The sequence below is a fragment of the Schistocerca piceifrons genome, chromosome 5 (genome assembly GCF_021461385.2).
Source record: "Schistocerca piceifrons isolate TAMUIC-IGC-003096 chromosome 5, iqSchPice1.1, whole genome shotgun sequence".
NCBI lineage: Eukaryota > Metazoa > Arthropoda > Insecta > Orthoptera > Acrididae > Schistocerca > Schistocerca piceifrons.
Genome location: NC_060142.1, coordinates 78,260,618 through 78,738,615, shown reverse-complemented (window position 1 = coordinate 78,738,615; position 477,998 = coordinate 78,260,618). Strand labels below are relative to the sequence as shown.

Here is a 477,998-nt window from a genome sequence, read left to right as displayed (position 1 = left end):
ACCCAATCTGTTACCCCCGGGAAACCATCCTTGTAACCATTGATGCACTTCCTTATACACAAATATTCCGCACGGTCCAGGGCCTCGCTGCGATGGAGCATTTCCTTTCACGTCGATCACCTGCCACCCTACCTAAAACCCTCTTTCATCACCACCTTAGCCAGCATCATCCTGACCCACAACTTCTTCACTTTTGAAGGCCAGACATACCAACAACTAAAGGGGACAGCCATTGGGTACCAGGATGGCCCCCACGTACGCCAACCTATTTATGGGTCACTTAGAGGAAGCCTTCTTGGTTACCCAGGCTGCCAACCCAAAGTTTGGTACAGATTTATTGATGACATCTTCATGATCTGGACTCACAGTGAAGAAGAACTCCAGAATTTCCTCTCCAACCTCAACTCCTTTGGTTCCATCAGATTTCACCTGGTCCTACTCTCCAAATCCCACGCCACTTTCCTTGACGTTGACCTCCATCTGTCCATTGGCCAGCTTCACACATCTGTCCACATCAAACCCACCAAACAAGCAACAGTACCTCCATTATGACAAGCTGCCACCCATTCCACATCAAACAGTCCCTTCCCTACAGCCTAGGTCTTCGTGGGCAAACGAATCTGCTCCAGTCCGGATCCCTGAACCATTACACCAACAACCTGAAAACAGCTTTCGCATCCTGCAACTACCCTCCTGATCTGGTTCAGAAGCAAATTACCAGAGCCACTTCCTCATCCCCTCAAACCCAGAACCTCCCACAGAAGAACCCCAAAAGTGCCCCACTTGTGACAGGATACTTTCCGGGACTGGATCAGACTCTGAATGTGGCTCTCCAGCAGGGATACGACTTCCTCAAATCCTGCCCTGAAATGAGATCCATTCTTCATGAAATCCTCCCCACTCCACCACGAGTGTCTTCCGCCATCCACCTAGTCTTCCGTAACCTCTTGGTTCATCCCTATGAAATCCTCAAACCACCTTCTCTACCCTCTGGCTCCTACCCTTGTAACCGCCCCCGGTGTAAAACCTGTCCCATGCACCCTCCCACCACCACCACCTACTCCAGTCCTGTAACCCGGAAGGTGTACACGATCAAAGGCAGAGTCACGTGTGAAAGCACCCACGTGATTTACCAACTGATCTGCCTACACTGTGAAGCTTTCTATGTGGGAATGACCAGCAACACAAACTGTCCATTCCCATGAATGGACACAGGCAGACAGTGTTTGTTGGTAATGAGGATCACCCTGTGGCTAAACATGCCTTGGTGCACAACCAGCACATCTTGGCACAGTGTTACACTGTCCGGGTTATCTGGATACTTCCCACTAACAGCAACTTGTCAGAACTCTGGGAGATGGGAACTTGCCCTTCAGTATATCCTCTCTTCCCGTTACCCACCAGGCCTCAACCTCCGCTAATTTCAAGTTGCCGCCGCTCATACTCACCTGTCATTCCACAACATCTTTGCCTCTGTACTTCACCCCGACTGATATCTCTGCCCAAACTCTTTGCCTTTACAAATGTCCTGCTTGTGTCTATATATGTGCAGAATGGATATGTGTGTGTGGGCGAGTGTATACTTGTCCTTCCCCCCCCCCCCCCCCCCCCCCCTCCCCCAAGGTAAGTCACTCCGCTCCCAGGATTGGAATGCCTCCTTACCTCTCCTTAAAACCCACATCCTTTCGTTTTTCCCTCTCCTTCCCTCTTTCCTGATGAAGCAAACCGTTGGTTGCGAAAGCTTGAATTTTGTGTGAGTGTGTTTGTGTCTATCAACATGCCAATGCTTTTGTTTGGTAAAAGCTTTCACGGGGTAATGACACAGTTATCAATTTGAATCTATGTTACAAATATAACTCACTTTTGCTGAGGGACACAAATTACACTAGCTACTGAACACATGAACAAATATTCCAGTTGGATTAAAATTTAATATGAAGTTACTAATATTATCAGAGACTACATGTAAACAGTAAAGCAATTGTCTGTATACACTTTTGGAAACTGACCTCACAATCAAGTAATGTTTTCCTGTTCCACATAAGAACATCCAGCACAAAATATTTACGTTGCTCCCTGCACCACACACAGTCCAACATTGTGCCTGCTGGTAACACAGATTGGAACGATGCAGTCGGTAAGCCCCTCTTGTCATAGGCTCTTGTCCCTCGCTAATAAAAACAATGAGAACAGACACTAGTGAAAAAAAATTAGTCTAATAACATTACCATGCCCACAATTCTTCACAGTACTTGGAATGTTTGATATGAAACAGCTAATAGTCATGCCCATAATAAATGAGAACTGTTCACAATCATTTGTAACAGGCAATTATCAGTGCTGACATTTTCAACTGGAAAATAAATTCAATTAAAATTCATATCTGTGGGTTGTACATGAGTTTTTGATGACATTTAATGTTAATGTCATGCCCCTATGAAGGATATCATATAACTTGCTCCAAAGTCGTATGAACTATACTGGAATGTAAAATTTACTTTTAATGTCAACAACATAATAGAATCACTTTCCTTGACCTGCACATCGCATATATTAATAAGAAACATACTCTGTATTCATTGTAAATCTATGGCCATTATCCTCATTACAAGTAAAAATTTGTATCGCCTCCTTTCAGGGTTTTCTGAGTATAATTGTTAACCTATTTCTAGACATGGATGGATGCTATGGTGAACAGAATACTTACATTGCTTAGGAACATTAATTAAATATGCAGAGAAATGTTACATTATGGACAGTAGCCTTTAATAAAATTTTTAACTATTTGAAAATTGAAGAAATACTTACACAAAACCTGAATCCATAAACTGTAACTCATCAAGACAATATACATGCACTTGAAGGCAGAGTTGTCCTCAACCTGAACATCAAAGTGGTTTACTAAGCACAATCTTATACTAGAAGTTATGCCCTTACCTTTCTCCAAACTTAGAACTGACTTACCCACAGTGCTGAGCCGTTGTACAAGAATGCCAAAGGATGCAAATAAACAAGTTCTTTTTATGATAGAGAATCTTACAAACTCAGATAGGAAGACACATAAACGAACAGACCAATGGATAGGTAGATAGACAGATGGACGCACAGACATATTATGAAAAGGATAGATTGCTACTTACTTTAAAGATGACATACGGAGCTGCAGATAAGCACAACGAAAACACTGTCACGCATTGAGCTTTCAGCCAAATCTCTCTTCAGAAATGGAAACACACACACACACACACACACACACACACACACACACACACACACACACAAAGCACAGCTCATACATGATCACTATCTTCGGCAGCTCAGGCTGTAATGTAACTGTGTCATGTTGAATGGGAACAGCAGTCCATGGCAAGAAAGCAGAAGGGAGGGATAGCAATAGCAGGGTAAGGGAGGTGGGTGGGGGGGGGGGGGGGAGGGGGGTCATGGAAGAGAGAGAACTCAATACTGCCTGGCAGGAAGTTCAGGGACTGGATGGTGGCAGGGGTAGGAGGCTGTGGAGGACAGAGAGAGGGCTAAGAGTGAGGAAACTTGGCAGATAAATCCGCCTTTCAAGCACATTTAATTCAAGAAAGAGAAAAAAATTGATGGAGGAGGAGGAGGAGGAGGAGGAGGGGGGGGGGGACGGACGGACATGAATGAGTGCATTCCCCACACATGAATGTGTTAATGATTAGTTTATGTATTCTTACCATTTAATTGTATTCCCATCAGTTCACCAACATATCTCTGTCTCATACACACATGAACTCCAAGAGCCATGATGTATAGTGGCATACAGGATATATGATTTCTTCCTTTTCCTATTCCTCAAATGGGAAATGCTCAGTTAAGAATGATTGGTTGAACATCAATCATATCCAAATTTCTAAGTTTGCCACAGACTATGACTCTCTGAAAACCAACAAGGCACACTGATACTTTATTATCCTTATTTACGAAGGCTGATAACAATTTTCTATCCTGCTGTGCTGCAAAACGTGACTCCTGAAGTATCTACAAAGATATTTATTGATAAATACAGCAGCATAGTGCAGCCTGAGTGCACCCATTGAGAGTTACATAATTCTGACTTATCCCCTTAGCCAGGCCCTTGCTAAATGAATTCAAGGCAGGGGAACCAGACACAGAATAGGTTGCATAGAAGTTCTATAACCAACTTCCACCACTGCTACTATTATAACAATGAGCTGCAACTATTTACTTCGCAGCAACAAATCAACAAGAATTACACAGAATGTAAAATAAATCAGTGAGTCAGAAACCAACACATGCACTGTTATTTAGAAATGAAACATTCCACACAGAGGTGTATAAACAGAGAGTGGAGGCGGAGATGGGAGAGTGGAGGCGGAGATGGGAGAGTGGAGGCGGAGATGGGAGAGTGGAGGCGGAGATGGGAGAGTGGAGGCGGAGATGGGAGAGTGGAGGCGGAGATGGGAGAGTGGAGGCGGAGATGGGAGAGTGGAGGCGGAGATGGGAGAGTGGAGGCGGAGATGGGAGAGTGGAGGCGGAGATGGGAGAGTGGAGGCGGAGATGGGAGAGTGGAGGCGGAGATGGGAGAGTGGAGGCGGAGATGGGAGAGTGGAGGCGGAGATGGGAGAGTGGAGGCGGAGATGGGAGAGTGGAGGCGGAGATGGGAGAGTGGAGGCGGAGATGGGAGAGTGGAGGCGGAGATGGGAGAGTGGAGGCGGAGATGGGAGAGTGGAGGCGGAGATGGGAGAGTGGAGGCGGAGATGGGAGAGTGGAGGCGGAGATGGGAGAGTGGAGGCGGAGATGGGAGAGTGGAGGCGGAGATGGGAGAGTGGAGGCGGAGATGGGAGAGTGGAGGCGGAGATGGGAGAGTGGAGGCGGAGATGGGAGAGTGGAGGCGGAGATGGGAGAGTGGAGGCGGAGATGGGAGAGTGGAGGCGGAGATGGGAGAGTGGAGGCGGAGATGGGAGAGTGGAGGCGGAGATGGGAGAGTGGAGGCGGAGATGGGAGAGTGGAGGCGGAGATGGGAGAGTGGAGGCGGAGATGGGAGAGTGGAGGCGGAGATGGGAGAGTGGAGGCGGAGATGGGAGAGTGGAGGCGGAGATGGGAGAGTGGAGGCGGAGATGGGAGAGTGGAGGCGGAGATGGGAGAGTGGAGGCGGAGATGGGAGAGTGGAGGCGGAGATGGGAGAGTGGAGGTGGAGATGGGAGAGTGGAGGTGGAGATGGGACAGTGGCGGCTATCGCCCCCTCCACTTCGAAGTGTGAGGGGGCAGCATATTGTTTCTGCTGCCATAAGTTCACTTAAGATATGTACATATTCTAAATGCAGAGCCAGCGATAAAAATTATGCTGTTCACTAGTAAATATGCAATCATTATTTTAATGGCTACATAGCAAAAAAAGGAATGGTAATGTTCTCTGCTATGACTGCATTAGGTATAGCCAATGTGTGAGCACAAAATGAAATAGGTTCTTTTTAAGGTGGTCTCACAGTCATTCAGCAGCATACCTGCAGTCTGTGACATTGGTTGGCCAATATGAGAAAGCCAGAACTGCATTACAATTCATTAGATAGAGTTGGGGGGTGGGGGCAGATAGAGTTGGGGGGTGGGGGCAGATAGAGTGGGGGGCAGATAGAGGGAGGACACAGAGGGACAAAGGACATGCGCTATAACGTAGATCAAATGATAAAACCCACCCTCTCAAATAAAACTTAAAACTAAATCGGCCAATAAGGCGTTGTCAGATAAATTAGTGGCAACGACTCCAAAAACCCAAGATTTCGTCGCTGGGCAGTCAAAATGGGACAGTGCACCAGAAAATGGGCCACTGTCAACCAGGCGCCGCACCAACACTTAGGCTGGATTTCATGGCACAGGAGGTAACTGTGGGTTGCCAAGTGCGGCCGATGCGGGGCCGGAAGAGGACAACTGATTCCCTGCGAGAGGCCCGCATGGAAGTCTCCCACACATACGTAGTCTCCTTAATGACACACAGTTTGTTGTGTGTACTGTTATGCCATTCCATCTACCAAAGCCGATAAACCCTACGGTGTTAAGTCAGAACACAGGCCAGATTCAGAGATGCCCATCTCCAGACGCGGTTTCCGCAGAGCCTGTTTGGCCAGCCTGTTGGCAAATTCGTTGCCTGGGATCCACACAAACACCACTGAATGATAGGACCAGTTCAGGGCATAGATGGAATCCTGGATGAACACTACCGAAGGATGGTGAGGGTAGCACTGGTCGATAGTTTATAGGCTGCTCAAGGAGTCAGTACACAGAATAAACGATTCCCCAGTGCATGAACAGATATACTGAAGTGCACAAGAGATGGCCACCAGCTCTGCAGTGACTACACTGCAGCCATCGGGCAAGGAATGCTGACCAAAATGCCCTCTGTGGACGTAGGCGAAGCCAACATGACCATCAGTCATTGAACAGTTGGTGTAAAGCACTTCAGAGACCCGGAACATGTCAAGAATGGAGAGGAAGTGACAGTGACAGGAGTAACTGAGTCCTCAGGGTCATGCAAAAGGTCCAGACGAATCTGTGGCCTAGGTGTAAACCATGGAGGTGTATGCAGACGGGCCTGGATGGGAGGTGATAAAGGGAAGGATTCCAGTTCAGACAGAAGGGATTGCACACAAACTGCAGTCATTAGCCCTGACCTGCACCATCGACGCGGGAGATGGACTGCCACAGGTAGAAAAAGAAGATGGTAATTCGGATGCTCAGGAGAATTATGAATGTGTGCAACGTAACTGCTGAACAGCTGTGCACATCGTATCTGCAATGGAAGGAATCCAACCTCCACCAGGACACTGGTCACCAGACTCGTTCTAAAAGCTCCCAACGCTAGGCAAACACCACAGCGGTGCACTGGGACAAGTACATGCAACACAGAGGGTGCTGCCGAACCATAAACCAGACTTCCATAGTCAAGACGGGATTGAACAAGGGCTTTGTAGAGCTGCAGTAGAGTAGAGCAATCTGCACCACAGTTAGTGTAGCTCAGGCAGCAGAGGGCATTGAGGTGCTGCCAGCACTTCCGATTAAGCTGACAAAGGTGAGGTACCCACAATAATCGGGCGTCTAAAACCAGTCCTAGGAATTGATATGTCTCCAGTACAGTGAGTGGATCATCATTAAGATAAAGTTCTGGTTCTGGATGAATGGTACGATACCGACAGAAGTGCATGACACACGACTTAGTGGCCGAAAACTGGAAGCCATGGGCGAGAGCCCATGACTGCGCCTTGTGGATGGCTCCCTGTAGGCACCACTCAGCAACACCAGCACTGGTAGAGCAATACGAAATGCAGAGGTCGTCTGCATACAGAGAGGGCGAGACGGATGACGGACAGCTGCTGCTAAAACGTTAATGGCCACCAAAAATAGTGAGACACTCAATACAGAGCCCTGCGGGACCCTATTCTCCTGGATATGGAAGGGGGCGGGGGTCTATGGGAGGCACCAACTTGGACACGGAAAATATGGAGCAACAGGAAATTCTAGATAAAAATTGGGAACGGGTCTCTGAGACCCCACTCACATAATGTGGCAAGGATATGATGTCGCCAGATGGTGTAATACACTTTGCATGTGATCAAAATAGACTGCAACAAGGGTTTGGCGTCTGGAAAAGGCTGTTCGGATGGCAGACTTGAGGGACACAAGATTATCAGTGGTAGAGTGCGTCTGGTGGAAGCCGCCCTAACATGGAGCCAGTAGGCCATGTGACTCCAGGACCCAACCCAACCGCCGACACACCATACACTCCAGCAGCTTACAAACAATGTTGGTGAGGCTGATGGGCCACATCAAGGGGATTTTTACCGGGTTTGAGCACCGGAATGATGTTGCTCAGGCTAAAAACATAGTGCCCAATCTGAAGTCTAGTTAAAACTATCTTCTCCCAATGACGAGGCCGGGAAGATGTCCAAGCACAGGGAAGAGGTTTCATGTGCCGTTATTTATTATCGGGAAGTGCAGACCAATGTGTGTGCCATAAAAGAGCAACACGATGACATAAAATGTCTCTGTAGATCGGCAAAGGGAACCATGCAAAGAGCAGGCCGAGGAAGAGAGACTGCAGCCTTTGCCGCTGTATCGGCTGCCTCGTTTCTGCGGGTACCAACATGCCGTGGGATATACAGGAATGCCACAGAGATGGCCCCCAAGTGGAGCATGTGGAGGCAATACTGAATCCGGTGGACCAGAGGGTGGACAGGATAAAGAGCTTGAAGGTTGAGAAGAGAGCTGAACGAATTGGAGCATATAATATACTGTATCCGCTTATAGTGACAGATGTATTGGACAGCCCAGAGAACAGCTTCAAGCTCCGCAGTAAAACCCGAACACTGGTTGGGAAGCCAAAATCTAATACGGGTGTTGCCAACAATATAGGCACTCCCAATACCAAAGGTGGTCTTTCAGCCATCACTGTAAATAAATGTAGCACCCTCCATTTGTGCGCTTAGAGCAGAAAATGCCCCATGACAAAGTGTGGGAAGGGTACTATCCTCAGGAAGCTGGGAAGGTCATGGTGAAGGCAGGTCTGGGGGCAAAGACAAGGTGGCGTCGTACACCCAATTGTCAAGAAAGTTTTAGGAAATTTGAAGGAAAGGGAATGTAGCAGTTGAGAAGAGGAAGACTCCCAGTGGTAGTAGTGAGGAAGAGCGGCCTGCTTACCCTAAATCCAAGGAGGTGTCGAAAGAAAGGGCATGAGTTTAATGAGAAGGCATGGAGGACATAACTAGCATAAGGACTCAGAAGGACAGCTCACCGATTGGACAGTGGAGGTTCAGCAGTCCCAGTGTAAAGGCTCTCCATGGGGTTGGTGTAAAGAGCTCCAGAGGCGTGTTGACCCAATGAGTTAGAAATTGCGACTGGGTCCACTAAGGTATCTTGCGCAACAAGATACAAGGGAGAAACTAGACATGCTGGATAGCTGTCGAATTCAACTCCAAACTACAGATGATGGAATGAAAGTGTTAAAGGAGCTGGTAAAGAAGGCACAGCTGCCTTTTGCTATCGCGGATGATGTGACGGGATCGGGTACATAACATTTATAGCGGATACAGTTGGCCAACATAAAAATGTGCAGAGCATGTATCCACACTCATACTGTGTCATGGCACACCTCGTTCCACCAAGGAACTGAGGGGAGGGTGGGGGGACATCAGGGCGTCTGGTGGAAGCCGCCCTAACATGGAGCCAGTAGGCCATGTGACTCCAGGACCCAACCCAACCGCCGACACACCATACACTCCAGCAAGAGGAAACCAGTAAAAGCACTGAGCTAGCTGACCAGTACCAACCGAAAGGTCCAAATGAAAGTAGGTTGATGTGGAGGCAGACAAAAAAAGTAGGCTCCCTAGTTTTGAGGCAAACCAGATCTGCTTGGTGGAAGACATTAATTAATAGGGAGCCTGCCTGACAAGGACGCAGAGATCCCCAAAGTGGACAGTGGGTGTTGAAATCCCCAACCAACAAATAGGGGGTGGGTGGGTGGGGGGGGGGGGGGGGGTGGAAGCTGATCAAGGAGATGAAGGAGATCGGCTCTTGCCACTGGTGTGGATAATGAAAAGTGTATGGTACAAAGAGAAAAGGTGTGTCCAGAAAGGAAAAGACGTACAGTGACAGCTTGGAAGGAACTGTTTAAGGGGATTGGATGATAATGGATAGTATCATTGAGAAGAATTGTAAGACCCTCGTGTGCTGGAGTTCCATCAACACAGGGGAGATCAAACCAGGAAATGAGGGAACACAAAGCGATCATGGGGACATAGCTTTGTTTACCGAAGACAGAAGACGACCGGGATATATGATATTAGGAGGATTGACAATTCATACAGATTAGAGTGAATGCCATGGATATTCCAATGGATATTGACACAGGGTGGACAGAAAACGGAAAAATCTCACCACAGTTGCCGTCAACTCAATAACCGCTGAGAGCCGGTGGCTGATGGCATGGAACGGCATTCAGCCAAAGGCAGAAGATCCTAATCCCAAATTGTTCGTGGGGCAGCTCCTGCCACCAGTGACTGGCTGGTTGGTCAGCCACCAGTGGTGTGTCTCAGCAACATGGAAGACGGCTAAGGGCAATTACTGCTGGGTGGTGCTGTACAAGGGAGATGCCATGGCGGAGAATGATAGGCACTATAGTTCTTATGAGCCTTCTTGAAAGCAGGACGTTGAGATGAGGGAGGATTTGATGATTGTGAGGTCTGTGTATGTAAAAAAAATCTTCATAAGTAGGCTCTTTTTGGAAGTCCGGGTGTCCGATTTTGGGGCCCTTGATATAGTAGGAGCCGATGAAGGTTGAGTCTTAGAGGGAGTAGGTGATAGTGTGGAGATTGAACGGGTGATCTTTGGGCAGGCCGATTTGACAACTGTGGTGCTAAAGGTGAGATCGCAAGTCCGCGTGGCTACCTCCTTAGTAGGTCAAGGAGAGGCGAAGACAGTGCTATACTTACCAACTGGGAACACAGTGGTCTTTCTACTGGTGAATAACTTACGAGCAGCAAAGGTAGACACCTTTTCCTTCGCTTGGATTTCCTGAATAATTCATTCATCTCTAAAAATGGGACAATCTCTAGAGGAAGCAGTGTGGTCGCCCATACAATTGATGCAATGAGGGGATGGAGGTGGACAATGACTATCATGGGCATTCCTGCCACAGGTAACACATTTGGCCATATTGGAACATAACTGGCTGGTATGATTAAACCGCTGACACCGATAGCAATGCGTAGGGATGGGTATGTAAGGGCAAACTGAAATCATCTCATATCCTGCTTTAATGTTCGATGGAAGTTGAACTCCATCAAATGCCAAGAAGAGAGTGCAGGTCAGTACCAATTCCTTTTCAACCCTTTTCATGACTCAATGTATGGTCGTTACACCCTGATCAGACAGGTAATTTTGACTGTCCTCATTGGATAATCTGTCGAGTGATCTAGTATAAACCACCCCGCGTGATGAATTTAAAGTATGTTGCACTTCCACCCGGACAGGGAAGGTGTGTATCAGTGTAGTTCAAAGAAATGTATGTGCCTGGAGGGCACTGTCTGTCTCTAACAACAAGGTGCCTTTTCATAACTCAGAACAAGACTTTACAGGACCTGCAATTGCATAGACACCTCTCTGAATAATGAAAGGGTTGATTGTGGAGAAGTCTTGACTTTCGTCAGACCAAGAAACAACTACGAACTTTGGCACTGACAGAAGAAAAGAGACTCATCTAGCTTTCTCTTGTGGGCAGAAGTTGTAGAAGTACAAGAAACCATTGTGAAAGCCAGACACCCCTCCCTCCTTCCCCCCCCCCCCCCCTTCGTCGAAAAGGCTCTCATACCAGTTGCCATCCCAATGTCATCATTTGATGCAACTATGTGGATAAGTTGACAATACAACAATTTGTGCTTGGATCATCATGAAAGAGTTAATCGATAAAATGATGGATGTTGTCAATGTACTTGATGTGTATTTCTCTGTGATGTTTTGGACATAACACATATACAAGTGGCACAATATGTCAGTGAGCACCAGAGTGTACTAGTCTGGAATTGCTACTGGTGGCTAAGAAAAACAGCATTAACCTGAACACACATGAACAGGGTTTGCACACAAAGTAAGTTCCAGAATACTACAAGAAACTAATGCTGGAGTGATTGAACAGTCCACAGGTGCACTGCCAGTTCACCGTGTCCAATGGACACAATATTTTGGCAATGAGACACGTCGCCATCGTCAGTGCGCTGCTCGTAATTGCTAAGCAAAACGGTATTAACTTGAACACACATTAATAGTTTGAGCACAAATTAAGTTCCACAATACTGCAACAAACCGATGTTAGCATGCTCACAGCATTTCGCATTCAACTGTTGAGACAGTTTCTGTGTGTTATCTTTATAGGCTAATGGTGACAGATAATAAAAATGTTTGATATATTGAAAAGCTGGTTTAGTAAATACTAGAAAACTCACCCTAGATGAAACTACCAAAGTTCGCTTGCCCACAGGACAAGGTACAACAAACCACTTGCTATCCAAATCTGCAGGGACTTGCAGCAACCATTCAGACATCATTAGAACACCATAGTATGGCCACTTTCTTGCAACCTGTGGCAAGATGAAGGGGCATGAAAGAATTCAGTCAGTAAGGTTTTGTATCTTCATAGTTTCATTAAATTAATTAAAAGTGAATGCAGACAGATAAAGGAACTAATCAAAGAAAAAACAAACCACTGAATTTTCTGCACTATTTACTTATTTATTTATGCCAAGACCAACTTAAGAAGCTATCATCGCAGCTCAGAAAGCTCACAGATAACCTACAAATGAATAAATGTGGTAAGAGACTCAAGAGAATTTTTTAAAATCATAATTTGGATTACAAACCACTCATGTAAAATACACTAATAATGTCAAAATTTACAGAAAATTTAACAGATAATCAGAACTGATGTTAACAAACACCATCTAAAGTCATTTATGCCATATTAAAATTCTACAGACCATGACAACTAGACAATTAAGAGTGAATTACATGTACCCTAAGATATAATGAAAACTAGTTAACTGTAAAACAAGAGCTTACTAGACATTAGATACTTCTTTAGCAGTTAATGTCAAACTTCATAATGAAGTCTGCAATGACAGTTTGGTTAGCAAATCTAAGGAAACTTTGTTTTATTTATTACATTTAATTACATAATTGCTCACCAATAAACAGTTATTTTAAAGAGAGAGGGCAACTACTGGAGATAGGGAGAGGTGGTAAGGGGCATAGAGACAAGGGAAAGGCAGGCAGGCAGGTACAGGAGGGAGTCATAATGAGTAGATAGAGGTGAAGGATGTGCAAGAGGAAGATGTGAGGTAGCAGGAGGAAGTGTGACATCAAGGAGTGTGGGAAGCAAGAAGAAGAAGAAGAAGAAGAAGAAGAAGAAGAAGAAGAAGAAGAAGAAGGGGAGGAGAAAGAGGAGGAGGAGGAGGAGGATGAGAAGGTTGAGGAACAAATAGAGAGACAGTCGAGGCATGCAGCCACAGCCAACAGGGGTGGGTGGGGGTGGGGATGGAGGAGGTGATAGAGGGCAATGATAGATGGGAGAAGAGAGTTTTAGGGGGAAGAGGAGTGGGAGACAGCAGAAAGTGAGGAGATGATGAGACAAAGGAAGACGGGAAGGAGTCGGAAGAGTGTGGGAAAAGTGGGGATGGGAGAGAAGGTCGACTGCAGTTGGGAGGAAAACAAGTGCAGGTGGGGAGGCGATATGGGCAGGAAGGAGATAGCAACAGGGGAGAAGGCAGGACAGGGTTGGCTGATGGGAGAATGGGAGGAAATAACGGATGAGTGGTGAAGGGGTCCAGCATGGGGTAGAGTCCAGATCGGGGAACATTTATGAAGGTGGGATGGGGTGGAGGGGGGGGAAGGGATGAGTGGTGAAAGGTTTAGAAAATGGGCCATGAGAGGTAGGGGGCAGTGCTTGAGGGGAGGGGTGGGACTGTGTAAGATGGAGGGGGGTGTGAGCATGGAAAGGGGCAACTGAAGGGGGAAGAGAAGAGGGTTTGAAGCGATGAAGGGTTGGCCTTGCCACTGACGGTAAACATCTTTGTGTGTGTGTGTGTGTGTGTGTGTGTGTGTGTGTGTGTGTGTGTGTGTGTGTATATATATGTCAATAATATTAGAAACTGTGTGTGACATAGGATTGAACTGGATAATATAATTCTTTCTAGTGTTGTTTCTGAGAGAAATTAAAAGTGCCCAAATAGGCTACAATGGCTAGTGAATCATAAGATTTCTGAACACGATGAGATGAAGAACACACACAATGAAGAAATAAATTATGGAAGAATTCTCATCCTAAATTATGTGGAAGGTGGTTGCTGGATGTTGGCAATGTAGGTGGCACATTGTGTTAACTATTATAAATACAATGGTAATTTTAATTCCATTTCTGTGTGTTTCAGAAAGTAATTAAAACTGGAATGTTTTGCTACTACTTGTGATCCAGTAACTAAAACTACTAGGTTATTATTTGTAAGTGATGTGCCAATAATGGATGTAAACATTCTGAAGGACTGACAAAGTTATAGAGTAGAAGTCTCATTCTTACTCTAAGTGTGTAAAGCTTACTCTGGGAGTAGTGCAGTCCATTGACTCATCTTCAAGATCTTCTTCCAGGACAAGCAAGCCACGTGTTTTGTTGAAGGATTCATCCCTACTCCTATATAAGAAATAGATAAATACAGCAGAATGCAAAAACAGTTTTCAAGATACACATATAGTTACTGTAAAAGAAGGCATTAATGGATTGGAAACTCCTCACTTCCTAGTTTAGTAACTGACAGATGAAGTCTGTGTATTTTTACCTAGTAGCAAAATGGTTAGCTGGATGGTGGGAGGCTCTTTATTTTAAATGTGTATAACCAAACAAGGGTAAACTTGTTCATAGTGGTTTTGGGGATTCTGCAAGTTCCAGTTATCATATGCAGGATACCTCACTGTGATGGGGAACCAGTTAATTCATTCACGAAAACTTATCACTTCCCACTCAGAAAACTTGCTGTAATATTACATTTAATAATAGTTTTGAAACTATTAGCTACCTACCATATAAGTTGTAAACAGCAGGGGCCATTTCAGTTCCCACTGGTAAACAAGAGTAAGTCAAATGAAGAACATAAATATGGAATCGCAAAAGCAAACAATTACCGCCCAATCTCTCTTCTGACAGCTCTAACAAAAATTTTTGAGAGAGTAATGTATTCAAGAGTAGCCTCCCATATTTGTAAAAATAAAGTACTAACAAAATGTCAGTTTGGTTTTCAGATAAGCTTTTCAACAGAAAATGCTATATACGCTTTCACTGATCAAATATTAAATGCTCTGAATAACCGGACATCACCCATTGGTATTTTTTGTGATCTCTCAAAGGCCTTTGATTGTGTAAATCATGGAATTCTTTTAGATAAGCTAAATTATTATGGTTTGAGTGGAGCAGTGCACAAATGGTTTAATTCATACTTAACTGGAAGAATGCAGAAAGTTGAAATAAGTGGTTCATGTAATGTTAAAACAGCTGATTCCTCAAACTGGGGGGCTATCAAGAACGGGGTCCCACAGGGTTCGGTCTTAGGTCCTTTACTGTTCTTGATATACATTAATGACTTACCATTCCACATTGATGAAGATGCAAAGTTAGTTCTTTTTGCTGATGATACAAGTATAGTAATAACATCCAGAAACCAAGAACTACGTGATGTAATTGTAAATGATGTTTTTCACAAAATTATTAAGTGGGTCTCAGCAAACGGACTCTTTAAATTTTGATAAAACACAGTATATACAGTTCCGTACAGTAAATGGCACAACTCCAGTAATAAATATAGACTTTGAACAGAAGTCTGTAGCTAAGGTAGAATTTTCAAAATTTTTAGGTGTGTCCACTGATGAGAGGTTAAACTGGAAGCAACACACTGATGGCCTGCTGAAACGTCTGAGTTCAGCTATGTATGCTATTAGGGTTATTGCAAATTTTGGTGGTAAGAATCTCAGTAAATTAGCTTACTATGCCTACTTTCATTCACTCTTTCGTATGGCATCATATTTTGGGGTAATTCATCGTTGAGTAGAAAAGTATTCATTGTTCAAAAACGTGTAATCAGAATAATTGCTGGAGCCCACCCACAGTCATCCTGCAGACATCTATTTAAGGATCTAGGGATCCTCACAGTATATATATTCAATTATGAAATTTGTTGTTAATAATCCAACCCAGTTCAAAAGTAATAGCAGTGTGCATAGCTACAACACCAGGAGAAAAGATGAGCTTCACTATGCCGGGTTAAATCTGACTTTGGCACAGAAAGGGGTAAATTATGCTGCCACAAAAGTTTTTGGTCACCTACCAAACAGCATCAAAAGCCTGGCAGATAGCCAACTAACATTTAAAAATAAATTAAAAGAATTTCTAGATGACAACTCCTACTCATTGGCTGAATTTTTAGATATAAATTACGGGGGAATAAATAAAAAGAAAAAAAAAACTTAAACATTAGTGTCATGCAATATTTTGTGTAATGTAATATCTTGTACAGACATCTTTTATTAACCTGACATTTTCCACATCATTATGAAGTGTCGTATTCATGATCTATGGAACAAGTATTAATCTAATCTAAACAGCCATGACACCATTAGTCTATAAATTAGTCAGCATTTTTATAAAAGTGGAAGCATTGTGGAGATGCCTATAAAGCAATACAGAAGTAGCAAAGAGATTGTGTTATTCAGCTTCTGAAAAAGTAGGGTGTGAAACCTATTTAAAGTAAATACATAATGAAGGTCTAGTATGGGGATGCAAGCTTGTCACAGCAACAAATAATCGTAAGGAGTCGCAAGTTTGCAAGTGGTGTGCCGTGAAGCCAATGGTCTTCATCTAGATCAGGCACATTTAGTTTCGACTTCCGAAAACAGCACAGCCACTGAAGACTTTGTAATGTAAAACCTCTGAGTGACAGCAGATCATAAAGCAGCAACTGTAAATCATTGCCATTTTGCAACACATCAGGTTGGACATGATGTGCTCAATTTGTAGGATGTGTCTGTAACACAGGTTCCACAGCAGCTTACACCTGGATTAAGAAAAAGGCAAGTCTATGCCTCTTAAACAAGATGGTGATGTCTCACTTGCAAGATCTGCCACAAGAAATGATACCTGGGTTCAGTACCACCAACCAGAAATAGAGTGTCCAGGTAAGGAATGTCAAAATTCCTAAAAACCCAAATCAAATACATTCTTAATGCAACATCATTAGGGAAGTTATGTTGGTACTTTGCAACCAAAAAAGGCATAATCATGAAGCACCACACATTGTGAAAATCCAGTATCACTGGTGCATCACACTCAGATCTCCTAAAAATCATTTACAGGCTGCTATTAAATTAAAATAATGTGGACTGATAAACGCAGGAGTCGTGTTTTAGTACGAGAATGTGTGACCCATATGGCCCATGCAACAGTTGATAAATTTTACACCAAAAATGCAGTGTGTTCAGAATTCTCTCTACTCACTAAACCTTCTTTAGAGCTATTTCCAGATACTTTGAACACTCAAAGAAGGTTTGGGTGCCAAGAAGACTTATTTCTGGTGGACAGGTATGCTACACCATGGAAAAATGTTTGTGTTGACGCCTATATTAATTATTTTCTTTGGGAATTCAGGCACTTCAGAAGCTCCAGCAAATTGCATTAAGTATGATGGGGAGATGAAACTTTTTGCAGATTTGAGCTGTGTGTGCACACAGATATTTGACATTCTCATTTGTCTCACTCTCATATTTATGAATTCTGCTATTTTCAAATTGTGACATATTATTTTAGCATTTTTAAAATTTTAGATTTTATAAAACCAGAATTTCACCACTAAAATTATCAGAAGAACAATGAGAATTTAAAACTTCTGAACACAGGAAGCACAGTAAATAACTACCGAAATAACTAGACATAAAAAAGATAAACTTGAAATATGTAATTGATCACAATTAGGAGTTGACGAAAGTAACACTGTTGTTCAAAAAATTTAGGAGCTAAGATGAAAATTCAAACTGGAATATTTAACGCTTTAGACACATATTCTGTTGATCCCCAAAATAGACGGCAAGTGCCCATCCAAACAAACTACCTTCTGATTAGCAAACACCTGCCTTCACCATACATATGCTCTGTGCCCTCTATTATCAGGTCGCCTACTGAAATCTATACACTACCAGACACGTGCTCAGTCAGGTCTCCCCCAAGGAGAACGACTCCATGCTTCCAATTTTGTTGTGTGCTGGGAGTATTTTGTCTCACCTTGGTGGGTGGAATGCACTTAATGGCCAAATCATCAGCTTCACTGCCTGCAACTTCTTATCCTTTGCTTCACATCACAGTTCCTCCCCCTGCCCTGTGTCACAACAGTGAGGTGGTGGTGTTCAGAGGAGCCACACTCCTCCATAACCACTGCACTCATCATAGTCATTTTGAAAGAATCTTTATTGTTGAAACACTTCCCATACAGACAAATATTGTGATTTAACAAAATAGACATTGAAACTTGACATTTAGGACCATTAATTAGTACAAGATTAGCTTGTGCCTAAACGGTTCGATTACTCATTGATCAAGGCGCCAAGGCAGTTACAAGAGCCAATTAAAAATGGTGCAAGGTGCACAAAATACTGGAAAGAGATGACAAGACTATAACGGAAATGTGTAATGTCAAGCAATGGAACTTTAAGGTTGGCATGTACATCTAATAAACCACAGGAAGGAGCATAAGAAAGTGACAATCTTTACGACTTAATGACTACCTGAGGAAACAAATACTGGTCAGCTGTTCTCAAAGAGTACGATTCATCCAGAGTGTTCTCCTTGGGTACCACTAGACACACATATTGTATTGGTTTACTTGTCTACAGCAGGATGAGGATTAATGAAAAAAACAAGATGACAGAATGCCGAGCAGAGCCAGCAGTGACTAGATCTTATATGGTCAACTTAGCTGCAGCCAGCAGGACAATAACGTCCTTGGCTACTTGTGAATCTGACCATAGTGATGGCCCACAGGGCAGTTGGCAGCAGTGTGTCGAGGAGGAGGCACTGGTCGACATTGGCAAAGCTACTACCATAAAGCAGAATCAGCTAAAAAGGTATCTTGACTCCTCCCAGACTCTAGCACAACAGTCCTGTTTCCACAATATTGTTCTCCACAGCTACAACCAAACAGCATTGTATTGCCAAATCTTTTCCTGCTCTTGTTTTCCTTTCCTGTAACTTACTCTTATTGGCCCATGCACTGTTCATTCTCCAACCAATGAGATGCAGCATTACAAACTCTTAGCATGCAATAGATTTTTTTTTCCATCCTCCAGTAAGTGCCCAATTTCTTAAAGAATCAAACTCCCATATATAAAACATCTTCAAATATGTAATTACTTTACAAATAAATTTCTGTCTTAAATATTTGGATTTAAACAGGCAAGTGATAAAAAAATTAAGAAAGGTGTGAAATTATGTTTAAAGTTTGCCGGAACTCGCTAAGTGGTCTCATGAAACACTAGATCAATACAAACTGGGTAATTCATGTTCCATATTAAGAGAAAAGCTAATTTTTCCATGCATCTCAATATTTATAACGCAATATCTCCTGAACTATGTATGGTAAAATTATATAATTTTATAGGTACATTCACTGATGTATATATAGATACTACCTGCAAAGTGTGTTGCGAATAGAGTTGGCTGTAAAGAGGTGATAAATTAAACCACCATGTCTGATGCTGAAGTTTGACTGCTTTAGAGTGAAAATGCAGCAAGCAATAAACTATTTTTTTTGTTCCTTGTGGTATGGTGTGCGTGGTGGTGTGGTGTGTGGTGGGCTGGGGTGCAGCGAGAAAAAGTTTTGTATAGGTCTGAAATTATGTGTAAACTTTGTCTGTAGTTGCTAAGTGGTCACATTCTCAAACTTGATGAATGAACCCCATGTATTAGTGCGCTGTCAATTATACTGCAGTAAGACAAACACACAGTTTCTGACTGTAATACTTGTCTTGTTGTGTTAAACTTATATTATCTTTTAATGAGTAGATTATAACAGCATTTAAAATTATCAAATATGGTTGATAATTATGTGAAATACTGAAATCAAATTTCTACTGCTGCTACACTGCAGTTGGCACTGAGTTCCAGGATAATATTTTAGTAATATAGATGCCATGCCATCTGTTGACAAACAGTTAATGGGAAGTTCCGAAATACCTACACCAGTTTATGGATTGAAAACAAACACAAATAGAGTTACTTGCATATTAAATTACTTCACTCCTAAGTTTATCACTACATACACACATTTCTGTCGTGGGAGTACAGAACTGCAATATTATTTATCACATACATTATGGGAAGTATATACAGGGTGAGTCTAACTATTGCCACCTAGAATAACTTCTGAAGTATGATAGTAGCTGAAAAGTTTGTGGGACAAATGCTGCATGGGACAACAGGGGCCACAATATGACGTATTGGTTTTTTGTTGCTAGGTGGGGTCTTGTCACAGATATGTTGGTCAACAAGGTTTTTTGAAATGGGACGCTACAGTTTGGTACTTATTTTCTGATAGTGGCTATCGAGATGAATCCAATGTTGTGTAACAAACAGTAAGGTCTTTGAAAGTCAACGAAGGTCAAAAAGGTGACACGAACGTCCATTTACAGAAGGTGTTTGAAGTGATGACCATTGGTATCAATGCAGTGCTGCAATCTTCTTATCATGGATTGAGTGGTATTCCTCATTACTTCAGCAGTTATCGAAGCACATGCTCTGACAATTCTCTCTCGTGTATCGTGAAAATAGTAAATATTCACTGAATACGGCGTATCCATCTAACGTGACAATGACGTGTAAACACCATTCGACGGTTTAGCAATACAACACTAATAGGAACGGCAAGACTAGTATCGTCAAATCAAGCGAATGTGAATGCTGTATTCCTTTGAAGAACAAGTCGATATGCTTCTCATTTACGAGAATGCCGAGGTAATTCAGAGAGAGCTACAGACTTGTATGCTGAGAGATATCCTCAACGTACTCACCCTACATGTGGTACATTTAAATGTGTGTACGATACACTGAGAACAACTGAATCTTTAACGCATCGGAAAAGTATCAGGCAAAGGTAAGTTACTAACGAGAAAATAGAAAATGGTACTCTTGCCACTGTGGTTCGAGATTCTCTTGTTGGTTCATGTTAAATCACAAGGGAATAGGGCTTGGGCCAGAGTAGTAGTGTTCATGTTCTGCATCACCATAAATTTCACCCTTACCATATCAGTCTCCACCAAGAATTAACTGGTACAGATTGTATGCGTCACACTGAATTCTACCGATGGGCTCAACTTCAGATTCAGAGGGATGACACATTTATGAATCTGATTTTATTTACTGATGAGACTACACTCCCAAACCATGGAAACATTACTTTGCATAACATGCATTACTGGGCAACTGAAAATCCATGTTGGCTGCAGCAAGTTGCACACCAAAAACCATGGATGGTTAATGTATGGCGTGGGATTCTGGGTGACAGAATTATAGGCTCCTATTTTATCGAAGGAAATCTTAATGGTAGGAAGTACACAACATTCCTGCAAGAAACATTAGATCTGTTATTGGAAGAAGTCTTCATCGTCATGTCCTCCTCGCCATGTCCAGTGACAGCGACTCCATCAGTCGTTTAGTCCGTATTGTGGTGGGCTCAGATGTAGATTGCAAAACTGAGCTTTGCTTTGAAGATCTGGTCACACAAAGTGCAATACAGTTTCCCAGTGGAACTATACTTATAGATGTAATTAGGCTTGGGCTTAGATTTGCGGAGTTTTCGTTTATCGTTCGGGTTCTTTAGGCGGATATGCTCGAATTGTTCCACACTCTTGTGTACAGTTAGACACTCTGATTGGTGCAATGCAAGCTCCTCCCAACGTTTGCTCGGAATGCCACAGGCTGTGAGGTGGCATTTGAAGGTGTCTTTATATCACAGGTGTTGGCCACCTTGCTGCCGCTTTCCACACAAGAGCTCTGAGTAAAACACCGCTTTGGGAAGGCTACTGTCGTCCATGCATATGATATGGCCACTCTATCTCAGTTGGCGTTTCATTACGAGAGCTTCAATGCCAGGCAATTTCACGCGACGCAAAATCTCCATGTTGGGAACATGATCTTCCTATTTCATGCAGAGAATTGATCTCAGACAGCAAAGATGAAAGGTGTCTAGCCTCCTAATGTCAGCTTTATAACAGCACCAGGTTTCTGAGGCATAGAGTAAAGCTGGTAATATTATTGCTTTGTAGACCGCAATTCTAGTTTGTAGTCTGAGATAGTGATTTCCATACTCGGCGAGGTCAGTTTGCCAAAAACTGAGGCTGCATTGGCTATATGAGCTGCAATTTCTGTTGTCAGTTCTAATTTGGCTACCTAGATATTTAAACTGCGACAAGTTTTCCAAATGTTTGTTGTCCAACTTAATACTGCAGCTGTCTGCATTGGAACCCTTAAGTGGTTGTTGAAGGACTTGCATATTGGTGATGCTTATGACTAAACCAAATCTTCTGCATGAGTCATTTAGCAGGATCATGTATGTTTGGAGAGATTCAGGAGAATTAGCCGTCATGCATACGTCGTCTGCATAAAGAATTTCTAAGATAGATATTTTATTTACGCAACTTTTTTTCTGAGGCAAGAGATATTGAATACACTTCTGTCTGTTCTCGAGTCAAGACCCATTTGACCACTGCAGGCTTTGGTCGCGTCTCTCACAACAGCTGCGAAATAAAGCGAGAAGAGTGTGGGAGCCAGTACACAGCCTTGTTTTACAGTGCATGTCACAGGAAACTGGTCTGAAAGCTCATTTTCATGGTAGATTTTTGCCATCATGTTGTCATGAAACTGTCCTTTCAAGTTAATAATTTTGTCAAGGCAGCTGGTTTTCTTTAGTATAATCCAGATAGCTTCCTCTGAGACTCGGTCAAATGCTTTTTCCAGGTCTACAAAGCAAATGAACAGAAGCTGATGTTGCTCTAAGCTTTTCTCTTGCATCTGTTTGACAACAAATATGGCATCCACTGCACCTCTGTTTGGGCAAAAGCCACACTAGGTCTCTGGTAGCACTTTCTGCAAGGTGCGTTAGCCAGTTGTTGAGTATGTGAGCCAGGACGTTCCCTGCTGCTAAGAGAAGAGAGATTCTACTGTGAGAACTGCAGTCAGAAATGTCACCTTTACCTTTGTAAATCTTGCAAATGCAGGCATCTTTCCAATCTTGTGGAATTATTTCGCACTCCTAAATCTTTGAAATTAGAGCAAACAGTGGGTTCGTAATGTTTGGTCCACCATATTTATAAAGTTCTGATGGTAAGTTGTCTAATCCTGCTGATTTGTTATTTTTCAGCTTAGCCAATGCTGAAATGAATTCACTGAACGAAGGGGCATCAGCAAATTGTTCATCAACTGGCAGGCCTTCAGCTGATTCTATGTATGGAATATCAGTCGTTTGATGGTTGGGATTAAGATTGTCATCAAAATGTTCTGCCCACCGAGCAAGGATATCATTCTGTTGTGTCAACCGACAGGTTTTATCTTTGTCATAAACAGGTGCTATCTTCCCTGATTTTGGACCAAAGATAGTTTTCAGGCACTCAAAAGAATCTGCCTGTTTGGTTTGTGTCAGCATATGATTGCATTTCATTGGCTTTATTCAGCCACCATTTGTCTTTCAGTGTGCGCACCTTCACTTTCAGGTTGTAGTGTGCTACTTTATGTTTGCCAAGATCAAGACTGCGAAGAGATGCTCTGAAATCATTAACAAGTTTTTTGATCTCTGAATCTGAATTGTCAAACCAATCTTGGTTCTTCTTCTGAGGTTTTCCCAAGACTTCTGTGGCACATCTGCGCAGTTTTGTAGCACATACATTCCAGTGCTCATCTACAGAGGCAGACTCGTATATAAAAAGCCCATCAGAACCGAATGCATCATCCAGTTTTGTTCTCATACTCTGATCATGGACCAAGATTTTGCAGGATAATTTAATGATATTTTGTGTGAGGCTTGGCGTGGTGCTTTCAAAGTTATGTTTAATTTGGACCTCACAAGTTGATGGTCTGTCAAACCCTGAGCACCTCTCATAGCACGTGTGATCAGTACTTCACCAAGATCTTTTTTCTGTACGATGACATAATCTAGAAGATGCCAGTGCTTAGACCTTGGGTGCATCCACGTCGTTTTATATGTACCGGGCATCCGAAAATATGTATTTGTCAAACAGAGTTAAAATTCAGCACGAAGTTAAAAAATCAAGACCATTTGAGTTGCATTTTCCATTTCCATGGAGACCAATTACTCCATTCCAGGCACTGAAATCACTGCCAACCCGAGCATTGAAATCTCCAAGCAACAGGACTTTATCCGCAGAAGGAATGCCCTTAAGTACGTATTGGAGATCTTGGTAGAACTTTTACTTCTCTTCATCGGGAGATGGCAGTGTAGGTGCATAGACACTGATCAGTTGAAAGTATTTCTTAGATGTTAGTTGACGTCTGAGCATTATGATTCTGTCGCTGATGCCTTTTGGAAGTTCCATCAATGAACACGCCAGTTTATTGCTTATGGCAAAGCCTACACCACTTCCCGCCCTTTCAGTAGATGGTTTCCCACTCCAGTAGTAGTGGGTGTAACCTCCGAGCTGTTCACACAGCTCTCCGGAGTGACTAAGATGTGTTTTACTTAGGGTGGAGATGTCCATGTTATATCTAGCCAACACTCTAGCAATAAGTGCTGTCTTTCTCTCTGGACATTGATTATGGTCATTATCCAGTAACGTACGTTCCAAGTACCAGTCATAAGGTGTTTAATGCAAGTATTTTCTTTACTAGTTTTTCGACCAAAGATTTTGGTGAACAAGTGACTGCGGTTTGCCACTTGCACTGAGCTGAGACAGGCTATGTTTAGGCTACCTTTTCTAGGCTCTCCCCGGATTAGGGAAGCAGAGCAATCCTAAATAGGGCTGTTTTGTTGTCTGACGAGCTGCTGAACTAGTCCTCCCATCCCTGTCAAGTTCCAGAACAACCATCACCGTCTGACTGCCTAATGTGCAGAGCATCAACTAAAGTTCAGGCACACCAAACTGTTGCCTCACCACCAGTGCTCCATCACCACAGGACTTTTTTAAAAAGACTCGTAGCCCATGAAATTTTGCCGGAGTCATCTGTGCGTGAATAGATTTAAGTGGACAAGCAGTTGCGCAGGTGCAGTACCTTTAGTAACAAGGAACAGAATGTGGTATCAACACGGTGGGAGTCCAGCACATTTTTCGCTGATGGCTAGAAATTAGTTGCAGAGACAATTCTCAAATTGTTGGATTGGACCCAGAGGAGACGTGTTGTGGCCGGTTCGTTTGCCAGACTTGACGCCTCTGGTTTTTTTTCTTGTGAGGATTCATAAAAGATATTGTTTTTAAAGACATACCAACTACACCTTAAGATATGCGAGAGAGAATAGTCAGAGCATGTGCTTTGATAAGTACCAATGTGATAAGGAATACCACAAGATTGCAGCACTAAATAGACACGAATGGTCATCACTTCGAACACCTTCTGTAAATGGATGTTTGCGTCACCTTTGTGACCTTTGTTGACCTTACTCTTACACATCACTGGATTCATCTCAAAAGCCGGGGGGAGGGGGGGGGGGGGCACTTCAAAGAAACCAACGTCATATTCCTACATGATTTAATCATGATCTACATCAAGTTTACTAAGCAACATCACAGATTGTTATGTTGTTTCCAGTGCTAGAAATCCATACCTGAGAGGAAAAAAGGCATATCTCCAATCATCAAAATTTCGATTTACAACTGTAAACTAACACTGCTTCATTTTTAGAAGAATGATACCTATTGTGCTCAAGACCAAGGTCGATTTAGGTAGAGTTAAATGGACAAGTACCCTTTTAACACTACGGAAATCATGAGCTGGAGTAGGGCTTCCTCCCTTCTTGCACAAATGAAGCAGTGTTAAATATTACAAATATGGTCCAAATTTGAAATTGCAGATACTGGACTTACACCATATTATCTTTCCAGTACAGAAATACTGCTTGTAAATGTGTGAATTTTCCCCAGAATATGATACCAAATGCCATAGGTCCAACAGAGCACTAATACACAAATAAAATAAATTTTGACAGCAGAGATTATTCTGGTGGTAAACAACAGTATTCTGCATCAATTACACTTGACAGTGGAATATGTCCTTTTTATATAACAAAGATGCTGTAACTTACCAAACGAGAAAGTGCTGGTATGTTGATAGACACAATAAAACACACACACACACACACACACACACACACACACACACACACACACACACACACACACACAAATATTCAAGCTTTCGCAACCCAAGGTTGCTTCATCAGGAAAGAGGGAAGGAAAGGGAAAGACGAAAAGGATGTGGGTTTTAAGGTAGAGGGTAAGGAGTCATTCCAATCCCGGGAGCGCAAAGACTTACCTTAGGGGGAAAAAAGGTAAGTCTTTCCGCATGCAAACACACAAATATTCAATCTTTGGCAACCCAAAGTTGCTTCATCAGGAAAGAGGGAAGGAGAGGGAAAGACGAAAAGGATGTGGGTTTTAAGGTAGAGGGTAAGGAGTCATTCCAATCTCGGGAGCGCAAAGACTTACCTTAGGGGGAAAAAAGGTAAGTCTTTCCGCATGCAAACACACAAATATTCAATCTTTGGCAACCCAAAGTTGCTTCATCAGGAAAGAGGGAAGGAGAGGGAAAGACGAAAAGGATGTGGGTTTTAAGGTAGAGGGTAAGGAGTCATTCCAATCTCGGGAGCGCAAAGACTTACCTTAGGGGGAAAAAAGGTAAGTCTTTCCGCTCCCGGGATTTGAATGACTCCTCACCCTCTCCCTTAAAACCCACATCCTTTCGTCTTTCCCTTTCCTTCCCTCTTTCCTGATGAAGCAACTTTGGGTTGCCAAAGATTGAATATTTGTGTGTTTGCATGCGTTTTTATTGTGTCTATCAACATACCAGCACTTTTTCGTTTGGTGATGTTTTGACCCCTCTGCTGGGATCTTCTTCAGGATCTTGTGGTGTCCACTGTAGATTGGGCAATCAATATACAGTGAACCCCACAAGATACTGAAGAAGATCCCATCAGAGGTGACAAAACATCAATTGGGGGGAAGAAATACGATGCAGCCCAATTTTAACTTCACTTAAAACAGCCAAAAAGCCTGTAGAGCTACATCTAATGCTGCTGTTAAATCCAATGACACTTACTGTGCCCAATTTCTCATTTAGTTCTGCAAGTGTCTCACACACCATTTGATATATTTTTTCAGATACTATAGCTGTCAGTAGTAGTGACACAATGACTGCGAGGGGGGGCTTTGCCAGCTTTCACTATAAGTAGGGCACCAAGCAGAGGCACAGCAATCAACACATGAACCACTGGCCGCTACGTCACATGTTGTGTCCGGATCTGTACAAAAGAATGGAGCAGGACTACAACTGAACGATTCAATTGCTTTCTGTGTTAATGATCTTTTCATCTCTGTTTATCTATTTTATGACTTTCTTTGCTTAGGGATTTGGTCATACATGGATTACTCTTTTTGTTGGTTTTACTGGCACACCTTGCACTTCGTTTGATCTGTACACATCTACAAATACGTCACCAGTGTATATAGCATACATGTCTCTTTTATTAAACAAAGAGTGTATGACAACAGTAGGTGTGGGGACAGATCATACACATTTGTCAATGATAGCTGTCACTGAAAACTATGAGATGTAATGTAAATGATTTAGTAAATAAAACTCTCATATAAGTGACGTCATATTAGCACAACGTGGTTATGTAGTTGACATTTATTCTCCGTTTCCAGTGCACGGGGACAGAAAAAAAAATTACTTTGGTTCCCTATTATTTCTTGAGATTATTAATTTTTTTTTTTGCTATAATATCGTAATTTCTGTGATTCTTTCAATACACTTGTGAGTGCACACATGCATGCACGCATACCCATGCACACAAAACAGAATTTAAGAAAGGGTGAGGAAAACATGAATAATCTCATTCTGCAAGTAGCATATCATCATCTTAGCAGACAATTGGGCATGGATGGCTATTGCTTCTAGAGTGGGCTTAACTTGCACTCTAGAGCTCGATCACTGAAAGTGTTTCATTGTACCAGTGTGCAAACTCCTCCATATGGCCTCTCAGTATTTACTCAGCTTTTGCAAAAGACAGGTAATTTCTGACATTACGAAGACAATGTCCTTCATATATCAACTCCTTTATAGCAACACATAATGGATAAATGGTCATAAGATGAAATCGCTCTGCTAGGTGGTGGTGATAATTTTTTGCTGTTCCACTGAACTAATGTGAAGGCAGCAATGATTGATGTTATTTTGCTGGTTGTTTCTGCACCTCCTGCAAGAATACTGTAATTACATGGGTTCCTCAACATTTAGAGTGGCAGAATGATCAGTTACAACAAATAGTCCCAATTTTGGTTTGAATTTTTCTCCTTTTTCTTTTTGTATGTGTGAGGTTTCAGTTCTTACTGGAATTGAGCAGTTTTAAATTCTGGATATGATGATGATTGGGCTGTCCTACAAATTTACACCTTTGGTTCTTTCAACTCCTAGCTAGTGTCAGGCCACAGATCTACTTTGCTCTGGGTGAGCTCCTTGGGTAGTGTCCCCCGACCTGGCAACTATGGACAAATTCTCTCCTAGTGCAGCTCCCTGCTGGTGCCATAGGGCTGGAGGCGAAGTGTGGTTTATTCTATGGCTATGGCCAATATAACAGGATATAGGACATCTGAGTTTCAAATAGTATTAGATGGAGATTAGGCACAATGGTTGCAAAATTTGTTGTTAGGATGGAACTGTTCATACTTCATTCTGGCATCAAAGCACAAAAGGCTATCAAATGTTTCATGTTACTGCATTTTTATTTCTTTCTTGGGTACAGGACTGACTGAACTTTCATCGTGCTGCCCTGGATAATTAACATAACATTTTAAGGTGTAGCAGAGGGTGAGCAAAGGCTGTTCACAGGAGCTATCTTTATGTGGTGCTCTTCCACAATTTAAACAAATAGATTCATTCATACAGTGACAGAACATATATCCAAAATGCAAGTGCTGGAAACAACTCATCACTGGAGGAAGATGAGGTTCGACATACCATCTGTACATCATAACTAACATTTTCAGGAGAATCCTCTCTTTAAAAGGAAGTATAAATGCACCCACATCTATCTGGTGACTGCCCTTTGGACCACTCTGTGTGACATGCCAAATGGACTTGTCACCATAGGTTGGCATGCAATTCACCATCAGGCTGAAGTGTAAAATTTCCATGGAATATAATACCTTGATTCATATTCAGCTTTTTATACAGGGTGTTTCTGACTGGTATGTCTTACAGTGTATTGCTACTTCGAAATGCATACAACTGTGTAGTCTTTATCCTTTTGGTCAAGAGATCCATTTCTCGTCTCTTCTAATGCAGCTACTTCTTCAAACTTGTCCTCAATATGTTTTGCAAAGAATAGCGATTTTGTTGTTGTAAAAGTATTTCCACTGGTTCTAGAGCAGACCAGTACTATATGAACTGTTTAGTTCTATTTCCACCACTGTTACTCTTATTTGGTATGGGTGTCTCTCACTTGAGTGGTATTCTAGTACGGGTTGATGAGAGTTGGCATCCTGATCTGAGCTGCTGGAGTTTACTATCATGTGTGTGTGAGGTGTGCTTGCTTATGTGAATGAATGGTGTGTGTGTGTCTTTCTTTTCCTGACAAAGGCTGTGGCCAAAAGCTTATGTGTAAGTGTCTTAATTGTGCCTGTCCATAACTTTGTGTGTCATCTTTATGATAGCAATCTATCTTTTTCTATGTTGTTAAGAAACTGTGCAGATCTATTGCATTTTCCCAGCATCCTATCAATGAACTCAAGTCTGTCACATAGTTTACTTATGAGAGACTGAGTGATCATTTCATATGCCCACCAATTGTTACACTCAAGTATTCCTACGAGTTGACTGGTCCAAACTGTGACTCACTGATGTAGCTGTCCATTTAGTGAAGCAGGGCAATTCCACAGTTACGGTTGTTACATGTACACACCTTAAAATCAGGCAAAATAATTTAAGGAAAAATATTTATTGAATTTAATATTGAAAACTTTTAAGGCTTACATTATATTTCATCTTAGAAATGTTGATACTGGAATTGTTTTATTGTTCTCCTGGCTATTAATCAAAAAATTAGTGTTACGGGTGTTACCAAAAGTAGACCTGGCCCCTGTTATGAGTTGGGGAATTCTCTAATTTCTGCAAACTTGATGAAGCTTTTATTCTTGTAAAACACCTGTTAAGAGGTATTGCCCCAAATTTTATTTTGAAATATAAATTTTTATTTTTTTGGACATCATAACTTAGTATATATATATTTTTTTTGCTGTTACGGGTGTTACATTAAATGTTACGGGTGTTACATAGATGCATCAGATTTGATTCTTGGAGGAATAAATTTACCTCTTACAATTGCAGAAGTATTGTAGTTTATTTGGAATAAAAGTATGTGCTTAAGGAAACATATTTGAAAGATAAAGCTATTTATTACACAAAAAAATTTGTTACAATTTTATAGTACAACTAGGCCAAGATATTGTTACTTACTTAACATTTACCTCATCTTGTAGGCCTAATAAATTTATGACAAAAATGTTTTCTTATTATTGATTGATTTAAAAACTTCATTTAATAATCTTTTTCCGCAACATCCAACTCAAAATTGAACTCTTAGTACAAACGGTTACCTTGTTGTTTGATTTCTGGTGTTGATACCTTAATAGTACTTGACTGAATTTCAGAAAACAAACATCAGTTTCATCTAGTTTAAAAAGTGTTTTACCTTTTCCTACTGACTTCAGAAACATTATTTTCACATCCTCTTCTTCATCAACCTCACTCTGGCAGATTCCCAAGTAACAGTATTGAGTTTTGGATAGGGTTGGCTTCTTTTTGTCACTCGGAATGTCAACCAAGACAAATAACCCGAATTTTAAATCAGACTTTTCAATTTTATTAGTTAGGTTTAACTCACAAGCATTTCCAATATTGTCTTGTGATTCAGATAGTGAAACAGTCTCCTGATCAGAATCATCAGAACTGCACGCTTCATAGAAGTTTATGCATCTTTTGCATGTAATGTTTTAACTTTGGCCTCCTCAGTGCTAAATACTGACACCCTTGTCATTAATGACTCTGCTGTTTTTGAAACCAGCAAATCAGTTGTGTTACAAGGCCGAAAGTGATGGCAACCCTGGATTTGAGGAATTGCTTGTAAATTTTTCCACCTTTCATCCAAAATAGGAACGTTTGGAGGGCAGCGTGGAGGGTAAAAATCATAGAGGGAGACCAAGAGATGAATACACTAAGCAGATTCAGAAGGATGTGGGTTGCAGTAAGTACTGGGAGATGAAGAAGCTTGCACAGGATAGAGTAGCATGGAGAGCTGCATCAAACCAGTCTCAGGACTGAAGACCACAACAACAACAGGAATGTTATGCTCCACTGTTATCTTATCAACCCATAGTACCTTAATTTTAGAATAGCTCAGAGTGTAGTCATAAAAGTCAATTGCGTTGTTAATAATAACTTTCCTAGATCTAACAGCTGTCCACACACTCCTCTTCAGTGCACCTCCAATGCCATCCATGGCTCCTTTACCATGTGAACTGGCAACAAAATTCCACCCAACGGTCAATCCGAAGTCTCTCTCAAAATAACATAGATTGGACAAAGTATATTTATTTTTGAACTGCCCAGCACAGTTGTTAGAAAATATAAAAACTCAACTTTAGGAAACGCTTTTTTAATGTCCGTTATAACAGTTTTAAGAGAATTCCACACAAAATATTGTGTGTGTGAAAGGTCATTACTGATGACTACATAGGACCCGACTTCACGGTTTGCAAACTAAATGCAGAAAGTGCACTCTGTACCTCATATTGTGAAATTAGAGCATAATTCTCTGCAAAGTCCATTTGAAGAACACATTCTTCAGTGTCAAGGCTGTTTTTTCTTTCCTTTGATGAAATCACTCTGCTTTATCTTCACGTAGCAATGTTTTTCAAACTGCAGCAATTTGTCAACCAGGCATCATCACAGCTCCCTGAATGTTCACTAAGACAAGGACGATGTTTCGCATCATTTTCCCATTGCTGCCAGACAATCTTTTTAGTTACGTCAAAGCCTTCTGGGATAAATTTGCTCAATTTGATTTGACATTCCTGGCATGACCCAAAAACAGTCTTCGTTCTGTGAATTACAACTTAATTCGTTCAATAATTCCTTGTGATTGCTTGGAACAGCTTTGCTCAAAGACTCAAGTATGCTTATGAAATTGTAGGCTCTTATGAATGACTAGAATTTGCCTCAATAAGCAGTTTACTGGGCCTATATAAAATTTAAAATTGAGGTTAGCAATATTGTTGACCTTGGGAAAGTTAGAATGGAAAACAAACTATATGTAATCTAAAGAATTTTGGGCTTAATTAACTTTTTAGGAGAACATCAGTTGATTCTGGTTAATGCCCCAATTAACTTTTATAATGTAGGTGCAGTGCTTAAACAAGTGTGTGCAGAGGAATAAAAATTTTTGTTTTCAAGCTTAAAACTGTTTTCATATGTAATAAACATAGTTAAAAAACTTTTTCCATTCATAATAATACCCTTTGGTTATAATTTAAATGTAGGGCCTAGGCCTACTAAAGATGAAGGTGGCATTAAACCTTCCAATTCAAGTTACAGGTGTTACGCATGTGTTAAGTAACACCCGAAACAATGATTAGTAACACCCGTAACAGCTCTAAGAGTGTTAAATAAGACTTCAAAATGCCATGTAATGGTATATATTGTGAAACATGTGCATAACCTCACTTTTACAGAAAGGTATTGTACAGAACAAATTAAACTTTTGTATCTTTTTTGTTACGGGTGTTACAAGCTGCACATATATTATAAAACTAACAAAATAAAGAAATGCAATTAGCTTAGCTCAACAAAACGAATTATTGTGAGCTATAACAATGTTGACTTCAATATTCTTTGCAACAATAGAACAATCAGTCACAGATAACAACTAATGCTCATCTGGAAATAGCATAAAACATACCTCTCTGTGGTGCCATAGAGTAGTGCACTTTAAACACTTAGTGAAGGTAGAAATTTAATTTTTTCATAGTCATGATTATTTTGCAATGAACAAATGTACTTTTCACTTGGCATTTTTAAGATTATATTTGAAATATTGTCATTTTAATTGTTTTGTCACAAAGTCTCTTTAACATGGAACGACCCAGCACACAATTACACATTGCCAGTCTTTGACCACTTTGAAATCTTATAAATTTCTGACTGAACATTTTTCAGATAGTGCTTCATAAAAGATGATTCACATGTGGAAGGAAAGGTCTGAGGTTGCTATTAATGTACAACTTGAGCAGCAAAGGACAAGACTGCTCCCTGTAGCAACTTCTACATCAATCAATGGTTTTCTATTCACAATAACATGCTGCAGCTTTCCTGTCTAAGAAACGTCAGCACAGTCAAATTTCATCTGATGCCTCACATGATAGTAGTTTTGATAGTAAATGTTGCTGTGGTTGGGCAAGTCAAATGCTTTTCGGAAGTCAAGAAATGCTGCATCTACCCGATTGCCTTGATCCATGGTTTTAAGGATGTTATGAGAGAAAAATTTGAGTTGGGTTTCCCATAAATGATTTTTCATAGTTGCAGAACTAATCAAGGTGTACACTAATAAAAAAAATAAAAATAACAAGAAAATCTTGGAAACTTAACCTAAACGTGTATTCACAATAATCTATTACTATATTGCTTAACAGTACTTGGGGTTACACCATCTAAATTTAGTCTAGTAAATGAGAAGGAAAGCTACTGCTTTGAAAAAATGTAGTATGCTTCCTTCACCATATTAAGTAGCTGCTGTTCATATCTTATTGGTAGGTAAATAGTTACTTGGATGATATTGGTATTTTTCAATAATACTTTACCTTCACCAGTAAAAACTGAGTTCTGTTTACAGAACATTCCTTGTACGCTGCTAACAGAATATTTAAATCCCTGAAACTACGTAGTTAATCTGTTAAAAAAGTGGCTTATTCGTAAGTTTCTAATTTTCCACTGAACTTATTGCGATTCTCAATTTCTTTCTTTATATTAGATGGCAGCCTTTGGAATACCTTAGCACCAGAATACGTTACTCCACTCTGAACCCTAAACAAGAATGCAAAGTGTAGGCCTGTAAATTATTTTCGTTTCTTGTACGGTATTGTGAGTGTGCAGTTCACAGTCTTACTGAAAGAAGTCTACGCACCCCCACTGGATTCACTAGACTAAGCTCTAATACTATACTAGTCATTGCACGTAAACAGTTGATGTAAACTGGCTGTGTTGGAACCACTTCTTCACGTCCAGACAAGTAATGTTTTGTGGTTAAAGAAACCATGAAAGTACCTTTTCTGTTCATGTAATAACAGCTGTCGTCTTTCTTCTTGATCTTTAACTTTTGAGCGAGCCTTATAATAATCTGCGAATTCTGACGCGACTTTGGGTGATTGCGACACCTTGTTCATACTGACCGCTTTCTCCCATACCAACAAAGACAAACACTGAAAACTGAACACAGAATCTCCAGCAGCCGAACTCACTTGGCGATAGCGTTTTATTTTTTCCATGATGACAATTTTGCAGCTATATGGAAAACTTTATTTTGTTTATTTTCACGTCCTTTCTCACGTAAATAATGCTTGTTTGGTACTTTTGCCTTTTATTTGCGAAATAACATGTAACAAGTTCAGAGACTGTTGTGTAAAACCTAATAATATTTTCGATCCTTACTTCGGTAACTGTTGGCTACACTGTAAAACGGCCATCAAGTTTTCGTGGATTGCCGCCGATTGCGAGTAGAGAGTAGAATATAGTTTCAACTTTCAAGTGAGAGTGAGTTGATATTGATGTAAGTAGGATTGTCAGAGGTGAATTGTACAGCCATTAAAACCACGTTTCAGATTTTTAACATATTTTATGCTATGCTATGTTATATGTATGTATAATTTTGTCATTAATGTCATATTAACCTCCAGCTAAAGCAAACATGCCCAAGAAGACGAAGGATGAAGATTCATCATCGTCAGATTCTGGCCCAGACGATGTGAGTAAAATTTTATGATCTATTGGGAGAAAGATAATGATTTAGAATTCATAAATGTTTTAGCCTAGACCTTTTTTTTGCCTACAATTCTCTGTGCACCATTCCTTGAACTAGATGTAGTACATCAGACCGTTGAGATCTGGGGAGGTGAGTTAAATAAAGAGCGTAAGACCGACACTGTTGTGCCGATATTGATTACATTAAAGATTTTAATAAATTTCGTTAAATGATAAAGTAATGTGATATAAAATACGAGGTAAATAACAGATTTTTGTCCCACATGACGCTGTTTCTATATGATAACGTTCAGTGTAGCTCTGTGTCGAGCAAGGTTTACTATTTTCGTCATAGTGAGCATTCAAATAAAGAAAGCGAAGTCATGTCGTCACCACTCTGTATTACCACACGGCACTCACGTTTTCGTTACTCTGTAATTTGTTGCTTTAAGTTTATTCCCCACTTATATCTTGCTAGTAGTGTACTGTAGTAATATGCTTAAAGAATTAGGATTGCAACATGTTTTTTATCTTTTATTTATTTGAATTACTTTTAGTAGGAAGAGTATAAATTTCCTGTATCCACAGGAAAAAATATTAATCTGGAACCTTAAGAAATTTTTGTGTGTGTGGGGCAGGGTAGAGAGCCATTGCAGGCTACTTGAGGCAGCAATGATTAAATGGTACAAAAGGGTGGAGGAGATTTACATATCTTAACTTTAGCAACAGCTAAAGTACCAAACAGCTGTGTTGCTTTACTATGCATTTATCATATTGCACACATGTAACATTTTTTTCATTGTTTTTAGGTGAATCCACCACCATCTAAAAAGAGTAAGGGTGCCAGTTCAGCACCAAAAGGGAAAAGTGGTGGGGGAGGTGGTGGGGGCAGTGGTGATGATGAGCACAAGTGGCTGTTGGAAAAGAAGAGGTTTGTCACTGTGCGTGAATTTAGGGGCCAAGTTTATGTGGATATCAGAGAGTACTATGAAAATGATGGTGAACTAAAACCAGGAAAGAAAGGTTAGTCATGGAAACCTATTTATCTTAGTTTCTGTCGCTATATGTTCTTAAAGCATTAGGACACTCACAGGTCCTGTTTGTGCTTAGTGGAATTTGGGTAAAATGCAACACGTCTTTAAGATCATTACATTTAAAATATTTACTCAATGATAGGGTGTGAATAAAAAATCTAGTTAGCCTTACTCTGTCAATACTTACAATAATTCATACAGTTGTATGGGGCTGCAGGACTGGGTCGACAGAAGCATCCGATCCCACGCGTTGGCTTTGACCCGTGACGTAAGGGTGTTGTCGTGTGTGACGTCATGATGGCGCGGAGTTTGGTTTGAGTGTGGCTGTCTCCAGTTCTGTTTTATCTTATTTTATTTACTTTTCTGATCTGTTCGTTCTATCTTGTGAGATTTTTAAAATTTAATAACACTTATTACTTATTTTAATTATGTTTCCTCCAATTTCTGTTTTAGTTTATTATATTTATCTTTCTGATTTGTTCGTTCTATCCCGTGAGATCTTTTTTTTAAAAAAGACAAAAACACTAATCAGCTACTGAAGCATCTTTATCTTCTATGGGTTGCAGGGGTTACGACCCCTGGGGAGGTGGGTGGGTATTCATGCATGGCTGTCTTCACTTACACGTTGTAGCTACGCAAGGCGTCTAAATTTGTTTATATTTAGTTTGCCCCCCACCCAAAACACCCCATTTCCTGCACTTGTCCCATTAGTGTCATTAGGCTTCTTGTGGAAAGTGTGTGTGTTTGTTTTTGTTTCCGCCATATTTGTGACGTCATGGGTAAAAGCAGACGGGCGGGATCGGACGCTTCCGTAGTCCTACAGGACTTTGTTCAAAAACACCATAGATGAGAAAGTTTAGTATGTTTTCTGCAGTCAGTGTTGGTATTGATTGCATTAGAACTTGAAATTGTCAGAATCGCCATTAGATTTTATGGGGTACTGTAGTATCCTCTAACTTTGTTTTCTGGTTATTTTATCAGTGTTGAGTCATATGTTTGTTGGCTACATCCTTTGCAGCTTGTAACCATATCGGGTATTTAATGAAGTCTAAGATGTTAGCCTCGTAGCACTTTCCATGCTAATTCATCTCAAATATAATCATGTAATATAGGTAGTTGATAACAGTAAGTTTAAATTTAGCTTGTAGTAGGCAGTTTGCACTGTGTGTACTTTATAAGCCTAGGTGAAAAATATAACTTTTTGTTGGTCACCTAGTATCATTTCTTCACACTGCTCAATGATTTAAAAGCCTTGTTGAAGTATGTACCAATGAAGAGCAGTAAATTTTTTTACAGGAATCCAGTGAAGAGCAGTGTTTCACAGGAATTCGTTGTACAGCATGCATGTACTTCTGTGTGCCATTACCTAATGAACTTTGTAGCTTCCATTATCTAAAATACCATCACAATAACAAAACTTGTCATAAAAACCTTTAACCACAGTGCTGCGAATGTGTTTAAGTATGGTACCTGGGTTTTCCTGAACTGCTGTTGACGTGTTTACATGTGCTGTTTCACTGACCTCTCACTGTCGAGAATAAGTGCAGTGTAATTGGAAAGACTCAAGGGAGATTTGAAAACCTGAGAGCTTAAGTGTAGAAGGTAGTGCAAAATGCAAAATAGTGATTACTGGCAAAATGTTGCTCTAGAGTTAATAAGTGTGGAAAGCTAAATGCACTGTATGTGGTAAAGGTAAGAGGAAAAGGGACTGAACATAATTAAGGCCAGACGGGTGACGAGAACAAAGACATGTTGTAATGAGTTACCACTTCTGGAGTTCTGAGAAACTGGTATCTGGGGGAAGAATCCACATTGCACTTTCGTTAAAACAGGCACTGAGGCCACGACTGTTGTGTTGCAGAGCATTATCTGTAACAGGATATTGGGTGCTGCCAGTATACCATATGCCCTCTGCTTATGCCCATTCATTATAACTAATAACTGGGTGGAAATGGGCAGTGTGTGGATACTGGTAACACAGTATCTTGTTGCAGAGCTTGCTCTACATAAGTCAATCTGTCGTGCCCACTTTACCACATGTGCCACCTGGAATTTTCTTCCATATGTGTGTGTTCTCCTACTGCCACTTGGTTTTTCTCCAACCAGTCAAATTGTCTTAAAAATTTAGTATTTTTATTGGAAGAATTTGTATGCCTTTTGATTTGTGGAAAAAAAAACATTCAAAGCAGTCATGCAGAGTAATTTCATATTGCCAAAATTATTATTTTCGGTTCTAGCAGACAATTTAGATTTCATCAGTGAGAATGAAGGTATAGTGTAGTCCACGCAGAATAAGGTGGCTGGTAGATGTGCAATGGGCAAGACACATATGGGGAGAGAAGTAGTGGTGGGGGTTATGGGCTGGTGCTGTAGGGGAAATGGAGAGTGCCAGAGGAGAAGTGCCGTTCTAAACTGAAGTCTGCGCTAAAGTTTTTTTGTAAATATTAAGTAGAAAACCTTCATGCTCACACTTGCATGGTGATCAGAGAGATCTATTACTTCTGCTTTGGGTAGTATCTAAAAAGAATTCTGGTGAAAGTGCAACAAAACCAATGACTAACTTTAGTGTGGCTTGTTATCTTGTAACTTTTAGAAAAGCTACATGAGTGACAAATTCATTTATCTTGTTGCCCTTTTTTAAAACGCACAGCAAAGTTTACACAGTGTCACCTCACTAAAGTATTCTGCAGATGCAATGGTGAGAGTATTCTGAAACACTGGTTTATTAAGTAAGAAACTGAGGAAAAGGAAGGTCAGTAGCTTATGAAAAAGCATATCCTCAGAATAAAATGTACAGTGGGAGTTTCCCTTGTCAAACATAAACGGAAGAAAATGTGGCATCAATATTTGGTCATATCAGCTCACCTCCTCCTTTTAATGGTTCTTATCTTACTTCCAAAACCGAATTTCTGATGAGCGCATGTTTTTGAAAATCAAGCTGCGCACATATAAAACCAATTGATAACCATTAAAAGGACCGCAACTAATGTGAAATAATGGGTGTGTTGCAAGTTGTGGAGATTGTATCTGTACAGTATGTAATACCAATTTGACTGATGGCCATAAGCTAGCCTTCTAATGTGGAAACTTTGATATGGGAAATAGAGATCAACAGTGAAAAACTGCAGGTTTGTAGAGTTTTACTTGGCAGTGTACCCTTTCAGTCTAAAAAGCTTAAAGACTGGATTAAGAAAACAGAATTTATGATGTTGGTTTTAATGCTTCAGGTATTCAACAATCTCCCCCACTTGAATACCATACACAGAATGTTCATACAATTGTGTGAAAATTTCAGAAAAATCCTTCTTTGTGACATTCAACTTGTACATCATGTTTGCATTTTGTATGGCCTTGGGGAACCATCACAGCCCTATTTTGCACTTCGTGTTATGTTCATATTGATAGGTCTTGTTACCTGTGATTATTATTTTTGATTGTCTGCATTTTGCATTTCAGTGGTCATGGCAGGTGTTGAGGTGCCATTGTATTTGTTCAGGTTTTAAGATATGTGGAAAAACTTTCACCCACTTTTCTCTTCAAAACATTTTGGAGATTTTGTGAAGCATTTATTAACAAATCTGACAGTAAGAGCTGAAGTCTCCCCCACAAGGAACATGAGGGAAGACCCAGGCAGCTGTCCACATACAGCAGGCTGTATGTGTGTTGTAGGGTTTATCCTAATTTCTACTCTTTAACTATTCCAACCAAGATTCATTCAAGGCCCCAAATAACAGAAGTAACGAGTGTCTGGAAACAATAGTAAGTGTTTAACCTTGTAATTAGGTGAGGTTTTCCATAAAAATTTGCATGTAATTATTTTGGCACACATGACAGTTGTGAGGGTGAAATTACATAACTTTAACTAATGGATGCTCAGACAGTGATTCTGTGACTTTTCACAACTTATACTGACGCAAGGCCATGCTGACATGGGAAACCTTGTACCTTCAATCATTTCAAGGATGATAATGGCCTGCAGGCTGAGGTTAACATACTGTCTGTTTCTCATCATCTTTCACAATATTTTTTTTCTTGTACCCAACCTATAGAGCAATTACATTGATGGGGTTAGAGGCATGGTAGTGACAGTGGATGTGACTCAGTGGGTATTGTATTGTGATAATGCCAGTTGGTAGCATGTGCTACAGTGTGTTTGCTCACAAGTGATACAATTTACAAAAGGCATCAAATTGGTGATTAAAGTGAAATGTGAGCGAACTGACAGGTTAGTGTCCGTGGTGGTAAATCCACAACATTAACTGGTGAAGATTATTTCTTTGCTCGTTAGAGTGACTAGGTATGTTTGGGACACAAGATTCCAGTCTGAACAAATGAAGGTGCAAACTGTGACTGGGATACTGTTTAAATAATGCCGTTACTATGTGGCTTAAACTACTGGTTCCTATATCTTGATTATTACACACGGGCAAGGTGGCATAGTAACTTCCATTGAAATGACGGCAAGCAATTGATTAGATACGTGGGTGCAAAAATTACATCAGTGCACAAGTGCTGCTTAGTGCATACAATGCTAGAGATGAATAAAGGTCTATCTTTACTGATAATTAAATCATGAGCTTGCTGAAGAATGTCAGTGTGAATCCCAAATGCATTGTATCTAACTACTGAAGGTGGCAGAGTGCACATAGTGATTGGGTGGAGAGAATTAGAAATCAAATTGTGCTCACTACAAGAACTGTCAAGTTTCTGCATAACTTGTGATTAGGACTGGAGTTATGGTGTTCACTGCAGTTGAAATTGCAATTACTGGTCTGAAACTTAGAGTTTAATGCAGCAAAATGTTTTGTTGAAAGGCAAGATGTGTGTATGGATGTGGTATCTAGAAAAATTTCGTACGCAATATGAAAAAGGTATAGCAGGTGCAGGACGGGCATAAAAGTTATCAGTTCAAGGGCTGTGAACATTAGCCCAACCCACAAGGTAATCCAGCACATTGGCCATTTATCCAGAGGTTCGCGCGAAAGGTTGTGGTAAAATATACTGTGGAGGTATGTGCAAGTTGTGTGTGAGTTAGCTATTGAAATTGAAGCTTGCAGTAGCATGCCCAAAATATTAAAGATGACAGCAATTGTTTCGTAATTAGTAGTGTTGGTGTTAGATAATCATGGAGGTTTCTAAGGAAGTGGAATTGGGACAATTTGTAGGGCATAGTGTCAGAATCAGTCATGCATACATACCAGAAAAAGGTGATACAGTAACTTCCAAATGTAGCAGAGATTTCACTCACAACAAGGGAATGGATGTAGATTGTTCCTTGCAAAGGGGAAAGGGATATGACAGTATGTGCAGGAGTATTACCAATACAAAATCAAAATACATCAAAAACAAAGAAATTAAAGTGCCAATTCCAAAGTACAAAGTCCTCATAGTAAGTCACTTAATAAAAGTAACAAAAGGGCAACACACCTAACAAAGTTGCCAGCAGATATGAAGGTGACAAGCCCTTAATTTCAGTAGTATCTATAAAAGATTACCCTAGACAAAAAAAATCAAGCTAAAAGCCAGGGAGGTATTTTGGTATTCAACGTCAGTAGCAAAATTTCGTAAACATGCCCTGTAAGGCCAAACATACAATAAATGAAAAGTGCCAATTTGCTTTTGTTCTACAATATATTGTAGAACAATAGCAAACTGGTGCCTTTCATTTATTATGATGATGTTCTACCAAGAACTGACGGAAGATTCTGTTAACCAAACATACACTGTAGGACATGAATGTTTAGTAATCAGGGAGAGAATAACTTATAACTAAGTAGTGCAAAGTGTAGTCGTATTGTACACAACATACGTAATAATCTACGTGGCAGTGGCATATCAGGATCTCACTGGCTCTGGTAACCTAGGGAGGCAGGAACCGTTCTCGTAGATGTAATATTTGTAAATTAAACACTGTCTTTTCATAACGTATAAAAAGGCAGTAAAATATTTTTCACTTCTGTATTCTCAGATCCTTCCATGTTGTAGCTAGTTGCTGCAGCATTTGTCAGTGTAAATTAAATAAATATTGATATAACATTTAATGTCTTGAATGGTAAAAGAATTGAAAACTCTCAAAGATCATGAAGTGTGAATGTCAAAGCAGTAAATCGTATCTAGTGGTTTGTTCTTGAAGTATTAGAAGTAATAACTTGTAGCAATGTAAGGTAACAGCAATTTTTGGATAAGTGGCAGATAAGGTAAAATTGTTGTAGAAGAGTAATATTAAGGATTTTCAGTGTAATGTGTGAATGTGACAGCTCTAGAGTTAAGATTTTAATCAGTGTAGACATGATTGGGATGTTTGTGGATGTTGAGAAAGATTGTTATAGCAGTAATGCAGCTGTGGCCAGACTTGCAAACAGTGTTCAGTGATCCAGTACAAGCAGTTGGCAGGGTTCACACAGTGTTACCACTCGGGTTCCACTGCAGCTGTATGCTTTAAACTGTGTGGTGAGGTGACATCGTACGTGTGGACATGTGTAATGGCTGTTGTACCAGTAGGCAAGTGATATTTAGGAACTTCACTCGATGTTAAATATACTCTAACATGTTTCTCCATTAAGGACTTCCTGATAAAAAAAAAACACTACCCAATGTGACTAAATGAACTTGATATCAAGACTATTACTAAAATGTGGCTAAATTTGGTTCAAAGTATGTATTCGTAATTTAATGCATATTTCCTCCTTCACATGCTGGCGGTACATAAATAAACACGTCTCTGACAGCATGTGTCGCCAAATACATGCCTTATGTCAGAGTAAAGCTGGGTTACTCATGTGATGGACTTCCAATATTCCATTAAAGTGCAAGGTACGTGAATAACTAAGGAAGTGTGCAGCAAAATTGGCCAAGTGACCCTATAGGTACACTTGCACTCAACAGGCTCATTTAATAAATGGAATCTGAAATTCCTTGTACAACATACAGTTCAGTGATCAGCAGATCTCTTGCGCAAGTCTTAGCACATGGCTAAGTTTAAAGTCAAAGAAGTAAAAGGTTACTCTGCAAAGCCAAAAAAGGTGTGAAAATATAAAATGAAAATATTATTGTAGAAAATACAATAACAAAGGATGAAGTTAGAATACTCATATGCCTGGTCTACTTAACATACAAAAAAATATGATGGCAGATACAGGGTGAATTAATGCGAAAATATTAATGCAACAGGCATAGTGGTTACTGGAAATACTGTGAATGAACTACGGGCTCCAGCTGTCATGAAGTCAGCTGGGCTGTTAAGGTTGCGTAAGTAAGCTGCGTGTGTGTGTCTCTCGGTGGTGTGATGTTTCCTTGCATGTTTCGTGCTGCGATTCAAAAACTCCCTATTTGCACTGTAACCAGCTGGTTTTTCTTGATAGACCAGTGGACCATAATTGCCACAGTGCTTAGACTGGTGACCAGCAGGAAGGTAGACAGTGTTTCGTAACAGCTGTGTTCATATGACATCTAGCACAACTCAGATTTCCTCATAAATTTTGTGGCAACGTTACTGTTTTGTGTGGTGACAACATTATAACAACACTTTTCAGTGAATTCTCCCTCTTCATTTTTATGAAACATAATGCATTGATACTGCTGAAAAATATATTGCTCTCATAATCCTTCACAATTAAAGTGTAATAAATTTCCTATAATTATCATTTTATATGACCTCAGTAAACATATTAAAACACCTTTAGTACTTACCACATACTAAACTTATAATTAAGACAATGGATTTCATTACAGGTTTAAATTCACTTAAATGATAGTGTATATTGAAATACCAGTGTGTTTGTGATGTCAGCAAAACATTCAACATGGTTTTAAACTTAAGGGACTGGAAAGGCAAGATCTTGAGAAATGGTTCTTAACCTTGTCAAAGAGAGGGACCATTGGCAGCTAAGTACAGGCAGTTTAATAACAGATAATGCAACTTTGTATCAAATGTATATCCAATGCTTTTGCATGGGAAATACAGATTAACTGTCAAGAAACCCATTGAAGGAATTGCCCATAATGGGACTGACCATGAAAATTAAGTTGCTAATTCATTCGATGAATTTCAGGACACAGAATAAAATGACACATACTGTACGTGAATATCAATAAAACATGATACATAGTTTTGGCTACCTGGAATTCTGATGCGGGCTTAAGAACATTACTACCCTATGTTGTTTTTTAGGAGTGTTGGTATAACACCAGGATATGCGGTTTCGGGAAACACAAATTACAGGCCTGTCTTTCTGTTTTTCATGCCAGTTTAGGTACAGGGATTGGTGTCCGCAGCGTCCAAGACTGTATTGCATTGAAGGTGAAAGGGATGGCAGCTATATATGGTGATGTGGCATTGTGGCCGGTGTTGTGGAAGATTGTCACGGTGGCAGCACCACAACATCGGCATGTGAAACCTCAACTAGTATGTGGTAACAGTGGTACAGATGAGAGGTCGCTAATGGCAACTGTGGAATCTGTACAGAGGAAATGTACTACAGAGACTGCATGGAGTCTGACCGCACCTGCTATGGATGCTTGGGGTGCCGAAATCAAGAACATGCAACTCGCATGCTAAAATAACGCCCCACGGGCAGTAAAGTTAAACTGCTACTGCTCCATCCAAGTTTGGTGTTGACCTGTAACTAAAGAGTGCAACTCATGATTGACGTCACTTGTCCATGGCTGGTCGAGCAGTCTTCTTTATGGAGGAAGGGCAAGAGGTAGAATGACATAGAACTCTATTTGTTACCATGGCTCAAGATTTATTGTATTTTTATCAAAGTATAGACATAGAGATCAGAGTAGTAGTGGAAGGCGTGCTGTGAGCCAATAAAGGTGAACGGATAAGTGGAGGAACCTTGTCTTACCAGATGTTGAGACGAAGTTGCCCCACACGGCCTATCTGGTGCTCATGATTGTTTGGCATACCTACTGTGGTGGTTTGAACTGATCAGAACTAGTGGTTTTCGCAACAGGTGTCTTGCTTGTGAACTGCTGACAGAAAGCAATGCAGCTAGGCAGCTAACAAACTCAGTGGCTAGCTGCAGTTGAGAATGAAATAAGACTTAGAATAAAATTCAACAAGAATTGTTTCCTATTAAACCCAGTGCTGCACACTAATATTTTTTAATTTTCTTGTACGGAAGTTGTACACTTTAAGAATTTTTCTCTCTGTAATCTTTCTTTGTGCAAAAATATACCTAGCTTTTAATTCAAACAATGGAAACTCCAGGTAGGAATATCAGCAATGTAGGAAAACACAGATTGCTACTTATTGTAGGGAAGACGTGGTAAGTTGCAGATAGGCACAATTAACACTTACATAAAGCTTTTGGGCACAGCCTTCGTGTCTCTCTCACTCTCACTCTCACTCTCACTCTCTCTCTCACTCTCACTCTCACTCTCACTCTCTCTCTCACTCTCACTCTCTCTCTCACTCTCACTCTCTCTCTCACTCTCTCACTCTCTCACTCTCTCACTCTCTCACTCTCTCTCTCTCTCTCTCTCTCACTCTCACACACACACACACACACACACACACACACACACACACACACACACACACACACACACAGAGAGAGAGAGAGAGAGAGAGAGAGAGAGAGAGAGAGAGAGAGAGAGAGAATGCCAACTCCAGCATCTCGGGCTGGAATGCAGGTATCGTGGGGGGTGCAAGCAACAGTTGGAAGAGGATGGGGAAGGGAGAGGGATGGTAGTATACAGATGAGGAGAGATGAACACTGTCTGGTTGAGTGTGCAGGTGGAGTGTCAGGAGTTGTGGGGCAGAGGTGGAGAAAAAAAGGAGTGGGGGGAAGAGAGAAGATGGGTGGATATGCTGGCAGAGGACTGCAAATAAAGTATGGGAGATGAGAATGGGCATTCAGGCAGGCACTGTATCACGGATCTAGTTCGTAAACCGATCTAACGTGCCATTTCCTCCTCACACCCCCAATCATCACACCACCCCCCCAAGAACCATCCACAGAGGAGTGTCCCCTTCATCACCCAGTACCACTCCAGCCTGGAACAACTGAAACCCATCCTTCATGAGTTCTTTGATTACCTATCATCATGCCCCTGAAATGAGGGACATGCTAGCCGATATACTTCCCACCCCTCCTAAAGTTGTTCTGTTGCCAGCCCAACCTCATAATCATCTTAGCCTAGTCCATCCCTGTGCCTCTACCAATCCCAACCCCTTGCCACAAGGATCATATCCCTGGGGAAGACCCAGGTGGAAAACATTCCCAATCCACCTTCCCAGCACTTCTATTCCAGTCCTGTTACAGGTTTATCCTACTCAATCAGGGGCCAGACTGTCTGAGAGAGCACCCATATCATTTACTAGCTCTGCTGCAATTGTTGCACAGCTTTTTACATTGCTGACTACCGGCCAGCTGTCCACCAGGAAGAATGGCCACTGCCAAGCTGTGGCCAAGAGGAAAGTAGACCACCCTGTGGCACAACATGCAGCCGAACATAACACACTTAATTTCAGTTGCTGCTTTACTACCTGAGCCATCTGGATCGTCCCCTCCACCACCAGCTTTTCAAAAATGCACAGATGGGAGTTATCCTTTGAGTACATTCTCTACTCCCATGATTACTCTGGCCTCAACCTAAGGTAACATACTGTCCCCACACCCTTCACTCAACAGTTTCTGTTCCCTCTGATTTAGCATTTCCTAGCCATTCTAATCTCTCGCCCTGTTCATTTGCAGCCCTGTGCCAATGCATCCACCTGTCTTTTCGTCTTTCCCCACTCCTTTCCTTTTTTTCCCTCCGCCCTGCCCCACAACCTACTGATGCTGCGCCTGTTGGTAAACTAGTCCGTGCACACGCTACCAGACTGTTCATCCCTCTCCCCACTTGTACACTATCACTTCCCCTTCCCCACCCCCTCCTGATCGCATGTGATAGTTGCATTCTGGCCCGAGATGCTGGAGTTGGCAGTCGTGTGTGTGAGGTGTGCTTGCTTGTGTGTGAGAATGGTGTCTTTCTTTACTGATGGAGGCTGTGGCTGAAAGATTTACGTGTCTTTTAATTGTGCCTGTCTGCAACATGACTTGTGTAGCTTATAATTCTTTTTCTTCTTTAATGCACTTGTCATGATACTCATGTAGGACGTCGTTTAACTTCCCTTCCAACGTATTTTCACATCTGAAGTTGTATGTAATTGATATTGAAAATTGAATGTGGGTAAAGGTAATATTATTACTACCCATTTTATGAGACCGTTGGCAAACACTCCAAAGAGAGTAAACTTCCACTTTTTGTTCTTGACTGTATTCGCTAATAGAAGGCTGAATGTTTATAAGAAGAAATCTAGTGTTGCATTGAGATATTTGTATTGTTATCAAATTCTGTAATTGCTTTGAGCTTTCCTCCTCCTGAGAATTGTTTAAGTGTTCTTATGTTTTTGCTATAGGGTTTCATGTACTTTTGAATAGGTAAGAATGGTTATACTTCATAAAGGCTGAATTTGTGTTTCATTAGTGGCTGTTTCTTGTGATTAATTTACAGATCTAAGTTCTTCCAAACGTAAATTAGAACTGTGATCATCATTTTTTTTACTTGCTACTGTTAGTTTTTTATACTGTATTGAAATGGGCTGTTTTTTTTGTTGAGATGGACAATAGTATCCAGCATACTTTTTGAGAAGCAGTTATGGTTTGAGTCCATTTGTGAGCAAGCATGTGATGTGCGTTAGGAAATGTTAATTTTGTTTACTGTAATGGGGCACCTATCACTTAATTATTCAGGAATGAAGTTGTCAGTATGGATTTAGTTTTCTTAATAAACTTTTAGTGTTATGCTTTAATGAAAATGATCACTCTTCTCTCTCCTTCCTGTTAATTGTTAATTTGTTGACTATTAAATACAAAATTACCAAAGTGTTGCTTTTCTCTACAGGAATTAGCCTGACAGCAAGTGCTTGGCGGAAATTGCTGTCCTTATCCGATGACATAGATGAAGCCCTGAAGCAGATGTGCTAGTTCTTGCCACTGCACACAATGATTTTGCTATGATACATCTATTAATTGTTGACCATTGTGATTGATGTGTGGTCTGGATAATAATGTAATCTTTTTTAAAAAAACAGTTTGTTATATAATGTGTGTGGGCTGTATTGAACTTGTGTGTTTCTCTTTTAATGTGAACGGATTTATGTGAAATAAATGTAAGTACCTTAACAGCTGTTTGTAATGTGTCATCACTCCTATACCTAATATGCCAGGATGTAAGAATGCAGTTCAGCAACTGTTGACTCTGGAGCAGCAGGTGCACTCGTTAAGAAACTGTTGAATTTGTATCTTGAAATTTTCTTTGAATTCCTTCTTCAAAAGTCTTGTGGAAAACGGAGGAAAGGTTTAATGCAAAGATGGAAAAGAAACTGAGGTAACAAGAGGCTGATACAAGCAGGAACACAGGATTACAAAGCAACAGTTGACTCTGCCATTTCAAAGAGGGCTACTTTGAACTGTTTTTGACTCTCAGGTAAACCATTGTTCATGGAAGGCTGCTTTATGATTACTACAATGCAGGAAATCTAAGAAAGTATATGTGACATTTAATATTTTTTCATCTTACAGTATTCCATTGTTTCATAATACAATACAATACAATGCAATGCACAGTGCGACAGTATGGATTGTAGACAAAGGTCTATTCTTTAATTAGTATTGTCGCATAGAAGTAATCATGATTTTTGTCAATGTTTGGCTATCTTGCTTCCCTCGTGTTAGCCTTACCCTCTAGATAAACACTGGCCCACGAACTATCTACATCTACATTTATACTCCACAAGCCACCCAACGGTGTGTGGCGGAGGGCACTTTACGTGCCACTGTCATTACCTCCCTTTTCTGTTCCAGTCGCGTATGGTTCGCGGGAAGGATGACTGTCTGAAAGCCTCTGTGCGCGCTTGAATCTCTAATTTTACATTCGTGATCTCCTCGGGAGGTATAAGTAGGGGGAAGCAATATATTCGATACCTCATCCAGAAACGCACCCTCTCGAAACCTGGCGAGCAAGCTACACCGCGATGCAGAGTGCCTCTCTTGCAGAGTCTGCCACTTGAGTTTATTAAACATCTCCGTAACGCTATCACGGTTACCAAATAACCCTGTGACGAAACTTGCCGCTCTTCTTTGGATCTTCTCTATCTTCTCTATCTGCTCTGTGAACCTGATCTGGTATGGATCCCACACTGATGAGCAATACTCAAGTTTAGGTTGAACGAGTGTTTTGTAAGCCACCTCCTCTTTTGATGGACTACATTTTCTAAGGACTCCCCTGCCCCAATGAATCTCAACCTGGTACCCGCCTTACCAACAATTTTATATGATCATTCCACTTCAAATCATTTCGCACTCACTCCCAGATATTTTACAGAAGTAACTGCTACCAGTGTTTTTTCCGCTATCATATAATCGTACGATAAAGGATCCTTCTTTCTATGTTCTTGCAATACATTACATTTGTCTATGTTAAGGGTCGGTTGCCACTCCCTGCACAAAGTGCCTGTCTGCTGCAGATCTTCCTGCATTTCGCTACATTTTTCTAATGCTGCAACTTCTCTGTATACTACAGCATCATCTGCGAAAAGCCGCATGGAACTGCCGACACTATCTGCTAGTTCATTTATATATATTGTGAAAAGCAATGGTCCCATAACACTCCCCTGTGGCACGCCAGAGGTTACTTTGTCTGTAGGCGTCTCTCCATTGATAACAACACGCTGTGTTCTGTTTGCAAATAATTCTTCAATCCAGCCACACAGCTGGTCTGATATTCCGTAGGCTCTTACTTTATCAGGCGACAGTGCGGAACTGTATCGAACGCCTTCCGGAAGTCAAGGAAAATAGCATCTACCTGGGACTCTGTATCTAATATTTTCTGGATCTCATGAACAAATAAAGCGAACGGGGTCTCACACGATCGCTGTTTCCGGAATCCATGTTGATTCCTACATAGTAGATTCTGGATTTCCAAAAATGACCTGATACTCGAGCAAAAAACGTGTTCTAAAATTCTACAACAGATCGACGTCAGAGATATAGGTCTATAGTTTTGCGCATCTGCTCGACGACCCTTCTTGAAGACTGGGACTACCTGTGCTCTTTTCCAATCATTTGGAACCCTCCGTTCCTCTAGAGACTTGCGGTACACGGCTGTTAGAAGGGGGGCAAGTTCTTTCGCGTACTCTGTGTAGAATCGAATTGGTATCCCGTCAGGTCCAGTGGACTTTCCTCTGAGTGATTCCAGTTGCTTTTCTATTCCTTGGACACTTATTTCGATGTCAGCTATTTTTTTGTTTGTGCGAGGATTTAGAGAAGGAACTGCAGTGCGGTCTTCCTCTGTGAAACAGCTTTGGAAAAAGGTGTTTAGTATTTCAGCTTTACGTGTGTCGTCGTCTGTTTAAATGCCATCATCCCGGAGTGTCTGGATATGCTGTTTTGAGCCGCTTACTGATTTAATGTAAGACCAGAACTTCCTAGGATTTTCTGTCAAGTCAGTACATAGAATTTTACTTTCGAATTCACTGAACGCTTCACGCATAGCCCTCCTTATGCTAACTTTGACATTGTTTAGCTTCTGTTTGGCTGTGTTTAAACTTGGAGTGAAGCTCTCTTTGCTTTCGCAGTAGTTTCCTAACTTTGTTGTTGAACCACGGTGGGTTTTTCCCGTCCCTCAGTTTTACTTTCGATGTTCTTACTCCAGACACCTTAAAATGCATTACTTTATGCACATGAACCACAAATTTAAATGTTAAAAAATTGACATATGCTGAAGGAATTGACACTATCTCCAAATACGATGGACTAGACCAACTAGTTACCCATAAATTGTCACAGCTTTTCCTTGGATTTGCTGTGATAGTTTGATATACAGAGCAAACAAATACCAGTTCATATTCTGTTGTTTCATCATGCTTATAAACTGTCACTTTGTCTTCAATTTTAACATACTGTAGAACCCTCTACCATTACTTGTTTGTGGTGTCCCCCCCCCCAAAATCTCTCTCTCACACACACACGCGCCATTTACTTCTTCTAAATTTTTCAGTAGTATCTTCCTGTACAGTTTGGAATTAGTTTGCAAGCTCGTGTCTAAGATGGTTGTCATCATTTACACAGGATTTTACATAAATCACACCATGACTGGGATGCTTCATCTACATTTACATACATATTCTGCAAGCCACTGTGCATGGTGCCTGGTGAAGGGTACCTTGCACCACTACGGGTCATTTCCTTTCCTGTTCCATTTGCAAATAGTGTGGGGGAAGAAACACTATGCACCTTGGTCGAGCCCCAATTTGGCTTACTCAAGGTCCGTACACAAAATGTACATTGGTCGCAGTAGAATTGTTCTGCACTCAGCTTCTAATTCCAGTTCTCTAAATTTTCTTACTAGTGTTTCACAAAAGGAATGTCATCTTCCCTCTAGTGATTCCCATTTGAGTGTATGAAACATCTCCACAGTAGTTGCATAGTGACTGAACCTTCTGTAACCAATCTAGCAGCGTGCCTCAGAGTTGGTTCAATGTCTTCCTTTAATCTGACCTGGTGGGAATTCCAAACACTGAAGTAGTACTCAAGAATAGGTTGCACTAGTGTGTTTTTTGTTGTCTCCTTTACAGCTGAACCACTCTCTCCTGAAATTTTCACAATAAATCAGTGTTTCCCATTAGCTTTTCCCACTACCGTCTAAAACATTCTATGGGTTGTTTTTACTCATTGTAGCTGGCAATCTGTCGCAGCAGAAGTCCTAGATTTCAACTACTGAAGAAAAAAGTAGTTGTCTTTAAATAATTAATCCTGTATATTGTTTCCACTGAACATTTATTATAATCTCAGACTAATTAAAAGCATCTTGACAAATCTGAAATACTTTTTAACATACCTACAATAATGAAATAAATCATGATCAACAAGCTAGCTTTCTATCCAAATACAAAGTACTGACTTACATTGCCAACAGGGCTGTAACTATTTATATTTTCTTAACAAACCTAGGCATTGTTTAGAAACATTTCTTGAGTAATTAACAATTAAAACTCTCATCCTAAAACAAGTGACACATTTGTCATTACCTTGACACTCATATATTAAACATGTGAATGAATTCTAGTGTGTCTATTAATAGATGCATGTATAAATGCTTAGGTATCAAATGTTAACAATACACTTGTTATATATACTAATTACAGAAGATTCATATCATATAAAATGTTCCTACCAATTAACGGACTTCTACACATTAGTGTAATTATGATTCCGTAATTATTTTCTTCATAACTTTTCACGAGTACATATTTCCCTACACCTCTGTCAGAAATTACTGTTTATGGTTAAAATTTAAGTGTTTATATAGGTTTCAATTAGACTGCTAAGTTTCAACAACCCCAAAAGGATTTGTGAAACTGAAAGTTGAACAAAACCTTTTCTGACAGATCTATGTGACAGTACACATTTTGCATTAAATTGAAGGGACAAGCATTTTATTTATGGTACGAGATAATCCTATGTTTGATTAAAAATGTAAATTAATTATGAAGCATTATGTAAAAATTAATACTCAGTAGTACAAGGAAAGAACAAGTCATTTCTTAACTGCTTGAGCTAACATGTAACTTAGTTTCAAACTACTACAAAATTCCTAAGTGTAAATGCACTAATCTCTGTACTTTACATAAATGTAAATAGTCTTGATGTTTGCAGTACACAGACTGCTTTATGGATAATCTAGAAGCGTGCAGTACGCAGACCGCTCTATAGGATGAAGTGTATGACCAATCTTACTATTTTTCATTTGTCAAGACACTTCTGATGCTTCACTCCCGTTCTTTACAATCATTCACACATTAACACTTTTGCTGTGGCTGACGGTAATAAGCGTCAAAACAAGCCACGCGCCAGTGCAGCTGACCCTTATTATCGTCCGTGGTCACTGTCGGATTACTCAATCTAGTTGCAGCGTCTAAGCTAGCATCAAAACGTGTAAACTTTTGTTTCGTGTAGTCAGTTATCGAACCTATATTGTTCGTAATGGTGGCTAATGATCAGACACCTGGACCTTCCAATGTGAAGAGGAGCAGAAAAAGTATTAAATTGTCAGAGGAACAGTTACTTAGTGTACTAGACAATAGTAATTTTCTGTGTGGTGAGGATGAGGCATATCACAGAGATTGTCATTTAGAGACTGCAGAAGAATTGCAGAGTGATGATGATAGCGTGGAAGCACAGCTTTTGAATCTGTTTCGTGACAGTTCCGAATCTGACAGTATGGATCATAACTATTTTGTGGAAATAGACGACGAAATAGAGCCAGACCTGTCGCACGGAGATAATCCTGGTGAGTCGTGGCATAAAGAACCACATAATATACAGTATCACCCATTTACAGAGGAAGAAGTTTCGCAAATTCATCCTGCTGGCAGTTCTCCTATGGATTTCTTCAGATTACTGGCAACAGATGAATTGCTGCAGCTTGTAGTTGAGGAAACGAACGATAACGCAGTCAACATTGCTGAGCGAAAATAAGAAAGAGGGACTAGGATCTGTAAATGGAAACCTCTAAGTATAGGCGAATTACTAGTTTTCCTGGGTGTTTTGTTACATATAGGTAACATTAAATATCAGCGATTACAAGACTACTGGAAGAAAGAACTGCTGTTTTAAAACAGAGGAATAGCGATGAGTATAAGCAGAGACTGGTATTTGATCATATTACACACTCTGCATTTTGCAAAAAATCCAATTTCAGAAAACCTGAAACCAGACAATCGTTTATATAAGATACAACCCATATTTGATTATTTTAACATGAGTGTCTCAAGTGTATTATCTGAGAAGAGATTTATCAATAGATGAATCAATGATTCTTTGGAGGGGAAGGATTGTCATTTAGACAATACATAAAAAACAAACGTAATAAATATGGCACTAAGATGTACATGCTCAACAATCCAAACGGTTTCATAAATAAGTTCGCTGTGTACACGGGAAGTAGTGGAGATATGGTGGGAAAAGATCATTTTGCATTTTATGGCAGAAAAGCTGCATGTTGGTCATCACATTTACTTGTCCAATTATTATAACAGTTTTCATTTAGCTACAACTCTGTTGAACCTAAAAACACTTTCCACCGGCCCTCTGAAATTAAATAGGAAATACACCCCCAAAGATGATGTATCGGCAAAGCTAGGGAGAGGAGAGAGAGTTGCGCAGTATTCTAATGGGGTTATGATTGGAAAATGGAAGGATTGATGAGAAGTTTTGTACATTTCCACAGAACATATAAATGTTATGGAGCAAGTGATGAATGCATGCCACAAATAGTCATGAAACCTTTGCCTATTATTAGATCCAATGCGTGTGTGCCTGGGACTGATAAACAAGATCAGATGTTATTGTATTATTTATGCGAACGAAAGACTATCCGCTGGCCGGAAAAAACTATTCTTTCATGTCGGTGACATGCTAGTTTTCAATTCTCTATCTCTGTACAACAAATACTCAGAAAATAAAATGATCATGTATGATTACAGAATGAACATTATAAAGGGTTTCCTTTCACCAATGATCGTTCCACGAAATGTGAGCAAGAAGCATCTCTCTCTCTCTCTCTCTCTCTCTCTCTCTCTCTCTCTCTCACACACACACACACACACACACACACACACACATTGTGCAAGAGCGGGAAGCTACTGTAAGGAAGAAGCAAGTTATGAGGAAGCGGTGCAAGAAGTGCGTGGAACAAGGCAAGCGTACTGATACACCATACGAGTGTACAACCTGCCCAGACAAACCTGGATACTGCTTGAACTGCTGCATCATTTACCATAAGTAGCAAAAACGCGATAATATCGGGGAAATTCTGATTATCAAAGACAACCTCTTTTATTTCTTTTGACAATGCATGGTTTCTTTTTATGACGTGAAAAGTTAGTACTTTTTTTCGCGAATACTCATAAAATGAGGTTTTCTGTTGTGTTAAGTCGACTTATTTCTTATTGCGTTGTAAAGTGTTCACTTCAGTTTTTTGCGAAAGAATTTGTTGTGCTAAATTTGTTTTAATAGCACCACAGTTGAAGTGATGGGGGACACGAGAGAAGCCTCCACATAGGGTGTGTTTCGCTTACAAAATTCTACACATCCGGGCGTCCCCTGGGTGTCTATGATAAATGTAGAAGGCTAATTCTCTCATACCAGGAGCAAACATGCTACTAAATTGACGACCTCTATCAGAGACAATCTTAAAAATGCGCGTTTGAAGTAAATATAATTTCACATGATTCCAGTTTCCTTTTTCCTCTTTTTCCTTCTTAAGAATTTGCGTTTTGGAATCCAAATTTTACCTGAATGCAGTGGGTTTGTTGCTTGTTTGAATTGTATTTTTTGTTACATTATCAACAAATCATGAACATTTGAATGACGCCTGTGACCCCTATAGGTGTCAGACAGCAAACAGACTTTGAAACATGACCACAATACAGTCGAAGCTTATTTGAAGTAATGCATCTAAGGTGTCATCATTAAGTCAGTACTGAAAATGATCCTACAGATCTTACAAGGTCTTGATGTCAGCATGTAGCTCAGGTGTGCTTAGGAGCGTCGGGTCCGAGCGGTACCTGCTGTTTCAGAGTGTTACCGGCCCGCACACGAGCGTTACTGGCCCGCACTCACACGTTGCCAGGCCACACTGGATAGTTGCGCACCTGCACTGATGCTGCAGCGAAAGTGTTAACTGAATAATACGTGACAATATAAGTGTCTAATACATCATATTGGTTGTGTTTTATAAGTAATTGAAACAGCACTAACAACTATGTGGTTGGGCCTTATGTACAGGTACATGTTCACCACTTGGGTGTGAATACACAATAAATGAATCATAAATGATTGATACATCATGACAAAACATGGTTAGGCATTGTACATTGGTAAGTGTTCACCACTTAGGTGTGAATACACAATAAATGGATCGTAAATGACTGGTACATCACGACAAAATATGAATATAGTTTATACATTGGTAAGTTGTTTTGAGCATTATATATTGGTAAATTGGTACATAAGCGACAGATACGTCATGACAATTATATGGTCGAACATTATACATTGGTAACTGGTTCGTAAGTGATAGATACGTCATGACAATAATATCAATAGGTTTTATACATTGGTAAGCTGGTTTGAGCTAAACATTCCACATGGGAAAAATATATCTAAAAACAAAGATGATGTAACTTACCAAACGAAAGCGCTGGCATGTCGATAGACACACAAACAAACACAAACATACACACAAAATTCAAGCTTTCGCAACCAACGGTTGCTTCATCAGGAAAGATGGAAGAAGAGGGAAAGACGAAAGGATGTGGGTTGTAAGGGAGAGGGTAAGGAGTCATTCTAATCCCGGGAGCGGAAAGACTTACCTTAGGGGAAAAAAAGGACAGGCATACACTCGCACACACACACACACACACATATATCCATCTGCACATACACAGACACAAGCAGACATTTGTAAAGGGCAAAGATCTCTACCCAAACTCAGCTCCCTGCCGCCGTTGGATAAGCAGCTGCAGCAGCAAGTCGTATACTCCTAGCTCACTCATTTGTTACATAGTTTAATTCTTAATTTCTTTGCGTGTTTTTGGTACTTGCATTGTTTAATTCATAAATTTCGGGCGTATTATAGTATTTGAGAGTGTAGCATCGCGTTTTAGTACCTGAATAGTGTAAATTCGCGTAGTCTCCTTCCGCCGCCGAGCAGTGTCAGCAGTGCGCAAGTAGCAGCATTACTGCATTTACTAGGCAATCTTGTATTTTAATAACCGTTTAAATTTTGTCGATTTGTTTGCGCTCACTGTAGATTAGTTCAGACGTTCTTTGCAAAAGAGTTTTTAGTATGGATAGGGACTGCAACTGCTGTGTTCGGATGCAGGCTGAGTTGGCATCCCTTCGCTCCCAGCTTCAGGCAGTGTTGGCTTCGGTCACACAGCTTGAGGCTGTTGCCAATGGGCATCACTGTGGGGGTCCGGATGGGGGTTTGTCGGGGACGGCCAGCTCGTCCCACGCATCCCCTGATCGGACTACGACTGTGGTTGCCCGGGATACTGCCCGCATTGAGGCTGATCCCTCACCTGTGGTAGAGTGGGAGGTCGTCTCAAGGTGTGGCAGGGGGCGAAAGACATTCCGGAGGGCTGAACGGAAAGCTTCTCCAGTTTGTCTGACGAACCGGTTTCAGGCTCTGTCTCAGGCTGATACTGATCTTCGCCCTGACATGGCTGCTTGTCCTGTTCCAGAGGTTGCCCCTCAGTCTGCAAGATCCGGGCAGTCACAGAGGGTGGGCTTACTGGTAGTTGGGAGCTCCAACGTCTGGCGCGTAATGGGGCCCCTTAGGGAAATGGCAGCAAGAGAGGGGAAGAAAACCAATGTGCACTCCGTGTGCATACCGGGGGGAGTCATTCCAGATGTGGAAAGGGTCCTTCCGGATGCCATGAAGGGTACAGGGTGCACCCATCTGCAGGTGGTCGCTCATGTCGGCACCAATGATGTGTGTTGCTATGGATCGGAGGAAATCCTCTCTGGCTTCCGGCGGCTATCTGATTTGGTGAAACTGCCAGTCTCGCTAGCGGGATGAAAGCAGAGCTCACCATCTGCAGCATCGTCGACAGGACTGACTGTGGACCTTTAGTACAGAGCCGAGTGGAGGGTCTGAATCAGAGGCTGAGACGGTTCTGCGACCGTGTGGGCTGCAGATCCCTCGACTTGCGCCATAGGGTGGTGGGGTTTCGGGTTCCGCTGGATAGGTCAGGAGTCCACTACACGCAACAAGCGGCTACACGGGTAGCAGGGGTTGTGTGGCGTGGGCTGGGCGGTTTTTTAGGTTAGATGGCCTTGGGCAAGTACAGAAAGGGCAACAGCCTCAACGGGTGCGGGACAAAGTCAGGACATGCGGGGACCAAGCAGCAATCGGTATTGTAATTGTCAACTATCGAAGCTGCGTTGGTAAAGTACCAGAACTTCAAGCGCTGATAGAAAGCACCGAAGCTGAAATCGTTATAGGTACAGAAAGCTGGCTTAAGCCAGAGATAAATTCTGCCGAAATTTTTACAAAGGTACAGACGGTGTTTAGAAAGGATAAATTGCATGCAACCGGTGGTGGAGAGTTCGTCGCTGTTAGTAGTAGTTTATCCTGTAGTGAAGTAGAAGTGGATAGTTCCTGTGAATTATTATGGGTGGAGGTTACACTCAACAACCGAACTAGGTTAATAATTGGCTCCTTTTACCGACCTCCCGACTTAGCAGCATTAGTGGCAGAACAACTGAGAGAAAATTTGGAATACATTTCACATAAATTTTCTCAGCATGTTATAGTCTTAGGTGGAGATTTCAATTTATCAGATATAGACTGGGACACTCAGTTGTTTAGGACGGGTGGTAGGGACAGAGCATCGAGTGACATTATACTGAGTGCACTATCCGAAAATTACCTCGAGCAATTAAACAGAGAACCGACTCGTGGAGATAACATCTTGGACCTACTGATAACAAACAGACCCGAACTTTTCGACTATGTATGTACAGAACAAGGAATCAGTGATCATAAGGCCGTTGCAGCATCCCTGAATATGGAAGTTAATAGAAATATAAAAAAAGGGAGGAAGGTTTATCTGTTTAGAAAGAGTAATAGAAGGCAGATTTCAGACCACCTAACAGATCAAAACGAAAATTTCTGTTCTGACACTGACAATGTTGAGTGTTTATGGAAAAAGTTCAAGGCAATCGTAAAATGCGTTTTAGACTGGTACGTGCCGAGTAAAACTGTGAGGGACGGGAAAAACCCACCGTGGTACAACAACAAAGTTAGGAAACTACTGCGAAAGCAAAGAGAGCTCCACTCCAAGTTTAAACGCAGCCAAAACCTCTCAGACAAACAGAAGCTAAACGATGTCAAAGTTAGCGTAAGGAGGGCTATGCGTGAAGCGTTCACTGAATTCGAAAGTAAAATTCTATGTACCGACTTGACAGAAAATCCTAGGAAGTTCTGGTCTTACGTTAAATCAGTAAGTGGCTCGAAACAGCATATCCAGACACTACGGGATGATGATGGCATTGAAACAGAGGATGACACGCGTAAAGCTGAAATACTAAACACCTTTTGTTGTAACCGCAGGAACAAGCCAAGTCAAATTGCAGTACCTTAAGAATAGTACGTAGGACGAAGTTAAAACTGTAGTGCTGGACGCCAGGCGTGGCAGAAGGGTCAGCCGAGGCGGCACTCGAGCTGCAGGGCAGCTGGGTGTTTTGATAAGAAAGTAAACAGCCGGTAGATACAAACGAAGGTCTGTGCAGGGACTCATGATAAGCATTCAATTAAGAATATCAACAGAAAGCATTCCTGGCTAGAGAGAGAGGTCTGGGAGTGGAGAGAGAAAGAAAGAGGGCCCTTGGTGGGGACCGCACTATGTCATGAGGAGCCAATGAAGGGCTCAGGACGCAGTGCGTGACCATATAGGGAGAGGCGCCTCTGCCCCTCCACTCAGCCTCTGAAGAACAATAGCAACAACAATGTTTTAACGATACCAAATAAGGGCACGTTGCCTTCGACGCTACGTCAGGTCAAGCGCTGGCGGGGTCGAAGGGGAAACGCTAACAAAACCCGAGAGCACGCCGCTCTGGGGGCTGGTCTTGTCGTGTCGGTTCTTGTCTGGTGAGGGCGAAGAGTTAGATAGCAGCAGCCGACTTGGGCTGGGGAACGGGCTGTAGGCAGGCAGCCGGAGATAGTCGCTGGAGAGCGTCAGGGCGTAGCCGCGGGACTCTAACGTAGGGTGTTAAGAAACATTGCAGACCTTCTAGTAGGCAGTCGGAACGGTGGAGTCAGTCACCGTCTCTGTATTAGACTTGGCCTTCCTGTGAGTGCAACCACCGTCAGATAGGGCGATTTGTATTCACTTAGAATAAACTGCAATTTGTTAAAGTTATCAAGACTTTAATTTCTACCACCTTCCTAGCCTTGTGAAAACCAGGGATTTATACATCTTAGCCAGATCAAAAGTCTCCCTCTCATTACGGTCAACCGGCTAAAATCCCATCCACGAACCGTGTCGCTCAATCCCTCGCAATACCCACGCTTGGGACGCGACATAAATAAAAACTTTTTGGTGCCAGGTGTGGGGTTATCACAAAGGCGCATAGGCAAATAGGAGGCAGAGACATTAGATTTTGCTACAGCGACTGTGGCAATTGGCAGGAAGTTGTGGCGACTCGCAACTTTCAGCATTAGTAGCACCAGTACGTCAGAGTCCAGAAAGGTAGTCCTCGCGGGTGCAGGGCAAAGCAGGACAGCGGCAGCGCGACGCAGAGCGACGAGGCACAGAGGTGCCTAAGCAGCCAGCGTTCGAATCGGGGGGTCCGGGCCGAGCAGCAGCAGAAGCGGCAGCAGCCGTAGCAGCGGCAACCGAGGAGAGCGACGGGGTCGGCACAGCCCAGCAGAGCGGCGGCCGGCGCATCGCAGCAGCGCGGGACAGCGCGGGGGCAGAGACAGCGCGGAGCAGCGCGGGCACAAAGAGAGCGCGGGACAGCGCGGGCACAAGGAGAGCGCGAAGCAGCGCAGGACGACGAGGATCAACAGAGCAGACGGCGCACCACACGAGAAGCGGTAATTGTAAAACTGTATTAAGAATATTGTATTTTGTTGTGTAAAGTGTTAACTTAGTTAAGATGCCCCTAAATAATGAAGTTGCGTCATCCTCCACTAGTGGTAAGATGTCAGTGAAAGAGGCCCTATGTATTGTGTCGAAAGTTTTCGAAGGGAACAAGAAGGATTTAAGAGAATTTATCGAAAATGTAGATGCAGCTTTTGATTTAGTAAAGCCTGAGGAACACGAAACATTATTGAAGTTCGTTAAAGCGAAGATAACTGGTGAGGCCAGGTCGAGATTGCAGGTGCGTGAACGCACAGGTACGTGGCAAGAGGTGAAACACGTTTTAGAGGAAAATTATGCCAGTAAGCGTACTATAGACTACTACGCATGTAAAATTTTCCAAGCCAGACAGGGACAAGGGGAACCGATAGCAATGTGGGCAAGCAGAATTGATGAAATGCAGAGAGACTTCCGCGAAGCGGTAAACAGAGTTACGGCCAGAGAAAACTTGAAAGGTGCAATAGAACTAGTTGACTCCTTAGGAAGAGCGTGTTTTATACAGGGTTTAAGTAATAACAGAATACAAACAATAGTGAGAAGTAGAGGCGATGAAATCACGTTGGCAGCAGCAGTGGAGTTGGCACTGCAGGGGGAGAGTGCGATATTGTCCATGAGAGAGCGGGGACTAGCCCCGAGGGTAACGTACACTCGAAATAAGGAAGCTGTAAAAAACGTGAGAGAAAGTAAAGAGTTGAAATGTTTCAATTGTGGGCTGAGAGGTCACATAGCGAGCAAGTGTAGGAAAAGCAGGCCAGAGCATAGAGTACGAGCCATGACAGGTAAAGAATATACAAACTTTTGCTATGGGTGTGACAAGCCGGGACACACAGACATGGAATGCAGGGTGCGGTTAAGGAAAGTTCACCCGATAGATGTAAGGGAATTCAGAGGGAATCATAGAGAAACCGATGGAGGGTTACGAGAGTGGAGATGTCCACAGTGTAATTTACCAGGGAACTGCGGAGTTCCGTGCACAAGAGTAAAAGATGTCGCGTGCTTTAAGTGTAAGCGGCAGGGCCACTACGCGAAAGACAGCCACGAAGGGCCCTGGCACGCCTGGAGAAAAGGCAGGGTGCCAGTATCGAGCAAAACAGGAAAGGTAGTACAGGGAAACTAAGAGGCGGCAAGGCCGCGCAGTCGGGCCTTGTTGCAATAGGTAAACCCACAGTGAGGGTAATCGACTGTGCAACAGAAAACGACGTGGTAATGTTGTACTGCGTAGAACTAAAGAAGTACTTAAAGTTGCTAATAGACACAGGAGCACAATTGTGTTTGCTAAAGAGGACGAGCATTCCGGTAAAGAGTAGGCTGGGAATAAATGAAACAGAAAAGCTTCGGTTAAAAGGTGTAACGAGTGAAGCCGTTAGCACAATAGGCACGGTACAAATAAACTTAAGTATAGACGGATCTGAAAAGGTGAGACAGAAATTTCACGTGTACGGTAGAGGTTTAGACATTCCGTACGACGGATTGATAGGGAGAAATTTCTTAACACAGCATAGAGCTAAACTGGACTATGCGGGTAAAGTAATAAGACTAAAAGGGCGAGATATACCCTTAGTAGTAGAGGAAGAACCAAAGGGACAAGAGACAGAAGCAGATTCAGAAATAGGTGGGGAGATAGGGCCCCGGGAAGAAAGAATAATGTTGTTGAAAGTGGACGAAAAGGTACCACGGGGAATCGAAAGAGAAATGGTCATACCGAGGCAGGAGATTGCACGAGGGGTACATGTACCAGAGTCCTTAGTAAAAGTGCGAAATGGGAAATGCATAGTAAGTGCATTAAACGTGTCAGAGGACAGAGTTCGACTAGGAAATGTCAGATTAATAACGGAAGAGTTAGAAAGAATAGCGAAAGTACGCGAAGTAAAATGTAGCACTGAAGCAGTAGGTAAGACGGAAAGTCGTGCTAGTGTGTTGCGAAGGCAACTCAGAATGGATCATTTGAATGTCGAAGAAAAGAGCGCTCTAGCAGAGGTCTGCATGGAGTACGGAGATGTATTTCATCTACCAGGGGACAAACTGTCCTATACTTCTGCAGTGAAACATAGAATACCGATTGCGCCGGAACACGCGGGGAAGGTAGTGAACGCTAGACCGTACAGGATCCCTGAAGCGCAAAAGGAAGTGCTGAGAGAGCAGATAGAACAAATGCTGAAGGATGACATAATTGTCGAAAGCAAGAGCGCATGGAACGCACCGTTACTGTTAGTTCCAAAGAAGTTGGATGCAAGTGGCAAGCAGAAATGGAGAATAGTAGTGGACTACCGACAATTAAATGACATCACAGTAGGCGATGCATTTCCACTGCCGAATATCTCCGATATCCTGGATCAATTAGGGCAAGCCAAGTACTTCTTGACGCTTGACCTCGCAAGCGGGTACCATCAAATATTGACGGACGAGAAGGACAGAGAGAAAACGGCATTCAGCTCAAACTATCAGCATTACGAATACAAAAGAATGCCGATGGGACTGAAAGGAGCCCCAGGATGTTTCCAGAGACTAATGAACACAGTATTGGCAGGTTTACAAGGTGTTAAATGTTTTGTCTATTTGGACGACATAGTATGTTATGGGAAAAACCTGCAGGAGCATAACGAAAAACTCCGGGAAATATTTGACAGGTTGCGAGAGCACAATTTGAAGTTGCAACTGGACAAGTGTGAATTTCTGAGGAAGGAGGTAATCTTCCTAGGTCATTGTATCACGGACAAGGGAATATCACCGGATGTGGCAAAGGTGGAGAAGGTGAAGTTCTTCCCACAGCCGAGAACAACAAAAGAACTAAAAGGGTTTCTAGGATTGATAGGGTACTATCGACGTTTCATTGCAAATTTCAGCAAAATTGCGAAACCTCTCCATGAGCTCTTAAAGAAAGGAGTAGAATACCAATGGGGAGAACGACAGAAGAATGCGTTCGAGGAACTGAAAGAGAAATTAGTGAATCCTCCGTTACTTCAGTATCCCGACTTTACGAAACCGTTTATAATCACAACGGATGCGAGTAACGCAGCGTTGGGAGCCGTGTTATCGCAAGGGAAAAAGATTGGCGAAGACTTGCCGATTGCATATGCATCCAGAGCACTGAACAAAGCCGAACTGAACTATAGTACAACGGAAAAAGAGTTGTTGGCTATAGTGTACGCGGTAAAACAGTTTAGACCATACGTGTATGGGCGAAAATTCACAGTGGTGACAGACCATAAGCCACTAACATGGATATTTAGTGTGAAGGATCCGAGTTCGAGGCTCCTAAAGTGGAGACTGAAGCTCGAAGAGTACGACTACGAGGTAGTATATAAGCCAGGAAGGCTAAACAGTAATGCAGACGCGTTAAGCCGGATAAGGCATGAAGGAAAGGAAGAGATAAGTTCAAAGCGAAATGTGGAGGCAGAAAGAACCTCCGTAGCACAAGCTGAGGCGGAACAGAGTTCCGTAAACGTGCGGCAAGCGCAAGTTTCAGGTGAGATAGACCAGGAAACAAATAGTAATGAGGAAATTAGCCCCGAAGAAAAGGAAAGTATATTAAAGGAGATGCACGATAATCCCTTGGGAGGGCACCAGGGAATGCATAGGACACTCGAGAGGATAAAAGCGTACAAGCAGTGGCGCGGAATGAAGCGGGACATTGAAGATTATATTAGGAAGTGTCCATCATGTCAAAAGAACAAAAACACACAAATGAAAACAAGGATGCCTTTAGAAATTACAGACACAGCTGAAACAGTATTTGAAAAATGTGCAATGGATATAGTGGGTCCACTAGATGTATCTAGTACAGGAAAAAAGTACATGCTAACATTCCAAGACGATCTGAGTAAATTCACAGTAGCAGTCCCTATTGACAAGCAAGACGCTGAAACTGTAGCAGAAGCATTTGTAGAAAATATAGTATTAAGGTATGGGATTCCATCAGTTTTGTTAACAGATCAAGGATCAAATTTTCTGAGTGATGTGTTTAAAAGTGTATGTAAATTGTTGAAGGTAAAACATATAAATACTACAGCGTACCACCCTGAGTCAAATGGTGCTCTAGAAAGGAGCCACAGAACAATTGTAGAATATCTCAGACACTTTGTAACAGGAGATCAAAGTTCATGGGACAAATGGGTGCCGTATGCAATTTTTGTGTTCAACACTACACCACACAGTAGCACAGGTTATACACCATTCGAGTTAATGTACGGAAGAAAGGTTAACATACCAGGAGTACTGCAGCAAGAAACACCGCAGGTAAGTTACGATTATGATTCGTATGTAAATAAGTTAAGAGCAAGAATGCAGGAAGCCCATAGAGTGGCTAGGGATTCTATTATAAGGAGTAAGGTAATCAGTAAAGGACAGTATGATCTGAAGCAGAATCCAAAAGAATTCAGTGTAGGGCACAAGGTGTTATTACACGACGAATCAGTGAGACGTGGTAGATCTCGGAAACTAGATTCGCAATGGAGAGGTCCATTTGAAGTGTTAAAAGTGGAAGGTCCTAACGTAGTCATAAGAGTTAAGAGAAATAAGGAAACAAAAGTACATGCCAACAGGCTGAAACAGTTCTTTTAAAATTTCAGGTATGGCACTCAAGTGGCAAGTGGTGCAACTCATCGTAGTGGTAGCAACATACAGCTTCGTTGCATCAGGATACGAAACGAATGAATTCAAAGTAACCTCAATACAAAGTTCATCAGGACTGTATTACGATCACGTAGGACAAATAGAGATATACAGTACCACATGGAGAATAGTCACATATGTTAACTTAGATGTAATAACAGAAAGATTTCAAAAAGCAGAGAGGTACGGTAAGGCAGCGGTACAGAGGTGCCGTGACACATTGAAACAACTAAACGTTGGATTAATAGAATGTAGAGTATTAGATCAGCAAGTTACACATCACGTAGAAAAGATTACAGGGTTACAGCAACTCGTACAGCAACTCACAAAGCACGAAACCAGAAGAAAGAGAGGAGTATTCAACTTCGTCGGACAGGTAAGTAAGATACTGTTCGGGACATTGGACGAAGCAGACGCAGCATACTATAAGGAAAGAATAGATGCTATGGAAAAGAACTCTGAAGGGTTGCTGAGGTTAACTAAGGAACAAGTGGCAGTGGTAAGGGCCACATTAGCAGGAGTAAACAGAACAGTATATACACTAGAATCAAACGAACACATTCTAAGAACAGGCATGCAGAGACTAGAAAGGTTCATGAAGGAATACGTAAAGGAGACAGATATAGGTTTCAAACGAGTAGCAACTTTTGCCACTGTAACGGAACAAGTATTGCAATTAGCGGCAGTGTTTGGCCAAATCGAAGAAGAGTACGAGCAAATGATAAACGCCATTGTAAATGCTCAAAAAGGAATACTTCAGCCTCACATCATTAATCCAGTACAAATTGTGAAGTATCTAAGTTTAATCCGAGACGAATTAAAGGACGTGAAGTTTCCTGTTCCTCTCGCGGAGTCATCAGGCTACCTCTTGTTAAGAACAATCGATCTAGATGTTTTTATTTCCGGTAGCATACTAGGGTATGTAATTAATATCCCCTTAATAGACAATAATAATTTCAATTTGTACAGAGTTCTTCCATTACCAAAGGAGATCCCAAATATGAAAGGGAGGTACATATACATACAGCCAGAGAAAGAATTTCTACTGATAGATGAATCCAAAAGGCAGTACGCGAAACTTTCTGCGGATGATTTAAAATGTAAAGAATTGAGTAAGAACAAAAGACTGTGCAGACAGTCATTCGCGTTGCTATCGACATTTGACCATGAGGAATGCGAAGCCAAGTTATTACAACCGGTAAGAGAAATTCCGGAAGATTATGTGCGAAAAATAGTCGCACTGAATCAGAGCCTTTGGACCCATCTAAACAGTAACGAATGGCTATATGTAGCTCCTAAGGAAGAAGGACTGACAGTATTATGTGGAAAAGAACACCCGAAGGATTTATTAATGAAAGGGGTAGGAAAGATAAGTTTTTATAGCAAATGTAAAGGGTATGGAACGAGAGTGTTCATACAAACAGACAGAGTAATTCACAGTAATGTAACAAAGAAGGGTATAATACCTCAAATTAATTTAGAATTTGACTGTTGTGTAGTAAACGAAGAAAAGAAGAATGTCTCAATGTTAACGCTAGATTTACCACTAGAGCAGGTAGTAACACAATTAGACGACTTGAAAGTCGCTGGGAAAAGGTTGGACGATGTCCAGCGGATGGCCGAAAGGCAGGAGGAGGAACTAAAATACTCCAGATACTTTACCCATTACTCAGTAACTACATACATAGCTATAGCAATAGTCATTGTTGTTGTAATAACATGTTGTTGTAAAAATTGTAAATGCTGTAAGGAATGCTTCAAAAGCTTATGGAAGTACTTTGACGATAGTAACTGTTGTGGAAAAGTATGTATAAGAAACACTATAGTAAATCAATATCCAGAGACTAGCTTAAGCAGAAGGCAAGCTAATAAAGACACTAAAGAGGTAGTAATATACAAAAGATGTGGGAAAAACCACGAAGATTCAGTTCTGTTCAGAAACAGGCGTTAAGTCAAATCAAAAGGTAAAATATATTAGAGGTGTCTTATGAAAAGGTGTAATCAATTTTAGTGTTTTGTCCATTTTTGGAAACTGTATGTATTTGTTGAATGAAAATGGTATTTTGTATCAATGTTTAAAAATGTACCTTGATTGTAATTGTATCAATGACTTGGAAAAAAAAAATGTGTACTTTGATAAATGTATGTTTGAAAAATAATTGTTGTAGCAATGAATTGAAAAAAAAAAGAGAGAAGAAAAGTGTATCTTGATAAATGTATGTATAAAATGATTGTGTCTCACAAAGAACTTAATGGTATTAGGTGTATATGAAAGAAAAAGAAACATATGAAGTGTTGATGTAACAAAGAAAATGTAATCAAATAAAATGAGAGAATCACAATTGACGGTACTCTGAGGAGTAACGCCAATTTCCCTGGCGGGGGAGGTGTTGTAACCGCAGGAACAAGCCAAGTCAAATTGCAGTACCTTAAGAATAGTACGTAGGACGAAGTTAAAACTGTAGTGCTGGACGCCAGGCGTGGCAGAAGGGTCAGCCGAGGCGGCACTCGAGCTGCAGGGCAGCTGGGTGTTTTGATAAGAAAGTAAACAGCCGGTAGATACAAACGAAGGTCTGTGCAGGGACTCATGATAAGCATTCAATTAAGAATATCAACAGAAAGCATTCCTGGCTAGAGAGAGAGGTCTGGAAGTGGAGAGAGAAAGAAAGAGGGCCCTTGGTGGGGACCGCACTACGTCATGAGGAGCCAATGAAGGGCTCAGGACGCAGTGCGTGACCATATAGGGAGAGGCACCTCTGCCCCTCCACTCAGCCTCTGAAGAACAATAGCAACAACAATGTTTTAACGATACCAAATAAGGGCACGTTGCCTTCGACGCTACGTCAGGTCAAGCGCTGGCGGGGCCGGAGGGGAAACGCTAACAAAACCCAAGAGCACGCCGCTCTGGGGGCTGGTCTTGTCGTGTCGGTTCTTGTCTGGTGAGGGCGAAGAGTTAGATAGCAGCAGCCGACTTGGGCTGGGGAACGGGCTGTAGGCAGGCAGCCGGAGATAGTCGCTGGAGAGCGTCAGGGCGTAGCCGCGGGACTCTAACGTAGGGTGTTAAGAAACATTGCAGACCTTCTAGTAGGCAGTCGGAACGGTGGAGTCAGTCACCGTCTCTGTATTAGACTTGGCCTTCCTGTGAGTGCAACCACCGTCAGATAGGGCGATTTGTATTCACTTAGAATAAACTGCAATTTGTTAAAGTTATCAAGACTTTAATTTCTACCACCTTCCTAGCCTTGTGAAAACCAGGGATTTATACATCTTAGCCAGATCAAAAGTCTCCCTCTCATTACGGTCAACCGGCTAAAATCCCATCCACGAACCGTGTCGCTCAATCCCTCGCAATACCCACGCTTGGGACGCGACACTTTTTCCAAAGCTGTTTCACAGAGGAAGACCGCACTGCAGTTCCTTCTCTAAATCCTCGCACAAACGAAAAAATAGCTGACATCGAAATAAGTGTCCAAGGAATAGAAAAGCAACTGGAATCACTCAGAGGAAAGTCCACTGGACCTGACGGGATACCAATTCGATTCTACACAGAGTACGCGAGAGAACTTGCCCCCCTTCTAACAGCCGTGTACCGTAAGTCTCTAGAGGAACGGAGGGTTCCAAATGATTGGAAAAGAGCACAGATAGTCCCAGTCTTCAAGAAGGGTCGTCGAGCAGATGCGCAAAACTATAGACCTATATCTCTGACGTCGATCTGTTGTAGAATTTTAGAACATGTTTTTTGCTCGAGTATCATGTCGTTTTTGGAAACCCAGAATCTACTGTGTAGGAATCAACATGGATTCCGGAAACAGCGATCGTGTGAGACCCAACTCGCTTTATTTGTTCATGAGACCCAGAAAATATTAGATACAGGCTCCCAGGTAGATGCTATTTTTCTTGACTTCCGGAAGGCGTTCGATACAGTTCCGCACTGTCGCCTGATAAACAAAGTAAGAGCCTACGGAATATCAGACCAGCTGTGTGGCTGGATTGAAGAGTTTTTAGCAAACAGAACACAGCATGTTGTTATCAATGGAGACGTTAAAGTAACCTCTGGTGTGCCACAGGGGAGTGTTATGGGACCATTGCTTTTCATAATACATATAAATGACCTGGTAGATAGTGTCGGAAGTTCCATGCGGCTTTTCGCGGATGATGCTGTAGTATACAGAGAAGTTGCAGCATTAGAAAATTGTAGCGAAATGCAGGAAGATCTGCAGCGGATAGGCACTTGGTGCAGGGAGTGGCAACTGACCCTTAACATAGACAAATGTAATGTATTGCGAATACATAGAAAGAAGGATCCTTTATTGTATGATTATATGATAGCGGAACAAACACTGGTAGCAGTTACTTCTGTAAAATATCTGGGAGTATGCGTGCAGAACGATTTGAAGTGGAATGATCATATAAAATTAATTGTTGGTAAGGCGGGTACCAGGTTGAGATTCATTGGGAGAGTGCTTAGAAAATGTAGTCCATCAACAAAGGAGGTGGCTTACAAAACACTCGTTCGACCTATACTTGAGTATTGCTCATCAGTGTGGGATCCATACCAGATCGGTTTGACGGAGGAGATAGAGAAGATCCAAAGAAGAGCGGCGCATTTCGTCACAGGGTTATTTGGTAACCGTGGTAGCGTTATGGAGATGTTTAATAAACTCAAGTGGCAGACTCTGCAAGAGAGGCGCTCTGCATCGCGGTGTAGCTTGCTCGCCAGGTTTCGAGAGGGTGCGTTTCTGGATGAGGTATCGAATATATTGCTTCCCCCTACTTATACCTCCCGAGGAGATCACGAATGTAAAATTAGAGAGATTAGAGCGCGCACGGAGGCTTTCAGACAGTCGTTCTTCCCGCGAACCATACGCGACTGGAACAGGAAAGGGATGTAATGACAGTGGCACGTAAAGTGCCCTCCGCCACACACCGTTGGGTGGCTTGCGGAGTATAAATGTAGATGTAGATGTAGAAAGGTATGATAAATATATATTTCCTCATCAGTTACATATTAATGAGTCAACTAGACTTCAATTGAAAGTAGATGTGTGCAAGAACCACAACTATACCACGAATACAAATCCTCAATCTTCAGTTTTTCCTTTGTTACTCATTACACATGAATCATTAGTGGTCGTCAGTGTATTTTCAATGAGATATTGGAGAAATTGAACCAGTTTTCATTAAGAATCAGATTGTAAGGTAACATTTGTATATATTGAAATGTGTTGACTTTCTGTAACATACAGTAGTATTGAACCTTACCTAACTCAAACATTTTGTGTCACATGAGGTTGATAGCTGAGCTGTTGTTTCAGATTTGTGTTGACATTGTGACAAAGAACACCTTGTATCTATACTAAGGAGATAGCATGACATATACAGATATCAGACATGTCCCAAACATCATCCCTATCTTATAGTATTAAGATGGCAAAAGAATAATTAAATAAGACTATTAATGGTCTAGTCATTGAAGCGGCAGAAATTACATGAAAATAAAACTGCGTGAATCTTAAATCCTGGGAATCAGAACACTTCTGTCCCAATAACTATCTCCAACATAAAATTCCATTTTCTTCATGCTTCACCTATGGATTACAGAAGTAATATAAACATAATAAATTTCTTTCTGATAAATGTTCCTTTGCCAATTACACAGTAGATTTAATACATGTTAAGGACAAGATTGTGACATAGAGTATTTTCATACTTGATGGTAAATCAACATCTATCCAGTGACTTTCACATAATAGGTATAGTAACAGGTCAAACCAAATGAGAACACATATATAAGGCTACAAACAGTCTAATCTAATTGTAATCACATCTCAGTTGTAAAGTGATAGAATGTCGCTATAACAGCACAGATATCTTAAGTAAACTTCACACCAACTCTAAACATTTTCTCAACTTTTCACTAAATCATCAGCACAATGAGATTATAACTTTATCAGCATAGTGAGAGTAACTGCACAGACATCATAAGTAAATATTACACCAACTCTCCTCAAAATCCATACTCTTGGTTGTATTATTAAACCATACATTATTAAACCCGCCCAAAGTTTTTACTCATATCCAGGTAACCAGAAAAAGGCAGCTTGCTTAGTATAAAATACATGCACCAGTTCCTTTTGGCATCCAGCCTCTAACTATTTGTCCAAATCAGAAAGTGGGAGAGGGTGCGTTTGTACAGAAAAGTAAGAGAGGATGTGACTTAAAAAGGAAAGAGTCACACCAGCTCAGAACCTTGGGTTTGCCACTCCCAAATTGCAAAAAGAGCTTGCAACCTCCTGAGGAAAGACAATTCTGTGATGTTATATGAATGATGAAGGCTGTTTGTATACTTTCAGCTGCATAACATTCCTGAGTCCAAATAATCTTTTGGACTTAGGATATACAAGTCTATAAGCATTTGAGTGTGGGTTTTCAATAATTTCTAATGGTGCTATATAAACATCAAAAAATCTCTTTATTTCTCTATTTAGTGCTTTAGATTTGGTGTAACTTTTTGTCAAAACTAGATTCCCAACTTTTAATTCGGTGTTTTTTATCTGTTTGTCATTCCATTTCTTTCTTTTTTCATAATAATCTTTCATAGTTCATCTAACTATCTCCTCTCTTTCAGCTGCTGTTATACTTTTACAAGCTGGAAACTCTATAAGTTCTTTGATTAAGTAAGGTGGTTTTTGGTCAAACACGATCTCATAAGGAGAGTATCCTGTGGTAGTATGTTGTAGGCTATTCATAATGTCTTCAAATTCATTAAACATAACATAACCAATTTGTGTGATCTTTCTGACAGTATCTTCTACACACTCTACCAATTTCCCTCATGTGCCATTCAGTTGGATTCCATTCAGATGAATAGGACGATATTAAGATATGTCTGATGTTATGTTGTTCTACAAATTCCTTCCAAAATTTTGAAGTAAATTGGCTCCCATTGTCAGATAAAATGGTCTTAGGTGGACCCACTTTAATGAAGTAGTCCTTTACAAATGCAGAAGCTATCTTCTTACTAGTTGCTTTCTTCAAAGGATAAAATTTCACGTATTTAGAAAAGAAATCTACAATGACGAAAATATACTGAAATTCCCCATTAGCTCTTGGAAGTTGACCATACAAATCTACCCCTACCAAATCCAACTGTTTATGTGGTACCACGTTTTGTAAAAGTCCCTTGTTGGCTTTGTTACTAACTTTTGTTCTTTGACATCTGTCACAGCAGGCGAGTGAAGTCCTAACTCTCCTAGACATATTATGAAAATATATACACTCTTGTATCTTTTGAATAAATTTCAATGTGCCACAGTGTCTGAAGTTCTCATGTGTGTACTTCATCAAAGTATTTATGTGAGAATCTGGCCAGCAAACTTTCCAAGCATCACTATTTGTGCCGTGTCTATAAAATAGAATACCTTTGAAGACCTGATAATACATTTGTACTTTCTCATGACCTTTCTTCCCTAAATAACATTTAACAAGCTTCCAATGATCATCACCATTTTGATGTCTTCTCAATCGATTACAGATTTTTCTAATTTCACTTTCCTCTTTGACATCTTTAAAAATACATTACTTTAAACTTTCCCTCCTGACTATTGTTTCCATTATCAGTTCCATTCCCCACTGGCATTTTTGACAGGGCATTAGCAATGACGTTTTCCTTATCCTTTATAAAATGAACTGTGTATTTAAACTGCTGTAAGAACATTGACCTCCTGGTAATTCTCCCATGATACAATTCACACTCTTGTAAGTAAGTTAATGCTTTATGATCTGCATAGACTTTGACTTCACACCCAAACAAATAATTTTTAAATTTTTTGAATCCCCATACAACTGCCAAAAGATCCTTTTCAGTTATCGTGTAATTTCTCTCATGTTTCTGTAAGGTTCTGCTTGCAAATGCTATAGAATGACATTCAATTTTCCCGTTAATTTCTTTCTCTTGGAATAAATGTACCTCCAGTCCATAATCACAACTGTCTGTCATCAAACAAAATAGTAAAGATAAATCAGGTATTTTGGAGGATTTCACTTTCTACCAATGCTTTCTTAATTCTGTCAAAAGCTATCTGGCATTCATCAGACCAATCCCACAATGTTTCTTAACAGGTTGTTCAAACATGGTGCATTAAGTGCCTGTGTTTTCCCATATTTTCGATAGAAGTTTACTAATCCAAAATAAGACTTTAAATCTTTTTTATTTCTAGGTTTTGGGAATTTTTCGATTTCCTCAGTCTTTTCTCCATCAGGCAAAATCCCTTTCTCATTTGTGCAGTGGCCAAGAAATTTGAATTCTTTCATTGCAAATGATCCCACACTGTTTCTTAACAGGTTGTTCAAACATGGTGCATTAAGTGCCTGTGTTTTCCCATATTTTCGATAGAAGTTTACTAATCCAAAATAAGACTTTAAATCTTTTTTTATTTCTAGGTTTTGGGGATTTTGCGATGGCCTCAGTCTTTTCTCCATCAGGCAAAATCCCTTTTTCATTTATGCAGTGGTCAAGAAATTTTAATTCTTTCATTGCAAACTTACATTTTTCTAATTTCAAAGTCATACCCCACTGTCTCATTTTTTCTCCAATTTCCTTTAAAATTTGAATATGTTCCTCCCGGGTCTTACTTGATACCAAACTATCATCCACATAAGTAATTAACTTTTCTAAGAGTTCTTTTCCCAAAACAAAGTCCAATCCCCTCATAAATTCTGCCACAGATACATTTAAACCGAATGGAACAACACAATATTAAAAACATTTCCCATTTTAAAAAAATGCAGTGTATTTTCTGGAATCTCTTTCTAATTCAATCTGATGAAATCCAGAAGTCAAGTCTAGGCTAGTCATAATATTTTACATTTTCAAACTTATTTAGTCGTTCATCTATACTTTCAGGGTGGTCAGTTTCTCTCTCTAAATATTTATTCAGGTGTCTAGAGTCAAGCCCTAAATGAATACCCCCATCTCGTTTCGAAACTACCACTAATGAGTTATTTTAAGAACTACAACTTCTTTCTATTATTTTGCACCTTTCCATTTTCCGAAGTTCTCTTTCTACCTCCTTTCTCTTACAGACAAGGATAGCATACAGTTTTATGAAAAATGGGTCTTGAGCTTTCAGTTTTAGACTACATTGATACCCTTTTACTCTCCCTGGTTTTATATCAAATATGTCATTATAATCTCACAAAAAATTTTGAAGCTCTCTCCTGTTCTCTGCATTAAGGCTTGCAGTTTCAGATACCTTGGCTACTAGTTTACTGTAATAATTAACACTACCTTCATCAATACCAAATTTTTCCCCTTCCTCTCAATAACCATCACTGTTAATCTCTTGCATCCCTCTAATCGGACTGCTTAGACCATGATCTTCCATTACAATACTCATTTCCCCATGAGCTCCACTTTTTGGTTCAACAAATGTTATTTTCATGTCATCCCAGATAAAATTTACTTTAGGCTTAACAATCCAGTTCATACCTAGTATCAAGTTTTCATTCAAATTATCAATTACTAAGCATCCTTGTATAAATTGTACATCATTAATCTTAAATTCAAGTAAGACTTGTCTGGTAATCAACTTACTGCTTTTTCCTGTTGCCCCTTTTATCCCTGCCCCTGTTACTGGAAATTCTGTGAACTTTTTATTATTTTTGATCTTGTCTCTTAGCTTTCTTGATATTCCTGTAATTGGGCTGCCTGTATCCAGAAGACAGTTTCCCATCCAATCATTAATCTATACTACAATATATGGACTTCCAAATTCTTTACCCGTTTCATTGACCTCATTTTCAAATAACAAATCCCCTTCTATGTCCCTAAAATTGATCCCTTTATCACAATCACTACCTTTTACTACAGATTCTACACATTTACTAATCCTATTACCACCAGGCGACTGTTTCATATTTTTCATGGCAATTTCACTTAAGACCTTACACTTTTGACCACCATACTGACATTTGCTACTATAGTCATTGACTACACTTAGTACTCTATCACTAATTAGAGCTTTTTTTCCATTTTCACAAACACATTCAGACACAACATCACTAACATCAACTGGTAACATTAATCTACCAGGCACTGCTCTACCAGTTTCTAACTCCTTACTCGAACACACACCTGAATTTCCAGAATCATTCAGCATCAAATCATCAACTTTAACTTCTACATATACCATCCCATCTAATTCTGTAAGTAACATATCATCATCAACATCATTGTCATCATCATCTGAAACATTCTCATTAGAAACATCACCATCACACTTAATATTATTTTCAACACCAAACTTCACACACTTCTTCAACAACCTCAACACTGTGACTGCTCTGTTCTACCACATCCTCATTTTCCTGTCTATTATCTACTGCAATTTCATCTGGAATTACCATACTCATCAGATCTGTTCTTATCACTATTAACAACTACTACTGCATTACTACTGTTAAAGAAATTTGTCAAAGTGTTTTCTTCTAACTCAAATTCAGATTTTCTACTTTTTTGTTCATCTTTGTTTTCAGATAAAAATTTTTCCCAAAATTCACTATCAAACTTCATTCTACTCACTTCAGGTTGTGTTTTGGGTACAAAATTTTGGTACGTTCTATTTGTTCTGCCCCTTCCCCCTCTGAAATTACTACAATATGCCTGATTGTAATTCCCATGTCTATTTGCCTCATTTCGCCACGCTCCGAAAGAGGCAGGTCTTAGTTTACTGGACCATTTCTTCCATTTTCAAAATTGTTACTATTGTTTCCCTGATTTTGCCCCCACTGCCGTTTTCTCGGTTAGAAATTCCTGTTCTCTGGTCCCTGCCTATCATTCCTCTCCCCATTTCTTCTGTCATCATTTCTGAATCTGCTATTGAAATGATCATTGAAAGCTCTGTTATTGTTATTCCTGCTATCATCATGTCTATCATTACATCTGTCATTTCTGTCCCATGCTAAATCCAATTTATCTATATATCTGAGAAATCGTTCAGTTGTATCATCAGGTCTGTAGACAAGACTCCACACACTCTGTTTGGCAATCTATGTTTTAATGCATCTATTTGGATCATTTCATCAAGTAGTTTATCAAGACATACTAAAGTTCTTAACTGTTGTTCACAAAAGGTTTTCATGCATCCACTACTTGGTTTGAAATTTGTCCCATTCAAAAATTCTGACTTAATTCTCGCTTCTTTAGTTTCTGACCAGAATTTGTTCATGAAAGCTTGTTCTACCTCATTAAACAACATTTCAGGTTTGATTGATTGGTTCACCCATGACAAAGCGTCCCCATCTAAAAACTTTTTTAAAAATTAAATTTTCAAACTATCACTCATTTTATCAGTGAAGGTATCTTTTATTTGGAACATGAAATCAACTGGATGCATATTGCCCTCCCCTGAAAATGTTTTTATGTTAACATTGTTCCACAATGGACTGTAAAGACAGAAAGATTTCACAGCAACAGAATCTTCAATTTCTTGAAATTTAGATTTGAAGTTTGAAATTTCGCCTAAACAAGTCCCTACATCTTTTAATTCTGTGAAATCCTCATTTGAGATTTTAGTGAAGTTTTGTATATTTTGGTCTGTATCTGTGAATTTCTTTATGAAATCTTTGCTGAGCTTTTTCAATTGTAACACTTCTACAGTAGCTACTTTTTTGAAATTTTCCACGGAATCTAGTCTCTCTTCGAATTTTTGGTATTCCTGTTTCAAGGTTACAATTTACCCTTCTATATTTGGCACATTTTTGGTATTCTCATCTACTTTTTCCCAGCATTTATCTAAAATCTCCTTTGTCTCGCCAATTTTGGTTCCAAAGTTGTCTAATTTTTTACCGATAGAATCAAGCTTTTGATCAAAAAAGGTTTTATGTTCATCAAACGATTTTTGCAATTGTCTTTTTTTTGTTCTTCCATTAATTGAAATAATCTATTCAAGGCTAATACATTACATTGAAATCCACGAAAGGGTGAACATACCCTACTGTGATCACTATCATCTCCCATGGTATCTATTTCCAGGTTCGTTGCATTAATACATGTTTTGTTATCAGTAACATCTACGCTATTTTCCATGTTTCCATTAACCTCCTCATTATTGTCAACTTCCCTATTGGTGTTAACCTCCATATTATCCTCCATAATGACAATGCAGACAAAAAACTATTTCCGAAAGTAAAAATTCAAATAATTTTTTGTACTTACAGTTGGTTCTCCAAGTTGTGCTTTGACATAATTCCTTTATAGTGTTACTCACTTTCTTTGTTGTTCTGGTCTCGAAAAAATGGAATATTATTTCAACAAGCGGGTGAACCCCGAAACAAAATACAAGATTAGTTTACAGAATTACACTACATCCCAGCTCCTCCACCAATTACAACGTTCTATGGGTTACTTTTACTCATCGTAGCTGGCAATCTGTTGCAGCAGAAGTCATGGATATCAGCTACTGTAAAAAAATAAATAAAATAAAATAAACACTATAAAGTTATTTTTAAATAATTAATCCTGTATATTGTTTCCACTGAACATTTATTATAATGTCAAACTAATTAAAAGCGTCTTGACAAATCTGAAATATGTTGTAACATACTTACAACAATGAAATAAATCATGGTGAACAAGCTACATGCTTTCTATCCAAATACACTCAAAGTACTAGCTTACATTGCCAATATGGCTGTAACTATTTATATTTTCTTAACAATCCTCAGCATTGTTTAGAAACATTTCTTGATTAATTAACAATTAAAACTCTCATCCTAAAACAAATGACACATTTCAGTCATTACCTTGACTCTTATATATTAAACTCGTGAGTGAATTCGAGTGTCTATATTAATTGATGCGAGTATAAATGCTTAGGTGTCAAATGTTAACAATATACTTGTTATATATACTAATTACAGAAGATTCGTATCATATAAAACGTTCCTACCAATTAACAGACTTCTACACGTTAGTGTAGTTAAGATTCCATAATTATTTTCTTCATGACTTTTTCACAAGTACATATTTCCATACACCTCTATGTCAGAATATACTGTTTATGGTTAAAATGTATGTATGTAAATAGGTTTCAATTAGACTGTTACATTTCATGTCCCTATGTGTTCCTTCCATTTTACATTGCTTTGCAACATTACACCTAGGTATCTAATCAAAGTGACTGTGTCAAGCAGCACACCACTAATGCCCTATGTGCACATTATGGGACCATTTTTCCCATTCATTTGTGTTTGCTTACATTCTTCTATTTTCAGAGCAAGCTGCCATTCATCACACCAACTAGAAAATTGGTCTTTCATCCTGTTTTCTCCTAATGACTTACCTTGCTGTACACCAGCGTTGGCAGCAAACAGCTGCAGAATGCTGCTCACACTGTCCATGACATCATTTATGTATTTAGAGTGTAAAAAAGCCCTGTCACACTTACATGGAGCTTGTGACAATACCCTTGTCTGTAATGAGCATTTGCTGTTGAAAGCACCTTATTGGGTTCTATCACTTAAGAAGTCTCCAAGCCACTCATATCTGGGAATCTATTCTGTATGCTCAGACATTTAACAGTCTACAGTGGTGCATTGTGTCAACTGCTTTCTGGAAAACATGGAATATGGAAGTTGCTTGTTGTCCTTCATCCACAATTCACAAGACATAGTTAGGAATAGTTAGGAAAGGGTAAGCTGAGTTTCACATGAAGAATAGTTTGGAGAACTGTTCTTATTTGTGGACAGAAGCTTCCCCGTCTCTAGGCAATTTATTGTATTTGGTCCGCGAATATGTGCAGTAATTCTGCAGTAACCGATGTTAAGGATATTGGTCTGCAATTTTTTGGATCTGTTTTTTTTACCCTTCATCTATACTGGGATCACATGTGGTGTTCTTCCAGTTGTTTGAGACCCTTCATCTATACTGGGATCACATGTGGTGTTCTTCCAGTTGTTTGAGACCCTTCACTGGGCAAGAGATTTGCAATAAATCCAGGTTAGTAAGTGTACAGTGCCATAAACTACTCTGTAAAACTTTGTTGAGATTCTCGTGCCTTGCTTTGTTGCTTCTCTGTGTCAGGGATACGTATTATTGTGTCCTCCATATGAGAGTGTGTACAAAGATGAAACAAGGGTATTTTGTTTCACCCTTGGTATGAATGGTTTCTTCTGCCACATGAGATTGATAGTGAGTGTATAGAAGCCTTTGACCCACTTAGCAATTTTGTGTAGGATCAGTATTTTCTCAGGTTCTTGGCAAGATCTTGTCCTAAGACACGGTGGTGTAAGTTGGCGTATGCTTTGCACATAAAACTTCTTACAAGTACACAAATTTCTAAATAACTATGGTCTGTCATCATTTTTGTGATTTGTTGTAAACAGTGTGCAACAGTCATTGCTTTCTCATTGCTTAAATTTTATTATTTAACCACGGTGGGTCTTTTCCCTCTGTAAACCACATACTTGCCACATATCAGAACTAAATGTCAATTCATTGTCTAAGAGGGATGCTAACAACTGCTTATCTGCTCTTTGTAGCATAAATTCTCTCATAGCCCACTTGATGGATTTATTAACTTCAGTAATCATCACTGCAATAACATAATCACTAATCCCTATCTCTAATGACACCATTAACAAGGTCCAGCCTGTATGTAGCTACAAGGTCTAAAATATTTCTATTGCATGTAGGCTGTTAAACTAGCTACTCAAGACACATTTTCTGAAAATGTATCTAAAATAACTCCACGAGACTGTGTCTGTACCACCTGCAATGAATCCAGACACTCCAACCTACACTGAGGTGAGAAAAGTTATGGGATGTCTCCTAATGTCTTGTTGAACTTCCTTTTGCCTGGTGTAGTGCAGCAGCTCCACATAGCATGTGGAAGTTCTTTGCAGAAATACTGAGCTATGCTGCCTCTTCAGCCATTGATAATTGATAAAGTGTTGTCAGTGAAGGATTTTGTTCACAAACTGACCTCTAGATTATGTCCCATAAATGTTCGATGGGACTCGTGTCGATTGATCTGTGCGGCCAAAACATTTGCTCGAATTATCCAAAATGTTCTTCAAACCAGTCTCGAACAATTGTGGTCTAGTGACACATAATCATTGTTTGGGAACATAAAGTCAATGAACGACTGTAGAGGATCTCAAAGTAGTCTAACATAACAATTTCCAATCAATGACGAGTTCAATTGGATCAAAGAACCCAGTCCAGTCCATTCCATGTAAGCACAGCCCACACCATTATGGAGCCACCACCAGCTTAGCAATGCCTTGTTAACAACTTGGGCTCATGGCTTCATGGGTTCTGTGCCACTCTTGAACCCTACAATCAGCTTTTGAGTCCAACTGATATGGACATGACCCCAGGAGTGGCACTGCAGGTGATGTGCTGTAAGCAAAGGTACTCGAGTTGGTGTACTGCCATAGCCAATTAATGCCATATTTCGCCACACTGTCTTAATGGATATTTCCCACATTGATTTCTGTGGTTATTTCATCCAGTGTTGCTTGTCTGATAGCACTGACAACTTGGTCATTAAGTGAAGGCTCTCGGCCACTGTGTTGTTTGAGGTGAGAGGTAAGGTCTGGAATTTTGCTATTGTTGGCGCACCATGCTGTGGGTCTTGGAATATTGAATTCGTTAACAGTTTCCGAAATGGAATGTCCCATGCGTCTATCTTCAACTACTATTCTGCATTCAAAGTCTGTTAATTCCCATTGTGCAGCCATAATCACATTGGAAACCTTTTCACATTAATCACTTGAGCACAAATTACAGCTCCACCAATGCATTGTGCTTTTAAACCTTGTGTACACGGTGCTACCACCATCCACAATCTCTGTAGGTGCATATTGCTATGCCATGGGTCTCATCTCAGTATATTCTCAGTAGGTTAGTCGCCTCCAAATAATACTACATAATTTGGCTACTTTTGTGCTACTGAGTCTAGATTTCTGTGAATTATTCTACAACTGTAATTGTGGAATTGGGCAACAAGTAAAAACATTTGATAATTTACTTGAGTTCATCTAGACCTATTAAACATTCAGATAACTTTAGTTGGACTAAATTTCTACCTCAAGAGTTTTGTTGGCTGCACTCCCTATGCAGTGCAATCTGTCTTTTTGATACATGTTCCATGTCTTACTAAATATTGCAGTGTTGTCTACTTCAGTCCTGTATACTAAAAACAAATTTACTAATGCTAATCCAGTGGTTCTGATAATTATGGGTATTACTTCTAAATTGATTTTTGTATGTATTTACATTTGGGGAAATTGGCTACTTTGGAAATAAATCTACTGCTTCCTTTCTTAGCCGTTTGATTGCCACACACCTAGTGATTGGTGTTCCAGTACCAGTCCATGACATAGTGTCTGGCATGTGGCTGTCATAAAGTACCTGCACAGTGGTAGGCCCCTGACCATGTATGGCTTTTGCTGTTGGTGCCTGAGCTGTACACACGCCACACAAGGCTGGGAGTATGTACCAGTCGTGGCTGGGGAACAGACTCTGGGAAATAGTTTGCTGCCCAGTTAAGCATGGTACCATATCAAAAGACTCACAGATGAACCAGATTAAACTTCCTTTTGCTGGTGGCTGCAAGGCCCTAGCAGTTTCTTAGGGTAGGAATGATTATAATAGTGTACATAGATTTAACACCATGATATTTCCTTCTTGGCTATGGTGTGGCAAAAGGGAAAAGCCAGACATGTGGATATGAAACACTTAACCCAATACTTAATATATACTTGGGCTGATGGGAATAGTTTCACTGCAACAAAACCATTTTTTTCTTCAAAAATGTTGATGACAAATTTGGGGAAGTTGAGTCTCTGGAAAAAACATGAAATAGTTTGTTATTGATTAAAATTTCCTCATCTGCACAATCTACAGCTCTTCAGGCATGTGATTGTCTAGGTGTCATACCTGTGACCATTACCCACATAAAAATTTGAACATGGTCCAAGGAATCATCTTACACTCCAAACAGATCAGAAGCTCCAGACTAATCTCCAGTGGCAAAGTGTATATTTTATCAGACATGTACCAAAAGGGGTGAAGGATAACCTTACAGATACATGCACCTTTATCTTAGCCTTTGAAGGGAATGTCCTCCCAGAGAAAGTTAAGTTCATGGTGTACAGGTGCAATATGAAATTGTTCACCCCACTGCCTATGAGGTGCTTCAGATGTTTATGCTTAGGGGAAATATCATCCTGCTGCACAGTAGATCCAAAATGTGGCAACTGTGCAAAATCACTGTATATAGATAGTCCTTGTGAACATCCACCCTTGTCTGTCAGCTGTTCAGATCACCCCCCTTTAAGTTCGCTAGTTTTCCAAGTTGTCAAGAAAGAACAAAAGATACGGGAATACAAATCTACTGACCATCTCTTATACAATGAGGCACGAGAGAAATACGAATGCCTACACCCTGTGGATATGACAATAAACTATGCTAACATCACAATCATTGTCCCCCCCCTCCCCCTCCTCTCCACACACCTACCTTTACCTTTGGCAAACCAAATCTCCCACCACCATCCTCTCTTGTGGTACTTAGTTGAGGATTTAAACACACCACTTCATGTGGGTTGTGCACTATGTCTGCTGGTAGGGGTCTTCTAATTGGCCACCATGTTACAATGATCTATGTTGCCTCAGTGATGGTTCTCCTCAGTACCACCTGTGACACTTTTTAAGCTATCAACCTAACAATCACTTCCCCTAATCTTGTGGCTTCACTACTTTGGTCACTACACAGTGACCTTGTGACAGTGACCATTTTCTGTCAAACATATTTTATCACTGCCAGACTGACCTACCGACTGCCAAACTGTGCACTTAACAGAGCCATCTGACATTTGTATCTGATGCAGACATCCATACCGCTGGAACTGCTATTGCCTTTTCTGCATGTGCATGCTGCCCCCACCCCTCAACACCACCACCAGCACCAGCACCACCACCACCACTACCACTGTCGGCCAGAGCCATGGTGGACCCAAAACCAAAGATATTGCAAGAGTTATTTAGGATACCAACTTTATCACTTTTAATTGGCTTATTACTGAGGCTCGTTGTCTAGTCACAGTAAGAAGGAATGCTGAAAGTGCTATGCCTCCTCTGTGAGGATTTATGCCTCTTCATCTTGGATGTCTGGCAAGGTCCGTGGTATTATAGGTCACCAACAAGATCATCTGTTCCGTGTCTTGTCCTACTGTGTGTGTTTTGTATAGATTCATCAGTTCTTGCAGAACACTTTGTGACCCACTTTGTGACAGCACTGGCATCCTCTTCTGATCCAGCTATATTTTTACTGTAGAAATGACATGCTGAAACATCTCCTTAAGTTTCACTGCCCACCAAGCTGAATTTTATAACGACTCTGTCACTGACTGTGAACTATATCAGACTCTTGCCTCAACCAACAACAAGGCCTTAGGCCCTGATTCAATTCAAGCAGATAATCAAACACCTGATGTTCCCCAAAGGCAGCATTTCCTGAGGGTCTTCAACCATACTTAGCTCCAAGGTGCCTTAGCCTCACAATCATGAGATCCAGCATAGTCTGTAAGCTGCTGGAAGGGATAGTTGCGTGCAGATGATGCTGGGTTCTCAAATCTTATGCCCTTTTGTCTCCCTGTGTGGTTTCTGAGAGGAACAATCCACAAATGACCATCTGTTTAGATTGGAAACTGCAATCTGACAGGCTTTTCCTAACCACCAATACCTTGTCGCAGTCTTTTTCCAATAATGTGTAAGACACCGCTTGGCATTGTCACATTTTATTCACACACAGGCTGTGATTCATTTACTTTACAACAATTCCTTGTCCTAAGAACCAACGGCATTGTAGACATATAGTAAGCTTTCAAGATCCCTGTTGTTGTTGTTGTTGTGGTCTTCAGTCCTGAGACTGGTTTGATGCAGCTCTCCATGCTACTCTATCCTGTGCAAGCTTTTTCATCTCCCAGTACCTACTGCAAACTACATCCTTCTGAATCCGATCCGTAGGACGCCAGTTTTCTTTCTCCTGATAACGACATCCTCTTGAGTAGTCCCCACCCGGAGATCCGAATGGGGGACTATTTTACCTCCGGAATATTTTACCCAAGAGGACGCCATCATCATTTAATCATACAGTAAAGCTGCATGCCCTCGGGAAAAATTATGGCTGTAGTTTCCCCTTGCTTTCAGCCGTTCGCAGTACCAGCACAGCAAGGTCGTTTTGGTTATTGTTACAAGGCCAGATCAGTCAATCATCCAGACTGTTGCCCTTGCAACTACTGAAAAGGCTGCTGACCCTCTTCAGGAACCACACGTTTGTCTGGCCTCTCAACAGATACCCCTCCATTGTGGTTGCACCTATGGTACGGCTATCTGTATCGCTGAGGCACGCAAGCCTCCCCACCAACAGCAAGGTCCATGGTTCATGGGGGGAGGTCAAGATCCCTACCAATTTTTATTCTTCAGTTTTTATCACGCTGGTTGTTCCAGGTTAGTCAGCACTTCAGTTGGCTTTTCATGGGTTCAAGAGAATGGTGTACCACAGGTCTCTGTGTTGAGTGTCACTCTTTTCCTCATCACCATCAATGAGCTAGTGATCTATGTTGTGATGCTGGTCACCCCTGCATTGTATGTCGACAAATTTGCATTTGCTACCGTTCTCAGTCATTATCCTCTGCTGAGTGTTACCATGCATTGGGCCTCTGCATGGGCTCTTTTCCATGGTTTCCAATTTCCTTGTATAAAAATGCATGACATGCATTTCTGCTTGATCCAAAGCTCTTAGATAATCAACACCCAGACATTATAGCACAGTCCCATTTCTTGGGCTTCCTTTTTGATAAAAAGCTGTCTTGGCTGTCACATAGTTACCACCTGAAGACTAGCTGCATGTGGAAGTGTAATGCTCTTTGCTTCCTTATCTACTTATCTTGGTGTGTGGATTGTGCTACTCTTATTTGTATCTACCTGCTCCTGGTTTCATCCCTACTGGACTGTGGTTGCCAGCCTTATGGCTCAGTGATGTGTTCAGCTTCAAAACTGTTAGACCCAGTCCACCATCAGGGCATGTGTCTGGTTACTGGTACCTTTTGGACTAGTCCTACAGATGGTCTCCTTGCTGAAGCAGGGATCTTCCCTCTTTAGATTTGACAGCAGCAGCTCTTGGTCTCCTATGCAGTCACCATTCAACAATTCTCTAATCATGCCATTCTCTCTACATACAAAGGGCTTCAACCTGATTCCCACCCTTGGGTAGGAATACCTGTTGGAATGTGCCTCGCTTCCCTCTACCAAGGTCTCCATCTCCCCTCCATGGACTGAGCTCCCCATGTTTTCTTGTGCACTCCTCCTTGGTTGGTGCCCAGGCCACGGATTAGGAGCAATGTCTTCCAAAGTCCAAAATCCTCAGTGGCTTCCATGATCTTCTGTATCTATTAAATCTAATTCTTTGAGTTCCACTGTGCCACCATCCTTTACAATGGCAGCTCTAAAACTGTGGATCAGGCAGGATATGCTTTTACATCTCCTGCCGATGTGGAATACCGTAAGCTGCTGGGAGCAGGTAATATTTTTACAACAGAGCTGATGGCCATTAGCAGACCACTCCATTTTATGAAACAGGCCTCACTTGTTCTAGTTTTAATATGTACAGACTCAGTGAGCAGTCTCGAGGCTATTGACCACATGCTACTCTTGCCACCTGTTGGTTTCCACTATTCATGATCTTCTCACTGACCGGCCTGCTGCCTGTGCAGTTGTCTCTCTCTGGTTGTCAAGGGAGGTATTCTGGGGAATGAACTGGTAGACTTTGGCTAAACGAACACTTGTTCATTCCCTGTTCACTTTCCCGACCCCAGGTGCAGATTTACATGCTGCTCCAATCAAAATACTCTGCACAATCAAGGAGACTACTGCAGCATGGTGCTCTTCCTTTGCTTCTCCTGAAAGAAATTCACAGTGCTATGCCGTCTTCATATCAGTCATACCAGGTTAACCCACAGTTTTCTTTTGTGTGACAACCTGGCCCCACATTGTGATTGTGAAGCCCAAGACAGTAGCTCGCATCAGGGCAGTATTGCCCCTCCCTTTGGTCCTCCATGTTAAGTATGGACTTCTGAACACACTGCATCTAATACTGGGGACAATTCATGGATGGTTGAGCTGGTTATCAGTGGTTTTTATTCTCAGTTATAAAGTTTTATGTACCTCAAGAGTAGGAGCTTGGAAGTGGGCCTCTCTCACCTTATGCTAGGTTCAGGGGATCCCCAACCCTACCTCCTTGACCAGTCTACTCTTTCACCTCTCTTTTATTCTGTTTTAATTGCTTTTAGAATCTGCTTGCCTCCTTTCTGCCACACTCAGTTCTCTATTCTGGGTGTTGCAGTGTGTTCAATAGTGGGCACTCTTGACTCTGATGCTCAGGGATAGGACATTTCTTGTCACATGCAGAGTACCGGGACGCCCACTTCAGACTTTCCAGTTTCCTTCATCTTCCTTTTATTGTTGACAGCACAAAAGATGCCCATTATGTTTTAACCTTCTTGCTTTTATTGTTATGAATCTCTTGATTAGATTTGAAAATATTGGTGGTGGATGCTTCTACTTCTGGATGCACCACTTTTGGAATGAGGGGCTGATGACCTCATTTTGTCCCTTACACCCCAATCAACCAACCATCATCTGCTGTATCATTACAGTCCTGCAAATAACTTTAGTTCACGACAGTCACTATCTGTCAGCACTTCACAAATTACAGTACACCCTCATGAACACACTAACTTCTGAAATCAGATGCAGTAACACTTTGGTGTACTCACTGTTTTTCCTCTTGCATGCACCGGTCATATCCCAACAACTTGCCAGGTTTTCACCACTCATTGTCATATCATTCACAGCTGGTATTGAGGTCCTGTTGGCAGTAGTGAAGTATGTGAACCCATGTAGCTTGGGAATAGCTGACATTCTCATTCTCTCTCTCTCTCTCTCTCTCTCTCTCTCTCGCTCTCTCTCTGCCATTGACTTTTATATATTGAACATTTCCTAAGGAACCATTTGGAGCAGGCTAAAGCTTCTATTTCATGTGTCATACCCCTTTAAACAGTGTTTTGTAAATATTGTGCACTCCCTTCTGCAGAAAAACATGGGGAATATAAAATTTACGTTCATCATAACCCTAAAAAGGAAATACTCTTGTCGCCTCACACTTGGAAAAGGAATATAGTCAACGCTCAGTATAACATTATAAGTTTAATGTTTTATGTGCATTTGTGACAGTGTTATTGATTTAAGAATGTTCACAGTAGTGTAATGGGGTAATTAACAACCGCTTCCTTTCAGGTCGCAAAAACATTGAGATATGTCTTACCTAATTCTTGAGTTATACACTCCTGGAAATTGAAATAAGAACACCGTGAATTCATTGTCCCAGGAAGGGGAAACTTTATTGACACATTCCTGGGGTCAGATACATCACATGATCACACTGACAGAACCACAGGCACATAGACACAGGCAACAGAGCGTGCACAATGTCGGCACTAGTACAGTGTATATCCACGTTTCGCAGCAATGCAGGCTGCTATTCTCCCATGGAGACGATCGTAGAGATGCTGGATGTAACCCTGTGGAATGGCTTGCCATGCCATTTCCACCTGGCGCCTCAGTTGGACCAGCGTTTGTGCTGGACGTGCAGACCGCGTGAGACGACGCTTCATCCAGTCCCAAACATGCTCAATGGGGGACAGATCCGGAGATCTTGCTGGCCAGGGTAGTTGACTTACACCTTCTAGAGCACATTGGGTGGCACGGGATACATGCGGACGTGCATTGTCCTGTTGGAACAGCAAGTTCCCTTGCCGGTCTAGGAATGGTAGAACGATGGGTTCGATGACGGTTTGGATGTACCGTGCACTATTCAGTGTCCCCTCGACGATCACCAGTGGTGTACGGCCAGTGTAGGAGATCGCTCCCCACACCATGATGCCGGGTGTTGGCCCTGTGTGCCTCGGTTGTATGCAGTCCTGATTGTGGCGCTCACCTGCACGGCGCCAAACACGCATATGACCATCATTGGCACCAAGGCAGAAGCGACTCTCATCGCTGAAGACGACACGTCTCCATTCGTCCCTCCATTCACGCCTGTTGCGACACCACTGGAGGCGGGCTGCACGATGTTGGGGCGTGAGCGGAAGACGGCCTAACGGTGTGCGGGACCGTAGCCCAGCTTCATGGAGACGGTTGCGAATGGTCCTCGCCGATACCCCAGGAGCAACAGTGTCCCTAATTTGCTGGGAAGTGGCGGTGCGGTCCCCTACAGCACTGCGTAGGATCCTACGGTCTTGGCGTGCATCCGTGCATCGCTGCGGTCCGGTCCCAGGTCGACGGGCACGTGCACCTTCCGCCGACCACTGGCGACAACATCGATGTACTGTGGAGACCTCACGCCCCACGTGTTGAGCAATTCGGCGGTACGTCCACCCGGCCTCCCGCATGCCCACTATACGCCCTCGCCCAAAGTCCGTCAACTGCACATACGGTTCACGTCCACGCTGTCGCGGCATGCTACCAGTGTTAAAGACTGCGATGGAGCTCTGTATGCCACGGCAAACTGGCTGACACTGACGGCGGCGGTGCACAAATGCTGCGCAGCTAGCGCCATTCGACGGCCAACACCACGGTTCCTGGTGTGTCCGCTGTGCCGTGCGTGTGATCATTGCTTGTACAGCCCTCTTGCAGTGTCCGGAGCAAGTATGGTGGGTCTGACACACCAGTGTCAATGTGTTCTTTTTTCCATTTCCAGGAGTGTACATACTGTTATATATCAGTACTATGCATGTATCCATATAGTACAGAGGCAGTTGCAAATAGTATGCGGAACAGTACGTATTTACAGTGTGAAATGACAGAATAGCTGTATGTGCCATCCTTATTTATCCATGATTATTAATTACAATAATTGACACTTGTTCAGTTGACAGGACTAGTAGTAAACAGTCCCACTGGAACTAAGCAATCTACCAGTTTCAAAATTCCAGTGTTTTTGCTAACATGTTAACTGCCATGAGTCATCAGTTGTGGCCTCATGGCAGCCAACATATTAATTAAGACTGATAAGGTCAAGTACTAAGTGATAAAAGATTGCTTTGATTGATGAGATGGAGGATGTAGTTCTGCAATGATTAACAGAGCAAACTAAAAAAAAGGTCTGTTTCAAAAGTAACAATTTGTGCACTGGCAAGACATTGTTGTAGAGCTAGAGTGGTAGTTACTGAACTTCAGAAGCTTCAGAACAGATTTCCACAGAATGGGAAACGCAAACGCATGCAATCACTTTTTATCAAAACTCCAATATTTTGAAGTGATCAAACACGAGCAGGCAATTTATGCATTGTATGCCATAAATTCCAAAGCAGAACCTTCAAGGATGTGAAATGAGAAGTTTTGGCAGAAACAACTACTGTGGACTATTTCTGTGAAATAAACCACCACTGCACACCACACATATACAGAGTAGGATTTTTTTAAATGTCTTTTTATAAAAGAATGTGAGCTATTGTCAGACCACCAGTGTGAATTAAGACTGTTGCTGTTGTTATCTTGAGAGACAATGACCTCGCCAGTAAACAGTATTAATGGGATTATTTGCTGATTTGCAATTAGGCTACAACAAAATTCTAATCATGTACCTTCATGTCCTTGAAGATGTTGGCCTGCTGTAAATGAAAGAGAGAAGCTCTGCACACTGTACATACCAGCAATATTCTTCCCTGTGGAACACTGATTAGTGTAGAAATTCTGCGTGCACTTGTTGGACTATGTTATACTTCATCTGCACACTGTCAATTTGCATGTTCTAAGGAAATTGAGTGCCAGTCATTGCACCAGTTTAGTGTAGTTTAGTGAAAACAGGAGTAAGCTGTCTTGTATCTGGTACTCTGTGTTTAGTTAGTGGTAGTGTGTTTGTTGCTCTTAGAAGTACTTTATCTTGTCATGAAATTGAAGTGGAAAGTTGTTGTGAGTTACTATTGATTGAGGCTATACTTGACCCCCCCCCCCCCCCCCCCATCTCCCCGACTCACGATTGTTGTTCAGGAGTTAAATGAAAATTTAAGTCACGTTTTGAATAGGTACCTTAATTGTTCAGTTGTAGTTGGTGCTGACTTAAATTTACCCTTGATACATTGATGAAAATACATTGGTGATAGGCACAAAACATTGTCCAAAATTATACTAAATGTTTTCTTTGAACATTATTTGGTGCAACTAGTTAAAGAGCCCACATGATGTGTAAATGGTTGCAACAGCATATTACATTAGACTTCTTAGTGACAAACAATCCAGAACAAATAGTGTCATGACTGATAAAGGAATTAGTGACCACAACGTTGTAGTGAGACATGATATTACAATATCCAAATTCACAAAAAATAAACGCAGAGTATATCTGTTTGGAAAAGCAAGTATACATTTGTTTGATGCCTTCACAAGTGTGTGTCAAACAAATGTAGCTTAAATTCAAAGAAAAGTGCTGATGGCAATTTAGAGCTATATACACTATGTGATCAAAAGCATCCGGATACCTGGCTGAAAATGACTTTAAAAGTTCATGACACCCTACATCAGTAATGCTGGAAATCAGTATGGTGTTGGCCCACCCTTAGCCTTGATGACAGCTTCCACTCTCGCTCGCATACGTTCAATCAAGTGCTCTAAGGTTTCTTGGGGAATGGCAGACCAGTCTTCATGGGGTGCTGCACTGAGGAGAGGTATCGATGTCAGTCGGTGAAGCCTGGCAGGAAGTTGGCATTCCAAAACATCCCAGAGGTGTTCCATTGGATTCAGGTTAGGACTCTGTGCTGGCCAGTCCATTACAGGGATGTTACTGTCATGTAACTACTCCACTACAGGCTGTGCACTATGAACAGGTGTTCGACTGTGGTGAAAGATGCAACCACCATCCTCAAATTGCTCTTCAACAGTGGGAAGCAAGAAGGTGCTTAAAACATCAGTGTAGGCCTGTGCTGTGATAGTTCCATGCAAAACAACAAGATGTGCAAGCCCCCTCCATGAAAAACACGACCACACCATAACACCACCGCGTCCAAAGTTTACTGTTGGCACTACATACGCTGGCAGATGACATTCACTGGGCATTCACCATACCCACCCCCTGCCATCGGATGTCCACATCATATACTGTGATTCGTCACTCCACACAATGTTTTTCCACTGTTCAATCGTCCAATATTTACGCTTCTTGCGCCAAGCAAGGCACTGTTTGGTCTTTACCGGCGTGTTGTGTGGCTTATGAGCAGCCGCTTGACCATGAAATCCAAGTTTTCTCACCTCCCGCCTAACTGTCATGGTACTTGTAGTGGATCCTGATGGAGTATGGAATTCCTGTGTGATGGTCTGGATAAATGTCTGCCTATTACACATTACGACCCTCTTCAACTATCGGTGGTCTCTGTCAGTCAACATACAAGGTCGGCCTGTACACTTCTGTGCTGTACATGTCCCTTCACGTTTCCACTTCACTATCATATTGGAAACAGTGGACCTAGGGATGTTTAGGAGTGTGGAAATCTCGTGTACAGACATATGACATAAGTGACATCCAATCACCTGACACGTTCGAAGTCCTTGAGTTCCGCGGAGTGCCCCATTCTTCTCTCTCATGATGTCTAATGTTACTGAAGTTGCTGATATGGAGTACCTGGCAGTAGGTGGCAGCACAATGCACCCATTATGAAAAATGTATGTTTTTTGGGGATGTCTGTATTGTATTGTATTGTATGTTAACCAGGAGCCTAGAAATGACAGAGAGGCTCCATCCCCGCTGCAGCCGCAGTGGTCCACAACCCCATGACAACTACCGTAGTCCACTTCACCCCTCCACCGCCCCACACCAAACCACTCTTTCAGGATTATTGTCTGGTTTGGCCCCCGGTGGACTCCCCCAGGGAACGTTTCACTTCAGATGAATGTAACCCCTATGTTTAGTGGTAGAATAATGGTGGTGTACCCATACGTGGAGAACTTGTTTGCGCAGCAATTGCCGACACAGTGTAGCTGAGGTGGAATAAGGGGAACCAGCCCTCATTCGCCGAGGCAGATGGAAAACTGCCTAAAAACCATCGACAGACTGGCCTGCTCACTGGACCTCGACAGAAGTTCGCTGGGTGGATTCGTGCCAGGGACCAGGGGCTCCTTCACAATCCGGAAAGCCATGCGTTAGACTGCACAGCTAACCAGGCAGATACTTTTGATCACATAGTGTACTTGTATGTTCCTGGCTGCAAAATTAATTAGTCTGAGAGAGAGATGAACTACTTACATTATTACATCTCAAGACTGCACAAGGCTCTCTGTTCCCTACACTATGCTGTGGTAGTGGTTGGGAAGGGGTGCCATGTTTGCTGCTTGCAGGCCTGAGCTCACCTGCTACTAGTGCATCATGTTGACTTTGAAGCATTGATATAGGAGAGGAGATTTATTCCCAAAAAATGGAAGAAAGTGTTATGAATTGCAGATTAAATCTGAAGAAATTGTGGAAGGGTTGGACTTGAAGGACATGGTGTGACAGAGCAAGCTGGAATCTTTTTACTTCCTCTCGTTTTGCCATCTTACATTCTTTTTTTTTTTTTTTTTTTTTTTTTTTTTCCCCAACAATTTACTTTTAACATACATGAGTAAAATCGGCATTTTCATAAAAGAGAAAGGTTGGCCCTCAGTTTTAAAGAATATAGCACCAGATCTAATTTTGTTCTTAGTTTTGTGTATGTCATCAATTTCCTAATTTATTTTGACTAGAAATTGTTTCATGACTTAGATTTTATTGTTGATTTATAATCAAATATGAATCCTGTAATAATTATAAACATTTGGAAGAAGGATCACTAGCATTCTTTAAGTATTTATTAGACCCTATTTGAAAACATGTTAGCAAAGCCAGGTCTTAATTAATTCCAAGATAATTACCAGGTTTGTCAAAAGCATTGTTTGCATAACTATATCTGTTAATTTCATTATTTAAACAAATAATTCAGCATAACCTTGGTGGTAGAAGAAATTGTTAAAAAGAACAAATTTTTCAATGTATTCAGTTAATAGAATGAGTTATGTTTTAATTGTAATTTCTGTTACTTAAACATCGAACAATGTATAGTTGCAGTACCTGTTACAGTGAGGATAAATAAAGGCCCAGTTTTTGGTTCCGGGGCAGTCAGTCCACGGCTGATTTTCAGACAAGAAACCTGTGTTGGCTAGGTTAACAACAATGCATCAACTTAGCTGTGAAATAAGCGTTACACAAATAGGCTGTGTGTTAAAATAGTGACAGTGTCTGTTCAATAGTGCCACATGTACCATATTATTCTGCAAAAATTGTGGGGTTAGGTTTTTACTGCTTATAGACATTCAGTGGTAAACTATTGTAGCAGTATGCTGAAGTTTGCCTGCTAACTATTAATGAGGCTTATTGAAAGTTAACCAATAGTGAACTGGCGATATTAACCATGTAATATTGGGGGGTTGTGAACTGTGAAAGTAAGGAACTATGAAACACGACTGTGCAACTATCGGCTACATCATTTACAGTAGTCATTGTTGTACTTCCACCCCCCGTTTTTCAGCCAGTATAACAACACAGTACATCGACAATGAGGACCATCAATGAAGAAATAAAGTAGGTGCAAGTCACAATGGAATCTGGATGACTTAGAAAGAACTAGAAGTTGTTGAGAGTTTCAAAAGGAACATTAGGGACAGTTCACTGAAATAGGAGCAAGTAACACAACAAAAATGAGTTTGACAGGGAGTGTAAAATGGCAAACCAGGATTGGTTAGATGACATATGCAAGGTCATAGAAGCCTGCATGACTAGGTGAAAGATAGATGTTGCCTATTTAAAAATTTGGGGGACCTTTGGAGAAAAGGGAAGCAGCTGTATGAATGTTTAAAACTCAGAAGCATGCAAGTCTGAGCAAAGAAGGGAAAGCTGAAAGGTGCAAAGAATATGTAGAGGGACTGTAAAAAGAAAGGACCTTGAAGATACTTTTACAAGAAGACAAGTAGTAGTAAATGAAGGTGAGATGAGAGATATAACACTGTAAGATGAATTAGCCCACAGATCTTAAACTGAAACAAGTCCTCTTGAGTAGATGATATTCTCTCAGGATTTTTGAGATTCTTGGGAGAACCGAACATGACACAATTATTCCACCTTGTATGCAAGAAACATGAAGCAAATGAAATAGCCTAAAAAAGAATGTAATCATTCCTGTTCCAGAGAGAGCAGGTGTGAATACCAAACCATCAATTGAGTCTATCATAGCTCCAATACTGACACGAATTTTTTAACTAAGAAAGGAAAAATTGGACGATCAGTTTTGGATTTTGGAGAAATGTAGGAACATATGAGGCTCTAATGACCCTATGAATTAATTTAGAATTTAGACTGAAGAAAGCAAATCTACTTTTACAGCATTCGTAGACAGTGTTCACAGTTCACAGTGTGAATTGAAATACACTCTTTGAGAGCGGGGTGGCGCAGTGGTTAGACACTGGACTCGCATTCGGGAGGACGACGGTTCAATCCTGCGTCCGGCCATCCTGATTTAGGTTTTCCGTGGTTTCCCTAAATCACTCCAGGCAAATGCCGGGATGGTTCCTCTGAAAGGGCACGGCCGACTTCCTTCCCTAATCCGATAAGACCGATGACCACGCTGTCTGGTCTCCTTCCCCAAACCAACCAACCAACCAACCTACACTCTTTGAAATTCTGGAGGTAACAAGGATAGACTGCAGGGGACAGAAAGTTACCTATAATTTGTACAGAAACCAGACTGCATTTGTAAGAGTCAAGGGGCATGAAAAGGAAACTGTAGTTGAGAAAAGTGGGGAAAGAGTTACTAGCTGCTCCAGGATCTTATTCAATCTGTACGTTAAGCAAGCAGTACAGGGACCTAAGAGACATTTAGAAAGGAAATTACACCTCATGGATAAGAATTAAAAAATTTGTGGTTTTCTGATGATATTGTAAATCTGTCAGAGATGACAAAGGACTTAGAAAATCATTTGTAAGGAATGGATAGAACCATTAAAAGAGTTTATACATTGTACATCAACGAAAGTAAAACAAGGGTAATACAATATAGTTGAATTAAAATGAGTGGATACCGTGGGAATTAGCTTAGGAAATAAGACACAAAAAGTAGCAAGTGAGTTGTGCTATTTGAGTAGCAAAATAACTGATAATAGCCACAGTAGAGAGGATGTAAAGTGACCATCATCAAAAGCAAGAAAATGTTCTCTCTCTCTCTCTCTCTCTCTGGGATGAGTTATGTGAGGACACAATTGCATCTGATGGGAAAGGCAATCTGATGGTGATGGGAGTAAGGAGGAGGCTGGGACATGGAGGGGGGGGGGGGGAGGGATAGCAGGTTAAGGGTGGGGAAGGGTACTGTTGCTTGGTGGAAGCATTGGAAGCATGAGGTGCAGTCAGGAGGTTTGAAGGAGGGAGGGGGGGGGGGGGGGAGCAGAGAGAAGTAAAGCAGAGGGGAAAGACAAATGGATGCATTGGTGGAATAGAAGGCTGTGTAGTGCTTGCTGGAGAGAGAGCAGAGAAAGTGATAGGTGGGTCAAGGACAGGGGCTAGCAAAGGTTGAGAACAGAGGCGTTACATGAATGTAGGATATATTGCAGGGAGAGTTCCCATCTGTGCAATTCAGAGAAGCTCTTGCTGGTAGGAATCATCCAGATGGTGCAGGCTGTGAAGCAGTAACTGAAGCAAAGCACATTGTGTTGGGTAGCATGTTTAGTCACTGTCCAGCTGTTTCTTGGCCACAGTTTATCAGAGGCATTTCAAGCAGACAGACAACAGAACAATGGTTGCAGCTTAGTTTGTAGATCACATGACTGCTATCACAGGTAGCACTGCTTTTGGTGTGACGGGTGACACCTGTGACCAGACTGCAGTAGGTGGTGGTGGGAGGATGTATGGGACAGGTCTTGCATGTAGATGTATTGCAGGGGTATGACCCATGAGGCAAGGGGTTGGAAGCAGTGGCGGAGCAGATATGGACAAGGATATTGCGTAGGTTTGTTGGGTAGCTGAATACCACTGTGGGAGAGATGGAATGGATAGTGTGGTAGGTTATTCCTTATTTTAGGTCATGATGAGAGGAGGGCATTGCCCTGGCAGAGAATGTGACTCAGTTGCTCCAGTCCTGAATGGTATTGAGTCACAAGAGGAGTGCTCCTTTGTGGCCAGACAGTGGAAATGTAAGAGGTGGTAGGGGAGTGGAGAGAGAATGCATGGGAAACCTACAGTATTTCTGTACAGGACTGGGAGGGTAATTTCGATCTGTGAAGGCCTCATGACACCTGTGGCATATTTTGAGAGGGACTGCTTTTCACTAAAGATGCAACTGCCACGAGTGGGTAGGCTGTATGGAATAGTTGGCAGCTGTCAGAGTGGAGGTACTGTTGGTGATTGTCAGGTCTCATATGGTCAAAGGTACTGATATAGCCTTCTTTGAAGTGGAGGTCATTGTTTAGGAAGGTGGTTTTTTGAGTTGAGGAGGACGAGGTGAAGTGAATGGCAGAGAAGGTGTTGAAGTTATGGAGGAATTTGGGTAGGGTATCCTCATCCTCAGTCCAGATCAAGATGATGTCATCAATGCATCTGAAACAGGTGAGGGGGTTTGGGATGCTGGGTTGTTAGGAGTGATTCCTCTAGATGGCTCATAAATAATAGTTGGCATAAGATGATATGATGCTAGTGCCCAATGATGTACCACTGATTTGTTTGTAGATGTTGCCTTGCGCCTACTTGAATGTGTGTGTTTTGAAAGTGAGATCAATAGGTCTGATAACTAATGAGGAGATACTGAACTGAACTGTACTGGAGAAGCAACTAATTTGTGGTGCAACTTGACCAAAATAAGGAATCAGTTGTAATTGGGGCAGAGGGGGGGGGGGGGGGGGGGGGGGGAGGACCAGGGCTTGAATGCAGCATTCATTTATTCATTCATTCATACATCATGTTATGTGACTCCTAATATGATGGAAAAGCTTTAAGGATGTGGAATGAGTCATGTTATACATTAAGACAAAGAAGCAACTGCGGCTGATTACCTCTGTAAAATATACTAACAGTAAATTATGCCTAACACTAATTTACTCAATCTGATACATGTGGTTAATTGTTTCTAGATTACTTTAAGCATGTATGTTAGGAGAAAAACTGCTACTTTGAAAAAAAGACCCAAATTATCAAATTCTTGTAATCCTGCTGGATGTATCAATGGATCAATCAATGTAATTACAATTACACTTACACTTACTCTCGGTGACATCAAAAGACATGGTGTGGAGTAATACATCTGCTGGCACTTGGTCATGTGGGTAAACAGCAGTAGGTGTATGGCCTGCTTTGGACCATCTCGCCTTCATTTGTCTCAGGTTACTGATGTGTACTACTTGCTCTCTACTGGACTTATTTATGATGATCTTGTGATCGGTGGCTATTTTATATGCACTGATTTCGATTTTGTTATTACTTGCTGTCAACTTTTGTGTGTGTTTTTTGTATGCAAGTGAATCCCAGTCAGATAAACTTACACTGTTCCACAGCACTAATATTTGAGCTATTTAATAAATCTACAGTGTGCTTTAATAGCCAAGAGGTATCCACCTCCGGAAATTGTTTTTTCTGTTTAGTTAAGAAGAGTCAGGATGTATTAAATTCTGTGATTTATTTGTATGATTTATTTGTACTTATTTTTTGTTCAATGAAACCTGTGTTGTTGTTGAAGCAGGCTTAAAATAGTGGTGACAAATGTTGTTTGTAACTATAACATACCTTGCGCTGAAATATGGCATATTGGCCACTTTACAGAATGTTACAACCTAGAAGTTTTTTGAGCTCGGGAAGTGACAGCTCAGCCAGCATAGTGAACTCATTTAGTAGCTGACAGACCCAGCCCAACTACAACTGCTTCAGGCAGTTCTGGCTTTCCAACCATTTAATGAGCTCAAGAGGATTGGGAAGGATACCAGAAGCATTTATTTCCAGGCAAATGATATTAAGTGCCCTGAGAGACAACAATCTCTTTTATTATCTACTAATCCAAAGCTCTGTTACCTTGTGCAAAAATTGACCCCTTTCTCCGAACCATTAATGCTGTCTCTAACCACAACTCACTCACATTTGAGTGAATATGTTGCGGCAGAAATGCATGTGGCAGGCACTCATTTAGAATTCTTCCAGGATTATAAGGCAACATCAGACAGTTACCTGTGTGGACTGTAGACCTACAGGATCTGAGATGAAAATGCAAGTTTACATGTCCTTGTGGGAAACCCTATACAAAATCATTAATACATAATGTGATTATCAGATTAGTACCAGACAGTGAAGTGCTTGCTCAAGCATTAACACAGTGAGAGCCTTCTTTATCTGAATGTTGTGTTGTAAGGGATTTGGAGATTTCACAAGCAGCTCAGGTTACCTTTCCATAGAATATGATATATCAGAACTGTCATCTCAAATTGGCACTTGCAGTATGACCTAGACAGTTGGATGGACAAATTGCAAAAATTTCACACTTTTCAGGTGGAAGTGAAATGGCTGCCCTGTGATTGGCCAAACATCAAACCCTGCATCATTTCCATTTTTTTAACTCAGTCTAATCAAAATTTTTGTGAACTACCCAGTTGTTACGATTGTTTTTCCTTACACGCTATGAGTAGTTGCCCACATTATAATGAAGTCTGTCAACATTGCTTTTGCCAGGGTCGTGTAGCAGATGTTTGTCAGAGATGATTGAGTAGCCAGCAGTCGAGTGCTCCAAAGAAAATAAATGACATCACAGATTTGAAGGTTGAACCCCACACCTCATGCTGCAAGCAGTGGTTTGTGATTCCCATTTTGATACAGGGGCTTCAATTTTGATTATTAGTTAGGCTGCGTATATCTGACTGGGGTCTCTGCTCTTCAAATCAGTAGCTGCTAAACTGTGGACTTACACTCATCATGAAATTCTGATACTATACCAGGTATTTCTGGAATTAACGTAAACACAAGTAACCAGGACCCTTTCTTTCTTGTCTGTAATGAATGTGCTGTTCCTTCCCTTTTTTGGAGCAGTAGAAACCTAAGTGGAAAATTTCTTTGCCTCAGTGCACATAAGCCATTGTTTTTTCTGCTCAACACTTAGTCCAAGCAATTGATAATACTGTCACATGTGCAGAAGTGGATTCTTTGTGTTTCCAATATGCTCACTGATTTTCTTTAGGTCTGGGAAATTCTTCTAATATTTTTGCCCACATTGCATTGAGAGAGTAGGCAGTAATGAAATTTTCCAAGGAATGCCAGATTCCTTTAGCCTTGCAAGATGAAGTTAAAGAAGAACTGGTTTGCTTAGGGTAGTACAGTGCTGTTCCAGATTCCTTAAAACAGATGTGTATAAGCTTTAGCCATTGTTTGGAAGCCAGGTAGTGTGTTACACTTTTGTGAGGACTTGAGAGATACAGTAAATGCCCATTTCAATATGATAAGCAGACAAAGTTGCAAAATAGCTCTTTTTATTACTTGATGATGACTAGTTTCAAGTTTTTATTCGTAATCCATTCTAAAATCATCCATCCAATCAGCATAAATATTAACCCACATAGCAAAAAATCATGACAGTCATTATCCAAAGGAGCACAAATGCAGTTAATCATGAAACTGGACAGATACAAACAGAGTTTAAAGGGAGACATTGAAGTAAATCAAATGAGGACTGCTACAATTTAGAGAACTGACATTTCAAACTGACTAAAAAATGATTATACTGTTGCCAACATATATTTCACATAAGGACCACACTGATAAGATACAAGAAATTAGGACTCATAAGGAGGCATATAGACAGTCGTTTTTCCCTCACTCTATTTGAGAGTGGAACAGGATAGGAAATGATTAGTAGTGGTATAGGGTACCCTCTGCCACAAACCATATGGTGGCTTGATGTAGATACAAGGAAAAGGGGATCTTGTAATCCCACCAGACATATTGATGGGTTATCAACATGATTAACATATTTCCATTGAAGTCATAAGGTGCATTGTGGAGTGATACATCTGCTGTTGCCAGGTCACATGGGTAAACAACAGCTGCAGATTTAAAGAGTGCTACAGACTGTCTCGGCTGTACATGTATCAGCTCACTGACATGCTGTATGCCTTCCAGTGGATGTATTTATGATGACCTTGCAATATGTGGGTATTTTCTGGACATTGATTTGGACTTTGTTATTAGTTGTCATTGACATTTGGCTTGTGTGTGGATTTGTCTATTTCCCAGATGCAGTTCTGGCTGTCTCCATTCTCTGTTTTTGCATGTCATACCTTCCACATGCGCATGTGTGCTCCAAGATAGTGCTTCATATTTGAGTACTTCCCAGTTGGATAGAGGTACAGTGTTCTCCAGCACTAATGTTTGAGTTACTCAGTAAATCTCTAGAGCACTATAATGGACAAAAGTTATCCACCTCCAGAAGTTGTTGTTTCCGTTTAATTCAAGAAGAGTCAGGATCTATTATATTCTGTGATTAATTTGTGCTTGACTAGTGTTCAATAAAATCTGTATTGCTTAAGAAGCATACTTATGGCACCAATACTTCAAACAAAGTATTTTAACTTTACACACATGGCAAATAGCTTTCTTTATACTGACAAAATCAGGATCTGTCTGATATAAATATTTCATTTGAGCAGAATATACATTTCTGAGCCCAAGTTTTGTGATGTATTATAGGAGGGGTGCCTAATGAGGTATCAAGACACACCAATGTTGAATTTGTATCTGTCCTGAGACGCCATGACCGGCCTCATTTGAACTCTTCTGTTGGGAGAGTTAATTTGGAGTTGGAACGGCTGCTTGGGTCGGGTGCGGGGGCTCATATTGGTGTGGTTCCTGTTGATTATCTCAGTAGGTGGGACTATACCAGGCACGGCCTACATCTCAACAGGAAAGGGAAGGGGAAACTGGCTGGGGTAATAGCAGGAAATTTAAGGGGGGGAGGCACTGCCATGAATGGTAAAATACAAGTGGTTACAGGTGTTGGAGCAGCACCTTTTTTAGGATAGGTAAGACAGAAAGATGTCAAGTTCTACGAGAGGTCAGGATTGAAACAAATCTTCAGTTTAGGAAAGAAATTAAACAGCACAATTCTAGCACATTGGGTCACCAATCACAGCTATCAATTATAAATTTTCACCAATCACCAGAAATTTTATCTCCACCAAGTTGTATCTCAGTCCTAGGTAATTGCATTGATGAATTAAAGTCACCCAACCCAATTGACATAATCTGCCTCTCTGAACACCATGTGACCACTGGTATAGGAACTAGGCCTAAGCACAATGAGAAACTCAGACAGGAGAGTACTGCAAATGTTAGAATAAGGAAAGGTTGTCATAAAAGTATAATTAAAAATAATGTAAGTATATTTCATCAAAATATTGGGAGTTTAAAGAATAAAGTAGATGAGCTTCTGGTTTGTTTAGAAGATTTAGAAGCTGAGAATGAAATAGATATACTATGCCTGTCTGAGCATCACATTGTTACTGATATGGATAAGGTAAATGTAAGTGGTTATAAGCTCTCTGCACATGTAATGAGAGAAAATATGGAGAAAGGAGGAGTTGCCATATATGTCAAAAGTTATCATTGTGCAAAAAGTATAGAAACAAAAAAGTTTTGTGTAGAGAAACATATAGAAGCATGTGCCTGTGAGCTTAAATTAAATAAAGGCACATTTATAATTGTAACTGTATATAGGTCCCCATCAGGAAATTTTCATCTATTTCTGAAAAATTTGGACTCCTTGTTGTGCCATCTGTCAGACAGGGGGAAGCAAATTATTATTTGTGGGGACTTCAATGTAGATTCTCTGAAAGAGGGTAATAGGAAAAATGACATTGAAGTATTACTCGGTTCTTTCAATTTGACACCCGTTATTGATTTTCCTACTCGGGTGGTAAAGGATAGCAGCTCACTGATAGATAACTTCTTTATAGACCAAGATAAGTTTAACCAGATAAATGCTCAGCCTGTTGAGAATGGTCTTTCTGATCATGGTGCACAGCTAGTCACAATATATGACATAGCTCCATTCAGCAATACTAAACAGTCCTCCAAAGTAGTACGTTCAGTCAACGATTTAACAATTGCAAATTTCAGGGAAAGCCTACAGCAGTTAGACTGGGATGAGGTGTACCGTGAACCTGATGCCAATTTAAAATATAATTTATTTCATGACATTTTTGTAAATGCATTTGAAAACTGCTTCCCCAAGAAAATAGTTAAATATACTCGTAAGAAACCTTGTAACAAACCATGGCTTACTAAGGGTATAAAAATATCTTGTAACCGGAAAAGGGAAATGTATCTGACAGCAAGAAAGAGTAGTGACCCAGAAACTATCAAAAATTATAAAAACTACTGTGTTATATTAAGAAAAGTTATTAAAAAATCCAGGAGTATGTGTATCATGTCTGAAATCAGCAACTCTGATAATAAAATTAAAACAATTTGGAGTATTATTAAAAGAGAAACAGGTCAACCAAGAGCAGAGGAAGACAGTATTACCATCAAATTGAACGAAAACTTTACGAACAAAAAGTCAGAAGTTGAAAATATTTTTAATAATCATTTTCTAAATGTTGTGGATATAGTAGGATCCAGGTGTTCATTAGAAGATGCTAGGCTGTTAATGGAAGAGGCCATACCTATGCAATTTGATACAATTGAAATCTCACCCACTTCTCCCTCTGAAATTAGGAAAATAATAAACTTGCTTAAAAGCAAAAACTCACATGGAATTGATGGCATTTCCAGCAAAATACTAAAAGCTTTTTCTCAACAGATAAGTAAGATTCTCAGCCACCTGTGTAATAGCTCTCTGGAACAGGGCATTTCCCCTGATAGACTGAAATATGCTATTGTTATACCTTTGCATAAAAAGGGGGATAGATCTGATGTCAACAATTACCGTCCAATCTCCCTTCTAACAGCTTTATCCAAAATTTTTGAGAAAGTAATGTATTCAAGAGTAGCTTCACGTATCTGTAAAAATGAAGTACTAACAAAATGTCAGTTTGGTTTCCAGAAAGGTTTTTCAACAGAAAATGCCATATATGCTTTCACCAGTCAAATTTTGAATGATCTGAATAACCGAACACCACCCATTGGGATTTTTTGTGATCTGTCAAAGGCTTTTGATTGTGTAAATCATGAAATTCTGCTAGACAAGCTCAAGTATTGTGGCATGAGTGGGACAGTGCACAAATGGTTTAATTCGTACCTAACTGGAAGAGTGCAGAAAGTTGAAATAAGTAGTTCTCGTAACATGCAAAGATCAGCACATTCCTCAAACTGGGGAACTATCAAGAATGGGGTTCCACAAGGGTCAGTTTTGGGTCCTTTGTTGTTCTTATTATATATTAATGACTTGCCATTCTATATTCATGAAGAGGCAAAGTTAGTTCTCTTTGCTGATGATACAAGTATAGTAATCACACCTGAGAAACAAGAATTAACTGATGAAATTGTCAATACTGTCTTTCAGAAAATTACTAAGTGGTTCCTTGTAAACGGACTCTCACTGAATTTTGATAAGATACAGTACATACAGTTCCATACAGTGAATGGCATAACGCCATTAATAAATATAGACCTTAATCAGAAGCATATAGCTAAGGTAGAATATTCAAAATTTTTAGGTATGTCCACTGATGAGAGATTAAATTGGAAGAAACACATTGATGATCTGCTGAAACGTTTGAGTTCAGCTACTTATGCAATAAGGGTCATTGCAAATTTTGGTGATAGACATCTTAGTAAATTAGCTTACTATGCCTATTTTCACTCATTGCTTTCATATGGCATCATATTTTGGGGTAATTCATCACTGAGGAATAAAGTATTTATTGCACAAAAGCGTGTAATCAGAATAGTAGCTGGAGTCCACCCAAGATCATCCTGCAGACATTTATTTAAGGATCTAGGGATATTCACAGTAGCTTCTCAGTATATATACTCTCTTATGAAATTTGTTATTAACAAGCAAACCCAATTCAAAAGTAATAGCAGTGTGCATAACTACAATACTAGGAGAAAGGACGATCTTCACTATTCAAGATTAAATCTAACTTTGGCACAGAAAGGGGTGAATTATACTGGCACTAAAGTCTTTGGTCACTTACCAAATAGTATCAAAAGTCTGACAGATAACCAACAAGTATTTAAGAAGAAATTAAAAGAATTTCTGAATGACAACTCCTTCTACTCCATAGAGGAATTTTTAGATATAAATTAAGAAAAAAAAGAAAAAAAAAGAAAAATATTAAAAAAAACACAAAAAAATAAAGTTGTTATATTAACTTAAGTATGTTGTTAAATTAACCTAATTATGTCGTGTATTGGAAAATTCGACTCGTTCCACATCATTACGAAATATCGTATTCATGATCCATGGAACTAGTATTAATCTAATCTAATCTAATCTAATCTAATCTTTGTGTTTGACTATGGGGGGATTTTCAGTTTCCAGTGTGATATCTATAGGCCATCTTTTGGAGACCTTTGCACCAGAATATAAAACTCCATACTGAACTGAAGAGATGGATGCATAATTCATATGGAAAGTATTTATACTTCCAGTACTGCAGTTGTTAAATTCTAATTATAGGTATTGGCACGCAAATGTAAGATTGCCTAGGTCTCTGGATGTGTTAGGTTATGAATTTTACACATTATTCTTACTGAACACTTCTGTAAGTCTTCTACAAGTCAACACAGCGGGCCAGACATCCATGTTCACAGCAGGCAGAACTGAGCTTTCTGGCTTACTTATCTACTTGCTGGTGCCACCACAGTTTATCATCAATCTGGATACCAAGGAACTTCATATACAGAACCTCTTCCGGTGTGTGCCCATTGGTATCTACTGCTGGTACCTATATGTCAGTTTTATATGTTTGGAATTGTTTTATGTGCAGTAGTGGCCGATTATCATGTGCTAATGTTCAAATGCCTACTGGTATGCGAATAGAATAGATGAAAACATGTTTTGTTGTACTCTCTCTGCAACAACTAGAAACCATTATCGAGAGCTGAAAAGACAGTCTGCCATACTATGATCAACTCAAAGAAGCAACACAGCTGTTTTGTGATGTGTGTGATCTGTTGAGATTTCATCCCTTCCAGTACCATGAATGCTAAGTTGCTCACAGCACCAGGTTAGTTTTTTTTAATTGCTTGTAGTGTATAGTGTAGGCATAGAGTATGACCACTTTTTAACAAACCATTGTCGCAACTGCACTGTAGGTGAATGGGTGGTAAAGCACAGTTGGTAATTTGATAATAGAGGTTCGATTCCTGCTAGTACTAACTTTTTATTTTATTTCTTGCAATTTTAAATGATTAATTATAAAATTTAAAAATAACTGTTCAGTTTATGTATGTGAAACTATATTCAGTTTCGTTGTGATTACTAACCGTGTAAGTCAAAATGCTATGGGCTAGATTGTGGTAAAACAACTGAGTGTACAAGGAAATTTAGTATGAAAGTGTTTTCTGTGGATGATCTGTTAAAGAGGCCCTTTTCCAGTAGACCTCTGAAGGAGAAAGTGAGGTTTAAAGTGTTAGGTAGATGGACTTCAAATGTAAATCTAATAACAGAGGCGTGTGGAATGAGCCTCTCCAATTTGGCTTACGTAATGCTTGAAATTTCAAAATGGTGCAAATATTTTGATCAGCTTCTTAACTGTCCAGTACAAATCCATAAGCTCAAATACTCAAACATTCATGAAAATCCAGATGAAGATTTACCCCCAGATATCAAAGAAATCGAATTTTTGAGAAAATTCACTACAGAGCGGTATGAATATACCAGTAATATAGTGGGAACAACAATGTAGAAACACAATTTATGGCAAGCACAATACAAGAAGCACATCCATTCCCTGACACAGCTCGGAACACACTGCATTCTTTGGTCAAGTTACAGATATTGCCATCCTCAAATGCTATAGTCCGATCCGTGAAAGACAGTGGTTCACACATGTTGCATTACTGCTGGTTCCAAGGGAGAATTGTGTATGTGCCCCCACATGCTTTGTGCTTAATGAGAGCAGGTGTCCTGAAAATTCTCTCTCACTTGCTTTGCAGAATTTGTCACTTACCATCATCATTAGCTATGACAACTCCCAACAAATTGAATAAAAAGTCACTGAATAACTTGGTATGATCACATATAATGTTTTCATTGGCTACAATATTCATAGCAGAGCACTCAGAACATTGGTGAGAGCTCACTGGCTGTCAGGGAATGCATGAGGTAGGTGTGCGGAACAAGCTTAAACTCGACCACCATTGTTTGTGACCACAACTATAGTGGTGGTTGTAGGTATTGATAAACCCAGAAAGTTATTAAAATCTTATAAAGCTAGTGGAGAAGACAATCACAATCTAACATAAGAGTCAAGACACTCCATCTTGTTTTTGTTACCCACAATGATAGCAGCGTCCCAAGCAGCCAGCACATGACACTTCTGAATACGATATCCAATGAATGTGAATACTGATGTTTATACTGATTTGTGACATAGCTTTTACAGTAGGTAATGTATGAAGTGCCATAAAAATTGACAATAACTATAAAATGACACCATATTTGCCATCATTTAGTTTCCTAAGGACTGTTTATTTACGATTATCTTGTAACATACAGACCATTACCAAAGAATGTTGTTTTCCTTTGGATATGAAGTCCCATGCTTCTTCACAGAGGATAGGGGAATGAAGTGGGAGACCTACACCGGCATACTAAGCAAGGTCCTAATGGAGATTGTTTGCTGTTGCCTTCCTCCGACCATAATGGGGATGAATGATGATGATAAAGATGACACAACAACACCGTCATCTCAGGGAATGTGAAAATCCTTGACCCCGCTGGGAATCGAACCTGGGCCCCCGTGCTCGGGAAGCAAGAATGCTATTGCAAGGCCATGAGCTGTGGACTGTTTTCCTTTAATAACAAAAAATTACTAGTAAACACCAGAAGACCTGAGATTTTTCAGAAAGATATTGTATATCTAGCCAGCACAATGAAGTTTTGTTCACTATACTTTCAATCAAATCAGTGAATGTGAAGCTTAGGAGACCTATGTGGAATGCAATTCCTACATTATTTAATGTACCAAATAAGCAAGGGGAAATAACACATAAATCACCAAAAGCAACAAAACCAAGATGGAACCAATTTCCTAATTGTTGCTATATCTGAGCCATAAACTGCAAGAATCTACAACACCCTTGCTTTTGAAGCAAAAGTAAGTACATTCACAAAAATATTCATGTGGAGTGAAGTGTTAGACTGGAGGAATCATTTGACTCCATACAAAGCTTTTATGTGTCAAAGAAAGTGCCTATGATAAAAACAATAGACAATAACAGAAATATATTCTTCTCGTGCATGAAATACATGTTTACATTCTCTGGTTTTCAGCAGAATAAGCTGCAAATATACATGTATTTCAAAGTATTTCTGTGCATGTAAGTTGTAGCTTATGTCATGGAATTAGTGTGATTTGGCTGTATTTTGCAATAATTCTTATCTCTTGGTAATTTACTAACCCATAGAATTCAAAAACATAACAAATATTTCATTATTTGAGTAGAAAATAATTAAAAACAGACATTATCCTTATGATACATGTGACAGTTTGCTTTTCACCACTTGGAGTGCTAGTGTCACACCAGGTAACAACTTTTGCACCAGTGTGTGTCATGATTGTATGTATGAGGCTGTGACTCTATTACAGCAGAACTACTATCAAAAATAAAAACAAAATTAACTAAAATTAATATTTCTGAAAACTTGGAAAACAGAAACTCCCAGGAGAGGGATCAGTGGGCTTGATATGTCCACTACATAAGAAAGGCAATAATCAAGATGTTAATAACAAGAGGAATTTCTTTGCAACCAGTTGCATGTAACATGTTTTCCAGGATTATACTACAGTGGAAACAACATTGGAGATTAGTTTAGGTGAATATTAATGTGGTTTTAGGAACAGCAGATAATCTTCTGAACAAATATTTAGTTTGAAGTCAATCACTTGCCGCAAATTACTGGTTTCAAGAGGTCAGTATTTATCTATGAAATTGCATGTAGCATATTGTGCAAACTTAAGCGTATGAGGGATTTTTAAAGCACAATTGTGACTCTACAATGGATTAGTGGTCCAATGCATTGATTGGTAAGCTGTGGACCTTGGTTCAACTTCCACAGATACCATTTTCTTTCTTTTTTTTCATTTTACTTTATTCCTCACAATGTTAAACTATTAAATATAAAATTATATCTAAAAACAAAGATGATGTGACTTACCAAATGAAAGTGCTGGCAGGTCGATAGACACACAAACAAACACAAACATACACACAAAATTCAAGCTTTTGCAACAAACGGTTGCTTCATCAGGAAAGAGAGAAGGAGAGAGAAAGACGAATGGATGTGGGTTTTAAGGGAGAGGGTAAGGAGTCATTCCAATCCCGGGAGCAGAAAGACTTACCTTATGGGGAAAAAAGGACAGGTATACACTCGCACACACACACACATATCCATCCGCATGTCTGTGTATGTGCGGATGGATATGTGTGTGTGTGTGTGTGCGAGTGTATACCTGTCCTTTTTTCCCCCTAAGGTAATTCTTTCCGCTCCCAGGATTGGAATGACTCCTTACCCTCTCCCTTAATACCCACATCCTTTCGTGTTTCCCTCTTCTTCCCTCTTTCCTGATGAAGCAACTGTTTGTTGCAAAATCTTGAATTTTGTGTGTATGTTTGTGTTTGTTTGTGTGTCTATTGACCTGCCAGCACTTTCGTTTGGTAAGTCACATCATCTTTGTTTTTAGATATATTTTTCCCATGTGGAATGTTTCCCTCTATTATATAAATATAAAATTAAATATATTTAAACATAAAATTAATGTATTTGTAGTTATTATTAGTACCATTATAAGTCAAAAGGCTGTAGGCAACCACATTGTAGCACACTAGTATAATTTTATGTGAGCTACCACTGTTTATATATTTTCCAAGATTAAGAGTTAAAGTGTTGGCTGAGAACCAGTTGTAAATCCATTCGATTATTCTCCTGGGTGTCTATGTTATGGATGTGTTTGGACTTTTCATCAATACACTTGTCATCAGCACACATTACAGGTTTTAAAAATTTCTCTAATGTGCCAAGTAAACCACCATATTTAATGTTTCTCCCTCTGAATTTAATCTTATTCTTGATGTATCATTTGCTAGTGTAAACGTCTGTTTTCTTTTGTTAAGATATGACTTCATTCATACTAGGGGAAGACTTTTAAAGCCAATCATTTTAGTTTCCTTGGCAGAATTTTATAATCTGCAGTTCTGCATCATGAAAGGCCTTGCCAAGACACCAGGAAATGTCAACAGTATGATTTTTTTTAGTTATACTAAAACTGAGTTTGTGGGAGGAGGAGGAGGAGGAGGAGGTCATGGAAAGGGTGGGTAAGGAATATCCGAAAGGTCATGAAGAGAAGACGAAGACTACTGAGATCAAGGCATGTGGTGACAGAGATGTGGGGTGCAGAGACAGATGTAGAACTCCTGCATTCTCATTAGAGAAGCCTTTATGGAACTGAAACTGGGCTGTTGTTAAATTTTTTTCTTAGAATGGTGATTCAGTATTTTGTTATAAGCAACTTTCTCAAAAACTTTTGCACATGAGCAGCAAAATTGATTTCTGGTGGTAGAGTATTCATACCTGTCTATGTAAGTTTACTATATGTAACTTTATTTAGATTCACTTCCAATGGACAATTTTTTTGTCTCCTTGTTTTTAGCTACTGTTAGGGAGAATTCATTGTATCTATTAGCCAATCATTTTAATTTTGTATCTTCTGTCACACTGCTACTATCATCTGTGAGTTCAAAATCATTTTCTTTGCCAAGTTTGTTAATTTTGTGAATTTTTGAATATTTCATCCATAAAGGATGGCATTATAAGGGCTGCAATTGTTGGTAAATACAAATTATACAGTTTTCCACATCAGTCACTTATTTATTTTCCCACTGCGCATTTTGATGGTTCACACCCACATCTTCAGGTGGAGAACCTTTTGGTTCCATAGTTGATGTGAGTGAAGAGCACAGGTGCCTTTTCACAGAAGCAGACCAAGGGCATCTATTATCCATTTCATAATGATTAACTCCGGACTCTGAGCTCGTATTTTTGTTACATTGCATGACAAACATAGGTGTGTTGCACCTTTCTGGAATTGTGGAAACATTTACTTCTATTTAGTGTATGAATATAATAGTTTGGCTGAAAAGGGGCTGACATACACAATAATATTTAAGAAAAAGCATGCTTTTTTGAGCTTTTTTCAATGAATGTCAACTTTAAGGAGCCATATAAACCAGTCAATAATTAGGAGAAATTTTCCTCTGCACAGTTTAAAAATACAGCCATTTTCTACTTACAGGCAGATTGGATTTTCATTGAAAGTGTTAATGCTAGCTTTGCTGTTGCCTTTCACTGCTGTTATGTTTTTATGCATGTAACTGTACATAAAGTGCTCATTTCATATCTCTAATTTACTTGCTTTTGTGTCCTTATACCCTGCATGCCAGTGTATGCTATGTTGCTGGAGCTCTGAACAGTTATTTCCATTTTAGTATTCATGGATGCAGAGTTTAAATTAGGGCTTCCCAACAGGTACGAAAAATCATGCTGTCATTTGCTGTTTTGTGCTCATGTGAGACAGTCTTCATGATATAATTAGTTACCTTGTACTTGTGTGAAACAATGCATCATTTATAGTGTGGAAAGTCCCTAGTGGTCAGTGCACATGCTTTCTTTGAGGCCAAAAGAACAGGGTGCAAGCACTGTGAAGGACCTTGTGATGCGACATAGTCGTGTGACACAGTGTTATCAAAACCTGGCAGAGTTTGAAACGGCTTATTGTGGGTCTCTTTGTGCAATGTCCAGATTCAAGGGTCATTCATGTGTGACGATGACTCTGTGTTGGACTGCATGGGAATTTGAGGGCTGGTATACTTGTCCTCAAGATTCTGGTCAACCACACCTGGCCACCTCATGGGAGGATTGCCACACTGTGCTCCAACCAAATCGTATCTCATTTGCATCTGTACCTACCATCTGAAAACAAATAATGGTCTCCCTGCAACATTCTGTGTCATCCCACACCATTAATCAGACACTAGTGACCATCAGAGTAGGGAATTACCATCCTGTGTGTAGGCTGTTGCTAACATTGCAACACACATGGCTATTTGGAGTGGTGCCATGACTGGGAAGCATGGTCTGCCAATCGCTGGCACTGCATTGTGTTCAGTTATGAATCGCTATTCTCGACTACCCTGAAAAATTATGTTAGCAACCTGGGGCGAGATCCCATTCTTCCAGTGTTTTGGAGATGCATAGTGGTGTTACTCCTGGCACCACATTGTAGGGAGCCACTGGGTGTGACTACCGGTCATGGCTGGTAGTGATTGAGAGAACTCTGATGGCACAATTGTATGTTACAGACATCCTGCATCCTCAGGTGTTACCTCTCAAGCAACAGTAATGTGGTGCCATTTTTCAGAAGTTCAATGCTCATCCATACATAGCACATGTCCTTATGAACCGTTGTCTGTGTTAAAGTATTCCTGTAGCTGGTAAGATCCCCACACATGTCTCCAGCAATACATGTGTTGGACCATCTCAGATGTCAATTTTGTACCAGTGGCATCAGGGACTAATTGCAACAGTTGTGGGACAGCTTGCCTCAGGAGTGGATGCAACAGTTTTATGAGACCTTCCCCAACTAAATCAGTGGATGTATCCAGGCTAGAGGGGGTGCAAAATCATACTGATTAGTGGGCCGTACTGCAAAGTTCCTTGTGAATTTTACTCAATTTGTCATCAGTTAAATAACATCACATACCCTCTCAACCCATGAAGTTTCATCTCGTTTCCTTGTCTCCTTCTATGTGCTCCACTCTTTTTGTCAGGCAGTGTATGTTTGGAAAGTATTTAATTGCTTATCTACTGTGTGTCCTTCCTGAGCTTCTTCCTGTTTGTCATATTCTAAATTCTCTCTGAATGTAACTTAGTCACCATTTAAAGTTCTATGAAATTTACCTTTTTCCTTTCTAAGCTAAAAGTGATTGATGATGAAGCATTATTGCTGCCATTTGACCATCATCATCCAATAAACTATTCATTATGGGGCTCATATGTACTTAATTAAAGACTGATGGGTTTAGAAATAACTTATCTATTGTTGTTGTGCTACATTCTTCTGTTCTTGTTAGGGCTGTTTGGGGGCCAAACCAAACTGAACTTCATTAATTCTAGGTACTCTCAATCAGAGCTACCTGTGATGAAATCTAAATTGAAATCTCCACATACAGTTACTTCTTACATATTTCTATTATGTCTTATGAGTACCCTATCTAACTGTGTATTGAAGTTTAAAAAATTTCCTGACAAAGGCCTCTAGAATGTCAAAACTGCTGTGGAATATATTTCCAAGTCTATTACTTAAGGGGGGATGTAATGGAAAATGTAAACATTTATTTAAAAAATCATTACAGCCATATTTATTAATGTAAAAATCCAAAATATTGCATGTGTATAGCAAAAGAGCTTTGTTTACCGGAAAAAATATAATAAAATATGCAGAATTAATATTTTGCCACAAATTTGAATTTTTGATTTTTTTATTGTCTTTTTTTTATAAAAAGCCATAACTCAAATTCTAATCATGCAATTGGTCCAAAAATTTTATTGTAGTGTCCTGAGAAGGTTATAAGAACACTGAACTACAGTTATGAATTTGTGGTACAAATGATATCATTAACAGAGTTGTTAATTTTGCACATCCAAAATTAACTATCAGAATGTAATTACAGGATCTCGTATTTTTTAGTTACAGGAAGACAGCAACATGTTGCAAACAGTTCCTGAAAATTTCATAGAATTAGTGCATATACTTTTTGAAAAAAGGCTCTGAATAAAGTAAAAAATGTAAAACAGAGAAAATGAAGTTCGAAGATTTTCTTCTCATACTTTTACATGTATTAAGCTTACCTCAGTTTTAAAATCCTCCATGCTGATGCTCCTCATCCTCCAGATTTCTCTTCTGTCCTCTTCAAATCTGTCTGGCATGTATTTTCAGGTAAGACACTGACCTGTTAGCTTTCTTGACACTTCTCTCGATGATGGTGTAAAATGCTTTTGTTGTAAACACACCATAATGTATACCAGCTCTCTTCAGCACTTCAATTCTGCCATTATTTCCGTTATTGTAACATAAAACTGTATCACAGATACCAATTTTGAGTACTTAAAGTCCACAGAATGCCATTTTTGAGCGTCTAATCCAAATTAAATTACTGAAGATTTCATTTGAATTTTGTGTCTTTCCGTGAAGACACTTCCTCAATAAATCAGGGTTTGCAAGAAACTGAATGTGGGCTTAATTGCATACATAACAGGTTCTGGTAATGAGTGTTTATGTGAATACATCTCATTTCTGTTGTTGAACTTACACCAATCCTCTTTTGGACACAGATTGTGTGTTGGAGTTTGGTCAGTGGATAGTTTGTGGAAAAAAATTGCCCACACAACACACCTCATTGCCTCTAAATTGTGTGTGTTTTTCCTGACAGCTCTCCCATAAAATAACTGGAGAGAATCAATTTCTTTCAGATCAAGCCTGCCTTTTTCCGCCTAGTGGTTTTCCGTCCTCAAGTACTTCACCTTTCCTCTATTTCAGCAAGCAATGAAGCCTACCACCAAGCCTCTTTTGGATGTGGCCAACACATTCCAACTATTCTATTGTTGTATTGTACAGATTTTTATCTATTACAGCTTTGAACAAAGAGAAGTCCCCATCACCAAGGTGTTTAGTATATCTAACACCGTATTGGTCCTCAGATCTGGAGAACATCCTCACAACCGCAGCAGCCTCCGAGCCCCCACTTGAGCCACTATAATTTTTAGAGCATGCCACAGTTTCTCACTGTCTTCATTGTTGGACATTTTCCTTGTTGCACACTGGTGGCAGTATTTAGACATAATTTCTACATCCAAAACTTTACCTGAGTCAATACCAATAACGGATGCAACTCCATACAGAGGAGTGTGACCCCTTTTCATCCAGGTCCCATCTACAGACACACACAGGTTAGTAACATTTGTAGGAGATTCACTGTCATGAACATCTACCCCAGAATAAATTTCTTTTTGGTTTATTTCCACCAATTCCTCCACTGCTTTCTTCATAAAAACTTTGGCAGTATCCCATATAGCATCAGACATTTCTTTATTTATTTTTTCAAACCTTGCACAAGGTGGAGGCATGTTCAGAAAACCACAAAATAAATTGCCTCCTTCCCTGCCCTGTCCAAGGGATCTCAGAGCATATGCTAACCTAAAATTACTTTCATAGGTACCAGTGTCAGTTTTTTTGGAGGAGGAAAATGAAAATACATAGCCACATGAATTACAAATTAATTTAAAATCCAAAGCTATTCCCACTCTTCTTTCTTCAACAACAATCATGCATTCTGTATTTTTACAACTAACACATGAACATGAAAACTTTATATCCTGGCAGAGAAGATCTAAACCAATAAGTCTGAATCCAGTGGAATCCATATCAATATCATTCACACACCTGCAAAATTCTCCTGTCCCAAGTTTTGATGCTGAAGCTGAGAGCTTATGTTCTTCATTTCGAGCTGCTTCCTCTTTTTTGTTGGTAAACCAATTTCTATGAAACCTCTGTTTCTTAAACACAGTTTTTCCACCACCCATTATCCATAAATCTTGACTTCCACGTAAAGGTTTGCGAATTCAACCTTCCACATACTAATATGTGTTAGTATTGTCAAACCATAAATAAACCACATGCAATAAAGTTTTCAGGCAAAGATATAGATTCAGGAAAACAGCCTTCACACTGACAAAAATTCCACTGAAGCAAGCAGTTTCCCAAATGTCAGAAAAGGTGGGAGTGGCCACTGTGCAGAGTTAATCAGTTTAACAATTTAAAGACATTTCTAAAGCTGCTATCATGATAAAACTCACATATAACTTGGATTAAACTGTGTAGATCAAAATCGAATAGATGTTCATTGCAGTATTTACCAAAGTGTATGGTCTGGGGCTTCATTCCACTTTTTGTGTATATAGCTGCTTCCTTCACATTATGTCCATAGTAATGTGATACTAACTTGCATCCACCTAGGTGCATCTGCTCAATCTTTGTGGCTCCCAGATGATGTTCTGCTGTACATAGCACATCTACAGAAATACTTCAAGATTTTTTTAATGCCTTGTATTGACATGAGGAGCTCATTTTTCTTATTGAAAAAGCATCTTATGTGTTGATGGGAAAGTTCAGATGTATTATGACTGTTAACCTTCATGCTACCCAAGAGACCTTTTTTTACTTCTGTCTTTCTTATTGCAATTTTGTCGATACTTGTCCGGTAGTTCTGTCTTTCTGAAACACTTAACTTAGAAAAGGCATAGTGAAAACATAGGAAATCACAGGGATTGAACGCATACTATTGCAGTATAGTGCATGCTTCTGGAAATTAGGCATATAAGTAACCACTTTCTGAAAACGTTGAGATGTAGACCATGGTATGTAAGGTGCAGCAGTGTAAGGCAAAGGTGTTCATGTGTGGGGGCAAGGGGGTCCACCACCTCCCCTCCCCCCAGCTCTCAGGAAAAGGAAAAAAATATAGCGTAGTCAGACACTTTTATTTCAAGAAAATGATTTAAAAATCAGTATTATGGATGTTTGTAACAAAATTGAAATTGGAACTTTCTTATGGCTGCTTAGAAATTGCCATATGTCTTCCAAAGTATTAAAAATACACCACACTCCAAGGTCTAGCTCCCCTCCTCCCCCCCCCCCCCCCCCTCCCTCCCTGCTAAGCGTTTGACAAGAATGCTGGGTATAGCTGATGATAGCTAAATACCTTGCAGAAACCTCTTCAAGGACCTAGAAAATCTTAGAGTTATGTGCAATACATATACCACCTAAAGGTATTTAATAACGATAATGAATAATACGAGAAATGAAAACAATTTCCCTGCAGATGATGCATCCCTTCCTAGGATTCACTGTAGTACAACAGCCACTGCTTCTAATTTTACAGGATATCTGGATTCAGGGATGTAAATCTAATGTTTGTATTTAACAAACCTTGACTGACAGCTAATAGTAATGTGTATTAAGTTATATGAAGGCTTTGTTTGAAGTGTTAGATAAATAGCAGCTGAGTAGTTTAAGAAGGGGAGCACTGACTGTTTTGAAAAACTGATTTTTTTCTTCTAATATACATTTACATACATGTTGTTTCATAATGAACAGTGAAAATTGGCAAGGGTGAAATTACATGATAATAGAAGCAAAATGTTCCAGTAGACATGGGTCTGCAAATGAGCCATTATTGAGATAACTGTAAATTTATGGTTATGAATCACTGTAGATAGTTAACATTTTCATTTGCTAATTACAAAATTTTCCTTTATTTCACAACTAGAATATGTAATTTAAAAAATTAATAACATCTAATAAAAATACGCTAGTGTGGGGAACTTCATACTTACGTAATGTAATTACTAAAATTTTAAATAAACTGTGATTTTGCGAAACAAGTACAAAGATTAGTCATCTAACATCATATTAAATCACTGTATTCACGTCAGTGAGTGTTGAAATCCATATTAGCAGACTAATTTATCATATTCCAGAAAATAAAAAACAATGTACTTAATTTGAATTTTAAGCTGTATTACTGAAGAAGGTGACAAACAATTTTAATTTTTAATTTTTAAGTGACAAAAAATTTTAATTTTAATTTTAAATCAGGAATATACAAAGTAAAAAAAAAAAAAAAAAAAAAAAAAAAAAAAAAGTAAAATTACTGAAATAACAAATAATTAACTGTAAATGAACTAAACAAAAATGTCATGTTTCAAGCTGACTATCATATTTTTGTTCCTACGTAAGTGGCAGAAGCCATGAGGTCTTGTCTTTGGTGTTTTTGTGACTTAGGACAGAAATGGTGAAGGCTAATTGTCAACTGGCACAATGAACAGAAAATGAAAACATTTAGTGTCATTTTATTTTACAGAGGATTCAGCACAATCACATATTGTTACCAAAGCTAAGTATTTCAGTTTTCTCTCAAGAATTTCTATCTCCATCACTGGCATGTGGTGATGATGTATAGCTTTTGTGCTCCAGAAATTACCTTGCTGAGTTAATTATTTATAAAATTATTAATTTTTAATATGCATTGATGAGGCTACAATGTTGGAGGTGTCATCTATCAGTATTGCAGGCCTAGATTTCTACTGAACATAACTTGTGTAACAAACTGGAGGATAACACAAAGTAAGTGCAATTGTTATCAATCTGTGTGGCTGAGCATCACACTGAGAGCTCTTATCTTCCTGGTAATGCAGATGATGTATGCTGATGAGAGCATAATTTTTATGTTAATATCCAACATGAACGATCTACATGCCAGAAGATGGAGATACTATGTACTCATGTCATTATCAGTTTGTAGTCAACAAAGAAGACAGTTATGTTCTAAATTCTATGGCTAAATTTTATGTACAGTATTACAGTATTTACAAGAAGCAATAAAAAATCTGATTTCATATAAGCATAACATGAAAAGAGGAACACTCGTTATCTACTGAAGCAAATATGTATCACTTCTGATCTCTATTTCCGTTAAAATGAGTTAATAAATGAGTATAAAATGCATCTATGTTACATCTTGAGATGAAAAATTTTAAAAACTTCAAAATGATGTACATTTTATTTAAATCTGCCATCTACAGTTTGACAACCTCAAACATATTTCATACATTTTTGTGATGATCTTCATTCTACTTTCACACAAGGATGTATTAACCATACACAAGATCAGTATTTTGGAATTGTAACTGCAAGTAGGATTATGTAAGTAAGAGTCATTATGTAAACACCAGTACGGTCTAATATAACAGCTGCAAGTTTCCATTCACTTGGAACTGGTGTCTTTAGACTATTGGTCTTATCTTCATTGTCATCTTTCTCTGTGCTCTGGAATGAGAACGAAAACAAATAAATAAAATATTTTCCATAACAAAGCTCCTAAATAATTATTGCATCAAAGTCTCTTTAACCTATAGCTTCACTTATCTTTAACAGATGAAACAAATTGAGTAGAACAAGGTAGTAAGGAGAATGAGAAGATAAACCAAGTAGAGCTTTATTTGAGTTGTACATAACTTGCCATAGCCTTTGCCTCTTTTTTTGACCTCTTCACACCACCTGAATCCTTTTTCTTTTTTCCATAAGAAGGAATCTCTTCTTCATTTTTGTCTCCTACCCTTGCTTCTTTTTTCTCTCTCTACAAATTACACTCGGAAGCCTGTTACAATGTTTACAACTTAATCACATTGTTAGCCTTTCAGTCTTCTCCTGGGTCATTCTAACGGTCTTTGTTCATTCTACATGAGTGACTTCATCATTATCTTATTATACTGATGTCTTTTTCTTAGGTCTTCAGATCTGCAAATATATTCCTTTTTATCTGTGTACCCCATCCATTCTTACCAAAAGCTCATTTTTTATGATTGCAGTTTTATGTCTTTATTGTCTTTTAGAATATTTGTTTAATTTCAAAACAGCAAAGAAATAATAGTCATGGCTATTAAAATTCCATCTTAGGCTCTCTTCTTACATTTTCCCCTAACATTTTAAACATTGTGCCTCAGTGTAACTCAATCTTTTTTATTTTATTTCAAATGTTGAGTTCTTCATATACTTGCCTGAATATCTGCATGTGTTAGCACAACATTTCTGGGATTTGGGGAGTCATTTTGGACCCAGATTGAATCAGTCCCATGGATTAACAGCAAGGGCCAGTATGTTGGCCAGCTTGTATGTGGTTTTTAGGCAGTTTACCACATCCATCTAGGTGAATACTGGACTGGTGCCCACATCCCACCTCAGTTACATAATTCACAAACATTTCAAAAACTTTCACACACTTTCACATGGGTTAACACTAGACATAGACAGATGGGGTAGACAAATTTCATCACAGGAAGGGTATCGAGCCATCCTATACTACCAACACTGCCGAATACAGATTAACATGCTGACCCTGTGAAAACATGGGATAATGCCAGGGAGAAAGAAGTTCACCTCTACAGATGTATTATGAAGATCAATGACTTCTCACTACCTGTCCATTTATATTCAGTTACTATTTTACATCTAATAGGTTCATTCATTTAAACACCAAGGATTTAGCATTGTTGACTATAACACTGCAGTTGTGCTATGTGTGCCTCTCTGTATGTGCACTTCATTATCAACAACTATAACCTTATCATCAGCAATTAAAATAATCATTGCAAATCTGCTATTATTCAAATTCTGTACATAGTTCATACTTTTTTTCCTTCAGATGGTGCTACTAAGTTCTTATGTTCTGTCTCCATTTGTCTTCCAAAATATTAAAAATACCTTATACCACCAGATCTTCCCCACCCCTGTGCCACTACAAACTATCATATGGGTGCCCTTGTTTCTACACCAATACACTACCGACCTACTCTGCCTTCCACACCTCAAAAATACACTTCACATACGGAAGAATACACCACTTCCAAATAAACTCTCTCCAGACTCACAAGTCAGTTGTCAAATTAACCCCTGAAAACCTAAAACCATCAGAAAGACTCGCATTCAACCCCGCAACCCTGATCAAGTTTGCTGGATTTGTCAAGGATCTCCTTTCCCTGGCTCTCTCTCTTCACAATTACATTCTCTGTCCTCATTTGCTTGGTACGCAGACTAGCCTACTGACCAGTTCAAGATCAGCACCTATAAGCTCCAAGCACATACATGACTTTCTCAAACTATGTCTTAGCCGTTTCCAGCTTCTCTCTAACTGTTACCCTCCTCCCTTTCCACTTGGCTGCTTCAAAGTACTTTTGCAAGAGAGATGTCTCTACCTCAACTTTTCGTCCTTCATTATAGCCCTTCCTATTGACACCAACTTCATAGTTTGGAACATACAGCTATTGATGCTGAGAAACCCATCCTGACCTTACTATTTGTTATGCTGAGAAGGACTCAACACTATTTACCATTATGATTTACAATTCTATTCCAGAAGTCCAGCATTAGCTCCACCAACTCCTCAAAACATTGGGCTTATCCTAAACCTGTGATGTGAAACCATCTTCTTACTTACAACTGCTTGCTCCCAAAGATTCACACCTGCAACTTTCATCAGTTTGACTCAGAGGAGAGGACGAAATACCGTTGCCCAGTTAACAACAACAAGAAGCCAGCTTCCCCTTCTACACCACCAACAGTTCAATGAATGTCAACTGTGAAAGGGTATAGTGTGATTGGCTTTCCTCCATATCACACTCGTTTCAATCTTATTATATGTATATCAGCACAGGTAAAAAGTTACATGGCAAGAAATAATAAAAAATTATTATCAGTGAGACAGAAATGCTACAAAAGAATTTATTGCAAGTGTTACGCAACAGCACTGGTCTCGAGTTGTGAGCCATATCAATAATGTAGCCACGAGATGGTGGATCTCTGGAGGGCTACTGGAGGAACAAATTGTAGAGAGAGTCATTTCTATCAGCTGCAGCACTGATTCTGGATCCAATGAAGAGGACAGCAATGATACTGTTTACTGTAGTTGTGCCACTTACATCACAATTGCGAACATTTATAAAATATTCATATATGTAAATGCCCTGTTCAATTTGTTTATTGCTTACCAGTGCTTCACTGATGGCCACTTAGTGAGCACACAATGAAAGTAAGTGTTATGTGCTCATCTTGTGCTGGCCAATAACACTCCTTTCCATTCATTCCATGCAAAACCATCAAAAGCCACAAGTTATTTTAATTGTGCTACAGCCTCTTTACGGGTCTCTCTATTATGCTTCAAAGTTCCCACAGAAAGATTCTTTACCTTAGTTGATCAACATCTGTAACAGCTGTCTACTGTATGCCTTCCTACACCCAACATAAAATCAGTTCTTCCATTGCCTTCCGTAGTTCCAGAATCATTACTGCCAAATGGTTTTTTTTATTTATTTTTTATTTTTTAAATTATTGTTATTATGGACTGCTACAGCATTGTATATGAACATTCCCTATGCCCGTAGCCTTGGTGTCATGGAACAATCCAATCCCAGTGTCATACTGCCATCCAGCCCACCACTTCCTTTTTAATCTTTGTTGTCAGTGACATTTTGACAAAAATTATTTCTCAGTTGACATAAGCATTTGCAAGCAACTGGTTACAATGGATAAGGGTATACATATTATCTTTCTGTGCTAAATTGTTTATAGGTAGTGCTCTCAAAACACATTAGGTGAAATCTCAACATTTTGAGAAAAAAAGACATGGTTGAATTTTCGGTCCTTCAGTCATACAATAAAGTTATTCCCTGTACTCATGGTGGTGGTTTGTGTGCCTCAGTGGTGCTGACATCTGAACAATAGTGCATCTGAAGCAAGGGGAAGCTACAGTAAATATATTTCACAGGGAAATGCAGCTCCACTGTAATGTTTAATGATGGGCAAAACATTGTGGAGATAAAATAGACTTCCTTACAGATTTCTGGGTGGGGTACTGCTGAGGAGGTGGCAGTCATCAGAAGAAAAGAAAGCTGGTCTTCTGCAGGTTGGAGAGTGGGCTGATGGACTGTTAGATCCCTTAATCATGTATGTATGTTACAGAGCTTGAAAAGAGAAATTGATGGCTGTAAGTTAGATACAGTGAGAATTACATTGCTGTGGTGGGAACAATATAATTACTGATCAGATGCTCGGTTACTGGTATCAACACAAAACATAATAGGGTAATGTAGGAATAGGTCTAATAATTATTAAGAAAATAGAAATGGGCTGAATTACTATAAACAGCAGTGCAAACAAATTATCACAGCCAAGATTTATATACACAGTGTCATGATCCATGTAAAGTTCTTAGGGGCACGGGATTTCATTCTGTTGGGTATAAGTCTCTTCAACTGGATAAGTTGAAACAATAAGAGATTGTTGAGAATTTGAATGAGAACATTGCACAATGACTGACTGAAAGAAGATGATTAATGCAATAAAAGACAAATGTGAAGTTTTTTAAGAGATGAAATAGTGAAGGCAGAAAAGAAAAATCCAGGAAAAATTGCAAATCCCTGCAGAAATACTTGGATAACACAGGATATATGTTAAATTTGATTGATGAAAGAAGAAAATATAAAAATGCAGTGCATGAAATGGAATGTATGAGACTGACAGTAGTGAAAAGTGCAAAGCAGGAATGGCTAAAGGAGAAATGCAAAAGCTGTAGAAGTATGCATGACTATAATACAGAAGAAACAGAAAATGAAAGAAAGCTTTGGAGGAAAGGGAAGTATCTGTATGAAGATCATGAGCTGAGGGTCTACCTGGTACCAAATAGAGAAGAGAAGGCTAATAGTTGATAGAAATAAATAGAAGTGCTACATCAACAAAAGAAGCTTGGTGACAATATTATGAAAAATGGAAAGGAGATGGGTAAGTGGATATTCTGAGAAGAATTTGACAAATCACTGAAAGATATAAGGTACCTGAGGTAGATGGCGTTCCTTCAAAATTATTAAGATCTTCAATAGATCTGGTATATAATACTACAGAAGGTAGGTGCTGTCGGATGTATTACCAATCCACTAATAGAAGAAGTTATTGAAATAAATGGTTGTAGCTCTGTCATAAGTTGCATTGAAAAGTATCTTTTTTTATTTCTTGATGATGACTAGTTTTGGACACTTATATCCATTTTCAAATCATCACTATTGTGTGACAAATACAAGTGATAGCCTATGTACAAAAACGGCCCCTGCAATGATGATCAAAGTGGCAATATGGCTGACCTAACAACAGTAAATAGAGCACATAGGACGAACATTACAAATACAGGCAATAGCCTATGTACAATACTGTCCCTGCAGTGATGATCAATGTGGCTCTATGGGCAACTCAACAACCATAAATAGAACACTAAAAAATGTCAATCCTGTGTATTCTGTTTACAGTTTTTGAGTCAGCCATAGTGCTGCTTCAGTCATCACTGTAGGGGCAGTGTGATACAGATGGTTTGAAAGTGGACACAGATGACTGAAACTAGTTGCCATCAAGAAATAAAATAAGATACTTCTCAGTGCAACTTATGATGGAGCTACAACCATTTTTTCAATTACAAAACAAGTTGCGGATCTATTTTTCACCTGCAGCAAGCTGCAAGTTCATAGAATAAGTTATGGTTTTAAAGTACAGGCAGGGATTATTTACAAAAGGATGGATGACTGGTAGAAGCCAACCTAGGGGTTCCACAGAAATGTAGAACTTGCGAAATAATAATGATGCTATGAACTGCCTTAGAAGACAGGTGAAGAAATGCAAGTTCACATTTATAGCTTTTATACCAATGACACTGTTATTGCATCAAAGGAAAATTTGCTCAAGAAAACTAATAAATTATGAAATGTGGAGCACAGCTGATAGACACATATAAAAGAAAAAGATGTACAGTTTCTAGCTTTTGGAATTAATAGTTTTTGAGATATATGTGTGCCTCAGGTGTCCCAGTTTTGACTAAGTTTAGTAAATGATGAACCTGTGGTGTGGTTTTTTGAAAGTATTGTTGATTTATATAATGTTTTGTGAATTTGAGAGTGCATTGTGCATTGCTCTTTGTTTCTGGGCCTGTTTCAGCACATTCCAGTGTACGGCAAGTGTTGTGTTGCAGCATGCTTGAGAATGAGACTGAAACTTCTGATTTGGTCTGACAGCAGAATCAAGAAATTGCTACTGTAAAGCAAAAGTGACTGGCAATGTGAATGCTGCAACAAAAATTCTGTGTGGTGTACGAGCTTACTGTACAGAACTTGAAAAAAATGTAAAGACATTAGCAAAGTGGTATCCAATTGTATTGTATTGTATTTTTATTGATCCAGGCAATCATAGTATTGTACAGCTGTACATATGATATTGGACAGGTCAAGAGAGCTATTTAGAAGTAATTTTTACAAATTGATTTTTACATTATTTTGTAGCAAGGAAATTATCTATCTTAAACAAAACAGTTAATACAAATCATAGAATTGTAAGGTTGTACATATGGTATTGGACAGGTCAAGAGAACATATTTGCAAGTAATTTTTAATAAACTGATTTTACATTATTTTGCAATGAGGAAGTTAGCTATCTTTAACAAAACAGTAAATACAAATGTTGTATGGTAAAATATAAACAGCCAATACAAATTTAATAGTAAAGTAGTCCAGTGTATTTCATAGACATGCACAGTATATAATAATCCAGTTTATTTCATAGACATGCACAGTATATAATTTTCAGACCTAACTGAAAATTTATCATATTGTTTACATTTTTAACCTCTTTCAAAAAAATGATCAACTGCATAAAAGCAATGGTCCAAGAGATATTTTTTTAACTTATGTGTGAAGGCTCTTGGGTTCTTTGTTGCTTTGATTTCATTGGGTAAATTGTTGTACATTTGTATCCTAACATTTAAAACACTTTTTTGGTAGCAGGTAGTTCTGGACTGAATCATATGTAGGTCAGATTGCTGCCTTGTTGCATAGTTATGAATATCTCCATTGAATTTTAGTGTGCAGTCATTGTTTAACAGGTATGACTTGACAAATAAGACGATATTATAAATGTAAGCAGAGGGCAGTGTCATAATGCCATTTGTTTTGAAATGTTGTCTGCATGATTCATTATGTCTTAGATAACATATTATGCGTATTGACTTTTTTTGCATTTTGAAAATATATCTACCTACAGGTGAGTTCCCCCAAAATATGATTCCATACTGTAATGTAGAATGGAAGTAAGCATAATATACACTCCTGGAAATTGAAATAAGAACACCGTGAATTCATTGTCCCAGGAAGGGGAAACTTTATTGACACATTCCTGGGGTCAGATACATCACATGATCACACTGACAGAACCACAGGCACATAGACACAGGCAACAGAGCATGCACAATGTCGGCACTAGTACAGTGTATATCCACCTTTCGCAGCAATGCAGGCTGCTATTCTCCCATGGAGACGATCGTAGAGATGCTGGATGTAGTCCTGTGGAACGGCTTGCCATGCCATTTCCACCTGGCGCCTCAGTTGGACCAGCGTTCGTGCTGGACGTGCAGACCGCGTGAGACGACGCTTCATCCAGTCCAAAACATGCTCAATGGGGGACAGATCCGGAGATCTTGCTGGCCAGGGTAGTTGACTTACACCTTCTAGAGCACGTTGGGTGGCACGGGATACATGCGGACGTGCATTGTCCTATTGGAACAGCAAGTTCCCTTGCCGGTCTAGGAATGGTAGAACGATGGGTTCGATGACGGTTTGGATGTGCCGTGCACTATTCAGTGCCCCCTTGACGATCACCAGTGGTGTACGGCCAGTGTAGGAGATCGCTCCCCACACCATGATGCCGGGTGTTGGCCCTGTGTGCCTCGGTCTTATGCAGTCCTGATTGTGGCGCTCACCTGCACGGCGCCAAACACGCATACGACCATCATTGGCACCAAGGCAGAAGCGACTCTCATCGCTGAAGACGACACGTCTCCATTCGTCCCTCCATTCACGCCTGTCGCGACACCACTGGAGGCGGGCTGCACGATGTTGGGGCGTGAGCGGAAGACGGCCTAACGGTGTGCGGGAGCGTAGCCCAGCTTCATGGAGACGGTTGCGTATGGTCCTCGCCGATACCCCAGGAGCAACAGTGTCCCTAATTTGCTGGGAAGTGGCGGTGCGGTCCCCTACGGCACTGCGTAGGATCCTACGGTCTTGGCGTGCATCCGTGCGTCGCTGCGGTCTGGTCCCAGGTCGATGGGCACGTGCACCTTCCGCCGACCACTGGCGACAACATCGATGTACTGTGGAGACCTCACGCCCCACGTGTTGAGCAATTCGGCGGTACGTCCACCCGGCCTCCCGCATGCCCACTATACGCCCTCGCTCAAAGTCCGTCAACTGCACATACGGTTCAAGTCCACGCTGTCGCGGTATGCTACCAGTGTTAAAGACTGCGATGGAGCTCCGTATGCCACGGCAAACTGGCTGACACTGACGGCGGCGGTGCACAAATGCTGCGCAGCTAGCGCCATTCGACGGCCAACACCGCGGTTCCTGGTGTGTCCGCTGTGCCGTGCGTGTGATCATTGCTTGTACAGCCCTCTCGCAGTGTCTGGAGCAAGTATGGTGGGTCTGACACACCGGTGTCAATGTGTTCTTTTTTCCATTTCCAGGAGTGTACATATATGAGAACAGATTTTGTGACTGATTTTTTGAGTATCCTTAAAATGTAACACACAGTTGAGAGCTTTTTTGAGATATAATTTGTGTGAGTCTCCCACTTAAGATTTTCTTCAAGCCACATGCCAAGAAACTTGACAGAGTCCACAAACATAAGCTCTTGGTTATTTAGAATCACATCAGGCATTTCTTGTTTTTGGGATGAGAGTCTGAAGTTGGTGTACGTTGTTTTCTGTATGTTTATAATCAGTTTGTTCTCGTTGAACCATTTGCTGAGTGACAACATAAGCGGTTTAATTTTTTGGTTGTGGTCCTCTGTATCAGTACCTGTTATTAGTATACTCATGTCATCAGCAAATAGTGTGGTATGTCCTGTAGCAAGCTTCGTGCTTATATCATCAATGTATAGCAGAAACAGTATGGGTCCCAGGATTGAGCCTTGTGGCATACCATATCTAATAGGCATTGTGTCAGAGGAATGGACAGTAGATTGATGGGTGGTTGTATTCTTTTTTTCAACATTAATTTCAACTTTTTGAAATCTGTTTGACAGGTAAGATTCTAACCATTTGTTTGCAATTCCTCTTATACCTTTATTTGCTAACTTCTTAAGGAGTATGGTATGGTCAATTACGTCAAAGGCTTTGGATAAATCTAAAAAGATACCAGCAATTGTGTCAATAGTACAGTGAAATTTGATCACAACGTTTTGAAGAATGAAACTAATATTGTATTTAATGAATGGAGTATTGACTTCATTGTTGCCACACTTGGAATTGTTATGGATCACAATTTAAAAATGAAAACATTTCAGGAATTCAAATCAGTTTGTGGCGTACATCCAGTGATTCTCATCAAACAATTTCAGAGTGCTTTCCCTATAATCTGCCCAAAAATACAGAAAGTTAACACAGTTGTAAGCTATTTAAAAGATGGAGCTCATGCATGTGGCAGCAAAGCATAAGAAAAATGTGAAACTTTTTAAAAAATTGAAACTTTTTTTTTAAAAAGAAGTGATACTGGTCACAGAACATCAATCAACTAACACAGCATTGTCATCATCATCACCACCAAATTACACACAGACGTAGGTAACCATTTGAGAATATTTAGGAAAACAATAGCATGAAAACAAATATTTAGGTAATCCAGTAAGTTGGCTTTGTCTTTGCACTATGAAGTTAATTATTGACCATCAAAACACTTTGGTAGAAGGGAAGATGGACAACACTTAAACATAGTAGACAATATAATGAGTGTAATCATTATAAAGAGGATAACCAGCTGAACAATGATAGACAAACTCAAGACAGACTGCTAGAAGAGGAGGGAATGAAAAATGTATGCCCGCCCACTGTCACAGTTAAACTAAATGAAATTTCAGTAAAGACTTGGTCTGTAGTTAATGAGTCAGCACTTAAATAAATAATATTCTGTCTGATACAGATTGTGATGTAAGAGGTAACTTGATGTGAGAGACAATGTAATTACTGAAGATATGTGATGCCCATCATTGACATCAATGTTTCCAGTATTGATGTTGAGGGGCTTCTGGAAAGAGAGAGTCAGGTCTGCACACTATTAAATAAATTGTATCTACAGCTAAACAAGATGGCACACTTCCCATCTTTTCCTGTGAGTGGCATATTCATTGTCAGTGCTGAGGGGGGAGGGGGGGGGGGAGGGTTGGGGGGAAATTAAAAATCACGTACTACTGAAGTTCAACTTTAGTGGAAAAGAATACGAGATAATTTTCCTGGTTGTTCAAACATTATCTGTTGGATGTATTTTCAGGATGGATGGCATGTCAGTGAATAAGTGTAAAGTGGATTTTGCTGCAAGCAATCCATTAATTAAGAAGGGTTATGATAAAGGAAAATTTCATTTAGAGGGTCATCAACAAGGAAGAAATGAGTTCTGTGCATATGCATTTAAGATGTACTAATATGGATGAGGAGGACTTTGAAACTCAGATAAACATTACTATGTTAGAGAAGAAAAATGCACCTAGAAGAGAGAAAAAGCAAAAGTTGTTCTTTGTCAAATTTGTAAGAAGATTCAAGAGATGTCTGATTTGTTGGGAAAGTACTTGATCATTACCCTACAGTATTTTCTATGGCACCAGGATTAATTAAAAGTTTTAAATGTAAACTGAAAGGAAAAGAACATGACGAGGCAGTCCACAGCAAAAGTTATCCTTTATCATCTGCAAAACATGAAGCTGTATATCTTGAAACTAAATTAATATTGTGACAGAATATTACTGAAAGGTAGTTACAACTGTAACACAATACATGTGGATAAAAAGTACGGATCTGTGAGATTTGTGTTAGACAAGAGATCAGTCAAAAGAACTGTTTTATCACAAAGAGACTAAGCAAAACATTTAGAGGAGTTATTGCAATGTCTTAAAGGTGTCAAATATTTTACCAGCTTTGTTCTCATAAGCAGTTATTGGCAAGCGAAGTTAGATAAGGAAAGCAGGAAATGCACTACTTTTTGTATAAAAGAGGAAGTTATCAGCTTAATGTTATATGTACTAAATGTGTCTACAGCTGCTTTCATGCATGCTCTGGATAAAGTTTTAAGGGAAAAATTATTAAAGAAGTTTGTCATCTGTGTCAATGATATATAATAATAAGTTGTGAGTAATGTGAAGAATAATTGGAGACTGCTAATGAACTTTTGCAAGCTTTCAGAAAATTGGGAGTAACATTTAATTTGGAGAGGAAGAAAATTTGCAAAAAATTAGATCAAGTTTTTTATGTCACACCATATTGCCACAAGGTATCAAAACTGATTTAGGTAAAACAGATGTTGTCAGAAAATTTTCTGCATCAGAATGTTCCAAATAGTAAAACATCACGTTTTTGAGTCTCAAATTTATACAGAAAATTCACCGATAAATATTACTTATCTACACTAACACCTCTGAAACTGTAAAAAATGGGTACATTGTGGACGAGGGGACAAGAACAGCAAAAAGCTTTCAATTGCACAAAATCTAAATTGCATGAAGCAAAATTATTACATCGGCCAGATTTGTCACTTGATTTTTATTTTGGACCAGGCTCCAGGAATTATGCAATAAATGTGGAATTGTATCAGATGTGTGATTTTAACGGAAGTATGGAACACAGAATAACAGCACCTGAGACTCGATCACTGAGGTTAGGGAAGGAAAAGCATACAGTAACAGAAAGAGAATCATTAACTATCACTTGGGGATTTTATACATTCCAGTTGTATCTCTTGGGAATCATACAGTTATAATGACTGACCATAAAGCATTATCTTTTCTAATAGCTGTTGTCATGTGCACAAGCATCTTATGCACTGTGCACCAACAATACAAATATTGGATTTCAAATAAGATATATGCCTGGAAAGATTAACACTCTATTGACAGTGTTGTACCTATCTCAAAATGTGGCATTCTTTAACACAGAAAGATATACAGATTTTATAAAAGCTGTTGAAGGAGAAAAGTTCATCCAGAAATTATTACAAACTATCAAATCCTTCTAAGATGTAGAGAACTACTTAAAAATGGTGAAGTATAAATATAATGGTCTGAATGAGACAAAATTTATAAGCTATTATTTGAAAGAAGAGGGAATTTTGTTTCGAAGATACAATATTAATTCTGATCAATGGAGAGTCTGAATTCATGACATGCTACTGAAGATCTTGTGTAAGTTACGTTCACACATATAGGACTAAGCAAATGTATGCTAAAATTACAGAAGTATAGTATACTAAACAACATGGTGAAGAAAGTCTGCACAATTTTGAAGATATGCAATGTATGCCAGATACCTAAAGTGTGACCTGAGCAGCACCAAGGACTAATGCACAGTACAACCCCACGTAAACCAGGTGGCACTATTTCAACTGACTTGCATTGACTGCTACCATGTTTCAGAGGAAATTTTATGGCAGATAATGGTTATTTTGGAATTGTTCTCAAAATATTTAAAGTTTTATCCATTATGCAAAGCCACCAGCAAAAATTTGCTCAAGAAATTAGAAGATGACTATTTTGTTATTTTGTCAATCCTTTCTTAGTGGTCATGGCCCACAATTTAGAGAAGCAATGTGGAAAGAGTAATGTTAAACATATCCTTAATTCTCACTATACACTAGCTTCCAATCCAATGGAGTGTGTACAGAGTAAACTCGAATGTTTATTTTGTGCATATGGTGGAAACAATTTAAAGAGTGATACAAAAAGTTATTGGACTTTGAGACTATTATAAGTAGCCTGTGCCATGATGGTACAGGTTAGTCACTTTGCACTGTTTTATTTGATAAAATACTGCCTAGTATTTTTAAGCAATTTATAAATTTTCCATCAAGAGACAATATTTCAACTGAAGAACTGCATTATGAGGGCCTACAACACATGAACAAGAAAGATTATGGAAGAAAGAAGATGCTTGATGAAATAGTGAAACCTGTTGTTTATAAAGTTGATGACTGAGTTCTCATGAGCACACATATGAAGACTTCTGAGATAACCAATGAAATTCAGAAGTTCCATCATTATTGTACTGGATCATTTCATGTAAATAAAATTGAGCATCCAAACTATTTACCTTTAGAATACATTAACTCTGGGAAATGATATTGAAAATGTAAAGCTATATCATAGAAGTGAATGACTTTGCTCTGTCAGTGTTATGTTTAAATTCCCTGTGTTATAAAAAGTCAACAGAACTGTGAGTCATAGTGTTAAGAATTGTATGTTACCTAGACTGTCCTTAAAAATGGCTACATGATTGTTGCATGTGTTATAGCTCTGTGTGGAGATAAGTTGAAGTTCATGTGCAACTTTAAATTGACAGTATGAAAATGCAGTGGACAAGACAACAGGAAGAACTTTTTATGTATATCTATGTGATTTTACAGTGCAGAGACTGTATACATTTTTCTGCTGTGATGCTTCTGTACTCACTGTGCTGCATAATGATCAGATAATATGTTGTTGTTATATGCTATAAGGGTCATGTTTGATATTTTTTATTGTTTTTACTCACATACTTTGATGCACTTTTCACTTAAATTAATAATTTTTTTAATTGTTCTGGGAGGAATGGTTGTATTAAGCCCTTATTTTATTAAATGGTTACAAATACACATGAAAATTGCAACACAGTTTTGCTAACGGTTTATTAATTATAACTATTGTTTTTCTGTGCTTTTTTTATTGTGTGGCATACACTGAGAGTTTTTGAATCGCAATTGATGTTATGTTTTGTACAGATTTACTAAAGTTTTTGAGAAATCACTATCAACATTTTGACATTTTTTTTTACCATTTTCAGACTGTAACTGGATTTATTTGGTAAGTGTATTTGTTTAATTTTTTTGCATCCTTGAGGGATATTTGTGAATGTTTTGTTTGACTGTGTGAGCTCATTTTTTTGTTTTCTTTTTTACATTAATAATCTCATTTTCATTAAACTACATACAAAAAGAAATTGTTTCCATTTCTTGGGATGTGTGAGATGTATGTGTATCTAAGGTTTCTGCATTTTTTATGTGAATTTATTGAATGATGTATCTTAGTGTGTGGGTCCTACCAGTAAACTTTGTGAGCTTGCTGCCTATGCAACCCACACATTTGGACAAGGACAAAAGATAACACCCAGTGACAGTATAGTAGGGGAGGAGCTTACAAGTTCCTTAGTTGAGGAAGAGGGAGGCTTAGTTTGAGAAAGGTTAAAAAGGAAGAGTCCATCTCATCCTGGGGTCAGAAATGACATTGTAATTATATAAAATACAAATTTAAGTGTAGGAAGTCTTGCAACTGCAGAATACTGAAAACTAGATGGGCAGATTGAGTAACTAATGAAGAAGTATTGAAACAGACTAAACTGAGAAGAGCTTTATGGCACAAGTCCCTTCCCTACAGCCTAGGTCTTCGTGGCAAACGAATCTGCTCCAGTCCGGAATCCCTGAACCATTACACCAACAACCTGACAACAGCTTTCGCATCCCGCAACTACCCTCCCGACCTGGTGCAGAAGCAAATAACCAGAGCCACTTCCTCATCCCCTCAAACCCAGAATCCCCCACAGAAGAACCACAAAAGTGCCTCACTTGTGACAGGATACTTTCCGGGACTGGACCAGACTCTGAATGTGGCTCTCCAGCAAGGATACAACTTCCTCAAATCCTGCCCTGAAATGAGATCCATCCCTCATGATATCCTCCCCACTCCACCAAGAGTGTCTTTCCGACGTCCACCTAACCTTCGTAACCTGTTAGTTCATCCCTATGAAATCCCCAAACCACCTTCCCTACCCTCTGGCTCCTATCCTTGTAACTGCCCCTGGTGTAAAACCTGTCCCATGCACCCTCCCACCACCACCTACTCCAGTCCTGTAACCCGGAAGGTGTACACGATCAAAGGCAGAGCCACATGTAAAAGCACCCACGTGATTTACCAACTGACCTGCCTACACTGTGATGCATTCTATGTGGGAATGACCAGCAGCAAACTGTCCATTCACATAAATGGACACAGGCAGACAGTGTTTGTTGGTAATGAGGATCACCCTGTGGCTAAACATGCCTTGGTGCACGGCCAGCACATTTTGGCACAGTGTTACACCGTCCGGGTTATCTGGATAATTCCCACCAACACCAACCTATCCGAACTCCAGAGATGGGAACTTGCTCTTCAATATATCCTCTCTTCCCGTTACCCACCTGGCCTCAATCTCCGCTAATTTCAAGTTGCCGCCACTCATACCTCACGTGTCATTCAACATTATCTTTGCCTCTGCACTTCTGCCTCGACTGACATCTCTGCCCAAACTCTTTGTCTTTAAATATGTCTGCTTGTGTCTGTATATGTGTGGATGGATATGTGTGTGTGTGCGAGTGTATACCCATCCTTTTTTCCCCCTAAGGTAAGTCTTTCCACTCCCGGGATTGGAATGACTCCTTACCCTCTCCCTTAAAACCCACTTCCTTTCGTCTTTCCCTCTCCTTCCCTCTTTCCTGATGAAGCAACCGTTTGTTGCGAAACCGTTTGTTGCGAAAGCTAGAATTTTGTGTGTATGTTTGTGTTTGTTTGTGTGTCTATCGACCTGCCAGCGATTATATAAAGTATATTAGACCAAATGTAAATACTCACAGAGAATATTGCTTGTAAGTCAGGATACAAAGAAGCAGTAATAATAATGATAGAACTCAATGTAAAGACACTGAAATCATGTTAGTATCAAAATTCATGTTGTAATTACAGAGTAATTAAAGAATGTAGTCAATCAATTGTAGCAGTGAATATTTCACAAAATTTCAATATGAAAACCAATTTATTTCAATATACTAATTATATCAAACTTTTTGCCACTATTTTTCAAACTAGGTTCTGTAATGAGTCTTGTGAAAGCACATGGCTTTCAACTGTAAGTTTAATTAAGTACAATTCAAATCATATATGAAAACTTTAGTAATTGTTACATGTTATAGAAGCACCAATGGTGATAGACACAAGAGATCAGTCAGTATTGTGCCAGACCTGGATGAGATCTTGTGACAATAAATCTGTGTATGTCTTTATAGAAATAAATAAGTGAAAGATAAAATCCAACAAATTGGCTATTTCATTTATTATTTACTGTACCACAAAAACTTTGTTGATGGATACAAGGCATATTTCAAAAAGGAAAGTTGTGTATTTTTAGTTTTTATTTATTTATTTTTTTTTTAAAAGGACTGTCGATTTGATGAAAAGTAAATATGAAAGTTAAGTGTTCAAGACTATTCCCAGAAGCATCACAACATTATAAGGTGTTAACTGAAAATACTGACAACCTTGCCAGAGTCTCCATTCATGGACAACATTCTATCCAGTCGACTCATAAACAGATTGCATTCATTATTTGTTCCAATTACATCAACAAACCCACTGCAACTATGAATTGACCACTAGCCAGTACTTCCCCTATCATGAGGTATCATCAGAACATGTAAAACTGAACATCATATTTTGCCAGGACTTTGTCTACTTTTTGTTATGCCCCAAGACTAAGGGAAGTGGTGTACTATCATCCACTTGACCTACAAAACATCCTAGTCCATAATTAAGACACTTCTGCACTCAAACTTATACTGCATAGGTCATTCCCTTGTGGATGATCCAGTTGCTTGATCTGTCCCAATACAGTCTCCCACCACTTTGCATTGCAGTTATGTCACAGATTTTTCCTGTCATATCTTGAACAGGATCATTTCTGAACTCACTGTAACAGATGTGCAACACCCTGTGTGAGCTGATGACTAAAATGGCTGCCTGTCCCTATTAAGCTCTGAGAGGTGTACTAATTTTGACTTTGCCATACTCGATTCCTTTTTGTACGAATGACAATTTTTAAAATTCATTGTCAGTGTCATTCTTACGTGTGATGCCATGCATGTGGTCTTCTGTGTTACTTTCTATTGAAGTCCTTAGCACTGTGACATAACCATAATCAACAAACATGTAGGCAAGCTATGTGTTAGTCACAGCTAGTTGGCTGTCATTATAAAATTTCATTTAGTGTAATATTTTGATGTAATTCTGTATGTAATATAATTAGGGTATCATTCCCTTATAGCATTTAAGATTCACAAATTTATTTTTATTTGTCATTATTTCTATACTGTTTTGTAGATTGTGTAATCTTTTGGAATGTGACATGTTGCATATTTTTGTAGGAAATTATCACAAACATAAATAAATAAACTTGTGACCAGAAATTACATCTGAAACATGCACTGAGCCTTAAAATGAATGTGTAATCAAACAAATATACTTACTGAAGGAAACAATATGACTGCCGAAGAAAACAAAGTGTGGTAGAGGAGACATAAACTTATTATATATGAATTGCATCTCCTTTGAAGTCATCACTAAAACAGATCTGTGGTACAGCAATGGGCAGCCACAAGGCACCACCATATACCAACCTTTCCATGGACCATCTAGAGGAACCCTTCCTAATGACTCAGAATCCCAAACGGCTCACCTGTTTCAGATTCGTTGCTGAAATCTTCATGATATGGACTAAGTGTGTGATACACTTAATCCACATGCCCCCAGAACCTCAACACCTCCTCCCCCATCTGCTTAACTTGGCCCTCCTCAGTCCAAGAAATTGCCTTCCTCACTGTCGAGATCCACCCCAAAGGTGGCTACACTAGTACTTCCACCCACCTCACCCCTACCAACCACAAGCAGTACCATTAATGTGACAGCTTCAACCAATTCCATACCAAAAATACCTTCCACACAGCCTATCCACCCTTGGCCACCATATCTGTACTGACAAGAAGTCCCACCCCTAATATGCCACAGTTCTCACTGAGATCTTTACAGACTGAAATTACCCTCCCAGCCTTGTCCAGAGACAGATCTAACATGTCTTGTCCTCCCATTCATCTACCATTGCCCACATATCCACTGTCTGGCCACAGTGGCACATACTGCTTGTGACTCAGTGCCATCCAGGATTGGAGCAACTGAATCACGTTCTTCACCAGGGTTTCGACTACCAGTTGTTGTGTTCTGAAATGTGAAATACCCTCCCCACCTCTGCCACAGTGGTATGCCACCACAACCTGTGCAATATCCTTGTCTGATCATAATTCACACCTGCTCCCAACCACTGGCCCTACAAGTCATATCCCTGCAATAGAAAATCCAGGATGGGATGTAATAATATTGTGAGATGGAAAGTTGCTACTCACCATACAGTGGAGATGCTGAGTCGCAGATAGGCACAAAAAAAAAAAAAAAAAAAAGATTTTCACACTTAAATCTTTCAGCCAATGGCCTTTGTCAACAATAGAAACACATATGTACACACACATTCATGCAAACACAGCTCACACACACAACTGCAGTCTCAGGTGTGGTTTCAGTTGCCTGAGATTGCAGTTGTGTGTGAGAGTTGCGTTTGCGTGAGTTTGTGTGTGCATATGTGTGTATATTATTGACAAAGGCCAATGGCCGAAAGCTTTAAGTGTGAAAATCTTTTTGTTGTGCCTGTCTGCGACTCAGTATCTCCACTACATGGTGAGTAGCAACTTTCCTTCTTATAATTGTTATAACTTCAAGTTGAACAAATATATTTCAAGGACGACACAATACATGAAAGTCACAGATCGAGTAAACAAAGTAAGACGTGTGTACACTTTAACAGTCAAATCATAAATGAGTCTGAGTCTAGCGGCCGCTGGCTGGCTGGCCGCTTAGTTGGCGCTGCTGCTGCATGGCTGGCAGACAGCACCACATGTAGAGGACGCGCGTAAATGTGTGATGGTACTTTGAAAGATTGGCGAGTCACACCAATAATATTGTTACATCCCTGCAATAGAGTTAGATGCATGACTTGTCCAATAAATCCTCCCACTACCACCAACTACAGTCCTGTCACAGGCATCTTCTATCCTATCAAAGGCAGGGACACCTGTGAAAGTAGCCATGTGATCTATGAACATATCTGCAATCACCGTGATGGATTCTATGTGGGCATTGCCACCAACAAGCTCTATATCTGCATGAATGGCCACTGCCAAACTTTGGCCAAGAAACAGCTGGACCACACAGTTGCTGAGCATGTCACCCAACACAATATGCTCAACTACAAAGACTGCTTCATAGCCTGTGCCATATGGCTTCTCTCGAATAACACCAGGTTTTCCGAACTGTGCAGGTGGCAACTCTCACTGTAACACATCGTTTGTCTGAATAATCTTCACTAGCACCTGTCCTCCATCCACCTATCCTCTTCCCTGCTCCCACCCTACACACATCTTCTATCCCACCAGCCCACCTGTATAATATTTTTTCCATTTCTACTTCTCTTCTCAACCCTTTACCCCCCCCCCCCCCCGCCCCTCTCCCCTCCTCAAGCACAGCCTCCTGATGCTGCACCTCTAGCAGCCCACTACTATGTCCCTGCACACTCCTGCAGGCATTGTTAACATCTTTCCCCACTCCTTCCCTGCTATCTCTCCCACTCTCCACTCCACACCTCTTCTCTACGCAAATACTCACCCCAACAAAGACCATTGCTTATCTCAGACACCTCCTTATGCTTCACCTAGTAGCCCACTATCCTGTCCCCATCACATTCCTGCACACTCCCATAAGCAGTGCTGGCATCTTCCCCCACCCTTACACTGCTACCCATTCCCTTCCCTAGTACATGACTCATTTTACCTCCACTACCCATTCCAGCGAAGATCATTGCTGACCTCGGATGCAGTCACAGCAGGCTGTTACCACATGGAGATAAAAGTGTCCATTTGTGTGTGTGTGTGTGTGTGTGTGTGTGTGTGTTTTGTCTACCTCTGATTGAAGGACTTAGCCGGTGGCAGTTAAACAACATCCAGCAGTCTTTTTTAAAGAAGTGTTGGGTAACATGGGATAGGAAAAAATGGTTTGAATCATACCTAAAAAACAGAACACAGGTTGTAGGACTGACATCAACAAATAAATTCAGTATCAGAGGCAAAAAATGTAGAAATAGGAGTACCACAAGTAGTACCCTAGGGGCCAGATTGTTTCTTGTCTATATAAATGATTTTCACACCTCAGATGATGCAGCCAAAGCAATAATATTTGCAGATGATACTAGTGTGATAATAAGGGCACCAAAGCAATTGCTATCAACAACTGCTGATTAAGTACTAAATTACATCCACTCTTGGTTCAATACAAACAGGTTGACATTGAATGTAAATAAAACAAATTATATGCAGTTTGGGAAAAGATGTCAAAATGTAAATCTTGATCTGGTGTGGGGTGACAAAGCCTTAGACAGAGTGACATCCACAAAATTGCTGGGGATTCATGTGGATGAAAACTTAAATTTTAATGACCATGTAATAAAACTTGCACAGAAACTTAATTCAGCCTGTTTTGCCCTCAGAATTATTGCAAATGGTTGTACCTCAGAGGGTGCCAGAATGGCATTTTTTGGCTATTTTCAATCTCTTGCCACATACGGAATAATATTTTGGGGTTCCACAACGGGGCGCCTAAAACAAATTTTTTTGTTGTAGAAGAGGGCCATCCGAATAATAACTCACAGTCATCCACAGACACACTGCAAACTCATATTCAAAAAGCTTAGAATACTCGCTATACCATCATTATACATATACAAATGTGTATTGTATGTCAGGACCCACATTGCAGATTTTCAGACAAATGCCGACTTTCATAACTACAATACCTGTAATAGAGCAGCACTCCATACTCAGCATACAAAAAGAATGAATACACAAAGGCATGTGAGCCATATCGGTGCAAAACTGTACAATGCACTGCCAGTCAACATCAGGCAGTTAGAAGATGATTACAAATTTAAAACAGAATTTAAAAAATTTCTAGTAGAACAATGTTTTTATTCTGTAAATGACTATGTAGGTCAATAAATTTTTTCTGATGATATTTATAAAGGCAAATGGAAAATACTCTATCTGTACCTAATCATTCATTACATTTACATACTTACAGGACAGCTGTTGTGTGATGTAAATATATACTTCAGCAGTGTTGTGTATATAAGGACTTGCCATTTAGGGAGGACAAAACTAAAGCCTTATGAAAAACAGACTATGCATTTAAAATAACAAGCAGGGATGTATATAGGCTATATTAATTTCTTTGTATTGTTATTAACTTCATTGTATTATTTTGTTTTGTACTTTTTTACGTATATATTGTTTGTGTCCCATTTCTTTGAAATGCCTTACATGTACCCTTGACAACATCCATACAATATTTATTGTCAACGGATGGATAAATAAAATAAAAAAATAAATAAATAAAACAACAAGCCTGTTTCCCACTTGGTGCCTCCTCTATGTTGTGAGCAGCAATATATCCTATTGTATTGTTATTATATATAAAATATACACAATAAGATCATGAAAGGCACAAATTGATGCAAGTGACATAAAAAAGATCAATTTTAATGGTGAATGAACAGTATCAGGTTTTCAGTTTAAGTGGAAGGAAAGGAAATGACACAGGTTTTAAAAGTATGGAAATTCAGTTGGTGCAACAGACTGGGTAAAACAAACAACAGAAAAGATCCATATAAGCTTGTTGTGACTATTTGCAAATACTAAATTTAATAAATAAAAACCACAGCATTATTGACAGTAATAGTAAATATAATAATAATAATAATAATACATGATCACAATGCCACAAATATAGAATACATCACATACATTCAGTAACAGAAAGATTCACATTAAGCAGAAAGGAAGGAGGAAGGGGATTTATCGACATAAAAAACCTACATTACGGACAGGTAGACAATTTAAGAAAATTCTTTCTAGAACGAGCAGAAACTAGCAAAATACACAAAGCAATCACTCATATAAATACATTGGCTACACCATTGCAATTTCATAACCACTTCTACAACTCTTTAGATCACATAACATCAACAGATACGAAGAAAGTAAATTGGAAAAAGAAAACACTACATGGTAAGCACCCGTATCATCTAACACAGCCACACATTGATCAGGACGCATCCAACACATGGCTAAGAAAAGGCAATATATACAGTGAGATGGAAGGATTCATGATTGAACTACAGGATCAAACAATAAACACCAGATATTACAGCAAGCATATTATTAAAGATCCCAATACCACAACAGATAAATGCAGACTTTGCAAACAACAAATAGAAACAGTAGATCACATAACAAGCGGGATGTAAAATACTAGCAAATACAGAATACCCCAGAAGACATGACAATGTAGCAAAAATAATACATCAACAACTTGCCATACAACATAAACTAATAAAACAACACATTCCCACATACAAGTATGCACCACAAAATGTACTGGAGAATGATGAATACAAATTATACTGGAACAGAACCATTATAACAGATAAAACAACATCACATAACAAACCTGACATCATACTCACCAATAAAAAGAAGAAATCAACACAACTAATCAAAATATCCATACCCAATACGACAAATATAAAGAAGAAAACAGGAGAAAAAATTGAAAAATACATCCAACTGGCTGAGGAAGTCAAGGATTGGTTGGTTGGTTTGGGGAAGGAGACCAGACAGCGTGGTCATCGGTCTCATCGGATTAGGGAAGGATTGGGAAGGAAGTCGGCCGTGCCCTTTCAGAGGAACCATCCCGGCATTTGCCTGGAGTGATTTAGGGAAATCACGGAAAACCTAAATCAGGATGGCCGGACGCGGGATTGAACCGTCGTCCTCCCGAATGCGAGTCCAGTGTCTAACCACTGCGCCACCCCGCTCGGTAGGAAGTCAAGGACATGTGGCATCAGGATAAAATTGACATTATACCAATTATACTGTCAACTACAGGGGTCATACCACACAATATCCACCAGTACATCAACGCAATACAGCTACATCCAAACTTATATATACAACTACAGAAATCTGTAAGTATTGATACATGTTCAATTACCCTAAAGTTCCTAAATGCAACGTAACATATACCGTACTGTTAAAAGGAAGTCACGCTTGATCGAGGTATACATCACTTTCCAATTTTAACCAGACATAAGGTCTGAGAAAGGAAAGAATAATAATAATGATATAAATACCTGTTGTGTGGGTAAACTGGTTGGATACATTAATAAACGGCTTGCTGGTGATGTTATCAGCTCATTAAGCCATTTTGGCACAGGTCTTGATGCATAGAACAAACCTTGTGACAGCACTGCTCCCACCAGTGATATGCATGTTATTATAAGGGAGTCACGCAGAAGGAGCACTGAAATAAGGCAGTATGTGTCTGGGCAAGGGTATTTGAATAATCATATTATTTTGCAATATTATTTTGAGGGTTTAAGACATCTTTCAATAGACAAACACAATAATTTAGCTCAGTGTATAGTGATGATTTTTATTATCAGTTAGCCATTGGACACTTACAAACTACCAGACACATATCATAATATGATTAATTTTCATGTTACTCATTATTTTGCTAGCACAGAATTGTATATTTCTTCAGCCTACACTTTTCTTTCTTCTGTGCATCTGATTATTTTGGACAGTAATATTCAATAACGTAAACTGAAATTATAATGATGTCTGCTGAAGTGATATCATCAAATCACAAGACTGCATAGAATTTACAACACATACTGTGTTACATTTATATTGTTACTGAATCAGATTTTCCTATTGCTTTATTTTTATAATAAGTAAAGTATCATAGCACACATTGAATTCCAGTCCAATAAATATGGAAATGTCACATGTATTAGTAAAATCAGAAATCTAGAAAATAAAAACAAATAAGTGGAAATAATAAATTTAACTGATTTTTGAGAGGGTAGCACATTTACCATAGTCAACTAGTGAAAGGCAATCTTAAAGAGAGTTATTACTCTATAGATGTTAAAATGTACATTGAATAAACTGTAAATAAAGAATAATTACTAAGGTATGAAAGATAAACAACCAACAGGTGGATATAGATTTAATCATATGATCAGTTTAAGTGTTTTAAGCTGATTAATTTCAGTAATAAATGACACACGTGTTTCATATATGACAATCTATGTGGGAATCTAGTAAACACAATATGTAAACATAAGGAAATAAATATTGGGCTTATGTGCCTCTTTATCACAATATTTGCGTGCATGACCATATTGCCATCAACAGGCACATTGATTAACTGACTGTTAAGAGACAACCACAGGGCTTATATCTGAATGCAACTCCCTCCCTCCTCCTCCTCCACCACTTCACCCTCCCGTCTTCATCCAGTGGTCTGCTCTTGTCGCTGTCGCATGTGAAGTTGGACCCGGGGTGTGGCTAATGCACAACATACCTGTTGATATGCTGCTTCTATCAGATGTCAGTTTACTGCTGTTGCAGAGAAACTCTATGTCATTTTTAATTAACCCAACTGCTGGCCCCCAATCTTGTTAAGGCTGTAATCCATGTTGCTATTGATTAAAGTGCCTCTTACTGATATAATCAATTGTTTTATGACTTTCATGATAGACCTGTAAATGCCACTAAACTAGTCCAAGTGTAATTTCGGAAATTTTCTTTTAAAGTTTTTCAAAAATTGTGGACTACATGCTGGGCTAACAGCATCATCTCATATGAGCCTATTTGCTCCCTAACATTACTAACAAATAATCTCTTCCTTAGACACTTGGTGTGTAGAGCAAACAGTAAACTTGGGATAAAAATAACATTCTGGCCACTGACAGCTGCTGAATACTATCTGGTGTACATGTGGCAAAGTTCAGCACCTCATAAGGCTTGGAAGAAAACTCAGCAAATAACTTTTACGGTGATGCAGTTTGTCAGGCTTCTTCATGCTGTGATACATCTATTTTCAGTACATGTGTCTGGTTTGGTATCCTTTCCAGACAGTGATATGTATTTTCACAACTACTCATACTCCAATGAGGACACTAATTGTGTGACTCTCCAGCCACAATCACACTTGCCACTCTCATCACATCTCATGGAGGTCTGTGTGCAAAGTGGTTGGCACTGCAGCATACAGTCAGTGAGTGCTGTGTTTACCACGAATGATGACTGTTCCTTCATGTAATATTGGTTACTGGTTACTTGTGATGAATTTCTTTTCTCTTGGACTGTCCTTTGGTACTTTCCTGTAAATCTGGAATTGGAACTTCAAATTTTTGAGAAATATATCTGTAAGTTACAGAGGAAAGCATTTGACAGACTGTTACAAAGATCCGAACATATGGAAAAAGTTCCCAGATATGGCTCAAAAACATTGTAAGTATTGGAATGCAGTATGTTGTCCTTGACAGCAAGTGTTCATCAGAGCCTAGGGCATTGCCAGGAGTTCTTTAGGAAAGTGGGATAGGACAGTTCTCATTCTCTACATACATAAATGATCTGATGGATGGGGTGATCATGAATCTGCAACTATCTACTGATGACACTGTAGTACATGGCAAAGTATCATCACTGAGTGAATGTAGAAGATGAAGGATGACTCAGACAGAATTTCTAGTTGGTGTGACGAATGGTAGCTTGCTCAAAATGTAAGTAAATGCAGATGAGTAGGAAAACAGCTTGTTAATGTTGGAACACAATATCAGTAGTGTACTGCTTGGCACAGATAGGGTTTAGTTTTTTTTTATTACAGAGGGCGAGCAGTAATATCTGGGCTTAATGTTGCAAAGCAATGTGAAATCGAATGAGCATAAAAGGGTGGTAGTGGGGAAGGCAAATGGTTGACCTTGATTTTTTTAGCTCATCTACTAAAGAGACAGCATATAGAACACTTCTTTAACCCATCCTTGAGTACTGCTTGAGTGTTTTGGATCCCCAGCAGGTCAGATTAAAGAAAGAAATTGAAGCAATTGATGGCGTGTTGCTAGATTTGTTATCAGTAGGTATGATCAAGAAGCAAATGTTAGGAAGATGCTTCATGAACCCCAATGGAAGTCCATGGAAGGAAGATAATTTTCTTTTTGTGAAACACTACTGAGAGAACAGTCATTTGCAGCTGACTGCAGAATGATTCTACTATTGCCAAAATACATTTTGCATAAGGTCTTCAAAACAAGATAAGAGATATTAGGGCCAATACTGTGGCATACAGATGGTCATTTTTCCCCTATTCCATCTGCAAGTGGACTAAGAAAGGACATGACTGATAGTGGCACATGATACCTCGACTGCACACCCTACAGTGACTTGTGGATTCTGTATGTAGATGAACAAACATACTCAATGAATTTCAGCAAAAAGAATAAAATGGACCAGAAGAATGTATAGGCATATGGCAATAGTAGTTCAATGATGAATGGAAAAATCATGGATAAGCCTTACAATAATTGTGGTGAAGTGGCAGCATGAATGTAGTAATATCTACTTGAAGATGTTTAATATCAGTCATATAATGACTGAGAACACAAGGAATACCTTACACAAGGGTATGTAAACTGTTATTCTTGCTAAGTTCCATTTATGACTATAGCTGTAACTAGTAAATGTTGCTCATACAATCTGTGTATTATTTAATTTCTCATTATGAACAGTATGGCAATGCACAAAATTCCTCATGTGTTAAGTGCAAAGGAAGTACATTCTGGAAGGAAGTACATTGTTTTATAAACTTGATACTGTTACTCACCCAAATGAGGAACGGATTTTCCATAGAAGTATATTTCAAAAGCCACATGTAACAGGCAGAACATGTGCAAAAACAATGACACCACACAGACTGTAAGTCGCTGACCACAATCAGAAGGCAGGAACCAAGAGAATAATGTTATCAGACATAACACTGAAAAAAAAATCAGCAGTGTGTGAAGATATTACAATTGGAATGCAGTTACTGAGACATAGCATTTCATTAAACTGAAACTGCATAAGTTCTACTCAAAATGAATTAAAACAGTGACATTGGTTTAAAATCCAGTATATAATTACTTTATGTTAACTATCCAAAATATGACAAACTTCAACTTTTTTTAATCAAAAAATCATAGATATTTACCAATAGAGAAAACATGAAACTTTAATCATGTACTCATATAAAATATTCTGTTTGCCTAATGACAGCATACACAAGTACACATTTATCACAAAAGACAAGTACTTTAAGAAACAGATAGAATATGGTTTATTTGCATGCTAATGTAATTTACAAATCAGTTAAGCAGGGCACAGGGACACCTAAAATGTGTAATACAGCTGTTAATCTCATGGGCTCTTGTAATGGAGCTGCAAATGTAAAGTAGTATTGTAATACTGTTTCACCACAAAAAACATCAATTGTAAAGAAAAGACAAGTATCATGTCCTGCAATATATGAATAATAAATAATGTAAAATTGCTGTAAAACAGCAAAGGAATTTATTTAATCTAAATGACTATACAATATATCAACAAAAATAATCAGTGTTTGAAGATATAATTTGATGGATAAAAAATTTACTTACCAAGTGGTGGTGGTGGTGGGGGTGGGGGGGAACACATACAAAAGATATGGAAATGCAAAAGCTTTTGGAGCCAATGGCTCTTTCTTCTGACAGAAGCACCGAAGGGAAGGAAGAAAGATGAAGGAAAAGCACTTGCTAGGTTTACAAAATAGGAAGAGTTATGGAATAGTACTGCTGTAGGGTAGTTGTTGTCATTGTCACTAACTGAGGGAGTCTATTTACTACTTGGTACTGTAACTATGTCTGTGACGAAGCCTGTAATTTTGTCTTGAAGAAAATAAAATAGAAGTTGAAAGCAAAGGGTGTTGAGTTGTCATGAAATAAGGACCTGGGTCCTGTTAATACTACACCAAAGGCAAATATAAATTGTGAATGTAAAAGTTTTTATCATTTATGTGGTAATAACCAATTCATCACAGGCAGGTGATAATGTGTCTTGGTTATTTACCCATGTAAATCACCACATCCAGTTATTTTCATAAAAATATCAAAATTTTGTAATGTTTTGACAAAGTGGATAGCACTTATAATAAATATTCATTCTGGATTAAAATTTATGAACTCTCCCATTCATATTGTCAGCTACATTTATTTACACAATCAATATAAGCCAACACACACTAATGCACGATAGGTGTAAAATGAAGCATATGACTGTAGATCCAGAGTTCCTAAATGAAAATTGTATGGCTGTCAAGAGGGCAATGCATGAATCCTTCAACAACTAACACAGTAGTGTATTATTGGAAGATCTCTCACAAAACTCAAAGAAATTCTTGTCGTATGTGAAGGCTATTAGAGGCAGCAAAAGTTGAAACTGAGCATAAAAAAGTAAAAGCAGAAGTGATGAAATCCATTTTAAAATATTTCTTTACACGAAAAACCATGGAGTATTGTCACAATTAATTTTCACACCATTACAAAGATGGAGTGATGTAAATATTAGTGTTCTTGGCATTGACAAAAAGGTGAAATAGCTAAAATTGAACAAAGGTCTAGTGCCCAATGGAGTCCATACCAGATTCCATACAGAGTTTGCAGCTGAGTTAGCCCCTCTGCATGTCTTAAAGAACAGATACTGTTGATGATCCAGAGAGTCTGTTCTATCAGACAAGCATGTAAGCATTACAAGCCTAGGCAGGCACATGATGAGAACAGCATTTGTTTCAGTTCCTTATTGTCTCACTCTCTCTGCTGCATAAATCCAAGTAGTGTTGTGAGCATTAGGTGATGAATTTAGAGGCTGATTATACGAGGATGTAGATGAAGTTTGGGTCAGTTCGGGGAGTGTGCATGGATAGCTGAAGTGCTTAAGGCAACCGTTTGCGATAATTGGGAAATCCAGGTTGAAGTTCCAGTCTGGCACAAATTTTCATTTGTCACTATTGGGTTGTAGATGGTTCACATGGCTCTGAGCACTATGGGACTTAACATCTGTGGTCATCAGTCCCCTAGAACTTAGAACTACTTAAACCTAACTAACCTAAGGACATCACTCACATCCATGCCCGAGGCAGGATTCGAACCTGCAACCGTAGCAGTTGCGCGGTTCCGGACTGAGCGCCTAGAGCCGCTAGACCACTGCGGCCGGCTGGGTTGTAGATCTAAGACAGCTGATGTCAAGAAATTTGCAGTCAGCAAATAAATTTTGAAGAACCAGAAATCCTTCTAACAAAAAATGGTGTCCAGTAGTGAGAAGAAAGCACATGTCACACCTGTCTACAACAAGAGTGGCAGAAATGATTCACAAAACTACCATCCACTATCCTTGACATCCATGGGTGAGCTCAAACATACTGAGATATCTCAAACAGAATGACACCCTCAATGCCAAACAGCATGGATTCCAAAAACATTGCTCATGCAGATCCCAACTTTTGCTTTTCTCTCTTGACATTCTGAAAGCCATGGATCAAGGCAATCAGTTATATCTAGTATTTCTTGATCTCCAGAAGGATTTACTCAATACTATATCTATGCTTATTAACAAATGTGTGATCATACAGGATATCAAGTGAAATATGTGTATGGTTCGATTTCTAGTTAGGGAGGACAAAACATGTTACCTTGTACAGAGATCATTGACAGATGTAGAAGTAAATTTAAGTGTGCCCCAGGGAAGCATGATGGGGCCATTGGTTGTTCATGTATCTATGTGTAAACGGCACTGCAGACAATATTAATAGTAACCTCCGACATTTTGCATATGATGCGGTTATCTATAATGAAGTATCATCTGAAAAACATTTCAAGATTTCAAAGTGGTATAAACATTGGCAATTAGCATACAGCCAGAGAACCATCTGTTCAATTCCAGGATTTTCCATTCTGTTGATTAGCCTTTTTTCAGGATAAGAGCTTCTGAAAAATGAAGGTGATGGCAAATTACAAACACAAGTAAGATACACAGAATGCAGGTTTGACAGGATAAGTATTATAAATAGATATTATTTTAGTATGCAGATAATGTCAGAATTAAAGATAACCACCCACCATATAGTTCAGGTGCTACATGGCTGACAGCCACATAAATGAAATTGAAAATATATCTGAAATTTTGCACAATGTCCTTCCCTGAAGATAATTAATACACAAATGGCTATATTTTCCTTGCTAACTAAACTGTCTTAGAGCTGCAGCTTGACAATGGTAAGGGGCTGTGTCAGGTGGGATGGGTAAGAGAAGAAAGGAAGCAGAAAAGGGAAGGGGCCAGTGATGGAGAAAGGTGGCTTACTGAAGAAAGGCAACAGGGCAGATAGATGTTACTGAGATGGAAGTCTGGATTGAGAGGAGAGATAAAAGAAAGTCACACCAAGACTGTGAAAAGGCTAGTGTGTGTCTAGATTAATAGGGTGAAGTGGGAGACAATGTGGCATGGTGGTGAAGGGTGTGGAACAGGGGCTTGCAGAAATTGAGGCCAGGAGGACTGTGGAACTGTGAATTCCAAACGTTACATTTAAATACATTGTAGTGACAATCACATATTCAGTCCTGCTTGACTTACAAGAAAATTTAATATAGTTACCTAACATACAATAAACATTCATTTTCCATAGTGTAACTTGATAACTACGACACATTTTTGCCTTCCTGCAGGATTCTCTACAGGGAAACCCATTTATGATCTCATAACTGTTGCCTGCTTAGCTAAACAATAAAAATTTTTCTTTTGGGACATTCTATGACCTTCTGTGGACCATTAAACTGTGATTATGAAACTACATTGCTTTGCTATTAATGGCAAGCCTATTTATTGAATAGATAGAGTTACATCTTCGTAACAGAGGGCAGAGAGTCACACTGACAAATTGTACTACGAGAATGAAACTCAAAATGGGGGAACATAAATACATATAATTACAAACGATGTAGAAAAGCTAATCCAATGGCAATAGAGAGTTTTTTAAACCTTGTTAATGAACAAGTGTGGCACAATGTTTATAGTGTCGATAATGTAGATGACAAATATAATGCTTTCATTAACACATTTCTCACAATCTTTGAGAATTGCTTTCCACTAGAACGTTCTAAGTGGGGTACTAGCAGTAAAAGGCAGCCTGGATGGCTGACTAGTGGGATAAGGATATCATGAAGAAAAAAGCAGGAATGATACAAAAATGTTGGAAGTAGTCACAATCAAGCTACAGTAACCCATTACAAACAGTATTGGAGGTGCTTAAAAATGTTATTAGGATGGCAAAGAGTTTGTGGTATGCACATAGAATAGCTAATTCACAGAATAAAATTAAAACCATATGGTCAGTTGTAAAGGATATGTCTGGTCAGCAGCACAATAATGACGAAATAAAGTCAGTTCATAGTGAAAATATTTCTGTTACTCATAAGTCAGATATATGTACATATTTAACAATCATTAAATGATAAATCAGAAAATTTTTCTGAGCAATGCTGGTGAATTAAATAAAAACTTAGTTTCTACAGCAAATTATACAACTTTCTTGGAAAATGCCCTTCCAAATTGATGTTTGAAACATTCCTCTGTGATACTGACAAGGGGGCGATTGAATCAATAATTAAATCATATCTCATGGATATGATGGAGTGCCTAGCAGGACATTAAAGTATTATACTGCACATGTTAACCCTATACTTATCCAAATTGTTATTTTTCCGTTAAGAATGGTCAGTTTCCAAAACAATTAAAGTACTCTGTAATAAAGACACTTTATAAAAAGGGAGAAAGGGATAATGAAGACAATTTTAGACTTATTTCTATGCTATCAGTATTTGCTAAAGTTATAGGTTGGTTGGTTTTTTGGGGGAAGAGACCAAACAGCGAGGTCATCGGTCTCATCGGATTAGGGAAGGACAGGGAAGGAAGTCGGCCGTGCCCTTTCAGAGGAACCATCCCAGCATTTGCCTGGAGCAATTTAGGGAAATCACGGAAAACCTAAATCAGGATGGCCGGACACAGGATTGAACCGTCGTCCTCTCGAATGCGAGTCCAGTGTGCTAACCACTGCGCCACCTCGCTCGGTGCTAAAGTTATAGAAAAGGCTGTGTATGTAAGGATAATTGATCATTTTATATCACATAAATTGCCATCAAATGTACAGTTCAGCTTTAGAAGTCATTTAACAACTGAAAATGCTATATTCTCTTTTCTCTGTGAAGTACTGGACAGATTGAACAAAAGGTTTTGAATGCTAGGCATATTTTTTTGATTTAACTAAAGTGTTTGATTGTGTTGATCACAAAATATTGCTCCATAAGTTGGACCATTACGGAATATGGGAAGTAGCTCACAATCGGTTCACCTTTTACTTTAACAACAGACAGCAAAAGGTCATTATTCACAGTGTTGAGAGTGGCTGCAATGTGGGGTCTGAGTGGAGGATGGTCAAATGGGGGATGCCCCATGGATCAGTGTTGGGACCACTCCTGTTCCTTATTTATATAAATGATATGCCCTTTAGTGTTACAGGTAATTCTAAAATATTTCTGTTTGCTGATGACACTAGCTTGGTAGTAAAGGAAGTTTTGTGCAACACTAGCTCTGTTTCAAATAGTGCAGTCCATGACATAAGTTCATGGCTTGTAGAAAATAAACTAGCACTCAATCACAGTAAGATTCAGTTTTTACAGTTCCAAAACACAATTCAACAAGACCTGACATTTTAATTTTGCAGAATGGGGATATAAATAGTGAAACTGAACAGTTTGACTTTCTAAATGTTCAGATAGATAGTAAACTGTTGTGGAAAGCCCACATTCAAGATCTTGTTCAAAGACTTAATGCTATTCGAATGGTATCTGAAAAAAATGATCATTCGAAATGGAAATTAGTCTACTTTGCTTATTTTCATTCGCTTATGTCATATGGTATTATATTTTGGGGTAACTCTTCCCATTCTCAAAGAATATTTTTGGTTCATAAATGGGCACTTTGGACAATAAGTGGTGTAAGTTCATGAAGCTCTTGTGGACTCCTGTTCATTAGTCTGGGTGTTCTGACATTGGTCTTTCACTATATATGTTCTTTACTGTCACTTCTTGTTAACAATATCAGTTTATTCCCAAGACTTAGCAGCTTTCACTCAGTTAATACTAGGCAGGAATCCAATCTGCATTTGGATCACACTTCCTTACATCTAGTGCAGAAAGGTATGCTCTATACTGCTGCAGCCGTTTTCAATAAGCTACCACAAGAATTTAAAAATCTTGGCAGTAATCCACGTGCTTTCAAATCGAAACTGAAGAAGAGTTTCCCCATGAGTCACTTCTTCTATTCTGTTGAGGGATTCCTATGTTATATTGTTGATAGCATTTCCAAAAACTTATGGCTAGACTTTTTTGGGTTTTATTTTATCTGTTATTACTTCTATGGTTTAATTTCATGTACTGACATGTTCCACAACCTTGGAGATTTGCTCCTCAATTTGGTCCTACCAAACTAGATGTATGAATAAATAAATAAATAAATAAATAAATTGTGGAGTCACATAATATTCAGGGTTGAATCCGCATCTTTAATAATATGTATAAATGACCTTCCAGTGACTTCAGGGGAAAAAATCTGTTTCCTAACGGTGCAAGATGATGTATTGACATATGCTGCATATCATCTGCTGCATATTGTCTGTTGCATATCATCTGCTGCAGTGTAGCTGTTACAGTTATCAGGATGTCAGAAAATCTCATTGACATCATTACTGACAAAAGTCCAGATATTAATCAATTCTGGGGCATCATTTTCTGTAATTTCAAGTGCTTTCCATTGTCTGGTAAAGAAAATAATAGTCCAAGATTCAAAGGCCATTGCACTGAAGACTGCAAATGGAAAATACCTCCTACTGTTAGGAACCTGTATTGTGAGAATAACTATCAATGACAGAACACACCTCCTCAAATCTCTCAATTTAAAAGAAGGGCATAATGTTATCCTTGGGTGCGACTTCTTGCAGACATCGCAAACAGTCATAAACTGTGAAATATTGAAGCTGCAGTTGAAGAAGCCATTCCAATGAGTTCACACAACAAAGTTTGCTCTGGTCAATTTTCTGCCACTGATCACACACTTATCCTTCCATCATGAATGAGATGAGTTCTTGTCAATAATCTGGATACTCAGTTAAACTGTGAATCTCTGAGTACAAATGGTTACTCAGCCTCGCAAATAAGCCTATATACAACTGTCAATCACACCAATCACAAACAAACAAGGACAGCTCTGGATCACTAACTGCCATAGGTCTCATTTTCTGCAGAGTAGATGCACAATAATTGTAAAGCTTACTTGTTCCGTATTACAGTGATAGGTCACAACTGCAATTCACAGAACATTCAGATAACTAAACAGGATAATAACTAACTTGACACAGGGACAACATCAGCAAGTGCTGGCCATTCTGTGTTAGGTTTTGGGTATATTGAGTCTTGCGTGGCGATGAGGCACTTGATGGCTGAATGTGGAACGCCATATCAACACTGAGGTTGATCCCCTCATCAGTCAACAACACTCATAAAAGGGTGAATGTGGGGTAATTCAGAAGGAAGTGGAGAAGATGCTGTGAGATGAGATCATTGAGCCATATTCCCTGCAGAAGACACAGTTTTCAAGCATGCAGTTTCATAGTAATGATCTCTGATCCTGAAAAAGTGTGTCAGTCAGGACTGCTGCCAGAAGTAATTGCATGATGCTGCTGCCAGAAGTAATTGCATGATGTAACATTGTCCACAGGATGAAAGCTCCCTCCCACTCACAGACAAATTATCCCATGGAATATTTTATTAAGAAATTGGTCGATATGCTCTCATTGTATGTTGATGTTAAACAGAGAGGCTGGGAATTGTCCTGCAAATAGTAAGAGATGCATATAACACAACAAAGCAAGATATTGCAGGTTTCACACCATTTCTATTAACCCACATTCAAACAACAATCAATACTTTCAACCTAATGATGCTGAGCATGCTTACACCAAGCATAACCTGAACTGAAGAAACATGACATCTGACATAAATATAGACATTCGATGCCCGGGTTAAGGACTGTTGATGTTATTAACATTATAATGCCAAATACCCCCTTAGTATGGTTTTCTACACCTGTGCAGAAGGTCAGGATGTCATCAAAATCATTAAACTACTACTTCAGTTTACACTGAATCCTACCTTGATTGTCAGACATTACCTACAAAGTCGAGGATGATGATCTTATATTGGGGACACAAAACTGCAGAGAAGTTGATCATGTGCATCACTTCAAGCACTGTCATAATCTTGAGGCACAGATCAACATTAGGTGTTTCTGATAAAAGAAACATGAAGATCTGCCCAATGACCATGATGCCTCAATGGGAGTAACTCTATTTGAGCATCACAGTGACAGATAATGTTATCAGAACATGAGGACACACCATCGGTACCATATAAAGAGCTGCCTACTACATCCAGATGCAGGAAGGTATAGTCCATTCCAAAACAGTGGATCACTGTTTTGGAAAGGGGGGGGGAGGGCAATTCAAGGTGCTATATCACCACATGTTGTATGATGTTCACCGTGATGTAGTGGTTATTGTCCCTGGCTGTGAGATGTGGGTACCCATGTGATTCCTGCACCATGAAATTATTTATAGTTTATGATATGTAATTTCCGAAAGAGTCTGGGATTGGCTATTTATGAAACTTTGTACTAAGGCGGGCATTTCAGCTCTGTGTGTACTTTTTGTGCACTCAATAAATATGTTTTTAGCCAGAAGTGTTCTCGTTGATGACCCTACCCTTATAAGTGACACTTTATTCTAGATTTTATGTAACAAAATCAAGGGCACAAATTCAATCATATGAGGTGTACCAAAAATATTTGATCAGGAATAAAGCTGATCTGCAGCATACAGTTTAAGTTTTAATCTTACTCATATTATGCAGATTAAAAAAAAAAACATAAATAATACTACAAGGTGTAAGACTTTGCTTCTGCCATTTTCCCCCCACATTTGAGGCTTTGATGAAACAAATTGGTTACACATGTATCATTCAAAGTATTTTCCACTGCTTGCCACTACTTTCTCCCATCTTTCAGGCAGTGTATGAATCCCGCATTGAAAAAATTGTTCATCTTCTGAAGCGATCCACGAATCAATCCAATTTGTGACTTCTTCATGATATCAGAAGTGTTGGTCAGCCAGACCATGCGACATTGATCTAAACAGGTGATAGTCAGAGGGAGCAATGTCTGGAGAATACAGCAGGTGGGGTAGGACTTCCCATTTTAATGTTTCCAAGTATGTTTTGACCTCTTTTGCAACGTGGGGTCAAGCACTGTCATGCTTCAAAATCACTTTATTGTGCCTCTCGCTGTACTGTGGCCATTTGTCTTCTAATGCTCTGCTCAAACACATTAATTGTGTTTGATAACAAGTACCTGTGATTGTTTCACTTGGTTTTAACACCTCATAGTACATAACGCTGAGCTGGTCCCACCAAATGCAGAGCATGATCTTGGAGCCATGTGAATATTCAGTTTGGCCATCGATGTGGAAGCATGGCTGGGATATCCCCATGATTATCATAATGAACCAATTTTTTGTCCCTGGTCACAATGCGATGCAGAAATCCCTTCCATTTTTGCCTCTGAAGCAACTGTTCACAAACACACAAATGCTGTTCAATGTCTCTTGGTTTCAACTCACATGGGACTCAAGTTCTTTCTTTCTGAATCATGCCCATAGCCTTGAGACATTTTAAAATGGCTTTCTGTGTCACTCTCACTAATTGTGCCAATTCTTCTTGAGTTTGATGTGAGCCTTCACTCAGCAATGTTTCCAATTCTGCATCTTCGAAAACATTCTCTCTTCCACCACTATGCCAGTCTACAACGTTAAAATCAACGTTCTTGAATTGTTGAAACCACTCACGACATATTCTTTCATTAATAGCGTCCTTACCATATGTACTTGAGAGCATTTGATGAGACTCAGCTGCTGTTTTCTTCATACTGAAACAAAACAGTAACACCTCCCGCAAATGATGAGAATTAGGCTCGTTAACTGACATTTTCAATCAAGAACAACTTTATGATGCAGACACAAATTGACTAATGTTTCAATGAGGTTATGTTGACTGAGGTCCAAGCTAACTGCCTGACATCTGCAATCTGTTTGTTTCGACCGCTACTTACCATTGTCGCCACCTATTGGCAAATGGTGGAAGCAAAATTGTACACCTTGCAGTATCAAAAATAGAAATTAATTTTTATCTGTAACTAAAACACCACGTGGAAACTTTCCTGAGATTCACCTGGAAAACACTGTATAATGAACACACTAATCAGCAAGTCCAGTTCATAATAATTCACTCTTCAAAATACCTACAATGGTATAGATTTGAATGGTTCCTGTGGAGGTGTGGTTGTACAGACAAAATTTCAAACCCACAGCTCTGGTGTTTAACAAAATTTTGATTGTGTTGCCACATATATAAACCAAATGACCTGTTGGTGGCCAGGCTACATGGCAGAGATTTTTTCATGTGGAAGTGACAGCTGTCAAAATGCTCTTGATAAAATGGAAATGCTGTGTGGCTAGGGCCTCCCATTGGGTAGACCATTCGCCTGGTGCAAGTCTTTCGAGTTGACACCACTTCAGTGACTTGCATGTCGATGGGGATGAAATGATGATGATAAGGACAACACAACACCCAGTCCCTGAGTGGCAAAAATCTCTGACCCAGCCGGGAATGGAACCCAGGGCACTAGGTATGATATTCTGTCGTGCTGACCACTCAGCTACCAGGGGTGGACTAATGCTCTTGATGGTTAGTGAGCTTGAGATCTGCTTTGAGGTAAAGAAGCACAAACAAATATGTGACATGACATGGGCACCCATATAGAACCCTCCATGGCTGTCTGTGTATGGGACATCTATATGAAACCTTCCCAGCCCTATAAAATTCCAAACCCATTGTCTCTTTCAGGTTCATTGATGGTATTTTCATAAACTGGACCCAAGGCTAAGACATCCTATCCTCATCCTCAGCCCCTCCTCCCCCATTCAGTTCACCTGGTCTTCCTCAGCCCAACATGCCACCTTCCCAGGTGATGATCTCCACCTCTTTGATGACTCCATCCATATCTCTGTCCATATCAAGTCCACCAACCATCAAAAGTACCTGCCAAAAAATTCCACTCACATAGTCCGACCACATGAGGATAGTGTATCTGCAAAGACAAGAGTTCCCTTGCCCAGTATGCTGAAGATCTCACAAGCATCTTAACTGAGACGCTATCGCCCAAATCTAGTCCACAAACAAAATTTCCCATGTCATTTACTCACACATCTCTAATTCTTCTTTCAGCCCCAAAAACCAGTAGCAAAAGAGCACCCCCTCATCACCCATCATCACTGCAGATTGGAGTAACTGGACCATGTACTTTGACTGGGTTTTATAGTTCATCAGTGTGCCTGCAAATGAGGAGCATCCTGCCCACTATCCTTCCCACCAGTTATAAAGTGGTATTCCATCACCTACCCTACCTAATTAACATCCTGGATTACCCCTATACCACTCCCACTCCTAAACCCTTGTCACATGGCTCATATTTATGTTGCTGTGGAAGACCCCAGTGCAAGACATGCCTCATTCACCTGCCCAAAACATAATAGTCCAGTACCATCACTGGCTTTTCTATTGCATCAGAGGCAGGGCCACATATGAAAACAATCATGTCATGTACCAACTCTGCTGCAATTTCTGCACAGCATTTTATCTGGGCATAACCACCAGCCACCTTTCCCCAAACTTCCCTCCCACTCCCTGTCTCTTTTTCCCTCCTCACCCATTCCACCAAACCACAACCTTCCATACCTATTTACTACATGTCCTGTTTTGCTATCTTCTGGTACAATACAGTGATTTGTAATAATTAAATATAAGTAGAACATTTAAAAGAGGACTCTTCAACAGCCTTTATATTGCCACAATTTACCTTAATGGTACTTGTTGCTAATCATAAAAATCTGTTTCCAGTGAAATTTAATTTACAGAGCCACTATGAAAGATAGAATAGCAAGAAGAGGAAAAGGCTATGTCAACATGGGCTGGAAATGCATTGTTACCGATTTATTCGATCTTCAGTTCCTACAAACTCCACTGTATGTCTGCAATGCCAGATGTTTCACTCCAGTTACACATCAGAGGAAGTATTAAATGTGACCTCCTCCATTTGTTGCCTCATTGAATTCCACACACAATCAAAAATGGCTGATGTACTAACTGACTGAAAGACTGCTTAATGTGTGCATGGAGAGTAGATTCATCCACAACAGCAGCCGAATATACGTGAGAGACTTTAAGTGTACCCACAGATGAAAGCCCATGGGGTTTAAGTCAGGTGAATGGTGTGGCCAAGCTATTGGTCCACCTCTACCTATCCACCACTCAGGAGAATGAGCATTCAGGTGCCTCTGGGAAGACAGACTGAAATATGTGGGAGTACCACCATGCGTGAAATATATTTGTCAATGGGATGCAAGTGGCATGTCTTCTAAGTTCCCAGCCAATGCAGTACACATGAAATATGTGTAGTTCTGCCCAGTTAGTCTTCCTTGAAGAATGGAGGGCCACTAACAATGACTGCCCAGGTGATAAAGGAAATCCTCTGTTGGTGACAAGATGGATATTTGCAAGGGGATTTGTGCATGTCCACATGTGCTGGTTATGCAAATTCTGGATTTTGTCTCTTGTGAATGTCACTTCATCTGTGCATAAAATAACAGCTGAAAAGTTGGTTGTGAAAACACATTGCTACAGGAACCAGAGGTAGAACAACATTTGGAGGATAATCCAGAGGAGAAAAGGTTTGTAAGTGCTGCAGATGGTATGGAAACAGCACATTTTCACATTTGTGTTGATACCAGAACTTCCTTCCACAGGGTTGAGCAGACCTTCCTCATCCTCTGGTGTTGAATGTCTTGGCCAACCCCCATTCCCTGGAGGATGTGTGGAACTCATAGAGGCAGCAATGAATTCCTTCAAATGTCTTTCAGTTTGGTAATCTGCACAATGAGTAGTGTTCTGGTACAAGTGCCATGCCTCCATTCCATTGATATCTGTTAAACCATAAATGTAATACATGTCCATGAGCTCTTGGTTGGTTTACATTTCCAGACATGGTATAGGCAATTTCAAACCATCCCCTACACACTTTTACTAACAGCCACAGATACATTTAATGTTCCAAGTACTTATTTGTCATTTCATAGCAGACTGCACGCCGTAATTACAAACCACCAATATGCTGACAACTACAGATTTAATTGGCAATCACTGTACTTCATCTGTGCATTGCTTAGGATATTCAGCTCCATATCACATTGATTCATAATTTGATTACTTGTGTAACACTTGTAAATGGTGTTGTACAGTTTCCTCTGACAAAGACCACTTGTCAGCACGCACATGCTTGAATAACTCAGTAACTCTGCAGTTATGAACCCATGTTAACACAGCCTTTTCTCTTCTTGTTATCTGAGGAATCAGTTCCTGGTGTTTTGGTACTGTGCCATGGGTCCTGATAAATGCTGAAGGCATAAAGGAACTAGACCTGCCTTATCTGGGTAGGAGATTGCTAATACCCAAATTGCTAAGGTATGGGCTTCTAAGTGCCAGCAGTCCACTCTAAACATAAGGTCTATCTACATTTCACTGGCCACCATATGGTTTGGAAGTGGAAGGCTGCATCAAGGGTAGATGGGTTTTGGTTTAAGCATAGAGATTGTGTGGAGGGTATAAATCTCCAGAAAGAAAACTCAGCTTCAAGTTGAGAAAGGTGCTGATGTGTTGGGTGGTTGTTAATCAGTAACAGTCATTGGTAGCAATTTCTGGAAAACACTCCAACCAAACCTGCATAAGTCTTATCCAGATGGCATGCAATATTCTCAAGAAAAGAGATGCTATTGGTAAGGACATGCAAGAGCTTGTAGTCTCCAATTTTACCACCATGGTCATTCTTTGATAAATATGTGGCATAAAAATGAAAATGTTGTTTAACACTAGAAACATGGAAGTGGTCAGATTGACAATTTTGTAATTTTGTCTGTACAACCATTCCATCCATAGGCTTTTTGCCTCTGGAATGTACAAAAACTTAGTTAGTTAGATTCACATTTCATAGCTCATTCACATGATAAATTATGATGGTGTGAAACAAGCCATTTTACAGTCATGTAGAGCAAATTAATTTGTAAATATAGCTACATGCTGGACATTTATAAATTTTGTGGTTTTGTATTGTATTGTTTTGTTTTGTTTTATTATTATTATTATTACTAAATATACAAAATTGGATTAGTAATTCCTACCCACTACCTTTTAGACATTACAATAAAAGAAATTCTTCTACGGAATAGAAAGCGCTGTCAAGAAGAAATATTTTCAGTTTGTTTTCATATTTTACTTTGCTGTCTGTCAGACATTTTATACCACTGGGTAAGTTATCAAAAATTATAGTTGCAATATTGTGCACCTCTTTTCATGCTGAAGACAATCTTAATGTAGAGTAGTGATTGCCATTTTTCCATCTGGTATTGCGATTAGGTTCATCATTGTCCCTTTTGAACTGCAGTGGATTATTTACAATAGATTTTATGAGCTAGTAAGTATTATGTGAAGCAGTAGTCAGAATGCTCAATTCCTTAAACAGATGTCTACAATATGGTCATGGGTAAGCACCACATATTATTCTTAGAGCATATTTTTGAGCAATGAAGACTGTCTTTTGTAACAATGAGTTAACCCAGAACAAAATCATCGAATGAAAATATGCAGAATACGTCAATGTCCTGATTTGTATCTCCCCATGTTTTGCAACAACTGTAAACGTGGCTGAACTGAGGGTTTTTTTTTTTTTGTTTTTTTTTTTTTTTCAGTTTGAATTCTCATTTCATGGAGACCTAAGATGTTTCAGAATAATGACACTGGTTGAACAAAAACAGGATAATATGAAAGAAAGACAAGCATCAGAGCCCAGAAGTTTTTTGCTCTGGAAATGACCTCAGTAAAGATTTCAAAAATGATTTATTATACAGTTCTTTCAGTGTTGCAAAATGATATGACTGCATATCCAGAGATGGAACACAATGAATGAATGAATGAACAGAAACATGCACAAGCTTATATTACCAACAAAATGTTGTAAGTACAACAAAATACATTTTCTAGCAGTACAGAGAGCCCATGCAAATACATAAATATCAAACAGCAAATAATTAAACCCTTCCATTGGTCATCATGTACATAATTTTTTTCAAAAAAAGTTTCTTATTTTTGAAAGGGCAGAACTCTCCAGAATTAGCATGCAAAATTTAGTAACTAACAATAACGAATGTTTTATTACAAGACTTAGTGTAATGAATACTTTCTGATCGTAAATACTGTATGCCACAATATAACATTGGAAGCCAAAGTGTAAAACCAATGAAATGTAACTTAATGCTTTCTATAATTCCCAAAGTTAGCAATTATATTTATGGCAAAACCAAATGACCTCATTTATAGTTATTTTAAGAGATCAAAATATGATTTTTCTTGTTTAAGTTCTCACTTACAAGTGGTCCTAATAACTTTGAACATTCCACCTTATTTAATGACTCCTGTCAGTTTGTTAGTTCATCAATCATGTTACACATTCTGGAGTAAGGAACTGAACAGCATCAAAGTTCTGGACAGGAGATTACTTCTTTCCTTAACTTTTGATTGGACTGACTAAAAAGTTATGAAAAGTAGAGATCCAATATTTGGCTTGTTCATTGCATACTTGGCACACCTCTCCTTCAAGTTTAAAAGTTGGAAATTAGGTATTCTTGTTCTATTATACATGACATTAAATGAAAATACGCATCATAAGAAGTATCAATAACAAAATTTGAGTTATACCCACCTACACCTACTGCCACTACTCGTATTTCATGGCCTGTTGCATGTCGTTTCATGGTGAATTTGAAGCCAAGGCTTGGCCAGCTACCATGGCCTATTAAAGACGTCTCTGCCTTGATCACATCCCACACACGATCCTTCTCCACGTGAGTTGTATCAAGCTGCAACCAATAACAACTTTGTATATTGAAGAAACTACTATGTAAACTAACGCATAAGAAACGATGTTCAGTGGATGCAGTTACACACATCAAAAAAAGTTTTGCATCACCCCTGTTCCAAGAACTCCTGAAGATAGAAGTTGACTGTGGATATTGTATTACAGACACTGTCCCTTTGACTGTACAGAGATGTCACTAAACCTGCTCAAAGATGTAAACAATCATGCACGAGCAGCGCCTATTAGACGGAGTGGGTCCGACAGCTGATCAGTTCCAGTCATTCCACCAGAAAGGAGGTACACGGCTCGTGTTGTCTGTAGTTCAACCGTGCCTAGACAGTCAGTACCACAGTTCGATCATGTCTGCATTGTTACTTTGTGCCAGGAAGGGCTCTCAACAAGGTAAGTGTCCAGGCATCTCGGAGTGAACCAAAGCGGTGTTGTTTGGACGTGGAGGAGATACAGAGAGACAAGAATTGTCAAAGACATGCCTCGCGCAGGCCCCCCGAGGGCTACTGTGCAGTGAGTGACTGCTACCTATGGTTTATGGCTCAGAGGAGCCCTGACAGCAACGCCACCATGTTGTATAATGCTTTTCCTGCAGCCACAGGACGTCATGTTATGACTCAAACCACGCACAATAGGCTGCATGATGCGCAGCTTCACTCCCGACATCCGTAACGAGGTCCATTTTTGCAACCGCAACACGATGCAGTACAGTACAGATGGGCCCAGCAGCATGCTGAATGGCCACTCAAGATTGGCATCATGTTCTCTTCACCAATGAGTGTCAAATATGCCTTCAATCAGACAATCATCGGAGACATATTTGGAGGCAACCCGGTCAGGCTGAGTGCTTTAGACACACTGTCCAACAAGTGCAGCAAGATGGAGGTTCCCTGCTGATTTGGGGTGGCATTATGTGGGACCAATGTACACCGCTGGTAGTCATGAAAGGTGCCGTAATGGCTGTACAATACGTGAATGCCCTCCTCTGACTGATAGTGAACCGTATCGGCAGCATATTGGCAAGACATTCATCTTCACAGATGATAATTCGTGCCTCCATCATGTACGTCTTGTGAGTGACTTCCTTCAGGATAATGACATCGCTTGACTAGAGTGGCCAGCATGTCCTCCAGACATGAACCCTATCGAACATGCCAGGGATAGGTTGAAAAGGGCTGTTTATGGATGACGTGACCCACCAACCACTCTGAGGGATCTACACCGAGTCACCGTAGAGGAGTGGAACAATCTGGATCGACAGTGCCTTGATGAAGTTGTGGATAGTACGCCATGATGAATGCAGACATGAGTCAATGCAAGAGGACGTGCTACTGGGTATTAGAGGTATCGGTGTGTACAGCAATCTGAACCATCACCTCTGAAGGTCTCACTTTATGGTGGTACAACATGCAACGTGTGGTTTTCATGAGCAATAAAAGGGGTGGAAATGATGTTTATGTTGATCTCTACTCCAATTTTCTGTACAGGTTCCAGAACTCTCGGAACCGAGGCAATGCAAAACTTTTTTTGAAGTGTGTAAAAATGAAACTTGCGCAACCATTTGTAAGATGACTATACTTTCCTAAGATGATACAATTAGGTTGAATGACAGAGGGAAAATGTTTGCAGCAGATACTGACATTAAGCAACTGAGCTGCCACAGAAATTAATACTAATTTTAAACAGTATCAATTTTGTTTATTGAATTTGTCTTCCATGGATTCATATAGCAACTACTTGCCCTGGATGTGGCACATGTCAATATTTTACATGTATTTAGTTACACATTAACATTAAAAATACATACATATTATTGACTTGCACACAAGAATTATTGCAGTAACATTACAAGCCAAATAATAACTACAATTGTACAATATACAATATAATAATAAGACAAATACTTTATTACATTACAAACAAGACAATAAATACAGTTGTGCAGAAATAGCATTAATGCAGTAATAACATGTAGAAACCAACATAATTCACAAAAGATAATAGTGTTATACGAGGGGTGTTTGAAAAGTCCGTGCAAAGGTCTAGGTGGCACCACCAGCGCGTATCAAGGTCATGTTTAGTTAATAGCATCTTTGGAAAGAATGTACACCAATTTTCAGCCTTATTGGTCTATTTATTTGTGTTTGGAATTCGTGTGAATCAAGGAAGTCAAGTGATTGTCAAAAAATGGACGAAGAAGAATTTCGTGTGGTGATTAAAGATTACTTTATGAAAGGCAAAACGCCTCAGGAGACTAAAGAGAAGCTTGATAAACATTACAGTGACTCTGCACCTTCGATTAGAACAGTTTGTATAAGTGGTTTCAAAATTTTTGGATTGTCCATATGGGCACAAGTGATGCTGAAAGTTCTGGATGCCCTGCGGAGGTTATGACTTCAGAAATCATTGATAAAATCTATGATGTGGTGATGGATGACAGAACAGCTAAGGTGCGTGAGATCGCTAGTGCTGTGGGCATCTTGAATGAATGGGTACATAATATTTTCAATAAACATTTGGACATGAGAAAGCTATCCACAAGATGGGTTCTGCGATTGCTCACGCTTGACCAAAAATGAAATTGTGTGAAGTGTTGCAAGGATGGTTTACAGCTGTTCATGAAGAATCCACAGGACTTTAAGTGTCATTTTGGCACTGTGGATGAAAAATGGATACATTACTATAATCCTGAGACCAAAGAACAATCTAAACAATGGGTTACCAAGGGAGAATCTGCACCAAGAAAAGTGAAGACCAGTCCTTCAGCCGGAAAGCTTATGGCGACTGTCTTTTGGGATTCACAAGGTATAATCCTCATCGACTATCTGGAAAAGGGTAAAACTATTACAGGTGCATATTATTCATTGTTATTGGACCATTTGAAAACCAAGCTGCAAGAAAAACGCCAGCGATTGGACCACAAAAAAGTCCTTTTCCTTCACGACAATGCACCAGCACACACCTCAGCAGTTGTGGTTACAAAATTAATGGAAATAGGATTCCAACTTGTTTCACATCCCCCCTATTCTCCAGACTTGGCTCCCTCGGACTACTATTTGTTCCCCAATTTGAAGAAATGGCTGGTGGGACAAAGATTTTATTCAAACGAAGAGGTCATTGCAGCAACTAATAGCTATTTTGCAGACTTGGACAATTCCTACTATTCGGAAGGGATCAACAAATTAGAACAGCATTGGACGAAGTGTATAAAAGGAGACTATGTCAAAAAATAAAAAAAGGTTTACCCCAAACACGCAAGTAGTTTTTATTTTTGCACGGACTTTTCAAACACCCCTCGTATACATGGTAGCCACAATAACAGTCAAGAAAGTTGAGTTGCTTATGATTTTAAATTATCTGGTTAACTTGCATTTAAAAACTCACCAACTGAACAGTAGGAATGATCCAACAATAACTATTTTAGTTTGAAAAATGAAAAATGGTTGGTAATTCTTTAGACTTCTGTGCTCTGTAGGAAGCAAACTGAATATTTGTATGCTAGTGCACTTCACATCTTTTTGCATCAATAATGTTGTTTTCTCCCTGTTTTTATTATAATGGATGTCATTCTACCATCTTATGTCATGACTGTGATTTTTTGTGCTGTTATCACAGAGATTGAGGCATTTTATAACAAAATTCATGATAAGAGGATATGTACTAGGAAGCAGTTGAAAGTATTCCCAATCGCATGAACAGTTTGGAGAAAGAGGTTGTTGCAATTACTCTAGTTATGATTCTATAGTCTGTTCAAAATTACTTTAGGATTGATGGTTATGATGGATGTACAGTGAAACCCCTATTTTACGTTTTTGTGCAATCCAGACTTAAAAAACTCAAAACTGAGAAAAATGCATAACAGGGGAAAATTTGATCTCCCCCCCCCCCCCCCCCCCCACCCAAAATATGAGCAAAAGCATGTGTAATTGGCAAATATGATTAAAAAATCACAATCCTCTCTGACAATTTGTATACAATATGTCTAAGTGAAGGAAATTAAATCTACAATACAAGGTTTATATAATAATTTGTGGTGATGAATTTCTCATTTCTTAAAAAATCACAGTTGTGTAACAGCAACTAAAAACACATCAAAAAATTGAAATTGGTATCTGGGTACAAGGTAATTGAGATGTTTTCCGAGATGCTACAACTACAAATTCTACATTCAAAACATGTGTTTTTGAGAGATTACCCTTTGTGCTCATCCAGAAAAAAGCAAAAATTGATGAACATGTTGAATTAAACTGAAAACATCACAGCAGCTAAGTGGTTAAGCCATAAGCATAAATGCAGACAACTTCTTAATGACACAATTTGTCACAATTTTTGTTATTGTTTAATGATTTTCTTATGAGCTGCACTTCATATGCTCACCACTTTTAAAGCTTTATTTTAGGCTTGATGTGAGAAACAGAGACTTGAAAAATTAGTTTACTTTGCCAGTTGACATTACAAGCTTATTAGAAGTCAGCTCAGTGAATTTCTGTACACTGTATAAAATTTAAATCTGAAAGAAAGATCAGGTGCTACAGTTTCATTCCATGCCCTCTATCACTATTGCCAATTTTTATGATCTACAGTGTGTGGTGTGTGTGGGGCAAAATATATACATTAACAGCGTATATGTAGTTGTTGCAACTCTATCATGTCAAATCTGAACACAAAAGTCTTTAAAATGTGCTATCATAAAACCCTTGTTCTATTTCCATATGACATCTCTGTCATAGCACATCATCTGCACAAAAAGTATAATTTCAACACTACCTGCACTCCTGTCACTGAAGGGCCACTCCCTCTCTCCACACATCTGATAGGTGAGCTCTTTTCATATGTATTAGTGCGATGTGGTGGCTGTGCTGGCTATTGGGTGACTTACCTAGTCGTCAGTCAATAAGATTTCCCTAGCCAGAAATGGGCAACATTTCCTCGTTTATGACCAAGCATATTCTTTGAGACTCAGTGTTTGAATTTATAAGGTTGACGATTGATATTGTTGCTGAATACAGTACATTGGAAATACATGCAAAAGGATGAGACTGAGTTATAAGTGGCACAAGAAAAGGTGGTGGTGGGTGGACCACTTCATCAAATATTGGCTTGGTCTGCAACACTTCGTGTTGACTGTCTTGTTTTTCCATTACCACTGTAACCTAGTAGTAGTTGTATCATAATTACTTGGTGAAGCTAAATGTTGCAAGTTGTACTGGCAACACCAATCATGGATTATGTCAGCATTTCCTCTCTCACATCTGCTCTCTCCACAATGGTCTAAGATATTCCCTTAATTCTGCCACCACCTGTGGGTAACCACCTGTCTTTTGAGCCGGTTATAACAATAGGAAGAGAATGGGACAAAACCAAGTGAAACGTCGAGTACGAACTTAGAATCGAAATAACCCTTACTACGAAGAAATGTAAAATCAGGGAATTTTTAACATTGATCTTATGCATTTTTCACACGGGCTACAAATTTATGGCGTAGAATCATGAAAAGCATAAAATCAGAGAATGTAAAATCGAAGTTTCACTGTAGTGGGGTGAGGTTCATGAGGAAAGTACAGCACACATCCACCCAATCATATGGGACCTGTAGCCACAGCAATCACCTGCAATTGCCAGACCTGCACCCCACTAGTACAACACTCCCCGTGTAAACTGTGCTGAAGTTTCAGGTGGCTTGCTCTCCTGTGGGGCTGTTCATCATGTTCTGAGATTTTGTTTGTTTCATTTTCTTACAGGTGCTGGACTAAAATTTTATCTGTTGTTGTTATCATTTGCTGCATGAAACTAAACACTGTGAGAAGCAAATTTCTCAAATGTTATTCACTCAGTTTTACTCTCTTGATCAGGGTATTGCCGTATGAGATCAGTCAAGAGAAATGTTTTATGCATTACATGCCTACACCATCAACAATTTTTATTCATGATACTGCCAAGCATTTTGTTTGATGACAAAACATAAAAGTAAGAGATAAATTAAAAAAAATGAAGCTTATAGATCTAATATCTTTCTATACAGCCCATTTCCTTATACAAGGTCTGCTCAAAAAATTACAGAAATTTGTCACAAAATTTTTCTGTGCTTACTTTTAGTTACTGTGCATGGTCTCCTCTGAAATACTCTCCTTCACAATTGATACACCACTCCCAATGCCATTTCCACTTCTAGAAGCAGTCTTCCTACATTTTTTGTTGGATCACACAAAGTGCCATTTATGAATTTTCTTTTATTATTGCAAATCTTTGTCCTTTCGATGGGGTTTTCAACTTTGGAAATAAAAAAAAATTAGCCCACAGGGGCCAGGTCTGGAGAGCATGGAGGATGAGGCAGCACTGTGCTATTTTGATTTTTGTGCAATAGTCATACACAAACAGGGATGAACATGCAGGTGTGTGATCGTGATACAAGATCCGTGAATTGTCTCACCACATTTCAGGCCATTTCCTTCTCACATTTTCTCACAGGCATCACAACATGTCCTGACAGTACCATTACTTAACAGTTTTCCTGCAGCATGAATTCATGATGAACTAATCCCTCAAAGTCAAAGATAACTGTCAGCATGGCTTTGACATTTGGCCTGACCTGAGAAGCTTCTTTTGGTCTTGGAGAAACTTTCCCAACTCATTTTGAAGACAGGACTGTAGTCTCAACATCATAACCATAGACCCACATCTCACCACCAGTTATGATTCTCTTAAGGAACATTTCATTCTCATTTCACAATCCAAAAGCTCTTCACAGATTGCGAGGCAAAGGTCCTTCTGGTCTTGACTCATGAGCCATGAGATGAACTTGGCAGCAACATGATGCATTTCCAAGACGATATGTCAGGATTTCATGACATGATCAAACTGAAATGTTACATTCTACTGCAATCTCTCTGGCAGTCAGTCTTCAATTAGCATTCACAATGACATGAGTGTTGTTGGTAGATGTCAAAGGACATCCTGAACAAAGGTCATCTTTAACTACTGGCTGGCCATTTTTAAGCCCTGTGAATCATTCATAACGCTAAGTATGGCTTAAGCACTCATCACTGTAGTCTTCCTACATCATTTGGTGTGTTTCTGTAAAGTTTTTCTTGAGTTTTGCTCAAAATTTAATGCAGACGCATTGCTCCTCTAACTCTGCCATCTCAAAATTCGTGAAGTGTAGGAACAACATTCTATTCAGTACACACTGAACAATAACTAACAGACACACAACAATGAATGTTCCACCAGTTACACATTAAACACAGGCATCTGGAGGGATACCAACCGCATTTCACTCCAACACACCATTGGTGCGAAATTATGAATGTTTCAGAACTTTTTGAACAGACCTCATATAAGGGATTTGATGTTCCTTACTTCAAGAATGTTGATTTTTTTCATAATCTGTAACTGCTGGATTTATATGGCTCAGCCCTTTTTTTATTTAGTCTTTACTGTGACTATCCAGATTTCCCCGACTTCTTCTCTTCTAGATACTGCAGTTTGGATTAATGCTGGAAGTAGCATGCTTCGACACAAAATTAAAATCCTTTAAATAAATATGAAGAGTTTCTTTGAAGAGAGTGCCCATATATTCTTTATAACAATAGAGTTAACACTTTTAAACAAGACTTTCTCAATACAGGAACATCACGTATACTATTCTCTTCAGATCTGATTTATACGAATGAATTGACCATTCGATATCTCACAAGAAGATGACTACTTTCAAAAATGTTTATTTGTTTCTTCAGTTGTTTTCAACATTGTTAACTGTAGCTCTTGCTCAAGGATTAATGCACTATGCTGACATGGGGTGACACTCCTTGGAGCATGCACATACAAAATATATAACAAAACAGCACAACAGCTGTGTTCTCTTAAATATGAAAATCATTATACTTTGTGAGTATCATCATCAGAAAGGTAGATGTAGGGTTACACAGTACTCTTCTGGAGTGCTATGCAACACTACAGAAATTGACAAGCTGCAAAAATATACAGGTAATAGAGTCATTAGGCTGCCACTTTCTCACTATCATTCCAACCTAACAGAATTGATGTGGATTCAGATTAAAGGTTATGTTGCCAGCAATAACAGTAATAAACAACAACAAGCTAATATGATATGACATAATAATAGTAATAATAATAATATGTTGTCCACATGCAAGTAGCTCAGCAATGAACAGTTAGTAAAATCACCTCTGAAGACTGGAAGGAAGCCATCAATAACAGAGTGTCACAGAAAAAGCATGTAGAAAGAAGCTATGTAAAAAAAAAAAAATCGTTATACGAAATGATCATACAACCCCTGACAATAAAGTTTGGTGAATAGTCCTGTAACATTAATGTAGATGAACTATTAACTACGGTTACCTTATGTCCTTCAAAATAGTCGCCTCACATAACTATGCACCGCTGAGCTCTGTGATAAATGTCCTGGAAACCTTGCATGAAGTCTTCTTTTGGGATGGTGTTAAAAACCCACGTCATATTTCGTTGGATGTCAGGAATATCGCCAAATCTCTTTCCTTTCAAAGCAAGTTTGAGTCAAGGGAATCAGAAGAAGTCTAGAGGATTGAGATCCAGTGAGTATGGTGGATGTTCGAGTTGCACCATCCCCTTTTTTGCCAGGAACTGTTTGACGATATTGGCTGTGTGTGAGTGAGCGTTGTCGTGAACAAAAAATCAGCAACTTGTGCCTACTGGTGTCGTACCCTGCATAGATATTGCATGAAATGGGTCAAAATTTCAATGTACCATGCAGTCTCCAACATCATTCCCTCAGGTAGAAATTTCTTGTGGATAATACCTCGACTATCAAAAAAGGTGATGAGCATTGTTTTGATTTGTGATTTTTCAGCTCTGACCTTTTTCTGACAAGGTGATGTCAGAGAACACCATTCCATGTTTTGCCATTTCGTTTCTGGGTCATACCGGAGTCACCAGGTTTCATCCTCATTGACAATACAGTTCAAGAAATTGGGTTTCAAACCCACAGTTTTGACAAAATCCTGTGAAGCCTCTAAATGTGCCTGCTTGTGTTCAACAGTGAAGTGATGTGGCACAAGACAACAACACGTTTTCCTCTTCCATAACTCTTAGGTAAGGATTTGTCACATGGATTCATGGTTCATCTGCAGTTCATCCGCTATCATGTGCACAGTTAATCGACGGTCATTCGTAATTAATGTCCTCACTTTCTCAATGTTTTCATCACTGACGGCGGTTGCTGGTCGTCCGCTTCAGGCATTGTCAGAAACACTTTCCTGGTCTCCTCGAAAACATGCAAACCACTCGTACACACACTTCATGGACAGTACTTGATCCTCATAAACACATATCAGCATTGCATGCATTTCTTTCAGTGTCTTGGCAAGCTTAAAACAAAACTTTAAATTGATCCTTTGCTCATTCATTGTCCTGTTCTCAGTTCAGAACCAATGCATTAAACAAGCACTTTGTCCAACAGGTCTAACATAGAACACAGATGATGCTCAACTATACTATGATGGAGGCAGGTTTTCAACACTGGCTGCTATGTAGGTGCAGTGTGTTAGTCAGCATTGTTGCCCGATTGACCATTCTGACTTCATTCACTGAACTTTATTGTCAGAGGTTGCATCTTTAAATGATGGCAGTGAAAGAGTCACTCAAGTATCTCTGACAGCAATGAGTGTAATAACAGCAGAATTTACCACTGTCATCACAAAAAAACATACAGAGATGGATTCAGGTGAATATTTGGCATGTGTGGTTTAAGTAGCTGCAGACCACAAGTTGCAAACCATAAATTTGGACTATTAATAAGTAGGCTGTTATCCAAATGGAGCTCATCTCAGGAACTCAATCTTAATTGAACTAAAGAATATATCCCAAGGTTTGCAATATAATTGCTGCAATACTGAGGTAATATATTATGTATCACTATTCTTCTTATTTCAAAACCAATGAAATAAGTTTCCTCACTTCACTCAACAGGTATAATTTTTTTGTTATGTTACAAATAAATATGAAGTTTGATCAGAAAATGTAATAATAGGTTAATTATAAAAGTAGCACTCTATTCCTCACAATGAAGTCAGATGAGTTTCTGGTTTGAAGCAAATTAAAATATGATGTATTCTTAAGATTTCACCTAAATTTAATAACAAAAATATCTCCCACATAATGAAAACTCAGTAATATCATCAGGAAATGCATTTATGAAATCTTTTCATACACCATCTCAAAAATTTATAGCCACAAATAAAACGAAAACATAGTGCTGCTCTTCCAGATAAACTGATATCACTTTCATCTTTGAACATCGAACACTTTGCGAGTCTGAGCAAGTTGAATGAAATGTAATTTGAGGGATGTGGCAACCATGTTCTGCCTGCTCTGCACCTCTATGTGTTCCTGCCAACTTGTGAGCAGGATTTGGATGAAGCAGTACAAAATATTTTTTGACTATAGCTCTCTCTCTCTCTCTCTCATGACCCCCCCTCCCCTCCCTTCCTCTCTCTCTCTCTCTCTCTCTCTCTCTCTCTCTCTCTCTCTCCCTCTCTCTCCCTCTCATACACACACACACACACACACACACACACACACACACATACACACAAACACACACACACACACACACAAAAGTTTCTACCCTTCAGACTGCAGCAAAACTGGCTGTTCATAAGCAGATACCTAGGATAGTGGATGTGAGGGAAGTGGGGGTATAGGAATGGAGCAATTGGGAGAAGAAACGAGTGCATACTAAGGAGGAAAGGGAAGTAACGTGGTTGGAAAAGGGAAATACAGATAGCTCACAGAGGCAGTGGCAAAATATAGAGTGTGTCTGGAAGCTATGAGAAGACACAGTGTGTGGGGACTCCCATAAAAAAAATGAGGTGGAAAATGATAGGACAGGGAAGGATGCAGCAAAGGAGTGAGAAGGCAGCATCTAAAGAGACGGATTAGTGGAGGTTTACACCAGGGATTGAGAATATGGAATATGTACCACATATATACTCTTCACTTGTAAAGTTCAGAGATGACGATGTTAGAGGGGAATATACAGGCTGCACAAGTACTGATATAACTGTCAAAGTCACTGGTGTTGTGGAGTGCAGTATATTAAGTAACTAGATGACAGAGTAACTGTTGAATGTAGCTTTGCACAGTCTACATCACAGTTGTTATTTCTTTTGACTAGCCAGCCACATGACTCCATAAGGCATCAGAAAGTTAGCAAGTTACATACTTATTTTTCTGTGTATGCTTTCATGGTTAGTTCTTAAATTAGAAGTGTAAGGATGGGCAGCACATGTGTGCTGTGTGCAGATGCAGGAGGAGCTAGCCACAGTTTTTGAAATATGGAAGACACTTCTGGCCACAGACAGCTGTCTTCAGGTTGTTGCCGCAGTGTGTAATAGTGGTGGAGAATTTGGCACATTGCATCAAACACCTCAGCTGCCACTTCTTTCACTCACGGGATCTGATGCTGAGGCACCTTGCAGTGTACCCAATGTGGAGGATCCGTCCTCACTGCAGGGTGAGTGGTGGGTGGTAACACAGTTGTCTTGCTTGAGGTGGAGAATCAATGTGGAGGTTAATCATCTGACCTTGCCCTTTTAGCCTGTGATTAGATAAGCTCCATCCAAGCACAAAGGAAGAAGAGTTTACCAGTTACAGGGTGCTTGAATGTTAGGTGTATTATAGAGGCCATTAGGGAAATAGCATCTGGGGCTGGAAGAAATTGAATGTGCACTCAGTATGCCTGCCAGGAGCCTCAGCCAAGATGTGGAGGAAGTACTGTCTGTGGCTATTGAGCATGCAGGGTGCAATCGGCAACGTGCGAGTATTACAGAGATACTTCTTGAACTCAAGTGGGAATCCCTGGAGGGAATATTACATTCTTTTCATTGAACTTCACTGCAGAATGATTCTACTGCCCCCAATGTTCATTTCACGTAAGGACCATAAAGATAAAATAAGAGAAATTAGGGCTTGTACAGAGGCTTAGAGACAGTCATTTTTCCATCGTTCTATTTGCAAATGGAATAGGAAAGGACATGATTAGTATTAGTACAAGGTACCCTTCACCATGCATGACACAGTGGCTTGCAGAGTATGCATGTAGAAGTAGATGTAGAGTTGATAATTGACTCAATTTGAAGATGACCATTCATGCAGGTGGACACTTGTGTAGTTTTCGCTATATCCACACAAATTGCTTCACAGTAATTGCAGAAATGGTTACATGTGATGTCCCTTCCTTCACTCATAGTCTTGTTTCAGACTCCATGGAAGTTGGATGGATGTCCAATAGAGGAAATAGAGCTGGATGGTCATTAGAAGGCATCTAAAGGAAGCAGCTACCCGGGTAGCACAGTACTTGTGGAGTGCACATGAGGGTTTTTTGGGCTAGGCTGTAGTTTGAGGTGCTCTGATGAACACTCACCATTTGACACACAGCAAGGGAAGTCAAATGATGTTCATAATAAATATACTTCAACTGTCAACATTTTATCAGTAAGCTGTTGAAGTACTTCCAATAAAGGTCCCAAATTTACTGCCCTCCAGGAAAGTTCTCACACTCAAATTATTCTTGGAAATGAGAACTGGCTCAAAACAAAAGTGGAAATCTCTGTGATATTTAGCAAGTCATGGGATGTATATTAGGAAGACAGATTAAAGGTCACAGGAGGGGAAGTTTTCATTGCAGTTGTCAAAAATATTGTCTCTATTGAGATCAAAGTTGAGTGTGACTGAAGTTATCTGGTCATGTATAACAGGTGTAGGTGTAACCAAGTTAATTGTTGGACATTTTTACTGGTCACCCAATTCTGCTGTGACAGTTCTAGAGTCATTCAAAGAAAATCTACAGCCAGTAGTGCATAAGTAGCCAGATCAAGGAATACTAGTTGGAGGCGACTTTAACCTACTGAGTATAGACTGGGATGTCTATAGATTCACTGCAGGAGGTACAGACAGACAGTCATGCAAAACACTTTTGAACACGTTATCTAAAAACTGTCTTAAGCAACCAGCTCAGCAGCCCATACACAATGGAAATATCTTAGACTTTGTAGCTACAAATAGGCCAGACCTTATTGACAATGTCACCATAGAAATTGGGATTATTGATCATCGTGTCATTATAGTTGCTACTGTTACAAATCAGTCAAGAAGACTAGAAGAGCCCATTAAATTTTGGCCATGGAGTCGCACAAATAAAATTTCTTCCACTGATCACTGTTTCGGCCGTGTATCATCCAGCCATCTTCAGAGTAAGTCAGAAGACTGATGACAAGGTGTCAATCATGGCTCTATATGCTCCAGCGTGGTGGTATGTGCCTACGAGTTACAGGCACTGGTCAGCAGCAAAGAAATACGCTTACTCACGCACTGCCTGTGGCAAAGGCGTACAGACATTTGATTTGATTATCAATTCGGCAGTGATGACACCATGATGACTTTGCTGCAGTTTAATTCGTGGGAGGTCAGAAGATCATCTTAACACAGTGTTTCTTGAGAATATGGCCTATCTTCATGGAAAGATCACCCACAAGGGGCAAAAATGCACTTGATCTAAAGGAATTACTATCTTCTTTCCCACCACATACCTGCATTCTATGTTTTGTGTGGAGAAAATACATTCACTTTAAAAAAGCTCTTGAGGTATGTGAGCTCTTCTTGCAAATTATCTTTATCGGATATACAGTGCGCCCTATGCACTAAGGTCTTAAGGACACCTACGGTCTGTGAAGGGTGTCGGCAGCTACAGGCATGCAGATACAGATTTGTATGTGTAGGTTTATGATATACAGCATGTCCTAATGTGCCGTCAACTTTATGGTGAATGATAACATCCAAAAAGGATGCTATTTCCATAGCAATTTGATACTAACATGGATAGAATTCAAATGCTCAAGAAATCAACGTAATTCATCCATTCTGTGCAGCCATACTACAAATGTGTCATCCAAGTACCTCCAGAAGACTGTTGGTTTGAAAATTGCTGAGTCCAGTGCCTTGTCTTCAAAGTCTTCCATGAATAAATTAGCTACCAGGGTGGAGAGGAGCTTCCCATAGTGACTCCATTGATCTGATCACAAAATTCACCATTAAACTGAAAATGTGATGGCAAAAGCACATGTTCAAATAAGGTTGTGATGTTCTTATCAAAATGTTGTCCGATGAGAGATAAATAGTCCTTTAAAGGTACTTTGGAGTATAATGATACCACGTCAAAACTAACGAGCACATCCGTACTATTTAGCCTGACATTGTTGAGCCTCTGAATAAAATCTTTGAATTACAAATGTGGCGACTACATTTTTCTACCAATGGTTTTAATAAGGAAGCTAAATATTTGGCAGAAAGATACATTGCTGAACCAATAGTGCTCATTATAGGCCCCATATACAGTTCCTAATGCACATCAGACTAGGAGAGTGTTTCTGCTAGAAAGAGCAGATAAGCAATTAGAATGAAATTTTCACTCTACAGCGGAGTGTGTGCTGATATGAAACTTCCTGACAGATTAAAACTGTGTGCCGGACCAAGACTCAAACTCGAGACCTTTGCCTTTCACGGGCAAGTGCTCCACCAACTGAGCTACCCAATCTCGTAGAGCACTTGCCCGCAAAAGGCAAAGGTCCCGAGTTCGAATCTCGGTCTGGCACACAGTGTTAATCTGCCAGGAAGTTTCAGATAAGCAGTTGTTAGCACCTCACTTTGACAGTGAACTGACATCACTTAGTTCCAGTAAGATGGATGTATAGGAATTATAGGCAAAGTTTAAGCAGACTGTAAATCATGGTCTGGAAAGTTATGTGCCTAGTAAGTGGATAAAGGATGGAAAAGACACACCATGTTTAATAACAAAATTCAGAGGATGCTGAAGAAGCAGAGGCTGTTGCACTCTCGGTTCAAAAGGGACTGCACAAATGACGACAAGTGAAGGTTATTAGAGATTCATGCACCTGTTAAAAGATCTATCCACAAAGCATACAACTATCACTGTCAACATAGCAAAACCCTAGGAACCCTAGGAAATCCTCGTCTTACAAAAAATTGCTAAGCAGGTCTAAGGCTTCCATTCGTCCCTTGTTGACCAGTCTGCTGTGGCAGTTGAAAGTAGCAAAACAAAAGCTGAAGTTTTATATTTCATGTTCAAGAAATCATACATACACGAGAATCATACAAACATATGATCATTTGGCCATCAGACAGATTCCCATAGAGACAACATAGGAACAAGCATACCTGGAGTATAGAAACAGCTGAAAGATTTGAAAGCAAATAAATCACTAAGTATTGAAGGAATCCCAGTTTGGTTTTATGAAGGGTACTCTGTGGCATTATCCCCTTAACTAGCCTTCATTTCTCATGAATCTTTCACCCAGCATGAAGTCCCAAGTGAGTGGAAAAAAGCACAGGTGACTCCAGTATATAATCAGAGTGCAAGAATGGACCCACAAAATTACAGAAGAATATCTCTAAATTTTGTTTGCTGCTGAATCTCTAAACATATTCTCAGTTTGAATATAATAAAAACTTTCTCATGACTGAGAGGCTTATGTCCATGAATCAACAAAAGATTGCTCGTGTGAAACTCAGCATGTCTTTTTCTCACTTGATATACTGTGGACTATGGATGAAGGCAACAGGAAGATTCCATATTTCCATTGCAGGCTATTAATGAAGGTACAAGTGTATGAAATAATTTTGCAGATATTTAAGTGATTTGAAGATTACTTAACTAATAGAACCCAGTATGTTGTCCTAGACAGCAAGTGTTCATCAGAGGTAAGCATATTGTCAGGCATGCCCCAGGGAAGTGTGATAGGACTGCTGTTGTTCTCTATATATATAAATGATTTGGTGGGCAGGGTGGGCAGAAATCTGCAGTTGTTTACTGGTGATGCTGTGGTGTACGATAAGGTGTTGAAATTGAGTGAGTGTAGGAAGATACAAAATCAATCAGACAAAATTTCCAGCTAGCTCTAAATGTGGAAAAATGTAAGTTAATGTAGATGTGCAGGAAGAACAGTCCTGTAATGTTTGGATAAGGTATTACTAGTGCCCTGCTTGACACAGTCAAGTCATTTAAATGTCTGGGTATAATTTTGCAAAGTGATATGAAATGGACCAAGCATGTGAGAAGTGTGGTAGGGATGGTGAATGGTTGACTTCAGTTTATTGGGAGAATTTTAGGGAAGAGTGGTTCACCTGTAAAGGAGACTACTTATAGGACACTGGTACAACCTACCCTTGGTACTACTCAAGTATTTGGGATTTGTATCAGGTCGGATTGAAGGAAGACATCACAGCAATTAAGAGGTGGGCTGCTACATTTGTTACCGGTAGGTTTGACAACATGTAAGTATTACAGAGATGCTTCAGGAACTCAAATGGGAATCCCTGGAGGGAAGGTAATGTTCTTATTGAGAAACATTATTCAGAACATTTAGAGAACTGGCATTTGAAGCTGACTGCCAAACAATTCTACTGCCACCAACATACATTGCGCGTAAGGATCACGAAGATAAGATATGAGAAATTAGGGCTCATATGGAGGCATATATGAGTAGAGAGTAATTTTTCCCTCACTCTATTTGTAAGTGGAACAGGAAAGGAAATGGCTAGTACTGGTACAGGGTATCCTCCATCAAGCACCGTATAGTGGCTTGCGGACTATCAGTGTTGATGTAAATGTAGATGTAGATAGTATTTCACAGCACTGAGCTCCAATAGCTGGGTAATATTCATTATATCCACATAAAATGCTTCACAGTAATTACAGCAATTGTTATATGTCATGCCCCTACTTTCACACATAGTCTGGTATGGGGCTCCATTTCCTGTGGAGGAAATCAATGTAAATTGTTGTTACAGGCCGTAGTATCATCGCAGGGTTGCGCTCAAATATTAAGCATGTCACCTACTTTATCATATAAATATGTTGCCCAACAGTGTCCTTTGCAGCTAGTATAAATATGACATCCTAGCAAACGCTCCGTCAGTTCTGTCCTCGCACGTGATACTGTTGGGTACTATCATCCTGCACTATGAAATATTCAATAACAACTTTTCTTGACACTTGGTTCTTCTCTCTGGTCATTTTCTGGATTGTATTCCTCTTTGTTCTTGGCCTGTTGACATCAATGTTGTGTAGGATTTAGCTTTGGGACTCTTTGTTACCTTGCAGCTCGTGACCTCGTGGTCGCACTCCTGCTTCCTGAGCATGGGGTCCCGGGGTCAATTCCCGGCGGGGTCAGGGATTTTCACCTGCCTCAAGATGACTGGGTGTTTGTGTTGTCCTCATTGTTTCATCATCATTCATGAAAGTGGTGAGATTGGACTGAGTAGAGGTTGGGAATTTGTATGGGTGATGGTAACCGTGCAGTCGAGCACCCCACAATCTGAAACATCATCATCATCTTTGTTACCCAGGTTGCTTTGTACCTGTCTTAATCTTGTCTTGTACACCATCATTCAGCTGTGTCTAGACTGACTACCACTTGGTATCATGTTATCTTCTGCAGGTGGCTCTTCCACATTCCAGCTTTGGGTATTTCTCTCCTGGGTTCTGATGTGTGAACTGGTATGTGGCTACATGCAAATATAACATTGGTGATGAGGAGAAAGGAAGTTGTTGGTACCATAGGCACTAAATTGGTTTGCCTCCTGGAATAACAGCAGCAGCTAGTGTAACAGTAGCAGCTAAAGATAGAATTGTTACAAAAGTCACTGCAGCACCAGGCAGACAAACTTGGAGCATATAAGACCACTTTGCTTCAGGCCTCAGTGCCCCCTGCAGTCAGTAGAATGATGCTATGGAACACTGGTACACATATTTGCATCAACAGAAGCAACATTTCATGGTGTTTCAAACTGCTGATGATACATTGCAGTGATTGTTATTACTCACCAGACACCTTTTTCCTGCTCCGAAAATTAATACCTCTGTCTGACCCAACTGTGCTCTCCTTTCTTGAGTGCATGACATGGTCAAACACACATACACCCACCCATCATTTCCTTATCACAGTCTAGTCCCATGCATTTTCAGCCCTATAAATGGCAGAGCCATACGTGCTCCAACTACTGTGCAACATTCTATGTGGGCACGTCAAGTGATCAGCTGTCTACTCACATGAATGGCCACTGCCAAAATGTGGCAAATAACAACTCTTGACTGCCCAGATGCCCATCATGATGCGCACCACATCAAATGATTTCAACAGTTGGTTCACTATGGGAGCCATTTGGATACTCCCTTCCAGCATTAGTTTAGCTAAACTACATGGTTGGAATTGTCTCTCCAGAATATCCTGTGCACTTGCAATCCCCCTTGTCTAAACCTCTGCTAACCTGTTTCTCACTACCTCACCTTACCTTTTCCCTTGTCTCTTCTGTCCCTGCCACTCCGCCCCCATCCAGATCACGTACTGCCTTCTCCTAATTGGCTTCCATCATCCCCTCTGACATGGGCATATTCTCTCCCTTCTCTGCCCTGCCCCCTTATTCTCTTCCCTCCTTCTCTCCCCCTTCATCTCAACTGCCATCTCCTTTCCTCTCTTTCCTTCCAACTGCTCCCAATAATTGATTATCAATAATCATTCTCACAGTGGGTGTGTACATTTGAGTATCTGTGTGGCTCTGTTATTCACTTACCTCTTTCTCTTCCCCTTCACCTCCACCATCATCTCTTTTCCTCTCCTTCCTTCCAACTGCTCTCAATGATCAATTACCAATAATCAATCTCACAATGGATGTGTGCATTTGGGTATCTGTGTGGTTGTGTGTGTGAATCTGAAAACTGCATATTTTTGCTAGTGAGAGCTAGTGTAAGTGCAGTATTCTGTTGAGAGCCCCTATGTGCCACACATCAGTCAGCTATAGGTGAGTGGGTGCTGTTCTTTCATTTTGATTCTGGTCTGACTTGCCAGTGATGGCGGTCATACATCAGGTATGCTTGCTTATATGAATCAATGTGTGTGTGTTTCTTTTTCTGAAGAAGATTTTGGCAAAAAATAATTTCTAATTGTCTTTTTGTTGTGCCTGTCTACAACTGAACATGTCATCTTTACAGAGAGTAGCAATTTACCTTTCCATTCTATTGTTGATGTCTCTTTCTTTTATGTATTATTCCACTTAGGAATTTTCGTTGTTGTTATACATTGCAAATTCAGCGCATCAAACCTAATTGAAGTACTCACACATTTATGCGACTGCTCACTTCAGGCAGGCACTTTCCCTGATGTGTTAAAAACATCAAAAGTTATTCCTGTATATAAAAAAGGAGATAAAGACAATGTAAATAACTACAGACCCATCACAATTTCCTCCTGCATCTCTAAAGTACTGGAAAAAGTTATGTATGAGAAACTTATGAAATTTATAAATAAAAACAGCATCCTATGTAATGAACAACATGGATTCAGAAATAAGAGGTCAACGACAACTGCTGTCTATGAGTGCATCAATTCCATCCTAAACCTGATGGACAAAAAACAGGAAACAATAGGAGTCTTTATTGACTTGTCAAAAGCTTTTGACATGGTGGACCATAAAATTCTGCTATCAAAGCTAGAAAGATATGGTATTCGAGGTCTGTCCAACAAGTGGATCAGTTCCTTCCTGACAAATCGTATGCAGGCAGTGTGCGTCAAGCACACAAATATTGAACTAAAAACTGTATCTAATCACTTATCTGACTATAAACAAATAAAATGTGGTGTACCCCAAGGATCCGTATTGGGACCCCTTCTGTTTCTTCTGTACATAAATGATCTAAGCTTAAATATTGATGCACACAAATCAATCATATTTGCAGATGACACCACGATTCTATTAAAAGGAGACGACGATGAACAGTTACAGCAGACAGTAAACACGGTCACGAAACAACTTAGCAGCTGGGCACAGAGTAACCAGCTTGTAATAAACAGTAAGAAAACCGTTGCTCTAAAATTCCACAATGTTCCTAACAAGGACATGTTTATCCCATCAGTCTCTATCAATGACGAACCAGTTGGTAACAGTACTGAAACCAAATTCTTAGGACTTTGGCTGCAGAGTAACATCAGATGGAATAAGCATATTGAATGTCTCAATACAGAACTGAGCAAAACATGTTATCTTCTTTGTTCATTAAAATCATGCTGTAGTGAGAAAACAGTAATGAGTGCATATCATGCGTACTTTCATTCTCGTCTTAGATATGGGGTCACCTTCTGGGGAAACTCTAAAATAGCTAATAGCACATTTAAACTACAAAAAAGGGCCATTAGAATCTTGTTTGGGTGCAAGCCTAGAGACTCTTGTAAACCCCTGTTTAAGAAATCTGGTATTCCCCCATTACCGTGTGTATACATTATGGAAACCCTTTTGTTCTTTAAATTAAATGTAATAGGCAAGGACCAGAGGCTACAAAAAAACTGTGATATACATGAGCACTTTACCAGACAAAACAGGAACTTACATATGACTCAAATCAGCACAGCACTGTGCCAAAAAGGTACTTTTCACATGGGAGTTAATCTTTATAACAAACTTCCTGAAAACATAAAAGCTATCACTGAGGTCAATACATTTGGAAAATCTCTAAAGTCATATTTACAGCATCACTGCTTTTATTCCATTGATGAATATTTAAATTTATGAAATGTGTTATATAAATACTTGTGTGTAAAGTATATTATTGTAAGCTTAAATATGTATGCCTTGAAATTACTTTCAGCCTGTATATTTATAACTTGACTTGTCCAATGTCTTATGCATAAGCTGCTATGTAGACAACAGGACCAATAAAATACAATCTACAATCTACAATCCCATTCCCTTTATATTTTTTACTGTCATTCTTTACTTACCTACAAATTACTTGTCCATTCTGTATTCCTTAATATGTCTATACTTTCTTTTCCTCTGTAATACCTACCTTCAAAATACACCAATCACACTCTGGAGTGTAATTTGAACCCTGCTGTTGTAATGACCCACCATGCTAATACAATGACAGGAAAAAAATTGCATTACCAATGAGTCATGCAGCTTAAACAAAAGTTGGTAGGCATGTTTCTACATCTGAAAAATAATGCCTACTTTAATTTCACATCAGTTGCATAAGAATGATACTAGAATGAGAATGCAAATCAGGTTTGCTTTAAATACACACTGTGAAGGTCATGGGCATTAGTTATCTTTGAGATTGGATGTGGTGAGCTGATGTTAGTCAAGAATGCCTTTAAAGTGACGAAGATAACATTATCAGTAATTCACTGTGTTTGAACAAGGCTACAAGAAACCGGATGTTCTTTCTGTGATACTGCAGTCAGTGGTGGTAACAAGAACGTACAGCTGCAAAAAGACCTACCTTAGGATGGTCAGATGGCACTACTGAGGAGGAAGACCACTGTGTTTGGAATGTGGCTCTGGTGCATGATACTGCATTTGTATCAGCAATTTGAGTGGCAGTTGGCATCACAGTGACACAACAAACTGTTGCAAATTAATTACTTCAAGGACAGCTCTGAACCAGATGCCTTGTAGCGTGCATTGCACTGCCCCAAACCACCATAATTTGTGACTTTAGTGGTGTCAAGCAAGTGCTTGTTGGAGAACAGGGTGGAGTTCTGTTGTGTTTTCTGCTGAAATCTGGTTCTGCCTCAGTGCTGGTGAAGGCTGTGTGTTGGTTACGAGGAGGCTAGTTGAGGGCCTGCAACCAGCCTATCTGAATGTTAAACACACTGGACTTACATCTGGAATTATGGTCTGGGATGCAATTTTGTATGACAGCAGCAGCACTTTCGTGCTGATCTCATGCACCCCGACTGCAAATTTCCATGTCAGTCTGGTGATTTGATCTGTTGTGCTGCCACTCATGAAGAGCATTCCAGGAGGCATTTTCCAACAGGATAACACTTGTCCACAACAACTATCGTAATCCGACATGCTCTACAGAGTGTCAACATGTAGCCTTTCCTACCCAGTCAGCAGATCTGTCTCCAATGGAGCACATATGGGACATCATCTCATATCACAACTCCAGCATCATCCACAAACAGCATTAACCATCCTGTATTGACCAGCCAAATGCAATAGGCATGGAACTCCATCCATAAACTGAATCTGGCATGTGTACAGCACAATGCATGCAAGTTTGCAGGCTTGAAGTCAACATTCGGGTGGTTACACCTTTATTACTACAGCAGCATTTCACATTTGCAATGGCCTACTTTGCACTTATATTAACATGTGATCCTGCAATGTTAATTACTTAAAGACAGTACCCCAACAAATGTATTCCTGAAATTTCATTACTCCTCGATAATTATTTTTTAGTGTTGAGATTTTTTTCCAATATTGTAATTGCCATACCACAACTCCCAGCTCTTGTGGCAATGGCCCCTTTTCAAATGTTTCAATCCACTGCTGATTTTAAAACATTCTCCGTTAGCGACTCATGTTGCCCATCACATTCATTTATTTTTTGATCACATTGTTTGGTCATGCATGTTTATTTACTGTCACACCTGAAAGTTTGCAATTGAACTTATCTATTTACAGCCACACCCCCTACTTCTTGCTTCTTTACAACATTTTCTTACCATAGTTCTAACCTCCACATAGCTGTCTATATAGCACCTACCATTTATTCCTGTTATAGCACTCTGACAATAAATTTTCACCTTCTGATTTTCATCCTTTTTAAATCATTTTTCCATCATTCCTTTTGTCTCCCAGCCATCCAGTCAAGAATCCCTGCTCTTCCTACCTGTGTCAATTCTGAAAATTCTCTTTTGTCCTAGCAAAACTCCTACCATACATCCTATTTCTTAAATCTTGTCTTGCACGTGATATCCCACATAATGAGCTTACCCTTAAAATTGGCATCTCAGGCTGTCACCTATCCTATTGCTAGAATCTTCACCTCTTCCAATTCCATCAGTCCCTTTCCGTCACTACTCTGATTTCCATAATTATACAATCCAAGCTCAAAGCATCCTTGACAGCTTCTATTTCCTTTGCAAGATCCTTTCACTCAGACACCACAACTTCATGATGCTATCATTGCAGTAGAAACACTTGCCCTTAAACAGTTGGAACAACATTTGCAATTCCACCTGAGAAAGCTGGCCCAACTACTCCTGCCCCATCTGACACCACTGTGAATTTGAAATTCTTATGTACCAACATCTCCCAAGCACTATGTTTCCCAATGTCTTCCTGATACCAGATTCAATACCTCTTCCTTATTCCCTACCCAACCAAATCCTGATCCATAATTATTTCATTTTTGAAAGCCAAATATGTAAACAAATCCCAAGGTACTTCTATCAGTATTTGTCTGGCATCATCCAATGCCAACTTATTTATAGGGCTTCTGGAGCAATTCTTCTTATCTAGTTAACACCTAAAACCCCTTCTCTGATTCAGGTTGACTGATGACATTTTCATGATCTGGGCTCAGAGCAGGGACAACACTTGCTCTCTCATTTATAAGCTCAACACCTACTCCCAAATCCACTTCACCTGGTTCTTCTCAATTCAATGAACCTCCTTCGTAATCTCAAACTCCTCACCTCATATGGCTCCACAAATACATATGTTCATATCATGCACACCAACTGCCAACAGCAACTTCAATCTGACAGCTGTCACATGTTCCATTTCAAACAGTCTCTTCCATACAGCCTCGCCACCCATAGAAGCTGCACCTGCAGTGGAAAGCAGGAGCTGTTAAAATATACTGATAGCCTTACCACAGCCTTTTCTTGATAGATATTATCTATCCAGCTCATACACAAACAGATCTCCCATGACATCTCCTCCTCTGACACCATTAAACATCTAACCATCCACCAACTGCCATTCCTCTGATTACCCATTATCAAAAGCTCATACACTTCCTTCATCAGGGCTCTGACTACATCCGATCATGTCCTGAGATGATGTCATACCCATATCACCCAAAGTAGTGGTCCACTATCCATCCAACCTACGGAATATCCTTGTCCATCCCTTCTCCAATCCTGTGCCCAATCCTGCAGCTGATGTGTCATTCACTTTTGTTCGAACCAGGTGCAATACCTGTCCCATACACCCACCCACCACCAACTACCACAGTCCAGTCACAGGCACTTCCTATTGTATAAAAGGAAAGGCCATGTGTGAAAGCAGTCATATTATATATAAGCTATACTGCAATTACAGTGCAGCATTCTGTGTGGGCGTGACAAGTAACCAACGGTTCACTCACATGTATGGCCATTGCCAAACTGTGACAAACAACAAACTTTGTTTCCAGTTGCCTGACATGTTGGACATCACAACACAAATGTCCTCAACAACTGTTTCACCCCGTGAGCTATTTAGTTATTCTGAACTATGCAGGTGGGAATTTCTCTCCAGCATATCCTGCACCCTCACACTCCTCCTGGCCTAAACCGCTGCTAACCTGTTTCCCACTGCCTCACCTTACCTTGTCCCTTGTCTCTCCTGCCTCTGCTATTCTTTTCCTGTTCAGATTGTGAACTGCCATCACTTACCAATAATTTTTGGTTTGATCGAGCTCTAATTGTAGATAGTTTTTAAATGATTTATTTGGTGGAAAAATGAAACTGGCTACTGAAAAATGGAAAATTATCGGTTTTTTATAATGAGTGACGTCAATCCTCTAAAGGCTGCTGATTAGCTCATAGTATTTCAACAATTATGTGCTAATAAGACAACTTCAGTTACTGATTTATCTCAGAGAAAAATGTTTTACAGAAAACTAATAAAGCTGCTGCAATCAGCAGGTTGAATACTATGACATAAATAATAAAGTTACATAAAATATTACATCATTAAGAATTTAGCAATTTAGAGTATGGACTGCATAGAAATTTAGAGTATGTACTGCATATGTAGTACATGCACAAATAAAAGTAGATGAAAAACAAGAAAGAAATTGTAATTTAAAAGGACTAGAATAATATCAAATGGAGTAAGTCCACTTTATTATGTTTCAAGTATATTTTATTGATATGATCATTGCAACTTTGAGAAGCCTTTTATGTCCTAAAAATATTCAAATTTGTCCATTTCAGTGGAACACAAACAACATGACTATTTTAAAAAGCCATACAAAAAAATATTCTGCAGGTCACACTCATTTTATACACATTATTTCATAATGTATAAAAAATTACATTGATGTCAAAGCAAGGCCAAGAACTTTTCACTGTGATCTTGTAATAGCAGTTTCCTTACCCCTTTGTCATTAAAAGTTGCATTCACAAGTTTGCCTCTGTGAGACCAAGATGAAAACCACATTGTACATGTATGTACGTCATATGGCCAATTTTGTAAGTCAAGATCACAGTGTGCTATATAGTATGTGTAAGGCAAGCAAGTTATCTTCCCTGTGGAGTACAAAGTACACTCAGTGCTTGGAAATTTTGCAAGAGAGAAGTCTAGTGCACTCCTGGAACAAAAATATTGACATAACTACATGTAATATAATCAACAAAAGTGTAAATGTAAAATCTGAAGGCATATACGGGGTGTTCAGAAAGCCTCTCCGCAGTGCCGTATGATTGTTAACCGTGCATACCGTATGATTGTTCACCTGCCTGGTTACTTCCCTTCAAGTGGACTCTCCCAACATTCCACTGTTTTGTTTATCTCAGCCACCATCAGTAGTATCGTTGGTGTGTGTTGTTATGTGTTGACGTGAATGTTTAAGTTTAGTTCCTTTGTCAGTTCATTTCGTTTTGTCAGTGTTAAAATGCTAACCATTGAAGAATGTGAGTTTTTAGTCGAACAAGTGTTCAAAGCTGGCAGTAAATACAGAATTTCAGTTCATCAAACATTTAATTCAGTTTTCCCAGAGACAACAATCCCACATCACGATACTGTGCGAGATTTGATTAACAAATTTCGAAGTACAGCTTCAGTGACAGATGCACCGAGAAGCAATCGTCCTAGCATTTTGTCTGTGGATAAACTACTCGATATTTCCAATGAAATGTCCATGAGTCTGAACAAGTCAGTAAGAAAACCCACCCAGGAAATCAATGTTAGTGTTGGAATGGCCCACACAGTTATAAGGAAAAAATTAGAACTTTTCCCATACAAAGTGACAGTTGTGCAAGAACTGAAAAATACTGATCATGGCAAGAAATTGCATTATTGCCAATGGTTCAAAAATTTCGTTCAACAAAATGGAAGGGATATTCTTAACGAAATGCTTTTCACTGATGAGGCATAGTTTCATTTATCCAGGTACATGAACTCGGAAAATTCTCGTATGTAAAGTGCTGCAAATCCATTGTGTATTCATGAGGAACCACTTCATTCTGTGAAAATAGGAGTTTGGGTTGCAATTTCTAGATGTCGGATTGTGGGTCCCATATTATTCAACAAAACAATAAATGCACAACGATACTGCAGTGAGTTTCATTTTGGTATATCCACTGCAGCATATGGCACACCCAGCTAACAATCATACGGCACTGCACAGAGACTTTTTGAACATTCCGTAGTTGGCACTACAGTAATTGACATCACAAAAATTTTTCAATCAAGTTAGTGAAAATTCTTATTTAACTGCATAATGAACAATACAAGGCATTTAAAAAAATGTTGCAAGGAAGAATTTATCATTCTGACATAATTTAACACAGTCAGATTGTTTACAGCCATTCAGAGATTTAAGTAAAATATATCTATGAAATTTGTAATGCTCTATGATCTTCTATAATAATAATAAATCTGTAAAACTGTCATGTCTGTCTGTTTAAACAGGCTTCTCCAAAAATACCAGATGAATTTTCATGAGGTTTTCGCAGGGATCTTGAGCACAGCTTTGGACACCATACAGGCTATGGTTGATCACAGTCAGATCAGGGAAAAAAGATATTGTGATTTAAACAATAGAAAATCCAGGATGGAATAATGACAGTATTGTGATAAGGATAGATTGCTACTCACAATATAGCAGAAATGTTAACTCACAGATAAAGGGAGGGGGGGGGGGGGGGGGAGAGGGGGGAGAGAGACCATTGGCAGTCTTTCTGTTGTGCCTAGCTGCAACTCAACATCTCTGCTATATGGTGCATAGCAATCTATCCTTTTCATAATATTGTCACTATAATTATTTAAAGTTTTGTTTGTGTGTTTGAACCCACTAGTCTTCAAAGCTAAAAGAACAATTTTCATGGGATTTTTGCAGGTAACTTGAGGATAGCTTTGGGCACTGTGTATGCTTTATTTCATCAATATCAGATAACAGGGAAAAATATACCATAATTGAAAGTTTTATCCATACCAATATTATAAATGCAAAAGTAACATTGTCAACATTGTCTGTTACATTTTCACAACTAATCTGCTGAACCAATTTTGATGTAATTTGGTAAGGAGATAGCTTGAAGTCCAAGGAAGAACATAGGCTAATTTAAAAAGTGTGTAGTAAAAAATACTTATTCATTTGAAGAACATTATGCAAATTAGGAAAAAATATTTACTCTTTGAAATAGCTTTTTGCATATGCTGATGCATCATGAGGGCAGCTGATGCTATTGTACATACAGTAGCTTACGTACTCAACATCACTCATCATAAGAAAACTACTGAATAGTGAGCGCAGCCACGGGTAACACTTCAGATAAGATGATAAAGACCATTTGATAAGATTTTGTGTTTAGGCCAGTTAAAGACAATGGCTGGATAGACAGGAAAAACCAAACTTAAAATACATCTGAAAAGGAAAGGCTACAATTAATGTGTTTTATAAGTTTTGACTTATGATAGTGAGACATCAACTCTTAATATTATCAGCATCAAAGAACTGAAGGGAATTCAGCAGATAATGGAGAAATGTATTTTGAGGAGTTCTTGAAGAGGCAGAAAATGGAAAAAAACTGATCAGGAAAGAAAGTTGGAGAACATAATTATGATTTTAATGAAAATATACCTGGAGAAGCATTCCAGGCAGCACCTCCGTAAGTTATTCAACCTCCCAAATTTCTACTGCCGCATAAGGGCACCACTTTCCAACCCCCATCATATCCACAGTGTTACTCCTCGCCCATCCCTCATTGCACCTAAGCGCTGCCTAGTTCACTTTTTCAACTTGCCACACTCCACAAAACTCCCCACCAACACTCCACAAAATCCAAAGCCAAAGCATTCCCACAACACTGTTGTTAACCTTTCCACCAAAATTCTCAGCTCCACAGAAATTTCCTATCCAAAGGCCTCGCCTTTAACCCTATACCCAAATTTAACCATGCTGGACTTGTCAAAGACCACTCTCCTTCTCCTGATCCCTGCAATGGAAGAACTTCTTTTCTGCCAGTATCTCCAATCAAAGCCAACCCAATTCGAACATTGAACCCTGCCTCTCCCAGTTCATACCACTATCCAACCGTGATCCTACCTAACCACCCATAAGCATTTCTCACCAACCTTCCCCAGGTCCATTCCTCAACATCAGCATTTCAGCAGAAGTAACAATAGACATACACAACCTCAAGGCTAATCTTGACCTAGTCACCCTACTTGCAGACAAAGGTTCCATCACTGTTGTTATGAACTGCAGTGACTACCTGGCAGAAGACTGCAGCAATTATCTGACTCCTCCACCTATAAACTGTGTCAGAGTCATCGTATCCCAGAAGTCCAACACAACCTCCAACAACACCTGCTTAATGTCTTGGGCCCTTCCCAGAACTTCTTCCCTGAATCCAATTCCCTTCTCATCCCTATGAGACCTTGCACACCCATCTTCTACATGGTCCTCAAAATCCACAAACCCAACAATCCTGAACGTCCCATTGTGACCAATTATTGTTCCCCCATTGAAAGAATTTTGGTCCTCATTGACCAACACTTCCAACCAATTGCTCATAATTTAGCCTCCAGTGTCAAAGATACCAACCACTTCCTTCACCGACTCTCCATCATCCCCACCCCTTTACTTCCTGAGTCCCTACTTGTCACCATTGATACCACCTCCCATACACCAACATCCCTCATGCCCATGGTCTTACTGCTATTTAACACCACCTTTCCCAATGTCCTTCAGACTCCAAACCCACTAACTCATTCCTGATACACCTTATTAACTTTATCCTAATCCGCAACTACTTCTTCTCTGAAGGGAAGATATACAAAAAAATTTGCAGCTCTGCCATGGTCAATTGCATGGCACCTACCTATGCCAACCTATTTATGGGCCATCTAGAGGAGATCTTCCTAGCCTTCCAAAACACCAAATCCTTAGCCTGGTTCAGATTCATTGATGATATCTTCATGATCTGGATTCAGGGCTGAGACACCATATCTTCATACCTTTGCTATCTCAACAGTTTGTCCCCCATTCTGCTTAATCTGGTACTCCTTAAACCAGTGTGCCACCTTCTTACACATTGAGCTCCTCCTCTCTGATGGCTCCATCCACACCTCTGTCCACATTAAACCCATCAATCACCAACAGTACCTGCATTTCCACAGCTGTCATCCCTTTCACACCAAAAAATTCCCCCCATACAGCCTAACACCCTGGAATGGCATATCTCCAGTGACAAGAACTTAGGAAACAATTTAATAGTCTGAGTGCCAGAGTGGCAAAATTTGTCAAGAACATTGTCCTGTTGTACATCACACAGTAAACTGTCATTTTTGAGAGCGAAATGTGTGAAAATTAATGCTTCTAGGGAGAGGGTGGTTTCACTGACACCCTTCATGCCACCTGTTGAGGCCTTTCATTGTCGATTTTGAACGGTGGTGTGTCTGAAATGTTTTTCTCAGCTACTCATAAAAAACCCATGTCACTGTAATGTTAGGCAACTGACCTCCATTACAGAGGTGAAATATGAGTAAGAAGGGGTGTGATGAGCTTCCCCTTGAGAGACACATCCACAGCGGCATCAGGCAGAATTGTGGTGAAATGTCTGGAGCATCATTGAGCCCCGAGGGTAATGGCACAGGATGCCACACTTTTGCACCATTACAGAGGAAGGGTGCAGGCACCTGTGAGCCAAATTTCAAACTTCTGTGTCACAATGGGAGACAATTATTGGGGGTCTAAAAAAAGTGACCCTTTAATTGTGTAGTGCAGTGTATATTGTGTTGCTGATGTGAGGATTTCAAGTTCCTTAAAAAGATTTCTGCATGTGACTCTTGGGTGACTCCTTTCATGATTCTTGTGGCTCTTTTATGTGGATATAGCAATTTTTTTTAGCTAGTGACTGATTTCCTCAAAATATAATTCCATATTCCATAATGGCATGAAAATAACCATAATAAGCAGATTTAATAGTATCCATATTTCTGTAAGGGCAAACATGCATAAGGCATAAGTTTCAAAACACACTCTTTTGCACAGACCCAGGATGGGGTTTAAGGGCACTAGCTTCCTGTCAATACGTGAGCCCTGTTATTTTGAAATATCCACCCTATAAAGCTGGTCACATAGTTTTTCTCCTATTTCTTCATCTTTAGAAGTTGTGCAAAATTGAATAAAATTTGTTTTACTGTAATTGATAGAAGGATCATTTATATCAAAACTGTTCAGCTCCCTTTTTGTTCTACAAAAAATTTTGATGCACTTAGTAACCCAATAATCTGATTTAAGAAGATTTTCTCTTACTAACTTTTTAGGAAATGTTTCTTCAAATAGACTTGTAACCTCACTCATAAATTTGTTAAATTTGGAGAAGAAGACTAGTCCACAAGCTGTGCTTGATGAAAAAAAGTTCTCCATGGTGTGTCTGTTGATAATCCTCATATTTTTCCAAATTAAATTTACTTTTCTCTGTATATTTTCTTGGCACGTGGTGAGAAATTATCCATAATGATCAGAGAGGCCGTTTATAATATTTTGACTGTTAAATTATTACATGTATCCTTGTTAATAAATACATTATCTGTTAAGGTACTAGAACTGGCTGTCACTCTAGTTGGGTAATCTACCACTGATACTAAGTTGTAAGAGCACATCTGCTGTTCAGGGTATATTCTGATTCTATTTTCTGTTAAAGAGTTCACATTAAAGTAACCCATTACTGTGAATGATTTTGTTTTTCTGGATGGGTGGGACAAGAGTAATTCAGTGTGTCTCAGAAAACCATTCAGATTTCTGACAAATGGCCTATAAATTAACAGCACAGTGACTGTTGCACTATATGCTGTTATCTTGATGCTGCTCACCTCAAAGTGCTGTTCAGCACAGTATTGTCTTATATCTAGAGATTTATATAGGATGGCGCCAAGATGGTTGACACATTTCAGATGTACATAGATTGTGAAATGGAAACAGGACAGAAAAAGAGAAATAGTCTATAAAACTCTGAAATATGCCATTTATTATCCAAAGGTTAGAAGCTTTTTCTTCAAAATTATGTCAGAAAGACAGCATCTACTTAAATTAATGCACTGTTCTAAGTGCTACTGCAAGTTTCCATACACATGCCTCCATAGATCACCACCAGAAGTCTCAAGTTCATCAACAATGGCTCATTTGAGTTCTTGAATCTTCACTTCACATCTCCAGAACACATGGTATTTCAAGAATCCTCATACCAAAAATTTTGGACAGTAAAATTAGGTGACCAAAGAGGTAAGTGATGTCTCCAAAACGAGAGAGACAGCACTTCTGAACATTCCACAAACAATAGCCATGCTGTTTCATGCAATGCAGGCTGTTGCACCATCTTGCTCAAAGTAAAGAACCTTCAGGTCAATGCCAAGCTGTCAAAAGCATAGTTGAACTAAGTTTTTCAACATAGTGACGTAATTTTCTGAATTAATAATCACTGTTTCTCAGTCTTCATCCTAAAAAAGAGAGAGAGAGGGAGAAATATATGGGCTTGCTTCCCTGAAACAACAAATCCATGCCAAACTCTTGTTACGGCAGAGTGCAATGGTTTTCCATGGAGCTTTTTAGGATTCACTGGTAACCAGTATTGCAGCTTCCGTTTGTTAATGAAGCCCAAAAGATGGACATGGGCTTTGTCAGACAGGAACAAATTATTCAAGAAATCAGGTTTTTACTTATTAAATTGTTGGTGGTAGTGGGTTAGTGCATAATGTAACTCATGCTTCCTTGTTTCTGGGGTTATGTTTCTCAGCAATCTGAAATTTGTACAGATGAAATTTGGTCTCCGTAAGTATTCATCAAAAACTTCTGCAGCTCTTCCTTAAAATACGAGACTGCCAGTGTGCCAAGCATTGAGAACTATGTTTAAAAACTTCCTCCACACTCTGCAAATTTTGGGGGACCATACTTCACATTGAACACACTATCATTGTCTTCAAACTTCTCCACCCAAGTCTGTACAGTATTCTGACGATACAGACCAACATTAAAGTATCATCAAAAAGAATGTTGTATTTTAGTCACAGGGTTAGGTTTGCAATAATGTCAAACTGAGGTAACACAATGATATAAGCACCAACACTCTATTACTACTTGCAGATGAAATGGCATTCTCTCCTTTACTCTTCACATCTCTACAGTCAGTACAAGCTACTGCATATGTGTGATGTTCAAGGCCAAACTTTGTCAGTCGGCTCCATGCCACCCTATATAATACACCATTTTTACCAAATACTGCAACTCCACCTTCTTCCATACTAATTCTGAATTTCATTTGCAATGTGATGTTCAGAGAAACATAGTATATCATGTTCATTTCATATCCTTCATCTTTTAGATGTATTACCAGTTGGTCTATTTTATTCTTCAGATTTCTTAGACTTTGAATATAGATGAAGTTTTAGTCTCATTTGCCTTTCCTTTTGTATTATATTTGGAGCAATTGCTTAGAAACATGGTTCCAGCTACATGTATTGATTCTGAACATCTCAAAAATCATATGGTAGAGTGAAACTTATGAAATTTATAGGTTTAAGCTAAATGAAAATATTAACTGGAATGCACATATTGAGTATTTAAGAAGTTCAATATACAGTTTTCCATTTGCAGTTAAAATATTATCAACTGTCAATGATATGAACACTCACGAAATAGCATACTACTTATTTATTTATTTTTTTCTGCAGTTATTTCACCTGGCAAGCATACTATAAGGTAAGGCTTCCACAGCCAGTGCCAAGATGACTGAAATTATTGTGAGTGTAGTACCACATCACTGTATTACATATAAAATATTACAAAATTTAAACTATAAAACCAACATTTTGACTCTAAGTGAGTGACATAGGTGTGACCATGAGCTCTGATTACAATGGCTTTCCAAAGGGCAAGACAGATTTTACTGGAGGAAAGATGCCCCTATTTATTGGAAAATATCAATATCATTACATCATATGTAAGCAGGTCAGCACATAGGGGAGACAAGGAGGCCAGTTAGTACACACATGGCAGAACATGAACGTTATTTGCAATTAGAACTACACATTAAATTGGCAATAGAGAAACACCACCGTAACTGTGGACAACCAATGGCATTATGGGAAGTGCATGTACTGGTAAAACAGTTGTGGTGATGTGAAGGCAAAATATAGGAGGGGACTGAAATTACTAAGCAACCTGACAACATTAATAGAGAGGACAGTTACAAACTTCTGGTGACTCAGTTGCCAACGATCCAGGCCCAACAGGCCATGAACAGGTGCATAGCAGAAGTCACACAGGGCAATGGACGTGACACTCTTAACAAATAGCTATGTAGCTACTGTCAGTGTATTACCATGTACACCAGGAAGAACACATGCACATCAGCAGCCAAGTGCTGCTTTGCAGACAGGCACCAATGATCAACAAGCCAAACAGTTCATGAATAGCCTCATTCCTACCCTCTCCCTCTCGCAATGACTACCCTATTATAATCTAGGGCCAATAAAGTTCCAGAAATGTGACATATTGATACCAATAGTTTGTACTTAATAGTGGTGCCTTTCCTCCAGTAAACCTACTCTTACTCAGAGGAAAGTCACTATAATGTGGCTAAAATGTTGGTTTCATAATTTATATTTTAAAATATTTTATACAATGAAGTGATACAACAGTGAGGAGAATTTTAATTATACTACAGCTATTTGTAATCGCTAATAAAGTATGATATTGTTTTCTGGGGAAGCCTGAGTAAGTGTTTTATGTAGTGAAGCTTCAGAAAAAATATCATGAGTAAATTGAGAGCTGTCATATCAAAGAAGGCCTTTATTGGGGATTGAAGAGGTACTGGTAGGACGTGATAGCTATAAGGAGAACTAGACTCAAATATGAAAATTATATTGCTTGTTAACACAGAATTGTAATTAAAATGCTCTTCAGCCCAGGGAATCATGTAATCCATTATTAAAAAGTCTACAACATTTATCAGTCCCCTAACTATACATCTACAAGGTCATCTGTTTATACAACAAATCAAAATTATTCTTAGAAACTCATTTTGAACATTCATATAAAGAAATAAACATAATTGTACGTTCTTGCTTACTAATTAATGCTATATGCTTTGACTGCCAAACAAACAAACAAACAAACAAACAAAAAATCTGAACATGAACATAGATTCACTGGGATGAGTAAGAGAAAGGGCTACATGATACTCTGTTACAGAACTGTTATGACTCAGTGAAAAGGCTCATGAAGGATGAAATGATATTTGAGCTGGGTGTCATTTATCATTAGCCATATTATGTAATTTTGCAGCAAAAAACTATTAATCTTAACATAAAACTGATCCATCTCAGTGGTTGCAATTTTATATCAGTGGACTATATCGCTCATTTCTGATATGCCTTCTGCACACTAATCACACAATTAGCTAGTGTACGTAACAGGACAGATAGTTCACGGTAAGTATTTTAAGTCAAGTGCAGGGATTAGAGATGTTACTTTAGATAATGGAGTTTCTTGTCAACAGTTTGGGCTTCAACCTAAATTATACAGTTGAAGATGAGATGCAAGCTGCTGTTTTAGTCAATGTTAGATTCAAATGTTCAAATGTGTGTGAATTCCTAAGGGACCAAACTACTGAGGTCATTGGTCCCTAGACTTACACATTACTTAAACTAACTTAATCTAACTTACGCTAAGAACAAAACACACAACCATGCCCATGGAAGGACTTGAACCTCCGGGGGAAGGGGCTGCACGATTCATGACATGGGGACATGGGGCCTCTAACTACACGACCATGCTGTGCGGCTCAATGTTAGGAACGGGGCAGGGGGGCAGTGAACTAAGACACTACCAACATAAAAATGTCAGACTTTGTCTGTGAATCAAATCAGGTCATGAATAGAGGGCTAACCGAGATACAGTGGACATAGTTGAAGTAGCTGTGTACCAGAATAAATGAAACAAAAATGCAGAACCAAAGACTGATAGCAGTATTGGTAAACAGGTGATCTGATGGTGTATTACAAATACTTAATGCTCTGCACTGCAATGAACCTTGTCAATACTGCACTGGTATTTATCTGGTGCAGCGAGCTCGTGGTCACACCTATGTCACTCACTTAGAGCGTTTTATGCAGGCTGACCTGGTGGTAGTTTTATTGGATAGTAATAATGTCTCTGGCACGGTGTCAAAGTCAGTATGTATGATAGGCAGAATTATTGTTAAATTCCTCCCCTCTTCCCCCTTGAAGCAGCACTTTGGCCTGGAAATGGCCTAGAGGATGGTAGGATCCATAGACTGTGGGGCAAAGTGGCACTGTGATGTCTACCAATGTGTCATATCACATGTTGACATCAGGTTTGGTCAGTTGTGGCAAGTTTGGAAGTGAAAACATGTCTGCAGGAGGGAAGAGAATAGTTTTGGCACAAATTGTAGGGCTTGCTAAGATGACAGACATCAGAACCGTATATGAAGAATTTTACACTGCATCTACTACCTGCAACTACATTGATTCCTTGAATGGCACAGCAAAATCCGATGACACTCTGGGTTTAGCCAATGGGAAAAATTTGGACCTGAAATGGCTGGTTATGGATGTGTGCATGCCAGACCAAATGGTGTGTTCAATGGTGGCTTCCATGCTTGTGCCTCCTTACAGGTCACCCCACATGTGAGGTGAGAAGCATTTGCAGGATATGGAGACCGAATGTGAGTGATACAACAAGTTAATATTATTCCCCCTCAGCTGTATGTGGTAGCACACTGTCTGTGGTATTCTGATGATGGTGTATTGGAGAGAATATCATATATATCAGATCCATCCTTTTGGCAAAGGTTCCAATCACCTTTTCATTTCTTTTTTTTTTTTTCTTTTTTATTTACTTAATTTATTTTTTTTGGAAAAAAGACATTTTGCATAAGGGCTGCAGCAATAGCCCCTTGTAATATTTGCACTCTGCATGTTACTCAGTTCAACGAAGCATTATTTCATGACTGCCTGGAGCATTTGGTGATTTTGGCGAGGAGCAATGCCAAATATAGGAGTGCTTTCACAGCCGGAGTATGTTTTAACAAAACTGCATAGCTAGCTCATCTTGGTAAACTGCCTCATTTTAATTTATGGAGCAAGTTATCATCACAGCGTCTGAAGCATTTGAAAACTGTTGCTACCTACACTTTAGCCCCTTATACCAGTAACTAAAATGGGAATAGAATTCCTTGGTGCATCAGTTTGGTATTTTGATGCTCATTCAGAATCGTGCCATATCTCTAATGACTGGTCAGTATGAGTAGTGCTCAATAGCACAAAATATTTGCAATTGTTCAAGAAATAAATTGTCTCTGGAAACTTAAGTATTTTTGCTGTTAGTGTAGATCAAATTTTACAACATCACAGGAAATGTTCAAAAGTTCTGCTACTGTCTAAAAATTTACTGGTGTCGCACTGAATCATTTGGATGAATTTGTTTGATATTTACTTACAAGGACAATAAAATATTCATAAAATTTAGAGTGCAGATCTAACATTGAAATTAAATGTTTCAACTCTAGGAAGGTCATTCCACATGAAAGATACAGCTGTTCTTATCTTTCACATTATTAGCAATATGCCAAAAATAGACTAATGAAACTTCCTGGCAGATTAAAACTGTGTGCTGGACTGGGATTCAAACATGAAACATTTGCCTTTTGTGGGCAAGTAATCTACCAGGTACTACTCACGACCTGCCCTCACAGCTTTACTACTACCAGTACCTAATCCCTTATCTTCCCAGGTTCATGTCCAAGTCTTACACACAGTTTTAATCTGACAGGAAGTTTCAAATTTATTCTGGAACAGAGTAATAAGGCACTGCTCATTCCTTCAATGGCACAGTCATAATGCTTGTCTTCTGTTGTGAAGGCAGTGCCAGTTAACATACTTCACTACTTTTTAAGTCAATCTTTTCCTGTTCTTTAATCAAGCTGTAAATGAACAGAACAATACACAGTAGCAAAATGATATGTTAACTCCTCCATTTCAACTATAGAGACTGAACATCACATTTTGATAATAATGAACTATTTGCTTCACTGTTACGAAACTCATTCATTGTTAGTGTATTACTATCGCCGGCCATGGTGGCTGAGCGTTTCTAGGCACTTCAGTCTAAGTTCTAGGGGACTGATGACCTAAGATGTTAAGTCCCATAGTGCTCAGAGCCATTTGAACCATTTGTATTACTATCATTATTATTTCTTGCTAATATCAGAGCCATCTTACATCAGTAGGCTAACAGTAGAAGTGGCTGACAATTAATTTCCAGAGTGTCATCACTTTTCTCATAATTGTGTTCAAAAATGACCATCTTTAGTTTGTAGCCAAATCACTGTCAACTTCAATGCAGAAAATTAAAGGTATATTGTCATCTATAAGAAATGTGGTCTAAACTAAAAAAAAATTAAACTCCACCCAAACAGGCCATGAAGGCCCCACAGTACCGACCAGCTGCCAGGTCATCCTCAGCCCACAGGCTTTACTTTGATGTGGCTATGTAGGGGCACGTATTCATCACACCTCTCTGCTGGCCGAAGACTGGAACCTCTATTTCTCAATCATGTAGCTCCTCAGTTTTCCTCACAAGGGCTGAGTGCATTCCACTTGCCAAAAGTGCTTGACAGACCAGATGGTCACCCATCCAAGTTCCAGCACAGCCCGACAGCACTTAACTTTGGTGATCCTATGGGAACTGGTGTTACCACTGTGGCAAGGCTGTTAGCCATAAGAAATGGGTTCATGTAGTACAATGGAGGGCATCACAGATGCTCAGCTGTTAAGCCAGAATGATGTTTCTGTTACAGAAAGCAAAATTTTAAAAACATTAAAAATGTGACCAAACCTATGATACTTTCAAGAGAAAGCTTCCACATTCCCCTTTCAGTTATAAATGACCAGTGAATATTTTCCTATTCACTTACTATCTTTCTATGCAACATATACTATGCAATGACACTATACAATGTATCTCTCAATTATATCAGAGTATTTTATTTGCAGGAAAGTTATTGTTTGCAGGAAAGTTATTGTGTCTTTTTGGTATAGGTTTAGAACACTGAAAGGGCAATTTTTGCATAAAATTTCAAGTCATATTTCCTCTTCATGATTTCACAAACATAAACTGAATAATGACTCCATGGCATTTAATTCATGTCACCGATGCACATAACTTTAACTCTGATCATTGCTCCATTGGCCAACTTTCTCACTTGGAAGAGCACATATAGGTAAATTTAAAAATATGTATATAAATATACTCACATAGTGACCAGTGTAATATCAGGTGTCCATATGTCATCACTGCTTATTGTTATATTTTCAACCCCTTCATAAAGAGAAGGAGTCCACGTGAGGTACTGATCAGTCCATGTCTATAATATTATAGAGCAAAATTAGTACATCAGCCCTCGGTTGCAACAAGGAACAAATGAGTGTACAATTAGCACTGAGACACTAGAATCTTAGATGAAGTTATCTGTCAGTACTATTATTTACTAGAATCCAGTTCAAGTATATAGTGAAGTGAAACCACCAAAAAGATATTCTCTCTCTCTCTCTCTCTCTCTCTCACACACACACACACACACACACACACACACACACACACACACACACATCAGCAGCAGCAACTTTTCATCCAATCCATTTATGTTGGCTCTCCAAATATTCACTAATCAGCCAACATTTTTATGTTTTGCACATGTTTGATTTTTTAAAAATAAAATTTGTAGTACAAAGGTTGGGATCCAAGCCAATGTAATTCTTTTTGTTTAGAACCTTCAACCTTACAAAATTTCACAACAGAGAAAATTATAAATTCCTAATCAGTAAAATGATATTCAGAAAAGAAAGGAAAAGAACTGGTAGGAAACGAAACAGAAATTAAAATAAAAGACTTACTTTACCACAACTGAGTTTGATGACATAATGGATGATTAATCTCACAACTACTCCGCATCAAACAATCAATCTCTTAATGTTACAAAACTTCCAGATGAATAGTAAAGATTTATACTACTAGAAATAGAGATGTAGATATAAATAAAAATTATTAGTGAAACATATTTATACACTGATAAGCCAAAATATAATGACCACCTGCATAATAGCTTGATCTGATTCTGTGTAGGTTTGTGGAGGTATGTAGCATTAGATGTCTCTACACAGGTCATGTAATTCATATAAATAATGGGCTGCTGATTTGTGCATGCAGTCAGGGCGCCCGATAGCAATCCAAATGGATTCTGTAGGATTTACATCAGGCAAATTTGATCACTGAGACATCATCATGAGTTCACTACAATGCTCCTCAAACCACTACAACATGGTTCGGCCTCCAAGACATGGTCAATTATACCGCTTAAAGATGACATCGCCACTGGGGAAGACATCACGTGTGAAGAGATGCAGGTGGTTCACAACTGTCAGTTTGTCTTGGATTACTACAACAAGTCCTATGAAAGTGCAGTGGAATGTCTCCCATAGCATAATACTGCCTCTCCCACCATGTGTTCAGGGCATATTGCACGTTTCAAACACCATTCACCTCAATGAAGGCATTTGTGGAGATGACCATTGATGTAGTGTGGCAAAAATGTGATTCACCCGAAGAGCCGACACATTTCCATTGATTCATGGTTGAATCCTGATAGTCCCATGCCCACTGCAATCATAATTGATGATCCTATTGGGTCAATATGTGAACACGTAGAGGTGTCTGCTGCGGAGCTCCAGGTTCAACTATGTACAATGAACAGTGTGCTCCGAAACTCTTGAGCATGCACTAGTATTCTGCTCGTTCAGCAGAAATGTCACATATCACCATCTATCCTACTTTACAGAGCAGACAAGCCTCTGAACCCCACATTCATGACAGTAGCATGTGAGCATTCGACCAGTTTGCTGTTTTCGAGATAATCATTCACAGGCTCTGCATAATAATCTGCCCTCTGTCAAAGTTGCTTATCTCAATGGATTTCCCTTTTTGCAGCCCATATCTTTGCTAGGGTGATCTCCCATCCATGTCTGCTCCATTTACGTAGTTTAGTTACCATGTCACATGCCTGCGCAGTGCCACCTGGAGGCATCCCATGGCACGGTGATTGGTGGTCATAATGTTTTGGCTTACCAGTGTATAGTCCCTCCTAGATATTGCATGGAACTGGTTTACTGAAATATGGCATACAGAGTTGCCAGTTGCCTAAAGGAGATTGGTTTGAAGTGTGAAACATTTTTAGTATCATTTATTGACCAAATGAATAACTTTTCTGCCTTGATCCACAAAACATACTATTTTTGTATGACTTAGGTTTCATATTATAAGCCCATTTTCTAGTACATGACTTTCAATGCCGATCTTGATCTGACATACCATTATTAATTTTTCTGACTGTGTACCCCTCAACTAAAGAACAATGCCTGAAGATGTTATCTGTGACTGTATTACTGTTTCTCTGTAATATAGCTGGGAAGAATTTAATCTTTAACAGGTTGGGGGATCCAACTAGATCCATTAACATTATTTCCCCTGGAGAATCAGTCAAAAAGCTAATACTAAAATCCTCAAACAAAAGTGTTTTTCTAATGTACTGATTTTAGCAGTGTCAAGGCTGGAGAATAAAATCCTACTACATAAAGTTGACCTCTAGAGAACAATAATTACAATTATTATTGCTGATCAACTGACTACTTTGTTACAAAGGGCTACTCAAATACATTAACTATATGTTATCTAATATTTATGATACTAATAAAATTAGATAACAAAGAAATAGTGGCATGTTTGTTTCCAAATAACTGATGTGTGTTCGATACACTGTTTCTTAATAAAACAAACTTTTGGTAACAGAGAAACAGGCCAAACATTCATGTACAATCATATCTACAAGTCAGTTAAAACCACGAGACTGAATGACTGGCCAGTATTTATCTTCAAGAGCTGAAATTCTAAGGACTAACAAACAGGTTCATTTAAAAGTAGAAAAATTATATCTAGCTTTTGGAACTGGTTGTTGAGAAATTCGAGGAGACTGGAAAGTGGAGACAGGTCACTGAGACCACAGGTTGAGAGTAACCCACCTTTTGTAAGGAAATTGGAAGACAAAGGAGCAGGCATCAGAGAGAATAAGAGGTCCAAGATAGGTGTCATATGCATCACTCATAAAAGGCTAAAATTACTAAAATTACTTTTCTAGTTCAGGTGCTGCAAGTTGTGTGCCAGAAGATCTGACTCTATGGGTTTTGGTGGTCATATCATACAAATGACCAATACAAGGTTCACAATGACAAGATGCTTAATTATCCAGAAGACACCACTCTTACTAGCTAGGGCCCCAATGAGGATGGTCTGGCACTGAATTATTATGGTGTCTCAATTGTTTAAAGACATTACAGTTGAAACAGATCTGAATTTCTCTCATTTCAATCACCAACCTATCACAGAGCAATAGGATGTTGTGTTTGATGACAGTGTATGACTAAAATTGGACGAAACTTCTGCCTTCCTTAGTGAAATGTTAAGCAGCAATGTCTCTTGAGAATATCAAATACCTTCAGTACCAAAAACTAAATAATCAGCCATGCAGTGTAAACTATGTTAAGTTCTGAACTATGAACAAGTTATGGTATTTTTATGGGTAGGTATCTACAACGAGCAGACAAAAGTCATGGGATAGTGTTATTCGCATATACAGATCATGGTAGTATTTCTTACACAAGGTATAAAAGGGCAGTGCAGTGATGGAGCAGTCATTTGTACTCTGGTGATTCACGTGAAATGTTTCCAACAGGATTATGGCTGCAGGATGGGAATCAACAGACTTTGAACAATGGTAAAAGCTGGTGGTAGGTTTTGAGTGTGATGAAAACCCCACAAAGCCATGGACCCAAGTTGTCAACAAGGCACTGTGCAAGCTGGTAATAGTTCCATAACGGTGTGGACTGTGTTCACATGAAATGGGCTGGGTCCTCTGATCAACTGAACCAATCATTGATTGGAAATGGTTATGTTCAGCTACTTGCAGACCATTTGCAACCATTCATGGACTTGATGTCCCCAAACAATGATGGAATATTTATGGATGATAATGCACCATGTCACTGGGCCACAATTCTTCGTGACTGGTCTGATGAAAATTCTGGACAATTTAAGAAAATGATTTGCCCACCCAGATTATTTGACATGAATTGCAATGAACATTTATGAGACATAATAGAGAAGTCAGTTTGTGCACAAAATCCTCTGCTGAAACATTTTCGCCATTATGGATGGCTACAGAAGTGGCATGGCTCAGTATTTGTGCACGGGACTTCCAAGGACTTGTTGAGTCCATGCCACATAGAGCTGCTGCATTACACTGAGCAAAAGGAGGTGCAATACGATATTAAGAGGTTACCCATGATTTCTTTCACATCATGTATGTAAAATCCATGATGGAATAACAACAATATTATGAAAATGATAAATTGCTACCCACCACATAGAGGAGATGATGAGTCAGAGACAAGCACAATGAAAAGGCCTGATCCTGAACAAGTCACCATCGTTGATGTCGACCTTCAACTTGGGGGTGGCTGCATCAGCACGTCTGTCAATAAAAAACCTACCAACCACAAACAATATGTCCACTTTGACAGCTGCCACCCATTCCAGATCAAGAAGCTCCTTCCATACAGCCTGGCCATCCATGGTTGTCACATCTTTGTGATGAGCAGTCCCTCTCCAAATGTGCCAAGAGTGCCACTGAGGCCTTCACAGACTGAAATTGTCCTCCCAACCTTGATCAGAAGCTGATCTCCTTTGCCCAGTCTCTCCAGTTACCTCCCACATATCAACCATTCCACTACAAAGGAACACTCCTCTTGTGACTCAGTACCGCCCAGGACTGAAGCAACTGAATCACATTCTTTGCTTGGGTTCTGACTGCCTCTCATCGTGACCTACCATCCCCCCCCCCCCTCCCAAACATAGACAACATCTCTGTCCATCCACACTCCACCACTGCTCCCAACACCCTGCCTCATGGCATGTATTCCTGCAATAGACCTAGATGCCAGATCTATTACATGTGTCCTCTCACGACCACCTATTCCAGTCTTGTCACAGGCATCTCTTGCCCCATCAAAGGCAGGTCTGCCTGTGAAAGCAGCCATGGGCCTACAAACTAAGTTGCAACCACTGTCCTGCTTTCTAAGTGGGCATGACTGCTAACGAGCTGTCTGTTGGAATGAATGGCCACAGTCAAACTGTGACCAAGAGACAGCTGCACCGTCCAGTTGTTGAACAAGTTTCCCAAAAAAATGTGGCTCAGTTCAGTGACTGCTTCATAGCCTGCACCGTCCGAATTCTGAATTCTTCCTACCAACACCAGCTTTTCTGAACTGTACAGGTGGGAACTCTCCCCACAACATATCTTTTGTTTCCAGAAATTCCCTGGCCTCAAATTTGCTAGTCCCTCTCCTCCATCTACCTAGCCCCTTTCCTACTCCCACTCCAACATTACACTTGTCTTCAATTCCCACAATGGATCCATTAGCCTTTTCCTCTTCTCTACTTCTCTCCTCTCTCCCTTTTCTGCCCCTCCCCTCCTGGCTCTACATGTAGCAGCCCTATAATGACCCTACTGCACCCTTGCATGCATCTTCCCCCACCCCTACCCTGCGATCCTTCTCCTTTCCCACCACGTGGCTCTTCTTTATCCCCACTAGCCACCTCTGATTGTTGCTCATGTCAGACGCAGTTGCAATCTGCAGTCGGGCCACAGTGGCCCGAGACAGTGCCATATGTGTATGAAATGCGCTCATGTGAATGGGTGAGTAGGTATGTTTTCTATGCCAAAAGAAGGCCTTATGGCCAAAAGATTAAATATTTAGCAGTCTTTTCATTGTACCTGCCCACAACTCAATGCCTGTTCTATGTGGTGAGTAGTAATCTATCCCTTGCATAATGTTGTAATGACTCATTTATGGAATTGAAATGTGGGAAAGTATTGCAGTCAAGCATAAAGATAGAGTATAAATTCTTCAAAAAGAAACACAACAATTCTTCAAAAAGAAACACAACAATGATTTTGTGAAGCTTCAGTTATTCTGAGTCAAACAAAGAAATCTTCAGGATTGAGAAGTTACTTACGTCACCACAATATATTTATAAAACTTTACAATTAATCTTAAAATTCAAACAGTACAACAATATAAACACAGATGTAAGTATTTACAGCACCAGAAGATTGTGATTGTCACTTAGCAATGCACATCAGAAGCATTGCAGATGGCAGTCAATATTATATGGGGATTGAACTGTACAAAGAAGCTTCCCAAGCACTTAAAAAGTTTAAAAGGAAGTTGCACTGACACAACTTTGAAGAAATTTCTTACTAATAAGTGAATGTATGAAACAAATCTACAAAGTAAATCCACTAATATCCAGTACATGAGTTTGAGGTTATTGCTAATACAGGTAAACAGCACTCCTTTAGGATCTAAGTTATTAAGTGCACCTTACTAAATGTTTTATTAAGACAATTACAATCACAGACATTGAGATATTTCCCTTTTCTCCTTCCTCCCCTTTAAAATCTTATTACAGGTAGATTCCTCTAATCATGGAGTCAAGTGATAAGCCCTTCCTTTTTAACCTTCCTCAATCTATCCCTCTTCTCTCTGTGAAGAAGAAACTAATAATTTCTATAGTGTTGTGTACTTTTAATTTTATGTGTGTCTTTTACCAGTGCTAGGTATTTCATCTCATGAAAGTAAATACTGGCCAACAAATCAGTCTCATAGTTCAATACTTTTCTTGACTCAACTTTCCTGTTGGTATTACATAAAATTTAAGAGATAGGTAAAACCTGAATTTATTGGTAACTCAAACTTTTCATACTCTGTATATACTTTTTAAATAGCCTATACTAAAATATTACATGATTTTTATCACACAGAAGTGATATTTTTCAGTATAAATTACATCTGCATACTTCTAAAAATATTTTTGGTTTCTTACCACAAAGGTTTTTCCAGCAACAGTAATGTAATCTTCAGCATTCCCCTACAAATTAATGACATGTTAGTTTTTGTAACTCACTCATTTACAAAAAAAGTTACAGTCTCAAAAATTATCATACATTGGCTGTCAAAAAGTAAACAAAGAATGTGCATGTTGTTAGGATATATTTTACTTGGACTGCAAATTTTCTGCCCAGTTACTCTACTTGCAGTAACATATAGCACAAGTATTCAGAAAAATTTAAATGAACAAGAGGAAAAATCAAATTATTCAGTTCACTGTGGATCACAACACATCATGTACATACACAAGGAATTGTTACAGCATTGTGTTAAAATTTGTGTAAGAGGAAATGCACAATTTTCAATGTTATGATAAACATTTGAACGATGTTCAGTTATGGTACAGTAAGGCAGATACTTGAAACAATGGTAGCTGTATATAAATTTGAGCTGATGCTAGCTTACACAACAACTGGAGTCATGAATAATCTGCCAATGATTTGCTTAAAATGAATTTACATGTGAGTTTCATATATTCTTAATCAATTAATGATTCTTGAGAGCATAAAATGATTTATCAACAGAAAACAAATTACCAGTTTCTGTCAAAAAACATGAACTGGTTTACTTCAGGTCATATATTTTCAACAAAATTAAGACTGAACAAAAAATGTAACTGTACGTATCATACTAACCTCAGTAATTCAGAAAGGCGAGGTGCAGAGTGCACATCATATACCCCAAGAAATATAAACATCAGCACACTCCCCTCTTAAACTTACTTCTTACTTTGTTACAAATAAAACTGATGAATATTTTGGATATTTTCTGAACCTTCGCTCATGACATGTGCAATTTCAGAGATTGCGCATCCATACTTTTCACAGGCCTGCTTATAGAGGCCACCTGGTTGGCCCCCTGGTGTACTCTGCTGAGTTCCCACAGAAACAGTATTATTTAAACAGTCACAAATGAGTGCTTGGCCTATGTCGTAACCTGTATTACTGTTGTCCATTCAATGTGTTCAGTGCTACATGCCAACCTGTACTTCACTGAACCTAACTTTGGGTCTATAAAGTACCACAGTCCATAACTTGTGTTTGCTCTTGCTATAACAAATGTGGTGACAAGTGACGGTTACATTTTCTGCATGTGTTAGTGTCAGCGCTAAGTTAACCAACAAACATCTCAATGGAAAAAATACTCAAATGTCTCATTGCCCAGCAGCAAATTTTCACAGAACAACAGCAGGCTCTCACCACCACTCTCACTCCATTGTCACCTGTGTGTTTGCAGCAGGTTACTTTCCCATCAGTGCAACCATTGCCCTTTGCAGCATATAATGAATCAGCTGAAGATTGGGACTCCTACAAGACACAGTTACGCCAACATTTCCAGGTTTTCCCGTGTGTGACACGAACATGTGTGGGGCTTTCTTCCTTTCCTGGCTTTTCCTGTGCATGTATCAGTTGTTGTGCCACACAGAATTGAAGCAAAGGAGGTGGTTCATGAGTCATGCCAGTACAGCTTGTTCAGGAAGAGCAGTTTCGTGTAAAATAAGGACCCAGGTTTGAGTGCAACGGAGAAAACTATTTTGATTCATCAAGGAGTTTTACAACCATGTACACTGGATTGTAGAGTGAAATTTTCACTCTTGAGTCACCAGTTCATTGTCAGTAATACACATCCATAGTGTAAAGAACATTTTTTACAGAAACCATTTTACATTGCAAGCCAGCATTCGTATTCACTGAGGATAGAATGAGAAAAGTAGTTGGTAAATTATCTCAAAACCTGGGGGCCTTTAGATGTCAGTATAGTAAACAGACTTTGAGACTGTAAGTACTTGTCACTGTATGCTTAGTAGGTGAAGTCATTGCTGCAGATGGTTGAGAGCAGCTGTAAATCCTTCAAACAGCTATAAATTCAAGCTTGAAGCCTGCATGATCTCAATGTAAAAAGGAACCAGATTCTTGAAATAAACATAGTTTGTGTAACAGAACTGGTTGCATATAATGTAGCAAGCATGTGAAAGAAATGCAGCATTAAAGGCAGAGACACAAAATATATTTCAAATCAGTTATTAATGAAGAACCAAAAACCGTGGAGGGAGAACTGAAACATATGTGCACATTGATGGAGTTTACATACTGACACAAAACTGTTGATGCAGAGCATCAGCCATAACAGGCTTATACACTCCTGGAAATGGAAAAAAGAACACATTGACACCGGTGTGTCAGACCCACCATACTTGCTCCGGACACTGCGAGAGGGCTGTACAAGCAATGATCACACGCACGGCACAGCGGACACACCAGGACCCGCGGTGTTGGCCGTCGAATGGCGCTAGCTGCGCAGCATTTGTGCACCGCCGCCGTCAGTGTCAGCCAGTTTGCCGTGGCATACGGAGCTCCATCGCAGTCTTTAACACTGGTAGCATGCTGCGACAGCGTGGACGTGAACCGTATGTGCAGTTGACGGACTTTGAGCGAGGGCGTATAATGGGCATGCGGGAGGCCGGGTGGACGTACCGCCGAATTGCTCAACACGTGGGGCGTGAGGTCTCCACAGTACATCGATGTTGTCGCCAGTGGTCGGCGGAAGGTGCACGTGCCCGTCGACCTGGGACCGGACCGCAGCGACGCACGGATGCACGCCAAGACCGTAGGATCCTACGCAGTGCCGTAGGGGACCGCACCGCCACTTCCCAGCAAATTAGGGACACTGTTGCTCCTGGGGTATCGGCGAGGACCATTCGCAACCGTCTCCATGAAGCTGGGCTACGGTCCCGCACACCGTTAGGCCGTCTTCCGCTCACGCCCCAACATCGTGCAGCCCGCCTCCAGTGGTGTCGCGACAGGCGTGAATGGAGGGACGAATGGAGACGTGTCGTCTTCAGCGATGAGAGTCGCTTCTGCCTTGGTGCCAATGATGGTCGTATGCGTGTTTGGCGCCGTGCAGGTGAGCGCCACAATCAGGACTGCATACGACCAAGGCACACAGGGCCAACACCCAGCATCATGGTGGGGGGAGCGATCTCCTACACTGGCCGTACACCACTGGTGATCGTCGAGGGGACACTGAATAGTGCACGGTACATCCAAACCGTCATTGAACCCATCGTTCTACCATTCCTAGACCGGCAAGGGAACTTGCTGTTCCAACAGGACAATGCACGTCCGCATGTATCCCGTGCCACCCAACGTGCTCTAGAAGGTGTAAGTCAACTACCCTGGCCAGCAAGATCTCCGGATCCGTCCCCCATTGAGCATGTTTGGGACTGGATGAAGCGTCGTCTCACGCGGTCTGCAAGTCCAGCACGAACGCTGGTCCAACTGAGGCGCCAGGAGGAAATGGCATGGCAAGCCGTTCCACAGGACTACATCCAGCATCTCTACGATCGTCTCCATGGGAGAATAGCAGCCTGCATTGCTGCGAAAGGTGGATATACACTGTACTAGTGCTGACATTGTGCATGCTCTGTTGCCTGTGTCTATGTGCCTGTGGTTCTGTCAGTGTGATCATGTGATGTATCTGACCCCAGGAATGTGTCAATAAAGTTTCCCCTTCCTGGGACAATGAATTCACGGTGTTCTTATTTCAATTTCCAGGAGTGTATTAGTCTTGAGTCTGTATTACAAATAGCATTTAAACATAAAGTGTAATTTTTGTTGTTGTGGTCCTCAGTCCAGAGACTGGTTTGATGCAGCTCTCCTTGCTACTCTATCCTGTGCAAGCTTCTTCATCACCCAGTACTTACTGCAACCTACATCCTTCTGAATCTGTTTAGTGTATTCATCTCTTGGTCTCCCTCTACGATTTTTACCCTCCACACTAGCCTCCAATACTAAATTGGTGATCCCTTGATGCCTCAGAATATGTCCCACCAACCGATCCCTTCTTCTAGTCAAGTTGTGCCACAAATTTCTCTTCTCCCCAGTTCTATTCAATACCTCCTCATTAGTTATGTGATCCACCCATCTAATCTTCAGCATTCTTCTGTAGCAGCACATTTTGGAAGCTTCTATTCTCTTCTTGTCCAAACTATTTATCGTCCATGTTTCACTTCCATACATGGCTACACTCCATACAAATACTTTCAGAAACGACTTCCTGACACTTACTCCATACTCGATGTTAACAAGTCTCTGTTCTTCAGAAACGGTTTCCTTGCCATTGCCAGTCTACATTTTATATCCTCTCTACTTCGACCATCATCAGTTATTTTGCTCCCCAAATAGCAAAACTCATTTACTACTTTAAGCATCTCATTTCCTAATCTAATTCCCACAACATCACTTAATTTAATTCAACTACATTCCATTATCCTCATTTTGCTTTTGTTGATGTTCATCTTACATCCTCCTTTCAGGACACTGTCCATTCAGTTCAGCTGCTCTTCCAGGTCCTTTGCTGTCTCTGACAGAATTACAATGTCATCGGCGAACCTCAAAGTTTTTATTTCTTCTTCATGGATTTTAATTCCTACTATGACCGAGCGAGATGGCGCAGTGGTTAGCACACTGGACTCGCATTCGGAAGGACGACGGTTCAATCCCGCGTCCGGACATCCTGATTTAGGTTTTCCGTGATTTCCCTATATCACTTCAGGCAAATGCCGGGATGGTTCCTTTGAAAGGGCACGGCCGATTTCCTTCCCCATCCTTCCCTAACCCAAGCTTGTGCTCCGTCTCTAATGACCTCGTTGTCGATGGGACGTTAAACACTAATCTCCTCCTCCTCCTACTATGAATTTTTCTTTTGTTTCCTTTACTGGTTGCTCAATATACAGGTTTAATAACATTGGGGATAGGCTACAACCCTGTCTCACTTCGTTCCCAACCACTGCTTCCTTTTCATGCCCCTCGACTCTTATAACTGCCATCTGGTTTCTGTACAAATTGTAAATAGCCTTTCGCTCCCTGTATTTTACCCCTGCCACCTTCAGAATTTGAAAGAGAGTATTCCACTCAACATTGTCAAAATCTTTCTCTAAATCTACAAATGCTACAAATGTAGGTTTGCTTTTCCTTAATCTATTTTCTAAGATAAGTCGTAGGGTCAGTATTGCCTCACGTGTTCCAACATTTCTACGGAATCCATACTGATCTGCCCCAAGGTCAGCTTCTACCAGTTTTTCCATTCATCTGTAAAGAATTCGTGTTAGTATTCTGCAGCCATGGCTTATTAAACTGATAGTTTGGTAATTTTCACACCTTTCAACACTTGTATTCTTTGCGATTGGAATTATTATATTCTTCTTGAAGTACGAGGGGATCTCGCCTGGTTCATACACTTGCTCACCAGATGGTAGAGTTTTGCCAGGGCTGGCTCTCCCAAGGCTATCAGTAGTCCTAATGGAAGGTTGTCTACTCCCTGGGCCTTGTTTCGACTTAGGTCTTTCAGTGCTCTGTCAAACTCTTCACGCAGTATCATATCTCCCATTTCATCTTCTTCTACCTCCTCTTCCATTTCCATAATATTGTCCTCAAGAACATCGCCCTTGTATACACCCTCTATATACTCCTCCCACCTTTCTGCTTTCCCTTCTCTGCTTAGAACTGGGTCTCCATCTGAGCTCTTGATATTCATACAAGTGGTTCTTTTTTCTCCAAAGGTCTCTTTAATGTTCCTGTAGGCGGTATCTGTCTTACCCCTAGTGATACATGCTTCTACATCCTTACATTTGTCCTCTAGCCAACTCTGCTTAGCAATTTTGCACTTCCTGTCGATCTCATTTTTGAGACGTTTGTTTCTTTTTTGCCTGCTTCATTTACTGCACTTTTGTATTTTCGCCTTTCATCAATTACATTCAATATCTCTTCTGTTACCCAAGGATTTCTACTAGCCCTCGTCTTTTTACCTACTTGATCCTCTGCTGTTTTCACTATTTCATCTTACCCATTCTTCTTCTACTGTATTTCCTTCCTCCATTCTTGTCAATCGTACCCTAATGCTCTGCCTGAAACTCTCTACAACCTCTGGTTCTTTCAATTTATCCAGGTCCCATCTACTTAAATTCCCACCTTTTTGTAGTTTCTTCAGTTTTAATCTACAGTTCATAACCAATAGATTGTGGTCAGCGTCCATATCTGCCCCTAGAAATGTCTTACAATTTAAAACCTGGTTCCTAAATCTCTGTCTTACCATTATATAATCTATCTGACACCTTCCAGTATCTCCAGGCTTCTTCCATGTATACAATCTTCTTTTATGATTCTTGAACCAAGTGTTAGCTATGATTAAGTTATGCTCTGTGCAGAATTCTACCACGTGGCTTCCTCTTTCATTCCTTAACCCCATTCCATATTCACCTACTACGTTTCCTTCTCTTTCTTTTCCTACTAGTGAATTCCAGTCACCCATGACTATTAAATTTTCGTCTCCCTTCACTACCTGAATAATTTCTTTTATCTCATCATACATTTCATCAATCTCTTCGTCATCTGTGGAGCTAGTTGGCATATAAACTTGTTCTACTGTGGTAGGCATGGGCTTCGTATTTATCTTGGCCACAATAGTGCGTTCACCATGCTGTTTGTAGTAGCTTACCCACGTTCCTACTTTTTTACTAATTATTAAACCTACTCCTGCATTACCCCTATTTGATATTGTATTTATAGCCCTGTATTCATCTGACTAGAAGTCTTGTTCATCCTGCCATCAAACTTCACTAATTCCCACTGTATCTAACTTTAACCTATCCATTTCCCTTTTTAAATTTTCCACCCTACCTGCCCAATTAAGGGATCTGACATTCCACACTCCAATCCAGAGAACACCAGTTTTCTTTCTCCTGATAATAACGTCCTCCTGAGTAGTCCCCACTTGAAGATCCAAATGGGGGACTATTTTACCTCTAGACTATTTTACCCAAGATGATGCCATCATCATTTAACCATACAGTAAAGCTGCATGCCCTCGGGAAAAATTATGGCTGCAGTTTCCCCTTGCTTTCAGCCTTTCACAGTACCAGCACAGCAAGGCCGTTTTGGTTAGTGTTGCAAGGCCAGATCAGTCAGTCATCCAGACTGTTGCCCCTGCAACTACTGAAAAGGCTGCTGCCCCTCTTCAGGAACCACATGTTTGTCTGGCCTCTCAACAGATACCCCTCCGTTGTGGTTGCACCTATTGTACAGCTATCTCTCTTGCTGAGGCACGCAAGCCTCCCCATCAACGGCAAGGCCCATGGTTCATGGGAGGGGGAGGGGGGGGGGGGGGAGGAGGAAGTGTAATAGTATGCCATAAATAATGGATGCAAAATTAGAAGATTTATGCTGAAAGCATGATTGGTATCCACATATTTGCAATCATAGGAAATTGTGCAGTGAAACTACATTGGCGAGAACTGTACTGTATGGATGCATGCTGCACATGTCTAGAGCACTCTGCTTTGTTTGCATGAGTGTATGCAAATCTTCTTTTGGACAATTGTTGTTGTTGTGGTCTTCAGTCCTGAGACTGGTTTGATGCAGCTCTCTATGCTAATCTATCCTGTGCAAGCTCCTTCATCTCCCAGTACCTACTGCAACCTACATCCTTCTGAATCTGCTTAGTGTATTCATCTCTTGGTATCCCTCTACGATTTTTACTCTCCACACTGCCCTCCAATGCTAAATTTGTGATCCCTTGATGCCTCAGGACATGTCCTACCAACCGATCCCTTCTTCTAGTCAAGTTGTGCCACAAATTTCTCTTCTCCCCAATCCTATTCAATACCTCCTAATTAGTTACATGATCTACCCACCTAATCTTCAACATTCTTCTGTAGCACCACATTTCGAAAGCTTCTATTCTCTTGTTGTCCAAACTATTTACTGTCCATGTTTCACTTCCATACATGGCTACACTCCATACAAATACTTTCAGAAACGACTTCCTGACACTTAAATCTATACTCGATGTTAACAAATTTCTCTTCTTCAGAAACGGTTTCCTTGCCATTGCCAGTCTACATTTTATATCCTCTCTACTTCGACCATCATCAGTTATTTTGCTCCCAAAATAGCAAAACTCCTTTACTACTTTAAGTGTCTCATTTCCTAATAGTAATAACAACTTAATGTACTTATTAGTATGTTAGCTTTCATGATATCAATTAGTCTATCAAGAGTACCTGATTTTCTCTATTTGGGTATTAAGAAGTTGTAAACTAATACCTTGAACATTACACAGGAAGGAGATATGTTCAAAATAACTGACATTATACATGTGTATCTATTGTAGTTAGCCAACTACTGTGAAACCAGTGTAAGGAGAAAGAAGCCCAAGTCCAAGTATGTTTGTGCATTTACTGAAGTCACTGCAGCTCCTGCACCCACTTACATTTGTAGCAATTTATTAAACATATGCAAGTCAATAAATAATTTGTTCAGAAATACAGTCTTTGTAGAGATACAGTTTATGCCCATCGCTACTACTGTGTTCACCACATTTGACGAGGAGTTACATACTGATGCAATGTTCCCTTTCTTTTGACACTTGTTACCGAGCGAGGTGACGCAGTGGTTAGCACACTGGACTCACATTCAGAAGGCTGACAATTCAAACCCTTGTCTGGCAAACTTGATTTAGGTTTTTCGTGATTTCCCTAAATCACTTCAGGCAAATGCCAGGATGGTTCCTTTGAAAAGGCATGGCCAATTTGTTTCCCATCCTTCCCTAATCTGACCTTCTGCTCCATCTCTAATGACTTCATTTTTGACAGGACGTTAAGCACTAATCTCCTCCTCCTCCTCCTCCTCCTCCTCCTCCTCCTCCTCCTCCTCCTCCTCCACCTTGACACTTGTTGCAAACAGCTCAAAGCTTAGGGCACACAGCAGTACGGGCAAGATGGAAAGAGGGGGCACACGGCCGCTGTTGTGATGTGGTCCATTGCTGGTGTGACCGTAACTGACACTGCCCCATGTGACACTGAGTCAAAGGTTGTACTGCTGCTATGGCTTCTCCAGCATCCTGAACATTTGCAGTGTGCCTAACAGGAGTTAACTGAGCAACTTCTGATACTTCCCTCCGTGCAGCAATCTGATTGCCTTCAGGTCTAACATTTCAAAGGACTATGCTATATTGAGCACATCCATAAGTGTCAGATTCTGACACTGGAGTGCTTTTTTTTCCTTTTTTTTTTTTTTTTTTTTTTTTTCTTATCCAGGGTCAGACAAATAATAACATATGCACTATGTGACCAGTGTAGGATTTGTGATGGGTACAAGTGCCAAATTTACAATGATGGCCCAACCCATGTAATTCTGCAGCCCAGGCTTTGTAAAATTGACTTGTGCTTTTCTGACAACAGTAAAATTCTACAAGCAGTGCAGTGACATGCATTCTGTCTTAGTAATAGGTTGAGGGAAGCTTGCACATTTCATCAAATGATAAGCTGGCCGGTTCTTGCAAAGACCCTATACTGCTTAATTGGGGGGGAAGATGGTTCCTTCAATAAATTCATGTCCAGTTTTACTTCTCCATGCTTGCTCAGTCTTAGTTTGTGGTACATATGTAATGACTACCTATTCAACAGGGTGTGAAACACCCATCTTTCTAACTAGCAGTTCTGCGGAAATGACTCAGCAAATAAATAGCTTGTCCACACTCTGAGGGCAGTTCCAAAAATAAAATTTCTCTCACAAGGGATGTCTCTTGGCTTGAACAGGAATTTGCATTTACATATTTGTACACAGACTTGCCTCGCAGTTCTAATCGTACCTGCAACAGCATGTGATTGTGTTGCTGTTAGCTTGTACACAGTGGTGCTTGCAGTCTTGAAGGAGGGGGAAGGGGTCAACATGCCAGTTACCTCAGTATGTAGTTGATGTGTTTAGTATACATGTGGTCAGTACTGTCATACATATTCAGAAAAAAAAGAATGAAATCATTAATGCTTGGGATTTTTAAATTTTGTGGAATTCAACATAAGAAGGTGTTGCCCAATGGAAGGCGCTAAAGGACTGGAGGGTAACACTTTTGTAATATTTTTGGCAGATCTGATTATTCAAAAACTTAAGTTATACTGAATAGGATAGTGGATGAGAAAATAACTTGTAGATGATAATGTGATTAATAGTCTTCTAGATCGTAGTGCTAGTTGCAGAGGAGGAAACAGTACTCCTCAAAGAGAAGTTAACAGTTGCAATGACTATGAACCACCACCAGAAAAGAAATTCAATCTTGTTAGTATTTTAACAAAGTTTTTGGAAGGATATCTTGATCATACATATGATGATTATCGTACACCTCCACATATAGTTGCGACCTACAGTTCATTATTGAAGACACATCCATCTAGAAAAAGCACATCGAACATGAAAGTATTATTTGATTATATGAAGGAAAATAGACATAACAAACATCTGTTTTGAGGAAACAAGGAAACCAAATAACTGGAAAGGAAACAACACATTCCATCCCAATTTGACTTAGCAAGGAATGAAGGAAAATGTGGCCTTTACTGGAACTTAAAATTTTGTGCAATGCAAAAAACAAGAGAAATTGGTCATACAGAGTTTAAGTGTTCTTCAGCTTTCATTGCAGATCTCAAGAAAGAATACAGAATGTCCATAGACACAACGCTGCTTTCATGACAGCCAGAGATCTACAGGGAGACCAAATGTTTGGCTGTCTGGGGCCTGTTTTGCCAAAGAACTAAAAAATTAAAAATTCTACTGAAGACCATATTCCATCAAATACACATGTGAAGGCTTGCGCTAGTGGATAAATATCAAAAGACCATTTTAAATCCTTTCTCATGAATATTGTTTATCAGAATGTCACAAATAACCAAAAGTGTACACTATTTTGTGATTCTTGGAGTTTTCAGAAGAACACAACAATAATAAATTATTCATTTGTGGGGAAAGATGGTGAATGCATGATCATTCCAGCAAAAACAACAAAATACATACAGCCTCTGGATGTATATTTCTTCCAGTAATATGAAAAATATGCTGGAAAGATAATAAACCCTATAAGGACTCTCTGCAGGGACTTTGACACAAAATTAGGAAATAGAATTTTCATAATGAAAATGCAATCTATTATTTATAACAAACTGTCTCCTCCAGTTTATCACCCTATGCTGCAATATTTCTGGCAAGTAGCTGGGTATGATACTCCCGTACATGTTGCTAAACAAGAATATGTTTCAAGTGGCATTTAAACTTGTTACACATATCATTTATTGTTTAGAAAGAAACAGAAGATAAGAATAACCCACTCATTGAAGGAGGTGGAGCTGGGTGTGAAAAAAAGTGTAGAAACAACCTGCAAATACCCAAACTTTATTTATCCAGTGCTTGAGAATGGAGCACTTAGTGACTTGCAAAGAACTTTAAGCATACTTCAAAGCTTCATGAAACTTTTTCTCACTGACAACCTCCACAAAATGATGAAAGGAAAAATGCATATCATTTGCTACATTTTCACTGTTCATGCAGTAAAACTGCCACATCCATGCTTGACATTTTAAATTATTGCTTCTTAACTATTAGATCTATTCACAACAAATTTCGCAGACAGTTACCACATATAGCACTGCAAGTGTTTGCAAAAATATATCATGGTACATCACATAGTTCAAAAAATATAAAGCTGTAACATTAAGCTGCTTGAAAACAAAACTGCAGGGTGAAATCTGCTAAAGATACAGGTGCAATATGTGTACAGATATGTGTGAAGTATGTGAAATATATGTGACATGTGCGTGTTCAGGCAAAGCTGCGCATAAAATGCTCCTTCTACATCCCTGGATCAATTTCAATCAAACTTGGTACACATGCTACTTAGTATCTGGGAAGAAATACTGTAGTGTAAGAATCACCAATATCCTATAGGGGTGGGGGGTGGTGGGTAGAGAGAGAAGGGAGGAGGAAAAGATGAACAGAAAGAGAGGGTGAAGATGAACACAGATATAAGGGAAGATAGACAGAGAGAGGGGAGGGAGAAATGCAAAGAAAAAAGGAGGAGGAGTAGATTGACAGATAGAAAGGGGATGGGAAGATGGACAGAAAAAGATAAAAGGAGAAGACAGAGAGTTTGGGGAAGCAGTGGATGGATAGAGAGGGGGGCAGGAGGAGATGGATTGAGATAGTTGGGTTGAGGAGGAGGAGAGAGAGGGGGTGGTGGGGGAAGGAGATGGACAGAGATGGGGAGAAGAATAATGGCACAGATAGGGAGAAGGAAGAGATGGACTAATAAAATTGGAATAAGTACATACGGATACTCAAGACAGTTCAGAAAATAAATGTGTTACCCAATATGTTCTGTCAGCTGATTATGAGACAAGCAGCCATGGAAGAAAGGAAAGGCAGACGCATTACTGTAATGGGGTTAACCACAGTAGTCCTTAGAGGTGAAGACAGAGCATTGCTGTTTTCACATGTCAATGCACTGGGAGCAATACAGCCTTCAGGAAGCTTCTTTGAGTTGACCTGCCAGCACTCGACAACAGCTGGACCTCGGTCATAGGCCTCTATTCCAGACATTTCTGCAAGACACAAAAATGCAGCATCTTTGTAAAAGTCAGCCTGGAACAGCTGCATTTAAACACCCTTGAACCAGAAAGTCATTATCAAATAGCTGGGAAATAGTAAGGTATCCAGTCCATGCTGGTCACCACCATACCGATGACACTTCTGCCACTACTATTACAGGGCCTTGAACCTCTATTCATCACCTGAGCATCCAGGCAGCTCAGCATTCTGACACCTCCATGGAACTATAATGCAGGAGATCTTTCCATTCCCACATCTGCCCAGGTATCAAAGACATCAATGGAGGTCTTGCTCACCCCATACCACTGGGAGGTTAGATGCAGCCTAAGATATTCATAGTAACAGCCACTCTTTATGATGTCAACCACACTGAAGGCTGGGCTGTAATGAAATGCTTCTCTGACACAGCAGCAGCTACCATGGTAGCACATGCTCAGCACTCTCACCTACAAGACTGAGCCTGAGATACTGGGAGACACCATTTTGCCTCACTTGCCATCAGTGCTACCAGCATCAAAGTCTAAAGAAAGTAAACAAACAGCAATAAAGAGATTCTTGCACTGAAATATAACTGTCATTGTTTAATAGAACCATGTCCAGATGGTTTAGTGGTTAGAGCATCTGTCTAGTGATCAGGAGACATGGATTTGAATCCCGACCTGGCACAAATTTTCAACTTTCCCCACTGCTGCAAATCAATGCCCACTAGCAACTAAATGTCATCAATTCCTTTGTGTCTTGACACAAAGATAGGAATTCAGGAGACCTGTGTGTGTGATATTGCATGTCCTCAGTTTCTGCAAGAGAAGACCATGGATGATCAGATTGAGGGTCTTTGTGAGATCTAAAAATACTCCACAGTATTCTTTCCTTCATCTATATAGCTACACACTTTGTGCTTCTGTGATAGCTGTTGTGGCGATGTGATATTTTCAAAATCTGTTTTATGTATCTATGAGGAAATTGGTTTTTGTGAAGAAAGGCTCTGAATTGTGCCCGCATCAATGACTCAAAAATCTTACTAAAATTATGAATCAGTGATTCTGGTCTGCAGTTTGATACTTCCTCCTTTAATTCTTTTTTTACGTGTAGATCTGATAATTCTCCCCTGAAGTACATTGGGAAATGAACCTTCTTTGATGCTTCAATTGATGAGATATTTAGTTGGTTTGTAGTTCAGTTTGGAGTGGGAGCAGTATGACCAAGATACAACACTATATAGTATGATAACAACTCTTTATTGCATGAATATTACACAGAAATAGAAATATGACTATTCTTCTTTAAAGCATAGAATGCACTGTATGAGCACACTGCTGGGTCAAAGATCATTCGCTGTAAAGTCACCTGTTAGCTATGTTATGTGGCATGGGGTTCCCACAGAGATGCTCCCACCCCCTGGCGCAAAGTACTGAACAGGAGTGAGGGGGGAGGGAGGGGGGGCAGGAAGATGATGGGGTGCTCCTCGCACTGTGCACAGATTGCCAGATTGTAATCCTGTAGGTATGCAGATTGGTGCAGTACACAGTCGTAACAGGATTGTTGTGGGGCATGTGGCAGCAGAGGTGTTGCATCGAGGTTGGGTTGTGGTATGTTGTCCTCATTTTCCATCATTGTTGCCATAGTGGGTAGTGATGTCTCAGGGATGGTAATGGTGAGAATCTGTTGGAAGATAGCCATGATGAGCAGCTCCTGTGTTGTTTTCATTAGGCAGTATATAAGAAAAAGTGAAGTGGTGGCTGATGAACTTGTTATCAGTGTCATGTTCAGTATGTTTGCCTTTGATGATGATAAAGCTGTCCATTAATTTCACACTCAGGTCATCAGGTTGGAAATCATTGGTGTCAGGCTTTACCATGAAGTCAGTGATGGGCACGGTGTATGCAGTTGCAGTGCCATTGAGATTGGCAGGAGCTGATGTATCGGCAGTGGATGGATGATCCTGAAGTGCCCACACTAGTTTTAAGTGGTTTACTGATACTGTGGTGAGTCTGCCATTGAGAAATATGTTGAAGACATGTGTTGCGTTTTAGCACCTTGTGCAGGCAGGCCTGTATATGGAGGCTGCAAAGTGGGCCATATTGTATCATCCTGGAGCATGTGTGGGTGCAATCTGCAAACATTTTATAGACAAGAAACTTACGGGTGCAGTGGAGTTGTGGTGGCATAATTTTCAAGTGAGCAATATGATCTTTAACCTTAATGATAAGTGCAAGAAGTTCAGTGGTGTCTGCCAATGGTACAAAATCAGTGGAAAGGGCAAGTGATTTGCTGAATAAGAGTTTGGCAAGGGTTGTGCTGAGTTCCTTCTTGTGTGCAGGGCATATGCGTAGAAGAACCTACAGCAATGGTTATCTCCAGTAACCTCCACTGCACACTAGAGCAGCCTAACAGGGGTGCCACAGAGAGTGTGTAGAGCACAAAATAGAGGGGATTCAAATTATCAGGCCTGATCAGTGTAATGGACACAGGGCATCTGTAACAAACAATCCAACTATTGATGAAAACTCTGGCTGTTGACTCTACCAGCAAGTGTGTAGAGGAACACCTTCTACCAATCATGTGACATAGTCAATGATTGATAGCATATACTGATAACCCTCAGATTTGAGAAAGGATCCCACAAAGTTGATGTGGACATGTTGAAACCACCCTTTCGGTATGGTAAATTGTCTGAGCGTGGTTGTGCATGTCATCCTACTTTTCTTCTCTGACAAGGTATACTTGAATGTGTCCATTCTCTGCAGTCTCTTTTGACATGTGGCCACACAAAATGGTCAGTAACAAGTTTTGTCATTGGTTGGATGACAGGATGTGCTAAACTGCCCATTTCACCAAAAATGAATTTCCAAAATTTCTGTGGCATTATGGAATGAGTTCGATTTCGTGTGATGTCACACAGGGTCTGTCTTGTTGTACCTGGTAGGAGGTGATTTGTGATCTTGGGGTTTAGGGTTGTGGCACTGAGCAGGTCTTGAATTTGTTTATCTTGCTGTTGTGCTTTTGCAAATGCATCATAATCGATACATGTGGAGACAGCATTGTTGTGTGATAAGTAATCAGCATAAAGTTGTCTGCACCCTTTAGGTGACATATGTTCATCAAGAATTGTGCAATGTAATCAAGATGTCAGAGACATCTCAGACATAAGTCCTTTGGATTGTGTCCGCTAGTTGTTGGCAGTCTGTGAAGATAATTTATAAGTCTGCCTTCGACTTCATAGTCAATGTCATTAAACTGGAAAATTGCCTCATAGACCACAAGGAGTTCATGATCATAAACTATCCATTTGCTTTGTGAGACAGTGAATCTGGGTGGTTTTTGGATGCCTGCCACCTCTTGCAGGAGGACTGCACTGACTAAAAATTTGCTGACATTCATCGATACTGATAACTGTGCATGAGGGAGCAGTTGGGCCAAGGTTGTTGTGTGGCTGAGGCAGTCTTTTAGTTTTTTGAAAGCTGTCTGCATACCAGTAGCCCCCTGCAGTTTCCATTTGCCGTTGGTGTTTTTACCTTTTCACGAGGCTTGTATACTAGCTTCATGTGGTAGGTGTCGCTGGTAGAAATTTGTCTCCCCAGGAAACAGCATAATTCTTGGTAGTCTTGGGGAGGGGCTTATAGATGCATGAGTTCTGTTCGTTGTGATGTTGGAGGGAAGCCTGCAGCATTAACTATGTGACCTATGAAGGTAACTTTGGGTTGTCATAGTTTGATTTTTTCATTCTTAATAATGGCATCATTTACAGAGAGAAGATTGAAACTTGTTTGAGGTGAACCTCATGTGTGTTGCTTTCTTGTAAGAAGATGAGGATGTCATACAAGTACGCGTAGCAGAAGGGCAGCTTGAATAGGATCCTGTCTAAAAACCGTTTCCATGTCTGGGCCGTGTTGCTGAGGCCGTATGGCAGAAAAGGTATTCAAACAGACCGAACAGTGTAATGATTACTTTCTTTTGAACATCTTCTGGGTGCATTGGCATTTGATGATAAGTTGTATACAGTTCAGAGCACTGAATACAGATGCACCCACAAGATAGTGAGTAAAGTCTTGTATGCTGAGTACTGGGTAGCTATTGATGATAATGCATGCTTTAATGATTCTGCAGTCAACACATAAGTGTAAAGTGCCATCTTTCTTCACTGCTAGTTTGATGGGTGAATCCCACTGGCTGTCTGGGAGTTTTAACTATCACTGCTTTAAGTAGTTCATTGACCATTGCTTTTGCTACATGGAGTTTTTTGGCCAGAAGTTGGCATGCTCTGTATTGAACCAGGGGCACTAGTGTGGTAAGGGTCCAGGGCACAGCACTGCTTGTGATGGCACATTGAGTGAAAGGAACTTGTGAAAGGTCAGTGAAAGGTCAGTGGGTGGCTGCAGGTGTGAGTTGGATGTGTGGGGTGGGGTGCACTTGTGCAAGTAACACATTACTGACCTTGTAAGTATGCAAAGGTTGCATAGTATGTGGTGCTTCCTGCGAGGCAGGTGGGGGTGTGCTGTGGCCGTGTTGTGTCTGTTTGGTGCAGTCGTCATCAGCAGCAGGAGTTGGTTGCAGATTTTAGAGATGGTGTCATTTTGTGGTGAATTCGTCAGACATTTCTTGTATTGTCAAATGTAGTGATTAATTATCCTCTTGGAAAAGAAGAGACTCTTGCAGGACATTTCTAAATAATGAAACTGATTTTGTTGAATTTAATCAATTGTGGTGATGCAATCGAGGAGATGATGGTAATGTTGATCTCTTTAGGTACTTTGTCATTTAAAGCAGGTGCAGTGATGTTATGTCACTTCTGAGAAAGGGCATCACCAATGATGCCTCAGGCTACTTGGCCGTTGGATTAGAGCTCCACTGGATATATCCAGCAGCAGCCCATAATAGCAGAGGAAATGGGCTTTGAGGATGCGTTCACTAACCTCTGCAATTTGGAAGTTCCTTGTAGGTGTCATTCCAAACCACAGTTCTAAGGTGCGTGTTTCAGAGACATAAACAGTGACTGTATACCTGTATGATGTGTGAAGCTGCATGGCTGCTTTGTTGCAGGCTGTGGTGGTTGGAGTCAGAGGTGCCCCACTAATATCTGAGACTATCCGAGTTGATGCAAAATATAGAGCCTGCTGTTATTTCACATTAAGGGGGCACGTAAACTATTGACACTTGAAACAAGGTGACTTGCGTGATAATCATGGTTCAATCCACCTATTGCAAGCCGAACAAATCTTTTGAGGTGTTTGCAGGGCAGGCAACAGTTATGGGTTGAGCTGCCGAACTGTATGCAATACCAGCAGTAGTGCAGGGTGGTGCTCAGTGGAGTGCACTTGCCAGTAGTTTGTTTTGTTGTCCCAGCTGCATGAGTGTCACTGAGCCAGGCAGAGGTTGTGATGTTCTGGTCAGCAGCAGTCGGATGTGGTCAGGCCAGTTCGGCAAGCACAGGGAGTAGTGCATGGGAAGGCTGATACTGCTGGCTGCATTGTTGTCAGCTAAATTGATACATTGTGTGTTTTGTGTAACTATGAAGATACTATCCATTAATTTGAGTTTCTGGTCCAGAGGTTCCCATTCATTGCTAATCATGGGGACTTGTACCTGAGGTGGGAGTTCTGTTAGCCACAATGTCCAATCAGGCAGTAACTGTTGGTGTTTGCAGTCAGAACCCTAGTTGAGACAATGTTCTATTTGTTAACTGTTCATTGTATGAGATCTGTTCAAAAAATTCCAGACCTTTGTCCACAAAATTTTTCTATGCTTACCTTTTATTATTGTGCAAGATATCCTTTGAAATACTCTCCCCCACAATTGATACGCTGCTCTCAACACCATTCCACTTCTGGAAGCAGCCTTGCTATGCCCCTTGCTGGATTGCATGAAGCACCATCTGCAAATTTTCTTTTATCTTGTCTATATTTGGAAATCTTCATCCTTCCAACAGGGTTTTCAACTTTGGAAAAAAAGGGGCACAGGGGCCAGATCTGAAGAGCACGGGATGAATGTGCAGGTGTATTATCATGGTGCAAGTGCCATGAATTGTCTCACCACATTTCAGGCCATTTCCTTCTCACATTTTCTCGCAGGCGTCAGAACACGTTCTGATATTACCATTGATTAACAGTTTGTCCTGTTATCATGAATTCATGATGAATTAATCCTTCAAAGTCAAAGAAAACTATCAGCATAGCTTTGACATTTGACCTGACCTGACAAACTTTATTTGTCTTGGACATTTCCCAACCCATTGTGAAGATTGCACCTTGGCCGCAGCATCATAACCATAGACCCACGTCTCATCACCAGTTATGATTCTCTTGCAGAATATCTCGTTCTCAATTGTGTGATCCAAAAGCTCTTCACAGATTGTGAGGTGAACATCTTCCTGGTCTTGGCTCATGAGCTGTGGGACAAATTTGGTGGCAACACAATGCATTCCAAGATGCTGTATCAGGTTTTCATGACATGAACCAACTGAAATGTTACATTCTTCTGCAATTTCTTGGACAGTCAATCTTTGACTGGCAAGCACAATTTCATTGATATTCCTGACTCGAGTGTCATCAGTAGAAGTCGAAGGGTGTCCTGAACAAGGGTCATTTTTAACTTCCATCTGGCTATTTTTAAACCATGTGAACCATTCGTAACACTGAGTATGGCTTAAACACTCATCACTGTAGGCTTTCTGTGTCATTTGATGTGTCTCTGTAAAGGTTTTCTTGAGTTTTATGCAAAATTTAATACAGATATGTTGCTCCTCTAACTCTGCCATCTCAAAATTAACAAACTGTGCGACACAATATTCTGCTCAATACAGCACTGAACAATAATTAACAGACATACAACAATGAACTTCTGGCAGTTACACATTAAGCACAGTTGTGTGCAGGGATGCCAACTGGATTTCACTCAATGCACCATTGGTGCAAAATTACAAATGTTCCAGAATTTTTTGAACAGACCTCATATATAACTTGTTGTAATTGCCCTTTGAATATCCTGGGGAAACTATGCAGGCGTGTTGATTTTGCTGTCAAATATTTACTTTCCATTGGTGGAGCCAAGATGATATCACTAATCATGACTGCATTTTCAACCAGGCTGGTGAGGAGTGTAACAAATTTAGCTGCACCACTCATGATGACGTTTGTGGCAAGAATGCTATCCACTATAGCGAACCCTAAGAAGGGCTGATCCAAACAGAATGGTGGAAGGTTGGGTTCAATGTCAAAGCATGAGATGTTGATATCAGTGGCTGGTTGAACCTGTAGTCATAGAAAATGTGCAGAGATGATCCAGGTGAATGCCCCTTTACCATACATGGCATGGTTGGTAGCACAAGCAAACTGTACAGATGCAGGAGTGGTTTTGTGGGCACTGGTTCGAAATTTAGGTCACACAGCACAGTAGGATCACTGTTCACGTTTGGTAGTTGTGGGTACAATCTGTCAAGAAGTAGGGATTCAGGACATACTGCATATGAATCAGCAGTTGCCTCAAACTTTCACAGTAGGTCCATGGTTGGACACCATTGCTCAGCACTGACATTGGTCGTCAATTCCCTGCACTGACACTTGTCACTGTCACTTTTAATTAAAACACTTTGTTGGAAATTCAGTTGTGGAGCACTTTATGGCACTGCATTGTGCTCTTGGGTGAACAATGCAAATTGTGAGGCACCAAGCCTGTAAGTCAGCCACACTGTTTTTGCATAGTAGCTAGTTCGGTATGTATTTGCTGTGGTTCAGGGCTGTCACAGTCCAGTATGGCATAGGAACAATAGAACTAAAGCACAACATGGTACAGTAAAATAATAACACTATACTTCATGAATATTATATGGTAAGACAGGCTCGAAAGCATACAGCACACTATACGAGCACATTGCCAAGTCAAATATCATCCACTGTAAAATAGTCACTAGTCAGCGATGTCACCTAACATGGGATTCCCACAGGTTTAACCTAAACATTTGTGCATTTTTTATTACTTGTTGGAAGGACCACCCCTACCACCTGAGTGTCTGTTTTTCACCTGCAGAATTATTTTACTCATCTCTTGTTCTTACCTGTTGTGCAGCAGTGTACTGGGTTGCTGAGTAAATTTGTGTCTAGTATTATGGTGCCAGTTGGGGAGATAAAATGCTTGTTAAGAATGTTACAAAGAGGTTTTTGGTCTTGTCACTCGACCTTCATGCCTGATATTTATTGCTTCCCTTTCTGAGCTCGCAGATGTTTTATGGTACTCGTTAATGATGTTTCAGGATGCATGATGTACATTTGTTGACCATGTTATTGACTCATTGTGGGTTTGTTTCCTAAGATCTAGGAGTTCTGATTTGAAACTTTTCTTGTTCTTGGTTCTGGTACATTTCTCTTTGAAAATTTGCAGCCCACATGATTTGCACCTGTATACAGGAGTCATGAATGTTCTGCCTCAGCTTGACTAATCTAGGTATTTTTATATTAATTGGACAATGAAAGCCAAAATGCCTCATTGAACAGAATTCATCTAATTTATTATTTAGTCCTTTTAACTGGTAGATACTGTCCAAGTACTCTCTACTTAAGAGTATTTCTGAACATGATTATGTCCTTGGTGGTTAGGTTTTGTTTCTGCTGAATTATTTTTGCAATTTCTGGTGAATCTACATTTAAGTAATCAGTTTGCAGGCAATAATGACCAAAAGTGGAACTCGATATTACTGAACTTAGTTCTATCTTCATCATCATATTTGCTGATTATTGCAAGATCCATTCTACTGTAATTTAAATCTACATCTCCAGGTATGTCTGCACGACTACTCTACAATTCACACCTAAGAGCCTGGCAGAGGGTTCATCATGTGACTTTCACACTATTCCTCTACTCTTCCACTCTTGACTGGTGCACAGGAAAATGAACACTTAAATTATTATATGTGAGCTCTAACTTTTCCGATTTTATTACAATAATATTTTCATTCACCCTATATAAGTGGGTGACAACAAAATATTTTTGCATTCAAAGGAGAACGTCAGAGACTGAAATTCTGTAAGGAGATCTCAACGCTTAGAAAAAGTCTGTTTTAATGACTTCCAACCCAGCTCACACATCACGTCTGTGACAAACTTTCCCCTGTTTTGCAATAGTAAAAAATGAGCTGTACTTCTTTGAACTTGTCTGATTTCCTCCATTAGTCCTCCCATATAAACACAGCAATACTCTAGCAGAGGACGGCAATCTCTCCAGTAGATTTGTTGCATCTTCTAAATGTTCGGCCAAAAAAAGGGTAGTTTTTGTTTCATCTTCTCCATAACATTATCTATGTGATCATTCCAATTTAAGTTGTTTGTGATCGTTATACCTAGGTATTTAGTTGAACTAACAGCCTTTAGATTTGTGTGATTTATCATATAACTGAAATTAAATAGATAACTTTTAGAACTCATATGGATGATCTCAAAATTTTCATTTTTTAGTGAAAATTACCACTTTTTGCACCATACAGATATTTGTCTAGATCTTTTTCAATTGGTTTTGATCTTCTGATGATTCTACTAGATGTTAAATGACACTATCAGCAAACAATCTAAGAGGGTGGCTCAGGTTGTCTCCTAAATAATTTATATTGATTATGATCAGCAAACGATCTACAACACTTCTCTGGGGAATGCCCAATATCACTTCTATTTTACTTGATGACGTTCTGTACGTTACTATGGACCGTGACCTTTCTGATAGGAAATCACAAACCCAGTCACACACAAATGAGACAATACTCCATATGCATGCAATTTGGTTAGAAGCTGCTTGTGAGGAATGGTATCAAAAGTCTTTTGTAAATCCAGAAATATGGAATCAATTTGAGATCCCCTGTTGATAGCATTCACTACTTCATGAGAATGAAGAGCTCTGTTGCACATGAAAGATGTTTTCTGAATCCATGCTGATGTGTGCCAATAGACAGTTTTCTTTGAGGTAATTCATAATATTCAAACACATTAAATATTCCAAAACCCTACTGCAAATTATAGTCAGTGATATAGCCCTGTTATTCAGTAGATTGCTCTTATTTACTTTCTTGAGTATTGGTGTGACCTGGGCAACTTTCCAGTCTTTAAGTACAGATCTTTCTTTGGGTGATCAGTTGTGTATGGATGCAAGCGATGCACCTATTATATCAGCATACTCTGAAAGGCTGAAAGCAAAGGGAAACTACAGCTGTAATTTTTCCCGGGTGCATGCAGCTTTACTGTATGTTTAAATGATGATGGCATCCTCTTGGGCAAAATATTCCAGAGGTAAAATAGTCCCCCATTTGGATTTTCGGGTGGGGACTACTTAGGAGGATGTCATTATCAGAAGAAAGATAATTGGCATTCAACAAATCGGAGTGTGGAATGTAAGATCCCTTAATTGAGCTGGTACGTTAGAAAATTTAAAAAGGCAAATGGACAGGTTAAAGATACATACAGTGGGAATTAGTGAAGTTCGGTGGCAGGAGGAATAAGACTTCTAGTCCGGTGAATATAGGGTTATAAGCACAAAATGAATTAGGGGTAATGCAGGAGTAAGTTTAATAACAAATAAAAAATAGGAGCCAGGGTAAGTTACTGTGAATAGCATAGTGAATGCATTATTGTAGCCAAGATAGACATGAAGCCCGTGCCTACCACAGTAGTAGGAGTTCACATGCCAACTAGCTCCGCAGATGATGAAGAGATTGAAGAAATGTATGAGGAGATAAAAGAAATTATTCAGATAGTTAAGGGACACAAAAAGTTAATAGTCATGGGGGACTGGAATTTGATAGTAGGAAAAGGAAGAGAAGGAAAAGTAGTAGGTGAATATGGACTGGGGGTAAGGAATGAAAGACCTGGTAGAATTTTGCACAGAGCGTAACTTAATCATAGCTAACATTTGGTTTAAGAATCATAAGAGAAGGCTGTATATGTGGAAGAGACCTGGAGACACCGGAAGGTTTCAGATCGATTATATAATGGTAAGACAGAGATTTAGGGTCAGGTTTTAAATTGTAAGACGTTTCCAGGGGAGATGTGGACTCTGACCACAATCTATTGGCTATGAACTGTAGATTAAAACTGAAGAAACTGCAAAAAGGTGGCTGGCCGCAGTGGCCAAGCTGTTCTAGGTGCTTTAGTCTGGAACCGCGTGACTGCCACGGTCAGCGGTTCTAGGTGCTTTAGTCCGGAACCACGTGACTGCCACGGTCAAACCGCGTGACTGCCACAGTCGCAGGTTCGAATGTGTGTGATGTCCTTAGGTTAGTTAGGTTTAAGTAGATCTAAGTTCTAGGGGACTGATGACCTCAGATGTTAAGTCCTATAGTGCTCAGAGCCATTTGAACCATTTTGCAAAAATGTGGGAATTTAAGGAGATGGGACCTGGATAAAATGAAAGAACCAGAGGTTGTAGAGAGCTTCAGAGAGAGCATTAGGGAACTATTGACAAGAACTGGGGAAAGAAATACAGTAGTAGAAGAATGGGTAGCCTTGAGGGATGAAATAGTGAAAACAGTGGAGAATCAAGTATGTAAAAAGATGAGGGCTAGTACAAATCCTTGGGTAACAAAAGAGATATTGAATTTAACTGATGAAAGGAAGAAATATAAAAATGCAGTAAATGAAGCAAGAAAAAAAGAATACAAACATCTCAAAAATGACATCCATAGGAAGTGCAAAATGGCTAAGCAGGGTTGGCTAGAGGATAAATGTAAGGATATAGAGGCATGTATAACCAAGAAAATTAAAGATAACTTTGGAGAAAAGAGAACCACTTGCATGAATATCAAGAGCTCAGATGGAAAATTAGTTCTAAGGAAAGAAGGAAAGGCAGAAAGGTGGAAGGAGTACATAGAGGGCCTATACAAGGGTGACATACTTGAGGGAAATAATATGGATATGGATGAGAACATGGATGAAAATGAAATGGGAGATATGATACTGCATGAACAGTTTGGCAGAGCACTGAAAGACCTGAGTTGAAACAAGGCCCCGGGAGTAGACAACCTTACATTAGAACTACTGATAGCCCTGGGAGAGCCAGCCCTGACAAAACTCTACCATCTGGTGAGCAAGTGTATGAGCCAGGCGAGATCCCCTCAGACTTCAAGAAGAATATAACAATTCCAATCCCAAAGAATACAAGTGTTGAATAGCGTGAAAATTACTAAACTGTCAGTTTAATAAGTCACAGCTGCAAAATTCTAACACAAATTCTTTACAGACGATTGGAAAAACTGGTAGTAGCCGACCTTGGGGAAGATCAGTTTGGATTCCATAGAAATGTTGGAACACGTGAGGCAATACTGACCCTATGCTTTATCTTAGAAGATAGATTAAGGAAAGGCAAACCTATATTTCTAGCATTTGTAGACTTAGAGAAAGCTTTTGACAATGTTGACTGGAATACTCTCTTTGAAATTCTGAAGGTGGCAGGGGTCAAATTCAGGGAGCGAAAGACTGTTTACAATTTGTACAGAAACCAGATGGCAGTTATGAGTTGAGGGGTACGAAAGGGAAGCACTGGTTGAAAAGGGAGTGAGACAGGGTTGTAGTCTAATTTGGATGTTATTCAATCTATATATTGAGCAACCAGTAAAGGAAACAAAAGGAAAATTTGGAGTAGGAATTAAAATCAATGGAGAAGAAATAAAAACTTTGAGGTTTGCCAGTGACACGGTAATTCTGTCAGAGACAGCAAAGGACCTGGAAGAGCAGTTGAATGGTATGGACAATGTCTGGAAAGGAGGATATAAGGTGAACGTCAACAAAAGCAAAACAAGGAGAATGGAATGTAGTCGAATTAAATCAGGTGACGCTGCAGGAATTAGATTAGGAAATGAGACACTTAAAGTAGTGGAGTTTTGCTATTTGGGGACCAAAATAACTGATGATGGTTGAAGTAGAGACAATATAAAATGTAGACTGGCAATGGCAAGGAAAGCGTTTCTGAAGAAGAGAAATATGTTAATATCGAGTTAGATTTAAGGGTCAGTGTAGCCATGTATGGAAGTGAAACATGGATGATAAACAGTTTAGACAAAAAGAGAATAGAAACTTTCGAAATGTAATGCTACAAAAGAATGCTGTAGATTAGATTGGTAGATCATGTAACTAATGAGGAGGTACTGAACAGAATTGAGGAGAAGAGGAATTTGTGGCACAACCTGACTAGAAGAAGGGATCGGTGAGTAGGACACATTCTGAGGCATAGATTATATAGCTTAGAGGGAAGGGTGGAGGGTAAAAATCATAGAGGGAGATCAAGAGCTGAATAAACTAAGCAGATTCAGAAGGATGTAGGTTGCAGTAGTTATTCGGAGATGAAGAGGCTTGCACAGGATAGAGTAGCATGGAGAACTGCATCAAACCAGTCCCTCGACTGAAGACCACAACAACAACTACTCTGAAAGGAATCTAATTAGTATACAATCTGGACCAGAAGAGTTTATCATGTTATCTGAGTTGCTTTGTTACACCAAGGATATCTACTTCTAAGTTACTCACATTGGCACCAGTTCTTGATTCAAATTCTGGATTATTTACATCACTTCTCTAGTGAATGAATTTTTAAAAAACCATATTTCGGAACTCTGCCTTAGTGGCAATCAGCGGTAACACTACCATCATTATTGTGCAACGAAAGTAGTGATTGTGTCTTGCCGTTGGTGTGCTTTACATACAAACAGAATCTCCTTGGATTTTCTGGCAGTTTTTGAGACACAACAAATTGTGGAAACTGTTAAAAGCATCTCACATTGAAGTCCACGCTAAATTTTGAGCTTTTATAAAACTTTGCCAATCTTGGGAATGTTGCATTCTTTTAAATCTGGCACGCTTTTTTTGTTGCTTCTGAAAAAGTGTTCTGACCTGTTTTGTATACCATGGGGGATCTGTTCTCTTATTATTTTGTTTGGTATTAGCCGAGAAACCCAGCATTTCCTGAGTATTTATTTATAGCTGTACTCAAACTTCATAGATATGGAATTTATTTTAGACTTATAAAGCTTCTTAGCACATTGTTTGAAATAGTATGATTGGGGAATGAACAAAGAGCTTGTTTGGTTCACTGACACAGGAGACAGCTACATAGAACTGACTGTGTGAGAAGCAACTGACACTAAAGTCTATACTCGCAATACACAGCGTCTGGCCTTGTGCTTTGTTTATGGTAATGCCATAACATAAGTTCACCATCAACTGCACATATTTAAACCACAATTTTAAACTGTTAGGAAACAGAGTGATCAGGGATATACGTATAAGCTCACTCGTCTGAGCCATTTCCATCTCAAAATTTCTCTTTCTGTGGTGTTACATTGGAAAAAAGTAATTTTAAGCCTCTCTGTGTGAACAGTTATGAGGAGCAAGTTAATGCATGAAGCTCTCAATCAGGGATATGTCGGACTTTGCTTTTGGAAGGAATTTCCAAAGAGTAATTTAAAGCCAGATATTCTCTAGCCCCAGCAAGTCTTGCCTCACAGTCTTTTTGGATTCTTAAGATCACACAGTCCTCACAGTGTTTGAGACATTCGGGTGTGTTCAGAAAGCCTCAATCATAGTCTAGGCCCAAAAAAAAAAAGAACAAAATCAAATTGTTATGAGCAGGCACCCAAATCAGAAAGAAAACTCAATAAATCAATTTTTCTAGCAAATAATATAAATAAAACTTATCAAAAGTAGTAAAGCAATGTTGTTAAGCTTTTAATACACAAAGTGAAATCAGTAAATACATATATCCTAGCTAAGTAAATTCACCATTATTTTGTATCCATAAGGATAAGATTGTGGCACTTATTTCTGTCATTGACATAAACTTCTGAAAATACATCTCTCACTTACAAGCTGTGTGTGCTATGAAACTAACAGCGCCATCTACTGGTTCTTTGGTGTACTATGCTGTGACAGTTAAACACCCAAACTGCTAAGCTGAGCAGACAATTTTGTATAAAACTTTGGATCACCAATTTTGATGGAATAAAGCCTATATGGAATAAAGCCTATATGTTGTCCCAAGCCATGCTAAAGTTATGTGTGAAAACCCCATGAAAATTCATCTAGTAGTTTTCGAGATTAGCATGTTCAAACAGACAGACATGATGGTTTTAGAGAAAACTTTAAATCATGATACCTCTTTTTCTGTGATGCAATTTTGATGAAATAAAGCCTTTATGTTGACCCAAACTAAGCTCAAGTTACCTGTGAAAACTGCATGAAAATTTGTAGAGTAGTTTTGGAGATTAGTGTGTATGACAGACAAACAGAAAGACTTGACAGTTTTACATTTTTAGTATAGCTAAATTTCTCAATACAATTTCTTTGAATTTAAGTCACACCTTGTCTACACATATACAGGGTGTTACAAAAAGGTACGGCCAAACTTTCAGGAAACATTCCTCACACACAAAGAACGAAAATATGTTATGTGGACATGTGTCCGGAAATGCTTACTTTCCATGTTAGAGCTCATTTTATTACTTCTCTTCAAATTACATTAATCATGGAATGGAAACACACAGCAACAGATCATACCAGTGTGACTTCAAACACTTTGTTACAGGAAATGTTCAAAATGTCCTCCGTTAGCGAGGATACACACATCCACCCTCCGTCGCATGGAATCCCTGATGCGCTGATGCAGCCCTGGAGAATGGCGTATTGTATCACAGCTGACCACAATACGAGCACAAAGAGTCTCTACATTTGGTACCAGGGTTGTGTAGACAAGAGCTTTCAAATGCTCCCATAAATCAAAGTCAAGAGGGTTGAGGTCAGGAGAGCGTGGAGGCCATGGAATTGGTCCGCCTCTACCAACCCATCGGTCACCGAATCTGTTGAGAAGCGTACGAACACTTCGACTGAAATGTGCAGGAGTTCCATCGTGCATGAACCACATGTTGTGCCGTACTTGTAAAGGCACATGTTCTAGCAGCACGGGTAGAGTATCCCGTATGAAATCATGATAACGTGCTCCATTGAGCGTAGGTGGTAGAACACGGGGCCCAATCAAGACATCACCAACAATGCCTGCCCAAACGTTCACAGAAAATCTGTGTTGATGACGTTATTGCACAATTGCGTGCGGATTCTCGTCATCCCACACATGTTGATTGTGAAAATTTACAATTTGATCACGTCGGAATCAAGCCTTATCCGTAAAGAGAACATTTGCACTGAAATGAGGATTGACACATTGTTAGATGAACCATTCACAGAAGTGCACCCGTGGAGGCTAATCAGCTGCTGATAGTGCCTGCACACACTGTACATGGTACGGAAACAACTGGTTCTCCCGTAGCACTCTCTATACAGTGACGTGGTCAACGTTACCTTGCACAGCAGCAACTTCTCTGACACTGACATTAGGGTTATCGTCAACTGCACGAAGAATTGCCTCATCCATTGCAAGTGTCTTCGTCGTTCTAGGTCTTCCCCAGTCGCGAGTCATAGGCTAGAATGTTCTGTGCTCCCTAAGACGCCGATCAATTGCTTCGAACGTCTTCCTGTCGGGACACCTTCATTCTGGAAATCTGTCTCGATACAAACATACTGCGCCACGGCTATTGCCCCGTGCTAATCCATACATCAAATGGACATCTGCCAACTCCGCATTTGTAAACATTTCACTGACTGCAAAACCATGTTCGTGATGAACACTAACTTGTTGATGCTACGTACTGATGTGCTTGATGCTAGTACTGTAGAGCAATGAATCGCATGTCAACACAAGCACCGAAGTCAACATTACCTTCCTTCATTTGGGCCAACTGGCAGTAAATCGAGGAAGTACAGTACATACTGACGAAACTAAAATGAGCTCTAACATGGAAATTAAGCGTTTCCGGACACATGTCCACATAACATCTTTTCTTTATTTGTGTGTGAGGAATGTTTCCTGAAAGTTTGGCCGTACCTTTTTGTAACACCCAGTATAATAGTTAGTTAGGAAGGAATGGTGACTGTCTCTTAGGAAGGCATCAAACAAATTTTTAACTTCTTTTATAAATAGACATTTTTTGCTTTTATTTTTGGTGGGTCTACATGTTATGGTACCCAGTCTCACTGCAGTAACCTATTGGCCACTAACCACTGCATCCATCACGGTACTCCCTATTCACTCAGGATTATTTGTTGCTAAGAGGTCAAGAATGTTCCTGCAACCATTTACACTTCAAGCGAGCACTTGAACTAACTGCTCAAAATAATTTTTGGTGAAGGTATTTAGTACAATTTTGGATGATGTATCTATCACTGGCTTTGAATATGTATTTTCAGCAACATGTTGAGCATAGATTGAAGCCACCACCAACCATAAATGTATGAGTGAGGTACCTACTTGGGATGATTCTCAAGGTCTCTTTGAACCTTCCAGCAACTATATTATTTGAGTCAGAGGGCCAGCAAAAGGAACCAGTTATTACTATATTCCAGTTGTCAGGCATACCCTCTACTCATATTAACTCATAGAAATGATCTATTTCAATTTTGATACAAGATAAACTACTTCTAACAGCAACAAAACTGAAGCCAACAACTACATTTATTCCATACTTTCTGAACACCATTACATCCTTTGCAAAAATGTTGATTGAACTTCTCTTTGGTTTTAGCCTAGATACATACAATGATTCAAGCTTCAGTGATTTTTCTTAGCACTTGGAGCTCTGGTTCTTTCCCCAACATAGATATGACAGTTTACTACTATAGCACCTATGGTCCTTGACATACCCTCATTCTTTTATTCTGGTGTTTCAAGTTACTACATTTGCAAGATTATATAAATTCAGTATGTTTTTTAATCTGAAATTGCTAACATTACAAGAATCTGAATCAATATTAAATCATCCAGTATCATGAGTTCACTGGGTCCAAATTGGAAAATCATCTTATTGAGACTATTGAAGAAATGATCAAACTCTCCAATTGGTGTGCAAAAGACAACCACCACTTTGGTTTTCATTGTGCTAGTCATGAAAACTTTGTAATGTTCCACAATGCCAACTAGTCCAAGTGACCCTACCCTGCTGTACTCCAAGCAATAACAGTCTTTTTCTTTACTTTAACGTACTGATGAATATAAAGAGAAACCATACCCCCTTCTGATGCTTCCAACAGTAACTACTTTCTGTGGGACACCCATATAATTTAAAGTATATTATTTCATCCTGCTCTGATCCAGGTCTTGTTATTGTCAAAAATGTGGATTATGTTTATTCATAAGAGTATGCAGTAAGTGCAGTTTAGTTCTTATAGATTACATGTTTACATCCATCAAAGAGAGTTGCCATTCCTATTCATTTTAACAGTTTGTTGCAGCAGAAAAATTTATTTTCATGGAACACAGACGAAGGTTGGGTCTTATCAGCATCTGCATTAAAATATTTGTTTGGTAATACAGCAACTTCTTTCAGAACACAAGCTGCCAGTTCTGCCTTGGGCATTGGGGGTTCACTATGTATACATGAAAAAAATGTTTCAATTGGTTTGGGTTGTTTCTCTCTCATGTGACTTACCAGGAAAATGCTTAAGCTCCTTTCTGTAACATGAAGGTCACGCTATTGCTTCTGCTGTAAATGGCAATTTTTTATTAGCAGCAAGTTCACTTGGAAACAACCTGTTTTCATATATCAAGCTACTCATTTCAATCTCTTCTGTAATCAATTTGTTTAATTTTTCACACACAAACGTTTACCGTCCTCATTTATATGTAATCCGTGTTAAGTGTCATGCTTTTATCTAATGTATATGTGCGAACATCCACTGCAATCTACATCGTTGACATACGATAAGTGGGTTCTTAGCTTCAGTGGGTTATTAGCTTCCAAACAGAACAGATGTGTATGTTTTGCTGTTTAAATATTTGTGCAGTAAAACATCGTTATTGTTCCATACTGTGTCATACCTCAATTACTTCATACCTGCACCACATTCTTCCTAGTCTGGTGACCCACAATGGCCAAAAATTATGTCAAGTATGTACTGGACTGGATACAGTGCAATCTATGTATAACTGTTGTGCGCCAAAATTCACAAGCCATAAAGATATCGTCCATTCTGGACAGTGCAGTGCTTCTCAACTCGCTTTTTGACAGTCTGTTGACATCAACTGAGCAAATGACATACTTCAGTAACATTCTTTGACTTAAGACATTAGTGCTGAAAAATTGAATGCAGCAAACAGTTTACTATGGGACCTCAATGCTGTTCCCATCTTGCAAAAACATCAGGCCATGACTGAACGGCAACATTCTGTCTGCTTGGATTTGCACACGTTCACCACACTTCAATGCTGTTCATGCCCAGTGGATGATCAGTTACATCAAGGACATTTCATCGATCACCAACAGTGCATTCATACAGGTGATAACGATGCTGGTGGCCATGCATTACATTTTCAGCCTCGATGTGCTTCCTTCCACGCAGTGACCATATTCAACTGACTTCATCCCATCATCTACGACTTCGACGTCACTGTGCCCAACTGGAGAAATAACCTTTACGCAGCATCAACAAATCTCAGCTCTCGTGTCACACCCAGACCTGCGGAAAACACCACTGAGCACTCTGCACTCACTCCTGTGCAGGACACCACTAAATGCATCACACTGAGTAACCACACCCCACATGACACCACATCCGTGGGAGTCCAGTTCGACACCACTGTGAGCAACTGTCAACTGTCTTGCAACTATGCAGTAGTGCTCGTAACAAGTTCATCTATCTGAGAAGACTGTTCTAGTTACCTTGGCACTCTGCATGGCAGCAAATCTCCTCTCACTAAATTGACTAAAAATCACATCTCCAATTGTGCACATGAATGTGATCTTCTCATCGATTTGGACTCTGATGAATGTCCCATGGGGCTTCCATCTCCACTGCTCCCACTTCTGAGAAGTGTGTTTTCAACTGCACAGCCTCCCTCATCGCCTCCAACAAACCATCTTTTGTTGGACACAAGTTCTGCCTTCAACTCCTCATCACTCAGTGGGTCACTGACAAAGGATGCATCTACCATGCTGCATCCACATGAGACAGCCAGTTCATTGACCGCAATGCATAGATCCATGACCCGGACCCTACTATGGTCATTGTCTTGCCATCTCACATGGGCATTTTCTGTTAAACACACCATAATACCAGACCTGGCACTGGAATTTTTTCGCCAATTCCATTTCTCCTTGGCTGTTCAACATGCCACACCCCTGCACACTGACACGGACTGCTGCATCCCAGGACATTTCACCCTCATGCCTCCACCCTTACATGGTACATCAGCCATTAGAGACAAAAAAACAGGAAGACAATTAATCATCTGTTAATACTCTCAATGTGTGTGCCTCTGCGGATGACAAGCTCTTTCTGGTTCACCAGCACTATGTTGACTGCCACGTATCATCTGACTCACTCTGTACAAAGAACACAATGCTTTCACAATGTAATAACAATATATCTATTGTCCCCGCCCTGGCATGCGAGTAGCTCATGGCCTTGACACACAACTGTCATGACAGTGAGAGTGGGAGCATGTGTGGTTCTGGTCCCACTGAACGGTCACTCCCATCTGATGTCCGAACACACCAATCGCTCTCTCTTCCCAGCACTCACACTGTCAGCAACCTCAGATGCACAGTGAAGTACACATGTTAGTACACCTTACCCAGATGTCCCTCTGCTGATATTGTCAGGCACACCCCTCCAGCTGAACAGCACGCTGTCACCATATCTCTTTTGCATGACCCACTGCAATGCTGCACAATTGCCATCTGCTGCAGATCTTTGCATGACAAGACTGACCCCACTGGTTATGTTCACATGCTTCCACGTTAAAATACCACACACCTACCATGGATGAATGATGCTCTGCAACACCACACCCAGAACATACTGGAGTAACCAAATGCAACACAACACCTTTTTGACCACTTTCAATCACACAATTCACTCTCAATGCCACTAACAACTTCAGCACCTCTCCCTGACAAGAGTTCAACACAACAATGCCAGACTCTACAATTGCATCTGTCTTCACTAATTACAAAAGCAATCATGAATGGGTTGGTATCCTCATTCCTGCCTACTGTGCCCCCCACTCTGCGATGAAAGGCCTCTGTACAGACCAAACCCATTGAAGTTCACTCTGGCAAATAACTCAGCAGCTCACTTCAACTGCGCTGCCCCCTCAACATCCGCCATCACTTTGATCATATCATATTTCCTCTGGCCTGTGTGGCCATGTCAACAGCCAGCTCCATGTTCAGTGCTCATACCATAACCACAGCGACTTTGAAAAATGGTCCAGTTGTGTCTCACAATAGTGCCAGAAACGGCAGGACTAGTCATGTGCATGCCCGCAGCATTACTTCAAGGAAAATGTCCAATCATGTCTTGCAAAAGTGCCAGCCACAGCATGACTGGTCATGCATGTCCGTGCAGCTCAGTCCAAGAAACATTTTGGTCATCTTGTGAAAGCACCAGCCATGTCAGGTCCATTAATTCACATCAGCACCCACCACTGAAACAGTCACCAACCCCGCTGTTCTCTTCCCTTCAGTATTTCACATGAGGGTGAGGAAGGAACTCTGGAGGAATATCCACTATGATAGAGACCATTGACACACAGTAAGTGGAATACTTGCGACTTGACTACAGACTTTAGTGTGTTCTTAGCTTCCAGGCAGAACAGACATGCACCTTTCACCAGCCAAAATGCAGCGCCACTGTGAATGCTGTACTCAAATACAGGACGAGTTGGTTGACGTTCATAAGCAGCAGGAAATCACCCTGACTACTGTCAAACAATTGGCAGCTGCTGCGAATCGGTGTGTTGGAAGAGCTCCCGGGTCGTGGACCTGTGATGCCTATACCAGAGGTACCTGCAGTACTATCCTCTCATGTGGATCCTGTCCCCTCTGCACAAAGTACAGGCTCTTTCATTACGTGTCCAAGTGACTAAGAGTGGCGTGGTAGATCTAGGAGTCCTGTACAGGGCGGATGGGGACCAGGGAAGACTCAGGTTGTTGTACTGATCCCACTAACCAACAAGTTTGAGGTGCTGTCTTTCTACTGAAACTGAGTCAGTGGAACTCATTTCACCTGTTTTGGGGAAATTTTTTTATCTGGTGTCAGGAGGATGCAAACACAAAAGGGTAGGGGTCTGTTAATAGTCAGCAGTTCAAACATATGGTGAATGATGGTACTCGTTAGGGAAATAGCAGCAAGGGACAGGTAAGGACACCAGCTGCACTCAGTGTGTAACCTGGTGGCCTCATTCAACACGTTGATGAGGCTGTTCTGGCAGCCATTTAGGGAACAGGGTGCAACCAACTGTAGATTGTGGTGCATGTTGAAATGAATGATCCAGTCATCTGGGTTCTGAGGTCATTCCAGCAACTGGCAGAGAAGGTTGCGAAGACTAGCCTTGCACGTGGAGTTTCAACAAATCTCACAATTTGTGTACTGTCCCCAGAACTGATCATGGCCCTATGGTTCTGAGCTGAGTGGAAGGACTGAACCAGAGAGTTTGAAGGTTCTGTAACAAGCTAGATTGTGACTTCCTGGACTTGTGGCATAGGGTTGAGAACTATAGGGCACCCCTAAACATATCAGGTGTACATTACACATCAGAGGCTGCTACTCAGGTAGCTGACTGTGTGTGGGGTGCACACAAGGGTTTTTGTAGATTAGGAACCCTCCATACAATGCAGATAATGATAGCTGTAGGAAACCCAGAAATATCAGTCTAAGATCGAAAGAAATGCCTCCCACAAGTAAGAATTTTAAAATGCTAATGGTAAACTGCTGAAGCATTCGCAACAAAGTGCCAGAGTTTGAAGCACTTGTGAAAAACAGTGAAGCTCACATAATACTAGATACAGAAAACTGGTTGAAACCTGATAAAAATAGCAGTGATATTTTTGGGGAAAGTTTAAGTGTATATCGAAAGGACAGGCAAATGGGAAATGAAGATGGTGTATTTGTCGCAGTAGACAAGAAACTCAAATTCACCAGGTACAAATTAAAGCTGCATTTGAGATTGTTTGTGAAAGACTTGGTATCGGGAGTGGGCATGAAATGATAATTTGATCCTTCTATTGCCTACAGACTCATCTTCTTATGTAATCGAAAGCTTTAGAGAAAACCTCAGTTCACTTGTACATTAAGTTCCTCAGTCATACTATAATCATCAGTGGTGACTTTAATCATCCAGCAATAAATTGGCAAAATTACAGTTTTGTTAGCGGTGGGCATGATAAGTCATCCTGTGAAACTTTACTAAATGCCTTCTCTGAAAACTACCCCTAGAACAGATATTTAGGAACCCCACAAACGATGGAAATATATTGAATCTAACAGCAACAAACACACCTGACATCTTTGGGGATGTCCACATTGAAACTGATATCAGTGACCATGGTGCAGTTGTGACAACAATGATTACAAAAGTACAAAGGACAACTAAAAGAAGCAGAAAGGTATACATGTTCAGTAAAATTCATTGGTAAGGCTTGTGAGAATGTCAATAAACAAGACACAAATAACTGGAAGAATTATATGTGGTACACTAAACAGCAAAAATGGGGTACAACAAGGAGATGTGTTGGCCTGTCTCCTTTTCAATGCTGCCCTGAAGAAAGTGGTGAGAGATGCAAACCTTTTGAGCATGGGGACAATCTTCCATACATAAGGATAGATACTCACCTATGTGGATGGCATAGCTATAGAAGTAAGAATCCGAAAGGCAATGGAAGGGACGTTTATCATCCTTAAACCAGATAGCATGAACATGGGATCAAACAGTAACCAGCAGAAAACAAAACACATGGCTGCTGAAGGGAACACAAGGAGAACACACTGGCCTCAATAACAGTCAGGAATAATACCTCTGAGACAGTTGAGCAGTTCCAGTAGCTGGGTTCGACAGTCACCTAGTCAAATGCAACTTCTTATGAAATAAAACAGAGACTAACAGCAGCCAATAGAGCCTGTTTAACTCAAACAAGACTCTTGTCATGAAGGCTCCTTGACCCACACTACCTGCTCACATATGCGTTAGAAACCTGGACCCTAACAGCAAAAGCTGTAGGAAATGCTGGACACATTCAAAAGAAATATTTTTCAAAGAGTCATCAGCCCCTATCTATCAGAAGACTAGTGAAATGATCCAGATTTGGTAAACTGGGCATGTAGCACAGATGAGTGATGTGGAAGTATCCAAAAATGTATTACAAGGAAATCCACCAGGACAGAGGGGTCATTGAGGAGGAGGAGGAGGAGGAGGAGGAAGAGGAGGAGGACAAAGGGTGCCCCAGGAACATGTAAATTGTAAAATGAAGAAAAAAACAACTCTGAACAATATTACTTCTCGTGATAAATTCATTAATTATATAATTTAGGCATGTTGTTTATTTAAATTTCCTTAACTGAATGCATTCTTGTTTCATAGAGCACATTGGTCGTATGACATTACGCATCAGTGATCCCAGGACATGTGGGGAGAGGGCAAAGTGAGTTGAGCCACTCTTTTCTACAACCCAACAACTAACGCCTCTCTGGTAGTCCTCCATTGAGGAAAAGTAACAACTAAAAGAAGTACAATGTCTTTGTCTTCAGTTCATTTACTGGGTATAATATACTTGTTAACTGATACTTGCACAAGATAACTGAAAGTAAACTGCCCTCTGTGAAACAATTATCAATGGTCGTGTGTGTAAATTAACTGTGCATCAAAGTGCCACACTCTCTTAAGTGGAAAGTGAGGGAAGAAGCACATAATCTGATACAGGAGGTAAGAAGCTGTATACTAAAGTCAAAGATTTGTATAAACAACAGAGGTAACTACAAAAAAGGACTGGAAGCTCAATGAATTATACGTAAAAAAAATTTTTTCCCCAAAAAGTTGAGGATATACCGTATGCTAAAACTATGAAGATCATTACAATACAAGAAGTTAGCTAGTTTTCCCAACAATCAACTGCCGAAAGAGAAAAAAGGGTTTGATCACCAGTTATTTGAAAAACAGTGGTTCTGTGGGAGCAGACACACCTGCGAAGAGGTGACAGCGAAGAAAATGTTAAATTCAACAATACGGCATTATTTATGTATTTATAAGATAAAAAATTAGAAAAGGAAAATTAAGGAGACTTTGGAGAAAAGAGAACAACCTGTAGGAATATCAAGAGCTCAGATGGAAAACCAGTCCTAAGCAAAGAAGGGAAAGCAGAATGCTGGAATGAGTATATAGAGGGTCTACACAAGGGAGATGTACATGAGGGCAATATTATGAAAATGGAAGAGGACGTAGATGAAGAAGAGAAGGGAGATATAATAATGCATCAAGAATTTGACAAAGCACTGGAAGACTTACGTTGAAACAAGGCCTTGGGAGTACACAACGTTCTGTTAGAGCTGCTGATAGCGTTGGGAGAGCCAGCCATGACAAAACTCTTCCATCTGGTGAGCAACATGTATGAAATATGTGAAATACTTGCAGACTTCAAGAAGAAATTCCAGTTCCTAACAAGGGAACCTCCCCATCGCACCCCCCTCAGATTTAGTTATAAGTTGGCACAGTGGATAGGCCTTGAAAAACTGAACACAGATCAATTGAGAAAACAGGAAGAAGTTGTGTGGAACTGTGAAAAAATAAGCAAAATATACAAACTGAGTAGTCCATAGGCAACATCATGGACAAAGTGAGCTCAGGAGTGCCGTGGTCTCGTGGTAGCGTGAGTAGCTGCAGAATGAGAGGTCCTTGGTTCAAGTCTTCCCTCTAGTGAGAATTTTACTTTCTTTATTTTTGCATAGTTATTATCTGTCCGTTCGTTCATTGACGTCTCTGTTCACTGTAATAAGTTTAGTGTCTGTGTTTTGCGACCGCATCGCAAAACCGTGCGATTTGTAGACGAAAGGACGTGCCTCGCCGATGGGAACCGAAAACATTTGATCGCAAGGTCATAGGTCAACCGATTCCTCCACACGAAAACACATCTGATATATTCTGTACGACACTGGTAACGGCATGTGCGTCACATGACAGGAATATGTTGTCGACCCACCTAACTCGTACACTTGGCGAATGGGTAAAAAGATTCTTCCACCTTGCCCGATTTAGGTTTTCTTGTGGATGTGATAATCACTTCCAAAAAAGTGATGAAAACATAAGAGTTTGTCACATAAACTGAAAATAAAAAAAATTAAAACTTTCACTCGATGGAAGATTTGAACCAAGGACCTCTCGTTCCGCAGCTGCTCACGTTACCACGAGACCACGGCGCTCTTGTCCTCCTGGTGTCCTTGATGTTGCCTATCTTCCCATGAACTACTCAGTTTGTATATTTTGCTTATTTTTTCACAGTTCCACACAACTTCTTCCTGTTTTCTCAATTGATCTGTGTTCAGTTTTTCAAGGCCTATCCACTGTGCCAACTTATAACTAAATCTGAGGGGGGTGCGATGGGGAGGTTCCCATGTAAGAAAAGTGTGGAAATTACCAAACTATCAGTTTAATAAGTCATGGCTGCAAAATACTGACACAAATGTAGGAACACACAAGGCAATAATGACCCTGTGACTTCTCATAGAAGATAGATTAAGGAAAGGCAAACCTACATATTTATAGCATTTGTAGACTTAGACAAAGCTTTGGACAGTGTTGACTGGAATACTCTCTTTCAAATTCTAAAGGTTCAGGGTTAAAATTTAGGGAGCAAACGGGTATTTACAATTTGTATAGAAACCAGAAGGTAGTTATGAGTCGAGGGGCATGAAAGGGAAGCAGTGATTGAGAAGGTAATGAGACTGGGTAGTAGTCTATCCCCAATGTTATTCAGTCTGTATATCGAACAAGCAGTAAAGGAAACAAAAGGAAAATTTTGAGTAGGAATTAAATTCCAGGCAGAAGAAATAAAAAATTTGAGGTTTGCCGGCAACATTGCAATTCTGTCAGAGACAGCAAAGGACCTGGAAGAGCAGTTGAACGGAATGGACAGTATCTTGAAAGGAGGATATGAGATGAACATCAATGTAAGCAAAACGAGGGCAATGGAATGTAGTCTAATTAAATCAGGTGGTGATGAGTGAATTAGATTACGAAATGAGACACTTAAAAGTAGTAAAGGAGTTTTGCTATTTGGGGAGCAAAATAACTGGTGACAGTCGAAGTTGGAAGGATATACAAAGCCGACTGGCAATGGCAAGAAAAGTGTTTCTGAAGAAGAGAAATTTGTTAACATCGAGAACAGATTCAAGTGTCAGGCAATGGAGTATAGCCAGGTATGGAAGTGAAACATGGACAGTAAACAGTTTATACAAGAGAATAGAGGCATTTGAAATGTGTTGCCACAGAAGAATGCTGAAGATTAGATGGGTAGATCACATAACTAATGAGGCGGTATTGAATGGAACTAAGGAGAAGAGAAATTTGTGGTACCACTTCACTAGAAGAAGGGATCGGTTGGTAGGGCATATTCTGAGGCATCGGGGGATCACCAATTTAGTACTGGAGGAGAGCATGGGGTGTAAAAATCGTAGAGGGAGACCAAGAGATGAATACAAGCAGATTCACAAGGATGCAGGTTACAGTAGTTACTTGGAGAGGATGACACTTGCACATGACAGAGTAGCATGGAGAGCTGCATCAAACCAGTCTTTGGACTGAAGACAACAACAACAACAACAACAACAATATGATAAAAATAGCACATGAATTTATTTGAAAATAAAATAAAAGAAAACTCTGTGACTCATGCAATACTTTTTTTTTTTTTTTTACCAGATTTGAGTGGCAAGTTGCTGAACTCATGCCATGTGTTAAGTGCCATCACACTGGCAATTTTTTCAATGTTCTACACCTAGTTATTAAACTGAAAGTTGTCAATGATTACAGTTGATAATTTACAAAAGCTATAAATTGAGCTCTATGTGCTTCAGGCTGTATCTGAGTATTGCCTAAGTTTCAGAGCATAAAAAAGGATTTTATCAAAAAAGACTTTATAAAAGAAAACGTATTTTCAAAATCCTGCAAATTAAAACTGTGTGCTGGACCAGGACTCAGACAGTGGGGCTTGGTGATTTGTTTATAATGTTTGACCTGCATACTCTGTTCATAGAAGCTTTGTAAATTACATTATCAAAGTTAATACAGGTGCATTAATAATTAAGTTGAAAATAATAAAAATTATTGGTTTATCATCTACTTCTGATAATACTTTGAAGTAGGAAAGTAAATAAGATTAAAAAAAAAATTCTCCCAAATATAAAGGGTGAGGGACACTACAACCCAATTTCCTACTGATTCCAAATTTAATACAACTTATTGTTTTGTGCAATATAACCAAACTGGGGGTTGACACAAAAAATAAATCACAGTTGGAAAATAAGAGCCACACTAATGAACAAGTTGGAATGTAAGTAACTCAACTAGGGTTTTGTTTAGTATCTGATCATACAGTACAGTGAAGTACACAATACTTGGGATTTTCATAATCAAAGGCTTGTCCTCACGAGAGCTTGGTACTTCTATATGCTTATTTTGAAATTGCTTTATGTAAATGTGTGAGTCAGTTATATTAGAAAATAATATACTGGTACTGGATACATCAGTTTTCAGTACTATGGAAATAGTGTAATTAGAATATGATAATAATGTTACTTGGGAAACAAGCAAGACTTTTGACTAGCACGAACTGAAATATAATATGAACATACACAGAGAAGTGTAAAGACTCAAAATATGTAATAAATTTTACGCAAAAAATAATGTGTATCAGATGTAAAAATTATGTATTAGTAGCCACAAAAATGACAAACTGTAGCACACATAAATCTTTAAAAAAAAAAAAAAAAAAGACTATGAAGTAATGAATCAGTTGTATCTGATTATTAAATAATGAAAGTTACTGAGTTATCGTTATATATAGTTGCACGGCAGAGGCTGTGGGGTTTACTTTTGTGACTTTGTTTTTGTCTCAACAGTCTGAATGGTTTGTGTGGCCACGATCCAAAAATAAAATATTTATTTTTTAAAATACCCAAGACTATTGATATTTTTCAAGGTACGTCATAATTTGTGTGTTCAATTTAATATGTATAATGTTTGCCCAAAATGCATTTGCTGATACTTTGCCTCCACAACTGCAATGAAGAATCAGCATTTTGTATACAAAGGAAGCAGCTACTCAGGTAGCGCAGTAGTTGTGGAGTGCACATGGATTTTTTTTTAGGCTAGGCAATAGCTTGAGGTCCTTCGATGACACTCGCCAGTCAATATGAAGAGTGTAAAATCAGATTGCAAACAAAGAAGAGAAGCTTCAACTGTCAAAATCTTAAAAGTAAATTTTCAAAATATTCATAGCAAAGTTCCTGAACTTACTGCCATCCAGGAAAGCTGTCACACTCAAATTATTCTTCAAACCAAAAGGTGGCTGAAACCTGAAGTAGAAATCTCTGCAACATTAACAAGGCATGGAATGTATATCAAAAAGCCAGCTTAGATGCCATAGGAGGGGGAGCATTCATAGCTGTCGATAAAAATATTGTGTCTATCGAGAGTGAAATTGAGTCTGGCTGTGAAGTTATCTGGACACAAGCAGAAGGTCTAGGTGAACTCTAATTTTCAGATGTTTTTACCGGGCATCTGATTCCACTGCAGAAGTTGTGGAATCATTCAAGAAAAGTCTATGCACAGTAGCATGGAAACACCCAAATCGTGCAGTATTAGTTGGAGGTGACTTAAGTCTGCAGAGTATAGAATGGGACACCTATGGATTCACTGAAGGTGGTATAGACAGACAGTCTTGGGAAATATTTTTGTATGGATTCACTGAAGGTGGGATAGACAGGCAGTCTTGGGAAATATTTTTGAACAGGCAGTCTTGGGAAATATTTTTGAACACATTTTCCAAACATTGTCTTGAGCAAACAGTTAGACAACCAACATGCAACGGAAATATTTAGCTCCAAACAGGCCTGACCTTATCAAATGTTACAGTATAGAGACATGGATTGGTGATCATGATGTCATCATAGCAACGATGGTTACTAAAGTTAATAAATCCGTCAAGAAGGCTAGGAGAGTATTTATGTGAGAAGAAGCAGATAAGCAGCTGTTAGCAGCCCACTTAGGCAATGAATGGACATAATTTAACTCCAATACGATAGAAACAGAGGAATTTGGGCAAACTTTAAACTGACTGTAAATTGCGCTCTGGAGACAAACGCGCCAAGTAATGGGATTAAGGCTGGAAAGGGCCCTCCATGGTTAGCAATCAAGTTTGAAAAATGCTGAAGAAACAGAGATTGTTGCACTCTCAATTCACAAAAGGATGCACAAATGTTGAAAGGCAAAAGTTAGTGGAAATTTGTATGCCAATAAGGACATCAATGCATGAAGCGTATAACTTCCACCATCATACCTTAGTGAAAGATCTTGTGGAGAACCAGAGAAAATTTTAATCAAATATGAAATCACTAAGCAGGTCAAAAGCTACTATCCAGCCACTTGTCAATCCATCTGGGGTGCCAACAAAAGACAGCAAAAGGAAAGACGAAGTTGTAAATTCCATGTTTAAGAAGTTATTCATACAGGAGGCTTGTACAAGCAAACCGTCATTTGACTGTCATACAGACACCTGCATGGAGGACATAGAAGTAGGCATCTGTGGTGACGAGAAATAATTGAGAGTTGAAATGAAATGTTGCCAGATCAGGATAGAATCCCAATTGGATTTAACAGAGTCCTCTGCGGTATTGGTCCCTTATTTTTTTACTTTGAATCCCCCACACAGCGAAAAGTTCCAAGCGACTGGACAAAAGAGCTGGTCACCCCTGTATATAAGAATGGACCCACAGAATTACAGACCAATATTCTTAACACAAGTATACTGCGGGATTCTTGAAGAAATTTTGAGTCTTAAGATAATACATTTCTTCGAGGCAGAGAAGCTTTTGTCCACAGATCAACACAGATTTAGAAAGCATCGGTCATGCGAACCTCAGCTAGCCCTTCTCTCATACTATATCCTGCAAACCATGGAGGGCTACTGGCAGAGTCCATATTCCTATATTTCCGGAAAGCATTTGACACAGTGTCTCACTGCAGACTGTTGAAGGTCCGAGCATATGGTTTAGCTTCCCAGATATGTGAGTGGTCCAAGGACTTTTTAAGTAATAGAAGCCAGTACACTATCCTAGATGGTGAGTGTTCATCAGAGACAAGGACACCAATTGGAGTGCTCCAAGGAAATGCAATAGGGCCCCACTTATACATGCATATTCTGTATACATAATTGATCTGATGGACAAGATGAGCAGCAATTTACGGCTGTTTGCTGATGATAATATTGTGTACGAGAAGGTGTCATCGTGTAGTGACTGTAGGAGTATATAGGATGACTTAAGACAGAATTCCTAGTTTGTGTGATGAATGAAAGCTTGCTGTAAATGTAAAAAAATAAAAGTTAATACAGATGAGTAGGAAAAACAATCTTGTAACATTCAAATACGGCACTACTAGGATGCTGCTTGTCGCAGTGCATCAATTAAATACACTCCTGGAAATTGAAATAAGAACACCGTGAATTCATTGTCCCAGGAAGGGGAAACTTTATTGACACATTCCTGGGGTCAGATACATCACATGATCACACTGACAGAACCACAGGCACATAGGCACAGGCAACAGAGCATGCACAATGTCGGCACTAGTACAGTGTATATCCACCTTTCGCAGCAATGCAGGCTGCTATTCTCCCATGGAGACGATCGTAGAGATGCTGAATGTAGTCCTGTGGAACGGCTTGCCATGCCATTTCCACCTGGCGCCTCAGTTGGACCAGCGTTCGTGCTGGACGTGCAGGCCGCGTGAGACGACGCTTCATCCAGTCCCAAACTTGCTCAATGGGGGACAGATCCAGAGGTCTCGCTGGCCAGGGTAGTTGACTTACACCTTCTAGAGCACGTTGGGTGGCACGGGATACATGCGGACGTGCATTGTCCTGTTGGAACAGCAAGTTCCCTTGCCGGTCTAGGAATGGTAGAACGATGGGTTCGATGTACCGTGCACTATTCAGTGTCCCCTCGACGATCACCAGTGGTGTACGGCCAGTGTAGGAGATCGCTCCCCACACCATGATGCCGGGTGTTGGCCCTGTGTGCCTCGGTCGTATGCAGTCCTGATTGTGGCGCTCACCTGCACGGCGCCAAACACGCATACGACCATCATTGACACCAAGGCAGAAGCGACTCTCATCGCTGAAGACGACACGTCTCCATTCGTCCCTCCATTCACGCCTGTCGCGACACCACTGGAGGCGGGCTGCACGATGTTGGGGCGTGAGCGGAAGACGGCCTAACGGTGTGCGGGACCGTAGCCCAGCTTCATGGAGACGGTTGCGAATGGTCCTCGCCGATACCCCAGGAGCAACAGTGTCCCTAATTTGCTGGGAAGTGGCGGTGCAGTCCCCTACGGCACTGCGTAGGATCCTACGGTCTTGGCGTGCATCCGTGCGTCGCTGCGGTCCGGTCCCAGGTCGACGAGCACGTGCACCTTCCGGCGACCACTGGCGACAACATCGATGTACTGTGGAGACCTCACGCCCCACGTGTTGAGCAATTCGGCGGTACGTCCACACGGCCTCCCGCATGCTCACTATACGCCCTCGCTCAAAGTCCGTCAACTGCACATACGGTTCACGTCCACGCTGTCGCGGCATGCTACCAGTGTTAAAGACTGCGATGGAGCTCCGTATGCCACGGCAATCTGGCTGACACTGACGGCGGCGGTGCACAAATGCTGCGCAGCTAGCGCCATTCGACGGCCAACACCGCGGTTCCTGGTGTGTCCGCTGTGCCGTGCGTGTGATCATTGCTTGTACAGCCCTCTCGCAGTGTCCGGAGCAAGTATGGTGGGTCTGACACACCGGTGTCAATGTGTTCTTTTTTCCATTTCCAGGAGTGTATATAGCCATAAAGTTGCAGTGACATGGACCGAGCACATCTGGTTGGTAGAAGGGAAGGAGAATGCTCAGCTTAGTTTTATTGGGAGAATTTTGGGAAGATGCAGCTCATGTGTAAAGGAGATGGCAAACAGAACACCACTAGTGCGACCCATTCTTGAGTACTGTTCAAGTGTTTGGGATCTTCGCCAGGTCGGATTAAAGGAAGACATCGAAGCAATTCAGAAGTGTGCTACTAGATTTGTTACCAGAAGGTTCGATTGGCATGCAAGTATTATGGAGGCGCTTCGTGAACACAAATGGGTATTCCTGGAGGGATGACGATGATCTTTTCGCATGGCACTATTGGGGATATTTGGAGAACCAGCATTTGAGGCTAACTGCAGAATAATTCTACTTCTGTCAATGCACATTTTGCTTAAGGACCACAAAGATAAGGAGAGAGAAACTAGAACTTGCATGGAGGCTATTCGACTGTCTTTTTTTCCTTGCTTTATTTGCAAATGGAAAAGAAGAGAAAATGACTAGCCCCTGCCAGGCACTGTACAGTGGCTTGTAGAGTACGTATGAGGGCTGCCTGAAAAGTTCGCAGCCTCACCCAGAGGTCGCAGCGCTACTCGCAGTTTGTCCCCATTACGTTGGTATAAGTGTTAGTAGATGCAACGTGAAACGGCAAGTCATTCCAGGCAGCAGTTGACTGTAGGCAGTCATTTGATGCATTTTGTATATGGTGTTGAAAATGAGAAAAAAATCGAGTATCGTGCAGTGATTAAATTCTTCATAAAAGAAGCTTTAATACCAACAAAATTAATTTGTGGCTTGTAAATGCATATGGCAGCTTCTTCACCTTCAGTTACCACTGTAAAGAAATGAGCGTTAAGAGTTTAAACATGGCTGTAAAAGAGTCCAAGATGATGGATGCGAAGGATGTCCAAAAAGTGCAAGTACACCAGAAATCAGTGCATTTTATGATTTTGGAAGATCAGCATATACAGATGCAGGAAACAGCTAATGGTCGAGGGAGATCAAAGGAACATATTTGTCAAATCTTGCACCAGGAATTGGACAGAAAGATTGCAAAAAGTGGGTGCCGAGTGTGCTCACTGCAGATCACAAATGCATTCATATGACACTTTCCAAAAAGTGCTTGGTGCATTTTAAGAAAAGGAGAAATGCAGTTTGCACCAATATGTACAAGTGGATGAAACATGGATTCACCAGTACACAAAATCCATCAGCAGTCTATGCACTGGATAGAAGCCGGTTCTTCAGCACCAAAGAAGGCAAGGACAATGCCATCGGCAGGAAAGATCATGGTGTAGATGTTTTGGGATGCAAAAGGAATTTTATTAATTGACTATTTTGAAAAAGATAACATCATGTCTGCAGAATGCAACTTTCAACTTCTACAAAACTGGACATAGCATTCATGATAACAGACCTGGCTTGAAAAAGAAATCACTTTCCATCAGGACAATGCACCTGCCCACAAGTATCTTGGCAATGAGGAAACTGAGGGATTTGCACTATGAAGTGCTGGAGGATCCATCCTATTCCCCAGATTTGGCTTCCTTGGACTTCCATCTATTCTCTAAACTGAAGAAATTCCTCGCCGCTCCAATAACAAGCCACTGAGGCTTTATATGGGTACTTTGCAGCATTTTTGGAGGAGTATAACAGAGAGGGGATAGTGACAATGGAACACCACTGGATGAAATATATTAATATCAGAGGAGATTATGTAGAAAAATAAAAATTCTCTGAAAACATAAATTGTGTTACTATCAAGTTGGAAACTTTTTTGGCTGCCTTTGTATGAAGATGGAGACATACTAGCTAGGTTTGAGCCTTCTGAGTGTATAAAGTATTAATGCACAATATTTTGGTGGTAAATTATAATGTCATCTACACAATGCTTTTTTTCCATCAGACTCTGTACATGTGCTTCAAACTTCCAACAGCGCAACAAAGGAACACATTTCGCACACACTTGTTTTGTTAAAAATGAACGATACACGTCAAAGTGCACAGCTTACTGTTCTTGGTGGGTGCTCATGCATATTTTGATGGACAATATGGTTGTGATCAAGCTGTTTACTAAATCAATGTTTTTAGCCGTATTCTCTTGAGTGTTACTGCCCATATATGCACTAATGCAAGAGAAAGACCCACAAAAGCAGCATAAGTGTAAAAGCTTACTAGCTCTGCAGGGAATGAAGTGACTGAAAAAACATTGGTGGGATGACAAATTATCCAGATCATTAAGGGAGACAAAAATTATAATGGGGGAAGGAAAGGAAAACAAAGAAAATAGTGACACACATACTTGGGGAAAGGAATGAAATTAGAAGTCATCTGGTAAAATGTCATTACTAAACTTGGTTTAAGAACCATGAAAGCCGGCTGTATACATTGAAGAGACCTAGAAACACCAGAAAGTTTCAGATATATAATAGTCAGAAAGAGATTTTTGAAACCAGGTTTTAAACTGCGTAACTTTACCGGGGCATATAATTTATTGGTTATAAATTGCACATTAAAACTGAGGCAATCACAGGGAGAGAGGAATTAAGAATATGAGAACTGAATAACTAAATAAACTGAAAGACAAGCATTGAAAGAGGATCATTAACTACAAATGACTGAAATGGAAAATGATGCCAATGGGTAGTTATGAGAGATGGTATAGTGAAGACAGCCAAGGAACAACTACGCAAAGAGATAAGGCTCAGTACAGTGTGTTAACCGTAACTTGGCCACTTGGCTCTGTAGTCCACAATCAGCAGAAACATGATGGCTTCGGTCACTAGTTGGTTGCAGCCACAATCACCTACCTCACACACAGTACAGTACGAGGAAGTCCTTGTCTGCTGCATTACTAACTGTTGCTTCATAACCTGGGTTGTGAGTGACTGAATCCACTTTCCCTTCTTCCCTTTCTTTCCACTCTCTCCTCCCTGATGAAGGAACATTTATTTCGAAAGCTAGGAATGTAAATTTTCGGTTCTGCTTTTTGTGTATCTATCGGCTGTACTGAGCTGAGGTAAGTACTGGCCAGCCCCTCTATCTCTTTGTTAGTATTTGTTTCGCATTACTAACATTTTCACTTTGTTTCATATCATTTCCTTTCCTTGTGATAAGTGTATGCAGTTGTAGTTTTGGTCTTTATTAAACATGTCAATACGCAAGTATATTTCAGTTTCAATTCCAAACCACATGTAAACAACTTTTACCTTTATGCATGACTTTTACTTTAGCTGAAGTATAAAGCACAGGATAAGTTGTCAGCACTGTGGAAGGCAGAAGGGGCTTGTTCCCCGGCATGGCATCTCACGCTGTAGCAGTCTATGTGGAGGCTAGGCTTGCTTCTTCCAATCCTCACAATGCTCTCTGGAAATTGGTCAACTTACGAATACACTTCTCAGATTTACTACCCGATAACATTGTGCATGCCCCACAATATTTCACTAAAGCAAATGGTGGTCGCTACTGTCCACACTGCTGCAACATGTGATAATTGCTGCAGAAGCATCAAAATTTAACGGAGGCACAAGGAGGAATCATGCAAGTGTCGGGAAGCACTAACAGTTGGATGAAAGTAGTGTTCATGGTGCCCCCCAGTGGGAGCCCAAGACAGGTCTTCCACGTGTGTGCTGAGGGCAAAGATGGTGCTGGTGAATGCTGTTGTAGTTGAAAGGTGAATTACCTTACAGTTAACATGCTGCAGAAATCTTTGGATATCACAAGATACAGAATTTAATTGACAAAGGGAAAAAATATAAAACTGCAGAAATGAAGCAAGTTAAAGGTAAAACAGACATCTAAAAAAAATGTGAATGGCAGAAAGGGCAAACTGGTGAAACAGGAAGGGCTAGAAGTATGCAAGAACACAGAAAATATTGATGTTGCCTACAGGAAAATTAAAGAAATGTTTGCAGAAATGAGGAGGTCTGTGTAAATATTAACAGCCACCCAGTACTAAGCAAATAAGGGGAAAAGATTAATTACTTGACCATTTCAACTAGCCATAGGTCATCTTCACACTGTCAACTGTTTAAAAAGAGGAGACAAAGAATCACCATAGAGTTCATAAAAACTGTACCAATTATTTCCTTGTTTGTGTGTCCACATCATCATGTGCTCATGGGTCACTCCTCCCGTCCCATCTCACCATCCTTTCTACAAATTCTGTAATTTGAAAATTGTTTTAAAAAATACTGTGACATTACTCTATTGAACGTTAAGTATAAAATCAAGTGAAGCATCTGCTTCTTTTGTGAATAAAAACACGTATAAATACACAAAGGCAGGATTTCATTCCACCTATAAAACCTGTTTCACCACTCAAAATACATCCCCTTACACAGAAGTTGTGTTACCAATTTTTGTACTGTAGAGCAAAAGTGCCCTGCATGTTACTTGCCTTATTCTTGACTTTAATTAAATGAGTCATCACATTTATAAAGAGAGTTAACACACATTCAAAAATATTAAACAAATAGATTTTGTAGAAATCAGCACAAAGATTATGTGGTGGAGAATTAATACTGAAAACTATCTCAGCTTTAAGTGTAACTGTATAGATTCCCATTGGAAAATTGTAAATTTTTTGTAAGGCATATGGATTCCTTACTATCTTGTCAGACAACAACAAGCCATTAACAGTGCATAGTGTTTTCAATGTAGATTTTCTATAGGATTGTAATAGGATAAATGATTTGGCAACCTTCCTGTAACTTGATCTCGGTGACAAACTTTGAACACACTGACTGCCACGGGGCTGCCAGCAGCCACAGCACAGCCTCATGCCTGATGCCATGTGCCTGCCAGCAGTCGTAGCAGTGCTCATGCCTAATGCCATGGCCTGCCAATGAAACATCCATGACTATGCAGGTGGAAGTTAACATGTTAAAACGTGTATGAACGTACATAGACTAACTCTGATAATGTTTTCTCTAATAAAGCTCAAAGCAAGAAAATAATTGTATACTGAGGAATCTCTGATCATAACGCACAGTTAGTATAAGTGAGACAGTGTCTTAGAGTATAGATTCCCCTCAAAGTAAATCAGTGAGAATAGTTAATGACTCCAGGACAAACACTGGGATAAAATTTATAGTAAACCAAATGCTGACAGAAAGACTATTTCATGAGAACTTTATATTATCATTCGAAAACAGCTTTCTTCATAGACTAATCACAAAGGACATTAAACAGTCCTGTACGATACCATAGACCACTAGAGAAATTAAAGTATACAGTGAAAGGAAAAGAGAATTGTAACTGTCGGCAAGAACAAGTAACGACCCTGCAATAATTGCACATTACGAAAAACTACAAAAAATTACCTGCAAAAATTATGTTGTTGTTGTTGTGGTCTTCATTCCTGAGACTGGTTTGATGCAGCTCTCCATGCTACTCTATCCTGTGCAAGCTTTTTCATCTCCCAGTACCTACTGCAACCTACATCTTTCTGAATCTGCTTAGTGTATTCATCTCTTGGTCTCCCCCTATGATTTTTACCCTCCACGCTGCCCTCCAATACTAAATTGGTGATCCCTTGATGCCTCAGAATATGTCCTACCAACCGATCCCTTCTTCTGGTCAAGTTGTGCCACAAACTTCTCTTCTCCCCAATCCTATTCAATACTTCCTCATTAGTTATGTGATCTACCCATCTAATCTTCAGCATTCTTCTATAGCACCACATTTCAAAAGCTTCTATTCTCTTCTTGTCCAAACTATTTATTGTCCATGTTTCACTTCCATACATGGCGACACTCCATACAAATACTTTCAGAAATGACTTCCTGACACTTAAAACAATACTGGATGTTAACAAATTTCTCTTCTTCAGAAACGCTTTCCTTGCCATTGCCAGCCTACATTTTATATCCTCTCTACTTCGACCATCATCAGTTATTTTGCTTCCCAAATAGCAAAACTCCTTTACTACTTTAAGTGCCTCATTTCCTAATCTAATTCCCTCAGCATCACCCGACTTAATTCGACTACATTCCATTATCCTTGTTTTGCTTTTGTTGATGTTCATCTTATATCCTCCTTTCAAGACACTGTCCATTCCATTCAACTGCTCTTCCAAGTCCTTTGCTGTCTCTGACAGAATTACAATGTCATCAGCGAACCTCAAAGTTTTTATTTCTTCTCCATGAATTTTAATACCTACTCCGAATTTTTCTTTTGTTTCCTTTACTGCTTGCTCAATATACAGATTGAACAACATCGGGGAGAGGCTACAACCCTGTCTCACTCCCTTCCCAACCACTGCTTCCCTTTCATGTCCCTCGACTCTTATAACTGCCATCTGGTTTCTGTACAAATTGTAAATAGCCTTTCGCTCCCTGTATTTTACCCCTGCCACCTTTAGAATTTGAAAGAGAGTATTCCAGTCAACATTGTCAAAAGCTTTCTCTAAGTCTACAAATGCTAGAAACGTAGGTTTGCCTTTCCTTAATCTTTCTTCTAAGATAAGTCGTAAGGTCAGTATTGCCTCACGTGTTCCAGTGTTTCTACGGAATCCAAACTGATCTTCCCCGAGGTTGGCTTCTACTAGTTTTTCCATTCGTCTGTAAAGAATTCGTGTTAGTATTTTGCAGCTGTGACTTATTAAGCTGATAGTTCGGTAATTTTCACATCTGTCAACACCTGCTTTCTTTGGGATTGGAATTATTATATTCTTCTTGAAGTCTGAGGGTATTTCGCCTGTTTCATACATCTTGCTCACCAGATGGTAGAGTTTTCTCAGGACTGGCTCTCCCACGGCCGTCAGTAGTTCCAATGGAATATTGTCTATTCCGGGGGCCTTGTTTCGACTCAGGTCTTTCAGTGCTCTGTCAAACTCTTCACGCAGTATCATATCTCCCATTTCATCTTCATCTACATCCTCTTCCATTTCCATAATATTGTCCTCAAGTACATCGCCCTTGTATAGACCCTCTATATACTCCTTCCACCTTTCTGCTTTCCCTTCTTTGCTTAGAACTGGGTTTCCATCTGAGCTCTTGATATTCATACAAGTCGTTCTCTTATCTCCAAAGGTCTCTTTAATTTTCCTGTAGGCGGTATCTATCTTACCCCTAGTGAGATAGGCCTCTACATCCTTACATTTGTCCTCTAGCCATCCCTGCTTAGCCATTTTGCACTTCCTGTCGATCTCATTTTTGAGACGTTTGTATTCCTTTTTGCCTGCTTCATTTACTGCATTTTTATATTTTCTCCTTTCATCAATTAAATTCAATATTTCTTCTGTTACCCAAGGATTTCTACTAGCCCTCGTCTTTTTACCTACTTGATCCTCTGCTGCCTTCACTACTTCATCCCTCAAAGCTACCCATTCTTCTTCTACTGTATTTATTTCCCCCATTCCTGTCAATTGCTCCCTTATGCTCTCCCTGAATCTCTGTACAACCTCTGGTTCTTTTAGTTTATCCAGGTCCCATCTCCTTAAATTCCCACCTTTTTGCAGTTTCTTCAGTTTTAATCTACAGGTCATAACCAATAGATTGTGGTCAGAGTCCACATCTGCCCCTGGAAATGTCTTACAATTTAAAACCTGGTTCCTAAATCTCTGTCTTACCATTATATAATCTATCTGATACCTTTTAGTATCTCCAGGGTTCTTCCATGTATACAACCTTCTTTCATGATTCTTAAACCAAGTGTTAGTTATGATTATGTTGTGCTCTGTGCAAAATTCTACAAGGCGGCTCCCTCTTTCATTTCTGTCCCCCAATCCATATTCACCTACTATGTTTCCTTCTCTCCCTTTTCCTACACTCGAATTCCAGTCACCCATGACTATTAAATTTTCGTCTCCCTTCACTATCTGAATAATTTCTTTTATTTCATCATACATTTCTTCAATTATAACACATTAAAAAACTTGCACATTATGGCAAAAATCTGTAATTCCCTCAACAGACTTAAGTTCACATGGAATATAGTGAAATGCGAGAAAGGCCACCAGGCCACAGAACAGGATATCATCAACAGTGTCTTAAATGGAAGGGCTATTAACGATCAGTCAAAGGTAGAACTTTAGTACCAAACGCTTAGTGATGGACGTTTCACTGCTTGGCCAAGCACACGGTACCAGGTGTGAGGCTGCTGGTGGCCACATGGCAGTCAACATGCTGATAAACATTTCCTAAATGAGATAAAAGATTAAGTCAAACAGTTTCTGTCAGAAAAGCAACTCACATAAAAATCAACAATGCAGGAAACGTTAGTTACTGTAAGATAACATGCTAAGTTCTCCTACATTGTTGATATTCCTACATGGAGTTCACTTAAGTCTCCTGAAATTTAAAAATTTATTAATTTTCTCAAAAATAAAATCTGATCTGGATTTGGTGGTGGTGTCAACAGAGTAATAAAGACATTGTATTACATAAAAGAGTACTGTCTTGTCTGAAATATGTAATTCACAACAAACTCACGTCAATATTCCAAAGAAATTGAAATATGTCATTGTTAAACTCCTCTATACAAAAGGCGATAGGAGAGATGTCGGTAACTACTGACCCGTTTCATTGCTGACATCATTTTCAAAAATTTTTGAGGTGATGCACCCTGGAAAAGTATCCACCCTGAACAACAATAATATCCTCAGTAAATCACAGTTTGGATTCCAGACGAGTTGCTCAAGTGAGAATGCCACTGAAGACATTACCTCTTCAAATTTTACAAGCACTGGTTGGTATTTTCTGTGACCTGTCTAAGACATTTGACTGTGGAATCACAATTTCATCAGAGATAAATGAAGGTTTTATGGAACTGATGGTATAGTAAACCAGTAGGTAATGTCATATTCAACCGTAAGTATGCAGAAAGTTGTGCTTAATAATTCAGTCAATGTATGCAGGAAAGGTTTTTTTGAATGGGAAATAATCACTTCTAGGGTTCCACAAGACTCAGAATACACACCAAGCAGAATTATTTCTTTTTGAAGATGATATTGGTATTTTAATCAATCCAAATATACAGGGTTAGTCAGGAGGAAAGGTACATGCTTTTTGGGGTGATAGTATTAGTGATACTGAATAAAAATCTTCATATGGACTTATGCCCAACTCCGAATGGTTTCTGGGATAGAAGGCATTTAATATTCATTGTTATTTATTTTCTGTACTATCAAACTTACTTTACAATGTATGACAGTAGGGTAGAGCAAGTTAAGACGAACAGTTTGATACAGGATACTTGCGGTCTATGTAGTCGGGAAACTACCTCAAATTGACCTACAAAAACTTAGTAGGCTACAGCGTATGCACATCGAGCAAGTTTTTCAACATTCTTGCACTCTCTTCACACAAACCACTAGTTCTAGATAAAAAAAATGAATATGACCTTTTCTGTAGGAAATTTATAGTTTAATTTTGTATTGCAAAATGTTTTCGCTGGAGGACGCGGTTTTCAAGTTATTAAGAAAAACCTACAAAAGTGATATTAAAAGTGTTCTATCTCGGAATCCCCTCAAAGCATGTACCTTTCCTCCTGACTCATGATGTATATAAAGCAACAGAGATACGGTAATGATAATCTTAAAAGTATAAGGGATGATGAAAAAGTTCCTGTCTGAGAGCATTGTTGCAGTGTATATGCAACATAGCATGACTCTAATGTGGGTATACAACCACTGATGTGTAGGCATGAAACCTGAACATTATCATCAAATGCCTCCAAACAGGACCAACATGCTGTTATTCTGTACTTGGCTGCTGAATGATAAACACCGGTAGACACCCATGTGTAAGGATCAGCAAAACTGTCAAAAATCAGTGTTGTGGAATGGCTTGCCAAGTTCCATGCTGACCAGAATTCGACACAGGATGCCGGTCAATCTGGGAGGCCAGCTCCGTCCGTGATGCCACCTCAAGTGGGAGAAACTTGAGCACCCACCCTATAGTCCTGATCTCCCCACGCATTTATCATGCCTTCAGTACTTCTTTAAAAGAGGCCTTGAAGGTCCAAAGATACTGATGCTGGGTGGTACGGTCTTCGAACGGAAACTTTTTAATCCCCTTGTATATTATTTCAGATTAGTTTTCTGTACATAGGCTCCCTCAGTTTCAAAAAGACACAACATGTTCAATTCTTCACATCAAGAGGCACAACAACAATAAATGTAAGAAATGACAAGCAAATTAAAACTAGGACAGAAACTTCAAAATTCTTAGATAATTATTATTGATAATTAGAAAAAATATATATTTTTGAACTCCTGAAACAATTCAATCCAGCCACATTTTCACTTTGAATCATTGCAAATACTGGGGAGAGATAAATCAATAAGTTAACATTCCTCCAAACAATATTACATGGAATAATTTTCTGGAGTAACTCATCTTAATTGCTCAAAATGTATTGTAAGAATGTGTGTTCACCCACAATCATCTTGTAGACACCTGTTTAAGGAGTTGGGTATTTTGACTACTGCTTCACAGTACATTTATTCCCTCATGATGCTGCTTGCAGATAACACACTATGGTTCAAACGGAACAAGGATGTACAAAATTAACATACTGGTATCAGAAGGAAGTGTGGCTTTCATTATTCAACTTTAAGGTTGTTTTTACCACAAAACAGGGCGCACAGCACTGCTACAAAAAATTTTGATCACTTACCCAATGATATTAAATGCTTGACAGATAAAGTTAAATTTGAAAACTAAATGAACAAGTTTCTCTTTCTCAGCTCCTCCTATTCTGTAGAAGACTTTCTATTTATGTAATACATAAAAAGTGGTAAATAGGACTTACTAATTCACATTTGTACTTTTTCTTAAAATAAATAAAAACTTAAATGTTCAGCATGTAGCAATGTTTACATATGGTTGTTTTAATATGCAGGTAAACTGAACTGCTCCATATCATGATTAATCCTAAAAATGATCCATGGAATGTAAAACTAATGAACATTTCCTTTTACTGTATGTTCTGAAAGAAGTTTCGAAGATGCATGGTCTCCACAAGTGCTGCTCCTCCTGTTTACATCACACAATTCAAGTATATCTTCTACAGATGAACATTCCTCCTCCTTCTCCACAGGTGAACTTGAAGTGTAAAAGCTAATTTACAGTATTTACTCTGTAGAGCCACACTATGTGACAATGTATGCAAATTAAAAGTATGACAAAAAGGACCTAAGTTAATGCGTAGCATTGCCATTTTTAGTTCATTGCAGATGCAGTTCTCAGTAACTCGACAATGGACTAGGAAATAATCTGGGGGTTAATACCGTTTGCAGGCATCTAAAAATGTTCACATTGTAGAGAGACATTCAATTATAACAAACATTTTGTGTGTTGTGTTTATGTCACCTTACACTTTCTTTGTTTTTCATGTCTGCAGGCAAATTTTACATATCATTAAGTGTTTTTATTGTAATAGCATATTCTTTATACATGCAAACCTTACATGTTCTCTGTACCAAACAAATAATTTCCTGTGTTAAGCTATATCAAACTGGACACCAGAAACTGTCCATGCATTTTTATTGAAATTATCATTATTTTAAAAGTCTAATCTGGCAATAGGTACTTAAATACTGTGCAAAATAAAATGATCTATCCAATTTCATAAGGAATGCATTCAAGAGACACTATTTTCCTCTTTTTATTTTGTACCAAAACTTCATGCAAAATACAAAAAAGTCAAACACCGTGTACACAAAAAGAAGCAGATATGACACAGGCTGTGACACATTCATTGCTGTTGCTCTTTCCTGTAACCTACTTTAACATAATTTGCATATCATGTAAGTATTGCTAACACACAAAATGTTCCATTTCATACACAATCTGAAGTATTCCAGTTTCATGTAACAATACATACCTGAGTTTAAAAAATGACATTTTAACATGGGCACTACTGTTAAACCTACAACAGAAACTGCTGCCAATATTTCAAATCCAAATAAAATGCAAAATACTGCAAACAGGTAACAAGATTGACACATAAGTGGAACAGACTGGTATTGTAACGCAGACAGATTACTATATTCAATGAGCACAAATACACATATGAAACTAGGAAACTGTCAAGGAGCATAAGCACTTTTTTTTCACTTTGAAACTGCTGAGGAACTCAGAACATAAAAAGTCTAAGAAAATGCAGAGCTCAACTTACAAAGTTGCTCATTCATGCATGTATCATTGCAAATTATTCCTTCTGACAAAAACAAAGTACTTTTACAAAAGCAACTGCTGCTGTTTTTCAGAGAACAGTCGATGTAACAGAGCAGCAGAGCTAAAACTTATTCTCAAATGTGAAAGTCTTGCAAACTAGGAGTCTCTTCAATCACATACTTATTTAGTTCACCCTGAAAAATATATATATGTATATTTTTAACAAGCAAAACGGGGCTTAGGTTTTCATTATTTGACCACTCTGTAATGAATATGTACACGTTATCACTCATAATAGTAACAATAATAATAATAATAATGAAATTAATCTGGAATTTGAAGCCTACAATTATGATTATGTACCATACATTTGTTCCCCTTTAACGTAAAATTAATTCTTGTCGAGTGTGAACATATACGTTTTCTTAAAAGGGCAACAGTGGAAATAGTATGAAGTCTGAACAGTCTTGTCTGGCTAAACCAACTCATTATATAATATAAAATGTCAATATTTATACAGTACCATCTACATCACAATACAGAATAAATGAACACAGGGAACAGAAACAACGCTCTAGGAATGGTAAAATCTACCCTTCACTTTAATTATCTCTCAGTCTTTTCATTTAACAAAGCCTGCTTTCTTCTTGCAGGATTAAATTTTAAATATTCTTACAATTGTACATTACGAAACAATAAGAGCATCAGTATCTGACAAAATTTAAGTGGAGGTTGATACAAAACATGTATGCAGATACCAGGCACTTTGTGAATTTTAAAACTTTTTTTTTTTTACATTTGGCCTATAACATATTAGTGGATCTTGGACACACATAAATGGCTGTACATTTTTGATCAAAGAAACACATCAAATATCAGTAACACAAGTATTTCTTTACAGTTCAAATAATGAGCCAGGTTATCAAAATTCATTTGATGACATCCTTCATAATTGATTAAACAGGTTTAAAAACACACTAGTAGTAGTGAGATTAAATAAGTGTTTAAATGAGTTTTCAACAGCATTATGTAAATACAAGAAGAAGCATAGGACTGTCATTTTTAATTCTTCTTTACTAGCATGTCAGTCTTTGTCCAAGAGGGACTGTTTGTTACATGGTTTCAGTAGCAAAATCTGAGTTCACATTTATATAAGGACTTAAAAAGACCATCTTCTTCTTATTTATCTGCCCAATCTTTGATTTCAAAAGTAGTAATTAAACAAAACTGAAGTGGAAGCCGCAATTATTATACAGTTTATTCTAGGCCTATGCATGGTAAACTATAAAAACTTATGATGAAATCTGAAGAACAAAGAATTCATATGGATTGGTTGGGGCAGGAAATAAGATTATCGTAGCAGTAGACAACACTAAAGCAGAATCAGCTAAAGTAAAAATCCGAAAGCTTGTTTATCACTATGGGTGTCATCAAAAATGTGTTATTTTGACTCAAAACCGATTTCAACCAAGAAAGTGAGACTACAATGACGATAACATGTCTACACAGTAAAATATGTATTACATTATATTCAACTTTCATTTTTAATTTTGTGTAAGCAGAATTCAGGAAACAATAAGTTATTGTGACTGTTTTCAAGGACTTTTCTTTTCCAACCATTACAGTATGTGACATATCATTCTTAACTGATTATCCTCAAGTTAATGCCTGTAGACAGCATGAACAAAACTTAAGTTAATGGCATATACAGTTCAGCCTTAACTGAGTGCTACGTTAACCTGAACTGTAAGAAACTTGAGAGAGAAGGGAAGACAAAGGTATGGAGGCTATTATTTTTTTCCCATAAAATTACTCACAACACTGATGTACAGTACATCAAGACGGACTTCCACAGTTACTGTGTCATTCTGTTTCTTTACTGGGCGAACAAGCTTATCGTAACTGGCAAGTAGATGTCCACGTAAACAGATGCCTGGGTAAGCTTCACACATCAGCAACTCTGAAAAATGAAGATGTCATTCTATAATCATTTGTTGGAACATACATCCAGCAAGTACACAATTGTTTGAATCTCTTAGGTTAAAGTGTTTGGATCTTTTTAATTTTTTGTTTTCTGTTCCTTCATTGCACAACCTGGATTAACATTGTACCCTATGAGATTACATTCTCTACAGCACTATCTTTAAGGAACTGCCACAATAATTTAAGGCAGTTACTACTTTAGGTAACACTATGCAACTTGAAAACAGCTGTTTTTCTTTTTCACATAATCTTTCTCTCTGGCTTTAAGTTAAAATTTCTATATCTATTTTCTGTACTATTTTGTTGTAAGAAGTAGCATGTTTTGCTCTATTTGTTCTTTTAATCTACAGCTAATAAATTTAAGCTGAATGCTCATCACAATAATTACTTTCATCTCTAAGTTCCACAAATTTATAGTTCTATTGAGAATATTTGCATGCATTCCTCCAAAGCAATTTACTGATATTGTTATGCATACCTGCAAAATCCATGAGGTTCAAGCCATATGAGTGATGCCCTTTCTGATAGATGTAAAAGAAAAACCGGAGAAATTTCTTGGCAAGTGATTCAAAATTTAATGATATTTACTTTGGTAGCATACTGTTCAGTGAACAGTGAGAAGTAATTCTGCAGCCAGTTAAGTAACCAAATGCTTAGGCACTTCGACAACTGATATAACATACATCACAGTTGAATCAATATGATATTAAGCAAAATAATTATATGGTATTGTCCCTTTATTGTTGGGCATAAATCTGACCAAGCTATAGTATTCCAAAATTATTTGCTACACTCTCTTGCATATTTGTAACTTATTTCTGCTTCCTGTGAAAACTGTCTGTAATAGTTTGCAAATGCATGTTTGCAGCACATTTTAATTATACCATTTCCCAGTGTGTATTGCAGCATACAAATAAATTCTTGCAGTGGATCATTACTTAATACTGACCCAGCAAATAAAAATTTTTCTCCCCCGACACCCTTCTCAAGACCCTTTCTTCCTGTGATATATTGACTGAACCACACTCTTGAATTCAGAGAATTATCATTTCATAGCACACTAATTCTTGGTTCAATTATATCCCACACAAACACACACACACATATATATAATGTTATAGGCCTTTGTTTAGAGCTCATCGGATTCCATTTTTTGCAGTAAACTACAGTAATACACCTTCGTTCCTGTTTATCGTTGGGTGGGCAGCACCAACTGCAAACTGCACAAACGGGTCAGCTTGTACTTTTAAAATAAGTTTTAACAAGATAAACGCATTTTGGTGGTTGCAGGTCTGCATTCTTCCATTTGCTCCTGTTAAATTTTGTAAAGATTTAAAAGCATTATTCAACTTATTTCTCGCAGTTCCTTCATAACAGTCAATCACTAGTGGCTTGAGATAAAAGAAAACTGATTGTTATTCAATCGTGAGGGCTCCAGCTGCGTAGCTTACAGACGAATCACTCATATCGTTACACTGGCTGGACTGTGCATATTTCAAGAACTTAAGGCACATTCTATGACCATTACTACCAGATTTCTGCAAACTGTTCACAGCTTGCAATAAAACACCTATGGGATGACGTCCACATATAGTGTTTCCATATTTCTTCAAATATGCAGTAAAGGCTTGTGGATCTAGTGACTCAATAATGTCCATTCCCATTTTGTCTAAATATGTTATTGCTTGAAATATGTCACCCCAGCTGCGATCGTAGTACGTGTATCTGAAGCGATGTCCCCAATGGCAGAAATCAGACGATATCACAAATAAGTTTTGTGGATCTGCTAAATACTGCGAGAAAATACTGCCGTAGACAGACTCTTTGTCAGGCGTAAGTGAGCCAACTAATACTGGCACAATTGTAAAAGAATCTTTATAATCCTCCATTACTTTTGCAACGTAAGGAAGATGCATTTCTATACTGTGTTCGTCTTCGTCTACAGACATGTCCATCCACTCAAAATGTCCTGTAGCGTCAAGATCAGCATTTACTTTCACATCAACTCGCAAGTCGTATAAGGGCGTACAGTACTTGGTCGCAGTAGAAAGTGCACATCCACCGAGACGCACATGATGGGATGGTCCCAATATAAAAATCCGTCTCACTACGACGGCACTGACTTGCCGGTACGCAAAACCACTACAGGCCCCACTGTATTGATATCCGGCATGAGGTGCTATTATTGCTCGAGCAGGTCCATGTGTCAAATCCGCTGCATTCAGCCAATTATCCAACTGCTTTCTCAATTCTTCTGGTGAATCGGAGTACCAGCTTCCTCCATGAGTCGCTCGCCTGACTGACATTTTTAGATATACCCTAACCTCTCTTACGGACGCTGTAGTTTCAGTTATCTGACATACACGTCAACTAATTCACACGATGAATGCGAAAAAGTGCTAAGACTGAACTGAAAGCTAATAACAAACGAATATATCATCAAACTTTGTTTGTTAACGGCATGCCTACATCAGACGCCGTTGCCAGAGATATTTATTGGCGAAGATGTTTTACTACATTGATTTTATCAAGAGTCGCTGATTAAAGACATACAAAATTATTACTCCACAAAAATGTCTGTGAATTACTAGCACCAATTATACTGCAAAATATCAGAACTTCATGGTCTTCAACTAATAAACTCTTTGAATCAATACACTACTATACTGCAAGAGAAGGAAAATAATCAGTACAAACAGTTTACTTCCGTCATTGTCCTACAATGAGTGACAGCTGACGAGTGACGTGTCATTTCGACACACGGTTGCAATATTTTCATGTTGTCAGCTCAATTAAGAAACAGTGGAAACTGTGAGTACAACTCCAGAAGTTGCCATTATTGTGAGTCATCACGTACAGTATTTCCACCAACGTTTGAAAAATGAGTCCATTTAGCAGTTTGGGACCTTTTTTTAATTTTATTTGGGAAATCCATTTTCTTGCGTTATCGATCATTTCAATTCTTTCACATGGCCAGGCGTTGGCAGCTGCTATATTGCTGATCTTCAACAAAATGAACTTAAAATTAATGCACATCGTTTTTTGCTGTAAAACAGATTAAAATATAATAAAATGACTCATTTTGGTTTTCACTACTAAAACAGTTGGCGATGGTGTGCCTGTGATGATGATAATGCTGTTGCTAAAGCCCGGTCCACACGCAACGATCTGTCTGCGCAGACATCGGCGCAGATGTCTGTACATGCAAAAGATCGCTGCAAATGTGGTGTGTTCACACGACACAAACCCCAATCTACTACTCGCCCGCCATCTGTCGGTGTAGAAAAGAAATATCAGTGGCAAGCGACTACGCTCCCCGAAAACGTCAAAATTTAATTCAGTTATTTTGAAAAATAGAAATGGAGGAAGTTCTGTTGTGGTCTGTGTTCGCAACTTGTGTTGCAAAAAAACATTCAGACCAACCGCAGGAAACAGAGAAAGTGGTCAAAATGGTGCAGACAGTGGCTGCTAAAGCGAAAGCAGTTTTGTCACGTAAATTTACTGCGAGAGTTGCAGGGCGAACCTGTTTTGTTTTACATAACCTCGTGTTCCATTTCCTCGCACATTGGCACTCCAATTTCATCTTCAATTGTACTCCTGCTTGGTCTTGGCGTTTCTTGATCACTAAGAAAGCCAAGTAGATCAAAATACCATAACGTTGGCTGGTATACTTGATCTACTCCTACACCAGATCTTCTAGATTTCTGAACTTTGGATAACTCTTTTCGGTAAACAGTTCGCTGACAGACTAATTTACTTGACTTGCCTTCATGAACTCCTCCTTCAGGAAAGCGTAAACAGCTTCACATGTGTTGGGTATTATTTCACTCAATGCTTGTTTCGATATTGCAGATGAAAATTCCAAATCATTGTAGCTCCTTCCTGTTGCTAGGAATCTTAATGTTACTGCCAGGCGTTCATGAGGAGAAATTTCCCTTCTCATACAAGTATTTTTCTCATAATATGAGGGGTTACATGCTTTAAGAGATAATTACAGGTTTCGACATCCATCCGCAAATAATTTCGCCAGTTCGCAACGAAATTATTTTTTTATTACCGTTTCTCTGTTTGCCGAGGCGCCAACTGCCCGCAATTTTTCAATTAGAGCATTGTATGCTGCAGTCTTTTTGTCTCGGTCACTATATTCTTTACTTTTAATCTTCCACAAACATGGGTGGTTTCTGTATATTTCAATGAATTCACTTACAAACTCTCGAGAACACTGACGAGTATTAGCCATTTTAATGCCCTGTGCACACAAATACAAACACTAGATTGAGCAAACAGCTGTTTCGCGCCAGATTTGCGACGATCTCCTGTCCACACGCTCCAACTTGTCTGCGCAGATGTGGTTTGAACCGACAGATTTGAGAGGTTTCGCTCAAACCTCCAACTCCAACTTCCAGGTTTGCACACACCTCAGGTTGGTGCAAATCTTCTGTTCACACGCAACGATCTGTCTGCGCAGATGTGATGTGCGCAGACATTTGCGCAGACAGATCGTTGCGTGTGGACGGGCCTTAATGATGATGACACGTCTGGTAGGTCCCTCAAAGAGTTCTTGGGCCTTGTACACACTATTATACAAAGTCGATCGAGGCATTGTTTGTCAATAGACACATTTTTGCAACGAAATCGCAGAACTTTTGACTCCCTTTTGAAATGGCAGACATGTTGCGCAACACATGGTAGTGTGGAGGTGTGGGTAGATGTGGGCCTCCAGGCACTTATTTGCGCCCTGGAAGACCCTTCATCTTTTTTCATTACTATTATTATTTATGTTTTTCAAATCTTTTAACATCACTCATCAACATACATTATAAGTTTCAGATTTATATAGCTAGGGAAGTCATTTACGTAGAGTATAAATAGTATTGGACCAAGCACCGACCCTTGCGGCACACCGTGTTTAACTGTTTGCAATTCTGATCTGTAGTTTGTTATATTTCCCCCACTAGGGTGTCTGATTTCTGTTAATATAGAATAACAAGGCAGTCAAGTGTTTACACGAGACAAAGTAACTAGGCTGCCTGTATACATTATTTAGCTACATGTCTGTAAACAACTGCACGATTTTGTATGCAAGTGTGTACTTACCTTTATATAATGAGCATAACATTCTTTCGCACCAATGAAATTCGCTATGCTATTAGCCAATGAATGGCTTCGTAGCCACAGAGCAGTCATTTAAAGTTGTAATTACAGATTTGATCGTGTATAATGTGCAGTGTAATGTCTGTGATAATGAATTATGCCCACAGTTTGTATGTATTCTTGAGGAATGTGCTTGAAGTAAAGCAAATTACTGGAAGAAAAGTCAATTGCTCCAAGGACGACGCACAATTTTGGATAGTTGGGATTACATCTGCAGGAAGAGCTCGTGCAGTGTTCAAAGGAACGATTGTATTCCAGTCGTGTAACAATAACTTCGTTTTATAATTAGTTTACGAGACTCAAATTTTTGTGGTAGTCCCCATAAAATATTAGGTGAAACACACTGATCATAATAAAACTGCACTGGAAAATACTTAGGCTTGAACAAAATACATTGACTAAGTTAATGAACAGAACATGCCAGAAATTAGCATTGTTGTGAAATGTTGTCGAACTGTTAGTACAAAATACCTGTATCAGGACTTGTATTTTGCCTATCCTGTAGTAACTGTCATGCCCCCACCAAGTGTCATAATTTGCTTCCAAACAATGTTCCCCTGCAGTAGCCGAAGTATATTACTTTATGTTCTTACTAATAGTAATTCAGTAGACAGTATTTTGCCAGTTTATACCCTCCAAATTCATGTGGCACATTATACACACCCGAACACAAAGTGCTTTCTGTTTGTTTTCTATAGATTTAAAAAAAAATCAATACAATTTAGTTCTATGAAAGGCATAATATCTGCATATCCTACATTACTTAAAAATCAGTATTTTCATTATATTTGCTGAATTGCAGTAACCTTTATAACTTGCATCAATAATGCAATGTATTAACTGTTCAGTTCAGGCAATTTCCTGTCAAACAGGATCAGCTGGACAGAATGGTATAAAATGTAGAATGTCATGCATAATGTTAGTAGTTTTTGTGCAGTTATGATATGTTTGTTGTTGGGCAAGCTATTGAAATTTTGCAGAGAAAATTGCTGAAGGCCTAAAGTTACTGAGGATTTTGGATGATGTGAGAGGTACCATCCATGCTAAAGAAGTACAGAGAATGCAGCTGATTGCTTAGGACCTGTACTTTACAGCATGAGGGATTTTGGCATCAGTGATAATCAGCACCTCAAAGAGAGAGAGAGAGAGAGAGAGAGTGAAACCTTTCGTGTAGTGATGTGAATATTGCGTTTTTAATAAAGAGAATAAATAATTTCTGGGCCTGCTTCTGGTCATACCTTTATCTAACAAGCTTTAGCTTAAACATCTAGTTGATTATTTCAATATTAATTGGACTGTGTACATTTTAATGGCTTTGCTACTTTACTTATGGAAAGTATCAATGTCCACTGAAGTTGTGTATCATAGTACACACTGAAGTACAGTATAGTTAATCTGTAGATTCACACACTGTACTGCACTTTTTACAGTTGCATTTCTGCATATTTATTACTCGGCTATGGCAAAAAATGCACAGAGGAAAAGCAATAAAGTGTTGAATTGGAAGTTTTTCAAACATTAAAGTATTCTCTGAAATATTCCTTGTCTAATTCTCCAGATTTTACTAGGATTGTTGGGTCTATGCATTTGTGACATCACAGATGCTGAAAGTTTTGACAGAATACTAATTTTGCTATGAGGGATTATACTGTTTATCTTGCTACCTTAATCACTTATTTTGCAACATTGTAAAAGAAATATTCAGACCCTTAAATCAGCTGAGAGCCTAGCATTCATTGCCTGGGTATGGGTCTGGGGGTGACCCAGGGTTCTTGAATTGCGGACAGCTAAATGCTGCCAGTCCTATGTTGCCCTAAGCTCCCATCGTGCACTGTGGCAGTAGAATGCTATGTGTCACAGGGAATGGGATCTTGGCTTGACCACTTGGATCATGAGGATGGAAAAAAGCTCATTTTAAAAAAAACAAAAAAAAGAGCCCTCAATCTGAGGGCATACTGTGTGCCAATGAGATGCTTGGCCATTGAGGTAGAACAGTTGTTACCGGAGCCCTGTCTAGATGAACTTTTATTTCCCTAGCTGCTCGAGGGACTGAGATGGAACCCTCGAAATTCCCTTCTCCGAGCGGAAAGGATGGGGTGCAGGTCAGTACCTACATCCAATCAAACAAGAGGGGTTGTGTAGCCAGTTCTGACTCAGGAGTTAATTCTAAAAGTTTTGGGTCTAGTAACAGAACATATGTTGGTAGTCAGAATGTGTGTTTAATAATGAAAAGGAGAGAGGGCAGCTTCAAGAAAGTTTCACCTTTCTGTATTCAGAAAGGATTGGAAGGTTTTACTGGCACCCTAATACTAACAAGCGATTGCATAATGGGACACTGTTGGTGGAAACTTCTAGTTTCCAACAGGTTAAGAACCTCCAGAAAGCTCAGTGCCTTGGGGAATATGCTACTAAAATTGAGGTGCTCACCACCTTGAATTAGAGCAATAATGTGACGTGCAGGGATCTGCTGGAAATTCCCAAGGAGGAATTGAAATATAAGGGGGCTCCAGGAGGTAGAGTTGATGTGCAAAACATAATAAGAGGGTGGATGGGGATCTTGTGAAATTTGACTCATTTATACTGATGTTCAGGAGCACAAAGCTTCCTGAGCATGTTAAGGTAAGTTTCCTTCACCTATGCATGTATCCTTAAGTGCTGTTTCAAACGCCAGAAAGTTGGGCATACTACTCTTGGGTGTGAGGGAGAAGCCACATGTAGCAAATGTGGTAAGGCCGCCCATGAAAGAGTCGTGTTGTTCTCCTTTGAAGTGTGTGAACTGCTCTGGGGCTCATCTTTCTGGAGTTGGGACTGCAGCATATATCTTGAATGGAGGATACAAGAGCTGGAGATTATGAAGTGCATCCCTTATGGTGGTGCTAAAAAGATGTATAAAGCCATGCTGTCCAAACATTCACTACCTTTTTTGTTTCAGTTCTTAAAACAGCCAGTGCAGAAATCAGACACTGCTACACAAATGGAGGTTTCAAGTATCAGCAGTAGTACCTGTGTCTGTCAATGCACTTGTGCTGCAGCAGCTGTTTCGGCCCTTGTACTTCCCCTCAGAATGTCAGGGAAGGCCAATGTTGCAGAGCTCCCTGCTCTTCCAAAGATTCAGTCTGGTATGCCGCCCAGAGCTGCCACTACCACTGTGATGATTGTGACTCCAAAGCCTACCCTGTCCAAAAAATTGAAGGTCAAGCATCCACTTCTGATGAAGATGGGAAGAAAACAGTCCAATGTTTCTCATGATTCTTTTGCAGAGCTAATGGACCCTAATTTTGGCCTGAGGCAATCATCTCACCCCAAGACAACTTCCTCCCAGTATGGGCTCCCCTCCCTGGCAGAAAGACATGATAAAAGTGCTGCCCCTGTGACAGATGACTCCCAAATTACAGTGGAGCATTAATGGGCCCAGGACACATACGGAGGAGCTAAAACTCATGAGACAGGTACAACCCCCTGTGCTCATGTGTACGAGAAACACATTTTTAAACCACTGTCATGCGTCCAACAAGTCTATATTCTCCACCAAAAGGATGACCAGACTGGGGACAGAGGCAAGAGAGGGGTTGACGTGTTTATCAATAACACCCAATACTCCTCTGTTCTCTCCTTGATTAGTGATGTACAAGCAGTAGCTGTTGCAGTTCATGTGGGTCTGAAGATCACTATCTGCTTCCTGTACTTACCTCTATGGGATGCAATAGACTCTGAGGCTCTCTCAGGTCTTATTGAACAACTCTCTCGCCCATTTATCTTACTGGGTAATTTCAGTGCTAGTGCCCCTAATGCATTATGGGGTTTGACCTATACTTGCCCCAGTTATTGGTCTTGGAGATCCTTATGATGTTTCAGTGCTGTGCAGCCTCAATACAGGCAGTCTTACTCATTTCTCAGGTGGTACTGAATTGTTCTCAGACATCAACCTCTTTCTGCTCTCCTACCCTTGCAGACTGCTCAGTGGGAAGCAACTGATGCCCTTCATTCCAATGACAACTTCCCACTATTGGACCACCCACTGGATGTGGAATTACCTGAACAGAAGCAACTAAAATGGATGATCAGCAGGGCTAACTGGATGTTGTTCAGCCAGCTAGCTGAGTTTGAACACCGTGAAAGTATCCAGGAATGGGTGAACCATATTCCATGAATGATCCATCATGCTGCTGACTCATCAATACCAAAGTCCTCAGGTCACAATTGGAGGAGCCTATACCTTGGTGGACTGGTAAGTGCCACTCAACAGGCTGAGACAGTTGTGCTGCTATTCAGCTGTTCAAGCACTGCCCTGTAGCAGACAACCTCACAGTCTTTTGGGCTGTGAGAGCCAGTATTGACACGTAATTAAGGAGAGCAAGAAAACATCATGGCAAGGGTTCCTGGACTCCATCAACCATTCCACTTATTCTATAAAAATATGGGAAGTCATCAGGAGGATTCCTGGGAAACACAGTCATCTACCAATAGTAGCAGTGCTGAAACAGGGGTGCCTCCAAACAACATCTGGAGCATCGCTCAGACAATGGCAGAGCATTTTGCACAGACTACTGCCAATGGCAGCCAGGGTCTGGCGTTTTGCCACTACCATGTGACTGTAGAGATGGGCAAGCTGGAATTGAGACCCCAGAATTATGAGTTTTACAACTACCCTTTCTCCTTCTGGGAGCTGGAATTGCCACTGTCTGAGACTAGTGATACTGCTCCCAGTCACAACCAAATCCAGTACCGCATGCTTTGACATCTTCCTACAGCATCAGAGCAAATCCTACTTGAATATTTTAATTAGATATGGCAGACAGGCCACTTTCCTGTCTCTTGGAGAGGGGCAAACATGTTTCCTCTCATCAAACCAGGAAAGGACCATAGTTACCAGACTATTGCCTTAACAAACTGTGTTGGAAAGATGCTGAAGTGAATGGTTAACTGTTGTCCGATCTTGTTAGAGATTACTGGTAGGTACCTCCTTACTCGCTCTCAGTATGGATTCCAGAGATTTTGGTCGACTGTCGACAACCTGACCCTGCTAGATGTAGCTGTTCAGCATGCTTTCCTATGTAAACATGATTGTCACAGTATATTATTTGATATTAGTAAAGCACTCACCTCTACACAGAGAGACAGTATTCTCAAGTAACTTCATCGATTACGCTTTTGTGGGTGCTTCCCCATCTTCATATGATCTTTCCTCTATGCAGTTTTTTAGGTTCCACATTGTTGGCACACCGTCAGATCATTTTGAGCAGGACAATGGGTTCCCAGAGGGCAGCATTGTAAATGTTACCCTCTTTGCCATAGCCATAAACAGTATCACCTTTATGGTGAGGAGTGCCATACAATACTCCTCTTATTTGTGGACAATTTTGCCATCTGTACCTGCACACACACACACACACACACACACACACACACACACACACACACACACACACACACACACAAAGAGAGAGAGAGAGAGAGAGAGAGAGAGAGAATAAGTGTGTGTGTTTTTTCTACGTTTTTTCCAAGACTCAGTGAGGTTTCTGGGCCTCATCTTTTACTCCTAATTATTGTGGTTCCACAACTGAAAGTCAGAACCCTGAAGACATTGAATATCATTAAGTGCCTTAGCTACATATCTTGGGGAGCAGACAGGATGTATCTGCTCCAGTTTTATTGGACTTTCAAGTGTTCACTGCTAGACTATGGGTACATAATGTATGGAGCAGTGAGGCCTTCGTATCTAAAGATAATTGACACTATCCACGATGATGGATTAGGCTGGCCATGGGTGCTTATAGGACCAGTCCCATACCCAGTTTCTCTGCTGAGGCTGGTGAACTGCCACTTACAGACAACTCCTCATGGTGCAGTAGCCACGCGAGTTCCTTTTCTCCAATCATCCACAAGCAACAAGGCCGTTTGGGATCTATGTGTGGTGTATGATGGGGTTACTTGGTGTGGAACAAGTACGACCTCAAATCTAGGGTTTAAACCATCTGTCATCCAGGTTACTGTAGTAATTTTAGATTTAATGCAGTACAGGAATTGCTACACACTTGAGTGTGTTTTTAACACATTATTTCAGGACATTTTAACTGTGCATCACAACTTTACAGCTGTCTTTATGTGGATGTATAGAAACAGGTGGACTCCTTTGGTTGCTCTGTTACTTTCCACTTTCATGCCCTCAAGGTCCGATTGCCTGGAGCAGATGATTCGGGAACTAAATTCCTGGTTTATTCCTATTCTCTGAGCACCCTTCACTCTCTACAATGCTTATAACCAGCAGATAAAGTAGTCTAGAATATCCAGGATGCCCTCCTCCAGCTACAGTGGCTGAGGCATGAGGTTTCTTTCTGCTGGGTCTCAGGGCACATGGGTATCATGGGGAACAAAAGAGCAGATATAGAAACCAATGAGGCATGTCGTGACCCTCGATTAGTTCAGTGTGCCATCCCCAACATGCTATCACCTCGCTGTTGAGATAAAGAGTCTTGCATCAATGGAAGGATGAATGGCTGGAAGTGAAAGATGGTAAGCTTCATCTAGTAAAGCCCACAATGCAGCCATGGTGTTTATCATTCCAGCCATGTTGGTGGAATGAGGTCCTTCTTATTCCTCTTTACATAGGCCACAGTACTTTGACACATGGCTTTCTGCTCCAGTGAAAGGACCCTCCAGTGTGTGGTGCTCATGGTGTAAAATCACTGTGTGCTACATTTTATTAGACTGTGTTTCATTTTCGGACCAGAAGACTGCCACAGATTAGGCAACAGACCTGCCTTCCATTTTAAGTGACTTTCCAATGAATGTGGTTAGAGTTTTAGAGTTTTGTGAATTATCTAACATTTTTTCCAAGATTTTAGAGAAATGGTCCAAAAGAAGACATCACATACATAATTATGATGAGGACAGCCAGTAATCCCTTCAGTGCAGATGTAGAACAAACTCAAACTATTACAGGAGTCAGTGAAATGCTGTGAGTAATGAGGATGATGGGTAAGGGGCACTACATCAGTAGCGAGTGGATAAGCTGAGAATTTGGGTCTGATGGGTGCTAGAATAGTCCATGCAGATGCAATGGCCACTGTGTCCGGATGGCATACTGGTGAATACATCTGTCTAGAAAGCAGGGTCCAAATCCCAACCAAGCACACATTTTCAAGTTTCCCCATTAATTTAAATCATTTTCCACTGGCAGCTAATATCTTTAATTTCTCTGTCTCCTGAAGGGATATTGTATAGAAAACCTTAAATATTAGGAGCCTAAAATGATTAAAACTTTTGTCTTTAATGTTGAGTGTATGAGTTCTAAAGTCTTAGAGTTACAAAACTCACAAAGGAAGCAGTACAAGACAGATGCACCCTAGTTTGGTCAGAACGCAAAATAAATAACTCTGCATTATGTAAAATGTTTGTTGATAATGTTTATTGCTACTGAGAATATATAATTGAAAATAATAAAGATCCAGAAATATATTTGATACACTTTAGAACAGATAATTGTTAACACATGGGGTTCACACTCACAAACACTGGCTGTAGATGTAAATAATTTGTTCAGAAAACTTTGATACATTTTATTATGAAGCACACTGCTATACAAGCAGTTGGGTGAAAGATACAATGCCTGGATGAGATACCTTGTGTATTGAAACAAATGGTTTCACACTGTTATATAAACATCAGCATTACATTCAAAGAGACTCACCTGTAATATCCTTTGATCCTAACATTTTTGGGAGGCAGTGTGGGGAGAATGGCTTAAATTTAAATTGGTCATAAACTGCCTGCAGACATTCATAAAATAATAAAATGCAAGAGACGTTAATTGGGGTGAAGAACCAAAAGTGCCAACTGAAAGTAAAGCATATCATTGGATGGGAGTAAAAAAGTACCTGGAAATTACAAAAAGAAAGAAAAATAATGTTGGTGCTTTGGCATATAAATGTAAACTGCAGAATTTCCAAATGTTATTGTCATTTTCTCCTTCAGTCCAGATTATGATTCTGATGACTCTCCATGCTAGTCTATCTCATCTCATGTAACAACTGCAACCTACATCCATCTGAGTCTGTTCACTGTATTTAAGCCTTGATCTCCCTCAACAATTTCTACCCTGACTCCCCAACAGTTGTCTCACCTAATCTTATAATCTACAGCATTCTTCTGTAACAGTATGTTTGAAAAGATAATTCCTTAAAAAAAAAGAAAGAAAAAAAAAACCACAACAACTCAGATTTTGTAACCACCTATCTTATCTTATTATCCGTGTAAATGAACAATGGCATAGTAAGACTGAATACACATTTGGTTGGTAATGGTAGTAAGGCTAATCTATAGTGTTGCCTGAGACCAAAGTTAGGTTGAAATGCAACAGTTCAGTTGCAAGGTGGCACAGCAAACAAATGCAGAAGTAAAATAAAAATTGTGGTAACAAATTGGTTTGATATCTTATGTTTGTACACTTTCCATTATAAAAACTAAAACTACAAAGTAAATCAAGGGTAAATCAAGAAAGCCTGTAGTGGGTAATAGACAAATGCCTACCAAGTGTTTTAGAGCATATACATATCTTGTACCCAAACAATGAAACACAAACGTATGGGGGTCTTGGATATATATTAGTACTGGCATAGAACTGCAATACCGTGTCCATACCATTCGCCAGACAGTACTGTTGAAGCATTCACACAGTTTTTGGAGAAAATGATCTTATATTATGAAAAATGGTCTAAATATAGGATTTTAATTTTTTTAGACATAAGTGTTGATGCAAGTCTAGAGACACCCAAGTAATTTAATTTTCTTAGTATGCTAAAGTCACATTATCTAAATTGCATTCATAATTCTAGTAGACAATTTTACTGTCTTTATAATGTAATCATCAATGTTCGGAAAACTCAATAGGAACTGGGGTTGTTCCAAAAAGGACACTAGAGTATGATAGTTGTCCTGCCTCCTCGCCCCCAACTCTGGATATGTAGGTTTTGGTGACAGACTGATCTGTAGGGCATCTCAAAGTCTAGGCTCAGCTGGAAGATAACATTTTGCTTGTGAGTGCAAAGGGGCTCCATTATGTAACTTTTGCTCATAAAGGTATATGGTTAAAATTAAAAACTAAAATTCCTGCATAATATTGCAGCAAAATGTATATGAGACTGCTGAATGACGAGAACAGTGAAAGTTACAGTATACAATTAAGGACCACAAAATAGAATGACACCCTTGAAAAATTTTTCTTGAGGATGCATTTCCATTATTTATTAATGTACTCTGATATGTTAAAAATCTGGTGACATAAGTTGGTAAAAAATAAATAATGTTTCATATAAGAAACATGATCTCACACCTGTGAGTAAAGGGTCCGCATCTAATCTGCACAAGCATAGTATTCCATTCATAATTTCTCCTGAAAAATCAGAAAATAGTGATGCAGAGAAAGTCAACTATGTAAGGTTAAAAAATAAATATGGAGTAGACATTGGATTGGCCAAATGCAGAGTGAATGATAAGTGTAGCAATAGCTTTCAAAACAATATAAAGCTGCAAAAGGCAAAGGTCCCGAGTTCGAGTCTCGGTCAGGCACACAGTTTTAATCTGCCAGGAAGTTTCACACCAATATCCATTCTATGATGTCAGTGGAATATGGTGATTGTCTACTGTTTATGGATGTTTTATTCAGTGAAAAAGTAGATGGGTAATTAGGACAATTCGTTTACCATAAGCCCTCACATAGAAACCCACATAGGAAGGTGTCTAGCTGCCACTACCCTTCATATCATTTGAATGATGGTACATGAAGCACATGTTTTATCTAGTAGAAGCAGCCTTGCAAAGGAGCTGGGACACCTGCAGTCTGTGTTAAAAGGTAATGGATATGGATTAGGACAGCTGTAATGAGGAATATACATGATCATTCACATGATCAAGAGGAGAAACAGCTTTTCAAGTGCAGGGTATTCCTTCTGTACCTGGACAAAGTATCATTTAAATTAGGCATAATCCTTAGAAACATTATGTTAAAGTAATCATGTAGCCTCCTACAAAGTCCTGTTCCCTTGACTCGGTAATGGATGATTTAGGTTTGCTGCAATCTTCAGAGTACCTCGCCAATGTGGCCAAGACTACATCGGTCAGACCACACAATACATGAAAGATGGGTGGAACATGATTGGCACACTCACTTTTTGCAGCCTAGTAAGTCATTCTGTGGATTTTTCTGCACAGAAATCTTGGCCACAACGAAATCCCTCTGGGATTTAATTGTTAGGGAATCTGTGGAAGTACGTTTGGCGGAAGATATTTAACTGGGATGGCGAGTTTCAACTTTATAAGACATGGAAATAAGTGACTGCTACGACATTCTTCAGAAAAACAAAATTTTACGACCAATAAACTGTCTAGTGATAATTAATGTTAGTATTTTGACCACTGAAACCTTGTGGAACACTCATCAAGACTGGAAAACTTCAAAAATAAGAACTCTTGTAGTACCCTTCCAGACAAAAATAAAATAAAATAAATAAAAGAACGATGCACCACGAAGGAATTATCCAAATGGGACCGAAATTAGTAGATGTGATATATCTGTGCAGCAAAACACAAGATAACCATCTCCGGAAAATTGGATGATTTATTCAAGTGAAAGAGCTTCACAAACTGAGCAAGTCAGTAACGCAATGCACCACTTATGGCCCTTATGCAAGCAGTTATTCTGCTTGGCATTGATTGTTAGAGTTGTTGTATGTCCTCATGAGCGATATCATGCCAAATTCTGTCCAATTGGCGCGTTGGATCGTCAGAATCCCGAGCTGGGTGGAGGACCCTGCCGATAATGCTCCAAACGTTCTCAATTAAGGGGGGATCAAGCGACCTTGCTGGCCAAAGTAAGTTTTGGCAACACGAAGACAAGCAGTGGAAACTGTCGTGAAGTGTGGGCGGTCATTATCGTGCTGACATGTAAGACCAGGATGGCTTGCCATGAAGGACAACAAAACGGGGCGTAAAATATCATCTACGTACCGCAGTGCTGTAAGAGTGCAGCGGATGACAATCAAAGGAGTCTTGCCACGAAAAATAATGACACACTAGACCATCACGCCTGGTTGTCGAACCGTATGAGGGGCACAGTCAGGATGGTATTACGTGGCTATCCAGGGTGCCTCAATTTTACTCTAGTCTATGACATTCCAGGTCGAAGACGTGACTGTATTATTAATATGTCGTGGAAGGGTTATTATCGATTTTTTTTTAAATAGCAGATGGTACCAACTGTAACTTAGGAGCAGCAAAAGTACTGACTGAAGAGGCAAGTAAATTACATGTCCTCTCCACCTTTTTCCACAGCGCATATTTGTTTAAGCACCCACTCATTAACTGTCGAGATCCTACAGTACCGTGGCAAAATAGCAGCAAAAACTCCATTGTTAAAGTGAGTTAGCTGCTTAGGGTCCCTTTGGCCGCAGCCACTTACGAGGAGGACATAACAAGTACCATATCTCGATTTCCCAAAAACTTCGCTCAATGTAAGAGAGGTCAAAATAAGTGAACAGGTGCCTCGACTTACCCGTTGATGCTCGACCGTTTCTGAGAAAATGATGGTCAAAGTTTTTCGAGATACTTCATGTGCCGTTCAGCTAGTCAGTGGTTCAAATAAAGGTGTGGCACAGCAGCTAGTGTCACGGGCACACACTTTGGAGCCCCATATTCCAAACCCGGTTATTTATTTTTATTCTTAATTTGTCTACCCTTGTTTGCAGAAGATTATCACACCAATTTTTTTCTGTGTATATTAAAGTAACGTAGTCCTTATTCGTCTACTAATTGTATGTTTGGTGAATGAGTGAAGAAAAAAGAAAAATGAGTGAGAAGATTACCTGAAATTGTTTTTCTTATAATTACTGAACTGTATCTGGATTCATAATCAATTGCAAGCAGCACTTTTCGCTAATGTGATCCGTTATGCGTGGTTTGCCGCGAAATTATTGGCAATGCCTGAAATTCTCAGCAGTGTTAACGAGTCTTCTTTCCCAAGTGAGAATCATACAAAGAAATCTCACTGTGGCAAACCTGCCTTCACCAAATGCTCGTGGTTTTTTTTGTTTTTCTATGTTTGAAATGTTTCTACGATCGGTATCATCCAAGGCAATGCACCAAATCTTTCTGTAGTATAAACACAACAATAAACTATAACAATTAATTTAAGAATTGATGTAAGAATGATATGAAAGAATACGAGAATTTTGAAGTATTGTAACCTCTTGACTCAGTCGAGCTTGAAGTTTCTTCAGTATCATTAGATTTGCATCAGAATTTATGGTGGTTCCACTTGGCATGATGTCCACAAGCAAGAGTCCTTCGGAATCGAAAAACTCCATGGCCATAACTTTTTTCCAGCAGAAGGTGTGGTTTTGAATTTTTTTTTCTTGGGTGAATTTGCATGATGCCACTCCATTGATTGCCTCTTCGTCTCTGGTAAAAAATGATGGGACCATGTTTCATCACCTGTCACAATTCTCCCAAGAAATTCATCTCTACCATTCTCGTACTGTCCCAAAAGTTCGCTGCATACTGTTTTTCTTGTTTCTTTGTGAGCCACTGTCAACATCCTGAGAACCCACCTGGCACAAACCTTTTTTAACGCCAACACTTTCAGTATTCTGCAAACACTTCCTTCCCTATCCCAACGTAGCATGACAATTCGTTCACTGTGATGCGTCTGTCAGCAGTCACCAGTTCGTTAACTCTCTGCACATTGTCTGGAGTGTGTGCAGTACGAGGCCTGGTGCTGCGAGGACAGTCCTCAATATTGCCGTGCCCGCTTTCATCACGTAACCTGCTTGCCCACCGACTAACTGTATTGCGGTCGACAGCGGCATCTCCATACACCTTTTTCAACCTCTTGTGGATGTTTCCCACTGTCTTGTTTTCACAGCACAGAAATTTTATGACAGCACGTTGCTTCTGACGAACGTCAAGCGTAACAGCCATCTTGAAGACATGCTGTGACAGCGCCACTCATGGGAACAGGTTGAACTAAGTTTGACAACAATCGGGAAGGACGTATCTACACACTGCAAAACTTTCACACAGGCAAAATGAAAACTGTATTTTTACAAAAATAGTGTGCATTTCATTTGGAGCGACCCTCGTAATATAATGTCCGTGCACCCTCTAACTTCATAAGAAACATTCGTGTAGTAACCTTCTATGGACATGGATAGATAAACGAAAAAAAGAACAAAGACAACAGCTGGGTTTCGAAGATCATCATGGAGCAAAAGTAAGAGGCCGTAACACTAGCCACTGTGCCATCATTTCGGTTGGGTTTACTGCACGCTATAAGGTATCTAAATTACGTAGAAGACTTTGACTACTGTTTTCTGAGAAACGATTGAGCATCTACAGATAACCCAAGACACGTGTTCGCTTATTTTGACTCCTCTTCCATTGAACGATGGTTCTGGAAACCGAGTTATGGCGTTTCTCGTGTTCTCCTCTTTACAGGGCTGCTTAGCAGCTGGTCGGTGGTCTGCTGCGCCACATGTGGAACCACAAAAAGTCGCTCCACTCATGACTATGCAAGTAATGCAGTGCTAGCGTTCAGAACCCGCCACAACCACACCAGTATTTCAACGTGCTGCTAAGGCACATGGCGTGGGTCGTATTGTTCCTAGTGTGCTGTGAAACAGAAGAGGTTGGTTGTGGACTGAAGTGACAATGTCTTTGGACACAGAAATACACGGACAAAACATCAATCTGGAAGATTTCATCAATGAGACTGAAAAGTGGCCTACCGTATAGAATCTGAAACATCACGATTACACAAACAAGATTGCAAAGAAGAATGTGTTGGAACCAGTCATAGGGAAATTCGAAACAAATTTCACTGATACGTCCATAGCAAAGAAAATCGCAATAGACGAGTAAAGTTCATTTCCACCAAATATCAGTAATACAGGAAATAATGTAGCATCCAAAATACGTTACAGATTCAGTATATGCAAAGTTGTATTGCAAGCAAACATCTCAGCCACATCTCAATCCTGATTGGAAATAATATGTACATTTAAATCATTTCCACTTGCCATGGAACTGCCCCTTCATTCATGAAGTAATCAGCAAACGCTGTTCAAATACATTCAGTAGCCTTTGCAAGTAGAGAGTTCTGTACTGGCATCTCATCCTGTAGTCTAGCAACACAAAGTGTGCCCTCAAACTTCCATCCATCTCTTTTCCAAACGATGTTATGCAAAAGCCAGCAAGTTTTTATTATAGCTCCTGCCAACTCTTGTTGAATATGTAATGGTCGATGAAATATCCTACATTTATTGCTGAGTACCGGTGTAAAATAATTGCATTCAATATATCTTCTGGATCTCGATAGCCGGTAGTTGAACACTTTTTTCAGCAGTCAAAAATCTTCCTGTAAGAGATCTGAAAGCAAGCTGAAAGAGCCCAAATCCCTCATCTCCCTAAAGCACATACGGGATTGACTCACGCCTTCGTTTTGAAAGAGGTTTTGGTGCTGGTAACTTGATTTTGTTGCTTTTCAACATTTCGTTAGGTCTAGAATTCTTGAACACAGTTGAATCAGCAGATATTCCTGGTGCACCTCCATCAACGCAAAGTAATCTGTAATTTGAAGGGCATGAAGCGAGCAGAAGAACAGAAAAAGAAATATTTTAGTTGAAATTCCGTGATGCATTCCTTTCAGGCTTATTACTCGTATGTGTTTCCCGACTAGAGCTAGTACACAGTAGGGAAAGATGACTAAAAAGTCTCTCTCATGAAAGTTATCAATACAGAACTGGAAAGCAGTTTGATTTCCACGTTGACCACTTAGCTTCCCAAACATCATGCACGATCTCGCACCTAAACCTCCAGACGTGAAAGATTCAGATGGGTACAAAACATACAACATAGAGCATTTAATTCCGATCTGAGTGTCTGACATCTGGAGGTTTGAGTGTCGGCCATTGTTGACAGCCCAGTGCAATATTTGATGTGTAGTCACTCATGCTGCATCTTGAGCCAAGGTACCGAAAGCAAGATATTTGCAGAAGTTTCAAAGTATGCAATGTACACTCCTGGAAATGGAAAAAAGAACACATTGACACCGGTGTGTCAGACCCACCATACTTGCTCCGGACACTGCGAGAGGGCTGTACAAGCAATGATCACACGCACGGCACAGCGGACACACCAGGAACCGCGGTGTTGGCCGTCGAATGGCGCTAGCTGCGCAGCATTTGTGCACCGCCGCCGTCAGTGTCAGCCAGTTTGCCGTGGCATACGGAGCTCCATCGCAGTCTTTAACACTGGTAGCATGCCGCGACAGCGTGGACGTGAACCGTATGTGCAGTTGACGGACTTTGAGCGAGGGCGTATAGTGGGCATGCGGGAGGCCGGGTGGGCGTACCGCCGAATTGCTCAACACGTGGGGCGTGAGGTCTCCACAGTACATCGATGTCGCCAGTGGTCGGCGGAAGGTGCATGTGCCCGTCGACCTGGGACCGGACCGCAGCGACGCACGGATGCACGCCAAGACCGTAGGATCCTACGCAGTGCCGTAGGGGACCGCACCGCCACTTCCCAGCAAATTTGGGACACTGTTGCTCCTGGGGTATCGGCGAGGACCATTCGCAACCGTCTCCATGAAGCTGGGCTACGGTCCCGCACACCGTTAGGCCGTCTTCCGCTCACACCCCAACATCGTGCAGCCCGCCTCCAGTGGTGTCGCGACAGGCGTGAATGGAGGGACGAATGGAGACGTGTCGTCTTCAGCGATGAGAGTCGCTTCTGCCTTGGTGCCAATGATGGTCGTATGCGTGTTTGGCGCCGTGCAGGTGAGCGCCACAATCAGGACTGCGTATGACCGAGGCACACAGGGCCAACACCCGGCTTCATGGTGTGGGGAGCGATCTCCTACACTGGCCGTACACCACTGGTGATCGTCGAGGGGACACTGAATAGTGCACGGTACATCCAAACCGTCATCGAACCCATCGTTCTACCATTCCTAGACCGGCAAGGGAACTTGCTGTTCCAACAGGACAATGCACGTCCGCATGTATCCCGTGCTACCCAACGTGCTCTAGATGGTGTAAGTCAACTACCCTGGCCAGCAAGATCTCCGGATCCGTCCCCCATTGAGCATGTTTGGGACTGGATGAAGCGTCGTCTCACGCGGTCTGCACGTCCAGCACGAACGCTGGTCCAACTGAGGCGCCAGGTGGAAATGGCATGGCAAGCCGTTCCACAGGACTACATCCAGCATCTCTACGATCGTCTCCATGGGAGAATAGCAGCCTGCATTGCTGCAAATGGTGGATATACACTGTACTAGTGCCGACATTGTGCATGCTCTGTTGCCTGTGTCTATGTGCCTGTGGTTCTGTCAGTGTGATCATGTGATGTATCTGACCCCAAGAATGTGTCAATAAAGTTTCCCCTTCCTGGGACAATGAATTCACGGTGTTCTTATTTCAATTTCCAGGAGTGTATGACACACATTTCTTTGTGAAAAGATATAATGTGACTTTGCTCTGAACATAAAATAAGATTTTTATATTGTTTCTACGTTACTACTTACCAACAGAAATGGGAAAGTCTCTGTGATTCATACAAAAAGGAAAGAGGCAAGCAGGAAAAGTATGTTGCATCATGTTTTGGACCAAAGTAAAGGAGTCAGTACATATTTTATGAAGAATTAAGATTTTTAAATACTGCTACAGCACGAACAGACGACAGCCTGGGATTAACTGATGAAGAAGTGAATGTGGAACGAGGCATTGAGCAAATAACGTAGAGTGCAAAACTACGAAGGAGTGTGGAGAAGATAAAAAGAAATAAAGAAGGTGGCGATGAGGAGCTGCTAAAGATCCCAAAGGCCAAGTATGGCCTTCAAGAAAAAGATGCATTGCATTATGATTTCAAGAAACGTACAGACCTTATGAGGCTGCAAAAAGCCTGCACCACCAAGCTAGGTCCACGCAGAATAAGATGGCGCATGCGCATTGACCAATTTTCGTCCAAAGCGCTAGGCGAGTTAATTCGTTTGTTCGGTGGGGAGGCCGGCTGCAACGACGTGATCGTTGCGCCCGCGCTGCAGTCTTTCACAGACGATTTTACGAAAACTATTCGGTAAAAAAAAAAATCATTTTTGCGTTACTTATAGCTTCATATGTCAGCTTCATGGTGAAGTGCCCATCATTTCGTTAGTGGTAACAGCTATTTTCGTTTAAGTAAGACACTTCGGAAAATTTGAAAAAGTTTGCAGTGAAAAATGATGGTCGCTATGATTTTGCATTTGGTGTATATTACATAACATATTGCTGCATGTTAAATTTAGCTCACGTATTGAATTTTTCTTTAGTCTTGGGTGGAGCTGTCTGTCACCTGTCTCTGGAAAATTGATCTTTTGTAGTTTACTCATTTGTGATCGCTATAAAGTCAGAATGGAATATCCATAATACTCCTCATACGTCAGAAACTGTTTGAAGTACTGAAACGAGATTTAGGCAAATGATAGCAAGCAAAAAGACGAGCACTTTTGCCATGTGGTCACTATACAGAACTTCATTATTTATCGTGTTATTCCACTAACTACAGACTTTTTCAATGAAAGAATGTAATTTTTAAGGGCCATTGATTGTTAGTCGAACGAGAAATGCTGTGGGCTATGCAACATCATAGGTGAACAATATATTACACATTTATTTTTGTACCGAGATGTACTATTTCGTATGCTATTGACCTTACTTTTCCCCAGTTCCTCGCTTAATAAACCACTGTTTCAGAATTCTCTCACACTGCATGTTAGTGAGACGACACTGTGTAAACTCTGCTGTGTTTTGGCAAAAGAAGTAAATTTTAACATGGTAGCAAGAGAAATGTAGATTTTACTCAAAATCCGCCTCCATGACGCTTTTCTGAAAATTACAAATGATTAAAAAGTCAGACGAAAATAAATTGATGTTTTTGTCGCATTTCAGAGAAATTGTTTTTAGATACTAACCAAAGCAGAGGTAACAGTAGATCTTTTTCGATGGTCACCATGCAAGAAGGGTCGTGGAGATGCTCCAGTTAATATTTACAAAAAAATTGAGTGTAGGTTTCAGTTTAGAATGGGACTTCCCCAGCCGTGCTCGGTATTTCCCTCACAGCGCCTGCCTGCAACCCCTACCACTACCGCTCTCCCCAAGCTTGAAGCTCTCCTTCAACAATAACCTTTGCAGGTACACATCCAAGAATCGACACTCAATTGGGGGCTTACTGCGCTCCCGTATCAGGACAATCACTGGAAATGAGTTTATAAACAACTTGAAGACAACTCAGATAACCATTTACTTCAGGGTTCTGATGGAACGTCCTTAGTAGCTAGTGGTTCCCAGATGTCATCCAGAGTGCCACGGTTGGAAATGAATTTTCAATGTGTATGGGCTTGAATATGATCTTACTCTTTAAGCATATAGAATAATTTTGTTCGAATGTTAATTTGTTATTGTAACAAAACACTTCGTTTCTATTCTGACAACTTTTCATTGTTGTGTCTGTAAAATTCGCGCAGCCTATTTTTAAAGAAGCACTGACAAGCCAGGCAAAGTGTCAACTGATAATGTCAATTTCTTTGTGTTTGTTTGTTCATTGTCTGTTATTAGTTTACTGGCAATTGTCGGAATGCTCGGATTGTGAGTTAATAGACTAGCTTTCATAATTCAGAACAGTGAGTACTGCAGTGAAATGAAGAGACGATATCTAAGTTTGTTCTCTTAAGAATGGTTGCCAGACAAAAATTATAGAGTGTGGTTGCGAAAAGTAAATAGTGATGAGTGTATGTTTAAGTGCAGAATACACAATATCTCATTTACTATTAAATATAACGGCATGAAGGCTGTAAATAAACATTTAAGATCAGAAGACACGAAGCGAGTATTATCATGTTGTTGTTGTTGTTGTTGTTGTTGTTGTTGCTGCTGCTGCTGCTGTTGAGTTCTCCAGTCCAGAGACTGGTTTGATCCAGCTCTCCATGCTATTCTATCCTAGGAAAGCTTCTTCATCTCCAAGTAACCACTGCACCCTACATACGAGGTGCAACAATAAAGTAATGAGACTGATGTGAAAAAAATGTTGCTTACTGTTTTAGTCAAGTTTAGTGTTGTATCCTTCAAAGTAGTTCCCTTCTGATTGCACACACTTTTTCCAGCGCTTCTGCCATTTATGGCAACATTTCTGGATCTCATCTTCTGTAATATCCTCCAAGACCCTCGTCACAACTTTTTGAACATCTTGTGTTGTTTGAAAATGGTGTCCCTTGACCGCCGTTTTGACTCTTGGAAATAGAAAAAAGTCGTACGGAGCGATATCTGGTGAATAAGGTATCAAATTTCAGTACTACCACAGTTTTGAGGTTAAAAATTGCTGTACTGGCAGAGCAGTATGGGATGGCACATTATCATGATGCAGAATCCAATTATCAGCAATGTTGGCATGGGCACGAAGAACTCTTTTACGAAGTCTTCCTAAAGTTTCTTTGTAGTAATATTGGTTAACTTTCCAGGAGGCACCTGCTCTTTATGAACAATTCCCTTGGAATCAAAAAAGCACGCAAGCATTCATTTCACTTTTGACTTTGACATGCGAGTTTGTTTTTGGTCTGGATGATCCCTCTGAGCACCATTGTGAACCTTGGCCTTTTGTCTGTGGATCGTACTGAAAAAAACCAACTTTCATCACTAGTGATAACATGGCTCAACAATTCTGGATTGATTTCCGTTTGCTCTAACAGATCGGCTACCACATTTTTCCGTGTTTCTCGCTGTCGTGGTGTGAGATTTTTGAGGACAATTTTTGCACAAATCTTTCTCATTCCAGGATCTTCAGTTATTATTAGACGAACTGTTTCTCGATTGATGTTCAGTTCTTCTGCAATCATTTTCATGGATAATCTTCGATCAGTTCGTACAAGTTCACGCACCCTGGCCAAGTGAGGTTGATGGTCGTCCACTGCGGTCTTCATATTCAACATTCGTTCTGCCTTCACTAAACAGTTTATGCCAACAAAAAACTTGAGCTCTTGACAAAACCTCCTCTCCAAAAGCCTTCTGAAGCTTACCATAAGCAGTCATCGCGTTTTCACCCAATTTAATGCAAAAAGAAATGACATACCATGGCGCAATATTATGCACTTCCATTTCTGTGACGAGAGACGCAAACACATGTTAACTTATTACAGCGCAACTCACAACTGAGCAGTTGCATCGATGTGCCGCTTGGATTAGAAGCAGCTTATAGACAAAGGTCAAAGATATTGTGGCTACACAAACCTGCAGGGTTGCCACATCTTGCAAAGAACATCAGTCTCATTACTTTATTGTCTCACCTTGTATTTCTGAATCTGCTTAGTGTATTCATCTCTGGTCTCCCTCTACGATTTTTACGCTCCACACTGCCCTCCAATACTAGCTCGGTTATCTGTTGATACCTCAGAACATGTTTTACAAACCGACCGCTTCTTCTAGTCAAATTGTGCCACAAATTACTCTTCTCCCAATTCTTTTCAGTACCTCCTCATTAGTTACATGATCTACCCATCTAATCTTCAGCATTCTTCTGTAGCACCACATTTCGAAAGCTTCTATTCTCCTCTTGTCCAAACTATTTATCGTCCATGTTTCACTTCCATACATGGTTACACTCCATACAAATACTTTCAGAAACGACTTCCTGACACTTAAATCTATAATCGATGTTAACAAATTTCTCTTCTTCAGAAACGCTTTCCTTGCCTTTGTCAGTCTACATTTTATTTCCTCTCTACTTCAACCATCATCAGTTATTTTGCTCCCCAAATATGAAAACTCATTTACTACTTTAAGTGTCTCATTTCCTAATCTAATTCCCCCAGCATCACCGGTCTTAATTCGACTACATTCCATTATCCTCGTTTTGATTTTGTTGATGTTCATCTTATATCCTCCTTTCAAGACACTATCTATTCCATTCAACTGTTCTTCCAAGTCCTTTGCTGTCTCTGACAGAATTACCTTGTCATCGGCGAACCTCAAAGTTTTTATTTCTTCTCCCTGGATTTTAATACCTACTCCAAATTTTTCTTTTGTTTCCTTCACTGCTTACTCAATATATAGATTAAATAACACCGGGGAGAGGCTACAACCCTGTCTCACTCCCTTTCCAACCACTGCTTCCGTTTCACACCCCTCATCTCTTATAATCCCATCTGGTTTCTGTACAAATTGTAAATACATTCATCATTCATTCATTCATTTATTTAATGGTCCATTTGATTCATTACATAATTAAACAGTACATTGAATATAGGGCAAGTCAAAATTGCAAAAGGAGCCGTAACACACACACACACACACACACACACACACACACACACACACACACACACACACACAGAGAGAGCATGACAAAATCAATTACAGATAACAATCACAAATTATAAGTGACAAATATAGCAATTTGAATTTAACCATTATTATATAATCATTGTTCACAGGCTATTTTTTATAATTTAAAAATTCTTTTATAGAGTAAAAACATTTTTCCACTAAAATTGACATAAGATTATGTTTAAAAAAAATTTTATGTTGCTGCGATTTTAAATCACTGGGTAGGCTGTTATATAGCTGAACTGTTATTTGTGATACACTTTTTTGGTATAGTGCTGTTCTACACTGTGACATGTGGATATTATTTGTGTTTCTTGTGTTGTGACTGTGTATATGCTTATTTTGTTGAAGATGTCCAGTTTGATGTAAAAGATATTCATTTGCCTACAGGATACACTCATATATGTAAAGGCTTGGTAGGCTCATTATTTTCATCTGGATGAAATGTGGTCTACATGTTTCCAACTTTATAGGTTGCAGATAGCCCTGATTGCTCTTTCCTGCGTCCTACAGATCTTTATGCTGGTGGCTGAATTTCCCCAGAAGATTAGCCCATATCGAAGTAGTGCATGGAAGTATGCATAATACACCTGAATAACTGTTGACTTGCTTGCACTTTTATTTAACACAAGCAGAGCAAAACAAGATTTGAAAGTTTTTTCTCAAGTTCTTTTATATGACAGTCACATTTCAAATTATCTTGTACCTATAGGCCTAGAACCTTAGTGTCAGTAATCGAGTTCAGTAACGTATTTTCAAGGTATGGTACTTTAACAAAGTTTTGCACATGCGGAGAAGAGTGGAAATTCATAAAGACAGTTTTTTATTTATTTATTATTATTTTATTTTTTTGAAACCAGCTAGTAATTTGGGACATTACAGTATCTATTGCTACTTCCAATGAGATTTTGTCAGCAACTGTTATTAATATGCTGATGTCATCAGCAAATAAGATTAGTTTTCCCAATTTAATAAAGTCATTTATATCATTAATATAAAGGAGGAACAGTACAGGTCCTAGCACAGAACCTTGTGGCACTCTGTACTTTATTGTTGATTTACTGGAGACGTGTGTTATGACAATATTTCCTTGTACTGAAATGTCATCATGCCTTAAAACCACCACTTGCTGCCTGTTTTCTAGGTAAGATCTTATCCACTGATTTGGGATTCCTCGGACACCTTTTTGATCTAATTTGTGAATGAGGAAGTCATGGTCAGTTATGTCGAAAGCTTTTGAAAGGTCCAGAAAGATACCAGTAGCATCTTTTCTGTCATCCAGTGCTTTAAGAACGGCTTCTATGTACTCGTACATTGCTGTTGTTGTAGACTTTGATTTACTGAATCCATGTTGATTTGCTGAGAGTAATGAATTTTTTGTAATGTAGCTTAGTAGTCTATTGTAGAAAATTTTCTCAAATATTTTGGATAAAACACTGAGTTGGGATACTGGACGATAATTATTTACATCTTCAGAGTCCCCTTTTCTGAACAGTGGAGTTACTTTAACTGTTTTTAGGCTATTGGGAAAGATTCCAGTTGATAAGGAGTTGTTTAATATATATATTAGAGGTTTTAATACATTATCAGATTACTTTTTAAAGACATAGTCTGGCACACCATCCAGTCACATGAATATTTGTTTTTGAGTGTCCTTATTATTTGTTTCACCTCTGTTTCCGTGACTGTTTGAAGGAACATAGACCTAACACTAGCATTTAAATAATTTGGGAGGCATGTAGGTCCATCGTCATACTGATTTTCGATTAACTGCTTTGCTATACTAGTAAAGTACATGTTAAACTTTTCAGCTACCTCTTTTGGATCTGAGTGTCTGTTATTTTCAATTTGAAGAGATATATTTTGTGAAGTTGACTGTTCTGTACCAGTTTCTGCTCTAATAACCTTCCATACAGCTTTCATTTTCTTGTTTGCATTTGAGATGTACTCATCATTTTTTCGTTTTTGGGCTTCTTTTATTATCTTGTTGAATATTTGGTTGTATTTTTTCACATAATTTCTGAATTTTGGAGTAGTATTACTGTGCTTAATAGGAAAGTGAAGAATTTGTTTCTTTCTACTGGAAGTTATAATGCCTTTCGTTGCCCAACATTTATTTTTTAGTATCTCAATCCTCCTTTTTTCCTTGGAAACGCTATATGAAAGTAGGCTTCCGCTCCCTGTATTTGACCCCTGCAAAAGCTTTCTCTAAGTCTACAAATGCTAGAAACATAGGTTTGCTTTCATTACTCTATCTTCCAACATAAGTCGTGGTGTCAGTATTGGCTCACATGTTTCAACATTTCTGCATAATCCAAACTGATCTTCCCCTAGGTTGGCTTCTACTGGTTTTTCCATACAAAAGAAAAATCAGTTACGTCTTAAATTCTTGCCACAATTATTTTCTGTTGAAGATGACAAAATCATTGCAACAGAATTAACTTTGACTTACCATGCTATGAAATACCACCATTCTTACAATTCTAAAGATTGTGGTAATACGCTTTCAGAGACTCCTCCATTAAGGTGCAGCTGAACTAAAAGTGAGGTGCTAATAAAACGTGTACTTCAGGCTTATGCTAAAGAGTAGGCGACTTAAAGCAAAATGATCAGTTTTCATTAAGTTCAGATGTTTCAAATAAGGACAATAAGAAACATTGCCTGATAGCTGTAACATACTTCTCCAAAGATAAGGTAAAATATAATGAAATTCTTGATTTCTATGAAGATGGAAACAAATCTGCAGGAGTCATTTCAAATAAAGTAAAACATATCATCATCATTTAAGACTGATTATGCCTTTCAGCGTTCAGTCTGGAGCATAGCCCCCCTTATAAAATTCCTCCATGATCCTCTATTCAGTGCTAACATTGGTGCCTCTTCTGATGTTAAACCTATCGAGTTCATTCCCAGTTTTTGTTTGATTTCCTCGTTGTGGACACCCTCCTGCCATTGTTCCCATCTACTAGTACCTGCAATCATCCTAGCTACTTTCATATCCGTAACCTCGACATTGTTGACAAGGTAACCTGAATCCACCCAGCTTTCGCTCCCATACAACAAAGTTGGTCGAAAGATTGAACGGTGCACAGATAACTTAGTCTTGGTACTGACTTCCTTCTTGCAGAAGAGAGTAGATCGTAGCTGAGCGTTCACTGCATTAGCTTTGCTACACCTCGCTTCCAGTTCTTTCACTATGTTGCCATCCTGTGAGAATATGCGTCCTAAGTACATGAAACCGTCCACCTGTCCTAACTTTGTTCCTCCTGTTTGGCACTCAATCCGTTTATATTTCTTTCCCACTGACATTACTTTCGTTTTGGAGATGCTAATCTTCATACCATAGTCCTTACATTTCTGATCTAGCTCTGAAATATTATTTTGCAAACTTTCAATCGAATCTGCCATCACAACTAAGTCATCCGCATATGCAGGACTGCTTATTTTGTGTTCACATATCTTAATCTCACCCAGCCAGTCTATTGTTTTCAACATATGATCCATAAATAATATGAACAACAGTGGAGACAGGTTGCAGCCTTGTCTTACCCCTGAAACTACTCTGAACCATGAACTCAATTTACCGTCAACTCTAACCGCTGCCTGACTATCCATGTATAGACCTTTAATTGCTCGCAAAAGTTTGCCTCCTATTCCATAATCTCGTAGAACAGACAATAACTTCCTCCTAGGAACCCGGTCATATGCCTTTACTAGATCTATAAAGCATAGATACAATTCTCTGTTCCACTCATAACACTTCTTCATTATTTGCCGTAAGCTAAAGATCTGGTCCTGACAACCTCTAAGAGGCCTAAACCCACACTGATTTTCATCCAATTGGTCCTCAACTAATACTCGCACTTTCCTTTCAACAATACCTGAGAAGATTTTACCCACAACGCTGATTAAAGAGATACCTCTGTAGTTGTTACAATCTTTTCTGTTTCCATTTTTAAAGATTGGTGTGATTATTGCTTTTGTCCAGTCTGATGGAACCTGTCACGACTCCCAGGCCAATTCAGTTATCCTGTGTAGCAATTTAAGACCTGACATTCCACTGTATTTGATGAGTTCCGACTTAATTTCATCCACCTCAGCTGCTTTACTGCACTGCAATCTATTGACCATTTTCTCCACTTCCTCAAATGTGATCCTATTTCCGTCATCATTCCTATCCCATTCTACCTCGAAATCTGAAACTTCACTGATCGTATTTTCACCTACATTGAGCAACTCTTCAAAATATTCCTTCCATCTGCCCAAGGCATCCACAGGATTCACCAGCAGTTTTCCTGACCTGTCCAAAATACTTGTCATTTCCTTCTTACCTCCCTTTCGATGACTCCTAATTACACTCCAGAATGGTTTTCCAGCAGCTTGACCCATAGTCTCCAACCTGTTTCCAAAGTCTTCCCAAGATTTCTTCTTGGATGCTGCAATTATCTGTTTGGCTTTGTTTCTTTCTTCAATGTAACTTTCTCTGTCTACCTGAGCTCTAGTATGTAGCCATTTTTGATACGCCTTCTTTTTCCTTTTACAGGCTGCCTTGACTGTGTCATTCCACCAAGCTGTTTGCTTCATCCTACTTTTACACACTACTGTTCCAAGACATTCTTTAGCCACTTCTAGTACTGCGTCCCTGTGCATTGTCCATTGCTTTTCCAATGACTGTGATTCACTACATTCAACTAAATCGTACCCTTCTGAGATCGCTGTTATGTACTTGTGCCTGATTTCCTTATCCTGAACTTTCTCCGCTCTTATCCTCCTACATATGGACCTGACCTCTTGCACTTTCGGCCTCACAATCCCAATTTCACTGCAGATTAAATAATGATCAGTGTCATCAAAGAATCCCCTGAATACACGTGTGTCCCTCACAGCCTTCCTGAATTCCTGATCTGTTATTATATAGTCAATGACAGAGCTGGTTCCTCTGCCTTCCCAAGTATACTGGTGAATGTTCTTATGTTTAAAAAAGGACTTTGTGATTACTAAGCCCATACTGGCACTGAAATCCAAGAGTTGTTTCCCGTTCCTGTTGGCCTCCATATCCTCTACAAATTTACCCATAACCTATTCATACCCTTCTGTTCGATTTCCATTCCTGACGTTAAAATCACCCATGAGCAGAACACTGTCCTTGTCCTTTACTCTAACAACTACATCACTGAGTGCCTCATAAAAACTATCCATCTTATCTTGATCTGTCCCTTCACAATGCGAATATACTGACACAATCCTAATTTTCTTGCTAGACACTGTCAAAGCTATCCACATCAATCGTTCGTTTACATACCTTATTGCAACTACGCTGGGTTCCATTTCTTTCCTGATGTAAAGCCCTACACCCCATTGTGCTATTCCTGCTTTGACTCCTGACAGGTAGACCTTGTATTCTCCCACTTCCTCTTCTTTCTCACCCCTTACCCGAATGTCACTAACAGCTAAAACGTCCAGCCCCACCTAATTTATTGGAAAATTGTTTAACACCAAACAATGTAGTTTATTATTTAGCCAAAAATGCTTCATTTAATTTCGGTAAACATGAATCTGTCTTTACTACATTAAAAGAAGAAAATGCAAACTTAATCAAAAATCAATTGTTGTTGTCATATATTACATAATCGTGCTATATTTGGATTCAAGCTTGTAAAATATGATGAAGAAAGTCTACTTCTTACGATGTATTCAGACTTTTTGTCATCATCAAAAAATTCCAAGGAATTAAAAACAATTTGCAGTTCCACTCAGCATAAATATAGTGGAATACTGCAACACATTGTTATGCAATGTTTGTCTCTGCATATAACTGTGGAGCATCTTAAGATGTGGTGAGTTTCGAAGAAGTATCATGTAACATGGGATAAAGGAAAAACACCTCCTAATTTGGAAATTAAATTGTACACAACAAGATGAAATACATGTGTATTCACTAACACTACAAGAATGTTAACTGTATTTTTTAAAAGAAATTTACCTATATTTCCACAGATGTTCATGAGGCTGTGTTGGAAATGAAGAAACAAATAGAGGGTCGTAATGAGGATGCTTTTTATGAAATTGAACTTAATCTGTCTTAAATACACCTCGCAAAAGAAGAACAAATATTATAGTAAAGGACTGCATTCTTGTTTACGACAGATTCTTGACTTATCTTAATGATTTGGCTGAAGTGGGAAAGAAATGGAAAATTAGTTTCAATGGAAATTAACTGTGCCATGAGCTTTCTATTTTGAAACCAATAATATGAAATCTTTCTGGGAAGGATAATAATTGTTGTAAAGCATGCAATGAGGTTTTCGAAAAAGCAGATGCTCTGAATCTGTTCAAAGTAATGCAGCATGTCTTCGCAGTTCCTGTGAGTAATGTGCAAATCAAATGAGTTTTTAATGTAACAAGTGTGTTATAGTAAGGTTCTCTAAACAGAACGCCTGCTGAACTTGTGAAAGCCGAGATTTGTGTTCAGATGAATTTGAAGATGACATGAAGATTTATATTGCATGGTTCTTAAGAACAAGACTCTTTTGAGTGCAGCAAGATCCTCCACAAAATATGAATAATAAGGTATGTGTTTGCAAAAGTAAAGTTACATTGCAGTAGGTTAGTAGTAGTAGCAGTTAATTTTATTTTGTTAGTGCAAACTGAGAACATAATAAATGCAAAGCCCTTAACAAATTCTGTCCCAATTACACAAATGTCTGTGGCCAGTTGATTGATTTGGGGCCTGCCTCAAGTTCAGTCTGGCTAGCCTAGTTGCAAGTGATGTATCTGATTTATCTAATGACATTTCGACTGTACTGTTTTCTTAATCATCACTCCTATATGGATGTGAGTGTGTTTTTTTGCACCTAATAAGTACCTCAGTGTCAAAACTAGACTCTTTTCTGGTGGAATGACCTATCTCATAGTGGCGTCTTTTCTTTGAATCATGTTGCTGATTCCAGCCAACTGTTCATGAAATGAATTTTGTGACATACGAGAATAGGAAAAAAATAGTTGTCACCATCTCGCTGACATCATCAAATGATACAGGGAAAAGTCCATGACTGAGACCTGCTAAAACCAGCGGAAGGACCCAGAACCTTCTTCTACTTCAGTGTTTTCTCTTCCTCTGAATAGGAAGTACAGCCAGAATGCAATCATGTCCATGTCCACTGCAATACAGATAGATTTTATAGACTAGTTGAGGAGAGTTGCAGTGCCACTAATGTTCATTTGAAGAGTAACCCATGTGCATTTGGAGCCCTGCTAACACTTGGTAGCAGCGTCACCGGTGTCAGCAGAAGCACTGATTGCTAACCACTGAGCAGTGCTGCAAAGAATGCAGTGTGTACACATTCTTTGCCTGCGCTGGTTGGTGATGCACTGTTCTGAGGCATGCACCCTGTAATCTTTCCTTAACGGTTTTTCAGAGGCTATTTGGTGAAAAAATTGATTTTTACAATATTTGTAGCTTTTAAAATTGTTCAAATGGCTCTGAGCACTCTGGGACTTAACATCTGAGGTCATAAGTCCCCTATAACTTAGAGCTACTTAAACCTACTAACCTAAGGACAGCACACACATCCATGCCCGAGGTAGGATTCGAACCTGCGACTGTAGCAGTCGCGCGGTTCCAGACTGAAGCATCTAGAACCGCTCGGCCACGCCGGCCGGCTGTAGCTTTTAATCTCAGCTTCATGGTGAAGTGACCATCACCTCGCCAATGGTCGTACTTATTGTGATAGTCGCATTTAAATAAGACACTGCGCGAAATTCTAAATATTTACTATGAAAAATACGTGTCACTATGATTTTGTGTTTCGTGCGTATTAGATCACATGCTACTGCATATGAAATTTAGCTAATGCACTGAATTTTTCTTTAGACTTGAGGGGAGGTCTCTATCTGTCCCCAATCTCGAGAAGATGGATTACATGTAGCATGTTCACTTCTGATCGGAAGCATATGGGAATGAAATATTCATGAGATTCTTCATATCACCTAAACCGGTCAAGATATCAAAAGAAGATTTTGACAAATGATAGCACACTAGGAGTGTATTTTGTCAAATGTTTAACATGCAGAACTTTATTATCTATGCCGATATAGCAGAAGGTACAGTTTTAATGTTTTTTTTTCAATCCAGTACTGTAATTTTTTAAGAGTCATCAACATCTAGTGTAAAGATAATTTCCTGATATTAACATATGAACATGAAATTTACTCTCTTTTGTTACTGTAAACAGACAAAATGAAGTTTTCCTTAAGCTATTGATCTCTTGTCACCAACTGCTTGCCTGCTGAGACACTATGTTTCAGGATAGCCACTGCAAGGTGAGTTTGTGCAAATTATACTGTGTTTTGACAGAAAAAACAATTAACCCTGTCAACACGAGAAGTGTAGCAGTTACTTATAAATGATGATGCTTCTTCAAATGACAAATGATTAACAACTCACATAAATATACATCTCCAATTCTGTTGCAATTCTGGCAAAAATCCACATAATCCATCATATTTTTAATAGTGAACAACAGGAATAGAGACATACCAAAAGACTCTCTTCATGTTCCTCATCTGAGAAATATGGAAGTCATGATAAGTGCGCCCATCAGGCAGAGTGATGCACACTTGCCAGGTGCTGGTTAATCAAATAAATGGTTCAAATGGCTCTGAGCACTATGGAACTTAACATCTATGGTCATCAGTCCCCTAGAACTTAGAACTACTTAAACCTAACTAACCTAAGGACATCACACAACACCCAGTCATCAGGGGGCAGAGAAAATTGCTGGTTAATCATCTATGGTTTGCCAAACTGAGAATTTGTGACTCGCGAATAAAAGAGTTATTATTGAGAAAAGTAAACAACTGATCCACAACACAACATGGTGGTTAGTGTATTGTCAGCAGCTGAGAATAATATGCATGACAGGAATGCGCAAAATATCCGGGTGTGCGTTGTGAGTGGAAGAGTTCACGTCATTTGGAAAACATTGTCATGAATGTAGCAATGCATTTAAACTAATTAAATATATCAAATTACTACCCTCTTTGAGGATACTAATATGCCTGGAAGAATACTGACAACGTTCTTCATCTGTGTAGCCGATTGAATAATTAGTTTATTAATGCTGGTACCTTGAATGCAACCACTGAAATGCTGTTTCTCGTTGCAATGCACCAATTAAAGTATTGTCGATTGTGTGGGCTGCTCGACTGTTTCTTGCTTGCGGTGAAAATGTGATGTCCATGTGATGTGCATGTAATACTGTATAATGTCTCTTATTACATACATATCCAAGTAATCATGGTGAAGCTTATATACTTCAGATCTTGGACGCTTTTTATTTGGAGCACAGAGGAGATAAACCTGTGGAATTCCCACTTTTCGACTTCCTGTAACAGATTGTACAGCTATGACAGCATAAGAGGCAGCAAATGGCTAATAGTTCACCAGTCACTGAATTGTTCAGTGTTCATGACAAAAGAAAAACAATAACATGCAAAAGAGCAAAAATATGGAAATATAAATAAGGAAAATATAACGCACCAATGACAAAAAGGTTGAGAGCTTTAATGGCGAAAAACAAAACATTACTGAATGACAATAAAGATTGGTAGTAAGGTAATACTTATTGGATGGCCAACACTACCACTGCCAATATGCACAGTGCCGAAAGGTGGATATGGGAGGACTGCTTTTCCAATACCCACCTCACCTCTTCCGCAAGCTAGCATGACATGTGAAGTGAGAAACTGTGCCACAACCACAACTCACAAAACCTGGTGCAGGAGTGGTTCGCATCATCATTGCATTGCATCCCAGTTTGCGGTCTGACTAGAAACTGTGGCCCGCCACACTCATGTGCAGTCACACTTGCAGAGCATTGGCTCCTGCCATTTTTCAGTGGTTTTTGGTTCCACGATGTGGTTTATGAACCCTCCTCTGTTAGAGCTGCCACCTACTATCTGCAAGTAGTTATTGCATGTTCACATCCAACATAGGTGGTGGTAACATTAATGTGACTGTTTTTTCTGAGTCATCAGTCTTCTGACTGGTTTGATGTGGCCTGCCAGGAATTCTTCTCCTGTGCCAACCTCTTCATCTCAGAGTAGCACTTGCAACCTATGCAGCCAACTATTTGCTGGATGTATTCCAATCTCTGTCTTCCTATACAGTTTTTGTCCTCTACAGCTACCTCTAATACCATGAAAGTTATTCTATGATGTCATTACAGATGTACTACCATCCTGTCCTGCATGTCAGTGTTTTCTTTATACTACTTTTCTCGTCAGTTCTGCAGAGAACCTCCTCATTCCTTACCTTATCAGTCCACCTAATTTTCTACATTCTTCTATAGCAACACATCTCGAATGCTTCGATTCTTTTCTTTTCCGATTTTCCCACTATCCATGTTTCACTACCATACAATGCTGTTCTCCAAATATACATTTAGAAATTTCTTCCTCAAATTAAGCCCTATATTTGATACTAGTAGACTTATCTTGGCCAGGATGCCCTTTTTGCCAATGCTAGTCTGCTTTTTATGTCCTCCTTGTTCGATCTGTCATGGGTTATTTTGTGCCTTGGTAGCAGACTTCCTTAACTTCACCTACTTCGTGATCACCAATCCTGATGTTATGTTTCTCACTATTCTCGTTTGAGCTGCTTCTCATTACTGTCATTTTTCTTCGCTTTATGCGCCATCCTTATTTTGTACTCATTAGACTCTTCGTTGCATTCAGCAGATCCTGTAATTCTTCTTTACTTTCACTAAGTATAGCAATGTCATCAGCGAATCTTGTCATTGACACCCTTTCACCTTGAATTTTATTTCCACACTTGAAACTTTCTTTTATTTACATCATTGCTTCTTCATTGTACAGACTGAACGGTGGGAGCGAAAGACTATGCCCCAGTATTGGGACAAGGCTGATTCTGGCGCACTCTGCATTGTTGCCAGATGCATCCAAGATGGCGGCCATGACGTCATTCAAGATGGCTGATTTTGGAGGGAAGTTTGAATATTAGTGGGAAGATAGGTCAATTGGGCTACCTCCACTAACCTAAGTCATATGACCGCCACCTCTTTCTAGGAATTACTAGGAAATTTGAATTTTGGAGGGAAGATAGGTCAATCGGTGTATCTCCACTAAATTAAGTAAATGGCGGGAAAGAAAGGGCACTTGGGCTACCTCCACTAACTTAAGTCACTAGACCACCACCTTGTGCTAGGAAATGGAGGGGAGAGGACTCGACCTGTGCTTGGCATAAGTCTTTATTATTTTGCATGCACTATTTTGTTTAAATAATTAGAGGCACTACTACCACCCAGTGTGGTCGCCAAGGGGTCAGGACTCCAACTGACCTAGTACACATTACCACCACCAGAGGTTGCTGTCATCCCTCCTGTGATGTAATTCAAGATGGTGGGGGGAAATGGCGGGAAGCAGTGTGGTCACCATGGGGTCTGGACTCTAACTGACCTAGTACACAATACCACCGCCAGAGGGCACTCTCATCCGTGATGCAATCCAAAATGGCTGCTGTGACACCAGTTGATGATGCAAGTACCGTTATCCAAGATGGCAGGAAACAGTGTGTTCGCCATGAGGTCTGGGTCTAGTACACAGTATCACCACCAGAGAGCAAAGTCTTCTGTTCTGTGATGTAATCCAAGATGATGGTCTGGAGTGGGGGAGATGGGAGGAAAAGGACTCTGCCTGTGCTGGACATAATTCTTTATTTTGCAGGCAGTGTCTACACCATGAGATTCAGACACCAACTAACCTAGTACACAGTACTGCCACCAGAGGGTGCTGTCAACCCTCCTGTCATGTAATCCAAGATAGTGAGCTGGAGGGGGAAAATGGCGCGAAAACGAATCAGCCTGCGCTGGGTAGCTAGAGAGAGTAAGAAATGAGTGTACTTTATTTATTTCACAACAATTTATTTAGGGAAGAATATTGAAAGATAGTATATTTATCATACTGATACAAAACACTCGCTCTGACATGCTGGGGGTCATGCCACACAGCCCACAGACCAGTAAACGTCTCCTAAATAATGCTCTGCAGACACACAAACAACTCCTAAATTACCTAAACAATTTCAGCACAGACATGCAAACTCCTACTAAATATTGCATTACACTGATGTGTAGATATGCTCAGTACTCATAAACTGTCCAATTAGCACATACCACAGCCTACACACCTGCTCGCAAAATAATGCAACAGACACACGCAGGCACCACCGGCCACCTCATGTCCAATGGACCTCACATGCTCCCAGAAGTCGAGATGCACCGACATCGCCTGCAAAGTGATGCAGTCACCAGCTGCCAAGCCACGTACAGGTGCCCATTCGGGTCCCTCAAGCATGAGGAGGTGATATTACTTTAATACTTGGTACTTGAGAAATTCCTCTCGAAATACGTGTTCACCTAAGCACCGCTGCTGATGTGACCGGACGGAAGCAGAGACCTATTTCCAGAGCGTGGTGACGCCGTACGCTAGCCAGCACGAACCATAACTCTCACTCCACTGCCGACGACATGTGGAAGTTTACTATTCCTGGATTGCATAGCTGCGGTGAAGGTCCAGTGGAACCACCATTCGCAATTGTTTTCTGCAGATGAGACTTTCAGCGGTAAAATTATTTTGCACAGATCGCTAAATTGCACTGACAGTTAAACCTGCGAAAGTTGTCTACAGATCATCAAATACATACAAGACTCACAAGAATATTGGAAACCAGGAACATATTTAACAGTGTAACTACAATTAAATATTACAACTGCTACTACAGTCTGACACTGATTGATGTACAACTAATGTCTCCTCTTGACGGCTGTGGTTCTGGAACGAATATCAGTATCTATAATGCACATAATTTTCCACGTATAAAATGTATCTCATACTCTCGTGGTTATCAATGTGCTGAATCTATATCTCCATCTTCTCTGGTCACACCACAGCATAAGCCACAGTTACTTTACAATGCAATATATACACATTTTATACAAATAGTGAGTTATCTTTTATATCTGTAGAGCACCCAAAAATATTATGGTATTCCTATACTCACACCGGCTATATGTCTCGATTTTCCTGTCCTAGGAAATTATCTGACAAAGTCACAATCAGCGCTTCTGGAAGATTCTCTCAAAGAAGTGTTATGAAGGACAAGCGTCAGGCACTATGTGTGATAATGAATACCACACCTGCTGGCGTAATGCATGGAAAGACACCACCGATGCAGGTTGGTGTACTGTAATCATCATCACTATCGATCGAACAACAAGGAAAATGCGAATTCATTCTTCCTTGCAGTCCTAACGTGGCACCCCATACATCACGTGTTACCCTTCCTGCTTTCAACATACACAAACTTTCTCATCGCTATGCAGAGACTCCTACATATCAGCACAAAGGATGTCTTGTGAATGAATGGGGGATTATGATTGGCTCTTAACGAATTTACCTGCCGAATTACTGATGGCGTCAGTGTGGAAGCACTGTCTGCATTTTCTTTTTCTTTTTGCAGACGAGACATTAAGTAGCAATAAACTATTTTACACTGATCACCATATTGCAGTGACAACTAAACCTCGCAATGTGCCATACATATTGTCAACTACACTGCTCTCCCATTGAGGATGGGAGCTTGAATATTAGAGAGTGAAACCGATCTCCAACCCAGCTACCTATGACAACATACCATGTCGATGTAGTAAACATACAATTCACATCCTACCCAATACAAAAATCGCCCCTTTTACATCATTTGTACATATACTGCAAAGACAGACAGCACCATAGATATACTCCCGGCACTAGATATTTGCATGGGGGGCGGTGGTCAGCCATTCCCAATGGGTGACCAGAGCGCCCTCAGTTGGCTGAAGTCACTCTCAGAACGTGTTACTATTTTTGGCCCGGACCTGCTTCCCTGCTTGATTTTTTTCTACACCAATCTCCACACTCTGGGATTAAAAGTACAAATATATTTTCTCATGGTTTGCTCACAGCACTATCCTACTATTCGCTCACATAACATAAGTCCGAAGATGCAAACTGGGAATTATTTCTCAATAAATTCCAAACTTTATCTAGGTGGAGCATGCCCTAAACCACTGAGTAACTAGAAACTTATCCCGTTTGCGAAGACCTTTTTGTGAGAACTCGAAACAAATAGAGGAAACAGATGTTTCCACTTGTGAATACCAGTGTCGGTGATGTAACAGATTCCAAATCATCCATATAATTTACAAAGCCAACTAAGGTGTTTCTCATATCTAGGAAATTGGCAAACGTGTCCTCCACATGTTAGACGCACACACCACAATCGATATTCTCTCAACTAAATAAAGACAGGAAATGTGAAGAAATAGTCAACTGAGCAATTAACATGGGAGGGAATAATGGCCCAGCGAAAAAACATGTCCATACTGAATGTTGTCAAATTTCCACACAATCACGAAAGCTATTCAGTCATCTAGAGGACAAACTGGTTAAGACGTCTACTTTCCTACGATCCAACAGATCTCTACATTCGGAGGGCTTCTACCATTAACAGGAAACGTTAATCATCCTCGTACAGGTGACCAGCACTGCACGCCAAGTACACACAGGTACAATCATTGGTCACATATGTATTTTATCCCTGTACTTACAACTAAATGTTATGATGACAGTCACAGTTGAACGACATTCAACAACGAGTGAAGTATCGGAAATACTCCATGTTGGAGGCTGTGGCTCTCGAAATAGAAAAATCAGTACCTATCTATGACTTGACATACTCTTCCCATTGCTATCACAGTGCTTGACGTCAAATCCATACCTTCCTTACGAATGGACATAGTCATTTCCTTTGCACATGTTGGAACACAAACACATACTTTATAAGCTTGATGCTCAAGGTGGACCTATCACGCATCCCTACTACTACTAAGTATAATGCTTGACCAATAAATGATTCCACACGATACAAAATAATAGTGAGAGAAAATCAACAATGGGTGGGCATGTCTCATAAGTTTTTCCTGCTAGTGTTACTACTGTGTCTTAGAAAGAGATTCCACATGTTAAAAAACCCGTTCGCAACAACTACTGTACGTTACTGTCACAAGCGGTCTTGGTTCTAAGGTGCACACAAGTATCCATGTTAAAAACTATACTGGCTTTATAGATTGAGGTATGGCATTACCTACGAATGATGTGGTTTTTCCGGACAACTACCAAGACGGTGATCGTAGGAGCATATATTATCAGACCCGCATTTAGGTTACACATAACCTACTTTGAAACATCGTCATAAAATCACTCAATTTTTAAAGTGTTTTGGCTAAGGAACGTGGTATGAAACCGCTTTCTGCAACTCCCTCACACCACTGGACATTTCTCCTGTATTTGTAACGTATTCTGTCTAGATACCAAGTCAGAGGTTCTGCGCTATATCCACTGAGTTATAGGTGATGACTGATTGGGACGGATCACAAACAAATGTGCTGATTCAGGTAGTAAGAAGTGTACACTAGCTTTTTAGATCTCTAGTATTACACTAGTACTGCGACAACGGGGGTTCTGCCCCACTTTACATTGTTGACAGATGCATCCAAGATGGCGGCAATGACAACATCCAAGATTGTCGCATGTAGACTTGGCAACAGCACAATATGTCATCCAAGGTGGAAGCCACAACGTTATTCAAGATGGAGGATTTTGGCGGGAACTTTGAATTTTGGCAGGAAAGTGCCACAACCTCCTCCCCCAGGAAAATGGCAGGATGTTCAAATTCCACCAGGAGAATTCATCACACCCCAGTAATTTCTACTAAGCAAAGAAAATCGCGGGAAGATAGGTCACTTGTACTAACCTAAGTCATCCAACCGCCACCTCCTCCTACGAACTGGCGCCAAGTTTGAGTTTCAACAGGATAATGCCCCATATCCCAGTTACACCGATTAAGCAAAGAAAATCGCGGGGAGATAGCTCACGTTGGCTACTTCCACTAACCTAAGTTAACCGACCGCCGTTTCCTCCTATGAACTGGCGCCAAGTTTGAATTTTGACAGTAAATAAAGCTCACTTGGGGTTTCCTGTTATCTAAGAAAATAGCGCGATGGAAAGCACACTTGTACTAACCTCAGTCGCCTGACTGCCACCTCCTAAGGATTTGTGGGAAAAAAGGACTTGGAGATAAGCCTTTATTTTAACAATTTCATGCAGGTGTGTTCGCCATGAGGTCGAGAGCCCAGCTGACATAGTACATAGCGTCACCCCAAGTGGGCGCTACCATGATGTCAGGTGATGATGAAATTTCAATTATCTAAGAAGAAATCAAACAGTGTGTTCACCACAAGGTCTGGAGCTAGTACTCAATACCACCAGCAGAGGGTGCTGTCATCCGTTTCGTGACATAATCCAGGATGGTGGGGCGAAATGGCGGGAAAACGACTCCGGACACAATTTTTTATTTTGCATCCAGTGTCTCCACCACGAGATCTAGACTCCGACTGACCTAGTGCACACTACTGCCACCAGAGGGTGCCTTCATCCATCCTGTGACATAATCCAAGATGGAGGGGAGGGGGCAAATAGCAGGAAAAAGACTCTGTACACAAGTCTTTATTTTACAGACAGCCTCTCCACCAATAGATCTAGTGTCCAACTGACCTAGTGCACAGCACTGCCACCAGATGCTGCTGTCTTCCCCCATCTGATGTAAACCAAGATGGTGGTCTGGAGGGAGAAAATGACGTGAAAATGACTCAGTCTGCTCTGGGCTGCTGTACAGAGCAAGGAAGGAGTGAACTCTATTTATTTTGAAAGAATTTCTTTAGCGATCGAGTATATTTATCACACTGACACAAAACACACACTCTGACATGCTTGGGGCCATCTCACACAGCCCACAGACCTGTAAACTACTTCTAAATAATGCTCTCCAGACACGCAAACGACTCCTAATTTACGGAAATAATTTCAGTACACACTTGCACACTCCTCCTAAATAATGCATCACAGTGATGTGTAACATGCTCAGTACTCGTAAACTGACCAAATAACGCATAGCACAGCCTACAGACCTGCTCGCAAAATAATGCAATCAATGTGTGCAAGCACCCTCCGCCACCCCATGTCCAGTAGAGCACACAGGAAACCCCAACAAAGTGACGTGGCCGTCAGCTGTCAAACCATGCACAGGCCCCCACTCGGGTCCCGCAAGCATGAGGTGGCAACATCTCATTCATACTTGGTACCTGAGAAATTCCTATCTAAATACTTGTTCACCTAGACACCACAGCCGACAGACAGTATAGGGGGCGCGCACAGCTGTGAGCCGCCGCCGAACGCACGTGAAAGTTGGCTGCCTCTACTTTCTGGTATACAGTCATGGTCATACTGACGTCACTGAATTCCAAGGTGCGCTCACACGAGACACCTCCGAGCAGCACATGTCTTTACTGCTGATGATAGAATAGCACAGGACGCATTGTTCCTAGAGTGACATGACACACTCGTTTAACCATACTTAACTACCAAGTGTGGCTGTAGCCTCGCCACGAAACATCTGCGTGGAGACTCACCATCTAAAACGTTCTTAATGTTATTCGTACGTCACATGGCTTTGTAAAAGAAATAAGACCCAAGTCGACTTCTCGGGAATTGTATAGTGTCCCAGAAATAGTTAACGCTCCCTTTCTAGATGTCTCAGCTTGTATGCACGGAAATTCATGCCCTAACAGAACCAGTGTACGTAAATAACATCGAATGCACTCATCTCAGCGCTCCTAACGTGATACCCTTCGTGCTCTCAACATAGACAAACGCTCCCTCCGCTATGTAGAGGCTCCTATATCCCAGGACAAACGATATGACTGAATCGAGCATTTTGATTTGCTCTTATCGAATTTACCCGCCAAATTACTGATGCCGCTGATATCGAAGCACCATCCATCTTTTCTTTCCAGGTCTTTCACAGGTAAAATTATTTTGCACAGATCACTCAATTGCATTGACAGTTAAATGCGCAAAGTTGTCTACAGATTATCATATACATACCAGACTCAAAACAATTTTGGAAACCAGGAATATATTTACCAGTGCAACTACAATTAAATATTACGATTGCCCCTACATTCTGACACCGATTAATGTACAGTTAATGTCTCCTCTTGGCGACTGTGCTTCTGGAACGAATCTCACTATCTATAGCGTATATAATTTTCCACATAAAAACTCTCTCTTATACCTTCGCTGTTATCGATGTGCTGAAGCTGTAAGTCCCTCACGGTGGGGAGGCTCACAATTTTAGACCAACAGTTGGTAACAGGTATGTTTTGTAAATAAAATTACAGAATGTAGGTACGTTTGAACATTTTATTTCGATTGTTTCAATGTGATACACGTACCTTTGTGAACTTATCATTTCTGAGAACGTATACTGTTACAGCGTGATACACTGTAAATACACATTAATGCAATAAATGCTCAAAATGATATCCGTCAACCTCAATGCATTTGGCAATACGTGTAACGACATTCATCTACAGCGAGTAGTTCGCCTTTAGTACTGTTCGCATATGCATTGACAATGCGCTAACGCATGTTGTCAGGTGTTGTCGGTGGATCACGATAGCAAATATCCTTCAACTTTTCTCACAGAAAGAAATCCGGGGACGTCAGATCCAGTGAACATGCGGGCCATGGTATGGTGCTTTGATGACCAATCCACCTGTCATGAAATATGCTATTCAATACCGCTTCAACCGCACGCGAGCTATGTGCCGGACATCCATCATGTTGGAAGTACATCGCCATTCTGTCATGCAGTGAAACATCTTGTAGGAACATCGGTAGAACTTTACGTAGAAAATCAGCATATATTGCACCATTTAGATTGCCATTCATAAAATGGGGGCCAATTATCCTTCCTCCCATAAAGCCGCACCATACATTAACCCGCCAAGGTCGCTGATGTTCCACTTGTCGCGGCCATTGTGGATTTTTCGTTGCCCAATAGTGTGTATCATGCCGGTTTACGTTACCACTGTTGGTGAATGACACTTCGTCGCTAAATAGAACGCGTGCAAAAATCTGTCATCGTCCCATAATTTCTCTTGTGCCTAGGGGCAGAACTGTATACAACGTTCAAAGTCGTCGGCATGCAAATCCTGGTGCATAGAAATATGGTATGGGTGCAATCGATGTCGATGTAGCATTCTCAACACTGACGTTTTTGAGATTCCCAATTCTCGCGCAATTTGTCTACTACTGATGTGCGGATTATCCGTGGCAGCAGTTACAACACCTACTTGGACATCATCATTGTTTGCAAGTCGTGGTTGACGTTTCACATGTGGCTGAACACTTCCTGTTTCCTTAAATAACGTAACTATCCGGCGGACGGTCCGGACACTTGGATGATGTCATGCAGGATACCGAGCAACATACATAGCACACGCCTGTTGGGCATCTTGTTCACAATAGTCATACATCAACACGATATCGACCGCTGGTAAACGGTCCATTTTTACACAGGTGATGTATCACGAAGCAAATACCGTCCGCACTGGTGGAATGTTGCGTGATACCACGTACTTATACGTTTGTGACTATTACAGCGCCATCTATCACATAGTGAAAAAAGTAGTCCAACAACAACATTCATATATCTTTACGTGCTACACGAATATGTAATAAAAAGGTTCCTATTTTTAAAAAAAACGCAGTTGATATCCTTTTGACCTATGCCAGCGCCATCTAGTGGGCCAACCATAGCGCCACCTGGTTTCCCCCTTCAAGCAAGACGAGCTTCGTTCTTTGTAGCTTTTTCGTTTGATGCTTATTTCGTGAGATATTTGGCCCAGTCACTATCAATGGACCACCCTGTATATACGGTACTGTCCATCTTTGCAGTATATGTATGAATGATGCAAAAGGGATGATTTTATATGGTGGAGGATATGAATTGTATGTTCACTACATCGACATGGCAGACAATGATATATTTCCTGGTTGGAGATCAGCTTTGCAGACCAATATTCAACCTCCTGCCCTCGGTGGGATAACAGTGTAAGTGAGTAAGAGTCGTCCCATATTTGACGATGTGTATGGCACTTTGGGAGGTTTAGTTGTCGGTGCAATGTGGTAATTAGTGAAAAATAATTTATTACTGATGGATGTCGCATCTGTACAAAGAAAGAAAAGGCTGATTGTGGTTCCCTAGGACTGGGGAGCACTGTGACGTATAGCCGGTGTCAGTGTAGGAATACCATAATTTTTTCTGGCGTTGTACAAATATAAAAGATAACTGCACTGTTTGTATAAAATATGTATATATTGTATTGTAAAGTTACTGTGGCTTACGTTGCGTAAAATTGGTATATATTGCATTGCAAAGTTACTATTGTTTATGTAATGGCATGACCAGAGGGGATGACTGTGTGGTCTATCGTGAGGGACGTATAGATTCAGCAGATCGATAACAGTGAGGGTATGAGAGATGGATTTACGTGGAAAATTATATGCGCTATAAATAGTGAGATTCGTTCCAGAAGCAAAGTCGCCAAGAGGAGACATTAACTGTACATCGATCGGTGTCAGAATGTAGCAGCAATCGTAATATTTAATTGTAGTTACACTGGTAAATATCTTCCTGGTTTCCAACATTATTGTGAGTCTGGTTGTTGTTGTTCTGGTCTTCAGTCCCGAGAATGGTTTGATGCAGCTCTCCATGCTACTCTATCCTGTGCAAGCTTCTTCATCTCCCAGTACCTACTGCAACCTACATCCTTCTGAATCTGCTTAGTGTACTCATCTCTTGGTCTCCCTCTATGATTTTTAGACTCCACGCTGCCCTCCAATACTAAATTGGTGATCCCTTGATGCCTCAGAACATGTCCTACCAACCGATCCCTTCTCCTATTCAATACTTCCTCATTAGTTACGTGATCTACCCATCTAATCTTCAGCATTCATCTGTAGCACCACATTTAGAAATCTTCTATTCTCTTCTTGTCCAAACTATTTACCGTCCATGTTTCGCTTCCATACATGGCTACACTCCATACAAATACTTTCAGAAATGACTTCCTGACACTTAAATCTATACTCGATGTTAACAAATTTCTCTTCTTGAGAAACGCTTTCCTTGCCATTGCCAGTCTACATTTTATATCCTCTCTACTTCGACCATCATCAGTTATTTGGCTCCCCAAATAGCAAAACTCCTTTGCTACTTTAAGTGTCTCATTTCCTAATCTAATACCCTCAACATCACCCGACTTAATTAAAGAGACCTTTGGAGAAAAGAGAACCACTTGTATGAACATCAAGAGCTCAGATGGAAACCCAGTTCTAAGCAAAGAAGGGAAGGCAGAAAGGTGGAAGGAGTATATAGAGGGTCTATACAGGGGCGATGTACTTGAGGACAATATTGTGGAAATGGAAGAGGATGTAGATGAAGATGAAATGGGAGATACGATACTGCGTGAAGAGTTTGACAGAGCACTGAAAGGCCTGAGTCAAAACAAGGCCCCCGGAGTAGACAACATTCCATTGGAACTACTGACGGCCTTGGGAGAGCCAGTCCTGACAAAACTCTACCATCTGGTGAGCAAGATGTATGAAACAGGGGAAATACCCTCCCACTTCAAGAAGAATATAATAATTCCAATCCCAAAGAAAGCAGGTGTTGACAGATGTGAAAATTACCGAACAATCAGTTTAATAAGCCACAGCTGCAAAATACTAACACGAATTCTTTACAGAAGAAAGGAAAAACTAGTAGAAGCCGACGTCGGGGAAGAGCAGTTCGGATTTCGTAGAAATACTGGAACATGTGAGGCAATACTGACCTTACGACTTATCTTAGAAGAAAGATTAAGGAGTAAGACAAGGTTGTAGGCTCTCCCCGATGATATTCAATCTGTATATTGAGCAAGCAGTAAAAGAAACAAAAGAAAAGTTCGGAGTAGGTATTAAAATCCATGGAGAAGAAATAAAAACTTTGAGGTTCGCCGATGACATCAGTAATGTGTAATATAAATCGAGAATGTGGGTCTGATGGAAGGAGTGGTAGGGTAGTTCACTTGATTGTGATGACTACTGTGCTGAGATGGTGTTGTGGTCAGCTCATCTGCCCAGTAAGCAGGAAATCCACGTTCAGATTCTGGTTCAGCACTAATTTTCAACTTATCCCATTGGTATAAATCAATGCCCACTGGAAGCTAATGTCTTTAATTCCTTTCTATCTTGATTCATAGTGGCTGCAGGATCAAAATAGCGTCTGTTCTTTTGGACATGCCTACATCTACACTCCTGGAAATTGAAATAAGAACACCGTGAATTCATTGTCCCAGGAAGGGGAAACTTTATTGACACATTCCTGGGGTCAGATACATCACATGATCACACTGACAGAACCACAGGCACATAGACACAGGCAACAGAGCATGCACAATGTCGGCACTAGTACAGTGTATATCCACCTTTCACAGCAATGAAGGCTGCTATTCTCCCATGGAGACGATCGTAGAGATGCTGGATGTAGTCCTGTGGAGCGGCTTGCCATGCCATTTCCACCTGGCGCCTCAGTTGGACCAGCGTTCGTGCTGGACGTGCAGACCGCGTGAGACGACGCTTCATCCAGTCCCAAACATGCTCAATGGGGGACAGATCCGGAGATCTTGCTGGCCAGGGTAGTTGACTTACACCTTCTAGAGCACGTTGGGTGGCACGGGATACATGCGGACGTGCATTGTCCTGCTGGAACAGCAAGTTCCCTTGCCGGTCTAGGAATGGTAGAACGATGGGTTCGATGACGGTTTGGATGTACCGTGCACTATTCAGTGTCCCCTCGACGATCACCAGTGGTGTACGGCCAGTGTAGGAGATCGCTCCCCACACCATGATGCCGGGTGTTGGCCCTGTGTGCCTCGGTCGTATGCAGTCCTGATTGTGGCGCTCACCTGCACGGCGCCAAACACGCATACGACCATCATTGGCACCAAGGCAGAAGCGACTCTCATCGCTGAAGACGACACGTCTCCATTCGTCCCTCCATTCACGCCTGTCGCGACACCACTGGAGGCGGGCTGCACGATGTTGGGGCGTGAGCGGAAGACGGCCTAACGGTGTGCGGGACCGTAGCCCAGCTTCATGGAGACGGTTGCGAATGGTCCTCGCCGATACCCCAGGAGCAACAGTGTCCCTAATTTGCTGGGAAGTGGCGGTGCGGTCCCCTACGGCACTGCGTAGGATCCTACGGTCTTGGCATGCATCCGTGCGTCGCTGCGGTCCGGTCCCAGGTCGACGGGCACGTGCACCTTCCGCCGACCACTGGCGACAACATCGATGTACTGTGGAGACCCCACGCTCCACGTGTTGAGCAATTCGGCGGTACGTCCACCCGGCCTCCCGCATGCCCACTATACGCCCTCGCTCAAAGTCCGTCAACTGCACATACGGTTCACGTCCACGCTGTCGCGGCATGCTACCAGTGTTAAAGACTGCGATGGAGCTCCGTATGCCACGGCAAACTGGCTGACACTGACGGCGGCGGTGCACAAATGCTGCGCAGCTAGCGCCATTCGACGGCCAACACCGCGGTTCCTGGTGTGTCCGCTGTGCCATGCGTGTGATCATTGCTTGTACAGCCCTCTCGCAGTGTCCGGAGCAAGTATGGTGGGTCTGACACACCGGTGTCAATGTGTTCTTTTTTCCATTTCCAGGAGTGTATATATAATGAAGATGATGTGTGGTCAGTGACCCCTTGAATGCAGATGCAGACCAGACTTGAACTCTTTTGGCAATCAGCATGATGCCAAGAGTAATGAAGCTAATGAGCAGGAGCATTAGGTCAGTAGTGTGTGATATAAGTTGAGAATTTGCGTCCTGACAGGAGGTGTGCTAGGGTATTCCATGCAGTTGTGGGAAGCACTATGTCCAGATGGCATAGTGGCCAGTGCATCTGCCTAGTAAACAGGAGACCAGTATTCGAATCGTGGTAATTGCAGGTGGAGCTGGTGGCAAACTGGAGTTCATAAGCAAGATACTGGGAAAAAGCACTCAGTCTGCAAAGGAGATTGCTTACAAAACACTTATGCATCTCATTTTACAGCATTCATCACGTTTCTAGGACCCTTAACATATAGGATTAATAGAAGGTATTGTACCTATACAAAGGAGGGCTGCACTAATGGTTACAGGTTTGTCTGGCAAGTAGAAATGTTGGAAAGCCTGAACTGGCAGACCCTTGAAGACAGACGCCAGTTATCCCGCAAAAGCTACTTACAAAATTTCAAGAGCCAGTATCTACAGAAAATCTTAAGGTCCTATGTATCGCATCCTATGGAGGTCACAAAGACAAATTAGTCTAACTGCAGTGCTTTTTGTGGCATTTAAGCAGTCATTCTACCCACAGTCCATAAGTGGTTGCAACAGAAAGAAACCAAAGATGTGGTATCATGCTATGCTGAACTTCACAGTGGTTTATAGATTAGGCCCATGAACACTGAGGTGACAAACATCATGGGATACCTCCCAATCTCGTGTTGGACCTCAACAAGGTGCTGGAAGTCCCCTGCAGAAATATTGAGCCATGTTGGAAAAAATTTGGAAATTTGTGGTAAGGTAGTATGGGACCAAACTGCTAAGGTCATCGGTCCCTAGGCTTAGACACTATTTAATCCAACTTAAAGTAACTTAAACAGGCAAAAAGGAATACAAACGTCTCAAAAATGAGATCGACAGGAAGTGCAAAATGGTTAAGCAGGGATGGCTAGAGGACAAATGTAAGGATGTAGAGGCCTATCTCACTAGGGGTAAGATAGATACCGCCTACAGGGAAATTAAAGAGACCTTTGGAGATAAGAGAACGACTTGTATGAATATCAAGAGCTCAGATGAAAACCCAGTTCTAAGCAAAGAAGGGAAAGCAGAAAGGTGGAAGGAGTATATAGAGGGTCTATACAAGGGCGATGTACTTGAGGACAATATTATGGAAATGGAAGAGGATGTAGATGAAGATGAAATGGGAGATAGGATACTGCGTGAAGAGTTTGACAGAGCACTGAAAGACCTGAGTCGAAACAAGGCCTCCGGACTAGACAATATTCCATTGGAACTACTGACGGCCGTGGGAGAGCCAGTCCTGTCAAAACCCTACCATCTGGTGGGCAAGATGTATGAAACAGGCGAAGTACCCTCAGACTTCAAGAAGAATATAATAATTCCAATCCCAAAGAAAGCAGGTGTTGACAGATGTGAAAATTACCGAACTATCAGCTTAATAAGTCACAGCTGCAAAATACTAACACGAATTCTTTACAGACGAATGGAAAAACTAGTAGAAGCCAACCTCGGGGAAGATCAGTTTGGATTCCGTAGAAACACTGGAACACGTGAGGCAATACTGACCTTACGACTTATCTTAGAAGAAAGATTAAGGAAAGGCAAACCTACGTTTCTAGCATTTGTAGACTTAGAGAAAGCTTTTGACAATGTTGACTGGAATACGCTCTTTCAAATTCTAAAGGTGGCAGGGGTAAAATACAGGGAGCGAAAGGCTATTTACAATTTGTACAGAAACCAGATGGCAGTTATAAGAGTCGAGGGACATGAAAGGGAAGCAGTGGTTGGGAAGGGAGTGAGACAGGGTTGTAGCCTCTCCCCGATGTTGTTCAATCTGTATATTGAGCAAGCAGTAAAGGAAACAAAAGAAAAATTCGGAGTAGGTATTAAAATTCATGGAGAAGAAATAAAAACTTTGAGGTTCGCCGATGACATTGTAATTCTGTCAGAGACAGCAAAGGACTTGGAAGAGCAGTTGAATGGAATGGACAGTGTCTTGAAAGGAGGATATAAGATGAACATCAACAAAAGCAAAACAAGGATAATGGAATGTAGTCTAATTAAGTCGGGTGATGCTGAGGGATTTAGATTAGCAAATGAGGCACTTAAAGTAGTAAAGGAGTTTTGCTATTTGGGGAGCAAAATAACTGATGATGGTCGAAGTAGAGAGGATATAAAATGTAGGCTGGCAATGGCAAGGAAAGCGTTTCTGAAGAAGAGAAATTTGTTAACATCCAGTATTGATTTAAGCGTCAGGAAGTCATTTCTGAAAGTATTCGTATGGAGTGTACCCATGTATGGAAGTGAAACATGGACGATAAATAGTTTGGACAAGAAGAGAATAGAAGCTTTCGAAATGTGGTGCTACAGAAGAATGCTGAAGATTAGATGGGTAGATCACATAACTAATGAGGAAGTATTGAATAGGATTGGGGAGAAGAGAAGTTTGTGGCACAACTTGACCAGAAGAAGGGATCGGTTGGTAGGACATGTTCTGAGGCATCAAGGGATCACCAATTTAATATTGGAGGGCAGCGTGGAGGGTAAAAATCGTAGAGGGAGACCAAGAGATGAATACACTAAGCAGATTCAGAAGGATGTAGGTTGCAGTAGGTACTGCGAGATGAAAAAGCTTGCACACGATAGAGTAGCATGGAGAGCTGCATCAAACCAGTCTCAGGACTGAAGACCACAACAACAACAACACTAACGACAACACACACACACCCATGCCCCAGGGAGGACTCAAACCTCCGACAGGGAGAGCCGTGGAAACCATGGCAATGCGCCCTAGACCGCTCAGATACCCCGCACGGCATCCATGTTGCCACTATAGCCATCGATAATAGCAAAAATATTGCCAGTGCAGGATTTTGTGGACGAACTGACCTCTTGCTTATGTCTCGTAAATGTTCAATGGGATTCATGTCGGGTGACTTGGTGACCATATCACTCACTCGAATTGTCTAGAATGCTCTGACATGGCGCATTGTCGTCCATAAAAATCGTTGTTTGGGGAACATTAAGTCCTTGAATGGCTGCAAATAGCCTCCATGTAGCCGGGCAGAAACATTTCCAGTCCATGATCGGTTCAGTTGGATCAGACGACCCAGTCCATTCCCTGTAAACACAGCCTACACCATTACAGAGCCACCACCACCGTCTACAGTGCCTTGTTGACAACTTGGGTCCATGACTTCGTGGAGTCTGCGCCACACTCGAAATTACCATCAGCTCTTAATAACTGAAATCCGGACTCATCTGACCAGGCCATGATTTTCCAGTCGTCTAGGGTCCCACCGATAAGGTCACGAGCTCAGGAGGGAAGCTGCAGGCGATGTCGTGCTGTTAGCAAAGGCACCCCCGTCGGTCGTCTGCCGCCATAGCCCATTAACTCCAAGTTTCACCGCACTGTCCTCACGGATACTTTCGACGTACATCCCACGTTGATTTCTGCACTTAGTTTACGCGGTGTTACTTGTCTGCTTGCACTGACAACTCTACACTGATACCGCTGCTCTCGGTCGTTAAGTGAAGGCTGTCGGTCACTGCGTTGTCCATGGTGAGAAGTAATGCCTGAAATTTGATTTTTTTCGGCACATTCTTGACACTGGATCTCGGGATGTTGAATTCTCTAACGATTTCCGAAATTGAATGTCCCATGCGTCTAGCTCCAAATACCACTCCGCATTCAAAGACTGTTAATTCCTGTCGTGTGGCGACATTCACGTAGTAAATCTTTTCATATGGATCACTTGAGTACAAGCGACAGCCTCCACTTGTGAACTGCCCTTTTGTACCGTGTGTATGCGATACCACCGCCATTTGTTTACGTGCACATCGCTGTCCCCAGTGTATACCTTGACAATGAACAATACGACAAAAGGAAAACTGTCATTATGGTTAAAAAAAATGAGCAAATGAGAGGGGAGAGTAAGATTGACATTTCTTTGAAACGGACTTCTCTTAGCGGATACTTATTAATTGTTTGAGGATGAGCGATGATAATTACTGATTCCTATATGATCTTGTGAGTCAGAAGTTAACGAAATAGAACACTGTGAAGAGAAAGGCAATAACACCTTCCGGCTGCTCTTAAGGTCCGTTGCCACTGGCGTATCCTATCAGAGTTGTGAACAGCCAAGCCGATTATCGAAAGCAGCCTTATGTGATACCTGAAGTTTGTGACATGATTCGAGAAGCGTAAGGGAAGGAGTGTTTGAAGGACAGCGATAGAAAACTATAAACAGATAATTGAAATAACTTACTATCATTTCATTACAAAATCATAAAATCATATATCATTGTATCATAATACTGCCCTACCTGTCAAACATGTTTGCAGAAAACGTAACGTGTCAAAAAAACAAAAGAAAACATACTTTTGTAAGGTAAACATTTTTTATTGCCAGCACCACCTTTCTTTTATGTACGGCATGTCTTTTTTGGGAGGTACTGTGGATTGGGGAGAAGCAATGTTGGCAAATCATTGATGGTAATTCCAATCCAGCACCGATACGTGAAAGACGATCGTCCATAATAATCGAAATAAAAGTATCAATAATATTAGCACTGATGTTAAGTGGTGGCTATATACAGGGTGTTTCACAATTCATGTTACACACGTCTAGAGGTTATAGAAGGGTCGTAGTAGATCCAGTTTTACATGGGAACCCATGTCCAGAGATGGTAAACATGGGCTCTAAAATGAATAGCTTAAGAGCTATGAGTACTTGTTCAATAGAGGAGATGTGTTTGACAGTGCTGTAGATGAACAATTGCTCATAGCTCCTCAGGTACGCATTTCTTTTCAGTTTCTTCCACTGTTGTCTGCGACCTACATCTGTTTCAACACGGTAAATTTTGTTCGATGCAGTATCACAATTGCTCTTCTTGGGATAATCTTTACTTCTGGTTGCAAAAAGACTCAGCTTCAGTTAATATCGTTCAATAGAAACACTCGCGTTTTCTTAGTATCAAGTCGGCATACACCCCTTCGAAATCACTTTCTAGGCCTGGTGTGGGGAGTGTGAAGTTTACAGATGCAGTCTGACTTCTCCACGTGGAAGCACAAGCAGGAGTCAGCGCTTCGGCTTCTATCAACAACATTCCTGTATCATCGGACGTCTTTCACGCATGGATATAGATTAGCCTTTGCTTCTGGGCAGCATGCAGTGCAGCATGAGGATAGTGAGTTTCGGCAGTGTGTGCAATTCTTCGGGCTCCTGATGTTCGCGCCATCTAAAGTAAATTGGCACTCAGCACAGTGGTTTATGGGAGCAACCATTGTGGGATTTCCCACTTAGGCCGGTATAACATTGTCATATTTCTTTGACAAAGATCTTTGATCAAAGCTCTTTGGTCATATCTTTAGCAGTGTATAAGGGAAGCCTGTAAAATGACTTCAAAGTTAGAGTGTGGATGTAGCTTTGATCAAAGTTCGCCATACTGTATACTTGTTTTACTCGCTTCGGTTGATTCTAACCTGTAAAATGACTTGAAAGTTTGCTTGCTGTGTGGCTACCACGACATTGATAATTTTCAAGTATGAAGAAAGCGACATTCTCCATAACACCAAACACATTGATTCTCAAAACCTCAATTAGCGATTAGACTGTCATAAAAAAATAGCTGCAGTCATCAGCTGTATTTGAAGTGGCTGCGCTGTGGATGATGTAAGGAAGAAATTAAATGGACTAAGGTGTTTATGGTGATGTGGAATAAAAGTGCTATCAATAAAATGTACATATGTGAAATTTGTTTATTTATTACTTTAAATAACTTAACTGAACCTTCAGAAATTCCTCCTTAAGCGATTTGTCATTGTTTCACATATTTCTGGAACCATATGTGTAACCTGTAAAATGACTTGAAAGTTTGCTTGCTGTGTGGCTACCACGACATTGATAATTTTCAAGTATGAAGAAAGCGACATTCTCCATAACACCAAACACATTGATTCTCAAAACCTCAATTAGCGATTAGACTGTCATAAAAAAATAGCTGCAGTCATCAGCTGTATTTGAAGTGGCTGCGCTGTGGATGATGTAAGGAAGAAATTAAATGGACTAAGGTGTTTATGGTGATGTGGAAATAAAAGTGCTATCAATAAAATGTACATATGTGAAATTTGTTTATTTATTACTTTAAATAACTTAACTGAACCTTCAGAAATTCCTCCTTAAGCGATTTGTCATTGTTTCACATATTTCTGGAACCATATGTGAAACTGTACTTTATTGCAAGCTCGAACAAGTCTCGCCTGTTGTTAAGAAATCTTAACATAACTGTGAGATGATCTGTAGCAGAAATCAAATTTCTAAAATGAGTATAATGTTTGCAAATATGAAGGGCTGCTTTCATCTGGAGAAACTGAAATGTTTGTTTGCCGAGTCTCACATTTACATCTACTTACGTACATTTTAGTAGCTCTTTATGCCCTTACTCAGTAGCTCACAAAACAAATTCTTGTAAACACTTCGAGCTTCTCTTCTCGCTACCCATGATTTCACAAATCATTGTGAAAAAGAAAGCGAGTCGTAATTCTTTGTGTTGGTCTGTAGAATGGTTTTCACAAACGGAAGCGTCTGCAGCGTGATAAACTGCACCACCACCAACAACAAGAAGACACCACATTGTCCTGTTTTTAGGTTTCCTGAGGACCCTAAGAGATGTAAACCGCTATATTACAGAAAAGCTTATTTATGATTTTCTTGTAACGTACAGATATTAACTGGAGAATGTCTTGCTCTTTTAAGAACAAAAAATTCCAGGTAACAACAGAAAGCCTGACCTTTTGCAGAAAGAAGTCGTATATCCACTTAAAAACGTGAAGTTTTTCCCACTAAATTTCCAGTGAAATCAGTGAATTTGGAAATAGGAAACGCGTATGGAATGCAATACCTACATTATTTAAATAACCAGATAAGCCACCGCAAATGTAGCTGAAGGAAGCCACGCAGACGTGATAATAAAAGAACCAAAGCTATAATACTGTTTTCCAACACTGAAAAAACCGACTCCACAATTGTTGCTACGTCTGAGCTACGAATAGCAAAAATCTTCAACAAATTCACTTTTGACGCAAACTTAATTCCTTTTGCAAAAATATTGGTGTATTAGAAGGTTGAGTGAGGTGTAAGACTGCGAAACATGAGGTTCCCTACAACCTTGTTACATGTAGAGGGAAGTGTCTGTCGTAATAAGAACAGACAATAAAAGAAATATATGCTCCTCATGCATGAAATATGTGTTTACATTCTCTCGTTTTCAGGGGAGTAAGCTGCAGTTATACACGTATCCGAAAGTATTCTTTCATCAATAAGTTGTAGCTTACGTCGCTGAATCAGTGTGATTCGTCTTTTTTTACATTTATTTCGTGTCATTCGTATCTCTTGACAGTTTAGTGACGCTTGGAACGCAAAACTGCAATAATTATTTCACTAATTAACTAGAAAAATAATAAAAAACAACCCGTAATCTTACGGCTGCTTTGGGGAGCTAGTGTCAGACGGTAACAATTTTCACAACGGAAGTGTCGCGACTGCATATGTTAGACTGTGGTATAATACGGGCCTTATGGTCGCTCCCGACAGCCAGCACGTTGAGTGTCAAGTTATTGTTAGTTTGCTCAGACAGAACAACAGAGAATGGAAGCGAACGAGCAGTCGCCAGTAAATATTTTGGCCCTTAGCAGTCGTTTACCCTAGAGATAGCGGAAGAGTACGCCAGATAACGAGCGTAGATGTGTCACCCGTATCACCGTCAAACAAGTCCCACTAGACACAGCACTGTCCGTCAGAGTCGTGATGAAAAACTTAAACATTCAGAGAGGATTATTTTGCTTAGCGAGCGCACGTTTTTTTGACGAAGAAACAAAATTCGAGTAGGAAAAGTCGACTTTAGCTAACTGAATTTGTATGTAAGCGTGACATTGATCTGATCTTTCATATATTTATAATTTGCAGAACTGACGTATTTGTACTAGCTTAGTTTCAGGGGAACTTGCAAAAACTGGTCCTTTACAATAAAAAGGAATTCAGATCTTGTGCTTATTCGCTCTGTTCCCACCTGATGCAAGCATCTATTCAATTTATTGTTTTTCTAGCGTCCCTAGTTGGACCTCTCAGTGCTTCAGGAACTTTCTACGTCATATTTCTTTTCTTTTGTGCTGGGGAGCTCTTTGATCCCACAAACAAAATGATATCTATAATCTTATTAGAGCCATACTGAGGTGACCCAGCCCCCTGCAGAACTGCTAAAAGCTGCTTCATTCCTAATTTTGATTTCATATTCTTTCTAATTAGTCATTATTTTTATACATACTCATCGTTAAATATATTCTGCACGTTGACATCTTTGTTATTCAATCTGTATATTGAGCAAGCAGTAAAGGAAACAAAAGAAAAAATCGGAGTAGGTATTAAAATCCACGGAGAAGAAATAAAAACTTTGTGGTTCGCCGATGACATTGTAATTCTGTCAGAGGCAGCAAAGGACTTGGAAGAGCAGTTGAACGGAATGGACAGTGTCTTGAAAGGAGGATATAAGATTAACATCAACGGAAGCAAAACGAGGATAATGGAATGTAGTCGAATGAAGTCGGGTGATGCTGAGGGATTAGGAGATGAGACACTTAAAGTAGTAAAGGAGTTTTGCTATTTGGGGAGCAAAATAACTGACGACGGTCGAAGTAGATAAGATATAAAATGTAGACTGGCAATGGCAAGGAAAGCGTTTCTGAAAAAGAGAAATTTGTTAACATCGAGTATTGATTTAAGTGTCAGGAAGTCGTTTCTGGAAGTATTTGTATGGAGTGTAGCAACGTATGAAAGTGAAACATGGACGATAAATAGTTTGGACAAGAAGAGAATAGAAGCTTTCGAAATGTGGTGCTACAGAAGAATGCTGAAGATCGAATGGGTAGATCACATAACTAATGAGGAAGTATTGAATAGAATTGGGAGAAGAGGAGTTTGTGGCACAACTTGACAAAAAGAAGGGACCGGTTGGTAGGACATGTTCTGAGGCATCAAGGGATCACCAATTTAGCATTGGAGGGCAGCGTGGACGGTAAAAATCGCAGAGGGAAACCAAGAAATGAATACACTAAGCAGATTCAGAAGCATGGAGGTTGCAATAAGTACTAGGAGATGAAGAAGCTTGCACAGGATAGGTTAGCATGGAGAGCTGCATCAAACCAGTCTCATGACTGAAGACCACAACAACAACAATATCTTTGTTACTGCTTTATTTGAGAAGATCTTCCAAAATAATAGTAGGGGACCGCAGTACACGGTGAAGCAGGTACACAATGGAACACTTCATTTCACCTGCCTCTAGTACAATTTTTTCTTCATTCTGATATGCAGGGTTATGTTTATGTTCACATCCTACAGGTATGTAAATAATTCGTTTGTTCTGACTTTATTTTTCTTTGAAAACATGTGATATTTTGAGATGCACAAAATAAGAGTGTTTTGTTAGAGTATGTGGTATTTGTCTTGTCACAAAATGAACGTTTCCAAATGATATTTTTTAATCTAAAATACTGTGCTTTGTGATTAGTAGTACGACAAGACCAGCAACTGGTTACCCCAGCGTGATATAAACAAGAAATAAACATGGCGGAAAAGAAAGGAAACAGTAATATCCCAAACAGCGATACAAATTTAGAAGTGGACAAAATTAGTGCTCAGCTTCCTCCGTTCTGAACTGAAAAGCCTGATATACGTTTCAGATAAAATTTTAAAGGTTGTCTAGCTAGACAAACTTTCTGGTAGCGTCCGAAATATTTCAATAATTTCCGAAAAAAATGCGGACAAATTAGCACTAATGGCTGATTGGATGGTGGAAATGCGAAGCACTCAATCATCTTCAACGGAAACGTCCCCTCTAGCGTGTAACTCTTCTGCGTCACAGTCTTGAACATTGCTGTCTTCCAGCAACCGTATATTTGAATGGAGAAATAACACAACCAACCGGTTGCAAATAATTGTTTAATACATTCATCTAGGTTTCGACACCTCTAAAGATGTCTTCATCAGAAGGAAAATTTGAAAGTCCTATAAAACAATACATAGAAAAATAAGTTTGACGGAAACATTAAGCAAGATGAAAAATGTCATAACACAGATAGGTTACTTCGTAACGTTACATTGCGGGAAGGCAATAGTCAAAGTTTAGAGCAGACATCCTCAGGTCAAAACATAAAAAGTTGCAGCCTTTGGTATGTACATCTTGCAAGGAACATCAGGCTGAGCAGCCCAGTGGCTTACATTGTCGCTACGGAAGCAAGACACAAGTTGCACGGACAGTGAAGTATGCCCATTTGAGACATTATAACAGAAATAATCGAATTAAACAACAGTTCATTATAAAAAACAAAAATCAAAGGATGAGGGCTTAATGATTTTTGGAAATACGAAGTAGTCAAGTAATGAAGCACAACCAAAAGCCACCTTTAGGCTTTACTGAAGTGCCCATTACGTTAAGTATAGAGTATTGTAGAATATTTGCACAAATATCTGCACTGTCTAAAAACACTTACATGAAAGAATCTTTAGCAGTACACATTTATATGAGATCTGAAGAAAAACATGTTTCGGATGTAGAGGCCGGAAAACAGTAAAAAGTAAAGGAATCATAAATCCGCGAGTAATGCGTTAAAGCCATTGAAAAAAAATTGTTACGTAATTGTAACTGTTCGTTGAGCACGAGACCAACGTTCTTAGAAATATGTTTGAAAATCTAGAGCTTATCGAGTACGTAGAGCCCGTGACCTTTCGTTTCCCTATATAAAATGGAAATTCCTTCAGCACCTTTCCATGTTAACAGATGATCAGCAAAAGTGTAATTATGTACATTATGGCCTCTTTTTCCTAATAAATGTCCCTTGTACATGACAGTGAAAGATCTTGCAGTTTGTCCTATATGATAAACAGGAGACGGATCACAAGTGGTTTATAAACTCCTGAACTGTGTATAGGGGCAACTGTTGACTGGAAATTGTCAATAAGATTTTTCTGCAGGTTATTGTTAGTTGTAACGGCAACTTTGCATCCATGTTTTGTAACTAGAAGGCAACGAATTCTGTAAGAAATAGGGTCTAAAAATGGAGTCGAAAAAAACTTTTATACTCGTTACTGACAGAAACAGCACTGATGCCTAAAGTAGTGACTTTTGAGCCACTTTTAACTTTGAAGTTGTTTTCAACTAACGAAGGGTCACAGCCGTTATTAACTGCAATAGTTGTTATTAAATTAATCTCAAGTTATTTGCAACCGGCTGGCTTTGTTGTCTCTCTATTGAAATCCTCCGTATGAGTGATTGTTCTTCTGGTGAGGATCGAAGAACTTGAGACTGAAGTCCGAAAGTCCACTTCTAGAGAGCGACATTATCAACTGATACGACGTTCTCGTAGCAGGAGCCGCAGCATGCCGAGAACCGACATACAATAGTTCCCTAAAGTGCTGCTATTTTCATTTTCCTCACTGCTCAAACTGCAGACCTGGGAAATTTGCCCAGCTTTGCCAAAAAAGTGACAGAAATTCTAATCGGCAGACATAGCAGCGGCTGTTGGCTGTACCGCAACAGTTATAGCAGGCCGCCGATATCGATAGCTTGTTGGAGATAAAAATTAAGTGATACACTTTCTGTATGGGAGCAGATCTGATATTTCCGTTATACCAGCGTGTCTCAAGAATAAGGTTAAAGAGGCACACTACAAATTTTAAACTGCAAATGAATCTGAGATTAAAGCTTACGGATCTAAGTTTTGAGTGGCCTTTCATTCTAAACAACGTAACAAAAGGTGTAATGGATGCAGACTTTCTTCAGCAGTTTGGGTTATTAACAGACCGGATAAAATTATTACTTGATAGTAATACTTGGTTACATGTTGTTGCACTGCAGAGTGCACCTGATTTGTCTGATTCCATTAATTCACTCCATGTTGACTATAAATACTCTGACTACGTAACTAGTTTCCCGACCAGACGAAATCCACACTACGCTGGGAGAAATTAAGCTGAAATAGTCCTCTGCACGTGATATACTGCGAACTATGGATGAGGGGCAACAGGCAGATTCTATATTCCTAAATACCCGGAAAGCATTTGACGCGATGCCCCATTGTAGGCTGTTAGCGAAGGTACGAGCATATGGAATAAGTTCACAGATGTATCAGTAGCTCGAAGGCTTCTTAACCCTTTGTGACGATGCGGTTTCATTTGAAGCCACCCATGATATTTTGATTTTGTGGCAAGAGCACAGTGCCTACATCCGTAACCACGCTTCTGGACGTAAATGGTGCTGCCATCTAGCAATTAAAATTTGAACTACATCAATATTTATCACGTGGTTGCAGTTAGCGATTCAAGTATAAGTGCCATTATTGTTTATGGTGTGCTGTTTCTCTCTTTCTTGATTTGTGATTGAATTTGTCTTTGAAATGTAAGTTTCACACATGGAACAAATTCATAATACACTACTGGCCATTAAAATTGCTACACCACGAAGATGACGTGCTACAGACGCGAAATTTAACTGACAGGAAGAAGATGATATGATATGCAAATGATTAGCTTTTCAGAGAACTGGCACAAGGTTGGCGCCGAGGAAGAAGATGCTATGATATGCAAATGATCAGCTTTTCAGAGAACTCGCACAAGGTTGGCGCCGGTGGCGACACCTACAACGTGCTGACATGAGGAAAGTTTCCAACCGATTTCTCATACACAAACAGCCGTTGACTGGCGTTGTCTGGTAAAACGTTGTTGTGATTTGATTTGATTTATTATTGGTCCTATAGATCATACAATTTGTACAGCAAAGCACATCATGATGACAAGTCAATTTGCAAAATTATGTTCAGCTGGTATATGACGAGACATGACAGTAGTAGCACATAACTCACATAGCAGAATGTTGTTGTTGTGGTCTTCAGTCCTGAGACTGGTTTGATGCAGCTCTCCATGCTACTCTATCCTGTGCAAGCTTCTTCATCTCCCAGTACTTACTGCAACCTACATCCTTCTGAATCTGCTTAGTGTATTCATCTCTTGGTCTCCCTCTACGATTTTTACCCTCCACGCTGCCCTCCAATGCTAAATTTGTGATCCCTTGATGCCTCAAAACATGTCCTACCAACCGGTCCCTTCTTTTTGTCAAGTTGTGCCACAAACTTCTCTTCTCCCCAATCCTATTCAATACCTCCTCATTAGTTACGTGATCTACCCACCTTATCTTCAGCAGTCTTCTGTAGCACCACATTTCGAAAGCTTCTATTCTCTTCTTGTCCAAACTAGTTATCGTCCAAGTTTCACTTCCATACATGGCTACACTCCATAAAAATACTTTCAGAAACGACTTCCTGACACTTACATCTATACTCGATGTTAACAAATTTCTCTTCTTCAGAAACTATTTCCTTGCCATTGCCAGTCTACATTTTATATCCTCTCTACTTCGACCATCATCACATATTTTACTCCCTAAATAGCAAAACTACTTTACTACTTAAAGTGTCTCATTTCCTAATCTAATTCCCTCAGGATCACCCGATTTAATTTGACTACATTCCATTATCCTCGTTTTGCTTTTGTTGATGATCATCTTATATCCTCCTTTCAAGACACTGTCCATTCCGTTCAACTGCTCTTCCAAGTCCTTTGCTGTCTGTGACAGAATTACAATGTCATCGGCGAACCTCAAAGTTTTTATTTCTTCTCCATGGATTTTAATACCTACTCCGAATTTTTCTTTTGTTTCCTTTACTGCTTGCTCAATATACAGATTGAATAACATCGGGGACAGGCTACAACCCTGTCTCACTCCTTTCCCAACCACTGCTTCCCTTTCATGCCCCTCAACTCTTATAACTGCCATCTGGTTTCTGTACAAATTGTAAATAGCCTTTCGCTCCCTGTATTTTACCCCTGCCACCTTCAGAATTTGAAAGAGAGTATTCCAGTTAACATTGTCAAAAGCTTTCTCTAAGTCTACAAATGCTAGGAACGTAGGCTTGCCTTTTCTTAATCTTTCTTCTAAGATAAGTCGTAAGGTTAGTATTGCCTCACGTGTTCCATCATTTTTATGGAATCCAAACTGATCTTCCCCGAGGTCCGCTTCTACCATTTTTTCCATTCGTCTGTAAAGAATTCGCGTTAGTATTTTGCAGCTGTGACTTATTAAACTGATAGTTCGGTAATTTTCACATCTGTCAACACCTGCTTTCTTTGGGATTGGAATTATTATATTCTTCTTGAAGTCTGAGTTATTTCACCTGTCTCATACATCTTGCTCACCAGATGGTCGAGATTTGTCATGACTGGCTCTCCCAAGGCCATCAGTAGTTCTAATGGAATGTTGTCTACTCCCGGGGCCTTGTTTCGACTCAGGTCTTTCAGTGCTCTGTCAAACTCTTCACGCAGTATCTTATCTCCCATTTCGTCTTCATCTACATCCTCTTCCATTTGCATAATATTGTCCTCAAGTACATCGCCCTTGTATAGACCCTCTATATACTCCTTCCACCTTTCTGCCTTCCCTTCTTTGCTTAGAACTGGGTTGCCATTTGAGCTCTTGATATTCATACAAGTGGTTCTCTTCTCTCCTAAGGTCTCTTTAATTTTCCTGTAGGCAGTATCTATCTTACCCCTAGTGAGACAAGCCTCCACATCCTTACATTTGTCCTCTAGCCATCCCTGCTTAACCATTTTGCACTCCTGTCGATCTCATTTTTGAGATGTTTGTATTCCTTTTTGCCTGCTTCATTTACTGCATTTTTATATTTTCTCCTTTCATCAATTAAATTCAATATTTCTTCTGTTACCCAAGGATTTCTATTAGCCCTCGTCTTTTTACATACTTGACCGTCTACTGCCTTCACTACTTCATCCCTCAGAGCTCCCCATTCTTCTTCTACTGTATTTCCTTCCCCCATTCCTGTCAATTGTTCCCTTATGCTCTCCCTGAAACTCTGTACAACCTCTGGTTCTTTCAGTTTATCCAGGTCCCATCTCCTTAAATTCCCACCTTTTTGCAATTTCTTCAGTTTCAATCTGCAGTTCATAACCAATAGATTGTGGTCAGAATCCACATCTGCCCCTGGAAATGCCTTACAATTTAAAACCTGGTTCCTAAATCTCCGTCTTACCAATATATTCTATCTGATACCTTTTAGTATCCCCAGGATTCTTCCAGGTATACAACCTTCTTTTATGATTCTTGAACCAGGTGTTAGCTATGATTAAGTTATGCTCTGTGCAAAATTCTACAAGGCGGCTTCCTCTTTCATTTCTTCCCCCCAATCCATATTCACCTACTATGTTTCCTTCTCTCCCTTTTCCTACTGACGAATTCCAGTCACCCATGACTATTAAATTTTCGTCTCCCTTCACTACCTGAATAATTTCGTTTATCTCGTCATACATTTCATCTATTTCTTCATCATCTGCAGAGCTAGTTGGCATATAAACTTGTACTACTGTAGTAGGCATGGGCTTTGTGTCTATCTTCGCCACAATAATGCGTTCACTATGCTGTTTGTAGTAGCTAACCCGCACTCCTATTTTTTATTCATTATTAAACCTACTCCTGCATTACCCCTATTTGATTTTGTATTTATAACCCTGTAATCACCTGACCAAAAGTCTTGTTCCTCCTGCCACCGAACTCCACTAATTCCCACTATATCTAACTTTAACCTATCCATTTCCCTTTTTAAATTTTCTAACCTACCTGCCCGATTAAGGGATCTGACATTCCACGCTCCGATCCGTAGGACGCCAGTTTTCTTTCTCCTGATAACGACGTCCTCTTGAGTAGTCCCCGCCCGGAGATCCGAATGGGGGACTATTTTACCTCCGGAATATTTTACCCAAGAGGACGCCATCATCAGTTAATCATACAGTAAAGCTGCATGTCCTCGGGAAAAATTACGGCTGTAGTTTCCCCTTGCTTTCAGCCGTTCGCAGTACCAGCACAGCAAGGCCATTATGGTTAATGTTACAAGGCCAGATCAGTCAATCATCCAGACTGTTGCCCCTGCAACTACTGAAAAGGCTGCTGCCCAGGAACCACATGTTTGTCTGGCCTCTCAACAGATACCCCTCCGTTGTGGTTGCACCTACGGTACGGCCATCTGTATCGCTGAGGCACGCAAGCCTACCCACCAACGGCAGGGTCCGTGATTCATGGGGGCATAGCAGAATACATATAGGATATATAGACAGAATATAGATAAGACACAATAATTATATTATCTTACTATGTAGAAACATCTACAACTGAATAAACAGCTAATTGCAAGTAATTAAAATTTTGAAACTTCTTGGCAGATTGAAACTGTGTGCCAGACCGAGACTTGAACTTGGGACCTTTGTGTTTCGCGGGCAAGTGCTCTACCAACTGAGCTATCCAAGCATTTCTCACTTCCCATCCTCACAGCTTTACTTCTGCCAGTATCTCGTCTCCAACCTTCCAAACTCGGTCCGGCACACAGTTTTAATCTGCCAGGATGTTTCATATCAGCGCACACTCCGCTGCAGAGTGAAAATCTCATTCTGGATACATCCCCCAGGCTGTGGTTAAGCCATGTCTCCGCAATAACCTTTCTTTCAGGAGTGCTAGTTCTGCAGGGTTCGCTGGGGAGCTTGTGTAAAGTTTGGAAGGTAGGAGACGAGATACTGGCAGAAGTAAAGCTGTGAGGACGCAGTAGAGTCGTGCTTCGGGAGCTCAGTTGGTAGAGCACTTGCCCCCGAAAGGCAAAGGTCCCACTTTCGAGTCTCGGTCCGGCACACAATTTTAATCTGCCAGGATGTTTCATATCAGCACACACTCCGCTGCAGAGTGAAAATTTCATTCTGGAATTAAAATTTTGTTTCTAGAAATTAATGTGCGGAATAGAAACAGTGATTTAGTAGCTATTTCTTTTATTTAATTCTCATTATTTTTGGGTTTTTCTTGTTTTTATGTCTGTTGTGAGGTGGTTGTATATTTTAATGCCCATTCATTTAACCCCATTCGTATATAATTTTGTGTTGTGGGCTATAACTTATAACTGTGTTTTATTTCGGGTGTCATGTGTGTTGTGCTATGCATATCTGTTGAGGGCGTCCAAGAGCTGTACTGTAAAACAAGCTAGTTCCAATATATAGAAGCATGGCAGTGGCAGGATTTTTAGCTGTTGAAATAGTGGTTTACAGTGTTCAGTTCTTGTTTTACATTTCATTATTCTTACTACTTGTTTTTGTAACTTGATAATTGTGAGAGACTCAGAGCTCTTTCCCCAGAAAATTAGGCCTAGCTCAAGACAGACCCAAACAGGGCTTGGTACACCAGCTGCAAGGTATCTACACTGGCTGTGTCTTTTAATGATCGTAATAGATAGCAGGTTTTACTAAGCTTTTGTGACAATGTCTCAATATGTGGTTTCCAGTTTAGTGTGTTACTCATGGTAAGTCCAAGAAATTTGGTGTCCTGCTTGTTCATAATGTCATCTTTGTCGATAACTATAGCTGCATTGAAGGGGGTTAGATTTTGCCTAGTATGGAAGTTCATACTTACAGTTTTGAGTATTTATGAGTAGTCTATTTGCTTCAAACCACGATTGTAAATGACAAGTAGTTTCATTAACTGCATGTTGCAATGTGTCACCTCTACTTGTTATCAGGATATCTGTATCGTCCGCATACAGAAAGGAGCTGGCATTTGGTATGTGTTCTGGGAGATCATTTATGAACAATATGAAAAGAACAGGGCCAAGGACAGATTCCTGAGGGACGCCATTTGTTGTATGTAGAATATCTGACCTGCAGTGCCTGAATGTCTTTGATTTTCTTATTTCTACATATTGCTTTCTTTGACTAAGGTAGCCATGGAACCAATTGCGGGCTACACCTCTAATCCCATACTTATGGAGTTTCATAAGCAGCAGCTTGTGGTCGACCATGTCAAAGGCCTTGGACTGATCAAGAAATATACCGACAGCAGGTTGTTTATGGTCAATGAAACTTGAGCACTTTTCTAGAAATTCAAACAGAGCATGTGTGGTGCACCTATTTTTCCGAAATCCGTATGGGGAAGATGTGGTTATGTTGTTAGAATTTAAACATATTTCTAATCTAGTTAACATACAGTATTGAAATATTTTTTAGAAGGCAGATAGTATAGCAATTGGCCTATAGTTTGTCATGTCCGTTTTCTCCCCCTTCTTGTAGAGAGGTATAATTTTAGCAAGTTTTAGCTGGTTTGGAAATGTTCCCTGTAGGCATAAGGTATTTATGATATTTGACAGGGGTCCATTGATGTAATTTGAACACTTATGAGGTAAGAAGCAGGGTATCAGATCATGCCCTGCAGAATAAATCTTTTTGACTCTTTTTTTAATAATATCTTCAATTTCATACAGTGTTGTAGCAGATAGGAAAAAGGAGTTCAGATGAGTTTTATTATTGAGACAAGAGTGTGTAGTGTTTGGAGAGTTAGTCAGGAGATTTGTGGGAGGAGAGTGAACAGTATTTGAAGAGTTGGTTAGGAGATTTGTGGAAATTTCTGAAAAATAGCTGTTGAATTTATTGGCAATTTATGTGCATTTTCAGTCTTTTGTCCTATATTTAGTGTGATTTTATCCTCTATCCTTATCTTTCTACCAGTCTCTTCATTTACTATACCCCAGATGGTCTTACATTTGTTGGAAGAGCACCTAATTATTTTATCAGTATGAGCTTTTTAGCCCTTTGGTAACTGTCCTGTATGTGTTTTTGTAATTTTTATAGTATACCTTGAACTCTTTGGATTTGCCACTGTCCAGTTTGCTAAGTCTGTGCAGCAACCTCATCTTTTTTGATGAAGTTTTAATATCTTTTGTGACCCAAGCATTCTGTTTTTTGTTAGTGATAGTCTTTGTTTTTCTAGGAAATGGCAATTAAAGTAATATTCAAATATCTGCAGAAAATTGTCATATTTTTCATTTGTTGTTGAGGAAGTAAATACACTTTGCCAGTCTTCTTCCTCTAAGCTAAGTACAAAGTTGTTTATGTTGCTATCACTATAACTTCTACATTTAATAACAGTTTCTCCTGTTGGGAGTACATTGATTGGTGGATTAAAATATATTGATAGTGCACTGTGATCTGAAAAACCAAAATCTATAATTTTTACAGTGCAATCAGTGTTAGTTGCAACCTGATCAAGACAGCTGTTTAATCTCGTAGGACATATATCTTCCATATTTACGTTAAATGACATCATTAAATTTACTAATTGGAACTTTCGAGCAGATTCTTCAAGGAATTCAATGTTGAGATCACCACATATTATTATATTTTTTGAGTTGTTGTGACAAGCTTTTTCTAGCAATAGTGCAAAGTTTCTGAGGAAGACTGAAAAGTTACCACTAGGTGATCTATATACACACATTGCATACATATTTATGTCGGCAAGTACTACCCCAGCTATTTCAATTTCTTTGTCTACGGAATACACTTCATAGGGATGGAAAGGTTCACAGCTAATGCTATTTCTTATGTATGTACAAGTTCCACCACCTTTAAAACTTTTCCTAGAACAGTGGTGGACTAATCTGAAGTTTTGAATATACTGATAAGGTAATTCTGACTCTTTTAGCCAGTGTTCACTAATACACAGTAAGTGCATGTCTGACAAAACATTAGTATTTCTTGTAAGAATTTCAAGTTCACTTACTTTATTTCTCAATCCTTGTACATTGTGACAGTATAAGTTAAAATTGTCACGTTGTTCTATGTGAGGAAGATTTATGTTTGCTGTGTCCTCTTGCGAAAGATGTGACTTGACCATAAAAAATCTTCGTTATTAGCTGACCCTTTTTTTGTTTTTCTTGACGATCTTCTCAGAGATGTTGAGATCTTGCTGCTTGAAGCTGTGCTCCCAGAAGAAAAGTGACTCTCCAATGACGATTATGATGCAGTGAGAGTATGTTGTGATCTCGTAGACTTTGGTTGTTGAGCTGTCGTTTGAATAGCGGTATCCAAATTTTGACTGTGTAATAAATCGCCGCTAGTTTCTTGTGATTTTTAGGTGAAGTTTTCCTATCTGCTTCTTCATTAATTGCAAGGGAATTTTTTGATGCAGCTATTTCTTTTTTTCCAAAAGTACACTTTCATTAGACAAGGGTGCTTTTAGTGCGATTGGTGGCGTGATGCATCGTGTAAGGAGGAGAAATGCGCACCATCACGTTTCCGACTTTGATAAAGGTCGGATAGTAGTCTATCGCCATTGCGGTTTATCGTATCGCGACATTGCTGCTCGCGTTGGTCGAGATCCAATGACTGTTAGCAGAATATGGAATCGGTGGGTTCAGGAGGGTTATACGGAACGCCTTGCTGGATCCCAACGGTCTCGTATCACTAGCAGTCGAGATGACAGGCATCTTATCCGCATGGCTGTAACGGATCGTGCAGCCACGTCTCGATCCCTGAGTCAACAGATGGGGACGTTTGCAAGACAACAACCATCTGCACGAACAGTTCGACGACATTTGCAGCAGCACGGACTATCAGCTCGGAGGCCATGGCTGCGGTTACCCTTGACGCTGCATCACAGACAGGAGCGCCTGCGATGGTGTACTCAATGACAAACCTGGGTGCACGAATGGTAAAACGTCATTTTTTCGGATGAATCCAGGTTCTGTTTACAGCATCATGATGGTCGCATCCGTGTTTGGCGACATCGCGGTGAACGCACATTGGAAGCGTGTATTCGTCATCGCCATACTGGCGTATCACCCGGCGTGATGGTATGGGGTGCCATTGGTTACACGTCTCGGCCACCTCTTGTTCGAATTGACGGCACTTTGAACAGTGGACGTTACATTTCAGGTGTGTTACGAGCCATGGCTCTACCCTTCATTCGATCCCTGCAAAACCCTACATTTCAGTAGGATAATGCACGACCGTATGTTGCAGGTGCTGTACGGGCCTTTCTGGATACAGAAAATGTTCGACTGCTGCCCTGGTCAGCACATTCTCCAGATCTCTCACCACTTCAAAACGTCTGGTCAATGGTGGCCGAGCAACTGGCTCGTCACAATACGCCAGTCACTACTCTTGATGAACTGTGGTATCGTGTTGAAGCTGCATGGGCAGCTGTGCCTGTACACGCCATCCAAGCTCTGTTTGACTCAATGCCCAGGCGTATCAAGGCCGTTATTACGGCCAGAGGTGGTTGTTCTGGGTACTGATTTCTCAGGATCTATGCACCCAAATTGCATGAAAATGTAATCACATGTCAGTTCTAGTATAATATATTTGTCCAATGAGTACCCGTTTTTCATCTGCATTTCTTCTTGGTGTAGCAATTTTAATGGCCAGTAGAGTAATTTCTTATATAAGTATATGCTATATGTATTGCAATAATAATGAATATCATGTACTTTTTCCGTATTTACTCTGGTGGTTTCGTTTGAAACCACTGCGGCTGCAGGGGTAGTATTAGAAGCTTACCATTTTTTTTTAAGTTCAGTTTCGCGAAATGTTTTCTCGTAAATTAAAGGATAAGGAAGTGCTGGTGTGCTTTTAGAAGAAATTCCTTCTGATGTGGACTCTGAGATTGACAGGACCAGTGATAATGAAAGTGATATTTTGGCTGAAGAGAGAGATCTTGATTCACAAGTGCCAAGACCAGTGATATCTAATGTTGTTTCTGAAACTGAAAGTGATAATCGTTCTGAAAATGACAGTGATTACAGTTTCAGTTCTGAAGATAACGTGCCACCAAAAAGGTCTTAATTTTACATGGGCAAGGGATGACAGTACGATGCATTCTGGCGATTTTTTAGAGGAAGTTGGTGTCAAAGGAAAACTGAAGGTATGCTGCCAGTTGATTTCTTTTTATATCTATTTGGGGACAATATGCTGGAACACATAGTATGCCAGACAAATCTTTATGGGGCTCAGAAAGGTAAGAATTACAGACCTCTTGAAAAACTTGAACTCAAGGTGTTATTCTAATGGGTATCAAACAACCTTGCGCATATCGTGATTGCTGGTCATCACACAACGAATTCAGAGATCAGTACATTTCTTCACTTACTTCGTTGAAAAGACTCAGCTGGATTTTATCTCATATACATGTAAATGACAATGCCCTAATGCCACAAAAAGGGAATAAATGTTACGAAAAATTGTATAAAATTCGACCACTAATAAAGCAATTACTGACAAGGTTCAAAGAATGTTATGCTCCAACTAAGGAGCAATCTGTTGACGAATGTATGTTGAAATTCGAAAGGGCGAATATCATTCAAACAGTGTATGCCTCAAAAGCCCATCAAGAGGGGGTACGAAACATGGGTCAGAGCTGACAAAATGGGATATATCTGCTATTTTGAACTATATACTGGGAAATCAGATGGTGCAGTGGAGAAATGTTTGGGAGAGAGGATTGTGTAAAGGCTTAGAAGGCAAAGGATATCACATATATATTTTGACAATTTTTTTACTAGTGTTCCACTTTTGCAGACACTAAAACTTGATAGTATCCTAGCCTGTGGTACCATTAGAGCCCACAGAAAAGGACTTCCTCCTCTGAGACCGGACACGTGCGGTAGCGTTCTCGCTTCCCACGCTCGGGTTCCCGGGTTCGATTCCCGGCGGGGTCAGGGATTTTCTCTGCCTCGTGATGACTGGGTGTTGTGTGCTGTCCTTAGGTTAGTTAGGTTTAAGTAGTTCTAAGTTCTAGGGGACTGATGACCATAGATGTTAAGTCCCATAGTGCTCAGAGCCATTTTTTTGAGACCGGACAAAGAGTTGCGAAGAGGAGAAAGTGGCTGGTCAGTTCGTTGTGATGGGATTACATGCATGAAATGGAAAGATAAACGTGTTGTCACGTTATTATCAACAATTGACTGAACTGTAACTGAGTCGGTAGGAAAGAAAAGGGTGGCACAATTACAAAAATACCTTGCCCACAGATAGTGAAATCTTATAATTCGAACATGGGATGTGTAGATAAAGCGGACATGATGAATAGTTTCTGTGCAATTGACAGAAAATCTAGGTGCTGGTGGCTCAGACTGTTTTGGTATATGATTGATATTTATATTGAAAATGCGTTTATATTGTTTCGACTAACCAAGCCGAATTAAAAGAAAAAGCTAAATGAATTTCGATGGTGTGTTGTAGCTAACCTTGTAGGATCCAGTGTTTTCAAAGAGAGACCTGGTCACCCAACCGCATCATCTGAACCATGCGCCAAAAACTGTAAAACTGATGTTCCAGTGGAAAAACGTACAACAGAATCAAAACATCTGCCAGTACATGGCACATCGAGGCGATGTGTACACTGCAGCACAAAAAGTAATCAACATAGAAGCAGATGGACATGTTCTTCCTGCCAAGTTGCTTTGTGTTTATCAGCAGAAAGGAACTGTTTTGTGCCCTATCACGGAAAGTAATGAAGTTTATGGTGGTGGTCTCATTTGAAGCCACCGCACTTAGTGTGCAGTGATTTCATTTGAAACCACCCTGTACCTGCTGAAATACTTTACGAAAAATTTTTTTCACATTTTTCCATAATATTGTATGAGTTATATCCTAATAAAATAAAAAAAGTTTAAAAAATGATTTTATTTATTTTGCGCCTGAAAGGGTTAAGTAACAGAACACAGTATGTTGTCCTCAATGGCGAGTGCTCATCAGAGACGAGGGTATCGTTAGGAGCACCCCAGGAAAGCGTGATAGGACCGCTGCTGTTTCGCGGACAGGGTGGGCAGCAGTTTGCGGATGTTTGCTGACGATACTGTGGTGTACGGTACGGTGTCGAAGTTGAGTGACTGTAGGAAGATAAAAGACGACTTAGACAAAATTTCCAGTTGGTGTGATGAATGGCAGCTATCTATAAATGTGCAAAAATGTAAGTTAATGTGGATGAGTAAGAAGAACAAACTTGTAACGTTCGGCTGCAGTATTACTAGTGTGGTGGTGGTGGTTAGTGTTTAACGTCCCGTCGACAACGAGGTCGTTAGAGACGGAGCGCAAGCTCGGGTTAGGGAAGGATTGGGAAGGAAATCGGCCGTGCCCTTTCAAAGGAACCATCCCGGCATTTGCCTGAAACGATTTAGGGAAATCACGGAAAACCTAAATCAGGATGGCCGGAGACAGGATTGAACCGTCGTCCTCCCGAATGTGAGTCCAGTGTGCTAACCACTGCGCCACCTCGCTCGGTATTACTAGTGTCCTGCTTGACAAAGTCACATGTTTGTCTGGACGGAACGTTGCAGAGCTATATGAAATAGAACGAGCATGTGAGGAATGTGATTGGGTAGGCGAATGGTCGACTTTGGTTTATTGGGAGTATTTTAGAAAAGAGTGGTTCACCTGTAAAGGAGACGGCATATAGGATGCTGGTGCGGCTTATTCTTGAGAACCGCTCAAGAGTTTGGGATCCATACCAGGTCGGATTGAAGGAAGACATTGAAGCAATTGGGAGGCGGGTTGCAAGGTTTGTTACTGGGAGGTTTGACAACAGGTAAGTGTTACGGAGACGCTTCAGGAACTCAGATGGGAATCCCTGGAGAGAAGGCGAAAGAGAGCCGGTATTTAAAGCTGACTGCGGAACGATTCTACTGCCACCAACATACAACATGCATGAGGACCACGAAGATAAGATTCGAGAAATTAGGGGTGATACGGAGGCATGTAGACAGTCGTTTTTCCCTCGCTCTAAATGCGAGTAGAACAGGAAAGGAAATTACTAGTAGTGGTGGAGGGTACCCTCCACCACGCACCGTACGGTGGCTTGCGGAGTATCTATGTAGATGTGGGTGTGGATGTAGGTGGTAGACAAGCTGGATGGTCAGTAGCACATCTGTGTAGACTACCGACGTCATAAAGAACCGGGCCCTTCATGACAGATATCCAGTTCCGTACATAAACGATGTAAATTCCATCCTTGTCGGCAGGAAAATATTCTCTAAGTTCGATCTCCTCAAAGCATATTACCAAATCCCACTAGCTGAAAGCGATAAGGAAAAGTGTTTTGTGATCACATCCTTTGGACCTCATGAATTCGATTGCAAGCTGTTTGGCCCCATAAATGCACTGAGTGAGAGGTCTAGGTATCAACTGTTTTGTTTCGGCGTGTGATATTTGTCTCGTAACGAAATGGAAGTCTCCAAATAATATTTTGAAGTCTAAAATACTGTTTATATGAAACAGAGAATGGGGGAAAGAAAGGGAAGGGGGGGAAGGAATTCGTGACTACCAGCCGCAAAGTAAAGTTCTATGTACTGACTTGGCAGAAAATCCTAAGAAATTTTGGTCTTATGTCAAAGCGGTAGGTGGACCAAAACAAAATGTTCAGACACTCTGTGACCAAAATGGTACTGAAACACAGGATGACAGACTAAAGGCCGAAATACTAAATGTCTTTTTCCAAAGCTGTTTCACAGAGGAAGACTGCACTGTAGTTCCTTCTCTAGATTGTCGCACAGATGACAAAATGGTATACATCGAAATAGACGACAGAGGGATAGAGAAACAATTAAAATCGCTCAAAAGGGAAAATAGACGACAGAGGGCTAGAGAAACAAAATCGCTCAAAAGAGGAAAGGCCGCTGGACCTTATGGGATACCAGTTCGTTTTTACACAGAGTATGCGAAGGAACTTGCCCCCCTTCTTGCAGCGGTGTACCGTACGTCTCTAGAAGAGCGTAGCGTTCCAAAGGATTGGAAAAGGGCACAGGTCATCCCCGTTTTCAAGAAGGGACGTCGAACAGATGTGCAGAATTATAGACCTGTATCTCTAACGTCTATCAGTTGTAGAATTTTGGAACACGTATTATGTTCAAGTATAATGACTTTTCTGGAGACTAGGAACCTACTCTGTAGGAATCAGCATGGGTTTCGAAAAAGACGATCGTGTGAAACCCAGCTCGCACTATTCGTCCACGAGACTCAGAGGGCCATAGATACGGGTTCACAGGTAGATGCCGTGTTTCTTGACTTCCGCAAGGCGTTTGATACTTCCCCTCAGTCGTTTAATGAACAAAGTAAGAGCATATGGATTATCAGACCAATTGTGTGATTGGACTGAAGAGTTCCTACATAACAGAAAGGAGCATGTCATTCTCGATGGAGAGAAGTCTTCCGAAGTAAGAGTGATTTCAGGTGTGCCGCAGGGAGTGTCGTAGAACCGTTGCTATTCACAGTATACGTAAATGACCTCGTGGATGACATCGGAAGTTCACTGAGGCTTTTGCGGATGATGCTGTGGTATATCGAGAGGTTGTAACAATGGAAAATTGTACTGAAATGCAGGAGGATCTGCAGCGAATTGACGCATGGTGCAGGGAATGGCAATTGAATCTCAATGTAGACAAGTGTAATGTTCTGCGAATACATAGAAAGAAAGATCCCTTCATTTAGCTACAATATAGCAGGTCAGCAACTGGAAGCAGTTAATTCCATAAATTATCTTGGAGTACGCATTAGGAGTGATTTAAAATGGAATGATCATATAAAGTTGATCGTCGGTAAAGCAGATGCCAGACTGAGATTTATTGGAAGAATCCTAAGGAAATGCAATCCGAAAACAAAGGAAGTAGGTTACAGTACGCTTATTCGCCCACTGCTTGAATACTGCTCAGCAGTGTGGGATCCGTACCAGATACGGTTGATAGAAGAGATAGAGAAGATCCAGCGTAGAACAGCGCGCTTCGTTACGGGATCATTAAGTAATCGCGAAAGCGTTACGGAGATGATAGATAAACTCCAGTGGAAGACTCTGCAGGAGAGACGCTCAGTAGCTCGGTACGGGCTTTTGTTGAAGTTTCGAGAACATACCTTCACCGAGGAGTCAAGCAGTATTTTGCTCCCTCCTACGTATATCTCGCGAAGAGACCATGAGGATAAAACCAGAGAGATTAGAGCCCACACAGAGGCATACCGACTATCCTTCTTTCCACGAACAATACGAGACTGGAATAGAAGGGAGAACCGATAGAGGTACTCAAGGATGTAGATGTAGAGTAGATTGTGGCGATGCAGTGGCGGAAGTGGAAAATTTTTTGCCGAACTGGGACTCGAACTTGGATTTACCGCTTCTCATGATCGGTGGTCTTATCCACTTTTTTTAAAATTATGTGCCGGGGCGGGACTTTTTTTTTTAGTTGATCTCATTTAGTTCTATATTGTTCATTGAATTTGTTTGGGGTGTACGTCCGATGACACACGTTCAGGTTGTTCGTTGTTCCGTTCACTCAGTTTTTTTGTTACAGAAGGTAGCTAACCCTCTGACCGAACACGCTGAGCTACCGTGCCAGCTACTTCGGCCATCCGACTACGGTCCCTGCCCGACTCAAATTTCCAACTTGCACGCATCAATGCAGAGTCCGTAGTCCATTAACTCCCTACTCTGAAATTATGGATTCCCATAGAAATTCCGACGATACTATGTGCATCCTCACTGGAAGAAACTTCAAGAAGCCGTCGGCTCTTACAGAAATGTATAGAATAGACTTTTTATTTGCCTTTCGTCATGTGTGCTATACAGTTGACATCGTCAGTGTGTTGACTACATACAACAATAAAATATAATTACATAAATATGCATATGTAGGACAAGACTGACCGGTTAGGTTTTTATTCACGACAATTTGCTTTGTAACATCCAGTGTTTCTTTAATGGGTAGATTAGTATACGGAAATTCTCAAATGCGAAGTTAGCATAAGGTGTTATAATGATGTCCTTGACTTCAGTAGCAAATTGAATGCTTTATATTGCATACATATTCTGAAACGTGTACGCTTCTTTCTCTTGCTTCGTGCACACTGCCAGTTACCCGCATCTTTTTGAGCAATTTTATTTGGGCTCTTGCTATGTGTGTCGTAAAATTCATATTTGTAAAGCGAATTCTTTCCTTTTCAGTATTTAAATATTGTATCGCGTGCAGTTAGTCTTTTAAATTGTTCTGAAACATTTCCAGCGGGCTAGTATTTATGGAGTCAGCCCACAGCAAACACAATTGGCGCGTTGCTGTGAGACTGGAATTTGCATTGTATACATTTTTACATTTGAGGTCATCAGCGCATTTGTGGCATAGCCCCAACCAAGCTATTATGACAGAATGGCACAGGAAAGTTCGTCGAGTTAAGAATGATGTTCTGTGTGTTTTATGTTGCTGTGCATAAGAATAAATGCAAAGTCAAAAAATTTTCAAATTACCTTTTACAACATTGATTTCGTCAAACTTAATATCTTGTTCGTTGAAATACTTATTTTACATTTATGGAGGCATGATCATTAGGTTAACTTCGGAAACACATTGTTTTGTTATTGGGACCTTGAATTAGATCCGCTGTTCACGAAGAGAGAAAGTAGTTGAACTAGGGCAGTATAGCGGACTGCGCCACGAGACCTGTTTATCGATAGAAACATTTGGCTTTCAAATCTGTGTGTGATTTTCGAGAGGTGTGAAAGGAACATAACATATTTAGTGCGTTGAACGCGTCGGGTTTTGCACCAATCAAACAGTATTTACGGGAAGTGTAACTCTTCTGCTTCCATCTCAACAAATCTGCCGCGAAGAGTCATCGTTAGCTAGTGGCAGCGTGTGCAGAACATGTGGGTAAAAACGTACAGACATTGCTTTCGACGATTCAAAGACAGTGAATAGCGCATTTAAAGACAGATGCCTGCAGTATGCTCTGAAACTTGTGCCATTCTGCTGCACGACAATGCCAGACCACAAGGTGCAAACCGACTAAAGGAAACCCTGAAAGGACTTAGGTCTTACCTCCACCCGCCATGTTCACAAGACGTGCCTCTTACGAATACCATTTGTTTCGGCCCGTGCAGCACGGACTCTCTGAGCAAAGCGTCACATCTTTCAGGGATCTCGGAAACTTGGTCCGTGAGAGGACAACCTCAAAAGGATCTGACTTTTTTTTTATCGCTGAATCCATTTGCTAACCGAAAAGTGGGAAAACGTTGTAGCTGTCGAAGGAAGCTACTTCATGTAAATTATCTTATACCATTCGACTGAAATACACTGGTTATCTGTCCAACACCGAGATTACGTTCTTCTCTAAACATGGCGCTGAAATCATTTTTCATTATCGTTGTGAAGTTCCTTTTTTTTTTCTCGCAGTAGTAATAAGATACCTAATCGGAAGAAACATAATTGTTAGGACGAAATATCTTGGTTTTGTTTAAGACAGCTAAGCCCAAACAAGACAGGTACGAATGTCCACGGACTGGGAACTTAGACAGATGTCTTCTAGTACGATTGCTGGATGAGCAGCTACAAGTTGACACAATGAGGCTAGTTCGATTTCTCGGTTTTGAGCACCAACCTTGATCAGAGCACATATGCTGTTCAGATATTTCCCCTAATACCAGCAAAAACCCGATTCCTTAAAGTATTGAACTCCTACAACTGCCAGAATAGACACCACCCAAATATATACATTTCTAAAATACTGTGTTTTGTGGTTGATTGTACTGTACAATTTGTACAACAAGATCAACAACTGGTAGTCCCGACCTTTTACCAAACACATCTTTCACTGTAAAGGTGGAAAATTTGGTGAGCTGTATTCTTATTTATCTGTTGTATTTTTTTGATAGCCAGAATTTACGATTAACACCTATTCATAGGTTTAATATTGTTCATAATACATGTAGCAAAGATGAATTTGATATTTTATCAGAAAGTATACACCTTTACGTAACTGTATAATGACCAGCTTTATATGTGGTAGGTATGTAAGCTATGAATCTTAGCTAATTTTTTAGTTTATTGCGTCTTTAGTACACAGTGAAACACTTGTATGCAATACACAGGGAAACGGTGTAGACCCATGGATGCTGAGAAATTCAGACCTATGGCAATTTATCAAGTTGCAGAAAGTGCTGATCAAAGATTTCTTAAGGCAGTGATACCAACAAATGTAACTTCTGGTTTAAGAAAACATGGAATTTATCCACTTAATGACAACATCTTGGATGTATCGGATTTCCCTACGTCTGTGGTTTCCAACCTATATCTACATTCTGATGGGATGATTAATTCAGTAGAACCGTTGGATTCAGATAGATTGGATTCAGATAGATGTGTGACCGCTTCCAGACACTTTGGAAGATAATATGCAGAGTATTGAGGCAGCCAGCTGCAGTTTATACATTGACAACCCGTAGCACCACCAAATCATATATCTCACTGAAGAAGTTTCATGCATATCGAAAAGCCCCTCCTAGATAAGCAACTGACACTCAAAAGTGAGATGCATCGTATTGATTTCAACAGCTGAGAAAGTAGCTGTTGAAGAAAAAAATTAAGAAAAAGAATAAAGTTAGAAAAAATAAGTATGAAGAGAGTCAATAAACAGAAAACGAAGCAACGTGGAAGTAAAAGGCCTTCTAGTGAAAGTGACAAACAAAGGGACAAAGATGTGGAGCTGTCCAATGAATCAGATGGGAGTACATCACTACATCTTTTCAGTTTGAACGTGGATGTTGTTATTGGCTACTGAATCTTCGTAAAACTTCCAATTAATGTATTTTTTGTAGGTAAAGCTTAAGCCAGGAAATCGTGAGTACAAGGTGTCTCATACTCCAGGGGGAAAAATATATACCATCATCGTTGCCTGTGGCTGCTAAGAGACTATTAGATTGTATTGTATGTCCAACCAATTTTTGTAGAACTGATTTCACTGGACAAAACCTATCGTATAATAATGTTTGTACATGCTATTCAAGTGTTAATGTGTAAAACATCGTAACTGTTTCACTGTGTACTACACACAGTATACAGTGAAAAATACGCAGTGTGTTTTTAAAACTGTACGAGGGGGGACTCAAAAATAACCGGAATTTCTTTCTAGAAAGCATATACTTTATTGTTTTCAAATACAACCTTAATCTCCTTCGAAGTACTCTCCATCAGCATTAATACACTTGTCCAAACGTTCATTGCAGTGTTTGAAGAACCTTTTAAATTCGTCCTCTTTGATACCTGTTAGCACTTTCATGACATTGCATTTTACACTCCTGGAAATTGAAATAAGAACACCGTGAATTCATTGTCCCAGGAAGGGGAAACTTTATTGACACATTCCTGGGGTCAGATACATCACATGATCACACTGACAGAACCACAGGCACATAGACACAGGCAACAGAGCATGCACAATGTCGGCACTAGTACAGTGTATATCCACCTTTCGCAGCAATGCAGGCTGCTATTCTCCCATGGAGACGATCGTAGAGATGCTGGATGTAGTCCTGTGGAACGGCTTGCCATGCCATTTCCACCTGGTGCCTCAGTTGGACCAGCGTTCGTGCTGGACGTGCAGACCGCGTGAGACGACGCTTCATCCAGTCCCAAACATGCTCAATGGGGGACAGATCCGGAGATCTTGCTGGCCAGGGTAGTTGACTTACACCTTCTAGAGCACGTTGGGTGGCACGGGATACATGCGGACGTGCATTGTCCTGTTGGAACAGCAAGTTCCCTTGCCGGTCTAGGAATGGTAGAACGATGGGTTCGATGACGGTTTGGATGTACCGTGCACTATTCAGTGTCCCCTCGACGATCACCAGTGGTGTACGGCCAGTGTAGGAGATCGCTCCCCACACCATGATGCCGGGTGTTGGCCCTGTGTGCCTCGGTCGTATGCAGTCCTGATTGTGGCGCTCACCTGCACGGCGCCAAACACGCATACGACCATCATTGGCACCAAGGCAGAAGCGACTCTCATCGCTGAAGACGACACGTCTCCATTCGTCCCTCCATTCACGCCTGTCGCGACACCACTGGAGGCGGGCTGCACGATGTTGGGGCGTGAGCGGAAGACGGCCTAACGGTGTGCGGGACCGTAGCCCAGCTTCATGGAGACGGTTGCGAATGGTCCTCGCCGATACCCCAGGAGCAACAGTGTCCCTAATTTGCTGGGAAGTGGCGGTGCGGTCCCCTACGGCACTGCGTAGGATCCTACGGTCTTGGCGTGCATCCGTGCGTCGCTGCGGTCCGGTCCCAGGTCGACGGGCACGTGCACCTTCCGCCGACCACTGGCGACAACATCGATGTACTGTGGAGACCTCACGCCCCACGTGTTGAGCAATTCGGCGGTACGTCCACCCGGCCTCCCGCATGCCCACTATACGCCCTCGCTCAAAGTCCGTCAACTGCACATACGGTTCACGTCCACGCTGTCGCAGCATGCTACCAGTGTTAAAGACTGCGATGGAGCTCCGTATGCCACGACAAACTGGCTGACACTGACGGCGGCGGTGCACAAATGCTGCGCAGCTAGCGCCATTCGACGGCCAACACCGCGGTTCCTGGTGTGTCCGCTGTGCCGTGCGTGTGATCATTGCTTGTACAGCCCTCTCGCAGTGTCCGGAGCAAGTATGGTGGGTCTGACACACCGGTGTCAATGTGTTCTTTTTTCCATTTCCAGGAGTGTACGTCTTCCACATCCGCAAAACGTTTCCCTCTCAAGTCTCTTTTCATCCTCAGGAATAGGAAGAAGTTCGAGGGTGCTAAATCGGGCGAATAGGGCGCGTGGGTCAAGGTAGTCGTCTTCGTTGAGGCCAAAAACTGGCGAACGCTGAGAGCCGTGTGCGCGGGAGCGTTGTCGTGATGCAGGAGCCACAGGCCAGAATCCCACAATGCCGGAAGTTTTCGCGACAAACGTCTGTGAAGCCGTTTCATAACCTCCAAATAGAATTGTTGATTTACAGTCTGGTTTTCAGGGACAAATTCAGAGTGTACGATCCCTTTGATCTCAAAAAACAGATCAACATCGTTTTCACATTCGATTTCACTTGTCGAGCTTTTTTTGGTAGAGGTGAGTCAGGTGACTTCCATTGTGATGACTGTTGTTTACTTTCTGGATCGTACCCATAGCACCATGACTCATCACTTGTAATGATTTTGTTGAAAAAATGTGGATCATATTTGAACGTGTCCTTCATTTCGAGACAGGCTTGAACGTGACGATCCCTCTGATCTCTGGCAAGAAGCTTCCGCACGAATTTTGCTGCCACTCTTCCCATCCCCAAATCGATGGTCAAGATGCGCTGAATTGAGCTCCAGGACAACCCGGGCAAGTTCTCGAGTTGGTCGATTGTCCTGTGTCGATTTTCACTGATGAGATCACGGATTTTGTCGATTTTGTTTTCGCTTCAAGCAGTTAAAGGTCGACCGGAATGAGGCTGATCTTCAACCACCATTTTTTCCTTTTTAAACCGAGAAAACCATTCGTACACTTGCGTTTTACGAAGAGAATGGTCTTTGTAGGCTGTCTGAATCATCGCAACAGTTTCTGCTGCGTTCTTGCCGAGCAAGAAACAAAACTTCACTGCCGCACATTGTTCGTCGGAACTAGCCACTTCCTCGTGTCACATCTGCACTGTACGCACACTCAAAGAACTGCCAAAGAAACCACACTTCTCACTGCTGGGTGACACCGCGTGGCAGAATGAGTCATCAGAGCTCCTACTACAACCCTCTGGTGGCCGAAGATGCTACTACAAGTACACGATGTGCAGCATTACGATTCCGGTTACTTTTGGGTCCCCCCTCATATGTTCGTTTGTTTATTATTTGCCAAATTCCAAAATGTTGGCAACGAATTGTTCTTTTAAGTAAATACCAAGAATTTGTTCTACAACATCATCAAAAATGTAATTTTTGTTTCATTGTGTACTATTCTTCCCTATTGTACGGCATGTTTCAGGAGTAGTAGTACGTATTTCAGATGGTGGTAATACAGATTAACTCGAATAAACCATTCGATGGAACATGTTCCCATTTTGTTTAGATTATAGTGATACAGCATGATGTGTTTCATGGGTTGCTACTCCAGTTGCTACAGGTTTATACAGTAATTTTTGTTTTGTATGTCAAGCCATGAAGTTGTGCTTTACATAATGGAGATTTTTCTTCGGTCAAGGACTGGATCTTTGTACAGCTTTAATCATTTTATCCAGGGGCGTAGATAGTTTTTTTTTCTTTGGGGGGGTTCATTTCTGTTCGAGTACAAGATGGGTATTCAGATCATTGTCCCAAAATATCAGCAGTTGAAGTGTCATAAACTGTTTCTACGTTTATAATTGGAAGACAAGTTGCGCCTACTGCAAATACTGACACAAGCGAATGGGAATGAAAGCGCTGTAGTAGAACAGTTGTGATGCTTATTAGAGGTGGGTGTTTGTGAACGAAAGGGGTCGAAAGGAACGGTTCACCAAAGCGAACAGAAGGACCGAGGAACGACTTCTAAGAACGGTCGTTCACCATTCACTTTGATCACAGTGGGTCTTATTCCGGGAATGGTCCTCGTTTCTGGAACGGTCGCGACCTGTGCTCTTTCCCGGCATAATCGATCTGTGTCCCAGGAACGGCAGCTACCCGTCTTCGTTCCAGGAATGGTCGGTCCTCGTTTCAGTGAAGGTCGCGGCTGGTCTCGTTGCCTCAACCGTCTCGTTATTTTTTCGGTAGCCACTCTTTCTCCTTTCCATTTCAACTTTTTTATCATTTTGTAATTTCTATAAAAATTAAGTTGCATGTGATATATACTTTTTTTAGGCAGCAAACAAAGCAATTTACTTCTACGTCCGTCATTTTGATCAGCTCTAGAACATACAGTTATCACAAAGGTAGTTTTGTTTTTTATTTGTAGATTTTCTGGTTTCGCCTACCTGATTTAACTAGTTTTTAAGATAAATTTTAGTAATTCTTGTTGTTGTAGTGTTCGAAAGTTCACATAAAACTTTCGATTTTCGCATTACTTCCAAAAATAAAGCATGATACTTCGGACGGTTCTTACTTTTCCACGTTTGGTTAGTTCCTTGTTTCTTTGCACAATAAAATGAATTGTTCCTGATTTCGGTTCCATAAGAAAAGGGGATGAGGTGCCCCTCCATTCAAAACTGTAGAATGGCATAAAATTGTACTTAGTTTTTATCTAAAAAGTATTGTTCAGAAGTAGCTTTTTAGCGAAAAACATACTTTCAACTTAATTATTAATACTGTATTGCTGCATTAACTTTCATAATACAAAGCTATGAGGCTACTATTTTCGTACTAAGCATGTGAGGCAAATATGACTAGAAAATCAAATTTCCTTATAAACACACATATTCTTCAATGAAGTGTTTTTTTTTTTTTTTTTTTTACCTGGAGCCTTATGAATATATTCAGGCAAAACCTGAATTACATTTAGTTTCCGTCTTAGCCTTTTGTAAATTATTTATTACAGTGCTGCATGAGCCTGATGCCTGTCTCAATCAGATAACGTTTAGTTTAGTTTAGTCACTAGGTGCAGAGCGTTGACGTCTTCATTTGCATGCCACTATGAAGAACCTGTCTTAAGGAACTTGTCACTCAAATCAAATTCTTTAAATCATTATCATCTTCTTCTTTTCAAGGATTACGGTGCTGTCCATTCCGAACTCACAAACAAAATAATTTTTTAAAAATACTCTTATTTTGTTACAAACGAGCAGCACAATCCCGTTAGCCACAGTTTTTAGGATCTGATCGAGTACTGCTTGAATCCCTTTGTATCTTCTCGAATTTCTGTGTCGCTGGTTCTGCTTCACAATTTAGTGTAGCAGAATCTACACTGAATCGTGAAGCCGAACCAACAGACACAGGGGGTTCTGCTACATAGAATGGTGAAGCAGAACCACCAGGTATAGGGATTAAAGAATATAGAAAGGGACTCAAGCAGAAATCGATCTAATCCCAAAAATTGCGGCTAATGGGACTGAACTGCTTGTTCCTCGTAGAATAAGAGCATAATTGTTTAAACATACTCTTATTTCATTAGAAACGAGCAGTATAGTCCCATTAGCCACATTTTTTTGGGATTTGATCGATTCCTATTTGAATTGAATATCTTTGTATCTTCTTGAATCCTTTGTGTTGGTTCTGATTCGCGAGTCGGTGTAGTAATTGTTTTAATTTTTGATTCAGAAGATTAAGGCGACAGAACAAGGAACAGAAACCGTAAGTGATATTTCAGTTTTTGTGAAACCACTCATGGGGCATATATATGAAGTTTTGAAAGACTTCTGAAATCCAAGTGCGGAGCTTCGGCTTCTAAAGCAGCACAGGGTCATGTTTGGACGTACAGAGCGTCAAGGAAAATACGAACAGAACAATCTACAGTCTATTCTAGCGGTCAGAAGTCAACTTCATCAAGAAACATAAGGTTTTTCAATACATAAATGGTTTTCGCCATCCACCTTGCGCAATGGACCCCTTTGGCGCACGGAAAAATGTTCCATGAGATGGTTCCTCTAGAAGACAATCCTCAGTTAATTCAAAAACTGTCAATATAATCGTCTCATATGTCTTATGCCTGGAAGATAAATACAAGAGAACTTTTTCCAGAATGTTTTCGGACAAAAGACACGCACCTCTAAAAGGGGTCGTATTTTATGGCGTTGCGACTGAAACTAATGACTTAGCAGAAAAGCCATTCATTGTGGGTTTCATGAACAACTTTTCCTACCCTTTTCCGTTGTTTAGACAAAAAAATGCATAAAATTATCAACACTGGATTTTTCTTTTCTTTTATTTTCTAATACAATTGTGTGCAAAATTTATCTTTTAAGTACATTAATACGTAATTTACTGATTTGTTGATTTCCACATTCGTTTCACTCTCATCCGTTAGCGATTGCCTGTGCTCGTTGAGGAGTTCTCTTTCTCAAATAACTGATGACTGATCCCATGCGTGTACCTTGTGGGTGGCGTTCTTTACAACAGCTGACTGATCAAAAACTGCTTACCTTTTTCAATTTTAAAGATCTGCAAACCAATGACTCGTGAGATGTTGTCAAGATTTGGAAAAAAGAATGTCTTGTCTATTTTCCCCTGTTAAGTTTCGACGATCTCCCAGAATATCTGCGTAAGTTGTCACTGTTGCTAATAGAAATCATCTAATTTTAGTAAGCAGTTTTTGGCTCCTGTGTCGGAAGTCGTTAATTTTCCGTATAAATGTTCACTTGCCACTCAGTACGACACTTCGATGTGTAGTTAATTTACATAACCACAAACTGTAAAAGAAAGTTATGAATGTTGGTTTGACAGATTATAGTTTACTTACAGTTTTTTCAAGCTAGTAATGTCCACACGAACGTATACAGTTTTCTGTAAGCGAACTGAAAATGAAGACTTATACTTGCTACAACTACGAATTTCTGTCGAAAGCGAATGACGCTTGGGTTTGTCCGCACTGTCGCGAACAGGTTCCCTAATTCGTACTTCCGTTCAGCTTGTTCTGCGCTCTCTCTGCCTGGCTTCGGGCATATGGTCTGTCACATCACCTGACTAGCGTGATGCGTTCTGAGAATACATGAAGCGTGAATTAATCAAATGGTTCAAATGGCTCTGAGCACTATGCGACTTAACTTCTGAGGTCATCAGTCGCCTAGAACTTAGAACTACTTAAACCTAACTAACCTAAGGACATCACACACATCCATGCCCGAGGAAGGATTCGAACCTGCGACCGTAGCGGTCGCTCGGTTCCAAACTGTAGCGCCTAGAACCGCACGGCCACTCCGGCCGGCGTGAATTAATCAGTGCATCTATTATGCAGAAGTAATTCTTGGGTGTATTTGACATTTTTCCCTGAAATTTATCTAAAATACGTATAGCATGCAATTACATAAAAAGGAACGGTAAATGAGTATAACTGAACGTTTCCCAAAAAGGAACGATCACCAGTGAACTTGTTCCAAAAAATTAACGAGTTTGCCCATTTATACTGCCTACTGATGGTAATGTAAATTGCTCCGTAAATCGCGAGTATGTAGCGCCTGTAAACTGCATGTTATGAAACAGTCCACATCAAATGCTTTCTTAGTATATTGATTAATATTTCAAATCGCTCAGCATTGCTTAAATTACTTCTGTCAATAAACGAAGAAATGTAATTTTTGACAGATGTAGTTGGAAATGGAGAAACGTTAACTTAATTGTACCTGTCTTCTGAACTAACTACTTCCTGAATTACTAACGTATCTTCATCACTTTCTTTGAGGTCTTCATTAGGTCATTCCAGTTTTGCTACTTTTCTTTGAAAAAATGATTTAACTGATACTGGCAGAGGTCTTTTTTGAGCTGTTGGCTCCATGACAGTTCCTAAAAAAAAAGAGGCAATAAACATGTCAAGTGTTCTATGTTGTGACACTGCTGGCCTAAAATAACGATAAACACTGTGTGTTGAAGTAAAAGAATGAAAGTAGTCTAAGTAAGGCGATCTTCTAGAAGGGGTATGTGTTTTCAAATACGAAATCTGAAAGGTGAGAAATTATGTAAAATGAAATGTTTAAATGTTCCACAGACCGACTTTGGTACTGCCCCAGAAGATTCGAAAACAGCACAACACCGCAAGTTTTTATTCATTACAACAATAGAAATATTAACTTTGAAGGTAATTAGTATGGCAGTCTGTAGATTATTTTTTTCGTTGATTACTTAACTCCGTCGGGTAAACTGAAGAGCGTGATTGGAGTGTGGCGAGCTATATTTGTATGAGTTACACATCTAATTTGAAGATTTTTGGGTTTAAATGAAAAAGTGTGATTGCCGTACGACTGTTCACACATAACTTGCTGTTTTTCTTATTTTAACTCGAAAGTCATCCCTATTTAAGCAAAAGTAGTGGAACATCTAACATAATAGACCCTTCACTTTATCACACCCATGAGGCGGCGATGTAAACAATTGATTATATAAGAATATGCAGCCTACAGTTGCAGGTTAACTTTATCGTTTACCTAGGTTTCAACGTTACTAATAACGTCATCCTCAGAACCTGCAAAAAGTTACTATTATAATGCGTTAGTAAATTATATTGGGTATGGTCATCCTATGGGATGCAACGTGTAGTACTTACATAAAATATTATTTAAATGTTTGCCTGAAACGGGTGCCGTCCTCTGTGAGGCAGACCGCGAAGCCCTCGCGGTCCGCAGTCTCTAGTCACACGACGAGGCCCATACAACGGGCTTAAAGTGAACCTGCTACAGTTTGTTTAATAGAAGCGACAAAACCTTATGGTTATGCATCAAGTTTTATAAAGTTGACTTAGGACATGACCCGTTTTAGGCAAACATTGAAATAATATTTTATGTGAGTACTACATGTTGCATCCTGTACGATGACCATACCTAATATAATTTACAAGCGCATTATAATAGTAACTTGTTGCAGGTTCTGAAGAAGACGTTATTACTAACGTTGAAACCTAGGGAAACGATAAAGCTAACCTGCAACTGTAGGCTGTATATTCTTATATAAACAATATCAGTTGCTGTCGCTGCATAGAAGTGTTAAAAATTACTAAACAATTGAACCGCATCATACCTAAAAGTTTGCGTCAAGTAACTTTGCAGTTTCTTACTTGGTACGTTAAGGACCACTCCATTCGTGTAACTTTACCGTGCAATATAGGTTATCTAGCATCTCTTGAGGCCATTCCTCGTAGTACTGCTCAGAACTCTTCAACAGAATTCGTGAGTTTTCGTGAAGCTTGCCACCATCCTTGGCAATTTACACGGCCTGACACTAAATGACGCTGCACTAGCCTTTACACAGTGAACTACTTGACCTTGACCTGTGGCATTAATTTAATTTAATTTCATATTCATAGCTACAACGCGCCAGATGTGAACATGAACGTAGCTGTAACGAGCTTTCACGAAACTTTGTTACTTTCTTGCGTCATTTCCATCACAGCAATTTCGTTGGTTGATTTGGGGGAAGGGACTAAACAGTGAGGTCATCGGTCCCATATGATTAGGGAAGTATGGGAAGGAAGTCGGCCGTGCCCATTCAGAGGATCCATGCCGGCATTTTCCTGAGGCGATTTAAGGTAATCACCATGGGCGTACCCAGCGAGTGAAGGGGGTGGGGGCAGCTGCCCCCCCCCCCCCCCCCAGAAGATAAAAAAATGGCTCTGAGCACTATGGGACTCAACTGCTGAGGTCATTAGTCCCCTAGAACTTAGAACTACTTAAACCTAACTAACCTAAGGACATCACACACATCCATGCCCGAGGCAGGATTCGAACCTGCGACCGTAGCGGTCTTGCGGCTCCAGACTGCAGCGCCTTTAACCGCACGGCCACTTCGGCCGGCCCTAGAAGATATTCGCAGTTTTTTACTAGTTTACTGTTTTATTTAATAAAAAATGTTGCATGTTTTCTCGGATTGTACAAGTGCATTCTTGTATTTAAAATGTCTATTAAAAGCAGTTTTTCGCTGGTTTAATGTTTTATTTAGTAAGGAGTGCTGTATGTTGTCTCGAGTCCTTGTTTCCTGAGACTAGTATGACCAGCCCCCCCCCCTCCCCCCAGTTCAGATCCTGGGTACACTCTTGGTAATCATGGGAAACCTAAGCAGAATGACCGGACGTGGGTTTGAATCGTCGTCCTCTCGAAAGCGAGTCCAGTGTGCTAACCACTGCACCACATCGCTTGGTCACAGCAAGTGGTCAGATCGTGAAGTGAGCTGCAAATGTTGTAGACACTGCAGGAGACTCCCTCCCCCAAACGGACCCGCCATACTGAATTAGATTATTCAACATTTTCTTTCACAAAGGTGTTTTTTGCTATTTTTTGGACGAACGTAATTTCAAAATACTCTCTAAAGAGCGTGATGAGGCATGATTTGGGAGTGTAGCATAGCAGGGCAAGGATCAGAAGACCTTTGAAACTGTTACCTAAATGAAATATGAGTCAGAATCAAAATAATATATTTAGGTGTGCCAAATTATAAGATGGCTTCTTTGTCGCCTCCACCTTCCCCCCTACAGCAGGACCTGTGGAAATGGTATTTACACACTTGTAATTAAGTGAGTAATGAAACGTTTTTCGTTCGTTTACAAACATTACTCTCTAATTGAAGCACATATAAAATCATATTTCCTCTCTGAAAGTGTTTTTCCCCAATGGGCCTGTCTTCTGAAGCATTATCCTAATTTTAAAGCATTTACAAGGTTACTAGAAACAGACTATTTCTGGGCGGATGTAATGGAGTTTGGTCCCAAAAATCGAGTTTTCAAAAATATTATTTTCTTGATCTACACAGTTTAATCTATGCTGTGTGTGAATTTTATCGTGATAGCAGCTTTAGAAATGCCTTTAAATTGTTTAACTGATTATCTTTGCACTAGCAGCCAGCCACCTTCCCCTTTTCCGACATTTGGGAAACTGCTCGTTCCAGCAGAATTTTTGTCAGTGTGAAGGCTATTTTCTTTCGATATCTTTGGCTGACATCTATATCTCTGGCTGACATGTATATCTTTGCTAGAGAACTTTTTTACATGCTGTTTATTTATGTTTTGACAATACTAGGTGGAAGGTTAAATTCACAAACCTTTATGTGGAAGTCAAGATTTATGTGTAATGGGTGGTGGAAAAACTGTGTTTAGGAAATGGAGGTCTCATGGACATTGGTTTACTTACAAAAAAGAGGAAGCAGCTCGAAATGAAGAACATAAGCTCTCAGCTTCAGCATCAAAACTTGGGACAGGAGAATTGTACAGGTACATGAATGATGTTGATATGCACTGCCCTGGATTCAGACTTATTGACTTAGCTATTCTCTACCAGGCTATAAAGTTTTCATGTTCACAAGTTAGCTGTAAAAATACGGACTGCATGATAGTTGTTCAAGAAAGAAGAGTAGGAACAGCTTATGATTTTAAATTAATTTGTAACTCGTGTGGCTATGAATTTTCACTTTCCTCCTCCAGAAAAACTGACACTGGTACCTAGGAAACCAATTTTAGGTTAGCATATGCTCTGAGATGCCTTGGACAAGGCAGGAAAGGAGGTAATTTATTGTATGGTTTTCTGAACATGCCTCCAACTTGCGGAAGGTTTGAAAAAATAAATAAAGAAATGTCTGATGTTGTATGCGATACTGCCAAACTTTCTATGAAGAAAGCAGTGGGACAACTGGTTTTAGTAAACCAAAAAGAAATAGATCGTGGGGTAGATGTTCATGACACTGAATCTCCTACAAATGTTACTGACCTGTGTCTGTCTGCAGATGGGATCTGGATGAAAAGGGATCACACATCTCTGTATGGAGTTACATCTGTTATTAGTGTTGACTCACGTAAAGTTACAGAAGTAGAAATTATGTCTAAATATTTACACCAGTGTGCAACAAGGAAAATGTCCAACAATGAAGACAGTGAGAGACTGTGGCAAGAAAAGCATGCAGTAGCATGCTCTAAAAATTATAGTGGCTCAAATGGGGACATGGAGGTTGCTGCAGATCTGAGGACCAGTATGGTGTTAGATATACTAAATAGCTCTCCATTAAAAGCTGTAACAGATAAATGTTTGTATAATACAACAATAGAAAAGTTGGAACGTGCTGGCCACATCCAAAAGAGGCTTGGTGGTAGCGTCATTGCTTGCTGAAAGAGAAGAAAGGTGAAGTACTTGAGGATGGAAAATCACTTGGCGGAAAAGGCAGACTTACTCTGAAAGAAACTGATTCTCTTCAGTTATTTTGTGGGAGACTATCAGGAAAAGCACATAATTTAGAGGCAATGAGGAGTGCTATGTGGGCAATTTTTTTCCACAAACGAGCCACTGACCAAGTACCAATGCACAATCTGTGTCTGAAAGACAATAGAAATGAGACATATTCACATAAGCACTCATTACCAGAACCTGTTGTGAATGTAATTAAGCTCACATTCAGGTTTCTTGCAAACTCTAATTTATTGAGGAAGTGTTTTCACAGAAAGACACAAAATGCAAATGAAAGCCTCAATAATTCAATTTGGATTCGATGCTCAAAAAGGACATTCTATGGACTTGAAGTAGTCAAAATAGGTGTCTATGATGCAGTTTTATGTTACAATAATGGAAATAATGACAGAATTGAAGTTCTGAACAGAGTTGGTACATATCCTGGTATGGTTACAAAAGAAGCATTTTACACCATCGATGAGAGCAAGGTCAATAAAACTAACAGATCAGTGTCTTACCTAAAAATTCAGGCCAGGCAGATTTGGAGAGGAGAGAAGACAAAACCTGGAGGATGAAGAGTATCAGTATGGAGGATTTTAAAACTGTGGTAAGCTTATTATATGTAGAAGTATGAGAAGACAATCTTTGAAGCTCATTACATATGGTTTCCTGTTTTTACAGTATTACGAGATGCATTCAAGTTCTAAGGCCTCCGATTTTTTTTTCTCCCGACTGGAAAGAGATAGAAACATGTGCATTGTTTTAAAATGAGGCCGCATTCATTGTCAATACGTCCCAGAGATGGCAGCACCGTACAGCAGATGGAATTTTACCGCCAGCGGCGAGAATGAGAACTGTTTCAAATACTTAAAATGGCGACGTTTTCCTTACTTGAACAGCATGCAATCATTCGTTTTCTGAGTTTGCATGGTGTGAAACCAATTGAAATTCATCGACAGTTGAAGGAGACATGTGGTGATGGAGTTATGGATGTGTCGAAAGTGTGTTTGTGGGTGCGACAGTTTAATGAAGGCAGAACATCGTGTGACAACAAACCGAAACAACCTCGGGCTCGCACAAGCCGGTCTGACGACGTGATCGAGAAAGTGGAGAGAATTGTTTTCGGGGATCGCCGAATGACTGTTGAAAAGATCGCCTCCTGAGTTGGCATTTCTGTGGGTTCTGTGCACACAATCCTGCATGAGGACCTAAAAATGCGAAAAGTGTCATCCAGGTGGGTGCCACGAATGCTGACGGACGACCACATGGCTGTCCGTGTGGCATGTTGCCAAGCAATGTTGACACGCAACGACAGCACGAATGGGACTTTCTTTTCGTCGGTTGTGACAGTGGATGAGACGTGGATGCCATTTTTCAATCCAGAAACAAAGCGCCAGTCAGCTCAATGGAAGCACACAGATTCACCACCACCAAAAAATTACGGGTAACCGCCAGTGCTGAAAAAATGATGGTGTCCATGTTCTGGGACAGCGAGGGCGTAATCCTTACCCTTCGCGTTCCAAAGGGCACTATGGTAACAGGTGCATCCTACGAAAATGTTTTGCAGAACGAATTCCTTCCTGCACTGCAACAAAAACGTCCGGGAAGGGCTGCGCGTGTGCTGTTTCACCAAGACAACGCACCCGCACATCGAGCTAACGTTACGCAACAGTTTCTTTGTGATAACAACTTTGAAGTGATTCCTCATGCTCCCTACTCACCTGACCTGGCTCCTAGTGACTTTTGGCTTTTTCCAACAATGAAAGACACTCTCCGTGGCCGCACATTCACCAGCCGTTCTGCTATTGCCTCAGCGATTTTCCAGTGGTCAAAACAGACTCCTAAAGAAGCCTTCGCCGCTGCCATGGAATCATGACGTCAGCGTTGTGAATAATGTGTACGTCTGCAGGGCGATTACGTCGAGAAGTAACGCCAGTTTCATCGATTTCGGGTGAGTAGTTAATTAGAAAAAAAATCGGAGGCCTTAGAACTTGAATGCACCTCGTAGAAGCCTTTTCTCAAAAAGTATATTTGCTAATGTTATGAAATTTTCAGATCCTGTTCGCAACGTGTTTCTGTCTCCCTGGAACTAAAAGATACGAGATCCTGCAATTACATTATGATTTTTAGGTGACTGTACGTAGAAAAAAAAGCTAATTTTGGACGTGCAAAATTAAAAACTCTGTTAATGATGCAGTTTGTACCATAAATTAATAACTGTAGTTCAGTGTTCTTATAACCTTCTCAGGACACTAAAATAAAATTTTGAGATTAATCGCATAATTAGAATTTGAGTTATGGCTCTTTATAAAAAAAGAAAATAAAAAAATTAAAAATTCAAATTTCTGGCAAAGTATTAATCCTGCATATTTTATTATATTTTTCCGTTAAACCACAGTTCTTTTCCTTTATACATCCAAAATTTTAGATTTGTACATTAATAAATACTGCCGCAATGATTTTTTTAATAATTTTTTACATTTTCCGTTACATCCCCCCTTAAGTGGTAAGTCCCATCCTTTAATATTGAACGGATGGTACAAAACTTACATTTATTGTCTCATAAGGTTAACTTGTCAACCACCCTATGACACAGACTCCAGGTGTTGTTAGACAATTAGAAGTACGTCCAAATTATGTTTTAGGTGTACTCGTGGCACTTACAGAAATTTTTCCAAGGGTGGTGGGAGGGAGGGGAGACTTTAAATTTCCGACTTCCTAATGAAATGACCAGTTTAGAAACATGTCATGAAGAACTAAACTGAATAGATGGCACAAATAATTGACGGTTATTCACTGAATACATGAATAAACAACTCCGCATTCTAGGGAGATCACCAGAGTTCGCAGCAGTCGTAAACATAAGACAATCGACACGAAAGATATCGACATTTACCAATAACAAGCAGAGAGCCGAAGCTCAGTGTAATATCGCAGCTTCTCGCTGCTGCCCAACTTTGCACTCTTAACAATCATTTTAAGTGTTCAACAGGCAAACTTTAATTCTGGAGGGCGGGGGTGGTGTTGGAGAGGGGGGGGGCAGCTGTTAGCTCCCTTATTCTTCTCCATCCCGCGCCCCCGTATTTATACCCCTGATTTTATCTCATCTTCATCAACGTGCACGTCGCTGCAGTGGTGTCAAACACCCTCAGACGGGGACTCATGGCAAATAACGCCACACCATAGTTTCATTGTATTTTTCAACTGTGATTGTGATTTATTGGCCAAATCTATTGTGTCCTTTAAGGATGTCCACATACACTCCCGGAAAAAAATTGTGCATGTGGAAAGACGACGTCGATTTTGATCCAATGATAGTGAACCCACTTGGGAGACAACAGATGTACTGATAAACTGTTCATCGTCGTCCACCAACAGATAGTGCAGAGACGTACCTACCAGAGCGTCATTTGCATCTACCCTTTAATAGGGGATGCTCACAGCCGGAAGGTTCAGTGTGGTGCAAACGTGTGAAACATGCAGGCAGCCATGCCACAGATGCATACTCATTCTTGCTGTAGTCAACTGACCAAGTTTGAAATGGGTCAAATTGTGGCCTTCCGAGTGGTGGGATGGTCGTTTCGAAGAATTGCCATACAAGCTGGACGTGCTCTGTCAATTGGCAATGATACTGGTATAGTGGTCATGTGAACGTTCTCACACCCATACACGAGGTCCTGGAATTCCACGCAGTACAAACGCCCGCCAGGCTCGTCGTATTGTAAGGGTGGCAGTGGCAAATCATACAACTACCAGAGAACAATTAAGAGGGCTTGTGAACCCAGACATGTCAACACGAACTGTTGCGAACCAGTTATTAGTACAGGGACTATGGGCACGCACACCTCTAGCGTATCTTCCACTCACCCCACAGCATCGACGTGCACAGCTCGAATGGTGCTGTCAGAGGATAACTTGGAATATGGAATGGCGCTGTAGTCTTCAGCAATGAAGTTGAGTCTACCTGCACGCAAGCGATGGTCGTTTGCCTGTATGACGTAGACCTGGTGAGTGCTGTGCTGTAGAGTGCATTCGTCCACGACACACTCGCCTCCCATCAGGTTTTTGAGCTGTGCTGTGATATATTACAACTGTCGTTCACATTTGGAGTTTCTGGAAGGGACGCTAACCAGCACTCAGCACGCGCAGAATGTTCTTTGATCCGTTCTATTGCTGTTGCTGCGACAGAAAGATGATGTGATGTTCCAGTTGGAGTACGCTCGCCCACACACCTCCCGTGAAACTCAACGTGCTCTGCAAGGCGTGCAGAAACCTCGTGGCCAGTATGATCTTCCAACTTGTCTCCAATCGAGCAAATGTGGGATACAATGGAACAAGAAATGACTCCTCGGAGTCGTCAGCCAACAACTCTTACAGAACTACACGAGCAGGTCGAGCAGGCGTGGCACAAGGACAGTATTCTCCATCTGCATAATCGATTGTCTACCAGAGTCAGCGCCATTGCTACCCGTGGAGGCTACACCATTGCTATTAGTGTCATCGCATGGATTGATAACTGTTACCTCAGAGCCACTGGTGCTATTAATCTGTAAATGTAATCATTTCATACGCACTGTTGCAACAATAAATCTCGAGTCAATTGGTAAACTCTAAAAAGGTGCACTGTTTTTTCCCTTCAGTGTATTTACAAATACTGAGTAATCCGGCGCTACAGTCACAGGTTAGAATCATGCCTCAGGCATGGATGTGTGTGATGTCCTTAGGTTAGTTAGGTTTAAGTAGTTCTAAGTTCTAGGGGACTGATTACCTCAGCAGTTAAGTCCCATAGTGCTCAGAGCCATTTGAACCATTTTTTGAGTAATCCGGTATCTTAATTGTATATGGGTATTGTGATGGAAACGCTGCTACTGCTTGTAGAGAGTTGTTGTTGTTGTTGTTGTGGTCTTCAGTCCTGAGACTGGTTTGATGCAGCTCTCCATGTTACTCTATCCTGTGCAAGCTTCTTCATCTCCCAGTACCTACTGCAACCTACATCCTTTTGAATCTGCTTAGTGTATTCATCTCTTAGTCTCCATCTATGATTTTTACCCTCCACACTGCCTCCAATACTAAACTGGACATCCCTTGATGCCTCAGAACATGTCCTACCAACCGATCCCTTCTTCTAGTCAAATTGTGCCACAAACTTCTCTTCTCCCCAATCCTGTTCAATACCTCCTCATTAATTATGTGATCTACCCATCTAATCTTCAGCATTCTTCTGTAGCACCACATTTCAAAAGCTTCTATTCTCTCCTCTTGTCTAAACTATTTATCGTCCATGTTTCACTTCCATACTTGACTACACTCCATACAAATACTTTCAGAAATGACTTCCTGACTCTTAAATCTATACTCAATTTTAACAAATTTCTATTCTTCAGAAACGCGTTCCTTGGTATTGCCAGTCTACATTTTATATCATCTCTACTTCGACCATCATGAGTTATTTTGCTCCCCAAAGAGCAAAACTCCTTTACTACTTTAAGTGTCTCATTTCCTAATCTAATTCCCTCAGCATCACCCAACTTCATTCGACTACATTCCAGTATCCTCGTTTTGCTTTTGTTGGTGTTCATCTTATATCCTTCTTTCAAGACACTATTCATTCCGTTCAACTGCTCTTCTAAGTCCTTTGCTGTCTCTGACAGAATCATAATGTCATCGGCAAACCTCAAAGATTTTAATTTCTTCTCTATGGATTTTAATACCTACTCCGAATTTTTCTTTTGTTTCCTTCACTGCTTGCTCAATATACAGATTGAATAACATCGGGGAAAGGCTACAACCACTGCTTCCCTTTCATGTCCCTCGACTGTTATAACTGCCATCTGGTTTCTGTACAAATTGTAAATAGCCTTTCGCTCCCTGTATTTTACCCCTGCCACCTTCAGAATAGATAGTATAGCTCACTCTATCTTAACCACAGACAACCAGATCCAAGAGTGTTTACTCATGCTTCCACTGAACTGTGTGAGGCCAGTGCAGTGCCCAGCAATCATACTTCATCTGAACGCACTAATTAAGAGTGTCAATGAAGCAGAAGGCATTACTCAGTTGACAGAATGTAGTCTTTCAACAAGCACACACAGGATTTCTGCATGTATCGGTGTACCACCACACATTAATATGGCGCACATTACATATGCACGGTTTCTACCACTATCATTTACGAAGGAGTCAACGTCTTCGAGAAGGAGCTGAAAGTAGAGTATTGGCATTTTGTTTTTAAAGCATCGAATAATCCCAGTGATATTGTTTACTGACAAAGCCACTTTCATTCTTGACGGTATCAGTAACACTTGTAACTCACATGACTCTGTGTACATTTTCAGAAACGCTTTTCTGTAAATGTGTAGTGATATGATAGACAATCGGTTGACTGTACGTGTTGTGTTATCGCATCTTCTTACTGGGCCCTGTTTCTTGAAAACGAGCTTCCAGTATAATTGGTTGTTCTTGATACAAGAATGGGAATGTACTCAGCATGATGGGGGCCCCTGCACATGCTAACGGTCAGGTGACACAGTATCATCTAGTGCTAGCATTCTCCGAAGATGGATCAGAAGAAATGGCCTTGTTTGTTGGCCAAAAGTATCCCCAGCGAAGTCTAAAAAAAAAAAAAAAAAACGTAAACACCAGAGAAGCATTGATCATTGAACTATGAATAACGCTGCTCTAATAAAATAACGCCAAGGCGACCTCATAAGTAGTACACGTTGTCATGCCAAGAGAATTCGAAAAAGCATTGAAGTCGGAGGTGAAAACTATGAAAACTAAGTTAATCGTTTGCCTATTGTAAACACTTTCTGAAAGTATTTGTTTGGGTTACATTTTACAAGATGCGTCTCTGCAACCAATGAAAATTGGACATCAGTTATATGGAATACTTTATTCGAAGTTGTCTACTCTCCCAACTCCTAAAATATTTACTATTCCTCCTGAATTAGCCGGTATAGTGAATTTTCAGTGTACAATCCACCTTAGACACTCAGGTTTAAGCAATAAATAAATAAGTAAATAGCGATAACAATATTTCCTTGCAGCGATTTGTTGGTACAATTCAGTTTTGTTAATGCCTCAGACCACATCTCTAGAAGGCACATAAATGCCTAATCAGTTTTTTCTGAGAAGGATCATAGCAACTGTAGCCGTTTTAGTAGATCAATGGGCGGAGGAGAGAAAGTCTTCTTCTCGTAGGCAGATAATAGGAACCCAAGGGTTAGAAGAACTCATTTACCTCTCTGGGTTTAATCCTTGAACCTTGTTTCTTTTTCGATCACTTGCACCCCCAGTGTCGCTGTGCGTGGCGGGGGCCTGTCTCGTCACACTCTCTGTACGGTTCTAAATATTATACAGGGCGTCCCACATACAACCGTTGCGCCTCATGCTCAAGATTCAAGTAATACTGAGCTAACTAAAAAAGAACAGGCAGGGTAGTAACGTTAAAAATCATGCAGTTAGCTGTTTATAAGAGACACTGGGAGTGGTGGCCATGGGCGTCCAGGCATCTCTGTGTGATGACGTTACCAGTAACACGCTGTAATTCTGCAGGCGTGATGTTATTAATTTCTCTAGTGATGTCCCGTGTATGAGCGTTTATTCTGCGAAGACTGTCTGCATACACTGCATGCTTTTTAATGTGCCCATAAACAGAAATCACACGATATTAAGTCTCGGTATCTTGAGAGCCAGAGGCCTGTACTTGCAAGTCTTGTCTTCAAGGAACGTGTGGTGATGTGGGCCATACTTTGATTGGTTGTGTGAGCAGTTGCTCCATCTTATTGGAATAATGTATACAGATTTTCTGGATTTATTAATTATGCTTAGAAAGAGTGAAAGCTCTCTAGATATCTGGCACTGATTGAGGAGTAATTAAAAAATATGAGGTCACTAATACGATGATGAAGAAATAGATGAAATGTATGACGAGATAAAAGAAATTATTCAGGTAGCGAAGGGAGACGAAAATTTAATAGTCATGGGTGCCTGGAATTCGTCAGTAGGAAAAAGGAGAGAAGGAAACGTAGTAGGTGAATATGGATTGGGGGGAAGAAATGAAAGAGGAAGCCGCCTTGTAGAATTTTGCACAGAGCATAACTTAATCATAGCTAACACTTGGTTCAAGAATCATAAAAGAAGGTTGTATACCTGGAAGAATCCTGGAGATACTAGTAGGTATCAGATAGATTATATAATGGTAAGACAGAGATTTAGGAACCAGGTTTTAAATTGTAAGACATTTCCAGGGGCAGATGTGGATTCTGACCACAATCTATTGGTTATGAACTGCAGATTGAAACTGAAGAAACTGCAAAAAGGTGGGAATCTAAGGAGATGGGACCTGGATAAACTGAAAGAACCAGAGGTTGTACAGAGTTTCAGGGAGAGCATAAGGGAACAATTGACAGGAATGGGGGAAACAAATACAGTAGAAGAAGAATGGGTAGCTCTGAGAGATGAAGTAGTGAAGGCAGCAGACGATCAAGTAGGTAAAAAGGCGAGGGCTAATAGAAATCCTTGGGTAACAGAAGAAATATTGAATTTAATTGATGACAGGAGAAAATATAAAAATGCAGTAAATGAAGCAGGCAAAAAGGAATACAAACGTCTCAAAAATGAGATCGACAGGAAGTGCAAAATGGCTAAGCAGGGATGGCTAGAGGACAAATGTAAGGATGTAGAGGCTTGTCTCACTAGGGGTAAGATAGATACTGCCTACAGGAAAATTAAAGAGACCTTTGGAGAGAAGAGAACCACTTGTATGAATATCAAGAGCTCAGATGGCAACCCAGTTCTAAGCAAAGAAGGGAAGGCAGAAAGGTGGAAGGAGTATATAGAGGGTTTATACAAGGGCGATGTACTTGAGGACAATATTATGGAAATGGAAGAGGATGTAGATGAAGACGAAATGGGAGATAAGATACTGTGTGAAGAGTTTGACAGAGCACTGAAAGACCTGAGTCGAAACAAGGCCCCGGGTGTAGACAACATTCCATTAGAACTACTGACGGCCTTGGGAGAGCCAGTCATGACAAAACTCTACCATCTGGTGAGCAAGATGTATGAGACAGGTGAAATACCCTCAGACTTCAAGAAGAATATAATAATTCCAATCCCAAAGAAAGCAGGTGTTGACAGATGTGAAAATTACCGAACTATCAGTTTAATAAGTCACAGCTGCAAAATACTAACGCGAATTCTTTACAGACGAATGGAAAAACTGGTAGAAACGGACCTCGGGGAAGATCAGTTTGGATTCCGTAGAAATATTGGAACACGTGAGGCAATACTGACCCTACGACTTATCATAGAAGCTAGATTAAGGAAAGGCGAACCTACGTTTCTAGCATTTGTAGACGCAGAGAAAGCTTTTGACAATGTTGACTGGAATACTCTCTTTCAAATTCTGAAGGTGGCAGGTATAAAATACAGGGAGCGAAAGGCTATTTACAATTTGTACAGAAATCAGATGGCAGTTATAAGAGTCGAGGGGCATGAAAGGGAAGCAGTGGTTGGGAAAGGAGTGAGACAGGGTTGTAGCCTCTCCCCGATGTTATTCAATCTGTATATTGAGCAAGCAGTAAAGGAAACAAAAGAAAAATTTGGAGTAGGTATTAAAATCCATGGAGAAGAAATAAAAACTTTGAGGTTCGCCGATGACATTGTAATTCTGTCAGAGACAGCAAAGGACTTGAAAGAGCAGTTGAACGGAATGGACAGTGTCTTGAAAGGAGGATATAAGATGAACATCAACAAAAGCAAAACGAGGATAATGGAATGTAGTCAAAATAAATCGGGTGATGCTGAAAGAATTAGATTAGGAAATGAGACACTTAAAGTAGTAAAGGAGTTTTGCTATTTAGGGAGTAAAATAACTGATGATGGTCGAAGTAGAGAGGATATAAAATGTAGACTGGCAATGGCAAGGAAATCGTTTCTGAAGAAGAGAAATTTGTTAACATCGAATATAGATTTAAGTGTCAGGAAGTCGTTTCTGAAAGTATTTGTATGGAGTGTAGCCATGTATGGAAGTGAAACATGGACGATAACTAGTTTGGACAAGAAGAGAATAGAAGCTTTCGAAATGTGGTGCTACAGAAGAATGCTGAAGATAAGGTGGGTAGATCACGTAACTAATGAGGAGGTATTGAATAGGATTGGGGAGAAGAGAAGTTTGTGGCACAGTTTGACTAGAAGAAGGGATCGGTTGGTAGGACATGTTTTGAGGCATCAAGGGCTCACAAATTTAGCATTGGAAGGCAGCATGGAGGGTAAAAATCGTAGAGGGAGACCAAGAGATGAATACACTAAGCAGAGAGATGAAGAAGCTTGCACAGGATAGAGTAGCATGGAGAGCTGCATCAAACCAGTCTCAGGACTGAAGACCACAACAACAACAACAATACGCATGCCAGGCAACACACACCAAACACCTATCTTCTATGAGTGGAGAGGGTCTTCATGCAAATTATGTGGGTTGTCCTGCGACCAATATCTGCAATGCTGGGAGTTCACATAACCTGACAAATTAAGCCAGGTCTCGTCTCCACGAAGCAAAGCAAGGGGTCTGAGCAACCGTTAGCAACTGATGTTAACAGCCAGTTAGACTAATGAACTCGTTTTCCCTGATTTCAACTCAAATTTCAACTCTTCCTTCACAATCACACGATAGGCGTGTAATTTCATATCCTTTAATGCATGATGACACCATTTACGAGCCCCGTCGGAGGTTCGAGTCCGCCCTCGGGCTTGGGTGTGTGCGTTGTCCTCAGCGTAAGTTATAGTTAGATTAAGTAGTGTGTAAGCCTAGAGACCGATGACCTCAGCAGTTTGGTCCCATAGGAACTTACCACCACCACACGATTGACGAGATGCACCAACCTGCTGCGATAACCTCCTTAACGACTTGAGGGGAGTCCTCACAATGTCCATGTGAATTCTTTCTGTAGTTACAGGTGTCCTCACTGTCTGTCACTTATTCCTCTGCACATTTTGAACGTATACTACAGCCCTCCATTTGTTACACAGATCTTGAATAGTGCTGGTTGTGGGGAGTTTCCAACCAGGATACCTCTCTTGAAACACTTCTTTACATTCCCTGATGGAGCCCGTCTTTATGTAACACTCCGAAATGTCAATTAGCTGTTCTAATGCAAACTGTCCCATTTCTGTAAGAGCTCAGCGTTACGAGCTTCTCAGAACAACTGACGCATGATCACACAGCTGCGCTCAACTGTCCAGTAAAAGACAGTGTAGCCAACTTACGGGGCAGTGTTACCACATCGTAAGCAATTCTACTAGAGATGATTAGCAACTCCGTGAGGTGTACCGCTTTTATGTGGGACACTGTATCAACAACATTACATTTTCTTCAGACCAATTTGTCACACACGCTACTCATATCAACAACGAAAGTATTTCGGAAACAATACAACAGACGAATTCTTACAGTGTTCCTAGCGAGAAGTTAATACAGATGAGTAGAAAAATGTTCGAATACAACATTAATAGTGTGCTTCTTGGCACAGTCACGTCGATTGTATATCCAGGCGAAACGTTGCAAAGCATTATCAAATGGCATGATCATGTAAGAATAGTGGTAGGGAAGGCGAATAGTCGACTGTGGTTTATAGGAAGAATTTTGGGAAAGTGTGGCTCATCTGTAAAGGAGACCGCTTATAGTAGGACACTAGTGCGACTCGTTGCTGAGTATTGTTCGAATGTTTGGGGTCCGCACCGCTTCGGATTAACGGAAGACATCGAAGCAATTCAAAGGGGAGCCGCTAGATTTTTTACCAGTAGGTTCTAACAACACGTAAGTATTACGGAGATGCTTCGTGGACTCAAATGGGAATCCCTGGAGGGAAGGCGAAGTTCTTTTCGAGTAAAACTTTTCAGAAAATTTAGAGAACCGGCATTTGAGGCTCACTGCAGAACGAGTCTATTGCCGCCAACGTACATATCGCTTAAGGACCACGAATATAAGACGGAAGCATGTAGGCAGTAGTTTTTCCCTCGCTCTATCTGCGAGAGGAACAGGAAAGTAAATGACTAGTAGTGCTACAGGATACCCTCTGTTACGGCGGCTTGCGGGTATGTATGTAGATGCAGACGTAGATGTAGAGGACGCGAATTCACTTTGACGGTTCACTAAAAGGCCGACAACAAGCGGAACACGAGCGAGCACCAACGAATGCAAGCCGAACGCGACAGAATGAATATTTCTCACGCTTGCCTACCATTTTTAGCAGAGAGAATTCCCGTTCGCATGTTTTCGCTCCGGAGTAAACCATGCTTAGCACAAACGTGTAATTAGGCACTTAGGACTGTAACTGAGAATTTTAGGTAATTTGGTCTCCCCACCTCATTCGTCTTTCTTCTGTGTTTTTTGCTTTTCTTCCTCGTTGTAAAATCGGATTTTGGATTTCACTTATAACAAGAATTAATAACAATTAAATCGCGTAGTACTCACATTGAAGCAATGCGTTTTGATTCGTCTACATTTGTGCAGGTTGCATGTCAATTTCGCTGCTTCTTTTTCTTGCAGCTTAACACGTGGCTCAGTGGGCCCTGTTCCAGAGTTTGCAGCCACAGAAAATATTTTTGTGGTTACCAGAAATGAAGCACTGGTCCTCTACGTTACCAGTCCCGATCGGTAATCACTAACCGACTAGCCTTGCACACAAACTCGCGTTTGGAGAAAACTGGTAATGGAATAGGCTTGTCATTTTGTAGGGATCGCCCCTACTTTCCTATAAATGTCCCATATGCTTACATGCGTCTGATTGGGCATCCTCAAGTCCCTAGCTTTTTGGTTTACTTTTACAATTTTATTTTTCTTCATATCATATGGCATAACTTTTAATTTCATGTTCGTACGTTTATCATCTTATTCTTGTTAGCCAATGCCAATACGTTAAAATAACGAGATAAAGCAACAAAACAATTGGTTTAAAAGTCAACTGTGTTGCTCGCCCCACCCTCCTTTTTCATAATACCTAGTGTTGACGAGGTCCTTGTATTTATGAAGTGATTGAGTGAAGGAGTATTGAAATGTTTCGAACATAACGTTGTCCTGTAAGAGCAAAACATTATTAATATTACGAGGTTTTTAGGATTCTCCGAAGTGTGATTCATATTTAAAACGCTCGGTAGATTTAAGTGGAAATACAAATAGCCTTGTTGATGAGTTTAGTGATGACAGTTATGAGAATCAGAATGAAACCCGAAAGGAAAAAGTGAAAAAAGTGTGCTAATTTCGTAATGAATGATTAGAAGGTAAACGGTTCAAAAGTTGGTCAGCTGAAGGTGTTGATAAAGTGATGACGAAGTGTAGAGTGTGTCCCAATTGAAAAGGTGCACTGCGGGTATTCGTGCCGGTATGTGAAACAGGAGGTATATCTGTAAGTTCCAACCCCAGTCCCATTGATTTCTATCATTGTATAAGATAAACACTGTTAACTTCTAAATATTTAAAGTTTCAAGTGTGGTGCTTGTAGTTTAGTTTTGGTCTGAGAATAAAAACTGACGAACATTAGTCACAATTGCACATTTAATATATTAAGTGCTACATTTTGTTTGAAGTGTACCCACTTTTGACATGCCAAAGTTGGCAGTGTCACGACTTTTGACTTGCCAACGTTGGCAAATCTATTATGGACTGAAACTGAGTTGGCGATTATGCAAAGAACAAACTCATTCGACGTTCAGATATAGGCGGTGTTAAAACCAGAGATGACAACGTGTATGTTCCAATTCGGAATTAGAAACGACAAGGAGACATTGTCATCACAGATTTCCCGACATCCATCAAAGAGGGATTCGAAAGATTATGATGGGCAATATACAAAACAAACTCAAAAATTATTTTGATATTATCTGTTGTGAAGAAGAAAAAAAAAAGATGACAGTGTCTGGGTTTATATTCCAGCTCCTGCAAATAAATAGATAAAAAATAAAGAAAGTTCATTACTTTACGACTTTCGAAAATTGTTTTTTGTCTAATTTTCAATTTTTATACAAATTGCAACTAAGCAGTTGTAACTAAAATTAAATTTTACGTACAACAGTAAAGAACAGTCGATTACAACAATGCAATCGGAAAGTGATCTTAATTAAGTCTTTCATTTATTACGCTCAAGTGCATGTGTCTGCTTTGTAAAACACTTAGTTCGATGTAACAGAGGGCACGAGCGCCTTATCGGTGGTCAGCGTAAACAACTTTACGAACAAATGGGAAAATAATGACTACTCACGCGCGCAGCAGAACAGAGCCAGCGGCAGCAGTGTGGGCAACATTTTGTTCATGACGCTACTGCCGCACTTTTCGCAGCTCACAGGGGCGGGCGGCTATCTAATCCACGAACGCGCCCACCGACAGCTGAAACCGCCACAGCTGCAGACAAAGCACATGCTACTAAAGTGTTATTCGACATGTATACTTCCCCAGTCGCTGGATACTCTGTTCCATTCCATTCACATATTGCGAGGGCCAAGAGAGTACGAATGGTCAAAACTGAGGGGAGTGGTTCTGTTAGCTTCGTGAAATGAAGAAAAGTGGAAGAAACGCAGCACGAAGCACGCTTTCCTACAAAATAAACCGGAAAACAACTGAAAAACTATCTTTGTATTAATACTACTACTTTATAATACTAGGATTCTTAAGTTTTTACAGACGACCCTTAGATCGCGCTTTTGGGATGTGGCATTACTATACTCTGACATTCTGTTCAAGATTACGCTGGGGTTGACAGCTACAACGAAAGTATGGGGGTGAGACATGGGAAGCACGGCACACGAGACTAGTAGCCGCAGCAGCCATCTGCAGTTGGTTAACCTGTTCGCCTACCTCTAAACACTAGCGCTTGCACTACGGTTCCGTCAGCTTGCTGCCATGTCGGTCTGTTCGTTACGCGCTGAGATTTTGTTTGTTTCACCTTTCCACAGTTGCAGAGATAATATTTTATCTGTTATTAACGTGGAGGTGGTAATTACTATTTTGTTGTTGTTGTGTGAACTATATTATTACTACACCTAAAACTATCACAAAGTCCTGGTCCGACGGCTTCTGGGGAAAAAATTTCTTTTTCAGTAGTTAATGCAACCTCAAAGTTTTTATTTCTTCTCCATGGATTTTAATTCCTACTCCGAATTTTTCTTTTGTTTCCTTTACTGTTTGCTCAGTTTACCGATGTTATTCAATCTGTATATTGAGCAAACAGTAAAGGAAACAAAAGAAAAATTAGGAGTAGGAATTAAAATCAATGGAGAAGAAATGAAAATTTTGAGGTTCGGTGATGACATTGTAATTCTGTCAGAGGCAGCAAAGGACCTGGAAGAGCAGCTGAACGGAATGGACAGCGTCTTGAAAGGAGGATATAAGATGAACATCAACAAAAGCAATACGAGGATAATGGAATGTAGTCGAATTAAATCGGACGATGCTGATGAATTAGATTAGGAAATGAGACGCTTAAAGTAGTAAATGAGTTTTGTTATTTGGGGAGCAAAATAACTGATTACGGTCGAAGTGGAGAGGATATACAATGTAGACTGGTAATGTCAAGGAAAGCGTGTCTGAAGAAGAGAAATTTGTTAACATGGAGTATAGATTTAAGTGTCAGGAAGTCCGTTCTGAAAGTATTTGTATGAAGTGTAGCCATATATGGAAGTGAAACATGGACGATAAATAGTTTAGACAAGACGAGAATAGAAGCTTTCGAAATGTGGTGCTACAGAAGAATGCTGAAGATTAGATGGGTAGATCACATAACTAATGAGGAGGCACTGAATAGAATTGGAGAGAAGAGAAATTTGTGGCACAACTTGACTGGAAGAAGGGATCGGTTGGTAGGGCATATTCTGAGGCATCAAGGGATCACCAATTTAGCATTGGAGGGCAGCGTGGAGAGTAAAAATCGTAGAGGGAGACCAAGAGATGAATACACTAAACAGATTCAGAAGGATGTAAGTTGCAGTAAGTACTTGGAGATGAAGAAGCCTACACAGGATAGAGTAGCATGGAAGGCTGCATCAAACCAGTCTCTGGACTGAAGACGACAACAACAACAACAGTTAATGCAATTGGTTCAAATAGTTCAAATGGCTCTGAGCATTATGGGACTTAACATCTATGGTCATCAGTCCCCTAGAACTTAGAACTAATTAAACCTAACTAACCTAAGGACAGCACACAACACCCAGCCATCACGAGGCAGAGAAAATCCCTGACCCCGCCGGGAATCGAACCCCGGGCGTGGGAACCGAGAACGCTACAGCACGACCACGAGATGCGGGCAGTTAATGCAATTACTGAACGAATTTTAAAAAGTTAAAATGCTGCGATTATCTTCTCATTAAAAGCTATAATCTCATGTAAAAGGCATAACATAATAAGTCATGTATTAAACTTGCGAACTGTGTGGCCTACATGTGTTGAGGCAGCTAATCCACAGCATAAAAATCACCCAGACTATGTTCATACAGTATTTCAGAATAAAGAATGTGAGCACTAAGGTACTTCCAAAAACTTAACATATAGTTTCAAACCTTTTCGGAACTTTTTCGTGCTGACACCCCTGCAAATCAAAATAATGAAAGGAAAGACGTTTATCGCTTATTACATTTTTGTTGTTCATATAACACAGCTCCAGCATCAGCCACGTCATCTTAATTTATTACTTCTTTACTAATATCTCTACTTACAAAATATTTTGCAGAGAATAGCCGCATATACACTCAAAGTATGCGCAAAATTGTACTACAGGTAGTTCAGGAGATGTGACATCACAAACATTGAGATGCGGGAAACAATAGCTTTCGGCTGAAATTCGATACCTAAGAGTCGACGGTGGGGGATACTACTGTTCCGAAGCAAGTTCGTCAAATATTATTCTGTTGGAGAAGTTAGACGTCACTGTCTTGGAGAAGAGATTGACGTACGAGGTCAGTGAGGTAAAATGATTTGCGGTTTGCGCACTTACGGCGACAACGGCTTTTCTTGATGAAGGGCCTTACAGACGTACCGACTTATCGGCCGACCGACCTTCTTGGTACTCGTATATCCACACTACCAGGCAGCGGACACCCAGCAATCACAGCGCCCCATTGCCCCACCGTTGTGTAGCTCGACATGCCGCTAGGAACAACAAAAGTACAAAAACTGGTATTTGCGTAGGCTTTTTTAGAACTGATAAGAACAGAAAACGGTAAGAGAAAACTGTGGCCTGACAAGCTACTTCGTCAATGGAATAAATTCGTCCACGATTTATAACTGGAAGAACTAGGACACAACGATTTCAAAAATTATTTTAAGAATGGACGAAAAATTATTTCCTGAGCTACTAAAGACCTTCAAACTGCAACTAACGAAAACAATAATGCGATAAGAAAATCTGTAAGCTGCGAGGAGAGACTCTTAGCTATATTAAGATTTATAGCTACTGCCAGAACTTTGAAGACCTCTAATTCAAGCCGCGCTCAGTGGCCGAGTCGTTAGAGGCGCCATGTAACGAATCGTGCGGCCCCTCCTGCCAGAGATTCTAGTAATCCCTCTGGCATGGGTGTGTGTGTGTGTGTGTGTTGTCCTTAGCGTAAGTTAGGTTAAGTTAGTTTAAGTAGTGTATGAGTCTAGGGACCGATGAACTCAGCAGTTCGGTCCCTTAGGAATTCACACACACACACCTCTGATTCAGTGCAGCTATATCTCCACAGTTACAGGCTAAGCTGACTCTTGTAACATGCGATATCATTTACAGGTTCATGAGCAAATACATTACAGGAAAGCAAAGAGTTAAAAGCTGTCCTCGGTGCTGCGCACACCTGTTTTCGCACTACGCATGCGCATGGCTGTTAGAGACTTTTGCTCGAACAGACCAGGCGGTTCCAAACGCAGTCGCCAGGTGGCAATCGTTCGTTGACTGGTGCGTCACAAAGTTAAAACTGTTTTAACTTTTAGTAGCGTGACAAAACACAGTTTCCCTCGAGTGACGCGACGGATATCTGGGTGTTTCCACACGCAACTTCCGTGACGAGCTGCACGCCGTAATGCGGCATATTGTAGAGCAATTGTACACTGCTGGCAACGAGAGTGCTGGACTATCTTCCCAGAAATGAAATGCCACTTACGGATCTGCTTGTTCAGAGGCGTCTTCTTGCTGAATCGACTACGGAATGCACGTTACACTTGAACAATGGGTTGACTTCATGTAATTTCAAACATACAAAATGATTTCTCTTTGGTGTAATCACCATGTTCCGCCAAACAAATAACAATGCAGCTGAAATCGTACTGTAGTGTTAACGAATATCTTATAATTTAAACACTAAAGAGTGATTCAAAGAGAAAGAACAGATTTCAGTTTTTTGTTCCAGACAAATCGTAAAAGATAGAAACACATTGCGCACGTCACTTGATAGAGGAAGGTTCGAAGTTTTGACGCAGCTGCATTGTCGTTTGTAGCAACACGTCGATTACACCACTAGAGAAATCATTTTGTATGTTGGAATTTGCGCGAAGTCAACCCATTGTTCAAGAGTAACGTGCATTCTGTCGTCGATTCAGCAAGAAGACGCCTCTGCACAAGCTGATCCGTGAGTGGAATACAAAATTCTTGGAAGTTGGTCGCATATGCGAAGGGAAGAGCACTGGTCGGCCACGCACATCTGATGAAAATGTCTAGCATATCCAAGATGCGTTCATCCGGAGCCCTCTGAAATCCACAAGACTTACAGGCCAGGGACTTCGGCTTCCTCAAATAAATGTAACTGCATCCTGGGTTCAGGAGCTTGGGAAAGCGGCTGTTCGATGAAATGTAATGATACTGTACCAACAGCCATTATTTTCCTTTAATTTACGTCTATGGTCACAATCTTTTTTGTTTAACAGATTACCGGTTTCGGTCTTTAATGACCATCATCAGATCTGTAGCAAAAAGGGAAAAATATAAATACACTCGCACACTGTATACAGCTTAAGAACGATACATAGAGCATATTGAAAAGTGGTACTGACAAAATTTACATTTGTGCGCTTTAAATATGAAGAGGCATACCTGTTTCATAAAAACAAAGTCCTAATGTACTGCAGCCATAGTGGTATCGTCAAATGTTAAATGCGAAATCAGCACCAGCATCGTCAAATACATATAAATCACATCACATGCACGAGTCATGTTGTCAGTAAAACTACTGTTTAAACCAAGCTGTCGTACAGTAGCCACAAGATGTTTGTGTTGTAAGTTGACCAGATGTCGTTAATGTTGGCATACACTAGTTTTCAATAATTAATTTAACTCTTCGTCTTTTTAACAATATTACTTTTGTCGTGTTCCTCTTTTTATTGCTTTTTATTACTGTAACACCTTTTATACTTTATAAGCTTATTACAGACTTTAACTATTGTATCCCCCTTTTATTTTCGCTGTTTCGATTAATTATTGAAAACTAGTGTATGCCGACATTAGCGACATCTGGTCAACTTACAACACAAACATCTTGTGGCTACTGTACGGCAGCTTGTTTTAAACAGTAGTTTTACTGACAACATGACTCGTGCATGTGATGTGATTTATATGTATTTGACGATGCTGGTGCTGATTTCGCATTTAACATTTGACGATACCACTATGGCTGCAGTACATTAGGACTTTGTTTTTATGAAACAGGTATGCCTCTTCATATTTAAAGCGCACAAATGTAAATTTTGTCAGTACCACTTTTCAATATGCTCTATGTATTGTTCTTAAGCTGTACACAGTTTGCGAGTGTATTTATATTTTTCCCATTTTTGCTGCAGATCTGATGATGGTCATTAAAGACCAAAACCGGTAATCTGTTAAACAAAAAAGATTGTGACATAGACGTAAATTAAAGGAAACTTATTACATATATGGGTCACTGTGTTTTTTCGCGACGATGTCGCAGCTTGTGAAGCCATTATTTTGATATTGTTTTGTGAGGCAACCAGTTTAGAAGTTCCAGTCAAGTGATCTTGAGGCCTGTCGCATGAATGGCACCAAGTATCATTCGTGTACGCATAAGACAAGGGTTCAATATTCGAGTCTGGTTTTGTAGATATCCGAACTTCATGAGCACGAGTATGTGCGAAGGGAGTAAATGCTCATAAAGTTCGGATATATACGAAACCAGATACAAATATTTGTGCCTTTCTGTGGTACATGCACATGTGCTACTTGGTGTCATTCACACAACATGTCTGAAGATCACTTGATTGGAACTTCGAAACTGGTTGCCTAGTAAACCAACATCAAAATAGCGGCTGTTGGTACAGTGCTATTACATTTCCTCAAATAACGGTGTGTCGTGTTCTGACTCGATGCCTGTATAAGAAGCCTTGTAAGTTGCAGTTACTACAGCAATCGCGTTTCGGCGACAATAACAAATGGTTCAAATGGCTCTGAGCACTATGGGACTTAACTGCTGAGGTCATCAGTCCCCTAGAACTTAGAACTACTTAAACCTAACTAACCTAAGGACATCACACACATCCATGCCCGAGGCAGGATTCAAACCTGCGACCGTAGCGGTTGCGCGGTTCCAGACTGTAGCGCCTAGAACCGCTAGGCCACCCCGGCCGGCAACTATAACAGAAGGTAACAATTTTCCATTTCAGTTCTCCAGGATATGGCACAGGACACTTTTTCCGAACGACCCATCTCTTCGGACGAATCGAAGTTTCATCTGTGTAAAGTAAACCGCCTTAATGTAAGAATTTGGGGATCAAAATATCCTGGCGTCATCGTCGCACATGAAAAAGACGCACCGAAACTGAATGTGTTTGCTGCCGTTTCTGTTCACAAAGTTTTGTTGCAAAAATGTCATACCTGGACATGCTGTAAGGCTGACTGGTTCTTCAACTTCACGAAGATTCTAATGATTTCATTTTTATGCACGACGGCACCCCGCCTCACTTTGACTTGAGATGCGGCATTATCTTAACAACACTGTCCCACAATGTTGGACTGGAGGAGGTGGACAACAAGATCTTGTTCATTGCTTTTGGCCTCTCAGGTAATCAGACTTCACACCTTGCGGTTATTTCTGTGTGGAATACTCTCTTTCAAATTCTGAAGGTGGCAGGGGTAAAATACAGGGGACGAAAGGCTATTTACAATTTGTACAGAAACCAGATGGCAGTTATAAGAGTCGAGGGAGATGAAAGGGAAGCAGTGGTTGGGAAGGGAGTGAGACAGGGTTGTAGCCTCTCCCCGATGCTATTCAATCTGTATATTGAGCAAGCAGTAAAGGAAACAAAAGAAAAATTCGGAGTAGGTACTAAAATCCAAGGAGAAGAAAGAAAAACTTGAGGTTCGCCGATGACATTGTAATTCTGTCAGAGACAGCAAAGGACTTGGAAGAGCAGTTGAACGGAATGGCCAGTGTCTTGAAAGGAGGATATAAGATGAACATCAATCACATAACTAATGAGGAGATATTGAATAGGATTGGGGAGAAGAGGAGTTTGTGGGACAACTTGACTAGAAGAAGGGACCGGTTGGTAGGACATGTTCTGAGGCATCAAGGACTCACAAATTTAGTATTGGAGGGCAGCGTGGAGAGCAAAAATCGTAGAGGGAGACCAAGAGATGAATACACTAAACAGATTCAGAAGGATGTGGGTTGCAGTAGGTACTAGGAGATGAAGAAGCTTGCACAGGATTGAGTAGCATGATAGGTGCATCAAACCAGTCTCAGGACTGAAGACCACAACAAACAACACGTTAAAGTCTTTCTCCCACCCATGGCAGCTACTCTTCAAGATCTGACAAATCCAACTGTTGAAGCTGTCGATTCAATAAACAGGGACTTGTTGATTCGTGTACGCAATGAAATGGACCACCGTTACGATGTTTATCGAGTTGAGTTTATGATATAGTGTCTGTGCGAAGATAAAATTTTGAACCTTCCTCTATTCAGTGATATGCGCAGTCTGTTTCTATCTTTCGTAATTAATCTGTAACAAACAATTGAGATCTGAGATTTTCAATTACACTGCACATTTCAGTGCACTTGTACGTTTGAACTGCAAATGAGCTTTTCTTTCTCCATGACAACGCAAGACCTCACACAAGTCGGTGCACCTTATCCACCCCACAGCCTGGATCTCGCACCCTCCAACTTCAATTTGTTTGGCTCGATGGAGGATGCGCTTTGTGGGAAGCAGTACGTGGAAGACGGGGAGGTTGCTTATGCGGCAAGGCGTTGTCTCTGACTTCCACCATGTGGGCTTACAGGCCCTCCCAGTAAGGTGGGGTAAGGCCGTCACACTGAGCGGAATTTGGGCGAAAAATAGGGTTTTTGTAGCCAAAAGAGTGGGAAACAATATGGTGTATTAAAATCCTGAATAAAACCAACCTGCCTTCAGAAAGAAAACGTGTTACATTACTTATTGAATGCGCCCCATACAGTGAACTACGCTGATAAAATAAATGTAATCAGATCATTTCATGGTGATAGAGAGTCATCGGATAATAATAATAATAATAATAATTTTATTGTCTTTAAGCCATTACAGCAATAGACAAAGCCATACACACAATGCGATACAGTACATGCTATAAAAAAACAGAATTGTTATTAACGTTACAGTTTAATATCACAGGTCATGAAATCTTTTATACTGTAGAATGGGTTTACAACTAACCAGTCATAAAGTGTTTGTTTGTATTGTTGCTCTGGTAAATTTTGTATAGCTTGTGGAAGTTTGTTAAATAATTTGTGGCCCATAAGCTCATAACTGTTAACTGATTTTGACAGTCTGTGGTAGGGCGTATAGATACACCTGTTTGTCTTAGTGCTGTAACAATGTATATTTGCCATGCGTTTTACTTTAGGTAAGTTCTTTTTAGCGTAGATTAAAACATAATAAATATATAGGTTTATTACTGTCATGATTTTTTGTTGAGTAAACAAAGGTTTACAATGAGCCTTGTATGGTGAGCCTGTAATTATTCTAATAGCTTTCTTTTGCAGCAATAGTATATCATGGACACAAGTGGAGTTCCCCATTAAATAATACCATAGGATATGATGCTATGGAAAAATGAGTAGTAAGATACTCTAACATAATTTTTAGGTACACAGTGCATTAATCGCCTTAACAAATAGATTACCCTAGACAATTGACCACTAATATACTTAATATGTTGATTCCAAGAAAGTTTATCATCCCAAAATACCCCCAAAAATTTAACACAACTAGGATCATCTGATGGAAACTTGCCTTCTAAACTAAATACCATCTGCTGGGTTTTGCTTTCATTAAGCAAGAACCCATTTGCTTTAAACCAGAGTGAAGCATGCTCAACTGTCTCTGTAACACATGTTTTAAGGCTATTAAGATCATTATTGCTGTTCAGAAACGTTGTATCATCAGTATAGAGTACTGTTCTGGATTTAATAAATGATGGCAGGTCATTTATCATTATTAGGAAAAGGAAAGGGCCCAGGACGGATCCCTGTGGAACACCTACCTTAACCTGTTCTATACTGGACATTTCTTTCCCAATACAGACAGCTTGCTTACGGTTTTGTAAATATGATCTTAATAGCTTAAGGCTGTTACCTTTAACGCCATAAAAGTCCATTTTTTCGAGTAGTAGTGTGTGTTCTACACAGTCAAAGGCGTTGCTTAGGTCACAAAAAGTCACTTGAGCAAAGCATTTATTTTCAAATACTTGATGGATATATTTAACAACATTGTCTATAGCATCAATAGTTGACAGGTTTTTCCTAAAGCCATACTGTGATCCACTTATTAATCCTATGTTATCAAAGTAAACAGATAATTGTTGGTAAATTATGCATTCTAGAACTTTTGAAAAAACTGGGACTATGGATATTGGCCTGTAACTTGAGACAGAATTTTTATCTCCTTTTTTATGTACTGGAACTACCCTAGACAGTTGCTGTGTACATAGTTCTGCATAGTCAGCGCGTACACAACTCTCCCAATAGAGTGCACCCCACTAAGCACAACAGCGCAGGTGCAGCGCTCGTCCGCCTCCGCACTACGAGATGGCGCTGTCTTAGAGACGGACCAAATTCTGCTTCCGCCAATCCGTGTATTAATATGTAACGCAGCCAATGAGATTGCTGCTAATGTAGAACCTTTTCTCCTCATGGATCGCACTTGTGCAGTGATACCTGAACGCGTGAGATATTATAACGAGTGTACAGACCTCCGATTAGTCAGTCTGCATTTGTCTGCACAGACTGTACAAGTCTGCATTAGTCTGAACCAGTCTATAGTCAAGTTTCAGTCTGTGCCTAATAAGATTACCATATTCCTATATACAGCGATGAAGATAAATGTATAGACACTTTTGTCAAGTATCAGAGATATGTGAGAATAAGATTAACGTACCAGGACCAAAGGAACTTCAGACTGTCAATTGTAAACAGCATCCAGAATCAAGTTACGTAATGTCTACCGTTTTTGTTATTTTAATAAATGTGTGTGAAAATTAATCAAGTTCTGTTTAAAGTTGGTCACCGTCAATCTGCTACTGTAAGCGTGCAAGTGGCATTTCTATCATCTGACCTAACGGCAGAATATAAACACGCCACGATAAGACCACGAGACATATTGCTGACACTCACCTACTTCGTTAGAGTGACAAGTCAAATAATCTGATGGTGTGTGTACCGAAGGTCTTACAGTACACACACCACAACAGTTTAAGCTTATTGGGGAAAAAACCCTTCAGTATACACTTGTTTATACAATATGCTATGGGGTAAACTATACAGTCTATTACTTTCTTCAGCATGTTACATGACAGGTCATATATGTCTACACTGTCTGATGATTTTAACTGCTTCACTATTCTTAACACAAAACCAGGTGAGATCTCAGAAAAATTGAAAATACTTGTGTTTGTTGATGACCTAGCAACATTTTTTGACAGTAACTGTGATGAGCTGATTTCAGGTTTCATTATAGCACTTCCTACTTCCACAACTGATTTAATAAAAAAGTCATAAAATTCCTGGGAAGAGATACTAATTTTGTCATTTCTTTTATCTTTGGCAACACTATTTATTAGTGTCCATGCTGCTTTGCACTTATTGGTGGATTTCTCAATACTTCTGAGATTGTGTGCTTGTTTGGCTTCCACAATTGCTTTTTTGTACTCATTCCTAGATCTAACCTAGGCCAATTTAGCATGCAGAAATCTGCCTCCAATCTACAATTAAAAAAAAAAAAAAAAAAAAAAAAAAAAAAAAAAAAAAAATTAATAATAATAATAATAATTGGAAATGATTTCCCTAAAAGTAAAAAATAAATTACACTGATGGAATAAAATCACAACACCAAGAAAGTATGTGCGACATATATGAAAGTTGGTAGGTGTGTTTCTACATCTGAAGGACGACGTCTATTCAAATGTCACACCAGTCGCATAAGAGCGATACTTTTAGCACCACTATGAGGATGCAAACCAGGTTTTCTGTAAGGGTCATGAACGTTAGTTAACTTTGAGACTGGACGTGGTTACTTGATGATAGTGAAGAATGCCTTTCAGGTGACAAAGACGTCTCCAAAATGAGATTTTCACTCTGCAGTGGAGTGTGCACTGATATGAAACTTCCTGGCAGATTGAAACTGTGTGTCGGACTGAGACTCAAACTCGGGACCTTTGCCTTTTGCGGGCAAGTGCTCTACCAACTGAGCTACCCAAGCTCGACTCACACCCTGTCCTCACAGCTTTACTTCTGCCAGTACCTCGTCTCCTTAACAGAAGCTCTCCTGCAAACCTTGCAGAACTAGCACTCCTGTAAGAAAGGATATTGCGGAGACATGGATTAGCCACAGCCTGGGGGATGCTTCCAGAATGAGATTTTCACTCTGCCAGGAAGTTTCATATCAGCGAACACTCTGCTGCAGAGTGAAAATTTCATTCTGGAAACACCCCTCAGGTTGTGGCTAAGCCATGTCTCTGCAATATCCTTTCTTTCAGGAGTGCTAGTTCTCCAAGGTTTGCAGGAGAGCTTCTGTTAAGTTTGGAAGGTAGGAGACGAAGTGCTGGCAGAAGTAAAGCTGTGAGGATGGGGTGTGAGTCGTGCTTGGGTAGCTCAGTTGGTAGAGTATTTGCCTGCCAAAGGCAAAGGTCCCGAGTTCGAGTCTCGGTCTGGCACACAGTTTTAATCTGTCAGGAAGTGACAAAGACATCATTGTCAACACCTCACTGAATTTGAATGAGGTCATGTAATAGGGCTACGGGAAGCTGGGTGTTCTTCCTGCTATATTGCGGAAAGACTTTGAAGAATGTAGCCATTGTACGCTATTACTGGCAACGGTGGTCACGGGAATGTATGGTCGCAAAAAGTTCGGGTTCTGGGCATGCCCTTGGCACTACTGAGAAGGATGGTCATTGTCTTCAGCATATGGTTCCAGCACATTGTACAGCATGTGCAGCAACAATCTGAGCAGCAGTTGGCACCACAGTGATTCAATAAACTGTTACAAATCGATTACTCCAAGGACAGCTACAAGCCTGATGCCCTGTAGCGTGCGTTCCACTGACCTCGAACCATGGCCATTTGCAACTTCAGTGGTATCAGGCGAGAGCTCATTGGAGGGCAGGGTGGAGGTCTGTTGCGTTTTCTGATGAAAGCTGGACCTACCTCGATACCCGTGATGACCGTGAGTTGGTAAGGAGGAGGTCAGTTGAGAGCCTGCAACCAAACCGTGTGTGTTCTATATATACTGGTCGAACACCTGGAGTTTTGGTGTGGGAGGCGATTTCTTATGACAGCAGGAGCACTCTCATTACCCAACACGCCCTGACTGCTATTTGTATGTCAATCTGGTGATTCGACTTGCTGTGCTGCCATTTGTGGACAGCATTCCAGGGTGTGTTTCCCAATAGGATAACGCTCACCCACATACTGCTGTTGTAACCCAATATTATTTGCAGAGAGTTGACATGTTACCTTGGCCTGCTCAACCACCAGATCTCCAATCGAGTACATATGGGACAAAACAATTTGGAATATTCTTGCAAGGGAGACAGGGCAACCAAGACTACAGGATAATGGCATTACCATAAAAGCGGATGGAAACTTGACAGACAACAAGCCGGAAGTCGAAAACACTTTCAATAATCATTTTTTAAATGTAGAGAAAATAGGATCTAAATGTTCATTAGAAGAAGCAAGGCAGTTAATGGAAGAGGCCCTACCCACACCATTTGATACAATTGAAATTCCACCCACCTCTCCTTCTGAAATTAGGAAGATAATAAATTCTCTCAAGAACAAAAGCTCACATGGAATTGATGGCATTTCCAGCAGAAAAATAAAAGCTTGTTCCCAAGAGATAAGTGGGATTCTTAGGCACATACGGAATAGCTCTCTGAACCAGGGTATTTTCCCAGATAGACTGAAGTATGCCAGTGTTAAACCATTGCATAAAAAAGGGGATATGTCTGATGTTAACAACTACCGCCCAATGTCTCTTCTGACTGCTTAATCCAAAATTCTTGAAAAAGTAACATATTGTAGAGTAGCTTCACACCTTTGTAAAAAGAAAGTTTTAATAAAATGTCAGTTTGGTTTCCAGAAAGGTGTCTCAATGGAAAATGCTATATATACTTTCGCTAATGAAATATTAAATGTTCTGAGTAACCAGAAGTCACCCGATGGGATATTTTGTGATCTCTCATAGGCTTTTGATCATGTAAATCATGGAATACTCAAGTACTGTGGTATGAATGGGACAGCGCTCAAATAGTTTAAATCACACCTAACTGGAAGAGTGCAGAAAGTTGAAATAAACAGTTCACATAAAATGCAAAAAAACTGGTGATTTCTCAAACTGGGGAACAATCAAGAATGGGGTGCCGCAAGGTTCGGCCTCGGGTCCTCTGCTGTTCTTAATATATATCAGTGACTTGCCATTCTATATTCATGAAGATGCAAAGCTGGTACTTTTTGCCGATGATAGAAGATAGATATCACACCCAACAGACAAGAATTAACTGGAGAAATTGTAAATGATGTTTTTCAGAAAATCATTAAGTGGTTCTCTGCAAATGGGCTCTCATTAAACTTTGACAAAACACAGTATACACAGTTCCACACAGTAAATGGAATGACACCATTAATAAATATCGACTTTGATCAGAAATCAGTAGCTAAGGTAGAATATTCAAAATTTCTAGGTGTATGCATTGATGAGGGGTTAACTATAAAAAACACATGGAAGATCTGCTGAAACGTATGAGTTCAGCTACTTATGCTATTAGGATCATTGCAAATTTTGGCGATATACATATCAGTAAATTAGCTTACCATGCCTATTTTCATTCTCTGCTTTCGTATGGCATCATATTCTGGGGTAACTCATCATTGAGTAAAGGAGTGTTCGTTGCACAAAAGTGTGTAATCAGGATAATTGCTGTAGCTCATCCAAGATCATCCTGCAGACACTTATTTAAAGAGCTAGAGATCTTCACTGAAGCCTCGCAATATATATATATATATTTTCACTTATGAAATTTGTTATTAACAATCCGAATGAATTCAAAAGTAATAGCAGTGTACATGGCTACAACACTAGGAGAAAGGATGAGCTTCACTACTCAAGGTTAAATCTAACTTTGGCTCAGAAGGGGGTAAATTATACTGCCACAAAAGTCTTTGGTCACTTACCTAATAGCATCAAAAGTTTGACAGATAGCCATATAGCATTTAAAAGGAAATTAAAAGAATTTCTTAATAGCAACTCCTACTACTGATTAGATGAATTTTTGGATATAGTAAGTGGGTAATTTCCCCAACCTCCACAAAAAAAAAAAAAAAAAAAAAAAAAAAAAAAAAAAAAAAAAAAAAAAAAAAAAAAAAGAAGAGTGAAGAGTGTCATGTAATATTTTGTGTAATGTAATATCTTGTATATTTATTAACCTGACATGTTCCACATCATTACGAAGTGTCGTATTCATGATCTATGGAACAAGTACTAATCTACTCTAACCAGACAACAACTCCAACGTTAACCACAAACAGCATTAACTGTCCCTCTATTGGCTGACTAAGAGCAACAGGTGTGTAACTCTACCCCACAAACCATTATCTGACACCTGTACAAAACAATGTTTTCATGTTTTTTCATGTTTGCATGCTTGCATTCAATATTCTGGCAGTTACACCAGTTATTAATGTACCAACATTTCACATTTACAATAGCTTATCTAGCATTTACTTTAACCTACGCTCTTGCAGTGTTAATCACTTAAATATGTTACCTAAGCAAAACATATTCCTGAAATTTCATTAGTCTACATTAATTACTGCATTTGATGCATCTTTGAATTATGTTCGAATCACGCACAGCAAGTGATGTACCAGTTGAGGATGCAAATGCTCTTTCCTGATATCTGAATGATCCTCTGTTCAGAAATTTTTGGGACAAAAAAGTTGTTGGAATTTTTTAAACCATTAGCCATAGATGATAGAAATATGTCAAATCAACACAACAGCAGACTCCACATTCTACATAATCCACCACACAAAACCTTCTACTGCTGTTTAAAACAAAGATTCTAAATTAAATGTTGAACTTCAGATTCTCAATCGGAATCTCATTTTCTGTACGTTAACAGGAGTATCATTAAAAAGCATATGAAATGTTCATCAAATATATTTTATGTCTCACTTCTAGACAAATATTTTTACAAAACATTTCATCACCATTTTCAGTTTGTTTATTTTCATGTTTTGTTCAGTAAGCATGATATTTTTGACAGCTCATTTGTTTTCCTACATTTTCTGTTCTCAAAACATCCTGAATTTAGCCACGAAGCCATTCTGACAGTTAAGTGTCATACCTATGCATCTGTATATGTGCAAAATTGCTTGGCCATGAAGATCTGAACTTTTTGACACTTCATTTCCAGCTGCTGCCCGTGAAAAATTTCAGTTTTCCTTCCAACTACTAATTAAGTTTTTTTTCATTATCTTGATGACTTTTAAGCAAATAAACTCTTTTTTGTAAAACTTGTTCTCATGCTGGTCAATTTGATGCCCCAGTTGTCCATTTTGCACTCTTCACTTGGTAATGAAATTTATAATTTACAGGGAGTCTTGTTTTTGCACCAAATGATATCTCACTTGTGTGGAAAAACTTCTTGAAATGACCCTGACCCAACCAACACAGAAACTTGACAGTAAATGATTTGTGGCACATAGTGTGGTTTGAAGAGTCGCAATTTTACCTCTTTGTCATACGCTGTAAGGTGCTGAGAATCTGACGGACCAATGAGGTGGCTGTGTGTGGTGGATGTTTTTCGTATTTTGGCTTGAGCCCACTCAATCAGATTACCGTGAATGAGAAATAGGATGCAGTTTTCAACGTTCTTGGTGCCACTCATTCTTTTAGATCTTCATGATGAGCATGCTGTGGACACTCCCATCTTCCAAGACGACAACAGCTCTGTATTCATAAGGTTGTATGCATAGACAGACATGTTGGAAGAGAGGCTTTTGGATTTATTTTACTAAATGTCACCAACTTCTATTTATATTCACCTAAAGATTTTTGACTTGTTGGCTTTATTGCGACACCATTAAAAATGTGTGGCTGGTAGCAAATAATTTCCGTGCTGTTGCCTAACAATGATAATTTCTTCCTTCAAGGCAAAGTCTATCATGAAATCATGATAAATGTTTTGCATAGAGATTTTGAGCATTGTTTCTGAACAACCAAAAATTATCAGGTTCTTTGTGCAACTGTTTTCAGATAGTAATTAATTATGGTACAGATAAATGCATCATCTGCAAGAAGTCTAACATTACTATTAAAACTTTGTTCCAGATAATTAATACACAATGTGTACAGCAAGCAGTTTGAGGCACAGCATATTAAAGAGCTTTCCAAAATGTGTCATTTGTAGTAGGGTTTTCTGTGCCAAAGCATTTGGAAATATGGCACAGGCAGCTCAACATGCTGCCATTTGAAGTAATGTGTACGTCAATCTGGGACAGCATTCCTAGATTTTCCTTTATAAGAGAACGTTTGAAATCTGAGTTCAGCATTTCTGTTTTTGCTTTGTTATCCTCATTTTCAGTTCCTTCATCATCCATGAGTGATGACTTACTCTGATAACGCTTTGCAGTTATATAAGATTTAAAATGGGAACATTACTTCTACATCTTTCTTCGTATTGGATTTAATGTTTCTTTACGAATCTGCAGTGTGGGAAAAATGAAAGTGGGTCAGAGAACAGAATTCCAGGGTACAAAGGAACACAGCATAAGAAAGGGAATATCTTATCAACCTGACTATAGCAGATGTTGAAAGTGACTATCTTTCATCTCTTGACAGTTTTTGACCCTGGCCAACAAACTGCTGATTGCGTATCAAAGCTGGACTGCTGGAATTGCTGCAATCTCATCTGAAATGTTATGCTGCAGTTCTTGAAGACTAAGAGGGTTGTTGCAATACACCTTACACTTTAGGCCTCCCCATACAAAGTAATTGCGCACTGCCAGGTCAGGTTACCTGGGTGACCAGCTAGTGTTGCGACCAGACTGACCTCTGCTAACAACTCTGTTAGGCGTGAAGACTGTGTAAATATGCTTCAAGGTTTGGCTGGCTGTATAGGCAGTTGCTCTATCCCATTGGAAGTAGCTGTAGGTCTTTTTCTCCTCCATTAATGCTGCAATGTTTGGCTTGTGAATGTTGGCAATATAACATGCCGAAGTCCGTGTCTGGTGAAAGAAGATGGGGCCAATAAAGAAGCATGCAGACACTGCACACCAAACCCCAGCCTTCTGATCATGTAGAGGTGTTTCGTGGAAGAATATGGCATGCAGACACTGCACACTATACCCCAACCTTCTGATCATGAAAATGTGTTTTGTGGAAGTTACATGGATTCTCCACTGCCCAGAACCCGTGATTCTGTGAGTTGACATAACCACTGATGTGAAACCAGGCTTCATCAGACATAAAGATCAGATCCACATCCAAGCCATTTGCTGTTATCCCAGTGAACAGTCACTCTCAAAACTGGAGGTGCTGAGGAGCATTGGCTGGTTTTAATGCCAGTAGCTCAGTAGCAAAGCAGGTACAGGTCCATGTGGAGTATTGTTCCACATGATTGACATCATATGCCAGTCTCCTGCGACAGCATCACATTAATTTGGTAGGACTCTGAAGCATTTTCTGGTTAAATGCAGCCGCATTTTCTAGTGTGCATGTACATTTCAGAATGTTTTTTGACTTGTTCAAAACAGATCCTGTCTGATGTCATTTTCGAACTAAGCGTTGTGTAGCACTCTTTGCAGGCACTTTGATGCCATTAAATTTCTCAGCAAACAACTGACCACACTGTTTCCGCGGCTTTGTTGTCACTTAACTATCTGCAATGAACGCTTGCTGCTCCACTAACTCTGACACAGCCCACAGTACGCTCCGAACCAGTGTGAATCATGTGGTGGGTGTACACATTGGTGTGCGTCACAACGTGTGGTTATATGCATACATTCAGATCCAACTGTATCCATTCATCCAGGCCACTTTTATTTTCCCCACCCTGTTATTTGCTGTGTGAATTTGTGACAAGTATTGTGCAAATGTTATTTTTTTCTTTATGTTCCACAAAGTATGGTGCTGATGAGGCAGACAGGTATGGTTGCACAGGCAAGGACATGATTGATTTCCTGCACTTCATCTAATATCTTATTCACTGCTGCATGATTGCAGATAAAGTACACTGACAAGAAAAAAATCTCAACAGTAAGAAGGATAGTGCAACATAAACAAAAGTTGCTGGGCACATTTCTACATCTGAAAGGTGATGGTTATCCAAATCTCATGTCAGTCGCACAAAAGTGGCACAAGTAGAGCCACTATGAGGATGCAAATCAGGTTTGCTTTAAATACACATTGTAATGGTCATGCACATTAGTTACCTTTGAGATTGGACATGATCAGTTGATCTTAATGAAGAATGCCTTTAAGGCAACAAAGACACCATTATCAATGCCTTACTGAGTTTGAACAAGGTTATGTAAGAGGATTATGAGGAGCTGGATGTTTCCTCTGTGATACTGCAGCCGGCCGGAGTGGCTGAGCGGTTCTAGGTGCTATAGTCAGGAACCGCACTACCGCTGTGGTCGCTGGTTCAAATTCTGCCTCAGGCATGGATGTGTGTGATGTCCTTAGGTTAGTTAGGTTTAAGTAGTTCTAAGTTATAGGGGACTAATGACCTCAGAAGTTGAGCCCATAGTGCTCAGAGCACCATTTTTGTGATACTGCAGAAGGGCTAGACAGGAATGTAGCCTCTATACAAGATTGCTGACACCAGTCACAGGAATGTAAGGACACAAGAAGACCAGACTCTGGACAGCCACATGACACTATCAAGAGGGAAGACCATAATGATCAGCACGTAGCTCTGGCACACAGTACACTATCTGCAGCAGCAATTTGAACAACAGTCGGCACCACAGTGACTCAACAAGCTGTTACAGATTGGTTACTCCAATGACAGCATTTACTACTTCAGTTGTGTGAAGTGAGAGGCCATTAGCAGGCATGGTAGAGGTCTATTGCGTTTTCTGATGAAAGCTGTTTCAGTCTCTGTGCCAGTAATGACCATGTGTTGGTTACACAGAAGCCAGTTGATGGTTGCAGCTAACCTGTCTGCTTGCTATACACACTGACCTACACCTGGAGTTATTGTGTGAGAGGCAATTTTGTATGACAGCAGGAGCACTCTCATGGTTATCCCATGAACCCTGACTGAAAATTTGTATGTCAATCTGGTGGTTCGAGTTGTGCTGCCATACATGAACAGCATTCCAGGAGCATTTTCTAACAGAATAACGCTCACCTTCATACCATTATTGCAACCCAACATGTTTGGCAGAGTATCAACATGTTGCCTTGGCCTACTCAATTTATTTTATTTTACTTTATTTATTTATTTATTTATTTAGCATCTGTGTCATTGTAAAAACGATATTGGACTTGTCACACATAGAAATTAACAATATAGAAATTACAAAATGAAATTGTCTACAACTGGATTTGTCATACACAGAAATTAAAATATAGAATGTACAAAATGAAATTGTCTATAATAAATGACAGCAAACTTACAGTTCCTTTCCACATAAATGGTTTATAGTAATTTGTTTCTCAATAATAATATATAACTAGTACTATAGATGGTAAAGTATAATAAAAGCTGAAACAAATGAAGATAGAAAATTTTGGAGGTTAGTTTGTAAAGTCATTTTCTTGGTCTTCAAGATATTCATTTATTGAGTAGCAACATTTATCAATTAAAAATTTTCTAAGTTCCAATTTAAAATTTGTATTGTCCTTCAAATCTTTAATGTACTGAGGCAGTGCATTATAGAGCTTAATGCCCATGTGGCTTACATGCTTCTGAGTTCGTGTTCGTCTTACTTGTTCTATGTGGAGTTCATTCTTGTTCCTTGTGTTATAGTTGTGAGAGTCTGCATTTGTGTGGAGATTGCTTAGATTAGCTTTGGTTAAGAGTACACATTTAAGTATATACACTCCTGGAAATGGAAAAAAGAACACATTGACACTGGTGTGTCAGACCCACCATACTTGCTCCGGACACTGCGAGAGGGCTGTACAAGCAATGATCACATGCACGGCACAGCGGACACACCAGGAACCGCGGTGTTGGCCGTCGAATGGCGCTAGCTGCGCAGCATTTGTGCACCGCCGCCGTCAGTGTCAGCCAGTTTGCCGTGGCATACGGAGCTCCATCGCAGTCTTTTACACTGGTAGCATGCCGCGACAGCGTGGACGTGAACCGTATGTGCAGTTGACGGACTTTGAGCGAGGGCGTATAGTGGGCATGCGGGAGGCCGGGTGGATGTACCGCCGAATTGCTCAACACGTGGGGCGTGAGGTCTCCACAGTACATCGATGTTGTCGCCAGTGGTCGGCGGAAGGTGCACGTGCCCGTCGACCTGGGACCGGACCGCAGCGACGCACGGATGCACGCCAAGACCGTAGGATCCTACGCAGTGCCGTAGGGGACCGCACCGCCACTTCCCAGCAAATTAGGGACACTGTTGCTCCTGGGGTATCGGCGAGGACCATTCGCAACCGTCTCCATGAAGCTGGGCTACGGTCCCGCACACCGTTAGGCCGTCTTCCGCTCACGCCCCAACATCGTGCAGCCCGCCTCCAGTGGTGTCGCGACAGGCGTGAATGGAGGGACGAATGGAGACGTGTCGTCTTCAGCGATGAGAGTCGCTTCTGCCTTGGTGCCAATGATGGTCGTATGCGTGTTTGGTGCCATGCAGGTAAGCGCCACAATCAGGACTGCATACGACCGAGGCACACAGGGCCAACACCCGGCATCATGGTGTGGGGAGCGATCTCCTACACTGGCCGTACACCACTGGTGATCGTCGAGGGGACACTGAATAGTGCACGGTACATCCAAACCGTCATCGAACCCATCGTTCTACCATTCCTAGACCGCCAAGGGAACTTGTTGTTCCAACAGGAACATGCATGTCCGCATGTATCCCGTGCCACCCAACGTGCTCTAGAAGGTGTAAGTCAACTACCCTGGCCAGCAAGATCTCCGGATCTGTCCCCCATTGAGCATGTTTGGGACTGGATGAAGCGTCGTCTCACGCGGTCTGCACGTCCAGCACGAACGCTGGCCCAACTGAGGCGCCAGGTGGAAATGGCATGGCAAGCCGTTCCACAGGACTACATCCAGCATCTCCACGATCGTCTCCATGGGAGAATAGCAGCCTGCATTGCTGCGAAAGGTGGGTATACGCTGTACTAGTGCCGACATTGTGCATGCTCTGTTGCCTGTGTCTATGTGCCTGTGGTTCTGTCAGTGTGATCATGTGATGTATCTGACCCCAGGGATGTGTCAATAAAGTTTCCCCTTCCTGGGACAATGAATTCACGGTGTTCTTATTTCAATTTCCAGGAGTGTAGACTGATGGCAGAGTAAGTATTCCTAACTTCTTTGAAAAGAGGTCTGCAGTGAGCTTGTGTCGGACTGTGGGTAATAATTCAAACAGCCCATTTTTGTAAAATAAAAATGTCTTTCAAATTAGATTTTGCGCTGGCCCATAACACATTCCAAATGAGACAACAGAAGGAAAGTATCTGAAGTATCCCACTCTGATGCCTTCTAGAGTGCAAACATTTGAAATAACTCTCAGTGCAAAGCAGGCTGAACTAAGTCTGTGTGTAAGAAATTTTACATGGTGTTTCCAATTCATAGCTTCATATATATGCATTCCTAACTCTTTTGCAAAATGCCCTCTCTCTATTAGTCTGTCATCTAGTTCTAGATTAAGGCCTTCATCCTGAAACATTATTCCAAACTGTATGTAATTTGTTTTCTTTGCATTCAGTGTAAGTTTATTTGCACTGAACCAAGTCTCAATACTTTTTAGGATTTTGTCAGTAGTTGACCGTAACAAGTTTTTAAAGTCGCTCACTATCAGACTTGTGTCATCTGCATATAGTACAATTTTGGCTGTATCATATTGTAACTGTAAATCATTGACATATATGAGAAAGTGTAGTGGCCCTAAGATGCTGCCCTGGGGTACTCCTAAAGGAACTTCTTTTGCTTCTGAAATTAACCTTAATTTTTGATTTGAATTTACAGTGGTGAGCTCTACAATCTGAGATCTGTTTTTGAGATATGACTCAAACTATATTTTAACTCTTGCTCTAATACCTATTGCTTCCAACTTATGAAGGAGGATTTCAAGGCAGACCGTATCGAAAGCTTTAGATACATCTAAATTGATTCCTACTACACATTTGTTTTTCTCCAAATTTTTAATTATCTCTTGGATGTAGTCTATGACTGCAGTTTCTGTGCTTCATTTTGCACAAAAAGCATGTTGATTACTATCCCAAAATTTATTATTGTCTAGGTAACTAGTGACTCTCAATTTCATCAGTTTCTCTAATATTTTAAGGGAAGCAGGAAGAAGTGATATGGGATGATAGTTTCCTATTTTATGTCTGTCTCCATTTTGAGATCTTCAGTTGCTCAGGGAATTCACCTTCACTAAAGGATAAATTTGCAATATGTGCTAAATGTTTTGCAATCTGCATTGCAGTACTTAGCATGATTGAAACTGGTTCTTCATCAACACCAGCTGCCATTTTTGGTTTTAAGCTTCTAATCACTCTAATTACTTCCTGTTCATTTGTTGAAGGAATATTCATGCTGCAGGAAACCCTTGGAGTATGTATTACCTTTTGTTTTGTGAAGTTTAAGTTTAGTGAATGTGGTTCATTTAAAAAATGGTTATTAGTATAGTTTGCCCTTTCCTTCTTTTCTATAGTGCAATTTTCACTGCTTTTGAGTATTATTTCTTCCTCTTCTCCAAAGGTAGTAGTTTAATTCCTCACAATGTCTCATATAGTTTGTGGTTTTTTGTCTGAGTTGTCATTATATAGCAACTTTGCCTTTGCTTTAGCCTTTTGGTATATTTTTCTGTATGTTTTCACATATTCTACAAACTGTGGATCTGAGCAAGTTTTAATTTTTTGGTTCAGTCTTTTCATAGTTACACTGGAAATCCTAATGCCTGTAGTTATCCAAGGTTTGTGGGCTTTTTGTTCTGAAGACTTGGACCTCACTAACTTCTTAGGGAAACACATTTCAAATTGTGACATGAATATAGAAGAAAAGGTATTATACGCATTATTTGCACTAAATTCTGATCTCACATCTGTCCAGCTTTCATTGGTTAGACAGTTAAAAAAACGTGTGCAGTTTTCTTTAGAAAAAATTCTTTTATAAGTGTGGCAAGATGTTTTTTTCACATGCATTGGGGGACCGGTAAGCACAAGAGCATTGTGATCAGATAAACCAAGGTCAGTGTTATTTACCTCCACTTCATTGGAATCTAAGTTTCAGAATATATTATCTATGAGGTTCTGTGATGTGTGTGTTATTCAGGTAGGACCTAGTACATGGGGTAACATGTTAAAACTCTGTAAAATATTCATAAATTTATCTTTAACTGTATTATTGCACATGAGATTTATGTTAAAATCCCCACAAAGAAGCACAGTAGCTTTTTCATTGTACCCAATGTTTAACATAATTTCTAGTTTTGAAAAAAAATTATCAACATCACCACATAGTGACCTGTACACAATCATTACTATCATTTTCCTTTGCTTGCCATACAACTCAATAGCAGCTGCTTCAAAATGCTTTTCTACACTTAACTTTTCAACATCACATCTCTTTTTGAATTTTATCCCTGTTTTTATATAAATACAGACACCACCACTTCTGGCATTTTCCTTATACTAAGAGCTAGCTAGTCTAAAAGGGTGTATAATGATGTTGTTTAATTCATATTCCCTACACCAATGCTCCAAAAGACACAAGCACTCAATCTTAAACTCATCTAAAGCAACTTCTAGATCTGTCTCCAATTGAGCATATATGGGACATAATAAGATGACAACTCCAATGTCATCCACAAACAGCATTAACCATCCCTGTATTGACTGACCAAGTGCCACAGGCATGGAATTCCCTCCCACAAACTGACATCAAGCACCTGTACAGCACAATACATGCACATTTGAATGCTTGCATTCAACATTCTGGTGGTTACCCCACCTACTAGGAACACAAAGCAGCCAAATCACCAGAAGGATTTTTTATTAACAAGAGGAAGCTTGCAACATGTAAGCTGAAGGCCACTGCATCAGTGTCCGAGTTACCTGCACTTACATCAAAAGACTAGGACTCAAATATCACATGAAAAACAGTGAACAAGGGAAATTGCAAGATAAACAGTCAATCATGGGTAAATCTGCTAATAAGTATACTAATGTGTTAAAACTCTTACACCACAATGTTCAATCTCAAATAACTTATTCCAGTTTGAATTAGTAAATCTTGAACTAAAAATCGATATTCCATGTGTAACTGAACACTGGTTAGACAAAGACCAGATTATGTCAACTGTGATTCTGGGTTACAAGCTTGCCAGTTATTATTGTAGAAGCAATAGTAAATGTGGTGGAGCAGCTATTTTTGTAAAAGATTATTTAAAATTTACTGCAGTAGAAAATGATCAAAGCTTGGCAAGAGACAAAGCCTTTGAGCTGTGTGTTGTTGATTTGACGGACGTTCATATTTTGGTTGTAATACTACATAGGTCTGGAGACGGAAATTTTAATTAAAAAATTTGTAAGGCTGCTAAATTTTACAAAGTGTGAGAGAAAGAAAGTGGTTATTTGTGGAGATGTAAATGTAGATTTTTTACAAGATTCAAATCATAGAAATGAAATGTTAAATATAGTCAATAGTTTTGGTTTTAAACACTCAGTCAATGCCCCAACTAGAATTACTGCCGATAGTAAAACCGCAGTTGGCCAAGTTTTTATAAGACTATGTGACCTAAATTATAGCACTAATGTTATAAATAAGGGTTACAGTGACCACGAAGCTCAGCTCCTGTCTCTTGAACTGAAATCAGATACTAAGTGTGGACCAAAAGCTAAAATAGTTGAACAAAGAGACTTCATTGATGACAACATTAGAGTGTTTAATTTTATGTTGTCAACGGAAACATAGGGCGATGTCTTTAGTAAAACTGAAGTAAATAGCCTGTTCGACAGTTTCCACAATGTATACCTTCACTACTTTCATATAGTGTTTACAATGAAAAAAAAGGAGGATTAAGATAGTAAAAAATAAATGTTGGGCAACGAAAGGCATTATAACTTCCATTAGAAATAAAAAAATTCTTCACTGTCTTATTAAGCACAGAAATACTACTCCAGAATTCAGAAATTATGTGAAAAAATACAATCAAATATTCAGCAAGGTAATAAAAGAAGCCAAAAAATGAAAAAAATGATGAGTACATCTCAAATGCAAACAAGAAAATGAAAGCTGTTTGGATGGTTATTAGAGCAGAAACTGGTACAGAACAGTCAACTTCACAAAATATCTCTCTTCAAATTTAAAATAACAGACTCTCAGGTCCAAAAGAGGTAGCTGAAAAGTTTAACATGTACTTTACTAATATAGCAAAGCAATTAATCGAAAACCAGTATGACGATGGACCTATATGCCTCCCAAATTATTTAAATGCTAGTGTTAAGTCTATGTTCCTTCAAGCAAACGCAGAAACAGAGGTGAAACAAATAATAAGGTCACTCAAAAACAAAAATTCATGTGGACTGGATGGTGTGCCAGACTATGTCTTTAAAAAGTCATCTGATAATGTATTAAAACCTCTAGTATATATATTAAACAACTCCTTATTAATTGGAATCTTTTCCAATAGCCTAAAACAGCTGAAGTAACTCCACTGTTCAAAAAAGGGGACTTTGAAAATGTAAATAATTATCATCCAGTATCCCAACGCAGTGTTTCCTCCAAAATATTTGAGAAAATTTTCTACAATAGACTACTAAGCTATATTACAAAAAAATCATTACTCTCAGCAAATCAACATGGATTCAGTAAATCAAAGTCTACAACAACAGCAATGTATGAGTACATAGAAGCTGTGCTTAAAGCACTGGATGACAGAAAAGATGTTATTGGTATCTTTGTGGACCTTCCAAAAGCTTTCGACATAATTGACCATGACTTCCTCATTCACAAATTAGATCAAAAAGGTGTCCGAGGAATCCCAAATCAGTGGATAAGATCTTACCTATAAAACAGGCAGCAAGTGGTGGTTTTAAGGCATGATGACATTTCAGTACAAGGAAATATTATCACAACAACACATGTCTCCAGTAAATCAACAATAAAGTACAGAGTGCCACAAGGTTCTGTCCTAGGACCTCTACTGTTCCTCCTTTATATTGATGATATAAATGACTTTATTAAATTGGGAAAACTAATCTTATTTGCTGATGACACCAGCATGTTAATAACAGCTGCTGACAAAATCTCATTGGAAGTAGCAATAGATACTGTAATGTCCCAAATTACTAGCTAGTTTCAAAAAAATATAATTATAATAAATAAATAAATAAATAACTGTCTTTATGAATTTCCACTCTTCTCCACATGTGCAAAACTTTGTTACAGTACCATACCTTGAAAATACATTACTGAACTCGATTACTGACACTAAGGTTGTAGGCCTATGGGTACAAGATAATTTAAAATGGGGCTGTCATATAAAAGAACTTGAGAAAAAACTTTCAAAAGCTTGTTATGCTCTGCATGTATTAAATAAAAGTGCAAGCAAGTCAACAGCTATTCAGGCATATTATGCATACTTCCATGCACTACTTTGATATGGGCTAATCTTCTGGGGAAATTCAGCTGCCAGCATGAAGATCTTTAGGATGCAGAAAAGAGCAATCAGGGCTATCTGCAACCAAAGAAAACTGGAAACATGTAGACCACATTTCATCCAGATGAAAATAATGAGCCTACTGAGGCTTTACATATATGAGTGTATCTTGTTCGCAAATGAGTATCTTTTAAACCAAATTGGACATCTTCAACAAAATAAGCATATACACAGTCACAACACAAGAAACACAAATAATATACACATGTCACAGTGTAGAACAGCACTGTACCAATAAAGTGTATCACAGATAACAGTTCAGCAATATAACAACATACCCAGTTATTTAAAATAGTAGCAACATAAAACTTTTTTTAAACATAATCTTAAGTCACTTCTAGTGGAAAAATGTTTCTACTCTGTAAAAGAATTTTTAAATTGCAAAAAATAGCCTTGTAAACAATGATTATGTAATAATGGTTAAATTCAAATTGTCACTAGTCACTTGTAATCTATGATTGTTATCTGTAATTAATTTTGTCATGCTCTCTCTCTCTCTCTCTCTCTCTCTCTCTCTCTGTGTGTGTGTGTTTGTGTGTGTGTGTGTCCTATATTCAATGTACTGTTTAAGTGTGTGTGTGTGTGTGTGTGTGTGTGTGTGTGTGTGTGTGTGTGTGTGTGTGAGTGTGTGTGTGTGTGTGTGTGTCCTATATTCAATGTACTGTTTAAGTGTGTGTGTGTGTGTGTGTGTGTGTGTGTGTGTGTGTGTGTGTGTGTATGTGTGTCCTATATTCAATGTACTGTTTAAGTATGTAATGAATCAAATGGACCAATAAGTGAATGAATGAATTAATTAATTAATTAAAGTATCAGAATTTCACATTTGCAATGCCTTATCTCGTGCTTACATTAACCTGTGATCTTGCAATGTTAATCAGTTAAATATGTTACCTACACAAATGTATTCCCAAAATTTCATTACTCTACATTAATTATGGTGCAGACTTGTTTTCTGGCCATGCAGTACTGATAACTACATTATTGTCAATTAGATTAGATTAGAATAGATTAGATTAGATTGGATTAGATTTGTACACTCTTCCCAGGTCCATTTCTGTAAAGGCTGTAGTGTAACAAATCACTTGGGCGAAGTAACGTGTTGCACAAGCAAAGTAATCAACTGTGAGTGATGATCACCACCATAGAAGTTTTATGTAAACAATCAGTTTAGTATAGTATGCTGTTTGGAAGCTTGTTTCGTTTCCACGTATGGAATACGAAGGAAGACATATGGAGTGTATCTGCAAGCTGGGATGACGATAGCACTCTTACTATACTTTGTGGTACCTGCTGTTTGAACAGCTTATTCCATGTTATCAGCTCCTGCCTTGGAGAAATGATATGTACCATGGTAGAACAACTGCCATGACAATCGCAATGATGTCATGACAACAGTGGAAGTGTTTTTGGCTGTCATTCTGTTAGTTGTCATTTTATAGAGAATAAACTTCAGTTATTAACAACATAAACTGCATTGAGCACATGTACTGATACTGTTTGCCAATAAGTATTGTAGGAGATATTCGACTTTTGTAACAAATCAGTCAATACATTGATATTAATGAAGAAGTGTTCTACATCATTTATTGGAAAATTAAGATCTCTGAGAGGCCTTTTCAGCTTCCAGCACAGAATAAGTTGCAAAAGGAGACAAATTCTGCATTAACAAAGACATACATGATTACTATAACTTGAATTTCGAACTCAGCGGGTCAGAACCATTAATTAACAGTGACTGTAAATTTGCTCAAGGATATAACACATCACATAACATATCAAATAGCACCTCAAGGCTTGTTGCATTTCTTTAAGGAATGTTTTAAGATGCACTACTGTCACACAAAGCATCAGTATGTTAAACAATGAGATGATGGATAACTGATTCTGTTGACACTTTCCAGAAAGAAGTGTACATCAGTGTCACAGTATGTGCAAGGCTCTTAGACTAAGAAACATATATGGAAGGTAACATCAATGAACAATTATAATTAGTGTATGCTAACAGTGTCCTCCGAACACACAAATGGAAAAGTGGACTGTAGTTCAAGTTCAGCATTACATATGACTTTGTATGTTCTAAGATAGGCAGATGAGTGCAGAGTGATTTACCTACATGGATTGTTTTGAGTCATTTACTCAGACTTTGTGTTATTTCTGCATGGGCATCCACAATGCGAGTTGAGGAATGCAAGAGTGGGAACTTGCCCCCTCCTGAAATCTGGGGTACTTTTTATTTTTTTCAAAATTCTCATTCATGTCCAAAAATAATTGTCTAAACTGCAGCATTAGTAGTACCCAGTGTAATAGAGTAACATTGTGGCTTTAGCAAGTGCTACATAACATACAGATGTATGTTGAAGATATACATTTAAAATATGGGCTGTACAGTAAGACGTTCCATTTTTTAAAGTAGAAGATACAGTAATTTTCTATGGGCAAAATGTTCCTAACAGCAAATTTAATGTATGGTAGCTCAAGCAACTCTTTTATTGGGTTTGAAGACATGGGATCAACACATATAGTTATGATTGCCATTGTTGCATTGATCAAAATGAGGGGCACTGGATCAATGTCCATGAATGTCACTGTAGAATGCCAAAGTTGGGCAAGGCCCAACAGGAATTGTATAAGTCACCCCAGGACCTGAGGATATGCCAGGGAGGGGAAAGCTGGTGGGTAGTCACCAAGGTGGTGGAGGTGAAGATGAATTTAATAGCACTGCAGAAATCTGTGGTTTGAGGCCACAGTATACCTAATGGGCACATTGTGGAAGGAGACAGCCCCTTGAATCCAGGTCAGGTGGTATCCTAATTCATTGGCCCCCACTAGATGTGCCCACTCAGAAGGGAGAGGCCTCAGTGTCAACATGCACTGGCAGTGGGCGCAACACACTTGAGTGGGTGCAATGAGGGCAGCCATGAAGCCACTCTGCCGGGCAGTGGCTTTCAGCCAGATGGCTCTGTAAGTTGCTAGAAAGCCACAGACGATTTTAGCTGGACTGCTACACCTCATTTCATATGGGATGTTAGGTGGACTGTTGCACATCATTTCCTTATGAGTCATGGCCATGACATAAGCTTCTGTTTGTTTGAGTCCATGAACTGCAATAGTATCCCAAATATGTCAAGGATGGTTGCATGAAGAAACACTGAGCTTGTTGCATTTTTATTTCTTTAGCTGTCAGCCTCTGGAACAGGAGATTGAAAAAATTTTGTTGTGGAAGTGGTCATCTAGAGTTTCACCTGTAATAAAAATCTCGCCATGATATGCAGCAAGCTTGGAATAGCTAGTAGTAATTGATCCATATAACACTGGAAATGGCAGGGGCATAAGAGTTTTTGAAAGGTAACCAATTATAATGGCAAAAGCCAGATGACATATTGAGCATTAGGTAGGTTTGTGTTGCTGTGTCCAAAGGAATTTGAAAATATGTACCTGCAATGTCAGTTTTACTGAATAAGATACTGTGACCAAATTTTGCAAAGAGTTCATCCAGGGTCAGTAGGGGATAAGTTTCCACTTTGGTTTGTGCATTTATATTTACTTTAAAAGCACCACAGATTCACAAATTGCTGTTGGGTTTGTGAACTGGCATGGCATATCGGCTGTAGGAAATAGTTGTTAACACATCTTCTTGAATGAGTTTGTCCTGTTCTGTTCTGAGAGCATCCTGTAGAGCCAGGGCCATTAGATGAGCTTTGGAAACTGTTGCTGTCAGAATGGTGTGAACTTCAAAATCAGTTTCCTTCCACAAAGCAAGTGAAAATGTTTCAATACATCTATCACAGAAAGTCTTTATGTTGGTCCTAGGCCCTTTGGATTGCATAACATGTACTGTTTCATGAACCGTAAAACAAAAAGCATGGAAGGAGTCAACCCCAAAAATGTTATACACTTTTGGGTCACCTATCACAGGGAAATCTACTGTATGAGTCACTTGGTTTTATGTGAGTACAAGTTTTCCTAGCAAGGCCAGAAATTTAGTCTTGACTACCTGCAAGAGAGGCAAACCTAAACTCACACACATACACTCCTGGAAATTGAAATAAGAACACCGTGAATTCATTGTCCCAGGAAGGGGAAACTTTATTGACACATTCCTGGGGTCAGATACATCACATGATCACACTGACAGAGCCACAGGCACATAGACACAGGCAACAGAGCATGCACAATGTCGGCACTAGTACAGTGTATAGCCACCTTTCGCAGCAATGCAGGCTGCTATTCTCCCATGGAGACGATCATAGAGATGCTGGATGTAGTCCTGTGGAACGGCTTGCCATGCCATTTCCACCTGGCGCCTCAGTTGGACCAGCGTTCGTGCTGGACGTGCAGACCGCTGAGACGACGCTTCATCCAGTCCCAAACATGCTCAATGGGGGACAGATCCGGAGATCTTGCTGGCCAGGGTAGTTGACTTACACCTTCTAGAGCACGTTGGGTGGCACGGGATACATGCGGACGTGCATTGTCCTGTTGGAACAGCAAGTTCCCTTGCCGGTCTAGGAGTGGTAGAACGATGGGTTCGATGACGGTTTGGATGTACCGTGCACTATTCAGTGTCCCCTCGACGATCACCAGTGGTGTACGGCCAGTGTAGGAGATCGCTCCCCACACCATGATGCCGGGTGTTGGCCCTGTGTGCCTCGGTCGCATGCAGTCCTGATTGTGGCGCTCACCTGCACGGCGCCAAACACGCATACGACCATCATTGGCACCAAGGCAGAAGCGACTCTCATCGCTGAAGACGACACGTCTCCATTCGTCCCTCCATTCACGCCTGTCGCGACACCACTGGAGGCGGGCTGCACGATGTTGGGGCATGAGCGGAAGACGGCCTAACGGTGTGCGGGACCGTAGCCCAGCTTCATGGAGACGGTTGCGAATGGTCCTCGCCGATACCCCAGGAGCAACAGTGCCCCTAATTTGCTGGGAAGTGGCGGTGTGGTCCCCTACGGCACTGCGTAGGATCCTACGGTCTTGGCGTGCATCCGTGCATCGCTGCGGTCCGGTCCCAGGTCGACGGGCACGTGCACCTTCCGCCGACCACTGGCGACAACATCGATGCACTGTGGAGACCTCACGCCCCACGTGTTGAGCAATTCGGCGGTACGTCCACCCGGCCTCCCGCATGCCCACTATACGCCCTCGCTCAAAGTCCGTCAACTGCACATACGGTTCACGTCCACGCTGTCGCAGCATGCTACCAGTGTAAAAGACTGCGATGGAGCTCCGTATGCCACGGCAAACTGGCTGACACTGACGGCGGCGGTGCACAAATGCTGCGCAGCTAGCGCCATTCGACGGCCAACACCGTGGTTCCTGGTGTGTCCGCTGTGCCGTGCGTGTGATCATTGCTTGTACAGCCCTCTCGCAGTGTCCGGAGCAAGTATGGTGGGTCTGACACACCGGTGTCAATGTGTTCTTTTTTCCATTTCCAGGATTGTATGTTGGTTTACCAAGGCCACAGAAGCACAACTGTCAAGGAACAACTTCGATGGATATTTGACTATGAATGCATATATGTACATTTGATACATTGCATTCTGAGAAGCACACACTTCTGTAAATTTATCACTCACTTGGTACACTTCCACAGATTGGGACATATTTGCACTGGAGCTACCACAACAATCCTCTTACATGTGTCCCCTTTTGCTATATCTGTGACACGTTGTTGTGCCAAAGGGGACACATTCTGCATGCATGGCAAAAGATGTTTACAGTCAGTTCATGGCTATGCCACTGATATGTTTCAATGCTTCTCTATATTGATTGCAAAGTCGCCTGGGCAGTGGAACAGGTGAAGTCCACATCAGAGGTAGTACAACATCTCACATGGCCAGTGCCAGAAAGCTGACTGCTGTGATGTCTTCTTCCACCATAAACAAACTGTGTGCTGTTTGGGCACTTTCATAGGCTTTTGTTATTGGCATTATTCCAACAGAGAAAGATCTGATTCCATGAATGTTTGCTAACTCACTTTAGGTTGGGGATAAGACACACAATACCATCCCGGCTTAGAGAGTCAGTATAGTTCTGCCTACACCAACATTTAAAATTGCAATTTCTATTTAACCCACATATGTCTGAAACCCACTCTGCATAAAACTGATTGAGGTCCTTGTCAGTTTTCCACCACTAAGATTCTAACCTGGCTGTCGTAACATGTTTCGTGATCGAAAATTACTCTTGCAATAAAGAAAATATTCTAGACAAATCAAGTTCTGTTGAATTCATGAACAGCTCTAGTTTCCATATTAGATGATCAGCTCATGATATCCTGATGAGAACAGGGCCATTTGTCTTTCTGTGCCAGAAATATGGCAAACCATAAAATATAACTGCAGTCATCAATGGTAAGTTGCAAGGTTACTAACCTGGTAGTGTCATTGCAAGTCCTCAGTGGCACAGAAGAACTGAAGTTTCATATTTTGAAATTGTTTTAGCAACCTACAAATAGTTTTCTAAAAGTTCATTACAGATAACTTTTCCTTCTTCATATTTTCACACATCACTGACTAATCAAGGAAGTCCATACAAACTGAATTACATAGTTCTGCACTGCAATGTGAATCAGTTGATAGTTAGGTGCAGACCTTGTCACTGATACACTGATGACTGTTTTCTGGTTACTTGTACTTATAGAGATATTAGCTGAGCAATAGTTAGTTGTGGAATGTTGTGGGAAGTGTGATTGGACTGAATGTAGCTCGCAGACTTACTTATACAGACAGTAATTACATGAACTGACATTGAGATGTTAACTTTGTGGTAACTAAAACCCAACTTTTTACACTAAGAGTGGATGCTAACACTAGATGTTAAGTGATCTAATTCTAGCCATTGACTGCGACCCACTAGCTGGGGGTAGGTGAATAATTAATGAACTCAATAATTGCATTTTACTTTATAATAATACAGGGTCCAAATTTAGTAGTGGCATCAACTTATTTAACCCAACAATTATTTTGTTCGTCTCTATGCTAGATATTCATAAAAGTATTAAAGTTTCAAGGTACTTTTTGACTGATACACTGTACACCTATGCAGTGGATTACTGTGTTTCATGTAGAATCCTCGTGTTTGTTCAATTTCTTAATTAGTGCTTTATTTGAATAACCAAAGTCACTGTCTGATTAAGGCAAATTAGGTCAACAAAATCATAACATCAAATTTGGGAATTAAGTAAGCTTAAGGGCTCAAATAACAACAGAATTTTTGAGTGGGTCAACACTTTAGTTATGAATAATTTCTGAAATGATGATTTTTAAGTGAAAGTAAACTGATTACTGGAAAGAGTGAAATTAGGGCTATCCAAGGGGCTAGGTCTTTTGTGAATAAACATTTATTAGCTCCCAACATTTTCATGCTCATGTGGCATGGGAACTATACCATTTACAAATTTCTCTTGAAGGAAAATTTTTTATGAAAGACTAACTAAGCCAATGCGATTAGCAGCACTCAATCAATCTGACTATGAATTTTAGCAAAGTATAGCTTAGATAGGAAATTTGACATTTTCAGTAACAAGGTATATCTGTTACCAGTCTAATAATTAAAAGAAAAAATTTAATTATCTGAAGGAGTAGAACAGTAGTCCTGGATGCTCCTTGGAAAATGGAAAATGTATTCCAAAGCAATTCTATTTTAAAGTACTACCAGTAAGAGCTAGAGTCTGAAAGACAAAACTATAACCCAACTCAATATGTCGACTGGTGCACACTTCACTATCTCAGGTCAGACCTGTGCCAGCCTATATGCAGGAATTTGGAATGGTCTCAAAATGGAGTGATTTTATGTATATAGACTGAAGCAGTAAGTGAAAATCTGTACCAAGACTGGGATTTGAACCCAGGTTCCTACTTATTAGCCAGGTCCATTAGCCACTAAGCCACCATGGCACAGCAGTTCATACAACTGCATAGATTACCCTGGCATGCCTCCCTCTTCAATCCAAATTCTCACTGCCGCCCAGTCTACTTTAAATCCCCCCTTACACACAAACAGAATTGTCGAGGCTCTCCATGTTCTGTAATAGCACCTCAGCATCTTATGTAAATGTGGAATCCAACCTGAAACTCAGGTGCAGGTACTTATACAAATGAAACAATACAATTTCAGAGACTTTACTGGTCTCATACAGATATGATTTTTTTACATATAGACTGAAGCAATGAGTGAAAATCTTTACCAACTCCGGGAATCAAACCCAGATCTTCTGCTTACTAGGCAGGTGCTAACCACTTGGGGCAGCAGTGAGAATTGGGATCGAGGAGGGAGGTGTGACAGGGTAATCTGTGCAGTTGTGTGAACTTCTCTACAAAGATGGCTTAGTGGCTAATGCACCTGCCTGGTAATCAGGAGACCCAAATTCGGTTCCCAGCCTTAGTACATATTTTGTCATCTCATCATACAGTACTGCTGATGACAAGCACTGACTGGGTAGTGATGCCATGGCAGCTGACAATAAGGTTGCATCAACTAAAAAGTTGCCACAGTGATATTTTATGGCACCACTGCAGTGCTGAAACCCACCACCTCCCAGCACATAACAACTCTTTCATCCATTTACTGATCACACATATGTAGCTCACAGTAGAACATAGGACCTTCAAAGACTGCAACTAATGTTGTAGGTCAACAATATAATGTCAAGTAGATACACAGAGTTCTGGGAGTGAATACAAGAATAGGAGACAGGCAGGGCATAAAAAGCATTTAATAGGATGATTGCTTTATGTGAAGGGTGTCGGCAACTGGTCAGTAAAATACTTTTGCTGTGTTGCTACCAAGCCCAACATTTACATCCAGTATGTGTTTGTCTCCATCATGGGCAAGATACATTCTCTGCACACTGTGGTAGACTGAGAGTGTGGAGAAGCAAAATCATCCTAACTGAGAGCAAATGACAAAATACTTCATTGAGCAAAAGTGTTATATTTGACTTGGTCACTAAAACAAATCAATGTGGGTGGCCAAACACCAGAAAAACCTGCTACATTAAAATACAATTCTATGAGACTGGGTTATTTTCCATGAGCCAAGATGGAGAAGTGCAATATCAGAGAGGTCATTTAAATATTAAAACACTCAAAAAATATGAACAGAGAAGCTGACCATGTGCTTTTTCCAACCTGGCTGCCAATCATCTGAGTCCAACAGATGACACTGACAATTTGAGATGTGAATGTTACTGGTGAGAAGCTGCTGCTGCACTTCTCATGTCCTGCATGAGGAAAACAGTACTCACAGTAATCTACAAACCATTCACTGATGACTTTCAATCAGTGCACACAATGAATGAGGCAAAAGGTGGCATCAGATCCCCACACTTTACAACAAAGGAAAGCTCCACAAATAACGACATGTCTCTTGTCCAGCACTTGTATTAATTTAGTGAAAAAGGTTTTGACATCACCATTAGGTGGCCTTTATAGGCACAGAATAAACAGTTTTTTAAATGTATTTTTTTTCTTTTTAACTCTATTACTGAGAGATCAAAATGTTTTGCTTCACTTAAGGAAATCATCATTTCTATCTATGAATTGGAGTCCTCTTTTTACATAAATACAGAAGCCTTCACCCCTCTTTAATGTTCTGCTATGGTGCCAGTAATTGATGAAAAGATAAAACTGTATTCACTTTCAGTTCCTTTACACCAGTGTTCAGTAATGCCAACAACCAAGCTGCGTATGGCTTCCAGTTCAATTTCTAATCATTGCACTTTGTTTCTTATTAATGGAACATTCTGGTGAAATACTGTTAAATAATTAATGCTACTTACCTTTGGCACTTCTTCTCCCTCCATTCTGTAAAAACAATCCTTTAGATGTCCTCCTTTTACTCACACTGCAACATGCTAGTTGTTCTACAGTTGCTGCTACTGCAGCTGTTGATTCTTGCCTTGCATATGGTAATCATGCTCCTCCCATCACCATTCTTCTCCTTTTGTCGATTTCACTGCATCTGAGATCTTCTGTTGCTAGTGATTTGACAGTCCTTTCTGTTTCTGCCATTGTTGTAGCTGTTGATTCTGACACTGAGTCCTCTTTTGCCAATGTTATTAAAGCTGCTTCATTTGAAAATGGTTTTGTGACATTTACATGTATGAGGGCAGGCTTGTCTTTGATAGTCAGCTGCTGGTTACATTCTTGAGTGGAGCCTCTTCTGTCTGAGTGTTCTGTTGTCTCCAGAGGAACTGCATCATATATTTCACTGTTTATGTAAATAGTTTTCATTAATTCATAATACGAATGTTTGATAATGTATGTAACACATCTTGCGTTGTTTTTTAAAGCTTTTATTATTATACTCATCCTAAAGTATATTTTCTGCTTAATGTATGATATCAATAATAAAAATTAATTTAAGCTTAACTGTGGTTTACAGGGTCACAATAAAGAACAAAAATAATTTCCATGTATATTCTGTTTGCCTTTTTGTCTAGGATGAAGAGTGGGGTTATATACTCTGGTGCTAAGATATTCAGCGCATCCCCATCTGATATAAAGCAAGAAAGTAGAATCTCAATTAATTCAAAAGACAATTAGAAACATACCTCATTTACCACAAAATATATGAATAATTATCTAGACTCAAGAACTGATAAATTCTGTTAGCTGGTTGACAAGAAATAATGTTTACTGAAATATTGTGTGGCAAATAATATTCGTAACACATCGTAAAAGGGAATCTTTATTTGTAGAAAAGTCTTGAAAATTACCATTGTAACGAAGTAAATGTTAAGCTACCAACTGGAGATAAACAGAAGCTATTTTTGTATAACTAAAGTAATAGCAGTTATTGTACAAAGTAGTAGCACTATTTCCAGTTTAGTGGGTTATGTTCAACTGGCATAAACATGAATATTATCAAGGTATGTAGTAATATTACATTGTTAGTGCAGTGTGAAGGATAAGTTTCCATCATTTACGTGGATTTATTTGTTTTTCTCAACAAATATCTTGACTCTTTTCACGTCCTTTTATAGGATCTATCACAGATGATGAATGAAAGGAAGAAATTAATTCTCAGTTTACAGTGCAATCATTGTGGTACAGTTCCAATGAAATTTGTAGTTAAAAACTTAGGAAAGAATTGACAATGCCAGCAGGCCATGGAAACTGCATGCTGCTGATTGATCATCATTACATCTTCCCACTAAAAATCTTTTGACAGCATTATACAAACATGTAACTATTCCATCACTGATCCACCTATTTATGTTGACTTCCAAAACTAGAACAGATACTTTCCCTTGAAGTAGCTCCTGAAAAACATGCATCAATTGGCCAAACAAAAGTCACAATTAGGTAAACCAAGTAGTAAGATGCATGCATATATACATGACAATGATTGAGAATCCATCTTCAGGAGCAATGGTATCAACCATACAACAGAATAGAACTTCAAATTCAAGTTCTGCACACAGATATGTGTAAATATACATCTGAACAAATTAAAACAATATTATCAAGTGTCAGTTATGTCAATAGCAGGATAATTTGTTTTATGTATTAGCAAAATAAGATAGTGAAATGTGTATGTATTGTTGTGCGTGTCTTCACTTCTGTTTCGCTCTGAGCCATCATCCAGGATCTTCATGTGAGTAGCAGGTACAAAATAAAAACGGGAAATCCAAATGACAATACACAGTGGTAAGCACTTAGCAGTTATTCAGATGCCAACTCAATCTACTTTGTGTGTGATAACTTCTAAAATTGAATGACATAATGTCAATCTCAGACAAGTAAATTTATACAGTGAGGAAGAGTCTATGGCACATGAATAAAGGCAGCCATTAGATACTTTATTGGACAGCTGTGTCAGGATGAAAGTAATTTTGGAGTAGAAGTAATCACCCTCTCAATGATACAGGTGTTAGTCCTCAACAGGCATGGAAAAAGACACAAAACTTTCTACCTTTGAAACGAATCCTTTTTTGAGCTAGATTACAGACACACACACACACACACACACACACACACACACACACACACACAACACACAGAGCTGTGTGCAACTCGAATACACCACGCGGAATGTAGTTCTGAAAACTGACTGTGATGAGCAGATGTGTCGGGAGGTGGGCAGTGGGATGGAGTGTTGGCGAGTGATAGAAGATGGCATGGAGGGAGACAGCAGGTATATACCTGCTGTTTCGCTCTAAGCCATCATCCACTTTTCTCAACCCTCCCTCCCACACCCTGTCTCTCTGCGAGCTATCATCCACCCTTACCCAACCCTCTCTCCCACCATCTTTCTTCCCTCTCCCACTCCATCTGAGACAATCACTCACCCCATTCCTCTCTCTCTCTCTCTCTCTCTCTCTCTCTCTACATTTACATCCACATCTACATACGTACTCTGCAAGTCACTGTATGGTGTGTGGTGGAGGTTGCCCTATACCACTACTGGTCATTTTCTTTCTTGTTCCACTCACAAATAGAGTGAGGAAAAAACAAAAGTCTATATGCCTCATTACGAGCTCTGATTTCTCCTATCTATCTTTGTGGTCCTTATGCAAAATGTATCATTCTGCAGTCAGCTTCAAATGCCAGTTCTCTACATTTTCTCAATAGTATTCCTCGAAAAAACTTTGCCTTCCCTCCATGGAGTCCCACTTGAGTTCCCAAATTATCTCTGTAACACTTGCATGTTGTTTGAACTTACTGGTAACAAATCTAGCAACCTGACTCTGAATTGCTTCAATGTCTTCCTTTAATCTGACCTGATACAGATCCCGAAACACTTGAGCAGTACTCAAGGACAGGTCACACTAACATCCTATATGTGGTCCCCTTTTATTCTCTGAATAAACCAAAGTTGACCATTTGTCTTCCCTACCACAGCCCTCATATGCTTGTTCCATTTTGTATCACTTCACAAAGCAGATATTTTAACAACCTGACTGAATTAGGCAGGACACTACTAATGCTGCACCTGAACATTACAGTTTGTTTTTCCTCCTCATCTGCATTAACTTATATTTTTCGACATTTAGAGCTATCTGCCATTCATCACATGACCTAGAATTTTTTCTAAGTCATCTTGTGTCCTCCTACAGTCACTCAATTGACACAACTTCCCATACACTCCATCATTATCAGAAAACAACCACAGACTGCTGGCTACTCTGCCCACCAGATCATTTATAGATAATAATAGCAGTCCTACCACACTTCACTTGGGCACTCCTGGTGATATCCTTGTGTCTGATGAACATTCATCATTGAGGAGAACACTGGGTTCAATTTATTAAGACGTTTTTCACCCACTCACATATCTGTGAACCTATTCCATATGCTCATAACTCCATTGACAGTCTGTTATGGGGCAGTCAGATGCTTTCCAGAAATCTAGAAATACAGAATATGCCCGTTGCCTTTCATCCATAGTTCGCAGTATATCCTGTAAGAAAAGAGCAAGCCGAGTTTCACATGAGTGATGCTTTCTCATTCCCAAGAAAAGTTATTGTATTCAGATTGAGAATGTGTTCGAAGATTCTGTGGGAAACAGATGTTAGGGATACTGGTTTGTAATTTTGCAGGTCTGTTCTTGTGCCATTCTTATCTACAGGACCCACCTGCACTTTTCTCCAGTCCCTTGGGACTTCGCATTAAATGGGAGATTTGTGATAAACCCGAGATAAGTAAGGGCCAATGTCATACAGTATTCTCAGTAAAGTCAAATTGGAATTCCATCTGGACTTGGCAACTTTTTACTTTTCAACTCATTCTGTTGTTTCCCTTTGTCAAGAATGCTTATTAAGGGAGGATGTAACAGAAAATGTAAACATTTATCTAAAAAATCATTACAGCCATATTTATTAATGTACAAATCTAAACTTTTGCATGTGTAAAGCAAAAGAGCTGTGTTTTAACAGTAAAATATAATAAAACATGCAGAATTAACATTGTGCCAGAAATTGGAATTTTTAATTTTTTTATTGGCTTTTTTATAAAAAGCCATAACTCAAATTCTAATCATGCAATTAATCTGAAAATTTTATTGTAGTGTCCTGAGAAGATTAGAAGACCACTGAACTACAGTATTCATTTATGGTACAAATTATGTCATTAACAGAGTTTTTAATTTTGCACATCCAAAACTAACTTTTTTTCTACATACAACCATCTGAAAATCAGAATGTAATTGCAGGATCTTGCATTTTTTAGTTTTTTAGTTCCAGGGAGACAGCAACACATTGAGAACAGTTCCTGAAAATTTCATAGCATTAGCACATTTAATTTTTGAGAAAAGACTTCTAATAACGTAAAAAATGTAAAACAGAGGAAATGAAGTTCAAAGATTTTCTTCTCATACTTTACCTCAGTTTTAAAATCCTCCATGCTGATAATCCTCATCCTCCAGGTTTCTCTTCTCTCCTCTCCAAATCTGGCTGGCCTGTATTTTCAGCTAAGACACTGATCTATTAGCTTTCTTGACCCTGCTCCCATCGATGGTGTAAAATGCTTTAGTTGTAAACACACCAGGATTTATATCAACTCTGTTCAGCACTTCATTTCTGCCATCATTTTCATTATTGCAAGATAAAACTGCATCATAGACACCTATTTTGAGAGTACTTGAAGTCCACAGAATGTCCTTTTTGAGCATCTAATCCAAATTAAATTATTGAGGCTTTCATTTGCATTTTGTGTCTTTCTGTAACAACATTTCCTCAATAAATCAGGATTTGCAGCAAACCTGAATGTGGGCTTAATTGCATTCAGAACAGGGTCTGGTAATGAGTGTTTGCATGAATAAGTCTCATTTCTGTTGCTGAAGTTACACTAATTGTCCTTCGGACACAGATTGTGGATAGTTTGTGGAAAAAACTTGCTCACACAGCATGCCTCATTGCCTCTAAATTATGAGTGTTTTCCCTGATAGCTCTCCCACAAAATAACTGAAGATAATCAATTTCTTTTAGAGCAAGCCTGTCTTTTTCTCCTAGTGGTTTTCCATCCTCAAGTTCTTCACCTTTCTTCTCTTTCAGTAAGAAATGATGCCTACCACCAAGACTCTTTTGGATGTGGCCAACACATTCCAACTTCTCTATTGTTGTATTGTACATATTTTTATCTGTTACATCTTTTAATAGAGAAGTATTTAGTATATCTAACATCAAACTGTTCCTCAGATCTGGAGAATATCCTCACAACTGCAGCAGCCTCCATGCCCCTACTTGAGCCAGTATAATTTTTAGAGAATGCTTCTGCATGCTTTTCTTGCCGCAGTTTCTCACTGTCTTCATTGTTGGACATTGTCCTTGTTGCACACTGGTGGCAGTATTTAGACATAATTTCTACATCTAAAATTTACCTGAGTCAATACCAATAACAGATGCAACTCCATACAGAGATGTGTGACCCCTTTTCATCCTACAGACACACACAGGTCAGTAACATTTGTAGGAGATTCTTTGTCATGAATATCTACCACAGGAAAGTTTTCTGGCAAAGATATAGATGTCAGCCAGAGATATAGATGTCAGCCAAAGATATCAAAAGAAAATAGCCTTCACAATGGCAAAAATTCTGCTGAAGCAAGAAGTTTCCCAGTCACAGGATCTATTTCTTTTTGGTTTACTTCCACTAATTCCTCCACTGCCTTCTTCATAGAAACTTTGGCAGCATTGCATACAGCATCAGACATTTCTTTATTGAATTTTTAAGCCTTGCACAAGGCAGAGGCATGATCAGTAAACCACACAATAAATTACTTCCTTCCCTGCCCTGTCCTAGGCATCTCAGAGCATATGCTAACCTAAAATTGCTTTCATAGGTACCAGTGTCAGTTTTTTTGGGGGGCGAAAATGAAAATTCGTAGCCACACAAATTACAAATTAATTTAAGATCACAAGCTATTCCCACTCTTCTTTCTTCAACAACAATCATACAGTGCATATTTTTACAGCTAACACATAAACATGAAAACTATAGCCTGGCAGAGAAGCTCTAAATCAATAAGTCTGAATCCAGTGCAATCCATATCAACATCGTGCATGCACCTGCACAATTCTTCTGTCCCAAGTTTTGATGCTGAAGCTGAGAGCTTATGTTCTTCATTTCGAGCTGCTTCCTCTTTTTTTGTCAGTAAACTAATGTCCATGACACCTCTGTTTCCTAAACACAGTTTTTCTACTACCCATTACCCATAAATTTTGACTTCCACATAAAGGTTTGGGAATTCAACCTACTAATATGTGTTACATTGTCAAAACGTTAATAAACCACATCCAAGAAAGTTTTCTGGCAAAGATATAGATGTCAGCCAGAGATATAGATGTCAGCCAAAGATATCAAAAGAAAATAGCCTTCACAATGACAAAAATTCTGCTGAAGCAAGAAGTTTCCCAGTCACCTCCAGCTAGTATTCCATGATCTGGTTACTTATGCAATGCTGATTATAGACTTTCTTTGAATGGTTGTAGAACTGTCACCATGGAGTTGGGTGGTCAGTAAAAACTTCCAGCAATTAACTTGATTTTACCTAGACCTGTTATACATGACCAGATAACTTTACTGCCACACGCAGCTTCAATCTTGATAGAGAAAAGTTTTCTTGTGAACTGCAATGAACCCTCCCCCCTCCTATCTTATGTCTCTCTCTCTCTCTCTCTCTATCTATCTCTATCTCTCTCTCTCTCTCTCTCTCTCTCTCTCTCTCTCTCTCTCTCTCTCTGTGTGTGTGTGTGTGTGTGTGTGTGTGTGTGTGTGTGTGTGTGTGTGTGCGTGTGTGTAACCTAGCTGAAAAAAATGATTCATCTTAAAGATAGCAAGTTTTCAGTCTTTGAGACCTCCACTGTTCAGTGACTGGTTAGGTATACTCCTAAATTATGTACAGAAACCAGAAGTCCTTATGAGTATTATTTCTTGAGTGTGGATTTTAGGCATAACCATTCAGTCATTTTCTATAGATTATATTATAAAGCAGAATCCTTATGGCTGCTGAATGAGTCACTGAATATTTTAACATGAGGAAGCAGCTGCTAGAAATTAATTTTGAGCAGTCAGTATAAACAGATTCTGGGTAATGACATGTGCCTTTTAAAATAAATGTCTGTACATAGATAAAACAAACATTTCAGCTGCCGCTGCAGTAGCCTCCCTTTGGGGTTATTAATGGAGAAATTGATGCACTGTGTTGATGAGGGTTAACTTTGTCATCAAATATGGAATGGGCATAGGAAATTCATAATCACTGGGCAGTTAACATTGTTTGACGGCCTAGTCCAAGTATGACATTTGTAGATCTTGATAAATACCTTCATATACTCTTACAGATCTTGTAGTCAGACGGTATGGAAACTGTTGAACTGATTGCCTTGCCATAGCAGAAGGAGAGGGAACAATTATTTCATTGGTTTATGAAGTCAGCAACAGAGTCGTGAATATCCTGTACAGTTATGGTATCTCACAACAGATAACAAATGCCACAATCACCCCATTCTCAATTATCAACCATGTTCTAACAGATATCAGCCATAAATATTGTTCAGTAGCTTGGGGTATCAGAATATTTCAGTCAAATTTCAAAACTTAAAATACCTATAAAGAAAAACAAAATTGCTTACCTACAGAAGGATGTTTTCAAAATTAAAAAGGACCAAATTTGCAATGTAGATAACCAGCTAGACATGGCCAGAAGTATATTCACGAACACACACAAATGAAAAGTTTGACAAATTCATGAACATATTCAAATTAAAATTTGAGGAGGCATTTCCTAAGGTAGTACATTCTATTGGGTAATCTAGTAGGAAGAACTGGGTAACAACAGGTGTCAGAAAATTCTCTGAAACTTTCAAATATCTCAGTTCTGTTAAAGAAGATAAGAGTGAGCCAGCCTTCTTACAGATCTTCCTGAGATACAAAAGGGTGTACAGAAAACTGCTGAAGGAAGCAAAAAAATTCAAAATAATAAGACCACACAGTGCTCAAACAATAAAGACATCGCTATTTGGAATACAGTAAAACAAGAAACTGGCAGCACAAAGCCAAAGCAGATGAACATAAAAATAGAAATAAAGAAATAGGTAAGCCTTAGGACCTGGCTAACTTTGTAAACAACTACTTGAGTAATGTAGCAACCAAACTGCAAGAAAAGCTTCCAAAAATAACTATGCACCTTACACAATACTGCTGCTACCCACTGCTGGGGAGGAAGTCAGTAGGATTGCACATATATTTAAGAGTAAAATGTCCACAGGTCTAGCTAGATGAAGTTCCAATGTGTCTATCAAAAGACTGCATTAGCAGCATAAAGATGCGCCTAACAGCCGTTATAAATGAGTCATTCTCATCAGATTGCTTCCATGATTACCTAAAGCTGGCAAAACTCCTTCCCATACATAAAATAGATGATACAGAAAATATAGAAAATTACAGATCCATTCATTACTGTCTCTCTTTTCAAAAATATTAGAGACTATTATGAAAAACAGACTTATGAATTATTTAAATAAATACCAACTTCTGTCAAAGAATAATTTGGTTTCAGGTCTGGAAAGGGAACAGAAGCTGCCATAGCAAAGTTTACAAAAGTAGTTTTAGAAGTCCTAGATAAAGGACAACAAAGTAACACGCATTTTCCTAGACGTCAGTGAAGCATTTGACATAGCTGATCATGAAATACTTTTAGGTAAACTTGCAGCACTAGGAATAATGGGAGTGGTAAATAAATGGTAAGGGTCTTACCTAGCAGACAGAGTGCAGAGGGTAGAGAGATCCTATATTTAAAGTAGCTCTAATTATATAGTAAAACATCTTCCAGACCCAGAGTATTTGAACAGTGGAGTATCTCAAGGCAGGCCAATGCTGTTTCTTATTTACATTAACAACTTCCTACTGTGGGTCACACAAGGAGAAACTGTGTTATTTGCTGATGACAGCAATATAATAATTACAGACTGTACACCAGAAAGGTTAGGAGTAAAACCTGAAAAGATACTTTGGCAGTTTGTAACAGGTTGAATAATAATATAGTAGCTATCAATCCAAGAAAGACTAATAACATGAACTTCTACACAAATAAAAAAACCTAGTACAATAATACTTAAAATACATAATGAAACCAAGTGTGTATCTGGCACAAAATTTGTAGATTTGTATATTGATCAACAATAAAAATGGTACGAACATATCAGAGTACTTGGAAAAAGAAGTAGCACAGCATTCTATGCCTTACAAGTATTAACCACGGTGTGTAATAGCTCTTGCTTAAAAGCAACATACTATGCACACATACATACCGACACCAGTTATGGCATAATATTCTGGGGCGAAAATGCTCAGAATGTGGGAAAATGTGTCAAACTCCAAAAACAAGCCAAGGAATAATGAGCAAGACTCATAAAAGGGCCCACTGTATTGAGCAGTTCAAATAATGTGATAGTCTGACACTTCCAAATGAGTATATATAACAAACTGCAATTTTTATACGGAACAAGGAGCAATGTGCAGCAAACAGTTCCATACACGATCATCAAACCAGATACTGTGACTTCTTGTACTTGGATCGAATGAATACAGCAAAGACCCAAAGCACTATTTTTTATCATGAAGTCAATATTTATAGTAAACTATCAAAAGAGATCAAAACAATAAATGAACTCCATAAATTTAAACCATATATTGAAGAATACTTATGAAAAAACAGTTTTTACTCTGTCAAAGAGCTCATGCAACACAACATAAAATTATTACAGATAAATAAGCAGGTTGCACAATTACAAAGTAGACAAAGAGGATGGAGTATGAAACTCCTTAGCAGATTAAAACTGTGTGCCGGACCGAGACTTGAACTCAGGACCCTTGCCTTTCACGGGCAAGTGCTCTACCAACTGAGCTACCCAAGCACAATTCACGCCCTGTCCTCACAGCCTTATTTCTGCCAGTGCCTCGTCTCCTACCTTCCAAACTTCATATCAGCGCACACTCCGCTGCAGAGTGAACATCTCATTTAGGATGGAGTATGCTTGTAAGCAACACAATACACTGTAGTTTGCAATTTACTCCATGCAGTACAAAACCAAGGTATATTATTGAGGAGTCTTATGATTAATTTCTCTTGTTTGAAGCACGATCTTCTACCTTACACAGCAAAGTGATAAACTGTATATTTGTATTATGAATTTCCTATGTATACCATGTTTTTTCCATTACATTTACCTCTATTATAAATGATGCATATATATGTGTGTGTAATGATGACATCCATACAGAGAAATTTGTGTGCTAATGAATGAATGAACAAATAAAAATAGATAAATAAATAAAAATAAATAAATACTCACTCTGCTGGTATTATCATGGTTATTTAATAAGTAATTCTACACATTTTTCCCTCAAAGGATGATGGTTTTATTCACTGTTTAAATAAACGATGTTGTTCAGCAATCCTCTGACTATAAAAGCCTATTTTTCAATGTGTTCTACTTTCAGTTCTTTGGCATTATGCCACCTTAATGTAAGATACCATATTACTGGCCTGTGTCTTAGAGAAGTTCTTGCTCATCAAGAACTTCCCTATCATCCTGCAGTGCTCCCCACTGAGTGCATCTTTCACTGGACCAATGAGATCAAAGTCAGATTGTGCGAGATCTGGGTTGTAGGTTTGATGAGGAAGAACAGTCCACTGAAATTTTGGTATCACCTCTTGGCTGCACATACTTGTGCGTGGACTTGCATGGAGAAAGAGAAGTGTGTTTGTATTTTTGTGGCCATAGTCAGCCTGTGATCATCTTATCAATTTCCGTAGAGTGTCACTATGGATCTCAGAGTTGATCATTTCATCATGAGGGAGGACATCAAACAGAATAACCCATTCAGTATCCCTGAAGACTCATCCTTGATTTTACTAGCTGAGTGTACTGTTTTGATATTCTTCTTCAAACCAGATGATGTGTGGTGCAATTCGTGGACTCCCATTTTGTTTCAGACTCAAAGTGGTGACTCCATGAAAATGTTTGAAAGAAAATCATCACCCTCATTCATAACAAGCAAGCAGTTTGATGCAGATGTTCCTTGTTTCATCTTTATGCTCTTCACGTAGGCCCTGGGGAAATCAGTGGACACAAATCTTTGAAAATGATAAGTCTGTCATAACCACCAGCAATCAAGTTGAGTACTGGGTTGCGTAACTATTAGTCTTTGATAGCCTGGAAGAAGAGTGTCAGTACATTGCATCATTGCAGGCATCACAGCTGTGTGTGGGCAGCTAGCACATGGAAGATCAGACAGGATTCGTTCTCCTTGCTCTACTGATGACAGATGCTTTGTCCAGCAATTTACTATGCTTTTATAGATTGTCTGGTTTCTATAGACATTTTATAAATGTTTGTCAGTATTTATGCTCATCTGGTTTTCAGTCAATAACTGCACTTCACTTTTAGTGCACTCAGTTGCAGATGCCATTTTGAAGAACTAGTTTAAGTGTTGCCATCTGCTGGGAGTTACTGCAGGAATGTTTAAGAATATCATAAACAAAACTACAATTTTTTTAACTGAAATTGGTGAACCAAAAAAGTCTGTTGCATCACTTATTGAACACCTTTCATAATATTTTATTTACTTTAGGTACACAATTCCAAAAAGTATTAGCTGGATGCATAAGTTTGTAGCTTTTTTGTTTTGTATGTTGATAGTGTAGTTGCTATGGGTTTATTTATCAATTGCCATTCTTTAATTTGTAGCTCTCTGTTGCTACCTGCATCACATATTGTCATTTTGAGAAAGTTGGTGGAGCTGTGTATGCTAGAAAATGAAGTACCAAGGGGAGTAATTAGATCACTTTTGACTTGTTCTTCTGTCTGAGTTCAATAGAGGGCTGACAGCAGCAGGGGAAGCCAGAAACATTTACGCTGTATATGGGGATAATACCACTGGACAGAGCATGGCAACAAAATGGTTTTCTCATTGTAAGGAGGATCATTTTGACATTAGTGAGTCTCTGTGGTCAGGAAGGCCTTTATGGTTTGATGAAGATCATTTAAATGCATTAGTCCACAATGATCCATGTCAGTGTACTTGAGAACTGGCAAATGTGATGAACTGTTATAATTCCACAATTGCGCAATATTTGGAAGCAATGGGGAAGGTTTAAAAAGTGAGTGTGTGAGTACTGCATGCTCTATGTTTATACGACAAAAATCAGTGGGTGGCCATATGTGCATCTCTGCTTGCTTGTCACCAATTAGCTCATGAACAACACTGACCATTCCCTTCCTGTATCATTACTAGTTATGAGAAATGGTGTCTTTATGCCAACGTAAGGAAAAGAAAGAAATGGTTGAACTCAAACAAAGCAGTAATTCCCTGTACAAAGACTTATGTGAATGCACAAAAGATAATAATATGCATCTGGTGGAACAGTGATGGTGTGGTGCGCTGTGGTTTGCTTCCCTGAGGTGTAACCATAACAGCTGACAATTATTGTCAACAACTGTGATGTCTTGCAGACACAGTCCAAGAACAATGACCAGCAATACTGCATGAAGTGATGCTACTCTATGATAATGCCTGCCCACATGCTGTTGGACAGACAAAAAATACTATAAAGGAGTTGGGTTGGGAAGTCATTCCACACCCACCTTGCTCACCTGATTTTACTCCTTCAGACTTTCATCTTTTTCTCTCTTTACCAAACACACTTCAAGGAACTTCCTTTCTGGATGAAAATGTGCTCTGATCATGACTCAATGAGTTCTTCATCTCAAAATCACGATTTCTACAGCTGCAGAATCAAAATGTTACCCAAGTGTTGGCAGACAGTTGCAACTAGTGAAGGAGAATTTATTATTGATGAATATGGTCTCTGTTATGTGTATCTGTTTTAAAGTTGTGGAAAAATGCTATGAACTTATGCAGCAACCCAATAATTCTGCAAGACAACAGAGAGAGAAAAATATGTAAAAGAAGCCGACACTCTTGACGCTATGTCAACACTATTTGAGATGTGTCTAAGGGAAAAACATGCTAAACCATGCTTCTTAATTAGTTTACCTGTATCCCTAAGAGATTAAGACTTATACTGTTTGCAGTGAACTAGTTGTGGGTCTGCTAATCTATCATCTGAGGTAAGGTAAGTTTTGAGTTTGGACCCTTGATTAGTATGTTTCTGTTATCAGCAGAGATTACAGTTTTTTTTAATTGTCTTTTAAATCCATTAAAAGATCATTTATGTAAAGAAGACCCCATATCAATGCTCGTGGGATCCCACACATTATGTTCTATCATTCTGAGGTTAGCTTCATGCCTGTGACACACTCTCTCAATGTGACACTCTGCTTTCTGTTGTGATAGCAAGATTCCAACTATGTAAAAGGGATGTTATTAATGCCATAACACTTCAGTTTTCTGAGTAATTTTTGTTATCTGCCCAATCAAAAGCTTTGGCAAAGGTCGCTGAACATACCAGTAGGATAATTTTTCTTGTTTAGCTTTGCTAGGACTATATTTTTGCAGTTTTGTGTTAGTTTATTTGCAGAGAATCCTTTACAAAAACCAAACTGAGAGGCAGTTAACAAATCAAGAAAAGATAGAATCTGAGTCATAATTCTGTCAAATTCCACTTTCTTAAAAACACTTGGGAAGATGGGAAAGAGTGAAATGGTCTATAACTATAGGTAATTTGCTTATTTCCAGGTTCATATTTGTATGTTATAACAGTATATTTAAGTCTATATGGAAATATGCTCTCAGTCAGTGATTGATTAGATAGATAGATGGAGAGTAGCCCTGTCAAGTCAGCACAAAATTTTGTAATCGTCTTTTGTAAACTATGTTTGTCAGTGGCACATGCAGTAGCTGCAGAAATAAACATATCGGTATGTGACTGTTTATTGTTTGCTGCCACAGTGAGGAAGTAATCTTCAAATTTAATGGAAATTTATTTGAATGTATTATCTTTTTGTCGTAACTCATTTTAATACAGTTACTGTTGTTTTTGTTTGTTTCATGTTTCACAATATTCCAAATTGTTTCTCGTTTATTCTAAGGGTGTTTTATGTCTTGAGCATAGTGCATATGTTTCACTATTTTAATAACACAGCCGAGGATTTTAGAGTAGTGGTGTTAATGATATTCCAGCTCTTGGGCACACTTTCCTCTGCATTATGTACAACTCTCTCTTCTACCATATGTCCTTTTAATCTCAGAAGTTACCTATCCCTTTTCCTTGCTCTGTTCAGTTTTAACTTTGTTGTTTTAGTGGAAAACTAGCCTCAAAGAGCTACAGGAGTATGATTAAGAAATAATTAAATTTTCCACTTACAGTATTTGCTTTATAAATTACATCTCAGAATTCTTCCTATAATTTATCTCTAAACATTGTGATTATTTATGATTTTCTGATTTAATACATTTCTTCTATGATCTGTATCTGATCAGTCATTATATTTCATTTTTTAAATCTGACCATCACGGTTCAGATAAAGAACTGACTATGCATTTTGTAGGTGAATCACAGAACATTGTTGTCTCTAAAAACAGTCAGTGGGGGGCTGTGCTATTATGTCCTTCAGTCCTCATCAGGAATTTTTCTGCGGTAAATAATCCACAGCTCAAAATCAGTAACTCTAGGTGTCCTTCAGTACTGTCTGATAGTAACAACATTAATATCTTTACAGTCAATGACTTTCCAGTTAAGTTTGCATTATATTATTAAAACAGGTTCTAGTTACTTCATGAAACTAGAGATATTTTCTGCTAGTGATATGTAAACTGTTAATACTACAGGCTTTTTATATTGTTTTGTTTTATTTTTTTAAAAATATTACTACATCCAATTTCTTCTTATTAGTTCTACTGCGGTATGATTCAGCTTGTATCCAACAAGATGAATATGTTAACATAAATGATTGTCATGTGGTGTTCAAATAAGCACAACACATCTCCTGACATTCTATTTTCCCTCTATTGACATTCCATTTTCCCTTTCTTTTTCCTGTATGTGCACAGGATGTTAATCTTTCTTATTAATTACATATTTTTATGTTGTGATGGAAAACACTAAATCCATTTTTGTCTGTTGAAGCTGCAAATTTTTTTTCCTGATAACTGTTTCAATTGGAACTGTATTTATTCGGCATGTCTGTCTTTTGGAATAATTGACTGAAAAGAGGTCAAGGGAATATACTGGATGTCACTAAAATAAAGATACTATTGCTTTGGTCAGAATGGATGCTTCTAGTATCAGCCATGCAAGTTTCTTCTTGGCAACAGCATTCAGATGCCTCCCATGTGACTCACGTATGAACAGCACTCCACAATTTTCATCTGTACATTGATTAAGTTTAGTAAAACATCCTGTCCAGGGTTGTCATACTGCTCAATGTGTGACACAATCTTCACATTAGAATGATGATGGTTCACAGCAATTTGAGTAAAGGCTGACAAGGTGCCACATTGCAGATTGTTAAAGAAGGTCCAAGTGTATGGAATAGGTTCTCAGAGATGTGAGTAGCTTGAAGACTTTGTAAATAATAGAGCCCAGTATGTTATGAAAGACAGGATCTGTTCATCGGAGACAAAGGTATTGTCTCAAGTGTCTGGGGGAAGTGTGATAGGACTATTCCTTTTTTCTATATACAGGAACAATCTGAGGGATAGGGTGAGCAGCAATAGGTGACTGTTTGCTGATGACATTGTAGTGTACAGAAAAGTGTCATCTTCATGTTACTGTAGGAGAACACAGGATGACTTGGATAGAATTTTTGTTTTATGTGATGAATGGTAATTTGCTCTAAATGTAGAAAAATTTAACGTAATGTAGATGAATAGGATAAATAATCATCTAATGTATGAATATAGTATTAATGGTGTGCTGCTTGATACAATTGTGTCAATTTAATATCTAAGTGTAACACTGCAAAGCATCATGACATGGAACAAGCATGTAAGGTCAGTTGTAGGGAAGGCAAATGGTCAGTTGGTTTATTGGTAGAATTGTAGGAAAATGTAGTTCATCTATAAATGAGACCACTTACAGAACACTTGTATGATCCACTCTTTAGTACTTTTTAAATGTTTGGGATACCCACTAGGTTCGATTACAGCAAGATAATGATGCAATTCAGAGATATTGTAACACCCTTTTCTAAAAATTATTTTTTGGGTGCCAAATATTGTGTAACAGTTCCAGGCCAAAGAGTCCATATGTTAACATTTACATTATCTGTACAAATAAAAAAAGGGCATATTTTTCAGATGTTTTTAAGGGCAGATAGGAGATGCCTGGCTGTTTGCTTTTGTCTTTTACCGCCCTGATTGTGTCATGTAAGAATCTTTCTCTGTAGCTGTTAATAATTTATAGTATATCAAGCTCATTCCAATCATAATCTGTTTGAATACTTTATTGCAATACCAGCAAACATATTTATATTAACTACCATTACATCTTGGCACTGATTCACCACTGAAGAGACTTTTTTTTTTTTTTTTTTGCTTGTTGTACAACCTGAACCAGCGTCATTCATAGAAGGAGTCCGAGAATTTCAAATAATTACACTGCATGGAGCAATTACCAAATCATGATATGCAAGTTTCATTTCAAAAATTCCATTGGTCAACATCTTTAGTTGTGCTGCTTCCAACACCAATGTGGGACAATGAAATCATGATCATGCATTAATAAATTACTCTTGAATACATCGTGAGAGTGAACAGTGATCAATGTTATTACAAATATTTAGTATCAAAAACAGTCTTGATCACAAATTATTTATCCAGTGACCGGTTTCAACCACAATTGTGGTCATCTTCAGACCAATGAGTAAGACCCTCTTTCTGGTGGTAAATCACTACTTACCACCAGAAGGAGGTTCTTATTCATTGGTCTGAAGATTCAGATTCAGATTCTTTATTGGTCATTCAGCATTATTACATGCAATAGACTTTGTCAGTTCACTTAACCTGTTAATTTTACAATATAAATTTTTACATATTTAAATTGATATTGGGCATTTCTAAAAATTCTTCTAATGAATAGAATGGATTAGTTAACAAGAAGTTATGTACATTTTCTTTAAATAATTTGTCAGGCTTGATTGGTGCATTTTTAGACAAATTGTTATATATTTTAATTGCCATATACTTAGGACTATTGTTAGTTTTAGCTAATCTATTTTGTGGCAACAGCAGAGAAGTACAGGTTCTTGTATAGTAGTCATGCCTTTGATTTGTTACACTTAAATTAGGTAGTTCAGCAAGTACGTAGTTAATGCTGTCAAGAATATATAAATTAATAACTGTTAAAATTTCTATGTTTAATGAACAATGGTTTACAATGTGTTCTATTATCTACCTTAGCCATTACTCTGATTGCTTTCTTCTGGATCACCATAATTTCATTTATTTTTCTGCCGTTTCCCCAGAGTATTAACCCATACCTTAAAACAGATTGAAAAAAAGGCAAAGTACACTGTCCTTATGTACTCAAACGTCACACAACACATCAGTATCTTCAACAAATACATAACTCTTGACAACCTAACCACTATGTGATCAACATGAGAGTTCCATGTTAGACTGTTGTCAAGTATGATACCTAAAAATGTTGCCTTTTGTTTTTCTATTTTTGTAGTCTTTGATAGACTTACAAGGTTATCAAGTACATGGTTTACAGATAGAAAAGTTGTATCATCTGCATACACATATGTCTTTACATCTATATTTCCTGGTAAGTCATTTATGTGTACAAGGAAAAGAAGTGGTCCCAATTTAGATCCCTGTAGCACTCCGTGTTGAGCCTCGAGTGAGTTTGCCAGATGACTTCCTGAACTCACCACCTGTTTCCTTTTATTGAGGTATGATTTGATGAGTTTTAAACTTTTATCACGTATTCTATAGTACACAAGTTTAGAGAGCAAAAGTGAGTGGTCAACACAGTGAAAAGCTTTGCTCAGATCACATAAGGTTACCTGTGTGTGAGCATGGTCCTCGAATGCTGCTAAAATGTCTCTGACTAAGAGCTCTATGGCATATATAGCTGACCTTCCTTTTCTGTAACCAAACTGTGATGCACTTAACATACCATTTAGTTCTAGGTACTCATACATCTGCTGATATATTATGCCTTCGAAGACTTTTCCTAGTACTGGAATTAGTGAAATTGGTCTGTAGTTTGTAGGATCTGATTTGATACCCTTCTTAAAGACTGGAGTTACCTTGGATAGTTTGAGAGGATCAGGAAAAACCCCTTCTATGAGACACAGGTTTATAGAATTTGTTAATGGTGCTGCAACGTAATGCATGATTTCTTTCAATAGATTGTTTGACATATTAAAAATATCTGTACTGTATGAATTTTTCATTTCTTTGACTATTTTAAGAACTTCATGTTGATGTACCTCTTTAAAGTGTTTCAATGATGATCTGACCCTATTATGACTTAGGTTTGCACTCCTAAGATAATCTATACATGTTACATTGGGTTTGCTGATCAACTTCTTGATATCATCAGCACAGCTTACAAAATATTTATTGAATGTATCTTCTGGTATTGGGACTATCTTGTCAAAGTTTCTGACTTCACCTGTAACAGTATTAATTACTGACCACGCTGTTTTGCATTGGTTTTTACTATTTTTTATGAGATTTGTGTTGTATCTTTGTTTCGCCAATTGTAACACTTTCTTATACAGATTCTTAGTGGTTTTTTCAAGATCCTTAATTTCATTAGAATTGTTTACTTTGGCAAGGTGCTTCAACAGCAGTAGCTTATTTTTTTGATTCTCCAGTTCTTTGGTGTACCACAATTTTCCCTTCCTTTTCTACAATAATGTGTATACAATGTAAATGGCATATTACTACATACATAACTAGGTCTACTTTGGGTCTTAGGATCTATTCCACAATGCCAGGTCTTGTAGGCGATGACATCCCAAGTGGCGAAAGATTCCAGTCCAGGAAGTGAGGCGTTTTCACAACGAACAATGGCAAGAGTAAACCATCCAGTACCTGAATTTCCAGTTGCGACATCCAAGGTGAAATTAACCCTGCATTCTAGAAAGAATATAGGTCCATTCAATATAACAGCTTGTGCTGTTCCATTTCCACAGTTGTGATCAAAACCGGTGATCGGAATAAATAATTTGTGATCAAGGCTGTTTTAGATACTAAATATATGCATTAATAAACTGCTACAGCACTTATTTAGTGAGCAGAGATGTAAGCCAACTCACACTGGCAACCATGACAGGACAATTATTAAATAATGTATACTGTATAAAATTGTAATTGTTTTGATTGTTTTAATGCTTTGTCTTTTTTTTACAAGTTTAGTTTGAAAGGTTGCTCTATATCATTTCTGTACACTAGGAATATATATAATTTATTTTAGTTTAATATTAATATTCACTTAAAGAGTATAAACACTTGTCAATCAAGAAATGTTTCAGTTTCACTTTGAATAAGTTCCCTTTGTGGCACCTTATAGAGCTCGGTAATCTGTTGTACCATATTTGACCACTAATGCATGGACTACGGTCTGTTGTTTTTAATTTTGTTCTTTGTCTGTAGTAGCAGTCTTTATTTCTTGTATTATAGGCATGCATATCAGAGCACTTTGTTTCTTTGTTTTGATGTGTCACAAAAAATATAATTAATTTGTAAAGATACAGTGAGTAGACTGTGGGGTATTTATGATGAACAAATATTTCCCTGCATGAATCTCTATACCCTAATCCATGGATAATTCTGATTGCTCTTTTCTGTAGGGTTAATATTCTGTTCATATGTATGTCGGCAGCACAACCCCATATCTCTATCCCGTAATTAATCTGTGGAAAAATGGTTCCATAATAAATTGTTTTTAATGTCTGATGTGGAACTGCTTTTGATAACTGGCTGATTAGATGTAATGAACTGCTGATTTTATTGCATAAAAATTTGATATGGTTTACCCATCTTAGATTTTCATCTAGGTGAATACCTAGAAATCTGCAGCCTTCTATGTCCACTACTTCAATTCCACCTATATTACTGATAGAGGTTTGGTGTGAGTTTGTAAGTTTAAATGGCAATAACTGAGATTTACTGATATTAACTTTCAAACCTTGATCTTGGAAATAAGTAGTTATTTGCTGTAGTCCCTCAGTGGCTACCAACATTAACTCATCATTTTGTTTACCAAGAAATAACAGTGAGGTATCGTCTGCATAGGTTACCAATTGGGAGTTGAAAGGTTGCTCTACATCATTTCTGTACACTAGGAAAAGGAAAGGGCCCAAAATTGAGCCCTGGGGTACACCTTGTGTGACTGTCTCATATTTGGACTGGAAATTAGTGATCTGATTATTGATTTTGTAAGTCAGCATTGTACACTGGATGCGGTTAAATAAATATGTAGCCAGCAATTGCATGGATGCAGCATTTACATTGTATGACTCAAGTTTACTTAAAAGTAACTCATGGTTTACCGAGTCAAAGGCTTTAGTAAGGTCTAGAAATATGCCAGCTGTTTGCATTCCTTGATCAAGGGCACCATACATTTTGTGAAGAAATTCCGTAATTTCTGTGATCTTTTCGCAATCCGTGTTGTGTCTCTGTTAGGAACTTATTTTTCAAGAAATAGTCACTAAGTTGTGTCAGCAGCACAGCTTCAAATACTTTGCTGAAGACAGGTATTAATGATATGGGCCTGAAATTTGAAACCTCTTCCTTGGATCCTTTTTTATGCACTGGTTTAACTGTGCTCCATTTCAATACATTTGGAAATGTATGTTCTCTGATACTGCAGTTTACCAGGTGGGTGATTATTTTAACTAATTCCTTATTACATTTTTTAATCACGATACTACTCAAACCATCCCATCCAGATAACTTATTCTTTAGGTTATTTATTATCCTGCCTATTTCTTTTTCACTTACTTGTTTGAATTCAAAAGATGGCTCTTCAAAGGGGCAGAGCTTTACCCCATTACTCACAACTGTGTTATTAATTGGACTAACAGCTGCAGATATAAAGTATTTATTGAAAACATTGCAGACTTTATTAGGATCTTTAATTGTGTTTCCTTCATGTCTTATAATTAAAATTTCAGTTTCTGGCTTCGGTGTGGCTTTGCGAAATTGATTTACTATTCTCCATGAGGTCTTGGCTATATTGTCTGATTGAGCTATTTCACTGCTGTATATCTGTTTTCTTAGATTTGAAAGCTCTTTCTTAAAGATTTTCTTGGCTTCGTTGTACTTGGCCTTAAAAACCTGCAGGTTTGTTGACTTGTGTAACACATCCAGGTCCTGGATGTTTTGCCTGAGTTTTATCATATTTGCTGGAAGTATCAGTCTGTTGGTTTTTGCACTTTGGTTATGGGTGAACACTCTTTGTATTTTCTTAACAGGGCAGCATCTGTCAAAGTGTCTTAGCATAGTATCATAGAATTTGGCCCATTTGTTTTCAGATCCTTCAGTCTGGTAAACCAGATCCCAGTCCTCTATAGCTAATTTATTTCTTAAGGCAAGGATGTTACCCTCTTTTAGGATTCTTTTATTTTCGATAACTTTTGTCATTTTTGGGATGCTTGTGTTTACATACTCTACAAGCTGGCATTTGTGGTCAGAGTAGTGAAAATCCATATTCCAGCACCTAACACTGTCTTTAATATGTTTACATAGTATAACATAGTCAGTTCTGCTAGATATGGACTTTGTTACCCTGGTATCACTATTTACTACATTTATGAGATTATATGAGTTAAGAGTATCTATTAACCTCATATTACACAAACTGGAAGATTTTGCCTCAATATTCAGATCACCAAGTATAGTTAGGTCACTGGGACCACAATGTCCCTCTACTCTACTAAATATGTCTATGAAGCTAACTACATCAGCCTTGGTGGATGGTAAATCCCAATAACTTTATGTTTTCTCATAACCTCTCTACACTCAACACACAGATGAAATGGAAACTAAAACTGAGTGGAATCAATCAAAAAAAGAAAAGGCAAAGAAACATGTAAATGAAAAATTAGCAAGCTGAATCAAAAAGAAAATATCTAAGGTAAGAGAGAATTCATTATTGTGTTTTACTGCTTGAAGTAGCGAGTGCTAGTCTATGATTTCACGCATTTGATTTAAACGTCTCAGCAGTGGATTATTTTTCTATCTTAGTTGGTCACATACTGTTATACAACACAATACAGTTATCAGTAACAAACCTAACAACACAATGTAATTGGATAGATAAAAAATCTACTCACGAAGTGGTGGCAAGACACATACATGGAAGAGGGTTGTAATTAGGCAAGCTTTCAGAACTAGTGGCTCCTTCTTCAGGCAGAAATATTGAAGGGGAAGGAACAGGGGTGAAGGAAAAGGACTGAAGAGGTCTAGGGAAAGGGGTAGATTTTGGGAAAGTCGTTCAGAACCGCAGGTCAGGGTGGAATTCCTATTACATTATTTTGACAAAAATTGATTGTTTTCATTGTTAAATCTAACGATACACTGTTTAGCTGGTCCAAGAGGGACAATTTTGTTACATCTCACACGTAATGGCACATTTCATTATTGAAGCAGATGCAGCCAGATTGTGGTCATTTAGCACCAATGTTAATATTTTCCATTATCAATTAATATTATTTATTGCAAAAAACACTTTATTGCAATTTATTCATCTCTCAGTACCATGATCAAAATAAGTAAGAAAACAATGGCGCAAACAAATTCTGGTAACATATCTTCTGACGAAGAAAGTCATGAAGTAGAAACAGGGAGGATATTAGTGCTGCTGCTGTGAAGCCAATACACTATCTGAAAGCGACACATATCAGTCAGATATGCAATGCAGTACCAATAAGGAACAGATTGCAAATGTAATCATTCCACCTTCAGCTGATCTTGTATTCCCACTCGTGCAAGATTCTAGGGAATTTAATATTCATCAAATATTGTAATAAATATTATCTAATATGACCACTCAGTGTACTAAAGATGAAATGACAGCAAATTTTGATGAAATGACAAAAATATCACTACACAAATTTTAGAGCTTTCATTGACTGTATTGGATTTGCAGTCACAGCTTAGTAACATTTCCTTAGATGTAAATGTTTGTCTAACTTTGTCAACTAATATAAATAAGTTCACTGGAGAAATACCACACTCAATGATAATGAACATACACTTCAGTCTAAAGTAGAGCATTCCACTAATGAACAGGCAAATTGTTTAAAGTTACAGTTCGATTGGCGATTGCGTATCTTTAGCAGTAATTATTCCAAATGGATAGAAAACAAAGGAAGCAGAATAATAAATGCATTAGTGAAGAGTTTTTGCAAGCAGTGCAACGGTCAGTTAATGAATACTTTGCAAGGAAGGAAGTTGCAAAATCTGAACAGATTCATGAATTTAAACAGCTTAAGCAAATTTTTGACAAAGATCTGTCAGTTTGGCAGCAGTTGTCTGATCTGCAAAAGGAATTAAGACAGGTACAGGGAACCATGGACCTTGCCGTTGGTGGGGAGGCTTGCGTGCCTCAATGATACAGATAGCCGTACTGTAGGTGCAACCACAACAGAGGGGTTGAGAGGCCAGACAAACGTGTGGTTCCTGAAGAGGGGCAGCAGCCTTTTCAGTAGTTGCAGGGGCAACAGTCTGGATGATTGACTAATCTGGCCTTGTAACACGAACCAAAATGGCCTTGCTGTTCTGGTACTGCGAACAGCTGAAAGCAAGGGGAAACTACAGCCGTAATTTTTCCCGAGGGCATGCAGATTTACTGTATGATTAAATGATGATGGCGTCCCCTTGGGTAAAATATTCTGGAGATAAAATAGTCCCCCATTCGGATCTCCGGGCGGGGACTACTCAAGAGGACGTCATTATCAGGAGAAATAAAACTGGCGTTCTACGGACCGGAGCGTGGAATGTCAGATCCCTTAATCAAGCAGGTAGGTTAGAAAATTTAAAAAGGGAAATGTATAGGTTAAAGTTAGATATAGTGGGAATTAGTGAAGTTCGGTGGAAGGAGGAACAAGACTTTTGGTCAGGTGAATACACGGTTATAAATACAAAATCAAATAAGGGTAATGCAGGTGTAGGTTTAATAATGAAAAAAAAAAATAGAAGTACAGGTAAGCTACTACAAACAGCATTGTGAATGCATTATTGTGGCCAAGATAGATACAAAGCCCATGCATACTACAGTAGTACAAGTTTATATGCCAACTAGCTATGCAGATGATGAAGAAATTGATGAAATGTATGATGTGATAAAAGAAATTATTCGGGTAGTGAAGGGAGACAAAAATTTAATAGTCATGGGTGACTGGAATTCGTCAGTATGAAAAGGGAGAGAAGGAAACATAGAAGGTGAATATGGATTGGGGCTAAGAAATGAAAGAGGAAGCCGCCTGATAGAATTTTGCACAGAGCATAACTTAATCATAGCTAACACCTGGTTCAAGAATCATGAAAGAAGGTTTTATACATGAAATAATCCTGGAGATTCTAAAAGGTATCAGATAGATTATATAATGGTAAGACAGAGATTTAGGAACCAGGTTTTAAATTATAAGACATTTCCAGGGGAAGATGTGGAATCTCACCACAATCTATTGGTTATGAAATGTAGATTAAAACTGAAGAAACTGCAAAAAGGTGGGAATTTAAGGAGATGGGACCTGGATAAACTGAACGAACCAGAGGTTGTACAGAGTTTCAGGGAGAGCATAAGGGAACAATTGACAGTAATGAGGGAAAGAAATACAGTAGAAGAAGAATGGGTAGCTTTGAGGGATGAAGTAGTGAAGGCAGCAGAGGATCAAATAGGTAAAAAGAAGAGGGCTAGTAGAAACCCTTCGGTAACAGAAGAAATATTGAATTTAATTTATGAAAGGAGAGAATATAAAAATGCAGTAAAAGAAGCAGGCAAAAAGGAATACAAACTTCTCAAAAAATGAGATTGACAGGAAGTGCAAAATGGCTAAGCAGGGATGGCTAGAGTACAAATGTAAGGATGTAGAGGCTTATCCCACTAGGGGTAAGACAGATACTGCTTACAGGAAAATTAAAGAGACATTTGGAGAAAGGAGAACCACTTGCATGAATATCAAGAGCTTTGATGGAAACCCATTTCTAAGCAAAGAAGGGAAAGCAGAAAGGTGGAAGGAGTATATAGAGGGTCTATACAAGGGCGATGTACTTGAGGACAATATTATGCAAATAGAAGAGGATGTAGAAGAAGATGAAATGGGAGATATGATACTGCGTGAAGAGTTTGACAGAGCACTGAAAGACCTGAGTCGAAACAAGGCCCTGGGAGTAGACAATATTCCATTAGAACTACTGACAGCCTTGGGAGAGCCAGTCCTGACAAAACTCTACCATCTGGTGAGCAAGATGTATGAGACAGGTGAAATACCCTCAGACTTCAAGAAGAATATAATAATTCCAATCCCAAAGAAAGAAGGTGTTGACAGATGTGAAAATTACCGAACTATCAGTTTAATAAGTCACAGCTGCAAAATACTGATGCGAATTCTTTACAGACAAATGGAAAAACTGATAGAAACCGACTTCGGGGAAGATCAGTTTGGATTCCGTAGAAATGTTGGAACATGTGAAGCAATACTGACCCTACGACTTATATTAGAAGAAAGATTAAGGAATGGCAAACCTACATTTCTAGCATTTGTAGACTTAGAGAAAGCTTTTGAAAATGTTGATTGGAATACTCCCTTTCAAATTCTGAAGGTGGCAGGGGTAAAATACAGGGAGTGAAAGGCTATTTACAATTTGTACAGAAAGCAGATTGCAGTTATAAGAGTTGAGGTGTATGATAGGGAAGCAATGGTTGGGAAGGGAGTGAGACAGGGTTGTAGCCTATCCCTGATGTTATTCAATCTGTATATTGAGCAAGCAATAAAGGAAACAAAAGAAAAGTTCGGAGTAGGTATTAAAATCCATGGAGAAGAAATAAAAACTTTGAGGTTCGCCGATGACATTGTAATTCTGTCAGAGACAGCAAAGGACTTGCAAGAGCAGCTGAACGGAATGGACAGTGTCTTGAAAGGAGGGTACAAGATGAACATCAACAAAAGCAAAATGAGGATAATGGAATGTAGTCAAATTAAGTCGGGTGATGCTGAGGGAATTAGATTAGGAAATGAGACACTTAAAGTAGTAAAGGAGTTTTGCTATTTGGGGAGCAAAATAGCTGACGATGGTCGAAGTAGAGAGGATATAAAATGTAGACTGGCAATGGCAGGGAAAGCGTTTCTGAAGAAAAAAAATTTGTTAACATCGAGAATAGATTTAAATGTCAGGAAGCCGTTTCTGAAAGTATTTGTATGGAGTGTAGCCATGTATGGAAGTGAAACGTGGATGATAAATAGTTTAGACAAGAAGAGAATAGAAGCTTTCAAAATGTGTTGCTACAGAAGAATGCTGAAGATTAGATGGGTAGATCACATAACTAATGAGGAGGTATTGAATAGAATTGGGGAGAAGAGCAGCTTGTGGCACAACTTGACTAGAAGAAGGGATCGGTTGGTAGGACATGTTCTGAGACATCGAGGGATCACCAATTTAGTATTGGAGGGCAGCGTAGAGGGTAAAAATCGTAGAGGGAGACCAAGAGATGAATACACTAAGCAGATTCAGAAGGATGTAGGCTGCAGTAGGTACTGGGAGATGAAGAAGCTTGCACAGGATAGAGTAGCATGGAGAGCTGCATCAAACTAGTCTCAGGACTGAAGACCACAACAACAACACAACAGGGAAGTGTTACACATTCCTCAGCAATGATTCCACTCATGCATAAAAGCACTAGTCATGTGAAAACTGCATGAAGTTTTGGTAATAAAAATGTGCATGGTACCTAGTTATCTGCTAATGACCTGATGTATAATCCAGGAGTAATACCTAATGTGTGAACTGTATCACTGGATGAGAGTTTACTAAAACATTGTCAATTTCAGACTGTCCAACCTGTTGTGTTTCTTAAATAGTTCGAAACAGCTTTGCCTAGGACTTGGACTGACCAACAAATAATTAATTTTGTGATAGGCTGCATACAGGGTGAGGCCACCATATAGCCTACTGAAACAGCAAATAATTGTATTGACTATGAACAGTTTGAATGTGCTTTCCTGAATAAATTTTGGTCAGGCTCAGTTCTGAAGAGATTGCGAAAGAAGAGATTGCGAAAATAGTATGCAGATGGATCCATCACATACCACAAACCACTAGGGTCTCTTTCTAACCCTTCAGTGTCCTTGCCAGACAAAGCCACGCATCTCTTACAGCAGTGGACTCTTTCCCTCTCACAATACAATTATGAGATACATTCTTGACCTATGGTGCAACATGCAAATGCTGACACTTTAACGTGTTTACCAATTGGTCTGGATCCAGAGTTTAATAAAGAGGAATCACTTTGTTTTCATTTACATGTGGAATCTCAAAATATTGTTGATAGTTTTCCTATCATCTTTATCTTTGGGGTGGACTGCTGCTGTCAGCTTCAGTGGAGACCACTCCCTGGGTTGTAGTCCCATCTGCCCTTCAGCATGAGATTATGCATTTGTTATTTGTGGACCACTGGGATGTGTCATGTACAAGTGTGTCAACACACAGACATGTTTTTTGGCCATGAATTGACAGGAAAATGGCACAAGTTGTTGCAGCCTGCCTGTGGTGTGCCAGTGGCCAGATCCACAGTAGCCTTGGGAATGAAATCATGTAGATTTTAGGGGACCTTTTTTGAATTTCTACAGGCTTGTTGTTACTGATGTTTATTCTAAGTTTCTGTATGTGAGGCATCATGTGCCTGCTTCCATGGCAGCAACAATTTCAGCTTTGTCAAAAATGTTTGCAATGTAACATCTTGCATATACGTTTGTTGCAGACTACAGCCCCCAGATCCCATCTCAGGAACTTGAAGATTTTTGTTAAAAAAAAAAAAAATGAAAAGTGGTGTTTGCCATGTCGCGGCTCCTCCTTTCCACCTTCAGTCAAATGGGTAGGCAAAATGACTAGTACAAACATTTAAGACGCAGATGAAAAACTGCATTTCAGATGTGTAACCGGTAGTAGCTTTTGATCAGTTCCTCAGATCTTATAGGTTCACCCCTGCTGGTGACAAGGGTCCAGCAGAGTTGTTGCATGGTCATCTGCATCGAATTATTGCTACACCTGCTTTGGCTGACACCAGACCATATGCTGACACCGGCGCAACAATGCTTCCAGCCTGGCACAGCTCTTTGGGCTCACAGGTTTGGCTGCTGGCCAAAATGGGTGCCAGTAGTAATCAAGAGTAGCTGTGGCCTATGACTCTGCATTGTCCACACAGCTAAGGCGAGAGTGTTGTGACATGTCGATAAGCTATTACCTCACATTGGTGGCTGTGCACTGGTTGTGCCTCCACCAGATCCTACATCTGCCCGGCCTTCTCCTACATCGTGCCTGGTGCCTACACAGTCTCTGCTGCCACTATCGACATTTTCACAACTGTCTTCTGTGAATGCCTCCTTCAGCTTTCAGGGCCACATTCTGGTCCCGGCTCCAGTGCTATCACAGCTAAAACCTCCACTGCTGTCATCTGCATTCCAACTGGTGCCGCATGTTCTGCTGCCTTGTCCTTTCCTGGGTTTGGACTCAGACGTGGAAATAGATGCTGCACCAATGTCACCTATCCTACTGTAAGGCCACTCACAGGGGGGTGAGTGCCACAGTTGTCAGTGCTTGCACCACTTCTGACCCTAAGCACCAGAGGTAGTGCATGATTCAAAAACCTACATTGACAACAGAAGAAATGGATGTGAGCACAGTGCTAACTTCTTCATAGGAAGAAGAGTATTGTTAGTACCAATTTTGTGTGTGTGTCACTTCGTAGTTCGTATGTGAATTTCGTGCTTGATTCAGCCACTAGACACCACCTAGCCTGCTAATACGACAGCAACTGTATGGGCAGCCTGCTGACTGCACCCACTGTTGGAGCTAATATTTATATAGGCTGGAGTGCAAGGTTTCGCCGGCCACTTGTGTATCAGTTATCTGGATTGTACCTTGTCTTCCATTTGTATGTAATGTTTGAGCAATAAATTGCAGTGTTCTTTGGTTAGAACAATATAATTTCTGTTGTACAGTATGAACATTCTGAGCTTGTGTTGCTATTTGTCATTACGAAAGAAATCCACCATTATCTACTGTAAATGTATGTATTTATATATTTTAATGCTATAAGCACAGTAGTAATGCATCTTTTTCAAGAGACAATAGCGCAGTACAAATGTTTTATGAATCTCAGAGCTTTGGCACTACTGCATGTATGCAAGTTGACACTGGGAGAGAAGAAACAATAGAGTTTTTTGTAGACTGTGGAGCATACTTAGGAAGATTGTACCAGATGACTTGTCGCCACCCAATGATGTCATTCAACCTGCATCTGATGTTACTCCCCCACTGAACTCGGAACCTGCATTGCATCATGGACACACAGCAACAAGTCTCTGAACTCTACTCTCACCCAGAGAACAACAGTCTTACTCACATATCATATGGATGCGTACATACACATATTGGCCAGAACATTATGATCGCCTACCTATTAGCCAGTATGTTCACCTTTGGCACAGGTAACAGTGGTGATGCATCATGGCATGGAAGCAATGAGGCCTTGGTAGGTCGCTGGAGGGAGCTGGACCCTCGTCTGCACACGCACAAATTATTTAATTCCCATAAATTCCAAGGAGGGGGACGATGAGCTCTGACATCACATTCAATCATGTGCCATATTTGTTCGATCGGGTTCAGATCTGGCGAGTTGGGGGGGCCAGCACATCAATTTGAACTTACTGCTGTATTCCTTGAAATGTTTCATCACACTCCTGGCCTTGTGACGTGGCGCATTATCTTGCTGAAAAATGCCACTGCGATCAGGAAACATGACTGTCATGAAGGGGTGTACGTGGTTTGCAAACCAGTGTACAATACTCCTTGGCCATCATGGTGCCTTGCACAAGCTCCCCTGGACCCATGGATGCCCATGTGAATGTTTCTCAGAGCATAACAGAGTTGTTGTAATGCAGTACAGGTGTCAAGGAGCTGTTTGCCTGGAAGATGATGGATTCGCACCTTCCCATCGGCATGATGAAGAAGGTATCAGGCGGGATTCATCAGACCGTACAATGCTGTGCCACTGCACCAGCATCTACATCTACATCTACATGATTACTCTGCAATTCGCATTTAAGTGCTTGGCAGAGGGTTCATCGAACCACAATCATACTATCTCTCTACTATTCCACTCCCAAACAGCACGCGGGAAAAACGAACACCTAAACCTTTCTGTTTGAGCTCTGATTTCTCTTATTTTATTTTGATGATCATTCCTACCTATGTAGGTTGGGCTCAACAAAATATTTTCACATTCGGAAGAGAAAGATGGTGACTCAAATTTTGTAAATAGGTCTCCCCGCGACGAAAAACGTCTTTGCTTTAACGACTTCCATCCCAACTCGCGTATCATATCTGCCACACTCTCTCCCCTATTATATGATAATACAAAACGAGCTGCCCTTTTTTGCACCCTTTCGATGTCCTCCATCAATCCCACCTGGTAAGGATCCCCCACCGCGCAGTAATATTCTAACAGAGGATGAACAAGTGTAGTGTAAACTGTCTCTTTAGTGAACTTGTTGCATCTTCTAAGTATCCTGCCAATGAAACGCAACCTTTGGCTCACCTTCCCCACAATATTATCTGTGTGGCCTTTCCAACTGAAGTTGTTCGTAATTTTAACACCCAGGTACTTAGTTGAATTGACAGCCTTGAGAATTGTACTATTTATCGAGTAATCGAATTCCAACGTATTTCTTTTGGAACTCATGTGGATCACCTCACACTTTTCGTTATTTAGCGTCAACTGCCACACCATACAGCAATCTTTTCTAAATTGCTTTGCAACTGATACTGGTCTTCGGATGACCTTACTAGACGGTAAATTACAGCATCATCTGCGAACAACCTAAGAGAACTGCTCAGATTGTCACCCAGGTCATTTATATAGATCAGGAACAGAAGAGGTCCCAGGACGCTTCCCTGGGAACACCTAATATCACTTCAGTTTTACTCGATGATTTGCCGTCCATTACTACGAACTGCAACCTTCCTGACAGGAAATCACGAATCCAGTTGCACAACTGAGATGATAGCCCATAGGCCCGCACCTTGATTAGAAGTCACTTGTGAGGAATGGTGCCAAAAGCTTCCCGGAAATCTAGAAATACGGAATCAACTTGAGATCCCCTATCGATAACAGCCATTACTTCAGGCGAATAAAGAGCTAGCTGCGTTGCACAAGAACGATGTTTTCTGAAACCATGCTGATTACGTATCAATAGATCATTCCCTTCGAGGTGATTCATAATGTTTGAATACAGTATATGCTCCAAAACCCTACTGCAAACCGATGTCAATGATATAGGTCTGTGGTTCGATGGATTACTCCTACTACCCTTCTTAAACACTGGTGCGACCTGCGCAGTTTTCCAATCTGTAGGTACAGATCTATTGGTGAGCAAGTGGTTGTATATGATTGCTAAGTAGGGAACTATTGTATCAGCGTAATCTGAAAGGAACCTAATCGGTATACAATCTGGACCTGAAGACTTGCCCGTATCAAGCGATTTGAGTTGTTTCGCAACCCCTAAGGTATCTACTTCTAAGAAACTCATGCTAGCAGCTGTTCGTGTTTCAAATTCTGCCAGTGGTCACATGCCCATTTCAGTCATAGTTGCTGATGTCATGTTGTTAACATTGGCACAGGCATGGGCTGTTGGCTGTGGAAGCCCTTTATTAGGAATGTTCAGTGCACTGTCTGTTGGGACACACTCGCACTCTGCCCAGCATTAAAGGCTGATGTGAGTTCCACCACAGTTCATCACCTGTCCTGTGTTACCAATCTGCCCGGCCTATGACATCTGAAATCTGGAATGAGGGGTGGTTGCCCAACCCCATAACATCTGGACATCATTTGACCTCGGTTTCACCACATGTTGAAGAATCTCATCACAGCATTCCATGAACACTGGCCAAGTCATGCAGTTTCTGAAATTCTCGTGCAGAGCCTCTGGGCAGTCACAATCTGCCACGGTCAAGCTCAGATAGATCACGCAACTTCCCAATTTCTATACACGGACAGCATGCTCACTAATACTACATGCACTGTGCATGTGTCTGACTAGCAATCATTCCTCACCAGGCAGCACTGCTGTTGCCTGGACAGATTTATGTTGATAGCAGGTCAGTGGTCATAATGTTCTGGCTGAGTGGACAAGCCACCGTCAGGAACCTGATAACTGATAAATTATTCATTTATGGGACTGTCCTCAATGAATATATAAAAAATGTAGAGGGTGGCGCACGATAAGTCACCTGATTTGTTTCATGAATAGCACATTTGTTGTTGACAAGCTTTGTAATTTATCAATGTAGAAATAAAGAATACAGTTTGGAAATACAACCTAATGAATCACGTGTTCAATATGACTGCCATTTTGGTTTACAACTTCAAGTTGCACAGGTGCATATGTGATAACTCTCTGACACATTTCTTCTTGAATGGTGCAGCATAACTCCACAATGATGACCCTAAGTTTCTCAGCATTTTCACGTTTTCTATTCACATTTAAGGAACCCCACAGGAAGAAGTCATATGGATTAATGCGTCGGCAGTGAGGTGGCCACATTCCTCCTCCTGTATAATGATCTGGAAAACTATTTGACAATGCCCTAAGGCCAAATCTTTCATGTACAAAATCAAGCACAGAGTTTGCAGTATTGGGGTATGCTCCATCCTGCATGAACCATGTGTTTGCAGTGGAAGACACGAGGCCATGAGATGGGGAAAGAACTGGTTTTGCAGCGTGTGTAAATAGCATTGCATTGAAGAAGAATGGACCGATGATTCCATGGCTTGACATCGCAACCCACACGCACTCTCTCCACATAGGCGTCTTGCATGTGGATTGTTCGCGGAGTTCATGTGCCCAGAATTGAACTTTCTCTTTGTTCACAACAGCTTCGTCAGAAAACCGTATGTTGTGTAACACTGCCTCTTGGTCTTGCTCGATTGCCCACCTTGCAAACTGCTCCTTATCTCTTACAGTAAGCTTATGCACCACAGTCATCTTGTATGGATACAAGTGAAGGTTAGATTGAATAATTCTTTCTACAGATTGGATTCCCAACTCAGCACTGGCTCTTCCTGTTGATTTACTTGGACTATGAGTCAAAGCCACTTGAACTGATTCAATGCTTTGCGGCGAATGTATGGTATGCACATGTGGCCACTGACACTCCAAAACAGGTCCAGTACCTTTAAATTTTTGATGTAATCTGCTTATTGTCTGTGCGCTGGGAGCCCACTGTGTGCTGAAATAAGCACGAGACATTCTCTGTGACAATGTAATGCTGTTCGTCGCCGCAAACAGTTACACAATCTTCATCATTTGTGCAATGTTCAACCATCCTTTGTCCACCATCATGGCAAACAAATGGTGGACTCACAACAGAAGTGATGAACTTGCAACGACATCTGGTGCAATTTCCATGAACTGCACGAAGTTGAGTGCACAATTTGACAGCTATTGCCCCAATAGTTACTTGTAGGACCAAATTCAATCAGATGACTTAACATGTCACTCTGTACATATTCATTTTTTCTTTTCTATGATTTGAATGACTACTCACAGTAATTGTTTGATGGTTGTTCAGGGAACATTGTAGTATACCCTTCTAAAAAATTATTTTTTGAGAGTAAAATTTTGTGTGATGATTTTGAACCAAAGAGTCCTTAAGTTGACATTTACATTATCTGTACAAATAAATGAGGGCATGGCCCTGAGGGCACCTAGAAGATGACTGGTTGTTTGTCTTTTACCATCCTCATCTAAGCTCTGAATAATTTATAACACATTAAGGTAATTCTCAATTCAAATGTGTTTGAGTACTGCAATACCAGTATACGTATTTATGTTAACTACCATCATGTTATCAGTTTCATTTTTCAGCCTTTTGTGGGAGATACGCAACATTTCAACATGTCACCAACCCACGTGACTTCGTTACAAATTTTAGTATATCTTTTTCGCTTATTGTACAACATGAACCTGCAGCCATTCGAAGAAGTTTGAGAATTTTAAACAATTACACAGCATAGAGAATTACCAAATCAAGGTATGCAACTAACATTTCAAAAATTCCACTGGCCCATATCTTTAGTCGCACTGCACCTGACACCAAGCTGAGACAATTACATCATGCTTTATTAAACACCTTTGGCTCACATTTTGTACTTGCAGATGGAAGTGAACTCACAATATGTAGCTAGATTTGTTACTGGTTGGTTCAGTTGGTTCAATTAGGACACAAATTTTATGGAAATGCTCTGTGAACTCGAATGGGAATCACTGGAGGGAAAAATTTGTTCGTTTTGTGAAACACTACCAAGAAAGTTTAGCAAAGTGGCATTTGCAACAGTTTGCAGAACAATCCTCCTGTCACCAACATAAATCTCACTTAAAGACATGAAGACAAGACAAGATAAATCAGAGTTCATATGGAAGTAGACAGATAATTTTTTTTTCCTCATTCCATTTGTGAGTAGAACAGGTAAGAGAATGATTTGCAGTGCTATAAGGTACCCAGCACCATGCACTGTAAGGTGGCTTGCAGACTATTTATATAGATTTAGATATCATCTGCTACTGTCATCAACCTTTATTATTGTTATTATTTTATGAAACCCTTTTTCCAAGATCCTTCCTCAAAGAGCCTAAGTCATAGATGACAGCAATGAAAACTGAACTTGGATTAAAAATGCTAGGTATGCAGTAATCTCATTCCAAAGAGCTTTGTATCAGTTCTGACCATTCCGCTCCTGTGACTGCTGCCCATCAATATATCTTTTCGACCTCTTAAAGATTTCCTTTCCAATCTTAGCTTGCACCTTCAGCCCTCCGTATCTGCAGCTCTTATGTTCCATAATGTTTACAGTGAGAAAATGTTTTGCTGAGAATAAATTTTATGTTAAATTGTATGCTCTTGGTGCACTTTACTAATTTTAATTTAAGCTTTTTGTGTACCGCTACAATGCATTTAGCCTGGTCAGGGAAAAAAAGGACCATAAAGTCTTATTTAAGCTGTGCTCTATGCGTTGTATTGAAGATATTGTTAAATGTGCCTGGAACAGAAAGCATTATCACTCATGAATTTCCAAAAGCTGCTTGTAGCATGAGGATAGATCCAACAGATGAACATTGTAACATTACATGAGTATGTCCTACATAGTCGCATCTACTTTGGGTCACGTGAGTGTAGGGGAGTCGAAACCAGTAGTGACCCATGACGTCATATCAACTTGAGATTTTTGTTATACTTGTCATTCATTCATTTCTAAATTTTATTGATTATTTACAGAGTAAAGAATTTAATTATGTTCAACATTTTATAGGTAATGAGTTTTAATGATATATATATAAATATGTTTTGACATAGCAAATCACCTTGTTGCATTACGCATATGTTTTCTCTTTGTAAGAATAAAAAACTTCCGTGTTGTTCGAGTGCGCGATCAAGTAGTCGTCGAGTGTGGATCTGCTGTGACTTTCATGAATAGGCATAAAATTGTTAATTTACAACCGCAGTTGATTTAAAAATTATTCTAGAGAACCAAGGCCCGACTTTGGTGCAAACAAATTGCGTGCGAATTCTCAAATATCAGCGAGGAGTTCAAGGTACGCGGCTGGATATCGGGCGTTATCGTCGCGTGTGTGATTCAGTAACATTAACCGCAATTTACGTACGTTATCTTGATAATAACTATCAAAGACTTATATGAGCAGCATAGTAATCGTCTTGATGCTTAAAGCAAGCGAGAAGCGATTTACTGTCGGGATACGACAAATATTATGTAATCATTGCATAGTCAGCTTGTTGATACGTTGCTTAACAACTCATAAACGGACAGTGATAAAATTGTTGAAACGATCTTTTAAGTATTAATAACCACCACACACACATCAGAAACTAATTACTCTAACTATGAGTGACTTCTGGATTGGATGAGTTTTTTTAAATTTTTTATTTCAGCTAATTGGCATTAATAAACTTCTTTCAAGGTTGAAACTTCATCAGTGGTATCGCACTCATTCAGTTTTGTAGAACGATAGATAGTACTAGCGACGCTACAATTTATAGTTTTAAAACATACCTGTTTTTCTTTTGAGAAATGTTCGTACTTCAGTCGTCAGTCTTCTCAAACCAGAGGCAGGAGTGATGCTCCCTCACAGCATTACAATATCGTGAACCACCACACATGTGCCCCCTTTTCACTTCATTTCTGCATTGAAAACCCTGAGATATAGCCGCGGTACGAAGAAGGAAGAAAGAAGAGGAAAGATCAGCGAAAGAACCGGAGTGAAGAGAGAAGGGGAGGTCACATTTGGCGCCCAACGTGTCGGCCTAAGTACTTCGCAGCGCAGGAGACATCAGGCCACAGCGTCTAACTTTGCACGGGCTGATTGAATAAGTACTCGCTATTGAAATGCGAGACTCGCAGGTATGAGCAGACTAGGGAATCAAAAGTTATTGTAGTCTTTTGTGTGTGTCGGAATGACGTCAGTAGCAGCAGTGTGTTGGGAGATTTAATTTGTGAAAATGCATACTCCAAGAAAAAGAGATTTGAATAAGAGTGCGAAAAATATGGATGCAGCTAGTAGTGATAAGGAAACAGAACCTGAGTCTCAGGTTCATGCGTTTCAGGAATTAAATGTGGGACAGACATTGCATTGGCTAAGGGAGGAGAGCCATGAAATGTCATGTGAAAGAGACAGAATCACAAATATCAGGTTTTTGTGAAAATGATGCGCATGATACTGAAACAGATAGGGAGACAGGTACCACAGCCGGTGGCCTAAGTGAGGTAGAGATGTCCAATAGCGTGATAACGGACAGGGATGCCAAGATATAACAGATTTGTTGGTGGTATTAAACACAAACGTGCATTCACTGAACACAGATACGAGTTCATTGAAAACAGACATGCTTTCACTGAAGACAGATATGAGTTCATTGAAAACAGGCATGCATTCACTGAACACAGATATGAGTTCATTCAAAACAGACATGTGTTCATTGAACATTGAAAACGGAGATTGGTTCCCTAAATGAGAAATTTGGGAAATTACAACAATTAAATGCTATGTTTGAAGAATTTGAAACAAAAGTATCTAAGGATATTATTGATTCTGAACTTACGGGAAAAATAAATGAAGTAGACAGTAAATGTGATATTATTTCACAAGGGCATACTGATTTATCATACAGAGTCAGTAGTTGCGAAAGTAGTTGTCTGAAAACCGGTGTGCAGATCGAAGACCTGGCCGCAAAAATGACAATTTCGTAAAGGATATATGTAAAGGTATTGATAACTATTTAAAGGAACAAACTTCAAAATTGGAGGAAGATCTTAATGAATGGATTGAGGTTAAGAATAAGGAGGTTGAGGAGAAATTTAGTAATAATCTCGAAGTGAAACGATCCGAACTTATTGAAAGGAAACAGTCGGAACGTGACGAACTTGTCAAATTGTTTACTGGTGAATTTCAGGCAATTAAAGAAAGGATAATTGAAGAACTGCTGAAGGGGCAAAGGTACACGAACTTTAAAATGTCTGATTTAGTTCGGAGGTCATCAGCAAATGTTTTGACTGACGATAATCATTCAATGGACAAATCGAAAGACAGTAGACACTGTAGTGAGAGTAAATGTAACTGCGGTATCACGGTACCTGATAAATCTTATGAACATTACGAGAATGAACATGAGCCGTTTGTAACAGAAGGTATCTATCATCTCTAAAAGTTGAAGCTAGCATATTTAAAAGCAAGCAATTTCCGGCATTTTCGTCAGAAAAGGACAACATACATCCAAAAATTTTCATAAATAACTTCAATCGTATTTTTCCTCATGGTTGCTTCGTTTCATCGTATCCAAAATTACAGATGAAGCAACACTGTGGGCTGCAGAAGCACGCGAGAACTGTAGTACTTGTGCAGAATTCGAGCAGCTTTTTCTGTCAAAATACTCGTCTAAGAGCAAACAGGAACGGTTGCATAAGGGTACCAACCTGAATATTATAACAGTAAGGGAAGTTCACTACGACAGTACTTCGAGAAATACATTAACAAAACGAGATACTGGAGCGAGTCCATCTCACATTGGGAAGCAATATGCATTCTAAGGGGAAGATTGCCAATTCATATTCGTGAAAAACTGATTGTGATGTGGAACAGTTTTTGTGTGTTGTTGATTCTATTGATCTGATTATGGAAGATGCCAGAATTTGGAATAATAATCAATCGTCCACTACACAGTGTAATGATGCTGGCATTAATAATTGTGGTGGTGGTTGTAATGACGACAACAGAGATAGGAATGCTAAACCTACACTAATAGTAGGAAAGCAAACAATGCACTATGACTATCATAAAACTAACAGTGAAAGAGATCAATATAAACGCGATGCTTATTATGCTATGAAAACCCCTGGGAATAATGGTAATCGCATAAATTATGTCAAAACGGGAAAACCTAATCGTAAACCCAGACGTGATAGATATCCAGAAGAAGACCTTGATAGGATACAACCGTGAGTAGATTATCTGCAAGGTAATGCACCAGCACCACAACTGCAAGGACTGATACCACTGAATGACAAACCAATAACGAACCCTGAACTCAATATTCGTATAGTGGAAGTTCATGAACCACCGATGAAGACATCCACCAAAAGGTTAAACTAAAAATGGTCTTCAAAAGCCTTTCCAGGATGACCGAGGATGAAAAGGAGGGCAGGCATCATTTTTCAGTAGATGATTTGGACTTAAGGGAAGAGTTGAGTGAAGAAGTGTCGAATATTTCCAACAAAGGTGGTCGAATTTTACAAGCTGTCTTGCAAGCAGTAGTAAATGGTATCGATATTGAGACCTTGATCGACACAGGCGCCAACATTAGCGTAATGACGCAAGATTTTTATAAACAGATCAACAGAAGAGGGAGAGTATCAACGTTTACTGTTAATGGACGCACTGTATCCGGCGCATTTGGTGCAAAAGCACAGAGAATTTCAAAACAGGTAAGAGTCGACATTATAATGCTGGGGCTACTATAGATAGTACCTTCCTGATTGTTTCAAAAATGGCTGTAGCCTGTGTTTGGGGTCTTGATTTTTTGTTTAGAGCCGGAGCAGTAATTAATTTGAAAGAAGGGACGTGCACTTTGAACTCGGAAGCAAGGTTGTGACAGTTCCTATGATGAAGGGGCAAGTAGTCCCAGAGCAAAGTTGTATAAAGCTAATGGTTAGCTATATTGGTGTTAAGTGCAATTCAGCAAATGAAATTTATTTTATCAAATATTCTGAGGAAGAGATAGATCAAGACACAATACAAGACAAAGTCTTTGAATCCGAATATCTGACGTCAGATCAGAGGGAAGACTTACTGCGTTTGTTAACTAATTATGCACCAGTATTTAGTAAATGCCCAGGAATCATCAAAGAGTTTGAGTTTAATATTCAAACCTATCCTCATGAAGCCTTTTGTCGCACTTCACACTCCATTTGTGGTCTAAGTAAGAGGCAGTGATAAAAGAAATCACTAAGATGTTAGAGTGGGGAATAATAGAACCTTCTATAAGGGGGTTAGTCTGTGTTGTTGCCCCAGATGATGATTACACGAATATTTTGTCAGGATTTATAAGCGGTGGGTCCTTGAGGTACGGCAATATGCAAACACGAGAAGTAAGTTTAAACAGTTTTATTAACAAAGGTGGATTATAAAACACGCTCGCTATGCGCACCCATCATCACTGTGTCTGATATCCTAACAACAGCTAATTATGGTCGTATTGAAAGGCTCCATGGTGAGCTAAGAAAAGAGACATATTTGCGCCCGGGGCCGTGTTAGTCAATACTGCCTGCTGGGGACAGCGTCCATTCATGTATTCCCCATCGCAGTGTGGCTGGACGTGCATCTACTGACCAAGCAAATTGTCAGCATTCCAGACAGGTCGGCTAATTATGGTCGTATTGAAAGGCTCCATGGTGAGCTAAGAAAAGAGACATATTTGCGCCCGGGGCCGTGTTAGTCAATACTGCCTGCTGGGGACAGCGTCCATTCATGTATTCCCCATCGCAGTGTGGCTGGACGTGCATCTACTGACCAAGCAAATTGTCAGCATTCCAGACAGGTCGGCTGGCGAGCGCGTGTTAACGCACTGTACAGCTGCATGCAATCCGTAGACATCACTCTCCCCAGAGAAAAAGAGCAACCATAGGTGGCTCAAAACGACCTCCTGGGTGTTATGAATTAATTTCACCATTTGTGGCATCAGAAGGCATTGCAACATGTATTTAATTTGCAGACACAGTAACGCTCGGTACAGAGAAGCGTGCCTTCAAGATGGCACTTTCATACATGACAAATTCTGTTGACAAAAGACAAATTAATAAAAGCAGTAAAAACACAATACTGACAATCAAGTAAGCATTAACATTTCCGGAGGCATCTAAGACTTAATTCTATTTGCTGCTTCAATGAAATTTTACTCACTATTTGAAGAGATTACATTTTTATGGATGTCCTTAATCGAATTATTGTCTTCAGAAAAACTTGATAAGGAATGCTTTACATAGGTTAATATGTATGAATCATTGTAATAAACAGATAACATTCTACTTAATGGCAAATGTCCAGTTGTATGAAATGTAGTTGGCAACACACTAGGCATATCAAATAGTTCACATGATAAATCACAATGTGTGGCGTTAAAGATTAATCCACTATTGTTCAATTTTAGTGTAAAGGGTAGCTCAGGTGTATCATAGTTTTTACATATAAATGTGACATCAAGGGTGGAGTTAAATGAGAAAATTATACCTTCAGAACATCGTTTAAGAAATGGATGATAAAGATGCGTTAAAATTCTAGGGCAATCATCTGTTGGGAGATGATTCATTAACAATTATTTCTCACAGCTGTACACTCTATTGTCTAAGAATACTGCCGATTCAGGGCAAATTAACATATGACTACGTTTAAACATTTGCAAATCATTTTCATTTAGGGACACAAAATATCTTCGATCCTTGCTTATTAGTAGATAATCATTCAGTACATACTTTACATGAATACCTGTCTGTCTCCATTTCACAGGGTAAGTATAAATCTTATACAGTTCAAAATCATGCTTTGATCTGGCAAAGGGAATAGAAACAATAACAGTTAATTCATCTTCAATCATTAAGGAGTGTGTGGTGGTTAACTTATAGTAAGCATATAAACTGTAAGAGTTAACAGGGTAAATCATGGTATATGTTGCATCTAGCTTTCGTTCAGTAGGATCTGTAAAAATTGTTCTGGATGTAGTAATACACTGCTCAGACAATCGTTTGAACTACTTTCTAAGGCTGTTCTTAAGTTAAGGGCATCAGTTCTAGCATTTGATAAACTATCAGTAATCCTTAATAAAAGAGTGTTTAAATGTAAGTGTGCACTCACAGCATTTAATCCTTGGAATAGTTCTTGGATATTTGCATTCGTTTCATTACGAAGTATGTGGAAATGTGAGATAAATTGCTTTACAATCTGTTCAATGAAAATTGTGTGGTCAGTAATGGTTCTTTGCATATTCTTTAATACGATAATTTCATTGGAGAGGTTAGTTGAATCTGTATTGCACTGTTGTTCAAGAGCTAATATTTTGCTTTTAACTTTCAGTAGATCTCGATTAGTTAAAGTACCAAATACAGTACGAAGGATACTTCCTCCAAAATCAAACCTATTATGCCTAATTAATGTTTTTTGTGGCAAAATCTTTTTAAACAGTAAATCTCTTGTTCATAATTAGCAAATGTAGACTCTACCACCATTTTGGCTGTGATCCATTTATTATACCAAGATGTACCCATTTCCAAAATTGTATCATTACCGTTAACAGAACGAATTAGGTTAATTTGCTTCTTTAAGGGATGAACTGTTGCTGGATTTCACTCAGATTGTACTTTAGGACAAGTTTTGTATTACTTGTTGAAACTATCATGTCTGATCGTGGTTCAAACAAAACACTTGTTCTCTGTGGTACTATTACTACAGCATTAGAAGAATATGCTATCATAGCAAACTTTAGAATAAAAATGAACATGGTTAATTAGTTCTAAATACTAGAGTTAACAATGAACGTAAAATAAATGAGTTTCTTGGGGTAACCTACGGCATAAAAGGTTTAGTTTCACTTGTGCACTCGTGCAATAGCTTCAATTCTAAATTTTCACTACACATTCACATAACCACATGGCTGAAATAAACACATGCATTGCACTCTCACACACTACACACGTTTACACATATTGTAGTTGTGTCTGGAACAGGATCGCTCAGACCGTGATGATGACTCGGCCTGAAAGTCTGGACTGCGACCACACGATTCTCGCTTCCTGGGTTTGAGAACAGCAGGTCTGCCTCTTGGTTGGTCCTCGTCGTCTTGCAATACTACAGGAAATGCACCCTGAAATGGCTTTACACTACTGACATGAACGACAATTGAACGAAAGGGCAGTGGGAGCTTAAGAGTGACTGGCAACAACACCTCCAAATTGGATATGGTCCTTTACCAAAACTTCTTAAACTTTTTGACTTGACTCTTCTTTAACACCCCGTTGCTCAGATACACAAGATGTACAACTCGATACTGCGGCACTGCTGCTTGGCGGTCATGTTGTCTTGCTTGCTGAAAAAATGATTGATGATTCCGCTGTTTCACTCCCCTCCATGCTTCCTTTAGCTTTCATGCTAGATCCCGTACGTGTTCATTGCTGATTCCGGCAGTCGATCATGCAAAGTCCAAGGGTGAATGCATTCTTCTTCCATAGACGATCTCATATGGACTTTGGCCAGTTGAGCTGTGCATTTTGGCATTGTAACAACTTACCAAGTATGGTAAACAGACATCCCAACTGTCGTGTTTGCTGCTCACATAATGACTAACCATTTTAATAATTGTTCTGTGGACTCTTCCATTTCCTTCAGGGTGTGCTGGTGTAGTCCTTAACTGAGTTGTTTGCATGAGCTTACAAGTCTGTTTAAGTAATTCGCTCTTAAATTTCGTTCCTTGATCACTAATTATACTTAATGGTGATCCAAACTTAAGAACCCATTCTTTTACAAAAATTTTAGCTATAGTCTCAGCGCTCTGATCAGGTATTGGTATCATGAGAAGGTATCTAGAGAAATGATATAACCTTGTCAATATGTATTTGTTTCCATCTTTAGTCTTAGGCAACGGCCCTACAACATCTAGTCCTACTCGTTCAAGTGGTTCACTTGTTTCTGGCAGTTCTTGCAATGGCACTCTACTTTTTCCTATATTGTTCTGTCTATTACAGGAATCACATTGTGAAACAAACTCGAAAACCTCAGCTTTGCGACTCAGCCACCAAAACATTTGAGATATTTTAATGTTTGTTGCATTTTTACTGCAATGTCCTGATAATAAAGAATCGTGTTGCTCTCTCATGATTTGCTCTTTCATTCTTTGTGGAATAACTAGGCGGTTTCCTTTACTAGTGATTTTGTACAATAATCCATCTATTTCAACAAAACGTTGATCATTTTTCCATGATTTGCATTGTGGATCTTCTTCTCGAGCTGCCTTTAATTCTTCTTCTCGACTTATTGTAACACAAACATTGACTTTCTGACTCATTGCATCAGCATTCACATGTTGTTTACCAGGTCGGTGAATAACCTTAAATTGGCAGTCACTCAATCTTAATGTTGTTAATCTGGAACTTGGATCTTTTAAGCTCCTTAACCATTTAAGTGTGGCATGATCTGAAATAGGCTAACTGTAAATTCTCTTCCTGTTAAGAAACATCTGTTATGTGTTATACCAAAAACCAAAGCACAAAGCTCCTTCTCAGTAGTAGTATAATTACATTCTGCTTTGTACTCTGCTTTGTTTAATTGTCTGGAAGCAAATGAGATTGGATGCTCATGACCATCAACTTCTTGAGACAAGATTGCACCTATGGCAAAATTGGATGCGTCAGTTGAAAGAATAAAAGGTTTACTGAAATCTGGATAGGCTAACACTAGGGCTGTGGTTAGAGTAGTTTTTAGCTCTTCAATTGCCTTTTTACATTCTGTTGACCAATTAAATGTGGCTCCTTTCTTCAGCAGCTGTGTAATTCGACGTGCTATATTTGCATAACTGGCTATGAATCGTCTGTAGAAATTTTACAATCCCAAGAATGATTGTAGTTCTTTCAAATTCTGTGGTTCAGGAAAATTCTTTACATCTTCAATTAATTTTGCATCAGATCGAACACCTTCACTGGTTATAACATGGCCAAGGTAGTTAATTTTACTTTGTGCAAAATGACATTTATCTATTGATAAAGACAGGTTTGCACTTTTTATACGCTCAAAAACAGCTGGTAGTCTCTCAGTATGCTGTTTCATGTTTTCACCATAAATTATTACATCATCAAGGTAAACAAGTGCTTGTGTTGGGGTGAGCCCTTGTAAAACTGAATCCATCAGGCGTTGAAATGTAGCTGGAGCATTATGAAGTCCAAATGGCATACGAAGATACTTTTATACTCCTACTGCTGTTACAAATGAAGTTTTTGCTTGATCATCTGGATGCACTGTTAATTGGTGATAACCACTTGTCAAACTACATACTGAAAAAATTCGACAACTGCCCAAGTAATCCAAGGTTTCCACTAAATTTGGTAAGGGGTAAAGGTTGGGTGTGGTCACAGCATTCAAAGATCGGTAATCAATACAAAAATGGAACTGTGGTTCTTCTGAAATTGATTTCTTCTTTACAATTACAACAGGCGAACACCATGGTAGGTATGAAGGATCTCTTGATTTTATAAATCCGGCTTCTAATTGTTCTTTAACCATGTGTTCTACCAACTCTCTTTGACTAAATGGTATTGGGTAAGGTTTCTGTGTGATTGGGACAGCATTCCCTGTATGGATACGATGCTGAACTAAATGAGTGACAGGTAAATTTACACGTTCTCGGAATAAATCTGCATACTCCAGCTAAACAGGCGCTAAAATCTTCTGTTCATCAACTGTCAAATGTTCTATCTTTTCCCAAATCTTGTGCTGCAGTTCATTATTATCTTCGTCTCCTCGTTGCAATTTTGCAGTACTGTTACAAAAATCTGTGTTTATAACTGCAGAATTTGTTACTTCATCTGGAATCCGTATTACATCATTTTCACTTACGCTCGACACTCCAGCAACTTTCGTTCCTCGTGGCAAAACAACATCCTTATTGCTCATATTCGTTATTATAACCAGGACTTTTGCGACATTCTGGCTCACCATTGAAGCGACACTTGCGCTTCTAGCAACATAACAATGCATTGTATCCAATAAGTCACTTTTCTAGGATCACTCAATTAATAACAAAGTTCCTTCCTTGCATCAGGGTGACTTAACTTCAAAGTAGATTGTCTTTCCTGCGGCCGGCCGTAGTGGCCGTGCGGTTCTAGGCGCTGCAGTCTGGAACCGCGAGACCGCTACGGTCGCAGGTTCGAATCCTGCCTCGGGCATGGATGTGTGTGATGTCCTTAGGTTAGTTAGGTTTAACTAGTTCTAAGTTCTAGGGGACTAATGACCTCAGAAATTGAGTCCCATAGTGCTCAGAGCCATTTGAACCATTTTGAACCATATGTCTTTCCTGCTCCCTTGGGAATTTGCTGAGGCTGATCAATTTGAACATCGACTCGGATGGTTTGAACTGATACATCGTTTGGGCAGTCCACTCCCACAACGTCAGTATTGCTGCTCCTTTGAGTACGATCTGAAGAACGATTTCCTAGGTTTAGTTACTATGGCCTAGTCTGATCTTTCTTCCTGCGACAAATATCTCTGACTTGTTAGCGGAGAAGAAATCAAATCCCAGTACGCCGTCATAACACGTTTCGTTATTTGAAACTACTTGCACCCTTGCTGTGTATTTATCTTTACTTCTACCTTCATCTTGGCCTTGGCCAAGAATTAATTCTATGTCAACTTCTCCATAGTCACGTAGCTTTCCTCGGTTTAGCCCTCGCACTTTTAATAGCGGCGGTTTCAATTTATCCCGTTTATCTATGCAACACCACATTAATGAGGTCTGTGATCCTATGTTAATAAGTAGTTTGATGTTTCTCCCACGACATACAGCACCTATCACGAAGTCATTTTCGGTCTGATTTTCGATGGAACTAACAGGAATCACTGTCTCTGGCAAGGGGCAGACGGAGTGGTGGCCCGTACACTTCTTGTTGCGACAATCTCACGAAACATGACACTGCCTCCCGCCCCCACAAAGCTGGATACGTGCGTAGCGAGCACAGGACCCAGAGCTAATGTGGCCCTCCTTCCTTTCCAGGCTGCATACCTTCCTTTTCCACATCCTTCCCTATCACCCATCTTCGCCCCACCTCCCCTCACCTCTGGCTCTTTCCTTCCCTTTCTCCCCCTCTGGGAGTATGTTTTGTGCCTACGTCCGGAGACAGACGCTCGAAAATGTAACACATTCTTCGCTTTCTCTGCTTGCATATCTTCATCCTTCCTTTGTCCTTCCTTTTTCCTTACCTCTTCTCTTTACCCTTTTGTCCGCTGCAGCGTTTGAGACCTCTCTTCTTTCCTTTCCCTTTCTTTGTTTTTCCTTTTCTCTTTCTTCCTCCCTGTGCATGTCTGAAGACTGACCCACGCATTTTCATGCGTAGCCGGTGACGGGGTAACGCGTAATTCCCCGCTCCGGGTAGACAGGTAGGACACGTACGTACCCCCTGATAACGGCCAGGCCCAGGGAGGGGTGATTACTCGAGCTGATACCTTCCGAAAGTGGCGATTGGTCCCTCCATCCGTTTCTCGGGAGGTGTGACCTGAGGTGTGAACAATCACCTAAGGCGGGACTGCCCTCAGAGAGGGCCCCCACAAGGGAGGAGCGCGCCATCGGAGACGCCGGTAATCATGGGGGATTCTTCCACTATGTCTGCTCACAAGCGTAAGTTCACCGAGTCTCAGCCACAGACAGTTCTTCCATCGTTGCCACAGTTCCTTGTTGTTTCTCGGTCTGACGAAGGTCATGACTTCTTCACAGTCAACCCTTTCATTATTCAGAAAGGTGTAGACACAATTGCAGGTCCTGTAAAGTCTTGTTCCAGATTACAGAATGGCACCTTGTTGTTAGAAACAGCCAGTGCCCTCCAGGCACAAAAATTGCTGCGTACTTCACTGCTCCACACCTTCCATGTCCAGGTGGAAGCGCACCGCACTTTAAATTCCTCACGTGGAGTCGTTTATACACGCTCCCTCGACGGAATGTCTGACGAGGAAATTCAACACTACCTGTCTGACCAGGGCGTAACGGCTGTTCATAGAGTCATGAAAAGGGTTGACACGAACATCGTTCCAACCCGTACTGTCTTCTTGACATGTGATGGAGTTCAGCTCCCATCTAAAATAAAAGTGGGCTATGAGATAATTTCCGTTCACCCCTACGTCCCAAACCCTACGCGTTGCTATCGGTGCCAGCGGTTCAACCATACCAGCCACTCCTGTTCCAACCCAGCCAAATGTGCTGCATGTGGCAAGGATGCCCATGAGGGTGCTTGTCCACCTCCATCCCCTCGTTGCATCAACTGTATGGGTGACCACGCTGCTTCCTCTCGAGATCGCCCCACTTTTAAAGACGAAAAGCTCATTCAGGAAATCAGAGTGAAGGAAAAGGTGTCGACCTTTGCTGCTCGAAAATTATTCGCCAGTCGAAAGCCCACTGTGCCGCAGACAAGAAAATACAGTACTGTCCTTGCCTCTCCTCGGCCAACAAAGGAGGCGGCCACGCAGACTTGTGATCTCACCTTTAGTGACACGGTCATCAGATCAGCCAGTGCAAAGATCGCCCGTTCAACCTCCCTACTTTCGCCTGCTCACTCTATGGCTCACCCTTCATCGGGTTCTGCTAAATCTCGATCCCAAAAGTCAGACACTCGGACTTCCAAAAAAGGGCATACTCGTGAAGATTTTTTATGTACCCCAAATTCACAACCATCGGTTCCTCCTTCATCTAAACATCATGTTTCCAAGAAGGCTAATAAGAAACCCAGTACCTCTCCTTTTCCACCACAGCGTGTCTCACCTACAGCACCACCTGGCGGTAACCGCCCTCGGCCGTCTTCTGTGTCGCCGAGGCGCACTGCTGGCGGCCGATCAACCGGCCGATCGCTGGTGGCAGGAGCTGCTCCTGAACAACCTATGGATCTTCTGCCTTCAGCTGAGTGCCGTTCCACGCTGTCGGTCGCAAGCTCTGAGCAGTCGTTGAGTTGATGGCAACCTTGGTCACATTCTTCCATTTTCTGTCCACCCTATGTCCATTATCTATTGGAATATCAGCGGCATTCGAGCCAATCGGGATGAATTGACGATCCTCTTACGACCCTACTCGCCGGTCATCTTCTGTCTTCAGGAAACAAAGCTGTGTCCCCATGACCGCTTTGTTTTCCCCCATTTTCAGTCAGTCCGATTTGATCTCCCCTCTGTTGAAGGCACACCAGCACATGGAGGACTCATGATTCTTCTCCATAATACTCTCCATTATCACCCAATCCCCTTAAACACTTCCTTCCAAGCAGTCGCAGTTCGTCTTTCCCTTTCTGGATACACCTTCTCTCTTTGTACTGTATACATTCCATCGTCCACATCAATGGCACGAGCTGATCTCCTTCATCTTCTTGGTCAGCTTCCACCCCCCTGTTTTCTGGTTGGGGACTTCAATGCCCACCACCCGCCTTGGGGATCTCCACATCCTTGTCCGCGTGGCTCACAATTGGTAGACGTCTTCCACCAAGCGGATCTTCTTTGCCCCAACACTGGGGACCCTACATTTTTGTCTGCCTCCACGACAAATTTCTCTCATTTGGACCTTTCGGTTGGTACTGTTCCGCTAGCTCGGTGCTTCGAATGGTTCGCCCTTGCTGATACACAATCGAGTGACCACTTTCCATGTGTCCTTCGATTGCATCCACAACTGCCATATATGCGCCCGAGACGCTGGAAGTTTGCCCAAGCCGATTGGACACCTTTTTCGTCTCTAGCGACATTCGATGACCGTCACTTTCCTAGCGTCGACGATGAGGTCACTCATATTACAGACATTATTCTTACAGCTGCGGAACGTCCAATACCTCGCACCTCCGAATTGCCCCGGCGCCCCCCCCCCCCCCCCCAGTTCCTTGGTGGAACGAGGCATGCCGTGACGCAATACGTGAGCGGCGACGTGGTCTTCGCGTTTTCAGACACCATCCTACATTGGCCAACTGTATCCACTATAAGCAGTTCCGTGCGCGGTGCCGTCGCGTCATCCGCGATAGCAAGAAGGCAAGCTCATTTAACACCTTCACTCCCTCCTCGGAAGTTTGGAGTCGGATTCGACGGTTATCAGGCACGCCTAGTTTCTCCCCGGTCTCTGGGCTCACTGTCGCGCGTGATACATTAGTGGACCCCGTCGCAATTTCTAACTCCTTGGGTAAACACTTTGCTGAGATTTCGAGTTCTTCAAATTACCCGCCAGCGTTTCTCCCGAAGAAACGTGCAGCGGAAGTGCAACCTCTTGCTTTCTTCTCTCAAAATCGCGAAAGCTGTAATACTGTTTTCTCCATGCGGGAACTCCAACATGCACTCTATTCTTCTCGCTCCTCCGCCCCAGGACCGGATGGTATCCACATCCAGATGTTGCTGCATCTATCAACCCATAGTCTGCGTTACCTCCTTCGCATTTATAATCGAATTTGGACCGACAGTACTTTTCCCAGACGATGGCGGGAAGCTATCGTCGTTCCTGTTCCGAAACCTGGAAAGGACAAACATCTCCCCTCTAGCTATCGGCCCATTTCTCTCGGGAGTAGTGTATGTAAGGTTTTGGAGCGTATGGTGAATTGCCGTTTAGCTTGGTGGCTGGAGTCCCGCAGTCTTTTAACACCTGCCCAATGCGGTTTCCGAAAGCGTCGTTCTACAGTTGACCATCTTGTTGCTCTCTCCACTTATATCATGAACAATTTTCTCCGGAAACGCCAAACAGTAGCAATATTTTTTGATCTGGAGAGAGCATACTGTAACATTACGAGTCAAGACAGCTGTAACGGAACTTGAATAGCGTAAAGTTATCGTTAAAAACGCACGCCGCGCGATTTGTTACGATTTGGTCGGTCATAATAGTAGTAACATGCTTTTGAATACAATTAAAATATAACGGCGATACCTGTTTAGCGTTATTGGAAATAATATGTTATAAATTAATGAGTAAGGTAGCCGATCCTATAAGAAGAGGTAAAATTGGGCATATTAAGGTGTTTTGCTTTATATCGACTAAGCCGATGATACGGCGTCTTTTTTTTTTGTCCGTTTACTCTTAGAAGAAAAAAAAGAAAACAAGTAATGAAGTGCTAATTGTGCGTTGTGAAAAATATAGGGGCGAATTTTAAATAGCTACAGTGTATAATCAGATTAGCAAATGGACATTCAGTTACGCGAAATAGCCGACAGTGAAGTGTTGTCATTAAATTGAGTACACCTACAGGGCGGTCAATTCCAGGATAAGTCTATTCGCGTCTCACGAGGCACGCGGTATTGAGACCGGTTTTTTTTTTTATTGTATCACGGAGAGCGGGCTTCAATTTATAAAAAGGAGAAAAGCTGTATCATTATCATTGACTGTTGGTGTTATGCAACCAAAACTGTTCATCAAAGGGTTTCGGTGAATGAGTGGTGAATGCGAAATTAAACTGTGAACGAAGTTATGTTAAATAAAGCAGAAGAGACAAGACAGTTTGGTCGTATCTGTTATTATTCCATAAACCGTAACATGTACTCTCGTTGTACGAAGCCTTTATAGACGATCGTATGACAATTTGCTTTGAAGGGATCTCGTTACGAGTTAAGTTTTGGGGACCTGGTCAACAGGGGATAGTTCGTAGATCTTAACTACTGCAACTATTCTGGAATCAGGTGCTACCGTGACCGTTGTGTGTTGTCTATGGCTTAAGGTCATCATATCTCATGCTCTAAGATCGACGCGCCTTTCCTCTTGGTATAACGGTGTCTCACGGTAACCACGACAACGCCGACGGCGAAGGAAGATACGGTAGAAGTGGCGCCACAACGTGCGGCTCGATCGAGGAGGATTGCTGCATCGAGTCGAGTCTCATCCGGATTCACGAACCCTCGAGTTGGAAAATATTGTAGCAGCCAGTGAGTCTGTCCAATGAAAGAGGTATTCTTCAATAATCGCTAAAAGTGAGCGATACTACCAGGTATGATTAAAATAACTGTATAATTATAAAAAAAAGGAAGTTGAGACTTGTGATTTCGGAAGATAAATATATATAAATACATAGTGAAAATAAGTGTATGTCTTGGTAGTGAATAATCATGTCAAAACGAACGAAAAGAATACATGATAATGTGCAGTTGAGTAGAGTAATGAGTAGAGAGAGAGAGGAAAGTGAAGAGGATAGGGATGATGCATCCCATGAGCTCAATGTGGGACAGGAGACATGTACAGTTAATTATACAGTTATTGATTTAGAGCCGTTAGGAGATTCAAATACAATGATAAGTAAGGTAAGCAGCGTGGGAGAACATAAAGATCTTGAGGTTTCGGAAGTAGATCAGCAAGTTGATCCTCAAAATGGAAATATTAATCAAAAAAATGTTTGATATGCTGGTATCAATAAATACTCAAATGGGTGTAATGAATGGAAGACTTGGTTCACTAGAAAAAGATAATAAGCAATTAAAAGAGGACAATCAAAAGTTAAATGAAAAATTTGAGGCCAAATTTGGTTCATTGGAAGTTAAAGTGGATTCTTTGGAAAGCAAACTGAACACCTTTGATTATAAACTGGAAAATACTAAGAAAGAATTAAAGGCGGACTGGGAGACTCAATTAAATGCGAAATTTGGAGAACTAGATGTAGAGTTTTCTAACACCTTAGAAAAGCAATATAATAATTTGATGGGAAAACTTCATGACGTAGAAAAGAAATATGAGGTAGTTTCGAAGAGTTATGATGGCCTGTCCAACAGGATGGTTAAGTGTGAAAGCAGCTGTTTCAATGCTAGCGCACAGATAGAAGAGATTTCGAAACAAATAGTCGAGTTTGAGTCTGATGCTCGTAAGGGGATTGACAAGTATTTAGTAGATCAAACTAAAAGACTTGACGAAGATCTATCTGAATGGATAGAAATAAAAGGAAATGAAATTGTAGACAAGGTTAAGACTACTATTGGATCCCAGCCAAATGAAAATATCAATGAGCACCTGAGTAGAAACGATGAATTAATTAAGCTCTTCACTAGCGAATTTCAGAAAATAAAAGACAAAATAGTTGATGAGTTACCTAAATGGCAAAAGGAAACAAATCATAAATTGGCGGAGTTAGAACGAAAGTCATCACAAAATTTGTTGACAGAGGACGAACGTTCGGAGAATAGGTCGAAAAACAACCGAACATGTGATAATACGAAGTACAATTGTGGTGAAAATTTGCATTGGGAAGCTGATGATTCGGTTGGTAAAGATGATGATTCTTTAGGTCAGCGAGGATATTTGTCTTCTTTAAAGGTGGAGAACAGCATTTTTAAAAGTAGACAATTCCCAACATTCTCCACTGAAAAGAACAACCTGCATCCGAAAATCTTTATGTTGTATCCTAGCCAGTAATGCCAACCGAGCCCGCTGCCAAAAGGTTGGCAGCATCAAAGTACGGACGCCGTCCGCATAAGCAGCGCCAGCGAGACAGGTAATCGCCGCAAGTCTGCACGCGCCACCGCTGGCTTCTGGCTTCTTAAGCGCTGGAGTCGCGAGCGCTAGGACAGTTCTGTATTCGCCGCTCAGTAGTATACTCGCCTCCGAATTGTGTACTTGGTAGTCAGTTGTGTGTTCATCGCAGCAGAGTTGTTGTATGTCGTCAGCCGACGCTGACCTAGCCGCTCCGACTCGAACTAGACAGATCTCTGTAGACACCGAGTTCACTACTGTGTTACTGTATCTTCATTAATAAAAGATAAGTACCGACTTTTATTTAATCAGAGTGTTTGGGGTTTCATCTTTCTGTTTACTGTTCCAGCGGACCGGTCGGCCCGCTATTAAAAGTGTGGCGGTGACTTCGTAAGCCATTTCTACAGCCAAGTGTTTGTCGCTACGAACACCGCCACAAAACTTTATCAATAATTTCAAAAGAATATTTCCGCGTAGCTGGTCAGAACACGACCGACTTCAATTTATAGTATCCAAAATTACCGGAGAAGCCGCATTATGGGCTGCCGAAGTAAGTGAAAGTTGCCATACTTGCGCTGAGTTTGAACAACTTTTTTTGGCTAAATACTGGCCGTCGAGTAAACAAGAGAAATTAAGAAAAGAGGTTTACCAACCTGAGTATTTTAACAGTAAAAGGAGTACTTTAAGGCAATATTTTGAAAAGTACATAAATAAGACACGTTATTGGAGTGATCCAATTTCTCACAAGGAAGTGATCAGAATTTTGAAGGGAAGGTTGCCCATAAATATACGTGAAAAGTTAATAAATGTTCCTGACCACGATGTAGAACAGTTCTTGTCGGTGATTGACTCTATAGATATGATTATGGAAGACGCAAGACAAATGAGTAGTAATCAAATGTCGACTCACACTCATAGTAATACGAATAATTATAATAATAATTTAACGTATGATAATAATAATACCGAAAACCAGGTCAAACCCGCATCACAGGAGCGTGGACAATCTTCATCCTATGGTTGCAATAAAAACAATGATTATAATATATATAGAAGAGATACTTACTGTGCTAGAGGTAAACCTCGATATGGTTCTACAGTTCTACTCGTTCTACAGTTGACCATCTTGTTGCTCTCTCCACTTATATCATGAACAATTTTCTCCGGAAACGCCAAACAGTAGCAATATTTTTTGATCTGGAGAGAGCATACGATACCTGTTGGAGGACAGGCATCCTCCGCACACTGTTCTCTTGGGGCTTTCGCGGTCGGTTGCACCTTTTTCTTCGTGAATTTATGGCAGAGCGCACATTTAAAGTGCGGGTGAACACTACTCTCTCCCGTACTTTCTCCCAAGAAAACGGGGTACCGCAGGGCTCCGTGCTAAGTGTTGTACTGTTTGCCGTTGCCATAAATCCAATAATGAATTGTCTCCTTCCTGATGTTTCGGGTTCCCTCTTTGTGGACGATTTTGCGATCTACTACAGCTCTCAACGGACCAGCCTTCTTGAACGACGTCTTCAAGGCTGTCTCGATCGCCTCCACACTTGGAGCATCGAAACAGGCTTCCGCTTTTCTCCCAGTAAGACCATTGTGTTAATTTTTGGCGTCGTACGGAGTTTCTTCCACCTTCCTTACATCTAGGACCTGTCAACCTTCCGTTTTCGGACGTCGCTAAATTCTTGGGTCTTATGTTTGACAGAAAACTGTGCTGGTCCTCCGACGTTTCCTATCTTTCGGCTCGCTGTCTGCGATCCCTCAACACCCTCCGTGTCCTGAATGGTACCTCCTGGGGAGCGGACCGAGTGGTCCTTCTCCGCCTCTATCGCGCCTTATGCGCTCGAAATTGGACTATGGAAGCATAGTTTACTCCTCTGCTCGGCCGTCTATTCTTCGGCGTCTCGACTCTATCCGCCACCGTGGATTACATTTAGTGTCTGGAGCTTTTTACACCAGCCCTGTGGAAAGCCTTTATGCTGAGACTGCTGAACCTACGCTGTCCAATCGGCGAGCTGTCCTTCTAAGTCGTTATGCTAGCCATTTGTCTTCCATGCCTGCTAATCCGGCCCATGACATTTTTTTCGACGCCGCCTTGGATTTAGGGTATGCAGGCCGCCCTTCCTCCCTACTACCACCGGGAGTCCGCTTCCGTCAACTGCTCCATTCTCTTTCCTTCCGCTTTCCTAAAACTTTCTTGACAACTTGGGGTACAGCACCGCCTTGGCTCCGTCCCCGGACCTGCCTGCTCCGTGATCTTTGTCAGTTTCCCAAGGATTGTACTCCTTCACTTCTTTATCGCCGGGCATTTTCTGCTCTATGCGCACAAATGAAGGATGCCACATTTATTTACACTGATGGCTCAAAAACATCGTTTGGTGTAGGGAGTGCCTATATTGTTGGCGACACCCCAAATCGATTTCGGCTTCCCGACCAGTGTTCAGTTCATACTCCAGAGCTTTACGCTGTTCTCCAGGCTGTCCAATACATCCGTCACCATCAGCGGATACAGTATGTTATCTGTTCAGATTCCCTCAGCTCTCTCCTCAGTCTCTAAGCTCTCTACCCTGTCCACGCTCTGGTCCACCGGATTCAGGACTGCCTACGCTTGCTCCACTTGGGGGCGTCTCGGTGGCGTTCCTCTGGATCCCAGGACAGGTTGGTATCTGTGGAAATGAGGCGGCCGATATAGCGGCCAAGGCTGCAGTCTCTCTTCTTCGGCCAGTTATTCGCACGATTCCCTTCGCCGATCTACGGAGTGTTTTACGTCGTCGTGTTGTTCTTTTATCACATGCACATTGGTCGACACTTCCCCATAATAAATTGTGGGACGTGAAAGCTCTTCCTTGTTCTTGGACCTCTTTCTCCCGAACTCGTCGTCGGGAGGAGGTAATTTTAACCAGACTCCGGATAGGGCACTGTCTTTTTAGCCATCGACATCTTTTAAGCGGCGATCCTCCCCCACTCTGTCCCCACTGCTCTCAGCTGTGGACGGTAAGACACCTTTTACTTGAGTGCCCCTATTTTACTCCGTTACGCGCCCGTCTACAGCTGTCGCCTGAAATATCGTCCATTTTAGCAGATGACACGCGCTCAGCCGATCGCGTTCTCGAGTTTATAAGTGCCAGTGAGATGACGTCAGTCATTTGAAGCTCATTTTGGGGACAATCAACCCCTTTCTGTAGTGTTTTTTTAAAGTTTTCCTTCTGCTTTTAGTTTCTCCAATTCTTTGAGTTTCGTTCCCGTTGCTGCTGGTTTACATTTTCGTTTTTTACCTTTTCCTAAGTCACAGACCGGGCGCTAATGACCATAGCAGTTTTGCGCCCTAAAACCAAAACAAAAAAACAAAAAAAGCTACCTCCCACAATGATAGCAGATTCGATTCTCTTTACAATCCTTACGCCTGTGACCAAGATTATTGCATCTGTAGCATTGTACTGTTGTGTTGAAAACTCTACGCTCTTGTTTCTGCATCTCATTCGGTCGTCTTAGTGTTTCAACCAAACCAACAGCTGATTCTACTGCTTCCTGAAACATGTTACATCGTGCCAATCTAACTGCTTTGCTTACTTCTTCCCCGTGCAACCCATGAATGAATGTCTCCAAAGCTCTCTGGTCGGCTTCGAACAACTGAATGTGATTTTCATTTTCATCTTCTACTAACTCGTACGTTTGAGCGCTGATGTTTCGAATTCTTTCGGCAAACTGCTCGAAAGATTCGTCTCGTCACATTCGCAAACTGTGAAGATGCTCTGTAAAATCTGATCGCATTTTTACGTTTAAATCTCTGAACAACAATCATTCTAAACTCATTGTAATCTTCTGTTTTCATGCAAATAGGCTCCGCGCTAATGAAATCTTGTGCTGCTCCTTGAATTCTTAATTTGGCAACCACTAACTTATCGGAATCTGTCCACTATCGTAAAAGGGCGGAACCTTCAAGTTTAGGAAAAAACTCTAACACATCATCTTCGGGTTTCCCGCTAAACACTGGTACTGATGGCAATAATGAAAAATTCTTTATTGTAATTAAACTTGTACTGCATGAACTATCATTTGACAAGTCTCTCGGATTGTTACGCTCACTTGTTTCTGCTTTCAACTGCCGAATCTCTTTTTGCAATTCATTAATAACATTTTGTAGATCAACAACGTTACTCTGACTGGATTGCGACATTACATCTAATTTAACGCCAATGAGTCACTCAAATGTAAAATAAAAATCTATCACTCCCTTTCGTATTCTAGGCAAACTGGAGTAGGCCAACCTGAATTCCAGCATTGGATGTCCCCGCATAGTTGGAAGATGTTCACGCCGCTGCTGCTCGAAGTTCACGTTGTACTGCGCCTCTTCAGGACCGTAGATTTTCCATAATTATTCCCATGCTGACACCACTTCTATAAGGGGGTTAGTCTGTATTGTTGCCCCAGATGATGATTACACGAATATTTTGTCAGGATTTGTAAGCGGTGGGTCCTTGAGGTACAGCAATACGCGAACACAGGAAGTAAGTTTAAACAGTTTTATTAACAAAGGTGGATTATAAAACACGCTCGCTATGCGCACCCATCATCACTGTGTCTGATATCCTAACAACGGCTAATTATGGTCGTATTGAAAGGCTCCATGGTGAGGTAAGAAAAGAGACATATTTGCGCCCGAGGCCGTGTTATTTAATATTGCCTGCTGCGGACAGCGGCCATTCGTGTACTCGCCATCGCAGTGCGGCTGGACGTGCATCTACTGACCAAGCATGTTAACACACTGTGCGGCTGTGCGCAATCCGTAGGCCCTTACACTTCTAATTCTCAATATTCAAGCCCTCTCTTGCCTGTCATAAAATCGAATGGTGATGTAAGACTAGTTCTTGACGCTAGGGAAATTAATAAAATAATTATTCCAATACAAGCGAGACACGAGAATTTAGAAGAACTTATTCAGAAGTTTGATGGTGCCTATTTTTTGGACATCGCTGGATATGAGGAGTTCCTTTTGGCAGACGAGAATATCACCTGAATCACGGAAGTACGCTACTTTCATCTTTCGTGGGAGAAGCTATCAATTCATGGTTATGCCATTCAGGTTAAACATCAGGGGATGAGTGTTTATTTCCGCATTAGATACAGTCCTAGGACGAGATCTCCTTGACAAATTACTTTGTATGTAGGCGACCTTTTCATTGCGACTAAGACGTGGGAGGAGCACCTCCATTTGTCAGAGAAAGTATTAATGAAATTCTCAGAGTACGGAGTGACAGTGAATCTGACGAAGTCAAAATTCGCCAAGAATGAAATAATGTTTGTCTAACAGAATTATGCCCTACCCAAAGAAGATGAATGTTATCAAAAAGTGGCCGTATCCTCAGAGTAAAAAAGAATTGTAGTCTTTTTTGGGGCTTGCTTCATTCTTCCGTCGATTTCTACGTGACCAAATAATTAGCCAAGACTGTTTACTACAACTACTGTGAAAGAACGTTACTTGGAAATGGACCCAGGAATGCAGCCAAGCATTTGATAAAAACCGGCATGCTCTGATTAATGCATAACTTCTGCACCATCCGAATCTTGAACAAGACTTTTGTATTGCAATGGATGGTTCAGAAACAGGTTTAGGTGCCACATTGTTTCAAATAGATGATCCGTGTGACCCAAACACCATCAAATTATAGGGTTTGCTAGCAGAACATTGTCTAAATGCGAGAGAGCATATTGTACCACTGAATTAAATGTTTTAGCTGTGTTTTGGGCAATCAAGAAGTTCAGATATTTTGCTTATGGCAAGAGGACCATGATATACTGTGATAATAAGGCTTTATCATTTATCTTGACAGGTCGAATGTTTCATTCACGGCTAACCTGATGGGACCTGTTGTTGCAAGAATACAACATTTCGATGCAATACATAAGGGGAAAAGACAACGTAATTTCTGAAGTTTTATCTCGATTACCAAAAGGGAGAACGAATGAAGAGGATGATGAACTATCTTTAAATTTTAAAGCAATGGACATGTCAGTAAATTATTATGAAGAAAAATTTTCAGAGCTGTGTCAAAACTGCCACAGTTGCAAGAAGAAGATCTACATTGGAAGCCTGTTAGGGACAAGATTAAGCACAAAAATCCTACTAATACTAAATATCAATATATTGTACAATCTGAGGTATTATTTAGGAAAGACTCTACCAATACCAACAGGAAAGTTTGTGTCTCACAGTGTCGGCCGGAGTGGACGTGTGGTTCTAGGTGCTACAGCCTGGAGCCAGGTTCAAATTCTGCCTCGGGCTTGGGTGTGTGTGATGTCCTTAGGTTAGTTAGGTTTAATTAGTTCTAAGTTCTAGGCGACTGATGACCTCAGAAGTTCAGTCGCATAGTGCTCAGAACCATTTGTCCCACAGGGTTATATAGAGCCATTACTTTGGTATATTCATTTGAAGTGGGGACATTTTGGGCCTTCTAAATGTAAAGCCAAGTTGGGTGAATATTGCTATTATCCGAATCTAGAATGACTAGCGAATAATATTATGAAGAAATGCAAAATAGCAGGTTCGAATCCTGCCTCGGGCATGGATGTGTGTGATGTTCTTAGGTTAGTTAGGTTTAGGTAGTTCTAAGTTCTAGGAGACTGATGACCACAGATGTTAAGTCCCATAGTGCTCAGAGCCATTTGAACCATTTGAAATGCAAAATATGCCAACAGACCAAACCCATAAATTACTGTCAAAAAATCAAACTACATCCTATAATTACTCATCAACCTTTAACAATAATAGCTTGCGATGTGTGTGGTCCGTGGCCAACTGCACAAGGAAGATTTAAGTATATACTGGCTTATTACCACTTTTTTTTCAAAATATGTCAAATTATATCCATTACAGAGTGTACATGAGATTTATCATCAGTTACATTACTGATTATGGGAAACTGAAAATGATTCTGACTGACAATGCAGCATATTTTACTAGTGGATTGTGGAAAAGGACTATGAAGGAACATAACATCAAACATATAAACATATATGTCTGCTTGTGTCTGTATATATGCGGATGGATATGTGTGTGTGTGCGAGTGTATACCTGTCCTTTTTTCCCCCTAAGGTAAGTCTTTCCACTCCCGGGATTGGAATGACTCCTTACCCTCTCCCTTAAAACCCACATCCTTTCGTCTTTCCCTCTCCTTCCCTCTTTCCTGATGAAGCAACCGTGGGTTGCGAAAGCTTGATATTTGTGTGTGTGTTTGCGTGTTTTTTATTCTGTCTATCTACCAGCGCTTTCCCATTTGGTAAGTCACAGCATCTTTTTTTAATATATATCTAAAAACAAAGATGCTGTAGCTTGCAAAAAAAAAGCATTGGTATGTTGATAGAGACAATACAAAAAACACACAAACACACACACAAATTTCGAGCTTTCGCAACCCAAGGTTGCTTCATCAGGAAAGAGGGAAGGAGAAGGAAAGACGAAAGGATTTGCGAGTTACCGCCCAAAGGTTATTTACGCGCCTACCGCGTCGGGGTTCTTCGCGATCGCGAGGGCCATTGTTCAGCTTCAGACAATGGCCTTTCAGCACTCACCGCCGCCCGGATTTCAGCAACATCTCTCCAGCACTCCTGCCGTCGTAGTGGACATGCCGCAAGACTCTTTGGAATCCTTCAGCCCGAACATGCAGTGGAATTCATTGAGTGCCACCAGTTTCTTCCAACCACCAATGGTCGCGGATTCTAGCTTTGTTAGCCTAGACCTTTCCACGTGTTCCCCACATAGTGTTGTTCGGAACATTCCTACTCCTGTGTCGAACACACAATTCAATACAGTTCGTGGCGTCGAGCGAAGTTTTGCTACTTTGGAAAATCCAGTAGTAAATTGAAACTCGAATCAGTTCCCGCCACGTGTGTATTCTTCCGCGCCGGCTAGTCAACAGGTGCTCAATGCTCGCCAAACAGCAAATATCACACCAAGTGTGCATCCTAGTGGACATGTGTGTGATCCTTGTGTTGCTTCTAATCAAGTGAACAATTCTGTGCTGGACAGTAATTACCCGGACATCTACAACCAGCCCCACCACCCACGGTCGAGTGAATACAGTGTGCATAATGGACATTCACCGGCGTACTTAAGTACTTGTGGCTTCTCTCCGAGCTACCACGTCAATAAGAATGCACATTTTGACTATGATCCTCACATTGTTCGAGTGTCCGTCGCTTCTCAGCTGCCCCTCCAGCGTCAAGTGAATTTCACGATACCCGCATTACAGGACGCCAATAATTCGGGCTCGCTATCTTCTGCATGCTCTACTTCTGTCCGAAGGAATAGGTGCACCTCCGCAGTGACTGCAGTGCTGAATCTGCCGAAACTACCAGACTTCAAACCCACTCACCCAGAGTTCTGATTAACCGGGTTGAGCAAACATTCAATATCTGTGCTTTGGACAATGATGCACGCTTCGCCTGCCTCATGAACTATCTTCACGACCGCGTCGATTTAATTTACGATCTGGTCAAAGCACCCCCCCCCCCCCCCCCCCCCCTAGCAGGGAAGTATGCTGTGGCGAAACAGACGATACTGGAGCGCGTCTCAAAAACCAGGAGAGAAAATGTGCAACAGCTCATCTACGAAGAGCGTCTCGGTGACAGGTCTCCATTCCAGCTGTGGCGATGCATCCGTCTTCTCGTCGATGAGCAAGCTATGCCTGATGACACGCTCGCAGAAATCTGGACAGAAAAGCTGCCTTTGCCTGTCCAGACTGCAATCTCTGTGTATGAAGATAGGCCAGTAAATGAACGTTTACGCGCCGCCGACAGAGCATATTCTGCCAGGCAATGTGAGCTCCGTGCACTGCATTCTGGACGTGACCACACTAAGAAGCTTTCTGTCACCACGCCCTTGTCTGGTGCTGCTAATAACACGTTTGTTAAACTAGCCGCCCTGCCTGCACCTTCAACTCCCCGCAACGACAGTGCATCAGCCTCTGTGGAAGACTCTGGGTCACATACTCCGTCACCTAGCAACTACCCACAGGAGCACAGGCCCGCCCAACCTTACTGTTTCTTCTACACAAGATTCAGGCAGCGAGCTTGGAAATGCCAGTCACTGTGTTCTTACCCAAACTCCAACCGCAGGTAGGCTGCGGTGCCACCTCCTGCAATGCAAACAAAGGGCACCATCCAACGTTTCGGACAACAACAATAAGTGTGGTCGAGTCTATGTTCGTGATTTACAATCAGGTGTACATTTTCTGGTAGACACTGGTGCAGACGTCTCTTTGCTGCCTAACAACCAATAAAGTGCAACCACACAAAACAGTACTTCGTGCAGTGAACTTGTCTACCCTACAGTGTTCAGGTTCCACTCTGTATACACTGAAACTTTCGCCCGAGTGCAAGCTGGAGTGGACGTTTTTAGTGTCAACAATTGAAGGACCTATTCTCGGAATTGATTTCCCCAAGCACTATCAATTGTCACTAGATTTTGTGCAAAGTACTGTGTTTTACTCTCCACTAAACAAACATATTCCTTTCGCTCCGCTGAGTGACTGTTCGGCTAATACCAAAGATGTGTGCTGTGCTAAGAAGTGTTTAAACCTATCCTTAGAGCTGCAATCTTGGACAAACAATTGGCTAGTTGAATGCGCCAAGTCTTCGAAGTTGCGGATGGAGGATGGAACATATGGAAATGCTGCTGCATCTTCGCAACATACACCACGAGTTGGACTCCACACAACAACGCCTCGCGCCACTACAAGCAGATGACTCGTTGGCTACAGACAAGGTCAGTCCGTGCCAATCTGGTGTTCCAGTGCCCACGCACGTTAACGACAATGTTGTGAACTCTGTCAACTGTGTCAGCACTCCCTCTTGTAATGACAGTGTATGCCCAAGTGCTCAAGGTTCCTTGCATTCTGACTGGACAACTAACTTCCCAAGCTCGTGGCAATGAACTACGGCCATCTGCTGTTTGGCCACACCTACTCATGCCTACAGTGCTCGTAGCGGCACGGCCCGCTACCAAGAATTAGTGTACCAACCTCGCCCATGTTAACAAGCGTGCGGCCTTTACGCAGCCTACGAGCGATTGGCACACCTGTACTTCCATGCCCTCAGCGCCACAGCTTTGCCTGTCTGCTGCCACCTGCTCCACTTCATGGACATCTGACTGTCGTGCCGCGCTACGTATTGCAGTAGTCACTAATGGCACAGTTCATCGGTTACGTCTAACTGATGGGCTGCCCATATCACAACGCCCACGCCGCCTCAAGCTAGAATTTATGAAAATTGCCAAAGAACAATTAGATGATCGATTACAAATGGGAATAATTGAACCTTCTTCCAGTTGCTGGGCAAGTCCTATCCTGTTTGACCAAAAGAAAGACGGCACTTGGCATATGGTCGGAGACTATAGGCGTTTAAATGCCCACACCATCATTGATAAATACCTGGCCCCACTCATTGCGGACTTCAATGATGCACTTGCAGGTGCAAATTACTTCTCTGTTTTGGACTGTAAGCACACATTTCATCAGATTCCTATGGCTCCGGAGGATTTTTAATAGACTGCCATAACCACTCCCTTCAGGCTGTTTCAATACAAATGTATGCAGTTTGGGTTGAAAAACGCCTCCCAAACGTAGCAGTGTTTCATCAATCAAACTTTGTCCCATCTAGACTTTTGTTTCATATACGTGGACAACATATTGGTTCTTGCTTCTACTTTGGAACAGAGTGAGGAGCGTGTTCAAGTCGTGACAGATATTTTAGCAGCCACTGGTATTGAACTGAACAATAAAAAGACTCAGCTGCACCAGTCACATGTCACATTCCTAAGTTATGTTGTGTCGTCGGACGGTCTGACACCACCGCAGGACAAGATCAAGCCTGTCCTCGAGATGCCATGCCCCCAGACCTATAGGGAATTACGCAGGTTTATCGGAACAGTTAATTATTACCATAAACATTTGCCAGCCGCTTCTGCGGTGCAGGCTCCTCTCACAGATGCTCTCGCTGGCCCACAAACTTCTGGAACCCGCCAGGTCCAACGGACACCAGACATGGACAAGGCATTTAACGAACTCAAACAGCTGTTGGCCTCCGCTGCCACTATTGCTCCCCCACATGCGGATGCCACAATGTTTATCACTACTGACGCTAGTGACAATGCTGTCGGCGCAGTACTGAGTCAGACATACAATAATGTTATGACCCCCCTGCAGTTTTTCTCAAAAAACCTAAACAACGCACAGAAGAAATACTCAGCATTCAACAGAGAATTACTTGCAGTTTACGAGGCCATAAGACACTTCAGAACTGATGTTGAGGGACAAGATTTCTCTGTGCTCACTGATCACAAGCCGTTGGTTCCTGCCATAAAAAATCCTGCGGCTGATCCGCCCCCACGACGCTTTCATCACATAGATTACATCTTGCAATTTACAAATGACATTTGCTACATCCGACGAGCCAACAATGTGGTTGCTGATTTTCTCTCACGCGTTGGTGCTGTCACAACCTTAATTGACTTAACGGACCTAGCTTGGTTGCAATCGGCAGACCCCGATACCATGCAGTTAATTTCGGACCACAGCTCCTCTCTCCAACTGGTACGCTCTACTTTTCCTGGCATATCTGATTTAGTGTGGTGTGATGAATCGACTGGTACATTGCGGCCATTCATTCCTAAGCTCCTTCAATGCCAGGTCTTTGACAAATTACACACATTAGCACACCCCGGTGTCAAAGCTTCCACCTGTCTGGTATCTGAACGGTTTGTCTGGAGAGACATGCACCGCGACTGTCAGTCTTGGGCCAAGGCATGCGTGTTGTGTCAACAGAACAAAGTTTCCAGGCACACTTCCCCACCCCTTGGCTGTTTTGCCCAACCGCCAGGCCGGTTTCACCATGTTCATGTGGACCTCGTAGGCCCTTTGCCCCCCTCCGAGGGTTTCCGTTACTTGTTTACAGCTATTGACAGGATGACTCGGTGGGCTGAGGCTGTGCCTATTCTGAACATTACCTCTGAGACAGTAAGTCGAGCATTCTTAGATTCGTGGATCTCTAGATTTGGCTCACCTGTTTACCTCGCCACTGACCAGGGACGACAATTCGAGTCTTCAGTTTTCTCCGACTTATGTAAAATGTGTGGTATTGTCAAAATTCATACTTCCGCATACCACCCCCAAAGCAATGGGCTTGTTGAGTGATGGCATCGCACCTTATAGTCTGCCTTGCATTGCCATGACTCACTATGGACAGAAGCACTGCCCTTCGTGCTTCTTGGCCTTCGTCCGACTTTCAAGGAAGACCCCAAGGGTTCCGTAGCAGAGTTTATGTATGGTCAACCTCTGGTTTTGCCTGGAGAATTAGTCCCTCCCACCCCACTTCCATGGTGCTCTGAACTCCCTTCACGTCTTGAGCAAGTGCGCTTGCACTGCAGCAAAATTCAGCCGCCACCTCCGGCTACTCATACACCTCTGCGCGAATATGTACCGCGCACGCTAGACTCTTGTGAGTACGTGTTTCTCAGAGATGACTCAATCAAAGCCCCACTTCAGTCGCCCTACACAGGTCCTTACAAGGTCGTCAAACACTCTGAGAATAATATGGATCTCCTCATAAAAGACTCTGTAACCACGGTCTCACTCAACCGAGTGAAACCAGCTTTCATTGAGCCTCAGGTGAACCTCCCTGATTCTGCCCCTATTTCTCCCACTCCTGCTTCGAGCGGCCATCCATCTTCTCATACGATACATTCAGGTATTGATTCTCCACAGCGTGCTTCTCTGCCGAGCACTGCTTCTTCTCCGCGTTCATCTAATTCGAGTGGCCAATCTTTTCAAGGTTTCATTCCTCACAGCCCTCACAGTCGAACTGCCAACCACTCGGATTCTACCCATTGTGTTACCATCTTCTTGTGACAGCTCTTTATCATGCCGTTCAATCCACGCTGGCTCCTCGTTGCCTTCGGTCACGCTCCCTCGTCCGTCAGCTGATCGCCCAAGGTTGTCGTCCACCCCCCTCTTCGCAGATGCTTTCCCCTGCCATGGCTTTCCCACACCTCCATGCCTCCCTACCATTGCTCGTACAGGTGCCACCCAAGAATTCACAACACATGTACACCCTGATGACATACATAAATTATCTGTTGTCGTAGATGGTGATACGATGTGTGTGGTACTCACGTGTGACAATGTTGAGGGAGGAAGAGCAGAAACTTGTGTGGTGCACCGCTTTAAATTGAGCACAAGTGCTGCGTGTGGCAATTTACGTGCCTTTGTTAGGCCTTCTGGCAAGGTGATTCTCCGCCTGCCTGCTGATGAAGTGCTACACCCTTACTCCAGGACGGGATGTCGTCTTCAGCCGCCGGCGTCGCTTGCTGACTTCGCCGTTGGCATACCGGGTTTCACCCTCCGGTCTCCTACCAGTCGACCGCTTCCGCCTGATGCGGAAGAACTGTACATTACCTTCCTAACTTCTCACCCCCCACCCCCTCCCCCATTCACAGGGACGTACTCCATACTGCGCGGGGCGGGGGGGGGGCGGATTGGGGGGGGGGCGGATTGGGGGGGGGGAGGGTGGGGCGGGGGACAATGTGGCGTAAAGCGCCATAAATATTGATATTTGTTCAGTGTGTAAGTGTGCTGTCTTTGAGGAGAGGGCTTTGGGAGGATGTTGGCCACTAATGGCAGTTAGCCTTCGGACGCATCTGTGTAGAAGCGAAGTGCTAATAAATCTGTGTCTGAGAGAATTCTAGTTGTTTACCTACAACTATATCCTATTCCCTCATATTAAGGCAAAACTGAAAACACTGTCTTTCATCCCCTAAAGTTTCTATTAATTCTGTATATCTAATGGACAGCTGCTGAGTGTGGTAAAATCTTTACTGAATTATTGTAGTGAATATAAGGGCTTCATTAGGGCAAACAGACTAAAACAAACTATGCAATTACAATATTGTTAGTATATTTGTATAAAAAGTTGTGTTACTGTATCTTGCATGACAAAGTATTATTCTTTGTACATTTTTTTGTACAATTTTGTATGTATTATTCTTTGTACTACTTAATGTAAAATTTTGTATGTTCCTTTTGCACAAATTTTTTCCCATAAATTTACATGTACTTTTGGACAACATCCATACAATATTTATTGTCTACAGATGGATAAATAAATAAATAAATATGCTCATGTTAACATAAAGGTATGCCAGAAACTAAAACTGTGTGACAGACGAGGACTTGAACACAGGACTTTGCCTTTCACAGAACAATGGTCTTATGGACCTTGCCTTTTATGGACAAGGGTCCTATGGCCTGACTTTTCCAGGCATGACTCACAACATGCCCTCACAGCTTTACTTCTGCACACCTTGCAAGACTAGCACACATGGAGGAAAAGGGCTCCGAGGAGAAATAGCTTAGCCACAGCCTAGGTATGCAGAAGACTTGTGTGAAATTTCGAAAGTGAAACAGAATTGCTAGCAGAAGTAGAGCTGTGAGGAAAGAACGGAAGCCATGGCTGGATAGCTCAGTTGACAAGAGCAATGCGTGCAAAAGATATGACTCCGGGTTTGAATCCCAGTCTGGAGCACTGTTTTAATCTACTAGAAAGTTTCAAAACAGCACACACTCCA

At 40.1% G+C, this 477,998-nt stretch overlaps 5 protein-coding genes and 1 long non-coding RNA gene across 9 annotated transcripts in view; 2 read left to right on the top strand and 4 right to left on the bottom strand.

The window, feature by feature from the left end:
- The window catches only part of LOC124798261 (snurportin-1), an 81,361-nt gene extending 47,017 nt beyond the window's left edge, over positions 1-34,344 (bottom strand). Inside the window, exons 1-4 of one of the 3 annotated variants that reach the window (XM_047261582.1) lie at positions 34,157-34,344; positions 14,128-14,218; positions 11,982-12,116; positions 2,010-2,171 (exon numbers count right to left, since the gene is read on the bottom strand). In XM_047261582.1, the coding sequence (XP_047117538.1) occupies positions 2,010-2,171; positions 11,982-12,116; positions 14,128-14,218; positions 34,157-34,275 (507 nt within the window). In that variant the 5' untranslated portion in view covers positions 34,276-34,344. Of the gene's footprint in view, positions 1-2,009; positions 2,172-11,981; positions 12,117-14,127; positions 14,219-33,693; positions 34,060-34,156 lie in introns of those variants that run through there. The other 2 variants (XM_047261584.1, XM_047261583.1) reach the window with 2 other exon arrangements.
- A 213-nt stretch (positions 34,345-34,557) lies between these two features.
- Positions 34,558-48,059, top strand: LOC124798359 (RNA polymerase II transcriptional coactivator). The gene is made up of 4 exons (XM_047261727.1): positions 34,558-34,658; positions 34,786-34,853; positions 35,659-35,872; positions 47,779-48,059. The coding sequence occupies exons 2-4, from the start codon at positions 34,797-34,799 to the stop codon at positions 47,859-47,861; spliced, it is 354 nt and encodes a 117-aa protein (XP_047117683.1). The 5' UTR covers positions 34,558-34,658; positions 34,786-34,796; the 3' UTR covers positions 47,862-48,059.
- Positions 48,060-60,650: 12,591 nt separating this feature from the next.
- LOC124798749 lies at positions 60,651-61,706 on the top strand. The gene has a single exon (XM_047262277.1). It carries the CDS (start codon positions 60,651-60,653, stop codon positions 61,704-61,706), a length of 1,056 nt encoding a protein of 351 aa, XP_047118233.1.
- A 56,466-nt stretch (positions 61,707-118,172) lies between these two features.
- Positions 118,173-373,484, bottom strand: LOC124799324 (neuronal acetylcholine receptor subunit beta-3-like). Of its 2 annotated transcripts, none has more exons than XM_047262912.1 (9): positions 373,406-373,484; positions 266,070-266,212; positions 206,670-206,714; positions 199,931-200,040; positions 186,524-186,737; positions 161,129-161,285; positions 144,918-145,070; positions 141,376-141,545; positions 118,173-118,457 (listed from the first exon to the last, which is right to left on the bottom strand). In XM_047262912.1, the coding sequence occupies exons 1-9, from the start codon at positions 373,455-373,457 to the stop codon at positions 118,299-118,301; spliced, it is 1,203 nt and encodes a 400-aa protein (XP_047118868.1). In that variant the 5' UTR covers positions 373,458-373,484; the 3' UTR covers positions 118,173-118,298. The 2 variants fall into 2 exon arrangements, with proteins under 2 accessions (XP_047118868.1, XP_047118869.1); XM_047262913.1 differs by lacking the exon at positions 373,406-373,484 and adding an exon at positions 266,714-266,852.
- LOC124799325 (protein MEMO1) lies at positions 267,648-268,731 on the bottom strand. The gene has a single exon (XM_047262914.1). It carries the CDS (start codon positions 268,539-268,541, stop codon positions 267,651-267,653), a length of 891 nt encoding a protein of 296 aa, XP_047118870.1. The 5' UTR covers positions 268,542-268,731; the 3' UTR covers positions 267,648-267,650.
- Positions 373,485-400,401: 26,917 nt separating the features above from the next.
- LOC124799235 lies at positions 400,402-428,054 on the bottom strand. Its single transcript, XR_007016993.1, has 3 exons — positions 427,830-428,054; positions 410,305-410,735; positions 400,402-400,532 (listed from the first exon to the last, which is right to left on the bottom strand). It is a non-coding gene; the product is annotated as an uncharacterized LOC124799235 (long non-coding RNA).
- Positions 428,055-477,998: the final 49,944 nt, after the last annotated feature.

What these genes read in the sequence shown, in the direction of transcription:
- LOC124798359 (XM_047261727.1), top strand. Translation starts at nt 34,797, where the DNA reads ATGCCCAAGAAGACGAAGGATGAAGATTCATCATCGTCAGATTCTGGC. An exon ending in CAGATTCTGGCCCAGACGAT is followed by an intron (nt 34,854 to 35,658) that starts GTGAGTAAAATT and finishes CATTGTTTTTAG; the next exon opens with GTGAATCCACCACCATCTAA. An exon ending in ACTAAAACCAGGAAAGAAAG is followed by an intron (nt 35,873 to 47,778) that starts GTTAGTCATGGA and finishes TTTTCTCTACAG; the next exon opens with GAATTAGCCTGACAGCAAGT.
- LOC124798749 (XM_047262277.1), top strand. Translation starts at nt 60,651, where the DNA reads ATGTCAGTGAAAGAGGCCCTATGTATTGTGTCGAAAGTTTTCGAAGGG.
- LOC124799324 (XM_047262912.1), bottom strand. Translation starts at nt 373,457, where the DNA reads ATGAACAAAATGTTGCCCACACTGCTGCCGCTGGCTCTGTTCTGCTGC. An exon ending in ATGTACTGTACATCAGTGTT is followed by an intron (nt 206,715 to 266,069) that starts GTGAGTAATTTT and finishes ATTAATTTGTAG; the next exon opens with GGGAATGCTGAAGATTACAT. An exon ending in GATATTACACTGGTCACTAT is followed by an intron (nt 186,738 to 199,930) that starts GTGAGTATATTT and finishes TTTTTGTTCCAG; the next exon opens with GAGTGCACTAGACTTCTCTC.
- LOC124799325 (XM_047262914.1), bottom strand. Translation starts at nt 268,541, where the DNA reads ATGTCAGTCAGGCGAGCGACTCATGGAGGAAGCTGGTACTCCGATTCA.